This window comes from Natator depressus, chromosome 5, assembly GCF_965152275.1.
Source record: "Natator depressus isolate rNatDep1 chromosome 5, rNatDep2.hap1, whole genome shotgun sequence".
In the NCBI taxonomy this organism is placed as follows: domain Eukaryota; kingdom Metazoa; phylum Chordata; order Testudines; family Cheloniidae; genus Natator; species Natator depressus.
The window spans coordinates 14373044-14949759 of NC_134238.1; the positions used below are offsets into that span (position 1 = coordinate 14373044).

Below are 576716 nucleotides of genomic sequence, written 5' to 3' on the forward strand. Positions count from 1 at the left end.
GGTCTGGAGCTGACAGTTCAACAAGGAGCAAAACTGATTTTTATTTATTTGTTTATGTATTTATTGGTAAATCATGGAGAACTCTCCGTTGATAAATTATATTCTTCTCTCCCTTAAACGGGTTTTAACAGCAGGCTAATTCCATTGGCGTCAGTAGAATTACTCCTCATTTACAGTAGTGCAAGTGAGGTAAGAATCAGGCCCTCAAGGAGGAGGGGTGGACACCTGACTATTTGAAGATAAACAGGGAGGGAAAAAGCACAGCGGAAGGATGGCCTTGTGGTTAAAGCACTGGACTGTGACTTAGAAGATGTGGCTTCAGTTCCTGGGTCTGCCACAGACTCTGCCTGTGACTTTGTGTCTCAAATCTTCATCTGTATCATGGGATAATAATCCTCCCTTTTTTCTGTAAACTTGGGGGGGCAGGATTTAGCACTGGGGGCCCCAATTTCAGGTGGCACATTAATTATAATGACAGAGTGTCCTTTGACAGGATGAGAGAACCAGGAAAATCAGGGCAAAATCCTGGCCCTATTGAAGCCAATGACAAAACTCCCTTGACTTCAGTGGGGCCAAGTATCTTTTCAGAGCGTTCTTCAGATAGATGCCATGCGGCACATATGCTGAAGTGGTCCAATATAAGCACCTAAACATAAGAGAATGGACAAGATCTCAGTTTAGAAGCTGCTCAAAAGAGGGAGTGAGGGGGATGCATCTGTGAGGCCAATCCTGTACACTAGTTGATCTCAATGAGAGCATGAATGAGCCCAGAGTTACTTAAGCTTATTTCATGACAGCAGCTGATGGCAAATATATGTGTTTTGCCAATGAATAGCGCCAATGGGGTTGCATTGGTGTAACTGACAGCAAAATTTGACTCTGGATGCTCAACTTAAGATCTCAAAATGATTGACCAGATGGCTCATTTTCATTTGTATGCCATGGGGTTTTGTGAACCTAGCAGAAAAATAACTTATTTTTTGACATTTTGTTTGTCCTCAGAGCCTAGCACTTTCTGTGACTCTGGCATTTGCATGAACCATGTTGCTTTAGGCACAAAAACCTCCCTGGCTTTAACTCCAGTGTGAGCCAATATGCTCGGAGCTATGGGCCACATCCTTCCCCAGCTCTCCTGTAGAGTTGATTTCCTTGCCAAGTGGCATCCTGCTTACACTAGCACCAAAAGACTCAGGAGAAAACAGTGATTTGGGGCTTGTGGAAAGAAAGCACAGGTTTTGAGTGCAATTGGCCTGGAAAATGTACCATCTATAGTATTGAAATGAGAGGTTGTTTGTAGATGAGGTTTACCTACAATTAAAAATATCCTATGTGGCCTGTGCATTTAGATTCAGGCACAGAGGATAAATTTAGCAGATTCCTGTGCCTGCTGATGTATGTTAAGTGAAAAGAATAAAGATGGCCAGTGGGGATCATCTGCTAGCTTGTTAAAAGCATTGTGGATTGCACCAAAGACAACAATTGGCGTGACTAGTTATAATGCTGTAGGCAAGGGTGTATGCGTACCACTGCCACCTACTGGATGGAACAGGCACTGCTCAGCTGTGTGCCATTGACCCTTCTACTCATAACTGCTAATGGAGAGTGTTCATTAGTGCTGGTGGTAAGACCCTGTGCTTCTGGAGCCAGAGGATATACATGCTAAACCTAAACTGGCTGTTCTGAGGGGTCAGAGTGACACATGTAATATCCTAGAATGAGGGGCATAGATTTGACCACAGCTAAATAAAAGATATCACTAGACAAGAATATAGGGCTAAGTCCTCAAGTCCCATTGAAACTCATGAGAGTTTTTCCTGAGTGAGGGCCTCAAGATTTGGCAAATATATGTGCAGTTTTTTAAATAAAATACGTGTAATACTTAGTACCAAGGCACACTCTGGATTTTCGAGTGGCTCAAATGCAAATAGTCTTGGCTCAAGACCTCAGGACAAACAGAATCAGTGCTGGAGGAAAGTTCTCCTTCTCGCAGAATATCATCTGCATTTCAGTTTATGGTGTAGGGTGTTGGTTTGTGAGCGGTGTGAGTAAAGCAGCCAGAACATGGAAATCCACCTCGCTGAATGGGCTAGAAATTCAGCCGCTCTCCTATGTTTGCTTGATAGCTTTCTCTGTTTCTTTTGCCTTCATGGAATACTGTGAGCTCCCTCTGGTGGCTAATTTAACTCCCGCAGATTTCTCTAACTGCTAAGGCTGTAGTTTAGCGGATTAGGCATCTGCTTCATGTGTAATGATTTAAATCTGGTGGCGGGTGTGGTTTTGTTGTAAAATCCTGTATGCCTGATAGGTCCCTATTCCTTCTGAGGTCTAAGACACTATAATGTCATTATCTAATTAAGCTGATGACCGAAAAACACACTGTGGGCCCACTGTTCAAAGATGGGTACTTAAGTTAGGGATTTTGGGGTGGAATCCTGACCCCATTCATGTCAGCAGGAGTTTTGTCATTGACTTCACTGGGGTCAGGATTTCACCCATGAAGCCTACATGAGGCTACTAAATAGTCATACAGGCCCTGATCCTGCAATTCACTCTGCGCAGGCACCCCCTTGTCTTCAACATTGACAGGGATCCTCATTGCAGGTTCAGGGCCCCCAGGACCCATATACCCTTTAGCGCAAACCGGAGAGCTCCAATTCGGGATCTGAATGCCCAGGTTTGAAACTGGGATTTGAATCTCACTGAGACATTTCAACCTCTCTTCTCTTATGAAACAAGATGGCTGAAGTTGAACTCGACTGGCATGAACTAGGGAAATGCCCTGGCACGATTCACCATTGTGAAGAGGGCCTGCACCAAGGCCTAGGCATCACTTACACCCAATTTATACCCTTAGGGCTTGCATGGTGAATAAGCAGGGTGACCAGATTGCCCTGGTACAAAACCAGGACACCTGAAAGGCAGGGCAGGGGAAGGACTCCGCCCTCTAAGTCAATTCTGTATGCCCCCCCAGTGAATGCCAACCCCCATCCCAAACCTATTTTCTCCCTTCCCCCACAAACTCCCCCCCCCACCCCATATCTACCAATCTTCCGCATAGCCCATCTACAATCCTCAGCTCCTCTCCTCATTCCTTTTAATGGGGCAGTACTCAGAGGCTGCCCTCCTCCTCCCTCTCTTCACCTCCTGGAAATATCTGCTGGGCCGGGAGCTGCTCCCCCACCGCTTCTATTTCCCTGCTTCCCCTTCCTTGGTTCTGCCTGAGGGGGAAAGAGTAATCAGACATGACCCACAGTTGGAGTAAAACCTGGACAAAGCCCCAGTTTAGTCAAATTGACCAGGACACTGGGATAGTAACTTCAGACTGGGAAATCCCAGTAAACCAGAATATCTGGTCACCCACATAGGCTAAAGAAGAACTCATTGAAGGCTCGAAAGCTTGTCTCTTTCACCAACAGAAGTTGGTCCTATGGAATATTACATGTATTTATCGATTATTTTGTTATCCTAGAAATCATAGCAGATTAGGGTTGGAAGAGACCTCAGTAGGTCACCTAGTCCAACCCCCTGCTCAAAGCAGAACTGGTAGAAAGTTAGAACTGGAAGGGACCGCCATAGGTCATCTAGTCCAGTCCCTTGCACTGAGGCAGGACTAAGTATAGATCATCCATGACAGGTGTTTGTCTAACCCAGGGGTGGGCAAACTTTTTGGCCTGAGGGCCACATTGGGGTTCCAGAACTGTATGGAAGGCCGGGTGGGGAAGGCTGTGCCTCTCCAAACAGCCTGGCCCCCTCCCCCTATCTGCCCCCTCCCACTCCCCGTCCCCTGAAAGCCCCCATCAGAACCTCCAACCCATCCAACCCTCCTGCTCCTTGTCCCCTAACCACCCCCCCGGGACCCCACCCCCTATCCAATCCCCCCACTCCCTGTCCCCTGACTGCTCCGACCCCTATTCACACCCCCGCCCACTGACAGGCCCCCCGGGACTCCCACACCTATCCAACCCCCCTGTTCCCTGTCCCCTGACCACCCCCCCCAACCTCCGCCCCATCCCACCGCCCCCTGCTCCCTTTCCCCTGACTGCCCCTAGGGACCCCCTGCTCCTTATCCAACCCCCTTGTTCCTCACCCCCTTACCACGTCGCTCAGAGCAGCATGTCTGGCAGCCGCACCGCCCGGCCGGAGCCAGCCACACCACCGCACTGCCCAGCAGGAGCTCGCAGCCCCGCCACCCAGAGCGCTGGTGGCATGGTACGCCAAGGTTGCAGTGGAGAGGGGACAGGGACAGCAGGGGAGGGGCCAGGGGCTAGCCTTCCCGGCCGGGAGCTCAGGGGTCGGGCAGGACGATCCCGCGGGCCGGATGTGGCCTGCAGGCTGTAGTTTGCCCACCTCTGATCTAACCTGTTCTTTAAAACCTCCATTGACAGAGATTCCATAACTTCCCTAGTTAATTTGTTCCACTGCTAAACTACCCTGACAGTTAGGAAGTTTTTCCTAATGTCTAACCTAAATCTCCCTTGTTGCACTTTAAGCCCATTATTTCTTGTCCTGTCCTCAGTTGATAAGGAGAACAATTTATCCCCCTCCCCTTTATAACAACCTTTTATTATATTTAATCTTTAAAATCATTAAGGGCCACTGCTACTTATTGCACTTTGAAACATCTCTTATTTTCCAAATCAAAGTGTTACCTCTTTGTGATATTATGAAACAATTTAGCTCTTTGACAGTTTGAACAAGCACTTCCTATGCTAATTTGAGGAGCGGGTGTTTATCTAACCTGTCCTCAAAAAATGATTCCAGGCTAACAGGAGGATGTCCAATAATGTGGTACTATTATTGACCTGTAAGGAAAGAATGTAAAAATTATACTAAAAATAATATGAGTGAAAATTTTTGAAACAAAAGTTTTGTTTTGAAATTAAATTACAAAAAAAATTTCTGAAATGAAATTTTCCAAATTGAAAAATTTTCATTTAGAAATTTTTTCCACAGGAAATTGTCAAAATTAATCCGATTTCATTGAAAAAAACCCAAAACAGTTTAGTCAAAACAGCATTTTCTAGTGTAGAACAGTTTCAGCAAAACCTTTCTGACTAGGTCTGCCTCAGAGTCCATTTGAAAGTCCTGACTGAGTTACCAGCCTAGTAGCCGCACCCCAGCACTGGGCTCTAGAAGCAAGCAAGGCTGGATTTTTAAAAGTATTTAAGTGATTAAAAATGTTGATAGACACTTTTGGAATTTCCCCTAGGTGCCTGTGTGCTTCTGAAAATCACACTAGGCACTTAGCTGTATCTTTAGGTGCCTAAATACCTTTAAAATCTGGCTGTCAGCCCCCAGTGCTCTTAGGGGTCTTGGACACAACTAAGAAGCTGTTTTGAACATCTTCTAAACCTGCACCGAGCCCTATTTGGAGCACACAGCAGATGCAAGCTTTTGACAATTCTAGCATTACTCTCTGCTTCAGTTCCCCATAGCTGTAAAATGGGGATAGTACTTCTGTCACATGACCTTGGAGTGTGCTTGTGAATGGGTTACCCCAAGCAGTCTGAGTCCCCAGAACAATGATTCAGGCATGAATTGAATAAACAACAAAAAGGCATCTAGAAGGTATAGAGGCAGCTGCCTTCTTGCTGCTGCTGTTACAAAAACAACTTCCCGCTCTCCCGGGGGAGAAAGCACATTTATACCCTGAACTTCCTCTGTTATTCCCGAAACAGAGGTGTCATAAATATAAAGGGAAGGGGTTAAGAAGCTCTGATACAGTACTATAAAATCCTCTTACCTGTAAAGGGTTAAGAAGCTCAAGTAACCTGGCTGGCACCTGACCAAAATGACCAATAAGGGGACAAGATACTTTAAAATCTGGGTGGGGGGAGAAAGGCTTTGTCTGTTTGTGTGATGCCTCTGCTGGGGACAGATCAAGAAAGCAAGCAATCCAACTTCTATAGAGTTAGTAAGTAATCTAGCTAGAAAATGCATTAGATTTTCTTTTGTTTTTGACTTGTGAAATTTGCTGTGCTGGAGGGAATGTGTATCCCTGTTTTTGAGGCTTTTTATAACTTAAGGTTTTGCCTTGAGGGATTCTCTATGTTTTGAATCTACCTGCCTGTGAGATTATCTTCCATTCTAATTTCACAGAGGTGCTTCTTTTACCTTTTTTCTTTCTAATAAATTTCTGTTTCTTTTAAAAGCCTGACTGATTTCTCTATGATCCTAAGACCCAGGGGTTTCGGTCTGTGATCACTTTGTAACCGATTGGTTAGGATATTATTCTCAAGCCTCCCCAGGAAAGGGGGTGTAAGGGCTTGGGGTGATATTTTGGAGGAATAGGAACTCCAAGTGGTCCTTTCCCTGATTATTTATTAAAACACTTGGTGGTGGCAGCGTACCCTCCGAGGGCAAAAAGTTTGTGCCTTGGGAAAGTTTTACCCTAAGCTGGTAGAAATAAGCGTAGGGGGTCTTTCATGCAGGTCCCCACATCTGTACCCTAGAGTTCAGAGTGGGGTGGGAACCCTGACATGGTGCCAGAGCAGTGGGATCATTTTGAACCAGAGATCATTTTGAAAAAGCAGGGAGGGTTTTTTTTTTAAAGCTGATTACAGCTGCAGGTTCGGTCTCTTTGCCTGGAGACAAAGCAGCTGCATAACAAAAGGATTTTTCTGTTAGCTGGGAACAGCTGGAAGCAAAGGTATCAGAGGCAAAGGTATCAGATTACAGCACAGCGAATTGGGAATTCACAAGACGATTATTTTTTTTCTAACTCTTGGGTCAAGCTAGTTAAACACAGAGAGACTAGGATGACAGAGAGGGGTAGCCAAAAAGAACTGGATGTACAAGAGAAAGAAAAGGAACATAAGAGACTGGTCGAATTAAAACAACTTGAGAAAGAAACTGCTGAAAGAGAAGAAAAAGCCAAAGAGGCTGCCCACAAGAGAGCTATGGAAGAAGAGAAAGTCAAAGTGGCTGCTCACAGGAGAGCTATGGATGCAGCGAAAGCCCAAGAGGAGGCAGAAGAGGCTGCCCATAAGAGAGCTGAGGAGGCTGCCCATAAGAGAGCTATGGAGGAAAAAGAAAAAGAAATGAAGGGGGGGGGGAGGAAGCAAGCATGAACTGGAGTTAGAGAACGCAAGGACTGAGTGGAATATACTGGATAACCCTAACCATCCTTCCCCAACAATCCCCAAATGGGAGCGACTATGTCCACAGTATGATGAATCCAGTGATATTGCTGAATATTTTCTCACCTTTGAGAGACTGTGCACACTCCATAAAATTTCTGAAACTCACAAGATGACCACTTTGGTAGCAAAATTGACTGAAAGAGGTCTAGACATATTCAATAAGATGCCTACTGGTGAGGCTTCTGACTATGGTAAATTCAAGGATTTGGTTTTAAAACAATTTCAAGTTACACCTGAAACTTACAGAGTAAAATTTAGAACCCTTACGAGAGGGCCTGGATGAAGTAATGTGGCTTATGTAAACCAGATGACAGATCTGTTTGATAAATGGCTCAAAGGATGGGCTGTAACTAGCTTTGAAGGAATGAGGGATTTGATGATACAGGAGCAATTCCTGAATATGTCCAAGGATGATAAGAAAATGGACTCAGCAGAAAGTCTTGCTTCTTATGCTGATCAATATGAGCAGTCCCTGACTGCCAGAGAGACGGGGCAAGCTGTAACAAAATGGGTGGAGGGAGGAGAGAGGAACAACTCTGTCACAGTTTAAGCGGATACCAGAAGAGACACCCTCAGATCACACCCTACTACTGGGGGCAACCCAAGGCCCCTACTACACCCCAAGGAAAATCCCAGACACCTTATCGTCCCACCACACTGTTCTCCAGCAACCCACCTGACCCCAGTGACCAGTCAGCTGGGCAATGTTTTAGATGTAACGAGCCGGGGCATGTAAAGGCCAACTGCCCCAAGAACCCCCAACAAATTACAGTTCATTGCACCGGGATCACACCGAAGGTCCTCAGGCCCAGATGCCTCCCAGATACCCTCAGAGCGGAGGGAAACTGTGAGTGTGGGTGGGAAGAAGGTTATAGCGTGGAGGGACACCGGAGCAGAAGTGTTGGCTATCCACCAATCCTTAGTGGACCCCAACTTAATCGACCCAGAGGTCCAAGTGATGATTCAACCCTTCAAGTCAAACTCTTTTGACTTGCCTACAGCCAAGTTGCCTGTCCAGTACAAGGGCTGGTCAGGAACATGGACTTTTGCAGTCTATGGTGATTATCCCATCCCCATGCAGCATCTGCTGGGGGAAGACTTAACCAGCTGGGAATCTAGCCCTGATAGTGTAAGAATTTCCTGGCAATTGAGATTCCAGAGGAGAGAGCATCTGAATCTCTCTGGTATAGGTACAAGGATCATTCTCCTTTATGACATTTAATGTAGTTGCCAAAAGGACTCCAGCCATCCAATGAAGGCAAGGCAGCCAAGAAAGCATAGGCATGGATGTGAACTGCCTTCAGGGAAAATGGCAAGGAGAAGTATCCCCAAGTCAGTAGGCTGCTAAGGAAACCTGAGTTTAGGAAGAGACTCCTGTTCCCAGGCTCTGGGCCAGGAAAGATGAGCCTCCGGGAGAAAAGGATTACAGCACATCCGTCCAGAGAGTCCCGAGTCAGCTCATGCACACAAAGGAACTGGCACCAGTTCTGTGGGTGGGCTTATTACTCACCTGCCTTCCTGGATGTGAGGAAAAGCATGCAACAACTGCAGTCAGCAGGAGCAATCAAATACCATTGAGGGGGGGAAAGCAGCTAAGGCTAGAGACCCAGATTTGCTCTTGCAAACTGATAGCCTGGGTTGATCCAACAGGATACGACTGAATAATTGGGACGGAGGATGGCACTGTGGTACATACTCTGGTCTTTACAAACACAAGCCAAGATTCTCCGCAGTGCCAAGTTTTCTAAGACCATGCAGCAGCTGGTTACAGCCAGAGTGCAGTGCACTTCCGCCCCAGCCCTAGATACATCCCCTGCTTTGGGACCGGCTGGCAGGTGCTGCAGGAGCCAGATAGTGCAGAGCCAGCCTATCATGCCAGGTGAATTCTCAGCTGGCCAGATCCAACTGCTTTCCAGCCTGTCTAGCACAGTGGAGAATCCCTCCCCCACTGTCAGTATGTCACCCTAGAACACAAATCAGGCATTCCCATTTCCTATTTGATACACAGTGAGCCAGATTCATTGGTTTATTCCGGCCACCTTGGCACCACGCCAGTCATGCATCGCAGCTGTAAACCCATAAACTTGCCAGTTACATTGGGTTTGCATTGCTGGGGCGGGGCGGGGGAGGGTCTTCTAATGTTGCAATAGTATAACAAAGCAGGTTGCTTTTCAAACATTTGCATAACCAAAATGGAATAGTTTTCTAAGTGATTCTGATTGTACTTGCAGTTCAGTCTCCTATCGTCGTGATCCATCCCTAAAAAAACAAACACTTAATTTTTAATAAGCCTAAGGAGATACGATCTGGCAGGCAAACGTTTAGCCTGAGCACCTGCTTTGGTGTTGGGAAGAGCTGGTCTTTTGTCTCTTTAATTACCTTTCTGACCTTTCAGAGCACAGTCTTTTACATGAGCCAAAGAAGAGCTGCACAGGAAATATGCCGCTGAAGCAAGGGCTGCACATCACATACAGATGATCATGGTCCTTAGCGATTTTGATGGTAACCTTTCAGCATGTTTTGTTGTTCATCTCATAAGGCCTCTTAAAAAGCTCCCGTGAATAGTTCTGGCATTTCCAAAATATCCATAAGGAGACCCAGTGGCAATTTTAAAGAAACCTTAGTTATATAACTCTGTTGTTCACCTTGTAGAAGGTTATCACTGTGGAGTTTCATAAACTGGTGAGTATTGTATAAAATAATCCTAGACTCTTGGTGCCACATATGCTTACAGTTTTAGGGATCTTGAAGGCACCTGTCACCTTGGTATCGAAAGTACGGCCGGTGAAACCAGAGGGGCAGGAGAAACTGAGCTCCCTGAACTTCCTGCAAAGTATCCCTTTCAATGGGCAGGGGTTGGGGGCAGGCAACATTTTCGGGGACAAGACCTGCAAACCCCATGGATCCTGGCAATCCACAAGGAAGGGGCCCCCTCATATCCATGAGATAGGCACCATCAGCACCCATGTCCGTGTTACCACGCATCTCCGCTTATCAAAAAAGCGAACAGAATGTTGTGAATCATTAGGAAATGGATAGATAACATGACAGAAAATATCATATTGCCTCTATATAAATCCATGGTATGCCCACACCTTGAATACTGCGTGCAGATGTGGTCGCCCATCTCAGAAAAGATATATTGGACTTGGAAAAGGTTCAGAAAAGGGCAACAAAATGATTAGGCGTATGGAACAGCTTCCATATGAGGAGAGATTAATAAGACTGGGACTTTTCAGCTTGGAAAAGAGATGACTAAGGGGGGATATGATTGAAGTCTCTAAAATCATGATTGATGTGGAGAAAGTAAATAAGGTAGTATTATTTACTCCTTCTCATAACACAAGAACTAGGGGTCACCAAATGAAACGAATAGGCAGCAGGTTTAAAACAAACCAAAGGAAGCATTTCTTCACACAATGTACAGTCAACCTGTGGAACTCTTTGCCAGGGGATGTTGTGAAGGCCAAGACTATAACTGGGTTCAAAAAAGACCTAGATCAGTTCGTGGAGGATAGGTCCATCAGTGGCTATTAGGCAGGGATAGTGTCCCTTGCCTCTGTTTACCAGAACCTGAGAATGGGTGATGGGATGGATCACTTGATGATTACCTGTTCTGTTCATTCCCTCTGAAGCACCTGGCATTGGCCACTGCCGGAAGACAGGATACTGGGCTAGATGGATCTTTGGTCTGACCCAGTATGGCCGCTCTTATGTTCAGGAGGCTTTGGATCAGGCCTTTGGGAAGGGTTCATTCAGCTCTGAGCTGCAGGAGATCAAGTTTAACTTGTAATTTCTCCTGACTTTTTATTGCATACCCCAAATGTAGGGAGAGGTTGTATGGCAAAGATAATGGTTAGCTAATGAAAATAAATTGATTAATCCAATCTGATTGTAAAGGCGAATGCACTTGTCCATAGATAATATTTATGTTTTATGCAAATGTTTTAGAGGCTGACTCCTACCAAAAGACTTTCATTGGAGCTAAGGGATGCAGGAGTTTTGTGTGGTTTCTTTTGTCCTTCAGTGTGAAAAATCCTAAAGTGCGAGAGTGTTTCCCAAAGCGCAGAGAAGACAAGATTGTCCATTGTATAGATTTGTCCTTATTACAAACACAGTTTAGCTGTGGCTGCTGTATGTCCTGCAGGCAAGTGGATGTGTTTCTAGGCTGCATATCAGCATATTGTGGTGGTGTGTTTATCAGACCTCTGTGCTCATGTTTGGTGAATTGGTCTTGATCTGCCACACATCACTCACTGTTAGAAAGGTGGTCATGAAAACGGAAAGGTGCATCCTTACTTAAAAGAGTTGTGGTTCTTTTCTTGTGGCCTCAAGCAAGCTTCTTACAACTGAAGACTTGTTCAGCCCAAGTCATTTAGTTTTAAAAAAAAAAAAAAAAAAAAAAACCTACGTAAAAGCAGTGAGCACAGTGAGGTGTGAGACAGGGAAGAAAACGCAGTGATGCAGGCAAGGCTTCCCCCCCACATCCTGTTCCCACAGATAGGAACAAAAGAGCAGGGGCTACAGGTTATCATGGGCAGAGCTATCTATCCATCGGGGCCTCACTCCTGCTTCCGTCCAAGCACTGATATTGATGTCAGTGGAAGCAGATGTTGGTCCTAGGAGATGCAGGACTCCACAAGGGCGCATAGTTGGTTAAAGGGCAGTTGGGCTTAGGAAAAAAGACGATCCTGCGCGACTTGCCTTCCCTAAATGCCTACAGATGTCCCAGTTATGTGCTACCAGTATTTTAAGAAGGGGCTTTGACAAAATCTTTTCCCCTATTATTTCCTGTAATAAACCCTGGTATAAGGTGTGCATGTTCACAGTGTATGCTCTGGTGAGGGGCTGGCAATCTATACTGCCTTGATTTGCTGCTTTGGCCAAGGCACATTCAGAACAAGTCAAGCTGGGGTAGGTACACTTTGTGGCTCAGCCCCACACATAAATAAAGAGCATCTGAGACACTTCTGTAGTTTACACAGGTTGGCGATAGCCAGAAGGGGAAATTATGGCTAGCAGGGATCTCTGGGGTTTAAGGAGGCCCTTTGCGCTAACAGCTTTGCCTTTTGTAGGCAACTGTTTGACGTCAATGTTTCTGTGTGAGAATTTAGTGCTGGCGAAAGGTGCTGCCCTTCAGTCCCCGAGGGTAAAATTCTCCATTCTTCACAGGCCAAAGCCAGTATGAGACCTGGCAACACAAGTGACCCCGAGGGTACTCTGACAGTTGTGGCAATTTCCTGCAGCGTCCATGGAAACCCATATTGAATTAAGTTCAAATATCTTTGGAGTCCATTGTATGAAATGCAAAGATTATGAATTATTGTGCGCTGGGATTATATGTAATTTCTCTACGTGGCAGATGGGAGGTGAACCCTGGGAAGTGTTATGAACTTCAAAGGACCTTATTGAACAATAGGCCAGACAAGAATGGCCTTTGGGGGCAAACAGTGTCAAGTGGTTTTCCTAGGGATCTGCATGGTGAGATGAATGCAAATTTCCCACATCAGCCTTTTGAAGCTACTCTCTGAGGGAGGGGCCCCTTGATTGCTGATGACCTGTTCCCGAAATTTGAGGATCAAAGGCCCAAGATGCATATAGGAAAAACAGAACTATTCAGGGAGGTGCTTGTTCTGGGCTAAGACTGATTTGAACATGTAACCACAGAAAAATCCATTTGTGGAGTTTGAAGGACTGACTCATCCCACAGCTCTTGTTGGAGTTGGCAGGTGAGCTCTGGTAAGATCATTAGCATGTGTGTAGGTTCTTTGATTGTTTTTAATATATTTTTTCTGTTAATGCTTTCACCTTAAGAATAAATGTGCTTGTTTACAGAAAGCACTGTGGCATCTCATAACTGCTGCTCTTAGCCTTCATAGAGAAAGCCAAGTGCAGGCGCTGGCCTATTTGGCAGTCTGGCTTGCTGAGAATATCACAGCATAGGCAGGAAACTGTGCAGCCTCGTGACAACATATGGGTCTCCACCCAAGAGAGGCGATGGCTGAGGAGCTGGGAGCCCAGAGTGGGCGCCTTTGGTAGATTGCAGAGGGGGAATATAGGTGCAGCCTCCCTGAACTGTGCATTTCCAGGAGACACCTCCAAATCACTTCTCCACCAACACAGCTGCCAAGCTGTGCAATATACTGGCTGGACAACTGTCCACTAGAACCAGGAGCTGGGTCAACTCATTTAATACAGATCACCCCAGAGTAACTCCTGGTCATTACCAGACAGGGCTGAATTGATACCTGCAGCCACAGGTGCCGACTCTGTGGGTGCTCCGGGGCTGGAGCAGCCCTGCTATCGGCTCCCTCCCACCCCACCCCCAGCACCTACTGCCCACCGGCGGGCCCTGCGGATCAGCGCCGCCTCCTCCTGCCTGCCGCAATCAGCTGTTTCATGGCGTGCAGGCAAGAGATTGGGAGGGGGGAGGAGGCAGAACTGGGCAGGAAGGGGCAGGGGTGGAGCGGGGTGGGAAGAGGCGAGGCAGGGGTGGGGCCTTGAAGGAAGGAGTGGAGTGAGGATGGGATCTGGGGCGAAGCTGGGGGGGTCAAGAACCCCCCAGCACTTTGAAAAGTCAGCACCTGTGCCAAGAGCCTTGTTAGTCCATTAACACCTCCAGGGCATTCGCTGTCCCTCCCCCAATACAACACAGTAATCATTTCCCTGCCACAGCAGTATAGTAATATCAATTTTACCTCGGTTAAGGCAAGATTGTATCTGGGCCGCCCTCTCTTCCTACACTACGGATCAGTGCATGGAGCAGGAGTTTACACTGGGAAGATTTCTGCAGCTTTTCTATGTGTGTTTTTTTTTTTTTTAAGTGCTGTCATCCTTTGTGATTAGATGGATTCATTGTCTTGAGCTGAGATCCCATCAGGCTTTTTTTTTCAAAAAGAGACGTGTCTTCGCATTTGCAAAGTGAAAGTATTGTTTTTGCACTTCAGAAATGTGCACGTCACTACAGTAATTATCTCTGAAATGTAACAAAACAAGTCTGATGTTGTTAAGCTCCATAGGGAACCCTGTCTCCTGTGAGTTCGTTACTCCTCACTTATTCCTTCTAAAAGACACTGTTTTTGGTATCTCCCTGTATGTACTGCATCACTATGTTTATTATTGGCACTGCTGCAGAGCCCACAGGGCTCAGTCAGGGATTGGGGTCCTGCTGTTCCAGATGCTGTATAAAATAAGTAAAAAGAGAATCCCAGCTCCAAACACCTTATAATCTTGATGAATGACAAGACGCAATAGGCAGATAAATCAAAACAACCTGAGTGGATGACAGCACCAGTCAGGTAATGTAATTTGGACAGACCAGGAGCTGGATGGGTCATTTTTTTTTTTAATGCGATGAAGAACATTTAGGTTTCTGGTTCAAATCCAGCCTGGTACTGACTGAAATTTGTTATCATCAGATAGATGACCTTGGTGATGTGAGTCTAGTTGCAAATGGGCTCGTGTTCCTATCACAAAAGCCAATACTGACTGGCCTCGCTGCTTATATGCAGTATTAGCAATGACTGAACAGACAGGGAGACAGAACTCCCCTCTCACTTCCTCCAGATTGGGCTTGACACACATTGGTTGGAGGACTTTGCAGGAAAGTTTGCATTACAGTACCTGTGGTGGGTGTGTGTGTGTAAATGGAAGACTTCTTTCTTTAGAGCTGTGTCTCTACACCAGAGGTGGGAAAATTACAGGCCACATCCAGCCCTCCCCCGCAGCCTCAACTTGCCACGCCACCAGCACTTTGGGCGGTGGGGCTGTGAGCTCCTGCCAGCCAGCGCAGCTGCGAGTGCCCCTGGCCTGCCCCGGTGCTCTAGACTGCGCAGCGGCATGGCTGGCCCCAGCCGGGCAGCGCGGCTGCCAGTCCTGGTGCTCTGAGCAGCATGGTAAGGGGACGGGGGGCGGGGGTTGGATAAGGGGCAGGGGGTCTCAGGGAGCAGGGTGTGGTTGGATAGGCGTGGGAGTCCCAGGGGGGCTGTCAGGGGGCAGCGGTGTGGATAAGGGTCAGGGCAGTTGGGACAGGGAGCAGGGGGTTTGGATAGGGGTTGGGGTCCCGGGGAGCAGTTACGGAGGGGGTGGTCAGGGGACAAGGAGCGGGGGGGGGGGTTGGATGGGTCGGAGGTTCTGAGGGGGGTAAGTCAGGGGGCGGATAGAGGGTGGGGGCCAGGCTGTTTGGGGAGGCACAGCCTTCCCTACCCGGCCCTCCATACAGTTTTGGAACCCCGATGTGGCCTTCAGACCAAAAAGTTTGCCCACCCCGCTCTACGCATTTATAGTACATGTGTAAGATGCTCAGATATTAGTATGACAACTCAGCAGACGCAGAGTATAAACCAGCTGGCAGTCTGAGCAATATCTGACCTCTTTCACCAGCATTAAATCAATACATGCCTTCTATGCCACACAAGTAATATTTAGGGGCTTTTGGGGGGTATCTTATGCAACCCTCTGCACCCAGACAGTCATACTCATTTCCTATAGGACTGGTCAAAACATCACCAGTGAGTAAAATTTTCAAATGAGCCTAAGTGATTTAGGGGCATACGTTTTATTGAAAATAATTGGCTTTTAGGATCCTAAGTCACATAGGTTCTTCTCAAAATTGTACCCATTGTGTTTTTGCACATATGCATGTATTGTTTGAAATAAACCGTGCTGGGCTCAGGACCACTGCTACGGGCACTATTTCTCCTTCCTATTCCTTGTGTTTAAATTCCCACCAGAAGAATAAGGGGGTCCAGAGTGGTCCAGGTGCTAGCCTGGGACTTGGGAGACCAGGCTTAAATTCCCGGCTCTGTCACAGATTTCTCATGTGACCTTGGGCCCCAACTATCAGCAATATTTAGGCTCCTAATTTCCACTGAATCCAATGGAAATTAAGAGCCATTGAGGATCTGGGCCCTAGCCTTTCTGTCCCTCAGTTCCACATGTGTAAAATGGGATAACAGCACTTCCTTTCCTCACAGGGCTGTTGGGAGGGAAAATAATCTGTTACTACAGTAACAGAGGCCATGTAAGCACCACAGATAGATCTCAGAAGGCAGGTGCTCATGAAGGACCATTTTCGTCCCTAGCAATATCAAACTCCTCTTTGGCACCTTCCCTAAGCTGTTGTGCTGGCATCTTCTGAGCAGACCCTGGGTTTGATACCAAGTGACGACTGAGGCTTTTTGGATGCTGTTATTTTGATGTAAGGGGATTTACATATTACATCGGCTCCCAAACAGCTACATGCAGCTTGAGTCTGCTTCAGCTGTCAGCTCTGAGGCAGTTTCCGGCTCTTTTTCCCAATGCTTAGATATAGTAGAAAAGGAGCAGCCCTGTTGGAGCCCATCAGAGTTTTCTCTTCTGTTTTTTTTGTAGCAGAAAGAGAAGGCAGCAGAGCCAGAAGTGGGGCAGGTTTGAATGGGAAGCTTGTGTGGAAATGGGGGTTCACAATCCATCTGTCTCTTATCCCCACACTTTTTCAGGGTTCCCCAGTGCTTTTCCTTCTTAAAAGCTGGGAATGTTAGTGTAAGGAAATATGTAAAACTGTAGGAAGTGTATAAATAGTGATAGGGCCTCCTGGATTCCACAATTCCGCAGCTATGGAATTTGCTGCAGAATCCACTCCTTGCCCCCAAATTGTGCTGCAGAATTCTAAGGGCTTATCTATATGGCCTCCCAGGTCAGACTACGGGGGTGTGAGCTGCAACATACACTGACATGCTGTGTTGTCACTCCCCCATGTGGACGTTGCTGGTGTGAACTAAAAGGTATTTAGTTTGTGTTAACGTACTCTCCTTTCAAACTGTCCAAACTATGGGGCCATATAGATGTAGGGCTGTTCTACACTGAGAATTTACATTGGCATAGCTATGTCACGCGGGGGGGTGGGGGGGTGTGACAAATCCACACCCCTAAGCAACATAGTTAAGCCAACCTAACCCCAGTGTAGACAGCACTAGGTTGACAGAAGAATTCTTTTGGTCGCCTAGCTACTGCCTCGCAGGGAGGTAAATTACCTGCACAGCTGCAGCATTTCAAGTGTAGACAAGCCCATAGTCTAAGCTCTCTTTTAAACTGGTGCACTGTTGCCTTAATTTGCAGGCAGCTTGAAATATAGTTTTGAGAGGTGTGAAGTGCCCCATTCATCTTAATGGAGCATTAATGGTAACGGTGAGATGTTAAACACCAGTATTGCTAAATATAGTGTATAGGAATTGGGTATTATCCCTTTAAATAGACTATGTGCCCTGTACTAATGCTCATTGTGTTTTCTGTTGTGGAAGCCTCCAGAAATCAATCAAAGTAGCAGTACGTATGTTGCTACATTTGTGAATATTTAGTAAACACGGTGACCTTGTGCTTTCTTCATATTTCTTGTGTAAAGAGAAGAAGACACAACTCTACCTGTTTCACTAATGAGACAAGGGGGGTAAGGTAATATCTTTTACTGGTCCAACTTCTGTTGGTGAGGGGGACGGGCTTTTGAGCTTACACGGGCCTGAAGAAGAGCTCTGTGTAAGCTCAGAAGCTTGTCTCTCTCACCAAGAGAAGTTGGTCCAATAAAAGATATTACCTCACCCACCTCTCTAATACCCCAGGACCATCATGGCGGCAACAACAACACTGCCTACATATTTTATTGCTGGTTATTTTAGAAGAAACATTCAGGGCAGAGTTTTCTGCCCAGCATCCACAGCTGCCTGATTTCCAGTTGGCTTCCCCAACATGCCAAAGAATTCAGGGACCTTCCTGTGGATGTAAGGACCAGTTTTCTGCACAAGATCCTTGATTACCGATACTGAGACCCAATACTCTACCTGCCTGCTCCAGTATCTAGAGGAATACTGCTCTGTGTACAACTGTTTGCTAAACTTGTGTTGGTGCAAGAGTGTTTTCCAAAGCATTCTGCAGACCACCCAAGTTCATCCTGGTGCTAAGAACTTTGGGCCACAATCTGATCTCTCTTGTGAGAGGTTGGGGAGAGATCTGAGAACTCTTTTCTCCATTCTCCTCCTTTACAAATGACAACCATCATTCCTCAATACAAGGGCTGGGAGGGTAGGGGTTGGGGCAGGGGTGTAGTACTTCCAGCAGTGGTAGACACCTCAGTGGGGACAGGGCTTTATCCCTTACTCCCACGTGGGTGGTAGCAAAGTTGGAGCAGGTGCAATTTGCACCAATAACAGTTGCAAGAAATTTTGGGGCCTGCAACCAATTTCTGGTGCAGATTTGTATTCTTGCGCCTCTATCTGGTCGCAAGATCAGATAGTTAGAGGTGAAGGGACCCTGATTTTAACTTTCAGCTAATTCCGAGGCTGAACTCACTAGTGTTTGCAAAACTGAAAGAAGTGTTGAGGCGTAGTAAGTAAACTCCAGGAGCTTCAGATTCCAGATATAGCTGCAGCCCAGGCCCCAATGTGTACATCATGCTTTAGTATCATTTTTCTGTGACACCCACCCTGCAGAGCCTGTACAGGTGACAGCAGAGACAGTTGCATAATCAAGTGCCTTAAAACACAACTGCTCTTAGGCTGCCATTGTATCAGTTGAGGGCATTGCATTTGAGGCCATGCATGGGCCAGATTCTTAGCCGTGTAAATCGGAGTAGCTCCACCGAAGTCTAAGGAGCTTGGCCAATTTACATGAGGTGAGGATCTAGCCCAGTGATGTTGATTTTCAGTCCCACAAACTCAATCAGGGCTTGAATCTAGGGGGTTTCTGAACCATTTGCCCAGCTCAAGAGAAAGGGAGCAACATATCCACCTTCTATAAAGCTGTACTCTTGGATACAAAACAAAGCATCAGCACAAAAAAATCACCTGATATTTTGAAATGAAGATTCAATTCCTTGCCAGATGCACGGTCCAATGCATCTATGTCTTCTGCAAGTTTCCTCAGATCATCACATGTGGAATGACCTCCTGGCCCCCTTAAAGTCCATGGGAAATTGGCCTTTGACTTCAACGAGGCCAGGATTTCACCCTAGTCTTTTTTCTTTGGCACATCTTCCACAAATGTCAACATGACCAAATCGGTCTCTTTTTCAGCATGGCCCACCCGCAGCTGCCCCCCTCTCTCCCACTCCTCTTGAGTGGTGTCTGGCCCCAGCAAAAAAACCCTCCCCATATAAACCAGCCAGGTGAGAAGTAATAACAGAGTTTAACAACCAGGCTAATCCTAGCACAAATCTGCCCTATGTTTTTAAAGGAGGATGGCCACTCTCAGAGCCTACAGTATAAGATGTCCTTGTGCAATTATCATCACCAGAATGTTAGTTTCCCAAACATCTCATGCTGCAGACCCTATAGCGTTTTCTTCTGAATGAGCCTGTGTCTAATATCCAAAGAAGGCTTTTGGATTCCTCTGCCCAGTTCAATTGCAGAACTGCTGCTCTACCTTAGCCTTTCAGTTGCTACCCTCATATTGCGGCACATTTCTCCTGACACCATGTGAGTTCAGTTTAGCTGCTGCCTGGCCTGTCAGGCTCTGCAAGGCCTCTAAATATATACAGTGAAGCAGAAGGATCTGGGATGGGTTCCAGTTTTAGACCAACGTCACATATGCAAATGCAGGTGTGGTCAGATCTGATCCAAGCACAGTGCAATACAAAGATATTTGGTATAGCATCTTTCATGCAAGCTGTATCCCAAAATGCTGTTTAGAGTTGTTAACACAGTTATTAAAAAAAAGAGAAAGAAGGGTGGTTGCATGGGGTGAAAGGCAAAACCGAGAGCGAGTCAGGAGATCTAGAATCTATTCCTGATTTTGCCACAGACGTGCTGTGTGACTGAGCTACAGAGAATGCCCTCAGTTTCTCTCTCTGCAAGGTCATTGTTGTTTACCTACCTCATAGGGTTGAGGCACGGCTGAATTCCTAAATAATTGTGGAAGTTCTTTGAGATCTTTGGCTGCAGAGTGCTATAGAAGTGCAAAAGGGGGACGAGCGGTGTTCCAAATAAGAGCAGATGGAGAGAGAACCGAAGAGCAAGAGAGAGAACTGGTATTCAGCTGAGATGTGAAATGAAAAAGACAATGGATGAGGCAGAGAAAGAGGCAGACCGCCCCAGGTTATATGCGCAACACAGGAGAAAGCTCTCGAAGCAAGAAGCCAGTTTGCTTGAAAAGATGGAGAGGAGACCAGAGCTGGTCAAAGAATTTTGAACGTTTTAAACCGAAAAGCTCACAAAACCATGTGCCTGTTTTTTCCACCAGCTCTAAAGGAGGCCAACGCTAGGCAAGCAGAAGCTGCGGTGACAAAGGGGAGCAGAGACAGGCAAGATCCAGGGGACAGGCCTAGGTGAGTCAATGGAAGCACAGCGTGTTAGCCCTTTAAGAACAAGCCCCGGATATAGCCCTGTTACTGTTGCAACCCAGAGCTGACACATTCTGCAGTTCCCAAGGGAGCATGGGCAAGTCTATTCTGAGAGCAAAGCCTGCTGGGAAAAGGGGCAGGGGACTTACGTAACCTCCCTGTTCTCAGTGCGAGGTGAGTGGGTGAGAATCCACCTGTACCAGGGTTTCCCAATGAGAGGGAGTGGAGAGGAGGCTAGTGCAGCCAGGGAAGAAAGACTCCCGGGGAGGGGTAAGAGTTTACCATTTGGTACAGGACAGTTTGTGAGCCCTTGCACCAAGAGCTGGAGAGTTGTTGAGCTTTTGTTCCCCTGGAGTGTAGTTTACCCTGGAAAGGGCGGGAGCTGTTTTTGGTTAAACTACTGAACCAATCAGGGAGCCGAGCCGGTGGCTGAACCTGATGCTGGAGACATAAAACACCCTGCAACATGGTGCTGCATTTTTTTAAAAGGCAAACGAAACCAGGATTTGCAAGTGACCCGGGACCTGGGGGGCTGTCTGAGGATGGGGATTATGGGGCTGGTCCTGCTTTATAACAGATGTTCATCATGCAGGTGTGAAAAGGACACAGGCACTATTCTAAATATCTGAGCTCCTGCATCATCATTAGTCACTTTGTGTATGTTTCTTTCTCCTCCCACCCCAAATCATCTGTACTTAGAGTAGCCATTGGCGTGAGGTTATCTTCCACTAACACATTCCAGGTTCACTTTACATCTCCCCTGGTACCCCATTCACTTCAAAGTCTAGTTCAAATTGCCCTTCTTTCTAAGACTCCACTTGCCCCAGCATACCTCAGATTTGATCTTCTCCCCTTTCCTTCCCCCTCCACTCTGTCATCTGGCATTGGTCTCTTTCCTGTCCCTTCAGATACTCTGCCCACTGTTAGCCAGGGCTGGAAGGGACAGGAGCCAGTTAGCCCAGCAGGAACGATCCAGAACTATGAAAAGAGCTTTGCAGAGTGGGGAACGAAGGAGACTGTCCCTTTGTCCTGTCTGTATTGCACTTGAGATCCCAGAAGCCCTTGTTAGCTGAACTCTGGCTGAAGGAAGCCCTCTTTCCTCTGTTCATTTTCTCCAGTTCTCTAAATTTATGGGTTATGTTTCTTGCACCTGGTCGTGGCTTGAGATCCCTTCCATACCTTGCCTCTCCCAGGAGAGGAGGGATCTGAGCATGTTCTATTTGTTGGTTAGTAGAGTGCCTATTCTACGAGCTAGGTGCATAGTTCCAAAGTGTAATCAACCTCCTTATGTCTGTAAAGGTGGTCAGAGAGCTAATAGGGACTCTTGATATTATTGATCTCTAGTTTTAATTAACTCATTCAAAACCACTTAGCTGTGCACGACTGCCTATGTGAATGCATGTCCTTATTACTCCTTCCCTCATTTCTCTCCCCGCCCCTCTTGCTCCTCCTCATTCTGGCAGCACTCACTTCTTGCATTTTAAATTAGATTGTGAGCTCTCTGGGGCAGGGAATTTGTTACGCTGTGTCTGGATCATGCCTAGCACAGTGGGCCTCTGATCCCAGTTACAGAATCTGAAATGTAAATAAGCTCCTTGAAGATGCAAAATGCTCAGAGTTACTGTTATACCGCAAGTTGCTGGGCAAGATGCTGGAACCCCTGGGTGAAATTTCATGGCTAGCATTATGCAGGAACTCAGACTAGATGATCAGAATGGTCCTTTCTGGCCTGAAAATCTAAGAATCTATGATCTATTAAAAAACTGTGATGACTTTGTAATAGAGAACAGGACTGAAGTACGGCACATTGTTCTGAGTGTTCCCTAATCAACGTTAAAGGTAGCTGTTGTTCAGGGATGTCCCTTTAGCAGATGGGTTTATATTTATTTAATGTGGTGCTCTAGAAAAAATTATTGACATAAACTAGCGCTGGGCAGTCTATCCAAACTGAAGTTTATCTTTGTTCTAGAAATCTTCTAACATGGGGAGAAGGGGGTGGATGCAGCATTTCATGTTCTGAGCCCAAGCGGAAGTGCTCGAAAGCTTGTACCTTCCAGCAACAGAAGTTGGTCCAGTAAAAGATGTTCCCTTACCTACTTGGTCCCCCTAGAAGCAGTATTGACTGCTGTTTAGAAGGAGGAGCAATTGCCCACAACTACCCACTGAGATCTCTCCAAGACAAAAGAATGAAGCCACCAAAGAGCAGCCCTGCCTCCTCCCACTAGGCTCCGCAGGCAAGTCAGCAACACCTTGTGATCAACTGTGTCAAAAGCAGCGGATAATACCAACATAGACACCTGGTTTTCATCCATTGACAGGTGGAGATCATCAGCCAATGCAGTGTGTGTGCCATAGCCTGGTCTATACCCAGATTGCCAAGGGTCAAGAAGATCAAAGGCATCTAGATACTGTGAGAGGATAGCAGCTAAGATTTTTTAAAGCAACTGGTTTGGGGGTTTTGGATACCCACAAGGAGACATCTCTAGAGGGGTCTGATTTTTCAGAGGGTGGGTTCTCCATATTTACTGTCATCATTCTTGAGAATTTTGGCCAACAAACTCAAGAGCTTAATTCAGTCAAATGGATGGAAATGGAATTGATGTTCTTACGCTACAAATTGCTCCAGTTTCCTGCTCTGGTTCATGGTATCTTCAGGGAGACCAAACCTTCTCCAGGAGTGGGCTGAGACTGTGGAATGAACTCCCCTCAGAACTAAGGACTGTCACAAACCTGACCATTTTCCACCCAAGAGCAAGGTGCATTTCTTTGACCTGCCTTCTCTAATATCAGCACTGAGCATCAGATACAGTTAACAACATAACACTGCCATCACCCTACCAAAACAAGACTCACCACTCCACACTCTCTCTGGGGAGAGAGCAAGAGAACAAACACATGACAGATGTGTAGTCATGTTACTTCATTTTACTTCATGCACTACGGGTACGAGTGCAGTATAAAAAAACCTATATAGAATAGAATAGCATCCCTTTGCCTGACTGACACGTTGGCATAGTGCCTTGTCTTGTTCAGCATTTATATGATCAATGATGCTCCGTTTGTTAAACTTGGCTGTCAGAATTTTCAAGGCACAAAGGAAGGGCTGATAGAGTCTGAAATACTTTCTGCTGCCAGTTTTTTTTTTAAGGGGGCAGTGAGATTCAGCAATAGAAACTGGCATCTAGGACATGTGCTGTGTTTCCTGTGGATATGGCACTTGTGTCACTACAACCTGAGAGCAATGAGGTGATGGTCTCAGTCTGACTTGAAGAGACTAATGCAATGTACATCAATCTCTTGCACACCCTGGTGGTGTATTCTGGAGCGAGAGGACAATCTAGGAAGAGGGAAGTGAGTAGTCTCAGTTGCCAGCCTAGTGCAGCACATTTAGCTGATGAAATGTCCGGGGATGAGGAAAGAGCATCACTGAGCAGAACGGATTCTCAGGATATTGGGGTGGTAGAACCAACCCTGGGCCCTTTAGAGTTGTGAAATGAACATACAGTCACTGACCCTCCCCACCATATATGCTCTGAGCAGACACATGAGCAAAACAAAAGCCGATATTCTAATAACAGGAGGCTCCAGGCGTGTGGAACAAAATGAAACCCAAAAGATCTTTTCACCAGTCTAACGTATCGCCTCGCTTTGGGGCAGGGAACCTGCCTTACTCTGTGTATTTGGAAAGTGCTGTTGCACAGGCAATGCCAAAGAAAAGCTTGTCAACAGCAATAATAAAAGACTTCTGTCCTATTGTAAGTAGGAAAAAATCAGCTGCCCAGGCAAGAGAGAAATCATTATTCTTATGCCTCGATTCTGAGAAGCTGCTGTAGAAATCTGCGTCTCATCATCGACATTAGGAAACTTCTCTGAACCATAGATCTCCAATCCATGACGGAGATTCTGCTACACTAAAGGGCTGGATGACTGAACTTTCATCTGGTTATCTAAGTAACTGAGGCCACATCTACACCCAAAACTTTTGCCGATACAGTATTGTTGGCAAGGGGTATGGGGGATTTTGTTTGCGGGGTGGGGGGAGGAGGGGGGCATTTTATATAGGCAAAAGCCTTAGTTTAGACACAGTAATACCAGTATAGCTAATTTTCCTTAGGGAATCAGAAGAAACTATACTGGCAAAATCATTTTTGCTGGTATAAGCTGCATCTATGCCAGGAGGGTTTCCTGATTTAGCTGTCCTGGGAAATCTTTTCTCGTGTAGAGCTGGTCTGATGTGGCTGCCATCACCATGGCATCTGAACACCAACCAAACTGTTGTTACCTCTGTTTGTAACTCTGTGTGTCTTCTTTCTCCGCCTATAAGTGAAATAGCTTGATTTAGCTTATAAGTGGCTGGTGTGTGTGCGGAGAAATGATTCAGAGAAAACTAACGGGGGGAAAGATCTTTACGCTTAACTGTCGTAGTGCATCCCATAGTCAGTGCCGCCTCTTATGGCAGTGTTTTCTATACTCTCAGTCCCAACCTCGCAGAGGTGCTGTCTCTCACCCTGTGTTGGGGTGTTTGGACCCCACGCAGGCTCTGATGGGATTAGTATGGGTCTGAGGGGTCCGTTGTGTTGTTTGGCTGCACCTGCAAGGGGAGCCAGGCTTAAGTGATCATGAAGCCCAGCTGAGCAGGAGCAGGCTGGTTATTATCATGAGGAACTTTGACACACCAGGGCTGCAGGGAGGGAGTCTGCCGTCATGCTCTGGGAACCAGGAGGTGGTGAGTAAGAAACGGAGTGGGGGATAAGTGTTGGGATACTAGCCCTAAAAGAAGGGTCACCCGAGAGATGCTGCAGGGAAGAAAGGCTGGGTAGAAAGAAGCCCAGGGAAACAGCAGTAGGGAGTGGGACTGTGCAGACCTGCTGGTTTTAGGGTCCTGGTCAGGAACCTGGGCTAGAGGGGAGGGCCTGGGTTCCCCTACCAGCCATTGGGGAGGTGGCATAATGCCCCCTGACATAAAAGGATAAGGATAATTCAGTACATGAAGGGACATGGTGTCTGCTGGGCCCAGAAACAGGACCAGAGCTTTGGAATTGTTTGTTGAGCTTTGTTACCCCGAAAGAGGTGTGACCTGGCCTGAGTTACAGAAGAGAGACCACCACAGCGACTGTCAGCAGGGGGTGTCAGAGTGAAAGACAACTGCTACACCACAAGGGGGCGGTCCCGCAGTGAGTGAACCTCTTTGCACACCCACACAAACCTCCCCCTGCGGGCTGATTGAATTATTCCAGTGGAAAGCTGCACTTTACTGGGGACGTGAGTATCATTATCCCTATTTTACAAATGGGGAAACTGAAACACAGGGAAGTACTTGCCCAAGGTCACCTAGCAGGCCGGAGGCAGAGTTAGGACTAGAACCCAGGTCTAGTGAGTTTCAGCCAACTGCTCTGCCCACTGGATCCCACTGCCTCACATAAGGTATCCCGATATCCATCAGGGCTTTGAGTATTGGGAGAGTGAATGTGACTAGGGCTCTGTATTTAGCCGGGAGCCATCACAGAGAGTGGAGCATTGGGGTGATATATTAACAGTGGCCTGGGTTGCTTAGCAGACTGCTGTATTTGTACCAGCTGGAGCTTTCTAGGGGCCTTTGGCTTCCTTCCTTGCGAAAACGAGTTGCAGTGATCAAGCCTGGTGGTCGTGAAGGATCCAAAAGCAGTTCGCTAACATTGATGAGCTCTGTTCTTATCCATCTGCTACAGCTGGGGATAGGGCCTGACAACGAGCACAGAGAGAGATTCAGAGACTAGACCAACATTGCAAATGTATTTTGGAGTTGGAAATAGGCCCCAGATTTCTTGGCTCCCTAAACCCTTGCTTAACCACTAGACCATGCTTCCTCTCCTAACTTATGGCTACCTAGTTTCTGGCTGACTTGTACAAGAGGCATCCTTTGTCACAGCTTTCCCCGCTGTCAGTCGTGCAAGGGACTAAGAAGTTTAATATGCTGCATAATAATCATGGCACTGATGTGACTTGGGGAGGGATCTTCCAGCATTAACAGCTGACTTTCTTTACGCATTCAAGGAGGATCAAGCTTTCTGCAGTTAGAAGAAATCACATTAGTGGGGGTGGGGGGAATGTGCAGAGAGAGGAGTCTCAAGATATCTACTTTCTTAATATGCGCACGCACACACACAGAGCCAGGGCTGCCTGAGGCCTGTTCTGCTTCTGGCATAAGTAAGAGTTGAGGGGCTCTAACAGTGGCTGATAATGGCTCCCAGGGGTCCATTATGGCAGCCAGGAAATGTAGCAGCATTCTGGCCATGTGGCACGCACCCTTCCAGCTACACCTGCCATGTGCCCCCTCTGTCAGGTGGGACCACTAGGAAATAGCAAAGAGGCAGCTATGTCTGCCCTGTGCCCCCAAGGGTTTCAGTCTGCCGCTGCCCAGTTCGGGTTGGAAAGTTGGCCTTTCTGCCCTGGGAGAAGCATACTGAGGTTATGGAGCTGTCCTCCAAAGAGACAACTTGCATGCATGGGTTTGGCAGGATTGGGCCCTAGGGCAGTACAGGTAAGATATGACAAGCACTGGTAGATTTTGGAGCAGCGAGTAAACAAATGAGCATAGAAAAGATCAAATTGGGGATTGGCCCTGCTTTGAGCAGGGGGTTGAACTAGGTGACCTCCTGAGGTCCCTTCCAACCCTGATATTCTATGAACTACTATCTAAGGCTCAGATCTGGCAAACAAAACAAACCTGGCCCTGATCGAAGAGCATACTGGCTTCTACTTAATGAGGTCTCTCTGATGGCCTCATATTACATCCTACTTGTCATGGTTACAGGGCTAGCTGCACCTCAGTCCCCTCTCTGGTCTCTGAGCGCACCCCGCAGGTGTCAGACCGCATGCCGCTACCTCTCCTGGCGTGGAAGTCCACGATTCTCTCACTCTTAGTCCGGCCCCTGGGCTACAGTAACCCTTAGATCCACTGTTCTTACCCTGCAGGTCTGACTGAGTTTGGGCAGCTGCAGTGCTTCTGACCCATGGTGTGCAGTCATCACATGGCCTTCTGCCGCCAAAGAGTTGTTTATTTTAACAGTTGGAACCAAACTTTTTGAGAGAGAGGATTTTAAAAGAACAGTCTGCATGCAATGTCTGCCTTACTAAAAGGCTCGTCCTCCTGCGATGGTGGTGTAGGCAGGCCTAGCTCCTCCACACACACCCAGTGGGTCTCTGGGTCTCCCCGAAAAACTTGCTCAAGTGTCCCTTTAAATCCTGCTCCAGTTTTTAGTTCTTCTGTGGTCACAAGTCGTCTTCTGTCCTGGTTAAGATCAGTTTTGTAGGTTGGTTGGAGACGGAGGCAGAATGTAAGCTAAGCGTTCTGGCATTGTCCCTTACTACCTCGGAAATGTTTGCTGAGGGGTGGCTTTCTTGAGCCATTCCTTGCCTGCCTGCTTGTCTTTCCACACAAACGCCAACTGAGCTAAACCTGTACAGTGCACCCCCATCACCAGGCCAACATCCAGCATTCATGAATTATTACAAAGCAGCCCCAAACCTGTCACGCTATGCCGGACTCCTTTGTGCTTCCTCCTGTTCTGCCCCATACACTTCGGAGGTAAACACCACCAAACTAACTCGTCCTCCTCCTTCAGATCCCTCCTTAAAATTCTCCTTTTGCTACAAAAGCTTGACAAAGCTTAGGCTGCTGGTATGCTAGGACCATTGCCTACCATGCTGATCAGTATCGATTCATTGTTCGGTTGTACCACCCCATCTGCCTGTCTGACTCTATCTGTTGTCTTTGGATTGCTAGCTCCTTGGGGCATGCACAATCCTTTTGTTCGGTGCTTGTACAGCGCCTAGCACAATGGGGTCCTGGTCCAGGACTGGGACTCCTAGGCACTATTACAGTACAAATAATAATCTCACCCACGCTGCAGACTGGAACCTCTCCAAAGGCTAAAATAAGAACCTTCATAAATGATAGCTGGGATCTGACTGTCAGCTTTAGTCTGAAATAATGAGCCATCTGAGACACCTGCAGTGGGAGATTGTTACAGGAGCTGGGACTGATAGTCAGGTGCCAAACACCATTCAGAAATCAGGGCGCTTATTAGTTTGGCCTGTCTCTGAAGCTTTGCTTGACTTATTTTTTCGATGAGGCCGTAAGGTCTTCTCCCAACATGGGACTCAGGCTGTTGTGACTGCACTGAGCAAGGCCTCCAGCGCGAACAATCGCAGACCAGCCTGTGCATTGGCTGTAGCGTCTGAACGGCGTTAACCCCAAGCAAACTGCTTGCTGGGCCGCACTAACTAAAACAGTGTTTGCACCCATGAATGGTTTAGCTCACCAAGTGCTCACGGCTGGTCCCACGCACAGAGGGAGATCTGGTCCCAGCCCCCACCATATTAAAATCATAACGGCCGGATGCTTGGATTTCGAAATAGGCCCTTTAGAAATACATGAGAGATCCTGCAATCCACTTGGTTTAATCCTCAGCTGGTGTAAATCTACAGAGCTGGTGCTACAGCCTGACAGCAGCTGAGGATCTGGCCCCATTGGATGAATGGCAATTCTGAGTGCACAAGGCTTCAGATTCGGGTCTTTAACAGAACAACGCAGCTCGGGCACACTGTATAGTGGGTTTCCAGGTGCTCTGATCGCAAGGCGGTGCCTGTATCTTTAACTTCTTTACACATTGCAAATCAACCATTTGATACTCAATTGCGGGGGGGGGGGGTTAAAGAAAATCCCTCTGAGGTGTTTTAAATCTGCTAAATGGTGACAGCACCTAGGGGCGGTGATCTGAAGCCAAGGAGAGAGGTACCCTGGCCACTAGCAGCAGAAGGCTGAAATTTGGGGACACTGCTCCATTTTTATGCTCTCGCACCCCTCCCCAGTTTCATGCATCGTAATTATACCAAATTCCCCATCCTCCCCTTCAAGGCCCTTTGGACTTCGATCCCTGCCTGTATCTTGTACTCCCCTTTGCTCAGACTCTGGGTTCTGCTACTCCATGTCCCTTCACAGCTCATTTGTATCCTTCTCTAATAAGCACCCTTGTGTTTTCTCCCTGGCCCGGAATGGCTTCCCTGATCCTGTGTGCCATGAAACCTTCGCCTCCCCCAGCCCCTTCAGCCATGACCTGCACTCTCAGGCCATCGTTATCAAACTTGTCACAGGTGCTTCCTGCGCTGTGCAAGAAGCTCCAGCACCTTATCTGATCGCCCATCCACCCTCCCTCCCTGCTTCCCACCTGCCCGATGTCATCTTTCCCTTGAAGTCAATGGCAGTTTTGTCACGGACTTAGTGTAAGCACAATTGGGTCTTTGGATCTTGCATTTTCTCTGGCCAGCACTGTGCACCAGTGTTAAATAAAAACAAGAGCGCAATTCCTATCTCGGCTTTTCATACCTTAGTGGTCAATACAGACACAACCTACATATCGCTGCACCTAAGGAGCACAGCCCATGGAAAAGGCTGCTTTGCTTAGCCACCACGTGCATGCTGGGCCACACATCTCCCTATGCAGTAACAGTCTTCGTCCTTAGCAGTGGCCTACCACTTTTCACCCCAAAGTGCTGTGCAAACATTGGCTGATAAATGGCTCTCACTAACTCATCGGGTGGCCCGGAGAACCTCATTTCCTGATGCGTTATTGCAGACAGGTGTAGGCACCCCAGGTGTTTCTGGTGTCTTTCAGTGTCTACTTACTGGGTGTCTAGTGAGAGGCATCTCGCGAGGCGCAGATATAGCAGCTGTCTTCTCTGTGCCCCAGATCCTCTTGACTTACAGCTCTGTAGCCTCAGGGCTGCACTTCCTTTACTCTTGTATTAGGAAATCTGATACATTCTTGAAGGAGCACTCCGGCTCCTTCACTTGATTATACTACCATGGTATGTGCCTTGCTGTGACATTCATACTCGCGTGTCTACAGCTAGCTAGAATTTTAGTAGAGCAATAGTGGCCAAGTATCTGAGCAGTGAGGAGTGCATACACACACAAGCAATCCACAGGAGTGGGTAGACTACCTAGCTATACAGAGAAAGTCTTTTCTATTCCGCCATTGCTATGTTATTTGCCTTACAGTTGCCCCTTGAGGTACCCACTGAGACCAGTGCCCCTATATGCTAGGCACTGTACAGACTCTTAGTAAGAGACATCCCTGACCAAAAGAACTTACCTAGACAAAGCAGATGGAAAGCACTACTATTCTCATGTTTTAAGGTGAGGAACTGAGCTTAAGGAGATCGTGTAACTTGCCCTAGGTCACACGGGGAAGTCTGTGACAAAGCCAGGCATTGAACCCAAATCAGCGCCTTAACCACTAGTCCTTCCTTACCAGATATGTTAGATCTGCATAGTCGGCTCCTTAATTAGGGGAATCTTCTGCACTTCTTAGGTGTCTTCTGCACTTGTGGATTCTTCTTCGCTTCTTAGGTGTCTTATGGAGTCTTCTGTACTTCTAAGGCTGATGGATCAACATGTTACTCTTATGTGCTCCCCAAGCTCAGGGTTGTGTGATCTGGTTCTGCTTGCTGCCTGCACTGACTGGGTTCCTGCCTGAGGACTCTGCGGTGAGTCACTGAGAGGAGATGGAGGCCAAAAGCCACTAGTGGAGGGTGTGTCCAGTCAGGAATGAGTAACGTTCAGTCTCAACCCTTGAGGATTGGCTGCAGACCTAAGGGTTAGAATTGACCTTGCTGCTTGATCTTTTCAAGTCCCACAGTGCTTGGTAATAGTCCATGGTATGTAACAGTTTTATGCAGGACGGGACAAACAATTTTCAGACCACTGCAGCCCCGGCAGTAGATTGGCTGTCCTGTTTGCTGACCAACCACTGAAATCCTTTGCTCTGACAGTAGCTAGCAAGGAAATAGTCTGTCCTCAAACTGGGTACGTTACATCTGCTTGTGCAGTGCTCGTGGGCCGTAGTGCTGTGAAGACAGGCTGTGCTGAAAGAACAAAAGTTCACAATTTTCCAATTCAGATCAGGTTTTACAAGGAGACATTTTTCTCCCGTGAGGAATTCTATCATTCGAACGCTTGGCCAGAACCCTAATAAAGCATCACTGTTAATATTAACACTTTCTACATGTACTACAGGAGCACCTAGAGGGTCTAACCAAAACTGAGGTCCTTTGTGCCAGGTGCTGTACAAACACAGGGGAAAAAAAGACATTCCCTTCCCCACAGAGTTTATGGTCTAAATAGACATGAGGAATATTATCCTTATTTTACAGGCAAATACTTGATACACAGATCAGGTGTCTTGCCCAAGATCATGTGGCCTCAATGGTATAGCAAGGAACTAAACCTAGGGTTCCTGAGTCCCACACTCCCCCTAACAATGAGACCATCCCTCCTCTCTGATGGAATCCGGATCCCATTGTGGCAAGCACTTCTATGAAAACTGAGCCAGTGAATTTATTTCCTTAGGTGTATAAACTCTCTGGAACAGGTGCCCTGTCTTCCTGCGTGGGGGAAGTGTCTAGCGTAGTGGGGTCCAAAGCCTGACCAGGCGTCTGGGCACTAGTACAATATAAATAATGTGTACTAAAAACACCTTTCAAACAGAGAGCCAGGGAATTCAGAACGAAGGTCATGCTTCAAATACATTCCAAACTGTGGAAAGTATGAAAACGAATAGTCAGCTTAGCATGGCTGTCCTATCCCTATCCATCCTGTGTATAAGGCAGACGTGTGTACATGACAAATGTCACAGCTAGCCAATGTGTTAAACCCACATCAAAGGTTAACTCTCCTGTTCCATACTTTCCAATGTTAGGGATGTCATTGAGTGTAGGCTTACCCTTTGAATTTCCTACTCTCAGACATAGCTGCTTGCATGCATGGCTGTTTAAGCTGCAATATTCACTCATTCTTTTTTCTCTTTAAATCCTTAATACACATTCATGGTATTGCACAACTACATTTAAATAGGTTTCAGAGTAGCAGCCGTGTTAGTCTGTATCCGCAAAAAGAAAAGGAGGACTTGTGGCACCTTAGAGACTAAGCTGTAGCTCACGAAAGCTTATGCTCAAATAAATTTGTTAGTTTCTAAGGTGCCACAAGTCATTCTGTTCTTTTTACATTTTTACAGGATCTTGGAGGCTGGGAATATATTACAATGGCCACTAGAGGGCATCTCTGCACTGGTTTAGCTGTGAGCTCTATGCATCAAATGGCAAAAGGGAACTGGAGAGTCTGAGTTGGGTACCTGCTGTATCAGTCAGCTGGCCATGGTTAAGAAAACGCCTGTGTTTTTAAATACTTGGACGCATGGTTGGTCTGGATGAGCAGATGTGTCTCCTGCCCATCCATATCCTTCACAGAAGCAGCAGGATTCTCTCTTTGTTTTTATGGCACAGTGATTTAAGAACCCATATTGCTGGGATGATGGTGGGAACCATGGCTGCAGACACATGCAGCAGGACTAATCTGGGATAGGGGCTGGGATCTGTAGCACCCAAAGCACAGGTATCTATATGCCACTTGAGATTCTCCTATCAGTGGTGTTAGAGGCTTATGCTCTTGATGCTGAAGGTTCTGGGTTTGAGCCTTGCTGTGTGTTAGTTATTTTGATGCATTTGTTGCCTACATTAGAGATAATTCTATTAATAGGGTCCAACGGGCTGGCAAACAGCTGCCAAGTTTTTTTTAAAAGTCCCTAGTAATTTTGAGTGTGTCAGTTTTGGAGTGCCTTACTGGAGACCCCATAGAGGCCTGATTTTTCAGAAAGTGCTGCGTTCCCACCCTCAGCAGCAGGGGTCCCTGTGTGCCAAGCTGGGCACTCAAAATCACTAGTCACTGCTGAAAATCTTGGCTTGCGTGTGTGTCTTGTAGGGTTTTTCTATGGTGGTGATTAAGCATTGACTACACGTGAGGCACACAGTCGCATGGATAACGACCATGGTTACACTGTGAATTAATACCACCATTGGGCTAATACCTCGAATATTCCTGGGATATTTGCCAAATCAAAAATGTGATTTTGCTTTGCTGTTCGTACCTCTTTTGTGTGCACCGGGCGAGGATGCTGTCACCAAGGAGCTCTACGCCTCTTTGCTGGTGGAATACGTTCCAGCTAGAACATTGTGACCATTTCTTTGGCCCAAAATGTCTCTGTGAGGAGGTGTATACCCCACACTGGCAGAGAGAGGGTTAACTGGAGCCAGCGCACAAATCATGCTCCTGATTTGGAGGGCGGGCCAGGCCCAATTTAGCATTAGGCCCAGCTGGGGAGGAGCTGGGTGGCTGAATTAAAGCTGAGTCCCCGCTGGGCTAGGGCTGAATGACCACTAAAGGAAGGCTCTGAGGGCAGTCCAGAGTTGGGAGCAGGCCTATGGCTATGCTCCTGAGAAGGGTACGTAGGAGAGAGACTGGGTAGGGCTAGGAACAAAGTGAGCCCCTACTGTGAGCCTTGACAAAAGGGTCCTACACCCAGGTTCTGGGAAAGAGATAGACACATGCAGCCTGGGAAGAGACAAACAAGGACTGGATTTCCAGGGAGAACGACAAGAGGTGTTTCCTGGTAAAGGGTAGGAAAGAGCTCTGCAGATCCTGGGAAGGGGGGCAGAGTCTGTAGAGGGGGGAGCACAGGAAGGGACTGCGGGAAAGGGCCTGTGGGAAAGGGCCTAGAGGCAGGCTGAGGTAGGAAGTGCTGATCTTAGCAGCTTACTACAGGGTGCCTGGACTGGAATTTGGAGTCAGGGGAGGGGGTCTTGGTTCCCCTACTGGTCACTGTGGAAGGTGGTGTGAAGGTCACCCTGATATAAAGGGTGTAAGGGCCATTGAGCCTAGAGTTGGGCCAAAGCCCTGGCATAAAGTCACTGCACTCTTGTTTTGTGGGACTCTGATAACCCGGAATGGGTGGGATTAAGCACGATATGGTTGGAGGGCTGAGTCCTGAGTAGACCACTGCAGGGCCGGAGTGCCCGGTGCCAAAGGAGAGGAGCCAGCTACACCACGCCCAGTTATGAGGGGATGTGGCAGCAAGTGAGTCGCTCCTCTAAAGCCTCTCCGTGCCCACTCTTTGCATGAGCAAAGAAGGCCCATAGGTTGTGGTTCTCCTACATGGAGCAGGTTGCAGACAAGCTGGGCAGGGAGAGTCCACACTAGCTGTGTGCATAACAACCTGTTCTGGGAGGCTGGCTTCTATTGCAATGGGAAGGTTGGGTTAGGGCTCAGCTGCTTGAGCCATTACTAAGGGTTGTTGCAGCTATCCTGTTGATGTTGTTCCAATCTGCCAATCCTCCTTGTGTCCCATGCCCCAGGCATGCTTGGGTTGGTGTTGCAAGGGCCTGAGAGAAAGGAAGCATTTTCTCTTTAGTAGGTTACTTTCTGTCAAAGAAAAAGCTATCCTGTACCTTTTGCAAATCATCCAGCTCTGGGACTCTTCCTGTGACCTGTAAATTGCTGGTCTGAGTGCTGGGACCAAGCCAATTTAAAGCTGCTCTGTGTTGGCTTGTTTCAGAGTAACAGCTGTGTTAGTCTGTATTCACAAAAAGAAAAGGAGTACTTGTGGCACCTTAGAAACTAACCAATTTATTTGAGCATAAGCTTTCGTGAGCTACAGCTCACTTCATCTGATGCAGTGAGCTGTAGCTCACAAAAGCTTATGCTCAAGTAAATTGGTTAGTCTCTAAGGTGCCACAAGTACTCCTTTTCTTTCTGTGTTGGCTTGTCACTGTGTTCTCCTAGCAGATCTGTGCCTCTGTTTCCCTTCCTACCCTTGGTCTGTCTTGTCTACATGGAGTGTAAGCTAGTTAGGGCAGGGTCTGTCTCTTATCATAATGTTTGCACAGTGCCTAGTATACTGAGGCCAATCCAGATTGAAGCATTTAGTACAAATAATTGATAGATTTTATTATAAACTGTTCCCTGGTTTTGAGTATAAAATAAAAGTAGGGCTTCTGAGCTGGTTACTAGTGCCCACTCCTTGTCAAAATGTAACCCCTAAATTCATCTGGGTTCACTGGAGTGGCACCTACTTACTAGAGGTGAGTTTCATCACTCGTGACCTCAAGTGGTAGGGGAACCAAGTGCCTGAGAGGGCAAATCCAGATTAAGCCAATGTTAAAACAGAATAAGGACATTAAATATTAAACAGTCCAGCTGGAAGGAAATGTGGGGATGTTACTGTTGAGCAGCTTAGCTGAAAGCCAAAGCAAACTGAGACAATAGCATCTTAAGACTGAAGGCTTATCATTGATAATCTTGGTGTTACCATTACAAATTCCTCCTGAACAAAGGAAATGTTCACATTTCGATATATGAAGAAGATACTACAACGACTAATGTATAGGTGGACCACCGCTAGGGTGACCAGATGTCCTGATTTTATAGGGACAATCCTGATATTTGGGGCTTTTTCTTATATAGGCCCTCCTGTCCCCATTTTTCACACTTGCTGTTTGGTCACCCTAACCACAACCACCTACTTTCTTGACTGCGAGCCATAGACTCTCCAGTACTAACCTCTACTGGTGGATTCTCCTCTAACAACCAAGACAAAGGCTTGTACTTTGGGGACTATTGAAGCTAAGTTCTGTATCTTCTCTCCGTAAAGATGAGTGAAGTGCTAGGTGGCCATTGCTTTGCTGCGGTGCCCCAGCAAACAAAACAAACACTATGGCCTTGGGTTGGTTGGATTAAAATAATGCAAAGTAGTAGAATAAACTACTCAGATCTTTAATAAACCTTTTTTACGAGGGTGACCAGACAGCAAGAGTGAAAAATCGGAACGTGGGTGGGGGGAAATAGGAGCTTATAGAAGACAAAGACCCAAAAATCGCGACCGTCCGTATAAAATCGGGACCTCTGGTCACCCTTTTTTTTACTAATCTCCTGGGCAAAGAGGACACAATATATCTCAAATAACTTATTTGAATGTTGTGGCACTGCTGTTATAAAACCAGTCACAATACTTTAACTAAAGGTGGGTGAACAAGGAGGAGAATTCCGTAAGACACTCGGAGAATGCTGTTTCCACTTGTCCATTAATGTTCAACGTTGTGCTTGGTTAGAACTACGGGTGTATTGCTGGTGTGTTGCTCCCCCTAGTGGTCATTTAGCTATCTTTGTTTCTCAGACATCTGTTGCTAAACGAAAAAGGCTAGTTCTTATCAGCTGCCACTGCAGTTCTTTTGCAAGCTGGACTCTGCTTGCCACTGGCATGCTGGAACTGTGGGAAGAAGTAGATATTATGGTCAGGTGGGGGAACCATATGTTGCCAGCCATGCAGCAAGGCCCCAGTGTCTGCCTTTGCTGTATATGTGAGTGAGAGAGATCGTACCATAGTACACTGTTTTAAAGCAGGTGATGAATACAAGGAGTAGAACTCCCTTGTGTGTGTATATATAAATGAGGGCAAGCAAGAAACAGTCACAGATGTCTGCCTGAATAAAAAAAGCTGAGACCTTGCATCAGTGCTGTTTGCCATCCTTAGTATTCATTCTCCAATTCACTTCTGAGTGACTGTCTGTTTGCAAAAGTGCAGTTCTCTGTGCAGCCACGTTAACCATTCTGGTGTAACACTTGTTTAAAAGCTTCATCCAGTAGAAACAATACAGTGTGACTTAGGCAGCCAGTCACATGCCACAGATACCAAAGAGTGAGTAGGAGAACTCCCAGCTGAGATGAATAGCTCAGGAATGCAGCAGAGGCTAAAATCTGTTTGCATGAAGGGCCTCAGCCTGACAGGTGCGGAGCCCCCTCAACTTGCACTGAATTCACTGGGAGTTGAAGGCACTTTCACCAACTCCCCCAAGTGTTCGACCAGTTCTAGGTAATGACAAAACTAGTAAAAAAACAGTCTGTTTGGGGTCATTTGAAAAAAGAGCAGAATCCTCTGGATCAATGACTTGCTCTGAATAGTTCTTGCAGCTCTACACAGGGGTGGTGATTGCTCATTTCAATGTCATTGTTATATAGGACATGCTAAGGAAGTAATCAGGTGACTAAGGTTTGTAGTGATTACCCCAAATCCAGGTGTGTGTGGGGGGGGAAGTGTTTTCCACATTCAGTCTCTAGGAGCTGGGTCTTATTAAACTTCCTCTAACTTAGCTGACATCAGAATGGGGAAAACAAACACGTAGAAAGATTCCACTTAGCTAAGTAAGCCTGTGGAACTGTCTTTACCCACTTTACACACCTGGCTTACTTAGGGAGATAGAGCCGTGCTCTGTGACATTTGGTGCATTTGGGTTTTTTGTCTATTTAGGTTATAAGCTTCTGGGAGATGGACTGTGGAGTCTTCAGTGTTTTATACAACAGCAATACGAGCTGCATTCCAGAAGCCCCTACCAAGAGCAGGGCCCCCTTGTGCTTCGTGCTGTACATACATTTAGGCCTGGCCTACATTTGGAGCTATGCTGCTCAGGGGTGTAAAAAATCCACACCCCAAGTGATGTAGCTATGCCAGTGTAACTCTGTGTAGACACAGCCAGGTCCACAGAAGAGCACTTTCCTCAGCCTGCTTACCATTGCTCAGGGAAGTGATGTTCCTAGACTGACCGAAAACTCCTTTCGTCAGCATAGGCTGCATCTATGCTACAGGGTTATGCTGCCAGGCACCATACAGGTATAGTCCCTGTACTGCAGATGTGGCGATGGTATGAGATGGCACTTACCCCAAATTCTAAATAGATAGGGGCAAAGAGTGGGACAGGGGACAGAGTGGTGAAGAGACTTGCTCAAGGTCACACAGGAGGTTACCAGCACTGCCGGGAACAGAACTCGGGTGCAAGTCCAGGGCAGCGTCCCAGTGCTCAATCATGCTGCATCTCCTGGAAGCTCTGTGCTACATTATGATAAAGGATCAGCTCATCCCATTCACTTACAGGAGCCAACAGACTTTGGTCCAAGAGTCATGATGCTTCCACAGCATTGTTCCCCTCTCCACAGAAGGTCTTCTGTGGGGTGTGGGAAACATGGGTGGGGAGACCATGGAGAGGAAGAGACAGCGGAGATGGTGTCATGCTTGTGAAACCCATGATACGCTGTGAGTACCCCTTCCTCACATCTCCTCAGCTGGGAACTCACCATTTAGGAACAAATTCCAGGGGTACCAGCCTGTGGGAATGTCCTTGATAAGAGGGACAGGAGAAAGTAGGGAGCCACTGTGGATGGCTCTGTTCGTTTGAGGTCCCCTGAGGCCTGGGTGTAGAACACACAGCCAGTTCCACCAACCACACCTCACCCCTTGCCTCCCAGCCCTGTGGAAAAATTCCAGGACAACTACACACAGCTAGTCTCATGTTTCCCTGCCCCTCATCAGATGTCACCCTCCTAGGGGGAACAGTCTGCCCCAATTGTACTATCCCTCTTATATAGGAGTTTAGCAATGAAGTGTGGAAGGAATTCCCTGACCCAGGAAGGTCATACTGGGGCTAGATCTGTAAAATGACTGGATACATACATTACCAGTGGTCAAAAGTAACCAAAGAATGGTAAGGGTGATGGACAAGCCTCATGCTTCAGGACATATGCTGCCTGCCAGGGGGTTCAGGAAGAAAACAGATCAGATGCATTAAGGCCTGGAGCACCAAGTGGGGGTTCCTCTCAGACTAGGTGGACCAATGATCTCATCCAAAGTGTGATATCCTATGTATTTGTGGCACTGTATCTTTTCAGAAACAAATCTTACTGGTAGTGAAGCAGCATGCTTAATTATACTTGCTGCTTGCATGCTGGCTCTTCTTTGCTCTGTGCAACCCCTAATTATCAATCATGCTGCATGCAAACTCATCTATGTTAAGGGACATCAGTTTGAGAGGCGCAAAGGGCCACATTTCATGTAAATTTGAAAACTTAGTTCAAGTAGGATATACGCAGTTTAGGGATAAGGCTGTAAGCTAGGAGGTTGTTGAGGAAAACTACCAGCTCATAATTCCAAATGAGAAATTGACTTTCTCAAAAGAAAACTGTCTCATCTAGTAGGTGAGCGAAATCCATTTATTCATGTCTGAATACTGGTGGTGACGTGCAGAATTTTCAGAAGGCTTTGAGCAGCTGACTTGCCGGTGAAATGCCACAAACCATCTATGCATCTCTTGCTGGTCATCCCCCTACTGTGATCGCTCTCCACTATTCCTTCCATGGTAACTTTTTTCAAGGTCATTTCCATCTGTATGTCTGATGTGACCAACGTATAAAAGTTTGCCTGTTGATTTCTGACAGCAGGGTCTGCTTCTCTTTAATAATATTTTTACCACAAGCATTCATCTTCTCCGTCCAGGAGATATGCAAGAGGCTGTGCCAGCATTGGTGGCATATTGTCATATCTACTCTGAGTTAAACCCCCTAATAAACATATTAAGACTGAAAGTGCCTTCTTCATTGGTGCACTCTGCTCTCATATTGATCACTTATTGATGTTGTGTGTGTAATTCAGGGCCGAATTCTGCCCTTGACAGGTACATAAATGCCAAATAAATACAGAATTGCTAACCGCAGACGTTAAAAAAACAAAACAAAAAAGAAACATGAGTCAGGGCCCGGCTGAAATCATAAGTTTAAAAAAAAATCATTATTTGAGGTTTTTATTTTTCTCCTGGTTTTTGAACCTTTAGCATGCCCTTGAGTTACATTTTTAAAACTGTTTTTAAGATGAGACTCTCATGTTATCACCCGAGTCCAGGAACTGCAGCTTTGAGTGAAATGTCAAATAGCATGAGGCTCATAATATAACCAGGGAGATGACAACAGTTCCAGGCAGGTCGGCTGAAAAAGGGGCAGGGCACTGACAAGACATCTTAGGGGGACAATGCAGTCTGTGCATATGGCAGAGTTTTGACCTGTGTTGGGTCTCCAACAGTGCAGGAAGAGGGGCTAGAAGTAGTGATAATGCAGGCCCAAGATGCTGGCCAACGTATACTCTTGTACAAGACTATCACTGCTTAAATCTGTATGGGGTCAGCCCCAGAGTTCACAATTTAACCAAAATCTGCTACACGGGTTAGACTTCATACCAGCAACTAGGTGGGGTGAAGGCAAACCCATATCCTGTCAATGTGAACGGCTATGGAGAGCACACACAGAGACTCAGGTAGGGCTGGAAGGGACCTCAAAAGGATGTCCAGTGCATCCACCCCTCCCCCACCTCTCCCTCCCTGCCCCCGGTGCATCTGCTGATTAGAATGTGTGGACCAAAGCTCTTAACTCATACCTTTGAAATGAGTAAAAGAAACATAATCCCCTACTTAAACTTCTGGTTTTTAAATAATTTCTCTGGTTAGAGTGGAGGGCGCAAAGGCCCAGATCAATAGATGAAGGTAAGAGCTCTATACCTTGGAAGATCTGGCCATAATCCCTGAAAGAAACCAAGCTTTTACACCCAGTGTCATTGGAATAATTGCATGTTACAAGAACTGATGATTAAGGTAACCCTGCCCTGTAGGAAGTCTTATCAGGGTCTATGTCTATGTACAAGATTGATTTTTTTTTCCCCTTTAAAGTTTCCACTGTTGCAGCTTTGATTGGAGCCCTACTGTATTGACAGCTGGTATTTAAACCATGGTCTAATCCTTCCAGAATCCAGCTCAACGCAGGGGCTTTTGAGTATTTTCCAAAGGTGAAGGACTAAGTTGTGGGGTTGGGGTTAAAACCAGTAGAACTGGTGCAACTGCCTCTGTAGACTCTTGCACCAGAACTGTGCTAAAGACTCGCTCCCAGGTGTTGCAACCGACCCTTATAATTTAAAACCCTGATGGAACTGTGGTATGCAAATACAAGGCGTTGGTCAAGCAATAGTTCCTTGCAGTATAATGCTTATTTGCAGTGACTTGCAAGGCACTTTCACACACACACAGTCCTTCTCCTGATTTCTGTCAGCCTAAGCATGTCTGGTCTGGCTGGGATCAATATCCAGCTGAAATCTGTCAGTCAGAGAAGCTTGTAAAAAGTAGCGTGGGAAATTCTTTTCCTGGTCTCCAGACTAAAGCTGTCAGATTTCTCTTTCCTTCCACTAAAACATGCCTAAAATGCCACCACACTCATTACATCTCTGTAGGTAAGTAACAAATCCAGACAAACTCAAAACCATGGATTTGATTTTTATATAGAGGGAAAGAAAGGAAAAAGCTGAACTACGGATTAAATTCTGTAGGGCTGTGGAAAGACAGACCTCTGTCCCCACACTGAACACCTAGTTCATCTCAATTCAAAGCCTTGCATGTCATTTCAAGTATTCAGACTGAACATCTAGGTTTATACATGGTAGACCTGATCCTGAGAGGTGCTGAGATGCCAGAGGCTTGTCAATACCAGCCCCTGTCAAATCACTGAGGTAGGGACTCTCTAGTGTTGGGCTATTCTCAGAATCACCTCTAAATAGTCTGTTGCTGGACACTTGGATATTGGTACTTCCCCAGAGTCCCTGCCCAGATGTCAGAATGTTCCATCCTCTTATTTTCCCTTTCCCCCTATTCTTTGTAGTGTGGCATCTTCCCAAAGTTTCATGTAGTAGAGACAATTAAAGAGCTAAACCCTCTGACTTATAGCTGGATCATGCCTTGAATTCTGAGCCCCCAGAAAATTTGGGGGTGTTTGACCTTTGGGGTTTGGGATTTGACCCATCTGTAAAGCTTCTTTCCATTGCTCTTGTTCTATTATTGCTAATGCCCTCAGAGGTCTTAAGTGCCGTTAGAAGTTAAACAAGTGTAATTATTTGATTAGACCACATATGTAGCCATGTCTTACCCTATGAGCTACAGCACTGATGGCTCCAGAGCCTCCAGACGTCCTTGCCCAGCCTGCCGGGAGTCGGGGGTGAGGACGGAAAGGACCGGATACACCTGCTGAGACTAGGAGGCTTCGGGTGGAATGATTTATACGGGCAGTTTGCTGGGCTGCATAGGAGTCTGGGCTGCTGAGTGGGAGGGACTGCCTGCTCTGGAGACCTGGGGGCTAGGGTTAGTTTCCGTTTGGGCTGTTGGAGTTTGGAGCTGAGAGAGAAGCAGAACAGTCCAGGGAGTCTGACTAACTGCCCCTCCCCACAAAGGGGGTGTTTGAACTGCAGTGGGATCTAGAGCAGGGGTCAGCCCATTGCAGCCCTGCAGAGACCAGAGTGGCAGAGATCCAACCCACCGCCAGCCGGCCACAGGACTGCAGACCAAGGAGAGGATCCTGTCCACGGGGTAAAAACACTGCAAGAGGACCCAGTTTGTTCTCTTTAAGCCAGCCAGCACCAGTGGTGCTGCTGAATGCATTTCCGGACTCATCTTCCATGCTCCTTCTGCCTGGGGAGGGAGCTGGGGGCCGTGGCACGGTTGTGAATGGTGAGAGGTGGACAATTTGTTATATTCACGTTTTAGCATTTATTAGCTAAACTTAAACCTTTCCTTCTCTGGCGCCTCTTTCCTGTCCTCAGTAAAGTCCCCACTTTATTGTATAGTTTTGGGGTGCAGCATTTCATTTGGTGGGGTTTGTATTATTGTGTGTGTTTCTTGTGTACTGGGTTATACTACTCTTAACAAGGTGCATTAATCATCTTCCCAAAGGACAGCACTGCACGTGCCCCAGGCACGGAGAAGAGTTGCCTTAGGTGGCGGCACTGAGCGTTGCAGCAAGGAACCCACCACCCAGCCCATGCAAGGAGAAAGGGAGAAATTACTCTGTCCGTCAAGCAGCAGGGAGGAGGCCTGAGTCATGAAAGGAGCAGCATGATGATGACGGGAGTGGTGCTGAAATCAGCAGCTTACACAGAGGCCCACTTTAAAAGTTGATGATCCAGCCCAAATAGAGAGCAGTGGGTAGCTGCAGGAGCCGGACTGACAGGCGTCCCTGAGTCTCCTTTGTCGGGAAAGGGAGTAATCAGACCAGGCCCTTTGCTGACATAGCTTTGCACCCCTGCTATCCCCTTGCCCCCTGCACAGAGGGTGCCCTGGTGCTGGGGGTGACCTGTGCAGAGTAGTAAAAGGGCTCCTTACCCCTCCCTGACTCCCTGGTGCAGGGATGCAGCAGGGTTCACAGTGGAGCCCTCTCTTTCTGCAAGCAGGCTGGGTGAATGATGGGGAGGAGAGAAAAGGGGAGGAGGAGCAAAGGGATGACAGTAGGAGAATGGAAGATGGGAGGGAGGAAAGAGATGTGAGACAGGTGCGAGAGGGGGAGTTAGGGGAATACACACATTGCTGGGCTCTCCCTTTTTAGTATCAACACACTGAAATCCTCAGGCTGTCTACACAAGCGTGTTTATTCTGCAGTGTAACTGGGTGCATGACACTAGACAGCATCTGCTGGGCACCCAGTAGAGACCCCTGGTTTAGTTCTGCTGTCTCTCAAGCGGGGGCAGTTTGGAATGAGGCGTCTTCTCATTTCCCCAGTTGAATAGGCGCAGCGAAGGGCTGTTGTTCTCCAGCTGCATGGTCTCAGCGGGGTATCAGTTCGCCTTTATCATCACAACTGGGGTTAGTCCCGCTGTAGAACAAAGGCGCGGGAACTAACCGGTCCCTTTTTGAGAAACAGCTGTGTAGTGATAGCCTGCTCTTGTCACTGGGGAATTTCAAACCTGTATAAACAGGGCACTGTACACTTAAGCAGCCTTTGCTGTACAAGTCAGCGCTCTCAGCTGTAGCTCTATAAAGGGGGGCAACTATGGGAGTTAGGCACCTAGATACCTTTGAGGCTCTGGGCCAAAGTCTTCCTGTGTCAGTCTACTTAAAGCAACTGATTCATCTCATTCAAATGTTCGTGTGGAATCCCCACTGGATTAATCCATGCTCTGGACTGCGTGCTCGCCTGCTGCCTTTGTGTAGTGCTCTGAGAATGCTGGGAGGTGGGACCAGAGGACACAATTGCCAGTGCTTCCAGTTCACAGCAGTGGGGAACTTATTTCCACTAGCTCAACAGCTGTTCCCAAAATATGCTTTGGCATGACACACATTAATTGTCTGTGAACAGTAAATCCGATACAAAGTTAATACAGGATCCCTTTTATCGACTCAACCTGCAGGGCTCAAAAGCCACATTCTTGGGTGAATATGCATATGATAGATTTACATTAATAGTGGGTTTGAGCCTTTTAAAATAAAAGGAATGCAATGCGGAACCTCACCCTTTAAGCCACTCTGTCCCCCAGTACACACTGACTACTACAGAGATACCCAGAGTAATTTCAACCCTTGTCTCCAACAGTTTACGTGGTTGGCAGCTTTCTCGGATGTATTTATGCTGATACACTAATAAATGCCATTATCTATTTCATTACACTTGGCTAAGATGCCTCCACATGGTGGCGTTAGTAGCATCAGCTGGGCTGGGGCTGGGAGGTACGGAGGAGTCCTGCTCCCACAGCGATCGCTAATGGTTGTGGGGATGTGATGGGCTCTCCAAGTGCCACTCTGCCAGTCACTAAGGAGTTAAGGGACAGAGTAACTTCCTCCCCAGCTGTGGCCAGTTGGTTGACCAGCAACAGTTGGGATGGGAGGCTGCAGCCCAGGCAGAAGGGAGTGGCTGACAGACAGGCTGAGGGCTACCTTGCATCCGCAGCAGACTGGTAGGAAGCTGCCCAAGGAGCAGGAGTAGAAGCCCTGTTGAGGTTACAGGGACAAACCATCCCGATGAGTCGAAAGAATAGTAAATATGGCAGGCGACCAGCTTGACTTAACAGTGAAATCCTAGCGGATCTTAAACATAAAAAAGAAGCTTACAAGAAGTGGAAGCTTGGACATATGACCAGGGAAGAGTATAAAAATATTGCTCGGGCATGTAGGAATGAAATCAGGAGGGCCAAAGCGCACCTGGAGCTGCAGCTAGCAAGAGATGTCAAGAGTAACAAGAAGGGTTACTTCAGGTATGTTGGCAACAAGAAGAAAGCCAAGGAAAGTGTGGGCCCCTTACTGAATGAGGAGGCAACCTAATGACAGAGGATGTGGAAAAAACTAATGTACTCAATGCTTTTTTTGCCTCTGTCTTCACTAACAAGGACAGCTCCCAGACTGCTGCGCTGGGCATCACAACATGGGGAGTAGATGGCCAGCCCTCTGTGGAGAAAGAGGTGGTTAGGGACTATTTAGAAAAGCTGGACGTGCACAAGTCCATGGGGCCGGACGAGTTGCATCCGAGAGTGCTAAAAGAATTGGCGGATGTGATTGCAGAGCCATTGGCCATTATCTTTGAAAACTCTTGGCGAACGGGGGAAGTCCCAGATGACTGGAAAAAGGCTAATGTAGTGCCAATCTTTAAAAAAGGGAAGGAGGAGGATCCTGGGAACTACAGGCCAGTCAGCCTCACCTCAGTCCCTGGAAAAATCATGGAGCAGGTCCTCAAGGAATCAATCCTGAAGCACCTACACGAGAGGAAAGTGATCAGGAACAGTCAGCATGGATTCACCAAGGGTAGGTCATGCCTGACTAATCTAATCGCCTTCTATGATGAGATTACTGGTTCTGTGGATGAAGGGAAAGCAGTGGATGTATTGTTTCTTGACTTTAGCAAAGCTTTTGACACGGTCTCCCACAGTATTCTTGTCAGCAAGTTAAAGAAGTATGGGCTGGATGAATGCACTATAAGGTGGGTAGAAAGTTGGCTAGATTGTCGGGCTCAACGGGTAGTGATCAATGGCTCCATGTCTAGTTGGCAGCCGGTGTCAAGTGGAGTGCCCCAGGGGTCGGTCCTGGGGCCGGTTTTGTTCAATATCTTCATAAATGATCTGGAGGATGGTGTGGATTGCACTCTCAGCAAATTTGCGGATGATACTAAACTGGGAGGAGTGGTAGATATGCTGGAGGGCAGGGATAGGATACAGAGGGACCTAGACAAATTGGAGGATTGGGCCAAAAGAAACCTGATGAGGTTCAATAAGGATAAGTGCAGGGTCCTGCACTTAGGACGGAAGAACCCAATGCACAGCTACAGACTAGGGACCGAATGGCTAGGCAGCAGTTCTGCGGAAAAGGACCTAGGGGTGACAGTGGACGAGAAGCTGGATATGAGTCAGCAGTGTGCCCTTGTTGCCAAGAAGGCCAATGGCATTTTGGGATGTATAAGTAGGGGCATAGCGAGCAGATCGAGGGACGTGATCGTTCCCCTCTATTCGACATTGGTGAGGCCTCATCTGGAGTACTGTGTCCAGTTTTGGGCCCCACACTACAAGAAGGATGTGGAAAAATTGGAGAGAGTCCAGCAAACGGCAACAAAAATGATTAGGGGTCTGGAACACATGACTTATGAGGAGAGGCTGAGGGAACTGAGATTGTTTAGTCTGCAGAAGAGAAGAATGAGGGGGGATTTGATAGCTGCTTTCAACTACCTGAGAGGTGGTTCCAGAGAGGATGGTTCTAGACTATTCTCAGTGGTAGAAGAGGACAGGACAAGGAGTAATGGTCTCAAGTTGCAGTGGGGGAGGTTTAGGTTGGATATTAGGAAAAACTTTTTCACTAGGAGGGTGGTGAAACACTGGAATGTGTTACCTAGGGAGGTGGTAGAATCTCCTTCCTTAGAAGTTTTTAAGGTCAGGCTTGACAAAGCCCTGGCTGGGATGATTTGATTGGGGATTGGTCCTGCTTTGAGCAGGGGGTTGGACTAGATGACCTCCTGAGGTCCCTTCCAACCCTGATATTCTATGATTCTATGATTCTAAGCCTGTAAGATGCTGGGGGAGAGAGTGAAGGCCCTAATCAGGCACCTGTCTCCCTATACTCCTGGGAGTCCAAGTCTCCTGTAGCTCTTAGGGTCTTGCTACAGGCCTGGGAGGAATATAATATAGGGATTATATAGGGATAATATAGGGATTGGCTGACAGCTAGAGTTGAACTAGATTTTAAAGGGCTGGTGGCCTCCCAAGGGGCCTGAGGCCAGGTGAGGGGGACTGAACCCTCAGAGGGGGACACAGATAAGGGAGCACACTGAGCAGTAGTATTTCTACAATGCTATGGAGATACATGGTGGATCACTACAACTCTGTGGAGAGGTGTTTTGCAGTGCCAGCCTAATGTAATAGACTCGCCTTGGGCCAGATTACTCATCCATGGGGACATGCAAGGAGTAAGATACTCCTTAAGATGAGTAAAAGGTTCACAATCTATCCCTCTGTGGTTGTACGTGTGTGGCGTTGCCTGCTAGTCAAGGTGAAGGACCTCCTAGCTAAAAGAGTCCTCCCATAACTCCAAAGTGGTAGGGGCCTGTGTTATAGCCATAGGATGAGGGCTCCGGGCCTGGCTCTATGTGGGTGAGTGATGCTGGGATTGTGTTCTGTCGTTTGTATAACGTGGCTTTGTTAGACCAGCAGTATTCAGGGGAGGAAAGGCCGTACCCCATCCTGTGTAGATTCATCCCATGTGTCACACCACTAGCAATGCTGACCCTCCCCCACTTGTCCTTAAAAATCTATAAGGGTCTTAGGACCATCCCCCATTGCTGCTGTATCCACACCCAAGTCCGTGCCACATGCACAAGGACAGCAGACTATGGCAATGTTCACTAGTATGTGATCGCATAAAGAATATTACAATCTGTGCCCCACCGTAATACCCATGGCTATAAAAGCCTGTGACTTGTAACTATGTCACGTTCCCATGCAATAATTCATGTATGTAGCTTGTCATCACATGTACTAAGCCCCGTGGCTGCAGGAGAGCCAGGCAGCTGAGAGCAAAGACCTGCAGCATGTGCAGCAATTTAACGTTATAGATCTGAGAAGAGACAACCTCAGCCTTCACCCAGCGACTGTAGTACTGCACTAAGATGATCTCCTGCATAGCACAGGGCAAAGAATTTCACCCAATTCTTGCATCAAGCCCATAACCTCTGTCTGAACTATAGCAGATCTCTTAGAAAGATACCAGTCTTGATTTAAAGATTGGTTTCAGAGTAACAGCCGTGTTAGTCTGTATTCGCAAAAAGAAAAGGAGGACTTGTGGCACCTTAGAGACTAACCAATTTATTTGCGCATGAGCTTTCATGAGCTACAGCTCACTTCATCGGATGCAATTTAAAGATTGCAAGTGATGGAGAATCCAAAACACCTCTAGGTAAGTTGTTCCAATGGTTAATTATCCTCTCTGTTAAAAATGTTCACCTTAATTCTGGTCTAAATTTGTCTAGCTTCACCTTCCAGCCACTGGATATCATTATGTCTTTTTCTGCTAAATTAAAGAGCCATCTACTTTCAGAAATCTCTTCTTCCTGTCGACTGCGAGGTTTGGCGAGCTGGGGCAAGGAAGGAGCAGAAGTAGGGCTCATGGCATCCGCCATTTAAGAGACCCACCAGGCAGTGATCTCTGTGGAGCAGAAAAGCAATAGTGTGATGGGCTGTTTCTGTAACAGGAGTGGGTACAGAAGCCCAGATCAATCAGACCCCTCTGTCACAGGCTTGGCACATGAGGGTTTTAACCCTACAGGCTGGCAGTTTTAATAACGTTCTGTCCTGTCCGTGCTAAAGACCTGATCCAAAGCCCATTGAAATCAGTGGAAAGACTTGTTGTGATTTCACTGGGCTTTGGATCAGGCCCTGAATATTCCATTTCCAATTGTTCATCCTTTTTACTTCAAAACCAGTTTGTCTTCAGACCTAGCAAAGCCCATGCTGCTCATTGGGGCCTGTTTCCATGCTTGAAATGTCGAAGTTTAGCCCTTTCTAAACTCCAGTCCCTACTAGGAATATCCACACTTAGGAAAAGGGTTCTGAATTTTTTTTCTTTAAAATAAGGCAAAATGCAATTTTTGACCTCAGCATCAGAGCTGCCAACTCTTGAGATTTTTACCATGAGTCTCAGGATATTTGGTTTCTTTTCTTATAGCCTCCATCTGTGGGAGTTAAGAGAGAACATGACAATCTCTGCTTTCCTTTAAAAAAAAATCCATTTATAGCCTTTACTGTCATGGAGAAAAGCTTGAAAATGTGGCCCAGCTGCATCCTAAAGTCTCAGAAATCAGAAGCAAAGAAGAAAAGTGTATTATTCTCTCTCCTTAAATCCCTTTATGTTTAAGCCCGTCTCATGATTTTTGAGCACACAGGGATGGCAATACCACAACATTCCAAATGGGGAAAGAAACTTTGCCCAAATTTCCTCTCTCCTCTGCAAAAAGAAAGCTCTCTTGGGCAGAGACCAAGCATGGAAATTTCAGCCCAAAAGGTGAGTGCTCCAGAAAGCTTTGAACTAGCAAATAAAACAGGGGCTTGGAATGGAAACAGTTTTGTACCTTTACCTGGAGTAGTATAGCTGCTTATATTGGGAATCACTTTGCCTGGCACTGAAATGGAACCACTGCTGGGGTGAAAAGCACAACTGTTTTGTTTAACAGCATGCAGCAACAATATATAGCCTTTCGTGGCAAGAGCTGCAGAACAGGTAAAAGACAATTGACATAGTGGTGTCTTAGTGGGAAACATGAGGATTGTTTAGGAAAATACTGTGGCTTTCAAAAGGAAAAGCTTATTCTGTGCTCCAGTATTTTGAAGTTAGTAACCAAAGTTCAGAGACTCTGCGTTAAAACTGTCTGCGCTTAGTCCACATGAATGCAGAGCCTGACTTGGGACCACAGGCCTATTATAGACAAATTAAAGATTATCTGCTGGAAATTATATTATCCCATGGCCCAAGTCGGGCCTTTCCTGATAAGTTTTCTTCCAAAGAAGCAGCAACTCTCTCTGAGGAGCCTGTTTAATTGTATTATTAGCCCCCTTTTCATTAGGATCATTTAGAAATAAAATTAAATTAAAATTTTTATTTCCCTGTGGACAAAGGGTGGACATGGGAACAATTAACGACTTAACGCAGCACATCTGGACTTGGCGTAACTCCACCGAATACAACCCGCGCCCTCGGCCTGCAGGCCTTCGTCCCACGAATAAGCCTTGCTGGTGTGAGTGAAGAGTCGTGGCGTCCGCCCCAATAACTCTCTTCAGGGGGAGAGCCAGGCCCAGCCTCTTCACCAGTTTTGCTCCTGTTAGGGAAACGTTCTCAATACAGAGGGACTTCCTTCACTCCATGGCTGACATTGCTCCACCTGCCTGCCCTTCGCTGCTCCTTCCCAGACACCAGGATGCAGGCGCTGTGGGTAGTGCATGCTGCTCTTTACAGTGGATCCCAAAAAGAAGCCCCAGAATGGACAAGCAGACTCCACTCAGACTCTGCTCTGCCTCCTCTTCCCCTCACGGTGCAGGCTGGGTAAGAGCCAGAATTTATAGCTGCTGTATCCTCTATGCTTTTAAAGCAGCCATGATAATGGATGGGGGGTGGAAACAGAGGAAGAGGCCTTTTAACAGCTCTATAATAGAAGGAGTACAATAGCATCTGACAAAGCTTTCTCACATCGGAACGCTTGCCCTTCCAACAGGGACGCTGGTCAAGGTTTAGCTACACTCTCAAAATAGCCATCTTGCTGGTTACAGCACCGTTGTTCCATTGCAGACGTAGCTTTATCTTTTACAGGCATAGCATGGGTTCAGGCCAGGTACAAAGTCATTAGTATTTATGTGTATTGTGGTAGTGTGTAAGAGCTCCCGTCATGGATCAGCACCCCATTATGCTAAGTGCTGTACAAACACAGAACACAAAGATGGTCCTTGTCCCAAAGAGCTAACAATTGAAGTTTAAAAAAACCTCACTGACACCAAAACTAGCTTCAGGTCCTTTCTCATCAGTGCTATGAATCTGTGTTTTAACTATGCCAGAGTCTAGAACAGTGATACTCAGACTGAGATGCGCGAGCCGCAAGTGGCTCTTTAATGCATCTCCTGTGGCTCTTTGCAGCCCACGGTATTAAAACACGGTGTGATTTATTATTAACCAGTCTAAATTATCAACCAATCAGGATTCTTTCACTATGTTATTAACCAATTGAGTTGATAAAATAATAATACTTTGTCAATCATTTTGCTGTGAGAATAATATATACAGATATAAATAAACAATGAGTTCCCCCTACTGTGGCTCTTTTGGGTAATGTTGATTGCTAATTTGGCTCCTGAACTACTGAGGTCTGAGTGTCACTGGTGTATAGTATTAAAAGTGTGACTATGGTACTTCATTTCTCCCCCCACCCCATCCCCATAGATAGGTAGTAAAATACTTCCCTAACTAATAGTAGCAATGTAGGAATTTGAGGGCTTGTGTATGTCAGTGGCTCTAGCAAGGATTTTAGTGCTCCATATGTTGCTTGATGAGGGACTCCTGCCTCATTCAGTGCAGAGAGCAGACAGAAGTCTGGGGATGAAACATGATTCAAGAAAACCTGCAAATGTGCCTTGACCAGAGCATGGGCAGATGAGAATGATGCTTTCACTTTTGATCATTAAAGAACTGGCAGATGTCTGCCTCTGGTTTGGTGATTTCATGTTCAGGTTGTTTAGCGGGAAAATTCTGGATAATGTGAAAACTGTATCAAATTGAGGACCAGTCCTTGAAAGACTGATGCATGTGCATTAAATGTCACATGGGCAGTCCTAAAGGGATAGTGTAACACCAACAGACCTTGGTCATCAGCAGGCAGGATTGAACCTGGGACCTCTGAAGCTTAGCGCATGAGACTCTCCCACAGTGGTGGGCAGCCTGCAGGCTGCACGCGGCCCATCAGGATAGTCCGCTGGCGGGCCACGAGACAGTTTGTTTACATTGACCGTCCGGTTCATCGCAGCCATGGCTGTGGACAGTCAATGTAAACAAACTGTCTCGCGGATTACCCTGACGGGCCGCAGTTTGCCCACCACTGCTCTACTGAACGAGCTAAAAGCCAACTGGCTGTTAGCTCAGGCTGTAGAGCAGATTCATTAATCTCTCTCTCGCTAAGTGGTCTCGGTGCCACTAGATAGGACAGATAGACAGAACACCATACCCAGGAGGTGTGTGGGTTACAATACCACCATTGACAATGACATTATATGGGTTTGATCACGTCTTATTTGTCAGCTTGAGCCTGGGAACCCCATATTAAAGGCTTCCTGACAGTGTGAATCACAAATTCCTAAGGGTAGTTGAGCCAAACATTGGGCCCAATTCCCTGCTGCCCTGCACTTTGAGGAGTCAGTTACAGAAGTGCAAAGTGGGTGTACAAAGCTACCCGATCACAAAGATTGCATTTCACACTCAACGGACCAGATCCTCAGCAGGTGTAAATCAGCATAGCTCCACTAAAAAGTCAATGGAACTACATTTGTTTACACCAGCTGAGGATTGGACCCAGAGACTTTGCAGTGGGGTAAAGTGAGTAACACAAGGTGCAGGACGACAGTGAATTGGGCCCTCTATTTCCAGTTCAAGGACTGAATTCTGTTTGTAAATCAGGTACTGTACAATAAGCAGACCAACAACAATGGAACCTGTTTTAATCTGATCCCCAAATGAAGGGATTCAGGTAGGTTCTACTGCCTATCTTTAAATAGAAATTTTCACAGTAAGGTTGGACGAGATTTATTGTATGTCACAGGGGAAATAAGAAGGTTCAGGTCAGAATCTCTCAGCTTGTCGTACTGACGGGAGACCTGAAGACAAATGGCCAACCACACTTCTATTTTTGCTGCACTTGACTGGATTTGATTTGGAGTCCTCTAAAGCCTGCAAGTCCCTCAGCTACATTTTCAGTGCCAGAAGCTTTGAAAAACAACCAGTCCTCGGCAGGAGGAGGGGTGCTATTCTCCCTGCAATGTGCACACATAAGTCCCATTGATATGAATAGGAGTTTATATGCACGCACAGCAAGTGGGAGAGAGCAGTGAACTCTCAGGGCTCACAGAGGCTTGGCAGGCATGTGGAATTCATCGGCTTTTCTTGGACGTAGTGCAGGTGGTGATGGTGGAAGAGGGAACAAAAGATGAGTGAAATATTAGGACAGGGAGAACTTGTATATTTCAGCCATGCTATAATGAGGACAGGTGAAACAGCTACAACTGGGATTGGATGCACTTGCGCTATAGCCTAACCCATGCCTGTCAGTTATCGTCTGTCCAAAGAAAAGACCATATAGAGTAGACTGTAGAATCCAGAGACTGATTTGCTCATTAGTCTTTCCCTCGACCAGTGCGGTGTTCTAGACAGCATTACCAAGTCCAGCTTTAAGTTACTTGAGTTAAAAATAAAGGAACAACTCTTATTCATCCAAAGAGCATACTCCATGTACAGCAGAGTGAGCCTGCAGTGGGCCTTTGACATTTGTCAAAAACTAACTGCTGAGAGAAAAGGCTATGAAATGTCTTGGTATACTAGGGAGAGCGCTGTGTAAATTTGTTATGAATATCACGTGCACCTCAGTTTACCTGTTTGATATTATCCTGCATGGAACTCAGTCAAAGGAGGCTGCTGGAGGAAACAAACAGGAAATGAAACAATGACTGAGATACGGTACCTCCAGAGAGAATGTCAAGGGTCTTTCTCTAAGGAAACAATGGGAGAGCTTTTAACTGGGAAATGCCCACCTGCCTTGTTCCAGGCTAGAAGGTTATTTTTTCCCAGGCCGAGTGTAGGATTAAAGGGGCACTACCACGTTAAAACCCCCAGCCTAGAGAGGAAGTGGGTTGAGTGGCCAACAACAGCACTGGGAGAATGCTGCAAGGCGTAGTCTCTCTGAGGCCAGGTGTAGGGAGTCGGAGTAAGTGGAACATACACAAAACTTGCAAGGAAAGAATAGTGTAAGACCCAGGCACTGTAGGCCTTTTGTTTTATCCCTTTGTTCTGTGTGCTATGTACCTTTGGGTGAATGAATAATGCTTTGCTTTGAAGAAGCTGTTGTTGAGTCAGCTGCTGGTCACAGGCCTCCAGGGGAAAAGGGCATAAAGATGCCAAACCTGCCATGCTATCGTGGTTGGTAAACAGGATGGCTGCAGCCCAGATATCCAGTCTAAGAGGTTTGTGTGGTTCCACTCAGGGAGGGGTGCACTCAAGAGCGATTAAAAGGGGTCTAAAGCACAACTTGCTCTGTAACTCTGACAAATACAGAACTAAAAATACAATATATTCCCATTTATCGGCAACCCTGTTATCCTAAACTCTGCATTATCCAAATCTCGTCCTTGTTCCCCATGTATCTCATGCTGGGGGACAAAGAAGGGATTCGGCTAATGTGGAGATTTAGCTAGGAGAGCAGAAACCCCTGACCAGGACTGGAGCAGAATGAGCTCCAGGCCTCAGGGGAGGTGAATGGCTCCAGCCGCAGTACATGGAGCTTTCTGCAGCCCCACTGGCTCAGGACGGAGTGAGTGGGGCCACGACAGTGGAGCTGTAGCAGGGTCCCTGCGCTGCCACAGGGCCAGTAACATCCGATTCCTGCAGGCACAAGCTGAAGGGAAGGCTGCGGTCCTGGCAGTACAGAGCTGAGTCCTGGCTGGGGGTCTCTGCTCTGCCTTGCCAGGACCACAGCTGTCCCCCACACCGTGCTGTAGCAGGGATCGGGTGTCACAAGCCGCGCACCCCCACTGTCATGAAAATGTGTGAGCAGGGCAGAACAGAGACCCCCAGCTAGGCCTGCAAGAAGGAGGACAAGCGCCTGGCTGCGTACGAGGTCACCCCACTGCTGAATGATTCCTGCCCCCTCGATTATTCAAATTCCCAATTATCCAAATAAAATGCACGTCCCCCATGCTACTCCAATAATCAGGAGTATGCTGCATATAAATCTTATTTAACAGCAGGTGTAGTGTAGCTGAAGGAGAGTGCTATTTCAAATACATGTGCTGTAAAAAACTAAATAGTCATGCAAGTCAACTCAGAGACTCTGTCATGTAGGATGCATTGTAAACCTCTTTACAGATATTCTTCAAACCACACAGCTCCTGCACATTTGGGGGAACAGTGAACGCATAAGTAATGCTTCAAAAAGCTAATGTGCTACTGTCACCTCTGTTTTATAATGGGTGTGGTATCCTAAAGTGGTTCCCTGGCATTTCTGCCTTACTGGGAACAGTCTCGGTAATCTTCTCTATCAGCCTCTGCTTCCCGCATCAAAAACCGCAACAGAACGAGGCGGAACCCTTTCATTTTTACAGCATTCGCCGCAAGTGGAGAATAACGACAGACTGAATTTCCTTGCCTCACCAGCTTCCTCCTTTTTAGCAAAGGTAAAGGATTGGTCCTGCTTCGAGCAGGGGGTTGGACTAGATGACCTCCTGAGGTCCCTTCCAACCCTGATATTCTATGATTCTATGAATTCTAACCCAAGGGTGACACCCAGTACAATCTACTCCCTGTTAGGGGTGTGGCTATGTGCTCTCAGGCTGTGTTTTCACTAGGAAGAAGGGTATGTTACCAGGTGTTAATTAACCCAAGGTAAAATCCTAGTGATGACAAGGCAGTTTGTAGTCCTAACATGTTAGGAGATCATGGTAAAACGTACGGTACCCACTAGTGCAGCATTTCTCAAATGCGGCCACCACGGCCGCATGCGACCACCAGGGGCTTTTCTTGTGGCCACAGCTTCGTGGGCTGTTATGGGGGCATGGAAATAGCAGCCACTTCCTGTTGCTGCTGGATGCACCACCTTGGTGTTGATTGCTGGGGTCGCCAGCAGTGGTTGTGCCCTGCTCCCCGTGTGAAGACACCTGGGGCACAGTCCTGGAGGACCAGGCAGCCGGTGAGCTTCCCACCTTCCCAGGGGCAGTGGGCTTCAGGATTTGGGCTTCAGCCCTGGGGTGTCAGGGCAGCAGTGTGGCTGCCTCTGGCCACAGGGCTTTGGCCTTTCCAGTCTCCCACTGCCTCCCCCCCCCCATCTCCATTGCCCCTGGCCCCTGTTGCCTCCCCTAACCCTCCCATCCAGGGCTTAATTTGCCCCCAGGCTTGTTGACAGGGCTGAGTAAGTCTGCTGTGAAAAGGGACACTTGTATGTTTGTTAATATCACTTTTCACAACAGACTTACTAGCTAGCAATAAATAAATTACAATGATTTGGACATGTATGTGGGCATATTTATTTGTTTTTCCTAAAGCTAAGTATTTTAGCAAAAAGTGTGAGACTGACCACCAGAAAGAGTTGGTGGCCGCACTCGGAGGCCACTAAAAATTTGTCCTGAGAACCCCTGTGCTAATATTTATTTCAACCTGCTAACTGCCTTTTCCACATGGTACCCCATGTCTGTTACCTCATAGTACCTAACATGTGCTAAGTGGACACCTTTTCCTTGGGTGGGTGCACCCTAAGTTTGCAATAAGGAAATTCGGGACTGCACAAGGCCCTGTGCACTGCTTATGTCCCTATGTTAGGACTTTATAGCTCTTTGTGTAGGGTAAAGAAGAAAGGCTGCAGGGTTGGGATGTGCATAGTCCCCTGTAGTGTCTTATCACTTTTACCATCAGTGCCGCTACTTACAAAATGGGCTTCCTTTGGCCAACTTCATAATTGACAACACTCCACAAAAATGTCCTGAGAGAGTTCTGCAAAGAAGCCAGGGCTCTGGGAACTGATTGTGCATGTACGTAGGAGACAAGTGGGGTTGGATTGGAAGTTGCTAGCTTGCAGGGGCAGAGGGGGGCATTGCTAAGTTAGGTGACTTGGGGGCAGAAAAGGGTGTCACTAAAATATGGTGGTTGGGGAGTTTAGGAGTGCTGGGGAGACAAGAGTCATCAGATGGGCATGTGGTGGGTGGGCAGGATGGTCGTTCCTGGGTTGGAGACACAACAAGGGATTGCTGACTTCAGAAGCCACAGGAGAAAGGGGCTCATTGACGAGGAAGGATTGGGTGTCTGCTGATCCTGGCATGGGTGGGAGCCTGGTGGAGGCCAAGGGAGGAGCTGCACCACCTTCTTCTCCAGGGAAAGAACAGATGCAGCCATCTGTTTCCCCCTCTCCCCGGCTAAAGCCACCAGTAGCTCAGGCCCAGCCAGAGGAGCACTGCTGTCCTCCTGGAGGAGAGGAGGCGCAGAGCGCAGCAGCTCGAGCCACTGCCTGTTTTCCTGGAGGGGAAGAGGAGGCTCCTATCCTCGGCCATCTGCCTGGAGACGAGCTCCCTGGGGTGGATGTTTGAAAACACAGGACTATCCCTGCCAAAATGGGGTTGCCGTCACTTCAAATTCCGGGCTGATTTACACCTGGTTCAACCCCATTAACTTCACCTCCGTTCCATGCCCTGTGAAATCAGCACAGGTTTGGCCTTTTGCTTTTCAAACCACCCTCCAGCCCTTTGCCTCCAGCCTGCTGCTCTTCCCCAAGCTTGTCTAGCACTGGTCTCCTCCGCATGTTCCTTCCTGTCTCACTGCAAGTGGTACAAAAGCCGACTCCACTGCTGCTGCCTTTCTCCAGCTCATTTACACTCCAGCTCATTTTAGGTCCTACCCAAACATGTAACTTTCCTCCTAAGCCACTTATGTCTCTCTCCCTTTGCTATTATTTCACCCTGGGTAGCATTTGGGAATATAGGCCGTATGAAAGACACAATACAACACAGCTTCTTTTGGTATTCTACACAGTACTGAATAGGTCAAATAATGCCCATAGTCAAACAGTTCCTTCTTTGTAAATGGAAATAATGACAACTCTGCCACAGCTCCCTTGTATGGAGATGTGCTGGCCTCGCCCCACTTCTCACATCTGCCAGATCCGCCTTATCCTCCAATCCACTTGCAATTAACCACTGCCCTAACTGCCATCATTATACCTCCTCCTGCATGCTCCCTTTCCCCTTCCAAACAGCATAGCAGTCACCAGATGCAGCTAACATCTCCCAGCTAATAAGGAATGGCTAATAAGGAGAAAAATCAAAGCAGATACCAGAGGGAAAGAACAGGAAACGAGAGGTTAGTTCATGAATGATTGCAAATGGCGGTAAGGCTCAGATGACAGAGGAATACAACAGGGAACTATGCCCTAGGCTATGTGCAGTAAGTCCTGAGTGTCTGTCTAATGCTATCTGCCATACCCCGCAGAATACACAAGATTGTGGTCTGTCCTATGCCAAGCTCAGCAAAAAGCTAATTTGCTGTTGTCAGTGGTTAATACGAATCCACTCTCCGGAAACCCTGCAGTTCTTTATGTCAGCGTTGAAGGTGCTTTCTGTTGTTCTGCATAAGCACAATGGCATGTTCACCGAGACAAGATCTGTCTTGCCTGGTAGGGTAGGCTAGCAAACATCCCAGGCTGCAGGCTCTTCCAGAACACCATCTCTGCTAGCCATCAGGAAGGCATCTCTCGCTGTCCTCCAAATGGTTTGGTCTTTGCAAATACCTGCATGTATCCTGAGGTTTGTGAGAGAAGCAACACCTTAAAATGGTAGTTATATTACATATATAGAAAAGGAGGACTTGTGGCACCTTAGACACTAACCAATTTATTTGAGCATAAGCTTTCGTGAGCTACATGTGTATGCATCCGATGAAGTGAGCTGTAGCTCACGAAAGCTTATGCTCAAATAAATTGGTTAGTGTCTAAGGTGCCACAAGTACTCCTTTTCTTTTTGCGAATACAGACTAACACGGCTGTTACTCTGAAATCTGTCATTACATATATAATAATACTTTGTACTTCTATGGTCTCTTTCATCAGAGCATCTCAAAACCCTTTTACAAAGATGAATTAACTAGGCCTCAAACAACCCTCAGGTAGGAAGTATTAGCCCCGTTACTCAGATGAGTACTGTGAAGTGGAGGGAGATTGAGGGGTTTGGGTTGGATCATGCAGTGAGTCAACAGCAGAGCCAAGGAAAGATCCCAGATGTTCTGACTTCTATTCTTGTTAACTCTAGGCCATGCTATGCCTCTCTTTTACTTGTGCACTTCGAACTATTAAAATGGTGAGGGAAGTGGGTGGACTGGAGAACCGAAAGGCATTGTGGGAATCCTAAAGCAGGTACACTTGTCACCTGTGAAAGAGGCATGGTGGTTAGCCCAGAAAAGACAGAGAGCGGGGAATGGCCTCAGGTGGCTGCAATGTACCTTGATCGTAGGAGAAATGCCCCCACTCACTTTTACCTAGGGCTGTTAAACTGTCTTCTAATTCCTTTGCCTCTTATGCATGGCTTTCCCTCAGGGGCCTGTTTGATTGCGACTACCTTTTTGACTATACTGATGAAGATGCCATGCTGGTGTCTGAAGTTGACCTGGGAGTTATTTATGAGGAAGCGGGGGGTCCTTCCAACTCTGGTGCGCTCATGGTTGCAAAGAGCAAGGTGCACTGCAATGCAAAATGTGACTGAGCCGTGGAGACCGGGACCTGAAGCCATCAACTAACATTGCACAATATTGCAAGTAGTGGTGGGCAAGCCTCAAAAGGCCCAGTGCTGCTCAGGTGGAAGTGAGATCAGAAGCAGGCCCACAGTCCCTGCCACAGGATGCCTACAATCTACAAGGGATGCGGGGGGGCTTCTGATTTTACCCACCTGTACTCAAAAGAGGGCTGCAATCCTCATTCAAACTAAATGCTCAGGGATTTTGTTGGGAGTTTTACGTGTAGGAGGACACGAGGAATGTGCTCATGGAGAAAGAAGCCAGTATCTTTGCTTCCTCTGAAACATCCAGCACTGGCCACTACCAGAGGCAGGATCCTTGACTAGCTGGGCCATTGGTCTGATCTGGTTGTAAAATTCTTGTGACCTTACACATCTGCATTTTGCAGCTATCCCCCTAGCACACAGGTAGCTCTCCACATTTAGACCATAACTAGTCTCTCTTTCTGCATCAGTGGAGAACTCAGCACAAAGAGCCTTATTGATGTGCGGTCTCAAACTTCAAGAGCTATCACAGAACAAAGTGGCTGCTGTTACCTGACCAGCTAATTTTGTAGCTGAAGGAAATCAAGTGTCTCTCTCTCAGGGATTTGTGCTAAGAGTGCTAAAGCTGATAAGTATAATGCTCAATTTTCATGAGTGAGGACGGCAACGAATGCAAGAGCGGATTTGCAAAAGCCAGTGTTATCAGAAATTCAATTAGAATCACGTGCACCATGGCAGCTTTTAGAAAGCCAGCTCTTCAGGAGTACAGACCCATCCTCCATTTCAGACTTCAACCCGCTGCCAGTGAATCTGGTACTGGCTTGAAAATAGTCTTGGCATCGTTCATCGCCCTGGATGCAAATGCCCCTCTAAAAATAAATTTAAAAAGGAGCATGTAGGTCTGCCCCTGTGCACCATGTTTCCACAGCGAGGCTGTGCCATCCTTTCCTCTTACTATGACACTTCAATCTTTGCCTGGTACTGGCCCTTTCTGAAGCTTGACTAATATTCAGGAGGGATAGTCTGGAAGGTCACACGCAGGACTGTATGGCAAGAGGCCTTGGCTCTGTTTCTGGCTCCTGCCACTAACTTCTTGTGTGGCCTTGGGCAAGTCACTTCACCTCTCTGTGCCACCGTTTCTCCATCTGTATTGAGCTAATACTCACTTGCCTCACAGGGTGCAGTGAGGCTAACTTACCATTTGGGATTTGCACTGGCAGCTGCAGTTGGAATATGCTGCACATGTGCAAAATATTATACTCATCCTGTGACATTAACAAACTCGAAATGGGTATTCTAACCAATCCTGACCTAAGGAAAGAGGCAGGCACAGCCACTTGATGAGGTTCTGTGTCAGTTGAGGGTTGGAGAGGAATGTAGAAGTCCTCTGTCTCCAGTCTTGGCTTCATTTCCTCCTTACAGTTTCAATTAAACTGCAGTCCAGTTGGATTAATGATCTCTCTGGCTATTAGAACTTTGATCTGTCTATCAAGTTTTTCTATAATATCCTTCACCATAGTATCTAAGTGTGCAACACCTCTGTACTACCTATTGCTGGCCACTTTACTCCTGTTAGAATCTTGTAGAGGGCCACGACATCTCCACAATATCTTTATCCACAAGGGACTGAGAGACATTGTAGGAATTTCCTTACTTTTCTCTCCCACCTCCCAAAAATACCCTTACCTGTATTTATAACAGTACTTTCACATAAGGAATACTTAAGATGAGCAGTACACAAGAGGCTGAATTGTGCCTTTAGCGATTGTGGCAAAATACCTTGTTCGCCTCAGTAGGCTCAGTCCTTTTTAGCCTTGGAGACTCAGGTTTGGGGCAAGGTGAATCCTTATAGGTGGCACTGGGTTCTGCTACTCCTCTCCTCAGTCAGTCCCTTGTGCTTGTCTTCCTTCCCTTCTGGGGAGCGAGTGCAGCCTCCCTACTGGGAAGGTCTGGTGTCTTGCTGCAAACAGCCTACTGCCAACTTCCCTGCTCCTCTCACTCTCCCCCTCCTACCACCCAGGGGAGGGTTTAAAAAGGTCCCAAGTAGTTGGAGTCGGCTGAACCTAATTGGTTCCCTAGCAACCTCTTTTCCAGCTGAACCTTATTGCCCATGGTTCTCTCTCCTCAGTGGATGGGGGGGCCTTTTAATCCCCTAGGACTAATTACTACCCCCCTTTTGTAGTTGTTTGTCCTAGTTTTACCACATATTCCCCCCGCCCCGCTCAACACTACGGGGTTGGGCTACTTGGGTCGGCAAACAGTGCACTCTCGACAGGCCATCCGCATTGCCATGTTGGATTACAGACCTATGTTGTACTCTGAAGTGGAAGGGTTGAAGCGACAGGAACCATCTCGTCACTCTGGCATTTTTGTCTTTATTTTGGTGCATCCACTGCAGGGGGCATGGTCCGTGACAAGGGTAAACCTCCGTCCTAGTAGATAGTAGTGGAGGCTTTCTACGGCCCATTTTACCGCCAGGCATTCTTTTTCGACAAACGGCGTATTTCTGTTCCCTAGGCAAGAGCTTCCTACTGAGGAAGAGGACGGGGTGTTCGTCATCCCCGACCATTTGTGAAAGTACCGCCCCCAACCCTCCATCAGAGGCGTCAGTTTGTAGGATAAACTCCTTCCCCTAGTCTGGGGCCATGAGTATGGGGTCAGTGCAGAGGGCCGTCTGTAGATCTGTAAAAGCATCTTCAGCCGCGGTCGTCCATCTTACTATGTCTGGGCCCCGAGCTTTCGTTAGGTCCATTAATGGGCATGCCCTGGTGGCAAAGTGGGGACTGATAGTATATAGTACCCCACTAGTCCCAGGAATGCCCTGACCTGTTTTTTTTTTTTTTTTGGAGTGGTTGGGGCCACTTCTGTATAGCTTCTAACTTGTTGAGTTGGGGCCTCCCCACGCCCCTCCCCACTATATACCCGAGGTATTTGGCTTCAGCTAGCTCAAGCGAACACTTGGAGGGGTTTGCTGTCAGCCCCGCCTTCCTCAGGGTATCCAGCACTGCCTCCACCTTTTCCAAGTGTGTCTCCCAGTCGGGGCTATATATGATAACATCGTCGAGATAGGCTGCCGCGTACTTGCCATGTGGTCACAACAGTTTGTCCATGAGCCTTTGGAAAGTAGTGGGCGCCCCATGCAACCCAAAGGGGAGGACAGTGTACTGATATAGTCCCTCTGGAATTGCAAAGGCCGTCTTCTCTTTGTCGGCCTTGGCCAGGGGGATCTGCCAATAGCCCTTGGTCAGGTCAAGGGTAGACATAAACCATGCTTTTCCCAATCTGTCAATTAGCTCATCTATCTGGGGTATAGGATATGCATCAAACTGGGACACCTCATTCAGCTTTCGGAAGTTGTTGCAGAACCTCACGCTGCCATCCGGCTTAGGCACTAAAACCACTGGGCTTGACCATTGGCTATGAGAGTCTTCAATGACTCGTAAGGCCAGCATTTTCCTGATCTCTGTCCTGATCTCCTCTCTTTTGGCCTCCGGGATCCAGTATGGCTTGATGTTCACCTTCACTCCAGGCCCTGTGCGGATGTGATGGTGTACCTCAGTAGTCCTGCCTGGCTTTTCTGAGAACACATCCTGGTTGCGTTTAATCAGGCTGATCACTTCAGATCATTGCTCCGGAGTCAACTCGGGGGATATTCCCACTTGGTCGGGCTGGCTGCTTTTAGGGGATGGTGCCCCTAGTGCAACCACATGCGCTTCTCTATCCTGCCGTGGTTTCAGCAGGTTTATATGGTAGATCTGCTCCAGCTTCCGGCGACCCAGCTGTCGGACCTTATAGCCAACTTCTCCTATGGCTTCTATTATCTCATATGGCCCCTGCCACCTGCCCAGGAGCTTGCTGGTATGAGCACCATTACCCGGTCTCCCACCTGGAACTTCCGGGTCGTTGCTTGGCGATTGTAGTATGTCCGTTGGGCCCCTTGGGCCTTCTCCAGGTGTTCGCGCACAAGGAGGGTGACTTGGGCTATCCTATCTTTAATTTGCAATACATGTTCAACGATGTTTCTCCTGGTGTTCGGCTGTTCTTCCCAGCCCTCTTTGGCCATGTCCAATATGCCCTGGGGTGGCGACCATATAACAGCTCGAATGGGGAGAATCCAGTGGAAGCTTGGGGAACCTCCCATACAGCAAACAGCAAGTATGGCAGCAGGGCGTCCCAGTCTTTCCCGTCGCGACTAACCACTTTCCGTAGCGTGTTCTTCAATGTTCTCTTGAAGCCATCAGTCTGGGGATGATAGACTGACGTCTTGAGGGTCCATATATGGAGCATTGCACAAAGGTCCTTCATTAACTTAGACACAAAGGGGGTCCCTTGGTCCGTCAGGATCTCTTTAGGTATCCCTACTCTGGAAAAAATCCGAACTAATTCTTTGGCTATGGTCTTGGACATAGTGTTCCGTAGGGGTACGGCCTCGGGATATTGGGTGGCATAATCTAGTACTACCAGAATGTACTGATGACCCCGGGCTGACTTCTCCAGTGGCCCTACTAGATCCATAGCTATTCGCTCGAATGGGATTTCAATAATTGGTAGAGGTACCAAAGGGGCCCTTAGGTTTGGTCGGGGCCCATGTAACTGACATTCTGGACAGGAGGTACAATATCGCCGGACAGCCACATAAATGCAGGGCCAAAAAAACCTCTGCAGAATCTGATCAAGGGTCTTATCTACCCCTAGATGGCCCCCAAATAAATGGCTGTGGGTCAGATCCATCACGCCCCTCTGATGCTTCTGTGGGACAAAGAGTTGTTCTACGACTTGCTCTTGGATATGGACTACTCTGTATAGCAGATCACCCTTAATCACATAATATGGCCCTGGGCCCTTGACTTTCCCCTCCACGGGGACCCCATTTACCTTGACTACTTCTTTACGAATATTGCTGTATATTGGATCATTGGCCTGATCCTGACCAAAATTCCCGAGTGAGGTCCCCATTTGTCCAAACTCAGGGGGATCTACCTCTGTCTTCCCCTCCTCAGGGAAAACCCCTGGGGAACAAGGTCCGGCTATTGGGTTGTTGATCTCCTGCCCTGCTCCGCTGTCTGTTGAGCCACCTCTTTCCCCTACAAGCGTAGATTTCTGGTAGTGGGTCAAGATCCTCATTCCCCTCTTTTTGACCGCCCTCCGTTCCCTCTGAGTCTTCCGGGGCTTTCCCGGAGGGGAGAACAAATCCTGGCCAAATTCGTGGAAGGCCGGGGGGGGGGTTATCTATCTGGGCCACCCCCTGGGTCCCGGGTTCATTATTTTCTTCCACCTTCTCCCCAGGGAGTAGGCTATCAAACCCCGGGAAGTCTCATCCGATAAGGACTGGGTAGGGGAGTTTCGGAACTACTCCCACCGTCACCTTAGTGGGGTTGCCGAGAACTTCTATTTTTACGGGGATGGTCAGATAGTAACTGACATCCCCATGCACACAGGATATTCCTGAGCATTTGGCCTGGGATAGCTGGTCCTGCCCGACCAGCTTTCCCGAGACCAGCGTGATTGCATTTCCTGAGTCTACTAATGCGGTGGTCTCTATACCATTCATCTTAACGGGTCTAGTGTATCTATGAGGGACCATCGCAACCCCTACTAGACTTATTAGATCACATGGTCCACCTATATCTCCCAGTTCGCATTGCATGGGCTCTTCTAGATTTGGGCATTGGGCAGCGATATGCCCCAATTCGCCACATGCATAACGTCAGTACCCTGCTCAGGGCAGTCCCCAATTTTTCGGGCTACTGGGCTTTATCCCCTGAGCCTTTCTCCTCCCAGCCTCAAGTGTCTCCAGGACCTCTGGCTGCTCTTCGGCCTCCTTCCTCCCCTCCATAGTCTGGCCTGGTGTTAGGGCAAACCGGGGCCTCGGCGCAGAGACTTATCTCCAATTCTGGCGCCTTCCTTCCCCAGTGGTCCGCGAAACTTCTTGGGCTGCTAGGTGTCTCTCTACGAGGGCTACTAGTTCATCATAGGAGGAGGGATCATTTTGGCGGACCCACCCCCGTATGTCCGGCGGCAACCCCCTCGTGTACCTGTCCAACACGAGGATTTCCACTATCTTCTCCGGCCCATGGGTCTCGGGGCGGAGCCACTTCCGAGAAGGATTAAATCAAATAGCTGGGACCTCAGCAGTTTGCTGTCCCAGTATTTCCACTCATGGAAGTGCTGGGCCCATATGGCTGACATCACACCTGACCTTGACAGGATTTCCGCCTTCAGCTTGGGGTAATCCATAGCTGTCTCTGTGGTCATGTCGAAATAGGCCTTCTGGGGCTCCCCACATAGAAATGGAGCCAGGATACCTGCCCACTGGTCTTGAGGCCAGGCCTCCTGCAGTGCCGTCCTCTCAAAGGGGAGGAGATATGCCTCTATATCATCATCCGTAGTCATCTTCTGTAAATAGTTGCTTGCCCGCAGCGGCCGAATCCCCTGGGGCCCGTGCGTCAACGTGGTCAGGGCTTTTAACTGGTTCACTACTTCATTCAGGGTGGCTCGATCTTGGGCCACCTGGTTCATCAGTAATTGGTTCATCTCCTATTGGATGCGTACTGACTCTTGCTGGGCAAGCATCTGCACCCTGGTAGCCTCTTGTTGGGCCGCAGTGGCCTGTACCAATGCCTTCACTACATCCTCCATTTTTTGTGTGTGTGTGAGATTTACCCTGCCCTGAGATGGCTTGCCACAGAGCCTTACTCACTCACCACATCCCACTTCTGACACCACGTGTGGCAAAATACCTTGTTCGCCTCAGTAGGCTCAGCCCTTTTTAGCCTTGGAGACTCAGGTTTGGGGCAAGGTGAATCCTTATAGGTGGCACTGGGTCCTGCTACTCCTCTCCTCAGTCAGTCCCTTGTGCTTGTCTTCCTTCCCTTCTGGGAAGCAAGTGCAGCCTCCCTACTGGGAAGGTCTGGTGTCTTGCTGCAAACAGCCTACTGGCAACTTCCCTGCTCCTCTCACTCCCTCACTCTCCCCCTCCTACCACCCAGGGGAGGGTTTAAAAAGGTCCCAAGTAGTTGGAGCCAGCTGAACCTAATTGGTTCCCTAGCAACCCCTTTTCCAGCTGAACCTTATTGCCCCATGGTTCTCTCTCCTCAGTGGATAGGGAGGGGCCTTTTAAACCCCTGGGACTAATTACTACCCCCCGTTTTGTAGTTGTTTGTCCTGGGTTTACCACACTATGCCAGTGTAAATCCAGAGCAACTTTTCAAAAGTCAGTGTGAGTACACCACTAGATTAGCAAGAAGGGAACAGTTTGCAGGCAAACTGGCCCAGATCCTCAAAGGTATTTAAGATCCAAGTTCCACTGAAATCAATGACACATTGTAACTATTCCACACATTTCCCTCCAAAGCTATATCAACCATCCCTTTCTTTCTGGGCTAACCAATAAGTCTATTCTATGGGTATAACTGAGAACAGAATTTGGCCCAGTGTCTTTGTATTTCTCACAGTTTGTGCCTTGAGTAGTTCATTCTTCCCAGTCTCTTTTTCCTTTGCAGTTATTGTGTCATCTCTGACATTATGCATTTCAGTGTTTCCAAGAGTAATCTCTCTATCTGACACTGGCACAGACAAGGTCACTGGGCAGCGAGCTCAACTCTTGGTCTACTTCAGCCACTTCAGAACAACTGCTCTAATTCCAGCTGAATAGTGGTGCTGAAACATGTCAGAGCTTTGTCCTAGGCTCTTGAATACACTGCTCTAGTGCTGCTGGACACAGACCTCAGTGATAAGCACTCCTGTGAGCTCCGGAGGGCCCTCAGTTCCCACTGAAATTAGGGAGAGCTGAGGGTGCTCAGCACCTTACTGGATAAAGCCCTGGGTGGTGTGTTGCCTGCTTTGAAATGCTTAGACAGGTCTGGGTCAAGAAAGGGGCCCATTTAATTCCATATGTGTAGCAGACTCTGCTCTCTACGGCAGAAGCAACCAGTTGGACTACCTGGCTTCCCTCTACTGCTCCCCTAAGGATACCGTGAAAACTCCCCTCTGGCTGCTGCTTCTCTGCTAAAAAGATAGGGAACTAGATGGGCCTGGTGGGCTTTTATGCTCTGAAGATTAGGGTGATATTTTTTCCTTCCCCGATTGTAGACTGGGGTTATTTCTTCCCCTCTCTTAGTTTTGTGAAGCATCTGGAAAGTTGATCTTGATAGGAACTATCACATATCTGCATAGTGTAAAACTTATCAGCACAACTAACTCTCCCCTGGAAATATTTAATCATAAACACATAGGATGGGATTATCAAGGTGCCTATGTCTCATAGCTCTGGTGGTCCCATCTGGCCTTAAATTCTATGACTCTTTGGAATTGGACAACACTGCTAGATTTCAATTCTCCGTTCAGCTTGACTCTCTCTCTCTTAGTGGACTTATTCCTGATTTGCACCGCTGCACACACGATCACAGTCACAGCTGTAGCAACCTTCATGGAAATTAAAGGGAGGAGCAACAGGGTTAGGAGGGAGCAACAGAAAGTGGTTCCTTTGACACATGGCTAGACTGCTAAGCTGCAGTAGCAGCAAGTCTGTAAATAGTTGCTTTATTAAAGAGCCACTTTAGTTAAACAAGCCGGGGGTCATCTCATGTTTTTACCCAGCACATGGTATGTGAAACAACAGCCATGGCCTCTTTTCCTTGTTCTGCTTTTCACAGCTAACTCTTACCATGGTGGGATTTTTGTTGAAAGTGGAATTCCCTCGCCACTGCCAGCTCCTCCCACCCTAATGCTCTGCCAGTGTGCAGTAACAGCCAGCAGAAGCGCATGCTGCTTTTTGTCTGGCTAAGGGCCCGACAAGACTAAGCAACAGCTTACAGTTCCTTTAAAGACAGCATCTCCCCACTGTCAGGACAGGCTGTGAAAAGAACATCACCAAGGAGATGGACCTGGCAAGCTTCAAATGCACAAAATAAAATGACTATTCAAGTACATTTTTGCAATCTAATAAAGTTGATGGTGTCCCTTTCCATCCTTTCTTAGCCGGAGTTCCATTGGTACTAATGAAAATGGAAGTTCCTTAGCACATTGTGTGCTGTATGCGGTAAATAATGAACAATAACACCCTCCATCTTCCCTGGATTTAGCTTGCACCAGCTTCCTTTCATCCAGCTTCAAATTTCCTTCAGATACTGGAACAGCCAGGAGACGGCTGAGATGTATGTGGTTGGGCTCTGTGCCATTGACTTACTAATAGCCTGGTAGCCCATTGACTTACTAATAGCCTGGTAGCCCATTTTGTGATCTCTCCAAGCAATCTCACATACATGTTGAATAAGGACTTGTCTTCACTACAGTTACAACCATGGTAGGGAATGAATTCACAACACAGTGGTGTCCCAATCACGTTATGACATGGTTTGGTTTTGCCTGTGCAGACCAGACCAAATTGTGTCCTAACCATGTCAAGGCAGTAGTGCTACAAACCTGATGTACACATAGGTTCCCGCTGCTTGCTTAGCTACTGCGGGTTCTGCTTTAAGTCTTGACTCTGCACATGCTTATGCAAGTGAGTAACTGTACTCGTGTGAGTTGTCCCAATGAACTCAATGAGACGGCTCATGGCAGTAAAGCTACTCGCACGGCCCATGATTGTCAAAATGGGATGACTACAATAAGATGCCTAAATCCACATCTAGGCATGTAACTAAGTGGGAGCTGTTAAGGTCTTGCCTTTAACCAGGAAAAAAGGTGTATTTGTAACAACCACTACCCCCCCCCACCCCCTTAGGGGGACCTAGAGTTTACCTCAACTAGATAACACAGGTTAAAAATACACCGGCCTTGTCTACTGTGGACACAGCCTGCGTGCTCAGCACTCTTGATAACCAGGGTCCTTATTTATCTGCCTAACAATGGACTTGAGGACCTAACTTTAGGCATGGAGTTGTTTGAGAATCTTGGTTCTGGGTAGGTTTACCAGGCGTCCGCTTTTCGACCAGAACAGCCGGTCGAAAAGGGACCCTGGCGTCTTCAGTCAACACCGCAAGTGATGGAGGGAGGGGGGATAGGGTGACTGGGGAGTGAGGCCTCGGAGAAGGGGCGGGGCCTCGGGGAAGGTCGGGGCGGGGGGAGGGGCAAGGGTGTTTGGTTTTGTGCAGTTAGAAAGTTGGCAACCCAAGTTCTGGGTGCTCAGCCTGGCGTGGTAGGCGGCTGGGCAGCGGTCTGCGTTGCAGAGCTGAAGGCTGTGAGTGCCATTGTAACCCAGATCTGCTTGGGGTGGCGCTCTGTCCCGCTCTTGTGACATCTAGACCTGCTACAGATTGACGAGCCTGCTACAGCTTTGGCTAAGAGATGTGTCCTATAGCTCATGCGGTAGAGGTTCATGCGTGAAGCTCAAGAGATCCCAGGTTTGACCCCGGCCGCTGCTACCCAGGGTCTGCCAGCGTTACAAGGGGGGACTCATCCGGAATTTCAGCTGGGAAGTCTCTGAAGCTTGGATCGTGCTTCCTCAGGCAGAGGAAGTATATAACCCATGCCAGCTTGGTGTGGCGCTCTGTTCCCCTCTAGTGGCAGCTTAGGCCAGCTAGAGATTAATCAGTCTGCTATTGCACTGTCTAAGTGACATGTGTCTTCTAGCCCATGCAGTTGAGGCTAATGCATTAAGCTCCAGAAGTCCCAGGTATGATCCTGGCTGCTGACAACCAGAGTCTGTCTACGTTACACTATGGCCAGTATAATGGCCAGTGAATGGGGGTCTTGGTTACGGCTGTTGTCCATTTCAGCGAGCTCCCTCTTTCCAAGATAAATGCCAACTTCAGCTTCAACCGAGTTATACTGCTGGTGCTGGTTTAATAATTAAATTGATCTTGGGCGAAAATATTAAAATCTGAGCAGTTCCTCTTGCCTAAAACGGTGACTAAAATAAAAATCCAGAACTAAATTAACGATGTCTTCTCCCAATTACAGACACCCTCCAGTGAATATAAGGTTGTCATGGCAACATGCCCAGGAACGGCTATGTACAATATGGTCAAAAATAAAGCACAGCAGGGAGAAATCTTTTGAATCCAATTTCACTGTCAACATAAAATTAAGTTTTTTAAAGGCCAGCTAGACAGGTTAATGTATGGTGGCAATTCTCCCTGAAAGAGACTTGTATGTCTGCCAGCTTTATATATTTATACAGGTGCGTGTTAAAGAGAAACTGCAAGGTAACATACGCGATAAAAGTTTTTAAGTGTCTTAAATATAACTAAGAAAGGAACACTCAGATAAGAAACTGTCATCTAGAGAACTGGATGGTATAGAGTAGGCCTGAGGGGAGAAAAGAGAATGAATTTGAATGCCTAGGAAAACATTTCAGAGTTGCCATAATTAGGTCTCAGGAAACCGTAAAATTCATCTAAACACGTGGAAAAGCATAAGTTCTGTTTTTTAATTTTAAATGTTTTTTGCATACTATTTGTATTAACAATGTTTTAATGATAATTAAGTAAAAATAAAGTGACTGTTTCAAAATGTTTTAGCTGCTATTGCTCAATTTATGATTGTTAGCCAATAGCGTTATTTATAGCAAGATAGTGCCTACCAACCCCAGCTGAATTCGGGGCCCTGTTGTTCTAGGCCCTGTCCAAAACATACACAAAGAGAAAGCCCTTGCCCCCAAAGAGCTTGCTATCTAAAGAGACAAGACAGATAAAGGATGGGAGAAAGGGAGTAGTGTTATGCCACATTTTAAAGATGGGAAACTGAGATACCAAAAGTCAGGCCGTGATCCAGCGATTGATTCCCTGGTGGACAGGCCCCAGTTGAAGTCAAAAGGGGTGTGCTGTGGCATAACCCTCCCACTCGTTGCACTGGGGCCCTGAAATGGCTGAAAAATGGAAGACCCAGGTTTCATTGTGCCTAACGGACAAATTCTACTGACTGTTAACTATCGCACTCACTCCGGGAAGCCAGACCAAGTTCGCAGTAGTAGGCTGCATTACTGCCCAGGCTACTGCTGACAGCACTTGAGTAACTGCAAGCTCCCTACCAGCTGGCAACGTAACACTGAGGCAGCTCTTCAGATGAGCTGCCATGACCTCTAGCCATAAGCAGAAGCAGCTGGTGTAGGCTCACCACTTCTCGCAATGCCTAGAATCACTAGTCTTGCCGAGCTATACCTGTGCTATACCTGGAGGGTAAGGCCGTGAAGGAGGCACTGGCTTGGCTCTGCCACTGACTTCCTCTATGACCTTGGGCAGGTCCCTTAGCATCCATGCCTCACTAATCACTGCATGCAAAGTACTTTGAAAGTGTTGAGTTCTGTATTTTAATTATTGGATGCAAAAAAGCCCTGGCCTAATAGAACACTCATTAGTAGCTTCTAAAGAGGGTCCCTGCCCTAAAGACTAAGGTAGTCAGTAGTAATTATTAGTAATCTCTAAAGACAGTCCCTGCCCCCAAAGAGTTTACAATCTATTGAAGTATAAAAACGCTTGGAGTCAGATGTGAGTGTACAGCGACTAGCGCAATAGGGTCCCAATCACTGAGTGTGGCCTTTAAGCATTACTGCAATATAAATAATAATTATGTATATAACACACAACATTTGCTTGGGTGTCTTACAAACAAAGAGAGATTAGGTCCCTGTCCCAGGGATCCTACAGTTGAAATAATTCAGTGGTTCTCAAATTGTGGGTCGGGACCCCAAAGTGGATTGGGACCCCCTTTGAATGGAGTCACCAGGGCTGGCTTAGACTTGCTGGGGCCCGGGGCTGAAGCCTTAGCCCCACTACCCAGGGCTGAAGTCAAAGCCCGAGGGCTTCAGCAGGACTCAGGCTGCAGGCTCCCTGCCTGGGGCTGAAGTCCTTGAGCTTCAGCTTTGGACCCCCTACCCGGAGTGGTGGGGCTTACGCTTTGGCCCGCCCACCCAGGGCAGGGGGGCTTGGGCAGGCTCAGGCTTTGGTCCCCCTCCTGGGCTCATGAAGTAATTTTTGTGTCAGAAGGGGGTCGTGGTGCAATGAAGTTTGAGAACCCCTGAAATAATCCATCTAGCTAAACTTTCCCCCCGGCCACTATGGGATTGTTGCCTTCAGTATATAGTCCCCGGTGCTTTATCTGAAGAGTTCTTAAGTGTTTGTGTGTGTGGGAAATAGGAGCCTTAATGCAAGAGAATTTCCTTGTTCCACTTCAAATGGACCTGGTCCTAACTCTACAGAGGTACAAGCCAAACTCCCCCTTGCCCAGATGCAGAGAAACTCCACGCCCAGAATTCCTCCCTGCACAGGGAGGGTGAGAAGCGGAACTACATTTCCCAGCATGGCCAGCGTGTCCCTTTCTTTTAAAGTCCATGCACGTGGGTCGTTAGGAGGAGCCGAGACGTCACAGTCCTACATTCTCTGTGCCTGTGTCAGAGCCGGGTTTTTCTCCTCCTGTGCACTGGGCAGTCAGACCTCCCTCATCAAGGCAGGACTCATGAACCTAAAGGCAGGAATCTGACATCCGGACCCCCTTGCCCCAACCAGGCCACCCTCTGCCCTAGCCGTGGACGGCCCGCAAGGTAAATCAAGATAATCTCTAGATGCGGGAGGGGGGGAAGGGTTGGTGTGTTTGGTTGTGTTTTTTGCACCCTTTGCACTCGTGTTTGTTCGGTGGGTGTCTGTGCAGATTGCCAGGAAAGAGCCATCGAATAGCCGGACACTGTAAAAGACACACACGCACCATTGCAACTGCCTGGGGTCTATGGGAGCTGGGGTTTCATCTGCCTTCCCAGCGCCAGGCGAGCTATTGCTCAGGCTGGGAGCAGCTTCTGCTCACCGGCAAAAGGGCATTCCACTGCTTCGCTGGCAGGGAAGAGCCTAGAGCGGTGGACTATAAACCATGTTGTCGCTGTCAGGTCTGTGTTGCAAGGAGGGGTGTGTTTCCCTTTGTTGTGAAGCCTCCTTTTGCTGCATTGGGTTGCCGTTGTGGTGGCCAGCTTGCAGCTGTTTGCTTTTTTTTTTTTTTTTTTTTCTGGCTACGAATCCAAAAGGGCAGGTCGGTGGCCTGGATGCTTTTTGTGCCCAGCGCCGTGATTATTCAGGATCCTGTTCCCTTTCCTCTCCATAGGCCACAGCGGCGTGTATTTTGCTTTCATTTTTGTCCCTCCCATGTGATTCTGTTTTTTTCAGAGGGGCAATGTCTTGCGTGGATGTGTGTTGATTGCATGTTGTCTAGACCGAACTCCTCCTCCTCCTCCTCCCCCCGCTGTCGGAGAACTCCCATTGCGGTGTGTGGTGGGAACGGGATCAGGAATTGCAAATTGGGCCTTCTGGATCTATCGGGATTGCGTGTGTTTTGTTTTCATGGCATCGTTCCGATACAGTCACTCGGACAAACGAGGCACTCGGGGATGCCTGCTCAGGGGTGGGGGTGCACGCAGCTTGATCGCGGTCAGACCCGAATTAAAAGAATATTCAGATAAAGCCCCCCCCCCCCCCCGTAATAGGGAGCAATGAATGCGGGGGTGAGATCGTTCCTGAGCGTTGCTCTGTTTCCTACAATACTGTTTGTTCCAGAAACGTGTCTGATTGATACAAGCTTTTTTGGTTGTGGTTGGTGCATTCTCGGGGCCTTCTCTCCCTCCTGATGATGATATAGGATTAATTGGTGGGAGATATTGTCATCCTTTTAGTTTCCACTGAACCCAACTGCTTTAGAGAGTGGTGGGTTTTGTGTGTTGCGGTTACTTAGAATTAAGCGACTTGTGGTTGTGTTGGCTAGCTGTGCATTTTTCTGCATTTAATTCGGATCCTGTTAATATATTACAGTTAGGCAGTGAGTGCGCAGAGAGCGATCCGAAGTGGGCTTTATCTTTATACAGGTTTTAGATGACTTCGGTATGAATAAAGCAAACCCTAACTAATTGAGTGTTGGTACAGACAGGAGCTAGTGAGGTGGGTGTATGGGATCACGGTTGGCTGTGGTTTACGAGGTAGATTCCCAATTCGCATTAACCACATCCCTTGCCCGTCTGCGGGCAAAGGCAATGAAATTCGGGGTGCGGATTTGTATCCGCCTCGACGGCTTTTTATTACCCCCCCCCCATCCTTGGCAGCTCTCCATTTCAGCACCCCGCCCTCGGGTGTTACCTGCGGCATGCTGTAGGAATTAAAGGGGGGGGAGGTGGGGTAGGGCCAGCCCGCCCCCGCTGCTCACCCCTGCCCCCAGCGCCTGCCCGCGAGTGGTGCTTGTGACCTGCGGCTGGATGAGTGGGCTGGAGCCGCCCGAGCCGGGGTTGCCTAGGTTTGGGTGCGGCCCCGGCTGCCTGGGAGAGACGCCCCCCGGCTCTGGCACCTCCGGCTGGTTCGAGGAGCCCCTGCCCCGCTGCTCCCCGCGGCATCCCCCGTGCCTGTGCGCCTCGCTCTCCGCGGCGAGGGGCCGGGCAAAGGCTCCGAGCGCGGGAGCTGGGTGGGAGCCCCAGGCTCCGCAGCCCCGCGCCCCGTCAGAGCTGCCCGTGGGCCGGGGACAGTGACACAGCAGCTGCCCTGCGGGGGGAGGCCAGGTGCTTGCAACGGGCAGCAGCTGCAGCTCTGTGCCACCCTGACCCCCCACCCCTGCCTTAGAAACCCCCCTGGCACTGAGTGCCAGTAGCTCCAACTCCCCGCGAGCCCCTGGCTGGTTGTACTCACTGCGGTGGGGGATGCTACAGGGGGTCTGGTTTCTCTCTGCCTGGCGGACCCTGAAATGCCTGCGATGAGATTGGGGCCATCAGCTTTAGACTCCAGGGCGTGCTCAGGCCAGTTGCTTTGGCATGTGGGGAAGAATGAAATGTAGCCCGGTACTTTGCTCCTGTGTGTGTCCCATCGCACTGCGCTCTGCACAGGCCTCAGGATTCTTATCCCCCTTTTGGAGGTGGGGGAGCAGAGGCGCGGAGACACTGTAACTTGGCCCAGAGCTCAGAGGAGAACCCAGGTGCCCTGCCTCCCGGTCCCATGCCTTCTCCGCCAGAACGTCTTTCCTGTTCTCCTCTGGGGCGCACAGGAAAGAAGAGCCTTGTTTGGGGTTCTGAAGCAATGATGTGCACTTTTGGCTGGGGACTTGAAATCATTTTGCAGAGCATTATCTCCATAGGGGCACAGTGAGACTAAATGATATAGCCACGGTTCACATGGCAGAATTAGGCACAGTACCCTGGTCTCCTGATTCATAAGCCCCTCTAACCACTACATAGCACTGCTTCCTTTTGCGAATTGTTTTTCCCCACTCACGATTTTTCTCTAAAACTGAAGTATGGAAATTTACCAAAAAAAGCTTTTAATGCTGATTTCCAGCCCAATTATTCTCTTAGATTCAAGAGGGATAGGTCTGAATTTATGGATGCCTGGCTGACCTTCAAGGAGTGCCCCCCATTATTTTATGACTAGATGAATCCTCCTGTGAAGTCATGAATTTTGTATTAAATCTAATTCCCATTAATTTAAAAGATGGAGTCAATTTTTCTGAAGAAAACAAAACAACGATTTGAAAGCAGTAGAAAAATGATGAATACCTTGTAACATGTAGTATAGGCCAAAGTCAGTGCTCTGCTAAAGCATGTAATAATAGCTGTAGTGTATTGCCACACCATTTCCAGCAAAATAAAAGTATGTCTGGATCCTACCTAGACTAATAAAGCATTGTGGCATAAGTATTGGGCTAATGGGGGCTTAGATAAATATCAACAGTGTAGGATATTGAAGCCTAACTTTAGCATTAGGTTAAAAAAGCCGTCCACCCTCTTTAGGGAGTTCTACCATTGACATCTGTGGGACAGGATCGGGGCTAGTTGTCACCTTGCTTGGAGCAGGATTGTTGGAGCTGTGTCAAAGGGCAGCTGAATAGATGGAGCTCCTTCAGTCTGGTACTATAAATCATTCTTCTAATCCTTTGCTCATTCTCCTGGCTCTTTCTTGAACCCTCTCCTATTAATCAACACCCTTCTTGAATTGTGGGCACCAGAACTGGACACAGTATTCCAGCAGCGGTCGCACGAGTGCCAAACATAGAGGTAAAATAACCTCTCTACTCCAGATTCCCCTGTTTATGCATCCAAGGGTCGTATTATCTGTTTTGGCCATAGCATCACACTAGAAGCTCAAGTTCAGCTGATTATCCACCTCCATCCCCAAATCTTCTTTGGACTCACTGCTTTCCAAGTTAGAATCCACCATCCTGTAGGTATGGTCTATATTCTTTGTTCCTAGATGTATACATTTACATTTAGCCATATTAAAACATACATTGTTTGCTTGTGCCCAGTCTACCAAGCAATCTAAATAGCTAAGTCAGTAACCTGTCCTCTTTATTATTTACTACTCCCCCAATTTTTGTGTCATCTGCAACTTTATCAGTGATGATTTTATGTTTTCTTCCAGGTCAGTGATAAAGATGTTCAATACCGTAGGATCAAGAGCCCTGTGGGACCCCACTGGAAACAGACCCACTCAATGATGATTCCCCTTTTACAGTTACATTTTGAGACCTATCATTTAGCCAGTTTTTAATCCATTTAATGTGTGTCATGTTAAATTAATATCGTTCTAGTTTTTTAATCCAAATGTCATGCAGCATCAGGTCAAATGCCTTACAGAAGTCTAAATATATTACGTCAACACTTACCTTTATCAATCAAATGTGTAATCTAATAAAAAAAGATATCAGGTTAGTTTTATAATCTGTCTTCTATAAATCCATGTTGATTTGCATTAATAACATTGCCCTCCTTTAGTCCCTTATTAGGTGCTCCATTATCTTGCTTGGGATCACTGTCAGGCTGACAGGCGTATAATAACGTGGGTTATCCTGTTTATGCTTTTTAAAAATTGGCACGGCATTAGCTTTCTTCCAGTCTTCTGGAACTTCCTCAGTGTTCAAGACTTATTGAAAATCAACATTAATGGTTCAGCGAGCTCCTGACCCAGCTCTTTTAAAGCTCTTGGATGCAAGTTATCTGGACCTGCTGATTTAAAAATGTCTAATTTTAGCAAATTCTATTTAACATCCTCCAGAGGTACAAGTGGAACGGAAAGTGTACTATCATCATTATATGATGAGACTGCATCATCTGTTTTCCCCCCAAATACAGAACAGAACTATCTATTGAATACCTCTCCCTTTTCTGTATTATTATTGATAATTCTAACACTTCCATCTAGCAGTGGACCAAGACTATTGTCAGGATTCTTTTTGTTCCTAATATAGTAACAAAACTTCTTATTGTCCTTAAGTTTGGTAGCATAGATTTGTCATTGTGTCCCTTGGCTTCCCTTATCAATTTTCTACAATTTTCTTAATTTCTGATTTATATTCATTACTATCAACTTCCTCTTTCTTCCATTTGTTATATTCATTTTTATTTTTTACAGCTGCCTTCATTTCCCCTCTAGACCAATTGGTTTATTAACCATGTTCCTCAGTTGTGGAATTGTGGCTTTTTGGGCTTCTGGTAAGGTGTTCGTAAATGATTCCCAAATATAATTAACATTTTTTTGATTAAATTCTTCCTCCCAACTGATTTGGCTCATAATTGTTTTCACTTTTGTAAAATTGTCCTTATTAAAGCACCGAGTGTGTGTATTACTGGTCTCAACTTTATTCTGTTTGCACATTTATAATGTGATCAAGTCACATTCACTTGTACCTAGGCTACCCTCAATTTTTAGTTCTGTGGTCAGTTCCTTTTTATCTGTTAGGACAAGGTCTAACATAGACTTCCTCTGTGTTGGCAGCAACACTTTTTGAGTTAGGAAATTGTCATCTATAATGTTTAGAAATTCCAAGGATGTTTCTGTACTGGCAGCATGAGACCTCCAGCATATGCCACTCAATTTGAAGTCCCCCATGATCACACAGTTTTTTTCCCTATGCATTATAGACAGGTGCATATGGAGGAGGTTATCCTGTACCCTGCTGTGATTTGGTGCTCTGTAGCAAACACCAACTAGTACCCTATCTTTTGCTTTATCTGTTAGGATATTGATCCATAAGCATTCAGGGTCTTTTTTCCCCCCAGAATTCTGTGACTGAGAAGCAGGTAATGCCATTTTGACATAAAGTGCCACTCCCCCTTTCCCTTTTGCCCACTCGAGCCTTCCTAAATAGGTTATAGGTAGGGCCCTGTTAAATTCACGGTCCATTTTGGTAAATTTCGTGGTCGTAGCAGTTTAAATACCTTGAATTTCATGTTTACAGATATTTAAATCTTAAATTTCAGTGTTGTCACAAATCATGAATATGTATTTAAAAATATAAATATGTAAAACACTTAAATCAGCGTTTCTCAAACTGGGGATCCATCACAAGGCTATTATGGGGAGGTGCGGGTCATGGTATTATCACCCTTACTTCTGCGCTGCCTTCACAGCTGGGCAGCGGGAGAGTCGCGGCTGCTGGCCGGGAGCCCAGCTCTGAAGGCAGCACCACCACCAGCAACAGTGCAGAAGTGAAGGTGGCATGGTATGGTATTGCCACCCTTACTTCTCTGCTGCTGCCCCCTGGTGGCGTAGAAGGGTGGCAATATCATACCATGCCACCTTCACTTTTGGTGAAGCACTGGAATGGGTTACCTAGAGAGGTGGTGGAATCTCCTTCCTTAGAGGTTTTCAAGGTCAGGCTTGACAAAGCCCTGGCTGGTATGATTTAGTTGGGGTTGGTCCTGCTTTGAGCAGGGGGTTGGACCAGATGACCTTCTGAGGTCCCTTCCAACCCTGATATTCTATGAAGACAGCGCAGAAGTAAGGGTGGCATACTGCAACCCCCCTACAATAGCCAGATTTCTCTGGAGAGACTAGATTTCATGGTCCATGACATGTTTTTCATAGCTGTGAATTTGACAGGGTCCTAAGTTATAGGCATTAATTTTAACATTCCAATGGTGCGAATCATCCCACCAGGTTTCAGTAATACCAGCTAGATTGAGTTTGTGCTCTTAAATGAGCAATTACACTTTCTCTTTTTTGTTATCCAGGCTTCTAGTATTGGTGTATAGGCAATTTAAGAACTACTTCTGTTCATGTCCTTTGGTTCCTTGATTAATTTTGTTCGTAACATCTCAATTTTGTGCTAATTGGGTGGTCACATTTTCCTTCTTTTTACCTCTCTCTTGCTATTAGTTTAATGCCCTCCTGACTACTCTAGTCAGCCTGTCCTCAAGGAGATTAGTCCCTCTTCTACTGAGGTGGAGGCCATCCGAATTATACAGCTCCCTCACACCACAGGGGGTGTTCCACAAAACCAATGTTCCACAAAACCAAAGCCCTATACCCTACACCACTTACCCAGACACTTAAAGTTTCCATGCAGTTTGCGTTCATTTCACTCTTGTGACTGTTCCTTTTAATTTCCGTTTAACTAGCTTCCTCATTTTTGTGTAGTTCCCCTTTTTGAAGTTAAATGCTACTGTGATGGGTTTCTTTGGTATTTCCCTCCCCCTACCCCATGAGGATGTGAAATTTAATTATGTTATGGTGGCTAGTATCAGGCGGGAGCTGTGTTAGTCTGCATTCACAAAAACAACAAGGAGTCCGGTGGCACCTTAAAGACTAACCGATTTATTTGGGCATAACCTTTCGACTTTTTCACTCCGTGCATCTGAAGAAGTGGTTTTTTACCCATGAAAGCTTATGCCCAAATAAATCGGTTAGTCTTTAAGGTGCCACCAGACTGCTTGTTGTTATTTTGGTGGCCATTACCAAGCAGTTCACTTCTTGTACCAGATTCTTTGTGCTGCTTAAGACTATATCAGCAATTGCCTCTCCTCTTGTGGGTTCCAGGACAAACTGGTCCAAGAAGCAGTCATTAATGGTGTCGAAGATTTATCTTTGCATCCCATTCAGAGGTGACATGTACCCAGTTAATATGGGGATAGTTTAAATCCCCCATTATTTTGGGGGTTTCTGTTTGGTAGCATCTCTAATCTCCCTGAGCATTTAACAATCATGTAACCATTCTGGTCAGGTGGTCGACACTGCTATGCTCTTATTATTCAAGCATGGATTTTCTATCCATAAAGATTCTATGGTACTGTTTGATTTGTTTAAGATTTTTACTATATTTGACTCTATGCTTTCTTGGACATTTAGTGCCACTTGCCCACCACCATGACCTACTCTGTCGTTCCTATATATTTTGTATCCTGGTATTACCATGTCCCATTGATTATCATCGTCCCAGCAAGTTTCTGTTATGCCTATTCTATCAATATCCTCACTCAATACCAGGCATTCTAGTTCACCCATCTTAGTATTTAGACTTCTTCCATTTTTATACAAGCACTTATAAAATTTGTCAGTATTTTTGTCTGCCTTCCTGTAGTGTAATTGAATGGGACTCTTTCATTTGACCATTTCTCTTCAGTTCCAACCTGTACTTTATCAATTTCTATCCTCTCCTTTTAACTAGGATATAGAGTATTCCCCAAAGGGATGTCTGTGTCTCAGCTGTGTGCTCCTCTGCACCTGCCAGCTTTCCCCTAGGCCTTAGTTTAAAAACTGCTCTCTGATCTTTTATAATTTAATGTAAGGACTATTTTGGGGAATCTTCAAACAACCCCGTAAGCAATGTTCCCTCTAATTTTTGACAGGCCGTGTGCGCAAAAAATGTCTTCTGTACAAATTGTTGTGCTTCTGTGCAAATTTTTGTGCGCGCGATGTTTCGCCATGTGCGCAGGGTTTAGGATCTGTGTGCGCGTGCACACGCGGCACAGCTTAGAGGGAACAGTGCCTGTAAGTAAGAAGAACAAGTCTAGGGTTGGCTCCAGTTACTGCAGTTGACTGTGTGCACAGAGCCTCAATGAGGTTGCCTTGGATGGTTTTATTAGATTAGGATGGAGTCAGAAACCATTTTTTAGAGCCTACTAGTCATATATGTAACAGAAAGAGGGAAAGATTCTTTCTTGCCCCTTCCTGTAAAAATGATGGGGTCTCTGCAGTTGTTTCTTTTGCAGATTTTGCTGCCAAGATAGAATATGAGGAAAATGTCTTGCTAGTCACAAATCCCTGTCAGTAAAAAGTGCCCACTGTTACTTTCTCAGTTGCTATTGCCAAAGGTTTTATCCCTTTGACACCAACAGCAAAACAACTGAGTGTCATCTAGCATGAGGAAGGAAAAGTATCACTGGTATCCGAGATCAGCAGCTATTCATATTCCTACTGTAGACTGATTTCCTAGAGGGCCAAATTCTGATCTCACTTAACCTGGTGTAAATTTGATAATTCCACTGAAATCAAGAGAATTGGATCAGTCAGACTACCAGGATTTTACTTGATGAAATCCAGGTTTTCTCTGTGTAGAATGACAGGTTTCAGAGTAGCAGCCGTGTTAGTCTGCATCCGCAAAAAGAAAAGGAGGACTTGTGGCACCTGAGAGACTAAAAGATTTATTTGAGCATAAAAATATGGAACGCTTCACGAATTTGCGTGTCATCCTTGTGCAGGGGCCATGCTAATCTACTCTGTATCATTCCAATTTTAGAAGATTAGCATGGCCTCTGCACAAGGATGACACGCAAATTCGTGAAGGGTTCCATATTTTTATGCTCAAATAAATTTGTTAGTCTCTAAGGTGCCACAAGCCCTCCCTTTCTTTCGGTGTAGAATGTATATGATAATTTCTGAGCTTCTACAGTGTACTATTCTACTTCTGTCATTGTTCAACCTTTCACTGAATTATTGTAGTGTGTGTATGTAAAAGCCATAGGCAAGCCAGTATTATTATTTTTAAAGTTTACAAGTTATTTGGCTCAGTACAGGGGTAAATGGGTGCGATTCCGAGGTCAGATTGGCAGTGACCTTGGGGGGTTTTCACCTTCTTCTGCAGCTTGTGGGTATGGGTCACTTGCCGGAATTATCTGGGTATATCTCTTTTTAACCAGTTCGTTGCTAATGCGGGGGCCTTAGGCGTTGTAGTGGCACACAGTAGTCTAGTCTCCTGGGGCTTGTAACGCTTAGGTCCCATTTTGATTGTTGGATTGCTGTGCGGGCGCTGCGTGGTGGCGGTGGCCCGTGCTATACAGGCGGTCAGACGATGATTTGGTGGTTCCTTCTGGTCTTAAAATCCGTGGAGTGTCTCAGTTGGTGTGAATCAGGAGCTGCACTGGCTGTGTCCCTTTGTGCCAGCTGAGAATGTGGCCTGTTGCAAGGCAGGATCCTGCATTGACTGAGGGATTCCTGCATGATGCAGTGGGTTGCTTTCTTCTCTGGCAATGATTTTATGCCTCTGACAAGCAAATGGTTTTAACACTTTATCTAAAACAAATTAGTGTGTTTTTTAAAACTTTTACCCCGAAGGACTGTAAAAGGTTTCAGTCTGGATGCAAAATCTCTCTCTGACACAGAGGCCCAGAAGCAGAAGCCCTGCACTGAATTTTATATCTCCAGGCCCACAGTAGAACTTGTATAGAGAGGTGTAATCAGGCTAAGCATGTTGCACTTGGCTGAAGTACAAATGTTTTGTGCATAAGGGAACTCAGCCTGTGTTTGTATTTAAAACTCTGCCTCTGAATGCAATGTCCTGTGCGTCAGCTCTGCTTGGACACGTGCACAGCGATCCCACTGATGTGTATTTAAGGTCAGAATTCAGCCCTCTGCATACCAGTTCCACTCTGGAAGGTGTCATGCATTTAATATTGCTAATGCTGAAGTTTACCTTACATTCTCGTACATGGGGTTCTGTGAGACCTCAGGAATTGTTTAGGAGGAAAACAATTCAAAGTGTCCTGCTACATAGCTCAAACCTGTACATTATGCATTTGCAGTGAGGCCTCTGTGAGAGCAGTTAAATACCTACAGCCATTCCACCTAGAACTGCAATTTCATTGCTAAGTAGGGTCAGGCTGGGTTGCTAATTGGATGGGAATCTTCTAGGGGAAACCCAAGTTGCTGCAGAAAGTGGTGGTCAGAGCTTGAAAATTTACCAGATAGCTGCTATAGCCAGAGATGGATACCAAATACAGAATGGGACAGCTGTGGGGTACTGAGTCCCACTGTGAGTTGCAGGAAGGGGGCTGGCTTCTTAGCAAGGTGCTAAGTGACCTCATTGCACTCTTTGTCTTGCTGACTCTTCCCCAGCGCTTGCTGCTGGAAGGGAAAAGCATGCTCTTTTGCGCGCTCTCTCTCTCTCTCTCTCTTTTTTTATTGTCCCCATGCTTCACAGTTTTGTTTTTTGGGGGAGGAGTGTTTCCACTACGTTTACCCTCTTCCATCCTCCTGACTGCTGCAAGGGCAAGTCTCTGCTACTCTAACCTTCTCCTCCAGCTTCTCATTTTGGGTTCCCTTCCCTTGTAACTCCAGTACCTGCCCCTGCTGCTCTCTGCCATCCTAAGCAGGAGCAAACTGAAGTTGACATGATTACACCTTGGTGCTGTAGACTAGCTATACTACAGCAGATTGATATATGTTTAAATTCCAGTAATGACGGACAAGCACATTACCTGACTGTTTCCTTCTGCTAAGCTGATCAGCAGTGAAAGGATTAGCAGTGTTATATTTACACATACCCATTAGGTTTCAGAGTCAATAATGAATTAAAATGATGTGGGGGGTAGTTTACACCCCTCAGAGCTACTAGTAGTTTCAGGTTGTCTGCAGCCCCAGGAATGCAATACAGCATCCGTTATGTTGGGAAGGTTATTTTGGCAACTGTAAAAGCTAGGAGTTTAACTTGTAAAAAACCCCCAAACTTGATTTCTGTGGACACTGATGGCCCAGCCTCCTTACTTGAGAAACAGCTTCTCGCCAACGCTGTGTGGGGAGTAAATGAATGTAATCTTGCAAGCCTTGGCATTTATGAGTAAGGGGTGCTCTGCCTGATGGCAAGGGAAGCTGTGCTATTGTGTGAGTGCCGTCTTTCAGATGTGCTGTAAAACTGAAGTCCTGACCATTCTTAGTGGTTACTCTTGCAAGAAATATAGGGCTTGAGGGTGTTTAATCTAGGAACCAATTCCAGCTTGGGCAATTGAAATCTATCTCCATAAACTCCTTCTGCAGTTCCTGTGAAATTCTTCCCATCTTCTTTTAAAGGGACCCTGTCAATTTGATTTTTATTTTTTTAAATTGCACTTTAAATAACATGTCCTGAATTGTTTAAAATAAATTCTCTGAAATAATGTACAAAGGGTTTTCTTCTCCCTTGCTGAAGTTTGTAAGTGGATTTCCAGGAAGGAGGAAACTGACTGGGACAGGCAAACAGCAAACTTGTCTATACACAAAGTAAATAAATGTAATAATACAGAGTTTTCTGTTAAGTTTTCTTTCAAATATATTAATATTCGGTGCCACTTGTAACTATTGGAGGTAAGCACCTTTTCCAGACAGGTTTCAGAGTAGCAGCTGTGTTAGTCTGTAATCGCAAAAAGAAAGAGTACTTGTGGCACCTCAGAGACTAACAAATTTATTTGAGCATAAGCTTTCGTGAGCTACAGCTCAAACTCAATCCCCCATCCCTCCACAATTGATGATATTTAAACTGTCACATGGCGTTGTTCAGAGGTGACTACATTTCACTGGTAGGAGGCCTGTTCCTTACCTTACTTACAAGGGCCTTGGATAGTTCGTATGTGTAAAGTGCTTTGAGATGCTCTGCTGAAATGCCCTATAGAAGTGCACTGTATTGTCATCTGTTCTGAACATGATTGCAATGTCTCATTCATATAATCAGAAAATAGGTGGGGTTTACTCATTCTCTTGGCTTCCTGGCCATTCGGGGGAAAGAAAAATACATACCCTATGGACGCATTGCTTTGGATCCTAAGGAAGACACATGTATCCATCTGATTACATGTGGGAGGACAATCATTTCAAACTGAAAATGGGGGAGAACATTAGGGCTAGTGGTCTTGGTTCTTACATGTATTTGATCCTGTGGGCTTTCTTGTTAAAGCCTTGGTCCTTGAAACTCTTGGCTGAATTGACCCAAGTCCAAACCTGCTCTGTTGTGCTGTTGTCCTGCGTTCCTAGAAGCACTTGGGTATCGTGATCCTTGACGTAAGTGTTGAACTGGGAATAGTTGACGGGCAGGGGTAAGCCACACACTAACCTTTATAAAGCAACAGCTGCTCCTAGCTGTCTTAGCAGTTGCCCTGATATATTTTTTAGCCTCCCTGTCCACTAAATGGCAAGTAGGTTATGCAGCAATTGCTCAAGTGATTCGGAGCAATGCAGCAAACTCAGGGCACCTTTACACTTAAAATGCGGTATTGATGCGGCTGTGCTGCTACGGTGCTTAAATTGGCAGCCTTATTAGAGGGTCTTCGTTATGGTTGGATGTGTTCCTGGAGGTTTCATCACATGACATAACCTTTAATTAAAGATTAATCTTTAATTCCTGAAGACTCCTGGACAATCCTGGAGGGTTGGCAACCCTATCCTCTAAGCCGATGGGCGAGAGCTCACCCATCTGCTTAGCTACTGCGTATCAGGGAGATGGATTAACTGTGTCGACAGGAGAGCTCTCCTGCTGACATAGCACTGTCTACACAGGGGTTAGGTCAGTATAACTTCATTATTCGGGGTGTGGATTTTCCCCACCCCTGAGCAAAGTAGTTATACTGCGATAGGTAGGTCTGTAGTGTAGACAAGACCTAAGTTTCCTGTGCAGATGGAGGAGCTGGTGAAGATGCAGTGAAACTTCTCTGCTCTGACTTGACCTGCTGTCTGATGGTATAGAGCTCAGTGCTGTGTGGAAGAGAAGAGTCTGTCCTATAGGTGTTTAATAATACTTAGCATTTCAGAGAGTCTTTCATGTAGGGACCACAGTCACTAGTTAAGCCTCACAGCCCCCCTTTGAGGTCGGTAAGGAATATATCCTCATTGAGAAACTGGGGGTCTACAGGTTGTGTCTTGCCATGGCCATGGCAGAGCTAGGAGGTGGTGGGGGATTACAACCCAAGAGTCATGGCTCAGAGTTCTATGACCATGAAAAGTAGTATACTACTGAAATGTGTTTGCTTTCCTGATTCTCTGCTTTCCTGATTCTCTGCCTTCCCTCTCCCTCCTCCGGATGTCATTAGCCATGCCCATGTTAGATTCCTCTGAGTCTAAATCCTGTGCATCTGGCATGGAAAGCTTAGTGACTGCAGGAATCCAAGTTCCCCAAGCAAAAGCAGAAAACTCGTAGAGAAGTGTGTGGTTTGACATCAACTTTCATAATCACATCACTGTGTTAGATGAGAACATTACTGTTTGTACCTTTAAGAGTACTTGAACTATAAAACACTAGTGGAGCTCATTGGGCTAATTTTGCTTGGGGTGTTTTCAGTGAGACCTCACCACCACGGCCACTTGTGCAAGGGCACTTCTTGTGCGCCAGCACCAGCTTATGCACTCAATTAGTAACTGCATGTGCCAGGTCTGTTGAGAGAAATGGATTCTGTGTATGAAAAATCAATTGCTTCTCTGTGTGGGTGTTAAAGTTCCTGCCTGCATGTGCACTTTTGGCATATTAATAGCTGCACATGCAGACACCTGAGGGGCAGTCCAGTTTCAAAGCCAATCTTATGATGTGCATGCTCTTACTAAAATGTCATATTTGGAGATGCTCCTTCACTAATAAGTACGTGGCAATTTCGGCAGGAAGGTGAGCAAATTGAAAGCAAATTTGACTGGTAGCAGAATTCCAACCCTGGAGGGCATATAGCAAATGTGCTTCTTGTCTTCCAATAATCATTAATAGTATGTAGCTCATACGTATAGCATATAGTGCTTTCCCCCCATCAACCTCACACATTTTACTAAGGAGTGAATCATTAGTAGGACTGTCAAGCGATTAAAAAAATTAATCATGATTCATCGCGCTGTTGCACAATAATACAAAACCATTTATTTCAATATTTTTGGATGTTTTTCTAAATTTTCAAATACTTTGATTTCAGTTACAACACAGGATACAAAATGTACAGTGCTCACTTTATATTTATTTTTGATTACAAATATTTGCATCGTAATAAACAAAATAAATAGTATTTTTCAATTCACCTAATACAAGTACTGTAGTGCAATCTCTTTATCATGAAAGTTGAACTTACAAATGCAGAATTATGTTAAAAAAAAAACCTGCATTCAAAAATAAAACAATGTAAAACTTTAGAGTCTAGAAAATGCACTCAGTCCTACTTCTTGTACAGCCAATTGCTCAAGCAAGTTTTTTTACATTTGCAGGAGATAATAGTGCCCACTTCTTGTTTACAATGTCACCTGAAAGTGAGAACATGTGTTCGTATGGCACTGTTGTAGCTGGTGTCACAAGATATTTACGTGCCAGATATGCTAAAGATTCTTATGTCCCTTCATGCTTCAACCACCATCTCAGAGGACATGCGTCCATGCTGATGACCGGTTCTGTTAGATAACGATCCAAAGCAGTGCGGACCGATGCAGGTTCATTTTCATCATCTGAGTCAGGTGCCACCAGCAAAGGTTGATTTTCATTTTCGGTGGTTTGGGGTCTGTAGTTTCCGCATCAGAATGTTGTACTTTTAAGACTTCTGAAAGCATGCTCCACACCTCATCCTTCTCAGATTTTGGAATGCACTTCAGATTCTTAAACCTTGAGTCGAGTGCTGTAGCTCTTCAGAAATCTCATATTGGTACCTTCTTTGCGTTTTGTCAGATCTGCAGTGAAAATGTTCTTAAAATGAACAACATGTGCTGGGTCATCATCTGAGACTGCTATAATATGAAATATATGGCAGAATGTGGGTAAAACAGAGCAGGGGACATACAATTCTCTCCCAAGGAGTTCAGTCACAAATTTAATTAACACGTTATTTTTTTAGCAAGCATCAGCATGGAAGCACGTCCTCTGGAATGGTGGCGGAAGCATGAAGAGGCATATGAATGTTTAGCATATCTGGCACATAAATACCTTGCAATGCCAGCTACAAAAGTGCCATGTGAATGCCTGTTCTCACTTTTAGGAGACCTGGTAAATAGGAAGAGGACAGCATTATCTCCTGTAAATGTAAACAAACTTGTTTCTCTTAGCGATTGAACAAGAAGTAGGACTGAGTGGACTTGTAGGCTCTGAAGTTTTACATTTTTTTGTTTTTGAGTGCAGTTATGTGACAAAAAAAGCTACATTTGTAAATTGCACTTTCACGACAAAGAGATTGCACTACAGTACTTGTATGAGGTGAATTGAAAAATGCTATTTCTTTAGTTTATCATTCTTACAGTAAAAAGAAAAGGAGTACTTGTGGCACCTTAGAGACTAACCAATTTATTTGAGCATAAGCTTTCGTGAGCTACAGCTCACTTCATCGGATGCATACTGTGGAAACTGCAGAAGACATTATATACACAGAGACCATGAAACAATACTTCCTCCCACCCCACTCTCCTGCTGGTAATAGCTTATCTAAAGTGATCACTATTACCAGCAGGAGAGTGGGGTGGGAGGAGGTATTGTTTCATGGTCTCTGTGTATATAATGTCTTCTGCAGTTTCCATAGTATGCATCCGATGAAGTGAGCTGTAGCTCACGAAAGCTTATGCTCAAATAAATTGGTTAGTCTCTAAGGTGCCACAAGTACTCCTTTTCTTTTTGCGAATACAGACTAACACGGCTGTTACTCTGAAACCATTCTTACAGTGCAAATATTTGTAATCAAAATAATAATATAAAGTGAGCACTGTACACTTTGTATTCTGTGTTGTAATTGAAATCAATATATTTGAAAATGTAGGAAAACATCCAAAAATATGTAATAAATTTCAATTGGTATTCTATTGTTTAACAGTGCGATTAAAAGTGTGATTAATTGCGATTCACTTCTTTTGAGTTAATTGTGTGAGTTAACGGCAATTAATCGACAGCCCTAATCATTAGCCCCATTTTGCAGTTTAGGAAACTGAGGCACGGAAGTGGAGGGATTTGCCCAGGGTGATACAACAGGTTGGTGGGAAAGCAGAGAATAGAACCCAGGTCTCCTGACTCCCAGCCCAGTGCCTTGTCCCCGGCGTTCTTATGGCAGAAGTTCTGCTGTTGCAACAGAGTACAGTGGTGTTGCATGACACCTGCTGGATTTGGGGACTGTAACTAGATCAGCCTTGTAAAACATCATCTCCCCTGCTCAACCGGCGGCTGAACGGTGGATTTTTGTTTTAATCGGAAGAACACAATTTTTTGTCTCTTTGTAACGATGGTGGGTGTGGCTCTGCATCTGGATTAGTACGCTTTCCTGGCAGTTTTAGAAGGTTGGTCTGTATGTCCAGCGTATAATGGTTTTCCTGTTCCGTGAATGCACACTTTTAAGAGCTGGTTTGGAGGGGGATCTAGCGTGATGAAAAAGTAGTGGTTGTTTTTATTTTTTTAAGGCTTTTTTGATGGCTTTGCCCTGACTTTTCTCTTTTATCAAATGATCCTCTTAATTATCGCGATTCCTTGTGGTCAACACTGAAGAGAGAACAAGTAGCTGCTGCTGCTGTGCATCTCTGCAGATCTCTCCAGACTGCTATGAAACTACTTTCTTTGCACACACACCCACTTCCTCCCGACTTGCCCAGTCAATCACGTAAGCTCCAGGAGTCTTTCCTTTCGGTATCCTGCTGAGAAACTTAACCTGTTACTCTCCTGGCTTATTGTTTGTACTTCTCAGCTTAGCGAGTGAGGCCAAAGTGACTACTGATTTGGGGTGGCATGATGTTTGGGTGACTGCAATGGGGAACAGCGGGGTGCTCAGCACTTTTGAAATGCAGGCGTAGGGTGTCTCTGGTTGAGCACCTAAAATCAATGACATTTGAAAATGTACGAGGAGGATTTTCAAAAGCAGCTTAGTGACTTTCCATAGGGACCTGGGCTCCTAAATCCCCTGGGCACACCCTGTGGCCCTTATATGTCAGACTGCTGTTTTTCTGCCTTTCTGGCTTATCTACCATAAATGCAAAAGGTTTGGGAGAATTCTTTTAAATATTATTTTTGGCCTCTTTCCCCTTGTGCTTCTGACATTATGGTGTGTCCCTGTGAAGAGGGAAGCCTTTTTTGACTCACGGGAAACTAATGCTCTTGTGTTCTTGTTTTTTTGGCAAAGGGAGGCGGTGGAAGTCAGTTTGCCAGAAGCAAATTCTTGCTGTGAGTCAGAGAGATTCATGGACTATGTATCCTTTGACAATAATGAAGCAGTAAGACAGCGCCCCTGTGTTATTAAGAGAGGATTAGATTTAAGTGTCTCAGTGTTGCAATTATAAGTACCATCTTTGGTGTTTATAGGAGAGAGGAAAAGAAAGCAGGAACTGTTGATGTTGCTGCTCTGTTGGATGCTACTAGTAGAAAAAAGTTTCCATATGTGTCATTTGTCTGTCTGACTTAACGCTATAAGAATGGAGCCAGCATTTCACCTATCGTCCTTAGAACTCAATGGACCGTGTCTTCTACAGGTGTAAAGGATAGTATTCACTTCGGGGAGCTCGAAATATGGAACAACATAGGTACCCTTTGCCTCGTTAGCTGATGAACTTGGAGACAGATGGTAGATTAAATTCTTCTTTGGTTTAAAGACTGGGGAAACTAGGCTATTAGTCTGGTAATTTATGTCTATAATGCAGCAGTTCTTCAGCTGAAAGCTTTATGGTAAAATATGGAGGCTTGTGAGGCTTTGGGAAATTCTTTTTTTACTTCCGTGCAGTGATGAAAGTTATCCCATGCTGCTAAACTGATTAGATTTTTTTTAAAGGGGGTTATATTTCTGCTGCAAACATTTTGCTTTGAAAGCTTGGCAACTGGGATCTGTCGTCTCAGGTTTTTTAAAAAAAATGAGTTTAGCAGCTGATGTGTTTTAAAGATTGTGTAACAGGGTGAGGAGAATTTACTTAAAGGGACAGTCTGACTTGGTTTTTTTCACTTACAACAATAGCAATGCATGAGGCGACTGTGACTGCATGTTGGAAGTTGAAACTGTGCTTTCCTTCGGTTTGTTTGTTCTCTGCATTTGGCAGCTCTTCGTGCATTGTCTGTTTCTCCTGTACCTCCTTGATATGGGCCTTTCATGGAGAAACACTGTCTTTTTTCAAACTAGGAAAAATGTGATTGCAAAACCACGACGCGATGGCAGGGGAATTAGGGGCAGCCGTAGGATCTCGTCCCTGGAATTATTTGGAGTAAAGTTTAAAAATTGATGAGATGTTCAGAGAGGATTGTGTCCCTTCAAAGGGGCTAATGGAAGATGTTAATCCCTAATCTGATCACTTCTGTCTTTGAAAAGAAGGAACAACCTACTAAAATGGATAAAAGGAGCTGACTACACAAGTAAAACATACCCTGTGTGCACACAGCAGCACTATGTCTACAGTGCAGCTAGGGGCGAGCCTCCCAGCCTGGGTAGAAAGACCTGTGTTAGTGCAGCTCACGCTGGCATGCTGAAAAGCTGTGTGGATGTTGAAGCACTGGAGGAAGCTTGACTAGCCACCTGGGCTCCAGCCCACCCTATCTGCTGGGTCTGAGTTCAGGTAGCTAACCTGAGCTGCTGCAGTGTACACACAGCAGCTATTTTTAGCCTGCTAGCGCAAGCCTTGCCTACACAGGGCTGCTTACCTAGGCTGGGAGGCATGCTTCCAGTGGCAGTGTAGACATTCCCATACTGAAGACATATAGGTAATCCAACAGTGAGACCCCAGTGTCGGTGCTACTATAATACAATTATTTTTTTCTGTAAAATCCTTCATTTCAAGTAATCTTAGGTGTAATTTATGACCGCTGACGGGGCAAGGACAGATGGCTATAGAGTAGTGGGAGATAGATATATTAGCTCCAGGCTAAACAAATCCTTGGTACCAGGTTAAGTGAAGTGGAAGCTGCTCCAGGTCAATTATGACACCTGGGGCCAATTAAAAACCTTCCAGAAGGCAGGGAGAAGGCTAGGTTGATGGGGACACCTGAAGCCAATCAGGGGCTGGCTGAAACTAGTTAAAAGCCTCCCAGTCAGTCAGGTGGGTGTGCATGTCAGGAGCTGTGGGAGGAAGTTGCGGTGTTGGAGAGGCTGAGCAGTACACACCATATCAGGCACAAGGAAGGAGGCCCTGAGGTAAGGGTGAAGTGGAGCTAGAGGAAGTGAGGGCTGCTGTGGGGGAAGTAGCCCAGGGAATTGTACATGTCATGTTTCTAAAAGGTTAGCTACCATAGCTGATACTATTAGGGTCCCTGGGCTGGAGCCTGGAGTAGAGGGTGGGCCTGGGCTCCCCCCCCACCCCACCTTCACCCCCTGATTAATCACTGGGAGACAACAAAGACTGTGCAAGGAAGGATAACTTCTCCTCACCTCCCTTTCTGGCTTATGATGAAGATGGCTCTGTAGGCTGTGACCCTTGTCTCTAGAGAAAGAAGGGTTACGTGGAGGGTCACAGTGAGCCTCTGAGGCTAGCGAAATCTGCCAGGAAACGTGGGACCCATGGAGGCAAGGACAGTGCTTTGTCACACCACGCTAAATTTAAGAAAAATTCGGAAAGGGCGGTGTGGGGACTTTTAGTTGACAGTGTCTTTAGGATTTCTCGTATATACCTTTAGTGGACCTTAGTTTATTATTTTTTGTATTGCAGCAGTTCCTAATGCTGTTGTCCTGGGCCCGGATCCCTGGTGCTGTACGAATGCAGAACAAAAAGGCGTTTTTTGTCCCAAAGAGCTTACAATCTAAATATAAGAGGGGAGACAACGGGGGAGACTGGGGAGCCGTGGGCTCAGCACACCCGCTGCCGAACGGTAGTCAAGTTTTCTATAGGCATCACCTCTGCGACAGCTAGACTGACGTTTATCTTCTGCTCTAGGTTTTCAGGACCTAGTTGGGATTTTTTTGGGGTTTATCTCTGCTTTTTTATTGCCACTGGGGAGAGCCATGGATGAAGTTCTTGCCTTCACTGTGGACTGCTTGGCTTTAGTGGGGTTTTGTTGTTGTCTTGCAAGCAGTGGGCAAAGGATGTTTACTGAAAATTGTGTCTTCTTTTTTTTTTTTTTTGCGCTTCTGTATGATATATAAAGAAATGAAAAGACTCAATGAGAGGGTTTTTTTCTGCCTGGCTTTACCGGAGGAATATCAGGAATGCGCTATTCCACAGCCTTGCTGGAGGACTCTTTGGAAATCGCAGGGGGAGAGCATTGTGAGCTCTCACAAGCCTTAGGAAAGGCATCCTTTCCCTCATGTGTTAATTAGGCACCCAAGTCAAAAGGTGGTTAGCAAAAATACACAGAAAACAAATTTCAGAGTAACAGCCGTGTTAGTCTGTATTCGTAAAAAGAAAAAAGAAAAGGAGTACTTGTGGCACCTTAGAGACTAACCAGTTTATTTGAGCATGAGCTTTCGTGAGCTACAGCTCACTTCATCGGAAGCATAAGTGAGCTGTAGCTCACGAAAGCTCATGCTCAAATAAACTGGTTAGTCTCTAAGGTGCCACAAGTACTCCTTTTCTTTTTACAGAAAACAAAGTTTTTCATAGATTCATGGCTTTCAGTGCCAGAAGGTACTGTTTTGGTCATCTAATCCAGGAGTTCCCACAAGAAATTTTTTGGTGGTCTTAGAATGCTCTTACAATTTTTCCTAAAATACTTAATTAACTTTAGGAAAAACAAATGAATATGCACATATCCACGTCTAAATCATTGTAATTTATTTATGTAGAGTTTTTTTCAGACTCAGTAATAAAAATAATGTACAGTTGTCTCTATTCTTTACTGGCTCTAAACAGAAGAGAAACAAAATAATGTGCTTTGCACATTCTTCTCTTTTTTTGTTTTTGTTTCTTTTGTTTTTTTGGTTGCTTTTTTTTTTTTTAAGACTTGTTAGCAATTAAGTCTGCTCATGTGAAAACTGATATTTATAGGTTTGTTAATATTGCTTTTCACAGCAGATTTACTCAGCCCTGGCAAGCCGGGCGACAAATTAAGCTCTGAATGGAGAGGTGGGTAGGGAGGCAGAGGGGGCCAGGGGCAACGAAGGGCTGAGTACACCAGTGAGGGCCATGGGCGATGTGGGCCGGAACCCAAAACCCCATGGCCGGGGATGGAGCCCAAAGCCCTGCGGCCAGAACCTGAAGCCCCATGACTGGAGGCTGCCACCCAATGCCCCAGGGCTGAAGCCGGAAGCCCGAGCTCCACTACCCTTGGGAAAGGGGGGAACTCACACTGGCTGCCTGCTCCTCTGGTGTTTGTGGCTCCAGAGGGGGGCAAACCCTACTGGTGGCCCCAGGGAAGGGGTGAATGCTTTGCTTTCTCACCCCATCACTGCCCAGGAGGCTGTGGCCACAAGAAAACCCTTGGTGGGCACATGCAGCCACGGTGGCTACATTTGAGAAACACTGATCTAATCTGACCTTCTGCAGTCCAACAAACAGCATCCAGTAATTTCTGCATCAAACCCATCACTTCTGTTAGAACTATAGCATATTTTCAGTGATACTTCTTGATTTTAAAACCCCAAGTGATGAGAGAAATTGCCACATCACTTGGTTTTAAATAGCCTGACTTAAATCCTTTCCTTCCTAATGGCTCAGCTTTCAGTCTTTTGCAATGTCATTACAATTACAGTACATCACTAATTCCCCAGTAGCTCAAGAGTCTTCCATGGTTTGACAAGGCCTGAACTGCTAAAATAAAAAACAAGTAGAGGAAAAAACAACAATGTCTTTCGGGCTTTATTTCTGCATCATTTAGAAGCAAAAAAGTCACAACTCTTTTTTTAATTTAGCAGTAACCTCTAAATGCTGTTTTGCTAATCTTTTCCCATGTTTAAAGAGAAACAGCTATCATTTTGGGAGAGCTTGATATCAATCTTAAAGCTCTATTTTTGTCTAATATTCTCAAACCGACTTGTTTCCATGTAAGTCAAGATTAGCTACAGTTTGTGTGGATCGCTACTTCCTTACCTGAACAGTGCTGACGGCACTATCACGAAGAACATACCCAAGATATTTGTTTGTAAATATGTTTCTATTTGCTGCACACATCTGCAAGGCTTGGTTTGGTTTAGTAAAGAAGTGGTCCCCAAAGTGGGGACCCTGCTGCTCGGGGCTTGCTGGGGGTGGGGCACGGACAGTCTCTCAGTTGTTCTCGAGAAACTCAGACTTTTTTTCCTTCTATTAAATAAGTCTCCACCCGTTATGGTTCTAAAGAAAACCTTCAAAATGTGACCCAAATGTAACAGATGCAGCAATGCCTGCCTGAGTTTTCAGAGAGCCTGAAACAGCTGCGAGGTGTTGAATGGGCCCATTTTATGGGTGTTGACTCAGATACCAGGGATGGTATTTTAAATGTCAGTACTTGTGACTATATCTCTGCTCATCAAAGCATGTCTGAAAAGAGAGGAAGCATCCTATTATGAAGCTCTACATCCGCATTTTCTGAGGAAAGTGGGGGTGTGAAGGACTGTTGTATAAGTTCAGGTGTGTAGGCCTTTAACAACACAAAGCAGGGATGCAGAGAGGTCGTGATTCGGTTCATTTCGCTAAAGGGGGTTCAGTTGTGAAGGTTGGGGAAACCCTGGATTAGAAGGATTCTTTATCACTGAACTGTAACTGTTCAGTAATGTGGTTTTACAGTAAGGAATATGACCCCCATCATTCCTCTGCTTTTGTCTCCTGAAATTCAGTAAACCAAATATGGCTTTTTAACGAACTCCAATAACTAACTGGATCAGAATAACGAGAAAAATTGCAACAACACAAATGAATGGTGTTTGCACCACACAGAGATGGAGTCATTTTCTTTTTTTTCTCCCCTCGCTCCATCCAGCTCCTCTTCATCCCGGGTTAACCCGCAAGCATCCCGAACTGCAAGTACTTTCACACTGACAAGGAGACTTCTTTGTTTTTTTAACTCTGCTACACCAGTTCTTAACTGCACAGTAACCCCTCCTGGTCACCTTCTAGTTCTTTGGGTTCCGTATTCCACGCTGTTCCGTGCAGGGTGGTACTGGTTAAACTGCACAGTAACATGTTATACTTGCCCTGTATGCTGGCTAATTTGCTCCTGCTGTTCCCTGCTTTAATTTTCCAGGGGAGAATGACCTTCAGAAGGACTTGGCATGTTGAGCTGAAAGGCCCATTAGCAGCGTCTGGGCTGTCAGTTCCACCAAGATTCAGGAGACTATTATTCCAGAGCCCTCCTGAAGCAGCACTTGCAGTTAACCACTCCAGCATTATTTTAGATGACTTGGAAAACCACAATGCATGTGGCTGAGCGCTAGCCACACTGATGTGTGTTTATTTGTGATGCGTCTGCCCTGTGATTATTTAGTGGCTGACAGTTTTTCAAATCCTGGCAGGCTTTTAAACTAAACACATGTTTGGGAAAATAAAATCTATTTGCTGTATAATATGCCCCATATTCCACCTGCTTCCCTCTTCACTCCCCACACTGCACTTTCTCTGCCCCCACACTTCTTAAAAAGCTGACATTAGGGCATTTATTCCTGCCCCTGCAAAGGTTACCAAGTAGCTGATACAGACCTTAGAATACCCACTGGGGCTGCTGTTCCCGCACCCTCTCAGAGCACTGACTTCTATTAATAAAGGGATTGTCTGTCTAGTGGACATCATCCTCCTGTTCATGGTTGTTGAAAGTACCTCCCTTTGGGTGCATGCCATGCATGTGTGTTACAGCACTGTTAGACTGTCCGTATTTTAACTATCTTTAATGTGATGATCAGGAAAAAGTTACTTTCTCCATCTCCTCTTGCTCTTCTTATTCCACATGTACAGTACCTAGGTAGTAAGCTCTCTGGAGCAGGGTCTAACTTTTGGTTCCGTATTTGTACAGCGCCTGGCATGATGGGGTCCACAATCGGGGCTCTCAAGTGCTGCGGTAAGACAAATAACTAATAATGTGGCAGTGGCTATTGGCCTCAGCCAGCTTGGGTGCCATTGTGCCAGGTGCTGTACAATCAGAAGATGACCGTTCCTGTCCTTAAGAGCTAAAAGACCAGACCTAACAGGTGGATGAGACAAACCAGTGAGTAAGGTGGAAGGTAGGGAAAACAGGGTACACACAGGCACGCAGTGAGGAGCAGTAAGAGCAACTCACCACCTTCCTGGCTCTTCCCAGGCTGTAGTTTACTGTACGTGTTATAGAACAAAGGGATTTTCACCTCTCCCTCCCATCTGTTCTGTTCCTCTCGCTCTCCCCGCCCCTGTAGGTATTACTCTGCCATTGATCTCCTCCTCCTCTTCCTCCTCCCCCTGTATGGGAATGCTTATTGCTTGATATTTTCTCTGCCTGCTGCTTAGTTTCCTGCTCCTTTGCATGTGGTACCAGATTTCCTCCATCCATGGAGTTATGCAAATGCCTCTCCTGCTGGCAGCTCCAGCTGCACTGCTGGCTCCAGAGCTTGACGGTGGCTGCTGTTCCGTCTCCTCCAGGTCCTTGTTATGTAGCTGTGACCCCTAGAAGAGGCTCCCCCTCCTTGTATCCATCTGCTTTGGTAGAGCCTGGACCGATAGAAGTAGCGGGAAATAGGGAAGAGAGCCAGGGCCACGGAAGCAGCCAGCATGCTGCAGACCTCAGTATAGGAGACTCTGAGAGGGGAAGGAAATGGGGGAGCATGAGGGCAAAGGGGAAGCTCTGGAGCAGAGAGAACCCAGATTCTTCCTTGGTTCCTCAAGGCCTGTTTCTTCTCCACTGTTGCTGCCACTCCTCCCCAGATTCTCCCTTCACCCTTAAGCTCAACCTGTCTCACTTCTTTATCTCATAATAAACAAACATCCCTGTGGACCCTAGAAACTCAGCAGGGAGATACACTGGGGGGCACTATTCCTAGAGTGTGCTGTCTGAAATGAACGTGTGGGCTCTGCACAGTTCATGAGGTGCAGAGGTGGGGTGCGCTGCCCTCCAGATCTCAGCTGAGACTGGCTTCAGCAACCACTGCAGGCTTCATCCCACAATTGCTTAGGAGAAAACAAATACAGCACTGCACAGCGTTCTCCTCAAAGCAAAGCCATCCTGGAAAGTCACCCAATCCAACCAAACCCCACCGCAGTGAAAACGTTGGGTGTCACCAAGGATTGTTACAGTTTAAACTGAACCAAACCCCATGCGTTGAAAAGTGTGGAAACTAACACAAAAAGGGAGAGGCAGATAAATCTGCAGACACAGTGTATGCAACCTGCATTTTACAAGTGTAAAATATCACTGCCACAAAAGTGTGGCCTAGTGGATCGGGCACTGGATTGGGACCCAGGAGACCGAGGTTATTCCCAGTTTTGCCACTGGCCTGCTGGGTGACCTTGGGTAAGTTGTTTCACCTCTCTGTGCCTCGGTTTCCCCAACTGTAAAATGGGGATAATGATCCAGACCTCCTTTGTAAAGCACTTTGAGAGCTACAAATGAAATACCTTGTATAAGAGCTAGGTGCTATTAGTAAAGTAAAGCTGCAGTCTGGAAAGGGTTAAGAGATCTCTGCCTATCATTTGGCTGAGACAAGGTGGGTGAGGTAATGTCTTTTATTGGACCAACTTCTGTTGGTGAAAGAGACAAGCTTTCCAGCCACACACAGCTCTTCTTCAGGGCGGGATACATAAGGAAGAGGAAGCTGGGGGCAGTGGGAAGGGGAGTTCCCCCTGCCCCCTTTGCTGGTAGAGGCTAGAAATGCCTGTGGGGATTAGCATGCTGTGTAGCTGTAGCCGTGTGGGTCCCAAGACATTAGAGAGACAAGGTGGCTGAGGTAATATCTCTTATTGTACCAATTTCTGTGGCGATTAGGACCAGCGACTTCATTTCTGTCTCGTTTGTGAGGGTTGTAATAACCCGTAAACAGCGCCCTGAGGAAGAGGCCTTACAAAGGACTGGGCGTGGAGTTTGCTTTCCTTGCCTGGCTGCTGGACCAGCCCCCTAGTTTACAATCCCCGTCCTTTCCAACATGCCCCTCCCTCAGTGTATTCCTTAGTGCTCTGCAGCTGGGTCATGCATGGAGGAGTCAGTGTGGGGGGGCTGGAGGGGGAGGAGTCGGTGCCTCTCCCGCAGACTGAAGGCACGTTTCAGCTGAAGTCTCCAAGTTAAGCCTTTCGTTCTTTTGGGTGCCAGAGCCCTCCTCAGCCCCGTGGACTGGCAGGGGAGGGGCTGGCCTGTGTGCCGAGTGCTTTGTTCTTTGCCCTCTGCCCAGCCCTGAAAGCCAGTCCCTCCCCTCCCCACTTCAGCCACAGCTTCACCGAACTGCATTATGTCCGCTTGCTGTCCAGCCATGCCCTCCCACAGAATAATCCCTCCACCCACTTTCCAGGATTTGCCACAGCCAAAAAACAACTGGGTGCTCGGGAGGCAAAGTGAAGGGAGAGAGACCTTTTCTGGAAACAGTTTTTCCCCCCCCATGGTGCCTCCCATTTAAAAATAAATCCTGCCTACTTTTTTAAAACCGAAGCCTTTTCCAGCCCTAGTGTGTATTGTGCTGTGTGGGTAGCTTGTCCTTCATTGTACTGCAGTGGTCTAGAAGGATCCAGTTGAGCATCTGTCTGCTTTCAAATAAAGGAACTGACCTATTTCCTTTCCCCTTGCTGAACCCCCTCCCTTCCCCCACCACACACTGGCACTGCAGGTCCAGGTGATGATGTTGACTCTGCGTTAAACAGCGTTGGAGTAATTTAATAGGTATTAAATACATACAAGGCGGGGGGAAAATGTGCTTAATATATGCAGAGCTTGCTTCAAATGCGTAGCTTCTAGCATGGCTGAATACACACACTCAGACCAAGCATAGCCATTTAGTTTGAATCAAATCCTGTGGTAGATCAGTAATACGTGGTTTTATTCAGACCACAAGATACAAGGCTCCCTTGCTTTTCTGAGCTTGTACCAAGTCTCAGCACACACAGTCCCTCTAGGAATCCAGCTCCTTCCTGGCTGGATCTGAAGGAGGAATTTTAATGACACTCCTTCGCTGCATTGTGTGTGTGTGTGTGTGTGGGGGGGGGGGGAATGACTGCTAGAATGGAAATCACAACGTAGAGTGGAAGCCTCTTTTCTCGATGCCTGGTGATCTGTTTTCTGTGTTTGTCTTGGATAACGTAAAACCGCAGAGTGACCAGGCTGTATCTAGGCTTTCATAGACTCACTTAAGAACATGCCTTGGGAAATCTTAACTTGAGCATTGAATTCAGGTAGTCTAGAACTCATGGAATGAAAAGAGGCTCTACGGAATGTAAACAAAGAGCTGGGGGAGAGTCAATTGCAGTGTCCCATGTTGGGGAAAGAGTTTATTGTAGCTGACAATGCACCTATTTAACATGGATTGCTGTTGGGGTCTAGTTTTAATTAATTTTTTTAAATGCTTCTCAATCGTTATTTACTCTTTATGTCTGGTAGCTCCCAGAGCTAAGATCTCAGTTGAGATCATGCTTCCTTGGGACAGGGAACATCTTTTTTGTTTGGTGTTTGTACAGCGCCCAATGAATGAACAAGAGTGTCTGGCATTAATCAAGTATATTGTTATAATAGGCATTTCAGAAACTTGGTGAAATCATGATAATGGGACATGGTAATACCAGGGTACAAAATAAATAGGAATGACAAAGTAGCTTGTGCTGGTGGGGGAGTGGCACTATATGTGGAAAAAAAACCGAATCAAATATAGTAAAAAATTAAATAAATCAAAATTGAACTGTAGAATCTCTATGGATAGAAATTCCATGCTTGAATAATGAGTATAGCAGAAGGAATACACTACCGACCATCTGACCAGGATGGTGACAGTGACTGTGAAATGCTAAGTGAGGTTAGAGAGGCTACAAAAGCAGAAAGTGCAATAATAATGGGTGATTTCAACTATCCTCTATATTGACTGGATAAATGTCACCTCAGAGCATGATGCAGAGATGAAAATTTCTGTACCACATTAATGACTGCTGCTTGGAGCAGCTAGTCCTGGAACCTGTAAGGGGAGAGGCAATTCTTGGTTTAGTTCTAAGCGGAGCATGGGAATCTGGTCCAAGAAGTAACTCTAGCTGAACTGCTGAGATAACTGGAAGGTAGCTAATGTAATGCTGATTTTTAAAAAGGGCTCCAGAGATGATTTACCTAGCAATTACAGACCAGTAAGCCTAAATTCACTACCAGGCAGATTGGTAGAAACTATAGTAAAGAACAGAAATATCAGACACATAAATGAACACAATTTGTTGGGGAAGAGTCAGCACAGCTTTTGTAAAAGGAAGTCATGCCTCACCAATCTATTAGAATTCTTTGCGCATGTTAAGCATGTGGTTAAGGGTGATCTAGTAGATAAAGTGTACTTGGACTTTCAGAAAGCCTTTGAGAAGGTCCTTTACCAAAGGCTCTTAAGGAAACTAAGGGCATGTCTACATTACCCACTGGATCGATGGGCAGTGATTGATCCAGTGGGGGATCAATTTATCGCGTCTAGTCCAGACGTGATAAATTGACCGCTGAGCGCTCTCCTGTCGACTCTGGTACTCCACCAGGGTGAGAGGTGCAGTGGAGTTGACGGGGGAGCATCAGCCATCGACTTACCACAGTGAAGACATTGTGGTAAGTCAGTCTAAGTACGTTGACTTCATCCATGTTATTCACGTAGCTGAAGTTGCGTAACTTAGATCGATTCCCCCCCCCACAGTGTAGACCAGGTCTAAGCAGTCTTGGGATAAAAGGGAAGGTCCTCTCATGGATCAGTAATTGATTAAATGACAGGAAACAAAGGGCAAACAGCAGGGTTCCCCAAGGATCTGTACAGGGACCAGAACTGTTCAACATATTCATAAATGATCTGGAAAAGGGAGTGAACAGTGAAGTGGCAACGTTTGCAGATGATACAAAATTATTCAAGATAGTTAAGTCCAAAGCTGATTGCAAAGAGGTACAGATGGATCTCAAAAAACTGGGAGACTGCACAACAAAATGGCAGATGAAATTCAATGATAAGTGCAAAGTAGTGCACATTGGAAAAAACATTCCCAGCTACACATACATAATGATGGGTTCTGAATTAGCTATGAGCAGGGCGCGACCTGTGGAACTCATTGCCATGGGATGCTGTGGTAACCAAAACTATAACTGGGTTAAAAAAAGAACTAAATAAGTTCATGAGGATAGGTCTGTTAATGTGGTTAGGGATGTAAACCCTTGCTCTGGGTGACCGTAAACCTCTGACTGCTAGAAGTTGGGAGGGAAAGACAGGTGGATCTCTCCAAAATTTCTCTGTTCTGTACACTGTCCTTGAAGGTGTGGTACTGCACACTGTCAGAGACAGAATACGGGGCTACATGGACTATTGCTCTGAGCCAGTATGATTACGTTATTATAGAGAAATTGACAGCCCACTCCTCAAAGAGCTTATGGTGTAAACGTGAAAGCGTAAGAGTGGATGAGACAAGCAAACAGACCGTGGTAGAAGGAGGCGGAATAACACAAATGATATGTTGTGTGCAGTTCATAGCCAGCTGGGGCAATGATCGCAAGTAGCCACTCTGCACTATCATTTCCATCTTAACAGATGGGGAAACTCCGACCCAGAGTCACTGTGGCCCATGTTTTTAAAGATATGTAGGAATTAAGGCCTGATTTATAAGGTATTTAGGAGCCCAAGGCCACCCAGTGAGTTGGTGGCACAGCCAAAGTCAGAACTCTTAAATTTTTGTCATGAATTACAGTGGCATAGATGCCTGCTGTATTTTCCTGCCAATTTTACTCCATCTTCAAAGTGCTCAAAGACGGGGGGACATGGGCAGCCAAGTCAAGTGGTATGTTAACTGACTGACTGGGACAGGAGATGCAGCTTTTTCTTTCAGGGGAATCTGGGTAAAGAGAACCTAACCCAGATGCTGTAAAAATAAGGGGTACATTTGTCCCTGCTCCTTCTCTGTTGCCCCTCCCCCAAATCTTGTAGCAGCTATTATGCAGGCAGCACTTTCTAGGAGATGGACTGAGCCACAAAGAAGGATTTTCTGAACAAAATGCCTCTTGGAATCATCTATCCGTGAGCTCCACTAGCAATAAAAATCTGCCAGGATTCATGGCCTGCAGTGGGAAATGGTTGTTTTCTGCTTGTCTCCTGTTATCAGTCTTGGAGCTATTAGCTGGAATTGTGCTGAGTCAGACATTCAGTTCAAAACAAAAGGCTGCCTTTTAATGTGACAACTGCCTCCGTTTTGTATTTATCCTCTGATATCTCAGCAGGGAGTACATGATCTCCCCCAGCAAAGGGAACGGAACTTCATTAAACCTGTGAAATTGCATAGATTTCACCTTAAACCAAATAAAAAAGCATTGTGACTTAGTATATGAATTACAAGTATCAATCAGTTCCCTCTTTCCCTAGAATTATTATTGGCATAGTTTGCTAGAGACTGGGTATGTCCTTCTGGGTATGTCCTTTCTTGGTGACTCCTGGTGGCACCGCTAGGCACTGTCCTCTGTGGGGATTGGATTTCAGGACTGAGATCAGTTCCCATGCCCTCCAGACCAGGACTCAGCACACTGAAAAGACTTGCAAGCCAGTGATGAGGGAGGAGGAAGTAATCCTCTCCAGCTGACTCAGTTACTGCAGTTGAGTTATATTCCAAAGGGACTTGGAATCGGTTACGCCATGCCGGAGAGAGAAGGTTTTCAGAAGCCGGGTTGAGGCTTTTTCAGTAGGCCAGACTGTGTCCGTCCATGTCCACAGAAGCGTTGTCCTTGCAGAGAAGTGTAAATACAGAGGAGGTGTACAGAGCCCCAAAGGCAGGAAGCATCGCCTCTTTCATTTCCCATGGGGATTCGTTCACATAGGAGCGTCCTTTTGGGCAGTTAGTATTTGGGAGGCATCCGCGTGTGCTTGCTGCAGGACTTCCAGAAATGGCTGTACAGCAAGCAGCTGCCAAGCCAGCTGCTTCACTTGCCTCAGCAGTAATCAAAGCCATCTGATGATCATCCTTTGAACCGACAAAGTTGTGTCGGTCCCCCCCTCCCCCCTCCCCACCACTGTCAGGACTTTATTCGCAGTGTTGCCACCTTGACAGCAGTCCAAGGTGACAATGCTGCAAAGAGAAGAGAGGGCAGCACTGCATACTCCACTATAAACTGCAATTCAAAATAATCCCGAGGGGACGAGCTGTATGAACATTGCCAGAGTGTAGCAGGGACAGAGGAACTTGGTCTCTGTCAGAGGTAGAAACAATACAGGAAGCATCTGCCCAGGCTATGGTTTTGCAGTGTGTTTGGATTTTGATACGCTGGGCCTTTAATATCCGTTCCCGATTTGGTGGCAGTCTGCTAGATAGGGTGATGCTATCTCTTCTGTCTGTTCCCTTTCTCCCTGTCTTACATCCAGTGTTCTTCCTCCTTTTTAAGGGAAATTTGATTCCTTTCTGGTAGCTTGAAGAAGTGTTTTCCTTGCACTCTATTGTGTTTTGGCCATTGGAGTAGGAAGTGACTCAGTCTCTCCTCTTTGATGTTGGTTTTACACAGGGTGGATTTGATCTCAATCAAATTGATTTAAAACATCGTTTAAATCACTAGTCAGGAAGACTGTATTTAATCATGGATTTCTACATAATAGTACATTCTTGTGGGTTGTTATAATCTTAATACGTATTCTTCCCAACTCAGAGATAGATGTAGGTTTCATTTTTAGAAGGTACACACTATACATTTTTAAAGTGATTTATTCTGAAAACTTCAGATTAGTTTTACAGCTATATCAGAAAATGAGTGAGTGGTTGGTTATTTCATTTACCAAAGGTAACTGAAGCAGATATTTATGAAATCATTGGGAGGTGAGCTATCTCCAGTTCGACAGGTTAATCATTAATATTTGGAGGATTTTCTTGCTATGCTGTATTAGGAGGAGAACATCACCAGACAGACATTTAAATTGTGTTATTTAACTAAAACGACAGCGTTAAGTATTCTGAATTTTTTTCTTCAACAGCAAACATAATATTTTAACAAAACAAACATACGTCCCTCGCTTCTCACATTGATCTGTAGACTTCTTCTCCTTGTCCAGATCTATTCCGTCCCCAACAAGCGTCTATTCATTGAACTTTTTGAAACTTTTCACTTTTAGAGAGAGGTAAGGGGTTGACTCTGTGCACACAAATTTGCAGAGGGACAATAGAGTTGAGATCTGTTATATCTCACCTCTATATATTATTCATTTATTTTAAAACGTTTTTGCTGTTAATAAGCATGTTATCTCTGGAGACACACATCCACAGTTTGGGAATTGCAAAACTAAGCATCTCTGATGGTATCTTCTAGACTGAGCACTGAGTCCCATTGGGTAGTTAGAAAGATTAACCTAAATAATCTATACAGAAGCCTGTGGAACCCTGTAACATTGGGTTCCTAATCCATAGACTACTGGAACTCATTTCCAAAACTTTTCTTAAACATTACATGAATATATTGTCTCATACTATAGAATTTATAATCCCTATTCCATGATGAGATATCATTGAGCTATAATGTATCTTAATTAAAACTATCTTTAGATAGGTTTTTTCCTCAAAAAGCATTTTATCAAAAAAATCCAATTTTAAATTTAAAAAATCCAATTTTTTGATTTTTTTTTTCTTAAATCATTGATTTTTCTCCACCCTGCTTGTACAGTCATTCTTCTCTGGGTTTGCCCCGTGCTTTGTGTTGTCCACCTCTGGTTGCTGTATTTGTTGAGTAAGAGTCTGTCTAATCTGCACATTTTGCCCTCATGAAGGCTCATGTGCCCGAGGGTCTATTGAAATAATGTACAGGTGCATGTGCTATGTAGACACACACTGATCAAAGTTTAACGAAATATCCAGGGATTTTTGGGTGCCCAGTTTGCCCCACACGCTGCAGTATCCTGATCTAATGAAAATGAATTGCTGAGCTGTGTGTTGTTTGCATACAAAAGCTAATGTAACAAGGAGCAGCTGCAGGGTGTTTTGAAGGGGCTGTGCAGAGAGGGAGGGACCATCAGCTTTAAATATTTCCATCACTGGGAAAGCTCTGGTCTAAACTCCAGGTCCCAAATGGCCCTTCTCTTCAGTGGGATCCTGAGTCATCCCCTTGCTTTACTTGCCACTCTCTTAAAGACGTGCCTAGCTTAGAAAGTGGGGTTAAATTTCCTACACCTTGGAAGCAAATAGTTGAGAGAGTGGTAGGACTATCCTCAGTTGTGCTTTGGGCAAAGGTGTAGCGATGGGGTTTGCAGAGTTGCTGCCAAAGAATGTTGCGTAAGTGTACAGCTTGTTCTGAGAAGGTCTGACCATAGCCACAGCCTGTACTAGAGCTGGGTCATTCTGCAGCACGGTCTCTCAACCTTTCCAGGCTACTGTACCTCTTTCAGGAGTCTGATTTCTCTTGTGTACTCCCAAGTTTCACCTCACTTAAAAACTACTTGCTTGCAAAATCAGACATAAAAATACAAAAGTGTCCCAGCACACTACGACTGAAAAATTGCTCACTTTCTCATTTCTACCACATAATTATAAAATCAATTGGAACATAAATATTGTACTTACAGTTCAGTTTATAGTATATAGAGCACTATAAACAAGTCATTGAATGAAATTTTAGTTTGTACTGACTTCATTAGTGCTTTTTATGTAGTCTGTTGTAAAATTAGGCAAATATCTAGATGAGTTTATGTACCCTCTAGAATACCCCTGCGTACCGCCAGGGGTACATGTACCCGTGGTTGAGAACCATTGTTCATTGAGCCATTAAATTACTGCAGGGGGTCCACTTGACAATTACTGTGTGTGTGTATATATATATATAAAGTGAATTAGTTACAAGCTGACTGTTCTTCCAACCTGGAAGCTTGCCTGGCGTGCTCCAAAACCCAGCCTCGTTTCGTTGAATAGAATATGGAAAGAGTTTATGGACTGCTCAGAGAAATACAGTAATAATACTTGGCACTTATTGCACTTTTCCTCTTGTAAGCTCTTTGGGGTAGGGACTGTCTCTTATGTGCACAGCACCTAGCACAATGGGTTCCTGGTCCGTGACTGAGACTCCTAGTGCTTTCAACTAATGGTTGGAATGGGCCTGAGAGATACATAGAGTAAAATCAAATCCCAACTTGGCACAACTGAGTGTTCAGACAGTGCTGTAGGTTGAAGGGCTTCTAAATCCTTTGCTTGAAGATAAATATCCCCAGACGCAAACCCTGAATTTTGCCTGGCCATAAGCCAGATACATGGGATGTTTTTTCCCCCTTAAAAAACAAGAAAATCAGTCCCATCGTTAGTTTTAAAATCTGTGTCAATTTATCTTTCCCCAAAATAACTTTCATGGCCCTAAATCGAACACATCCGTGTTTCTTATAGTGGGGATGGAATAGGCATTGCTTTACCTACTTGATCCAGTTTTGACCCCTAGAATATCTCAGAAGAGCTGTGTGTGATTCTCTTGTCAGCAAAATAAAGCTTTACTGTATGTTTTTATTTCAGCTTGTTTGGAGATAAGGTGTCAAGGTTCCTTCCCCACTCTGAACTCTGGGGTACAGACGTGGGGACCTGCATGGAAAAACCCCCTAAGCTTATTTTTACCAGGTTAGGTTAAAACTTCCCCAAGGTACAAACTATTTTACCTTTTGTCCCTGGACCTTATTGCTGCCACCACCAAGCGTCTAACAAAAATAACAGGGAAAGAGCCCACTTGGAAACGTCTTTCCGCCCCAAAATTCCCCCAAGCCCTACACCCCTTTTCCTGGGGAAGGCTTGATAAAAATCCTCACCAATTTGCATAGGTGAACACAGACCCAAACCCTTGGATCTTAAGAACAATGAAAAAGCAATCGGGTTCTTAAAAGAAGAATTTTAATAGAAGAAAAAGTAAAAGAATCACCTCTGTAAGATCAGGATGGTAAATACCTTACAGGGTAATCAGATTCAAAACAGAGAATCCCTCTAGGCAAAACCTTAAGTTACAAAAAGACACAAAAACAGGAATATACATCCCATTCAGCACAACTTATTTTATCAGCCATTTAAACAAAACAGAATCTAACGCCTATCTAACTAGATTGCTTATTAACTCTTTACAGGAGTTCTGACCTGCATTCCCGCTCTGGTTCTGGCAAAAGCAACACACAGACAGAGAGAACCTTTGTTTCCCCCCCACTCCAGCTTTGAAAGTATCTTGTCTCCTCATTGGTCATTTTGGTCGGGTGCCAGCGAGGTTATCCTAGTTTCTTAACCCTTTACAGGTGAAAGGGTTTTTCCTCTGGCCAGGAGGGATTTAAAGGTTTTTACCCTTCCCTTTATATTTATGACATAAGGTAAAGGCTAATATTGTGACAGTTCTTAACTGGAGGCCACTCAACAGCTACTGTAAATATTTTCATGGAGTAGGTGAGGTGTAATGAAACATCTGAAGAAGTTGGTGATGAACTGGAAATGTTTTAGCAACGTTATTTGTGTTTTCCCTGCTTCTGTTAGGAGATCTATTTTTATATTTTAAAACAATCCAATCAAATCCTAAATCTACAAGAGACCATTTGCTGTCCAATATATGTTTTTTATATAAGGAAAAATGTTAGCAACACCTATAGTTAAGATTACCTACCAGCTTCGCCTATAATAGGGGAAAGAAGAGATCTGTTAAATTATTCAATCTATCCTCTGCCACTGTAGGACTGTTCCATGTTGTTGTTTGTTGTTATTGACTTGTGTTTTTTCCAGTTTAACTTGAAATGCACCAAGCAATGGGACTTCTGTCACTTTCCTTGGGAGATTATTCCTCAGGCTAATAAATCTTAGCCTAAATTGTTCACTTAATTTCAGTGGTGCTGGAACAGTTTTTATAGTGGGGGTGCTGAAGGCGGAAACCATGTATTTGGGTGGTTATTACTATTTCAAGCCAGGCGGTGTGGCAGCACCTTCAGTACTCCTAGTTCCAGCACCTATGCTTAATTTCATCCATTTGTCCCATCCTTCTTTCATTTTATTCATCCACCCCGATTTCTGCTCCTCCCTTCTCAGGTCACAGAAAGAAACATGAATTAATACCAATAGCAGTATTCTCCAGGGTATTTAAACTATAGCTGGAACACATTAGATCTCTTGTGTATATATATATATTGATTAAAACATTGTGTAGAAGGAATGTCAGCTGAGAAACTGTATGTGATCAGCTAATTAAGATAATAAAGATGTAGTGTATTCTGATTCTAAATAAATATGGAACCCCGGCTATTCATTTCTAATGCCAGTGGGTGATAAGCATCAGGGAGTTCAGAGAATAGCAGATGATGAGAGTGTTCTGGGAGCTGACATAAAAGAAAATTTAGGAGCTAAATACAAGTGGCATGGATAAGTACTTGGGTGACTCCGGGACTTGGAAGGAATGGGATATTAGTCTATGAGCATTGGAAAGGATATATGTGTGATGTTGAGAGCTGGGCAGTAAATGGTTTTCCTGTCCTGCAGAATGTTCTGAAATACTGAAAAGTTTCTCATTTCGCATTGTGACAAAGCCCAAGACCTTTCTAAATTTTTCATTGAAAAACTAGCCAGAGACCTCACCCCAAACTAACCAGTAGCCTGGCATTCACCAGGGTCTTGGGAGGCCAAAATTCAAGTTCCCGGTGAATGCCCTAACGACCAGGTTACTGGTTATTAGCTTTTTTGGATTGTGTCTTTTATTTCTGCTCCACCCCCCACCCCTTTCCCAGTATTGACCAGCAATTCCATAGTTCTGTTGAAACTGGCACCTTCTTGTGAAAAGTTTCCAAATTGAGAAATCTGCATTTTCTGCTGGAAAACCTGTTCATCAGATATTTCCTGACCAGCTTTAGTGATGGCTGCCATCTTGGCCAATGCACCGGGCATTGAATTGGGAACCCCTGGAGCTAAACGCATGAGTCTCCCCAGCTTGTACAAAAGAACAAAAGCCCTCTAGATGGGGCTGTAACAAACGCCTGTTCTTGGTGGATCGGGCACAGAGTGAGACCTATCCTACCCACTCACCAGTCTGCACTAGGCTTTTTTTTCTTAAAACATCCCCTTGATGCTAGCACTGGTGCAGCTCCACCAGTTGTCCCCATGGCGGGAGCTCTGGTGCAAACAGGCTGCTGGTGTTTCACCCACCTTTGATATGTCACTGAGCAACAGCCAGTGGCCAGCCTGCCGTGGGGCTCCCCACACTGCTGCACCCCGGTGGAGCTGAGCCAATGTTAACAACAGTGCATCTTGCGAAAGAGTAGATAAGACCCAAGTGTCTGGCAATGCTCCATTTCATCTGCCTTCCAGTGAATCAAGACCGGGTGTCTTTTAAAATGTTACGCTCTAACTCAGCCATGAATTATGGACTTGATGAAGGAATCGCTGGGTGAAACTCTGTGGCTTGGGTTACGCACCAAATGATCACAGCCGTCCCTTCTGGCCTTAAAACAGATGATGAATCTATATTTCCGTCTTTCATAGGCATACTGGGGGGGAGGGGTGTCCCTCATATCTGTGACCCAAGGATGTTGCCTTGTCCTGCTCACTGAGAAATCCCCTGGTACAATATCTAAAAAGCATTTCTGGCTCTGTCCTCCGCTGCTGAGTGACACTGGCTCATCTCCTTCGCTGTTTTAGATTAGTACCTCCAGAGTGACTGGTGGGAATAGCTGATTTAGTGAGGCAGGAGGGAAATTGAAACTTGTCCAGTTTTCAGCAGTATGGCCTGATTTAATGATTTAATGTTGGGATTGTCTCCAGTTCAGCTGAGCCACTAAGTGTTTCCATCTCCCTTTTATCCACAAGTGAGGGCCAGAGACTGGAAGTGGGAGAAGCCTCTGCAATTTGGTTTTGCAGATGCTACCAAAAATACTTGGCGTCTCTGCAAGCAATATCCAAACTCTTTACTTAGTTCCCCAAGATTAAGCCCCTCCCCCCTTTTGCTTTTTTTTACCCCATCCCTCTCCCCCCCCCCCCCCATCAGCTTCAGCATGATAGCAAAGGAAAATCTGAATATGATCCATTGCAAGGACTGTCTTACTGAATCTACAGACGTGCGGTCTGAATAGTAGCTGAGCAAAGTGTGGATGTGGGGTGGAGGAGGCAGGTAGGCAAAGAGGACTCTCCTGTATCGCCAACCCCAGGCTTCCAAAAATCACGAGATTGGCTTAAAATCATGAAGTTTTCGGAAACTATGTTTTAGATTATTTTTTATTTGCCTTGAAGCCTTTGAGGGGGTCACATTTCCAAGCTTCTCTCTTTAACCATGAGTGCTCGAGAAGTACTTTTGTTTGTTTGTTTTTTACAGGAAGCTGAGGTTCTTGTGCAGTCACGTGACTCCGTGACGCCAAGTACCCTGAGGTGTGATTTAAAACTACTAGAATTTGCAACACTGAGTCTAGGAAAAAGAAAAGGAGTGCTTGTGGCACCTTAGAGACTAACCAATTTATTTGAGCATAAGCTTTCGTGAGCTACAGCTCACTTCATCGGATGCATCCGATGCACCCGATGAAGTGAGCTGTAGCTCACGAAAGCTTATGCTCAAATAAATTGGTTAGTCTCTAAGGTGCCACAAGCACTCCTTTTCTTTTTGCGAATACAGACTAACACGACTCATTTCAGAGTAACAGCCTAGGAAAACATCTCCCCTGGAAAACTGAATGCAAGGCCTGTTTTGCATACTTTTCGGACGCAAATTGTATTTCAGCCACTGGTTCAGGGTAAAGTCATTTAAACGTGGTTTGGCCAGCCAGGCTCGCTAGGGTCATGTTTAAACAGAATTAACTTCAATCGTGTTTCAGCTGGGTTTACAACCAATTTGGAGTAACACAGTTTCCAGCATAGTGTTGGTGGGGGTGGAGCCTTAAACCAAAGTTTACTAGTTTACTGGGTAGGCTGGAAAGTGCCACAGAAGCCTGACAGCGCAGTAGTAACCAGGGGACTGAGCTGTTTGGAAAGGCAGATGAGAGAAGCCGATGAGGCTATTGTACCTCTTAGATAAAAGGTTCTGCGGCATAGATTTCACTCACGTAGCCTGATATTATTTGGAATGTTGTAAATAAACAAATAGTTCTCAAGTCCATAGGATTTCTAGGTAGAGCACCCACTACTACATGCTTGTAATAGAGGAGGCTGACTTGGGTGTTGTGAGATGGGTGACTGTACCAGCAAAAACAAAATTATAATGGTTTATTTTCAGGGGTGGCCACAAGTAGGAGAGAATACCAAGGTGATCCTTCATCTTCCAAGAGATTATCCTGAGAGCTATAGCTGGAACGATGGCTTTGTAATTACTTGCTCTGTGTATGGTGCTCGACAGGGGGTTCAAATGATCACTGGCCACTTAGATCCCATTTATATAGCCTGTCATCTCTGGCCTGTTTAACCTGAACTTTATTGGACATTGTTCAGCTAAAAAGAAGGAGCTTTGAAAGAAGTGGCTGTCATTAAAAATAAATAAATAGAAGTCTGTATCCAGTGTTGATAAAATTTTGTAGCATTTGGCCACTCTGAATTTAATGCAAGTCACTACCCAAAGTGAAATCCTCAAGACCAGCCAATATGAGGCTTGTTTCTCAGTTCCCATGTACTGTTGTTTTTAATAGATCAATGTCTGTGGCGTCATCTCCTTGCAAAAATGGCCCGTTTACATACAAGCTGTATCTTGCACAATGCTAAGCAGGGTTTGCATAAAGGGTGGCGTCACTGCTGTGAAGTGTGTGGATGTTGTATATAACAGAATTGTCAATGGCATAAGGCACTTCGTGCATGAAACAAGTGTCTGATTCTCTCATGCCTTGCCCCTTGTGTAGCTGTTCACAGCTATGCAGAGCTGAGTGTCTAAATGCTACCAAAACAGAAGGTAGTATTTCATGTCTACATTGGACAGGTGTAAATGGCTACTCAGCGGGGCAAGGTAATGGAGAAACAGGCCGGACATATTTACTAGACAGCGTCATGCAAAGTTTGGCCCTGATCATGCGCCCATTTAAACCAAAGGAAATAGTGTTGTCTCTTGCTCCAAAGGGAACAGGATCAAGCCCTTGGAGTGTAATTAGACTTCACTTTTGAATGGATCCAAATTGTATATCTTTAGGGCCTGATCCTGCAAGATTTTGTGTACCCTCAATTCCCATTGAAGTTACTGGGAGTGTTTAGCAGCCCAAGCTTATCAGGTGCTCAAGTGGAGGACAGAAGCTGTTAGATGATGGTGTTTGCAAAACACAATCTGAGAGAGAGAGACTGGGATCAGGACTAACCAGAAGGAAATACATCCTCCTCTTGATTCTTCCTGTGCTTCTAGCCACTGTCCCTAGCAGATCTGGCCGAGCAAACACCTTGGATCCAAGTAAGTACGGTCAAACTTTCAGGGTGCTCAAAACATGGATCTGAAGCTGTGTCTATGGCCTCTCTTCACTACTCTGCCATATCTCGAGACTGCTGAGAATGATGTCAAACAAACCCAGCAGGAAAGGTTCGCTAATAAAACATTGCCAATTTCCTTGTATCAGGGAGGAGGACATAAATGAACTCTAAACATTTGAGAACATCCCCTTTGTTCAGTATTTTCTGAAATGAAAACTACTGCTTGCCATGAATATAACTTATGTGTTCAAGCAATCCTTCCTGGAAGTCTTCAGATCAGCCTGTATTATCTACTTGACTGGAATCGTTACCAGCAAGCCAGTGTGCTATAAAGACAGTATAACATTTCACCTCTTTTAAAGGGAAACTTTGATATTGTCAGTCTTTTCTCAGCCTCGCCACTGATCTACCAGCTGATATGACTTTTGGGCCAGTTGCCCATTAGGAAGTGTTTCATTTTGGCAGAGAGCATGTGATGTGGATTGGACTAGAGATGGGGAAATGATATACTGAGATGCCAAAAGTTAATACTGGAAGGTCAGGGAAAGAAAGACTTTCCTACTTGGGATTTTGGGAAAAAGTGAGCAAGCAAGATCAATGGTGGCTGCAATTCTTGGCTACTGGAGGAAGTTTCGTGATCCTTTTCATGCTACAAGTGTCATAGAATCATAGAAGATTAGGATTGGAAGAGATCTCAGGAGGTCATCTAGTCCAACCCCCTGCTCAAAGCAGGACCAACACCAACTAAATCATCCTAGCCAGGGCTTTGTCAAGCTGGGCCTTAAAAACCTCTAAGGATGGAGATTCCACCACCTCCCTAGGTAACCCATTCCAGTGCTTCACCACCCTCCTAATGAAATAGTGTTTCCTAATATCCAACCTAGACCTCCCCCACTGCAACGTGAGACCATTGCTCCTTGTTCTGTCATCTGCCAACACTGAGAACAGCCGAGCTCCATTCTCTCTGGAACCCCCCTTCATGTAGTTGAAGGCTGCTATCAGATCCCCTCTCACTCCTCTCTTCTGCAGACTAAACAAGCCCAGTTCCCTCTGCCTCTTCTCGTAAGTCATGTGCCCCATCCCCCTGATCATTTTCATTGCCCTCCGCTGGACTCTCTCCAATTTCTCCACATCCTTTCTGTAGTGGGGGGCCAAAACTGGACGCAATATTCCAGATGTGGCCTCACCAGTGCTGAATAGAGGGGAATAATCTCTTCCCTTGATCCACTGGCAGTGCTCCTACTAATGCATCCCAATATGCTGTTAGACTTCTTGGCAAGAAGGGCACGCCGCTGACTCATATCCAGCTTCTCGTCCACTGTAATCCCCAGGTCCTTTTCTGCAAAACTGCTGCTTAGCCAGTCGGTCACCAGCCTGTAGTAGTGCATGGGATTCTTCTGTCCTAAGTGCAGGACTCTGCACTTGTCCTTGTTGAACCTCATCTGATTTCTTTTGGCCCAATCCTCCAATTTGTCTAGGTTACTCTGGACCTTATCCCTACCTTCCAGCATATCCCTACCTCTCCCCGCATCTTAATATCATCCGTGAACTTGCTGAGAGTGCAATCCATCCCATCATCCAGATCATTAATAAAGATGTTGAACAAAACTGGCCCCAGGACCGACCCCTGGGGCACTCTGCTTGATACCGGCTGCCAACTAGACATCGAGCCGTTGATCACTACCCATTGAGCCTGACAGTCGAGGCAGCTTTCTATCCACCTTATAGTCCGTCCATCCAATCCATATTTTTTTAACTTGCTGGAAGAATACTGTGGGAAACCATATCAAAAGCTTTGCTAAAGTCAAGATATATCACGTCCACCGCTTTCTCCATGTCCACAGAGCCAGTTATCTCATCACAGAACGCAATCAGGTTGGTCAGGCATGTCTTGCCCTTGGTGAATGCATGTTGACTATTCCTGATTACCTTCCTCTCCTCCAAGTGCTTCAAAATGGTTTCCTTGAGGACCTGCTCCATGATTTTTCCAGGGTCTGAGGTGAGGCTGACCAGTTTATAGTTCCCCGGGTTCTCCTTCTTCCCTTTTTTAAAGATGGGCACTATATTTGCCTTTTTCCAATCATCCGGGACCTCCCCCGATCGCCACGAGTTTTCAAAGATAATGGCCAATGGCTCTGCAATCACATCAGCCAATTCCCTCAGCACCCTCGGATGCATTAGACCTGGACCCATGGACTTTTGCATAGGTATGTATATGTATGTCATATGACATATATATGTATGTATATATATACTTACTATGTGGCCTGTTCTGTCATACAAATCAGTAACTTGTTTTGACCTTTTTGGCTTATTATGGACTTTTATTTTCTTCAGTTTCTTCAGTTGCTCTAGAACAGTGGTTTTCAACCTTTTTTCATTTGTAGACCCCTAAAAAAATTTCAAATGCTGGTGTGGACTCCTTTGGAAATCTTAGACATAGCCTGCGGAATCCCAGGGGTCCGTGGACTATAGGTTGACAACCATTGCTGTAAAGGGTGTGTGTGTGTGTGTGTGTGTGTGTGTGTGGAGAGAGAGAAAGAAAAACTGAATTTCCCAGGGGCCTTTCCTAGTTTCTCAAAGCTGTAATTTGATCTATTTTTTTAATCCTTTAAAAAAATCTTCATTCAGCCACTTACCTATGCCACAGTGTAAGATATATAGCAAGGAACTATGGCCAGATGTTCATGGATTTCCTTGGGAGTAATTGATTGACCCAGACACAACCTGTGTACCAGCATGTAGCAGGATTATCCCATGTGTCCAGGACACTCTTTGCGCTCTGCCAGCTACCAGAGAAGTAACTCTGGGACAGCCTTGATTTTTCAGCATTCCTTAGGGCCCTCCTGCTGACCTGACTCAAAGCCATGAATGGCTCACATTCACTGCCCAAATGCTTTCATTTTTAATAATGGTTCATTTGGGGGGAAGTAAAGTGGAATGTCTTCCTTTCTGATACATCAGTCTTCTGTAAGTAGAAGGCAAACAATTTTTGATTCCAATCTAGTAAATTCCAATAGAGGCTGAGCCTCTTTCAGAGGCTTTGATTTATAATTTATTGCAAGATGGGAGTTTGCAACATGTTAAAGTTAATTGAAAGCATCAGAAAGAAAAGAAATACTGTTGAGAGTGAATGGATAGTCTGACACACCTCCAACAAGTGTGCAAAATGGGAGCATCACATCTGACTTCTTTTTTCTGTTCTGCAGAAGATAAAATGAAACAAAAATCCTAGGCAATTAAAATTCTAAAACTTTAGCTGCTGATGCCTGAGTGGCACGTTCTCGTCTTAAATTTCTCGTTGCACCTTCCCTCTCAGAACAAATCAAGTTGAAAATTGTCCTTGGTCCCCCCTGAAAGCCAGTAAGGTCCCAGTCTTGCAAAAATCGTCAGGGTTTGCAATTATCATGTTACAAACTGTGAGTAGCCCCATTGACTTTGCAGGAACAGGGCCTGCAGTCAGGCTTCCTCATTCCAAACCACTTGATTGGTATTGGATCAGGCTGGGTTCATAGAAACGTGGATTGCTGGTATCATATAATTTAAAAACCAGCACCACAGTATTGCTATAGGTTTCAGAGTAGCAGCTGTGTTAGTCTGTATCCACAAAAAGAACGGGAGTACTTGTGGCACCTAAGAGACTAACAAATTTATTAGAGCATAAGGTACAGTTCTAAACTGTTCACTTTTTTCTTGTCCTGTAAAACTTGACATTAAGGCCAATTAAGCATGTGTGTGTGTGTGTGTGTGAGAGAGAGAGAGAGAGAGAGAGAGAGAGAATAAACAATACAATTAGCAGAGTGGGGTTTTCATTGTTTGGCATTGGTCAGAGTAAATATTCTAGAAGCAATGGCTCTGCATCAGCCTTTGTCCAATCTATGTTGAGGCTTCTATGGCCACTTCATTATGCTGTATGAATGCCCATTAGTCTGCACTAAATAAAGGTTTCAGTCAGATAGCACAAAGTATTTGTACTATTGTAGGGCCTAGGAGCCCTATTTATGGACCAGAACCTTATTCTGAAAATACAGAACAAAAGACAGTCCTTGCCGCGAGGAGTTTAAAATCAACGTATAAGGCTAGAGACAACAGATGAATACAGACAGAGGAGTACAAGTAAACAACGAGACAGTATTGGTCAGCATGGTAGGTAGTGGTCTCTGCACACCAGCAGACTAAGGGCTTGTTCTCATGTACAGCCCTACAGTGGCCCAGTATGCCAGTGCAGCTGCACCACTAAAGCACTTTACTGAAGGCACTCCTCTGCAGACAGGAGAGCTTCTCCCAATGGCATAGTTAGCTACCACCTCTCTGGGTGGTGGATTACGTTGCTGGGAGAGCTTCTCCAGTCGACGTAGCGCTGCCTACATGGGGGGTTAGGGCAGATCTAGGGTGGGACGTGAAATAAAAATGTAACCTTTCTTTGCACTTCTGTATGAACTGCTGTGTGAGAATCTCAAAGCACTTTTGCTAATCTTTGTTTTTTGCTTGTTTAATTTGCAAAATCTTACTGGAAGTGTCAGATGGGGAGTTTTTGGTTCCTGAACACTCTTGAAAATCTGTCCCATGTTACTTTTCCAAGCACACAGTAACTGGGTTTGACTGCATTTATAACTTTTGGTGCTTAACTACACCTGCATTGATTTCAGTGCAGCTGCAGCCCCTGTTGCTTTTCGGTGTCTGTTGGAGGTGGATGAGATTGGCTTATGGAGCATTGAAGTGTGGTATTGACAGTGATGTACACGATGTGAAAGTGGTGAGGAATGCTGCAGACTTTTCTCTTAACTTTTCATTTCAGTGCTCTTAAGGATTTGGCGGAAGGGGGTGAGTTCTGATACTAAATAAAGCTTTTATTTGTGTTAATAAAACATTTTTAGTATGAGACTGTTTTAATTCTTATGAGATCTGGTGCTAGGTGTCAAACATAGGGGAGAATCCTAAAAACTTGGGTCTGTTTGCTCCACAGACAGAGCTGAACAGTTAAATTTTCCATTAAATTTTGCCATTAGTAGCCCGAAGCCATCGGATTGGGTGGTGTGGCCCGTTATAATGGAGCAGCCAACGCCAATCAATGTACTGTTGCTAAGATTAATCACTGTGATAATCGAAGCAGAATTTTAAAGTTGCGGTATGTTCAGATTCTGACCTGCTGCAGAGGGGTCAAGTGCTGCAGTAGCTGAATGCATTAGCCTTTCCCCTCAGCGGAGGTGGGTGCACTTGCTACGGAGGTCACAAGTGGAATGAAGTAGGCGAGTCTTAGCCTAGCACCATATGTCTTTCTGTACGCTGGAGGAAAATACTGCATCGTGTCAAAGAAAGGATCTTCTCTGAGCCAAGACTGGAGTAAAGAGGGTTGAACTGCACTGGAAGATGTGGCTAGGGAGTCTTGCCTTCTACCTGCCTATGCTCTTACTTGGCATTTTGGGTAGGGAAGCTCACCGGGCTGCCTTTTTCAGTCCCCTTGGTTTTTCAGAGGAAGGGGGGAAAAAAGATCAACTTCTATTAATTCTTGGGAAGGACTGAAACATTGAATGGTAATCCCAAGGACTGATTATTATCTAAAATAGGTAGAAGTAATTGGTTTTGAGAGCTTGCTTTCAGCTATCGGGGCGGAAGGGGGGTGGGGAAGAAGTGATATAAAATCTCCTCCATCATGAGGTTCTTTGGGTCACACTGACCAAATGAACATTAGCAGCTCAGAAGTCTGAGAACATTTTTCATTCTGTGTGTGAGCTTTGAGTGCCTTATCCCCCCCAAAAAACGGTATCCAGCTGAGGTGAGGGAAGACTGCTTCAAACAATAGTAACTGGTATGCTGTCCAGCACACCTTTCAGTAAGCCATAAAACCATTTATGTTACAGCATCATTCCAACTCTCTTAGTGTAAAGCATCAAAGCACTTACTGTAAGCAGAGGTTTGGTGTGAATTTCCTTTTCTTGACCATTCATATCCTTCAGGTTATCCTGTAAATCCTCCTTTTGAGCCTCCATTCTTTAGATAAGCTGTAGTACTTCAGTCGTAGACTGTAAAGCGAGAAAGGACCCCCCCCAACCCTGATAATCTAATTTGACATCCTACATAGCACAGGCAATAGAATGTGATTTCTGCAGTGCCGGGAATTATTCTTCCCTAGGATGCAACTGAACACTATCAACCCCAGTAACGTGTGTTTAAACTGGAAGATGTTTCAGAATAACAACCCAATCTGGATTTAAAGGCTCCAAGTGATGATGAATTTACCACATCCCTTAGTAAACTGCTCTAGTGGCTAATTACTCTTTCTGGGTTTTATTTCCAGTTTGAATAGCCTCACCTTCTACCCATTACATCTTGCTTTGCCTGCTAGATTAAGGCCTCTAATGTAAGCGACTTTTAGGCTGTGATCAAGTTAGCTTGATAATAATACCTAGTTGTTTCCTATAGATCTTGAAGCAAATAGAAAGTAGATCTTGACAAAAGAAGTCAGTATCATTACCCCCATTTTACAGATGGGGAAACTGAGGCATGGAGGAGTGCTGTGACCCGCCCAAGGTCACCCCGCAGGCCAGTGCCCAAGCCAGGAATAGACCCCTGGTCTCCTGAGTCCCAGTCCAATGCTGCATCCAGTAAGGCACCAATAGTCTGAGTTCCTTAAGACTCTTATTGTAAGGTGTGTTTTCAAGATATATATAAACCAGGCTTCTTGCTGAAGTTGTGAGTGATTCTTCCCCAAAGCAGTGAGACCTTTCCTCTGCCGTTTCCCTAGAATGAACCCTAACATGGTTTGTTCTGTGTGGAATTGGAGGTGGGCCCAAGCAGCAAAGTTTGAAGAGGAGCTCTTCCAAATGCGGGTTCTGGTTTGTCAGACACTTCTGAGAACCTGCAGTGTCTCACATGTACAGCGGCTAATACAAAAAGAATGAGGGGGGTGGGCTAGAGCTTTGTAGGAAGGTATCTCTGTGCGTGTAGAGCTTGTAAGTAGTCTGAGCAGGCTAATGTGCTGATGTACATTAATTTCTCATCTTAGTAACTGAAATGGGGTCTGTTCTTATTGGGCTTTTCTTTACAGTTCTCCAGATTATGAAACATGGGCGATACTGCTCTGTCATGGCTGATGCCATTGATTCCACAGAGGAGGATAATGTCTTTGTATTTTTGACAGGGCTGGTAACCCAAAGATATCAAAGGGCTTTAAACAATATAAGCCTCACAATTTCTCCCCCTACTGCCCAAATCATATTCATTAGTTATTGTTGTGGTTACAGGGCTAGCTGCGCTGTGGTCCCCTTCCTTGTCTCTATGAGCGCAGCCCCTGATGTGTCAGGCCTCGGGCCTGTACCTTTCCTGGAGTGGAATTTCACACTTCTCCCACTCTTAGACCAGGCCCTGGGCTACAGTACCCTGTGCATCAATAGTACTTACCCCGCAGATCCAACTGAATTTGGGCATCTTTGGTTTGTCCTTTCAGGAGTCTGTGACTGTGGGTGAATACAGTGACCAGACAGCCTTTTAAAACCAAAGTGTTGTTTATTTTAACTGTTGGAACAAAGCTTGTAGAGAGAAAGGGTTTTAAAACAAGTCTGGACACATCTGTTTTATCTAAAGGCTGCCATCCCCAGATGGTAACCTGGACACCCCCAGCAGGGGCCCTGCGTCTGTGTGGTTCCCCCAAACTACCCACCTTTCTTGAGAGAGGGCCCCTTTTTATCCAGCCAGAGTTCTTTTGTCCTAAACCAGTTTTGTAGGCTGGCTGGAGAGGAGGCAAAATAATCAAAGCTAATAGTTTTGGCATTGTCCCATAACAGCTAACTCTGAAGTGTTTGCTGGGAGGTAGTTTATCTTGAGCCAATTTGTACCTTCATGCCTGTTTTCCCAGGCATCCCTCTATTGAGTTAACCCAACATATTCCTACAATAAACATCCCAATGACCAGACCGACTTACCACATTCACCAACTATTACATAGCTGCTCCAGATCCATCACAGTTCCAACATGGTGGCACCCAGGATCCCTAGTCCTGGGCAGGACCCCTTTGGGCTAACAAACAGCCAGTCCCTTCCCCAAAGAGCTTATGATTTAGGGAACCAGTTATAACATGTATTGCATGATGCCATTTTACAGATGGGGAACCTGAGGCACAATGGTTAAGTGACTTGCCCAAGGGTGTACAACAAATATGGGGCAGAGTTGCATACAGGACCCAGTATCTTGCTCTGATCATGAGACCAAAATCCTGCCCTGATAAAAGATATAAAAAGGAATTGCTTTTTTGGAAATTCTGCCTCCCAGAATTAGTACTGGGGGATGCTGACCTCCGACAAAGAGGAGCAGTGGGGGACATGCAGCCCTAAAACAAGGGACAATAAAAAAATGTGATGGAGCCCATCACTGCTCTGATCCACTCCTCCTCGCCCTCTTACTCACAGTATGCCCCATAATTTCCCTCCTCCTCCCTACTCTGTCCCCGTTGGCTTCACTTTTCTTCCCCCCCACCTCTGTCCATTCATCTTCCCTAGTAGTTATCAGTAGCAATACCTAGGACGTTCATCTTTAGATCTCAAAGCACTTTACAAAGGAGGTCAGTGTCATTATCCCTATTTTACAAATAGGGAAATTGAGGCACAGGGAGGGAAGTGACTTGGCTGTGGTCACCCAGCAGGCCAGTGGCAACGCCAGGCATCAAACTCAGGTCTCCTGAGTCCCACCCAATCCAGCACCCTATCTCTTAGCTCCCTTCCCAGTAGTGTTGGGAATCTGTGGCTGGAAGGAGTCCTGAGGAGCCAGCCGGATACATGCTGTCTACTATTGGGGCTCACTGAGAGGGGTCCCTGTAGGGAGCAGAGAAGGAGTGTTCCACTGCGTGGGCTCAGCTGTAGGCGGCCTCAGAGGTGGTTGGCAGAATAAGAGAAAACACGGGAGAGTCTTGCGTGGCATTGGGACGTGTGCCCAGATTCATGGTGTTGTGAGGAATCCAGGCTGTGCGCGAGGCGTGCTGGTAGCGGCTGTGTTTTGAAAGCACACCTGAACTGCAGTCAGCTTTTTGATTAGCCTGACTCGGAAGGCAGCCTCCTCCTGAACTGTGCTGATAAGAGCCGCTGATATGAAAGGAAATCTCTTTAAGCTGCTTGGACTTTGTAAACTGAATTTTAATTACTGTGTAATGGTTTTAGTTCACTCAAAAAATGCTCATAAAATATGAACTAACTCGGTCTCCAGAGAGGCTCCTCTCAGAGTTCTTAGCCAGCCTCTGAGTCAGGGTCACTGTAGAACAAAGGAGGATCGCTTGGGAACTATTCCCCTCCAGCAGCCATTGACAGGGGAACCTGTTGCTCGCTCTATAGTGTACAAACCTGGGGGCACTGAAAGTTTTCACTCAGAATGCGGAAGACTCCAGCTACAGTTTGACTAAACCGGGAGTGGGCAAACTTTTTGGCTCGAGGGCCACATCGGGGAATAGAAATTGTATGGTGGGCCATGAATGCTCACAAAATTGGGGTTAGAGTGCGGGAAGGGGTGTGGGCTCTGGGGTGGGGCTGGGGAGGAGGAGTTTGGGGTGCAGGAGGGTGCTCCGGGCTGGGATCGAGGGGTTTGGAGAGCAGGAGGGGGATCAGGGCTGGGGCAGGGGATTGGGGTGTGGGGAGAGGCTCAGGGGGTGCAGGCTCTGAGCGGCGCTTACCTCAAGCGGCTACTGGAAGCAGTGGCATGTCCCTTCTCCGGCTCCTAAGCGGAGGCGCGGCCAGGCATCTGCATGCTGCCCCATCTGCAGGCATCGCCCCTCTAGCTCCCATTGGCGGGCGTAGGATCTGGAGGGGGTCATGCCGTGGCTTCCAGGAGCTGTGTGGTGCGGCCCCAACCCAGTGCCCCGGCCGGAGTGCCAGAGCGGGGGCCATCTTGAAACGGCTCGCGGGCTGTAGGTTGCCCACCCCTGGACTAAACCCCTCAGCAAGGCCTAGTAGCTCACTATCTATACCAGGCAGAAAACACAGAAGATTCTTAGCTTAAAATAGGTGGAGTATATTGCTCCCTGTTTTGTGATCAGTGAAGAATTCTCCTGCCCCAGTAATGCAACAGGGCATGTTTTACAGCTTAGTTTGAAGTATCAAGTGCCAGTAACTATTTCTGTGCACTTCTATAGAGCCCATAACACCTTCCAACCAAGTGTCTCAAATCACTCACCAGCTGATAATATGTCTCCCAGCAACAGGTCGGACATGAAGGGAAAACAGGTACAGAAAGGTAAGGCGACATTCCCAGTTCCACACAGGGAGGCCTGTGGACCAGTTGTCTTATCTGATATACTCGCAGGGGATTAATTTATTTATTATTTAATGGAGAAAAGGGATAAATGATTTTTTCTTTAGACCTTAAAGATCAACTGTTAAACAAAGTATGTGTGTTTATCTATCTGTCTGTCTGTCTTCCTAACTGTAGGGTTCTAAATCAGTCAGAATTTTGCACATTAAGTTTGGCTTTGTTTCACATGGATGTGTCAGTTTGGATAATCTTGCATTTATAGTTTTGTTTTTACTGTCAAATCATCTCGGCATTTCTGGCATTCCCAAGGCAAACTTCCAATACAAAGGGAAGGCCCTACCTCAATCCTGGCTCTGTAATCTTGAGAAATGGCTATTCAATAGCAAACACTGATAATGTCTTTAGTCTGAGTGTTAGAGCTGCAGCTAGGCGGAAGGGGTGAGCTGACTGAAATTCATAGTTGGTTTGTGCTTATAACTAGATGACTGGGTGTGTGGGTGCCCTTTTTCATTCTAAATGGAAAGGAAATAAATACAAATATTTTAAAGGACATTTACATTGTATCAGTTCCTCTCCCACCTGATAAGATGTGAGTTGGATTAATTATTTGTATTATCGGACTTCTGCTGTTTGGAAGTGAAATGCAGTCTGTTCATAACCAGGTTTTGGACATGCTGCTCTTTTCTTCCCAAGGAGAGCACTGGCTAAAGACTGTTGATACGTTGGAAAGGCTTCAGAGAAGAGCCACAAGAATGATTAAAGGATTAGAAAACATGTCTTATAGTGATTAGACTCAAGGAGCTCAATTATTTAGCTTAACAAAGAGAAGGTTTAAGGGCGACTTGATTACAGTCTGTGTAGAGTACTTGATAATGGGCTCTCCAGGATAGCAGAGAAAGGTATAACATGATCCAATGGGTAGAAGTTGAAGCTAGACAAATTCTACTGGAAATAAGGTGTAACTTTTTAAAAGCGAAGGTAATTAACCATTGGAACAATTTACCAAGGATTGTGGTTGCGTCTCTATCACTGACAATTTTAAAATGAAGTTTGGAGATTTTTCTCAAAGATCTGCTCCAGGAATTATTTTGGGGAAGTTCTCTGGCCTCTGCTGTGCAGGAAGTCAGACTCGATGATCACAATGGTCCCTTGTTGGAATCTGTGAATCTGTGAAGGAATAAGAATAGGCTGTATTTTGGCTCTCTTTCTTTCGCATAATCTTCTGACGGCGAGTATGTTGCCTTGACACAGGAACGTGGGATTTCTTATACCAGATTGGACCAGTGATCCGTGAAGTTCTGTTACCTGGATCCAGCAGTGACCTAGCTCTCTTCCCTCCTCCCCCCTTCCAAACTCACAGCAGAAATTCTGAGGCTAGGCAGGTGCGAGAACTACCATTTACAGAAGGAACCAATAAAGATGCCTTGGCATTAGAAAGGCAAATGTGTGAAAATGTCTGTGTCTTGTACAGCTCTTGTTTTGTGGATTATAAATCCCAGTTGTGCTGCAGGATACGTCTTTCCAAGGGCAATGGATCTACATAAGAATTTCAGTTTGGGTTGTGAAGTCTGAACTGTTCATCTGCTTGCTTTTCAAGGTGATGGAAAGGGAAAGGGGTGCTGTCAGAGTCCATCTTTTCTGTCGCTAGATTTGACCTTCCCCCAATCTGTTTGCATTACCAGACCCAAGGATATATAAAACAATAAGCAATCTCTGGCTTCGTTCTCCTGATTGATGTTGTTCCTTGAATCTCACGGTGGCATTCCAGCTCTGTAATTCACAGTTGCCAGTGATTTATTCTGCATTGAACGCTGAGCTGCATTAAGCTGTAATTACTTCACAGAGTGACTGGGTTTCCAAGTGCATATTGGAAAGGCAAAGTGGTCTGGCTTAGGTTGGGATGCAGGGGACTTGGAGGTACATTGAGAGTGGTGGTACTGGGCATGCTGGGCGGCCTTGCAAGGAGGGTGGCATCATGTGACTGGCCTAGTTGGGATGGTCCTTGGTGCACCATTGCCCTGCTCAACTGGCCAGTGGCTCCTCCTGGGGGCCAGAGGCTGCAGAGTACCCAAACATCAGTACAAAGCATCGATTCTATAGTGACGATTGTCACAGTTCAGGGAAACTGCACTTTATTCCCTCTCTGTGGGCCCTCAAGGGCACCCACGCCAGGCTCTTCGATCCTAAGCTGTCATCTCACCGGGGGTAGAGACCTGTGTCTCCTTCCCTCCTGACTGGGTGTTTCCCAGGCTACAGAGCTCCCTGCCTGCATTGTGGTATTCGCAACAGGCCAGCATCTGTGCTTTGCTTTCTTTTCAAAGATCATGAACAGTGTATTGCCAACAGTTAGGCGTTACCACGCAGCCTTTTATAAGCAAGCACATTTATTCTTAAGGTGAAAGCATTGCAGGGTAAACATTAATAGAAGTTCCTATACACGTTAAAAGTGTACCAGAGATCACCCGTCAGTTTTATGTGGCCCGAGTAGGTCAAAGTCCTTCCAACCCTTGGAAGAATTGGGGGCCCCCCTTGGATAGAAGGTTCTGTCTATTTGCCGAATCAGCAAGAAGGCACTGAGTCCATTTTACTTCTGCTGAAGTAGAAAGTGTTACAGCTGTTGTAATTTATAATAGGTTTTAATTAATAAAAGCCTTTCTCCAACTCTCCCATCTACTAAAGCTTATTTTGCTGAGCTGCTTCATTTACTTTTTATTAATCAGAATCAAGGATCTCTTGGGCAATAAATGTAGCAGCACAAATACTTGCAGTTTCTTTACCCTGAGGGATCCAGTGTTCTGCTCTTCATTTAGCTCTCCCTAGCTTATTTCTTTTACATGTGGGGAAATAAGTGGTGGCAGCTGCTTGTGGTGCAGACTTTCTGGCAGCTGCAGAGGGAAACCCCTGTGTTTCACTGTGTTTGTCCAGTGCCCAGCAGAGTGAGGTTTTGATCCTGTTAGGGCCCTGAGACAGTGCCATAATACAAATAATAATCCATATGGAGCATTGTGTGCTGAAGCCTGTAATCGCCATAGGCCCCTTAGAAGATGTGAGGATGCACTGTAGAACTCTGGGCTATTATTTTGGCTATGTCCTCCTCTTTCCTCCGCCATCCACTCTTTGGAAGAAGGAGTGCAGTATAAATGTATAATAAGCCAAATTCTGTTCTGACTTGTATTCAGATCTCAGTGTGGTGTCACAGCAGGGGTATCGGTCTGTCCAGAATTTGGCTCAAAGTGAAAATGGGCACGCACAGACACACACCCTATTGTGCTGGTGTTCAAAGGCAGCCCGGTGAGGAGTGAACTGCCTGAAATTTCCCTCCCAGCTGCAGCTTCTGTGGTTGTTGTAGTGTCTTCTGGAAATATCGCCAGAACTGTTTGATGGATTTCAGCCAGCTTTGTCTGGGTAATAAAAACCACATCTGGCCTAGGATTGTGTTTTGGGCTATTCTCATAACTTTCCGAAAAAGAAACATGCTTTGCGTGAAAGTGCTGCTCTTTGGTTCTAATGGCTCCACCGAGTTAGATACTTTGGGCTGGCTATGCTGACTCTCCACTGCCATTCTGAGTGGTGGTCTGGGGATATTTTGCACAGGTGCATATAAATACACGAACTTCAAGGCTGCGGAGAGCCAGGCTTTTTGTGCATCAGCCCTGAGAATAAATGCAACCAGGAATTTTTACCACTCTGACGTCTAGACCTCTTCTGACTAGTTCCTGCACCCTGTCTCCACAACATCATCTGCCATGGGTAGACTTGCATCAGTGCTTTTAAAATGCTGACAAATTTTCCATAGACAAACAGTAAGGCTGAGTGCTGATTCTGTAACAAGCCCTCCTCTCCCTGAAGGCAACCAGCTGTTCATGTCTCTCATTCGATCCCATTCTCACCTGATGCACTAGTGCTGTTACAAAAGAAGAACAGCAGGATGCTAGGAAGTGAAGTGAGAAGTCTGATATACCTTGCTGGTTGGGGGCAGTGTCTCCTAACGCTTGAATTCCTCTTGCAGATGTGGTGATGTCTGCATGTGTGTTTGTTTTTAATGAGTCATGGGCTCAGAACAGCTACCAGACACTGGACGAAAGCACAAGCCTGATCCTTCATTTCTTGTGCTCCTGCTTGCCTGTAGTGAGATTCTGGGGTGTGCAAGAACAGCAGGATTGGGTCCTCCATGCTTTGTTGGTTCGTGTCCACTACTTAGTTGAGAGTAGGGTATCAGAAAGTGGGTGGCTCAAGGCACTGGCAATGGGAGCTCTTGACGGTTGTCTCGTCCTTTATATCCCACTCATCATTGTGCTGCCTGAATGTTGCTTTGGGTTGCCAATTCCAGTACCATTAGGTCAATTGAGTAAAAGTTGTTGCCTGTGTGAAATGAGGTGGAGTCTCAGTCTGATGCTTGGAGGACAAGAGTCCATGTAACTGATCATAGATACACTTGCTGGCACTCTTAGCCAAGAAGCCAAGGACTGACTGGATTTAAGAGTCTAGAGGGGGCCATTTGAGACTGTTTGGGCTGGTGCCATATTTGTTCTTTGGGTACATAGAAAATTTCAGTCATTCTGGCACCGGCACTAAATTGTCTCATGCTGTAAGGACACACAAAATAATGAGTCTAGTCTGAGCTCTTCTGGTAAATAAAACTGTCCTTCCTGCATGAGAGCTTACTGCAAGGGGTAAAACCGTGATTGGTCCCAAAGTGAACGGATGTTCTTATTCCAGCAGACTGCTGGAATAATAAAATATTGCATTTAAATAACAGCTTTTGTCCCAGAGGGATCTGAAAGGGCTTGGTGAACCGAGGTGATATACAAACTTAGATATAAGAATGCTTCACCTAGATTGAAATGCAGTCACCTCTGGACTGAAATACATCCAAGCCATGTGGCAATTGTTAGGACAGTAAGTAGAGAAGAATACAGTTTCTGATCGAAATGGAGAGGACAGTTTTGGCAGGCAGTTCAGTCCAGACATAGAACAAGTGGCTACTAGACCACAGCTAGCTGCAACTACAAAGCACACTGCAGTGGTTAAGCATCTGAATACGGCTGCTATGAGTTTGCTATAGGTTGAGGTAAAATATGAGATTGATGGGTGTGAACACGCCTTTCAATTAACGTAAGTGTAAGGATAATCACAGTGCCTCACCTAAAATAGAAAAGGAGTATGTGAACTGGCCCAGGAGCTTTTCCTGAGTATTATTATGGGTAGGGTGTGAGTGGAAAGAAGGAGAATGTAAAACAGACAAAAACTGGGAGAGAGAGACAGACAGAAGGAGCAGCTGAAAGCACGGTGTCTAGCCCTTTAAGAAACCTGTGGAAAGGTTTTTGGGGCAGAGTTGCAGGCTGAAATGAGTGTTCTTAGTGCTGTGAACAAAAGAAGCAGTTTTTTGCTTTTTGATTCCTCCTGCATTCTGAGACACACGCCCTGCTCTAAGTCTACACAGCAAAGAAAAACCCGCGGCTGGCCCATGCCAGCTGACTTGGGCTTGTGGGGCTTGGCCTGAAGGGCTGTTTCATTGCTGTGTAGACTGCCGGACTTGGGCTGGAGCCCGAGCTCTGGCACCCTCTCACCCTGCAGGGTCCTAGAACCCAGGCTCCTGCCCGAGCCTCGCGAGCCTGATTTGGCTAGCATGGGCCAGCCATGGGTGTCTACTTGCTGTGTCGACATGCCCTGAGTACATTCTTTGTAAATAAACAAAACTGCATCAAAGAAATACTTGATTGTCACCAATTTCTACTTCCGACTGGAACATACCCAGGGCCCCAAATGTTGATCAGCTGCTGGGGTCAAAAAGGGGCAACACAGCTTATTGCACTACTCTAGTCTGTCCTCTTGCACTCCCTTTGGTGTCTTTGTCATATTCCCCTGTGGTCTCTCCTCTTAAAGTTAGACTGTAACCCCTTTGGGGTAGGGGCCATGTTTTCATCATGCATATACAGTGCTGACAAATGGGGTTCTGATCCCTCATTAAAACTCTCCTCTGCTGGGATGTTGATAAAAAGTTGACAGTGATCAGGTGGCTGGCGTGTTGTGGCTGCTGCTCATCACACTGACTAATATTTTCTCGCCATTACCCTGTGCTCTGTATTCATGTGTGGGCTCTTATCTTAGTCTTACATTGTAAGCTCCTCAGGGCAGGGATTTTTTTACTACATGTTTGTATAGCGCCTTGCACAATGTGGCCCTGGTCTCTGATTGGGCCCCTAAGCTCTGCCACAGTTTAATTGTGATGACTGGAGCCTCTTAGAGCTGACATAGAAACAATTATAGCCAGTCTCTGCTACATCTCCTGTTTAAAACTTTAAGCATGCTAATGTGTAAGAGAAGCAAGCCGTTAGGAGCTAGGGTGACCAGATAGCCCAATTTTATAGGGACAGTCCTGATATTCAGGGATTTATCTTATATAGGCTCCTATTACCTCCCACCCCCGTCCCGATATTTCACCCTTGTTATCTGGTCACCCTACTAGGACTCGTGTTTGCAAGATTCATGCAAGCCAGCTACTTAAAAATCCAGTGCTCTCCCTGCTTCACCTCAGCTAAGCTTTTGTTCTGTGGAACGCTAACAGATGCCTCCTTTCTTTTTGTTGCTGAGGTGATCATTAATAGGGTGTGTGCGTGTGTGTATGAGAGAGCGAGAGAGTGAGACTGGGCACCAGCTATGCTATTTTGCTTGGCTCACAGCTGTGGTATGTACTCTGAATTCTAGTAGGCTGTCTCTGTGCAGGCACAAAAATCCTGTTTTGCCAGCAAACTGTAGCAATGGTTTAAAGGGGATTAGTTGTTGACCGTGCTTGTCTTGCCTCTGATCATGTGACCTGGTTTCATTCAGCCCCGCCCCCTCCCCTATGTCAGTGACCTACTGTATGGATTACTTCAGCGGGTTGACATCTCAACTGGAGTTGGATGTGTCTTTTAGGATTACGGGGCTTTTCACAGCACAAGTGGCCATTCTGTTGCCTGAGTGCCTTTAAAGAAAAGATTTAGTTTCTGGTAATGGTCTCCCTTTGTTTATTTGCAAAAGACAGTACATGCTGGCTGTAGCTGATGCATAAGCACGTGGTCAGATGTTTGATTGCAAACTTGTGTATGGATCAGATCATTGTCACAGCAGCATTTATTATGCTGTACTCGTATTTGGGCAATATGCAGCATGATGCTGGAATGTGGAATAAATTCTGCTTTTGCAGAGCTCTGCCTGAATTTAGGATTTCTGCACCATGAACGATCCTTAAATGTCACCGGTGCTCATAGCCCTAGTTTGCAAAAAGTGTTGGTGCCCTGTCAGCAGAGCGAAACTGTCAAGAATTGTCAGTTTCACAGCGGCTATTGGGAAAGTGCTATTGTTCGCATTGCTAGCTGCCCTCCCTCTCAGCACATAGGAGTTTGGAGCTTTCTCACTGTATTTGGATCCTTTTTGGAGGAGGAGCATTTTTCATATCAGTCTCTCTGGGTAGATGTCCTGTGAGTTTTTTTTTTTTTTTTTTCAAGCCATGATCTATTCTACCCAGGCTGCTGGTCTGAACAGAATATGCTAATGGTAGTTTTCAGATCTCAAAGGACAGACACTGTAGCTTTGAGAGGAGCACTTGGAAAGGGGTATGTGTATGTGTATTTGTGTGGTTTTTAATACTGCATTTCTGCCACTTGTTCAGATTGATTTGTAAAACATGTTTCCTTTGGGGTGGGGGTGGGGAGGATGCACAATAATGAATTGTGCTTTGTTTTTTCTCTTTTCAAATGTGTCAACATAGGTGAGTGAATATGCAAATAGCGAATGTTTTAATTTAGACATAATTTCAATATCACTGGACTTACAAATATGGTAAAATATTACTTAATCTGTAGCTTCATTGGTGTCAAATTTAGCATCCCCTGGATTTTTCATGGCCAGTTTCAAAATTACTTCCAAAATGCACCATTTGATAATTATAACTTGATGTATACACTTCCTGTCATCCAGAGATCCGAAGAAGCTTTATAGGCTATGTCAAGATTCCTTCCCCACTCTGAACTCTAGGGCACAGAGGTGGGGACCTGCATGAAAACCCCCCTAAGCTTATTTTTACCAGCTTAGGTTAAAACTTTCCTAAGGTACAAACTGTTTTTTACCTTTTCCCCTTGGACTTTATTGCTGCCACCACCAAGCGTCTAACAAATATATAACAGGGAAAGAGCCCGCTTGGAAACGTCTACCCCCCCCCTTCTCCCCCACAAAATCCTCCCCAAACCCTACACCCCCTTTCCTGGGGAAGGCTTGATAAAAATCCTCACCAATTTGCATAGGTGAACACAGACCCAAACCCTTGGATCTTAAGAACAATGAAAAAGCAATCAGTTTCTTAAAAGAAGAATTTTAATAGAAGAAAAAGTAAAAGAATCACCTCTGTAAAATCAGGATGGTAAATACCTTACAGGGTAATCAGATTCAAAACATAGAGAATCCCTCTAGGCAAAACCTTAAGTTACAAAAAGACACAAAAACAGGAATATACATCCCATTCAGCACAACTTATTTTATCAGCCATTTAAACAAAACAGAATCTAACGCCTATCTAACTAGATTGCTTATTAACCCTTTACAGGAGTTCTGACCTGCATTCCCGCTCTGGTCCCGGCAAAAGCAACACACAGACCGAGAGAACCTTTGTCCCCCCCCCCCCCCCCACTCTAGCTTTGAAAGTATTTTGTCTCCTCATTGGTCATTTTGGTCAGGTGCCAGCGAGGTTATCCTAGCTTCTTAACCCTTTACAGGTGAAAGGGTATTTCCTTTGGCCAGGAGGGATTTAAAGGTGTTTACCCTTCCCTTTATATTTATGACACCCCCCCCCCCCAAAAAAAATCACAGGTAGGGTGAAACGCTGGCTGTGATTTCTTCCTGGAGCTCTAGGAAAAAACAGAGTTAATAAGACACATGCACCTCTAAATATACTACCAAGTATATAAAGACTAACAATATTTTCCACATCTCAAGGACGATTTTAACCAGTTAATTCTGGGAAACTTTCACGGGACAGTGCATCAGCCACTTTGTTAGAAGCTCCTGAGATGTGTTGGATGTCGAAATCAAAATATTGGAGAGCTAAACTCCACCGAATTAGTTTTTTGTTATTTCCCGTGGCGGTATGAAGCCACTGTAGTGCAGCATGGTCGGTTTGCAGGTGGAAACGCCGTCCCCAAACGTATGGGCATAGGTTTTCCAGAGCGTAGACAATGGTGTAACATTCTTTTTCACTGACTGACTAGTTGCTTTCCCTCTCAGACGGCTTCTTGCTGAGAAACACTACAGGGTGGAATTCTTGATCCGGTCCTTCCTGCATTAAAACTGCTCCCACACCACGCGCGGATGCATCTGTGGTTACTAGGAACGGTTTGTCAAAGTCTGGGACCCTTAGCACAGGGTCAGACATGACTGTCACTTTAAGTTGGTTAAAGGCCTTCTGACTCTCTTCAGTCCACTGAATGGCATTTGGCTGTTTCTTTTTGGTTACGTCTGTTAGTGGGGCGGTGATTTGGCTGTATTGCGGTACAAATCGCCTGTAATATCCGGCCAAGCCTAAGAAGGATTGGACCTGTTTCTTTGACTTTGGGACAGGCCACTTTTGGATAGCATCCACTTTGGCCTGTAGGGGGTTGATAGTTCCTTGATCCACCTGGTGTCCAAGGTAAGTCACTCTGTTTAGGCCTATTTGACACTTCTTAGCCTTAACAGTTAGTCCTGCCTCCCTTATGTGCTCGAACGCTTTTTGTAGGTGTTCCAGGTGTTCTGCCCAGGAATCCGAAAATATGGCCACATTGTCAAGGTAGGCGACTGCATATTCTCCTAATCCCGCTAGGAGACCATCTACAGGTCTTTGGAAGGTGGCGGGTACATTCCGCAGCCCTAAAGGGAGTACATTAAATTCATACAGCCCCTACGTGTGGTGAAGGCTGACCTTTCCTTGGCGGATTCATCTGGCGGTAGCTGCCAGTACCCTTTGGTTAAGTCCAAGGTAGAGATGAACTGGGCCTGTCCCAGTTTCTCTAATAGTTCATCTGTGTGTGGCATTGGATAGTTGTCTGGGCAAGTTACAGCATTTAGCTTACAGCAGTCCATGCAAAAACGTATCTCCCCATCTGATTTGGGAACTAGAACCACTGGAGATGCCCATGCACCGCCAAAAGGGCGGATTACACCCATCCGTAGCATATCCTGGATCTCCTGTTCTATAGCAGTTTTAGCTTGAGGAGACACCCGGTAAGGCTGGGCTCTAATTGGGTGAGCACTACCTGTGTCAAGGGAGTGGTATGCCGTTCAGTCAGTCCTGGGGTGGCTGAGAAAGTCGGCGCATAGCTAGTGCACAGCTCCTTGATCTGCTGTCGCTGCATACGCTCAAGGGTCATGGAGAGGTTCGCCTCTTCCACGCCACCAGCACTTTTCCCTTCATAGTAGACACCTTCAGGCCATTCAGCGTCATTTCCTCCCTGGGCTGTAAACTGACAAACCTTTAATTCTCTGGAATAAAAGGGCTTTAGAGAATTAATATGGTGCACCTTAGGCTTTCGGTTGGAGGTGGGGAATGCTATGAGATAATTAACAGCTCCCAGCCGCTCCTGGACAGTGAATGGCCCTTCCCACGACGCTTCCATTTTATGGGCCTGGAGCGCCTTTAAGACCATGACCTGGTCCCCTACTTTGAAGGAACGCTCTCTGGCATGTTTATCATACCAGGCTTTTTGCTCTTTTTGAGCATCCTGTAAGTTTTCTTTAGCAAGGGCTAAAGAGGTTCGGAGGGTGTTTTGTAGGTTGGTTACAAAGTCCAGAATGTTAGTTCCTGGAGAAGGTGTAAACCCCTCCCATTGCTGCTTCACCAACTGTAATGGCCCCTTAACCTTGCGGCCCTATACAAGTTCTGTTCAGTTCTATACAGGATCTTATACTGTCCTCATTATCATATCTGAGCACCTTCCAGTAGTGCATTCAGTGACAGGGCTAACGTGTTTTGTGTGGTTCATTCTCTCCCCAGGGGGAGAGTTATGCATGCAGTGGAGGTTTTTTGTTTTGATACGGTTTGGTTTGGGGCTTTTTTTTTTTTTTTTTAAATTTTCACTCTGCTCTGCGTTGAGATTGGAGAGGTAGGTCCAAGAAATGCCCGTTGTGCTTGGAGTGGAAAGTGGTGAGGTTTATGGCGGCCCTTAGTACCTGTGGGAGTTCATTCCACAGTCTTGGATTGTCCTGGGAGAGAGCTCTGTCTCCTGCACGGACTGACTTTACTGTTGTGGTAAAAAGCTCCGTGATGCCTGAGGAGCACAGTTGTTGGCCACAGTCTTCATGCTAGAGAGTTAGTTGATTTATTTGTTTTGATACCCTTGGCTGAGGCCATGGAGTGCCCTGAAGAAAAGGACCTTGAACTGGACTGGATATTCTGTGGTAAGTAAGTGTGGGGAGTGGAGGACACGTGGGATTTGCTTGCAGTAGTTTTGTGTGGCTGCAGAGCGTTCTGAACTAGTTACCCTTCCCTAAGGGTGACGGTTTCCTGCCCAGATATATCGTGTTGACGTAGCCCAGATCTGAGGTGAAAAAGGCGTGTATGACCAAAGCCAGGTCATGATACACAGGATGAGTTGGCGTCTCCTCACCAACTGGAGATGGTAGAAATTGTTACTCACAGGTGCTGCTATGTGAGAGCTTAGTGTCAGCAAGGGACCCAGGAGCACTCCAAAAGTACGGACTCACTTGACAGTGGGTGCATGCCATCAGCTCAAGGCGAGTGCACCAGGGCTGCAGGCTCTTCAGAATGCTTTCTCTGGCCACCAGCATCACCTCCATCATTCTGGGGTTTAGTTTCACTGGGCAAGTCTTCATCCATTAGTTGATCACATCCCAGAACTGGACCATCTCGGTGGTAGTGGTATCGCTTGTCTGAAGTGAAGGATAGGTAGAGTTGCATGTCATCTTCATATTGTTGGCATTTGAGTCTGTGTCATCTGAGCAGTTCACTTAGTGGCTGCATGTAGACGTTAAATAGGACCGGAGAGAGAAGTTATCCTTGTGGCACTCCACAAGTGAGGCGTCTAGGGGCAGAGGTGCTACTTCTTGGGTGCTTTCCTCCAGGAAGCAGGGACTTCACCCAGTATTGAACTGCAGCTGCCTCTTGTGTAAAGCACAGCAATTTAACTGATCACAGTATATGACACAACAGCTTAGCATCAGAAATGGACCCACCTGAGACTCCAGGGATATTAGGTTGGTGTAATATTAGTAGCCTGTTAGAATTCGATCAGGATACTGGGCTGATACCTCCATTTTTGTAACAAGGGGCTATGGTCTGTGACTGGGCTCTAGGTGCTGCCGCAATACAAACAATAAATAATAATAGACAATGGCCTTGCTCCTCGACCCTGAAGTTGGGACGATGGATTTATGATGCAACATTGTGTTTTCTTTTTTGTCCTCTTTCTTGACAAGATACATCCCAAACACAAGGTCACTTCTCCCTGCCTGGCAGAGGAGCTGGGCCGTTAAGAAACACTCTTGTATCCAAGCACAAATATCTGAATAGACCAAAAGTGTAGGGCAAAGGGAGTAAAGACACCAGGTAAGCTAATTGCTTTTTTTTTTTTATATTCATTAAAGTCTCTTCCAGTGTGAAATTCCTTCTTTATGGGCTGGACTCCCCAGAAATTACATTGCATGAGGACCCAGACCTGGCTGTGCACCATACCGAGTTGTTTAAGAAAGGTTTTTGCTAGAACTCAGAACTGCTTTGACAAATCGCGAAAATCCTTATTGTCCGATGGAATTTGCCATCACAGAGCAGTTTTCACCAAGATTTCAGATGCCTCCTGTAAAAAGTAGCTGTGGCATAAATATTCCATGTCTAAAGGCATCCCAACGCCTTCCTCCTGTGGGACAGAAATCCCGATTCACCATTCAAAACCTCATCCTTACACAGTTACCTTTCTTCCCACCTGAGCTCACTGTAAGGGGCACTGGAGACGTGGGGAGTCTACACAGCTTGCTCTCTCACTATTCCAAAGGACCTATTACTGTGACATTAATTCTCCGTGCATATACCTGGTCTTCCGCTGCCTGAGCTCTTTCCTCACTTCGCAGATGGCACTGGGCCCAGTCAGAAGGTGTTATGCCAGTTTAACAGGACTCTAGGTGCCAAGTAAATACCATCTCCTCTGCAAGCAGATCCTTCTCTTTGCTAGCAATGCCAATTACAGACTACATGCTTAATTACACAGGGTCACAGTTTTAGATGCTTGTGTGCATTATGCAATCTGCCAACTCCTTTCTTTGCAGATCTTGTTTCAGTGTTAGGAAGGATGCACTTGTAGAAGCAAATGTAATTTTTTTCAGAGAACAACCTTAGGACTTCCAAGGTATCAATATAGCTCATTTGGTAGCATTCTTGCTTCTGGGCTCAGGTCTCATATTAACACTTGGACTCGTTTCCAGTGCAGGTAAGTAGGTTGGAATATTCTCTGCATTACAGTTGATGCTCTTCAGGTTAGTCACTGGACCTATCCCGGTGCTTAGATAGCCTCGTGATAGAGCCTTTAGGGTCTGTGCTGGGTTTTGCTTGCTTTTTTCCCCCTTAAATGGATAGCCCCATGAGTGAAGCTGCAGACTCCTAATGTAGACACACAGCACCAGTTTAAACTGGGACTTGCACCAGTTCTGTTTACTCCATTTCCAAACTGGGCTAAGCTGCCATCAGTGAAGTGCGTCTATTCTAGGGGTTTGCACTGGTGCAGCTACATAGGTGGAACTGCACTGCTGAAAAAAACCAATGGATGCCCTTTGAAAATATTTGGTGCAGGCCCTTAGAAAAAATCAAAGAAGTCCTGAGAGGGGCATTCCCCTCCTGTGTTACTACTTCTAGTCCAGACTAGGTTGGAAGACGTTCTGTGCTGGTTATTTAGTGACCAATGCAAATTGAGGTTTTGTGTATTTAATTTGACTTTGAATCGCTTCCCCATGCTCTCGAAGCTTTATAGTAGTGAAATATGGGCTTTGTTTACTTTTCAGTGAAGCAATGCTTTAGCTCCCAGTTCTCACCCCTCCTCCCTTGGGGTGGGTGCATAGGGGAAAGGTAGGCGAGTAAAGAAGCAGTAGGTCAAAATCCCAGCCTGATCTTCCGTCCTTGCCCCTGGATCAAGCTGATTCTGATGTCTACAACTGTATTTGAGCTAATCTGGCTGAAGTTGTGGCTACGCAGTCACTGCACTAGTCACCTTCAGTTTTACTCTGTGCTCCAAGAAGCGTGTAAGTGAGGGAACTAAAACCCAATGGGTTTTCTCCTTGTTTTGTATTGGAGTAGCATCTAGATGCCCCAGGCAAGGGGTTGCAGTGCCATTGTTCTTGGCATTGCTCATTGAAATGAGAGAGCCCTGCCCCGATGAACTTGCAATCTAAACAATGGGGTGCTTTTCTTGTTGGCTGCTGTTTAGAGCCACAAAGCTCAAACATATGAGAATGTTCTTCTGCCTGTGAGCAGCTGGAACTCTGTTGCCTGGCAGGTGAGAAGGGCACTGTCAGGCCCTGCTTATACTCTGCTGTAAAACATTGCAGCAAACCATTGGCTGTGGTGCCTCGTAGTCTTGCAATACTTGCACAATATTTATGTGCTGGTGTCAGTCCAGGAGCTTTCAAAGATTCCGTTGTACGGGTTAGCCTAATTCTCAGTAAAATAAATAAATCCACGTGTTTTTTGCCCAGGGAGGACAGGTTTAGCCAGTTGTGATGGTTTAGCCAGTCTTTCTGTCTTAGTCCCACAATGTGGAGCCCAAGAAATCAGCCCAAAGCATTTGCTTCCAGCCATGTTGCTGGGCAGTATGGTGTAACAGTGTCTGTAAGGTGTGCTCGGTGTGGATGCACCAAAAACTGCCGTGCTGTGTGAAGGCCTGCTCCTAGTGAAGTCAGTGATTCAGGATCAAACCCTTAATGCTCTTTGTTGGTTGCCTGGTAATGCCTTTGCAACAATTCCTTGGCTTAGTGTAGAATAACCTTAGGCATCTGGGTGTTTTAACGTTTTGTACTGCTGCCCATCACCATGGTATCTGAGCCATGCCAGGAGAAGACTGGTTTGCCTTCTCAGAATTTCCTTTTAATGAGCTGCTCTAGCAGCAGTATCCTCTTTCCCTCTAATCCAGCAGGTTTCCAGCAATAACCAATTAGCAGTGGGCCTTTCTAAAATGATTAAGCATCTTACTCAATGAGAAGAGTGACTGCCCTACTGCCGAACTCAAATACAAAGTTAGCTGTCTGCATAATTGGACAAACTGCAGAAATAGTTTTTATTTAAAATAAAATGCAAGAGAAGAGTAACCAGTCCTGCCATCTAGACATTGTAACACACCCACAAGTGTGGGTGTATGATGAGATTACTGGTTCTGTGGATGAAGGGAAAGCAGTGGATGTATTGTTTCTTGACTTTAGCAAAGCTTTTGACACGGTCTCCCACAGTATTCTTGTCAGCAAGTTAAAGAAGTATGGGCTGGATGAATGCACTATAAGGTGGGTAGAAAGTTGGCTAGATTGTCGGGCTCAACGGGTAGTGATCAATGGCTCCATGTCTAGTTGGCAGCCGGTGTCAAGTGGAGTGCCCCAGGGGTCGGTCCTGGGGCCGGTTTTGTTCAATATCTTCATAAATGATCTGGAGGATGGTGTGGATTGCACCCTCAGCAAATTTGCGGATGATACTAAACTAGGAGGAGTGGTAGATACGCTGGAGGGCAGGGATAGGATACAGAGGGACCTAGACAAATTGGAGGATTGGTCCAAAAGAAATCTGATGAGGTTCAATAAGGATAAGTGCAGGGTCCTGCACTTAGGATGGAAGAACCCAATGCACTGCTACAGACTAGGGACCGAATGGCTAGGCAGCAGTTCTGCGGAAAAGGACCTGGGGTGACAGTGGACGAGAAGCTGGATATGAGTCAGCAGTGTGCCCTTGTTGCCAAGAAGGCCAATGGCATTTTGGGATGTATAAGTAGGGGCATAGCGAGCAGATCGAGGGACGTGATCGTTCCCCTCTATTCGACATTGGTGAGGCCTCATCTGGAGTACTGTGTCCAGTTTTGGGCCCCACACTACAAGAAGGATGTGAATAAATTGGAGAGAGTCCAGCGAAGGGCAACAAAAATGATTAGGGGTCTGGAACACATGACTTATGAGGAGAGGCTGAGGGAACTGGGATTGTTTAGTCTGCAGAAGAGAAGAATGAGGGGGGATTTGATAGCTGCTTTCAACTACCTGAGAGGTGGTTCCAGAGAGGATGGTTCTAGACTATTCTCAGTGGTAGAAGAGGACAGGACAAGGAGTAATGGTCTCAAGTTGCAGTGGGGGAGGTTTAGGTTGGATATTAGGAAAAACTTTTTCACTAGGAGGGTGGTGAAACACTGGAATGTGTTACCTAGGGAGGTGGTAGAATCTCCTTCCTTAGAAGTTTTTAAGGTCAGGCTTGACAAAGCCCTGGCTGGGATGATTTAATTGGGGATTGGTCCTGCTTTGAGCAGGGGGTTGGACTAGATGACTCCTGAGGTCCCTTCCAACCCTGATATTCTATGATTCTAAGTGGCATCAGCGCCTTCTATATGCAATCTGGATTTGTTGTCTCTGAGCCAATATATTACAAGGGTACAAGATGTTAAATTATCGAAACGTAAACTCTGAGCTTCTGTCTTTGACTCATTTCTAATTCAGCTTTGCATTTAAGCTTATTACAAATTTGATTCTGGATCTGGCTTCTTGGATACTGATGTCCCCATGGCTGGCTGAAGATTTTATTTATTCCATCATCCTTCCGTTCCTGTGTATGGTTTTTGCTGCCCGGGGATGCATGAACCATCAATAATACGACAGAAGCTAATCATCTGTCATGCATCAGGGACATCCATAAGCTCGGAGTGTCATGAGGTGTGCGGTGCAAGAATGCTGAAGCAAATCTGACCGGGCCACTACAGTGTCCCCCTCCTTGTTCTTTTGTTTTAAAAGACAAGTTCTCTTCTGAAGGTGGTCTTGCCTGAGTTACTTAGGCCTTGCCCACACGAGAAAGCTTTACCTGCAAGAGTCCTGTTGGCATAGTGCTTCCAACAAAAACTGTTTCACTGCAGTGTGTTCATACTTGGCTGCTTGTGTTGGTGTATTGTGTCCACACAGCGTCAGGATGTATTGGCAAAAGAGGTGTGGCACCCTGGGCAGGCATCCCAGTATCTTCAGCACCACCTTCTGGTGCACTACCCTGTGGGAAATTTTTGCTGTGTGCACTACCCTGTGGGAAATTTTTGCAAGACACCCTCTGTCCTCTAAGGGGACTGTGGGAATTTGGGGTCAAGGGAATATAGGGTTGAGGGATTATGTCACTCAAGGAAGGGGAGTAACTATTAGTGGCAAAAGTGGAGGGTTTTGTCAGCAGGACTCAAAATAAAGCATGGTTACATGCAAGGCATGAAGGAAGGTTTTGCTGGTAAAACCTTTTAGTGTAGATCAGGCCTTAGTTGTGTATAGGTGCTAGCTTGAGGGGTTTCTGGGGAGTTGTGTGAGGATGGGCTCATAGACTCATAGATAGTAAAGTCAGAAGGGACCATTATGATCATCTAGTCTGACCTCCTGCACAATGCAGGCCACAGAATCTCACCCACCCACTCCTGCAATAAACCTCTCACCTATGTCTGAGCTACTGAAGTCCTTAAATCATGGTTTGAAAACTTCAAGGTGCAGAGAATCCTCCAGCAAATGACCTGTGCCCTATGCTACAGAGGAAGGCGAAAAACCCTCAGGGCCTCTTCCAATCTGCCCTGGAGGAAAATTCCTTCCTGACCCCAAATATGGCGATCAGCTGAACTCTGAGCATATGGGCAAGATTCACCAGCCAGATACCCAGGAAAGAATTCTCGGTAGTAACTCAGATCCCACCCCATCTAACATCCCATCACAGGCCATTGGGCCTATTTACCATGAATAGTTAAAGATCAATTAATTGCCAAAATCATCCTGTCCGTTTGTCGAGGGCACTTTAAATCCTATCTGCTTGCAGTGATGTAATGAAATAGTCAAAGATTTTTGACCCCGTTAAAGGCCTGTCTTTAAGTTAAGTCTCTCGCTTTGCATGTGCACATGGCTAGACAGGCACCTGCACGGCATTGTACATGTGCAACAATTCCCAATGCATGTATCCAAAATGCATGTGCAAAAGTAGATGTGCAAGTGGGCTTCTACCTTATATTGTTACCTTTTTTAAACATTAGGCCGTAAGTGTGTTTCAAGCCAATATCCTGGAGCACTCTCTGCTATCCTTCTTGGTGTTTTAGTGTTGGTAAAGGATATTGATTCTCAAGCACACATCTCCTCCAGGAGAATCAAATAATCAGAAACTCTAAATAAAGTCTATGAAGCACAGTTTCTTAATATGAGTTTCCAAAGAAGAATCTGACACAATGAGCAAACTAGATGCCGTGGTTAGGACTAGGAGGTCAGTGGAATAACTCAGAGCCCGAAATTCTTAATTCCAGCTCAGCTCAGACAAATACTTACTCTGTGGCCTTGGGCAAGTAGCTTAAGGGTGACCTGCTTCTTTGTGAGGGTAAAGGAGGCTTCAGAGCCTTGAAATGTAGTCCTAAATTCCCTGATTTTGCTGGAGGTCTCCATGGAGGACCAGAGATCTAAAGTGGCAACTTTGTCAGCACTCAGTTGAAGGGTTAGGAGTGTGAAGACCAAACTTTTCAAATTATTCACTAAAGTTAGTCACCTAAATCCATATCCAGGCACCTAAATCAAAGCTCCTTGATTGACAGATGAGCTGAGCACTTGCCGTTCTCGTTAACTCTTCTGGAATTTATAGGTGTGCTGTAGTCTTTAGGCACCAGCATCAGGAAGTTCTGGCTAGACTGTGTGTTTAACAAAGAGATCTCTTCCTCCAGATTTTATCACGCATTTGATTTAAATAGGTTTTAACAAAGACAGTCTGAGGTGAAAAAAAATCACTTCCCCTCTCAATTAATTAGATTTTATTTTTTTTGATACTTATAATGTCATAATCCTGCTAGTTCTTAAGCCCCTCCCTCCCCCCATCGAATCTTCTAGGAAAAGCAGCATGCACAAGGCCTGAGTTTCTAAGTCAAAGAAATGCAGACATCATTTTTGGGTGTCATCATAATGAAGGTAAAAATGGCAAATGCAACTTCTTTCCTTTTGTACATTACTTTTCACGTCTCTGTGTCTGTTTTCCCCATCTGTAAAGGGAGTAAAATTATACCTACTAGCCTCACAAGGCTGTTGTGGGATTTGGTTATGGGTACGGCCCTTTGGGTATGTCTTCTTTGCAGTTAACTTGAGAGAGCATAGTCTGAATGACAGTGGCCACACTGTGAAATGACACTCCAATTGCTGCATCCACACTGCCACTGATGTGTGCTGCTAACACTTCTGGGCGCACATCCTGTGTTTCTAGCTGCTGCCCTTAAGCTGAGCCACTCTATGAATTCTTCCCCAGTGGGTTGTGGGAGAACTTGTCTGTCCATTCTGAGCACATGGGGGGAATTGTGGGAAAGCACGGGAGAACTAGTGGCACTTCAGTGGTGCTAGCCTACGTCTGCACTACAGAGTGGTCATATTAGCAGCTGATGAGTTGTGCTTGCTCAAGTTTTCGTTTATGCCCCTCTTGGGCCAGTGAACTGAAGTTAAAAGCACCACGGCTCTCAAGTTAAGGGTCTTCATATATGGATAGGACTAGAGTTAGGACCAGCATTTAGTTATAACTCAGGTAAACTTCTCAGTGACAACAAGGCCATAGAGGGCTATGGAAGTGTTCAGTATGTGTTATGATTGAGGCAAAGTTTTAGTCACGGGTATTTTTAGTAAAAGTCATGGACAGGTCACGGGCTGTAAACAAAAATTCACAGCCCGTGACCTGTCCATGATTTGTACTATATACCTCTAAATAAAACTTGAGCCGGGGGTGCTCTGGGGCGGTGGCAGGCGGCCCAGGCCTCCTTCTGGTGCTGGGGGACAGGGTTGGCAGGGCTGGCAGGCTCCCTACCCGGCTCTTTACAGCTCCCCAGAAGTGGCCGGCATGTCCCTGCAGCTTCTAGGGGGAGGGAAGGCCAGGGGGACTCCACGCGCTGCCCCTGCCACGAGCGCCGGCTCCGCAACTCCCATTGGCCGAGAACCACAGCCAGTGGGAGCTGCAGGCAGGGGCAGTGCACAGAGCCCTCTGGCCCCTCCACCTACGAGCTGCAGGGACATGCCGGCTCCTTCCACTGAGCCCCCACCCTGAGGTAAGTGCCGCCCCGCATCCCTACCCCGGCCCTGAGCCCCCTCCCACAACCAAACTGCTGCTGGTGCTGGCCCAGGGGCTGCCCAAGCAGAGCCCTGGAGCCAGCTGCCCCAGCCTCTGCAGAAGCCATGGAGGTCACAGAAAGTCCCGGAATCCGTGACGTCCATGGCAGACATGCAGCTTTAGTTATGATTTTGTTAGAGGGTGCGTAAGCTGTCCAACATAAACCAGGCGAGGTTTATGTCCCTTTCGCCTCAGCCCCCACCCGCTCAGCTGTGGGAGTTTAACATTTCTGTTGCACTGCCAGGCTCTTCCACCCACCTGCTAGGCAACAGCAATTATTCTGTGGCTGTGGTGGCGGTTGGTTGTTTCCACTTGGCATTCCCATATGGAAAACAGGGCTGCCTAATTGCATTCAGTTGCATGCCACCGGTTGATAAGAAATTGATGCTGATGTTCGCAACATGTTAAAACCAGTTTCTTTGCTTTCGGTGGAGCCAGTGTAAGGTTGATGATGATCTTACCATTAGCACCTGTCACTATTGCGAACATCCAAACTGTAAGCAAGCCTGGGCTCTGCCTTGGGTAGGAGCAGGGAAGCAAGCGTGCCGTGGTTTGCTTTGTACTAGGTTTGGATGACCACCGCGTGCCAGAGTTTCATTTGGTTGGTTATACACTGAGCTGGAGCATGGACTGGTTGCAAAAAGAAATCAGTCAGTGCAGGCAGAAAGACCAAGCCAATGGGAGTGCTAAGGCAGCAGCTTTTGGGCCTAATGACCAGAGAGGGCCCTTCTCTGCAGGGAGACTGATGAGCCAGGACTGTGGGCAGAAGCAGAGAAGTCCAAGTAACTCTGCTCAGACCTAGTGGGACAGAGCATCTCTTGTCACCCTGCAATGCAGCTACTCTCTGGCTGTTCTGGAAGCATCTGGGTTGCTGCAAGGTAAGTCTTTGGGAGGGACAGAAAAAGTAAAACGCAGGGACAGCCTCTGGGCTTGGAGGGGGGCTTGGGGATTTCCTTTCCCAAGGTGGGGGGAACGGGGAAATGTTTTTTAAATACCTCATGTATCTTTGTCAAAATTCACTCCACCTTAATTCTCCTGCTTTGCCTCCCCTTATGAGTTCCCCATATGTTGTTCTCTTTCTCCCCACCCCCAGCCTTTTCCTAATTGGATTCTCTATCAGGGTTGCCAACTTCCTACTCGCACAAAAACGAACACCTTTCCCCCGCCCCTTCTCCGAGGCCTGCCCCCGCTCACTCCATCCCCCCTTCCTCTGTTGCTCACTCTCCTCACCCTCACTCACTTGCTTATTTTCACTGGACTGGCTCAGGGGCGGGGTGAGGGCTCTGGCTGGGGGTGAGGGCTCCAGGGTGGGCCCAGAAATGAGGGGTTCAGGGTGCAGGATGGGGCTCTGGGCTGGGGCAGGGGGTTGGGGTGCAGGAGGGGATGAGGACTCTGGCTGGGGGTGTGGGCTCTGGCCAGGGATGTGGGATTTAGGGTGCAGGAGGGGGCTCTGGGTTGGGGCTGAGGGGTTCAGGGTGCAGGAAGGGGCTCTGGGCTGGGACACGGGGTTGGGATGCAGGAGGGGTGAGGACTCTGGTTGGGGGTGCGGACTGGGGATGAGGAGTTTGGGGTGTAGGAGGGTGCTCTGTGCTGGGACCGAGGGGTTGTGGGGGGGGGGGGGGTTGAGGGCTCTGGGCCGTGGCTGGGGTGAGGGGTTTGGGGTGCAGGAGGATTCTCCAGGCTGGGACTGAGAGGTTCAGAGGGTGGGAAGGGGATCAGGGCTGGGGCAGGGGGTTGGGGCGCGGGGGGGGTACCTCAGGGGTGCAGGATCTAGGCAGCGCTTACCTCAAGCAGCTCCCGGAAGCAGCAGCATGTCCCCCTCTCTACCTCCTACACGGAGGCACAGCCGGCGGCTCTGCGCGCTGCCCTGTCCGCGGGCGCGGTTCCTGGCCAATGGGAGCTTTGGGGGTGGTGCTTGGGGCGAGGGCAACGTGCGGAGCCCCCTGGCTGCCCCTACGTGTAGGAGCTGGCGGGTGAACATGCCGCTGCTTCCGGGAGCCGTGCAGCGCAAAGGCTAGCTGGGAGCCTGCCAGCCCTGCTGTGTGACACCGGCACCGCCAGCACCAGACAGTCAGTGGCCTGGTCAGCGGTGCTGACCAGAGCCCTCTGGATCCCTTTTCGACTGGGTGTTCCAGTCGAAAACCAGACACCTGGTCACCCTATTCTCTGTGTCTTTTCCTCTTCTTCCCTTCAGCCTCCTCCAATTCTGTGCAAGCATTGAGACAGCCTTGCCGGGGATGGGAACCTGCGGCGCTTTCTCTGTCTGGCCTTGCTTATTTTCTCCTGTCCCAGCCTGGATTTTTGTGCAGCCACTCATAGGCTTGCCAGGTGGTCTGGCCTCTCTTGCTGATGCTGCTTCCGTGCTCCCCCTAGTGGAACACATGACCAAGCACATGCCATCTGAGCTCTCCTTATGCACATCCTATTACCAAAGGAATAAACATACTGTATAAAAACATCTGCTGTCTTTGCACTCATTCAGTAAGTATAAAGGAACCATCGTAGTGTCTGCTCTTTCTGCTTATGTAGAACAAATCTCTGCTTAAATTAATGAATATTATTAATGATTTGCACTTACATAGCTTTTTTCATCCCTGTATTATTATTTGATAATGCCTTCACGCAGGCCATGTGCTTCATTGAAAACACTTAGAAGGCAGTTACCACTCCCAAAGAGCTTGTACCCTAAATGACTGGCATAACAGCTGGACATGGCAAGGCTCCGTGAGTCTAGAACCGAAGGTTATGGGGTCCTGGTGTCTCCACACTGCCACACAGAGTGGTATCCAATAATTACTGGAGGGTTAGGCATTACAGGATATACTGCCTGAAGAGGCCAGAGCAAAAGAAACCACCTGATTGGTCCACACGGGCTATTTAAACCAGGAAATTGGCTCAGGGAACCCTCTGAGCAAAAACCCTCTGGGGTTGCAGCGCTGTTCAGGTTTGGCTGCGCCCCCCCTGACTGGACCAAATCTGTGTGAGTGGAGTTGTGACCTGGCTCATGGGGTTGCCGTGCCACTCACTCAAATTTGGCCTTCCCGGACTGCCATCCTGATGGCTGGGCCACACCTGAGTGGCCCTGAGACCCCAGAGGTTGCAGTGCTCGGAGCAGGGAGGGGAGCCCAGCCAGCCCCATGGGACAGGAGGCTGCCACGCGACCCTTTGAAACATTCTGGTGACCCAATTTTGGCTCCTGACCATGGGCTAAGAAACCCTGGACTAGTCCATCCCCCCCATGCTGAGGCAGGATTAAATATACTAAGACCATCCCTGACAGGTGTTTGGCTTGCCTGTTCTTAAAAACCTCCAGTGATAGGGATTTCATAACCTCCCTAGCTAACCTGTTCCGGTGCTTAACTATCCTTTATAGTTAGAAAGTTTTTTCCAGCTGTCTAACCTGAATCTCCCCTGCTGCAGACTTCGCTGAGTGCTTCTTGTCCTCTTCTTGGTTGAATGTACCCCTTTATGGGTCAATTTTTTTTTTAAATGTTGTAACACACTCATTTGATTGAAGTGGAGAGGGAAGCCTGATGAATACATTCTAATTTAAAGCCTGATTAAAGGCTGTTCCAAGCGTAAGGGGTACCATGGAGTAAGATCTCTTAAAGCACTTAACAGAAAGCGGGGGGCGTTTAGCATTATGATGCCTATTTTACAGACGGCAAAGCCAAAGCATAAGGAAGTTGCTGTAAATGATTTGCGCAAGTTCACACTGCAAGCCAGTGGCAGAGGCAGGATTATATAATCCCAGGTCTCTTGATTCTCAGTTGGAGACACTATCCACTAGATCAGATAGAGCGTAGGGCTAGTAGCCGGCAAGTGCGATCCGCATCCTTTTTCTCTGACCATTTCATTCCACAAGCTGTCATGTTGATAAGTATAACCGTGGTTTGGGTGATATTCATAATAATGGAAATAGTGCTATAGGGAAAGCTCTTCTAAAATATTTACTCATCATATTGCCATTTATTGTATATATCTAGGGCTTGTCTACACTTACAGCACCACTGTAGTGCTAAGTGAAGATGCTACCTATGCCGATGGGAGAGCTTCTCCAGTTAGTATAGATACTCCACCTCCAGAGGCAGTAGCTATGTTGATGGGAGAAGCCCACCCATCAACCTAGTGCTGTCTAAACCCGGGAGTAGGTCAGTGCAGTATAACTTTGTCGCTTAGGGGTGTGAATTTTCCATACCAGCGTGTGACTTAGTTATACTGACATAAGTTGGCAGTGTCGACCAAGGGCTTGTACACACTACCACTTACGTTGCTATAATTTACATCGCTCAGGGGTGTGAATAAGCCATCACCCTGAATGACGTAAATTACACCGACCTTAGCAAGAGTGTGAACAGCGCTGTGGCAGAGGGAGAGCTTCTCTTGCTGACATTGCTACCGCCTCTCACGGAGGCGGTTTTATTATGCCAACGGGAAAGCTGTCTCCCGTCGGCATAGACCATCTTCCCCAGACGTTAGTTACCTACCACCTTTTGAAATGCAAAAAAAAAAGGCACCCACTTCCCCACAAGGCAAGCCTGTTGCAACCCCAAACACAAGGCAACTCCATAACCCCTCCCAACAGCCACTTGCAGTATCTAGAGAGATAACACACATAGATAAGATTGGTAACATTGCATGTCTCCTCAATCTCATGTGACTTAGCGCGCTTGCATGTTGGTGGGCAGACAGCTGCTGTATTTTCAACAGTTTTGATCTGTTGTCGCTGAAACTGCAGAATTGGGAACACTGCATCATCTTTAGCTGGATGCAGAAACTTTTAATATTAGATAGCCCAGAGAATTGTGATGATAATGCAAATCTTTAAAACCATGTTAAAAAAAAAAAACAAAACCTGGCAGATTAAATTATTTTTCTGGCAACTGGCAAATCCATAAAAAAAAACAGCCAGACCAGTCACGTACTGGCCAGGTGATAACCCTGCCAGATGTGCTACAGCGGCACAGCTGTGCTGCTGTCATGCTTCTAGTGTAGACTAGCCCCAAACCTTAGTGTTATACATCCTTCTGTAGCTGGTAGATGCAGCCAATATAGCAAGTATATGGTGGGTTAACTGTTGCCTGGGGCAGTGCATTGTAGTACTTCATTTATGAGAGGGGAGAGAGAAGCCAGGCATCAATACTGGGAGGAAAGCCTTTCCCGATTTAGTTGAATTGATTTAGCCGTTACTGGCTTCCTGCTGTGATGAGAGAGCCTGCCTGTCTTTAATTTTATCTGCTACCAAAGGGATTGTTAAGGGGAAGGTGCTGCCGATTGAATCCCAGGATCTCAATCCCATTTCTTTAGGGGTGACCTGCCTGAGACCAGCTCAATGGAGTGAATTTTGAAATCCCAGTCTTATTGGAATTCTTATGCCAGGAAGCAGATGTCCCAGGGATTTTCATCAGATCCGCAAGCTGTTACGCATGGAATGAATGCTGTGTCAGGGGCCTGTGAAACTTTTACAGCACCAGGTCAGGGGCCCCACAGATTTGTCCATGTGCGTGACTGTTGTTCATCAGCAATGTAAGTGTATGTGGCACTTGAAAACAGATACAAGATGTGCAAAGCAAAAATAAATAATTATGCAAACAAAAAGGTCCCTGCCCAGAAGAGCTCATGTTCTGAAGGCCCAAATATGTAGTGTGATGAACAAACCAAGACTGGCAGGCAGACATGCCTGGTACAGATGAGGTTTGTGAAGGTGACTTGAAATAGGAGAGGGAGGGCACTTGGTTGAACAATAATTGGGAGACCTGTCCAGTGAAGGATGCGGCATAGAAGAAGGCGTGAAGCTGGAAGTGGGAGGAGACGGGGAGCAGTAAACACAGAGGCTTGAGAAAAATATAGGAAAACATGAAGTGTCTACACTAGTGCTCTACTGCCCCCTGCCATAACGATCAGGCTAGTGTGGCACTAGTGAACTGCTGCACTTATAGATAGAGAGAGAAAACTGGGTGCTAGCAGAAGAAATTGGGAATTCCTTTACCAGAAAAAAAATCACTTTGTATAATGCAGCTCTTCCAAGCTGCATCCTGCGACCCTCTAGAACTAAAAGCTGATTCAAACAAACTGGAACTGTGTATGTAATATATATACTTTGTGCACCTAGATAAAAAATACAGATGTGGAGGCTAAAAGGGCCTTTCTGTTGGATAGGAAGACACAGGAAGACACACCTTGATATACATCAATGTCTTGCCAGATTTCCAGCAGGGGGGGGGGAATCCCATGTGAAATTGGGATGAAAAAGGGTGGTAAATGCCTCCAACTCTGCTCACTTGAGTCCTGTCTCAGTTGTGTGCCAGTAAGATCTTCCCCCATTCTTGATTCCCTCACTTATTTATCTCCTCACTCTCACATCCTTGAGGCCATACATATATCATAGCCACCATCCTCACAGCTAAGGATTCTTTTGAGAGCACATCTGTAATTTCCATTTAATAATTAGCATGAATTAGCTAGAGGCGTCACTGGTGAGAAACATGATATCTCTCTGGGCTGAGCTCCTGTTATCTGTGTCGTTCCCTCTGAGGCTCTTTTTGTTTTTAATAAGATTTGGAATCCTATTCGTGGAGCTAATGTGTGACATTGATCTACATAATGAGCCTTTTTGACAATCTGGGCACATTTGGGAACAATTCAGTAAGCATATGAAGTCCTTTAGCCAGAACTGTTCATTCTGAGCTGATTCAGAAGGATGCCAAAACTGGGCAGAAATGACAGAAGGCAGGAGTTAGATAGGTTGAGAACAGGGTTTTTTTTGTTTTTTTTTCTTCTTTATTTTTCTCTCAAAGTGGCTTAAAATCTGCTTCATAATTTCATAATTTGTTGGACACAGACAAAATATTAGGGGCGTGACAAAAAATGTGGCAGACAGAACCCTGCATATATAGCCTACAGAGAGGTGAGAACTCCTGTTTCTTCTCATTAATAGGCAACAGGAAAGAATACAAGTTGCACCTTAAGAGCCTGACCCAAAGCCACTGAAGTCAGTGGAAAGACTTAGTGGATTTTGAATCAGGCCCTATGAAATCAAAGACATAAGCATTCGGACCCTTTTTCTGGTGTGAATGGTTGTTAGCAATTAGATCAGTGGGGGGCAACCTGTGGCCTGCGGGCCGCACACGACCCATCAGGGTAATCCTCTGGCTGGCTGTGAGACAGTTTGTTTACATTGACAGTCCGCAGGCATGACCGCCTGCATCTCCCAGTGGCCGCGATTCGCCGTTCCTGGCCAATGGGAGCTGCGGGAAGCGGCGCAGGCTGCAGGGACATGCTGGCTGCCGCTTCCTGCAGTTCCCATTGGCTAAGAACGGCGAACTGCGGCCACTGGGAGCTGCGGGTGGCCGTGCCTGCGGACGGTCAATGTAAACAAACTGTCTTGCGGCCCGCTAACATATTACCCTGACGGGCCACGAGTTGCCTACCACTGAATTAGATCATTGTCAATGTGAGTGATCCAAAGAGGCTTCCATTATTTTGTCACATGTGAATGCTGCCGTGCTTTGCGGTTGAAAATTAAGAGGCTATTGTTAGTTTGTGATTTGCATTCGCACTCAGAATTTGCTGGAGTACCGTGAGATGGGGCAAGACAGAGTAGTGCAGTTAACCCTGTACTGTGGATTTTATTTGTACATTTCTCGCCACTGTATAATATGGAAATGCAGCCAACCTCCTTTCTTACTGCTTGGTTCTATTCCCATCTTTTGCTTCTGACTTACTGTTTGACTTTGTCCAAGTCAGGTAGGCCAACATTTTCAAATGTGTGTGCTTAAATTAGGCACCTAAATAGGTGGTCTCCTTTTCAGAGGCATTGAGCATCTGTGGCTCTCATTGACATGGATGGAAGGTGAGAGTGCTTAGCAGCCCTGAAACTCAGGTTGTTTATTTAGGTGCTTAGCTTTAGGTGAACATTTTCAAACTTGTATACCTAAGTGGCTTTCTCAAGTCATGTAGTAGTGGCAGAAATAGGGAAAAGATCCCAGGTATCCAGGGTCGGGGATCTACACTAATCACTAGAGCCCTGCAAATTTGCAGATATCCGCTTCATATCGGCGGATATCCGTTTTATTATCGGCGGATCATTTTTGCAGATCGGATGAGGATACAAATTTTGTATCCGCGCAGGGCTCTACCGATCACTTAAGTAATGGTCAGTGTAAAGGCAGAAGCTTACAGTCACTGATCACTGACCTTTACTGGTATTGTTGTTTCTTTGATTGAGAAAACATTAAACCTGTTCCAGGGTAATGGCTGGATAAGGAATTGGCATATTGGATCAGTTCAATGCTTCATCTAATACAGCGGACTTTCTCTTATAGTGGACAGTATCATATGCTTCTGAGGGCAGGTGCTTGAGTCCCCACAATGGAAAAGTGTGGAATGACTTGCCCATTTCCATCCCCAGTCAGCTAGTGTGTGACGTAAGAACATAAGACCGGCCATACTGAGTCAGACCAATGGTTCTTCTCGCCCAGTATACAACTAATGACAGTGGCCAAGCATGAGGGTTTATATTTCTTCTTTTCTTAGCTTGTTAATAATATAACTGTGGATGTTCTCATTACCCATATAAACTTATACTCCCTTTTAGAATCGTAATATTCATGATATCTTGTGGCAGTGTGTTCCACGGGCTAGATAATAAGACAGAAACTATCATATTGCTTCTATATAAATCCATAGTACACCCACATGTTGAATACTTCATGCAGATCTGGTCACCCTATCTCCAAAAAGATACATTGGAATTGGAAAAGGTAATGAAAAGGACAACAAAAATGATTAGGGGTATGGAACAGCTTCCATATGAGGAGAGATTAATAAGACTAGGACTTTTCAGCTTGGAAAAGAGTCAACTAAAGGGGTCTATAAAGTCATGACTGGTGTGAAGAAAGTAAATAAGGAAGTGTTATTTACTCCTCATAACACAAGCACTAGGGGTCACCAAATGAAATTAATAGGCAGCAGGTTTAAAACAAACCAAAGGAAGTATTTCTTCACACAACTCACAGTCACCCTGTGGAACTCTGAGCCAGAAGATGTTGTGAAGGGCCAGACTAGAACAGTGTTCAAAAAAGAACTGGATAAGTTCATGGAGGATAGGCCAGGATGGGCAGGGATGCAAACCCATGGTCTGAAGTGTCCCTAGCCTCTGTTTACCAGAAGCTGGGAATGGGTGAAGGGGGATGAAACACTTGATGGTTATCTGTTCTGTTCATTTCCTTTGACGCACCTGGCATTGGCCACTGTCGGAAGAGAGGATACTGGGCTAGATGGACCATTGGTCTAACCCAGTATGGCTGTTCCTATATTCTTATGTGGAATAAAGAGAAAGAACTGGAAGTCTTAGTACATACACTAAATTATGACTTAATTGGTATCACAGAGTCTTGATGGGATAAGTCTGATGACTGGAATATTGTTATAGAGGGGTATAGCTTGTTGACGAAGGACAGGGAGGGTAAAAAGGGTAGAGGTGTTGCATTATACATCAAGAATATATATACTTGTTCTGAGGATCCAGAAGGAGGTGGGAGGTAGATCAGTTGAGAGTCTCTGGGTAAACAGAAAAGGGGTTAAAAAAAAAAAAAAAAAAGGGGTGATATCATGGTACGGGTCTATGGTAGATCAACAAATTAGGAAGAGGAGGTGGATGAGGCATTTCTAGAATAACAGAAATATCCATAACACAAGACCTAGTAATAATGGGGGACTGTAACTACCCAGACATCTGTTGGAAAAATAATACAGCAAAACACAAAATGTCCAATGAGTTCTTGAAATATATTGGGGACAGCTTTTTGTTCCAGAAAGAGGGAGGAAATAAGGAGTGGGACTGCCATTTTAGACTTGATTCTGACCAATGGGGTGAAATTAGTAACAAATCTGAAGGTGGAAGGCAATTTGGCTGAAAGTGATCATGAAATGATAGATTTCATGATTCTAAGGAAAGGAAGGACTGAGAGCAGAAGAATAAGGACAATGGACTTCAAAAAAGCAGACTTCAACAAACTCAGAGAACTGGTCGGTAAGGTCATGTGGGAAGAAAATCTAAGGGTTAAAAGGCGCTCAGGAGAGCTGGCAGTTTCTGAAAGAGACAATATTAAAGGCACAACTGCAAGGGAAGGATAGGAAGAATAGTAAGAGGCTAATATGGCTCCATCAGGAGCTCTTTAATGACTTTGTAGGTTTTTAAAATTTACTTTCAAGAAGTGGAAAAATGGCCAAATTGCTAGGGAGTACAAAAGAATGGCACAAACATGTAGGGACAAAATCAGAAAGGCTGAGTCGCAAAATGAGTTACATCTATCAAGGGCCATAAAAGGCAATAAGAAGAGGTTCTTTAAATACATTAAGAGCAGGAGAAAGATGGAGAAAAGTGTAGGTCCACTACTTAACAGAGAAGGAGAGCTAATAACTGATGACATCAAGAAGGCTGAGGTGTTTCATATCTATTTTGCTTCAGACTTCACTAAAAAGGTTAACGGTGTCCAGATACTCAACACAATTAATATTAATAACAAGGGGGAAGGAACACAACCTAAAATAGGGAAAAACCAGGTTAAACAATATTTAGGTAAGTTTGATGTATTCAAGTCAGGAGGGCCTGATGGAATTCATCCTCAGGTTCGTATTGAAATCGCTGAAGGAATCTTGGCACCCTTAGCAATTATCTTTGAGAATTCATGGAGGATGGGTAAAGGTCCAGAAGACTGGGGAAGGGCAAACATAATACCTCTCTTTATACAGGGGAATGAAGAGGACCCGGGGAATAATAGACTAGTCAGTCTAACTTCCATACCTGGAAAGATACTGGAATAAATTATTGAATAATCAGTTTGTGAGCACCTGGAGGATAACAGAGTTATAAGGAATAGCCAGCATGGATTTGTCAAGAACAAATTTTGCCAAACTAACTCAATTTCTTTTGTTGACAGGGTTACCAGTCTAGTGAATAGGATGAAACAGTAGATGTGATATATCTTGATTTGTAGTAAGGCTTTTGACACAGTTTTACATGACATTCTCATAAGCAAACTAGGGAAATAGGATCTAGATAAATTCATTATAAAGTTGGTGCACAACTGCTTGAAAGACCATGCTCAGAGCATAGTTATCAATGGTTTGCTGACAAAGTGGGAGGACATATCTAGTGAGGTTCTGCAGGGGTCTTTCCTGAGTCTGGCACTATTCAATATTTAAATTAATGATTTGGATGATGGAGTAGAGAGTATGCTTATAACATTTGCATAAGACACCAAACTGTGAAATGCTGCAAGCACTTTGGAGGACAGGATTAGAATTCAAAATGATCTTCATAAATTGGAAAATTTGTCTGAAATAAGATGAAATTCAATACAGACATGCAAAGTACTACACTTAGGGAAAAAAATCAAAAGCACAATTACAAAATGAGGAATGACTAGCTAGATGATAGTACTGCTGAAAAGGATCTCAGGGTTACAGTGAACCACAAATTGCGTATGAGTGATATAACAATGTGATGCAGTTGTGAAAAAAGCTAATCTACTTCTGGGCGTGTAGTAACAGAAGTGTCACATGTAAGATGTGGAAGGTAATTGGCCTGCTCTATTCGGCACTGGTGAGGCCTCTGCTGGAGTACTGGAAAACTGTTTTGGATACCACACTTTAAAAAAGACGTGGACAAGTTGAAGAGAGTCTAGAGGAGAGCAACAAAAATTATAAAAAGTTTAGAAAGCCTGACCTCTGAGGAAAGATTGAAAGAATTTCGCATGTTTAATCTAGAGAAATGACAGCTGAGGGGGGGACATGATAGTATTCAAATATGTAAAAGGTTGCCAAAAAGAGGTTGGTGATCAACTGTTCTCCATGTCCACTGAGGATAGGACAAGAAGTAATTGGCTTAGTTTGCAGCGTGGGAGATTTAGGTTATATATTAGGTTATATAAACTTTCTAATTATAAGAGTAATTAAACACTGGAACATATTACTTAGGGAGGTTGTGGAATCCCCATCACTGGATGATTTTAAGAACAGTTTAGACAAATGCTTGTCAGGGATGGTCTAGTCTGCCTCAGCATGGAGGGAGGGGAAGACTAAAGGACTTCTTGAGGTCCCTTCCGGCCCTGCATTTCTATGATTCTATCCTATATGGCAAATCTTGTTTCTATCACAAAGATGGACTTAAAGGCAAGGACGCAGGGCATTTCCCTGTGTGGAAATGAGAGGCTATGAAATCAACAACTCCTTCAGAGCAGATTTATCTGCTGTCTAGAAATCAGCAAACTTAGGAATGATTTTATGAATAAGTAGCACCAACCTCAAATTAAATCCACGGTTTCCTCATGGGACCTTCAAGTCAGGCTGTGACTGGAGGTGCACTGTACAATGGGATAAATATATGGTATGCCCCATCGTGTATAACATGAAGGCTTGATTTGTGAGCAGAGCTAAGTGTCCTGAACTTCCATTAACTTCACCATTCAGTGCCATTCCAGCACAGGCTAGGAACAAAACTATCACCACCAATGAACAAGGTTTTATGTGTAAAGGGGATTGTGTGTTCTTTCTCTGGAGACAGCAATAAATTGCTTACCTCCTAGTGCTGCTCTGGTGTGTAAGTTCAGACTGAGACTAATGAGATCCAAACCACCCACTGCTTTCCCCTGTGGTTTCCAGCAAATGGGCTCATGAAGAAATTGGGGTTTTTTTCCCCTCTAATAATTAAATTTTTAGCTACCAACAACATGCAAAATAGAACCCAGGTTGACCTTTCTGTTCCGTTGCACTCACCACATCTTTGACCATCTCCTGGCTGTACCACTTGCCGTCACAGACGCTGAGGTAGCATTTTGTTTTCTACCAGTATACTATAGATTCCTTTAATTATGTATGCTCCCCCTGGACTCCTCACATTCCTGTGTGTCGTTCCCAGCTGTGACCTGGTGCCATGTTGTCCATTTGTCAGCAGTACAACTAGAATAGTAATGAATGTGCTCTTCATCATTTCAGCTGTACTGTACATAGACCCTTACAGGCGAAGGTGCTGTAATGACAAATTTGAACTTAAACCTTTGTCAGCATTTCTTTCCTTGGATCTGGGTAATACATTATGGACTAGATTGTGCCAGACAGGCACAGGGGGGTGACTATGTTTTCAGCTTTCTGGTAGGGAAGAAAAAAAAAAGCATTTCTAGCCTTTTTCCTTCACTTTCTTTGTTCTGTATTGAAATTTATAACTGTCACTGCTTCGCCTTTCTAGCAGTCCTTGTTTGGTATTGGTTCAGTGCTGCAAAGAGCAGTTTCAGGCCAGTGTATCTTTCACTGCTTGGTTATGGAGAATAGCATTCTGGATCTTCTGCTTTAGAACATGTGTGTCTGCCACTCGAGTTCTTGTGAAGGAAAGATTTGAGTAGCATTAAGGCTTACGTTCTCTTTTAGCCCTGCTGTTGGAAGTTCGTGTAACTGTAACACAGGAGCATTCAACAGAAGGCACTGTACTCACTAACCAGTGTATTGGGGCTTTGGTACATTGCTTCTGTAACTGGACTTCTTTTTGTACTTAATAGGTGTTTTGAAATATGAAGGCACATGCTTGTGACTGTCACCTAAGGGAGAATGCAGCGTGTGTGTGTGTTACATGTGTTTGTGAGTGTGTATGTAAAGTATTTTGCTTGTCAGACTTGTGGCTTTATGCAGAGGACAAGGAATTAATTTGTATTTTCTCTCTTTTCCCAGGCCCCCTCCATTCTCAGTTCCTTCCCTGGAGTGATGGAAAGCTCCTCTGTGGCCTCTGCCTCCTCTGAGGCAGGGAGTAGCCGATCTCAGGAAATCGAAGAGCTGGAGAGGTTCATTGACAGCTACGTCCTTGAGTACCAAGTCCAAGGTCTGCTGACCGACAAAACGGAAGGGGACGGGGAGAGTGAGAAAACACAGTCCAACATCTCGCAGGTTAGTGCAACTGGACATGAGGAGTTAAACCAAGATGTGGGGTCACCATGAAATGGTGTCCTGCTCTCTAGGAGATGGGCTGTCGGGTTTGGATACATGTTATGTGCATTTAGCTAAGCGGGCATCTACAGATCTTGGCAGTGAAGGGTGGGGGGGATAGTGCACTGGCAGATTCTTGCTCCTTGAGATGGCTAGTAAAGATCTTTTGTCAATTACATTCTTCAGCAGAGGTTCCCAAAATAGCCCTAATGTTTTAGCTTCTGTAGAAACACCTCTGAGTTTCAATTTGAAGAGAAATTCTGTCTTCTCATAAATATCAGCTCTCAGGGCACAAAGGGCTGGAGTTTCTGCTCTGATGAACTGGGGCTGGGAATTGCTGCTCCTACTGGTGGGAGGAAGAAGAAAATCTGTGCGCATGGAAGATAGAGTGGAGAGCTGGCTTCTGTGGCTCTGATCAGCAATCTGCTGCTCTGATGGAGTTGTTAGGAAGGAGTGACTGCTCTGTACTGCAGGTGGGTGCTTTGTTAGATTACAGAGGGGGCCAAGAGAGCGATACTTTTGCAAAGAACTATGCAATTCCCTTCCCGCCCCTACTCATTGCACCACCAGCAAAAACACAGCGACCCACGCCCCGTATGGACTGTTTTGTCTTGACCCGTCTGAATGGGATGTGTTGCAGTAATACTGGCTGAGGGATATTAAGCTTGGCAGAGGTGCTGACTTTCTATTGTGCCAGGGGGTGCTCGGCCCCTGCTCCGCCCCAGATCCTGTCCCCACTCCACCCCTTCCCCCAAAGCCCAACCCTTCCTCTTCCTGCCGCCGCTCCACCCCCGCCCCACCTCTTTCTTTCCCATCCTGTTCTGCCCCCTCCCCGGAGCATGCCCCGCCTTTGCTCCTCCCCTTTTCCCCCCCCCAGTGCCTCCTGCACATCGCTGAACAGCTGATCACAGCAGGTGGGAGGAGCTGGGGGGGAGGAGCTGATCAGGGGGGCTGCTGGTGGTTGCTCAGCACCCACCTTTCTTTTTCCCCGTGGGTGCTCCAGCCCGGGAGCACCCCCGGAGTCAGCACCTGTGAAGCGTGGTGATGTGTTGAGCAATTGAAAAGTGCTTGTTAGAACCTAAAGACCTGTGCTGCATTGATTCTAAGGGTAGCTCCCACTGATATTTGGGAGCACACTGATTCATGATCAAATGCAGCACATGGCACAGAAACCTCCATAAATGGATGCGTATGGCTGCTGCTCATTCAGTGACCTGCGGGCTTATTGCAAAATTGCCATTTTTTGCTAAGACACCTGATATATTTCTGGTTTGGAAGGGTGCAAAGGCCCAGGAGAGAGAGGGATTGTCTAAGGGAGGAGTGGTTTGGGGTTGTCAGTGGAAGGGGTACAACTAGAAATAAAACTAGAAAGTTACATACTAGGGATGTAATTTTTAAAATGGACAATTTGGGCGGAACGTCATAAAAAACGAGAGCTGTCTCCTGAGCGAAATTGTTGGTTTGTATTACAGTGCTACCTTGTGCTAGGCGCATTCCGAGCATGTAAAATGGTAGAGATACGTTTGAGAGGAAGGATGGTCCAGTGGTTAGGGCGCTAGACTAGACCTGGGTTCAAGTCCCTGCTGTGTCACAGGCTATCTGTATGGCCTTGGGCAAATCACTCTGTGTCTCAGTTCCCAATCTGTACAGTGGGAACAGTAGCACTTCCCTGCCTCACAGGGATGCTGTGTGAATAAATGCATGAGAGATTGTGAGGCGCTCAGATGCTCTGGAGAGAGGGCCTATGTAAGTACTTAAGACAGTACACAGATGCAGTCCCTGCCCCTAAGACCATATCTTTAACTATTGGTACTGCCCTCAGTAGTAATTTAAAACTGAAAATGGATTTAAGCATCCAATTTCATACCTAGGTTTGGAGCTGGATATTGAATACACCAAGGTCAAGGTGTGTTTGGGTCCCTTTCTTTGTTACAGTCATTTATTTTTGTATTGCAGTAGCTCCTAGGAGCCCTTGTCATGGACCGGGACCCCATTGTGCTAGGCGCTGTACAAACAGAACAAAAAGACAGTCTGTGTGCCAAACATGATTTATTTAAAAATAATCCTTTTGGATGTATGGGAGAGTGTACTGTCAGGAGAAATCCCACCCTGGCAGAGGGATGGAATAGAAGACACATTCCAACCTTTAACTGCTCTGATTTCTGTGAGCCTTCCAGTCATCATAGAAAGACTTGGTCTTGTGGTTCCACTCTCTGTGCATTTGTTTGCTTCCATGGTTGGCTTTTCTTTCTGTAGCTTGTATTTAGCTTTTCTGCTGTGCCTGAGGCCATGGTGGCTACTCACACCGAAACCCAAAGGGCAGCAGGCATCAGGGTGAAAGGGTTTTGTTTTGGTTGTGTGTCCATGCCTCTCACAGTGAGGTCACTAGAAGTCCTGAATCACCAGGGGACCAATCTTATTTAATATTTTCATTCATGACCTTGGCATGAAAAGTGGGAGTGTGCTAATAAAATTTGCAGATGATGCAGAGTTGGGAAGTATTGCCAATATGGAGAGGGACTGGAATATCCTATAAGAAGATCTGGAGGACCTTGAAAACTGGAATAATAGAAGTGGGATGAAATGTAATAGTGCAAGGTTATGCATTTAGGGACTAATAACCAGAATTTTTGCTATAAACTGGGAGCATATCAATTGGAAGTGACAGAGGAGGAGAAAGACCTGGGTGTATTGTTCGATCACAGGATGTCTCTGAGCTGCCAATATGATGCAGCCCTGAAAAAGACTAATGCACTCCTGGGATGCATCAGGCGAGGTATTTCCAGTAGAGAGAGGGATGTGTTATTACCATTATATAAGGCATCATCTGGAATACTGTGTGCAGTTTTGGTCTCCCATGTTTAAGAAAGATGAATTCAAATTGGAACAGGTGCAGAGAAGGGCTACTAGGATGATCAGAGGAATGGAAAACCTACCTTATGAGAGGAGACTAAAGGAACTTGGCATGTTTAGCCTAACCAAACGAAGGCTGAGTGGAGGTATGATTGCTCTGTATAAACACATCAGGATAAATACCAGGAAGGGAGTGGAGTTATTTAAGTTAAGTTCCAATGTTGACATGAGAACAAATGGATATAAACTGGCCATCAACAAGTTTAGGCTTGAAATTAGATGTAGGTTTCTAACCACTGGAGGAGTAAGGTTCTGGAACAGCCTTCCAAGGAGAGCAGTGGGGGCAAAAAACCTAACTGGCTTCAAGACTGAGCTTGATAAGCTTATGGAGGGGATGGTATGATGAAACTGCCTACAATGGCATGTGGCCCATCTGCAACTGCTAGTAGTGAATATCTCCATTGCCCAGAGATGGGGCACTAGATGGGGAAGGCTCTGAGTTACTACAGAGAATTCTTTCTCAGGTGTCTGGCTGGTGGGTCTTGCCAACATGCTCATGATCTAACTCAGAGGTGGGCACACTGTGGCCCGCGGGCCACATCCAGCCCGCAGGGCCATCCTGCCCGGCCCCTGAGCTCCTGGCTGGGGAGGCTAGCCACCGGCCCCTCCCCTGCTGTTCCCCTCCCCGCAGCCTCAGCTCACTGCGCCGCCAGCGCTCTGGCTCGCCGCTCCTGCTGGGCAGCGCGGCGGTGTGGCTGGCTCCGGCATGGTAAGGGGACAGGGAGCAGTGGGGGTTGGATGGGTCGAGGGTTCGGGGGGGGGAGCAGTCAGGGGACAAGGAGCAGGGAGCGGTTGGATAGGCGTGGGAGTCCCGTGGGGCCTGTCAGGGGGTGGGGGTATGGATAGGGGTCGGGGCAGTCAGGGGAACAAGGAGCAGGGTGGGTTGGATAGGGCATGGGGTTCCGGAGGGGGCAGTTAGGAGCAGGGGGTCCCGGGAGGGGGTGGTCAGCGGACAAGGAGCAAGGGAGGTTGGATGGGTCGGGGATTCTGAGGGGGGCAGTCAAGGGGCGGGAAGTGGGAGGGGGCAGATCGGGGGCAGTGGCCCGGCTGTATGGGGAGGCACAGCCTTTTCTACCTGGCCCTCCATATAGTTTTGCAACCCCGATGTGGCCCTCGGGCCAAAAAGTTTGCCCATCCCTGATCTAACTGCTCACCATATTTGGGATTAGGAAGGAATTTTCCCTCAGGTCAGGTTGGCAGAGACCCGGGTGGATTTTCACCTATGGGCGCAGGTCACTTGCGGGTTGAAACTAATGTAAATGTTGGATTCTCTGTAACGTGAAGACATATAATCATGATTTGAGGACATCAGTAACTCAGCCAGATGTTTTGGGTCTATTACAGGAGTGGGTGGGTGAGGTTCTGTGGCCTGTGATATGCAGGAGATCAGACTAGATGATCACAAATGGCCCTTTCTAGCCTTAAAGTCTGGGTCTTTTTCCAGTTTTCCACGTCTTCAAAGGATGTGCAGGCTTCCCATCCTGGTGGAGGTTCAGGAAGCGATTTAGTAACGTATTGGGCATTGTAGTTCGGTTTGCCAACTTGTCACACAGAATAATCTGTGTCGGTAGTGAAGCGACAGTGAAAGCAATGTTTGTGTTGCTGCATTTTATAGGAGGGGCTGCTTTTGCAGCGATGTGATCTTGGAAGTCAAATGGCTTTCAAACACCACTAAAAAGACAACTCTCTCTCTCCGCGTGGAAGTGCCTTGTAAAGAGCCCTGCCGTGGTGACAGCCCAGAGAGACTTGTTTCCTTTGTGACTGATGTTGGATCATGAGTGAATAACAGCAAGGGACCATGCACTGGGAGGTGCATTGGCATTTCCCTGCTCAGAATGCAATGCAGGGAGCAGGGTGGCAGAGCTGCTCTAGAGACTTCCTTACACCCCTAATCTGCCCCATCGAGTTGAGCTGGGTTGGGTTGGGCTGGGAGTTGGTCACTTTTAACTATAATTTCAAAGAGGAACGTAGGGTTGGTTAGATTCTGCATCTTGTTCTGCTTTTACACGGTGTGTATCACGATATATCCTGGGGGAAGATATGTGCAGAAACCAAGCCAGTGACAGTTGTAGCCCCAGTGGCTCAGAAGGAAGCAGCTGTTCTGTCAACAGGAAAAAATTAGGAGAATGAGGGCTGACATAGCAAAATAACTCAAAATGAACTAACCTGATGAGAAAGGCCTTGATGACTGCTATAGAGGGACTTGGGCAAATGTGCCCAGGGAGACAGTTCCATAGAGAGGAGGTGGTCTGTGAACTGAGAAGGCCCCACCTCGAGCCAGATGTGCTCAAGGACCATTATGAAGGATATGATTGTGAATTGATTCTGTGTTGTAGCCAGCAGCGAAAGGAGGTCGGGCAGAATAGGAGCCTGAATTCCCTCCCTGTGTCCTGTCGCTGTTTCACTTATGAAACAATATCCAATAAGCACCAGCCGTGGTTCTGAATGAGGACTGGAGTTTTTAATAATATATATAGTATAGTGAGCTCAGATCTCCACAGGTTTCAGTGTAAAGGAGGCATTTGTCCATAGCACTTCTTATTAACAAAACTATTCATGGCTCCTTAGACCACCCAAGCAATATGTAGGCTCCACGATGTTATATGGGCAGCATCTGTAGATGGGGAAGGAGAGAAGCAGAATGGGGCGATGGTGCAACTTCACGAGAATGACTGAGAGTGCTTGGGAGCCCAAGGAGGAGGATTCTTCTATTGACTTAGCTACTGCCTCTCGAGGGGATGAATTTACTGTAGTGGTGGAAAAAACCCTTCCATCACTGTAGCAAGCATCTACACTACTGCGGCATACCTGCAGCGCAACCGCGGTAGCACTTGTAGTGTAGACATAGCCTTAGACTATATCTTCGGGCAAGTCACTGGTACTCTCTGTGCCTCAATTCTCGATGAGTTTAATAATGTTTTCCTTCCCAACAGAGGTGTTGCGAGGGTAAATTCATTCGCTGACATGTCCGAAGTGCTCAGATAGTACAGTGATGGAGGATATTTACTATAAGTACCTAGAAAGGGGTGGAGGTGTTAAATGCTACTGTGTATCATGAATTGGCTATAGTCTCCATTTCCTTACCCTAGCCCTTGAAGTCCTACAGCAGTGGCATTTCTGCCAGTGGGGCACTTGGGATGCTGCTCTAGTCAGAAGAAAACAAGAGAGAATAAAGTGAGAGTAAAATAAATGTAACTTCTGCTTTATTTGTGCCAGGGCTTGGCAGTTCATAGCCCCGGCACCTCTCGGCTTGGCAGTTCATAGCCCCGGCACCTCTGGGCTTGCTGCATCAGTTATGAATGTAAAAAAATTGCTTGAGCCCCAGCACCTAATTGCTTGAGCCCCAGCAGTATGCCACTTGCAGCTGTTAATATAACAGAATAGCTGTCCCATAAAGACAGGTTTCAGAGTAGCAGCCGTGTTAGTCTGTATCCGCAAAAAGAAAAGGCATCCGATGAAGTGAGCTGTAGCTCATGAAAGCTTATGCTCAAATAAATTTGTTAGTCTCTAAGGTGCCACAAGTCCTCCTTTTCTTTGTCCCATAAAGGTATTCATTCCAGGGCTGCTGTTTCTGTGCCTCAGATTGCTAAGGGGATACATGCATAATTCCAGCAGAAGGTTTTCCAGCAAAACAGTAACAAGACTTCACTGAAATGTTGAACAGCCACAGCAGTGCCCTTAATAAATAAGCACAGGCACAGTTAAGGTCAATTATAATAACCCACCTAAAATGTTGACCTGGTGTTGCCACTGCCAGGAGGGTGAGATCTTATTACAGGTCACTTTTGAAGTGGCTGTTTCTAATATTGGCCCTTCTTCATGTTTTGTGGCCTTGTCCTCATCGATCCTTAAATGGTCAGATTAATTCCTTTTTCTACTTGTGTGGAATTCACTTACTCCTTGCTTTGTGCATCAGCCTCTGTGATGTCATCAGCAGAGTAAATAGCATTTACCTCAAGTTGGAGCAGCAGAGAGAGCTCAGTAATGGGGTGGGGTGACAATTTTCCATCCCAACTGTTCTTTGACAGAAAATTGGGTTTTCCATGAAACATGTCTACTTTCAGCAGAAAATGCCAGGTTTTCTTTGAAAAAACAAATGCTCCAAAACTGAAGTATTTCGGTTTGGATATCGTGCTCTGGTGCCTCATGGGAAGTCATAGTTCAGTTTTCTCATGTTCACTTTATCCGCTATGGGTTGGTCTCCCCACCTGGGCTACATCTCTTATGATGCACTAATGCAAGATACTTGCTGGGGCCAATCATCTCTCACCATGAGGGGAGACCACTGTTCATCATGGCAGATGTACTCCAGTCAAGTAACTTGGCCTGTAGAGAAGAATGGGAGCACGAGGCACCACGGCAGCATTTTTGGATCAAAATATCTCAATTTTCAGCTGAAATATTCTGTTTTTTTATTTTTGCTGAAAAATCAACTTTTTTATGGAAAATTTCCTTTTTTTTTTTTCCTTTTTTCATTTTTGGCAAAAGATTTTTCATGAAAAAAGTGCATTTTCTGATCAGCAGTGTCTTTTGTGAACAGTTCCTCTTGCCAAACATGAACACGTCAGTACTGTAGAGTTTCCTTGGGTTCCAAGAACATAGAATCATAGAATATCAGGGTTGGAAGGGACCTCAGGAGGTCATCTAGTCCAACCCCCTGCTCAAAGCAGGACCAATCCCCAATTTTTTCCCCAGATCCCTATATGGCCCCCTCAAGGATTGAACTCACAACCCTGGGTTTAGCAGGCCAATGCTCAAACCACTGAGCTATCCCTCCCCCCAGTCTGATGGTGTTTTGCTAGACGCAGGGGTTTGATTTGACAGTTTTCCCAACTTAGCTATTATTTTACACAATGCCTTTCTATCCTTTTTGCAGTGGACAGCGGATTGTAGTGAGCAGCTGGATGACAGCTGTTCCTCATCGAGAGGAAAGGGCTTACCGTCTCACGAACACAATCAGGTAGGGGACGTGCTTAGCTCTTCCTGTCAAAGCTCTTGCTCTTTTAACTCAGGGTCACTGAGCCTTGGTGTTGTCAGCATTCACTTTCCTAGAGTAAGAGATGATTCCTGGAGTCTGCGGTGACTCCTCGGTTAAGGAGGAGGAATAGCAGCGGAAGCAGATAGTGAGAATTGAATATGGAGGTTCCCAGATCCTTGGAAGAAGAGTTTTTGGGCTATAATGACTTTAGCTCCTTTGAGCATTGTACCTCCCTTAGCACTCGTACAGGAGCTGTACTGTACCTCTGGGTCATTGTTGATTGGTGTATTATCAGGCTTGAAATGAAGCTTTAGACTTTGAGTTCTGAATCCTGGAAACTAGATATGGGAAAGACCTATTGAATCATCTAGTCCATCCAGTAGCAAGGGAAGATTATGTGTTTGGTGTGTAGGTGTGGGTGGAGTAGGAGGCATGGATTTCATTTCTTATCACTATCCAGTCTGAAATTCTGTTTCATCCCTCTTCTCCAGCTGAGGCAGCCGGAGACCTTATCTTTTCACCTGCCATGAAATAAACAGTCTATCAGGAAAAGCCAACCTTTCCTCTCCTAGCAAAAAACACTGTCAACAGAAAAGCTCCCCACTCGAAGACAGACCATTTTAAACAGAAATATATTTCTGTCCAGCAAAGGGCAGAGAGGGCTTGGAGGCTGCTGTTGATTCATGGAGAGCTTTTTAAGAAAAGCCCCGTGAGATAGCAACTCACAGTGTCAAAGTCAGATTGAATATGCGAACTAAAATTCAGGTATGGGAGTCTTGTGTACAGCATGTGAAAGTATGTGCCAGCTGATATGTTTACTGCAATGTAAGGATCGTGTTACTAGGAAGAAAGAAGAGACTGAGTTAAATATCCATGTGGGCGAAGTCTGATTGTGGAGGTTAGATCACAAACTCATCATAGCCATGTGTTGTAAAGTAGATGCACTAGTGAAAGCAGAGTACAAGGTGGGGGGAGGGATAGCTCAGTGGTTTGAGCATTGGCCTGCTAACCCCAGGGTTGAGAGTTCAATCCTTGAGGGGGCCATTTAGAGATCTGGGGCAAAAATTGGGGATTGGTCCTGCTTTGAGCAGGGGGTTGGACTGGATGACCTCCTGAGGTCCCTTCCAACCCTGATATTCTATGATCTGTGTATACAGTGAACAGTAGGGTAAAGTTCCATACTAGCACACACATGGTTTCCTGCCTATTACTTTCCTTCCTCAGTTATGTGAGAGGGCCCAAGACTGAGGCAGCAGAAGAGTTTAATAAGTAGCTCCAGAGAGAGCATGTCGCACTAGTCAGGGCTTCTGAAGCAAAATGTTGCAGTGCTGGAAGTAGCAGCATTCTTTCTATTTTGACATATGGATAAATCAACACTCCCATCTCCTGCTGGCAGTTCCCCCTGGGCATCACTCATCACCAGCCAAAACAGGAAAGCAGGTCATCTCGGAACCGTGGCAGCTGTTGTGGGACTGAAGCATTTTACAGTGGTACGGTGTAAAACGAGCTCGGTGCTTGAATTGCAAGAACACTATGAACAAAGCGTCTGGAAAATAAGAGCTGAGGTTGAATTCATAATTTAAAAAAAAAAAGAATTCTCCAGCATCAGCCAATTCTGTCTTAGCCACTAGTTCCCAAACTGTGCTCAACAGGGCACTGGGGGGTGATTCTCTGGTTACTGTCTGGTGATGTGGTGGTGGCTCTTTTCAGCTCTTTCTACAGGTATTCGAGCTGTGAACAAGGAGGAGCTAACCAAGCTTTATCCATTAGGGGCTGGAAGGAGTGGGAACAGAGACACTCTGTGCTGCTATTTAGACGGAAAGATCTGAGGCAGCTGGGAAACCTATTCAGGGGAAGGGCAGGAGAAGCACATGCATAGGATGACAGCAGACCACGTGTCAGCAAACCTGTTCAGGAAGAAGAGTTGGTAGAGGGAGAGAAAATGAGCAAAGTAAAACCTTTTTCAGTCAAGACTTTTTACTGAATTCAAGACAGTTAAAGGGATGTTTTCATGTGGACACTTTCATGTCCCTTTGACTGTCATGTGCAGAGGTTTGTAATAATCACCATTTGGATCTTGCACAGTTGCCAGTGTAGGGGTAGGTGCTGGGGGCCTGTATGAATGGGAGGTGCCCGCAAGACACATCTCAGTAACAAGCCATGGTCCATACTATGAGAAAGCTTGAGACACCCTGCTCCAACAGCAACCTGCGCATGAAATTGTGTGTTGAGCACTGCATTGAGATGCAGAGCTATTTCCATTCTGTGTCCCTGTCTTGTCGCTGCTTCTTCCCAAACAGATCTGTACGATCTGGCCTTCTCACTCTCCACAGTGCTATAATTGTCTCCAACAGCCCTCATCGTCACCTGTCCTCAGGATGGAAATTCCCATTTACATTCAGTTCTGGTGCTTGGATAGTCTCGATGATGGATATTCTAGAAAAGCCTAAGAAAAATAGATACGCAAACCTACGTAAGAAAGGAAGATAAAACCCTGTCCCAAAGAGCTTTGTGATGCATAGCCCCACGCCAGTCAGGAAGGAGTTAAAGAGTGGGCCACCAAAAGGGAGGATCCCTGCTTAGTGCAGGGTAGCACTCTGAAGGAGCAGGACTGCAGCTCAGAGCTCACTGACCCCCAGAAGAAGGGGTTGGTGACTGGAGAAACAGCTAGAGAGTTTGGCTGGATAGGACCACTCACCATTGAAAAGGGCTGTTACTTTTTTCTTTTGTTTGCTTTGGCTTCCTGATGGCCTAGTGCTCTCTTTTTTGTGGGCTGTAGGAGTAATTGTCTTTTTGCTTGTATTACTTTAACTGTCCCATGCAGGGGGTCAGAGACCTCGAGTAGCACAGCTAGGGGGTTGTGTCCTGCACTCCAAGACAGAAGCAGTGTCCACCCCGTCCCCAGGGGGGTGCTAGAGTATTATAGTCTACTACAAGCTTACAGTGTGAAAGGAGACACTGTTCAGAGACTCAGCTACAGACACTTATTAAATCGAACTTATTAAACTGAAGGTGGTAAACATAACTATAGATTCAATATATGGTAGCTTTGATCTCTTGCCTTCCGGACTCTGTGAAATATTCAACAGTGATTCCTTGGTGAGATTTCCCTCCCCCCACCTTTGAATCTGCTCTGAATGCTAACTCAGCCAGCTGCTTGAAATTCTGATTCAGGTCTTGCTGATTTCATTAAGCCTGCTTGGATTGCTCAGAATATTAACAGGATACTATTTTCTTATTCAAGAGTGTCTCAGGTTGGTTTCCCAAGCAGACTAATAGCAACCGGCTTGTCTGGTTCAGCTGATGGGCTGACATGAAGGGCTGCGGGTAGAGTGGAGGTCAGTATAAGGAATGCATTTCTTTTTCAAATCGGTCATCACAAACAGCGTTCATCTGACTTGTGTTTGGCATTTTTCGGGGAAGCGGTAAAGCTTTTTGATCTCGTCCAACAACGATCTTGTTTTGTATAAACAAATAATGTTCACATATGTCCAAGTTGTCCTTTTTGATCTGCCTCTCACTATTTTGGGTTCTCTCCCAGCCTGCATCAGAGCTAATAATGATCCCGCTCCCCATTCAGTTTGCTTTAAATATCAGTGACAAATTTTCCCTGGCACTGAAAAGGATCTGCCTGCTATTGTTCTTCCTTCCCTGTCAACAATCACCTCTTTATTACTGAGTTATCCTTAGAAAGCTCTTGGTGAGGATTGTGCTCCACTTACAGCTGTTGGTTGTTGATTTTTACATGTAACTTTCAACATTTTAAACAGATTCATTCTTAAAATGTTGGTTTTAAATGTGAAATACAAATCACTATTAAAGCTGGCCATTAAATGTTTATTTCCCACAATAAAATGTTGATATTAACATTGAAATTTCTCTGAAACTTTTGGAGGGGTTTGTTGAAAAACTGAAAAAAATCCGTTTTCTTCCAAGTTTTTTTCGTTTTCAAAAAACGTTGTTGAAAATGGGCTCTCTTACTGCAAATTCCATTTTGATAGAAATGCCTTATTTTGGTTGAAAAAGCCCATTTTGAGCTAAGTATTTAGACGAGCTTTAGTCTCTATGCAAATGTGTGTCTGTAAGCTGTTTTATCCTGTGTGCTGGGATCTTGTTAAACCTCACGAGCAAGAAGGGTCTGACCTGGTAGGAAACCTTGAAGGAAAACCGAGGGTAGTGTAAGGTGTGTTTATGCAATAGGTGGCTCTCTTCCCTCTGAGTCAGTAGCAATTCAGAGCCAGATTTTCAAAGGTATTTTGGTGCCTAAAGATGCAGGGGCCTAGAGGAGTTTTGAAAAGTGCCAAAAGCAGGTTAGGCACCTGAGTCCCTGAAAATTCTAATAGACATTTAACAACATCTTTAGGTACCTAAATACCTTTTGAAAATCTGACCCCCAGTGCTTCCAGGGGGGCAGTATACTTCTGGCAGTGCTTTTAAGAGGCCTGATTCTCCATTGCTGTGCGTCTTGTGTAACCTCTGTGCAAAATGATTGTAAAACAGTCGTGTGTGTGTGGAGAGTTCTAAGTTGGTATCATCTTGCACCCAGCTTGCATGCCTTCTGCACATATGTAAGTGACAACTCAGGGTGTAAGGCAGTGGCAAATCTGGCCTAAGGTTCTTCCCGCTTATGATCATTAAAGAGCTTAGTAACTTTTTCAAGTTAACTCCTGGTGTGCTCAATCAGATAATTACATTCTGCTTATCTAAAATTCTCCCTGCAGTTTCAGTTGAATACGGCATTTGCTACCTGACCTAGTTTGCTGCATGTTTCTGAGCCCTGCTAAACAGTGTTTGAGTGGTGATCTCCTTATAGAGTCTGTAAAGCACTTTGTGAGCCTCTGGGGTGAAAACCACTATATCACTGTATGTAAAATATCATCTTTGTGACACATTCCCAATGTAAATGAGGAAAGATTAGATAATTGAATAATTTTAATCTTTTTCAGTTGGAAAAAAAATTGTAAAGAAAAGGCCTGCTGGAAAATTATATAAAACACTTTATTTGTATTCCCCTGGTGAGGACTGTTGCAAATAGGAATCTCTTTGATGTGTTTTTGAGAGGAATTCATTAAGTAGAAAGGCTGCTGAAAATGTATGTATTTTAGAAAAGTCCAGGAGAGATGTTCACACATGAAAGGACTGGTAACTGTGTGTGAAATGGGTCTTGTATGAGGGTTTGTTGGTATACATTTAGGATTGCCCCTTTCCTCCAGGTGGAGTAGAGACTCCTGCCACCTGTTGCATCTGTCATAAAGCTTAGACTGTCAGCTTTTGAAGGAGGGACTGACTTGATTTTGTAGCCTGTAGCACAAAGGGGACATGATCCATGGTTGGGGACCCTACTTGCTATTGTAATTGAAATAGAAAATACTATTTTTTTCATGACTGGTGTAACAATGAGTTGGTATCCTGAAAAGACTGACAAGACCCTCCTCTTCTCTTCCTGCTCAGTCTTGCCTTCTTGTTGTGGTTGGTGAGAGAGAGTTAGTAAGAGCAGACCTTTTCCTCGTATAACTTTCCAGTTACAGAAAATTCACATATTCACATAATGCTTCAGAATTCATACGTTGTAGATAGATTTCCAAACAATCACGCTTAAATGAGGGGGTGTGGGGTTTTTTGGAGTAGGTAACCATTTCTGTTCAGATTTATCTGCTCTATGAAAAAGGGCCTTAGTAATAGAATCATGGATAGCAGAACGGGAAAAGGCCTGTCATATGCTGAGGAGTCCATTCTGGTACTGTAGAACTGTTCCTTACTCTATACTTTTTTGTGCTGTTGTTTGTAAAGTGACAACGAAAAGAGATGACACTGGACAGTTTTCTTTGGTAATCGCAGTTGGATCAACTGGCTGTGAGATTGTTATTTGAGAGGTCAGTGCTGGGTCACTACCTTGGGTGAAATGTACTGAAGCCTGTTTTAGATTATAAAGATAAGGGGAGCAATAAGCATGGGAGGGGCCAAGACTATGAAAAGGGTTAGGAGAATTCGATTTATTCCTAAGCATTTTTATTGATTTAAATATCTACGGTTGTGGGAAATTTATGGGGGGGATCAGACAATTGGGGAGCCAGGCAATAGTTATTTAATGACACTAGACGTTGAGATTCAAAGATCTAAAGCTTTGTTTCCGTTGGGGCTCAACATAGGGGTATTTGGGTGGAATTGCGGCCTTGTGAGGTACAGGCAGTCAGACTAGATGTAATGGTCCCTTTTGGCCTTAAGCTCTATGAAACTTGCAGTGAAGTCTGCTTTATCTGATCACTGCTGGACACTTTTTTATTTTGAGGGTCCAATTAGGGTGCTTTTTTTGAGTAACTTTATTTGTGTATTCTTTCAGCGTTCACACGTTCTTGCTGCCAGAATCATTCATGGGGTTTTGTGACGACACAGCTTGTCCTTTAACCCCCACGTAGAAAATAAATTGAAGATAGCTCTTATCCTTACATATTACATGTGAAGTGGGTTTATTTTAAAAAATTTACAGCCACTGGATGACCCGGAATACTTACAGTGGGGTAACGGAGCCTTTCACTTCTGACAATTTGAATCCGATACAGGTAAATAGAGGCTGAAAGGTGTTACCTTTCCATATCTATTCAGTGGACTGGCTGGGATTCAGATCTTACTAATACTGGTGTAATCCCACAGTAACTCAATGGGAATAAAACTGCAAACACTGTCCTTGGTACGTCTCTGGGGGTGAGATCTCTGTTACCAATGGTAGTGTGCTAATGAATTTGAGCATGGGTGCGTTGAGCCAGCCAGGCTACCCAGGAGGCTTTGTCTTTTCTTTAATCACCTGCATGACTTATAGCCAGTTTTCTAGTGACTAACTTTTTATAAGTTGTGGACCAATTTTTTTTAATGAAAATATCAAAAGAGAGGGTGAAAAATACAAAATATGAAGGCCTACAGCAGAGATAAGATTTATGGGATATGAGTCACAGTTAGTATACAAGGTTTCAGAGTAGCAGCTGTGTTAGTCTGTATTCGCAAAAAGCAAAGGAGTACTTGTGGCACCTTAGAGACTAAAAAATTTATTTGAGCTTAAGCTTTCATCCGATGAAGTGAGCTGTAGCTCACGAAAGCTTATGCTCAAATAAATTTGGTAGTCTCTAAGGTGCCACAAGTACTCCTTTTCTAGTTAGTATACAAATTGATTTAGTAAAAGTTAAAGCAATTGTTATTTATTTATTATTTGTCATATTAGTTCATTGCATTTGGCCCATATTTCCTCCCATAATTCAGAAGTTAATTTAATATAGGCAATAAGTCTCTCCATTTCTCTTAATTCTTTTATTTTGGTCAATCACATTTCTGTAGCTGGTATTTATTTAGGTAGCCATAGGCTTCAGTTTGGCAAACTACATGGATATATGCCTAACTTTAGGCATTGACGTCAGTGGGACTATTCATGTGCATGTCCAGCTTTTCTAAGTAGTCCTTAACCTGTTCTTTCACCACGGAGGGCTGCTCACCTCCTCCCCATACTGTGCTGCCCAGTGCAGCAGCTGACCTTGTCTGTGAAGACCAAGGCAAAAAAAGCATTGAGTACTTCAGCTTTTTTCATATCATCTGTCACTAGGTTTCTTCCCTCATTCAGTAAGGGTCCCACACTTTCACTGACCTTTTTTTGCTAACATACCTGTAGAAACCCTTCTTGTTACCCTTCACATCCCTTGCTAGCTGCAACTCCAATTGTGCTTTGGCTTTCCTGATTACACCCCTGCCTGCTCAAGCAATATTTTTATATTCCTCCCTGGTCATCTGTCCACGTTTCCTTTTTGTGTTTAAGCTCACTGAAGATTTCTCTGTTAAGCCAAGCTGGTCGTCTGCCATATTTGTTATTCTTCCTGCACATCGGGATGGCTTGTTCCTGTGCCCTCAATAAGGCTTCTTTAAAATACAGCCTGCTCCCCTGGACTCCTTTCCCCTTCATATTAGCCTCCCAGGGGATTCTGACTCCCTGAGGGAGTCAAAGTCTGCTTTTCTGAAGTCCAGGGTCCGTATTCTGCTGCTCTCTTTTCTTCCTTTTGTCAGGATCCTGAACTCGACCATCTCATGGTCACTGCTGCCCAGGTTGCCACCCACTTCTGTTTCCCCTACCAATTCTTCCCTGTTTGTGAACAGCAGGTCAAGAGGAACACGGCCCCTACTTGGTTCCTCCAGCACTTGCACCAGGAAGTTGTCCCCAACACTCTCCAAAAACTTCCTGGATTGTCTGTGCACTGCTGTATTGCTCTCCCAACAGATGTCAGGGTGATTGAAGTCCTCTATGAGAACCATGGCCTGTGATCTGGAAACTTCTGTTAGTTGTCTGAAGAAAGCCTCATCTACCTCATCCTCCTGGTCTGGTGGTCTATAGCAGACACCCACCACGACATCACCCTTGTTGCTCTCGCCTCTAAACTTAACCCAAAGACTCTCAACAGGCTTTTCTCCAGTTTCATACTGAAGGCCTGAGCAATCATACTGCTCTCTTACATACAGTGCAACTCCTCCACCTTTTCTCCCCCGCCTGTCCTTCCTGAACAGTTTATACCCATCCATGACAGTGCTCCAGTCATGTGAGTTACCCCACCAAGTCTCTGTTATTTCCAATCACATCACAATTCCTTGACATTGCCAGGACTTCCAATTCTTCCTGCTTGTTTCCCAAGCTTCTTGCATTTGTGCACAGGCATCTAAGATACCTAGCCGATTGCCCTACTTTCTCAGTATGAATCAGGAGGCTTTCCCTGTTGCACCCTCCTCCTTGTGTTTCCTCTTGGTATCCCACTTGCCTCAGGGCTTAGGTCTCCATCCCCCAGCGAACCTAGTTTAAAGCCCTCCTCACTAGGTTAGCAAGTCTGCCTGTGAAGATGCTCTTCCCTCTCTTCGTTAGGTGGATCCCATCTCTTCCTAGCAATGCTTCTTCCTGGAACAACATCCCATGGTCGAAGAATCCAAAGCCCCCTCTCCAACACCACCTGCACAACCATGCATTTACCTCCACAATTTGATGGTCCCTACCTGGGGAGGATAGACGAGAACACGACTTGCACCTCAAACTCCTTTATCCTTCTTCCCTGCAGTGACGCACTCAGTGTCATTCTTGGCAGTATCATTGGTGCCCACGTGGAGAAGTAGGAAGAGGTAGTGGTCCGAGGGCTTGATCAGTCTCGGCAGACACTCTGTCACATCCTGAATTCTAGCTCCAGGCAAGCAGCAAACTTCTCGAGTTTCCCGGTCTGGACGGCAGATGGATGACTCTGTCCCCCTTCGGAGGGAGTCCCCCACCACCACCACCCATCTCCTCCTCTTGGGAGTGGTGGTCGTGGAACCCCCATCCCTAGGACAATGCATCCTGTGCCTTCTGGTCAGTGGGGTTTCCTTCTGGTCCCTTTTCTCAGATGACTCTTCCAAACCATTCTTCACCATAGTACCTGTGCAGAGAGCCTGAAAACGGTTTCTTGCCTCTGTCTGCATTGGGGATACATGGGTTCTCCTCTTTCTTCCTCTGGAGGTCACATTCTGCCAATTTTTTCCCCCATTCTGCACTGCCCTCTCTGATTTTTCAGCATCCTGTGCCTGCAGTACCAAACGCTGGCTTCTATCCAGAAAGTCTTCATCTTCTCTGATGCAAAGCAGGGTTGATAATTGGGTCTCTAGTCCTTTAAACATCTTTTCCAATATGGAGACCAGCTTGCAGTTCATACAGACAGAGTCGCGTCTATCCTCTGGGAGAAAGACAAACATAGCTCATCCTGTGCAGGTTACAACAGCTGATTGCTCACTATCCATATTGTCTTCTTTCTAAGAGCCCCTTCAGATGTTGTATTTACTGCTCACAGAAGCCTGAAAAGTAAAAAACTCTGTGGGATCTCCTCCCAGGCAAACTCCCTCTGTTTGCCTCTGCTGTGTTTGCTGCTCACTCGGTTGGCAACTGGCGGCCTTTTTTATAAGGCTACTGGCTCGAAGCAGTTGCCCAGCTCAAAGCCTTCCCTCCAATCAACCACTTAAGACCCACCCGGAACAAACCACTCCCAATTCGCACTTTTCAAACAAACCAACCTTTGTTCAGGCTGTCCCTGCAACCAACACCAGTCAAACAAATGGTCCCAGCACTCGAATATTCACCCCACCAGCTCACAACACAGTCCCCCTAATGCCATCCCTAGAATATAGTCCTTAGAACATAGATGTGAAGTCCATAACTCTTATCACAGCAAGAGCTGTGTGAATAATGGATTGTTCAGTTTGTTGGCAAGTCCAAAAAACGGGGGGGGGGGGATTTCTTTTGGGTCAAATGAAACATTTTGTTTCCATTTCAAGGTTTTTCTCCTTTAAAAAAATTTTTTTAAAGAACATCTAAAGGTAATTTTGAAACAAAGTCACAACATTTAATATAGGAAATGTCAAACTGCAATGCTTTGATTTTTTTTTTCCAGATTTGTTTGTTTCAGGGTGTTTTTCTGTTGGGTTTTTTTTGGGGGTGGGGTTGTTTTTTTACAGAAACAGTTTGCTGAAATAGACACAAATTCACAAAACGTTTTGGTTGAGCCAAATCTGCATTTTTTGGGGAGGGGGGGGAAGGGGCTGAGTTTTGGTAGAAAAAATTCACCCTGCTCTACTCACAGCCTCTTTTTCTGCTTACCCTCCCACTGACGAGATTCTTCTCAGTTCTGTAGATGTCTGCATGCCTCATACTCCCTAACCACTTCACACAGCTGCCACCTTGCTGTACCCCAGTAGTTAGCTCCATAAATGTCTTTATTCCATCCTACCTTGGCTACCTGACTGTGCCTTGTGTCATCCTCACTATTTCTCAGCAGCATTTCCAATGGCCTTCTTCCAAACCACAGAAATTAGCTAAGTCCCAGGTGACGTACATATACTAAGGTGCCACAAGTACTCCTTTTCTTTTTATGGGAAGAATCTAGTTACCTAAGGGGTTAAATGTGTTTGAAATTCAGAGGGCTCGCTCCATGTCAGCACAGATCCCCAACACATGACTTATGAGGAGAGGCTGAGGGAAATGGGATTGTTTAGTCTGCAGAAGAGAAGAATGAGGGGGGATTTGATAGCTGCTTTCAACTACCTGAAAGGTGGTTCCAGAGAGGATGGTTCTAGACTATTCTCAGTGGTAGAAGAGGACAGGACAAGGAGTAATGGTCTCAAGTTGCAGTGGGGGAGGTTTAGGTTGGATATTAGGAAAAACTTTTTCACCAAGAGGGTGGTGAAACACTGGAATGTGTTACCTAGGGAGGTGGTAGAATCTCCTTCCTTAGAAGTTTTTAAGGTCAGGCTTGACAAAGCCCTGGCTGGGATGATTTAATTGGGGATTGGTCCTGCTTTGAGCAGGGGGTTGGACTAGATGACCTCCTGAGGTCCCTTCCAACCCTGGTATTCTATGATTCTATGATCTGTCATAGGTGAAACATCTCTGGGCAGAGACCACAGCTCCTCCTAACCCATCTCCTTATGACTTCAGGGCCGGTTCATCTCGCTTGTTTGATTTTCTCCTCTGAGGGTTGAGCCTTCTGCCTCTCTCAGGGTGGGCAGTCAGCACTTCTTTCCCAGCATCAGCAATCAAGTCTAAACTGTACTAGCATTTAAGCAAAGTACCGTTTATTTAATGAATAAAGAACAAACATATTCTCCAGGCACAGACTATGAAGGCCTTGTTAGAATAGGCTCAGAAACCAAGGACTTGTCTACACGCCAAAGTTGTAATGCATTTAACTATAGTCATTTAGTGGGGGCACACTTGTATAAATTTGCTTATTCCGGTATAAGAAGGGAAACGAGCTAGACTAGTGCAAGACACCTGCATTCCAGTATGACCGCATCCATACTGGAGGTTGTGGTGGTATAACTGTATTGCTAAAAAATCACCCTCCTAATTGATATAGTTGTGCCATATTAAAGACTGTATCAAGCAGGGCTGACTGCCTAAGGTTAATGATTGGAACCTGTACCCTGGTGTATAAGCAGCAGTATACAGCACACTCTGGTAGTGTGTCCAGCTGGCTCTTAATGGTAAAGGTGACTGTCCTGTCTCTTAATTCATGATAGGATGTCAGTGACCTAAGACTTGAGAATCCCCAGTTAGTACTTGTGAGATGTCAAAAGCCCTCTTTAACATGTTAGCTCTTACATCTTTTTTCTAATGCAAATGCCTCATTTTGTTTTCCAATTTCTAAAAATCCTTAATGGAGGTCAGCATTCTGCACTACATAATCTTTTTTGCATATTTTCCCACTTCAAAGGGCTTTTCAAAGCAAACCTTTCGAAGCCTTGTAAGACGCAAGCTTGCCAAAGATATTTTTCCCTTCTCCCACCACCTGGAAAAAAAAATCCCCCTCCAGGCTTGTTTGGGTAAATATGTCTGGTCAAATCAGTTTAGCAAACTAGAATATGATGCCTCTTGCCCCCAAGAGTCCCAGAAACCTGCCGATTCTTTGACATAATAGCAAGTGTAACGAGGATAAAGACAGCACATTTGGAACAATTGTTTCACAGACGAAAATGGCGACAGTTATTCAGTATAGTGGGAGGGCGGAGCCTAGATATTTTCAAGGTGTGTGGACAGCTGATGTCTGACTGCCTAAGAAATAAACAGAGAAAGAAGAAAATACACTACATGAGTTTATATTTTTTTTCTTTGGTAATTAATGAAACTTAGCACTGAAGCAGTACATCATGTTGCTGAATAAACATTAATTAGTCCTCAAGACAATAAGGAATGTAAGCAGCATTATCCTGGTTTTATCAATGCGGAAACTGAGGTATGAAGGGCCAAATCCTGCCTGGATTCAAACATCACGCAACCCCATTGTAGTTGGTTGGGTTGCACAGTGTATAAATAAAGGCAGAATTTGGTCCAAAGATATTAAGTGACTTACCTAAGGCAACAGAGTAAACTTGTGGCAGAGCCACAAATTCTTGTCTCCTAATGCTATGCCTGCAAGATTTAGACTACACCGACCCTCTAGTGTATTAGACTGGCATTTTTCATTAGGATAGGAATTAAGCTGCACTTGACTAAAGCGAGTTGTTTGTTGTTTCTAGGAAGAGTGGGATCACAGCAGCAGTGGGAGTTCAGGATCCCAGCCTTGTTCAGGCTCCAGGCCTGGGTCTGGATCAAGGTCTGACAGCCAAGGGAGAAGCAGCCAGTTCAGTCATTCAACCAAGGTATAAACTGATAGTGTTTGATGAAAGCCGATGGAGGAATGCTGCAATCATGTGCTCCGCTTGCTGTTAATCATGGGCTTATTCTTTTAATGACATGGGTGGGTGGGTGGGTGTGTGTGTGTGTGTAAATACTTAACCTGTCTGCATAATGTATGGCCTAACTGCTAAAGGCCTAGTTGGAATGCATCTCTCAGGTGTCTACATTTGAAGAGGCCTTTTTAGTAGTATCAGGTGCCTTAATGTGGGAAAATAAGTTTGCTGCTGGTCAGTTTAGTCTAGAGGGAGAGGGAATTAATTTGTGCTTGAAATCTGGGAGTGCTTTAGTTTTGGGATATTATAGAGATGGTTTTAAAAAGATTTTTGCAGATCACCATTAAAAGTGAAAATATGCGACCAACGCACTAGCCTAAACCTCACAGCACAGAGTTCTGATCTCAGGCTCAGTTCCTGTCTTGGGGCCTACAGCAGCTGTGAGCGCTGTTAGCTGATTGTGTGCTGCCAAGGTACAACTGGTGAGGCAGTGTGATGAAGGCTCTTATCCATGGGAAACTTGCCAGGTGATACGCACATAGAACTCACCATGGTACCTAGGATAATCCTGGTATTTAAGTGACTGGGAAGGTCAAAGCTCAGTCAATTGTTTACATTATTTATGGTAACAGAAAGTGCAGTGATTTTATATGCGGTACTTATTAGGATTGATTGATTGAACTCTATGTGATTAAATCTAAGTGATTTAAATCAGCAAGCTGAGAACCTTGATTTAAATAATCAATTTTAGTCTTGTTTTGCATTTGTATTTTTCAGTTATTTTCCTAAAGAAAGTTTGATTCTCATTGATTGGTACCCATTAATAAAGTTGATTTTCCAACTAAATATAGCCTTGATGCTAAATTTGGTACTGCTTTTTGCTAACCATGATACACTATATTTATACGTATTTATGAAAGCAATTATGTAGCCTAATATGTGTTTATTCACATTCTTAATTTTTACATTTATATTATGTTAGAAAATGGTGAATGGTGTATTTCTTATTTATTAGATTTTACTCATGATTTGTGTCAAGCTCTCTTTGGCTGGAAATTGTAATTCAATTAAAGTGCACAAAGAGCATTTTAAAATTTTCTGAATACATTAAACCAACTGATTTATTAAACAAAGGAAGTATCATCTGTAGTTAGTGAATTGAACTGATTGTTTCAGGTCCCCATGTCCTTCAGTCTTTAGAACTAGTAGATCTCATCCTCACACCTAATTTTTATTCATAGATTAGAAGAGGAAAACAAGCTTTCCTGTGTTTTCCAAACCCAATCAGTTTCTTAACTTTGAATGAAATATAATCACTGAACTAGATGAATAAACTGAAATTTAAAAAAATATTCTCTATTTACCTGCAAAAGGCAGTCATAGCTGGGTTAGCACTTCAACAAACTGGTTCCAGGTGTTTAACCAGTGACTTCTACCAGTTCAATGGTTTGACTTTCTTTAAAACTGTGGCAGCAAACAAGGCTGTTGTGGAGAAGCTAAACAAGTTGTTTGCATCGGTCTTCACTTCAGAGGATGTGAGGCAGATTCCTATACCTGAGCCATTCTTTTTAGGTGACAGGACTGAGGGACTGAGGTGTCAATAGAGGAGGTTTTGCAACAAATTGATAAAACAGTAATAGGTCACCAGGACCAAATGTTATTCACCCAAGAGTTCTGAACAAACTCAAATATGAAATTGCAGAACTACTAACTGGGGTATGTAACCTATCACTTAAATCAGCCTCTGTACCAGATGACTGGAGGATAGCTAATGTGATGCCAATATTTAAAAAAGGGCTCCAGAGGCAAACCTGGCAATTACAAGCCAGTAAGCCTAACTTCAATATCATAAAAATTGGTTGAAACTATTGCAAAGAACAGAATGATCGGACACATAGATGAACACAGTGCGTTGGGGAAAAGTCAATATGGCTGTTGTAGAGGGGAATCATGCCTCACCAATCCATCAGAATTCTTTGAGGGCAGTCAACAAGCATGTGGAGAAAGGTGATCCAGTGGATATAGTGTACTTGGACATTCAGAAAGCCTTTGACAAGGTCCCTCACTAAAGGCTCTTAAGCAAAGTAAGCAGTCACGGGATAAAAGGGTACGCCCTCTCCTGGATCAGTAACTGATTAAAAGATAGGAAATAAAGGGTAGGAATAAATGGTCAGCTTCCCAGTGGAGAGAGGTCATTAGAGAGGTTCCCAAAGGATCTATGCTAGGGCCAGTGCTGTTTGACATATTCATAAGTGATCTGGAAAAGGGGGTGAACTGTGAGGTGTCAAAGTTTGCAGATGATATAAAATTACTTGAGATCATTAAGACAGAAGTTGACTGACAAGAGTTAAAAAAGGATCTCACAAAACTGGGTGACTGGGCAACAAAATGGCAGATGAAATTCAGTGTTGATAAGTGCAAAGTAATGCACACTGGAAAAAATAATCCCAACTGTGCTTACAAAATGATGGGTCTAAATTAGTTTTTACCACTCAAGAAAGAGATTTTGGAGTCATCATGGATAGTTCTCTGAAAATATCTATTTAGTATGCAGCGGCAGTCAAAAAAGCTAGCAGAATGTTGGGAATCATTAGGAAAGGGACAGATAATAAGACAATAAATATTATAATGCCAGTATATAACTCCATGATATGCCCAGCCTTGAATACTGAAGCTATTCTGGTCCCCTCCATCTCAAAAAAAGATGTTTTAGAATTAGAAAACATTACAGAGAAGGGCAGTTAAAATGATGAGGGGGATGGCACATCTTCCGTATGAGGAGAGATCAAAAAGACTGCAACAGTTTAGCTTAGAATAGGTCCATCAATGGCTATTAGCCAAGATAGACAGGGATGGTATCCCTTGCCTCTGTTTCCTGTGGGTGGCAGGGGATGGATCACTTGGTGATTGCCTGTTCTGTTCATTCCCTCTGGGGCACCTGGCATTGGCCACTGTCAGAAGACAGGATACAGGGCTAGATGGACCTTTGGTCTGACCCAGTAGGGCCGTTCTTATGTTCTTCTATAGAAAAGAGGTGACTTAGGGGGGATATGATAGAGTCCTATAAAATCATGAATGGTGTGGAGAAAGTGAGTAGGGAAGTGTTATTTGCCCCTTCACATAACAACATAACCAGCAGTCACCCAATGAAATTAATAGTCAGCAGGTTTTAAACAAACAAAAGGAAGTATTTCTTCACACAGTGCTCAGTCAGCCTGTGGAACTGGTTGCCAGGGGATGTTGTGAAGGCCAAAAATAGAACTGTGTTCAAAAAAGAATTAGATAAGTTCATGGCGGGTAGGTCCATTCATGGCTATTAGCCAAGATCATTAGGGATACAACCCCATAGTTCAGGTGTCTCTAAACCTCTGACTGCCAGTAGCTGGGACTGGATGACATGAGCTGGATGACTCAATAACTGCCCTGTTTTGTTCATTCCCTCTGAAGCACCTGGCATTGGCCACTGTTGGAAGACAGGATACTGGGCTAGATGGACCGTTGGTCTTGCCTAGTATGGCCTCTCTTATGTACTGCTTAATATTATTATTTTAGTTAATTTAAATGATTTAATAGATCATAGTAAGTTTTGGCCTTTGACATAGATTATCATAATTTCATATTAAATTTTTAAAGGAAAATTATATTTAAATTAAATTTAAAAATCTGATTTTTTTAAAAAACGTTGATTATCTACCCTGATACTAATGTAACAAAAATAATTCTGTATTCAGATTGATTTGCAAAGGAATGGATGGGAAGGAATGATAAAAAAGTTTGTGTCATAAATGGGCAGATTTTCAAAACCCACTTTGTGTGCATTTAAATGTCTCATTTATTTGGGAGAATTTACTGCAGTTGCAGGCATAAATAGATTCATAGATATTTAGGTCAGAAGGGACCATTATGATCATCTAGTCTGACCTCCTGCACAATGCAGGCCACAGAATTTCACCCACCACTCCTGCAAAAAGCCTCTCACCTATGTCTGTGCTATTGAAGTCCTCAAATCGTGGTTTAAAGACTTCAAGGAGCAGAGAATCCTCCAGCAAGTGACCCATGCCCCATGCTACAGAGGAAGGCGAAAAACCTCCAGGGCCTCTTCCAATCTGCCCTGGAGGAAAATTCCTTCCCGACCCCAAATTTGGCGATCAGCTAAACCCTGAGCATATGAGCAAGATTCACCAGCTAGATACTACAGAAAATTCTTTCCTGGGTAACTCAGATCCCACCCCATCTAATATCCCATCACAGGCCATTGGGCCTATTTACCATGAATATTTAATTACCAAAACCATGTTATCCCATCATACTATCTCCTCCATAAACTTATCGAGTTTAATCTTAAAGTCAGATAGATCTTTTGCCCCCACTGCTTCCCTTGGAAGGCTGTTCCAAAACTTCACTCCTCTGCTGGTTAGAAACCTTAATCTAATTTCAAGTCTAAACTTCCCAATGACCAGTTTATATCCATTTGTTCTTGTGTCCACATTGGTACTGAGCTGAAATAATTGCTCTCCCTCTCCGGTATTTATCCCTGTGATATATTTATAGAGAGCAATCATATCTCCCCTCAACCTTCTTTTAGTTAGGCTAAACAAGCCAAGCTCCTTGAATCTCCTTTCATAAGTTTTCCATTCCTCGGATCATCCTAGTAGCCCTTCTCTGTACCTGTTCCAGTTTGAAGTCATCCTTCTTAAACATGGGAGACCAGAACTGCACACAGTATTCCAGGTGAGGTCTCACCAGTGCCTTGTATAACGGTACTAAAACCTCCTTATCTCTACTGGAAATAACTCGCCTGATGCATCCCAAGACCACATTAGCTTTTCTCACGGCCATATCACATTGGCGGCTCATAGTCATCCTATGATCAACCAATACTCCAAGGTCCTTCTCCTCCTCTGTTACTTCTAATTGATGCATCCCCAGCTTATAACGAAAATTCTTGTTGTTAATCCCTAAATGCATGACCTTACACTTCTCACTATTAAATTTCATCTTATTACTATTACTCCAGTTTACAAGGTCATCCAGATCCTCCTGTAGGATATCCCTGTCCTTCTCTAAATTGACAATACTTCCCAGCTTTGTATCATCCGCAAACTTTATTAGCACACTCCCACTTTTTGTGCCAAGGTCAGTAATAAAAAGATTAAATAAGATTGGTCCCAAAACCGATCCTTGAGGAACTGCATTGGTCACCTCCCTCCAGCCTGACAGTTCACCTTTCAGTAGGACCCCTTCTAGTCTCCCCTTTAACCGATTCCTTATCCACCTTTCAATTTTCCTATTGATCCCCTGTCAAACTAACAGGCCTATAGTTACCCGGATCACTTTTTTTCCCTTTCTTAAAAGTAGGAACTATGTTAGCAATTTTCCAATCATATGGTACAACCCCTGAGTTTACAGATTCATTAAAAATTCTTGCTAATGGGCTTGCAATTTCATGTGCCAATTCTTTAATATTCTTGGATGAAGATTATCTGGGCCCCCCGATTTAGTCCCATTAAGCTGTTCGAGTTTCGCTTCTACCTCAGATATGGTAATATCTACCTCCATATCCTCATTCCCATTTGTCATGCTACCATTATCCCTAAGATCCTCTTTAGCCTTATTAAAGACTGAGGCAAAGTATTTGTTTAGATATTGGGCCATGCCTAGATTATCCTTGACCTCTACTCCATCCTCAGTGTTTAGTGGTCCCACGTCTTCTTTCTTTGTTTTCTTCTTATTTATGTGGCTATAGAACCTTTTACTATGGGTTTTAATTCCCTTTGCAAGGTCCAACTCTACTTGACTTTTAGCCTGTCTCACTTTATCCCTACATGTTCTCACCTCAATAAGGTAGCTTTCCTTGCTGATCCCTCCCTTCTTCCACTCCCTGTATGCGTTCTGCTTTTTCTTAATTACCTCTCTGAGGTGCTTGCTCATCCAGCTTGGTCTACAACTCCTGCCTATGATTTTTTTCCCCTTTCTTGGGATGCAGGCTTCTGATAGCTTCTGCAGCTTTGATTTAAAATAATCCCAGGCCTCCTCTACCTTTAGATCCATAAATTCTTCAGCTCAATCCACTTCCCTAACTAATTTCCTTAATTTTTGAAAGTCATAGAATCATAGAATATCAGGGTTGGAAGGGACCTCAGGAGGTCATCTAGTCCAACCCCCTGCTCAAAGCAGGACCAATCCCCAATCAAATCATCCCAGCCAAGGCTTTGTCAAGCCTGACCTTAAAAACTTCCAAGGAAGGAGATTCTACCACCTCCCTAGGTAACGCATTCCAGTGTTTCACCACCCTCCTAGTGAAAAAGTTTTTCCTAATATCCAACCTAAACCTCCCCCACTGCAACTTGAGACCATTACTCCTTGTCCTGTCCTCTTCTACCACTGAGAATAGTCTAGAACCATCCTCTCTGGAACCACCTCTCAGGTAGTTGAAAGCAGCTATCAAATCCCCCCTCGTTCTTCTCTTCCGCAGACTAAACAATCCCAGTTCCCTCAGCCTCTCCTCATAAGTCTTGTGTTCCAGACCCGTAATCATTTTTGTTGCCCTTCGCTGGACTCTCTCCAATTTATCCACATCCTTCTTGTAGTGTGGGGCCCAAAACTGGACACAGTACTCAAGATGAGGCCTCACCAATGTCGAATAGAGGGGAACGATCACGTCCCTCGATCTGCTCGCTATGCCCCTACTTATACATCCCAAAATGCCATTGGCCTTATTGGCAACAAGGGCACACTGCTGACTCATATCCAGCTTCTCGTCCACTGTAACCCCTAGGTCCTTTTCCGCAGAACTGCTGCCGAGCCATTCGGTCCCTAGTCTGTAGCTGTGCATTGGGTTCTTCCGTCCTAAGTGCAGGACCCTGCACTTATCCTTATTGAACCTCATCAGGTTTCTTTTGGCCCAATCCTCCAATTTGTCTAGGTCCCTCTGTATCCTATCTCTGCCCTCCAGCGTATCTATCACTCCTCCCAGTTTAGTATCATCTGCAAATTTGCTGAGAGTGCAATCCACACCATCCTCCAGATCATTTATGAAGATATTGAACAAAACCGGCCCCAGGACCGACCCCTGGGGCACTCCACTTGACACCGGCTGCCAACTAGACATGGAGCCATTGATCACTACCCGTTGAGCCCGACAGTCTAGCCAACTTTCTACCCACCTTATAGTACATTCATCCAGCCCATACTTCTTTAACTTGCTGACAAGAATACTGTGGGAGACCGTGTCAAAAGCTTTGCTAAAGTCAAGAAACAATACATCCACTGCTTTCCCTTCATCCACAGAACAGTAATCTCATCATAGAAGGCGATTAGATTAGTCAGGCATGACCTTCCCTTGGTGAATCCATGCTGACTGTTCCTGATCACTTTCCTCTCGAGTAAGTGCTTCAGGATTGATTCCTTGAGGACCTGCTCCATGATTTTTCCGGGGACTGAGGTGAGGCTGACTGGCCTGTAGTTCCCAGGATCCTCCTTCTTCCCTTTTTTAAAGATTGGCACTACATTAGCCTTTTTCCAGTCATCCGGGACTTCCCCCGTTCACCACGAGTTTTCAAAGATAATGGCCAATGACTCTGCAATCACATCCGCCAATTCCTTTAGCACTCTCGGATGCAACTCGTCCGGCCCCATGAACTTGTGCACGTCCAGCTTTTCTAAATAGTCCCTAACCACCTCTTTCTCCACAGAGGGCTGGCCATCTACTCCCCATGTTGCGATGCCCAGCGCAGCAGTCTGGGAGCTGTCCTTGTTAGTGAAGACAGAGGCAAAAAAAGCATTGAGCACATTAGCTTTTTCCACATCCTCTGTCACTAGGTTGCCTCCCTCATTCAGTAAGGGGCCCACACTTTCCTTGGCTTTCTTCTTGTTGCCAACATACCTGAAGAAACCCTTCTTGTTACTCTTGACATCTCTTGCTAGCTGCAGCTCCAGGTGCGATTTGGCCCTCCTGATTTCATTCCTACATGCCCGAGCAATATTTTTATACTCTTCCCTGGTCATATGTCCAAGCTTCCACTTCTTGTAAGCTTCTTTTTTATGTTTAAGATCCGTTAGGATTTCAGCATTAAGCCAAGCTGGTCGCCTGCCATATTTACTATTCTTTCGACTCATCGGGATGGTTTGTCCCTGTAACCTCAACAGGGATTCAGCCCTTTTGAAATCAGAAACCCTAGTTGCAGATTTATTTTTGTTAATCCTTCCGTTCAGTTTGAATTGAATTAGCTCATGATCACTTGAGCCAAGATTGTCCCCTACAACCATTTCTTCTATGAGGTCCTCACGACTCACCAAAGCCAAATCTAAAATGACATCCCCTGTAGTCGGTTCAGCAACTACTTGATGAAGGAATCCATCAGCTATCGCATCTAGGAAAATCTGAGCCCTATTATTATTACTAACACTCGTCCTCCAGTCTATGTCTGGGAAGTTAAAGTCTCCCATGATCATGCAGTTTCCATTAGTATTTACTTCATTAAAAACATTAAAAAGGACTCTATCCATATCCAAATTAGATCCTGGCGGTCTATAGCACACCCCAAGCACTATCCCAGGGGAGGCTCTAATAGTTTTCTTCCCCAATGTAATTTTTGCCCAGATGGACTGTCTTATCCATTTCATCGCTTCTTATTTCTTTACATTCTACCTCACCATTGATATACAATGCTACTCCACCACCTTTACCTTTATTTTGGTCTTTCCTAAACAGCACATACCCTTCCATACCTGTAGTCCAGTCATGACTACTATTCCACAATGTTTCTGTTATCCCTATAATATCTGGTTTCACTTCCTGCACCAGTAGCTCTAGTTCCTCCATTTTGTTACCTAGGCTCCTCGCATAGGTGTACAAAAGTCTTAATTTTTGCTGTTTGGCCTCACTCACATTCTGTACCCTATTAGGCACAGTCATTCTACAGCCAGTATAACCTATTAGACTGGTATCAACACTGCCCTTCCTCCTACCCACGGCTGTATCCTCTCTTACTTCGTTTTCTTTCCTCTCAATGCTAAAATCAGGCGTGGAGATTACCTGGACATCTCCCAACTATCTCCCCCAAATTCCTAGTTCAAAGCTCTCTTAATCAGTTGTGCCAGCCTCCATCCTAGAAGTCTATTTCCTTCCCTACTCAGATGAAGTCCATCCCAAGAGAACTGTCCTCTGTCCATGAATGGCTCCCAGAGGCCATACATCCCAAAGCCCTCCTTATAGCACCACTGCCTAAGCCATCTGTTGATAGTCATAATCTTGTCACACCTTTGTTGCCCTTCTCTAGGAACAGGCAGAATCCCACTAAAGATCACCTGAGCCTCGATTTCCTTAAGCGTCTTCCCCCTGCCTAGCATAGTCTCCCTTAATACTTTCCAGTGAGAATCTAGCCGTATCATTTGTTCCCACATGAAGGATAATTAGGGGATTCTTTCCTGCTCCCTTTAGAATCTTTTTCAACCTCAGGTCTACATCCCGTATCTTAGCACCTGGAAGACAGTACACCCTCCTATTCTCTGGATCAGCTCTGGTTACAGGCCTGTCTATTCTTCTCAGTAAAGAGTCCCAGTCACATAGACCTGCCTTTTCCTGGTGACGGTGCTATTCTCCAGTCTATCCCCTGTTCCCTCTGGCTGCAAGTCCTATTGTCCCTTGTAATCGTCTTTAACCCATCCTGTATCCTCCTGGGGCTCATATTTGGTGTAGTCTCCATTAACTCTTCCCCTTTTCCTATAGGACTAGCCACTCTTCTCTTCTTCCTTGCCCTTCCACCTTTGGTGACTACCTGCTGAGCCCCTTCTTCATTTTCCAACTCTGCAAACCTATTCTTGAGCTCTATTTCTCCTTCACTAGCCAGACTCATAGCTGGTCATTTGCTTGTGCCATCACTATGTTATGTGGGCACATGTGCTGTGACTGCACACACATTAGGCACACCACTGATGTAGATTTTGTCCACCTGCATTTGTGCACACAGGATTTTGAGAACAGAGTCCCTAACGTGTCTAGTCCCATAATGTGTGTAGGATCTGTTTGATCAATTCTCCTTAATCCGTCTAAGCATTTATAATGCTCTCATCACTCTGTCTTTCAATCAGCACTGTTAATTAGTCCATTAATTTTTGGGAGTAATATTCCAACTCCACTTGAGTACAAATGCTTATTTAAACCCACGTGTTGGGTCATTGGGATCTTGAAGTTTAAAGCTGATTATAGTTATAATTGCCGTCCCAGGGAACTATCTTAAAATACCTTTTGCATCAGGATTTGAGAACCAGCCTCTTTGATTACTGAGTTTCAGGACCATACTGAGAGCTTTTCAGTGTCCACAGCTATGCCTTGTATAGGCTTCCATATACATGCCTTGTATAGTCTTACATATATACTACCTCACTGGTCCTTCAGTTCGCCAAGACTTCACAACTGAATACCACGGCTTTTAAATTGTGATTGAAATCTATTTAAAAAGTTGACTTGAAATAAAAATCTTAAGTGTGGAGGGACATATGCATTGAAGTGAGTGACTGAAATGGAGCACAGTGTTTTACCGATTGATCCATGTAACTTTAACTAGAGAACTGGGTAACTGAATAGCTCAGGTTTCAGAGTAGCAGCCATGTTAGTCTGTATTCGCAAAAAGAAAAGGAGTACTTGTGGCACCTTGGAGACTAAGAAATTTATTTGAGCATAAGCTACAGCTCACTTTATCGGATGCATTCAGTGGAAAATGAATAGCTCAGGACACTGATTATGGGCTATGGAAGGGATCCTCCCCACCCTGCAGTGTATTCTGTTTTGTTTTGTTGTTTCCTTCCTCTGAAACATCAAAGATGGCCACAGCTGGAGATGGGACATGGAATGGGGTGGGCCGGTACTTCGAGGTGGCACAGAGCAGTGGTTCTCAACCAGGGGTACATGTACCCCTGAGGGTACACAGAGGTCTTCCAGGGGGTACATCAACCCATCTAGATGTTTGCTTAGTTTTACAACAGGCTACATAAAAAGCACTAGTGAAGTCCGTACCAGCTAAAATTTCATACACGCCTCCCAGGCTGCTTGTCCCAGTCTGTTTGCCCAACTAGTGAAGATTGAGACCTGTTAGGTTTCACAGACTGGTTGGCTCAAGGGACCGATAACTCTATGCAGTCTTTTCCTTCTTGACTGCTGGTTCAAATCCTACTCAGGTTGGTAGTGAGTGATGGAAAGTTGTTGCCATTTGATGGCTATATGGTGGCCACTGTATGGTTGAGGTATGTTGGTAGGGCAGTACAGAGAATGCTTGCTTATACTGATGTTATGTATGTTGCAACCATTCTGTGGACAAACAGAAGAGTAAAGACTTCAGAGCTGTCAAGCCAACACTTTCTCCTAGCACCATTTCACTTTGAAAAGAAAATGCAAGGAACTCAGTTTGACTTTGTTTTCTTAAAACACTTGGGTTTCCCCCCTATGTTTGCAACACAAGTGGTTCGATACATATCAGGGAGGATGAAATGCTGTGTGCTGACCTACTGTGTATTTGCGTTCACACCATTTATGTAGTTAAGTTCATATCTTAGTGGGGCTGCAGTAGTCAGATGATTGTTAAGTGTAAATGTTGACAGCGAGTATCCTATGTGCTCAAGGTAAGCAGCTTTGCTGGAGATAACAGAGTGATTTTGCCTCCGAAACAGTGGCGTTCCTCCGAGGTCCTTCACCCGATGCGTGTCGATGAGGAAGGTGGACAGAAACTGCACATTTATGACAGGCTAATCTGGGGCTATGAAACAAAAGGACAAAGCATTCATCTCCCTTAGCTAAGTGCTTGTTGCTCAAAGGGTAGTGCCTTTGGAAAGAACTAAAGAATGTTTCAGTAAACTGTAAGCGTGACGTCATTCAGTGGTTTGTGTGGGAGCTAACAATGGCCCTGTACTTCCAAAGTCTTCGGGCTAGTCCTATCAGACCTCCCCCTCCCATCCCTCCATAATGCTAATTTTTTGTACGTTATGGAGTTGGGCACCCGAGCTCTTCTAGTCTGCAGTGGTGACACATAGTAATGGCACAATTATCATGTGAGTTATGTGGTATCGTGATATCTCATGATCTGATATTGTGCTGAGCCAGAAGAAATGGTGTTACTGTCGGATCTCGAGCAGTAATTATCACAGCTGTAAACCATAAAGGTGTCTGATGTCTCGTCAAATAACTCAGCCTGGTGAAATGCTGGGGTGTTGTTGTTTTTGTATCTCTGTAGATAAGGAGAGCTCTCTTGTCGTGACCGCTAAAACTGCTTCACAGTTAGCTACAAAAAGGGACCCCCTTAAAATTCAGGGAAATGGATATGTAGCTGGATTGGATTTGATTCAGTCAGGGCCAAATCTGAGGGATGAGCTCGCTGGCCAGCAAGCCTTAAACCTGGCAAACTGTTTCCTCTGTGAAGCCAAGTCCTGATAGACCCTGTAAGGCTTACAAGTCAAGGTTTGGGAGGGAGGGATGTCACACCTAGATCACAGCCAGAGCCAGAGCCCTCTCCTTATCAGGAGAAGTCCCCTGGCATTCTAAGTCAATGCTTTCTCCTTCCAAGTGGCTTGTGCTGGTGAATGGGGGGACATAATGCCATCAGGGACATCATGGTGGCCAAACTTCTTCCAAACATTATCCCTCCCCAACACCCAGTTTCTGCCTTGTTCCCGTCAGTCCTGGATCATTCCCAGTTCCCCATGGCTGCTCATGGTTGAGTTGACACCAAATTCTCTGGAGTAATTGGGGCAGGTTTCGGCTCCACCTAATTTACCAACTTTTCAGTTTGTGCAATGAGACTTCATATTCAAATTTTCATTGGACCAGAGAAAACCTGTCCCTGTGAGTTATCACCTTCTTAAAATAGGGGTTAAAAATGGGAAAGCCTAACAAGTCTCAGAAGCAATTGGGGAAATGTGAGACCCACCCAAAATGCTGTTCATTGTAGTGTGTCTGTATTTCATCCAGATGAAGAGTGTTGCTAATACTCAGTGGCAGAGTTATATGTTGGGTCAGGAAGCTCATCGTAATTCCTCAAGAATAACAATTCTTTCCCCTCTTTTTTAGAATGGCAACAAAGACAACTCCCTGGACATGTTGGGGACAGATATCTGGGCAGCCAATACCTTTGATTCCTTCAGGTAAGCTCCTTTAAAAGCCCTTTTACAAGACAGATGGAATATGACCTCTTTTGTCCTTCTCCTCAGGGCTCTTCTATAGACATGCAAGCATTGCAACTTGGAGACTGTCATGCCTCCTCCTCTCCAGTCCAGTTCCTTGTCCTAAGTGCAGATAATGTGCACCTTATTTTTGCTGGAGTTCAACCTAGAGGAGGTCGGTAGGATTGTTTGCACACCAAACATCTGAAAGGTGCACTGATGTGACTAGTTTAAGGTGATGTCTATGCTACAGTTGGAGGTGTGATTGCACATTGTGGAGGCATATCACTGCCAGCTTGAATAAAAATAGCAGTGAAGACGTGGTGGCACTTGGCTGTACAAGCCCTCCCAGAACCCTGGATACATACTCATATCCCTAGCTTGCACAGGGGTCCATGCTCCGTGTCTTCACTGCTGTTTTTAACCATGCTAGCTACCTGAGCTGCAATAACACCTCCAGTTGCTGTGTAGGCATGCCCATATCTGTCGAGGAATCTTGATACACAAAAGCGAAGAGGCCTCTCAGGATCTTGGGCGAATCTAGTTGTTTGTCCATATATCAGCAGTGCGCACATGCAGTTTGCATCAGTACTTGTGGCAGGAGCTCTTCAGTTTCCATTCCAGCACGTGGGCACTGAGAGGGTACTGCTCCAATAAACCACGAAAGATTAAATCAATAAAATAAACTTTCCTCCCAGCTCTGTGCTCCATTCTGTGCTGTCCATAGAGCACTGCAGGCTTTGCTCTCGGGAGGGAGGGGTCCTCCTTGGCACTTGTTGATCCTGTGCCCCAGGCTATGTAATGCACATTCCAGCAGGGATCTTCCAAGCAAGAGATGAGGATTCTTGAGAGGGCATCTCCACTGCATGGACCAGACTAGCTGCTGCAGCAAAAGACTGAGGGGAACTTTTCAAAAGCTAAGAGCATGTGCAGCTAAGAAGGTTTAGATGCTGCACCTAAAGTTTTTATTAAGGGCAGTTAAGTGTGGCAGTGTAAAAGCTGGAGGTACCTGGTCAGGGACTGCTGGAAGTAGAAGCTATGTCTCCAGAGACAATAGCCTTTGGAAAGTAATGGGCAAGTATAGATGATATGCTCTCCCCAGCATGAACACATTTCATTAATAGTGTGTTCTCCCTCTCCCTTCCTAGTGGTGCAACCTGGGATTTACAGCCTGAAAAGCTGGACTTCACACAGTTTCACAGGAAGCTCCGGAACACCCCCAAACACCCGCTCCCGCACATAGACAGAGAAGGGTAAGTGCCGTGGTGTCGTCTTCTCTCATACTGTGTGGGTGTGTGCGTGGGTGTTTGCGTGCATGCGCTTGGCTTCAGGGTGGGGAAACACGAATGGGTCACAAGTGGCAGGTATTAGAAATTTGAAGTGGAAGCTTGGGTGATCTCCTGGGGGGGCTAGTGTGGAACTGTTCCATTGCTTTGACCAGGCCAGTTTCCAACAAATATGGGGCCAAACTAAATCCCTTAGAGTCAAACATCCCTTAACTATGGGAAGGACTAGATCCCAGTTCTCTGATTTGGGTCCATCTCTGGTTTAAAAAATCCTAAGGGACACGGCTTCCACCTCTTTTTTTCTCTAGCAAGATTTCCACAGTGCTATAGTGAAACACGAAAATATTCTTCATAAATTTTCCTTGCCATAATTTCATCCTATATCTCCTAGCCATAAACCTGTGTACATTATTAAACAGTCCCTCTCTATCCTTGGCATTTACACAGTCTAAATGCTTTTACACTGAGGCTGTATTCCTCCATTGTTGTATAAAGCTACAAATATTTACTGATAATGTTTCCAGTCCTTCTTCATAAATCAGTCCTTGCAGTCCCTTCGTCATCTTTGTTCTTCTTAGTTTATCAACCTGAGCCTCCTCCAGGTGCTTAGGTGTCCAGTACTTTGAGCAGTATTCTAGGTGTGACTCACCAGTGGTGGAGAAAGAAATCATTGCTTCACTGTTCAAGGCTTCTGCAAGTTGAGAAGTTGCCAGATCTTAATGTGGGTGGTCTCCCCTCTCCCAGCCAGTCAGTTCTGGCACCTAAACATTGACCAGTTAAGGAGCAATGCTGGCTATGGATATGGAGGCCGCTACATATTCTGTATGTTCTAGTTATGGCAAGATATCAGTCAATCCTTGATGTAACTCCGTAAAGTCTCCCGCAAATGGAAGGGTATAGTTTCTTTAGAGATAAGGATATAGTTACTCCAGGGCTAAATTTGGCCTCAGATAGTGCTCACTTTTGTCTGAAGAGGGATGAAAAAGTATGTTCCTGTTTAGAAGGAGTGACCGAAAGGATTAGAAATGCCTTTTATGTAATGAAGCCAGATGGCACTCATTCAGTTTTTCCATTTGCTGGAAAAAAATTTCAAAGTTTCAAGTACATTAAAATGTACCCCTCTGGGACTGAATGTTTAGTTAAGCATTGTATCGCAATTGGTGGAGCATCCCAAGGACAGGACTTGGTAACTTTCCATTTTAGATAGCAGTGTGGGAGACCAGGCCCTTGAACTGGTGAGAAGCAAAGCATGCTATCTTCGTGGTGCGCTTAGAACATTGGCCTAGGTCTTTGTGGACTGGCGTTCTATGGAGTTTATAAATAGCATCTTAAAGAATAGCTAGAATAACCTCTAAAGCATTTTTAACTGGTGATATTTTTGTCTACCTCTGTTTTTAAGAATTTTGTACAAAGGGTGCTATGTAAAAATCAAATACATTGTGCTCAAGATCTCGTGGCTCTTTTCAGACAATCACAGCCATCAGAGGTGAAAGAGACCTTTTATATTCATTGGATCATCCGCCCTGCTAATGCAGGATTCTTTTGCACTATAGTAGATGTGTTCACCAATTTCTAATTGAGCGATTGCATTCGTGCTATATTCAGATTTACCTGATACAGTGTTATTAATTTTCTGCCCTGAATTGGCATGCAGTGTTGCTGGGTGCCATTAAAAAGTTGTATTGTTTCATTGCAGAGGTGGCTGGATTTCAGCCGGGCAATGATTCTGCAGTTCAGAGTTTGCTTTGGGCTCCTTTTGGATGAAAGGCACTAGACAAATAAGTCTTTAATTCTACACTATTGAATGTTGGTTTGGGGTTTCTTTATCAGAGTCCAACGTAAATCCACAATAGCAAGGATAAAGACAAAACCCTATGCTTAATTCACCTTGTTATGCTCATTTGTTACAGGGACAGCGAGTGATCTTACTGACTATAGTTGCTCAGTTCAAAAGGATGTGTCAGGAATGTCTTTGTGGGCTACCTCATATGCATAATGTAGCTTAAATGCAGCAGGTTTTAGTGGGGGCGGACTCTTGGCAGGTTGATTGGAAATTAAAACTTTATAGTAATAAACTACAACTTTAGGCCTTGATCCTGCAGTTGGATCAGCATGGGTAGATCTGTGTGTCAACGTGGAGCCCTGTTGAAAGCAGTGGGCCACCATTTAGATGCAAGAGGCCACCCATGTGAATCTGATTGCAGGACTGGGGCTTTATTTTTGTTTGTTGCCTTTCACACAAAGTGTGCACCAGAACTCTTACCAGAACTAAATAATACAGCTGCCGAATTGAAATAAGAAGGGATAGCAGAAATAAAAAAGTGAAATGAACATCATCAACTTAACAGCCATGCTTGAGTTTGAAAAGATTTCCCAATAATTGTCAGTAATACAAGTTACAAATAACCCCGACTAGAATTGAAAGACCAGAGAACAGTTTTTGTCTCTCTTTTTGAGTTTGCTTACTTTGTGCATTCAGCAGCATTTTGTTTAGACACAGCTTCTCTCTCTCTATCTCCTGGATAGTCAGCTAGTTAGTCAATTTCTCCTTTTGCTTGTGCTGGTTTTTTGTTCATCCAGGGACAGTGGGAAGAAAAACTTAAAGCTCATGTTCTGTTATGTCCACTGTGATCCCTAAATCCTTTTCAGAGTCACTGTTTTCCAGGATACAGTCCCACATTCTGTTGGTACGACCTGCACTCTTTGTTCCTGGGTGTATGACCTTGCATTTGGCTGTAATGCATTTTGATTGAATGGGCCCACCTTGCCAACTGATCCAAATCACTCTGTGTGACTGTGCTATCATCATTATTTACCTACCAATCTTTGTGTCATCTGCAAATTTTATCAGCAGTGATTTTATGTTTACTTCAGATCATTGATGAAAATATTGAATAGTGTGGGGCCTGGAACCAATTTCTGCAGAACTCCACTGGAAACACCTCCATTTGATGATGATTCCCCATTGACAACTACTTCGTGAGATGTCTCAGTTAGCCAGTTCCTCATCCATTTAATGTGCGATTCATTAAATATTCTATAGTGCTATTTTTTTAATCAGAATGTCATGTGATACTAAATCACGTGCCTTACAAAAGTCTACTACATCTGCATAGTTCCCTTTTATCAATCAAACTTGTAATCTTATCAAAAAATGAAATCGGGTTTGTTTGACAAGTTCTGTTTTTCATAAAAACATGTTGACTGGCATTAATTATATTTCCATCCTTTATTTCTTTATTAACTGAATCCTGTGTCAGCTTTTCTGTTATTTTTCCTGGGATTGATGTCAGGCTAATTGGTTTATAATTACAGTAGTTGGGTCATCCCACTTATCGTTTATGTGCACTGGCATAACACTAGAACTCCTCCAGTCTTCTGGAATTTTCCTGGTATTCCAAGGTTTATTAAAAGAGAATATCAGTAGGCCAGAAATTTTTTTCTAGCCAACTCTTTTAGGACTCCTGGATGTGGTTAACCTGACCTCCTGATTTAGAAATGTTTATCCCTAGTAGATACTGTTTAGTATCCTCCTTAGTTACTAATGGACTGAAAAGTTGTTCATTATCTTCATGTAATATGAGTACATCATCCTGCTTCTTTCCAAATAGAGAACACTAATATTTATGGAACAGTGTTGCTTTTTCTGTTTTGTTAACAAGTTTACTTTACTATCTCCACCTAGTAATTGCCCTGTAGCATTGTTAGGATTTCTTTGTTCCTGATGTTCTTAATAAACTGAAACAAAACATATTTATTGCCCTTAGTGTTGCCATGGATTTGTCCCTGATTTCTCTTGCTTCCTTTATCAGCTTTCTACACTTCATAACTTATAATTTATATTGATTGCTGTCTACTTCTCCTTTTATCCATTTGTTATATTATCTTTTTTAAACTATTTGCAGCCTTCACTTCCCCACCGAACTCAGATAGGCTTTAACCCAAAGTTGTTGTCTTCCTCAATTGTGGAATCAGTTTATTTTTGGCCATCTAATGAAGACTTCTTAAAGAACTCAGAATTTTCATACACATTTGTCTAACTTTTTCCTCTCAGTTTTGCTCATAATTTTCCTCAGATTTGGGAAATTAGCCTTTTTGAAGCACACAGTATATATATTACTGGTTGGGACTGTCCTTTGTTTATCTGTACTAACTGATCAGTCACGATCACTGGCCGAATTGAACATACATTAAATATTTGTAACCATATTTTAAAATCCAGTAACGGAAAGCACTTCTCTTTAGTTTTATTATATTTTTATTAAGGTTTATATGTATACGTCCTTATAACTCGAACAAGAAGGCAGGGATGAAAATTGCTGAGAAAATTGCAAATGCATCCGATGAAGTGAGCTGTAGCTCACGAAAGCTTATGCTCAAATAAATTTGTTAGTCTCTAAGGTGCCACAAGTACTCCTTTTCAGCTAACATTCAGGGAGAGATAAAGGTGTTGCATGTGTGAATCTCCCATTTGAGCTCAAACTCTGCAGCTTTCCAGGCCCTTCTTTTTTAACCTTCTGTCCCCTTCTGTCCTTTTCTTTAAAAAAAAAAAAATCCTCTATAAATCTGACACTGACCTATGCTTGAACCAGGGATGAGTGCTGAGAATTACAGTACACTGGGAAACGTAAGGGATACAGACAGTTGTGCCAAAGTTTCTCATGCAAAAAATGTTCATGCACACAGAAACAAATAGTCATTGGTGCAAACAGATCTTGGAGAGGCAGTTATCTGTTTGGCATGGATGGTTATCTGTGTGCATGTGGATGTTTAGGAGGCACGGGTTATTTGGCCCAGAGTTCTTTTCTCCCCATTCTTTTTTCCCCCCCATTTAAAGGTAGAAAACTAAACTCCGTCTGTGGTGGGTGAGAAACGTTAACTTTGGTTTCAATGGAGGTTTCACATGCTTTTTTTTTTTTTTTTAAATTTTGTTGTTGTTCCTGGCTCAGGCTTGGAAAAGGGAAGCACGAGGATGGAGACGGAATCAATCTGAATGACATAGAGAAAGTCCTTCCCGTCTGGCAGGTATGTTTTGGTGGCACCGTATTGCTGATATATTGCTATTTTTCCCATTTGTTCGTATTGCTGATGAAGATGGCACCTTCTCTTGTGCTGTACCCCCCATGGTTAGAGATCTAGCTGGTTATGTAAATTTAAGTCCTGTGGTCAGCTAGCTGTGATGTTTGTGTAATCCACAAGAGGGGAGTGTGGGTTTTTGTCTGCTGTTTGGGGGCTGTTTCTTTGAGTCTGCTGTCACTTCCAGCTAAGGAACATAGACCTAGATTCACAGACGCACTTAGGTGCCTAAACCACAGATTTAGGCACTTAAGTCCCAGTTTTGAACTTCACTTGTTCACAGAACTCCCGCTGAACCTGTAGGTGCCTAAACTCAGTCAGCACCTTGCTTTTTGTTCTAAAAGCTCCTTAAGCACCTGTTTCTGCCTCTGGACATGCGCACTGCTGCCTCGTTCTAGGTGTCCGGATGTGTGTCTCCTGCCCAAGCACCAGAGCAAGTCATGAACCAGGGGAAGACAGGCATTCAGCTGCCTAATTCACAGGCAGGGCTTGATCCAGTAGCGTGCTCAGAGGCCACCTACTAGATTAGGTCCCCATAGGGGAGTTTACAGAAGAAAGCTGGGGAGAGAGGAGGAGAGTCTCCCTTATAACATTTAGCCCAGTGGTTAGGGTAGGCTGAAGACCCCGCCCCGTTCAGGTCCCCCCTCACCTGTGGGGGAGAAGGGATTTAAACAGGGATCTGCCACCTCTCAGATGAGTGCTCTACTCATTGGGCTATGGGATATTCTGGTGTGGGGTTCCCTCAGTCTCTCCTGTTGAAGCTGTTGCAATGTGGATAAATAAGTAAAGAGTCATGTGGGCCAGAGGGGGAGAGTGCGCACAAGCAGAAGAATCACTCTGTAGCTTGGTGCTTAGAGCACTCACCCAGGAGATAGATGAGAGACCCAGGGTCCAGTCAAAATCTGGTCATTGCTCCAATGACTCTTTTTACTTCGTTATCCACAGTGGAACTGCTTCAACAGGAGACACGGAGGGACTCCTCCTCCCAGCTTTATGCCTTGGGCATCTAACTCCAAAGAGGTTTCCCTGTTGTGGGTGGCTAGCGGAGATCTGCACCGAGCTCAGCAGGAAGGCTGGGGCTTTGCACACCCCCCTCTTGTTGGTATCTTCCATTGGTAGTTTAGGCAGCTCCTTGTCAGTATGTTGGCTTTTATGAATCGCATTCTGAGGCCCCTCTCTCTCCCCATTCATTGTATAGGGAGCTTAGGAGCCTACCGCAGGCTGCGTGAATCGCAGTGTGTTCCTGTGATTTTCTAGGCACCTAAAAGTTATGGCGTTGTCATGCTCAGCGTCACAACATCTAAGTACCGTTGTGAATCCAGACTGTAGTCCTTTAGTTCAAGTAGCATGACCTCATGCTTGACACTCTGAAAGGCTCCAGTTCAAGTCCTGCTGTTAGGCCAAGCGGGGTCCCTGTGTCACTTGAAATACTCAGTGAAGCGTTTATATATGGCTTATTGTCTTGAAAAAAATTCTCTAGCCCTTTCCTTTCCGGGATCCATTCTCCCCAGACACCTTTCCACTAGAATAGTTACGGCTAAACTGTCTTTGACACTCTGGTACAGCAGCCTATGTGGTAAGTGGGGAGAAGGCTTTCAGGTTAATAATTCCTGTTGAGTTTGCCTGCTGGTCTGTCTCAGTTACGCTTCACTTGCTAGTGTCCCAAACCAGAAAGGAGCTGAGCACCTGCATTTCCTGTTGGACTCAGCGAAAGCTGAATATGTTTGGTTCCTCTCTGGGTCAGATCATATCTGAGACTTGAGAATCACCCCCTTCCTTGCCTCCAGAACTGAAGAATTAGAATATCTTGCGTGTGATGAGGTGGGTGATCCTCTGTTCTCAGCTACCGAGCAAAAAGTACTCCAATATCTTGAAGGACTTCCTGAACTCTGCCAATGTTTAAACCTCTTCTTCTGGAGTGTTTGGCTTTTTTCACACCTGATGTGTCCACTACAAACCCATTGCCTTTGAATACTTTGGCCCTAATTATTCTCTCACACTGTTCTTACACCTTTTTAAATCCATTGATTTCAATGTGTTAATCCTGATTTATACCAGTGTCAGAGGAGAATCAGTCCCTGTATGTTATATTGAGCCTTTGATAATAGCTTTACTTTGAGACATGACCTTTGCCGCATGTGACTTGGGAACCTGAATTGTTATTCAGTCAAAGACCCATCACAAAGACCTACTGTTTTAATTTGGTGTATCAATTTTGCCTGTAGGCAGATTTGTAGAATATTATGTTTATTTCAAAGACCTGTTATATGTGCATGTGTTATCACATGTGCATATGAAAGCTAAGAGCCGTGCAGTTACTGCTATGGATTTATCGCGTGCAGCGTTGACAAGCAAAATACTTACTGGCAGCTGGTGTAAGCCTGATAGATCATTGTTAACTGGATTTGAATGTAATCATGTAGCGCTGGCAATGACTGGTTTGCTGTTTATCACTCTCTTTTAAATGAACCTTAGGAATATAATGCTAGATTCACAAAGATTCTTCGGCGCCTAAACCCCAGACTTAGGCACCTAGTCTGGGTTTTGGGGCTAAGTCCAGTTATAGGCTCCATTGAAATCCACAAAACTCTTACCAAATCCTGTAGGCGCTTAAATTCACTCAGCACCTAAATTTCCAGGGTAAATGTTCCCTTGGCGCCTATGTTTCTGCCTCTGAGCATGTGCGCTGCTGCCTCAATCTAAGCATCTTGACACCTAGGTCCTGCTTAAGCCCTAGAGTGATTCATGACCCTGGAAGATAGGCATTAGTCCACCTGTTTTGCATTCATGGCCCAATCTAGTAGATGTGCTTTGGGGCCTTCTGCCCCATGGAGTCCCTTTCAAAATCTGGCCGGGTGCAGAGGTGATAGTGCCCAGCTTATAATGTTCAGCCTGGTGGATCAGTCTCTCTCCTGCGAGCTGCAGGAAATCCCTGTTCAAATGTTGTCTCCCCTAGTGGCAGAGGGGGGAATTGAACCTGGGTCCCCCACATCGTAGCTGAGTCCTCTAACTACTGAACTAAAAGTTACAAGGTGGACGGCAGCACCACCTCAACCTCCTCCTTGTCCCACAAGCAGGGGTTCCTGTTTGTGAATCGCTAGCAGAGAGAGGCACCTCCCTGTTGCCGGGAAGTAGGCTTCTAACTCCATGAGAGTTGCAGGGCTTAGCACACATCCCTCTCATTGGTGTCTCCCATTGGCTAGCTTTGGCAGCTCTCTGCCAAGTGTGCTCGCTTTTGTGGATTGAGTTCTGAGATGCCTGTCTCTCCCCGTTCATTGTATAGGGAGCCTAGATGCCAAGCTCCAGTTCTGTGAATTGCAGTGTTGTTCCTGTGATTTTTTTCTAGCCACCTAGACCTTGTGCCACTGAGTGTTACAGCACCCAAGTGCCGTTGCAAATCTAGCCCCATAGTGCATAAGCATGTTAGAAAAAGCGTTGGTGTAAGGGTAGGAAAACAGCTCAGGGTGGTGTGAGCTCTTCAAAATCTTGTGAGTGGCTTGTTGATAAGCACCTTATAACTGGACAATTACTGCTTCCAGTTCATCTGCCAGGACCTGTGTGTTAACAGTTCCCTGTATGGTGGAGAGAAAACCTGCGTGGGCAGAGTGCTGAACTGAATGTACTAATAGGTCTCGTCTGTAGTTCTATGATGCATTACATTTTACGTGGCTAAGAATTCTGAGCTCTTTCTCAGTCTTGATAGCATTGATGAGGCATGCCAAGTAGAGGCAAAAGGAACCTTTTCTCCCTTCTTGATGCCTCATAAATTTTGGTTTACTTTTATGTGGGTCTGCACTGGAAATGGACCCTGAATCAAAACCGTTTCCAAACACAGTCAGGTTTTGAGGGAATTCACAATCCAAACTGAGATCTGTATCTGACAATTGCTGTGGCCTCTACAATGGAATATGAGATCTGAACACGCTGGATCTTTTGGGATATTCAAGATCTTAATAAGTTTTGCTGGTAGAACCCATCTCTAGTTTACACAGAAGATATCACAAGAGACATCTGTGGTTTTTTGGCAATACCAATATTGTAGGCTAAGTGAACAGAACAAAGATGAACTAAAAAAAGTCTGCATTCAGTTTTCCTGGGTAGTTTTCCTTTCCTTTTCCCAGTTTCCCAGCCTTTTGTTCTGAAATGGAAATATTTATACCACTCCCCACTGGGAAGAGTAGGCAAGAGTGACGGTGCATTCTGCCATCTTGTGGACATTTGTATTAAGGCATCACCAAAGCAAGTGGTGATGTGTCAAATTTGTTCTCAACAGCATAGATAGATTTAATTTTGTTAGGGTTTTTTTCCATCTTTTTTCAGTTCAGCCCCAAGCTGATCTGTTGCTTTTGGTAATAAACTGCCTTTGTTTTGAAAGAGTGTGCAATAATGGTTGTAGTAAGTAAAAGAATAAGGTTAAGCACATTGGGGTAGAAGGAGTGTTTCTTTTCATTTGTACAGTGCCTAGCACATTGGAGAGACTACTGGAAGCAAATAACGGCAGGATATGCCTTGTGTTGTCGAAATCTGGTGGCTTCTGGGTAATACGCAATTTGTGATGACAAAAGGTGAAATTTTCAAAAAGTACCTAAATGACTTAGGTGCCAACATGCCACTGGAAGTCAATGGGATGTAGGCACCTACGCCACTTAAATTCTTTTGAAAACTTTCCCCAGAGAGACTGCTGCAAATAGTCTTCGGTGGGGAAAAATATGTTTTGAAGGTAAATAAATATTCTCTGTTCATAGGACCCACTTTGTTATTGCAGGGCTTTGTGGTGCTGTGTTTGCCCAGGGAAGCTCAGGTGCAGTGTCTGGTTTTCATCATCCTCTTAGTTTTTACCTGGCTTGTCAGCTGCTTTGACAGAGGCACAGGAGACCAAATGACTTGCCTGACATGGAAATATCACAGAGGTGTGGTTCTTAGCCTTAGCGGGGAGTATGCAGCATGAGCTGTGCTTTCACATTCATTGGCAAATGCATGGGGAGTCTGGTGGGCTTGGAAATGGTTATCACGGAATGCAGTGATCTCAGCTGATTAAATTCTGCAGATGGCAAAACCCTGGCAAGCTATAAATTAACCAAACGAAAACCAACCTGGTGCACAAATGGCCACATTTTGCAGCTCTCCATGTGTAGCTCTCCCCTCCGGGTTGATGCAGTTCCACAGGCAGAGCTTTGGCCACTTTCTCAAGAAAAACAATTTAATGCAATATTTTATTTCATAAAGAACAAGAATGGCACGATCCCTCTAATTTAACAGTAATAAAATCTTTCAACGCTTGTCTTATAGTATAAATACATTTAAAATGTGTTGTTTTGACCGCTTCGTTCACAGCAGGGCTGTAGAAAGCCATTTGTTTTAATGGGTTCTGGAATACCTGTAGTAAACCTCGCCATGGTTTCCTGGACCTTTCACACATGTTGCCCCCCGTTGGTAACTTTCCTGACCCAATTCTCTCCCAGTTTTGAAATATTGGTGACCCACCAATTAAGGCTTTCTCTCCAAGGAGCTCCAACAGTTGGTGACTAAATACAAAAGTGACTTGTAAATAGGATAGAATGATTTTATGCCTATTTCACAGAGGTGGAAACTGAGTCACCGAGGTTAGGTGACATAGTTCAAGGTCACAGAGAGTGAATTGCAGACCCAAGACTAGACCCCAGGAGTTCACAATTCCCCTGGGCTAGTCACCTGTCTCTCTGGCTCACAAATCAGGGTTACAAGCAGTGTGAGAGAAGAAACTACATGAGTAGCGATAAGAAATAAAACTATGTAATCTTCGAGATGGGACTTTGCAGTAACCAGAGGAGTGAGGTTCAAAAGAACTTCTCACATTCTTAGAATGCAGAGTTGTCTGTATATCATTTTACATTGCATTCCTTAGATAGGTGCAAACAATCCTGTTTGTAAATTGTTAGCTTATATATTGTATCACTGTGACAGGTTGTGCTGTTGAATTGTCTATTAAAAACAATGAACATTTTCTTTCCAGTAGAGGGCGCAGCATTGCCAACATTAGGGGTCTGATTCTTCACTGCCTTGCACCTGACACTTAGTTTGTCCATGTGTAGATAACTATACAACGTGGAAGGCAGTGAAGGAGCTGGCCTGAGAATTTTGGTAGTTTAAAAAAAGGAGCTCAAGCTGCACACAGCAGTTATTTTGGAGAAGGACAGACTTCAAAAGGGATAGGTTCTCTTGGGCATCTGAGAGCTGAACTGAGTATAAATTATGCCTGCTCCAAAGGACCTGCATCTTGTTGAAACGAAGCTTCTAAAAAACTTTCAGGGACTGCCATGGGTACTGTCCCCTGGTGAGGAAGGAGTCCTAGCCTCAGCTAGGCATCCGGAGCTGGGGTGGGTAGCAGAAGTGGGGGGATGATTAGGAGACATCTAAACTGAATCCTGCTCCTGCTGAGGAGTTTGGGAGTTTTGCAGATGACTTCAGTGGGGCAGGAGCAGGCCTGAACCATCAAGGCATTTTAAAGGGACAGCATTGCAAACAGCAATTAGCAGCTAAGTATCTTCCTGGCGTGGATACCTAGGGAGGTGGCTGGGCTAGTGTCATGGTGTCTGTGCTAGCGAAAAAGGTACTGTATAATATTACGGTACATCCTCAAAGCAGCGTATAGTTCCAATAATTGGAACACCCTCTGGAAGTATTATCGCCTTCTTTCCCATGTGGAAACTGAGTACAAAGAGGTTAGGTAATTCTCTAACATCATACAAGTAAGTGGCAGAGCTGGGATCAGATCAGAGGAGTTTTGGGCTCTCCTTACTGCACACAGTCCCTTTGTTTCCAAATTGAAATGTAGCAAAGCATAGCTGTCCGGTTCCAACATAGATGTGCCATGACAGTTTTTTGGCTGCTGTTAGATGGCAGTGGGTTTTTAGCGATTTCATTGTGTGTACAGCCTGTGTTTGTATGTACATATTCTAGAGACCAACGATGCAGACTTGCACAGCTGCTCACAAAGTCAAAATAAAGAGGCACATTTCTTTCAGTTCCCCTATTTAAAGAAATAGGAAACTACACTGTCTGTTGCGGTTTAGGCAATGGGGCGTTAAAGGATCTGTCTCTGCTCAGTCATGAAGTCATGAAGCAAAGATCCTCCCACCTAAATTTAGTATCCAAAAACCCCCCTCCCAGTGGAGAATCACCTGTATCTGGTAATAGAACTCTGAATGATGATTCTGAGTCACTGGAGGGAAAGACTAGCATTAGTGTATGTCCTCAAAACATCCTGTTTTATATATGTCTGCGTGTGCACATGTCAGGGATGGTCTAGATAATACTTGGTCCTGCCATGAGTGAAGGGGACTGGACTCTCAAGGTCCCTTCCAGTCCTACGTTTCCATGATTCTATGTGTGGATACATATATAGGTGTGCTTTTGTCTATCCTCAGTGATGGTTTTCCCAATCCCAAAAATTACAAAACAATCTCTAGTTTCAGAGTAGCAGCCGTGTTAGTCTGTATCCGCAAAAAAAAAACCAGGAGTGCTTGTGGCACCTTAGAGACTAACAAATTTATTAGAGCATAAGCTTTCATGGGCTATAGCCCACTTCACCGGATGCATAGAATGGAACATATAGTAAGAAGAGATATATATACATACAGATAAGTTGGAAGTTGCCATACAAACTGTGAGAGGCTAATTAGTTAAGATGGGCTATTATCAGCAGGAGAAAAAAACTTTTGTAGTGATAATCAAGATGGCCCATTTAGATAGTTGACAAGAAGGTGTGAGGATACTTAACTTTAGGGAAATAGATTCAATATGTGTAATAACCCAGCCACTCCCAGTCTCTATTCATACCCAAGTTAATGGTATCTAGTTTGCATATTAATTCAAGCTCAGCAGTTTCTCGTTGGAGTCTGTTTTTGAAGCTTTTCTGTTGCAAAATTGCCACCCTTAAATCATAGAATCATAGAATATCAGGGTTGGAAGGGACCCCAGAAGGTCATCTAGTCCAACCCCCTGCTTGAAGCAGGACCAATTCCCAGTTAAATCATCCCAGCCAGGGCTTTGTCAAGCCTGACCTTAAAAACCTCTAAGGAAGGAGATTCTACCACCTTCCTAGGTAACGCATTCCAGTGTTTCACCACCCTCTTAGTGAAAAAGTTTTTCCTAATATCCAATCTAAACCTCCCCCATTGCAACTTGAGACCATTACTCCTCGTTCTGTCATCTGCTACCATTGAGAACAGTCTAGAGCCATCCTCTTTGGAACCCCCTTTCAGGTAGTTGAAAGCAGCTATCAAATCCCCCCTCATTCTTCTCTTCTGCAGACTAAACAATCCCAGCTCCCTCAGCCTCTCTTCATAAGTCATGTGCTCTAGACCCCTAATCATTTTTGTTGCCCTTCGCTGGACTCTCTCCAATTTATCCACATCCTTCTTGTAGTGTGGGGCCCAAAACTGGACACAGTACTCCAGATGAGGCCTCACCAGTGTCGAATAGAGGGGAACGATCACGTCCCTCGATCTGCTCTCTATGCCCCTACTTATACATCCCAAAATGCCATTGGCCTTCTTGGCAACAAGGGCACACTGTTGACTCATATCCAGCTTCTCGTCCACTGTCACCCCTAGGTCCTTTTCCGCAGAACTGCTGCCTAGCCATTCGGTCCCTAGTCTGTAGCGGTGCATTGGATTCTTCCATCCTAAGTGCAGGACCCTGCACTTATCCTTATTGAACCTCATCAGATTTCTTTTGGCCCAATCCTCCAATTTGTCTAGGTCCTTCTGTATCCTATCCCTCCCCTCCAGCGTATCTACCACTCCTCCCAGTTTAGTATCATCTGCAAATTTGCTGAGAGTGCAATCCACACCATCCTCCAGATCATTTATGAAGATATTGAACAAAACCGGCCCCAGGACCGACCCCTGGGGCACTCCACTTGGCACCGGCTGCCAACTAGACATGGAGCCATTGATCACTACCCGTTGAGCCCGACAATCTAGCCAGCTTTCTACCCACCTTATAGTGCATTCATCCAGCCCATACTTCCTTAACTTGCTGACAAGAATACTGTGGGAGACCGTGTCAAAAGCTTTGCTAAAGTCAAGAAACAATACATCCACTGCTTTCCCTTCATCCACAGAACCAGTAATCTCATCATAAAAGGCGATTAGATTAGTCAGGCATGACCTTCCCTTGGTGAATCCATGCTGACTGTTCCTGATCACTTTCCTCTCATGTAAGTGCTTCAGGATTGATTCTTTGAGGACCTGCTCCATGATTTTTCCAGGGACTGAGGTGAGGCTGACTGGCCTGTAGTTCCCAGGATCTTCCTTCTTCCCTTTTTTAAAGATTGGCACTACATTAGCCTTTTTCCAGTCATCCGGGACTTCCCCCGTTCGCCACGAGTTTTCAAAGATAATGGCCAAGGGCTCTGCAATCATAGCCGCCAATTCCTTCAGCACTCTCGGATGTAACTCGTCCGGCCCCATGGACTTGTGCACGTCCAGCTTTTCTAAATAGTCCCTAACCACCTCTATCTCCACAGAGGGCTGGCCATCTCTTCCCCATTCTGTGATGCCCAGCGCAGCAGTCTGGGAGCTGACCTTGTTAGTGAAAACAGAGGCAAAAAAAGCATTGAGTACATTAGCTTTTTCCACATCCTCTGTCACTAGGTTGCCTCCCTCATTCAGTAAGGGGCCCACACTTACTTTTACTGAGTGGCCAGAGAGGTTGAAGTGTTCTCCTACCGGTTTTTGAATGTTATAATTCCTGATGTCAGATTTGTGTCCATTTATTCTTTTGCATAGAGACTGTCCGGTTTGGCCAATGTACATGGCAGAGGGGCATTGCTGGCACATGATGGCATATATCACATTGGTAGATGTGCAGGTGAATGAGCCCCTGATGACATGGCTAATGTGATTAGGTCCTCTGATGGTGTCACTTGAATAAATATGTGGACAGAGTTGGCATCAGGCTTTGTTGCAAGGATAGGTTCCTGGGTTCATGTTTTTGTTGTGTGGTGTGTAGTTGCTGGAGAGTATTTGCTTCAGGTTGGGGGGCTGTCTGTAAGCAAGGACTGGTCTGTCTCCCAAGATCTGTGAGAGTGAGGGATCATTTTTCAGGATAGGTTGTAAATCTTTGATGATGTGCTGGAGAGGTTTTAGTTGGGGGCTGAAGGTGACAGCTAGTGGTGTTCTGTTATTTTCTTTGTTGGGCCTGTCCTGTGGTAGGTGACTTCTGGGTACTCTTCTGGCTCTGTCAATCTGTTTTTTTACTTCAGCAGGTGGGTATTGTAGTTTTAAGAATGCTTGATAGAGATCTTGTAGGTGTGTGTCTCTGTCTGAGGGATTGGAGCAAATACGGTTGTATCTTAGAGCTTGGCTGTAGACAATGGATCGTGTGGTGTGTCCTGGATGGAAGCTGGAGGCATGTAGGTAAGTATAGCGGTCAGTAGGTTTCCGGTATAGGGTGGTGTTTATGTGACCATCGCTTATTAGTACAGTAGTGTCCAGGAAATGGACCGCTTGTGTGGATTGGTCTAGGCTGAGGTTGATGGTGGGATGGAAATTGTTGAAATCATGGTGGAATTCCTCAAGGGCTTCTTTTCCATGGGTCCAGATGATGAAGATGTCATCAATGTAGCACAAGTAGAGAAGGGATGTTAGGGGACGAGAGCTAAAGAAGCGTTGTTTTAAGTCAGCCATAAAAATGTTGGCATACTGTGGGGCCGTCCGGGTATCCATAGCAGTGCCGCTGACTTGAAGGTATATATTGTCCCCAAATGTGAAATAGTTGCGGGTGAGGACAAAGTCACAAAATTCAGCCACCAAGTTTGCCGTGACATTATCGGGGATACTGTTCCTGACGGCTTGTAGTCCATCTTTGTGTGGAATGTTGGTGTAGAGGGCTTCTACATCCATAGTGGCCACGAGGGTGTTTTCTGGAAGATCACCTGTCATAAATATAAAGGGAAGGGTAAACCCCTTTAAAATCCCTCCTGGCCAGAGGAAATCTCCTCTCACCTGTAAAGGGTTAAGAAGCTAAAGGTAACCTCGCTGGCACCTGACCAAAATGACCAATGAGGAGACAAGATACTTTCAAAAGCTGGGAGGAGGGAGAGAAACAAAGGGTATGTGTGTCTGTCTATATTTTGTCTTTGCCGGGGATAGACCAGGAATGAAGCCTTAGAACTTTTAGTAAGTAATCTAGCTAGGTACGTGTTAGATTATGATTTCTTTAAATGGCTGAGAAAAGAATTGTGCTGAATAGAATAACTATTTCTGTCTGTGTATCTTTTTTGTAACTTAAGGTTTTTGCCTAGAGGGGTTCTCTATGTTTTGAATCTAATTACCCTGTAAGGTATCTACCATCCTGACTTTACAGGGGGGATTTTTTTTTTATTATTTCTATTTACTTCTATTTCTATTAAAAGTCTTTTGTAAGAAAACTGAATGCTTTTTCATTTTTCTCAGATCCAAGGGTTTGGGTCTGTGGTCACCTATGCAAATTGGTGAGGCTTTTTATCCAACATTTCCCTGGAAAGGGGGGTGCAAGTGTTGGGAGGATTGTTCATTGCTCTTAAGATCCAAGGGTCTGGGTCTGTAGTCACCTAGGCAAATTGGTGAGGCTTTTTACCAAACCTTGTCCAGGAAGTGGGGTGCAAGGTTTTGGGAAGTATTTTGGGGGGAAAGACGTGTCCAAACAGCTCTTCCCCAGTAACCAGTATTTGTTTGGTGGTGGTAGCGGCCAATCTAAGGACAAAAGGATGGAATATTTTGTACCTTGGGGAAGTTTTGACCTAAGCTGGTAAAGATAAGCTTAGGAGGTTTTTCATGCAGGTCCCCACATCTGTACCCTAGAGTTCAGAGTGGGGGAGGAACCTTGACATCACCAATGGATTGTAGTTTCCTCAGGAAGTCAGTACTGTCTCAAAGATAGCTGGGAGTGCTAGTAGCGTAGGGCCTGAGGAGGGAGTCTACATAGCCAGACAATCCTGCTGTCAGGGTGCCAATGCCTGAGATGATGGGGCATCCAGGATTCCCAGGTTTATGGCTCTTGGGAAGCAGATAGAATACCCCTGGTCGGGGTTCTAGGCATGTGTCTGCACAGATCTGTTCCTATGCTTCAGGGAGTTTCTTGAGCAGATGGCGCAGTTTCTTTTGGTAATCCTCAATGGGATCAGAGGATAATGGCCTCTAGAATGTGGTGTTGGAGAGCTGCCTAGCAGCCTCTTGTTCATATTCCAACTTATTCATGATGACGACAGCACCTCCTTTGTCAGTCTCTACACAAAAGAATAAATGGACACAAATCTGACATCAGGAATTATAACATTCAAAAACCAGTTGGAGAACACTTCAACCTCTCTGGCCACTCAGTAAAAGATTTAAGGGTGGCAATTTTGCAACAGAAAAGCTTCAAAAACAGACTCCAACGAGAAACTGCTGAGCTTGAATTAATATGCAAACTAGATACCATTAACTTGGGTTTGAATAGAGACTGGGAATGGCTGGGTTATTACACATATTGAATCTATTTCCCTAAAGTTAAGTATCCTCACACCTTCTTGTCAACTATCTAAATGGGCCATCTTGATTATCACTGCAAAAGTTTTTTCTCCTGCTGATAATAGCCCATCTTAACTAATTAGCCTCTCACAGTTTGTATGGCAACTTCCAACTTATCTGTATGTATATATATTTCTTCTTACTATGTGTTCCATTCTATGCATCCAATGAAGTGGGCTGTAGCCCATGAAAGCTTATGCTAAAACAATCTCTGAAACTTGATCCTGCCTCTTGATCTTCATTTTTTGTACAACAGGAGAGCAGCTAACAAGCTGGTAGCTTAGAATGCATGTTGTCATGACAGTGCTACATGTTCCCCCGATGGAGTTGTCACACTGTCTGGAGTGGCTCATGACTGAGAGTGCCTACCTCAGAGCAGACACCCCAAACTGGTGGTGTGTTCTTTAATTAGATTTTACCAAGCTGGTGACAAATATGAACTCCTGGATCACTGTAACAGTCTGACCCTGGAGTTACAAACCATTCCCTTAGACTCTCCAGTCTATCTTGCCACCCAGACAAGCTGGACTTAGTGATAAATGGTCACTTACATCAAAAGTCACAAAATATTCAGGTTGCTTCCAGTCCCAAGAGACCAGTTGCTTGCCCCAGATCAATTGGTACCCTGTTCTTACACCGAAGACAATGCCTGTAGCCAATCCTATAATAAACTATCTAAAGGTTTATTAACTAGGAAAAAGAAATGAGTTATTAACAGGTTAAAGCAAGTAAACATACACCCACAAATTAGTTGTAATCTAAATTCTAAGAGTGACAGAGTTGTAGTGATCTGTCAATTCAAAATGTCTTTTGGCAGACCCAGGGATAACCCCTGGGGATCTCTGCCTTCAGTTTAGTATCTCTGGCCCTATGAGAGTTCAGACAGCAACAAGATGACAATTTTTCATGTGTCTTTGTTTTTATTTCTTTCCTTCAGCCTCCAACTCCATAGGATGAGCTTCCTTGCAGGTAGCACTTCCAAGGTACGATAGGGCCATTCACTAATCCTTTGCATTGTGATGTTTCTTATTGGCCCATCTGATTTTGATAATTCTTTTGGATGGGTGGGGCGAAACACTCTTCCCCTCTCGATTTATAAGTTTAGAGCAAACATTTTCAAAGTTATAAAGCAAAGCTTACATATTCCCTTATAGCATGGAATACAGACATTGCAAACAAGATTAATGCATGCAGCCACTTCTAAACATTCTATAGAGTCTAAACACTAAATACTGTACATTCGTACAAGACTAAAACCTATTTTTAGCAACACTAACACAAAAATGAGCTGGTCTGGTCTCCAGCTATGAGTTTGTCAGTTCTTAGCTAATGTCTGCAGCCTTGGCGCGAGCTGGCACCTTGCCTGCCATCATCACAAGAGTGAAGTACAATGTTTTGCAGCAAGTATTCGTACAATCATAGAAGATTAAGGTTGGAAGAGACCTCAGGAAGTCATCTAGTCCAACCCCCTGCTCAAAGCAGGACCAACCCCAACTAAATCATCCCAGCCAGGGCTTTTTCAAGCAGGGCGTTTAAAAACCTCTAAGGATGGAGATTCCACCACCTCCCTAGGTAACCCATTCCAGTGCTTCACCACCCTCCTAGTGGAATAGTTTTTCCTAATATCCAACCTAGACCTCCCCCACTGCAACTTGAGACCATTGCTCCTTGTTCTGTCATCTGCCACCACTGAGAACAGCCGAGCTTCACTCTCTTTGGAACCCCCCCTTCAGTTAGTTGAAGGCTGCTATCCAATCCCCCATCACTTGTCTCTTCTAAATAAGCCCAGTTCCCTCTGCCTCTCCTCGTAAGTCATGTGCCCCAGCCCCCTGATCATTTTTGTTGCCCTCTGCTGGACTGTCTCCAATTTGTCCATATCCTTTCTGTAGTGGGGGGCCCAAAAATGGATGCAATATGCCTGAGGTGGCCTCACCAGTGCCAGATAGAGGGGAATAATCACTTCCCTCTATCTGTTGGCAGTGTTTCTACTAATGCAGCCCAATATGGCAACAAGGGCACATTGTTTACTCATATCCAGCTTCTTGTCCACAGTAATCCCCAGGCCCTTTTCTGCAGAACTGCCGCTTAGCCAGTCAGTCCCCAGTCTGTAGCAGTGCATAGGATTCTTCCATCATAAATGCAGGACTCTGCGCTTGTCCTTGTTGAACCTCATCCGATTTCTTTTGGCCCAATCCTCCAGTTTGTCTAGGTCACTCTGGTTATGCAACTTCAGCTACGTGAATAACGTAGCTGAAGTCAACGTACTTAGACCTACTCACTGCGGTGTCTTCACTGCGGTGAGTCGGCTGCTGCCGCTCCCCCGTCGACTCTGCCTGTGCCTCTCACGGCGGTGGAATACAGGAGTCGACAGGAGAGCGCTCGGGGATTGATTTATCACGTCTAGAATAGACGCAATGGATCGATTGCTGCCCGCCTATCCGGCGGGTAGTATAAAAATACCCTGAGACTGGAGAATTCTTGCAAGCAGCATCCGCTGGTCCGCGGCTGTACCCCTGCTCTCCTCATGCTCCACAAAGAGGGTACAAATGATGGAACAGACCAACCATTTTTCTGGTTCCTTCTTACCATGGCATGGCCCAAGTAGGACCCTCCAGTGTTTGGAGTTTCTCCTTTCTCTTCAGCCCGATCCTTGTCTTGAAACCTATAAATATTTCTAAGTTTGTTAGGTTTTTCTTTAATTCTATTAGTATTGCTAGTGAATAGTGACATAGGGTAAGTAACTTCCCTTTTCTGACTCACGTCCTTTTTGGAAGTTGTTTTAAATATCATGAGGGTTGTCTCACTTCTGTGCAGACAGTTAATGATATGGCTGTCATTCAGCTACCTAACTGGGTAAGGAACTATGGCACAGCTGCTCAAGAAGAAGGGAATTTACGCTTCTTATGTTCCTTTTAAAAAAGTCAATCTTAGCATTTATGAGTGGTGTTGGATTGACAGTCCTTGTGTGTATGAAACAGGTAGGAGTGAGAGTACAAGCTTCCATTACACCTCAACCCTGACCTGCAGGGACCATGTCTAGGGACAAGTGATTAGTTGAGTCTCCGACCCATTTAGTCCTTGCCCTCTCAGCAGGCTGCCAGTTAAGGGAACGATTGTGGAGGTGGGTTTGTGATGTGGACACTAGTCCCCTAGACCTGGCTTGAGCACTACAAACCCATTTGCTGTAAAGCTATCAGTGATAGCAGGGCTTCATTTAAAGAAGCAGCAGCTAAGGTCTCGTGTATGCCAGACTTTTCCTGTAGAGTCCTATGGTTGCTACCACTGGTGGAGCTGGAGGAGCAGCAGCAACAGTGGGAGCGCTAGTGTAGACAAGGTGCTGCTGGCACTTCAACCGCCAGGCCAGCTAGACTTGCTCAAACCAGGGTTAGGTGACTTAGTGGTTAAAATACCTGGATTGCTGTCTGCACTAGGGTTCCCTGTGCTGTCACCCCGGTAGAGCGGCACTGCCAGTTGTGAAAGGCTTTGTGTGCCATGCTGGTGTGGAGGGCTCACTAGTGAACAATGCAGATCTTGCTCCTTCCACGAGGCACGTCAGGGACTGGGCACAGATCTCTTTGGAGCTGTTAAGCAATGCTCGTGTAGAGGTGATTGATAAAGCAACCTTATCGGCGTAATGCTGGGTGCTTCCGAGTCACTGAGACCCTTCCTCTCTGCACAGCACCCATTGCTTGGAATACAGTTCTGTTGATTACCCCGTCACCTTTCGCCTTTCCTTTCACCTCAGAAGGCTTCCAAGCCCCTGGAGTTACCGCATGGGTTGTTCTTCCCTGTTGGTTGTTTCCAGTGCAGCTAATTCTAGCCACCCAACCCCTTTCCCAGTCAAAACTGGATTTTTCCTCATTATGTATCTTGGCTGCCTGGGGTTGCTAAGCAACATACCCCTGTTCAGCATTCTCCTGCAAGCCAGTTGTTGCTGTAGGCAACCCCTCCCAGCAGTGCACTCAGAGCCCCCTTTATACCTGCCAAGGGCGGGGGAAGGATGCAGGACCTTGGATCGCAAAGGTCACACTGCTTTGTGACACAACAGTTGGCATGACCTGCCCCTGGAGACACATGTACGCAGGCATCATGTGCTCAGGTGCCACGGTAACAAGTGTGGTGTTAGAACCTAAAAACAGTCAATGATGCTTGTGGGTGGGGAGCTTCAGCATCCAAAAGCACAAGCCTCTCCCACTTGAGCTAGGGGGGTAGTTCTGTTAGCTGTCACTGACACTGCTGCACCCAGCCTCTAGGGGGATACGTGCTCACCTATACTAAGCTAGCTGATTACTGTACCTCTAAGGACACAGGCTCCTTTCAGATATATTGCAAATCTGCGGTGCATCATTCATAGCTATGAATTCGTTGTCATTCCTGGATAGGACACTGTTCTTAAACGTTGGAGAAGGAGCAGTAAAGCATTCCTAAGACAGGGGTTAAATGTGGTAAAACGTGCTTCAGGTAATGTCTGCATGCCTCGTATGGTGAACTGCAGCTGGACTTATGCAGGAGGAAAAATATAACAAGCATCAGATCAAGGGGTATTTGGTGAAATTGAGATCTGGTGTAAACGAGTACATTGAATCACTGATGCAGTCCCCTCCCAGGCAGTGTCCTATAGACAGATTATTGTATAATTGTCTCTTGCTGGGGATTCTGTCCCCCTTCTCTCAGCATCTGGAACTGTCCCGTGGTGGGGATGGAGATAGGACACTGGACTAGATGGACCACTGGCCCAATCTGGTTCAGCAGTTTCTATGTTCCTGTAACAATTACTCTTCTGATGCCACACGTCCCTTCCCTTGGCATGTGAGTCACTCTCCTTTTGCACACACATTGACTGCCATATTAGAGCAAGCTATGCTACTTTAAAATGTGTCCCCATTGTCTGACTGATTCACACCTACCCTGTAATTTGTGCTTGTTTATGTACCCACTGAATTTGATCCAGCCCATTTTAGCATATGGTATTTCAGTCTAACAAAGTTAGCTTTTCATATCCCAAGGGTCTTTCCAATACTGTAGCTGCTAAAATGACTGTGGAAAGCGCCTGTCAGAAAGCTAAGCTTTATTGAAGATAGGTCACAATGTACATCACCAAAGGACCGTACCGCAAGTCAGATCTCCCCTGCCAAGTGAAATGTGTTTTGCCGTTTTGTGCTGTGACTTGAAGTTAGGGGATGAGCTTTTCACCATCCACCCTATAGGTAGGCTTGGAAGGATTAGATGTTTGTTGGTAAATATCAGTGGGTGTTGACTTCACCGCACACATGCAAACCAACACAAAAATATTTCCATTGATGAAGATCTAAATGTACAGAGGGAAGGTAAGAAAAATACTGCTTGAGAACTTACTGGAGACTATCATTAAATAATTATTGTTTGACATTCTTCTCCCCCCCATAATTTCGCACAACTATGAAAATTTAAAGAGCTAAAAATTGAAAAAATGTTTAAAAATAAACATATTATCCATTAAAATTATATTTAAAAATGATGGATTCTGCCAATCCTACGTACATGCCATTTGCCTTAATTGTCAATGACAATCTCTTTGGGAGAACATCAGGGCTTAGTGAATAGACTGGCTTAATCACCCCTGACCTCTTTAATGAGAGGGTGATTCCCAAGTCAGAATTAAGGTCATTGACAGAGCAAGGCAGATGAAGCTGCTTGTTCTGTTGCTTTCTCTGGAACATTAAAAAAGAGAAGTCACGGATGAGTGTGGTTTTCTGGTCACAGAGTTTATTCAGCTTCACGAACTTGAATGTTTTTGCGAGGGAACAAAAGCGTTGTCTATGATGAATGCAGTTGAACTGTGTGACCTGCATCAAATGTAACATCACTGCTGCTTATTTGCGGGGTGCAAAAGATGGGAACTCTTGCTGTTTTTAGACTATGATGGGAGGGTCTCTTCCATAAGTGTCTGTTAAACTGTATACAGGACTTGTAAACCTGGGGTGGTCAATTGGTGGACCATTAGCCAAATCCGGACCGCCAGACACTTGAACAGACCACAGTCTCTTTTTATTTACTTATATTTACACTGCCTGTTGCTGCCTTTGACAGTCTGAGCTGTCAGTCCCCCCCCACGCAGCTCGGGCTGTCAAAGGCAGCACAAGGCTAGGTAAGTGCATGGCTCCAGGCTCCCAGCCCCCCACCCTATCAGTTATCAGTCCTCCTGGTAAGGACATGCGCCCCCAACAGAGGAGGCGTAGTATGGACATGAAAAATGGCAGTAATTACTGCAGTGGCTGAACGTCAACCAAACTTAGGTTGACTTAATTTTGTAGTGTAGACTTGCCCTTATTATTATTGTTACTGCAGTGTGAAAAATGTTTCTCTGGAGTCTGGACCTTGACTGTACCTTGATCAAGAAATTTGGACCGTGACAAAAAATAATTGATTGTCCCTTTTTTAAATCCACAGTGTGCTGGCAAAATAAATAAATAAGAGGGGGTGGGGAGGAGTTTGGCTCATTTTTTATCCCAAATCTGCAGAAAACTTTACAAGCCCTGATCTTGTGCTACCTCAATATAAATGGTAATTATGATGCCCCTTTTCGACACCAGCAGCCAGTTGAAGTTTGGAGCCTTGCAGGTTGTTCCAGTGAGGAGTGGAAATTGATGATGGACTGTGGATTTTCATTGACGCAGTCTTGTTGTTTTCAAGGAATGTAGCAAGTCCTGCTTTTCCAAATGCAGGAGGAACCAAAAACAGAAAGACAGTTTCTTAGCCTTTCAGCCAGCACCCCCACATCACAGAACCTCTCTTTAGGCTTCTCCCAGGACCAGACCACGCTTACTGGGTGCTGCTTGACTTTCTCGCTCTTCCTTTGAGTGTGTCTGAGTTTCTTGTTTGCCCCTCCCAGGTAATGTTTTCCACAGACATCACCACCCCTCAACCTGGTCAGAACAATACCCAATGGTGCTAGTTTCTGAGTAGGCTCCATTATGTTTTGTTTTAGTTCGGACCCCTTAACTGTCTTTTACTGCTATCGTAAATGAAGGATGCGTTCACACCCATCAATTTCAACATGGTTTTAACTTAACCCATAACAAAGTTTAACCCAGCTCTCAACAGTAATAATAACTGCAAACTTCAAAGTGTGGGTCCTATTTTATCCTGATTTCGGAGGCATATTTGCAAAGAGTGGTCACTAGGAAACCTTGCAGATATGGAACACCATTGGGTCCCCTTTAGTAAATATCAGGGAAATAAATAATCAATACACTTAACATTCAGAGGGCCATTGTTAGGGTTCAGTGTCACCCAACTGTTTAAAGGAATGGGAGCAGTTCGTATATCCTAGAGCTATTATTTCTGGCTGCCAGCTGACTCAGCTCTTCGTTGGTTATGCCTGGCTCATATTTTGAAGGTTTTCTTCACAACCAGAAGGCCCAGAGATTTATTGATGGATTTCAAATAGAAAGGTCGGTTCCAGAACTCGATGTGGTACCCACCTCGAAAAAGTACTGGCTCGTGGATGTACTTTAATAATACCTAGCTCTTATAGAATGCTTTCTATCAGTAGATGACAGCGCACTTTACAAATGAGGTCAATATCATCATCTCCATCTTACAAACAGGGAAGCTGTCTTGCCCTGAGGTCATCCTCAGGCCAGTGTTAGAATCAGGAATAGAGCCCTGGTCTCCTGATCCTGTGCACTATCCACTAGGCCATCCCCTGAGCCCATCATACCAACCCTGGTTCATAGGGGTTCACTAGCTTTTCAGTCCTGTTCTGAGCACCATATCCCTCAGCACATCATGATTCAGCAGCTAACTCCTTGGGTGCTGCCGTGGGGACCCAGGCTATCAGAAGGCAGTCAGTGCGTAATCTGGGAAGTCTCGGCCCAGGGGCTGTGGTAATGGCAACAATGGGATCTTCTGGGTCCTGATGCTCCTGAGGAAGAGTGGAGCTGGCGGGGTGGGGGAGAGATTTCCTTTTCTGTCCTCGTGAAGATTGGATTAGGCCCACTGGGTTCCACTAGATCCATGAGGGCAGGGGAATGTCGGCAGCCAGCCACCCCCAGCTCCCCCCGAACACATCATAAATGAGAGTTGGGTTGCAGGCCATTGTCCTTGCTCCCCATTGGAGGACAACAGAAGGGGAGGGAAGGGAGCCTGCAGCCTGTTGGTTAAGAAGGGTGGGGAGGGGGGTGGGATTCCTGGCTTTTATTTTCATGTGGAAATCAGGCAAAGCTTAACCTTGATTCAGAGTTTTGGGCTGCATTTAAAGCAGAAAGTCAATGCGAAACGCAGGGAGCAAAGGCACATGAATCAAACCGAAAGGAGGGCCTGTGTGAACTGGAATGGCTGAGTGAGTCACTCCACCCTGTGACTAATCTGGCTGGTCTAAAGACGCAGAACGCCACATGGCACACTCTCAGCACTAGAGGGCACTGCAGCATTTCTGTAGATGGACTGGTAGGCCTTTGGCACCGTGGACTTGGGTGGTTAAACAAAGCTATGTGCCGGGGGAAGCTGTACCGGAGGCTGAGATTGTCACTTTTTCCAAATAGTAAAATCTACTGTGTACAGTGGCTACATTTCCATATGCATCCTGAACCAGGGTCATGCCACTCTCTCTTCCCACTGAAATCATTTCAGCTGACCTCAGACTACCTCCCATCATGCATCCAAACACAGGCCTGTGATCTGCATACTGGGCCCGAGAGCGGTCTCTACTAGAGAGAGGCTGGCAGAGGCATTTCTCTGTGTGTGTATTTTGGGCTGAAATTGATTAGCGCTTTGTGGGAAATGTTGGCGAGTCTCTCCGCTAATCAAAGCGGATTGGGCCACATTGCTGGAACGGGATTAAAATAGGAGATCTCTGTATGGCCCCTATTACTGTAGTATCTGAGCACCTCACAGTCTTTACTGTATTTATCTTCCCTACACCCCTGTGAGATAGGGCAGTACTATTATCCTCATTGCACAGATGGGAAATTGAGGCCCATATCCTCAAGGTGCCTATCTCCTATTAATGTAAATGGGAGTTAGTCATCTAAGTACCTTTGAGAATCTGGGCCAGAGAGACTAAGGGTAAACATTTAGTTTTAGTCCCTTTGACTTTCATTGAAATTTGGACTCCTAAGTGTCTCCTACATTTTTGAAAATGCGACTTAGCTGTTTTTGAAAAAGTTACCTGAGTGACTGCCACAGACTGACTGTGTGATCTGTGTCTAGAGCAGGGGTGGGCAAACTTTTTGGCCCGAGGGCCACATCAGGGTGCGAAACTGTATGGAGGGCCAGGTAGGGAAGACTGTGCCCACCAAACAGCCTGGCCCCCACCCCCTGTTTGCCCACTTCCCACCCCCTGACTGTCCCCCTTAGAACTCCAGACCCATCCAACCCCCCCTGATCCTTGTCCCCGGACTGCCCCCTCCGGACTGCCCCCTACCCCCGCTCCAAACCGCCTCCCCCCCCCCGCCCGGGATCCCACCCCCTATCCAACCCCCCCGCTCCCTGTCCTGTGACTGCCCCGACCTATCCACACCCCTGCCCCCTGACAGGCCCCCTGGGACCCCCACGCCCTATCCAACACCCCCTGCCCTGTTCCCTGACCGCCCCAGAACCTACTCTCCATCCAACCGCTCCCTGTCCCCTGACTGCCCCCCGGGACCTCCTGCCCCTAGCCACTCCCTGTCCCCTGACTGCCCCTTGGGACCCCCTACCCAAGTTTTGTCACTGCCGCGCGTGCACCACCTCCGCCCCCTTACCATGCCACTCAGAGCGGCAGGAGCTCGCAGCCCCAATACCCATGTGGCGGCATGGCTGCATGGGAGGGGGAACAGCGGGAGAGGGGCCGGGGCCGAGCCTCCCAGGCCAGGAGCTCAGGGGCCGGGCAGGACGGTCCCGCGGGCTGGATGTAGTTTGCTCACCTCTGGTCTAGAGTCTAGAATTGGACCCATGTTTTCTATATCCCTAGCTAGAACCCTCACCACCGGATCATCCTTCCTCTCCATGGAAGAGCCTAGCCACACAGATTAGGAGTGTTCAGTGTCAGAATTTTGAGGTTGATCCACTTCCCTTTAAAACTGGCAAAGATGGGCTGGTTAGGATAAACCAAGAAGGAGCCTGAAGGTTGGCCAAAAAGGGGAAATGAAGGAACCGGAGAAGAGAAATTAAAAGTGGTTGCAAAGTGGGGCTACGTAGATAGTGACAGCAGGGTTTAGAACGGTGTTCTTGAGCAATTGGCTGGGGGAAGGAAGAGTAGGAGTTAGCCATGGAGAACATGGGAGCCAAAGCAGCAAGGCAGGCAGGGGCACAGCATCCTGGGTGGAGCTAGGAGAAACGGGAGAGCTTGTGGGGATGTAGGGAGAATTTGAGGAACATGAGTGCTGTGAGGCTGCCAGCTGGCTGGTGTTTCATGGCCAGGTTCCTCCAGGAAGTGGAGAGGGAAGAGATGATGGCTGGACTGGGCAGAATTGCTCTCCAGCTGGCGAGCTGTCACCAGAGATTTGCATTCCTGACCGTTTTCACAGACCATGCTCTAAAGCAGCAGTTCTCAAACTGTGGGTTGGGACCCCAAAGTGGGTCGCGACCCCATTACAATGGGGTTGCCAGCCAGGGCTGGCGTTAGATTTGATGGGACACAGGGCCAAAGCTCGAGCCCTACCACCCAGAGCCAAAGCCTGAGCCCCACTGCCCAGGGCCAAAGCCAAAGTCTGAGCCCCATCGCCGAAGGCCAAAACCCAAACCCCACTGCCTGGGGCCGGAGCCAAAGCCCCTGGGCTTCAGCCTGGGTGGCGAGGCTCAGGCTTTGGCTTTGGTCCCCCCACCTGGGCAGTGGGGCTTGGGCTTTGGCTCTCCTGGGCTCATGTAGTAATTTTTGTCGTCAGATGGGGATCGCAGTGCAATGAAGTTTGAGAACCCCTGCTCTAAAGGCAAGGGCTGCTTTGTGTCACACTTTAGAAGTCCACAGACAGCTTTTGCCACGTTCAGGGCACTCTTTGAGAAATTAACTGACTTGGGAATGAGCATGAGGAATGGCCTATTAATAACAATTCTGCAGACATTTGAGACTAAAAAAAATTGTCTCAAATTAAGCTCTGACTTGTAAGAGTGATTCTTGTTTCCTTACTAAAGAAGAAACCTGTTTCTCTCTCTCTCAGACTTATAGGTGTGTTTCAAAAGAAAAAAAGCTTCTGCCTTTTTTGCAGCTATATAATGTTTAAAGAAGAGCTGAAAGGTTTGCTTCATCCTCCTCCCTCCCCCCATAAAAATGAACTGCTTCTTTTTTCTTTTAGAAATATCAAGAATGTTGGATGACAGGTTTCAGAGTAACAGCCGTGTTAGTCTGTATTCGCAAAAAGAAAAGGAGTACCAGATGCATACCGATGAAGTGAGCTGTAGCTCACGAAAGCTTATGCTCAAATAAATTGGTTAGTCTCTAAGGTGCCACAAGTACTCCTTTTCTTTTTAAGAATGTTGGATGTGATTTCTCCCCTCCTTTACCTGGAGGAGTCATTAGAAATCTGAGATGTCTTTCTCTGCCTTCAGTTGAAGGGACAATGATGTTGAATCTTTTAACAAAGCAATCTTTTCTCCCAAGTATTTCTTGGTATTTGAGTTTAAAAGTTAATAAAAGCAAACAGAAATTTGAGTTTTTAAGAGGCTGACTCAAAATCCAGTTCCTTTTTCAACCAGTCTCCTTTAATGACATCTCCAATGTCATAATCCTCCCAGTTGTTCAAGAGAGTCTTTGATGAAAATCCTGAAATTTTAATAAGCAAAAAAACGTCCAGGCTTTTAAAATACATTACAGAAGAGCCAAAAAAAAGTCATAACCCATTTTTTCCCCTTTGTACGTCCTCTTTAGAACCAGAACCTCTTTAACATAAAAACTCAGCTCCTTTGTAAAACTTCTTCTAATGTCACATCCCTTATCCAACGGAATAACAGGTTAACATTTCCTGTAGCATTTAAAATTAATCCTCAGCTAACAAAAGTCCCCCATCCCCCCACCCTTGCTAGGTGTTTCTTCTGCTGTTATGAAAATAGCAAGTAATACAAAAAATAACACCAGAAGTTCTTCAAACACATGTTTCCTGTCTGTTGCCAGCCCATAAGTAAATCCACTTATGTGCTGCAGTTGAACGTGACATGCAGACTGGGGGATATATATATATATATATATATATATATATATATATATATATATATATATATATATATATATATATATCGGAAAAGACAATCAAAAGAAAGGTATATTATATACTTTTAAAATATATGTAGTTGAAAATAAAATAAGAATTTTTAAGATCCCCTTCCAACTTTCAAGCTGTAGCCAAATACTTGTATTGTAATATATATATTACAATACAAGTATTTTGCTGGTGGAGATTATCCCATAACTAGAAAATTTATTTCTGCATTTCACCCCTATGTCTCTCTCTTGTGCAAATCAAGGAAGATAAAGATTGTCTCTACATTTTTGGCTATAGCTTGAAACTTGGAATGTGATCTTAAAAATTCTTATTTTATTTTCAACTACATATATTTTAAAAGTATATAATATACCTTTCTTTTGATTGTCTTTTCCAATACAATAGGTCATTCAAATATGAGCATTCAAGTACAAGACAGTCAATAAAAAAAAGTCTATGCATTTCTTTGAAATTTTTAAACACTGAATTAGGAGAATAAACATTTGAATCTAGGCGAGCATACATAGCAAAAGAATGTGTTAATACTACATTGAGCCCATCTGTGTAGTATCTGGGCACTGTACAAAATGGGGGTGCCATGTACGGGGGTGCCCTGTCATAGAAGCAAATCTCTCGCTATTCACCATCTATGCATAGGAAACTGAGGCGCAGAGAGAGGAAGTGAATTGTCCAAGGCCTGCTAGGACCAAAACCTCTGACTCTGGACTCCCAGTTCACTGGGCCACATTGCTAGCCTGATATGTGCTAATTTCTCTATTAGCATGATACACTCCGCTGTGTTCCGTATCCTTGTGTATTATTGTGTTGTGCATCCCATATTTGCTTCAGTAATTCCTCATCTTATTGCAAGATTGAATTCAGCTAGTCCAGAGCTATGTGCTCCTGCCACCAAGTAAGACTCTGCAAAATAGAAACCCTTGGCTCATCCTTTTAAGTAGGCTCTCACTATGAACCATCAACACAATTTCATTCATTGACAGCTGTGATATATGATGCCTCAGATGTTCTTGAACCTAACAACCCTTTCACCTGCTGGGACTAATACAGCCATGTAAAAATTGTTCATTGTTGCCTGTAATGTGTGAGCTGTGAAGCCACTAGAGGATCATCAAGCTGCATTTCTTCCTGCTTTTGTGGCCTTCTTGATTATTTCAGTCTCATTGTGTATTCTCTTTAGGCAACTTTTCCCGACAGAATATATATATTTGTTTGTTTATGGCGGGGGAGGATTCTGGACTGAGGGAACACCCAGGTACCATACAAGATGTTAGTTGCTTCTGGCCCCTGGCTTCAGGTTAATGGAAAAGAACTTCCAACCTTGATCACGCATGTGAATGCCATTATGTGGCCTGGGCACACTTAGTATTGCTAGCCTCTCTGCTGATGCTGCCAGCAGAGATGTCAGTAGTGCCATTATGGTTTTAATGATACTGACATCTCTTCACTTCAAACCCTCCTTAAATCTCCCCTTTTCCATGATTCCTGCAAAAACCTTGACAGGTTGCTGGGATGCTGAGACCGCTGCCTGTTACGGTAACCAGTATTGTCTCATTGTTTCCTAGTACTCCGTCATCGGTCTGTATCCATCTGCTGTCTCTTGTGTTATACTTCAGTTGCAAACTCTGTGGAGCAGGGACTGTCTTTTTGTTCTGTGTTTGTGCAGCACCTAGCACAATGTGGCTCTGAGGTGCTGTGTACAAATAAGAATAATTCAGTAGGAACAGGACTATGGCCACCAATACAGTTGCTAGATGATGATGAAAAGACTTATTAATGATCTGGACTTAATTTGAGCCAGAAGCTTGCAGAGGAAATACACTCTACTATATCCTATTACCAATCCATACACCACTGGGTCTTGTTCTCTGAACTAAGCCTTTTTTTTTAACTCAAACGTGAAGTGTTCTTTTTCATTTCTTACATTTTAAACACAAACTTGCATTTGGGCTGAGATCCATGTTTCCAGGTTTCACCCCAAATAAGGTTAGTAAAGAAAACAATCGCTTTCTCTTTGCTCCATTGTTGCTAGTGGATGCCTGTCTTCTATTTATTCAGCTTAAGAATACTGGTTCTTTGTGTGTACAGGAACACGGTACTGCCGCTGCTACGGGTGGGTAACCGGTCGGGGTTGTCTACAGAGGACACTTATTGCGTTGCAGTCTACAGCGCACTGTCTTGCTGTGTGGATCTCACTGCAGCGCACTAAAAGTTCCATGGTGCGCTTTGACGTACGCTGTTTGAAGCGGGAGTAGATCAAAGCTTACTACAGAACTTTTAGTGCACTGTAGTAGGGCCCACACATCAAGTTGGTGCTGGAAGGCTAGTGTGCTGTAGATTCATATCCTGGCTTGCTGCACACTAACTGGCCATGTAGACAAGCCCTTAGTGTTTAAAAACTTAATCCTGTTCTTAACTGTGAAGAGGTGAAGTTGGATTCAGTGGCAACGTGCTAATAAATGACATCACTAACTACACCTGTAGAAAGAATATGGAATGTTTTCTGGATGTGACTGACATGTTCCTATCTTGCTACATTAGGCTCCCTCTTTGCCAGCCTTAATACATAGTTTGGGAACCATGTTAAAAACAGTTTTCTTCTAAGTAAAACTTCCGTTTGCTTCAGTGGGAGCAGAATTAGGCCAATGCTGACACTTCTGAAAATCCTACCTCAGACATTGACACTGCAAATAGCAAGTCAGGGAACTCAGTTACAGCAAGGGTGTAACTTTCCCTGTAGATGATAGTCTTGGCTAGAACCTTATCTGTGAGTTACAACCGTTTTATTACCAGGTCAGGGGATAACCCATCATCTCATAACCTGCCTTGAATTTGTGGTGCTGATAGGTCAATAGCTTGTTTTTATCATGTTTTTGCTGGCCACTCTCACTTGGCCCAAGCCATATTCAAACCCTGATTTTAAAAGCAGATTTGGGCTAGAATGTGCTTCATAACATGTTTTTAATTTGGCTCATCCCCACCACTTAGACTAGGTAAACTGTGGTGGGGACTGATTTAGCAGGAAGCATGATTAAACATTGTTGCTCGCCTCTGTTTGAAATCCAGCACAAATGGGGTCTTAGGATCCTAGGTTCTAAGGTTCATGCTATGGTGATTTACAAAGCGATTTCTGCTGGTTCTAACACCAGTCCAGTTGGAACAGTGATTAGAGCCAGGAGGAACTCAAGTGTAGGCTAAGTCGCTTTACCAGTCTGTCGATTGGTCCTGCTTCCAGCAGGTTTAACCAACATGATATAAAAAATGCATCTGAATGCACAGGCCTCTTGTGTAAAAGGGCATCCTCTGGCAATAACAACTGAATGAGATGTTAACACTAGAGTTCCCCAATATGGGCAGCTTGAAGGCCCATCTATGCTACAAGCAGAACTGTGTTTGAGGCATCTGGCTTCAACATAGTTATCCTTCAACAGAGATATGGCATTGTTTCACTTTGGGCTGTAAATTGGATCTCACTATGTTTTAAGTCTCCTGCAACTGCATTGATTCTGGAACGAGGCTCTGTACAAAATTGAATGGAGCTTTCACCATGTCCTAGGACCATTGTGTCGTAACTAGGTCCTTTAATACACTTCTACTTTTAGTGTAGATGGGCCCTTAAGTATTTCAAGGTCCACAGCTGCAGAACTCCATCTGTCCACATGAGAAGGAGGCCAGGACTGACTCCAGAAGCATCTAGACTAAATAGATAACCGACCAGAAATATGAAGGGGAAAAAATGGAATGTTAGCTGATGGGCCTTTCAGCCAGAAAGAGCAAGGGGACAAAAATAAGCCCATTAGTGTGTGAGCAGCCACCTTGTTTTATAATCCTGGTATCATTTTTCTATTTTATTTTTTTTAATGGTTGGTTTAACAATTAAAAGGCTACACTGCTCTTTGGTTTTTCCAGTCTGCTGCATCGTGTGACCCCTGTGACTCTTAGTTAAACCTCGTTATATAATGGTGGATTGTTGTGTTTTTTTGGAAAACCTCCATTTATTCCTTTATTAGCAGAATTCGCTGTTTTGTTTTGTTTTTCATATTGTCGTCTCGTTTCCCCCCCCCACACTCACTAGAGGCGTCAGTCTGGGAGCGGGGTCCTTTCTTCCTTTCTTTTTCAAATCTTTGGAGAAAATGGTTTATTTTAGTTTGCTTGGGTTTCAGCGCCTTTCCCTGCAGCGGGGGGGGGGGAAGACGGGAAAGACTACGTGATGTGCAGCAGGTATTTGTGAATGGATCACAACCCTGTGACTCCCTGTCGCTAGACCGAAGGGGAGGGGGGAAAAACTGTGACTCTGTATGATTCGCTGTGGCTGGAAAACTTTTTCAGCACAGAGGTTCTTAGGCCAGGAGGAAGCTTTCTTCTGGCCCAAGAACAATAAAGGGGTCAGCAGTATGATCCTCCCTCCTACACCCTCTTCCTTCCATTGTGAGGGGTATGTGCACATATCCCAGGCTGCCTGTGCTTCTGTTGGGCCCTAAGAGAGTTTTAGTAATGTGTGACATAACAGAAAGTTTCTTAGATTCTTGACTAACCCAGTGAAATTTGTAATCTGAGTTACAAGAAACAAAGAACGATCCCCTTGAGTTTTCTACATTTCTGGTGTGAAGTTAGTGCTCATGAAGGGTACCAAAGCAAATTTCTGATATACTGCCCTTGGCACTTCTAATGCACCTATCTCTGAACTGTCCAGTTATCACTGATGTTCTTCGTTTGGACCTGTACAACATGGACAGCGGCAGCTTCTTCCCCAGTGCCCTGCCAGTGTGCCTCCTTTTCTCCTCATCTGGAAGGGCCACTTATTCAGATGAGAGAATGGCTTCATACCCATGTCTGCTCAGTCCTTGGTCTCTTCCCGCAACACCTTGTTAACTCTTTGTTTTGTGACTGAACATCCAGGATAGCGGGGACCTCTTCTTCCCTCGGAGTGTGTGTATGACTCCTGTTAGCTGCTGGAGTTCTATCATGGGTACCTAATACGTGAGGTAGCCTTCATCACTTATTACAGTCTCATGGTGGGATATTGGCATTTCTGAATGGATGTACATTTATGCAGCATCACAGACGCAGCAGAAGAATGCAATAGAAAAGGATGAACTTCTGTAGCGTTTATACAAGCAGGTTGATCAAGAGGAGAATTAACTCCTCCTATTGTAAGGTTGTTGGTCGGTGTCCAGCTTGGCTGATGTCATTTAGATGGCTGCCCGGTTGACATCTGGAAAAGCTGTTATTGTTCATGGTGAAGCAAAAGCCAGAACTGGCTGTGAGGACACTCATCACTGTTGCTTGACTGCACTAGATTCACAGAGAAACACCATAATCTGTATGCGGTGTCCCCTAACTAACATGCTCAGGTTGCTTTGAAGATGAAAAGCTGTGTGTGTGTGTATATAACTGTTAATGTCATGGCATGCCGGGCTTTGCTTTAGGACTTTCTCATTAGTTTTCTTTTAAAGTTGGCATTGTATAGAGGTGAGGAAAAAAAAACCTCCCAGTTTACGTTAAGTACAACCTGGATTGAAGAGCTTATTAAATAGCCACAGAGAAGAGGGACTCTGCTTATAAAATCACCCTAGTAAGAATCTGCCCCTTTGTCTACTATGACTAGATACTAATATATTGCTTGATTACATCCCATAGTGGTGATGGGGAATGGTCCTGGGGTGGATTCTAGCGCTGGTTAGAAGCATAAATATGAAGGTGACATGCCATGTGTCTGATTCTGCTGTCATTGTCTTCTTGCTGTGTTGATAACACCTTGATGCTAGTGGTCAGGATTTCCTCACACTAAAGGACTTTCCTGAGGATCAGCTCGGCTTTGATGGGGGAAGTGACCATGAAAGGGCTGATCCTCACTGCTGAGAACTAAGCCGCTATCCTCTTGAATACGTGCAACCTGGCATGTTCTGCACAGCAGCATGATGACTTCTCTCGTTTCCCACCACACACACACACACACACACACACACACACACACACACACACACACACACACACGTGTGTGTGTCTGTGGGAATTCCTCCTCCCAGTCTACAAGTGCTCTGAGAAGCGGCTGTGTGTCATGGGGAGGGACAGTTTACTCAAGTTAAACTGACCTTGGCTCCACCAACGCTATGAGAGCCCAGGCCCCCTGTCAACACAGGGGTAGGATCCTATGGATCCTGCCTGAACTTGCACCCCTGTTGGTACTTTAGGGGCTGTGTTGGCAATCATTGCGACTCTCCCTAGGCCTACATGCAAACTGTAAGAACCTCTACAAGGACACTCCCAATAAACTCCATTCTAATTGCAATGTTAGTTCTTTGCTATAATGTTCTGTTGGTTACTTTAACTTCCATCTGCATTAAAGGATGCTCTCAGGCCAAGATTCTGCAAAGTGACCCGTGGTTTTGGGTACCCAATTTGAGGCACCTTTAAAAGGGACCAATTTTCAGAGGACAGATGCTCAGCATGAAAATTGGGCACCCAAAATCACTGGTTGTTTTTCAAAATCTTGACCTCTGTTTTTTGTCCTTATCCATATTATCAATAACAGTTTAGATCAGAGGTTGGCAAACTGTGGTGCGCGAGCTCCATTCAGGTGGTCCACGGATAGTTCCCTCTAAGGTGCGCGCCTGGGTGGCCGCACACAAAAGAATGAAGGGCCACCCACCTAATTAGTGGAGCCGCGCGGGCGTGGCTCCACTAATTAGGTGCCTGGGCCCTGGAGAAGACACACATGTAAGGTGGTGATGGCCTTGGGAGGTATAGGGGTAGGTGGGAGGGGGCAGTGGGATGAGAAGAAGGGGTGGGGGGAATTTGGGACGTGCAGGGCTGTGGCGGCCAGAGAAAGAGGCAACTTTTCCCAGCCCTGATGGGGAGAGCTGGCCCTCCCTCCCAGTCCCAGCTCGGAGACTTCCGCGGTGGGGGAGAGAGGGAGAGATCCCCTTCCTTCCCAGCCCCAGCTCGGAGACTTCCGCGGTGGGGGAGAGAGGGAGAGACCCTCCTCCTTCTCAGCCCCAGCTTGGGGACTGCTGGGGCGGGGGAGAGAGGGCACATCCATCGCACTAGAAAGGTAAGACTACGAATATTAAAATATGAGTTGTGTGCTTTTATTTGTCGAACAAAAAAAGTTTATTATTGTTATTTTTTTTATAGAGCGCTTTTATCCAAAGCGCTTTATAAGAGTTAGTTAACAGTACAAACGACATTTGGAAAGATCATTAAGTGGTCCGCCGAGACCCTCAGCAATTTTCAAGTGGTCCGCAAAAAAAAAAAAAAGTTTGAGAACCAGTGCTTTAGATTTTTAAATTTAAATAACTTTTTTTTTTTTTAAAAACCTCCTTCACTTTGTAGTGGTCTGTGGAGCTTGGGTGTTTCTCTCAGTTCGGATGATGAGGATAGACTGGTCAGGATCACTTGTATTTCTAGTCAACTTCACTTTCAGGGTCTCCTACCCCAGCACGGTGCCACAATGTTTGGGCAGCAAGTACTGTGACGATCCTTTCTTTTTTTTTTTTTTAAATAAGCAGTTTCCAGTGGAATTAAAAAAAACATGGAAACATTTGTTTAAGTTTTCATTAAATTTCTTTTTATAAAAACCTGAATTTGGGTCCAGTGATACATGGCAAGACATAGTATGTCCTTCCCCTTGATAGAACACTCAGCGGCCGTTGTGTTGTTGGTTTTGTTGGTCTGCGTTTGTACAGCACCTGGTACATGTGGGATCCTTGTCCGTGATGGGGCTCCTAGCTGCAATACAAATAATAAATGATGATAATACAGGCTACATTGCTCCTTTACATCCAGCTCTGTGTAAAGGGTGGTTGCTAGCTGCGATGCTACAAGATTCAGAGTAACAGCCGTGTTAGTCTGTATTCGCAAAAAGAAAAGGAGGACTTGTGGCACCTTAGAGGCTAACCAATTTATTTGAGCATGAGCTTTCGTGAGCTACAGCTCACTTCATCGGATGCATACTGTGGAAAGTGTAGAAGATCTTTTTATACACACAAAGCATGAAAAAATGGGTGTTTACCACTACAAAAGGTTTTCTCTCCCCCCACCCCACTCTCCTGCTGGTAATAGCTTATCTAAAGCTATCCATACCCAGATGTGGCCTTCAGGCCAAAAAGTTTGCCCACCCCATGCTAGTGGTTGTACCCAGCAGCAGGGTATGTCTGACTCCCTGAAAGCTGTCTCTTGTGTGGTGTGTGACAATGTTCAGTGGTTAGTGCTCCAAACAGGATGGAGGGAGCCAACATGCCATGAGAGTGTAATCAGTATAGATGGACCATACTAACATAAGAACATAAGAACGGCCATACTGGGTCAGACCAAAGGTCCATCCAGCCCAGTATCCTGTCTACCAACAGTGGCCAATGCCAGGTGCCCCAGAGGGAGTGAACCTAACAGGTAATGATCTAGTGATCTCTCTCCTGCCATCCATCTCCACCCTCTGACAAACAGAGGCTAGGGACACCATTCCTTACCCATCCTGGCTAATAGCCAATAATGGACTTAACCTCCATGAATTTATCCAGTTCTCTTTTAAACCCTGTTATAGTCCTAGCCTTCACAACCTCCTCAGGCAAGGAGTTCCACAGGTTGACTGTGTGCTGAGTGAAGAAGAATTTATTTTTATTTGTTTTAAACCTGCTACCCATTAATTTCATTTGGTGGCCCCTAGTTCTTATATTATGGGAATAAGTAAATAACTTTTCCTTATTCACTTTCTCCACACCACTCATGATTTTTTAGACCTCTATCATATCCCCCCTTAGTCTCCTCTTTTCCAAGCTGAAAAGTCCTAGCCTCTTTAATCTCTCCTCATATGGGACCCTTTCCAAACCCCTAATCATTTTAGTTGCCCTTTTCTGAACCTTTTCTAATGCCAGTATATTTTTTTTTAGATGAGTGGACCACATCTGTACGCAATATTCAAGATGTGGGCATACCATGGATTTATATAAAGGCAATAAGATATTCTCCGGCTTATTTTCTATCCCTTTTTTAATTATTCCTAAAATCCTGTTTGCTTTTTTGACTGCTGCTGCACACTGCGTGGACGTCTTCAGAGAACTATCCACGATGACTTCAAGATCTTTCTTTTGATTAGTTGTAGCTAAATTAGCCCCCATCATATTGTATGTATAATTGGGGTTATTTTTCCAATGTGCATTACTTTACATTTATCCACATTAAATTTCATTTGCCATTTTGTTGCCCAATCACTTAGTTTTGTGAGATCTTTTTGAAGTTCTTCACAGTCCGCTTTGGTCTTAACTATCTTGAGCAGTTTAGTATCATCTGCAAACTTTGCCCTCTCACTGTTTACCCCTTTCTCCAGATCATTTATGAATAGGTTGAATAGGATTGGTCCTAGGACTGACCCTTGGGGAACACCGCTAGTTACCCCTCTCCATTCTGAAAATTTACCGTTTATTCCTACCCTTTGTTCCCTGTCTTTTAACCAGTTCTCAATCCATGAAAGGATCTTCCCTCTTATCCCATGACAACTTAATTTACTTAAGAGCCTTACTTCCACTTTTTAAAAGATGCCTTTTTATCTCTCACTGCTTCTTTTACATGGTTGTTAAGCCGCGGTGGCTCTTTTTTAGTTCTTTTACTGTGTTTTTTAATTTGGGGTATACAGTTAAGTTGAGCCTCTATTATGGTGTCTTTGAAAAGTGTCCATGCAGCTTGCAGGGATTTCACTCTTGTCACTGTACCTTTTAATTTCTGTTTAACCTCCTCATTTTTGCATAGTTCCCCTTTCTGAAATTAAATGCCACAGTGTTGTGCTGTTGAGGTGTTCTTCCCAGCACAGGAATGTTAAATGTTACTATATTTTGGTCACTATTTCCAAGCGGTCCTGTTATAGTTACCTCTTGGACCAGATCCTGCGCTCCACTCAGGATTAGAACCCTTGTGGGTTCATCTACCAGCTGCTCCAAGAAGCAGTCATTTAAAGTATCGAGAAATTTTGTCTCTGCATTTCGTCCTGAGGTGACATGTACCCAGTCAATATGGGGCTAATTGAAATCCCCCACTATTATTGAGCTTTTTATTTTGATAGCCTCTCTAATCTCCCTTAGCATTTCATCGTCACTATCACTGTCCTGGTCAGGTGATCGATAATAGATCCCTACTGTTATATTCTTAGTAGAGCCTGGAATTACTATCCATAGAGATTCTGTGGAACCATGTGGATTCATTTAAGATTTTTATTTCATTTGATTTTAAATTTTCTTTCACATATAGTGCCACTCCTTCCCTTCCCCCCCCACAACCTGTTCTGTCCTTCCGATATATTTTGTACCCCGGAATGATTGTGTCCCATTGATTGTCCTCACGCCACCAGGTTTCTGTGATGCCTATTATATCAATATCCTCCTTTAACACGAGCCACTCGAGTTCACCCATCTTATTATTTAGACTTCTAGCGTTTGTGTACAAGCACTTTAAAAACTTGTCACTGTTTATTTGTCTGCCCTTTTCTGATTTGTCAGATTCTTTATGTGAATGTGTCTGATCTGGCCCATACTTTGTCCTCTTTCATCCCCTACTTCTGATTAAAACCTAGAGAATCTCTCTCACGAGACTCTCCTCTAAGAGGAGTCTCTGTCCGATCCACATGCACCTCTGCAGCAATCGGCTTTCCCCCATCTCTTAGTTTAAAAACTGCTCTGCAACCTTTTTAATGCGAAGTGCCAGCCGTCTGGATCCACTTTGGTTTAGGTGGAGCCCATCCTTCCTGTATAGGCTCCCCCATCCCAAAAGTTTCCCCAGTTCCTAATAAATCTAAACCCCTCCTCTCTACACCATCGTCTCATCCACGCAATGAGACTCTGAAGCTCTGCCTGCCTACCTGGCCCTGCGCATGGAACTGGAAGCATTTCTGAGAATGCCACCATAGAGGTCCTGAATTTCAGTCTCTTTCCTAGGAACTTAAATTTGGCCTCCAGGACGTCTCTCCTACCCTTCTCTACGTCATTGGTACCTACATGTACCATGACCACCGGCTCCTCCCCAGCACTACACATAAGTCTATCTAGATGCCTTGAGAGATCCGCAACCTTCGCACCAGGCAGGCAAGTCACCATACGGTTCTTCTGGTCATCACAAACCCAGCTATCTATGTGTCTAATAACTGAATCTCCCATTACTAACACCTGCCTTTTCCTAATGACTGGAGTTCCCTTCCCCAGAGAGGTAATCTCGGTGCGAGAGGATACCCCAACATCATCTGGAAGGAGGGTCCCAACTATGGGAAGGTTTCCCTCTGTTCCCGTTGACTGGTCTCCTTTTCTGGGCCTTTCATCCTCCTTAACAGCGGAGGGGGTGTCTGACCAGAGGTGGGACAAATCTACAGTGTCCTGGAAAGCCTCATCAACATACCTCTCTGCCTCCCTTAGCTCCTCCAGTTCCGCCAACTTGGCCTCCAAAGCCCGTGCACGGTCTCTGAGGGCCAGGAGCTCCTTGCACCGAATGCACACATACGCCACCCGCCCACAGGGCAGGTAATCATACATGCTACACTGAATGCAATAAACAGGATAGCCCCCACTCTGCTGCTGGGCTTCTGCCTGCATTTTCTCATACAGTTACCTAGGTTAATGGTAGGATTTTTGTTTAAATTGGGAAGTTTTGATTGTAGTTTAGTGTAAAGGTTTTAAAGAATGGCAAGTGTACCTTGCCCCCTTCCCACTCCCCTTCCAAACTCCCTCTCAAAACTCCCTGTTAGTGGTCCCTGGTCGCTTGCTCACTGCTTTATAAAGTCCTGGCCTCCTTGATAGCCCCACCCCCTGACTAAGGCTCAGCCAATGAACAGAGGCTTCTAGATTTCAAACCTTGTTTAGAAGCTCGCAACTTCCAACTGCCGGCCACAGCACACAGTCGTTCAAACAAACAAACAGTCAGACAGACAAACACAAGCTCAGCACACAGCATGTAACCCCCAAACACAAACACACACTACAGACAGCCACTTACCCCAAGGGTCCCGTATTTGCTCCTCCTTCACCTGGAGAACTCCATCTCGAAACTCCCTGTTAGCGGCCCCTGTTCTTATGTTCTTACCGTGGTAGTAATCAGGGACCTGCCACTTATCTGAGAAAATAGCCAATGAAGTGGAGCTGTTTGACGTTTGGATCCAGTAACCCAGTCATGTTAATAGATTATGTTGTCAAAATATCTTGATTTTATTTCTGTAGCGCCATTGGTGTGCGCGGTACTTTACAGGCAAAGAAGTTGATACTCCTGGCCCTGACTGAGTGGCATTCCACAAATGAACCGCAAGAAAGAACAACAGGGAGGAAGCATGAGGTTGGGGTTGAGGTGCTGGGCTGAGACTCGGGAGACCTGCCGCAGGTTTCCTATATGATCTGGGTGAAATCCTGGCCCCATTGAAATCAATGGCAAAGCTTCATCCTCCGCATCTTCTGCTTGCCTGTTCTATCTCTTTCTCCCACCTTTTCTCTGTGTTGTCTATTTAGAGTGTAAGCAGGACAGCAATTGTCTGTATGTGTAGGTACAGTGCCTGGCACTATGGGCCCAACATCAGGGCCCATCGATATGATATGAAATACTAGTCACAGATCAGAATAACAGGCCATGCTGAGCAAGACAGGGCATAGAGGATAAAGGAGGTGGATACACTCCCTTGGGTCTTGGCTCTGAGGGGTGCCCTCAGTTCCTTCCAGTGAAAGCCAATAGGAGCTGGTGGCATGCAAGCTTATTTGGAATCTCTCCGCTGCTCGCCAGATTGGGCTCTGGGTGCCCAGTGTTTCCATGGGGAACAGAATGGAAACGTCGTTTGCTTCATGGAGTTCACGTCGTTATGTTTTTTCTCTATATCCATTGAAATGCTCTTTCAGCGGTAAGTCAGTGCTGTAGGCCTTTGCAGAATTTTAAGGTGGGATTTGAATACATGCTGGGAATTAAGGCTCTGGCCAGTCTTGAGGAAGCTTCTGTCTTAAAAAATCAGGTGTGTAATAAATTGGTGTCTCTCCAGGCTGTTAGTTGTTGTGGTAACCACTCTGGTTTGGGAACAGTAAGAACAGACATCAGCCTAATCCTACGTGCCCCTTTTCTCACTGCTTAGTAGAAACATCAGGGATTTCCATTGTTTCCTTTCTTAAGGCTTTGTTTGAGTGGGGATTTCAGGAAGGTATTTCACATGCAGGTATAATTAAAGAGAAACATAGTGTGCCTGTGTGCAAGACAAGCTTCCTTTTAAATCAGGTTTTCTGCCTGTTTTAAAGGTGGGGAAAATAGCTAATAAGCAGAGATTCTTACAAGTTATATTTTTAAACTTGGCACACCAAAAATAAGGCCCTGATCCAGTAAAGCCGTGAAGCAGATGCTTAACTTTAAACCCAGGATTAGTCCCATTGAATTCAATCTGTTTACTCACATGCTTAAATTTAAGCATGTGCTTAAATTCTTGATTGGATCATAGCCTAAATGAGTAGGGCCAGATTCATGTAAACTAGTACTTTACTGTATGATAGTCCTATTGAGAAAATCAGTTGCAGAGTAAGGTACTACTCCACATGAGTAAGGGCATTGACCTTAGACAAAGAAAAGGAGCAATACTGAAAGCTGCTTAGATGTCCCCAATTTGTTTATTATTATTAAATATTAGTGGTGTGTCTAGCACTGTACAAGACGCATAACATAGATCGTGCTTGTCCTGAAGAGCTTACAGGCTCTAAACAAAATATTTTATATTTAGGCTCCGCAGAATTAGATTTTTTATTTTTATAATTTTGATGGATAATATTGATGCTTATTTTTAACAATTTTTTCTGATTTTAATCGATTTACATTTTCACTGTTGCAGGAAATTGTGGGGGAGTGTCAGGCAATAAGGCAATTATTTAATGGCAGTAGATATTGAGATTCAAAAAGTTAAAGCTTTTATAAGCATTAAAACACAAATTGTCAACATTACATTTCAAAATGTACAAATTTAATACCCTTTTAACCAAAGGCTATTCTAATAAGTTCTCAAGCAGCATTTTTCTTACTTTTCCTATCTGTCAATTTTGATAATTATCACTCGAAATATTTTTCCTCTCTTTGTGTGTGTATGGTGAAATCAACGTATACGGACATTTACCTATCACAATCTAATCCTTCCAAGCCTACGTATATTTTAGTCTTTAGGTATCTAGTTGTTCTAAAGCCATCAGCTGTTCTCAGATGTATATCACAAATACAGGCTTGAAAAAATCAGTTTGCTCACTCACTTGTGATGGATAAAAAAAAAAATTATTGCAGGAGTGAAATATCATTCATTTTCTCATCATCACTGGAGGATGAGGGAGAACAGATTTCATGACCTGGCTGATAACATTTTCATAGCAATTTTGCACTGGCTGCATTAGACTTTAAAAGCAAAAAAAGATTCTGATATTAACACGCAAGTTTTTTGTGGCTTTATCTCTCTCTCTTTCCTTTTCCAAGTTAATTCTGGAAAGTCTTTTCTTCGACTCCTCCCATCCCCCACACGTCCAGATTGTGCATTTTTGGATTGTGATGGGCTTTTTTGTTTAGTTTTTAATTTATGAACGACAGTGATTCAAACAACTAGTTCTAGCATTGCATGAAAAAAATGAAAAGCAAGCATTAAAAATGAAATCCTTCTTTGGGAAACGCCACTTCAAGGGGTTAAGGGAAAACGGCAGCTGGAACAAATATAGCCCTCATCTCACTTCCTCAATAACTCGGCTCACGGAGCTTACAGTTGCCAGACGAAGGAAACGTGGTTAGCCATTGAGTCTTTGAATGCAGCTCCATTTCCCCCTCAAAGCCATGGAATTTATATTAACCTCCAGCTTTTCATAGCTGGTGGGAAATCTGTTTTTCCCTTTGCTGTAGGAAGAGCCTGGCTTCTGTTGCTTTGGTTTGATTGAGGGGGTAGGAGGCAGTTGTGTTTGTAGTGTGGCGTTCTGCCTGGCAAGAGGCCATGGCTCTTGAATGAAAGTTTTTGGTGTTGATAAAGAGAGAGAGCTGCCAAACACAGAGACAGGCAGCCACCCAGACGTGTGATTTATTTATTTATTTTGGGAAGCACGGCCGTAGTCATCCAAGCTCACCAGGATGTTTTCATTTGCATTGGAAGTGCGGACAGGAGAAAGGATCCAAACATGCCTTTAGCGTCTTACCCTGATGGTGTAGCTAGAGACAGTGGGTGAAGCGAGCTTGTAAACTAAGAAGCCTATAATTGCTTTAGGTTAAGTACTTGGCTACCTAATTTAACGCTGCTGTTATACACATACGAAGGTTGCTCAATGAAGTGAGCTGTAGCTCATGAAAGCTTATGCTCAAATAAATTGGTTAGTCTCTAAGGTGCCACAAGTACTCCTTTTCTTCTTGTGGTTAAGGTTCACTGGACTGGAACTTGGGTCGGGAGACTTGAGTTCAGATCACAGAGCTGCCACAGATTTCCTGGGTGGCATTGAGCAAGTCACTTGGTGTCTCTGACCCAGATTGGTGTTGACAGACAGCCTGATGCTGGTTTGGAATCCTGTGTGAAATGAACTGAGAGGTGGGGTCTTAGCCCAGTTTCTAGTGGATATATGTCCAGATCACAAAAGCTGCCACTGCAGTTGGTGCCAATTGGCAGTCTCAGCAGAAAGGCCAAGGATTGAATGGAGAACGAGCTAACGTCTCACCCCTCGAGGTGGTCAGGGTTGTGGGATGGCATTGAGGAAGGCGTGGGCTGCTGCTTTGCTGCCTCTGATGTATCTGTTCTTGGGGTAAATAGCAGATTTTCAGCTCTAATGCTGTCAAGCTGGCACCTTACAGCAGTAGTGAATTCACTGAAGAAATATTGAAATGGTAAAAAGAATTCTGATTAAACCAACATCAGAGTCGCACATTCTGGTTGGTTTCTTTGAGGAGCTGTATAATAGGCTGTTAGCCTGGAATGAGGGAGGAAATGAGGAGACCTACCTGTTGGGCTTTCAACCCAAGTAAACGCAGGAGGGTTGAAGGTCACACTAATATTTGTTGGAATGCTCCTTTGATAGGTCAAGTGGACAATATGTAATTAATATACTGTGCGATGCAATTTAGTCGCTGTGAAAAGTGCATTATTTTAAGTGTTGTGTTTCTTGTACTTGCTCCTGCCTTTAAAAAAAAAAATCAGAGGAATCTTTGCTTTTGAAGCATGACAGGAACATCCTGGGTTGGAAACAGTCTGATATGTTCAACAAGCAGCTGTATCCACCCCTGCATGTGCCCTCAGCAACTACACCACACCCTGTGGTAAACCATCTTCCCTAAAGATACCCTTGGGGCTCACGTCTTTTGGCTGTGTGGTCCAGGTCAAAGCCCAAAAGGATTCCTCTGGCAAATAGAAAAGGTGATGTCTTGTATAAAGTTTCCTGTACTTCTCCAGAAGACGAAACTCTGTTCGGGGGGGAAATAATCAACCCTCGGGGATCCTTTCAGATTTTCTGGTCCCTGGGTTTAGCTGATATGTCAGGAAAATGGTCCTTAACTTACCTCTGCTGGCCGATGTAGGATAGTTGGGGATTGGAGAAGGGACAGAAAGATTTGTTTGAGATATTGACAGAAAGTTCCAGGAACAAAGTCTTGACTTGGCCTTGAGGAGATTGTGACCTGGCTTAACTGCACTGTGAAAATACTAGAAACACAGCATAAGGAGCCAGGAAGAATTGCATAGTGACTTGCCCCGAGATTTGTGACAGACACCAGGGTTTTGTGTTTTTCTGTAGGCTGTCGGCAGCAAGAGAGTCTTGAATGCATGGATCTCAAGGGGCCTGATGTTGCACCCATTAAAGTTGGCAGCAAAATTCCCATTGACTTCCATGGTGCAGGATCATGACCATAGTGGGTTCTAGGGATTGATCTTACTCACCTGAGCTGGCAACCTCTGTTCACTGAGTGGGAGAAGAGACCAGTCAGGAATTCAGGACCCTGCCTGTTCCCCTGCCAGTCACCAGAGCAGGAAAACACATCATGATATAGTTCAGACCTGCTTCCTTGGGGTGTTACAAGGCTTAATTCATTAATGTATGTAAAGCGTTTGGGGACCTTCTCCTGGAAGGTGCCTTAGGAGTGCTAACTATTGATAGTGCTGCAAAAATAGCTTCAGTTATTCTCACCATGTCCATTAATGCTGAAAGGAAAGAGTGAGCTTCGTAGTGTTTTTGTGGTAATTTATTGATTACTCTGTTACTGAGATGGGGAAAGGTTTCAGAGGTTTCGTGTTAGTTTGTATCCGCAAAAACAATGAGGAGTCCTTGTGGCACCTTAGAGACTCACAGATTTATTTGGGCATAAGCTTTCGTGGGCTAAAACCCACTTCATCAGATGCACGGGGTGAAAAATACAAAGGCAGGTATAAATATACAGCACATGAAAAGATGGGAGTTGCCTTACCAGGTAGGGGGTCAGCAGGGCCTGTGCAACCACTAGGCAAACTAGGCGGCCGCCTAGGGTGCCAAGTGGTTGGGAGCGCCAAAAAACGTGCTCAGGGGAGGCAGTGGAGTGGAGGTGAGCTGGGGCAGGGGGGCACGGGGAGGGCTGCCCACAGCAAGTAACGGGGGGGAGGGGCGCAGGGGAACTGCTTCCTCCCCAGCTCACCTCCGTTCCGCCTTCTCCCCTGAGCACGCCGCCCCCACTCTAATTCTCCTCCCCTCCCAGGCTTGCCGCGCCAAACAGCTGATTGGTGCCGCAAGCCTGGGAGGCGGGAGAAGTGGAGCAGCGCCAGCGTGCTCAGGGGAGAAGGCGGAGCGAAGGTGAGCTGGGGCGGGGAGCTGCCACAGCGGTGGCTGCCCGGGCGGAGAGAGGGGGCGGGGAGCTGCTGCAGGGCAGGGGGGGGCGGGGAACTGCCGCGGGGGGGCGGCACAGGGCTGGGAGATGCCGCGGGGGGGTTCCATGGGCGGAGGGGGGAGTGGGGAGCTGCTGTAGGGGGGGCTCCCCGGGTGGAGGGGGGGCAGGGAGTTGCCACAGGGCTCCCCGGGCCGGAGGGGGGGCACAAGGTGGAAGTTTCGCCTAGGGCGCAAAATATCCTTGCACTGGCCCTGGGGGTCAATGCTAACGAGGCCAGTTCAATCAGGGTGGATGTGGCCCATTCCCAGCGGTTGATCCTGATTGAATTGGGTTATAGTCAATAAAAGCTTATTATCAATGCTCCAGCCTCCACTGAGAAATGCATGAATTCCCTGAGCTAAAAGTTCCACACTACAGAACTCTGGCCCAGCCAAGATGGGGGAATGTGTATAAGTCTATATTTATAAAAAGGGTTTTGTTTGATGAGGATTCGTACCCCCCCCCCGACGTTCTTGTTAAACCCTGGATTTGTGCTGGAAATGGCCCACCTTGATTATCATACACATTGTAAGGAGAGTGATCACTTTAGATAAGCTATTACCAGCAGGAGAGTGGGGTGGGGGGAGAGAAAACCTTTTGTAGTGGTAAACACCCATTTTTTCATGCTTTGTGTGTATAAAAAGATCTTCTACACTTTCCACAGTATGCATCCGATGAAGTGAGCTGTAGCTCACGAAAGCTTATGCTCAAATAAATTGGTTAGCCTCTAAAGTGCCACAAGTCCTCCTTTTCTTTTTGCGAATACAGACTAACATGGCTGTTACTCTGAAACCTATCTTGGACACAGTTTCTCAAAAGTCTCTGCAGTCTCAGGAGCAAAAGGTCGAATGGAAAATTTGGGGTGGACACATCTGGTGATTATCTCAGTGAAAGCTGATGTGCCAATGGAAAAGTCATGTAGCATTTATTAGGGCCCAAAATCAATAGGATTTAATAGAAATTACTCTTTTGAACTTAGAGAATGATTCAGAGGTTGATCCAACCCCCATTTATGTCAACTGGAGGTTGGTTTAAACATCCTTTAGGGAGGTTCTCATTCTCTATGAAATGTATAGGGCTTTTCCCAAGTGGAATTCTGAAGGGCATATGTTGGCTTGATAAAATATTTGGACTAACCATCTGTCCCCTTATACCTGCACTAAATGCCTGTGCTGAAATATTGTTATAAACCGAGAAATGAATGAAGGATAATCTTATTTCTGTAAGAAACAGGGCAAAAGCGCTCACTTGTTCTCATTGTGCCAGCTTCTATATTAATGGCCAATGTGGTGATGCATCAGTGAATTAGCAGTGCATGCTCTTCTCACTTCTTTGTGTATGCCGCTGAGAAGGGCCAGACTGAAAGCTGTGGAGATTGAAGTCCTTTATCTACAGTGGTGTAATGGGTGTGAACTTTGGGCCATAGAGTCAGACACCATGAAGGGGTCAGAGGCAAAAAAACCCAAACAAACTCAGGAACACTAAAAATATAGGGAAAATCATACTTTAAGCAATTTTAAGTCCCAGAGGAACTAAAATAACTTAAGTTACAAAAATTCCTATAGCAACATGGTAATATTGTAGCTCCCAGCTTCAGTAATTCTCCCTGCCCCCTGGTAAGAGTTGGAATAAGCCAGAGGTTAGCAAGGTCTTTTCAGACTAGTACAAGCCTCTTCCAGGCTACACTCAGTCTTTCAAGGCTCATGCAGGCCTAAACCTAAGTTAGATAGAGCAGACCTCTGCTTAAACTAAGTTCCCCAAACTGGCTGCAGCAGGCTTTATAACACCTAAGCCCCTCCTTTTGTAGGCTCCAGCCAATCAGTTCCCTCCCCTAACTTAAAATGGAATCTCCCAAACATTGCAGTCACCTTCAGCTCCAGAAGAATATCACCACCTAAGTAAACCCACAAGCTCCAAGGGAAGGAGAAACCACATTTCCAGAGCACACCCTGCAATTGGTTTCCACCTTCCCATTTCCCTGGGGATTTAAAGGAAATTAATATTAATTACCCATTTAGTCTTGCACCAATCACCTGTCCCTTGGGTCTCCCCACTTGTAGTGATGGACCACTCCATAACAGACCATCTCTGGGGGGGTAGCAGCAGCGTTTGGGCTCCATGGCTTACTTAATCCTGGGTCTCATGCCTGAGACTACCAATTTTGATAGGGTGTGGGGGGGAGGAGGTATCACGTCCCACCATCTCCAGGTGGATGTCATGCGAATATCTGCCCTGAATTACTGGCTGACTCTGAACTCCCATTTAAAATAGACCACAAAACATTAGCTTTTGGTTGCTAATGACCTTTCGTCAGAGGTGACCTGAGCATCATTCAAACCAGCGTCCTAGTATTAAAAAGACCTGACTGCCTGGGAGAGACATCCACTTCCCCAACATGGTTTATTTTAAAGCTGGTTTCTTTGAGTCTCCTCTGATGGCTCCATGCAGCACTGTGGTTGTTGTATCCATATCTATTGAATGTGCTGGTCTATTTGTAGACAGAACAGTTACACCGGTAGTAAAGTCTGTTTTTGAGCATGACCTGGGTGAAGGAAACACATATAAATAAACAATAAATGTAAACAACACTAAAATAACATCAGTTAAAACAATTACGGTTACTTCCACTTGTGAGGTATTGTTCCCATTTTTCTGTAACCTGGGAAAAACTCCCTGTGTTTCCTAAGTCAGATTGTAACTGATTTTGCATTTGCAGATTCTTGTAACAAAGGGGAATTTCTTTTGTCTGTTATTTATATTCTTCCTACAGTACTTTATGGAAGTTTGAGAACCTCTGCAGAGTCCTGTTTCTGTACAACATAGAAGAGACTTCAGTAGGCTGTTTTCAGTGGATCAATACCTCGCTTTTCTGATTGGAGTTGGTGGGGTTGTCCTTGGTTTTGACTCACCAGCCCCTGGAGGCCATGCACCATGATGAACATAGCAGCCAGGAGTTGTAATATGTTTCCAGAGGCAGTTTTTTCTGTGGGACTATGGACATTCTGGATTTTTAAAGTCTTGATATATCTGAATTGTACTCTGCCAGACTGGTAGGATATATATAGTGGGATGCTGCAGGGCTCTGTGCTGGGTGACTTGGATAATGGAGTGGAGAGTATGCTTATAAGCTTTGCAGATGATACCAAGATGAGAAGGGTTGTAAGCACTTTGGGGGTCAGGATTAGAATTCAAAAGGACCTTGACAAATTGGATAATTAGTCTGAAATCAGTAAGAAGAAATTTAATAAAGACAAGTGCAAAGTACTACACTTAGCAAGCAAAAAATAAATGTGCAACTACAAAAAGGGGAATAACTGAAAAGGATCTGGGGGTTATAGTGGATCACAAATTGAATATGAGTCTACAATGTGTTGCAGATGAGAGAAAGGCTAATATAATTCTGGGGAGTCTTAACAGGAGTGTCAGTGTCAGGCACTGGACGCAGTCTGCACTGGTGAGGCCTCAGTTGGAGTTCTGTGTCCAGTTTTGGGTGCCACGCTTTAAGAAAGATGAGAACAGCTGGCGAGAGTCTAGAGGACAGCAACAAAAATAAGAAAAGGTTTAGAAAACCTGACTTACGAGAAAAGATTAAAAACACTGGCCATGTTTAGTTCTGAGGAAAAAAGACTGAGAGGGGGACCTGGTAACAGTCATCAAACATGTTAAAGGCTGTTATAAAAGAGGGCGGTGATCAGTTGTTCTCAATGTTCACTGGAGGAAACACAAGAAGTAAATGAGCTTAGTGTTCAGCAAGGGAGATTTAGGTTAGATATTAGAGGAAACTTTCTGAATATAAGGGTAAGTTCTGAAAAAGTTTTCCAAGAAAGGTTGTGGAATTCCCATCATTGGAGGTTTTTAAGTCAAACACCTGTCAGGGATGGTCTCAGTATAATTGGGCCTGCCTCAACTCAGGGGGCTGGACTGGATGACCTCCCAAAGTCCTTTCCAGCTCTACATTGATGATTCTATGATTCTATATCTTGAAAAGCTCCAGGGTTGAGATTTAAAATTGAATCATAGAGCATTTGTAAGCACATTCCATAAAAATGAGGTTCAAGCCCAATTCAAAGTGGGAATATTATATTCTGCCTGCCCAGTGATCCCAAAAAAGTTAATTGCAGATCTGTTCTTCACGCTGCCTCCTGAACAGTGTTGTGTAGTCATGCTCCCGCTGTTCAGTTGGGGCTTATGTGTTTCACTGGTGGGATGAAGTGACCTGATCTCTACGGGGGTACAGTTTGTAATGCATTGAAACAGCTGGAGTTTTGTGAAAGGTGTACATAAATTATCACTAGCAGTCAGCTTGCAATGTCCACGCAATTTCTGAGCCGAATGCTTCATTGTGGCTGCCCAAGAAAGCTTTGAGTCTTTGGGGCAAACTGGGAGAGTGGTGCCGTGTGTGGAAATAGCCCCATGTACAATACCTTAATGCACTGAAGAGAGAGTTTTATATATATGTCATAAAAATGGTCACCATAGCAGCCACAGTGGGTTCTGTAACTTCCCTCTGACCTCCTCTGTGCCTCAAAGAGAGATTCTCCTATTGAAACTAAAAACTGCATTTTTGCCACAGCTAAACCTTACTGTTGTTTTATGTGCCTCTTAGCCTTTAATGGCCAACGTAAATTTACAGTGCACTCCACTTAATAGGGAAGCAGTTAACCAGGAAATCCTCTAAATCAGAACATCTCCCAAGGAGCAACTTCCCACCCATTTCATTTGGATGAACTACCCGTCAATAGGGATGGGATGTCCTGATTCACCAAGCATGAACATCCTGTTACGGTGCCTCTGAGCTCCAGTGGGTAGCTGCAGAGCTTATCGACTTCTGAATTGTCTGCTTTGGAGCTTGTAAGGCTTCCGGCAACTAGGATGGAGGCAGCTGCAGATTTTTCACGCTCTGTTCCAGTCCTTGTGGAGATTGGAAACTCTGTTACACGTTCCTGTCCTGGTCTAATCTAGCCCCAGACCTAGCAGTAAGGTTGGAAGAAGGTTGATTAGTCGGATTAAGAAGCCATCCAGTTTACTGTGGTCCTGGTGGAGGGGAAGGGTCCTATTTTAATGAAGGTGCTCTGACAATTCAGCTTCTTCCTTTGTTTGGTCAGAGCATTTTGAAAATCAGTTGATTCCTTATGCAGAAACGACTGTATTACTACAAACACCTTCCCACAAAAAATTAATAGTTTGGTATTTGAAGGAATAAATCTATCATCTGAATTTTCATAGAAGGGAAATAGTTTGCAGCTTCCTGTCATTGTTTGGTACTACTCTATGGCATGTAAATCAGGTCAAGGATTTGAGCCATGCCTCTGCCATCTTCTACGGGGAGAAAAAATTCCCCTCCTGTAACATTCACAAGTGAATGAAAGGCTGAGTGCTGTGGAAATTCCTGGAATGGGAGGAGGGAATAGCAGGTAGTCTCCAAGGAACTGTGTCCAGCCAAAACACAAACAATAGTTATTCTTTGCTTTGTAAAGTATTGGCCTTGATCGTGTAAATCGGATGGGAAGGTGGTCAGGGTCAAACTGGTGGGGGTGGGGAAGCATAGTGATGCTGTCCCAAGTTCCACCCACAAACAAAGCCCTGTCCACTCTAAAGTGAGTGAGTGGCTTGTGTATGAGGACAAGGACATTTTTTGTTTCAATTTTGCAGTGCTGATCAAAGAGCCACCATATGTTGTGTCACTGGAGTTGGTTGTGGTTTAACTCTTGAATTATGTGTAGTGTACTCTCTTTTCACAATGCATATCTGTTTCATGAGCCTCGTGTCAGCTTAGACTTCATGTACTTTACAGTGCCTAGGTGAGACGATGAACAGGATGTTTGGGAGAAGAATTGGGGCAGCAGGAGGTTGAGCTATGAGTTTCAAATGGCAGTTTGACAAATGTTACTTGAATTTTTAGAATTCTAGATTAGAATTTTTTGGTGCTGAACATTGTTGTTTTAAATTCCATAAAGTGCTGAGAGCATGACACTGACACGATAAAATCTCAATAAATAAATGTAGCTGTAGTTTTGTGGTGCCTGGGACTTTCCTGCCCTGGAGTAAATAAGCCCTTTTGTAGTCAGATTAACACCTTTTTCTCACAATGTTTCATGAGTTTCTGTGTCAGTACAGGTTTGTTTTCTTTTTAGGTCAGTTCTAGAACTGCAGTTTTTTGTACTGGCTCCAGCTGATGATATTTCACTGTTGGCCTTTGTGATAACACTGTCAGTGTCTTCAAAGTAAAACAAAAAAGACACCCTGAGGTTTGCTTACAATAAAATGGGGCAAGACTACTAGAATCTACTGTAGATTTAATAACCCACCTGTTCAGTTCAAGCCTTCTGCAGCCATTTCTTTAGGATAAGCTGAAGGGTGAGATATTTCTTTGCATGGGGCAGGAAGGTGGTAAAAGTCTCACTGCGATAAAACTCACATCCAATAATACCTTGGTAATGCCAAATGATTTTTCAGCACCAATTATTTTTGCCAACAAACCCTGCTATTTCTCTTGCTCTTTTCTGCTGTCCTGGCTCCAATGTGGCTATTTTAAACTAAGATGCTACTTGGCTAATTTACCACCCTTTTATCATAATTCTCTAAGTATTCGTTGTGAAAAGACAACATCTGTAAATAAAAATTAAGGCAGCTCTTTTCTGCAGGGTAACGCACATCTGAAAACCATAATGAATAAAGTGGACCATTACAGCAGAGGGGCAAAGTGACAAAATTTGACCTTTCACAGCCCCTTAAATTTCAGCCAGATCCGCAATATCCCTGATACACCACCTCTTCAAAATTATCCACCACAGAATAAATTTACACTTGAGTTTTTGAGAAGCTAGATCAGGGATGGTGATCAGATATGGCTGGGTTGACACCATTTAATTTGTAAGGAAGTCACTTTTAGGAGTCCCTTGACTGAACCCCTGGGGTCAGGCAGGCTATGTTAACTTCATAGGTGGGTAGGTGGCATAACTGGCTTATTCTGTTTTTCTTCCTGTGATTTAACATTGTAAGTGAAATGGACAGAAGGAGTGGTTGAGTTTGTATGATTTCCTATGCAGACGTTACAGAACATGAAGCCTGCAAATACTGTAACAGCACATGCCATAAGAGTTTCTTTAAATATAACCATCTCTCCCTTGGTTCCTACCCGCAGTTCATTAAGTCTTTCCCAGATGAGTAACCAGGGAAACCTGGGTTAATAAGTTCATGAGTCTGACAGTGCAGCGTAGAGGGTGGCAGGTGGGAAGGGAGGCAGGTTCCGCGGCTGCTGTAGAATGTCAGCATGATCTTGAAAGATTTTTATTTGTTCTCTCTACAGAACTTTGTATGTAAATAGTTCTGTGGCAACAAAGCTGCCCCGTTTCTCGATTCTTATGGGTGGGGCAACAGGGGGTTAAGAATGGTTAAAATAGATTTATTAAGTGGTTAAAACGTAGACAGCGAGAAGTGTGTGTGTGTTTGCCCCTGCATATAAATGTATCCGCACATAGCAGCGGTTCACCCAGTCCATCCTCAGGCCCATCTACTGCGTCAATTTACCTTCCTATCTCATATCAAACAAACCACCACACCTGCTATCTTCACAATACTGCTCCCTTTCTGGGTCTGGTTAATTACCATAAAATGACACTCAAAACCTGCCACCCCTCTTCCCTAGGCTCCATTAGTCCTTTTAGTTTACAATGAACTTCAGCACTTGTATAGTCCTCCTTCCAGCCTCAAAAGTCTTACCTATCCTTTGCCAGGGCTTCACCTCCCTTAGAGCCTTCCCTTTAGGGCGTCACAATCTTTCGTAGCCCTCTTAGCTGGGGTTTCTCTCTCAGTGGGCTCGTACTCCCTGGAGGTCTCTCTCCCAAATCCTCTACTTGGGAGCTCTGGAGCGTGATCTTTATTCTGATAAGCTAAGTTATAGACTTGCCTTATGTACATGGTGGCTGGCCATGAGACTGCCACCTGCCCCGAATAACTTCAGTTCCCCAGATTCGTCAGGGAGCTACGCATCACTGCATACCTGCTCTTCAGAGGGGGCTAGGCCTGGAGCAGCATTGTCTGGCCCCAGACACCAACTACCCTTAAAGGGGGCAGACCACCCTCTTACACTATGCATGTGTATCTTATCTAAAATTATATATAAAAACAGGCTATGAAAAATCACATTGTCCAGCAGCAGTAGTGGTTGCTTGTTAATTTCAATCCACAGTGGCTCTGTGGCCTGAAAGGAGAGGATAATTTTACCACTTGCCCAGGGAGGAATTGAACCAACTCCTTTGCTTGAGACTTTTGTCCAGGGTGTGACGCTTACTGCCCACCAGAGAAGGCACTGACTCATTGATGCGTTCGCCTTAAGGCCGTAAACTAAAATGGCATCCTCCTATCCCAATTTTTTTGTAGCAGAAAATGCTGAGTATTTGCCTGTCCAGTCCACTGCTTCGCTAAACTTGCCCCTTTGGCTACATCACAGTCAGTTACACCTTCATACAGAATGGGAAGAGTGCACCTGCTAATTAGGTGGGGTTACCGAAAAATGGGACTGCCATATTTTCTGATTTGAGAACCACACTTGAGATCCAGGTTGTCCTCAGAAAAGTCACCTTAAAAACAAGTGTGTATGTGTGTGTGTAAAAACATGCCACACGTAATGGGGATATCCATCAGATAAATAGTGGAACCATGTAATCAATTATTTTGTTATGAACCTTTTGACTGCTCTCTAAACCATGTGTCCCAGAGTTACTCTAACATTCCAGTTCTCTGAGCAGCTTCTGCCTTTTTTTTAAATTAGCCTGCCTACAATGCCCTTCCCCCCATTGTAGACTTCCTTTCCCCCAAATTAGCCCTTCTAGAACTCCAAAATAGGTACAATCAAGGGCTGGTGACTTCCTCTCTCCCACTCTCCACGAAGACATAAAAGTGTCATGACTAGGTCTAGAAAAGGGAGCTGTGCCCCATGGAAAAAGGAGATTCTTAACTTCCTGATAGGGACATAGAATTTTCTCCTGGCCAGACACATCCAGGTCCTCTACAGACCCCATCCAAGTAGAAGACTCCCTCAGATGTAATTGTTCTGTCTTCCACATGCCATGCTGATAACCAGAGTTTTGTTAATTTAGCAAAGTTTTGAGCACCAGCAGAGCTCCTGTGTGAGGAGGGAGACATGCAGCAATGCATCAGTTTATGATGACTTTACATTTGGAATGGCTGGAGTTCCAGATATTTAATGAAAGCTTAAATTGTACAGAAATTGGATTATGGGTCCTTGTGCTTGCCAGAGAGGAATATTAACTGTCTGTGTGCATTAACTTTAGTTTTAAAAAATGCCGTAGTGTAATGGCCTCAAACGTTCCTGCACTGCATTACTACAGGGTTCTTCAGCAAAATAGCTGAGTACTCTAGTATCTTTTCCTTAATCAGTGGTGTGCTATGTAGAATTGTGAGACAAGATCCAGCGAGCATGAATGGAACGGTATTTGTGATGCCAGGTGAATGGCCTTACAGCAAGTTACTGCAGAACCCCATGTTGTACTTTGCTGAAGTACACAGTAGCCCCATTGGACACTCCAAGGTTAATCTGCTGGAAAACTAATACAGTGTCATCTCCTGTTGGGTTTCAATAACACATATTGTCACTGCTTGTATGTTGTAGCAGAGACTGTAACATGCGTAGTAAGGGCATCTTGATATGGATTTCAAGAGCAGAGAGAAGGTCTTGTGGTTAAATACATAATAGGGAGTTGGGAAAACTGTTTCTAGTCCTGGATCTTCCATAAATTTTGTGACATCTGGGCTGAGTCATGCAATTTCTCTGTGCATCACTTTCCCCATATGTAAAATGGTGATGGAGAAGGCTAAGAAATGACTTGCACATGAGCTACACCTACATAGGGAGTAGATTTCAGGTAGCAGAGGACTCTTTAATCTAGCAGACGGAGGCTTAACATGATCCAAAGGCTGGAAGTTGAAGCTAGGCAAACTCAAACAAAGTGCAGGGCCGGCCCACAACATTTTGGCACCTGAGACGGGGAGCTCAAATGACGCCCCCATGCCCCCTCGCTTGGGCCAAAACTTTGAAAGTTCTCAATTCTGCCTTCTTCCTGTTCTACTCCTCTCATGGTACTGCTCTGCTACCTATCGCAATAAAGGAGAACTAACAACTTAAAATGTCTTGTTCAGAAATTTTAAGTAACACTTAACTTTCAAACGCCTGAATAGCAAATATAACTTTTCTTGTCTGCATAGTAAACACTGGCATTTTTATCTGTTTGAATAATCAAAGTGGTGCTTTCCGTGCCTTCTTGGTTGCGAAGATTTGAACTGCTTCCTGAAGGTCCACCGTCTGGGCCAGCTCATGCTCTATTGAGATGGTTGCAAGGCCGACCAGCCTCTCCTGTGTCATTGTGGAGCATAGATGTGTTTTTATTAACTTCAGCTTGAAGAAGCTGCCTTCTCCACTGGCAACTGTTACAGGAAGTGTTAGAAGTATGTGAAGAGCAACAAAAGCATTTGGAAAGAGAGTGGTCATCTTATTTGTGCACATATATTCCAGAACAGCCTTTGGAGTTGATCCTGCTGAAATGTATCTTGAAAGGGCTTTCAGTTCATCACCTAAATCACTCGCATCAGTATCGCGCATGTCATCATGTGTCAACACTGTCTCTAGTGCCCCGCATTGCTGGTGTAGGTCTTCTTCAGGTATAGTGAGGAGTTTTGGAATATCATACAACATCCCAAATATACTGCTGTGTTCCTTGAGCTGCATGAAACGTTCTTCAGCTGACTGTATTGCACAATCTAGAACCTGGTAAAAGAATTCAACTTTGAATTGTTGTTTGGGGTCTCTTATGGGATTATCCTGTGCCTCGTAATCAAAATGTCTTCTTCTTCAGTGACTCTTGTATTCTTGAATGGGTGGGAAAATAGTTTGTGTGAAGTTCCTCTGCAAACTCCTGTGCACTCTTCAGAAGGTTTTGAAATCCCTCATCTGACCGGTAAGACTGTAGCTATGACTTTGCTTTGTCCAGTTGTTCCATTGTTCCAGATATATCAAGGTCAACACCTTGGAGTTTCAAACAGTATGTCATGCCAGAACACTAAGCCATACAGAAATTTGAAGTTATGTATGTTTCTGGTGATTCCATTTCCCTATGCCACTGTTCTCCCACAAACAGTTCCTGTCATAGCATTATCCTCCATAATGGCAACTATAGCATCATCTATCTTACCAATTTGGTGTTTGATAAGCTTTGTCGCCTCCACTCGACTTTCCCATCATATGGCACTCAGTGGTTTCAGTCTCAGAGAGGATGTTCCCAGATGTTGCTTCAAAATTTGCTATTGATGAGTTGATGCAAAGAAAAATACATAGATGCTTTGAATTACATTAAAAAATTCAGCAGCCTCACTAGAAGCTGATGCTGCATCACTGACCACCAAGTTCAATGAATGAGAACTGCATGGAACAAAAAAAGCTCGAGGGTTTAACTCGGATCCATGTCTGCACGCCTTTGTTCTTTCCTCTCATGTTGGCGCCATTATCGTAGCCCTGACCTCTCATGTCAGCTATCGCAATTCCCGTATCTTCCAGCTTTTTAAGAAGCACATTTGTCATACCAGCTCCTGTAGTATCATCAATGTCAATAAATTCTAGAAAATGCTCTCGGACACTCATCATTGCAGGGACATTTTCACTCGGTTCTGTTGTTGTTACAAAAGGCACCATTAAAGTCATTTGTTCCGTATGGCTGATGTCAGGTGTGCACTCCAGAATAACAGAGTAATATCTTGCTGACTTCAGATCTGCCACAATCTTCTGTTTGATTTTTGTTGCCAGTAACTGTATGATCTCATTTTGAATTGTTTTTCCAAGGTAGTGGTGTGTGTACATTTCTTGGGTGGTGACTCTTCTTAGATGCTCCTGGAGTACAGCATCAAACTCAGCCATCAGTTCCACAATTTTAAGGAAGTTTCCATTGTTTGGCACATACAGCTGATCTGAAGTGCCACGCAGTGCTAGGTTTTGGGTAGCCAGCATTCTCACAATGGCAATGAGCCTTTTCAGAACATTTTGCCAGAAAAGAGACTCTGATGCAATCTTCTCTTGATGCTGATCTTCTATGGTGGCCTTTAACCTTAGTCTCATCTCAAGCTCTTTCCACCTATGGAATGCTCTCTGGAGATTTGCTGCCTTCTCATGGCATGCCAGATTTCTAGCCAGATTTTTCCAGTCCTTTGTTCCTGTAGAACCCAATGTGGCTGGAACATTAGACTGGAAGAGTTTGCAACAAAAACAGTATGCAGCATTCTGGGTTTCTGAGTACATAAGCCATGGCCTCTCCGCTTTGTCACCATTGGGGATTTCAAGCCAGTAATGTGTTGGATGGAAACTTCTATTTTCATTGTCTTTGGGGAACATGAAGTTTTTCACTTGCTGTGGCCCATGCAGTACAAGGAAGTCCCTTAGGCTACTGCTCAAGTGGGTCCACAGTCCTGGATCATCTAGACTTAAGGAACTAAACTCAGCAGCAGCTGTTTCTTGCGCCTCCACCACACTCTTCTCTGATCTACACTTTTCTTCAGGAATGTGCATGGTTACATCCATTTGAGATGGAGATATGGATACTGCAGTAGCTGCCAGGTCACCTGCACTCTGACTAACTGGAAGATCAGGCATCTCCTCACCACTCACGTCTTCACTGGGGCCGGAAGGCTCACCGTGAACATTTGTGTCTATGTATCTCAGGGAGCGCCTTCCTGTTTAGATAGAAATCTTCCTTTGCTTTCTTTCTTTTTCTGAATGCTGCCCCAGAGGGGCGTTTTCTTTTTTTCCTCATGACTGCTGTTCTGTGCCAGCTATAGTGGCTCTCAACACTCAGTTGAAGGGGACAAATAAGCAGGCTGGTAGCAGGGCCTGAGTGAGGGAAGATACCAGCGTCTTAAGGGCCTAACTGGCTCCTACTACTTCAGTTGACTGCCTGTTCTCCTCAGGTGGGTTCAGGGAAGCAGCAGGAAACAGGAAGCTCCCTGAGAAGCTGGGGTTAATCAGTCCAGGCTCCTGGGGGTGCTAGAAAGGTACATAAGAGGCTCCTCCTCCTCTCTCTCCCTGCAGCTCCTGCTGCTTTCTGTTATTCCCTCTCACCTTTTCTCCTGCCTGCCTGTTATGTCTCTTATGCCCTCCTTCCTCCAGCACAGCACTCCACCATCTCTGTGCATCTAGAGCAGAGAGAATACAGATGCACCAGCAGCAGACACAATTTTCTACACTCTGGGTCCTAGTGGTGCACCCCACAGTCTGGCATCTGAGGCGGCCACCTCAGTTCATCTCATGGTAAGGCCAGCCCTGACAAAGTGTAAACATTTTGGAACAAAAAGAACAGGAGTACTTGTGGCACCTTAGAGACTAACAAATTTATTAGAGCATAAGCTTTCGTGGGCTACAGCCCACTTTGTCGGATGCATAGAATGGAACATATAGTAAGAAGATATATATATATATATATATATACACATTATATATATATATATATATATATATATATATATATATATACACATTATATATATATATATATATATATATATATATATATATACACACACACACACAGAGAAGGTGGAAGTTACCATACAAACTGTAAGAGGCTAATTAATTAAGATGAGCTATTATCAGCAGGAGAAAAAAACTTTTGTAGTGATAATCAAGATGGCCCATTTAGATAGTTGACAAGAAGGTGTGAGGATACTTAACTTTAGGGAAATAGATTCAATATGTGTAATGACCCAGCCACTCCCAGTCTCTATTCAAACCCAAGTTAATGGTATCTAGTTTGCATATTAATTCAAGCTCAGCAGTTTCTCATTGGAGTCTGTTTTTGAAGCTTTTCTGTTGCAAAATTGCCACCCTTAAATCTTTTACTGAGTGGCCAGAGAGGTTGAAGTGTTCTTCTACTGGTTTTTGAATGTTATGATTCCTGATGTCAGATTTGTGTCCATTTATTCTTTTGCATAGAGACTGTCCGGTTTGGCCAATGTACATGGCAGAGGGGCATTGCTGGCACATGATGGCATATATCACATTGGTAGATGTGCAGGTGAATGAGCCTCTGATGGCATGGCTAATGTGATTAGGTCCTCTGATGGTGTCACTTGAATAAATATGTGGACAGAGTTGGCATCGGGCTTTGTTGCAAGGATATGTTCCTGGGTTCGTGTTTTTGTTGTGTGGTGCGTGGTTGCTGGAGAGTATTTGCTTCAGGTTGGGGGGCTGTCTGTAAGCGAGGACTGGTCTGTCTCCCAAGATCTATGAGAGTGAGGGATCATTTTTCAGGATAGGTTGTAAATCTTTGATGCGCTGGAGAGGTTTTAGTTGGGGGCTGAAGGTGACAGCTAGTGATAGATTCTTCATCATATGAAGTCTTCAGATCAGGATAGGATGTCTTTCTAAAAGATAGGTTTCAGAGCAACAGCCGTGTTAGTCTGCATTCGCAAAAAGAAAAGGAGTACTTGTGGCACCTTAGAGACTAACCAATTTATTTGAGCATGAGCTTTCGTGAGCTTACTCTAGCTCAACCAAAAGTTATTGGCTTCATGCAGGAACCACTTGATGCAATTCTCTGGACGGTGTTATGCAAGTGCTCAGACTTGATTATCATAACACTCCCTTCTGGCCTTAAAATGTCTGAAGCTATGATGCCTAGTTCCTATGCCTAGCTCACAGACAGGTTGTGGGGCTAAATTCATTAATGTTCATAAAGAACTTTGCACTTCTGTAACCATCAGAGGAGTGAAGTTCTAGAACAGCCTTCCAAGGGAAGCAGTGGGGGCAAAAGACGTATCTGGTTTCAAGACTAAGCTTGATAAGTTTATGGAGGAGATGGTCTGATGGGATAGCCTAATTTTGGCAAGTAATTGACCTTTGACTATTAATGGTAGATATGCCCAATGGCCTGTGATGGAATGTTAGATGGGGTGGGATCTGAGTTACTACAGTGAATTCTTTCCTGGGTGTCTCGCTGGTGAGTCTTGCCCACATGCTCAGGGTTTAGCTGATCGCCATATTTGGGGTCCAGAAGGAATTTTCCTCCAGGGCAGATTGGCAGAGGCCATGGGGGTTTTTCGCCTTCCTCTGCAGCATGGGGCATGGAGGATTCTGCTGCACCTTGAAGTCTTTAAACCATGATTTGAGGACTTCAATAGCTCAGACATAATTTAGGGGTTTGTTACAGGGTGAGATTCTGTGGCCTGTCTTGTGCAGGAGGTCAGACTAGATGATCATAATGGTCCCTTCTGACCTTAAAATCTGTGAATCTATGATCTCCCATGGGGATCGTGAAGTGGTGTTGTTGCTATTGTAATGTCTACTAAAGTGAACTCTTAATAACTTTTACTGACATGTTGGGAGAGAGGGAACTTTTGAAAGTGTGGTAGGTGTGTCCTGTTGTCTTGCCAGTGTAACAAAGAGCGGCTGCATGCTCAGACACACTTTCTCCTTCCCATATGCATGCCACTTTCCGGTGGCCTCAGTCATGTGGTGATTCACTAGCTTTGAGGCAGAGACTGTAACTCAGAGGAGAAGATGGATTGTTATGGAAATATAAAGTGATTTTTATGGCACTTTTATTGCCAGCCTGGGAAGTACTGTAGTGCATAAATAAAAGATTTTTACTGCCTTTGGTGGTTATCATGGCTTCACAGATCCAAGAAAATAAATAATACTTTTTGCTTATATAGTGTCTTTCTTCCAAAAACCTCAAAACTCTTTGTGAGCATCAGTGAAGCCTCACAACACCCGTAGGACGAAAGTAAGTAAAATTGTCCCCATTATCAGATGGGTAAACTGAGTCACAGAGTGCACACAGCATAGTCTAGTGGATAGGGGACAGAATTGGGAGCCAGGAGCCTGGGTTCTAATCCCAGCTCTTTCACTAACTTGGCTGGACAAATCACTTATCATTGTTTCCCCATCTTTAAAATGGAGATAATATGCCCCTATATGAGAGAGGTGTTGTATGGGTTAATTAATGATGGTAAAGCACTGTCAGGATGGAAAAATGCTTTTTAAGCACTGTGTGATTTATTTATTGATTTACTTGTGCTAAAACAGTGAATAAATGGGGTGCCAGGAATAGAACCTGGGAGTGTTCTGACTCTCACAGTGGGCTTGTTCTGATTTCTAGGCAACACAGTCTCCCTAACTAGTTATCCTAGATAGTAGGTTCTGTAACAAAGTTACGAGGGTGATAGTCTCTGTTGCTTTGTAGTATAGAGCAGCTGCAGTTTGTGCGTAAGGTAACTGATCACAGAAGCATGCAGGGAGTATATTAGAGCACAAAGCATAGAGTATTGCTGTCCTGTGATGAACCATAATATGAAAATGAAGTTGTGGGGATGGGAGGTAGACAGCGTCACTCATGAAGCTGCACAAGATCTGATATTCCTGCTGACTCCCACTCCAATGCTCTGTCAGCTAAATTTTGCTCCTTATCTTTCCAAATAAATGTTGTAAATTTTTGCTGCTGAGTTTAAAAAGAAAAGAAAAGAATGGATGATTTGTAATGGAAATAAAGCAGCCCCCATAGCACAGGGGAACAAATGGCATTTCAGTGTCATGAGTGCTTGAATTCCCAGTAATCATATATCAGGTGCCGTTAATAATAATCCTTTAAATTTATGTTATATAACACCATTCATCTGAAGGTTTCAGATGGCTTCAGATTAACTAACCCTCAGAAGGTAGTTGTCATGGTGCTTGTTTTACAGATCTTGCAAGCTGAGGGAGAGATGCATTTATAAAGTTTAATCTGTTCTACTAATTTTCATGTAGGACAGACAAGGAGCAATGCATGCAGTGCAGTTGTAGCCGTGTGGGTCCCAGGATATTGGAGAGACAGGGTGGGTGAGGTAATATCTTTTACTGGACCAGTTTTTGTTGGTGAGAGACAAGCTTTCGAGCCACACAGAGCTCTTCTTCTATTTCACCCACCTTGTCTCTCTAAGGAGCAACAGGTAATTTACCCACGTCCACACAGTGGGACTAGTACCCAGTTCTAACTATTTAAACATCACTACCTCATAGATCTCAGAATTCTCAATTGCCTTTTTTCCTTCTTTTAACCAGGGTTATCATCCATTGCCACATGAAGCTGAAATTGCACACACCAAAAAACTATTCAGAAGAAGGAGAAACGACCGGAGGTAGGAGAGACCTGTCCAAAGTGTCTTTGACCTTCTTTTACTCATCCTGCAACTCCTCTCCCAACGTCTTTGAATGTTTTTCAATTATATTGTCTTTGTGAAATATCTGTGAAATGCAAAATACTACATTATGATACCAGTGCTCCAGGGTCTGCACTGACTTCCCACTGGCTTCTGGGTGGAGTTTAAGGTTTTGGTTATGGCCTAATAAATCCCTAGATGGCCTGGGACCACCCGACCTGAGAGACTGCCCCCTCCCTATACCATACTGTCACAGCTGCGGTCAGCTGGTCTACCAAGCTGGATCCCCTTTTTATGAAAGAGAGGAGGTGACTGGCGGGACATTCTCTGTGAGAGCATTGAGACTGGAGAACTTGTTCCCCTCCCTTGGTCTGAGAGAGTCTGAATTTGGTGTCTTTCTGGGCACGCTGCGAAAGAATCTGTTTGAGAGGATTTTTGGAAAGGGCTGAGGGTGGGCTTCCTAGATAATGAAGGGCATGTCTATGCTGCAGTTAAACGCCCACAGTTGGCCCGTGACAGCTGACTGAGGTTCGTAGGGCTCAGTGCTGTGGGGCTTTAAAATTCTAAGGTAGAAGTTTGGGCTCGGGCTTGAGCCTGGGCTCTGGGACTTGCCCCTCTTCGTGGCATCCGAAAGTTCAGGCTCCAGGCCTGCACACCTACACCGCAACTTTACAGCCCCACAGCCCGAGCCCTGCGAGTATAACTGCAGTATAGACATACCCAAAGGGTAGGTGGCTGGCCTGTGGAACCAGTCATTTTAAAGCTGCTGAGATTTAATTTGATTATATTTGTTGTATCATAACATTAGAGCACCTAAAGCCTTGGATAGGCATCATTATTTAATTTTATTTATATAGATTTAAAATAATTAAATTTAATTTAATAATAAATAATTAAAATTAATAAATAAATTGTTTGCACAGTTACATTTAAAAACAAATCAGGAAATACAGGAGTTCATCTTAACTTGTCCATGTTGCACACACATGTAGTATTTTCAATTCCTGGTTTTTTGGTTCTGTTCTATTCAGTATATGTGTTTATACTGACCTCTTTATTGTAGTGCCAGAGCACCTTCCAGCAGCGCATTAAACAACGTGGCTACACATCTGTCATATGTTGTTTGTTCTCCCATCCTCTCTCCATAGGGAGAAGCGTGTGCACTATTAGAGAAGGCAAGGTCAAAGAAATGTGCCTTGTGCGTGAAACAGAAAGGGGTGAGGTTTGTGATGGCCCTTAGAACCTGACGGAGTTCATTCCACAGTCTTGGACCAGGCCTGGGGAAAGTTCTGTCTGCTGCACAAGCTTTACTCTTATTGTTGAGAGTTCCACTGGGCCAGAGGAGTGAAGTTGTCAGCCCGTGGTCTTCATCCTGGAGCTTTAGAGATAGTCTTTTAGGTATCCTGGACCCAGGCTGTAGAGCGCTTTGAAGATAAAAACCAAGACCTTGAATTTGCTTAGAAAGTCTACGGAAAGCCAGCATAGAGAGCGGAGGACAGGTGTGTGACAGGTGCTGAGGAGACATGCTGCACCGTTCTGTACTAGCTGGAGTTTCCTGTGAGCTGAAGGTTTTGTGCCCAGGTGTATCTAATTGCTGTAATGAAGCTAAGAGGTGACAAAGGCATGAATAACTGAGGGTGGTCATATCCTGTGTTCGGTATAAAGTGTACACTGCGAAGGACGCCTGCTGTGCAAAGTTACTGAGTTAATCTTGTTATATGGTAGAAACCTGGGCCTGGATTTTCCCAAGTGATGTGTGATTACGAAGGGTAGGAGTGGGGTGGTGCCTGGTACTCACAGGGGGCAGTGGGCAGAGGTCCCAAAAAAGCCAAAATTCAGGTGAAAATTGATCATACCTGAATATTGGCTTTTTCAAAACCTGGGCATTTTTTGGAGAAAGTTAGTAAATACCAAAAACGAAGGGCCTTGTGCATAGCACAGGTCACAGAATTCCGGTCACTAATTCCTGCAATGAGCAGAATAACAAGTGGTTGAACTAGGGAGCTTAGAGTTATAACCATATGGCTGGGTCCCCCCAGCACAGTCGTTACTATGTGAGTGGGACCGAAATAAAATGGGCCTCTTTGAATCAAGGTGGGCCTGATTTTCCTTCCGTTACACCTATGTAAATCCAGGGTAACTCTGCTAAAATCAATGAGGCTATGTCTGTGTAAAATTGGTGTGAGAGCCGGGTGTGTGTGTATCTTTCTGAAGGCTTCTCACAACTCAGGACTCTTCTCTCTGGGTGGGAAACATTTAGCATTATTGCAAGTCATCCCTGTTAAGGAAGCCTTTGAAATGGTGATATTTCCGTGACTTGTACTTACAGCTGTTGGGCCAGCTCCTCAGCCGGTGTAAACATGTGTAGCTCCATTTACCCAGCTGAGGGTTTAGCTCAGGGGTGGAGAACCTTTTTTCTATTGGTTCCTGGCCAATGGGAGCTGTGGGGGCGGTGCTTGCAGATGCGGGTAGGCACGTGTGGGCTCTGAGCTTCCCTAATCACCTCTGGGCCGCTGGGATAGCTGATCGACTGGCCTGGCACCCTAGTTTCCCCCTGCAGCGGGGTGGCGCCGAGGCTCAGGGCTTCCAGCCGGCGGCACAGAGCCTTGCAGGGAGCCAGATCCGGGCCGGAGGTTCCCCATCCCTGATCTAGCCCATTGTCCAGTTGTGAAAGAATCACATTATAGATGTTTTTTTCTCCTCCTACTCTGTTCAGGTTACCATTATAAACTGTCAACAAACAAGCATTTAGCTCCCCTGAGGGCATTCTGCCCTCCTCCCCACAGATTACAAGAACTGATAGCAGAGGAAACTGCCTTGAGTTGATGTTGGAAGATCACATAGTGAGATAAAGTATAGCTAATATATGCAGACTAGTCCAAGGGTTTTGCAAAGGGACTGTGATAAATATCCCAAGGGGCGATCTGGTAACCTGTGAATTACAAAGACATTCATAATGTATGTTGTACATGCTAGAGCAAGAGAGCCATGGACCATGTAAGCTGAATTAGGGCAAAAGCAAGGAATCCACTGAGACACTTTAAATTTCAGTCGATAACGCAACATGGGGAGTCAGATCGACCGGGGGGAGAGACAGCAGTTCTTTTCAGCCCTTTTAAAAAACAAATATGCCAAATGCTTGAAAGAGTGAGTGAACTCTCAAATGCTGGCATCCTGTGACTCTCTGCAAAGTACACCATCCCACAGTCTGGTAGCCACACAAGGCTTTTCAGTTCGTGACCTTAGGGAATGAGATTATGATTCACAAGGGGTGTGATTTAGCCCATCCCCTCTAGTTCCTAATGCCTTGTCCCATCCCTTTTTCTGTTAGACTGAATCTGATTCTCCCCCAATCCTTGTAGAAAGAAGGCAATTTCGTCATAAGATTATTGCATTTATAGGACATTTTCTATAGTGCATCCCTTAAGACCAACATTTAAAAAGTGTATTAAGAACCTACTCGCTGGAGGACTACCCCAATACTAGCTGATGGGAGTATAGGCTGAGGGAGGTGGGGTTTATTAGGAGTTATTTCAGGCCAAACTTCCAGCCGCTCGTTGGATAGAAACCCTATTTCCTGGGAGGCAGGCAGGGCACTCTTTGGAAAATGATCTGATAGTGCATAGAAATACCTAGATGGATTAGACTGGAGTAGGTTTTATGTTCACAGTGCATGAGCTCCTTTCTCAGCTCTGCCATCAATTTTCTGTTAACCTCTCTGAGCTCCAGTTTCCCCTCTTGCAAAGGGGGATAATGCTTCCTGAGCATGGGGACTGAGAAGTTCAGTCCTTCAGTGTTAGTAAAGCACTCGTGAGAGCTTCTGATGGACAGTGCTCTAGAATTTGGAAAGAGCATTTTTAATCTTAATTTTAAAATGTTTGAAACAACTGCCTAAAACAGGGGAGAGCAAACTACGGCCCGTGGGCTGAATCCAGGCAATCAGGGCTTTCAATCCAGCCCGTGGGATTGCCAGTCCCATGGCGCAGCAGGGCTAAGGCAGGCTCCCTGCCTGCTATGGCCCCTCGCTGCTCGCAGAAGCAGCTAGCACCACATCCCTGCAGCCCCGTGGGAGTGGGAGAGCAGAGGGCTCTGTACACAGAACAGGGAACTGCGACCAATGGGAGCTTCAGGGATGGTATCCACAGGTGAGGGCAGCGCGCAGAGGAGCTGCCTACCCCACCCCATCCCCAGGAGTCACTGCTGGACATGCTAGCCACTTCCAGGAGTGGCGCGGGGCAAAGGCAGGCAGGGAGGCTGAGCCCCCAACTCCCTAACTCCCTGTCTTGAGCCCCCTGCCGCAACCCCCCCTGCACCCCAACCCCCTGCCTGAGCCCCTCCTGCATCTCAACCCCTTGCCCTGAGCCCCTTCCTGCACACCGCCTCCTCCCACATCCTACACTCCCTCCCGCACCCCAACCCCCTGCCCCAGCCCTACATTCATGGCCCTGCATGCAATTTCCCCACCCTGATGTAGTGCTCAGGCCAAAAAGTTTGCCCACCCCTGGCCTAAGAGGATGTGATGTCAGTACAAACTCCACACTGGCCAGAGAAGGGTTAACGAGCTGCCGTGGCCTCAGTCATAGAATCATAGAATATCAGGGTTGGAAGGGACCTCAGGAGGTCATCTAGTCCAACCCCCTGCTCAAAGCAGGACCAATCCCCAATTAAATCATCCCAGCCAGGGCTTTGTCAAGCCTGACCTTAAAAACTTCTAAGGAAGGAGATTCTACCACCTCCCTAGGTAACGCATTCCAGTGTTTCACCACCCTCCTAGTGAAAAAGTTTTTCCTAATATCCAACCTAAACCTCCCCCACTGCAACTTGAGACCATTACTCCTTGTCCTGTCCTCTTCTACCACTGAGAATAGTCTAGAACCATCCTCTTTGGAACCACCTCTCAGGTAGTTGAAAGCAGCTATCAAATCCCCCCTCATTCTTCTCTTCTGCAGACTAAACAATCCCAGTTCCCTCAGCCTCTCCCCATAAGTCATGTGTTCCAGACCCCTAATCATTTTTGTTGCCCTTCGCTGGACTCTCTCCAATTTATCCACATCCTTCTTGTAGTGTGGGGCCCAAAACTGGACACAGTACTCCAGATGAGGCCTCACCAATGTCGAATAGAGGGGAACGATCACGTCCCTCGATCTGCTCGCTATGCCCCTACTTATACATCCCAAAATGCCATTGGCCTTCTTGGCTTGTTTCACCTACAAGAGCTGTGAGGCTTGGAGGGGGTTGCTAAAAGGAGAGAGAACGCTGAGTGGAGAGGAGACTGGGAGGAAGAGCAGTTTTTTTGTGCTGGTTCCTGAAGGAAGGTCTGGCTGGGACTATGACCAGCCACAGACAACTAGATACAGAGCATCCTTGTGTTTACTTTGTTACCTGGGCCTATCATGTTCCCCTTTTGATCTGGAGTATTGTGCTTACTGCTCTATTTGAGACCTGCTTATGGTCTGAATGGAACGACTGCAGTCGATGGGCCCCCTCCTGAAGGGGACGACTGTCTTCGATAGGTTTGCTCCCTACTGGAGTTCATGCAGTAATTAGTCATGAGCGCAGAAGCAACATGGTCAAACGGAGGGTGGGGGAATGGAATCGATTCTCCTACCAAATATCTCTCAGCAAACTATTTAGACTGTGATACCTTGGATAATCTCCCAGACTTGGATGGCTGGCTGGCCTCCCTCTCCCACTACATGACTAGGCTGGTGCTATCAGCTGCTTCATGTAAACAGCTATACACTCTGAAACCGTCTCACTTCTCAGTGTATCGCAGAATAGAATGGAAGCCTTAGCTGCCCATCATTTTAATGCTGCTTATGATGCCCCAAGAGAGCGCTCCCTCTATAAAATGCATTTGCAGTAAGTGGGGTCTCAACATGGTTATTTTATGTGAAAAACATGGTACAATGGGAATTTAAAAAAAAAACAACAACAAATTTCATTTAATCAAACTGTTTACAGTTTAAATTTACAGGTTGTATTGGAACAAAGAACTGGTTGCAAAGGAATTTACACTTTATTGCTGTGCTACTATCTTATCTTCCCAGCAGAGAAGGCATTTTATTGCCAGTGAAACTTTTGGGAGCTCTGGGCCTTTGCATTAAATGTTGTCTGGATCCAGAAAGACCCAGCCTTGCAAAATCAAGCCCACAGTCCCCTCCCAGACCTACCTAAGTCTGGCTTGTGAAAGTTGTCCGGGTCTGCTGAGAAAGCATTTCATGCCCATTCTGCCACTTCTTTTATTTTAATACAATGCAAAAGCTGTGTCACGTATATCGGCTTTACCCATGGGGCCTTAGAATGGGGCACACAGCCCCACTGGGTAAGTGTGGCTACTTGGTGTGAGGAAGGTGGGCTGGATTTGCTCCATTAAACACCAACCATGTCTGCTTTGCTCTGTTCAAAACATAAATGAAGGCCAGGAGTTAACAACCTTGTAGACAGAAATAGAGAAGGCAGGACACCTTGGGAAGCTCAAAAGAAGGAATAATTGGTAATGCTTGGATTAGATCATTTTGATGAGCGTCACAGTAGAAACAAGTCTAAGGGCTTGAACCAAAATCAGATGAAACTGTCTCACTGACTTCAAAAAAAGAAAAGGAGGACTTGTGGCACCTTAGAGACTAACAAATTTATTTGAGCATAAGCTTTCGTGAGCTACAGCTCACTTCATCAGATGCAACTGTAGCTCACGAAAGCTTATGCTCAAATAAATTTGTTAGTCTCTAAGGTGCCACAAGTCCTCCCTTTCTTTTTGCGGATACAGACTAAAATGGCTGCTACTCTGAAACCTGTCATTGACTTCAGTGAGCCCTTAAAGAAGGACTTGGAAGCGGGGTCAGTGGCAGGGTCAGATTAACTCTCCTGTGGGCCCGGTGCTATTAGATTTTGTGGGGCCCCTGTGTACAAGTCTTTTTCCTAATTGAAAACAAAATGATCACAATTATGGCATTGAGGCTATTAACGCTATACCAAACTTGCCTTTTAATTAACATAAAGCCGTTCTGTGGTTACAGTTCAGTCTTAAAACATGTAGAATATAGTTAATTCAAAATAGCCTACTTCTTACCTTAGAACAGCTGTTATATTAGTTTCTTTCTGGGAGGGCATTTGGGTGCAGGAGGGGGCTCCAGATTGGGGCATGGGGTTGGGGTGCAGGAGGGGGTGTGAGGTGCAGGCTCCGGCCAGGAGGCGCTTACCACAGGTGGCTCCTGGCCGGCGGCGCAGCAGGGCTCAGGCAGGCTGCCTGCCTGCATGCCGTGGCCCCACGCTGCTTCTGGAAGTCTCTGCTGCTGGCACGTCTCAGCACACCCCTGGGGGGAGGGGAACAGCATGTCTCCGTGCACTGCCAAGGCCCACAAGCACTGCCCTCCCCCCACCCCGCAGGGTCCGCAGTGACGTGCCAGCAGCCAGCCTCTTCTGGGAGTCTGCCGGTAGCCTGACAGAGGCCTGCTACACCGGGGCCCCCCTTAGCCTGGGGCCCTGAGCTGTAACCCCTCAAGCCCCTGCGTTAATCCGGCCCTGGACAGCGGTGGCTTGGGGAATTGGAACATGTAAGGGGAAATGTGGAAAAAAGATTTCTGTTAGAAATAAGCATGGACCCACAACCTTGGCATGAGCTGCTTTGTTTTTTGGTTGTCTGGTTTAAATTCTACTCTTATCTGTGTGAATTTCAGTCCTCTTGAAAGTGAAGTAATAGCACCTGCTAGAGCCAGGCATATTGCATACAGGTGCTATGCAATCTTCCCATGCAACTTCCCTCCACTCTGACTGGCATGCTGCCTGCTGTTCCTGTCTGCTGCCTGACTTGTTTGAGCAAAGATGACAAATTATGTGGTGGGGTTTTTTCTGTCATGTTGATAAATGACCGTTAGGAGGAAGTTATCCAACTTGTACTTGGAATTCTAAGTCCAGTTTTGAACTCTGGACACAATGGATTCATGTTTATTTCACAAATCCAAGGATTCTCCGGGCCCCACTATGCAGGATATTTTTAGCCTTCAAGGTTGTTTTTTTATAGGGGGAGCTGATAGCATCCCATAGAGAGAGTTTGTCTAACACTCTCTATTATAAAAGATTCTTGCAGCCTTTTTCTGAGAAGCTCGTACTCCTCCATTAATTGCAGCCATGAAATTTGTCAGAGACAAAGCCCTAGGACTAGCAATGTGACTCTTTTTTTGTCTCAGGAAGTATCATTCAGGTTTGGCTGAGTTACAACCTGTTTAAAAATTATCATTTTCTTTCTCTTACTTGCATTCCTTAGGAAATTATAGTCAGTGTGCCGAACTAGTAACTAGACATTACAACTTGTCAAAAACATTGTCAAAAAATGGTAGTGGTAGTGGTGGTGGGGGGGGTTGATAACAAATTTTCATAGAAAAAATGCATTTTTCTCAAAATGTTGAAATTTTTAGAAAAATCCCTCTTTCTCTCACTTTTTAAAAGTATAGCTCTCTCCCTTTTGTTTCTCCAGAGAAAAATAGTGGCAAAAGGTGAAAATACTTTTCCCTCCGCTTTCTCCATTTTTTCAAAAGTTGGGAAACGCCATATTTATAAAAAGAAAAGGAGTACTTGTGGCAACTTAGAGACTAACCAATTTATTTGAGCATAAGCTTTCGTGAGCTACAGCTCACTTCATCGATGTGAAGTGCTCAAATAAATTGGTTAGTCTCTAAGGTGCCACAAGTACTCCTTTTCTTTTTGCGAATACAGACTAACACGGCTGCTACTCTGAAACCTGCCATATTTATAGTTGTCTGTCCCCCTTGTGCATCTGTCACAGTCTTTAATGATGTGGTGTCACACTGTTTTTTCCACGGAATCCTACCTCTTTCAATGCACGGGATGGATGCACAGGGGAGCAGAATTACGGTTGCACAGGCAACCTTAGAACTGGCATTGACTTTGTCACCTAAAGAATGTTCTTTTAACATGGGTGGTGGCCGTGTTTCTACCTAATGTAGATCTATGTTGTGGTAACATCTAGAGGCCTTAGCCAGGTCAGGGAGGGTTCTGTTATGCTGCAGGTTGTAGGAACAAACTGTGAATGACAGTCCCTGCCCCAAAGAGCTTACAATCTAAATAGAAGTGACAGATAAGAGTAGGAGAGAAGTATGGTTCTTCCCATTTTACAGATGGGAAAATTTTCTTAGGTACCATTTTTATTAAATAGAATCATAGAATATCAGGGTTGGAAGGGACCCCAGAAGGTCATCTAGTCCAACCCCCTGCTCGAAGCAGGACCAATTCCCAGTTAAATCATCCCAGCCAGGGCTTTGTCAAGCCTGACCTTAAAAACCTCTAAGGAAGGAGATTCTACCACCTCCCTAGGTAACGCATTCCAGTGTTTCACCACCCTCTTAGTGAAAAAGTTTTTCCTAATATCCAATCTAAACCTCCCCCATTGCAACTTGAGACCATTACTCCTCGTTCTGTCATCTGCTACCATTGAGAACAGTCTAGAGCCATCCTCTTTGGAACCCCCTTTCAGGTAGTTGAAAGCAGCTATCAAATCCCCCCTCATTCTTCTCTTCTGCAGACTAAACAATCCCAGTTCCCTCAGCCTCTCCTCATAAGTCATGTGCTTTAGTCCCCTAATCATTTTTGTTGCCCTTCGCTGGACTCTCTCCAATTTATCCACATCCTTCTTGTAGTGTGGGGCCCAAAACTGGACACAGTACTCCAGATGAGGCCTCACCAATGTCGAATAGAGGGGAACGATCACGTCCCTCGATCTGCTCGCTATGCCCCTACTTATTGCCTTTTTTCCTCTCTGGTTTTGGTTTCACAAAGCTGTCATGTCAATGGAAGACTATGAAAGGTGACAGGTTTCAGAGTAGCAGCTGTGTTAGTCTGTATTCGCAAAAAGAAAAGGAGTACTTGGGGTACCTTAGAGACTAACCAATTTATTTGAGCATAAGCTTTCGTGAGCCACAGCTCACTTCATCGGATGCATCTGTGTGTATATAAGTCTCCTCACTGTATTTTCCACTGAATGTATCCGATGAAGTGAGCTGTAGCTCACGAAAGCTTATGCTCAAATAAATTGGTTAGTCTCTAAGGTGCCACAAGTACTCCTTTCTTTTTATGAAAAGTGAGAAAGTTCTGCCACTGATTTCAATGGAAGTGGGGACTGGACTCTTAAATGTGGTTTGTTTCAGAGTAGCAGCCGTGTTAGTCTGTATTCGCAAAAAGAAAAGGAGGACTTGTGGCACCTTAGAGACTAACCAATTTATTTGAGCATAAGCTTTCGTGAGCTACAGCTCACTTCATTGGACGCATTCAGTGGAAAATACAGTGAGGAGATTTATATACACACAGAACATGAAACAATGGGTGTTATCATACACACTGTAAGGAGAGTGATCACTTAAGATGAGCTATTACCAGCAGGAGAGCCGGGGGAGGGGGGGAAAAAACCTTTTGTAGTGATAATCAAGGTGGGCCATTTCCAGCAGTTAACAGGAACATCCGAAGAGCAGTGGTCGGGGGGGGGGCGGGGATAGTTGTACTTTGTGTAATGACACATCCATTCCCAGTCTCTATTCAAGCCTAAGTTAATTGTATCCAGTTTGCAAATTAATTCCAATTCAGCAATCTCTCGTTGGAGTCTGTTTTTGAAGTCTTTTTGTTTTAATATTGCGACCTTTAGGTCTGAGATCGAGTGACCAGAGTGATTTGATATCCCAAATGATAAACTCAAATGGTTATTACATGCTGGACATGACTTGCCTGGGGGATGCAGTTGCCCGGGGGATGCAGCTGCCTTCACCAGGATGGGGCAGCGTTAAACTGCATCTGGGGGTCCAGAGGATGGAGGCCACCTGGAAAGATGGGCCAAATCGGCACATCTTTCAGGTGCCCTAGTCTCTGCTCTCCCCAACAGTTCGAAGCCCTCTCCTGGGGCAGAGACTGTAGGCTGACTTGGTGTCACTGTGGACTTGGCCAAATATTTTTCAAAAATCTTTGAAGGCACCATTTATTATTTAAGAAATAAACCAAACAATTGCAAGTCAGCAGGAGTGTTTCTTTGGCTGCCTAATGCATTCTGGGGCAGCAGAGCAGGGACAGCCAAACTAATGTATGTAAGGCTGACTTTCAGTAGTTTGTGCTGCCCCTCTTAGCTGAGCCTTGCATGAAAATTGGATCACCCCAGACAGAATATCTAGTTGTCTACCATATCATGATGATGATGATGATTTAAAGACTAACGCTGGGTTTATTTTATTCGTCTATTTAAAAAAAAAAAATTAGTCAGTGGGTGAATGCAATTTCAGCCTGGCTCTCAGGTGTACACAATATAATGTCCGCTCTTGAGTTTGCAGATCACCTTGTAAGATTTGCCCACTACAAAAGGTGGTAAAAGTCTATCAAAGTTGAAATCCTTCCTACTTTCCCTCCATCTCTCCCCCTGGTAGTCTGCCATCCCAGCATCTTCTCTATAGAAGAGCTTCTCAGGGAACTACCACTTGCCTTTCTGTGGAACTGAGCAAGTGGGGGCACGATGGGGATAGCATTGATTTCGTGGAGGAGAATGGTCTATCTTTTCTCAGTGATTTCCCTCACAGTAAGGGCGGGACTAAGGCAACAGAGTTCATGCCAGATGCTTGGTCTGCAGGGTTAGTAGAGCACTGGGCTAATTCCGTGTCACTGGGGACCAGCTAAGTAGGAGCACATTTTTCATGATGAACCATGAAGAGTTTTTAAATAATGAGTGTTTTCTTGTATTCATTAGCTCTGCCAGGTACCCCACCCCGTTATTTTGGGGGCTTCTCAGTAAATTGATTTTAGCTGTTTGTTCTAGTGCGTCCAGTCATAAAATCCATGGTGGCATCTGTGAGGGTTTGAAATATTTCTGGATGCCCACCCTCCTTGCAGTCTGTTTGAATAATAAGGCTCAGCTTTTATTTGGGATGAAGAAATTAAGTGGAGGGACTTGTTCTTCAGGACAGATTCTGTTTAACAGAGAGATGGTGCTTTTTGTTTTGGCATCTAATTAATTTTTTTTTAAAAGTTGCTGTGAGAGAAATATTTCTGTACTGCTGAGTAAGAACTCCCATTGAATGTAGTCCATCTGGGACGTTGGTTGGCCAGGGTTCTGGGCTGCACATATCTTTGCGAAGAAGGATGGTCCAGTAGTGAGGACACTAGCACAGGAGTTGAAAGACCTTAGTTCAGTTCCTTGTTCTGCCACGGACTTCCTGTGTGACCTTGGGCAAGTCACTTAATTTCTCTTTGCCTCAGTTCCCCATCTGTAAAATGGGGATAAATGAAGTTGGAAGGCACCAAGCAGCAGCACGTTATCCATAAGTGTGAATATGCAGAGCCACTTGAAGAAGACTAGCAGTGCCCTGCCAGACGGGTGTTGTGAGGATAAATACATCAAAGACCATGAGGTTCTCAGGTACCCCAGTAATGGGTATCATGTAAGTAATGTAGATAGACCCGAATGCCATTATCCTTTACTGCTGGTGGGCTTCATACACTTAAAAGGAGCCTGACAGACTTGTGTTTTGCCTTTCCTATGTGAAAGGAGAGTGGAGCTCATGGGGATTGTGGGACGATTATTTAGAGTTCTTGAAGCCAGGATCTGTCTCCTCCAAAACCAGCAGTGCTTTGTTTTTATTTCATGGCAAAAGAATGCTATTTCATTTCAGCCTCTGCATTGACTAGGAGGTTCAGAAACTCTGAAGCAAATGAGAAGCTGCAGGTGTGGGGGCGACTGGCTCCCTCACTGGTGGCAATTGTATAGACGCAGGCACCACCTTTTGAAAAATTAATGGGCTTTAAAGATCTGACACGAAAGTAACTCTGTTTAACTGGAAAGCAACTAATCACCTCTTCCCAAAAGGCTTCTGCTGCTTTTCTGAATAAAAGCTTTGAACCCTTTGCTCTTCATCTGATGCGCATTAATGTCCTCTTTCCACTGCATTCCTGGGAACAAGCTGCAGAATGCTAAGTAGCTCTGTTGGTTAACAATTTTTTCCAGACGTTTCTGCTGTTCATTTAGCCCCTCTGGGTATCCAGAGGCATCCAGAGACTCAAGTGGCTGGTGCAGTCCTAGCAGTAGCTGCAGTCTCTGGAGCAGGACTTTACAGGCTGGTTGCCAGGCCCTGTGCACAAGATTCATCCAACTTGTCATGTATGCCCTGCATTTCTATGTCTTATCCAAATCTTCATTTAGAAGTGGCAAAGTTGCAGTTAGATGGTAATACATCAGATACCAGAGTGCTGCCATAAGGATCTCAAACGGCAGCCTCTGGATGATCAGAAAATCCTATCGTTTCTAATGACTCTGGTATTTCAGTAAGGAAATGGGAGTGATATGATTTTTTAAAATTTCCCTCTAGCTTTTCAGTGCCTAACGTGTAGCCATCCTGAATAATAATTGCTTTTTGATAATTGAATTACAGAAATGTCCCTAGCTTTCTAACTTTTCCCTTATACCATCCCAATGTGTTTCCTGTGGCTAACTTGGCTTTACACTTAAATGATCAAGCTAAACCTGGCTGAATTTAATTAAAAATAAAAATCAGGCCTTGGGGGAAAAACATCCCCTTTCCCACAAGAGCCCCAGGTGGCTGTCAGAAAGTGTTTCCTCATTCTGAAACAGGAGTGATTTGTAAGCTGATGCTGACAAACTTTCTTTGTGTCCACTTTGGTAGCAGGGTTCTTTGGGGTGAAGAAAGTGTGTGTGTGTGTGTGTGTGTGTAAGTGTGTGTATGTACACTATGGTCAGCCATGCAACTCTCTTCCAAAAGTACAAAGCCCGGTTAAACAATCATTATAGAACGTGTTCTGATTAGCCTCTGCAGAGCCTGGCCAGAATTCACACACAAATGACTGGGCCTGATCCAAAGCCCCTTGAAATCAGTGGGCTCTGAGTCAGCTGTGAATGTCTGAGATCCTTCATCAGTTCTAGTGAAGAGAGTAGGAGCTCTAACATATTTCTATTTCAACCTTTTACAGACCCTTGGGGACACTAAACTGCCTGCAATGATTAGCTCAAATGATTACACTGCTTTTCCTCTTGTGGCAAACTCCCTTTGTAAAGTATTTTCAATAGTGGCACCGCGAGGGACATTATTCCTGAACTGTTTCCTTTCGAAATGCCATAAGGGGCACTAGATCAATTTACTGTACAATAAAATATAACAGGAAGCGCCATTCGCACCATAATGCTGTAGAGGCAAAAATTAGTAAGTACTGGGCAGCTGCAGGGGAGGGGACTTAAGCAAAAGTTGAGCTGTGTGCATGGAAAACAAAGGAAAGAGACGGCTGACGGTTAGTGGAGAAAGTTAGATACAGACAACCTAGAAAGGCGCAGAGGAGGAGCGCTAGGCCTGGGTGGTGGAAAGCGGAGACTTACCTGAGGGATTGTAAGATGATGACAATGCATAGTGAAAACAGGTTTCTCTTTTTTCACTGTCTGCTAATACAAGGTCACGGTGGTCGCCCAATAAAATTAATGACAGAGTAAATTAAAAACTATGAAAAGGAAATGCTTCTTCACACATCAGATATTTACTCTGTTCGTTATGCTGCCACAGTAGGTCACCGAGATAGATACTGCAGCTGGATTTATGAAGAGGCTGCATCATTTAGTAACCAATAATCACATTTGTTGTGCTTGAGGGAACATAGGATTAATCATTTCTTATATTGCAGGGCTAAGCTGGCTGTAGCAGGGATCAGGAATGAATCCTCCTTCCCTACACTAGTGGAGCACTGCACAGTTGGCCAGGTGTATTGACATTACACTTTTTGCTCCCTTCCTTCTAAGAATCAGGTGTATGCTACTGCCAAGGGCAATACTGGATTTGAGGAACGACTGATTCAGCTTGGTATGGCAGATCACCTGTTTGTAGTGTAATGAGAAAGGTAGCTTGGAACAATAAGGCGGGCAGATGCCTAGTGGTCACAAATGGAGATGTGTCCAGAGCAATGAACAGGCAAAAAGAGGCTTGTCAAGGTTCCTCCCCCACTCTGAACTCTAGGGTACAGATGTGGGGACCTGCATGAAAACCTCCTAAGCTTACTTTTACCAGCTTAGGTTAAAACTTCCCCAAGGTACAAATTAATTTTATCCTTTGTCCTTGGAATATCCACTGCCACCACCAAACTCTAACTGGGTTTACTGGGAAATGCAGTTTGGACACGTCTTTCCCCCCAAAATCCTCCCAACCCTTGCACCCCACTTCCTGGGAAAGGTTTGGTAAAAATCCTCACCAATTTGCATAGGTGACCACAGACCCAAACCCTTGGATCTGAGAACAATGAAAAAGCATTCAGTTTTCTTACAAGAAGACTTTTAATAGAAATAGAAGTTAATAGAAGTAAAGGAATCACCCCTGTAAAATCAGGATGGTAGGTACCTTACAGGGTAATTAGATTCAATACATAGAGAATCCCTCTAGGCAAAACCTTAAGTTACAAAAAAGACACACAGACAGGAATAGTCATTCTATTCAGCACAATTCTTTTCTCAGCCATTTAAAGAAATCATAATCTAACGCATACCTAGCTAGATTACTTACTAAAAGTTCTAAGACTCCATTCCTGTTCTATCCCCGGCTAAAGCAGCATACCGACAGACACACAGACCCTTTGTTTCTCTCCCTCCTCCCAGCTTTTGAAAGTATCTTGTCTCCTCATTGCTCATTTTGGTCAGGTGCCAGCAAGGTTACCTTTAGCTTCTTAACCCTTTACAGGTGAGAGGATTTTTCCTCTGGCCAGGAGGGATTTTAAAGGGGTTTACCCTTCCCTTTATATTTATGACAAGGCTATACTGGGAAGTCTTTAAACGAACAGTTGACTGAAAAGAACACACTAGAAAGCATAAGAATATTCTGGTCTTTCTGTGAGGAAGATGGCAATCTGCTCCTCGCTCTAGCATTGCAGCGAGCCCAAACCTATGACTTATGGATTTACTATGGCAAATTCAAATAGGATTGTTTGCATGGATCTAATCCCCATTCCGACTGACCCTCCTTCTCCTGGCTCCAGCATTAGTGTTCATTTTAAAGTGTATTGATAAGAATAATTTGTGATCTTCCATGTTTTGCATCTTATCAGCGAATTTCCATGTTGAATCTGATCAATTTTCAAGCCAAGAGATATATTTTTTTCTAATTGCCAGTAGGGACACTTAGCCTGAGATCTGTACATCAAGTTGTATTCTTATTACCTGCTAAATAACCATCCAAGGTAAAAGATTCCATGATGAGAACTCAGCTGATAATTTTGTGGTGGTTTATAACGTACAATAGAATCCAGTTTGCTCTTCCAGAGGGACATAGACTCTGTATGGCTAGCAGATGTAAAAAGTTGTCAATGAAAGGAGCAGAAATGACTAGAAGACATGCTGGCACAGGCGTGTTGTCAAGAGGATGCCCAGTTTGAAGTCATTCTGCTAACACTAAGAAGAGTTTAAAGAGCTTTCTATCCTGAACATAAGAACGGCCATACTGGGTCAGACCAAAGGTCCATCTAGCCCAGTATCCTGTCTTCCAACAGTGGCCAATGCCAGGTGCTCCAGAGGGAATGAACAGAACAGGTAATCACCAAGTGATCCATTCTGTGACACATAGAAAATGTACCTTTATAAACATTTGTGGGCTCTGTGAGATTACATCCATAAAATGGTAGCAGAATTAATGTGATACAAGGTGAAAAAACAGATAGACCCTTTTGCTTGATCAGCCAGATCTGTTGGGTTTCCAGCCAGTTCCAGGACTGTGTGGGTGAATGTTACTGTTCAGTAACTATTATTTTGCCCTAAACCTAGTCCACCCCAATCTATCCCTAGTTGAGGTGGTGGCATGAAAGGGGTTAACAGGTTTTCATTTAAGAAAATCAAATCCTTTCCTTTCATTGTTTGCTTTTTTTAATGCCAAGAGCCCACAATGATAACACTTTATGGAGAGTAAAATGATTACAATAAACAATCCAGGGCTTAAAATTGTTTTTTCACAGTCGTGGTTTCATACATACATACAATTGATTTAATTATTTAAGAACAGGTATTGTTCTTTGAGTATGTGTCAGTGTGGATCCCACTGTAGGGGTGCATTCGCCTCAGGCACATGAGATTGGATTGTTTTTACTGGTAGCGTCCTTTGGGGTCTCACATGGGCCCTGAGCTGCCTCATGCTTCTGTGCAAGGGCAGAACAGCCGTGACCCTCCCTCAGTTTTCATTTACCCCTGTGGCAGTGAGATGGAGCCTCGTGGTGTCCCACCCACCATTTCTACGGAGCATCAATCTCATCCTTTTTCAAAAGGTTTTCTTCACTAATCTTCACCCTCCTTATGCTTTATTTTCTTAATTTGGATATTCCTGCTGTATAATGGGATGAGGCACCTACCATCATGGCAGACTCTAAACTCTTACGGTTTAAACCCTGCCCAACCTGTGATGGACTCATCCCCCCAATTGATGGACATAAGCAATACCTATTTTGTCTGGGGGGAGAACCACATCCCCAGTTAGTGGTAGGTGTGTAAAGCCTTCTTGAGGACTGGCAAATCAGGTGCAAACTTACTTGTCTGCCTCTTTGCAACTGTGGGGAGTTGTTTGACAAATATGATTTCCTGACCTGGGAAAGGATGACTCCCTTCCTGTGGAAAGTGCCACAAGACAGTAGGGAGGAATTAACGGAGATTTTAAAAGGCCAAATTGTCCCCAGAACAGCCCTCCATGCAGCCCCGGATGCTTCCAGCACAGCCCCGAGATCAAGAGATGAGCCTCTTGACTGTTAGCATCTCGAATAGTGAGAGAGACGCTATCCAGGACCTCCCATTTGAGGGGATGGAGCTCTTCAACAAGATAACACAAGACAATGGAATAAGCACTCCACTCTTTTTAAAAGATTCCATTGCTCCGCCGAGGTCACTGGAGACTTGTACACCAGCCCCTTACTGGAAGCCCTACAAATACAGCACTGACAGAGACAACAGGGCTCATCCTTATTCTCAGACAGCCGGTGAATCCACTGCGCCAATGATCATGATATTCGAGCAGGCACCTGTCATCAGCCTCCTTTGTCTTCCATCAACCAAATGGCAGATTTGACGGACGTGTCAGAGCCACAGTAGAGCCGAGCAACAGCCACCTTTGGGAGCCATTTTGCCCTGTTCTATTGGATTGGTCTGATACTATCTCAGGCAAATGGATGTTGGATATAGTTGCCCACAGCCATCCCACTCACTTCCCTGTTCCTCTTCAGGGACCTCTCTCATAATTGTGGCACTTTCATCCATGGTTTTTAAAGAGCTTTAAAACAACACCTTGCCGAGATAGATAACACTTCAGGGTACAGAGAAGAAAAATTGAGGACCAGAGAAGTTACATGAGTTTCCCAAGGTCTCCCTGTGCGTAAGTGGCATTACCAGGAACAGAACCCACCTCTCCTGATTCGCAGGCTTCTTCATGCTCTAGCCATTGCTAAAGTTGGAGAACAAGATCTGGAATATGAAATACAAAACTCCAGGGTGGTGTGGATCTGTATTTATATATCAAATGTTGTTTTTTACTTTTTTAGGGAGAATGATGGGCAATTGAGCTGGAGTAGGTGTTTGTTTTAACTACAAAGTCCACCTTGTTTTGTGGGACTTGATGGGACTCAGGAGACCTGGTCACAATTCTTGCCTTTGCTGCAAACTTTTTGTGAACTTGGGGAAGTCACATAATCTCTTTGCGTCTCCATTCTGTTAAACGGAGGTAATGCTTCTTTTCTCCGACCTAGGGCAGTCTAATTTGGTTTCTCTTGGTACCACCAGGATACTAATATAATGAAGTCCTTGTAGAGAAGTTGATTCTGAAAGCAATACTAGGAAGATCCAGTCCTCCATGGATTAGGAAAGAATTACTCCTTTGATCATTTAAAACGGGAATTTTAAAGATCACTTGCAGTTAGGGCTCAGAGAACCCTTGAAAGCTTCAGGACTCAGTGGGATCAGCTCCCAACCCATTGAGTCATCAAACTGGGTCTGGAAATCTCATGAAATCTCTTGTTATAATTCTACATTTCTGCTTTCCATGTTTCCGAGAGCCAAGGAAGTTAAAAAAAACCAAGCTGGGGAAGTTAGCCAAAGTTTTTTGCACTTAAGGAAAAGTTTGAATTGGGATTGGTCCCTGTGTTTACTTTTAAAAGAACAAAGCTTTCAAGCCAGACATCCCATTCTCTCTTTCTCTTGAATAAGGCCAAGTGAAATCTGATGCAGACAGTCCATAATTTGTGTGGTCAGCAAGAATCAAATGGTTATATTGGCAGTCCCAGCTTTTGCTCTGCGTGTGCAATATTCTGATTCCACTTCAGTCCTTGCCTATTGTACATGTTTGTTGTGTTTGAAGAAAATATACCTGTATTTGCATACTGTCCTAAATATGAAGATGCACGCTGCTGACAGAGCGAAACAAGATTTTCCTTTGTTTACAGTTTGCATCAGCTCTGCATTCTCTCTCTGCCTCCTTCTGTTTGAATTATAGACATCTGGGCATCTTTGCTGCTCAGGGCAAAACACTCTTTAGCTAGAGAGTGGCAGGCTATTACTAACTTTAGCCAGTGGCTTCTGTGAAATGAGTTGATGGTTTCACTTTAGGTTCTTACTAGGCTGGTGCCCACAGCACAAATGGCACACTTAAGCAATGACACTGAATCACTAAAATCCACTGCCAACTCCCCATACATTCCCACCTCTAACTCCATTATACCACAGTTGATAAACTAGCAGCCCTTAAGTTCTTCCCATCCCACTCCCAAATGCCTGTAGAAGGAGCACCTTCTGTGTCTAAGGTTCACAGATCCCAGACTCGGGCAGTAAAGGAAAGGTGGAGGAAAGGACTTTTTGCCATTCTGACAGCTCCCTGTTATCATGGGAGCGCCCACCCTAGTAGTTCTGCTGATCACAACTGCAGTAATGTGGCTTAGGGAGAGGGCCAGTCCCTCAGATCGGCCAAAACATTTAGGGCTTTAAAGGTCAAAATGAACTTGTCTGATTCCCCCCAGAAGCCCGCAGGGAGCTAGTGCAGCTTGCAGAGTGGTGGTGTTCTATACTTCTAGTTCTACTTAGTCCAGAATGCAGCAGCTTGTTTGTTAACTTCAGCTTCCGAATGTTTCCAAGGTTTAGGCACTAGCAGAGCACATCACAGTAATGGCATCTCAGGGTGATGCTATGGGTGAGTGCATTTGCTACTAGGACTACGAACTACTGGTAACAAAAATGAAGAAAACTAGAGAACTTAAAAGTTGATGTTTGGGATAGTGCATTCATCAGAGCTAATCGATGGTCTGATCACACACTTACACACTGTGCAAGGCTTATGTTTGTGTTGATTGCGACCTTCTGCTAGGTGTATGGAGCCATTTACCTCTGCCAAAGGAAATGGTGGTCAGCTAGGTCAACAGTCTTAGATTGATGGGAAATAATCAGCAACAGAACTGACGTAGCAAGATACTTCCGTCCCGTGCTGGTGAAATGGGTGGAGGTGTAGAAATGAGAAACTGAAGTCTGAGAGATTGGTTAAACACATTCAGGTATGAGGAGGTTCCGCACTGTACGTGGGTGTCTTTCCTAAAGAGTATTTGTGAGTAAAATATGGCTATAGCTTCAGGGTGTGATGGGTTTGGGCTCTTTGGGGTGTCACCTGATGTGTTGGGGTTTAACTGAATAGCCTATTCTGCCAGCCTGGGTCCCCTTTACCTGGCTTTGCTGGGTTACGCTCACTAGCCTCTTCCAGCCAAACACAGAGGCAGGGCCCCACCCAGCTGCACGGAGAGAGACAGAGATCCGCTCTGGAAAGATTCAGCCTTAGGGTCTTCCTCCAACACTCTAGCGTCCACTCCCTTTAAAGGGCAACAAACCCAAAGGTTTTATGAAATTCGCCCCCTCCCTCAATGTGGAGGGAGATCTGCACCACTTCTTGCCCTCCTAGTTAGAAATTACATAAACTGGGTTATATTATAAACAAGCAATAGGTTTATTAACTACAAAATGTGAATTTTAAGTGAATATAAGAGATAACACAGAACAAAGCAGAATCCTGAGCAAATAAAACAAAGTACGCAAGCTAAGTTCAATATACTTAAGAAACAGGTTACAAAATGTAATTTTTTACCCTAAATGTTATTTCAGGCAGGTTGCAAAGTTTCTGTGGTTCAGCGTTCCAGTTATATTCCTTTTCAGACTGGATCCCTGTCTCAGTCTGGACTCTTCTCCCCCCGCCCCCAGCCCCCCGCCCCAGCCTTCCCTTCAGGTGGCTTTCGCAGTCTTTCTTCTTGGGCAGACAGGCCATGGAGAGGAGGAGTCCTGTTTGCCTTCCTCCCGACCTTTAAATAGGATTTACATAAGGCAGGAATCCTTTGTTTCCCAAACTTGACACCCCCCACCCCCACCCCTTCCCTCACAGTAGAAAGTTACAGGAAGTCCCAGGTAATGTTTCAGGTGACAAGACCCATGTCTGTACACGGCTGTGGCAGCCATTGCTGGTAGGCTGTCTCCACTATCCATAGGAAGGCTAAGCTCTTTCACGGGTCCATTGTCTCTGCTAATGGCCCATTAGACCTGTCTGGCTTTTCCATTGTTGTATCTGAAGCACTGGTTGGGGGTGACACCTAAAGTAACACATTTGAAATACAGATACATAGTTAATATTCCTAACTTCAGATACAGAAATGATACAGCCATACACATTGGATAATCGCATTCAGTAAATCAGAACCTTTCCATGATATCTCACATAAGCCATCTTGCATAAACTATATCTCAGTTATGTCATATTCATATCATTAGCATATTTTCATAAAGAATATGGAGTGAGTTGTCACATAGGGCTTTGCCTTGCCCAGAGGGGCTCGCACCAAAATTGTCTAATCTGGGTGCCTACCATTTATCGATGCTGCCTTCAGTACAGAAGCCCTAAGAATTTGATAGACATGTTAAGATATGCTGTATTTCTGAGTTACAGCTGGCCGTGGGAGTTCACATTTACAGTCCTAAAACTATTGATTACAGTATATTCATAGGTGACTCGAAAGTTTTGGGTATTTCAAAGGTAGTATTTTGGGTGGAATTAAAATAAAGACAGCAAAATGTTTTCAACCATACTGTATCTTGCAGCGTGTCACTCTTTTTAAAGAACTATTTCTCCTTCTCCAGTTTTGTTGCCCTCAGTCAGGGGATGCTTTCCCCAAACACACATGAAGGCATAGCCCCTTCAGGACTTGTTCCGTAGATTTTTCTCGTGAAATACCACTGGTCAAGAGGAACTTCTCGTCTTCACTTGAACAAATTAAAAGGGTGCTAAACACACGAATGAAAATGAGGTTGTAGGATGCAACCCAATCAAGCAGATTTAGTAATTTATTTCTGCACAGTAACTTGTTCACATTATTGTAAGACTTTTTATAAAGTAAAACTTCAAAATAAAACATCTACACTGGAGGTGTAAGTCAATCTAAGTTATGCTATTTAAGTTACGTAATTTACGTAACTTAACTCGATGTAACGTACATCTACACAGTGCTATGTTAACGGGATATACTTTCCCGTCGACATAGCTTCTGCCTCTCTCTTGGATTAATTAAGCTCTCCCATCGACTTATCGTGTTTTCACCAGACCTACTAAATCGATGCCCGCTGCGTCGATCTCAGTGGCGTCAGTTTAGCCCATAGTGTAGATGAGACCTAAGATACACAGATAACATGCATCCATATTTTGTAGTTTGGTAAAAAAAATCATAATAATTACCCCACCTCTCCAACCAGGCCATACACACTTTCACATGGACACCATCCACTTGTTAAAAAAAAACCAAAAAGGTAACATTTCTTAATGAACACTCTTACTTCTAATAATAAAAGGTTAATACCTATGATCACTATAACCAAAAAGAGACTGCATGGAAAACAACCCTCCTTTTTAGTGTGTTTGTTTTGTGCATTTGCCAGCATTTTATGTATAGTCAATTTCACTATTTCCCTTGCCTAGTCAACCCGTCAGTTTCCCTCTTTTGTTTGTGTGCATCTTTCACACAATAACAGGGACACTGTAAAACCACAAAAATTGGCATGGAAGACCATGGGGCTGGTATAGGAGCTGAAAGTATTTTTAACTTGTCTTGTTAAATTGACTAGATTTCAAGTTGAATGTGTCCCTTTTAAAAATATTATTTTTTTAAAAAGGCAAGATAATACACTCTTCATTCTATAGCACCCTCCGTCCAAGGATTTTGAGTGCTTTGTAAACATGAAGTCATTAATCTTTACAACACTATTTTGTGGTAAGTAAATATCATTAAATGGGAAACTGAGGTACATAGGAATCATGCGATTTCCACAGAGTGTCACATGAAGTCAGTGGCAGTCAAGAATAGAACCTGTATCCCCTGCAGTTTCCTGTGTGTGAACTGCAAAACCATTTTCTACTTCTCATTTAATAATTAACAGTTATGGATAGCGGTGCAACTTTTTGTGTGAGAGTCTTCTGCTCTGCATCTCTTGCCATCTGGTGCTGACTTTGTGTATCTCTTCACATTATCAATTCTGCATTTCAGGAAATCTCTCAATTAAAAAACCCCAGTTTATTCCCCTAGCCTACACCTCTTTGACATCTCTCTTCCGCATCTGCTCATAAATATAATTTGACTCTGTCATCTTAGTATTTCGTCCTGCAAAGTTTTCTTCAGGCGGTAGATGTTAAACAAAATAAAGTGTTTGTTTCAGCAGGTACTTGCAAGTGGCATGAAGCTAGAGTTGGCAGGGGCTTTGTGTTGAAGATATTGATAAGATTGGTAAGAAAGGCCTGGTATCTCCTATGATGGCTTCATGCGGTGTATTTATTTCCAACCACTTCATAATGAGCTGATTCATGAAGTTAAGATCCTGATTCATGAAATTTTCATGCTGTCTTTAAAGTTACACTCTTTCTAGTGCTGCCATGCTGTTCTATTCATGAACAAGTGCTAGCGCTCATTTCAGGAGTATAAATAGTAATAGGAATGTCACTTGCAGTAGATTTCAAGATAGCAGGTTATTCTTGGTGAACGTGAAAGTGAACGTGTTTTACAGCTAATGTTAATATGTCATTTTTACTGCTGTGAGATTCTGGAAAAGCTTTGGACCCTGTTCTCAAAGGTCAGTAAGGGAAATCTCTTCTGCTGGGAAAGTGAAATAGAAATGAGTTTATAAAGTTTATAGCATGGACACATTTGTGTTTCCACCTTTTTATTCCAGCTTTTCCAGAAAGGAGCAGCTCTTGGAACAATAAAGAAAAATATATTTTGTTCTTGCAGGGCCACATTTTCAGAGGATGTGTATTAAGCTAGGCGTTATTTTGGTACAGTATTACTGCTCAGAGTGTAATGCCAGTGAACAAAATGCTGAAAACATAGATCCAAATTTTGAAACCTGCATGCTTAAGGTTCAGTTCCTAAATCTGTATTTTGGTTCCTGAATAAAAGTGACCTGACTTCTCAGAGATCAGTGGGTACTGCAGATGCTCAGCACCTCGGAAGATTGGGCCACTTTGATCTTGGAACCTAAGGGTATGTCTCCACTGGCTGAGTTCCAGCACCGGCAGTTACAGCGCTGCTCAGAGAGTGCTGAAGGGAAACCGCTGTTGTGTGTTCACAGTCAGCTGCTTGTGCAATAGCGTGTTCACACTCGCGACACTTGCAGCAGTATTCGGAGTGGTGCACTCTGGGCAGCTATCCCACAGAGCATCTCTTCCTCTTCTGCCACAAAGAGTTGTGGGAAGGTGGAGGGGGTTGCGGGGCATCCTGGGTCCTGTCCCAATGCCCTGTGATGCATTGCTTCGCATCCCAGCAATCCCTGTGCTTCTGTCTGCGTTTGGCGCCGTCTTTCAATGATTTGTGTACTGTGCACTCTGCTCTGCAGGAATGGGTCCCGCACTGTTGACCAATATGCTACTCGTTCTCACTAACACGTCACGAGGGGCAGTGGAGTTATTCCTTAAACTACGAAGGCAAGAGGAGTGCAACGTTGATTTCGCCACACATAATAGCTATGACACGAGCTTGCTCGTGGCATTCCCGGAGTTGCTGACCACAGTGGAACGTCGCTTTTGGGCTCGGGGAGACAAGCACTGAGTGGTGGGATCACGTCGTCATGCACGTCTGGGATGACGAGCAGTGGCTGCAGAACTTTTGGATGAGGAAAGACACATTCATGGGACTGTGTGATGAGTTCTCCCAGCCCTGCAGCACAAGGACACGAGAACGAGAGCTGCCCTGCCATTGGAGAAGCGCGTGGCGATTGCACTGTGGAAGCTGGCTACTCCAGACTGCTACCAATCGGTCGCTAACCAGTTGGGAGTGGGAAAGTCAACCGTTGGACTCGTGTTGACGGAAGTGTGTAGGGCCATTAATCACATCCTGCTCCGAAAGACCATGACTCTGGCAATGTGCGTGACATTGTAGATGGCTTTGCACAAATGGGCTTCCCTAACTGTGGAGGGGCGATAGATGGCACGCATATTCCAATTCTGGCACCAGTCCACCTAGCCACTGAGTACATTAATCGGAAGGGGTATTTCTCAGTGGTTCTCCAGGTGCTTGTGGATCACCGTGGACGTTTCACAGACATTAATGCAGGCTGGTCTGGAAAGGTGGGTGACGCACACATCTTTCAGAACACTGGCCTGTTCCGGAAGCTGCAAGCAGGACTTTCTTCCCAAACCAAAAGATCACTGTAGCAGAAGTCAAAATGCCCATTGTGATCCTTGGAGACCGTGCTTACCCCTTAATACCATGGCTTATGAAGCCAGACATGGGGCACCTTGACAGCAGCAAGGAGCGGTTCAACAACAGGCTGAGCAAGTGCAGAATAACTGTTGAGTGTGCTTTTGGCTGTTTAAAGGCCCACTGGCACTGCCTATATGGGAGGCTGGACCTGGCCAATGACAATATTCCTACACTTATAGCCTCATGCTGTACGTTTCATAATATTTGGGAAGGGAAGGGTGAAAGTGTCACTCAAGTTTGTGCCCACTTCTCGTAACCCAGAAGGAACAATGCTGTGACTGACCGCTTTCCTGGGGCTTGTATAAACCAGGGACTGCACAGCAATAAGGGCTGAGTGGGACCCAGGCCAAATTGACCCATACAGATCAGAAAGGGCCACCAGTCTGGTTGAGCAGCTGGGTTCCCCATTGCCAGTTTGGACAGAAGAAGCGTCCCAGTGCTACCACCTCTGGAGACTGAGCCAGAGCCACAAGAACCCCTGCTGCCACCCATCCCTAGAACTGTGTAAGCTGAGCAAAACCTTCGTGGTGCTGGGGGGAAGTCATTGCCAAATGGCACTAGTTGATGCAGAAAAACATGCCAACAGGGAGTTGCCAAGAGAGAGAGTTGTTGATGACTAGAGAGGTTATTTGGAGCCATCGTGGATGATGCCACTGGTAGTCTGAATTTGAAGGGAACTGCTGGAGCAGGAACCCATCAAGGGACTGTACGTGCAAGTGGAAAGCAGGAGATGTGAACTAGTGAGAGAACCCCATCCAGGGAATGTATGGGAAATTTGCCAGAGGCAGGAGGAATCTGTCCCTTAAGCTGACTTGGGACCAGTATTGTACCTTGAGGCAGATCCTGCCCACTCAGGACCAGTAATTTGAAACAGATCCAGGACCCCAGAGCTTTTAAAGAAGGGAAGTAAATATAGTACTATGGTGATGGGTGCCAGTACAAGAATCTAGTTCGAATAGTATGAGAATTTAGAGATGCAGAGAACTCTGGTAAAAATTCTTTTAGACAATTGAAAGCAACTAATTATAGCCTCATTGTTAAAATACTGCCTTGCTTGGAGATTTAGAAACTTTGAACTGTTGGTCAACGACAAGTTATGTTTATAGAAGCCACCACATTAAAGAAACATCTTCAGAAATAAGTGCCATACTGTGGGAAATCAGAGTAAATTGAGGGTTGTCAGACTCGGGGAAGAAAATGAAGTACTTATCAAAGTGTTTGTTTGTCAAGATGAGAGTTCTTGAGCAGTAAGTGTCCATACTTAAAAAGCTTCAAAAGTAAGAATAGAGACACTCTACTGTGTATATACAGCTCAGCATGCAAGGTCGGTGCTTAAGTTACTTCCTTTTATCCATCCCGGATGAGCACAGTTTGTGGTCACAGCTACAACCACTCCAGGCCTGAGGGGGAACGTAAATATTGTATCAGCTAAGCTGTTTTTTACAAGTGATTGAGAAATAGATAGCTGTTCCTTCTGTTTTGACTCTCTTTGGTGCCACTGACCTTGAGGAGCTGTAATATTTTTAATTGGCACAGTATTATCTTACTAAATTAATTTTCTGAACTGCCAACCTCAAGAGTACAATATGGTGGCAGTGTGTTTTTCCACATGAGAATATGACCTACATAAAGTAATTGTATTATGCGCGCGCATGTGTACGTGGTCATTTAGACAGAATAAATTGCTGTGTGGGAGAAGGATAGATTTTTGCTACGTGTTTTTGTGACAATATAAACCACAAGAATGTATTTTTAAAAGACAAACTGGCGGGGATGCTAGCAGACAGGGAGAAGGTTCCCATGGCAGTTGGAGGTAACTAGCAAAAGAAGTTGGAGTTGTTGGAGAGCAACCAGACCAGACAGTGAAGAAAGTGTTGCCAGAAGCTTCAAAAGCAAAGAGTTCATTAGAGTTACTGCCTTGCAACTTGCTTGTGCTGCTGCTAACCAAGAAGGCTCCAAAATGTCCTCTGGTTGCCACTGTGAAGGCCCAGTGGGCCCTTATAGCCGCTCTTTAATGTAAGGTCTTCCAAAGCCACATACTTCTCTTGGGCCTCATCTATGCTTAAAAGCTTTACGAGCATAGCTAGATTGGTTAGAGGCCTGATTTTTACTTTCTTTTTTTAACTGACAAAGATATTTCGGTATAAGCCCTAGTGTGGGCACAGATATACTGGTATAACTCTTTATACTGCTATGGCGTAGGCTGGTGAGGGGAACCACCATAAGCTAGACTAGTTTAAGCACTTTGATACCCATATAAGTGCATCCACACTAGAGGGTTTGAGTGGTAAGACCCTCCTTGTGTAGACAAAGCCTTATGTGGGAGAGTCATAGTGACTAGTTTTCTCTTGATTTAAACAGCTGGCTGAAATTGAAATAATAATATGGAGGTATTTGTTCATAGACCTCAAAGTACTTTTCAAAGAAGGGTTGGTGTCGCTATCCCCAATTTACACATGAGAAAACTGAGGCAAAATAGAGGTGACATGACTTTGTGCAAGGTCACAGGACCTCTGTGACACATCCAGTTCATGACAAAGCCAGTAATAAACTCTAGATCTCCTGACTGCTAGTCCAGCATGATATCCTCTGGATAATGGTGCCCCCTGGAAGACTGCTGGTTTAGTGACAGGTAGTACGGAATATAAATGGTCACGTGATGCTGTTTTAGCCAATCAGACTTGAGAAGGGGAGACACCAAAATGGTACAATACAGGTTCATCTACAGTAGGAAACTGACCAATTACCAACAATGGCTGTCTCTCTGGAGTGTTTACTGTATGATATTGAAAATCGCTTTGTCCATTTATATGTTTTAGCACAAGTTCATGGCAGTTAGTGTCAGTAGCTAGTCAATACTCCAGTATAGAAGGACTTTAAGTATATAATATCAGGGGGTAGCCATGTTAGTCTGCGTCTGAAGAAGTGAGGTTTTTACCCACGAAAGCTTATGCTCAAATAAATCTGTTAGTCTTTAAGGTGCCACCAGACTCCTTGTTGTTTTTAAGTATATAGTAACTGGTGTATAAATACATACCCTCTTATTTATAAATTTAAACAGTGAATAAGAAGTTGTTATCCTATCTTCTCCTCTTTCAGCTGAATTACTATGATGTTCTATAACTGGTGATAAAGGAGCCATGTTCTGGATATCTGGTACACCTTCCAGCTTCTTGGAATGGAAGTTCTGCCGGTGTAAACTCCCTTAGGCATTGGTAGAGGAAAATATAGCAGAAAGAAGTTCTAAGGGAATCTGAATGTAAGAGCCTAAGGGCTTGTCTACATGGGGACATCCAGGAAAATTAATCTGAATTAATTAAAGATGTGAATTTAAAGTGGATTTGTTGAACCACATTAAATCCCTGTGTGGATGCTTTTGTTCAAATTTAAAGTGGCCTTATTATGATTTAGTTTAATTCACTTTAATTCTGAATGCAGGTTTTCACATAGGGGTTTAATGAAATTTAATTAATCCACTTCAAATTCACACCTTTAGTTATTTCAGATTAATTTTCCTGGCTATCCCTGGTTAGACAATCCTTAAATTAGTGTAAGGAGGTTTGATTTACACATAAATTCTGATTTCTGTTTGTAATCTCTAACGAGATGCTGCAGGATAAAAGATGCACAGTGTTCTCCACCAAAGCAGCAGGAATACAGGGCTGTGAAATCAAAATGAAGGATCCTCGCCCATAGATCCGGTCTCCTTGTAGGCATCCATTTTAAATTAAAGTCTCTGTTACTGTTTTGGTTGATCTTAAAGATCAGCCTCTACTGGGCAAGTGATTTGCTTTTTTGGACCCTTAGGTAACGGGTTAAGAATGTTTGACAGTATCTGGGACATCACATGTGATTGAGTAAGATGGACCTGTAAATGATTCAGAAAAGTTCTGTGGCATTTTAGCTGTCTGGTTACGTGATTTCCTCTTGTGTGTTAAGTCTTTTGGTAAAGGGGTATAGTGGGGAGCCTCCATCTGCATCTTTTAGGCAGTGAATACTGAGGGCCAGAGAAGGCTCCACTCCTATATATCACCCATAGGCCTTGATCCTGCAAGCCCTTATATTATATGCAAAGTTGTTGTGCCCCAATGAAAGGAAGTTATGTGTGGTCAAAATCAAGGTTCCTCCCTCCAGCAGTAATTCTCTAGCACCGTGCATGCCTACACCCTTATTCAAAGGTGTTCAAGGTAAGGGGATTGTGGGGTCAGGGCAGAAAATGGGAGTGTCTAAGGAATCTTCACTATGCTAATGAGGCATATTCACCTGTTAGTGAGCTGTAGCTCACGAAAGCTTATGCTCAAATAAACTGGTTAGTCTCTAAGGTGCCACAAGTACTCCTTTTCTTTTCTTGATGTTAGGATATAGATATACAGGCCTGTCTGTAAAGGCCTATACTCTAAGAATTTAGGTGTATTCTTATCACTTGGCTAGTTAGAGGTATAAAAGAAAGAATCAAAATCACTGTCTGCCGGTGTAAGGTCCTTCTCTTACTGTGACAGTCTGAGGCCCTGTTCTTAGACTAAGGCCTTTGGCTAAGCGACAGAGCCATAAGCTGGGAAGCGATCGGTCACATCCTCACATTCCAAACTAGTCACATTGAAATAAGGTGCTATTGGGCTGTTAGAAATACAGTCCTGTCCTGATAATGCCTATCGCCTCCAGAGAAAGGGAAGTGCCTAGAAAATGTAAAAGAAAACTTAGTTTGATAGCATCCTGTCTGGCAAGAACTCACTTATCAATAGCTGGGATGTGAAATCCTCACTTCTGTATTGTTTTGTTATTATAGTTCCCACTTTGCTATTGTTTGTCTGTATAATCTGTGTCTGGTTCTGTGATTGTTCCTGTCTGCTGTATAATTAATTTTGCTGGGTGTAAACTAATTAAGGTGGTGGGATATAATTGGTTACATAATCATGTTACAATATGTTAGGATTGGTTAGTTAAATTTCAGGAAAATGATTGGTTAAGGTATAGCTAAGCAGAACTCAAGTTTTACTATATAGGGTCTGCAGTCAGTCAGAAAGTGGGTGGGAAAAGGGAACAGGGAATGGGGTGGTGAAATTGGAATCATGTTTTCCTAAAGGGGGAAATGGGAACAGGGAATGGGGGTGGGGAAATTGGAATCATGTTTAGCTAAAGGGGGAAATGGGAACAGGGACACAGGTAAGCCTCTGTGGTGTCAGAGCTGGGAAGGGGGGCCCTAAGGAAGGAAACTGGAATCATGCTTGCTGGAAGTTCACCCCAATAAACATCGAATTGTTTGCACCTTTGGACTTCGGGTATTGTTGCTCTCTGTTCATGCGAGAAGGACCAGGGAAGTAAGTGGGTGAAGGAATAAGCCCCCTAACACTTGACCCTTACACCTAGGCAGGAGCAGGTTAGGAAGGACCCAGCAGCAGGATCTGGCAGCCCTGCATTACTTGTCTTGCTCATTGCATTTTACCCTGTATTTACACCGTATGTGCAGCACCCTGCACCTGAGCCATGGAGGATCAAGCCCAAATTTTGTGTGTGTGTTTGGGGGCAAGGGGAACTTTGTGTTTCTAAGACGTGTTCCTTTACGCCAGTGGTTCTCAACCAGAGGTACGCGTACACCTGGGGGTGCTCAGTGGTCTTCCAGGGAGTACATCAACTCATCTAGATTGTCTAGTTTTACAACAGGCTACATAAAAAGCACTAGCGACATCAGTACAAACTAAAATTTCATACGACTTGTTTATACTGCTCTATATACTATACACTGAAATGTAAGTACAATATTTATATTCCAGTTGATTTATTTTATAATTATATAGTAAAAATGAGAATGTAATTAATTTTTCAGTAATCGTGTGCTGTGAGACTTGAATTTTTATGTCTGATTTTGTAAGCAAGTAATTTTTAAGTGTGGTGAAAATTGGGGTACGCAAGACAAATCAGACTACTGTAGTTTGGAAAGATTGAGAGACACTGCTTTATGCTGTTGAGAAGTGTGCTAAAGACCATCTGCATTCAGTTCCCATCATGTTAGGAGGCTGTTTACAAACAAATTCAACTAACACAGTTGTGGACAGGGCATGACTTAATTAAAGTGGTTTTATTTAAAATAAGAAATAAATCTCAAGACTAGCATCCTAGCTTTTCAAAATCTGTTCTAGCCAATTCACATCCTGCGCAATAGTCTCACCTGAAACCAGTTGTATAGAACACTGTTTAAAAACAGTTCCTTAATGTGCTGGCAAGTGGAGTGTAGACTAGACACAGAAGACCTAAGAGTCAGCAATGTGGAGAATCTTCTCAGCGCCTTAGGGCATGGTTAGTGTGTGAAGAAGCTGCCAGCTTGAGTTGTTTGGGCTCTTATTTCTGAACAGTATTTCTGTCTGACCCCAGTTAGCAACTGATGTTTGCAAAATAAAAAAGTCATGGCACTCGAAATACTTTCCATTCCCACTCTTAGTCTCTGCCCAAAATATTAGTATTAAAAGTGTGACATCTATTCTGGAGCCGATATCACATAAACCACTTGGTTTTTTTTTTTCCCTAGCGTGGTTCCCTGTATAAGCAAATGAGGAGTTAACCAAACACTATTAGTGAATATTTTTAATTGTTTTTATTGCATTTGTTCCTGCTAATGCCAGAGCCGGATTTGTCTGCAAAGAGACCATCTGTAGCAAAGATGTTCCCAAGATTGAGTGGGAAGGGGTAGAGGTCATTAACGGCCATGAAGTTGTTGAATATCTGCTCTAAGTCCGGTAATGTCTTGTTTCAGGCTCGTCAGTCTTCAAGGCATGAATGAAAAATTTACTTTTTTGCATTAAACCGACAGAAAATTCACTTTGGCTTCATTTTTCACCCCAAGGATGAGAAAAATAAGCAACCCCTATGAATAGGTCTTAGAACCTGGCTCCCAGTCCTATAACCCTTAAATACTATATTATGATCCATCATTATAAGTTTATTTAATGTGCTTAGAATGGGCCACCATCATACATGGGCAGGTGTAGCTCAGAAACATCTTTGCTATTTGGACTGATATTTTTCAAACAAGTTGTGTCGGAAATAATCGTTGGTCGTGGGATCAGAATTAATTCACATGTCTGGACAGCCGGTAGGAGGTCCTGCTGAAGCTTGCTCTGGCTTCTGCGGGAAAGACAATGTTTGTTGACTAAAAAGTACTGGTATAAATAGGTTATGGAAAAAACATACAGTCAGATGTCTCTTGCCTGCGGGTCAAAGAGTCATGAAGATCTAAATAAAAACAGCTGTAACAAAAGGGCAGTGGGTGGGATTTTTATACGTTCTATTTAGGACATAAGGTGATGGGTAGGGCTGGTGATGATGATGTGGAGTCTGGTTGGGATTTTGTGTTGGTGGGAGTTTAAACTAAATTTTATCTGTCTCTTACAGGATTATTTGAACTTTGGGTAACTAGGCGTTGGTATATTTTTAAAAGATTTTAAAGGGCTCTTAGAGCTTGAGATGAGATCTCTTTTATTGTAGGGTAGTAAAATAATGTAAATATTAATTAAATTCACATTCTCGGCAGTAGTCCAAGACCCTCATTGTATTTCCACTCAGCGAATCTTCACAATACTGATTGCGTACTGTGGTTCATTGTGGTTAAATAAGTTAGAATGAAATGTTTTTCACTCCCAGGCTCTTTTAAGGATTTCTTGAAGTATTTGCTATTACATTTCCAAAAGCCAAATGGTCAAAAACATAACTCCATGTAACAGCGCTTGCAGTTCACTAATGCAGCCATTGCTAAGCATGTTCTAAATTAGATTTCTAAGTACTTCAGCATATTTATTAAAAAGAGGGGGGGGGCCGAAAACTGCATGCAGCAATCCAAGCAACAGCTTGAGAGTCGTGGGGATGGCTTTCGAGTTGGCAGTAGGTTGCGTGTGTAGGAAGGGGTCCTCCAGAACAACTTGTGAAAAAACAAACAAAGCATTTAAAAATGTCATCTCTGTGCCATCTTTCATGCCATCTGTACTTCGGACCCTTCCCTGAGCTAGTATGCAAAGCAACTGCACCCACTTTGATTTAATCCCACCTGAGGATTCACTTCCATGACGCTTACAAGAGACTAGCTGACTAAGGCCCCAATTCAGTCACTCATGTAAGCACGTGCTTAACATTAAGCACATGAATAGTCCCATTTGACTTCAGTGACCATAATTATGTGCTGAAGTGCCTTACCAAATCAGGTCCAACAGACCTAATCCAATGCCCCTTTAAATCAATGGTGGTATTTCTGTTAACTTCAGTGGACACTGGATGTGGCCCATAGCCCATCTGATTGTCTATTTCACTGATTTATCTCGTTGAGTCAACTGCTGATTAATGCGGAAGAAGGGGCATAAGGGGGTTGGAATTGAAGCTGGGAAGCGATGGGAGAGAAGGACACAGTCCCTGCCTCTGTGCTTTCCTCTGTGTTTGGAAAGCACCTAGCTCAGTTGGGTTCTGCCGAAACCTAAGAAAAACACAGAAACATCACCTTTTCCAACATATTAACTGATCAACCATACAAACTCTTCAGGTGTCAACCTTAAACAGCGTATTATATTTTGAAGTATTTGCTATTACATTTTCAGTATCAGATGTTGTATTAAAAGCTTCTTGTAGTACTCTGGTTTGGGGTTTTTATAATAGGTAAATTAAGTGACTTTTGTAGTAAGGGAAAAGGACTTGATTGCATGACCATAGTCCAGTTTGCTACGGGCAAATGCTCAGAGACCATGGTAACGAGTATGGTAAATAAGTACATTTTAAGATCTCACAGAACTTTTCCTAAGAGCAGGGCTCTGCCCTGGTGGTTGTGTCAAAAAATATCTCCACCCTGCATTGTTGTGTGGCAGGTGCCTCAATGTTTGGGTGCTCATCTTGAGAATGCATTTTCAAAGGATGGGTTTCCCCAGCACTTTCTGAGAACCCAGCCTTTTTACGGTGACTCCGGTTAGGCATGATGATAAAACATGTTGGAAGATTCAGGTTGCGTTTATTTTCTGTACGTAACAGAGTCCATGAAGCAATTTGGAGTGAAAGGTGCTTTGTGTGTGTATATCAATTAATGAAAATGTATAAATAATAAATGTGTGAAAGTTTTCATTTTTGTTTTCAAAAGTTAATGTGTTTCCTTGCTTCTTTCTCATATGAGAAGAATGCAAACAAAAATGAAACCCGAGCCAACCAAAACCATTTGTGGGGAGGAAGCCAAAGGAAAGAGCTAACAGAAGTTCCGTTCATTTCCCCATACTTGATATCAGTTGTTGTTCTTTTTTGCTGGGTACTGAGTTTTTGGATTAAAAGGTGTGGAACCGTCAGCCTCATGTGAATGTTTCCCACTCCAAGCCGTAGCAAAGATATCAAACAGCCATAACTGGGCTGCAATAAACTGCATCCTGGAAACAGCATTTAGCTTCCATGATAACATTACTTAAAACAAGGATGGAACTAGAAAGGAAGATGACCCATGGGACACTAGGACTTGGCACATTCAGAGTTATTCCCTGCTCTGCCAAAGACTTCCTTGGGCCACTTAGCCTCTCTATACCTCAGTTTTCCTTCTGTAAAATGGGGTACTAGTGCTGCTGTCCCTCACAGCAGTATTCTGAGAATCAATACATTAAAACCTGTGAGGTGCTCAGATACTATGGTAATATATAAGTACTTTAGACAGAACTTGCTTGGGTGCAAACAGCTATCTTTGGTGAAATGTCAGAACCTCTAGAATGGAAATTAAGGTCCTGCTCCTACTGAAATCTATAGCAAACCTGCCAGTGACTCCAGTGAAGCAGGATTAAACCCTAAAGTCCTGATCCTACAAATGCTTGTGCACATGCTTAAAGTTACTCAGGACTGGGGCCTAAGCAAGTAATGCAGCATAGCAGAGAACAATAATATCTGGAGGCCAGATCTTGCCAATTAATCACCACTGCTGCAGGGAGAAGAGGCTGTTTCAGTATCCCGTGTTGTTCTGCATGAACAAAAGGATGTTATGCCAAGCAGTGCCAGACTTAAGCGAAGTGATGAATCGGAATTTGGAGGAGATTGGCAAGCCTAGGTGTTTTCCCCTTCAAAAGTACTATATTCATCATACATCTCAGGGGAATTGTATTATTTCTGGTGTCAAGAGGTCACCTCCTTGGCTGGGGATGGGTTCCCTTCAGATTTCATGCTGAGTGAAACACTTAATTCACAAAGGCTGGGCCAAGAGAAATCGGTTTGTTCAGGGGAATATTTAAGAGGTCTCTGCTTCTTTCTGGCTCTTTCTTTTCTAGCAAACTTAATCCAGTCAGCTAAGCAGAATAGTAATGAAGAAAGCAGTTGCCCCATTGGTATCATAGATGCCATAACATTTAACTCTTTTATTGCTGACTCTTGATGTAAAAAAATAAAAAATCTTCCCTTTCACCTTCTTTCCCTCCCCCCGCAAACACAAAATTGTACTAGTAAGATTTTCAGCAAAGCCCTACAGGTCAAGGGGGGAGTGGGAGAGGAGACACTTCATCAGATGGGTTTAACCATACTGAATATATTCATAATAAAAATGGCTATATGCACCTGCAGTGCTCTGTTCTTCCGGCCTTCTTGGGGTCTACTCATTCCTCACAGCCGCAGAATCTTCAAAGGGACAGTGGCAACAGGAGACCCTGACTAATAGCAGAGTAGAATCCTCTCCATTGAGATGTCCCCATGGCTGGCTTTTCATCCCCACTAATAGGAATTCCTGATTAACAGGACACACATTGTTAATAATAAAGCTGGCCTCCAAGGAGAAGGCCTATGGAGTTAGAAGAAGGCACTATCTGCCCTGAGAAAAGGATTAGTATAAGCTTGCTCTCTGCTCTGGACCTATGTAATGTATTATCTAGTGTATAGCTATCTATACCTGTATCTATCTATAAACAAACTGTGTTTTGTATAACCGACCACAGCACAGAGCACAACTCTATGGTAGTGTGTGGAAGGAAGGGAGAGATGCTGTACTCAAACAAAACCAGAGAACGGTTTTTAAAAAAATGTTGGAATTTGGGCTGGACACTAACGTTAATGCTCCAATTCTTGCAAAAAAATTCCTGGGATCTCCAGTGACTGCAGGTATTCTTAATTGTTTTGGGGTAGTGCTCAGGAGCCCCCCAGGACCCCATCGTGTAAGGCGATGTACAAACACAGAACAAAAGACAGTCCCTGCTCCAGAGAGCTCACAGGGTAGGTAGGTAGGTAAGTAATCAGGATGTTGGTGTTCTCATCCAAAAGAGCTAGTGTACATTGTGGGTTAAATTTCCAAAATGCTTTTTTAGGGATGTAGCTGCTTAACTCTCACTGGAGTTAATGGGAATTTCCTGACCAAATCGCTGTGCAATCACTATGAAAATGCACTCATGTCTTGTCCTTAGACTTTCCACATGCCAGACAAAAGGGGTGAGCCTTCAGAGTACTCGTGTAGCTTAAGAGATGTGAGACAAGGCTGATGGGACAGAGCAACTGTGTTTTAGATCACAGCTATGCACGTGTCTGCAGTTATTTTCCCCACCACTCTGTCTTCCAGCCCCCCTTTCTAGGGAGCAAACATCATATTGAAACTTACAAGAATCCTGTATATTTTTGAGTGACATTTCTGGTAATCGCTGAGACAGCTGGAGTCTTAGAGTTGTGGTGTATAGGCTCCCCCGGCAGAACAGACAGTGTTTCCGATTTAAGTTCTGCTGAATGGTACCTCATTTCGTTAATTCGAAAATCAGTGCAGAGTGATGGTGCAAATGAAAATATGCCGTCTTAAAGGGCCATTGCATTTTAAGCTTGGTAACCTTGACCGGATCCTGTCAGTTTTAATACTTAATTCAATTAGTCTGTAACTCTGAGTGTCTCTTTAGTTTACATATTGACTTATGCCCCAAATCTTAGTCCCATTGAAGTGAATGTGTGCTTTGTCAGGGACTTGAGCTGGAGCAGGATTTGACCCTTAAAGGGAAAATAGTTATTTGACATAAAAGCCAAAGGGAAGGGGAAACAGACTGTCACATTGTTCCGATTATTTTTCCTTTTTCAACCAGAGAGGACCAATTGTAACCAGCTATTCCATTTCCAGGGAGTCATAAAATCTCTCTGTACAGAATGACTTTACCAAACTGCCGTAGATGTGGCTGCATTAACAGCAGCATTTTCTTACGCAGAGGTGACGGGGGCAATTGTATCTGTGCTCAGTGTTAATTCTGAGCTGGATTTCCTCAAAAGGAAATGCATTAGGGCAACTTTGTCCATGGAGCTCCAGGCACTCTCTCAAGGCACAATGCAGTGACTAGTGCTCATGCCTTAGGTAGCAAAATAACATTGCATGGATAAGAATACGTGTCATAACCATACAGCTAAGGGTAGCCTAGAATTCCTCCTTACCTGTAATGGGTTAAGAAGCTCAAATAGCCTGGTTGACACCTGACCAAAGGGACCAATGGGGAAAGAAGATACTTTCAAATCTGGGGGGGGAAGGCTTTCTTGGTGTGTTCTTTGGGGAAAGCAGAGAAGCATCAGGTCAAAAAACTCCTTCTCCTATAAACCATCCTGAACAAGTCTCTGATATTACAAAAAGAGTAAGTAATTAAGGCAAGGCGCGTTAGAGTACCTTTTGTTTTCAATTCGTGAATTTTCCCTTTGCTAGAGGGAGGTTTATCCCGTTTTTTTGTAACTTTAAAGTTTTGCCTAGGGGGGAATCCTCTGTGTTTTGAATCTGATTACCATGTAAAGTATTTACCATCCTGATTTTACAGAGAGAAAAGGAGTACTTGTGGCACCTTAGAGACTAACCAATTTATTTGAGCATAAGCTTTCGTGAGCTACAGCTCACTTCATTGGATGCAAAATCTGATTTTACAGAGGCGATTCTTTACCTTTTCTTTAAATAAAATTATTCTTTTAAGAACCTGATTGATTTTTCATTGTTCTTAAGATCCAAGGGTTTGGGTCTGCATTCCCCTGAACCAATTGATGAGGATATTATTCTCAAGCCTTCCCCAGGAAAGGGGGTGTAGGGCTTGGAGGAATATTTTGTGGGAATAGGACTCCAAGTGGTCCTTTCCCTGGTTCTTTGTCTAAATCAGTTGGTGGTGGCAGCATATTGTTCAAGGACAAGGTGGAAGTTGTGCCTTGGGAAAGTTTTTAACCTAAGCTGATAAAAATAAGCTTAGGGGGTCTTTCATGCGGGTCCCCACATCTGTACCCCAGAGTTCAGAGTGGGGAAGGAACCCTGACAATACGTTACAGGTGTTTTCCAAATAGCATTTAGCAGTTTCTGTGTCTCCATTCATTGAATGGCTCTGGTGTGTGTCTCCATGGGAACTGATGTTTTATTGATTCACTCTGACTGCGCCTCCTGCTAGGGAACAGGTCGAGTCTTGGGGAAATACACTACACTGTAGCAAAGAATATGAATTTGGTTTTTTCCAGAACAATGGTCCGTGATCAACACATGGAGCAGCATGGCCTAGAGACCATTTCTCTCCAGCCAGAGAGGAAGTCGCTGCAGTGCAGCAATTTAAGTGACACTGAGGTGGGACAGAAAGAGGCAAAACTAACCTCTGTTTTTAAAAAAAATGCTGGAATTTACAGAGGCTCTGACTGTCTCTGATTTCCAGTGGCATGGTGCATTTCCTGTGCTCTAATCAGTGTTGTCAGAATGCAACTGACATTGTCTTCAGATTGTTCTTTTAAAATGGTGGGTCAGATCCTCTGCTGGTGTGGACTGGTGTTAGTCCATTGGAGTCCACTGAGGAGCTGCACCCAGGTTTCAGACAAATCTTCAAGTGTTTTTTGTTTTTTTTTAAACACTCCCTTCCTTCTGAGTGCTTGATCCTGCGCAGTGCAGGTGCAGTGTGCGGTGCTTGTAAGAGCAAGGTGAAAAGAGGTGAGTGAGGAAGGGACTGCAGGGGAAAACCATCCTGCCCTAGTATCAGAAATAAGGTGTTGAAGCATGTGCTAAAGTGCATCCCTATTCAGCACACATGTGTAGACCAGGCCTGCAGCCTAAGTTTGTGCTGTGCTGTGCTGAGTAAGGATGGCTTGTTGAATCAGGTCCTAAATGAGGACTATGAAGCTCAACACATCATTAGAATGATGGCCTTGTCTCCTCAGAGGCACCTGTTATATCCCATTGCAATAGCCCAGCTGTCAGCTTTGGGAGTGAATTGTTTTAAAACTCTGACATTGCACCTGACGAAAACCTCAGGCTAAGAAAAATGTTTCCTTGACATGACTATCCTATCTGAGAAACGGAGAACAGCAAATCCCCATTTCCATTGGAAGGGGGAGGGGATATTTTTAATTTAAGAAATCATGCACACAAATCCGTAGAGCCCCATATATGAGTAGCAGTGCCAGAATCTGGACCTTTCTGGTCACCTCTTTTGGTCCCCATTGCTCTCCAGCCAGACTGGAGGTCTCTGCAGTGCAGCACCTTAGTGGACACTGAGGTGGGACAGAGATTACACCTTACCGCTGTCTCAAATAAAAGACCTGACCCATGAGCACTGCTACAGAAGAGCTAATTGACCTTATGCCCAGTTGGAGCCAGTGCTCCCTCAAATCAATGAGTGTTGGGCAATTGATTTCAGTGGGTGAAAGATTGGACCTGTTGTGTGTAAGGGGGACTTATAATCTATTTTACATAGTTTCTTATGCTTTCCTCAACGCCGTAGTATCTGAGTGGCTTCCAGCCGTGCATTAAGCAATGTCACTCATGTTTCGCGTGATTTGTTCTCTCTCCCTTCATGTCCCACGGGGGAGAATGGTGTGTGCAGTGCATGTTTTGTTTTGGGTAGGCTTTTTTTAATATACATGCTGTTCCGTGTTGATATCGGCGAAGGCAAGTTGAAGAAATCCACCTTGCACTTGGAGCAGAAGGTGGGAAGGTTTGTGTAAGTCCTTAGTTTCTCGTGGAATTTGTTCCACTGTCTGGGAGCAGCCCCGAAGAAAGGTCTGTCTCCTGCACAGACAAGCTTTACCTTTAAGGGGGAGAGTTACATTGTGACTCGGGAATGAAGTTGTTGATCATGTTCTTCATCACAGAGTTTTAGGTGACCTTTTGGCTACCTTGGTCCCCGGTTATTGAGTGCCTTGAAATAAAGGACCAAGACTTTGAACTTGACTCTCTGATGGGAAGCCAGTGTAAAGAGCAGAAGAGAGGTGTGATGTGTTCTCAGTAGCCCATGTTGCTGAGGAGACACACTACAGCTGATCTCATAAAGATCAAGTCACAAGTGAGCAAGTGAAGGAAAACACAAACTGGTTGTTCAACTGTAAATATGTCAGAATAAGTCTGTAATAAGAGTGCATTCAAAATGCTGATATCTGCAGAGGGTATGTTTCTAATCCCAGACTTCATGGTACAATAAATCCCTTCCTGTACAAATGCCTGTGCTGAGGAGAAGGAGGAAGGTTGTGTCTGTGTCTCGGTCCCACTGGGCCATCTGAGATACGTGTATCAACAATCTTGACCTAGGAAACTAGGAGCTTCACAACTGAATGGCACAACATAAATCATGCACAGCAGTAATTCTATTATGAAACAATTACAAAACAGATTGAAACTGAGTGCTGCATGCGGCTCTGCAGAAATGAAGCGATTCTGCATTTGTAAGGCAAGAATGGAGGTTATCAGCACGTGGCCACTTCCCAAACAACGCAACTTTTGGAATTACATGCTTACAAACTACATGTTCTTTTAAATCTTTTAAATGAATCCATCTCATAAGCAGCACAAGCCAAATCTGAAAAGAACTGCATGTTTTTTTCTGTCCTCTAAACACCTCTTTTTTAAATATTAATTTTGCTTTCTTGATACTAATTTTGACTGCCGTTTACAACCTTATATTGTGAACCATTCAGGGTGTCTCTTCACCGTAGAGTTAACCCAGATGGTTGGTGCCTAGGTCTGAGCACCGCTGTTAGCCTACCCTGGATGTGAGCGGCCACACTGCAAAGTCATACCTGAGTTTACTATGTCCTCACTGATGCTGCACTCACCTGTGTGTGGTTTCAGAGTAGCAGTCGTGTTAGTCTGTATTTGCAAAAAGAAAAGGAGGACTTGTGGCACCTTAGAGACTAACCAATTTATTTGAGCATAAGCTTTCGTGAGCTACAGCTCACTTCATCGGATGCATCCGATGTCTGGGTCAGTACTTGGATGGGAGACATCCAAACAACATCTAGGTACAGCAGGAATTGGAGCTGTTGTTTAAGTATGGGACACCCTTTCCTCTGTATCGGTTCTAAACCAGAGCCTCAGAAGGAGTGAATAGCCCATGTTGCTGGAAATACTGGGTCAGATACTCATCTGGTCTGAACGGGCAGTGCATTTTGGCATGAAATTGATTTCAGTGGCGCTATACGAATTCATTCCAGCTGGTGATCCAGCCTAGCATCTTTTGGAGAAACTTGAAATCCACCCTAGGTCTGTTTTACTTGTGAGAACCCAAGGCACTATCTGTAAAATGAGAGAAGCTGTTAACTCCGTGACTGGGCCATATTGCCAGCTGGGTATTTTATAGTCCTCCAAACTGAATTTTCCTTGTTCGTTTGGTTCCATTGGATACAGCAGTTTCCTTCACTTCCTGTTCTCATCAGCCATGTAGTATTTCTGTGCACTGTTAAACAGCTGCTGTGTTCCATCCCAGAAATGGCTGCTTTTAGTGATGAACAAAGTGATCCCTGATGAGGCTTTCTTCCGGCAACTAACGGAAGTTACTCGATCGCAGGCCCTGGTTCTCATGGGAGACTTCAATCACCCTGATATCTGCTGGGAGAGCAATACAGCAGTGCACAGACAATCCAGGAAGTTTTTGGAAAGGGTAGGGGACAATTTCCTGGTGCAAGTGCTGGAGGAACCAACTAGGGGAAGAGCTCTTCTTGACCTGCTGCTCACAAACCGGGAAGAATTAGTAGGGGAAGCAAAAGTGGATGGGAACCTGGGAGGCAGTGATCATGAGATGGTCGAGTTCAGGATCCTGACACAGGGAAGAAAAGAGAGCAGCAGAATACGGACTTCCTGGACTTCAGAAAAGCAGACTTTGACAACTTCAGGGAACTGATGGGCAGGATCCCCAGGAAGAATAACATGAGGGGGAAAGGAGTCCAGGAGAGCTGGCTGTATTTTAAAGAATCCTTATTGAGGTTACAGGGATAAACCATCCCGATGTGTAGAAAGAATAGTAAATATGGCAGGCGACCAGCTTGGCTTAACAGTGAAATCCTTGCTGATCTTAAACACAAAAAAGAAGCTTACAAGAAGTGGAAGATTGGACAAATGACCAGGGAAGAGTATAAAAATATTGGTCGGGCATGCAGGAGTGAAATCAGGAAGGCCAAATCACACCTGGAGTTGCAGCTAGCAAGAGATGTTAAGAGTAACAAGAAGGGTTTCTTCAGGTATGTTAGCAACAAGAAGAACGTCAAGGAAAGTGTGGGCCCCTTACTGAATGAGGGAGGCAACCTAGTGACAGAGGATGTGGAAAAAGCTAATGTACTCGATGCTTTTTTTGCCTCTGTCTTCACAAACAAGGTCAGCTCCCAGACAACTGCACTGGGCAGCACAGCATGGGGAGGAGGTGACCAGCCCTCTGTGAAGAAAGAAGTGGTTAGGGACTATTTAGAAAAGCTGGATGAGCACAAGTCCATGGGGCCGCATGCATTGCATCCGAGAGTGCTAAAGGAGTTGGAGGATGTGATTGCAGAGCCATTGGCCATTATCTTTGAAAACTCATGGTGATTGGGGGAGGTCCCGGATGACTGGAAAAAGGCTAATGTAGTGCCCATCTTTAAAAAAGAGAAGAAGGAGGATCCTGGGAACTACAGGCCAGTCAGCCTCACCTCGTTCCCTGGAAAAATCATGGAGCAGGTCCTCAAGGAATCAATTCTGAAGCACTCAGAGGAGAGGAAAGTGATCAGGAACAGTCAGCATGGATTCACCAAGGGCAAGTCATGCCTGACTAATCTAATTGCCTTCTATGATGAGATAACTGGCTCTGTGGATGAGGGGAAAGCAGTGGACGTGTTGTTCCTTGACTTTAGCAAAGCTTTTGACATGGTCTCCCACAGTATTCTTGCCAGCAAGTTAAAGAAGTATGGGCTGGATGAATGGACTATAAGGTGGATAGAAAGCTGGCTAGATTGTCGGGCTCAACGAGTAATGATCAATGGCTCCATGTCTAGCTGGCAGCCAGTATCAAGTGGAGTGCCCCAAGGGTCGGTTCTGGGGCCGGTTTTGTTCAATATCTTCATTAATGGTCTGGAGGATGGTGTGGATTGCACCCTCAGCAAGTTTGCAGAAGACACTAAACTGGGAGGAGAGGTAGATACGCTGGAGGGTAGGGATAGGATACAGAGGGCCCTAGACAAATTGGAGGATTGGGCCAAAAGAAATCTGATGAGGTTCAACAAGGACAAGTGCAGAGTCCTGCACTTAGGACAGAAGAATCCCACGCACCACTACAGACTAGGGACCGAATGGCTCGGCAGCAGTTCTGCAGAAAAGGACCTAGGGGTTACAGTGGATGAGAAGCTGGATATGATTCAACAGTGTGTCCTTGTTGCCAAGAAGGCCAATGGCATTTTGGGATGTATAAGTAGGGGCATTGCCAGCAGATCGAGGAATGTGATCATTCCCCTCTATTTGACACTGGTGAGGCCTCATCTGGAGTACTGTGTCCAGTTTTGGGCCCCACACTACAAGAAGGATGTGGACAAATTGGAAAACGTCCAGCGGAGGGCAACAAAAATGATAAGGGGACTGGAACACATGACTTATGAGGAGAGGCTGAGGGAACTGGGACTGTTTAGTCTGCAGAAGAGAAGAATGAGGGGGGATTTGATAGCTACTTTCAACTACCTGAAAGGGGGTTCCAAAGAGGATGGATCTAGACTGTTCTCAGTGGTAGCAGATGACAGAACGAGGAGTAATGGTCTCAAGTTGCAGTGGGGGAGGTTTAGGTTAGATATTAGGAAAAACTTTTTCACTAGGAGGGTGGTGAAACACTGGAATGTGTTACCTAGGGAGGTGGTGGAATCTCCTTCCTTTGAAGTTTTTAAAGTCAGGCTTGACAAAGCCCTGGCTGGGATGATTTAGTTAGGGATGGTCCTGCTTTGAGCAGGGGGTTGGACTAGATGACCTCCTGAGGTCCCTTCCAACCCTGATATTCTATGATTCTATGTCATTCATATTTCAGTTTGAAGATTTCAGAGACAACTTCAGGAAAAAAAGGGTGTTATGAAGTCTGGACGTTACTTTTCGGGGCAGTTCACTTATATTTGGGTTTTGCACACGTTGTTATGCTGATTTAGTTACACTGGTGAAAATTCAATGTAGAGAGAGCCTCGATTCATCAGATCTAGCAGAAAAAGACATGATAAGAACCAATGGCTGGAAGTTGAAGCCAGACAAATTCACATTGTAGATAAGGCACCATTTTTTAAGTGACTCTGATTAACAATTAAAACAAATTACCAAGGGAAGTGGTGGCTTCTCCATCTCCTGATGTCTTCAACTCAAGACTGGATGCCTTTCAGAAGTGATGCTTTAGCCAAACACAAGTTATATGTTAGGCAAACAAATTGGGCTCAACCGGGGCAACTGGGTGATATTTAATGGCTCTGATATACAGGAGGTCAGACTAGATATTCTAATGCTCTCATAGGCCTTAAACTCTATGAATATGAATCTGTGAATGTAGGCTATGGCCCTAATCCTACACCATAGAAGCCAATGGGAGATTGCCATTTGACTTCACTGGGAGCAGGACCAAGCCCCGTCTGTGCTTATTGTTATTAGCCATTCATTTGAATCTGCAGCTTCTTCCTTAAGTTTTATGAACCGCTCTCCATCACTTGAAGAATCCTCACATTCTCCCCAGGCATCCTTCTACTTTTTCTGGGCTGGTTTACAAAGAGGTTGGACTCGTTACGCTCAGGGTGACCAGATAGTAAGTGTGAAAAATCGGGACGGGGGTGGGGAGTAATTGGCACCTATATAAGAAAAAGCCCCAAATAACAGGACTGTCCCTATAAAATCGGGACATCTGGTCACCCTACACTCTCTCCACGTTTTCCTGAATGCTGGACAGTTTCTGTGTTTCTGCCGGCTGCCAAGTCAATGACATCGCTATTTGTCTGACATTTTCTTTCCTTTGCCTCTTTATTTTCTGTAAACTTTTTTCCTTACTTTTTTAACTGCCGTGTATTCAGTCGTAATTGGTGACTCTATTTGCAAATTTGCATTTGTGTTTGTTCAGCTGCTGGCCATATGAATATTGCCTTTGCAACTGTCAGAACTATGATCCTGAATGTGTCTTTCATGTTCCTGTGTTATTGTTGCAGCCCAAAACTGGATCTTTAATGAGAGACACTCTTTTAATATTCTAAATTTCCAGATCTGTGCCAAGCAAATGTGCATATCCATAAGAGGGACAGACACAAATTTGTTGCAGTAAACCAGTAAGATTGCATTTCACTGTTGATTCTGTACTAGTAATGTGAATAATCCCCACTCTGTGGTTCAGAGTCATCCTCATCCTCACACTCCAGTTCCCCTCTAGATAAATAATGCTGGTTATTTAAAACATTTCACATGGCAATTTATTATACTTTTCCTAGAACAAATTTGCACTGATCTGCTAAATGTGCTCTGACAAAGGAAGTGGCCATTCATAAATATATTACAGTAGTCAGTGGCTAAACAGTCTCCAGATCTGTCTGCCAAACCAGTCAGCCCATCAGAACTGTATTCCTTGGTACCCGCATTAGTTCAACCCATTTTCTGAGGCCAACTGGCTTTTAACCATAAAGACCGAGGGCTTATATTTTGCTAAATGTGGGAAGAACAGACTCGTGCTCAGTGGCAATGGAAGAAATTTGTGTTTAGTCTCATACCACTGAATTTAGGTTTAAGACATTCAAAAAAAAATTGGAAACTGAATGGGAGAAGAAATAGAAAAGGAGATGAGGAAGACGGGAAACTTTCCTGTTTGCTGTAAGTTACAATCTTCTTAAAATATAGATTCTCCACACAAGGCTCTATCAATATTTATCTGTTTCCATTAATTAATACAGTTGTAGATTGTTCTGTAAGTGTGTAAAGAGGTATTTGAGAGCTAAGCTTTATCCTTAATAGGGCAATGTCAATATAAAAGTGAGTTAAAAAAATCTTTACCTAGGTTACTAGTAATTCGTTACATTGTTAAAATTGGAAGAGTATTATAAATCTAACTTACTTTTCATTCTCTATTGCTTTGAATTTCCTCTGCTTGAATGCCTGAGTTTAACTGGTCAATTTTGCTTTCTGTTTATGTTCAGTCTCAGTTTCCGGTTCTTATGCAGCAGTATGAGGTTATTGTGTTTGGGTTGCAAATATTGCAGGGGAATGATACAGGTAACACAACACATTTTAATTACAAATAAAACATCTGTTTGCAAACAAAAATCTTTACTAAAAAAAATTAAAAAGTTAAGGCAAAACTGTTTCATCAGTGTCCAGCTAACACCTAAACTCAAAATTGCACATTCTGTATAAAATTCTTTCTCTTGAAAAAACTCAGATGTTAGAATGTCTGAAAACGAATAGTGAAAAAGATCAATTCTGAGGGTTGAGGTGTAAGGGCCTAGAAAGAAGGGGAAAGACACTTAACATTACAAAGCCAGTTTTATGAATGTTATGGTTGCCCCAGGCCCTACATACAGTCTCTCTCCTTTTGTCAGTGCAAATTGTGAATCTCCGTCATTGCAACTCCAAGGGCCTGAAAAGTGCTGAATTTTACAGTGCCGATCCACCATGCTTTTTAAACAAAGTAGCAACGGTTAAAAGGCATGCTGGGAACTGCTGCTGGTTTTACTGCTAGCCCTATGCAGTCTTTGAGAAGCCAACACAATCCAGGGCTCTGGGGGGTCTCCTTTTAAAGGGACAGCACTGTAAATAGAGGCTCTCCTTTTTAGAGATGTCTGCTCCCCCACCTTGATGCATTCACAGTCCAGAACTGGTGACTTTACATGTCACTGCCATAGGGAAGCAGTTGTCATGTCACAGTCACCAGACTGAATGAGCTGGAGGAGAGAGTCTGATTAGATAAGAGCAAGAGCTTCTATTTAGATGCCCAGCTATCTGGATAATCAACAGCGAGAGTAAAGGAAATAACCCTGGTAAAAGCCGCACAACCTCTAAATGGGATTTGGATGCAATGTGGCGTTCTTAAAAAATTCCTGTGCATCTTTTTAAACTCTATTCCGGTGTTGCCTTGAAGATAACCTGGATTAAAGCAATGGAAAACCACACAGGTCATAGGCTACCCTAAATCCTGTCCTTTTTTATGAAAACAGGCCTTTAAACTTCCTCCCCTTTTTTCATGTGTTGCAAACCCTGATAATCTTGTCTTGGGACAGCCTGTTTAGAAATCTGAAATGTCCAAGTTCAGATGGAGAATGCAAGACACCCTTTGGCTGCATCTGCTGGCAGGAATTTCCTCCAGCTTCAGCTTCTTATAGAAAGGAGCAAGGGGAAAATGTCCTCACTTTTCAGTGTTACAGGCGCACACTTGTTTGTTTGTTTGTTTGTTTGTTTGTTTATTGTTTAGGATGACAGTGTCTGCTTTGTGGGAAACATCCCACGCGAGATACTTTGGCTCCTCTAAAGAAAATACGGACTGTGGACACAAGTGAATGGGCGGCCAGATTACTTCATTCGTTTTACTGTTGCTTTTCAGGGAGACACACGATATAATCTAGTAGTGGGAGCAAGAGGCTAAGAGCCAGGACATTGTGGGTTGTATTGATGGCTCCCCCATTGACTAGCTGTGCTACCTAGGGCAAATCATTTGCAGACTTTTATTCCCATATGTGCCTGGGTAAATCTCCACCATAGCTCTTAGTGACTCAGTTTTCCCATCTGTAAAATGTGGATAAAGGTTCTCCTCTATCTCGCAAGGGTGTTGCAAGACATAATGATTGTGTGTAAAGTGTCTTTAGAGCTTTGGATGACATGTGCCATAGAGGGGCAAAGCATGTCTCTTCGGACAGAGCGGATAATGACTCCCTCTTTTTTCACTAGAAAGTAAACAGCTGAGCAGTAACAGGGGTCATGTCAGGAAGGAGCAGAAGCCCACATGCCACGTTCTTCTATAACTTGACACTCTTCTGTTCCTCCCCTGGCCCTCACAGGAACCTGCTAATGTTCAGCGAATGTTGCTGGGCAAGCATGCCAGCATATGAAGGCCAAAAATAGGTGCATTTGGTGAGAAAATGCTATTGAAATCCATAGAAGTGGGAGGGCATTTTGTAGGGCACAGAGTGGAAACAGTCAGGGCTTTGCTGAAAAGTAAAGCCTGAATAGGGAGAGTTGGCAGCCGAGTGTTGGATTTTATATTTGTTAGTTTTCTTTTCTAATTTTGTCTCTTGATGCTCAGTTTTAGCAACTCCTGTTACATTTCAAAAAACTTTCTACCTGAACGAGAACAGGTAGAACTCAGAAACAGAACTCCTTTGAAACTGAGGGCTCCAAGTTGGTGGAACAGTGTGGGTACAACCAACATTTCTTTTGTCATAAACTTATGGAAAAAAGTTTTCCTGAGATGTCTTCCTTGCTTGGCTTCTATCCAAAGAGACATTTTTACTTCTGAGGTTGGGAGAAGCCAACCCTTCAGATCTTTGGTCTAGAAGGGACTGCTAAACTAACATAGCAACAAGCTGGAATCCTTCAAAGGGGACCAAAGCAATTAGACATTCAGTGGGGCTTGACCACCTAACTCTCTTGAAAATCCAACCCAGCGTCTTGGGGGAAGGTCAGAGACGTGTCAGGTTTTGTACTGTCTTGGATAGCGATATAACATCTCTCCTGTTTGGTTGGGAAGGCACACAGAGCTCTTACCTATAAGAGGGGGAAGACTTTCTAGTGAGACGTGAGACACAAAGACTATCTGAGACTAGGTGGCGTAGTCTGCCAGGTCAATGGTGAAATACAGACCCAGCTGGCAGAGATCAGACACACTGGGCGCAACAATATGTAAGAGTTCTAGGGTGTCGTAAAGCCATCTTTGTTAGTGAAGCCTAGGGTTAGCTATCTGTCTGGGGTACTTACATGGCCTCCATTACCGTAGTATCTAACTGCCTCGATCTTTAAAGTATTTATCCTCTCAACACCTCCGTGAGGTAGGGAAGTGCTATTAACCCCATTTTAGAGATGGAGGGGGGGGCCTGGAGCACAGAGAGGGTAAGTGACTTGCCAAGGTTGCATGGCATGTCTGTGACAAAGCAGGAACTTGAACCCAGCCTCCCAAGGCCAAGGCTAGGACTCTAACCACTGGACCATCCTTCCTCCTGTAACAACACATTCTGCAGCATTTGTCTAGTTGGTTTTTCTTTTACGTTCCTTTTGATTTCATACTTTTTCTCTCCATTTCTATAACCTGCCAATAAAACCTATTTGTATTTTAAGACCAAAAGAATTCCTAGGCTTGGAGACTTGTTTGGGACAGTCACAGGCAGGTGCCAGAGAGCAAGTGAGAGCAGCTGACTCTAACCAGGAAAGAAAGACAAATGGGAGAGGAGGGGGAATAGTGGTGTGAGAACAGGGTCAAGGGCACACAAGAGATTGCTAACTCTGTCTAGCTCCCTGCAGCATAGCTCCAGGGAAAGGACCAGCATGGGAACGGGAATTATGTGAAAGACACTTGGTGGTGATCATCCAGGGGTCTATGGAAGTTGTGTTGGGTGCCCAGCAGGGCTTGGAGATGTATTGATCAGCATGAGAGTGCTCTGTGGGCTTGGGTAATGCGAACATGTTTGGACTGTTATTGTTTGGGATTGTCCAATTGCAGGAAATCGCTCTCTTCGTCAGTAGAGATCACGGAAATACTCAGTACCACAAATTACATCATTGGAAAGCCCTTGTTCAGGAAGCTGTTGTGGCAAGTTTGTTGCTGTCCTGGTGCAGATGAATGTAGGAGAAGGTGAGGGGCTTGAGCATGCTGACTTGTGTGTTTGTGTTTGCAGGAGACAACAGAGGCCTCCTGGAGGAAACAAATCGCAGCAGCAGCACACGGATCATCAGCAAGGTACTGCCAAACACAGCAGGGAACACCAGAAACTCTACCAGGGAGGCCAAGCCCCTCACTCCTCAGGGAGGCCAGCCCACCATGGCTACAGCCAAAACCGGCGATGGCACCACAACCAGAAGCACTCGCCCAACGACAAGGAAACGCACAGAAATGCCAAAGAGACTGAGAATTTGAAAATCGAGGACGCCTCCGTCTGCACAGTGCACATCCCCCTGGAGATGCACCGGAGCACGGAGGTCGTGGAGAGACAGTCTCAGCAGTACATTCAGGAACCAGAAACCAAGCGGAGAGACAGTGTTCATGAGCGCATCGGGGAAAGGCCAAAGGTCAATTTGCTCCAATCTTCCAAAGACAGACTGCGAAGGAGACTAAAAGAAAAGGTACTATTCCCGTGAGGAGTTGAATTTCCCTTTATTAAAAGCTCAAATGTTAATCATTTCACACACCTACATGGGGCCTGAGCACAGCCAAATTTATCGTCTCATCTCCTAAAGTCAACATTTCTTCTGGTGGGTGGCTGGGTTTTGTGGTTCTTCATCAGGCCTTTTACTGAGACGCTGCTGAGTCTCTCTGTCTAACTGCGCCTGACCTGTTGTTTGGTGTTCATGTTAAGACCGAGTTTTCAAAGGAGGAATTGTGAACTCCCTCCTGCAGAAAACACCGCATGAAGATGAGGATTTATGAGCCCAAATCAGGAGCATGTGCATTTCCCAGCCTTTTGAAAATGCCAGTTGAGTCTCTGGAGTGTTCTAAAATGTGGCTATGTGTCTCCTCCTGTATCTAGATACTGAGCTCAGAATTCAGACTTTGAACACTGGATATGTAGATTTAGCCACTTAAACCTGATATCCGTTTATCTAAATAGATTGATAATATATGAAAAGCACCCTTATCCTTACCCCTTCTCTTGAACAACTCAACAATAACAAAACTTGTGTGTGCAAGTGATGGATGAGAAATCCTTTTTGGAAACAAAGTTTCAAATTTCTAAGGGTTTAATAACTTAATAGTTAAGCTTTAAGCTTTAATAGTTTAATAGCTAATTTAATCCGTCCACATGCACCCTGGAGAATGCAGGATTTTTGTTGTGAGTGTATTTGTGCATATTGAAAAAATCCACACAAATGAATTTTCAGCAAAAATATCCAAATGTATAGTAAAAAATAAAATGCAGATATGCAGAGCACATCTAGTATATGAAATGAAACCACCAGGAACATAAACAGCTCTGTTGTGTGTTTGCGTGCACACCCATTTGAATATGTCTGTGTATCTGTATGTATGCAGTGCGAAGTAGACCATTTTAATTCTTAACATTCTCCTGTAAAATATAGATGATATGCAAACTGTTTTAAAATACTCACTTGCAAGTTTCTTTCCTGAGACCTAATGTAGAGTCTGATCTTGCGAATTCTCACTCACCTAAACAGTCCTTACTCGTGTGAGCAATTTCACTGACTTCTGTGAGACTATTTACATGAGAAGAGGCGATTTGAAGGATCAAACCCATAGTCATAGCTTCTAGGAGCGTGGGGTCATGTGAGAGCAGTACTCCAGGTAAACACCAAGTTATGTGTATGCCCCATGTCCAGCACTGAGCTTACACAGCTGGCCTACTGACAGCTCCACCCATCAGGTTTCAAGGCCACACCTGGAATTTGCTAAAGGTTTCAGGGGACTTTCATGGAGTGTGGCACAATGTTTTATCAGTGGAAAAAAAGGAAGAGAGGACATCAGCTCATAGCAAATGTGAGATGTCCACTGCGTGTCTGTCCCTAGCAAAAAGTTTCACAGCTTAATTAAATGTTAAAAAGCTGCAATACTGTGAGTGGTAATATTATTAATTTAAAGGCACAAAAGCCAGGAGATGAAAAAGTTAGAGCTCTTGTAGTAACTGCAATTCGTTCACATTGTGCATATATTGCATGTGATAGTCTTGATTATCGCTGAGGTTGTTCAGGGTCTATCACGATCTAGGTACTTCTGTGGCATTGTAGCCGTATAATCTGAGCACCTCACAAATATTGGTGAATTTATTTTCATAAAAGCCCATAAGATAGGAAAGTAGCATTATTCCCATTTTACAGATGGGAAACTGACACATGGCGCGATCAAGGGACTTGCCCAGGATCACACAGGAAGTGTCTGGATGAGTCAGGACTGGATTGAAGATCTGAGTCCCAGCTCAGTGCCTTAAACCATCAGGCTAATGTTCTTCCCACTGACCAGAGTATAGGGGCGGTGAGTTTGTAACATGAGAGGGAGAATGGAGCAACGTCTACTGGGACCAGCCTACTACCACTAGGAAAGAAGGGAAAGTGAGAAGAGTGGAAGAGAGAGAGGGAACGGCATAACATGGCTGACTCTCATGCAGCACTTGCTGCACAAAAGCAAAAGAAAAACCTGCATTCCTGGCTACTTAAGCAGAGCTAGCTCCTTATAGCATTCTGCTAGTCAGTGACTGAATAGTCAGAGTTCCCTGTTGCCTGCAATATGTTGCAGAAATCTCAAGTGCTTTGCTTACTGTTAATCATTGTGAGCTGCTCAGAAAGTTATGGGAGGGCTTGACTAGAATATCCATAGCGCTTTCCACCTTCCAGATACTTTATGAGCATTAAGTAATCCCCACAGCTTCCCTGTTGCAAAGCTAGGTCTCATGCTACGCAAATTGGGAAATAACTATGCTAATGTCTGCATATGCCCAGTGTGACCTTGCATAGGCGGTGAGTTATATGGGCCCGTGGTTCCAGTGCTGCACCAATATTCAGGAATGTGGGCCCGGCTCCAACAATGATTGGGCTTATATTTTCAGAGCCGTCCTGTCCATAGGATGGGACTGGGGCAACTGCCCCGGGCCCTGCGCTTTGGGGGGCCCCACACTTCAGGGGGCCACAGGGGCCAGGGTGGCCTGGGAAGTTAGCGGGGGGCCTGGTGCTGGCAGCAGCGAGCGACCTGGCCCCAGCCTGCCCCACTCCGCCCCTTTCTGCCCCTGTTCCACCTCACCCCCACTCAACCCCTTCCCCAAAGCCCCCACCCACCTCTTCCTGCCCCTGCTCCACCCCTGCCCTGTCCCCATTCCACCCCTTCCCGCAAACCCCTGCCCTGCCTCTTTCCGGCTTCCACCCCCTCCTCTGAGCGACGCCGGGAGCTGGCGGAGGAGGGCGGGCTGGGGCCGGGTCACTCGCTGCTGCTGGCACCAGGCCCTCTGCTAACCCCCCAGGCCACCCTGGACCCCGCAGCCCCTGAAGTGCGGGGCCCTGGTCCGTCCTATGGATGGGACACCTCTGCTTGGACCCGTTCTGGGCACCACCAAAAATTATACAAACCTGGGGCCCTTGTGACCTTGGTATTTCCAGGCGCCTGAGCAGAGTCATGCTGAGTCAGTGTGTTCATGGTATCAGTAGCTCTGGTTTTTCTCTGCAGGCAAACTTGGCTGATGGGCCCTTAGTAAATGTCACACCTCTGAGGTACAAAGGTATATCTATCACATGGAGACACTGAGGCACAGAGATGTCATATGACTTGCACAGGAGTCATAGATGGAGTCGCTGTCGGAGCAGGAATTAGGGCTCCCCAATTCTTGGCTCCCACTCCAGACCTCAGACCACTAGAGTGTGCTACTAGAGAACATGCCTCGTTGTAGATTTGATTGTATGACTCCCATCGCCCCCTACCCCCTGTTTTCTGTGAAAGAACAAGGGCTGATATGTCTGTTTTTCCCTTGTGTAACAGATGCCTTGTCTTTCCCTTTTCACGGACCAGGACGAAGTGCCGGTGGAGGCGACCAACCCCCAAAAGAACAAAATGGACAAATTAATTGAAATCCTCAACAGCATGAGGAACAACAGCAGTGACGTGGATTCCAAGCTCACCACCTTCATGGAGGAGGCCCAGAACTCCACCAACTCCGAGGAGATGCTGGGCGAGATTGTGAAGACTATTTACCAGAAAGCAGTGACGGACCGCAGCTTCGCCTCCACAGCCGCCAAGCTCTGTGACAAAATGGCGCTCTTCATGGTGGAGGGGACCAAGTTCCGAAGCCTGCTTCTCAACATGCTGCAGGTAATTAGATATTTGCAGCTGCTCCCAGTGTGTTATTACTAGAAAGAAGTCCAGGAATTCTGACCATAGTTGAGCTTTTCCCAAGTTCCATTCTTGCCCAATTAATTATAGAAAAGAAAAGTGTAAGTGAAGAGAGGGCAGTGGTTTTTGTGTTTGTTTATGCAAGTGTTTCATGGTTACGACAGACCGATATAATTTTATAGGCACCATCCGGTTAATATCCATCTCTATCTCTCCTTCTATTTTAAAAGCTCAGTTTAACAAATGCTCATTCCCCAGGCACTGTCCCCACCTAGTTTTAACCCATAAAGCTCTAAAAGGTTTGGATCCTTAGTACGTCAGAGACTACCTCTCTCCTTATGCGATTCTCCAGCGGTTGAGATTATTATTGTTTATTGTTCGTATTACTGTGGCATCTACAATCTTGGACCAATATCAGAGCCCGTATGCTGGGAGTGTACATAGACAGTCCTTGACCTGAAGAGCTTGCAATCTAAATAGACAAAACAGGCCAAAGAGGAGAAAGGAAGGATCTTTATCCCTGTTTACAGACACGGAGATGGAGGCCCAAGGAGATGAAGAACAAGATCCCCAAAGGGATTTAGGTACCTGAAGACCAGAACGTGCTGCTGCAGTCCACAAAACCCCCCACTCGGCTGCCACCTTGCCCTGTAGGTCCCTAAACTCACTCAGCACCAACGTTTTCACTGTAAAAGTTCCCGAGGCATCTAAGTTTCTACCTGGAGGCAAGTACACTGCTGGCACAGGCAGGCATCTAGGTGGCCTATTTCACGCCTAAGCCCAGCGTGATCGTAAAGGCAGGTGCAGATAAGCATTCCCCCACCTATCTCATCTGCGGGGCCTGAATCTGATAGGTGTGCTCAGGGGCCTCCTCCGAAGTTCCTTTGTGGATCCGGGCTGAAGCAACTTGCCCAAGGTCACACAGGAAAGTCTATGGCCCCGCACATCACATGTGGAGGAAGGGAGCTTCTGAGAAATGATGGCAGGATCTCTCTCATTTCTCAGCTAAGGCAGAGCCAGGCTGATGGGAGGTACATGTGTCTCACCTAAACTGTCTGTCCTCTGTCTACTCCAAGCAAGTGTTTAGTAGCACAGGTATAGTCATGACTGATGTGCCTCTTCCCAGGGAAAGTGGAAGAGGTCACCTTGATTGAAACAAACAGGCATTGACAGCCATAGCATCACTCCGTGAGCTGAGAGGGTGCTGGATGGCAAGGAGGCCCTTAGGGAAAAGGACCAGGTGGATGAGGATTATATGGAAAGCCTCTTGCCACATTAAGGCATTGTCCATACCATGTAACAATGTTGTACCCCAGCCAGTGATGTTATTTTGTATGGGCACAGGCTCCCATTTTGTGTTCTGCAGAGAGGAGAATTTGACGCTTCGTTTATGTGCAGAAAATGTTTGTGGTGGTGATGTGGGAGCGGCCCTCATTTTCATTTTGTTGCTGACGGTGCACGTTACACACACGTCCTGTCACTGAAATCACATCATTCTTTGCAATGTACTCTCCTTGCCATTCTGCTTTCCTTTGCTGCTGTGGCTGGAATTCATCGCTTTATTATACTTTGCGTTGCTTGTCTCCAATCCTGTGGCTGGCTGTGTGCAGTGCACTGGGTTGAGTCAGGCTTTTGTGCAAACAGCACGTGGCAGTTGTCTGACATTCCTTCTTGTCATGTATCTACCCTTAAGCCAGCTGGCAAAAATGCTGGCACTCTGATTTACATGTAGCGAGCCCCTGACTCCCTCCGCTTTGTGAGAGAAGATTTGGTACAGCCACAAGCCAAGGAGGGAGAAGATCTTGCTAGAGTGCTCTTGTGCCGTCCTGCAACGGCCGCTGCCATTACTATGACGTTGTCAGCTAAAACAACTCCATCCCCCCAAAAAGAATCTGAAATAGCATCCCCCCAAAAAGAATGTGAACATGCAGGCATGAGCCAGTCTCCAGGAACCTGAGGGTATGTCTGCAGAGCAAAGAAAATCCCTTGGCTGCCCCGTGTCAGCTGACTCGGGCTACCGGGCTGTTTCATTGCTGTGTAGACTTCCGGGCTTGAGCTGGAGCCCAAACTCTGGGATCCTCCCATCTCACAGGGTCCTAGAGCACAGACTTCAACCCAAGCCCAGATGTCTACACAACAGTGAAACAGCCACAGACCTGAACCCCGCGAGCCTGAGTCGGCTGGCACAGGCCAGCCGCAGGTGTCTGGTTGCTGGGTAGACATACCCTGAGAGCATTCCTTGCTCCGAAGGCTTTGCAAGTTAGCCTCACTAGTTGATCATTTGTGACACTAGCTGATCATTCACTAACCCTCTGAAAGGGTTTGTGCTTCTGTTTAAAGAAACAGACTCCAGTGAACACTGTCTTATCAACTGCTCCAGTGACCCACAAAAGTCAGTTGATTCCTCGTGGTGACTTTCTCATGAAGATGGGGCAATTATTCACTACGTCTGGGATACTTCAGGCCAGTTTCTTAAGAAAGGAGATTGTCCAGTAAGGGTGACCTCTTTGTATGGGTTTTTATTGTGTTAATATCGAGTATGTACAGTTCTTTTGAGCATAACAATAATCAGGCATCACCTTCAAACCCCAGACCTTCCCTACTTTGGGAACACTAATTAAACCCTGCAGTAAGTATCGTCCCCGTTTTTCAGATAGGGCACAGAGAAGTTAAATGACCTGCCCAAGGTTACTCTGACCAACTGGCAGAGCCAGGAATAAAACTGAGGAGTCCTAGCTCCCACTCCTGCTCTTTAACCATTAGAGGATTCTTCCTCTTAAGAAAAGTGACCATCTTCTCTTGATTGTCTGCTGTTAACTCTTCCTTCAGTGCTGTAGCCAGATGCTCAGCTGGTGTAAATGGGTGTAGATCATTGGCTTCAGTGAAACTTCACTGACTGCCTGCTCCAGTATTTTTGAGTGGGGAAGTGTCCTGGAAGATTCCTCCATTTTTTCCATTTACTCCTTGTCCCTTTTTATGGAAAATAATGACTCTGTGGAGCTGAATCTTTTTCTTCATGATTTTGCTCAGTTGGGAGGTTTCCAGTGAGGTCAAAACTTCACACCCCCAAATGCTGTTTACTCTAAAGGTAGGTAGCATTCTACCAAATGGCAGGAGATGAGGGGTCCAGGCTCCTGGGTTCTGATCTGCTGCCAGCTCATGGTCTGACCCTGGGCAAGGCACTGTATCTCACTGCACTCCAGTTTCCCAGCTGTGTTGACTTACTGGAGTGAAGTACTTTGAGGTCTATAAAATGGGGATGATAATACTGACTTACCTACCTGCTTGTTTTGTTATGATCCCCAATTAACGCGTGGGTAAAGCACTTTCACATTAGAAGAAGGTGCAATATTAAGTACAAATTAAAAATTTATATTTAATAAACTACCCGTCCCCTTCAACGTGATGCATCTCCTCCGCTGTGTGTGTCCGTTGTATTCTGTATTATGAAATATCTGTTGTAGTAACATGGTAAACATGAAAGCTAACCTGTAGACCCTGCTGGGTGCAAGAAATCTCAGCTCTTGTTTCCTGCTCGTGCTAACAGATGGGGGAAATCTTGACTATAGTTAACAGGGAAATTCCATTACATAAAGTTTTGTGTGATTTTGAGTTTTGCTCTCCAGTGGATTTACAATGAAAAGAGGGCTTTGCTTTCACAATTCTGGGTCAATGAGAAGGCAGGCATGTATAATGAGAATCGTAGCTAAGGCTGGCTTGTTGATGCACAGATCTCAGAGCAAGGAGGAGTCTGAAAAAATAAGAGAGAGAGAGAGATTTATGTGTAACGTGTCACCTGTAACTTCTATAGCTAGATAAACTAATGTTAAACTGTATCATTATTTATCACCTTGTATATGTACATGTTCCAGCAACGAGGTCTGTTATACAATGACCAAATGCTGTTCAAGGAGTTTGTTTTCTAGCTCACTCCAATGCTGGATGATTGTAATAGCACTCTGTGCTTGCATGCTGTCAAGCATCATTTAAGGGTCTCAAGACACTTCCACAAATAAATAACTGTTTAAACTATGTGAGGTATGTTGCCACATTTACCATTCGTTCCTTTATTTCACACATGAAGGAACTGAGGCCTGGGTCATGCAGCAAGTCCGTGACAGGGCTTGTGGGATCTAGGCCTGCAGTAGATAGAGCCCAGCAGTCCTGAGACCCAGAACCTGCTTTAACCAAAAGTCCACACTCCCTCTTTGTATCATTACAGGTTTCAGAGTAACAGCCGTGTTAGTCTGTATTCGTAAAAAGAAAAAAGAAAAGGAGTACTTGTGGCACCTTAGAGACTAACCAGTTTATTTGAGCATGAGCTTTCGTGAGCTACAGCTCACTTCATCGGATGCATAGCATATTGTGGAAACTGCAGAAGACATTATATACACACAGAGACCATGCGAGCTGTAGCTCACGAAAGCTCATGCTCAAATAAACTGGTTAGTCTCTAAGGTGCCACAAGTACTCCTTTTCTTTTTTCTTTTTACGAATACAGACTAACACGGCTGTTACTCTGAAACCTGTAATGATACAAAGAGGGAGTGTGGACTTTTGGTTAAAGCAGGTTCTGGGTCTCAGGACTGCTGGGCTCTATCTACTGCAGGCCTAGATCCCACAAGCCCTGTAATGTCTTCTGCAGTTTCCACAATATGCTATGCATCCGATGAAGTGAGCTGTAGCTCACGAAAGCTCATGCTCAAATAAACTGGTTAGTCTCTAAGGTGCCACAAGTACTCCTTTTCTTTTTTCTTTGTATCATTATGTACCTATCCCTGCTTTCAGCTACTGAATGAGGAAAATTCGAGTATTGCTTAGGTGAGGAGTTGTGGCTCTGGAGGTTGTGTGGACAATATCAACAACTGGCATTTTACTAGAGGCAACTGATGGGCTTGTTTCATCTTTCCGTTACCCTCCTGCTGGTTAAATACACAAGCTGGGCACAGGTGTATGGGAATCCTTTGAATATTTGTATTTTTCCTTGGGTCATGTGATCTTTTTTAAACCTCTTGTGGTTTTGTCTCAGTTCTTGCTCTGGTTTCTGCCCTAGGGAGTGAAGATGATGCTAGATGACTATGCTGCTATATGTCCTTGCAGTGTGAGGTAGATGCCACCTTTTAGGGGCTAGGCCATCAGGATCAGGAATCTGGGGAAGCAGTCCTAGTGAGGCTGCAAGGAAATAGGGTGTAGCTGATTAATAGTAATGTTACAGTGGTGCTTAGAGACCATGCCAAGACTGGGGTCCAGCCTTGCCCCAAAGAACTTACAGTCTAAATATACAAGAGAGACATAAGGCAGGGGGAAAGGCAAAGCCATCATCTCCATTTTACAACTGGGGATCTGCAACCCTGAAGGCTGAAGTGAGTTGCCCCGGGGCGTGCTGGGAGTCTCTGACAGAGTCTCAGCCCCAAGTCCCAGCCCAGTATCTTAACCAAAAGCCCATGCTTCCTCTTGCAAGACTGACTCCCAAGAAGTCCTCCAGCAAAATCACCAAAGGCTGAACTTGGCATAGAGATTATCTCTAAGGGTAAAAGAAAATTGATTTTTCCTTAAAACAAAATCCATGACCAGCCCATGATTTTAAATAAAAAATCACAGCAAAAAACTCAGAGCCCTGATCATAAGCAAGAGGAGTAGGTAGCATAATACACTGAGAGCCCATGAGATACCAGCACCTAACCCTACAGCAGAGGAGATTCCCCTTGGCAGTGGCAGTTATGACTCTCTCTTTCCCATGAAATTTTTCATTTATTTCAGGCAACCACATCCAAGATTAAACTAAACTAGCAAACCCTAAAACATTCATGTTCTGGTGTTTAAAAACTACTATCCGTCTAACTTGAACCGAGCTCTTGGCGCTTCTGAAGATAGAACTAACTTCACTGTCATGTGCCATCTGGAGCCCTAAACAGCAGCAGATCCTCCTGTCTGGTGAGCTCTCTGCTAGATCCTTTGTGCCACTGAATGCATCCGATGAAGTGAGCTGTAGCTCATGAAAGCTTATGCTCAAATAAATTGGTTAGTCTCTAAGGTGCCACTAGTACTCCTTTTCTTTTTGCAGGAAACCTGTAATGCTTTCTTTAAAGCATGATCTGTGGAGACTTATCAGCAAGGGTCAATGATTTACCATCCTGAAAGCTATAAATCAGAAACCGGATCCCATTCATGCTTTTCTAAGAGCGTGTATGTAGTACAAACAAAGACCCTGTCATTGTTGAACACTCCAGCAGCCAGGGAAGCTGTTACAATCATCAGGACTGGCGGAAAGCATCCTGGGAGTGTATTTGAATTGGAGAGAGTTTTCCTTAGAGGAGGGCTTCTTCCTGCAGGCCCCATGTCATGGGGAACTTCCTGGGCTAAAGAGGCTGTCAGCACCCTGAGCACCACCACATTCTGATGGTTGGGGGGACCCTGCTGCTGAACTGAAAGAGGGACATAGAATGGACAAACACTCAGGTGACCTGTCCCTTTAGCTTTGCCAGCTGGCCATGGACACTGCTGTGGGGTTGTGACATACTGGGATACAATCCAGACTAATGGCGGGCTGTGTCACCCCTGCCCTGCACCCATGGGTGTCTTACAATGTCTATAGCTCCCACCCGGGCCACTCACAAACAGCCTTCTAGCATGCATGCCACAGCCTGAGTGCCTGCCAGTTACACCATGGCTCTCACCAGCCTCGGTTATACTGCAGGGTGACCCCAACACACCCCCAGAAATGTATGTCCTATACTGCCCAGCCCTCTTCTGGACAGTACAGATATATTAAGTCCATTATACCTTTAAGGGAATAATATGCCAGTTTATTATTTTAAATAGAGTTACCCAGACACTTCAACTTAAACATGCTGGATTAGATAAAACAGTAAAACTAGTTTATTAACTACAAAAAGAGAGATTTTAAATGAGTACAAGTAATGAGGCATAAAAGTCAGAAATGGTTACAAGAAAAATGAAGACAAAGCGCTTTCTAATATCTACTTAAGAAACTATTGTTGTTGCAAAGTAAACTTTCGTACCGCATACTCCAGTAGATTACTGACCAAACTTTCAGGTCAGGACCCCTTCCCCAGAGTCCAATGGCTGTTTCCTTTTTTCTTCTTAGGTTCGGAGAATGAGGTGGGCAGGGAGAGAGAAGGGGGTGCCTGAGGGTGTTTGTCCCTCCTTTTGATAGTTTCAGTCCCCGTCTTGGAAAACATTTCTAGCTGAGAATCAGAAGATAAGAGTCTATGTGGAAGGATATTCCCTGCTCGTTTTTTTCACCTGTCTGAGCTTCCTTTGTTTTTCCTTCCTGCTTGATGAGTCTGTTTATTGCTTAAATGCAAAAACACATTCCTTTGTTTAGGACAGACCTGTTTGCTGACTTCTGCTTGGGCAGGGCTGTGGGGTTTGGAACCTGTGTTAATACCATCATACAGGGGAATCTTATAGCTTCACATATAGTGTTACCACATATATTTTATCAGGACAGTGCTGACCAGCAAATTATGAGTTTTCAAATGACACCTCACAAGGCATACTTTGTACAAAGATTATTGCAGTGGTGTGTAGGGTGTGAAATTGGGGGTGACCCGAGGGACTACAGTGCCTTCCAGTCCAGGGAGCAAGAGACCACTCCCCGCAGCAGAACCTAGGGGTGACATCCTGACCACATGAGAGATTCTTCATTGTCTTAATGGAGCCAGGATTTCACTCTTGGTCTCTTGGGAGACAGCACAGGCCCACCATGCAGGTCCTAAATGCATTTATTTCAAAGTCCAGTTTCACAGACATCCTTCTCTTCTTACTGTGTTTAAATTAAACCATTGTCTTCATTTAGGGGGAAGGAAGCTATTACATTAAGTATTAGTAATTCTTTGCTATAAGGCAGGAATTCAAACAAGACACTATCCTTGGCTCAGCTCCCACCCCACAGGAATAGTGTTTAACTGTCATGTACTGTGATCAGAAACAACTAGACTTACAGTACCTGCCTGGGGTACTTCAGATGAGTTCGGCTTGCCTGTGGCTATGGGCCCTTTCCCTTGGAGAGTCGCTAGGTTAATCTCAGCTGTCAGTGACGGGGGTGATCACAGTGACAGAGGTAGCATAGCTAGAGGGTAGATAATAATTTTGCAAGCCCATTAAAAAAACATGTAAAGACCAACAGAGGCCTACATCTGCAGCTCCCATTGACTTAGAATGGAATAGTGAGAACACAGCGCTTCTGAAAATCAAGACGCTGCCGTTAAACATAATATTTCAGAAAGTTACACAACCCTCCTTTGCAGCCAGCCTTTTCCTTTCCAGCCCTGTAGCCGGCTCGGGTTCATGTCCAGAATTGTCTCCGCTCTCCTCACTATGAATCCTGTCTTTACCTACGGGATTTGTGAGCTCTGTTTGAAACACCCACAGGAGTGAATGCACAGAGCCAAGGAGAGGATATCCGTCTTGTGTATTGTGCTGCGCGCCCTTCTGTCAAAGTCAGAGGAAATCAGAGCTGGCTCCAGCTATTTTCATCCAGGTTCTCCTGTGATGAAGTGGAGTTCAGCGTGAGGGCTAATGGTCCAAAGAGGAGAAGAAAAGAATCTAAAATCTTCTTCAGCAAGGAAACGGCTGACCAGCTGACTGCAGGCGTCAGTGACAGATATGTCTCGAATCCAGTCAACAGAGATACTTTGGGCAGGTCAATCATGCATAACAATCGATGCTGCATAACAAGTTTTCTACATTATTAACTGCAGAACCAGTGATTTTGTGGAGAGAGGAAAGGGCAACCCAGATGCTGCAAGTTGCTCTGCCATTGACTTCACTGGGAGTTGGAGACACTTGGCACCTTCTAAGACATGCACAGCAACTGGCAGGCTTGGGCCTTTGTGGTCATACAGCAAGATCAGGAAACATTTAAACTCATCTTTGAAAAAATGATACTTATAAAACTCAACAACTGACAGTAGCTCCAGGAAGTCATCCGTCTTTATTTGCTGTTACCACAACTGAAGGATCATTGAGCTTATGTTTATGGCTAAATACAGCGTGAAGCATTGGCTAACACACTTTCTGGGATTTACTTCGTGAACAGTATTGTAGTTATTTACCATGAAGTGATTTCCCACTCCTGGGATTATAGAATCATAGAATATCAGGGTTGGAAGGGACCCCAGAAGGTCATCTAGTCCAACCCCCTGCTCGAAGCAGGACCAATTCCCAGTTAAATCATCCCAGCCAGGGCTTTGTCAAGCCTGACCTTAAAAACCTCTAAGGAAGGAGATTCTACCACCTCCCTAGGTAACGCATTCCAGTGTTTCACCACCCTCTTAGTGAAAAAGTTTTTCCTAATATCCAATCTAAACCTCCCCCATTGCAACTTGAGACCATTACTCCTTGTTCTGTCATCTGCTACCATTGAGAACAGTCTAGAGCCATCCTCTTTGGAACCCCCTTTCAGGTAGTTGAAAGCAGCTATCAAATCCCCCCTCATTCTTCTCTTCTGCAGACTAAACAATCCCAGCTCCCTCAGCCTCTCGTCATAAGTCATGTGCTCTAGACCCCTAATCATTTTTGTTGCCCTTCGCTGGACTCTCTCCAATTTATCCACATCCTTCTTGTAGTGTGGGGCCCAAAACTGGACACAGTACTCCAGATGAGGCCTCACCAGTGTCGAATAGAGGGGAACGATCACGTCCCTCGATCTGCTCGCTATGCCCCTACTTATACATCCCAAAATGCCATTGGCCTTCTTGGCAACAAGGGCACACTGTTGACTCATATCCAGCTTCTCGTCCACTGTCACCCCTAGGTCCTTTTCTGCAGAACTGCTGCCTAGCCATTCGGTCCCTAGTCTGTAGCGGTGCATTGGATTCTTCCATCCTAAGTGCAGGACCCTGCACTTATCCTTATTGAACCTCATCAGATTTCTTTTGGCCCAATCCTCCAATTTGTCTAGGTCCTTCTGTATCCTATCCCTCCCCTCCAGCGTATCTACCACTCCTCCCAGTTTAGTATCATCCGCAAATTTGCTGAGAGTGCAATCCACACCATCCTCCAGATCATTTATGAAGATATTGAACAAAACCGGCCCCAGGACCGACCCCTGGGGCACTCCACTTGACACCGCCTGCCAACTAGACATGGAGCCATTGATCACTACCCGTTGAGCCCGACAATCTAGCCAGCTTTCTACCCACCTTATAGTGCATTCATCTAGCCCATACTTCCTTAACTTGCTGACAAGAATACTGTGGGAGACCGTGTCAAAAGCTTTGCTAAAGTCAAGAAACAATACATCCACTGCTTTCCCTTCATCCACAGAACCAGTAATCTCATCATAAAAGGCGATTAGATTAGTCAGGCATGACCTTCCCTTGGTGAACCCATGCTGACTGTTCCTGATCACTTTCCTCTCATGTAAGTGCTTCAGGATTGATTCTTTGAGGACCTGCTCCATGATTTTTCCAGGGACTGGAATTAGAGACATTTAAGGAAGTAGTGTGGGCAGGTACACAGGGTACGGGGAGTCAATGTAAATGGTGGTGGAACTTTGAACTAATCACATGATTGTCTTGTTTCAGAAACAATTCAGAAACAAAAAGTAATGTTAAAGAAAAAAACTTGGTCCTTGAGGATCACTAGGTGCTGTATCAGAGCTGAGCTTTCAGGAGTAAGCAAACTGGCAGCAAGAAATAGCCCGAAAGCAAGGCTAGTTCAGGTTTTTGCTTTCTCCAGAGAAAGAATTTCCAAAATAGAGTGAAATCACCAAGTCAGCAAGAATTGACACTTTCTGAATCTGTTCTTGTGGAATAGACATTGCACTCATGTGTTGTAAGGCAATCAAAATATCATTGGGCAAAGGGAGTAAAACCTGTAATTTAAAAAAGATAACAGAAAAGGAGAAATATTAATATGTGTATAACAATATTATACCTAGAGATCCCAACCAAGGTTCAGGCCCTATTATACTAGGTGACGTATAGACATACGGTGAGAGACCATGCCTGCCCCAAAGAGCTTATGTTCTAAATAACTAAGACAGACAAAGGGTGTGAGGTGAAATAGCCACAGAGGTGAAGTGACTTGCCCATGGTCATACAACGGGGCACTAGCAGGCCTGAGAAGAGGCACTGTGTCTCCTGACTCCCAGCCTAGTGGCCTGGGTACTAGACCACACTGCCTCCCTAAAAAACCTAAGAAGTAATGTTAGGTATAACTATCATCTCTCTTCTAGAAGTCAATAGACCAACTGGTTTTTATTAGCTTTTCTCATTGACTTGAAAGTCTAGTGCTGTCATTAGCATTAGAGCTGCCCAGAAAACGGAATTTCCCTCCCACTAAAAATTTCAATGTTTCTGGGATAAAATTTCATCCCGAATCTGGACAAAAAAGTCAAATATTCAACATTTTTCACAGGAGGAAGACAGCCATTTGAGGAGAACCAGAACGGAATTTGTCAGCTTGCTCCAAGGTGCCCCAGCTCCCTGGGGAATCTAGTTAGCACAGCAAGGCAGCTGCCCAGGAAGTCAGGCAATTAGCAGTTTGCCACGCTCCCAGTGGAGTCGGGAAGCCCCAGGAGGCTGCTGCCTGTTCTCTGGCTCTCCATGTTGCCCAACTCTCCAGTTTGCCTGCCTGGTTTCTATCCAAACCTTTGACGGAATTGACATGTTTCCATGGAATGTTTTCAAACCAGCATGTCCAAGGGAAGTGTGGTCCATCAGAAAAATGTCAACCTGATCTGGTTAGCATAGTAGACAAAGAGGCCAGTCTCCTGGGTTCCATTCCTTTCTCTGTCACTGACTGATGGCAAGTCCATCAGCTTCCCTATCTACAACATAGGGTAAGAGTAATGCACATCAGAAAGGGATTTTCACATGAACAATTTCCTTTTAAGAGCGACTGGAAGGGGAAGGAATAAATTCTGCCCCCCAGTTACACGAGTGTCAACCTGGAGTAATTTAATGCCAAATTTGGCCTGTTTATATGGGCACATAGAACACATCTAGGAAATTGCTCAGATGTGCAGTCTAGGGGAGGGGATAAGGGTCAGGCAACCCTGATATGTGTATTTGCACCATCTGAGAATGTGGCATGAAAACAAATGTGGATAATCCCAAGATACAGAGGTTCTCCCAACCTTTTGCTTTATGATTGTTCTGTATAATCATTGGCTGTTGAAAAACCATAAAGCACTCCTCAGAATGTATAATTGTCTATAAAGCCAGAAAGGAGCTTCTGAAAACATTACAGAGATCACAACGGCAGTGTAACAAGGTTAGGAGACAGCACCCTTCTTACGAGTATCTTTCTCTTACTGCTAGTCACTATCACTCTCCCCCAGACTAGTTGATTAAACTGGTTCAAGCTAGAATATTAGTTACAATAATGAACAGTTTTACATGTTACTGTTCCCTGGGCACCGTTGACCATTTTGTTGATGGAGTGACTGCTGTGTAGAGTGTCTATCATTACAATAACACTTAGCACTAACATAATAATACAATAAATATTATATTAACTAGTAATATAGTAACTACAATTCCATATTCTTTACACACAGGAAGTTCACCACGCTTTGTGGGATAGGTAAGGAGCCTAATATCCATTTTGGAAATAGAGGACTAAACGTCTTGCGTAAAGTGACACAAGAAATCAGTTGCAAAGAGAATAGAACCCAGGAGTCCTGACCTTTTCCAGCCCTTAAGAGACAAGTGTTTCCAGATTGCAACTCACACATTGTTCTTTACTATTAATCCATAACTCCTCTAAAACGCCTGGTCTAGAACTGAACTTGTTTGTCGGTAACATCTTTCAGACTAAGCTTATCCCAAAGTGTAAAGAGCTCCGCTAGCCATACGTGGTCAAGCTATAGAGACTCTGTACAAGGGTGTGATAAACAGGGATAAACATGCCCACTCATCCTCTGAATACTATTGGCCACTGACAGCGAAGGCAGAATTGATAACTGCAGGTCAAGCCCCTCGCATATGGTCCCAACAGATGTTCCTGTTTTGTAGGAGCTGCGTGGACTTGTTTGTCCCTTTCTCTCAGGAGCAAATGACTGCAAACTGAGGTCCCAGCAGCTCAGCCAGTCCTGCAACACCCAGACGTGAAACTAGATACCATTAACTTGGGTTTGAATAGAGACTGGGAGTGGCTGGGTCATTACACATATTGAATCTATTTCCCTATGTTAAGTATCCTAACACCTTCTTGTCAACTGTCTAAATGGGCCATCTTGATTATCACTACGAAAGTTTTTTTTCTTCTGCTGATTCTAGCTCATCTTAACTAATTAGCCTCTCACAGTTTGTATGGCAATTTCCAGCTTATCTGTATGTGTATATATATTTCATCTTACTATATGTTCCATTCTATGCATCCGATGAAGGGAGCTGTAGCTCACGTAAGCTTAAGCTCTAATAAATTTGTTAGTCTCTAACGTGCCAAAAGTACTCCCGTTCTTTTTGTGGATACAGACTAACACGGCTGCTACTCTGAGACTCTGGTAGAAGATCTAACACAGGGGTCAACAACCTTTCAGAAGTGGTGTGCCGAGTCTTCATTTATTCACTCTAATTTAAGGTTTCGCGTGCCAGTAATACATTTTAATGTTTTTAGAAGGTCTCTCTCTATAAGTCTATATTATGTAACTAAACTATTATTGTATGTAAAGTAAATAAGGTTTTTAAAATGTTTAAGAAGCTTCATTTAAAATTAAATTAAAATGCAGATCTTATCAGTTTAGTGTAGTGGTTCTTAACTGGGGATGCACGCACCCTCTGGGGGTGCGAGACATGCGAGATTTTTTTAGAAGGTAAATCATCGAAAACACAAATTAAGCACAGACACATAAGTACAACTACTTTGTTTCATCAAACCTATGTATTTATTAACATTGTACATTTTTAATGATTACTGTAATATACAAAGTTTTTAAGTTTTCAAGTTTTTAAGGTAATTGTAGTGTAATTTTTGATGAGGGGTGAGGGAACATATTTTGAGAACTCCAGACCATCAGTGGGCTGAGCGGGGCCAGGTGTAGTGTATTAAATTGCTCCCCATAGAAATGTGCTTCTTACAGTGTACTACTTATGGCTGCCAGTCCTGAAGCTCTGAGCGGCATGGTAAGGGGACGGGGGGACCAGGGGTGGTTTGATAGGCGTGGGAGTCCCGGGGGGCCGGTCAGGGGTCGGGTAAGTGGATAGGAGTTGGGGCAGTCAGGGAACAGGGGGGCTTGGATGGGGTGGATCCGGGGGGGGTGGATAGGAGTGGGGGGTCCTGGGAGGGGGTGGTCAGGGGACAGGAAGGGGACGGGGGTTGGATGGGTCAGAGGTTATGAGGGGGCAGTCAGGGGGCGGGAAGTGGGCCAGCTGTTTGGGGAGGCACAGCCTTCCCTACCTTGGTATAGTGTACTAAATTTCTCCCCGTAGGAATTTGCTACGTACGGTGTACTACTTACGGCTGCCAGTCCTGGTGCTCTGCAAGTAGCAGCACGTTCCTACAGGGAGAAATTTAATACCCTACACCGGGGGACAGAACCCCAGACCGGCAGTGGGCTGAGCGGCTCAGTCCGCCGCCAGTCTGGGGTTCCGGCCGCCGGCTCCTGCCAGCTGGGGTCCTGGCCGCCGGCCCCGCTCAGCCTGCTGCCGGCCCAGGGTTCCTTTCACCCAGGCCGGCAGCGGGCTGAGCCGGGGCAGCGGCTGGGACCCCAGTAAAAATCAGCTCTCGTGCCGCAGGTTGCCAACCTCTGATCTAACGGATTAGAGTGTTAACCCACTCAGCTGTCCTGCCAGCACTATTCAATATGTATTGATCATGTTCTTAAACCTTGGCTGATCCTTGTGAGATAAGAGCAGATACAGAACAATTAAATCGCGGTGCTAAGGATACTGCTTACTGAACAAATGTGGTTTTGTCTTTTCAACCTGGCTCCTCTTCTATTTTTAGCTGTTGATGAGCACGTGCATAGCAGGGACACCTGCTTTGATTTCACTTCAGGAACTGCTAAAGTTCATAACTTATCTCATGAGACTTTTATGATCCCAAGACATATGCCAGTTCGGTGGCACAAAGACGCCACAGTGCCCCCCTGAAGGCAGCTCCTCTGAGGAGTATCTCTCTTGGCAGACGTACAGATATTCAGACTTAATAACCCTGGCTGCAAACGAACCAGTGTCTCAAGTAGCAGCTGTCTTGATGTGAAATACGGGGATTGACAGTATCAGGAAAGCTCTGGTTTAGATTTAGCTCTCCCCGTATTTTGGCTGTGAATCCAGTCTTTGCTCTTGAAGCTGAATGATGTAAACCTTTAGAGGCACTCCAGTGGCACACGTAAAGCAGAATAATGCGACTGATGCCTGATGGGCCTTGGGGAACTCCTGCTGTTTCTGGACACCGCACTGTTTTTCTTTGCTTTTAAACCAGTGAAATTCTGAGTGGGTTAAATCAGAGTCATTGAGTTATAGATGGGTTAAATCAGAGTCATCGAAATATCGCCCAACAGAGGGCTGCCGTGACAACTTGCCAGGAACCTGCTGGCCCCAACTAATTGGCACAAAATGGAGCAGATTGCGTCTGCCCTCATCTTTACTATGGACGTGTGGCCGGTCCCAGCATGTGATGCAATGTGAATTGGACCTCTGTGAGCCATGAAGCGCATTCTATTCTGGCCCTTATAGTCTGTGGCAATTGTATTTCTCCGTTAAAGATGAGTGCAGCCCCAGGCTGCACTGCAGACTTCTTTGGTTTGTCATCGCCCTGGGCTAAACCCCTCTGAATACAGGGTAGGTATCATTCCTCGCTGCCTTTCTTCTTCCACCCAGACTGTAAATAGATGTGAAATGCATTTATGCAGAGCACACTGTATTCTATATAAGTTGTTATACCAGCCCAGCAGTAGACCACCTTCCGGTAGACCACACAGTGACATGACTCAATTCCATCACATGTGGTTCATTCTCTCCGCAAGGGGAGAATTGTGTGTGCGGTGCAGACTTTTATTCAGGTAGGGTTTTGTTTTGGGGGGTGTCTTTTAAACACACATAACAGATCATGTAACATTGAAACTAACGGTATGGATTAGTCCTTTGTTGGCCTTTAATACAGGTTATCCTTCAAAGTCTCAGAAGCAGTAATTGCACTAAACAAAATCATAGAATCATAGAATATCAGGGTTGGAAGGGACCTCAGGAGGTCATCTAGTTCAACCCCCTGCTCAAAGCAGGACCAATCCCCAACTAAATCATCCCAGCCAGGTCTTTGTCAAGCCTGACCTTAAAAACTTTTAAGGAAGGAGATTCCACCACCTCCCTAGGTAACGCATTCCAGTGTTTCACCACCCTCCTAGTGAAAACGTTTTTCTTAATAGCCAACCTAAACCTCCCCCACTGCAACTTGAGACCATTACTCTTTGTTCTGTCATCAGCTACCACTGAGAACAGTCTAGATCCATCCTCTTTGGAACCCCTTTCAGGTAGTTGAAAGCAGCTATCAAATCCCCCCTCATTCTTCTCTTCCGCAGACTAAACAATCCCAGTTCCCTCAGCCTCTCCTCATAAGTCATGTGTTCCAGTCCCCTAATCATTTTTGTTGCCCTCCGCTGGACTCTTTCCAATTTGTCCACATCCTTCTTGTAGTGTGGGGCCCAAAACTGGACACAGTACTCCAGATGAGGCCTCACCAATGTCAAATAGAGGGGAACAATCACGTCCCTCGATCTGCTGGCGATGCCCCTACTTACACATCCCAAAATGCCATTGGCGTTCTTGGCAACAAGGGCACGCTGTTGACTCATATCCAGCTTCTCGTCCACTGTAACCCCTAGGTCCTTTTCTGCAGAACTGCTGCCGAGCCATTCGGTCCCTAGTCTGTAGTGGTGCGTGGGATTCTTCTGTCCTAAGTGCAGGACTCTGCACTTGTCCTTGTTGAACCTCATCAGATTTCTTTTGGCCCAATCCTCTAATTTGTCTAGGTCCCTCTGTATCCTATCCCTACCCTCCAGTGTATCTACCTCTCCTCCCAGCTTAGTGTCATCTGCAAACTTGCTGAGGGTGCAATCCACACCATTCTCCAGATCATTAATGAAGATATTGAACAAAACCGGCCCCAGGGCCGACCCTTGGGGCACTCCACTTGATACCAGCTGCCAACTAGACATGGAGCCATTGATCACTACTCATTGAGCCCGACAATCTAGCCAGCTTTCTATCCACCTTATAGTCCATTCATCCAGCCCATACTTCTTTAACTTGCTGGCAAGAATACTGTGGGAGACTGTGTCAAAAGCTTTGCTAAAGTCAAGGAACAACACGTCCACTGCTTTCCCCTCATCCACAGAGCCAGTTATCTCATCATAGAAGGCAATTAGATTAGTCAGGCATGACTTGCCCTTGGTGAATCCATGCTGACTGTTCCTGATCATTTTCCTCTCCTCTAAGTGCTTCAGAATTGATTCCTTGAGGACCTGCTGTTATAGAATGAGCTGATATTAGTTCTTTTTCCATGATTAGGGTCCCCTCTTTCTCCGAAACACTCTGTCCCAATGCGGGGGAAACAGGGAAATCCTCTCCATAATAGGAGCAAACATGTGGCAAAGAGGAGGTCGAGGGCACGGGGACAGAGTCCATGGCTGACCCTAGCTTCTGCCTCGGGGAGATGCAGTGCAGCATTAGACCCAGAGAGTATTGGAGAGGGAGAGTTCATCAAAAAACATTTCAGAGCTTGTGTGTGTGTTTGCTTTGTCTCCTAGCCTGTGGGTGATTCGTCTCCCACAAGAGAATTTTGCTTGTCATAGTGTTAAACACAGGCTTACGCAGCCCCCGCATTTTGAAAACTAGATCTGCTGCAAACCCTGTGTCTGTAACATAAGTTAAAGTATTCCTCTGTTGAAATCTGTGTGCTCTTTATAGCAGAGAGGTGTCTGCATCTGAACTATGCATAGCAAAGTATATTATTAGAGTGGACATCACTGTGGCTGTAATTGTACACTGCTTTCCTTAGCAACTGTTCCCAACAACACATCAAACAGGAGGATGTGATACCTTTTAAAAAAAATACACATCTATGCACTCAGATCAACACGGCCAGCCTGTTGCGGAAAGGCTACGTGAATCCAGTCAGATTCAAAATCTGGTATGTCCCTGCGTTTAGAAATAAACTTCTGGGTCGTGGTAGCAGGGCTATTTCTAGTACACACCCTAAACCATGTTAAATCAAACCATTGAACCCTCTGTTGTACCAAGCTATTTCTCGTTATCAGGTAGTCACCAAAGGCAGTTTTTGTGAGGTATACTGTGCGTTGAGTACAGTGCACAGAAGATGTACATCAGCAGGTCATGTTGCTTGGCACTGATTTGTATAACCCGCGGGGGGAAAATGACTGAGATAGCATGAAGACTGTACAGTCTTCTCCCCGCTAGTTATGACCATTCTCCTCAAGAGAGAAATGATGGTCTGTGGTTCAAACATAGGCCTGGGAACTGGTAGATGATTGTTCTGTTCCCAGCTCAGCCACAACCATTTGACCTGGTTGATCCCTGCCTTTTGCCTTGTGGATATAAAGAAGTGTAGGCAGGCTGATTGGGATCATTGTACGCTCACTTCATGCCAGTGTAAATGATTGCACACAGTGTGAGGCAGTGGAGAATCAAACCTGTTGCTGTGTGACCTTTAGTAAGTGACCATCTTTCCATTCCTCAGTTTCCCCAGCCATAGACTAGGGATGATGATGATAATCCCACACCTCAGTCTAAATGAATAAATGTTTTGGGGGCTGCTCAGATACTGTGGAGATGAGTGCGATGGAAAGGCCAGGAAATAAGGATTATGGTCAGGGTCCTGAGATATTAACGTGGATGTGTGGGTAAGTTGCTATAGCCCAGAATGTCCTTTGTATATGGTAGACCACTACATTTCTTTATTTATTCAATCTAATGTCTTTCACAAAAACTGCACTTTTTTGAGAGGCAGAAAATAATGATCTTGGATTTTACCTCTTGGTGCACTGGAAATGTCTTCATTCAATAGGTTTGTTTTGGTATCTTATACTCATTTTAAAGAACACTACCCTATTTTTGTATTCATTTTGCATAGAATATATTAAAAGATACTATATTTCATAGAATATTAAAATATCAGGGTTGGATGGGACCTCAGGAGGTCATCTAGTCCAACCCCCTGCTCAAAGCAAGACCTAATCCACAACTAAATCATCCCAGCCAGGGCTTTGTCAAGCCTGACCTTAAAAACCTCTAAGGAAAGGGAGATTTCACCACCTCCCTAAGTAACCCATTCCAGTGCTTCACCACCCTCCCAGTGAAACAGTATTTCCTAATATCCAACCTAAACCTCCCCCACTGCAACTTGAGACCATTACTCCTTGTTCTATCATCTGGTACCACTGAGAACAGTCTAGATCCATCCTCTTTGGAACATCCTTTCGGGTAGTTGAAAGCAGCTATCAAATCCCCCCTCATTCTTCTCTTCCGCAGACTAAACAATCCCAGTTCCCTCAGCCTCTCCTCATAAGTCATGTGTTCCAGTCCCCTAATCATTTTTGTTGCCCTCCGCTGGACTCTTTCCAATTTTTCCGCATCCTTCTTGTAGTGTGGGGCCCAAAACTGGACACAGTACTCCAGATGAGGCCTCACCAATGCCGAATAGAGGGGAATGATCACGTCCCGTGATCTGCTGGCAATGCTCCTACTTATACAGCCAAAAATGCTGTTAGCCTTCTTGGCAACAAGGGCACACTGTTGACTCATATCCTGCTTCTCATCCACCGTAACCCCTAGGTCCTTTTCTGCAGAACTGCTGCCTAGCCATTCGGTCCCTAGTCTGTAGCAGTGCATGGGAACTCCTCTGGTTTTGATAAATTCAGGGCAATAGATTCTGAGGAGGTACTAACAAGAAATACAAGTCAAGTCTGTGGATAAGCTAGTACAACATTGAACGTTAATACCTTATTGGAATATAAATACAGTGGTATGGAGCACTGGAGAATAAACAGATCTTTTAAAATGAAGGCTTAAAGAGAAGAAGACTGGTCCACTGCTTAGGGCACTAACTTAGGCGTTGGGAAACCTGTGTTCAGTTCCCTGCTCTACCCAAGACTTCTTTTGTCATCTTGTAGTCACTCTATCTCTTTGTGCCTCAGTTCCCCATCTGTAAAATGGAGATAATAGCACTGCCTTACCTCACTGGGGTTTTGTTCGGCTAAATCTATTAAAGATAGGATGTGCTGTTGAACTGCAGCTGCTGTTGTAATAGCCTTCCAGGTACCTGAGTCTGCACTGAACCTGAAGGCCCTCCTAGCGTAGGTGCGATGGTAATGAGGACAAAATAAATACCACAGACAGTGTTTAAAAGCAGAATTTTTTCCTTTAAATGATTATGAACTGGTGGCAAAAGTGTTCTAGGCTCCAGATAAGGAATGGGTGGTGGTTGTTTGAAATTGGAAAAAAGTGAAGATGAGAGAACCAAATTGCACCTCGGAATGAGGATCTAAACTGTAGCATTGACATGTAACATCAGCCCAAGTGTCTAGCCATTGGTGTGTTTTTAATTCAATTCAGTTCAATTAGAGGATGACAATTGCCCAGTCCACGTATTGGAAACACAATGGCAGTTCAGTAACGATTGCTGTCTACGAAAAGCCATTGCCCAGGAGATATCAAAGAGGTTTCTTCACGTAGAGATCCTGGAACATTAAAAATGTGAGCCTCTTAGATTTGGAACACAGTACAAGCCAGAATCTAGAAATGGATCTGCCTCATTAAACAAGGCATGCCAGCAAATAAAGCTTCGTTAAGTTTGCATCACAGGAGTTACCACTTTTTTTCACTGCGGATGGCGTGTGATCCAACTTTAACAGCTTTTGATTAGTAATCCATAAACGTTTCTTACTTGCAGTTATGATGAGTCGCGGGATGATGATTTGGGGAAAGATCCTCCTCTGCTGTAGTAGATAGAGAATCTCCCCCTGAAGTCTGTGTGCAGAAATGGCATGTAATGATAAAAGTTAGTACTGATACAGTGCTATTCATCTGTAGATCCCATAGGGCTTTGTGAGAGCAGGCAGGCATTATTACCCCCCCTTTACAGATGGGATAACCGAGTCACATAGGGACTGAGTGACTTGCCTAAACTCACACGGCCATGGCAGAGATGAGATTAGAATTCAGGAATGAAATCTGGGCTGTATTGCGGTTCGTGGCAAAACTCCCATTGACTTCAATATAGGGCCAGGATTTCACCCCACACATCTTGACTCCCAGCCCATTGCTCAGACCACTAAACCACAGCTGTTCAGACTATATCTAGCTCAATTCTAGATATCGTAGGTATAGATCATCAGTGACATAGAGGTACATGCTCTTGTCTCTGGAGGTTCTGGTGGATTGAACATACCACCCTCATGTAAATGGAAACACTGGCTTTAGATAGGGCACTCATAAGTTTTCAGGCATTGGGTGCCTTAGTTTCCCCACCTGTACAATGGAGATGATAATAATTACCCCCCCCCTTTTTGTAAACCATTATGAGATCCTAAGATGAAAGTTGTTTTGTAAATGCAGAGCATTAATGTTGTTCTCAAGTTGCAAATATAATTTATTTTTCTTTGCAGCTGGGACAGGTCAAGCGGCTTACAAAACCGAATGTGTCATTTTTATATTGTTTTGCAAATTGTGCAGCCTACCAGGCAGTTCATTCGCCTGGTTTCATCGGGCCTGATTCTGAGCTTGCATACACTGGTGTGCATCAGGAATAGCTCCCCCCAGAGTCAGCAGTGGAAGGAAGAGCCAAATCAGGTCGTTGTGTCTGGAGAGCTGTCTGAGAGTAGAGAAAGGAATGGACACATGAGTGGTTCCAGGAAGCTTCTTGGGCTTGTTTGGATCTGCTCAGAGAGGCCCCTGTGCTGAATCAGTGGTCAGCGCGGACAAAACGTATTCACTCGAGTTTAAAATAAAAAAAGATGGGAGAGGAGGGCGTGTTCCGGGTTTTTGTTTCCCCTGAACCGCTGGGCCTGCTGTCAGTTACTTGTAGATATATCTCTGAAGATGTGTTGTAATTCTGTAACAGGGCGTTTATTCTACACTGCATAGTAGTCAGAACCCAAACGTCTGCAATGACCAAAATTCCACTGGGGAGGAATGAGAGCAGGGGAGGCAGTTCTGGCCGTCTGCCTGACCCGGCAGGTGAAGATGAGAGTTTAAAATCAATTAATGTTATACGGCCGGCTCTGGAGTAGCTTCACTCAGCCCTGGGAATGTTCCACTGTTCCCCGCCAGTCTGGCCAAGCTGTAGTCTTTGCATATCTACTGATAGTAATAACACTCGACAGGCTTTGCTGTGTTTGTTAACGTTACAGGAGCTGCTCTTAAACAGGTCCCAGGCAGATAAGTGGGTTATTGGAGAACCCCGTATTAAATGTCAAGCTGCATGGTTTAAAGTTTCCTCTTTGTAAGTGGAGCAGTGGCACCTCTCCGGCTGTACAAGCCGCACAGTCAATTTGTAGATCCTTTCCATTACGAGAGCCGGGGGACGGGAGGGGAAGACTGTGTGTAGATCGATTCCTGCGCAGTCAGTCAGACGAGGGAATCCAAATCATGCGAGCCTGGCAGTGGGAACAGGGCGCGTACCTGCTGGGTCGGTGAATGGAAAAACTGGCAGCGGCTGAGCAGCATGGAAAAACTGCTTGCAGCGTTATGTAATAATGTACCGAGGACGTCTCTGTGGCTAGTAGGGATAAACATGAGGTGTTAGTGGAGTACATAAGGGAGACAAATAGCAATTGATAACAGGGCGGGGGGAAAACACAAGCTGCAGGGATCATGGGTTTGCAGCCTCTGAGCTGAACCTAAATTTGACTGTTGCAGAAATGCCCTGCGTAGTGGGACAGTCCACAAAGCATCTCTTATGTGACTAGCAGCCTCACCGTGCCATCCCTTGCATCTATTCGGTTCAGGTTTGGGGCGTAGCAGGAAGTTGGTTGGAATCCATCTGACCCAGCAGTGGTTTCTGCCTCCCGACAAGGGAAACGTTTAATTTCTGATACAGGTGTGTCCTGGAATGGATGGACTGGTTGATTAGAAAGTCCAAATAAGTTGCAGAAAGGGCTTAAAAGTCCAGAAGAATGGTAGGCTTGTTGAATTTAATGCACCGGCAAATTATTTATATTGCACTGCTCCCGCCTCAGCCATGTCAAGAAAAGAAACATCAAGTTCTCCTCACCTCTATAAATAAAAGAAATCCTTTAAATGGATAATGATTTCTTCTAGCTCCATTTCCAGTCTGAAGAAGAATGCACCACAAGTTATTTGTGTGTGAATGAAGGGGGTAAGATCCCAGATCTGACACTGATGCTTTGTGTAGCCTTGAGAAAGTTTTACTTAACCTCGCTGTGTCTCCGTGCACCTACCTGTAAAATGGGGACATGGGCCAGTGCTTTGAAGACGCAAAGTACTACAGAAGTACAGTACTAGGTATCATTAGATATAATTATAATAATAATCTATTTATTCAGTAGAGGATTTAGTAATTGCTCAAATACCTGTATTAAGGATCATGAGTAAATGTTTATACATCTACAATTACTCTGTTATACACACACACACTCTGTTTGTGCGTTTAAGAGCTCTTTTAACTAGTTATGCTGGTATAATCTACAACCGTTAACATGTCAAACCAAACAGAAGCTGCTTGGGGACTTTCCTCTCTATGCTTTATTGACATAACAGCACACTCGGTACGTTGTAAATTGTCTTAAACATGAAGCCTTTACACCAGGGGTGGGCAAACTTTTTGGACGGAGGGCCACATTGGGGTTGCAAAACTATATGGAAGGCCGGGTAGGGAAGGCTGTGCCTCCCCAAACAGCCTGGCCCCTCCCCACCATCCACCCCCTGCTCCCTGTCCCCTGACTGCCCCAACCCCTATCCACACCCCCACTCCCTAACAGGCCCCCCGCAACTCCCACGCCTATCCAGCCCCCCCGTTCCCTGACCGCCTCCCCCAGAATCTCCGCCCCATCCAACCACTCCCTGTCTCCTGACTGCCCACCGGGACCCTCCGCCCCCTTACTATGCTGGAGCCAGCCACGGCGCTGTGCTGCCTGGCAGGAGCGGCGGGCCAGAGCGCTGGCGGCGCAGTGCGCTGAGGCTGCAGAGGAGGGGGAACAGCAGGGGAGGGGCCAGGGACTAGCCTACCTGGCTGGGAGCTTAGAGGCCGGGCAGGACGGTCCCGTGGGCCGGATGTGGCCCACGGGACATAGTTTGCCCACCTCTGCTTTACACACACACCAAATCTGTTATTCTTCAAGGAGACGCAGGGAACTGGGAATGCATATGGTTCCACTGGAGAGTGTGATGAGATTTATCAGTTCCCTTCAGTGCCACTGTTTTGATGCCTCTCAGTGGGAGTGCATCTAATTGGTGGCTACTAATACTTTGTTGAATCAGGCTCCATGCAAACTCCAACTGTGAATATTTATCAGTCCTTTGAGGAGTAAAAAGAGTGGTCTCCCAGTTCCCAGAATGAATGAGTGTGGCAAGCCACACGCTGATCCCTTTCTCTATCAGAAACTTTCCCTTCATTCTTTTGCAATTGTTTTTTTTTCTGTGTAACCTAATTGCTCTGTAAAGGACCCTGACAGAATTGCAGAGCATCTGTGCGTGCAGTTTTCAGAGTAGCAGCCGTGTTAGTCTGTATAGTGAACTTGGGTGCAGTGTAAACTGGAATGCAAGCCCCAAAGATCTCTACGAGAAGACTGCAGTTCTGATTACGGTGAACTGCAGCCTAGAGTCTTCTGTGGAAAACATACCTTGAGCCAGATCCTTCCCTCTCCCCCACCCCCAGAATGTGCTTTGGATTGCTTCAGCAGTGCAAACAGGTGGGTCTGGCTACCTGAAGATTGCCCTGGTGTGAGGGAATTCACAGGTGCCATAAGGTTGGCTTGGCAGCTCCTTTGCCATGTCCTCTCCCAGCTTCCAGTTAGAGGGCATGGCTTGGGGGCTGCTACATTCAGCCAATCCACAGCTGCCAATAGCCAATGCAGTTTAGTGCAGCTCTGAGGCTGCTTGGAATTGCACCTCCTGACTGACGGCCCCAGGATTTTCAGAGGGGACAATATAGCATAAAAATGACTTAAAACCACTTGCACTCCCAGCCCCTGCCTGAGTTGAAAGTTATAGGAGTTAGTTTGTAAAAACCCATCAAAATATCTCTGTCTGTTACACAGGCACAAAATTGTTTAACTTGCGAGATCCCTCAGATCCCAGCAGTGCAGAGAGAATGGTGTTTAAAGTGCTGGCCTCGCTTTCCAGGACTGACGGAGAGAGGATCCATTTTCATTCAAAAGGCACAAATCCTAGCCCAGGACAGAGTGTGTGTGCTTGCCAGCTCAGGGACTCAGCCTGTCTAATGCATTAGTCTGTCAGGCCATCTGCTCCTGAGCGTTCCAGCTTAAATCCGCGTCACTCTGCTAGAACTGCTTGAAGTTTAGAGGTTTTACGGACGTTGATGGCTGCATTGTTGGGAAATCCCGGCTCCTGGCACCAGAAGGCTAATGCCAGAAAGAGCTTGTCTTCCCTCCCCCCTGTCCCTCAGCTGATCCCGTCTCGTGGCATTGGGAAATGCAGGATGAGTTGTTTGCTAGGTTTCTCAGGGATGCTGTCAGCTTCCCTAGATGTCTGGTTCTGTGTATTGCCACCTGGGCCTTATTCTGAGGAGGAAGGGTGCAGAGAGATTTTATTCCCCCTCTCCTCATCCAAAAATACACAGAGTCCCCATTGCATTTCAGTGGTTGCTGAAAGCACATTGCTATTTCCAACCTAGAATGCCCCTAATTTAATTGCTTTCAAATGCTCTCCTTTCCTTGGGCCTGGGAAAGCTGTTGTGATGGGCTGTGGTGAAAGGGGCCTCTCTTGGCCTGAGGTGGTAGCTGACATGCTTATCTGTAAATCTGTGCGGGGGTGGGCGGGCCTGGGTGAGCATTTGTAGGGGCAGCTATCTCTGTAGAGCCCTGACACCACAAGGAACTGTAAACAGAATGATTGTACGGTTGGGAAATTCCACAGAACAGCCTTGCTGCCTGGGAAATAGACTGCACTAGCCTCTGCCTTCTAGTGCCTGGTGCAGTGGGGAGCATGCATTGAGCTGTTCGGAGGGAGCCAACGAAGAGTATAGTGCAAACAGGCCAGTGAATCAATAAAGGGTGTTTGCCTAACAGCGAACTAGTCTACACATTAGCCACCAGTGCAGCTGTCTGGGTGCATCCCTGCTACTGTAGACACCATTTACGTTCACCCCGGTTTGAAACTGGGGTAAGCTGCACCGGTCTATGCTCCGTGTGTGCGTTGGCACAGCTACGCTGGTGGCTGAAATCCCAATGTAGACAAGACCTAGGGAAATCCAAAAGGGAATGGGAGCAGGCAATTCTTAAACATCCAGTCTGTCTGTCTACAGGGTAAGTGATGAGCACAGAGAATGTGTCATGGAAGTGGTTGGTTTAGGGGCACCATGTTTCCATCTAGCCAATGATAGCAAATACGCACAGATAGCAAACAAATAAATCCAGCAATAAATGTTCACTGAATAATCAGTAAAAGTCTGTCGGGATGGAGGGGGTCTTTTCTTTTTTGGGAACAGGGTGATACGGGATATTTCGTGCTTCAGCCCAGCCCTGGGTTTGCTGAGCAGTTTATTTAGGTGCTGTGGGGCATGCAGATAAATGAATAACATAAATGCCTATTGCTGTAATACCAGGTCTCAGATTTATACTGTATTTCTAGGGTTGACACTTTAGAGGTGAATCATACTAAATGTTTTCCCCTCCCAATCTATAACAAGCTTTAGCCCCCAGAGAGATCTGTTACTTTTTCTCTACAGTCCATTGAAAAGTAGGCAAGATTTTTCAACGGTAAATGGATCTTGCCTCCATGATCATCCCTGACATTCTGTGGAATTCCTGACTCAAAATAGGGCCTCCTGAACAAATTGCAGGGCTACTGCTATTGCATTATCCTAGACGTTGCACCATCCATCTTGCACGATGAGATTGGCACAGCATATTAATCTATTTAGGGTCGAATGGCATGTTTGGCAGATTCATGAACTACTCTCCACTAGAATAGTCCAAGCAGCCCATACCTGGGGCATCCCCAGTGTTCTGTTCAGAGGAATGGATGGCCATCAGCGCTCCAACTTGTCCTAGCAGCCGCAAAGGGGCTGTTTCCAATATGAGTTGGCCGTTTTACTGCCCTAGTTGCCACTTCCTGAATTGCCACGCTTTGAGTCAACACACCGCCCTGTCAGGGTGGCAAGTCTTTCTTCGCTCCACTTTCCTCTTAGTCTGAGTTGTTAGGATCCTGCCTGCACTAGCACAGACCTCTAAAGCTGTTTTCAGACATAGATTATTGTGGCACGATTTCAACTGCATAGCCATTGTCAGTTGAACTGGTTTCCCAACAGTGTCTGCGCCCCTCATTTGGAAACCAGCTGGGATGTACTGTACAAGGCATGGAATAGTGAGGTGGTTCCTGACACTGTGTGCATGGGCCTGACCCCTGCTACATGTCTAGAGGCATTGCTTAAATGCTACTTTTCCAAGTAAAGATAATTCAGCTATATTTCCCCATTATTTACCAGCGTTCATTTGTTACAATTACCTTGTGCCTATGGCTTTAACCTCTAGCTAACTGACCAGTAACTCATTCCCTTGATAGGCTTGATGGCTCTAGCTTGATATTAATCAAAACTAAAGAGCCTTGTGCTGAAGCTCGCCAATCTCTAGCTGTGATGGACTGAAAGCTCTTCTGCTGAGAATGCCCATCCCCTTGCTGAGCATAGAGATTAATCTGAGGGACCAGACACAAAGTGCATCTCAGTGGATCATAACTGTCCCATCTGGATATGGTGAGAGAGGAGATCTCTCAAATAATTAGGCCCCCAGTTGCTTTACAGATATGCATTGCAAACTGAAATTAAGTATTACCCATATTTTAATTAGAGGGTTTTTTAGTATAATTAGGATATTAGGATCCCCACACCCCCAACCTCTTAAAGATATAGTCCGTGTGGTGGAGCATGCTAGTGGTTTTCCTAAATCTCTAGTTAATTACTCAGAGTTGTCTAAATTACCTTGGGTAAAGGACACCTGCTCACCTACAAATCAGGAAGGTCAGCACTTCAGAGCATATATTCACTGCTCAGAGACCCAAATCCTGCTCCCATTGAAATTGATTGGGGGCTCATTGACTTCAGTGCGGAGTGAATTTGGCCTAGAGACTGCAGTGAGAACCAGCACCAAAAGGGATACAGATTATTTTCTTCCCTTTTTTCTTTTTTTTTAAAAAAAGGCTCTAAAACCACTAGTTCATTGAATGCATTTGTTTGACTTTAACAAGTGGCAATCCCATTTTTATTCAATTAGAAAACCTGTTCTCCTCACCCCCATCCTCTGCCTTTGTGCCTCTAGTTTCAACAGAAAATTGGCTTCTAGGGCTAATTTATGAAGGCTCGAAAATGGGAGGTTTGGAATAGGAACACTGAGAAAGGGAGGGGAAGGCGTTAGGAGCCAGCAGCTTTCTGACTCCTAATTCTGAAACAGACTCCGTCTGTGACCATGAGCAAATCACTTAACCCTTCAGTGTCCATTTCCCTGTCCATAAAATGGGAATAATAATACCAACCTACATCACAGGGGTGTTGCAAGCATTATTTAAATAGTGTCTGAGAAGCTCTCCAGGAGTGTGAAGCACTGGAAGGCTGAGAGTTGTGTTATGATCTACAGTATCAGCATCAAAAAGGAAGTATTCGCTTCCTCATCCCTTTAGTTTGATCTTGTTTTAATATTTTTAGCATTCTTCTGTTTCTTCGTAAGCAGCAGTGTAGGTTCTTTTCCTTTAAGAGTTGAAATTACCTGACCAAAGCATTGTAAATCTTAACACTCTCTCTCTCTGATACATAGCAAAAAGAAAAGGAGGACTTGTGGCACCTTAGAGACTAACCAATTTATTTGAGCATGAGCTTTCGTGAGCTACGGCTCACTTCATCGGATGCATACTGTGGAAATTGCAGAAGACACTATATACACAGACACCATGAAACAATACCTCCTCCCACCCCACTCTCCTGCTGGTAATAGCTTGTCTAAAGTGATCATCAAGTTGGGCCATTTCCAGCACTGGAAATGGCCCAACTTGATGATCACTTTAGATAAGCTATTACCAGCAGGAGAGTGGGGTGGGAGGAGGTATTGTTTCATGGTGTCTGTGTATATAGTGTCTTCTGCAGTTTCCACAGTATGCATCCGATGAAGTGAGCCGTAGCTCACGAAAGCTCATGCTCAAATAAATTGGTTAGTCTCTAAGGTGCCACAAGTCCTCCTTTTCTTTTTGCGAATACAGACTAACACGGCTGTTACTCTGAAATCTGATACATAGTGCGTTTTATTCGTCTAGATACAGACTGCCCTCTAGGTGGCGCCTATGCTGCAGGGATTGCTGGAATAGCCGAACTAGACAGCAAATGACTGAACTCCTCATACACATGCATAGAGTATGTAGTGGGAAACTACATACAGTTCGTAAGCCTGTGTCCCATAGTGACACTGCAATTTTTAAATGTCCTCTTCTCTTAATTTTACTGTTTTAAGTGGAAATTTACATTTTACTCCTGTCGCTCCCTCTGTGTTGCATGTATCTCCAAAAATATTGTGGTTAAGCTATATGGTTCTGCTGTAGCTAATGATCTTTTAGCATTTCCTCTAGTAACCTATTCTTTTAAGTATTTATAACTTAGCCACAATGATTTGCTCCAGGCTAAAATTCTGGCCTGAAAAGGTCTGAACCTAGCAGCTTTCTTTTTTTTAAACCAAAGTAATGACAATAATTGACACATTCACAAGAGCACAAAAATGGCCATACTGGGTCAGACCAATGGTCCATCTAGCCCAGTATCGTATCTTCCGAAAGTGTGCAGTGCCAGATGCTTCCGAAGGAATGAACAAAACAGAACAATTTCAAATGGTCCATTCCCTGTCATCCAGTCCTAGCTTCTGGCAGTTGGAAGTTTAGGGCCACTCAGAGCATGGGGTTTTGTCCCTGACCATCTTAAATCATAGCCATAGATGAACCTATCCTCTATGGCCTTATCTAATTCTCTTTTGAACCTAGTGTGATAGACCCAGGCCAGTGGGGTACAGTAGAGTAGTAGAAGGCAGATATACTGGTGACTGGATAAGCAATTTTCTGTTCCCTGACTGACCAGAGCACAGGCTGCTCCAGGCTAGGGTGGACACATGACTCCAATTAGCCTTCAAAGAGTCAGTTGAAGCCGTTAGGCTAATGAGAACACCTGACTCCAATTAACCTGCAAAGAGTCAGGTGAGGCTGTTGTGAACACCTGACTCTAATTAAGGCCCCTCTGATACTATAAAAGGGCTCACTCCAAGTCAGGCCGAGGAGAGCCAGGGAGCCAGAGGAGAGGAAAAAGAACAGGAGTACTTGTGGCACCTTAGAGACTAACAAATTTATTAGAGCGTAAGCTTTTGTGGGCTACAGCCCACTTCATCAGATGCATAGAATGGAACATATAGTAAGACGAAATATATATACATACAGATAAGTTGGAAGTTGCCATACAAACTGTGAGAGGCTAATTAGTTAAGATGAGCTATTATCAGCAGGAGAAAAAAACTTTTGTAGTGATAATCAAGATGGCCCATTTAGACAGTTGACAAGAAGGTGTGAGGAGGATACTTAACTTTAGGGAAATAGATTCAATACGTGTGATAACCCAGCCACTCCCAGTCTCTATTCATACCCAAGTTAATGGTATCTAGTTTGCATATTAATTCAAGCTCAGCAGTTTCTCGAGTCTGTTTTTGAAGCTTTTCTGTTGCAAAATTGCCATCCTTAAATCTTTTACTGAGTGGCCAGAGAGGTTGAAGTGTTCTCCTACTGGTTTTTGAATGTTATGATTCCTGATGTCAGATTTGTGTCCATTTATTCTTTTGCGTAGAGACTGTCTGGTTTGGCCAATGTACATGGCAGAGGGGCATTGCTGGCACATGATGGCATATATCACATTGGTAGATGTGCAGGTGAACGAGCCCCTGATGGCATGGCTAATGTGATTAGGTCCTCTGATGGTGTCACTTGAATAAATATGTGGACAGAGTTGGCATCGGGCTTTGTTGCAAGGATAGGTTCCTGGGTTCGTGTTTTTGTTGTGTGGTGTGTGGTTGCTGGAGAGTATTTGCTTCAGGTTGGGGGACTGTCTGTAAGCGAGGACTGGTCTGTCTCCCAAGATCTGTGAGAGTGAGGGATCATTTTTCAGAATAGGTTGTAAATCTTTGATGATGCGCTGGAGAGGTTTTAGTTGGGGGCTGAAGGTGATTGCTAGTGGCGTTCTGTTATTTTCTTTGTTGGGCCTGTCCTGTGGTAGGTGACTTCTGGGTACTCTTCTGGCCAGAACACCACTAGCTGTCACCTTCAGCCCCCAACTAAAACCTCTCCAGCGCATCATCAAAGATTTACAACCTATCCTGAAAAATGATCCCTCACTCTCACAGATCTTGGGAGACAGACCAGTCCTTGCTTATAGACACATATTGAATCTATTTCCCTAAAGTTAAGTATCCTCACATTTTCTTGTCAACTGTCTAAATGGGCTATCTTGATTATCACTACAAAAGTTTTTTTTCTCCTGCTGATAATAGCTCATCTTAACTAATTAGCCTCTCACAGTTTGTATGGCAACTTCCAACTTATCTGTATCTGTATATATATTTCTTCTTACTATGTGTTCCATTCTATGCATCCGATGAAGTGGGCTGTAGCCCGCGAAAGCTTATGCTCTAATCAATTTGTTAGTCTCTAAGGTGCCACAAGTACTCCTGTTCCTTTTGCGGATACAGACTAACAGGGCTGCTACTCTGAAAGCTGTCATTATTCAGAGGTAAGGAAGTGCAGCTGAAGGGCTGGGTAATGAAGACACCCTCAAACCACTGGAAAGGGAACCCTAAGTTAAGGGTGAAGAAGGCGTTAAGAGAGAGAAGCGGGGGAGCTGTGGGGAAGTGGCCCAGGGAAACATAGCAACTCTGGCAGTGAAAGGTCGGCTGCCAACAGCTGCTGTCATTAGGGTCCCTGGGCCAGAACACGGAATAGAGGGAGGGCCCGGGTTCCCCCCAACCCGCCACTACAGAAACACCTCCTGGGAGGGGCAGACAGGCCCTGTCAGGACAGGAGGCTAAACTGTTCTTGAATAAGCCCGTAGGAACAACAGAGACTGTGGGAATTCTCTCACCAACCTCCTTGCTGGATTATGATGAAAAGGGCTCAATAGACTGTACCCTGGCCCCAGAGAGAGAAGGCCTACGTGGAAGGTCACAGTGAGCCACTGAGGCGAGCATAAACCGCCTCGAAGCACGGGACCCACGGGGACAAGGTCGGAGCTCTGCCACACTACTTATATTTTAGGCCTCCACAATATCTCATGGCAACAAGTGCCACAGGTTGGCTGTGTGTTGTGTGAAGTACTTCCTTTTGTTTGTTTGAAACCTGCTGCCTATTCATTGCATCAGGTGACTGCTAGGTCTTGTGTTATGTGAAAGAGTAAATAACACTTTCACTTTCTCCATACCATTTATGATCTTATAACGCTCTATCATACCCCCGTAGTTGTTTCTTTTCTAAGCTGAACAGTCATGAACATAAGTCCCAGTCTTTTTAATCTCTCCTCATATGAAGCTGTTCCAGACCTCTAATAATTCTTTTTGCCCTTTTCTTCACCTTTTCCAATTCTAATATAAGCATTTTGCAAACACAGACTACTCGAACTGTTATTTAAATCAGTTAGCGAAGCATGCTGGAGAGCCATCCCTGGAGAGTGAAGTCCTAAAGCTGTCTACAGGACCAGTACAGCGTGGGCAGCAGTATCCCAGGGTTCTCTCATGCCACCAATGTGTTCCAGCTCTGCCCAGAAGGTATCAAATCCTGGGGTGCAAATGGAGTTCATCCTTCAGGTCCATTCAGTCATTAACTTCTTTGTTGAGACGAAATGCCAGCTTGATGCACCTCTCCATTGGGACCACCAAGTTAATTTTACAGAGGCCATCAAGTAGGAACAACTTTAGCCACTGCTACCTTGGGCTGAATTTGGAGAGTGGATGACTTCATGACCGATTACTAATCCCCTACACCATTCGGGACCCCAACATTTTTCCTTAAGTTGCAGGAGTTCAAGAGAAAAGCTTCCACAGGAAAAAGCACATAACAGCTAGGGTTAGATCCTCAGTTAGTGTAAATTGTCATTGCTCCACTCAAGACAAAGAGGCGCTCTTGACAGCTTACACCAGCTGACGATCTACCTGTAAAGTTTTAACGTGCCTGTAAGTCAGAAACAGAATTCATAGAGTAAAATGCTGGAGCTGGTGGTTAATCACTAATGAGGGAGAAATGGTTTAGGAGTTCAGTGTAATCTTGGGTTCAGATTACCTCTCAAGTGGAAATAACATTGGAGGGTCTCATCCTTATCTCCTATTGGCATTTGTCCGGTTGCAAAATCACTACATAGAATTCTGCGTGATCATGATCAGCAATCTGTTCTAGAACTAGAATGGTGAGAGGGCAGGATTGATATGCGCTGGCCAAAGAGAGGGGAGACTGCCCATCATCTGTCTTCTCTATACCTGGACAGCAAACAACCTATGAAATAGTGGGAAGTGCAGCACCTGAGCGCTGAGCAGAGTACCCAAAGGCTTCTTTAGGGAGAGGAGGAAACAAAGCATAGTGTGATGCTGACATCACATCACAATACATCCTCTGGATTAATCAATGGATAGAACATGCTGCAAGTAATCGAATCACCTCTGTGCCCCTCCTAGTCACTGACTGTCCGTCTGCCATCAGTGTCATTATCTTTGCATGTGCTTCCTTTTCCCCACACAGCATCCAGTGTTGGGGGAGCTTTTGGAAAAGTTCTCCTTGCCAAGCGTGGGGTCCCCAAACACAGCTACATGGGATGATATAAAGTGACCAAAATGAACTGGTCAGGTTTCACTATCCAACCAGCTGAAACAGATCAAGTGAACAATTAGCATCAGCTGTGAAAAGTAAATGAGATTTTAAAAATTCATTGCCTTATAATAATCTGAGGTTTTTTTCCCCTCTCTGTAGCACTCCCATCACCGGGCACCTTTATAAAGAGATTGTAACCCAGATCTGCCAGTTTACAGATATGTTGTTTGTCACACCCATAAGGAAAGGTTATTATACTACGGCATACTCCCAATTAGCCGGAGAGCATGGGGGGCACGGATTTTATTCAGACAACCGAGGAAACAGGAGCAGCAGTGCAGGGAGCCCCCTGAAGCTGCTCTGTCACGGCCCGGCTCACTCACCCCCATGACAACAGGGCTGCAGAGGGCTCCCTACAGTGTCTCTCCTGCCTTCCCAGTTATTGCAAGTGCAGGTGGGAGGCTGCAGTCCTGGTGGGGCAGAGCAGAGACCCTTGACCAGGAATCTGCTCTGCCCAGCCAGGACCACAGCTGTCCCTGGACCTTGTGCCTACAGAGATTGGGTGTGGCTTTCCTCTCTTCCCCACCCCGCCTCCTCCCCCCGGGAGTGGGGGCAGTGTCTGCTCTATTATCTGAACTTCTGCATTATCCAAATCCCTTCCTTTTCTTCTCACATGGGTCAACAAGGATTTGGACAATGCGGAGGTTTGGATAAGAGAAGTTTGGCAAATTGGGAGCATACTGTGTTTGTATTTTTTAAGTGCCCCTTTAAGTATGAGCATTCAGCAGGGAAGGTTGTTGTGGTTTCATGTTATTTTCTGCAGTCTTGCAGCTTTGCATCCAGCCCCTTCTTTTCTGTTACTTGGCTTTTTTTGATCTGAGTGCCATGCGGTTAGTTTCATAGACGCTAAACTGCATACAGAGTGTGTTCAGTATGTGTACGCTGCAGAGGGGAAACTGCAAAGATTACTGACCCTTGTGTCTCCTTTTAAAAAATTGAATTAATCCCTGAAACAATATTTGTATTTTTTAGCAAAATAAAAGCTTTGCTACTGTAGAAGCTATATGGCTTCATAGGATTTGTGCATATCAGCTGAAGAAGGTTTTCAGAGATCTTCTCGCTAAGTGGACCTGGCCAATAACTTTTTTTTATCAGATTGATCATTCATCTTGGGAAATGTTTTTCAGTTACTACTCCTGTTACTCATCCTTCATAGGGTTGCCAGCCCTCCAGGATTGGCCTGGGGTCTCCCGGAATTAAAGATTAAATTTTAATGAAAGATTATGTCATGTGATGAAACCTCCAGGAATACATCCAACCAAAACTGGCAACCCTCGTCCCTCACAGTATCCCAAGTTACATCATTAGCAAAGAGTGCTAATGATAGAACTCAGGTCTATTGAACAGTCAGGCAGTTCAGCACTGTCAGTGGGACACTAAGGGGTGGCAGGAGCACAGAGAGTTGTCTCTTAAATTCCTTTCTCAAATGTTTGCTGAGCGACAGTATGTTCAGAGTGCTGGGCCAGAGCCACCTCCCCTGCAGACTAAACAGTTGCAATGTTTTTTCTCCCCTCTGTCATTTCATGACCAAAAGAATTTAGAAAAGGGTTCCAGTATGAAACTTTACACAAATCCCTGGTGCCATGAATATCTCAGGCTTGGAATCTGTTAACTCTGTCACCTCCCCACTCATACGTTTGATTGTTATATACTGTGGAAAAATCCCCCTTCTAATGGAACTGGCAAGTAGACCGAAAGCCCCAAATTGTTTTGGGGCACAAAAATGGGCAAATCGCAAATCTAATTGCAGAGAAATACTGGCTCTTGGGAGAAGTTGTGCCATGAAAAGAATGAGTTTGCCTGGAGGCCCAGTGTATGCTCCAGAGCAGTCTTCAATCATGAAATGATTTTTGAGACCTCTTTCAGGATTTGCAGATTGTTGTGAGACCGGGCTATAGAGGGTCACACGGTATTTGCTACTCAGCCAACAGACAAGAGTCTGCTCTACATGAGCCATTGTGTGTGGCCACATTAGTACAGTCCATGGGCATGCGTACTGATAGTTTGGAAATGAGAACGTCGGTGCATCATGGGTCGGTTCAAATTTCTGTTGTGGCATGTAAGGTGGACAGCCCTGGAAGAGGAATGTAAGCCGTGGTATTCCCCTCTTCTCATGTCCTGTGGGAGAGATCGTTGAAGGCCAGGAGACAAAAGACTTGAATGAGACTTTCTTTATGTACCCCCACACACCTCTGTAGTTATTTCATCCTTTGAAGTATGATACCTTCCATTCAGTCCTTCCCTCGTTCTTCGTTTTCTTCCTAAAGGGGAAAAAAGAAGAAAGATGGAGACTCTAGGCTCTTAGACACTGGCCCCCACCAAATCTACTTGTGGGAGGGATTCTCAGTCAGAGGGGTATATTGGAAGGCAGAGTCCCACACTATGCATCTGAGTGACCCGCTGAGATAAAGGTATCGCACTTGGGGGAAAGTTGTAAGGAGCCAGCTGCAGTGCCCGTTTCCCTAGTATTCAATGCTGGAGACACCGTCCCACCTCTGCAAAGGATGTGGACTCTCTTGCCTGGTCAGGGACATGCTCTCCTCTTCACTTGCCTGAAGCATCTAGACAACCATTTCGGGGACAGCGGGGAGTTGTCTTCAATTCCCTTACTGCCTGCAATTCCTCCTAGTCGGCCTCCTGCCACCAGCTCAGCAGAATCCTGCCTGCTTTTGCCTCCAGCCTTCTGGGACACAAGTAATTCCCCCTATCCCTGATATCCCTGAAAGCCCTTGACCGTTCCCTCTGCTGTGAGGCCTATCTGCCTTGGTAGGCCATCCTCATCTCATTTCCTTCCTTCCTGCTTCAGTGTGCTGCTGGGCTGGGAAGCCCACTGGGGTCCACAGTTGGCTCAGGGCTTGTGGATTCCAGAGGAATGGGAACTTACTGTCATTTTTTTTCTGCCTCAGCCATCCCTGCAATCCACGGCTCTGATGGCAGGCTGGGCACTGTCCCACATCCATGTAAATATTATGCCATAGTGGGAAGTGCCCTGCTCAGGAGCCCCCTCTGAGCTCAGAGGACAGGTTTCCAAATATTTCTTACTCTGAAAGCAGCTCCGTTAGTGGAGACTTTGTGCAAGAGGGTCATAGAATTCTCTCATCACTTCTCCTCCATATCGGCCGTTCCTTCCAGAGGCTAGAGCTTCATCTTGCATTCAGCCCGCACTCTGAGGTACTGCCCTAACCCAGTTACCCTTGCGACAGGAAGTTGCACTTATTGGACATTAAACGCCTTCCAGGATTGGATGATGACCTCGAGAGTTCAGAGGAGTGAAGCAGCTATTTGTCTGTTTAGAGGGTTGCCATAAAAGAAAGGCAGCTACTCAGAGAACCATCACGGGATTAAATTAAACCATTGCCGTGTGTAGCACACTGGGGAGTGTGTTACAGTGCCCTTCTATGCCTGATCCACCAGGGATATGAGCATGTTCCAGTACCGGCTAGGGCGCTTTGGCATGTTAGCTCAAGCTGTAGCAGCTCGTGCTTTTAGCTCTGGAGGTCCCTGGTTTAAACTTCAGTATGTCAGCTAAGATGGTAGCTGTCACACATCCGTGATGATGTGTAACCAGGCAAACCCTCTCCCAGAGTATCAAGGCCAGGCCCTTCTAGAAGTATCTCTGCTTCGTGGGCAGCCAGGGCTCAGGTGGGTGTCTCTGAGGTGTGTCTGCTGGCATAGTGACCATCACCACACTCACTCAGAAATCACACTGCGCCTGCTGTCTGCATGGGATATCTCCTATGGACAGAATGTGCTGCAAATTGCAGAATCATAAAAATCATAGAAAGAGAGGGCTGGAAGAGACTTTGAGAGATCATCTGGTCCATCCCTGTGTGCTGAGGAAAGACTAACTATACTGGCAGGTGTCTTCTTAAAAATCTCCAGTGATGAGGATTCCACAACCTCCCTAAGCAACCTGCTCCAGAGCTTAAATATCCTTAGTGCTCGAAAGGCTTTCTGAATATTCAGCCTAAATCACCCTTGCTGCCAACTATGCCAGTGGCTTTTTGTCCTACCCTTGGTCACTATCCTCTTCATAACAACGACAGGGAAAGCCCTCCTCTCCATGAATACTGCTTGTTACAGCTATCAACCCTCCCTAACCATCTTTCTCATAGGAAGGGAGAAGAGGGACATATGACAAAGTAAAATGACTCGCTGAGTCCCTTAAACTCATCTCCTCCCATCCTAAACTACCCTCCTCCCCTCTGAGATGTGGCTTTTTCTAGTCTTCCTCCCAGTTGCCTAAACCATTCCTTCTTTAGAAGTGCCTAGCGGTGGGGGAGGAGCCGACTGGAGCTTATATAGAGGAAGTCTTGTTCGCTTCCTGATGGGTGGAGCCATCATGCCCTCTGTTTCCCAATACTGGCTCAAATCGGGCAGGGGCATGGAGATTACCTGTGTGTAACTTTCCAATGTACTGTCTGGCCCCAGTCCAGCAAAACTGTCGTTGCACTCCATAGGGCTGCCCTCTTTTTTAATTTTTTCCTTCCCGGATTGTGATCTTTGTGCACTTGTGTCTTGAAAGAATAGGTCAGAAGAAAGATCAGGTCCCCAGGACTACAGTGTCATTTGACATCTGTAAAATAAATACATCAAAATGAATAAATGGAACGCATATTATTTCCCCCTCTCCAAATAATTAAAGCTGCAGTAAAGCGTCAGAGATGTGTCAGTGACCCAGCCAATCAAGGTAGAGACAGTAATTTAATTATGGAAACCCTCCTAACTTTGAGCTAGCATAAATCAGAAGCACTCACCCATAGACACTCCAAATGCTAACTGGCCTTAGCTACTGCTTTTTATCTGATTTCAGTCTCAGAGATGCCGACATTTCAATAGAGGCAGCGTATTTCAAATGCAAGTTACATTTCTTCTGTTACTGTGGCTTAACAAAATGTTAAAATGTTGCAGAAGGGAAAACTGCAACGCGCATGCCCGCACACACCTCCTCTCCCCTGCCCCCGTGCACCTGCCCCCTGTTCAGTTTTAGTTCCTCTTATATCTCTCTTTGCAAACTTGGCTGCTCCCCACAGACTCCTTGGCACCTCCGCCTTATAAAGAGGACGCATTGCATGTGTGAAGCTTAAAAAAAGGAATGTGGCCTGCTGGCAAACTCCAGCTGGCTCCCAATGTTCTCTGCCTGTCTGCAACTGCAGAATGTAACTCTGGACACCTCTGAACACGCAGAGGGTTGCAGTGAAGTTGGTGGAACTGCTCACCGGGCATAAAGTATTGACAGGACTGAGCCCTTATTTTGAATGGGATCAGTCATAGATCCAGCCATCCAGCTCACTCTTCAGAGCTAGGTTGTACAGTTACAGAGGGACGCTATCAAGAGACATGGGGAAGGCAGTCCTTCACTCTGCAGTCCCTAAGATGAGCATCAACTCGCTTCTGCTAAATGGAAGATTTAAAACAAATTGCTCCAGCTCCTTTCCAAGAGGCAAAGTTCCTAAAAGAGGTTGGCCTGTGCAGAGTAATAGCATACCCCTCCCAGTTACTGCTCTGCGAGTGTGAAGCAGGCAGCATCTGCTGATCCCAGGGAAAGCCAGGCTTGAAGAGTAGGGCAATAGCCATGTTTTAGGGAGAATAGTTGAGTTTCATAAAACCAGGAGGCTCAAGGAAACACAACTAGGTTGTTTTATTGGAGAGTGAGTCAAGCAGCGTGAACCAAGAGTCAAATATGTGCCATGAGGGTATGAGAAGAATCAGGGGGAGAGTGGGCTGCTCCAGATGTCAGCATCAGCATGGGATGGAGTATCATAAGCAGAGGAGCATAGGGTTGAGTCAGAGAACAGAGATAAGACAGAAGGGTTTGTCACGTGGGAGAACAGCCGGGGCGCAGGGGAGCCTTGAGTATGACTAAGGTGAGATTTTGTGCAGGGTTCAGTGATTCCAATTTTTATTCTTATCACAAGTCTCACGACAATTGAGGTTTTAGTTAAAGCCCCAGCTGCTGCCATCTTCTTGTCACCTGAGAACCTCAGCTTTCCTGTCTTTAAAAAAGGAAGTTTCTAGCCCTTGTGTTTGCAGAGAAAAGTTGAGAATGTAAACCGTAGCAGAAGGCAAACTTAAAAAAACAAAACGTGTCTATATGACTTTGGGGGCCGGACACCTGGCCTTTGAATGGTTGGGGTCAGTGATGCCGTGGGGTGTGAAATGGACAGAAAGCCAATGATGATTTGTATGAACGTGGGCAACATGTTCCTCCTGGTTCCCCCACTCTAATGAGGCACCCAGAGATCCCAAGCATGGGGCAGGTCAGACAGAGGATCCTGTTAGTGAAACAGTCACTATGCCCAGCCTTTTGGTGAACAGCTGCCTTGCACAGGGCCCTGCTGCAGGGAGGAACTACAGCAATGCCCGGTGGTTTCATCTCTGCCAGAAAGCATGATTGGTGGTTATCAGTGTGAGGGGAGCCACTGACACTCAAACAGATGGGTGGTGACACAGGGCTGCCCAGATGCATGGAAGAAAAGGGATGCTACCTTCCTGTCTGTGTTGCAGTCTGTTTCTTGATGCATAGGCAGTAGAAAGTAGAAGATTTCCCACACACGTACTGGCAGGGTCCGAGGACACTTAGCTCCTCACGGGCTCAGGCCCAGACTTGGCAGACTCTGATTGTCTAAGACATTGGGGAGGAGAGGGCACTCAGCACCTCTGAGGATCAGGCACTCCAGTAGTGATGTCGGGTTGAATGAGGTCGAGAGCCAGTGTGAAGAAGGAAGGCAACGCAAGGGGAAAAGACAAGTTCAAATAATTCAGAAGCAATTAAGCCTCTGAGCTGAGGGGAGCACAGGACAAGGTGGAGGCCAAGCTATTTAAAACCACCTAACGTTCTGCAGGCATAGACCGGAGTGAGTCACCCATACAGCTCCAAATGTTCCACCTCTTTCTCCGTTCGCTGGGGTATTGACATTTGGAGATCCTGCTGTTTGGTTAGGTCTCTGGGTCACAGTGACAGGGAAGGTTCAAGGGGAAGCCCCTAATATATATGCAAACACATAGCTGCCTTCTCTCTCGCTGGCTCCTCTTGCTGACTTGGCTGCACCCCGTAGACTCCCTGGCACCTTCGCCTTATAGAGAGGACACATTGCATGTGTGAAGCTTAAGGAAAAAGAATGCAGTGTGCTGGCAGATGCCAGCAGCTCCTACAGCTCTCCTCTTGCCCGAGATTGTAAGGCAAGCATTCCTGGGTGGGACCCGCTGCCCCCCTAGCCCTCCAGACGGACTGAGACACCTAGGTGCAGTGATGAAATTCTTGGGATCCCAGGCATAGAGGGGCTAGCAGAGGGGACGGAGAACCCCACTGGGATTTGTATTTGCCCACTGATGAATGGTTGCTGCAGGGAGGGCTCTGCAGTGGTATTTCTCAGTGTCGTGTGTGCCAGCAAATGTGGGCAAAGGACTAAGTGCTCAGAGGAGGCAGCGACAGGCAGGCGGGAGTGTGTGAGAGAGAAACAGGAGCCGAGGGCTTCACCTGTCTGTCTGGTTAATGATAGGCAGTGAGTTGAAGGAGGGGATCTCCCCTAGTGCCTATGCTGACCATGCCCAGGGGTAATGCAGAGGTCCCTTACTCTAGCCCACATTGCCTCACATCCACTTAATTAGTTAGCTTATTTTTTAAAATATATTTTGTAAGATAAGTAGGATCCCATCCCAAGCCCTGACACAAATATCTTGTCACAATAAATCTCAAATACAATAGACCCACTCTTCCCACTGTAAAGCGAGTACATACCATCAGGTGAACCCCTCCCAGGAAAATCACATGACCTCTCCAGCCCTCTCCGAATGCCTGAAGAAGAAGATGGGCTCTACAGTGTCCTTGGGAAGTTAGCAGATCTGGACCCAGGTGGTGAGTTAATTCTAAAGCTGAGGACCCCTCTCAGAGAATGCCCTGCCAGCAGGTCTCTCCTGTTGATAGTGAGAGGAACCCAGTTCAAGCATCTCCACTGATTTCCCAAGGAAAGATCCTGCCAGTAACCAAGTCCCCAGTGAGAGAGGGCATTAGAGGTTAAAACTAGCACCTTGAATTCCACCTGCCCACTTGTCAGGAGCCAGTGCCGACCCCTGGGCACTAGCAGTAATATGCTCCTTTTGGGAAGATGCATTTAATGAAGAGCCCATGGCATTCTGCACTAGGTGAGGTTTCCAAGTGGGCTCAGTATGTACCCCCATGTAGAGGGCATAGTAGCAGGTGACAAAGGCATGGATGGATGTGCCAAGGCCCCTGTGTCGGAAGAAAAAGACCTCATTCTCCTTGCCCTGTGTAGATAGGACTTAGGCGCCCTCTTGGCTATGGTCATTCCCTGGGTTTTGGGGCGCTGCCCAGGATGTGGCATGCCTGTCTTACAAATGATGGCAGTGCTCCCACAATCAGGACACTGCTAGAAGTTCTGCCAACTCTTCCAGCTGCTCCCCTTAGCCAACCAACTTGTCATGGTAGCCAGCTAGGCCTCACCTGAGCCCCAAACTCCTCCTAGACACAGGACTGTTTTTTTGTTTAGACTCCTGGATCTACTTCTACTGGAGTGGTGTGTAAGGGGTGTAAGTTAGTGTAACCTACATGCTGAGGGGGTAGAAGACAGTACAAGTGAAAGGTACAAGGGGTTAAAGTAGGGATCTCTGAGATGCAGGTTGGGGCAATGATCCAACCCCAGTGGAAAAACATACTGTCTGACTGTGAGCAATAGAGTCTGGATAAGTGAAGCCGAGAGTGGGTTGCAGAAGCAGCCTGAGCAATAATTCACTGGAGCCTGTCTAATTACCTTGATAGTGTGTGTTGTCATTGTGGCCTCCTGGAGTCCTGCTGTTTTATGCCCACTACAGTTTGGCAGGACAATGCCAGCCTGGCGCAAAGGAACTCTGGCTCCTTGTTAAAGAGCATTGGGGGTTTCTTTTGAGTGCGACCCCTTCCCAACTTCCTTTGTCACATACTACTGAGAATTCGCCACGTCTTGAGAAGCTGTCCTGGCGTTTTTGTGAGCACATTAGGAAGCACTTATGAACCTGACTTAACTGTCCGGTCACGTCATAATTCAGAAATGCTCTCTCCCCCTCCTACCCTTCTTACACACGCGCAAATACACACACACACCCCACTGTCCCTCACACATGCCCCACTGTCTCCTGACCCTTTGAAATATCTGAACACGGCTCTGTTTCATCTGGCAACCGCCTGACTTTTCACACTACGCTGCAAACTTGTCTTATACGGCTTTCTAGAGCTTCAAATACTGGCTCAAGGCACAAAACCTACATTGACAAGATGGGGTTTTTTTTTTTCAAAATGCAGGGCATGGGGCTGCTGTGCTGTCAGTGTTATCGTTCCGAATGCTGCATCAGAGTGGGTTGTGGCTACATTAAGTGACCATAAAATAAAGGTAATACTTCAAGGGAAACAGAGAGGGGAAATTCTTGTGCATTTGTATTTATCAGTGTCATTAATACATCTGCACCCTTCCTTAGAAATATCAACGATCATAATCATATCTGATCTTTGTAACAGTATTTTCACCCAAAGTGCTTTATGAATAATTGTTCCCTTGGCTGAAAAGCAGCCACCTATAGGGTGGAACATGGCAGCTATTTATTATACACGCAGTATTTTAGAGCAGCAAGTGAAGAAGAATCCAGCCGAAACTCCTGGAGGGATTTTAGGTAAATCGGACATGACCCAAAGAGGATACCAAGTTAGCAGCCTTACTTCTGTGAAATGTTCTTTCTACTGAACACAAGTGGTCATGACCCCTGTTTTACAGCTCATCTGAAAGATGACTACTGTGATACTGTAATTACACTTTAAGTAGATGGGTGCAGGGAGTGGAGGTAGACAGTGTAACTTACATGATGGAGTAATCCTAAATGGAGGCAGTTTAAGTGACACAGTGGAGTAATTCACTCTACTTTCACCTCTGGAGACCTGTATTCCAATCTCGTTTGCTGGTCTCATCCTTATCCAGAGATTACTTTTCCACTCTATTCAATTTCTGTTAACAGAACTGATTATAGATCCCAGTTTGCCTCCATCCCACACAAATGTGATGTGTTTTCCCCCCACTGTCTGTCCCAACACTTGAAGGTCTCCACTCTTCTGTTTTTGACATGGGCCTTCATTTTAAGGGAATTTGTCACTGTTTTTCAAAGCCAGCTTCCCAGTGCTTAATTTGTGCTGGCTGAGGCATGGCATGGCTGAGCCCCGGAATCTCTAGGCTTGGCAGTTCATCGCCCCGGCACCCCTGGGCTTGCTGAGTCAGATATGAAAGTAAAATAATTGCTGGAGCTCCGGCACCTAATTGCTTGAGCCTCGGCATCTCTTTCATTACAAATTAAGCGCTACAGCCTTCACTCACCCTTGGTTGATTTGAAATCTGTTGCCTGCTCCATTGTAGAAATGTCTCTCATCACTATGTGTACTGGACATTTGGGCATCATTACCCATCTCTACTTGTGAAGGTCCCAGGAAAGGAAACAACAGGGACATCTTGTAGGTCAGGATTGGCAGAGGTATGTGGGGAAGGTGGCACAGTTCTGCCTGCATTATACCTGGCTCTAAGCAGGGTGGGTTCATCTTGAAATTCCACAAGCACCAAAATCACTTCTCCCTTCCCCCTAATAGCTGGAATATGACAAAAAATTGTATGAATTTAACCCAGGACCTGGAAGGTGGGGATAACAGCAATAAAATGGGAGGACAGCTCTCTCTGCAAGCTGGCAAAACCCTGCGGAAGAAGAATTTTAAAAGAACGGGGGAAAGAGTTCTCCACTCAATCAGTGAGCCCATTGAAGAGCTGGGTCCCTGCCTTTTCTGAGCAATTAACGACCTGTTTCCAAAGTATTGCCATAGCAATAGCTCTCCATGCATTAGCCCTCTTTTAAACCTCTCGCTATAATGTGTTATCTGCCTGTGTCACTTATTACAAATGCTAACGTATTGCAGCTGAAATAGGGATTAGAACAATGCACAAGCTAACCACAATTCCTTCCCACCCCAGGATCATGTACTCTTTTTGGGATTTGACTGCAACTGAATTCTGCCCTTCTCCATCTTCAAGAGGAAAGAAAAGCAATAGCAAGAGAGTCTGTGATTTGCATGGGGCTTTGGTCTTTTCCCTTCCCCCTCTTTTTCCCTAGATTCCCTCCCCATACAAGAGTCCCTTTGCAGACTATCCCCATAGAGTCAAAGGGTCACTAGAGAAGGTTCTGCATTAGAATAACAGCTTAGTACTATACATGGTATTTGCTGGTTTTCTCATCCAGATTGTGTCTGTCCCATTCTCTTATTCATCTGAGAGCCTCTGCTGAGAGAGTGCTCCAGGATCTCTCGCTCTGGTAGGTTAATGCCAACACTTTTGTATTTGAAAATCCATTTTTATATTCCCACTTAGGTATTGTAAATTAGTAGTTAACCAGCTGTCTGTCCACTTTTCTCAGAGAACTCAGGAACATTACTGAATAATGCCATATAAGGTGGGTAATTGTCATAATCCCCATTTTACAGCTGAACAAACAGAGGCACAGAGAGGTTACAACCAAAATTTCCTTAAGTGTCCACTAAATTTGCTTTCCCAATTTTAGGGTGCCCAAATAGAGACACCTAAATACCTGATTTTTCAGATGTGATGAGTACCCGCAGCTGCCATTGGCTTCAGTCGTCGTATCTCTGAAAATCAGGCCCTTGGTGTCTCAAGGTAGGCACTCAGACAGTTGAAGAACCTAAAATTGTTTTGAAAATTTGGTCCTAAGTGACTTGCCTAGGATCTCACAGCAAGTCTTTGGCAGAGCCAGCAACTATTATCCCGATCTTCTGATCTTAGCCTCCTACCCACCCTCACCCTCCTCATAACCACGTACAATGGAGAAGAGCAAGTGATATTTCTTCATTGAGTAGCGTGTCCTTCTTGTACAGGCAGGACTTAAGAAATCCACTTCCCAGTGGGAAGATTCCTCTGGTGACTGTAGGATCTTAATGCCTGGTCTGAACTGGGAACTTACGTCGGCATTGCCACATCACTCAGGGGTATGAAAAATCCACCTCCCCCCGAGCGATGTAGTTAAGCTGACCTAACCCCCGGTGTGGGTTCTTCCATCGACCAAGCTAATGCCTGTTGGTGGATTACTTATGCCGATGGGAGAACCCCTCCTGTCCGTGCAGGTAGTGTCCACACTGAAGTACTACAGCAGCACAACTGGAGCCGCTGCAGCTGTGCCAAGGTAGTGTTTCAAATGTAGACAAGCCCTAAGCAAGCTGCTTCTGGAGAATTTACAGCGTTCTAAAAAAAAAAAAAAAAAAAACCCTTTGAATTGTGAGTCTAAATGTGACCTCAGTATAAACTGACCCACTGCTGCTTTTCTGAGCCTGCAGACAACGGATGTTCATAGCTCTCCCAACACCATGCAGCAGCAGAATGAAACTGGCAAGACAGGTCACTGCTTCAGTGCCCTCTGGGTAGCCGCAAAACTGTCAGAGGAGTGTTAGCTTTATGCTGCTAACATGGATGCTGCTGAGGAAATCTCTCAGCCTGGGCAGAGGCAGGCAGTGTAATTAGTCACAAGGGAAGAGGACTGAAAAACAAAGAGTAGTGAAGAGGTTGAGTAGTAGAGACCTCAGCCAGGGGTAGAGGAGCGGAGAACTTCTTTCTCAGCAGTAAATGTTCTAGGGAGGGCAGAGTGCAGGCCCTTCACTACTTCCAGGGAGTGTTGGAGTGTGTGGAAGAGGGAGAAAGCTCCTTTCCCTTCCAGCAGCAGGTATCTGAAGGTTCATACTTATTAGACACCGGCTAACCAGAGGCAGATAGCAAAGATGGAGCCCACAAGCAGGGTAAAGGGAGAGCACCCTGGTAAGAATCCAAGAAATCTACTCTGTCCTAGCATCTGGTGATGACAAGGGAGCTGAACTTATCACCAGGCTGTTCTCCTGGACCCTCTTTCATATCTGCCTCTGGTCATAGTTGACTGGAGTATTGTTAAAGCCCTGGCCACAGAATTTCCTGTTTTGTCAAAAAAAAAAAAAAAACTTGTAAGGATTTTGTGGCTAAAGAATAGCACTGGTTGTCAGGAGATCCTAGGTGTAGTCCCAGCTCTGCAGCATATTTGCTGTGTGACCTTGGGCAAGTCACCTCAGTTCTCTCTCCCTCTGTAAACTAATGCTGATGATACTTGCCAGCTCAGAGGGCAGTTGTGAGGCTTCATTCATTAACATCCAGAAAGTGCTTAGAGATCCTTGGCTGGAAGGTGCTGTAGGATCGCAGAGTGCAGTGGTGGTGATGGTGCTGAAAGGTACACTTTAAAGGCAGCTGCTTGCTCTTGCAGGTCCTGCCAAAGAAGATGAAACATACTCAAAAAGGAGGAGAGAGGAAACCACGTATGACAATGTAAATGTAATTATAGCTTAGAGGAAACACAGTGCTGAGAGTCTGGTCGAGTGAAATGCAGTAGGAATGCTGAAGCACGGAAGGTGCAGAGTTGAGGTTCAGAACAGTACCCAGAGGTTTAGATGGTTATCCTGTGCCAAGTTTTCAATAGCTCTCCTGTGCTATGGTAATAATAACAATGCTTATGTTACACTCTCCACTCATAGTTTCCAAAGCACTTCACAGAAGTAGTAATATTCCCATTTTACAGATGGAGGAACTGAGGCACATACGTGACATGCTCATACAGTGAGTCCATGGTAGAGCTGAAAATAAAACTCAGGTCCCTGTGATCTGCCTACTAGGCCAGGGGTTCTCCACCTTTTTCTTTCTGAGCGCCCCCTCCCCCCCGATATAAAAACTCCACGGCCCACCTGTGCCACAATAACTGGTTTTCTACATATAAAAGCCAGGGCCGGCATTAGGGAGGCAGCAAGCAGGGCAATTGCCTGGGGCCCCTGCCACAGGGCTCCCACGAAGCTAAGTTGCTCAAGCTTTGGCTTCAGCCCCAGGTGGCAGGGCTCAGGGCCTCGACTTTCTGAGGTGGGGCTTCGACTTTCTGCCCTGGGCCCCAGCGAGTCTAATGCTGGTCTTGCTTGGAGGACCCCCTGAAATCTGTTCATGGCCCCAGAGGGGGCCATGGACCCCTGGTTGAGAACCATTGTACTAGACCACAGTTGCCCCATCTGTAAATAAAGCTGGTCTGTTTCTGAGACAGTGATTTATTCTGATTTGGCTTCTCTAACCATTCAGTTGCGGTGGCTTTTCTCTCTCTCCCAACCCCCCTACATCCAATCCTGCTTTTCCTTTTCCTCTACAGTGTTAATAATCCCTGGGACAGGAATGGCACAGTGCTCTCTGGAGCCTGGAATTTTAATAGGACTCATCACTTGCACTCCTATTCCTCACAAAACTAAGGATAGAAAATCCATCCGCTGTTGCAAGGGCTAAAGCAACTTCTACTAATAAATCCAGTCTTGGCTCCCCTCTGGTTGCTGCATAACTTTAAAAAAAGAAATTCAGATGGATACACTTGTGCCCTCCCCTTCCCCCACAGATTACAGCCCCTTGCTGAATACAGCAATGGGCGGTTGGTTACTCTTATGCAGAGCAGAAGTGTAGATTTAGTTTTGAAGATCCATATTTACTGTCAAGAGCCTGAAAGTCTCACCTGCAACTCCGTTGGCTCCAAGATGTCAGGGGACTCACAAAAGAGCATCTGGCTCCCCTCACTGTTCTCTTCTGCTTTTAAGCAACATGACAATGTAGGACTTGACAGGCCTGGATTTTTGCAATATGTGAATGCAGAAAGAGCCGGCCGGGTAAGCTATCGATGCAAGTTTTGCTCATCAAGATAAGTGGCCCCTCTCTCTTCCTTCTCTGTATTTTCTGTATGAAATTTGTGGGGTGTGTGAAGAAAACAGGTTAATGGCCCCGCTGATTTATGATGGGTTGATCCAGAGGATAAATACAGCAAAGCCATTGTGTACTTCAACCATTAGCCAGAGTGACCAGCTTTTCAAGTACAAGGGGAGTTCGTTCTCCATGATCCATTCACCGTTTGGTCTTTCTGCTGAGGCTGCCAGCAAAGGTGCTAATTCGACTGGCACCTGTTCACTGAGACCCAGACTGAGGCCATGAAAGCCACTTAACACAGACCAACAAACAGGCCTCAGATCCTCACTGCTTTCAGTCACTTCCCGCCTAGCCTGGATTTGTGCCAGCCTAGAGGTAAAAGGCTCTGAAGCCATTACCTATCTCTGTTTATTTATGACTTGGGAGGGGGAGACAGGGACTCCCTCTTGGTCTCATTTTCAATATGGGACTGGAAGTAGGCAGTGCTTTAAAGTATGCCACCATCATGGCGTGGCCCTCATCTCCCAGCTTGAGAGCATGGTTTTTCCTTGATGCTCTCCGGTGGGTGGACCTGGTTTTATGCTTTACCCTTGGAGATTATGAGAATCCTCTGAGGGACTTTATTGCTCCAACATTGGGACACTCTGTCAGTGATCTGCGCTGCTCCTCATAACTAACAGATGCCCACAAGCAGGGGCACTTAGAACCATCCAATCCTCTTAGTCACAGGGCATCACGGCATACGTGTGAAGCAGCGGAGTGGAGTGCTAGAGTGTCCTTAGTGCGCTTGACTGAGGAGGGGGGAAGGGCTGCCTTGAGACAGACGGGAAGAACGATCTGGTGGCTAAGGCACTGGGATGGACTCAGGAGAGGTGGGTTCAATTTCCTCCTCTGTTACAGACTCTCTATGTGGGCTTGGGCAGCTCACTACTGTTTCTGTAAAATGGAGATGATAATATTTCCTTTATTGCCTGTCTTTGTCTATTTAGACTGTAGGTTCTCCAGGGCAGGGACTACTTACTACAGTGCTTAATGGGACCCTGATTTTGGTTAAGGCCTCTAAGTGCTACTGTTCATAATAGTTTGAGTCCTAGAGCATCCGATGGTGGGGTGGTGTTGGAGGCATACAGAGTGGGGTTTGCCACAGTAAATTTCTGAAGGGTTTTTTTGGAAAGCAGTGGGAGGGAATTGTAATAACTAGAAACTGCATTTAATAGTAATCGGTAGCGGAGGTGAAAATGATCAAGGGCGGGTGCTCTCCTTGCTAGCGTCAGCCGGTTCTCTCCTCTGAGCTGTTTTATTTATTGCGGACACTTTCCAAGCAGCCATTTAAGGCTCTGGCCTTTTGTAGCACGTTGGCAATAAGATCAAGTATTTAGCACACTCTCTCTCAAGTTTTAATATAGTGCCTATCACCGTGATATCGAAGCTCTGTTTTGTTTTTTTTACACAGTGTTTCTGACTCAGTATTTCCTGCTTCCATGCCAATAACTAAGCAAACAGTACAGCTGCCAGAGGAAGAGCCATGTGTTTAGAGAGCAACAAGCTCAAATGTGTGATTTCTTTTTTTCCTTTATAAGTGCTGATGCTTAAATTAACCCTCATTTTGATGCCACTGTAAACTTTTACACTCCAAATTGGTGCTGATCCAGTAATCCGGCAGGGAGTTACTGGGCACTGAACAAACCTATTTGGGAACCATATTAAAAAATGTTGCAAAGTTCCTAGTCGTGAATTATTGGCCTGGATGGAGACTTAAACACCCATAATAGAGAGAAGTGTAGGCTTCCTTGCCACCCCCAGCACCAGCTCAGCTCTGCTGACCAGTTCAAAGTAGAGGTGGGGCCAGGACAAGGAATCTTCCTTCCCCGGCCCCATGGGGAGGCCAGCACTACCAGCTGTGTTAGCCCCTCCCAGTCCTTGTCCTCCGAAAGTACAAAGGCAGGGATTGGGGCTGGGCCCAAGAGAGTGAGAGCGGTTCCTTGTGATTTTTGTCCCTTTTGAGCACCCTCAGCAGGCCATCCACTGCTAGCCAAGGGTAATTAAGCACATTCTTCACTCGCATTTGAGGCCTCTCGTGCATACCCCTGTATTGTACGTTGAGAGGTATAATTTGCCCTATCAGAGCTCTTCCTTCCAATCTGGAACCTCTTAAGATGCCCCTTACACTTTCCCCATTTGCTGCGTGGTTTTGTAACGATCTTTTCTCCAGGTCATAGGGGTCCGTGAGATCAAGCCTGCTACCTGGTATAAATAGGATGTATTTTAATCTGTGGGCTCTGGAGGAAAGCAATCTGGTGAATGCACGTGGACTATCTGGAGTCCAAGACATCTTCAGATTAGTAATACAGTTCATGTTTAAAAATATAGTGAAGTTGATGAAAGAGAACTTGCTCATTGCACTGGCATCACAACCTGAGCATGCTGAGCAAGCCAATCTGCCTCCCAGAGGTTATTTTTTCTGGGTTAAGAAAGCATTTCTATGGCAAATTAAATTTCATGGAGGTGAGGGGGGTTCTCTTACATTTTGTTTCATTATAACAGTCAGTGTGTATCCCAGCCTCATGAAGTCTTTGCCTCTTTGTTCCACTTTAGAATGGTGTTTTTATGGTGCACACTCACACGGGTAGTTTTGAGCGTCCATTCTTCCAGCAGAGCTAAAGCATAGTCAACGAGAGCAGCAGCGCAGGCTAGTGGTTAGGGCACTGGACTATTGAGTCGGGAGGGCCAAGTTCTATTCTCAGCTCTGCCACTGACCTGCTGTATGCCGCCGTCTCTCTGCTCCGCTTCCCACCCTTTGTCCGTCTTGTCTTTTTAGACTGTGCATTTGTACAGTGCCTAGCACAATGGAGCTCTGTCTCAGTGGGAGCCCTTTGTGCTCCTGTAATGCAGACATTTTGATTGCTGGGAGTTTTGTGGCCAGTTGAGTTGTTTTTTGAAATCCAAATGGAATTATGTCCTTTTCTCCCAACGTCTGCAGTGTGATGTTTTGTTCATCCTCATAAGTGCCATGCTGCTAGTGAAGGATGCTGTCTAAAGGCCAGATTCACATTGGCACTAGACCCTACGCACCACTTAAGCTCAGCATGGAGACTGCATGAAGGGTTTGGCAGGTTGAGCAGCCCCAGTTGTTTATATAGAACGGGAGCAGAAGGTGAACATAGGGATGGTCTGGGAGTGGGCCAGAAAAGCAAGTGGGAACTGCAGGTGTTCAACACTCTTGAAAGGCCAGGTCAACTATTTGGTGTCTAACTTTAGTCACTCATGCTTGAAAAAGTTGGCCCCTACTTAAAATGTATTTTGAAATCTACCGAGGATTTATCCCAGCTTCCTGCACATTGGTGATGTGAGAGCCTTCACTAATGCAGCCTGAAACAATCTTCCTGTATCTCAGCACCTCATTGACCTCACCAGCTCATCTCCAGTCTGCACACAGCGCTCTCTCCCCCAGCTCTACCTCTTGGATTTCCATCTCAGATACTATTTATTATTTAGCAGTAGAAAGCATTGTGGGGCACTGTGCATATGGAAGATGCTACATTAAATAAAGTTGTTTGGACACAAAATGTCACATAAATGCTAAGCATGATAAATAGAGCAGAGTGACTAATTTGATACAAATAATACATTCAACTAATTTAGTGCTTGTGGAATTTGGGGCCAGTTTCTCCGTCCAGTGATGGATGTCATTGCTACCTGTAATCCTCAGGTGGCCGAAGCATTCTGATGGCATGCTAAATGCCTGGAAGTGCCTGAGATCTGGTTTCTCTGAACCAGAATGAATATTCAGTGGTAGGATATCTTCATTTTCTTTGCATGCAGATCTGAAAAGAGGTTTTATGATCCTGATCGGGTCAAAGGGATGCAGTTTATAGGTCAGCAACCAAGTCCACCCTAAACCTTAATTTAATTATATTAAACCAGCAATTATTCACAGTTTTAACGATCAAAACCTGACTTTACCAAAATCCGATCTCTAAAATGGATGCTCCTTGCAGTGCCTGAGAGAAGAAATAGGATTTGACAGAATTAGGACAGGGTTTTTTTTATTACCCCAAAAAAAAAAAATCTTTTCAAGCTAGGAATGTAGATTTTAAAGTTGCATGGATATTTAAAAAATGCATTGTGTGAAAATGCACGTCTGTCTAGGCTAGAGTGTAGAAATTGGCTCTTTTTTCTCTTTTCAGTCACCTTTCTAATGTGTATGTGTATATACTGCTCTCTCTATATTATTAATATATATTGCTTAGGGGTAGAGCAAAGGAGAATGGCTTGTACTGAAAGCTACAGGACAACGCGGTGATAAAGACTGAGGTCTCTTATACTTAACCTTGCAGTTGAGAGACAGGAGAGCCTGCGGGAATGTTCCTCCTTTTCCTATGAGCATACAGAGCCTTACTTACACAGATAGTTCTGCTCAGTTACACCAGTGTAAATCCATAGTATCTCCAGGGGAGTTACTCCAGATTTACACCAGTACAAGCCGAACTGGGCTTACAGTCTCCCCATAAATAAAACAAAAGTGTTGCTCTCTTGCTAGTTACCCTTCTCCATCAAGCACTGCTTGTATTCTTGCTATAAACTATGGAAATGCTGAAGAAAGAGTCCTTAGCTGGTCCCGGTACCTGGGAGATCATCACATGATGAATCCCTTAATGTTCCTAAAGTGCTCAGAGGAGGAGACGTGCTATTTAAGCACTAAAAAATAGCATTTATTTGCATGCCAACCACCTACAGGCCTTGCACAGAGCACACAGGAAGATACTGTCACAGCCCCAAGGGGGCCTACCTGATAAAAACAATTCATAGAAGAAGTCGGTGTAAAAAACACAGTGAGGTTTTTAAGAAGGGTTCAGTAAAAGCTGCTTTACCTCTGTCAGCAGGGATGCTTCAGTTAGAATAACAGAACAGCTGGAAAAGGTAGCCGCCCTGACTTAGCACATTAGTTCTCATTCGAGCGTTTCAGCGACAGCTGTTTGCAGTGCGGACTGTGGCTCGGAGGCTGGCTGTGCTCTAGGTGAATGGGGCTGTTGGCCGATTGTGGTCCGAAAGGGCTCCCTCGTCTTCTAGGTGGAGGACAGCGTGAGACGCAGATGAGTGATCTTACGGGTAGGGAACAAATGAAACGGCAGTGATCCAGTGAGGCCTTTTGTGTCGCTTGGAACAAGGGATTTGCTCTCGTGGAAGCGCTGGATGCTTTGAGAAACCGATAGCCAGGTCCTGGTGTTGAGTGGCTTGGTGTGCAGTGTTGCCAGACCATGGTTATAGGAAAGCTCACAGCTGCTTTTCTACACAAGGGGCTCTGCTGGTTGTGTGGGCTTTCTTTGTTTGCTCCTTGGCGTGGGGAGCTTTATTTCTATCCTTGCAACACCCTTAACTGTCAGCACTTATCATAACAATACTGCGGGTACAACCAGGCATAGTACTGGTACGGGCCATGCAGTGTCCCCCAGGACAGCCTCTGCCACTTTTGATCTTCTCCAGAGCAAGGGGTGCAAATCAGGCCAAGGAGTGTGCAGGTTTTACTGGAAGAGTTCATTAGTGAGTAGGTGAAATTGGAGCCCAAATTAATTTTTTGTTTGTCTGGTTTAGGCTGTGAGTAGGCTACAATTGTAACAGAGTCAGGGGACCTGGCTACTGTTTGGTTTAAAGCTGTAGAATGGGCAGAACTGAATGGTGTCCCAGAGATATGAAATAGGTGTAAGAGAGGTGTGAGTTCTAGGAGGAACCTCATCTAAGTGATGCTGACTCTGAATCATAATGATTACACCTTTCAGGCCAGGTTTTCTACAAACTTAAACAAGTAGTTGCAGAAACAAAACACTGCAATTGTGCATGCAAATCCCAGATAAACAAGGGATAGAAATAGCTATTGACTTAAGTCCCCTGAATCATTTCCCCACATTGTAGAAGGCAGTAGTAACTTCTAATAAAAGTTTATTTACTTCATCATCATCATGTTCCTATTACGCCTCTGGCGTTTAGGGCGGTGACGAAGCTCCTTCACTCCTGTCTGTTTCTGGCAAGTCTTTCAATGATTCCCCAGCTTGCCCCAGGTTTTTCAGCTGGGCTTCCACAGCTCTTCGCCATGTTGTTTTCAGGTACCTTGTTTTCGCTTGCCTTCAGGTGTCCATCATATTGCTACTCTGGTGATGGAATCAGTTTCTATCCGAAGCACATGAGCAATCCATCTCCAACGCCTCCTGGCAATGATGGTGCTCAGATCCTCTTGGCTGCACTGTGTCAATAGATCATGGTTTGAGATTGGGCCAAAAGATACGGAGGATTTTTCTGAGGCGGTTTGTACGGAATGAAGAGAATTTGGACATGTCATACTTTCTCATTCCCCAGTATTCTGCGCTATAAAGTAGTGTTGAAAGTATGCAGCTCTGATAAATCTTGAGTTTGATTTTGGTGTTGTATTTGGATTTCCAGACTATATTTAAGCTCCTGAAGGTGTTCCTGGCTTTATTGATTTTGTTCCGGATGTCCTGGCTTGTTCCTGTCCTGGCTGATGGTGCTGCCCAAGTATGTGAATGTTTCTACACTGGTGAGAACATAAGCCTCTATCCATACCTGTGATGGTGAGGCAATATTAAAGGTCATGATATCTGTCTTATTGCGGTTGATTTTTCAGTCCAATTTGCTGGCTGAATGCACTGAGTCAAGTTGTTTTTTCTTGTATATGGAGTTGGGTATGTGATAGGAGAACGAAATCATCTGCAAAGTCCAGGGCTTCAAGGGATGAGAAGAGTGTCCATTTAATGCCTCTTGGCATGTCTTCTGTTGTACGCCACATTACCCAGTCGATGGCAATGCTGAAGAGGATTGCAGACATGACACACCCCTGACGTGCTCCTCTTTTGACTTCAAAACTGAGCTCACTGTGATCAACACTGCATGTAAAGTTGAAATAGAAGCTTTTGATTACGTTGATTATACAGAAAGGAATTCCATATGCCACAGAATATGCCATAGCCTGGTCCTGTGAATGCTATCAAAGGCCTTCTCAAAGTCTATGAACTTTATGTAGAGTTGCTGTTGCCATTCTAAGCACTGTTTTATTATGTTTCATAGAATAAAGATGTGGTCTGTGCATCCACGCCCTCTCCGAAAACCAGCTTGCTCTTTTCTGAGAATGCTGTCAACTGCCTCTGATATACACTGGACTATGTTCTTACGCAGTACTTTGCTTGGCACAGATAAAAGTGTGATACCACACCAGTTATTGCAATCACTGAGAGTTCCTTTCTTTGGTATCTTCACTATAACCCCATTGGTCCACTCATCTGGCACTTTTCCCCTTTCCCAGACTGATGTAAATAGAGGGGCCAGGATGCTGCTAATTTAGGATTTACCTTGAACAATTCTGCATTCAAGTTATCCTTGCCAGGAGCTTTCCCATTTTTTAAGGATTTGATGGCTTGAATGATCTCTTCCTTAGTTGGGGTGTCTGTGTTGATAATAAGATCTTCTGCCTCCTGGACGTTTGCTTCCTCTTTAGGTGGCTCCCTGTTCAGCAATTCTTCTTGTTCTTTTTCTTTGGTTGTTAGTAGGTGGCCTTGTTTGCTCCTGATGAGAGTGGTTTTTTGGTGTCTGCTGTTTACCATTGATAAGCGTCGTCGTTTTGTAGACGGTTCCTTGTTCACCACGAGCAGCTGCATCCTCCGTTTATGTTGCCAGATGATGATTGATTAGTTACTTCAGAATGGCCTTAATCTACCTTTGGTCTTCATCATCAGCCCTAGCTCTTATTATCCGTAGATCTCAAAGTGCTTTACAAAGGAGGGCAGTATTATTATCCCCATCCTACAGATGGAGACACTGAGGCACACAGAGCTGAGGTGACTTGCCCTAGGTCACCCAGCAGGCAGTGACAGAGCTGAGAATGTAACCCAGGTCTCCTTAGTCCCAGTCCAGTGCTTTACCCCGCCCCATCTTTGCTCAGTTGTCCCAATGACAGCTCTGCTATGAATCAGAGGAAGTGTATGACCAAAATATTTTAGCCCTGGCCCTATGCTTTTTGTGTCACTGATAAAGAAGAAAAGATGTTTCTGCTTCATAGAACTTACAGTCTAAAAAGCTAGATATTACAGTTCAGATACATCCAGTGGTAGTCAGGGTGAATCTCAAAGCAGGGCAGATGTTTGTATTTTTAAAATGAATTTCTTCGGAGGCGTTTCTCGGGAAGGCTTTGCTGAAGGGGAGTGTGTGTTAAGCAGGAATTTGAAGGAAGAGCATGTGGTGCAGTGTCCCTTAAGTGTTCTCTGCACAGTTCCAAAACTGCATCCTAACTCTCCCTGCAGTTTCCCAATAATCTGCTATGAATTACTTACAGTAAATAAGGGAAGGTGTATTTTCAGCTTGAAGTGTTTGAGCTGGCAACAAACCCACCTCTCCGGACACGATCAAGATATAAATCTCCCGGAATTTCTTATTTAAACTGTAAGGTATCCCAGCCTGGGTTTTTTATGATAGGTTTTTAGGGATGATAGAGGGACTGCCTACTTAAGGAAGCTTAAAAATACAAAACCAAGTTTCTGCATGGACCCATTGCATCTCTCAAGATGAATCCGCAGGGGAGTTGAATATATACATGGCTCTTCCCCCCCCCCCCCACCTATGCTTGCATGGAGCCGTTTTTGGCTTTGCAATCTAAATCACCGTGCCAGAGTTCATGTGGTTATCCCAAGCAGCTAAGAATTTCCCAGAATGCCTTGGGAATCTTTAGACATTAAATGGCTTTTAAACTGGATTGATGTGGTTCCATGCAGGAAATAGCAGTGCCTCAGTAAACATTGTCAGGCAGGAAACTGGGGTTTACATGGAAGCCTCAGGATTTGGAGGGGAAGACATTGGGGTTGGTGGAGGGTGTGTGAGATCCTGCAGCAAAATGCCAGTGGTTGGATTGTGACTAGCACTGCTTGGCTGTGTAAGGAGATGATGAAAGTCCAAGGAGCCTTCCTCCGCTACACCGAAGGTGCAGTGCAGCTAGGAAGTGTAAACCCCACATGAAAGTAGAGCCAAAAGGGGAGGAAAGAGGACAAGGCATTTCTCAGGGAGCGCCCAGGAGGAACTCAGGCTGAGGAGAATAGAGCTGCTCCTCCTGCAGTGCGGATCATCCTCATACCACAGGGATGTGCCTTTAAAGGGATGGAAAGATGTCAGGTGCTGGCAGAGAAACCTCAGGAGTCGAGAAAGTGCCTGTCTCCGTGGAACTGGAGCTGTCTTGGAGGCGGAAGCATCGAAAGCTACGAAAACCAAAGAATCCCCTCTACCTCAGCACAAAGCTGTAAGCATTACGGGTGCGCGGAGATGCAATCTGAACCGTACTTTGCTTTACCTCTCCCGTCTGGACAGAGTGTGAGCACAGTGGAGAACGGAGGGCTAGTGGAGTGATCCAGTCCCAAAGGGAAGAGGTTAAGATGTCCAGGCATGTGGCCAAATGCTAGAGTGTTTTTATGTTTAATTGCTCAATAGTCACATTGATATTTTTGTTCTATCGATATATTTTTTAAACTAAACGTTGAGTGAAAGCTCTAGAACAAGCTATTAAATAACCTCAAGGGAATGGCACGCTTCAAAAATATCCTTTCCTGCAAGGACTGTAACGCAGGAGTGTGCCCAGGTGCTGTAGAACTGGAAGAGACGTAGGACCAACAGAAGGTGCTTCTGTAGCACCGACACCTCTGGATGGGTTGTTGGCAGTGGAGATCGAACCTGGGAATCTCTGGATCTTAATGAATTAGCCTCTGCTGCCTGAGATGAAACAACCAAGGCTATAGAACAGGGGTGGGCAAACTTTTTGGCCCGAGGGCCACATCTGGGTATTGAAATTGTATGGCGGGCCATGAATATTCACAAAATTGGGGGTTGGGGTGTGGTAGGGGGTGAGGGCTCCAGCTGGGGATGTGGGCTCTGGGGTGGAGCTGGGGATGAGGCGTTGGGGGTGCAGGAGGGTGATCTGGGCTGGGACTGACGGGTTTGGAGGGTGGGAGGGGGATCAGGGCTGGGGAAAGGGGTTTGGGCGTGGGAGGGGGTCAGGGGTGCAGGCTCCGGCCAGCACTTACCTCAAGCAGCTCCCAGAAGCAGCAGCATGTCCCCTCTCTGGCTTCTACGCGAAGGCGCAGCCAGGCAGCTCTGCACACTGCCCCTGTCCGCAGGCGCCGCCCCTGCAGCTCCCATTGGCCGCTGTTCCCAGCCAATGGGAGCTGCGGGGGCGGTGCTTGGGGCGGGGGCAGCCTGCAGAGCCCCCTGGCTGCCCCTATGCATAGGAGCCTGAGGGGGGACATGCCGCTGCTTCCAGGAGTCACGCGGAGCGGGGCAAGCCCCCGATCCCATTCCCCAGCTGGAGTGCCAGAGCAGGGCAAGCCCCAGACCCTACTCCCTGCCAGGAGCTTGAGGGCCACATTAAAATGTCTGGAGGGCCGGATGCGTAATTTGCCCACCCCTGCTATAGAGGGCCTACCTTGGTGGCCTACCCACCACCAGAGGGGGACAGAGGGCTACACCAAGTGGGCAAGGCTTGTGCTTCCAGCTGGAGACTGAATGCTCACTTTTGAGCATTAGGAGGGCACCGATTGACATCTCTTGAGTCTTTTGCACATATTGTTACATAATAAAATAAATCACAAAGCTCTCACTTGGGTTTCTTCAGGAACTGCGTCACTTACATGCATTTAAACATCAGTACTTCGCACTTTATAAATCAGTACCCTTCTCACTGGTGGTTCTTCTGCACAGCTGTCTCCACACTGCAGGTGCAGATTAGAGCATTGGGTGCAACAATGTATCGTTTTTAGTTTTTATCAATAGGAATAAACTGATGTAGAAAAGATACTTAAATAATTAGCATTTTAGTTGCTGGATTTCATATATGGAGCTACATACACATTGAACACACACTTCGCCTGTAGTTTTTTATGTTATACTTGAGAAAGAACTTGTTCTGTAATTTTTCTCTGCATTATGTCGACTAAACTATAATCATAAGGAAAGGTAATTAAGAGTGGAAATAAGTAGGCTGCTGTGATATTTCTTGAAACAAGCTGCTATAACATCAGAAAGGGGTTTAGGAAACATCCCCTTGTCCTGAGCACTATATACACTTATAGCATCATAATTTTTATTTGGTCACTGTAAAAGTAAAGTACCAAATTTCCTGTTTAAAAAAGGTTAAGATTCTATTTTATTGTATTTCTGTTTTTCTCTGTCATTCTTTTCTTCCCCTTCCCTCACCTGTTTATGTTCTCACTTTCTCTGCTTTGTTAGCCACCATTTTTTTCTATGGATTAGATAGAGGGCCAGTGAAGAGAGACATAACTCGCTGTGCATCTGATCCTGACCTTGCATCTGGAGTTGCATAATTCCCACAATCCTTCATTGTGGCAACAGTATGACACAGGAGGGGGTGACTTTTTAATGCCAACATTGTACTCTCCTGGTCCTCATCCAGGTGGGCAGGGGGCCAGTCCCCTGCTGTAATTTAGAGGGTGCCAAGGAGCAGTTGCAGCAGCCAAGAATCACCAGCGGCCAAGTGACAATGTGGTCCCTATAGGTGCTAACTTTGAGAGAGGTGTAGGCAGACTGAACTTATCTGTGGTGACGTGAGTTCCCTTGAGCTGAAAAACCAGGCAGTATGTGTGCTGCCTGCATGGCTCGTGTGCCTTTTGTGTTTGCCACACCCGTTAAACCAGCCCTACTTTTTTTGCATATTGAATTGAACACTCACATATGTTACAAAAGGCAGAAAGGCCAAAGGGCAATTGTTTCTATTGCATTGTGCAGCTGCTGATGAGATTTCTACAATACCTGCTTTATGCTGTGTTGAAATTTCAGCCACTGCACTTACACTGAGTAATCTGCATGCTCATTACTAAAGAGTCAGTCTGTCTCTCTCTGTCCCTCCAGTTTCAATTTCCTCTTTTCTTAATTCCCTCCCTAGACAGCCGTTGCTTCTTCCAGTGAGATGTGGTTTTGCTGATGCCGCCTGTTGTCTGTCCCTTTTGCAGAAAGATTTCACAATGCGGGAGGAGCTGCAGCAGCGCGATGTGGAGCGTTGGCTGGGGTTCATCACCTTCCTCTGCGAAGTCTTCGGCACCATGAGGAGCAACACTGGGGAGCCCTTCCGAGTCCTTGTCTGTCCCATTTATACCTGCCTCAGGGAGGTAATGCCTCATTTCTCACCCGTGTATTAGCTAAGTTGTTGATTTACAATTCTGATAGTGTCCTTGGTTATTTATTCTTTCTTTTCGATTATTAACATTCCCCCCCCCCAATCTATCCCTTTGAATTATTCTCTACTTGCCTGGGTTTTTGGATCCTTCTGTCCTGCACAGCCCTTTGAATTAAAGCTCAGAGTCCCGAGATCCCATCCTTAAGGACACCAATCATGCAGAATCCAGCAGTACAAAAAGTGTTATAGTTCTGAAAGGTAAATAATGCCTAAATCCAAACCACAGGGGACTAGGACATGCAGAATCATCTCACAGAGGGCAGAGTCTGAGGAAAGCAAAAGAGTGAGCTGCTGTTGTTGTTTATATTATATTAAAATAGCACCTAGCAACCCCAACCAAGATCAGGGCTGTATCATGATAGGTACTGTATAAACTCAGAAGAGACAATCCCTGCCCTGAGGAATCTACAGTCTAAATCAGGGTTTGGCAAACTACATTTTAAGCCAGCCTGTGAGCTCCCTCTGGGGAGCAGTGTCTGGGGCTTGCTCCGCTCCAGCCAGGGAGCAGAGTCGGGGGCTGCACCATACAGCTCCCAGAATCCACAGCATGGCCCCGCTTTGGCGCTTCAGCTGGGGAGCTGGGTCGGGGGCCGCTCCATGCAGCTCCTGGAAGCCGCAGCATGTCCCCACTCTGGCTCCTACGTGCTCCAATGACCCCCTCCGGTGCTCCAATGAGCGCATAGGAGCTGGAGAAGGGACATGCCGTTTCTTTTGGGAGCCGCTTGAGGTAAGTGCCGCTGCGAGCCTGCACCCCTGAGCCTCTCCCCACGCCCCAACCCCCTGCCCCAGCCCTGATCCCCATCCTGCCCTCTGAACCCCACTGTCCCAGCTCAGAGCACTCTCCTACACCCCAAACTCCTCATCCCCAACCCCACCCCAGAGCCTACGCCCATCAGCCAGAGCCCTCACCCCACTGCCGCATCCCAGCCCGGAGCCCCCTCCCACACCCTGAACTCCTCATTTCTGGCCCCACCACAGAGCCCGCACGCCCAACCAGAGCCCTCACCCCCTCCCACACCCCAACCCCAATTTGGTGAGCATTCATGCCCGCCATACAACTTCTATTCCCAGATGTGACCCTAGGGCCAAAAAGTTTGCCCACCCCTGGTCTAAATTGTCAAGACAGACAAAAGATGGGAAGGTAAACAGGCACAGATAAATGAAGAGACTTGCTCGAGGTCACACAGCAGGTTTGTGGCAGCGACAAGATCAGAACCCAGGTCTCCTGACTCCCAGACCAATGCAATGTCCACCAAACAACACTGCCCTCCATCATTTACATGAGATGGGGGGATAGATAGAAAGAATGGTGAGACCCCGACATTTAATGACTTTGGCAGAAGCCTCCGACTTGCAAATACAAAAATAAGCTAAAGTGTTAAAATATTATCTAAATGTTGAAGAGAACTTTTTTCCAGCCAATTTAAAAGTTTTATGTCTTCTGCTGCTTGTAGAAGACATTTTTAGGAAAAGCAATCTTATGGCCCATTTAGTGGAGTTGTGAATCGCAATTTTATCAGCTGTGCCTCTGTAGCCCCATACAAGAACAGAGCTAAATAACTGTCAGGAAGATAAGTTCTGCTCTTGAAACAAACACAACAGCAAAAAAAGGGAAACACTGTGAGTAATTATTTTGTACTTACATAGCAAACTTTATCTGTGTGTGCCAGGGCATGCTGTAAACATTACGCTCGTAACAACACCACTGTGAGTGGAGAGATGAGTAAACTGAGTCACAGATAAATTAAGTGAGTCATTATTATAAGCTAGGAGAACCCAGAAGCCCTATCTGCCTAGCAACCCCAACTGAGAATATTGTCTAGTGTGTGTCACAATATTGTCTTGTGTGTGTCACAAGTGTGACACACGGGGGAGTGTGTGCTAAACATCCCCCTTTGTGCTGATGCAGAGAGGATATGAATTGGTACAGGTCCCAACTGGGTAGCATTACCAGTCATGCTTTTAGCTCTGCAGGTCCCTGGTTCAATTCCCAGTATGTCGTAACCATGATAGGTACTGGGAAATGAACCAGGGACCTTCAGAGCTAAAAGCATGACTGGTAATGCTACCCAGTTGGGACCTGTACCAAATCATATCCTCTCTGCATCAGCACAAAGGGGGATGTTTAGCACACACTCCCCAGTGTGTCGCACTTGTGACACACACTAGACAATATTGTGGCACACACTAAACAATATTCTCTCAACCACTAGACAACATTCCCCCATGTGATGTTTAATCATAGTAATGTAGGGCTGGAAGGGATCCTGAGAGGCCACCTAGTCCAGCTGCTTGTGCTGAGACGGGACCCAGTAAACCTAGAGCATCCCTGAGAGGTGTTTGTCTGACCTGTTCGTAAAAACGTCCAACGGATGGGAATTCCACAAGCTCCCTTGATAACCTACTCCATTACTTAGCTATCCTTATAGTTGAATTTTTTTTTTACTAATATCTAAAGTAAATCTCCCATGCTGCAGATTAAGCTGATTACTTCTTATCCTACCTTCAATGGACATGGAGAACAATTGATTACAGTCCCTTTTATACCATCCTTAACATATTTGAAGACTGTTATCAGGTCCCCTCTCAGTTTTCTTCTCTCAAAATTAAACATGCCCAGTATATTTAATGTTTCCTCATAGACACCACTGGACACCATACTGAAGCTGAGGCTCCAGTGCCAAGTAGAACAGGACAGTTACCTTCCATGTCTTACATGTTAATATACCCCAGCTTTTTTCGCAACTGCATCACATTGTTGACTCATATTCAATTTGTGATCCACTATAATCCCCAGATCCTTTTAAGATGTTCTATCACCTAGCCAGTTATTCCCTATTTTGTACTTGTCCATTTGATTTTTCCTTCCTGAATGTAGCACTTTGCACTTGTCTTTATTGAATTTTGACTTACTGATTTCAGACCAATTCTCCAATTTGTCAAGGTCGTTTTGAATTCTAATCCTTCCCTCCAGAGTGCTTGCAACCCCTCCCAGCTTGGTGTCATCCACAGATTTTATGAGCATACTCTCCACTGCATTATCCAAGTCACTAATAAATAATATTGAATAGTACTGGACCCAGGACAGACCCTGTGGGACCCTATTAGGTACTTCCTCCCAGTTTGACAGTGAAACATTAATAACTACTCTTTGAGTATGGACTTTCAACCAGTTGTGCACCCACCTTATTGTAATTTCATCTAAACCACGTTTCCCTAGTTTGCTTATGAGACTGTCATGTGGGACAGTGTGAAAAGCCTTACTACAAATCAAGATAAATCACATCTACTGCTTCTCCCCTATCCACTAGGCTGGTATCCCTGTCAAAGAGGGAAATTAGATTGGTTGGGCATGATTTGTTCTTCCATGCTGGCTATTCTTTATAACCCTATTATCCTCTAGGTGATTACAAATTGATTGTTTAGTAATATGTTCTAGTGTGTTGTCAGTGTGACAGTTCAGGGCAACTGCCCCTATATTCCACCTCCGTGGTCCCTCGAGGACTCTCAGTCCCACGCTCAGGCTTCCAGCTCCTCAGCTGTCACCTCTCTAGGGTGGAGACCCATGTCTCTTTCCCTCCTGACCAATGGTTTCCAAGTCTGTACAGTTCTCTGCTGGCACTGTGACATCCCCAGCAAGCCTGACTGCCTAAACAGGCCAGTGTCTGCACTTTGCTTTCTCTTGGAAGGCTATGAACAGCTGTGGTTTCCCTTGGTCAAAAGTTATTGCACAGCCCTTTCTAAGCAAGCACATTTATTCTTAAGGTGAAAGCATTACAGAAAAAAACATATTAAAACAATAAAAGTTCCTCTACACATGCTTACCAGAGGTCACCCATCCGTCTTATGGGGCCTCAATAGGCCAAAGTCCTTTCAACCCTTCGCAGGAAGGATTGGGGGCCCCCTTGGACAGAATGTTCTGTCTGCTTGCTGGATCAGAAAGCAGGTCCTGAGACAGTTTAACCTCAGGGTATTTAGCCAAAAGTCCTGTCCTTGTCTGTTGGTCTTTGGAGAATCCAGTTTGAACCTGTAAATCTGAGCCTCTGCTGGTGGTTGTACCTCATTGGAGGGGTTACAATCTGGGAGAATTTGCCCAATCACCCCCCCACTCTTCTTAATTCCTGGAGGAGCTGTGGTCATCCTCCCCCATGGAATTACAGACAATCTGTGGCCAAATAATACGTAAATGTAATACAGTAAGCTCTCCCAAAGATATTGCAAGAAATAGCCATATATGTCATCCCAATGAGTATGTTGTGACTTCGTATGAAACCCAATGTGAATTAAAATTCATTTGGATAACAGAAAATTAATTCAGAATACCAGTGATTCATTATCAGCATGGATACTTTAAAATCTCTAAATAAATGTAAATAAAGAGCCAAGTTATGCTGAGATTTTCTTTTCCCATCTTTCTCCCTGAGCAAAGTGTTTTTGCTTATTAGTTATCAGGATTGGCAGCGGCGGTGACGACTCTGCTGTTTTCAAACCCTAAAATGGTGGATCTAGGGCTGATCCTTGGAGGGAGGTTGGGACCTGATGTTGCAGGCTCTCTGTTTCATGGCATCTAGACATAACCAGCTTTGGGATTTTTTTTAATACCCTTAGCTAATCTTGTCTCACAGGATGGACTCATGAGAATGGGTTCAGCCAGTCATCGTTTGTGATAGGTGGTGACTCTAAACGGATCACCAGACCCAAGCTGGATACTGGGAACCCCCGGAGTTATGCAAGCTGTAACGGTCCTCGATGCACAGCAGCCCTGTTATGCAGTTGCTGTAGCCCCTGCTCCTGTTCGGCCCAGCTCTCAGGCTGCTCGGTAGCAGCTGCAGATGGAACTCCACAGGGGGATTAGCGATGTTGGAAGCCGGATGGAGGGAGATCTGCTGGGTCAGCAGGGTACAAGGCTTAGAAGAGCATCTTGTCCCCTTCTCACCCTCCAGGACCTGTTGGGTCCAACCCTGGGAGCTACCCACAGAAGTGCATTTGTGGATTTCGGGGGAGGTGATGCTGTGCAGGCACCATTCCTTCCCGTAGGAACATTCTGCCCTTGTCAGGTCTCTTCGAAGACAAAGCCAGATGAGGGTGGTTCAGGCAATGAAAGGCAGGCCTAGGTGGCTCTGACAGCACTCTCCTTGCCTGTACTTGTGGCACCTTAGAGACTAACCAATTTATTTGAGCATAAGCTTTCGTGAGCTACAGCTCACTTCATTGGATGCATACTGTGGAAAATACAGAAGATGTTTTTATACATACAGACCATGAAAAAATGGGTTTTTATCACTACAAAAAGTTTTCTCTCCCCCCACCCCACTCTCCTGCTGGTAATAGCTTATCTAAAGTGATCACATCTGCCAATGTGATATATGCCATCATGTGCCAGCAATGCCCCTTTGCCTTGTATATTGGTCAAACTGGACAGTCTCTGCGTGAAAGAATAAATGGACACAAATCAGATGTCAAGAATTATAACATTCATAAACCAGTCGGAGAACACTTCAATCTCCCTGGTCACGCGATTACAGACATGAAAGTTGCGATATTACAACAGAAAAACTTCAGAAACAGATTCCAAAGAGAGACTGCTGAATTGGAATTAATTTGCAAATTGGATACAATTAACTTAGGCTTGAATAGAGACTGGGAATGGTTGATTCATTATAAAAAGTAACCTATTTCCCCTTGTTTATTCCTTCCCCCCCCCCTCCCGTTCCTCAGACGTTCTTGTTAAACCCTGGATTTGTGCTGGAAATGGCCCACCTTGATTATCATACACATTGTAAGGAGAGTGATCACTTTAGATAAGCTATAACCAGCAGGAGAGTGGGGTGGGGGGAGAGAAAATCTTTTGTAGTGATAAACACCCATTTTTTCATGGTCTGTGTGTGTAAAAACATCTTCTGTATTTTCCACAGTATGCATCCGATGAAGTGAGCTGTAGCTCACGAAAGCTCATGCTCAAATAAATTGGTTAGTCTCTAAGGTGCCACAAGTACTCCTTTTCTTTTTGCGAATACAGACTAACACGGCTGTTACTCTGAAACCTCCCCTTGCCTGTGTTACCCATCACAGCTTGAATTCTTACAAGTGGCAGGATTGTTTAAATCTCCTTCGCTTTTCATGCTCTTTCACATATTGCATTTTCCTGAGCTTAGATGACAAAACTAGCCTGATCTTTCACTCCTCCTGCCAGTGCAAGATTGTTCCCAGTAGTGCTTTTTCTAGGGCCCAGTGCAGTTTTGAATGTCCCAAGAATGTGGGAATTATACCACTTCCTTGGTAGACATTTTCACAGCCTAAGAGATCTCCCTGATATTCATCCTAAATTTTCCTTTGTGTAACTTCATCCCATCACTCCTATTTGTACCCCCTTGAAGAGCCTGGGGATGTTGGTTTTTTGTTTTGTTTTGTTTTGTCTTGTCTCCGTCCTCTGAAGCGTGAGGGATGGCCATAGCTGGAGATGGGACATTGGACGTGGACCACCAGGGCTCTGAGGTGGCACTGAGCTGTCTCTCTCTCAGGTGCTTGGCTGGCCGGTTCTTGCTCCCATGCTCGGCATGTGACAGACTGCCACATGTGGGGTCAGGAAGGAATTTCACCCAGTCAGATCGGCAGTGACCTTGGGGATTTATCACCTTCCTCTGCACCATGCGGGTGTGGGTCACTTGCCAGGATTACCTGGGTATATCTCACTTAATTGTTTCCCTAACATGGCAGGGGTCTTGAGCACTGGTACACCTCAGTCCCTCCGATTCTCTGCCTGTGGTGCATACTAGTCTAGTCTCCTGTGGGGGGGTAATACTTTGGTCTAATTTCGTTTGTTGGGTTTGGAGTGCGGGCTCAGGTGGTTTTGGCGGCCTGTGCTATACAGCAGCTCAGTCCAGATGATCTGATGGTCCCTACTGGCTTCAAACTCTGTGATTCGCCCTCCTGTTTGATGACACCCTTCAAATACTTGTGCTTGCTTTTTCTCCTGCCTCCTATCCACCCAGTTCTTTTACTCTGTAGTCCTTTATAAAAAAGCGTTATTAGAGACAAGCTAAGATCTCTGTCTCTCGGTCCTTTCAGCAATTCTTTCATCTTAGCCTCTCTCTTTCTCTCCCCCCGCCCTCCTTTTCCTTTATACCTTTGGCAGACTCAGCCAAAGGTCACCAAGGGAGTGAGCAAGAGGAAGGGGAATGTTGTCTGATGGCTGTGGCAGAAATGTCTCTTCCCTTCCCCCAGGGAGGCTTCCTCTCCGTAGCTCCCTTCCTTTCCTCCCCCAGTAAAAGCATATTAACACCTTCCATAATGGCCTACGCTTATGCTAGGCTGGACAGAATGGGGAGTGAATACGGTTGAGGGGCAGTGTCAGTGATGACATTGGTACGGGGTGGGCAAGCCTGAAAGAATTCCTGCTGCTGGCTAATGAGGAGGAGGACGACAACTCAGAGGTCACCAAAGCAGCCTTTCTCAACAGGAGAAAAATGGACTTGTATAACAGTGAGTAAGCCACACTTTTTTGCTGTATGTCAGCTCAGTTTGTGTTGTTTGGACTCAAGAGGAAAGCTGACCTTGGGAAAGGAAAAGTGAGGTGCGGCTGTATCTGCTGGGGGCTGGGAGTATTGTGTGTTGTAATGAATAACACATACCTAGTTATTGCATCTGAACATTATTATTTATTATTGTTAAAAGAAATCTGTTATACAACCCGGGGAATTTGCACCGTGCTTTACAAACCGAGATGAAAACACGTTCACTGCTTGGAAGAACTGACGGTTAAAGTTGGACAAGGCAAATGTGAGAAAAAAACCTTGGATAAAGATGAGGGCTAGACTGGTGAGGGATTTATTGACAAGGAGAAGGTGGAAAGGATTGTTTGCAGAAGTGGGTTTTAAGGAGGGAATTGAAAGAGAGAAGAGGGCACTTTGCAGATAAGAACAGGAGGATAGAGGACTGTTGTAACTATCGAATCTAAAGAGCTTGCTGGCTTAGTTTACAGGCACCAGACAAAATTATAACAAAGTATAAAAGTTCAAAATACAAATAAATGAACATCTTTTCTTCCCATCCATCCCCCTGGGCTGAAGGGTATGTGTGTGTTCCAAAGGGGGGAGCAGCCTGGGTGGGTGTGTGTGGAACAGGACATTGTTCCTAGGGAAAGGTTTTCTCTACGGGCCATCTTACACTTCAGTCTGAACACAGTCAGGTTTGGCCTCATTCTTGTCTCTCCTGGCAAGGAGTTCCATCACTGGGTCTCTTTCTTCAGGTCTGCTGTACACACGGATATTGAGATCTTCCAGGACCATGATTCTTGGAGATTCTGCTATCAGGCTTGGTGAAAACTCTGTTAGCTCTTTCAGGAATTCGACTGGGGCCTTGGAAGCTCTCATGGCTGGAGATCTAAATAGCAGAAGTACCCCACTGTTTCTTCCATCGCTCACTTCACATACACTCAGATCTCTCCCCATTTTCATGGTGGATATGCCTTTGCATTTCTGGTCTGGTGAAATTAAAATGGCCACCCCATTCCCCTGGCATGCTGTAAGGCAGTTGCGTGGTAGGTATCGTGTGGGGACAAACTGGGCCATAAGCAGGTTTTGATGATTCATGTACAGTTGGAAGTCTCTTCTGTGAACAGCTCAATCAGTGATGCTCGTGCTGAGGACTGACCTAGTATTTGTCAGGAAAAGCTGGAAGCTGTGGCTTTTTACTGATGCAGTTTGTATGACTGTTGAGGGGCATTGGAGGCCAGCAGGGTATGCTGCGGTTGTCAAAGGCTCGTTGTTGATCTCCCAGAAATTTTCTTCCTAAGGTGAAATCCCCTTGACGGTGATGACTTTGAATGTATTCGCTGCTCCTGGTCTCCAGGGAGGTGTTTATGTGAGGGCTTGGTGGGCTGGGTAGTATATTCTCTGTTCCCTGTGTGCGGGGCTGGTCCACCCAGGTAGATAGTGCCACTGGAGGACTGCTCTAAATTGTGCCAGGTGCAGTTGGTGGCCCTAAACTCTATCCCTCTGTACAACGGCATTGCTCAGAAAGCCCAATGATTAGGCCTGTCGAGAGAAATCTGGGGCCCTGGTGCATCATGTTCACTGGGGCCCCATGCCCTCCCATTTCACCCCAGTTGCAGATGTTTTGGGGACTCCCCTGAGCTTGGGGCCCTGGTACAATTGTCCCCCTTTCATCCTCCTGATTTAAAGTAACTGTAATTCACAAGGCTGCAACAAACGATCTTTCTCTCACACACTCACAGTTCCCAGAGTACCATGGTGGGGGCACATCCCTTCTCCCGCACTCATCCTTCCCAGGATAACTGGGGTTAGTGTTCTAATTTCTGTTCTTGCACCAATGAAGAGACAGTAATGTGACTGAACTCTAAGGGTCAAATTCAGCCCTGGCATAAGCAAATGAAACTCAACTGGCCTTAAACGTCCACTTCTCTAAATTCTGCCACCTACCTCTTTCCATTTCCTATTTTAAAAAAAAAACAAAACAGAGTTTGAAAACAGGAGCACATCCAAAGGGGGTTGGCTTCTACTAGCACATCCGTGTTTCTCTTCCTTCGTGGCAATGGACCTCTTTCAGAATGATCATAAAATAGGAACAATGGAAACAGATGGGATGAGAGGCAGGGATGACCAGCAAAGGGGCATTATATTCCAGTAGCACCTAGAGGCCCCAACCAATACTGGGATTCCATTGTGCACAGTAAGAGCTCAAGCCCTGCCCCAAAGAGCCAATGTTCTAAATAGGCAAGACAGCAGATGGGGATGAAAGGAAAGAGATGGAGTGATTTGCTGAAGATGCACAGTGGCTGAGCCAGGATTAGAATCAAAGTCTCCTGAGCCCAGCACCCAGTCCAGGGGACCATACTGCCTCTCACATCGCAGAATTTCCACATGAGGGGTACAGATTAGTTACTCCTCAAGCTGGGTGGTCAGGAGGGAACCCCTCACCTATACCTACATTTTTCTTTTAACCACAACAGCCATATTGTATCCAGCCCTCGCTTGCCTGGTTCAAACAGGAGAAGGGCGACGTCAGCACACCTGTGGGAAATGCAGAGTAAAAGCCTGATCCCCAAAGAGATGCGGTGTAATGACGTCAGCGGAGACTTGTGGGTGCTCACCATCTCTCAGGGTCAGGCTCATGGAGTTTTTCCCAGAGTTTCAGTAGAGCAGGAATCAGTAGTTTAAGCCAGTTTTGTCTTTTCATATTGGTGCCTGGGGAGCAGGGAGACAGAGTTTGTGGGGGAAGAGCAGCTCTCCATAGATTTACCATGTTATTTTGTAGGTAGACCTGCTAATAAACAGACTAGAAAACGGTTGCTTCACAATCATGGTGGCAATCCTGAGTTTCAGGATGGGAGATTTCAGAGTAGCCACCATGTTAGTCTGTGTCCACAAAAAGAACAGGAGGACTTGTGGCACCTTACAGACTAACCAATTTATTTGAGCATAAGCTTTCGTGAGCTACAGCTCACTTCATCGGATGCATTCAGTGGAAGAGAGGAGAGACGGTGCCGTGGTTCAGACCCAGGGCTGAGATCCAGGAGATCTACATTTAGACAATTGGCCAATCACTTAACCTGATCATGCTTTTTTCTCCATCTGTAACATGGATAATAGTATTTCCTGTCTGCTGCCCATCCTCTGTCCTGTCGTGTCTATTTAGACTGTAAGCTCTTTGAGGCAGGGACTGTTTCATACCATGTGCCTAGTATAATGGGATCTCAGCTGGGGCCTCTTTGTGCTTCAGTAATATAAATAATAATGTCCTTCTGTCAACTATGACAACTTTAGTCTGTCTTGGGTTCAGTCTGAGCCAGCAGTTTTTCATGGGGTCCTTCCTGCCCTGTGGGACTGCACAGAAGTGTATGTTTTGGGTATATCTGGTGGTGGAGCAGCCCGTTTTGTCTGACCGTATCACCTAACGGTTGTACATAGGCATTAAAGAAGGGCAGTGTCAGGACTGAGTCCTGTGAGACTCCACAAGACAAGTCTTTAAGTGAGCATGGGCGGCTGGCCACAATTCACTGGGAACTGATGGAATGGAAAGATGGTAGCCATCTCAGTGCCACTCCATCAACAGCTGCAGATGGATTAGCAGTATCGAATGGCTGAGTATCACTGTCTTCTCTCTGTCTTCAAGGAGGATGTCCAAATGGAACCAGGGCTGTTTCTGTGCTATGATTTATCCGGAAGCCAGACTCAGAGCTTCAAGGAGATTGGCAGAGGCTATATGCCACTGGAATCTCTTTGCTGCTGCCTTCCTAAAAGTCTTGCACAGGAGTGGGAGGTTCAAGACCAGCTGAGGGGTTAACAATGTTGCGTGTTTTGAGCGTTTTTTTTAAATTACATAACTCTGCAGTGATTGTCCAAAACTCTGCCTCTGAGTGGGCATTAACGAGCCTCAGTTGATCAGCATACAAGGATTTACACGACACCAGTATTGATGAATAACCATCCAGTGACTGTGGAGAGAGCAGACCTCACAGCCAATCAGAGAGTAGGAGATTTACATATTTGCAGTTGTGCATCATCCCTGTAGTCTGGCTGGCAGAGACCATTCCATTTCAGTCTCATTTAAAGTGCTGGCATTAACCCATTACTTCACTGCCTATGGTACAGGCTGTTAAGTATGAGCCTCAGGGTGATGGATATAGAGGATAATACTCCTTGTCTAATTGCCTTTCCCCTGTGCCTGAGTCTGCTGTGTCATATGAATATAAGAACGGCCATACTGGTCAGACCAAAGGTCCATCTAGCCCAGTATCCTCTCTGCTGACAGTGGCCAATGCCAGGTGCCCCAGAGGGAATGAACAGAACAGGTAATCATCAAGTGATCCATCCCCGGTCACCCAATCCCAGCTTCTGGCAAACAGGATCACTTGATGATGCCATCCCTGCCCATCCTGGCTAATAGCCATTGATGGATCTATCTTCCATGAACTTACCTAGTTCTTTTTTGTAGACTTCATCCTTTTCCCTCCCTCCTCTGAGTTCGTGTTATCTCCTGGGGCCACACTGTAATTTAGAAGAATAATCTAACTTGGTAATTAATGTCTAAAAGTCAAGAGGACAGCGTCTTTTCGCTCTCTTCCTTAGAGGAAGACTGGGGAAGAACCTTTCCAACTTCTGTCAGAAGGCTTGGGGGGGCGGTGCTGTTTGGGGAAGAAAATTGCAACTTTTAAAGTGTTGGGTAGTCCTTGTTTTTTTTTTTAAATCTTTCACATTTAAAAAAAATCAACCCTTTGAGACTAATGAGGGTCTTTGGCAGTATAATAAGATGGTAGGATTTTAAGATTTTTGTTCTAGTAATAGAATGATACAGAATTTGCCTCTATATATTGTAGCATTAAAGATATGGGTGGAGCGTGACTTTTAGTTCACACTGCTTTTACACCGGTTATTCCATACACTTCAGTGGAGATGCACCTCAGAGTACTTGAGATCAGAATCAGGCCCTCTCTCGGGAAGAAAATGATTCATATGTAGGGAAATAAAATCAGACACCTTCATCCAAAGGGGAAGGAAATAGATGTTTGCTATATCTGTTTGTTTGCATTAAGCCTCTGTAGGGTGGCTTGTGTCTGAAAACCAGCAATGTCTCCCTTCCAGTGCTATTCCTGGTATTTCTTTTTGTTTCACAAAAATTAGTGTTTTGTCCCAGTTCTTCAAAATCCCTGTGGCCTTTGGCACCCTAACAAAGCTTCTGGCCAGTGAAACTGATAGCAGGCTAGCTGATTGTTTATGCGCCTTAAGGGCTGCTCTCCCACCAGGACTGTCACCACCCTGCTTCCTGCCCTCTGCATAAGACCTGGACCGAGCCATCCTCAGCAGGTCACTTCTGCATTGCCCCAAGTTACGAACAAGGCAGCAGGCACCTCAGCTGCATTTCTATCACATGCACATGCTTACTGACCCAGCCTTGGTTGTCATCGTGGCTTCTCCCCACCTCACCTACACCAGAGATGAGCACCAGATTGTGGCAGGAGGTGTGGAGACAACCAGGTGGCTGTTTCTAGGGGGAAAGGAGGGAGACAAAGGAATGAATGAGAGAAGGACACTGAGAGAGGAGTTAAATGAGTGATACACTCCCTGTTTGCGAGTGTGAGGGGAGGGGGGCAGTGAGCGCTCCAAAGGGAAATGGTAAAAGGAAGCAGATTGAGGGCTGTGGGGAGGCAGAGAGGAGGAACAAGAAGAGAGGGGTGTGAGGGAAAGGAAAAGGAGAAAACAAAAGGACAGAAGATATAAGAACAGAGAAGGAAGAGGAGCAGAATGTAAAATCTAGAGAAGGAGAGAGAAAGAGAGTAGGATTGGAGCAGGAGAGATTCACAGATACAGCATAGCCTGGGCCCATGGATAGAGTGAATGGACTGGGCCCTGGAAAAAGGACTAAAGGGGGTGACGAGGGAGGGGTAAAGGCCCTGGTCTTTATTTGTTGTGTGGGGAAAGAGAAAAGAGGTGGCTTGGCTGACAAGAGGGGAGTGAACTACCTTCACTCCCTTCCTCTCCTCCCTCCCCGGCCAAACCTTCCTTTGCTCACCTCCTTCTCCTCCCTTCCCCCGGCCCAATCTCGAAAACTCTCCCCACCCCAGCAGCATGTGCCCTGGCTTTCCCCTTTGACCATCTGCTCACCCCGTGTCTCAGAGCTGTGGGAGATTTTATTCTCCATGGTGTGAATACCACAGCCCAGCTCCTAGCAGGGATGTCTTCAAACTTTAATGTTTTTCATGCCACTTTCTGTTAATAGTGAAGGTCACTTTAGTCTTGTCCCTGTCTCCCTGACACAGTAGTGCATTGTAACAGAAGTTTGTAAGAAGTGCGGGAAGGCTGGGGGAAGTCAGGGATGGGTCATCAGATATTCCAGCCAGGCAGCTTAAGAGACAGTAATTGTTGTTGCTCTGTTTCCACTACATACACTTTTATTATATGACTGTGCCCTTACAGAGCCTAATTTTTAGCATTTAGTATTGATAATAATTTATGGAGGTTTGGCAACCAAGAAATCCCAGTGCCACAATTCACCTCTGTACATGGCTGCTTTAGATTTTCACAGGGAGACTTCATTAGCACTTTGGAGGCATATTCAGTACATAAAAAAATCTTTCCAGTTCAAAAACCTTCCTCCTCCGCTACCTGTTTGTCCTGGAGCTGTGCATTACTCTGACACTGAAAGGTTCCAGGAGCTCAAAACTCTGTGCCCAGCTTGAATCAGTAGGCTAGAGATTGATTGCTAGAGGTAGACATCAGAGACTGCATCATGGACTGTGATGGGTATATATCACCTCAAGAGTTCTCCTGTCCTCTTGAGTCCAGTGGAAGGTGTTGGGGGAGATTTGTGTGTCATCTCCCTCCTCCTCATTCATCATCTCCCTCTCCTGAAGTATTGTTTGTTGCCTGTCTTGGTCTGTGATTGTCTTATTTAGATCCTAAGCTCTTCAGGGCAGGGAACTCGTCTCTCTTTGACATATAAATGTAGAGTGCAGACTCAGTAATTTTATATCAATAATTAAATGCATAACCTTATTCTCTAATTTTGGGCAGGGCCAAGACAGAGAACAGAGTTTGTAATCTGTCTCACCTCAAGATACTGGGTAGGGGGGGAAACAGAGATTCCGTTGCAGAAGGTTCTATGATATCTTTGGTCCCAGTTGCACTGTATAATGTTTTGTGTCCAGGATCACATAATCTTAGAAAGCTATGGGATTGTATTGAATCCCATCCATTAAGTATTGTAATAACAATAACATTTTTTTAACTATGAAGATTGACCAAGTAGCCCTGATGCAAAAGATAGAGTTATCAAGGTCCAAATGCTGCTCCCATTCACTATTGTCATTCCAGAGAGCCTGTTTTTTGTCAACCACTTCCACCAGTTTCATGCTTTTTGTGTAACTCTTGACTTAATGAAGTTACTCTTCGTTTGCACCAGTTTCATGTAGATCAGAATCAGGTCAGAGTAATGCCATTGACTTGGGTGGATTTCCACCAGTGTCGGTGAAAGCAGAATTTGGCCTCAAATAAGGAGCATGAGAGGGAGAGTGTGGGTCAGATTGCCATTCTTCCTCAGTGAGCAGATGGAGGGGCATTCATGTCTCATTCAGAATGGAGAAGTACTCTCAGCAGATAAGTGAAGCAAGATATCACCTCACAGGATTGTCCTTACTCCTCAGGTGGCTTTGTTTTCATTTTTCACCCTTCATACCAGGCATTGTCAGCCCCCCAAGACCTTTCAGCTGAATGTAAACAATGATTTGCAATTTGCATCAGCCGCCATGCACTCTTACACGATTCAGGAATATCCTGCAGGCCCGGGCGGGGCCCTTTGCAATCAAGTGCAGTGGTCTCTCTCTATATTTTCTTTCCATGGTTTTTATCTCCCTGGGCCCTTGGGATGAGATCACATCCTGTGGTCCCATGGTTAGTAGTTATTATGACTTCAGACAGGCAGGATGAAGTCTGGATGGCGTGCACGCACGCACGCACACACTTCATGGGAGCAGCTCAGCGGGCCGCGGGGGCCCGCTCCAAAAAGCTATCCTCATTTGTTCTGCAGCCTCAGGGGAAAATCAGAGTTGAGTGGTGAGTCACATTGCTCTGCGGACCTGCTGCTGCTAGTGGGGGAGATCGGGGAGTTCCTGTGACAACACAAGAGCATGGTCCCGCAAAGGCAGTGATTCCCAGTGGTCCTTTGTTTTGCCTAAGGCAAAGTAATGTCTCAGAAGCACTGAGCCCCAAGACCACTGTATCTCTCTTTGCTCACAGCCTTAGGGCTTGCCTACACTTACATTCTATCGCGCTCTAACTTGCTGGCTCACGGACGTGAAAAATCACCCCCCTGAGCGCAGCAAGTCTGAACACTTTACAGCGCTAGTGTAGACAGGCTCCGAGGTAATCCCCTGGATTACCAGGAGCCCTGGGAGAGCTCTCTCCCAGCGCTCGCGCGCGACCACACTCGCACTTCAAAGCGCTGCCGTGGGAGCGTTCCCGTAGCAGCGCTTTGAAGTTTCCAGTGTAGCCGTGCCCTTAACTCCGAATCAAACATCCCATCTGAGGAACTGGGTTTGATCCTGTTCCCCTTGAAATTAATGGCAGTTTGTCATTGGCTTCAGTGGGAGCACGGAGCAGGCTCCTTGACCTTCTGATACCTTGGTAGGCAGAGCACTAACTTTTCCAAACCGATCCCAAATTGGTACAGACTGTGGAAGTCTTCAAACTGGATTTGCTGGCAGGGTGTTTTCTGGTTATTCATCCCCCGCATCCTGGTTTGCACTGTGCAATTTGCCCCCACTTGGCTGTTTTCATCATCCCTGGTCTGGTGACAATAAAAGCTGGAGTTGTAACAATTCCCATTGGCTCAGTTAAGTACATGATCTTCCCACGTGCACCGCTGCACAGCTGGCTCTCAGAAATCAGGGCACAGGCAAAAGACCCTATAAGGTCTTGCAATGGTCACTAAGCAAATGACCCTTGGAAAAATAACAGACCACTGGTGTTTGGGGGGGGGAGGAAAGAGGGTTCCCCTGACGGACTTGGAGTGAGCACACAAAGGGCAGCCCCTTCTTTGTAGAAATAGAGTCACGGGTTTGGCTACACTTATTCTGAGAGGGAGCTTCCCCGCCTGGGCCCCACAGACTTCGGTTAGCAGGGCTCGCACTAGTGCACTAAAAATTGTTGCGTGCATGTTATTTTGACATTGAGACTTGAGTCCCGCTTACACAAGTCTGTCGACCAAGACTGGGAGGCTTGGTCCCAGACGCAGTGTAGACACATCCTAAGTGGCTTTTGCTAGCGCTGCTGAGCACAGCGGGAGGCTCAGCCAGTCAGGGAACTAGAAGAAATATCATTGACTTCAGTCATTTTGACCTCCACAATATAAATAATTTTGAAACGTGCTGAAATGTTCATGGTTGTCTGGATGGGTGCAAAATTTTGTGCCCAGTTTGAATGACAATTTCATGGAGATGAAATGTGTATCTTTCTATCTGTGTTCTTACATCAAGCCCATTTCGTGTTAATAGAAACTTTATGGCAAATGTTTTTTTCTTTTGCATGAAATATTTTACACAGCTCTAGTAATTAGCACTATGCCTTCAGGAATAATGTCAGTAAGCAGGCAGTGTAGTTTACGCCTCTGGACTTAAGCTGTACGTTTAAATGTTCGTGTATCCCTACTTCATACAGAATGTGGTCTAGTGATAAGAACATGGGACTGTGTGTCAGGGTCCGTAGATTCAGTTCATGGTGCTAGTGTCTCGGATAACACCGAGCAAGACATTTAACTGATCTGTGCCTCAGTTTACCTCTGTAACATGGAAATAATAATACTTCCCTATCCTCCTCTATGATCCTAGGGATACAGTAAGACTTCAGCTGCGTTTGTAAGTCACTTGAGATTCCTTTGATGCAAGGTACCACCACTAGTGTGGACATGCTTTCAGTTTTTGAAAGAAATAGGTTGTCTTGTCCCAAAGTGGACGTTAAGAACACTGGCACAGACTCAAGGCTGCTTGTGCTCTGGGAGCATCTGCTGGCACAGTGGCAATTTGTCATCTCCACATGCCGGGCACATATCTGTTTTTGTTTCTTTGCCACACACAAAAATGTCGATGTAAAGCATCTTTTCTTGGACTACTTTGTAAAAGAAATTGTGAGCCATTTGCGTGCAGAGATTAATGAATTCTAGGAAAAATGCCTTACAGCTCCCATGAAATCACTCTCACCGCGCAACACACATTTTTTCCAGGAAGAGAGCCTGTAAAATTTATTTTCATTTGTTCGTGAAAACATGTAACCCCCTGAGACCATCCAGACATGCTAGCCTTCCCAAACATATTGGCATATGCTGTATCTGTCACAGGAATACAGAAATTTGGAAGCAGGAGCCCTCCCTTCCAGAGATCTAAATTCATGTTCTTGGGGTGTCTCCTTCCAATCTACAAAGCTGTTAGCACCAGAAACCCCCAGCTAAAGTGAGAATCCTTTCGCAACAAAGGTTGGGTATTATCTGACCAGTCAGGCAGATTCTGGCATGCGGCTCCTCCTGTTAGGAAATCAAGTAGACTCTTTGTCTACTCTCCAGCAGGCACCGCTTCTCTCATTCCACGGCTTCGCTTGATATGAGGAACTGACTCAGGAGCAAAAGGAAGTTTTCCCTAGGACAGTCCAAGCCTCCAGGGGATGATTACAGGTTAGATAGAGAAGTGTGCAAGTCTCCTCTCACCTGTGCTGTTGTCTGCCTCTTGCTCCTCCTCCCCGTTACTCTGTCTTCTCTACTCTGTTAAGCTCCTTCTTCCACCTTTTTTAGCTGTCCTGGTAGATGTGAGTGCCTGTTTTGGAAAGACGACTGATTTCTGTGGTACTAGTTCTGCAAATATAGCATATACAGTGTGCAAGTTATACATTTTAAAATATAGATCATAATTAGACTGTAGGAAGGGTGCTTACATAATAGGCATAAATAATACATTTGGATAAAATACATTAAACTGCTAATGCAATTAATTAGGTTGAGACTTTGATCACACAAAAGCCAGACACTTCAAAGTTGCAATTCCAACAACAGCTGAATGGTGCCAACTTCATTACCTCAGGGTCAAACTGTACACTCTGCATGCATGTGACTTCCATTGACTTGATTTCCTATTGGGACTGGGTGTCACACATGCCATGGGAATTCAGGATATGGCTCTTAAACGCAGTTCAGCGCTGGGGCCTTGGAGCAAAGGGTAGATGCAGAGGAGATCTCCCAGGGCTGCAGAGGCAGGCAGCAAGGGTAACACGATTGTTGGCAGCCGTACGAGCCTGCCGGTGCACAGGAGCCACTCAGAGGGTGCAGTCTAGCAGGGGCGCCAACCCCACAGACTCTTCTCCTGTGCCTAGGATACGCAGGGAGACAAAGGGAGAAGCATAGTGAGCATCAGAATAACATTCCTTTGAAAAGGATTACAAAATCACTGGGCAAATAACAAAATCCCTGTCCCTGAGTTCTGTAGCCCCACCTGCACAGGCCTAACCAGCCAGTAGTCCTTGCATGCAAATATGAGGTGTGTCAGCCAGGTTAGCCCCCTTAGGTTTGAGGAGTAGCTTAGAGATCTGTTATTTCTGTTGGCAGGGAGGCTTACGCACAGCTGTCTAAGCTAGCACAGGAGACATTGATTCAGCCCTGCCTGTGCTACACAAATCACCCATTCTATAAATGGTTTTGTCTAGCACAGTCCAGCCCTCAGTGCAGACAGGGCGTAATGTGACTAAACTCCTGCATCTTCGCAGGGGGTTAGACTAGATGACCCTTGCGATCCCTTCGAAGCCTATGATTCTATGAAAACCGCTTTTGCAAACACAGCGCGAGAGGAGGCAGTACCCCAGCACTGTTTAAATGCTCCATGTTTATCGTTATCTTCTTATGATAGCAGGTGGGAAGGGCCCCCTCTCTTGCCCCATCTGTCCCCTCTCCATAGAGCAGCGTTTGAAAGGGCCCCCGTTCACCACCACCTTTTCTCTACACTGTTCCTTCCCACCTGTCTAATGGCTGTTTACACACTGGCCTCACAGCCATGTTTATGAGCTGGCTTTAAACACAATTCCCTCTAGACTGATTTACCACACTCTTAAGCCAGCTGGGTAGATGGGGCAGAAACAGTATTTTAAAAGCATGCACTAGGCTGAGTCTCAGTCCAGTGCTTTGGCCACAAGACCAACCTTGGTCTGACCCACATCAGACTGACCAACTGTCTGACCCGCCTCACTGTGGTAAACAGGTTTAGCAGAAACCATGTATAAATCTGGTCTTTGAAGATAGCTGGGAGGCCAGTGCAGATGGGCCCAAAATGTTCTTCCTAACCCCTGGTCTTCCTGAGCTCCCAGTTAATAGACACATAGGCCAGAAGGGACCAACATGATCATCTAGTTTGACTTCCTGCATTTTGGAGGCCACAGAACCTCGCCCACCTATTCCTGTAATAGACCCATGACCTCTGAAGTCCTCAGATCGTGATCTAAAGACTTCAGGTTACAGAGATTCCACCATTGCCACTAGTTCAAACCTGTATGTGACCCGTGACCCCTGCTGCAGAGGAAGGAAAAAAAACCCACCCTGGGGTCTCTGCCAGTGTGTGGCAGGGTCTCTGCCAAATTCCTTCCTGACCCCAAATATGGTGGTCAGTTGGACCCTGAGCATTTCGGAAAGACCCAACAGCCAGACATCAGGAAAGAATTCTCTGTAGTAACTCAGAGCCCTCCCCACCTAATGTCCCATCGCCAGCCACTGGGGATATTTGCTACTACCATTCACAGATTGGCTACATGCCATTGTGGGCAGTCTGATCATACCACCCCCTCCATAAACTTATCAAGCTCAGTCTTGAAGCCAGGTAGGTTTTTTGCCCCCACTGCTCCCATTGGATCTTCACTCCTCTGATAGTTAGAAATCTTTGTCTGATTTCAAGCCTAAACTTGTTGATGGCCATCTTTCTTTCAGGGACTAAGCTTGCCCATGGCCTGGCCCAGAGTGTATGCTTGCTGTCTTCCCTCAGCAGCTGCTTCCTCCTTCTCCTCCTCTCTTTTCCTTTCTCCCTCTCTAGCTGTAAACCCATCTCTCCCTCCTCTTTCCCTTGTTTCCCATCCATCCCAGAAACATCCCTGTCCCTCAGGTGCCCTCACAATGAGAGTTTCCTCACGTTCCCCCAGACATCCACATGCACCATGTCTCTCCTCCTGTACATGCTCCACAATGTGTCACTCCTCTAGATACTGATAGGTATGGTAGGCGTTCTTCAAAGGCCGCTTCAGAAATCATCATTCACCACAGCTCCGCTCCAAACTGAATTAACAAATTTGTAACTTATTACTTACAATTCAGACCAATGAATAAACTCCGGTACTGATCAGCTGGCTGTGCCCTCTGTTCTTTTATAATTTTCACAGATAATATTTTGTTTTAAAACTTTTAAAAGTTTTATTGATTTACATTTTCATATTTGTGCAAAATTTTGGGGTTTAAGCATTTTTTTATTTTTATTGATTTAAATTTTCACCGTTGCAGGAAATCATGGTGGACTCCTAGAATAGGGGGTTTCACAGTAATTATTTAATGACAGTAGATGCTGATATTCAAAAAACACAAATTGTCAACATCACTTAAAAATATACAAAGTAAATCCCCTTAAATCAAACTCTCGTTCTCAAGCAGCATTTTTCTTACTTTGCCAGTCTGTAGATTATGATTTTTGTTGATGGAAATATTCTTTCATCGGTTTACATGTGTACAGTGAAATCAGTGTTTACCGAGAAAAATCTAATCCTTCCAATCCAGGAGTTTGGTTTCTCTTTAAAATTACTCATACTTGTAAAACCAACGAAGAAACTCACATTTGGGATAAGAGTAGAAAAGGCAGAGCAGAGTCTGGAACTGGTGCTGACAAAATATATTGAATGGAGAAGGTGGTGGGAAATGTCACTATCCACACTGGCAAAACCCAGCATTGTGGGGGATTCTGCATTGATGCATTTAGATTTTGGGGCCATCGACATCACATTGTGTGGGGAGCAGGGAGGGGGAGCAAGAGGAACTCCTGAGAAGTGGGGAGCGCGCCAGGCTGTTAAGGGACACCTCAGTGATCCCCCACACCCTCGGTGGCTTCACTCTGTATGGTGATGCACTCCTGCCCCCCACCCAAGTGCCAGGACCCTGTCCCAACCCGCTGGAAGGTGGGACTGGACTGCCAGGGAGTTCTACCTGCTCCCTGGCGGCCAACTGATCCCATGCACTGCCGCGGCTGCTCCGCCCTTCCACCAGCTCCCATTCCTCTCTTGCCTCAGTGTGAGCAGCGGGGACAGAAAACTTTGAGGGGGAGGGTGAAAACATATATCCCCCCCCCATTATTTCCATTCGCCAGACACTAATGCCCACTCCCAACCCACAGTTCCACGCCCCGTGAAAATCCATCCTATCTTCAGTAAGCACTAGTGATTTAGGAGAAAGTTTTAGTCTAAGACACAGTTGTGAGTTCAGTTCTCCACAATTGGAAGTAGTTCCACAATTAGGCACAGTTGGGAGTCAGTGGAATTACAGGTGTGAAATCAGTGTGGTGGAAGTAGAATCAATCCCTGTGTGTAGGCATAGGTGCTGACTCTGTGGGTGCTCCAGGGCTGGAGCACCCATGGGGAAAAATTGGTGGGTGCTCTGCACCCACTGGCAGCCAAGCTCCCCGCACCCCCCAGCTCACCTCCGCCTCCTCCCCTGAGCGCACCGCGTCCCCGCTTCTCCTCCCAGGCTTGTTGCCGCGAAACAGCTGTTTTGCCGCGTAACAAGCTGAGGGAGGGAGGGGGAAGGAGCGGGATCGCAGCACGCTCAGGGGAGGAGGTGGGGAAGAGGCGGGGCCTGGGTGGGGATTTGGGGAAGGGGTCCAGTAGGGGCAGGGAGGGGGCAGAGTTGGGGCAGGGACTTTGGGGAAGGAGTTGGAATGGGGGCGGGGCAGGGGTGGAGTCGGGGCAGGGCCGGGGTGGGGGGGCGCGAGCACCCACCAGTGCTAGGAGAAGTTGGTGCTTGTGTGTGTAGGAAATGATGCTTTCCTGCAACGTAATTCTAGGATTGTTCAAAAGAACTGCTCTGAAAGAGACCATCAGGTTCAGGATGCAAAGTCATAATGCTTCCTATGCTTTCTAATTTGGAAAGAGCATAGAGAGCCCTTCACTTCTACTTACTGCTTCAACTGCAGTCCAGACTGTTAATGGCTGAAAATTATCATGTGATGGATGTTTAGTGAAATGACATGGTGGGACTTAGCGCATTTCCTTGTGTACAGTAACCTACGTCATAAAAACTCTCACTACATACTTAACATGTACCCTGAAAGTTATCATGTACTGTGTATGTTCTGCTCTGCTTCCTCCATCTCAACCGTGGAAATGCTGCATTCTGGCCTTGTGTCTCTTCGTTCACACCAGAGACATCTTTCCTTTTCCCCCTCCACTTTCTTCTTTTCCCTGCTGTGGCTGTGGGGAAAGCGAACACAGGTTAAAACATGGAAGGAGCAGTCTGGTAGGGGAGGGATTATAAAGCAGTAGAAACAAGGTATGCTTTAATAACCGGCTGCCTCTTTTTCTCTTTCTCTCTTGCAGTTGTTGCAATCTCAGGATGTGAAAGAAGACGCTGTCCTTTGCTGTTCCATGGAGGTATGAATGGGCTGTTGGGACCTCAGATATTCTGTGCCAAATTCCCCACAGCTTTGCTCCGTGTGTCATTGTTCACACCTGTACCAAGTGGTTGTAAAATCAGTACGGTGGTGTTTTCAGCCCCCTCCCCTCCTTTGCACTTGTTCTGCGCAGAGGTAAATGGTGACAGGAGGGCAAGCAGTGGAGAATCAGGCCCTCTTTTCTATATTTATTCTTTTAACTTGTTTGTTTATTTGAGGGACATTGCAACCAAAATGGAAGCTCTCAAGAGGGACCACAATTTCAGTCCCGCAGCCTTGTACTGCGTATGACCCAAGCCAAGGTGTGAAACCAAGCTCCTGACCACCTATAATCATCAAGAATCCCACAACTCCTTTTCTGTGAAAAGGGTATTCCCATCATGAGTGTGTCTGTTTCATTATGTTTGAATATAGCAAACTACATCCTGCAGCTTTATTGCTTTGTGTTGTGGTCCCATCACAAGCTATGTATAGTCAAGGCAGACCAATATGAGGTGGGGAATATCTGAAATAACACTGGTGATTCGACATGAGTCAGTACTGAGCAAATGCCTGGCATGGTGTGTGCTGGCTCTGAGCTCCTGGAAGGGCCATTATACAAGTGAAATGTTAAGTTAGTGTCCTAACCACTTAATGACCACAAGGGTGAAGTATTGAGTTCCTGTTTGAAGCACACATCAAATTGGGTCAGGGGACCCAGATATAACCCAGTTGTTCCCTGTCTCACTTCCAATGCAATTCCTATCTCTCATCTAAACAGGACTTTTCCAGGGCTCGGTAACCAGGCTAAAGTTTTGGACGTGGTTACAAAATCCATTTAAGGTCCCATCTACTGCACACAGTGGAATCTTGCTAGAACTTGGTCCCCCGTCCGAGATGTTAAAATGTCTTAAGATAGGGCTACAGCGGTTTCCCCCAAGCTCCTACATGACACAGGACACTTTCTGCTCAAAGAGTGACATTCCTCCAACTACCCTGTTTTATTTTTAATTGCTGAGGATTTTCTTCCCCTTTCCCTCCTCCATAGTTCTTCCCTCCTTACACGCTGCTTCTGCTTTCCCCCTGGCTGACCGCCCTTATGATAGGCCTGCACCACCCTCAATGCAGTGTTCTGATTGGCAGTCATCAGTTCAGTCTGGAGCGTCTCATGAGCCCCTAGAGATGAGCCATCACCTTAGGTATATACACTGCACGCTCAGTCTCAACCAAGCCTGGGGCCCAGAATCCTAAATATGAGTCCCATCACTATGCACACAGTGCCATGCTACCCGACTGACTTTATATTTTATATTCCACTTTAAAAAAGCCTATGTTAAAAAGAATATCAAGGTTGCAAAGTCAAGCATTCAGAAGTTAGGATATGCCCGAATGAAGGTTGCCTGTGCCCTTTATATGTTCAAAACACAGCTTCCATTGACTTCAGTTGCATCTGTGAGTGCTCAGCACTTCGTCAAGCCAGACCCCAGCATCTCAAGCCAGGCACCCAGAAAACGAGAATACATCATTAGTGACCACTTGTGGAAAGTTCGGTTTAAGTGACTTGCTCGGAATCATGTAGGGATTCTTTGTGGCAGCGGCACAGATAAAATCCACTTCTCCAGAGCAGCATTCAACTGCCTTAAGCATGGGACCCTCCTTTGTCTTCTGTAATCCCCTGCCTTCTTCACTACACACCCACACCTTCCAACCTCTGCAACAAATGAGCCAGGGATCCTACAGATAACAGCCTCCTTCACGACCCAAACCTGATGCAACCCCAGAGCATCTCCTTCCTGAGCATTGAATGGGACAGGGGCCCTGTGGGAAAAAATAATATGTGATCATGTAAGTAAAGACTGCCTCGTGGTCATCGGGCAGAAACACAAGGGGGCTGAATAAAGTTGCATCGACTACCTTAATTCTGACATTTCCTAACGTATGAGTTCTTGACTTTGTAATATTAATGTTCTTTTAATGAATTTTTGTGTGTAATTTCCTAGGTTTAAAAAAAAACTAAGTGAAAACATTGAAATTCCATCATGTGGCATCATATTGAAACCCACATGGGTCATCAGCATGGTTGGAACCTTTATTCATATTTATTATTTGTATTTACTGTAGCACCCGGGCACCCTAGTCATGGACCAGGACCGCACTGTGGTAGGTGCTGCCCACAGAACAAAAAGTCTGTCCTAGATCCACCACACAGGCCTCTGCCACTTGAGCTAATGGAGTAACGGATAGCAATAGTAGGTTGTCATCCTCTGTGTGGACCAGCACTAGAGCAGGGGTGAAACACTTTGCCGGTAGGTTTCACAGATATTTTCTGACAGCAGCGAAATGGTGAGAATCAGGAATCATGAGTTCCATTCCAGGCTCGAAAGGGATCTGAGCTGTAGTGGGCACAGATTCTTCTGCTTGTTCCCCCTGTCACTTTCACCTCCAGTCCTGGGAATTCTGGCTCTTCATCTGATCTGTCTCTCTTCCCTGACAGCCTGCAGCTGCCCGCCATCCAGCCTATGTGTTCCCCATCTCCACTGGTTCCCAGTCCCCGCCTCCTTTTCTGGACTTCTTGTCAAGCTCTTGTCCCCATCCCATTTCCCTCCCTTTCCCCTCCAGTTCCTTGTCCCAATCTCTTTGTAGACAGTCCCATTCTCCCCTGCACCCTGGCTTCTTGTCAAATTTGTCTCCCCTCCACATCCCTTTCAGTAGCAGAATGTTCAGTAGTATATTTTATTTTTAAAAAAAATGTGGGAGGCTTAGGAATACATGGCCTCGCTACAGGACCTAGTGAGTAACACTGAGAAGAGGGGAGACTGCCAGTTATTTGTGCAAGAATAGAGAATCATAGAAATGTAGGGCTGGAAGGGACCTCGGGAAGTGATGGTGAAGCCTCTTCCGGAGCTTAACTTATAGTTAGAAAGTGAGTATCTAACCTAAATCTCTGTTGCTGCAGATTAAACCCATTATTTCTTGTCCTACCTCCAGTGCACATGGAGAATGACTGATCACAGTGATCTTTATACCAGTCCTTAACATATTTGAAGACTGTTACCAGGTACCCCTCAGTTGTCTTCTCTCAGGACTAAACATGACCAATATTTTTAATCTTTCCATGTAGATCAGCTTTTCTTTAAAAGTTTTATCATATTTGTTGCCCTCCTCTGGACTCGCTCCAGTTGGTCCACATCTTTCCTAAGTGTTGCGCCCAGAATTGGACACAGTGCTCCAGGTGAGACTCACCAGTGCCAAGTAGAGTGTGATAGTTACCTCCTGTGTCTTACGTGCAACACTTCTGTTAATACACCCCAGAATGATATTAGCCTTTATCCCATCACATTGTTGTCTCATATTCAATTTGTGATCCACTATAGCCTCCAGACCCTTTCAGCAGTACTACCACCTAGCCAATTATTCCCCATTTTGTAGTTGTGCGTTTGATTTTTCCTTCCTCAGTGAAGTACTCTGCACTTGTCTCTATTGAATTTCATCTTACTGATTTCAGACCAATTCTCCAATTTGTCAAGGTAGTTTTGTGTTCTAATCCTACCCTCCAAAGTGCTTGCAACCCCTTCCACTTTGGTATCATCTACAGATTTTATAAGCATGCTCTCCACTCCATTATTCAAGTCATTAATGAAAATACTGAATACTATCAGATCCAGGACTGACCCCTCTGGGACCCCACTAAATGTACCCTGCCTTCCCAATTTGACAGTGAACCATAGATAACTCCTCTTTGAGTACAGTTTTTCAACCAGTTGGGAACCCACCTTATACTAATTTCATCTAGATCGTATTTCCTTAGTTTACTTATGAGAGTGTCATGTGGAACTGTATCAAAAACCTTACTAAAACCAAGATATGTCACATCTGCTGCCCCCCTCCCCCCATCTACTCAGACAGTAACCCTGTCAAAGAAGGCAATTAGGTTGGTTTGGCATGATTTATCCTATTATCCCCTAGGTACTTACAAATTGATTGTTTAACAATTTATTTCAGTATCTTTCCAGGTATCAAAGTTAGGTTGACTGGTTTACAATTCCCTGGGTCCTCTTTGTTCCCCTTTGAAAAGATAGAAACCATGTTTGCCCTTCTCCTGTCCTCAGGGACCTTGCCTATCCTCTATGAGTGCTCAAAGATCATTGCTAATGTTCTGTGATTAGTTCAGCTAGTTCCTTAAGGCCCTTGGATGAATTTCATCAGGCCCTGCCGACTTGAATACATCTAATTTACCTAAATATACTTTAACCTGTTCTTTCCCTATTTTAGCATATATTCCTTCCTCCTTGTTGTTAATATTAATTGTGTTGAGTATCTGGTCACCATTTTAGTGAAGACTTAAGCAAAGACTTTGTGAAGACTTTTTAGTGAAGACTTAAGCAAACTAGGTATTAAACTCCTCAGCCTTCTTGATGTCATCAGTTATTAGCTCTCCTTCCTTGCTAAGTAGAGAACCTACACTTTCCTTCATCTTTCTTTTGCTCCTAATGTATTTAAAGAACCTCTTCTTTTTGCCTTTTATGTCTCTTGTTGGTGTAACTCATTTTGTGCCTTAGGGTATGTCTACACTACGAAATTAGGTCGAATTTATAGAAGTCGGTTTTTTAGAAATCGGTTTTATATATTCGAGTGTGTGTGTCCCCACAGAAAATGCTCTAAGTGCATTAAATGCATTAACTCGGCGCAGTGCTTCCACAGTACCGAGGCTAGAGTCGACTTCCAGAGTGTTGCACTGTGGGTAGCTATCCCACAGTTCCCGCAGTCTCCGCTGCCCATTGGAATTCTGGGTTGAGATCCCAATGCCTGATGGGGCTAAAACATTGTTGCGGGTGGTGCTGGGTACATATCATCAGGCCCCCGTTCCCTCCCTCCCTCCGTGAAAGCAAGGGCAGACAATCGTTTCGCGCCTTTTTTCCTGAGTTACCTGTGCAGACGCCATACCACGGCAAGCATGGAGCCTGCTCAGCTCACTGTCACCGTATGTCTCCTGGGTGCTGGCAGACGTGGTACTGCATTGCTACACAGCAGCAGCAACCCATTGCCTTGTGGCAGCAGACAGTGCAATAGGACTGGTAGCCGTCATCGTCATGTCCGAGGTGCTCCTGGTCGCCTCTGTGAGGTCGATCAGGAGCGCCTGGGCAGACATGGGCGCAGGGACTAAATCTGGAGTGACTTGATCAGGTCATTCTCTTTAGTCCTGCAGTCAGTCCTATTGAACCATCTTATGGTGAGCAGGCAGGTGATACGGATTGCTAGCAGTCCTCTTGTACCATCTTCTGCCGAGCAGGCAAGAGATGAGGATGGCTAGCAGTCCTATTGTACCATCTTCTGCTGAGCAGCCATGAGATGTGGATGGCATGCAGTCCTTCTGCACCGTCTGCTGCCAGCCAAAGATGTAAAAGATAGATGGAGTGTATCAAAACAAGAAATAGACCAGATTTGTTTTGTACTCATTTGCCTTCTCCCCTGTCTAGGGGACTCATTCCTCTAGGTCACACTGCAGTCACTCACAGAGAAGGTGCAGCGAGGTAGATCTAGCCATGTATCAATCAGAGGCCAGGCTAACCTCCTTGTTCCAATAAGAACAATAACTTAGGTGCACCATTTCTTATTGGAACCCTCCGTGAAGTCCTGCCTGAAATACTCCTTGATGTAAAGCCACCCCCTTTGTTGATTTTAACTCCCTGTAAGCCGTGTCGTCAGTCGCCCCTCCCTGCGTCAGAGCAACGGCAAACAATCGTGCATCTGAGTTGAGAGTGCTGTCCAGAGCAGTCACAATGGAGCACTCTGGGATAGCTCCCGGAGGCCAATACCGTCGAATTGTGTCCACAGTACCCCAAATTCGACCCGGCAAGGCCGATTTAAGCGCTAATCCACTTGTCAGGGGTGGAGTAAGGAAATCGATTTTAAGAGCCCTTTAAGTCGAAAGCTTCATCGTGTGGATGGGTGCAGGTTTACATCGATTTAACGCTGCTAAATTCGACCTAAAGTCCTAGTGTAGACCAGGGCTTAGTCTTTCTGATTTTGTCCCTATGTGCTTGTGCTAATCTTTTGTAGTCATCCCTAGCAATTCATCCATGTTTCCAGGGACATTTTATTTACCCCTTCCCAGAACACAAGAACTAGGGCTCACCTAATGAAAATTAATAGGCAGCAGGTTTAAAAAAAACAAAAAAAAAGAAAATACTTCTTCACAGAACTCACAGTCAACCTGTGGAACTCATTGCCATGGGATGTTGTGAAGGCCAAGAGTATAACTGGGTTCAAAAAAGAATAAGTTCCTGGAGGATAGGTCCGTCAGGGACATAAGATAGTCAGGGATGCAACCTCATGCTGCAATTGCCAGAAGCTGGGACTGGATGGCAGAGTATGGATCACTGGAAATTGCCCTGTTCTGTTCGTTCTCTCTGAAGCTTCTGGCACTGGCCACTGTCAGAAGACAGGATACTGGGCAAGGTAGACTATTGGTCTGACCCACTATAGCTGTTCTTTTGTTCTTGTGAGTTGTTATTGTTGCTGTTAAAGCACAATCCTGCTTCCTTTAAGACAAAACAAGGTGAACACACACAAAAAGAGGAGCAAAAAGTACATTAAAGATAGAAACTTCATCTTTCACTTGCAGCCCCGCTGCTGGAAAAGCACAAGAAGAGCACATAGTCTTAGCAGCCACTCTGAGCAAACTTGTACCATCATCGGATGTTTTTGGCATTGCATTTAGCTGCCTTTCTGGTCACAGACTTACAGCAACATTGCAAAATATCCAAGCTTGGCCAGCTAAACCAGGCTCTTATTAGACAAAAGGAAAAAGGAGAGAGAGGAAAGAGAATGATTAAGGTAGGGAAGGAAAAGGATACTATGTGTGGGGGACAAAGATTCACATCCCAGGTGGTGGTTGGGATCTGAAGCTGATGGAGGTAACAATGTCATCATCTTGTCTCCCTCTTTCTGGCCCAGTCTGGTCAGGACATCTTTCAGGGGTTGGATGAAAAAGGTCCTGTGGATCCCAGGAGACGATGGGGGTAGCAGCCATATTGATAAACCTCGCTCTTTCCTCTTCTCTCATCTTTCAGTCAGCCAGCGTCACGGTAGCCAGCTTTTTCTCCCGAAAGTCTCTTTTGGAGGACCCAAAAAGGCGAGTCTTGAATGGAATAGCCAACCCCCCTCCTTATTTTGTCCACCAATTAGGCCTAATTTCTGATGCACCAATTTTGGTTCATTAATTGACGGTGGCATACTCTTCTTGTTTGCCGGGCATGATGTTGAGTTATATCAATAGGGCCTTTTTATCTGGACTAATTCAGTCTTTGTATCTCTTTTGCATCTTTTCCCATCAACATTTATTGTCATAGGTTATTGTGACACTTTATAAACTTTCTTACAGTTGAGCTCATAATAAGGGTAAATTTGTAGGCCCGGTTATCACAGTGTACCTATGTCACATTTGCACCCATAGCCAGGTAGTTCAGCATACAAGATCTCAAGATTTGCACTTGTATCTCAGTTGCAGATGCTAAATGCAGGTGAGGACTTCGTCTCCAGAAAGGATGGCTGCACTTTTGGAAATCAGCCCTATTATGTAAATATTTTCTCCTTATAACTGACTGCTGTTCAGTGTAGCTTCCAGAAGCCCTTGAGTTGTTACATGACAGCAAACAGCAGACCATCTGTGGCTCTTCCGCCATTGTTTCTCTGCAGCCGACATCACTTTTTCAGAGGTGCCATATGCCTGCATCCAGCTCTCCACTTTCCTCCTCCTTTAATATTTTACAAGCACATGTGCCAGCAGGATAGTTTTCCAGGAGAGTCTCCACAAAGTGAGGGATTCTGGTAGCAATGCTGTGGTTAACTGAGCTTTATATTTCCCTGGGACCCCCCACCACCCCACATGACAAGCCCAAGCTGACATCTTAGTTGCAACCAGGATAGTTTTAAAACTAAACAATAATAAAGGCTGGAGTGGTGACCTGCACTTTAACATGCAGCTTTCGACCCTTCTCTCTTGACAGCTGCAAAGCACAGGCCGGCTGCTGGAGGACCAGCTGCCTGAGATGATGACAGAGCTGCTGGCAGTAGCACGTGACAAGATGCTGTGCCCCTCGGAGTCCATGCTGACACGGTCCCTCCTCCTCGAGGTCATTGAGCTGCACGCCAACAACTGGAACCCCCTGACGCCCACCATCACACAGTACTACAACAAGACAATCCAGAAACTGACAGCCTGAGAATGCGGGGAGGTGGGGATGGATGGGAGCAGGAAGAAGACATGCACCTTAAAAGGAAACAGGAAGGAACTGTGCTACAAATTGATCAGCTACTGGAGAGAGAAGTGAGAACCTTTATGAGAAAATACCTAAGAAGACAAACCCCAGCATGCTTAAGAATATGTTCATGAGGTTGGAGGGCAGAGGAGCATGTTTCTTTTCAGCTGTGTTGCGGAGCACCACCCCTCTTTCCTGCTGAGTTTTTGTTTCAGGTTTCTTTTATTAAATCATTGCTCATGCAGCCACGCATCCCGCCGTGTTATTGTTTGGCTTTAGAAAGAACACGGAGAATTTGAAAAGCAAGTGGAAGTGCAGTCTAGCATTGTTTCCACGCCATTCTCTTGGCTTGCACCAGCCAACTGGCAGGAGACAACACACAGCAGATGTCTTGGGAGGACAAAGAAAGACACGTTCCACACCAGACGCCGGTAATTGACGGCTTTTGTCAAAGCGAAGCTTTCATTATTTTTTTTCCCCCTCCTCTTGTCTTCAACTTTTTATTCTCCCCCCCTCCGCAAAATCCCCCCCAACACCTGATTCTAGATTAGGATTTCACACAAGATGATTTATTTATTTGCACTGGGTTTCCATTTTTCTTTGTTCTTGTTTTATTAGGTTTTTTTAAACAGACATTTGCTATCAACTTTGAAACATGAAAATAATGTTATAATGTGAGCTCTTGAATGGTTGGCACGAGGGTGTTAAATTGGAGGGAGAAGTTAAAAAAATCCAAAAGCCACTTTAGAAGTATCATAGCCACAGTCTTCTTGCCAGTAACCTATCAAGGTAATTAAAAAATGTACACTCTGAGTTGCTAACTCTAAGAAACACAGGCATTCTGCAGCTGTTTGCTGTTAAAGACGCAGTATTCCTCATCCACTAAACTATAATCCATTTATTTTTTGTAACTTACTTTGTTTGTTTGTTTGTTTGTTTAAAGAGTGCTTTATTGTAATTACTGTCACAGTTGTAATTATACATTTAAACCAGGTCCCTTATGCTTGGTCCTAATAATAGACAGGGTGAGGGAAAAAATTAAGACTTGAAGTTCTTCTTTGGAAACCAGTAAATAGAAGGTGACGAGTATATGGCATCAGAAAGGAAAAAAGAAAAGCCGAAAATATAGGTTTCAGGTTTGGCTTCTAATTAGCTAAACTTTCCAAACCAGTGTCTCTCGGTTTGCATTGCATAGACGTGGAATTCAGAAGGAGGCTGTCCCCGTCTTTCGCTTTGCCAGAAGCATAGTCTGTTTAGTCAGTGTAACTAATACAGCCTTTGATAGGAGAAGGGTCTGAGAGCATTGTTTCTTTCCACTAAATGAAGTGTAAAGAGGAGAGCAATGCAAATGGCTAGAGATGGAGTAGAGGTAGTATAAGAAGGAAGCCACAGTGCACCTCACTGGCCTTACCTGTGTAACCCACTGGTGTGTGTGTGTTACAGTTCTCCCTCTGTGTCCAATTCACAGAGGATGTGAGTCCGTTACAGCCCCAGCTAGGGACTTCAGCTCGAACTGTAGCAGCTCATGCTTTTAGCTCTGGCGATCTCTGGTTCAATCCCTGGTGGGTCAGACAAGATGGCAGCTGTCATGGAGTGGAAGCTTGTCTGGAATTCAAACTGCTGTGGGCCTCGGACACTGAGGATGAGCTTCCTTGGATCCGAGGAAGGATGTAACTCACTGGTCAGCGTGTATTACAGGTTCCCCACCTCCATGCGCAATGCGCAGAGAGTATGAGTCTGTTACAGCCCCAGCTAGAGAGGTTTGATTCTTTAGTGCAAGCTGTCGCAGCTCATGCTTTTTGAGCTCTGGAGGTGCCCAGTTCAATCTCCAGTGGGTTGGCAAAGGCGGCAGCCATCACATCTACTTGTCCCACCGTATTTAACACTAGTGCAGTTTCACTGTTGTTAGAAACATTGGGAGCCCTTGTAGAGAGGCTGCTGTCAGCAATTTAAGCACTGTTCTCTAGACCTGATCCAAGCAGGATTAGGTGATACACGTGCTTAAAAACACTAGTGCTCTGTCTACTTTAGGGTTCCCAACAATGCTCACACCAGTGAAGCTGAAGTGGTGTTGGCAATGCTGAGAAGTGTTTGCAGAATGCCCCTAGGGCAGATCAGTCTAGCATGAGAAGTGAGGCCAATGACTTGACTTGGTTAGGGAAGAAGGTGAGCTGTAAGTGTGCGATGTGCGTTTAGACTGAGATGGATCCGTGTCAGTCGTAAAACAAGTATTAGTTTTCAAGCATGTGCAAGTTTGGCAGAGAAACCGCAGCTTTTAAGCATATGGTACATTTATTTTTTAAAGTATCTATTCTGTAGCAAGTCTGTAATTCCTAAGAAGAGCGAGCTGCCCACCAAACCCTTCCTTCAGGGCCTGTCCCACAGGACAGCATGGCTTTAATTCCCAATGATGCCAGCGGGACTTGTGGGTGCTCAGCAACTTGCAGGTTTAGGGCTTTAATGTATATTATAAGGCAAGAGATTTGTGAGAGATGGATGTAAACACAATATTTATCATTTGGGGTCTGAGTAACATTAACCAGATTTATGGATCCTGTTGACTAACTTCAGTTTCTTTTTTGGAAAAGGAGATCTGTTCCAGCCCCGTATTTGAAACATGCTTTGAAGTTACTTATTTCAGTAACTTTGTATTGGTAAAGAGGGACAGGCAGGCCCTTACTTCACTTCCGGTATGGTGACCAGGAAATGATGTCGTGGCTTAGTGGTTGCTTCTTTATTGACGCTTTTATTTACTACATCACTTCTGGTGCTTACTTGATGAAGTCTAACAGAATTAGGGAGTGAAAATTTTCCTTTATTTGTTCAGCACTTATTACAGTGGAAGATTAGAGAAGGAAGCTACAGTACATAACCCTCCCTCCAGGCACCTGTGAGCTGAGCATAGCTGCCAATGTTGGGTGAATCTGACCGTTAAGATTCATATATAATATCTGTCTTATTTCATTATTTCATTGTTGTAACAGGTCTCAGAAACTCACTTGGAAAATCTGTTTTGGTGTTTCTAACACTCACAAGCTGTTTTCCAAAAGGCAGTCTTCACTTTTCTCCTGTTATTCAGTTTTCTTCCCTTTCCTCTGGTTGTAAGAAGTATAGATTTGGCAAACCCACCTCTGGTGCCATGGAACTGGAGCGTAGCTCCTGATGAAACATGAGACCCAAACACAAACCCCCAGATCCAAATACCCACCCACCTTGAGGCAATACAGATCTGGATTTGAACTCCACAACTTGGACCAGTTGATTGAATTTCTGCCTGTTTGTTCACAAGAACAAAGATTCAGTCCAGATCTTTTTTGGATGTTCAGTATGTTTTATGGCGGTGTAAGAGAAAACCAGATTTGTCCGTTACTCGGGGGGAAATTATTTGCAGGAAGCCAAGTTTGAGGGCAAAAATTTCCAACAGAGAAAATACCACAAGAGGAGAGGAGATTTGTTTTATGGTTCACAGTTATTCGAAACTTCTCTGCTTGGGTCTTTTCTAAGGTGCATACAAAGCGGGGGAAAACAGCAGGAAACAGAATCCTCAACAGCAGCATGTCCAAGAAAGAAAGAGAAGACCTTGATTCAGCTGTAAAAAATTGCCTATTGCACTGGACTTCTCTGGAAAGACTGATTTCTAAGTTCCAGAAACAGTCTAGGGGTGACCAGGGGGTTAGCTCTCCGAAGACTAACTCTTGCAGTACCTCAGCATTAGGTTGTCTGTGAGAAAACTGTGTGACAGTAGGAGCAGCAATATTTTATAGTGACTATCCGTGAGAGATTGGACTTTATAGGAGCAACAAAGCCCAGCAGTGTTATAAAAGGTTCAGGGTTGTAGCCTTTGAATCTAAACCCTCCTTAAGTTGTTTGCCCTCTGATGCCTTGCCCCTTGGGGTGTGAAAGGAGCAGCTGCTTCAGGCTGGATTCAGTGCCGTCTCACAGAATTGTCATGAACACTTACCAACCTGAACACAAAATCTACTCACCCTCTTTTCAAGGTGATGCTAAAGATGGAAAACAAAAATGTTCAAGGTTGATCTAATGTGATATGTGGGTTATCCACAGTAGATTATTTGATTGCTTTAGAACATCCACAGCCAATCAGAATAATTATTTAAAAGCAGCTTAATATATCCACTTGCTGCTGCTCCTTTTTCAGACTTGAACAAAGAATTTGAAAGTGATTTTTTTGTTTTATTTTGTGTTTTTAAAAGAAAAACAACCCCTAAAATACAGGCACAAGTCCTAAGGGGAAATGTACAAATGATCAAGTTGAGCCCTCCAATAACCACGATCTCCAGCTCCTTATCCCAGCCCTCCCACTGTACATGCCAGCTTTTGTGGCGCCTGTCTTTCGCCCGGTATAATCTGCAACATTTCCAAATTGACCTCTGAATGTAGCAAAGGAAGGAGAAAAAGAAGAACCCAGAGGAGAATTGGAAATTGCATTTCGAAGACTTGAATTTTCACCTAATCACTGGGAATTTTCTTGGAGTACCAAGAGGCAAAGCCAAGCCACATGACAGTAATTCTGTTCAAATGCTTTCCCACCGCCAGCCAGGAGGGTTTATTCATAGTTTTCCTTTACTAGAGGTTGCCTTCTAGCTGCAGGCCTGTACCCAGATATTCAGGGTTAATGGATTTGGCCTGTTACTTTGCTCTGTAGCCCTGAGATTCCCCCAAGCCTTTTTTGGACAGTGTCTAAGAACGTCTCGTGATGTGAAATCCATCTTTCAATGATTTGTGATTTGTATCTGACAATTAAAGTGTGTTCATTCTGCCATTAACTACTTTGTAATTTGAAATTTTGATTGTTCCATGGGTACCCGTGAATCTAAATGTTGACTGAAAATGTATTTTTTCCCCTGGGACTATGCACACCACCAATCATATCTTTTGAAAGTCCATTGATAACAATAAACTTTACCTATGACATTGCTACCGCTGAACAGCATTGCTAAGGAATGAAAGAAACAGTACAAAATAGCACTTTTCTCCATCTAAGAGTGGTCACGAATCTATGTTTCCAGGTTTCTCAATAGCAAGAGACTGTCCAACGTATGAATGTGAAAGCATCACCAGTACCACAGGTCTATATAACATGCATTCTATAAGATGCTCTGTGGTGGGAAGCCTCCAGCAAAGCAGTGGTGCCAAGATACAACTAGATCCAATATTATAGGTTCACTAGAAATGTCTATAAAACAGCACTGTAAAACCATCTCTGTTTTTAATATTTTCACCAATTCATGGTACAAGTACAAAAATCCAAGTGAATTTGTTTGGTTTTTTCCATTTTTTGCAGCCCCCAAAGCGTGTAATTAGTAAGGCCATGTCTACACTAGCACTTATGTCAGCAAACTTTTGTCTCTCAGGAGTGTGAAAAACACCCCCCTGAGTGACATACGTTTCGCTTGGCATAAGTGGTAGTGTGCACAGCGCTGTCAGTGGGAGAGTTTCTCCTGCCGCCGTAGCAACCGCCACTCGTTGGAGGTAGTTTAATTATATCAACAGGAGAGGTCTCTCCCGTGGGCATAGAGCGGCTACATGAGAGATCTTACAATGGCACAGCTGCATCGGGACAGCTGTGCTGCTGTAAACTCTCTAGTGTAGACACAGCCTTAGTGTGCACTGAGTTACCTTTTGAAGGAACATGAGTTACCATTTATGTTTCTTCATGAGTTATTGGCCAGTTTCAACCTTTGTGTTCTCAATAAACGTAGATTTCAAAAATGGTTCCCTTTAAATTAAATCAGTGGGCCGGGAGGGAAAGTCCAGTTAGATATGTCGGGTCAGATCTTCAGCTGATGTGAATGGGAGTAGCGTCACTGAAGCTATCTCAATTCACGCCAGCTCAGGATCTGGCCCTTCATCCATAGGTCATTGAATTTGTCCCGTCCTCTGCCCTGAGAAGACATCTCCTCACCTGTGGTTTGAGGATCTAGGTGGAGAAAAGCAGTGATACTGTTGGGAAATCCCTGAGATGAAGTTGCACGGGCAGAGAACATTTTCTCAGTGTTACAGTAACTAAATTTGCTGAGAGGATGAAGGGGGAGGGAGAAGCTCAAATGAAGAACAGATTTGTGGAGTCTTCCACTACAAAGTGGTTAGCCGTCTGCCCAGAATCTATATGGCATGTGATTAGACTGGTTCCTAGTGAAATTATTTCCGAATTGAAGGTTTTAGTTCTCCACAAAATGACTTGTGTGTTTTCCCGTGAGGGATTTCACCACTGTTTGGAGAAGACATCATTTATATGAAAGATGAAACACAAAGAGGGGAGAGTAGTGAAGTAAGTGATATGCCTGGTTCTCCTCTTCCCCCTGAAGGAGATTAATTTGTATCCATTCTTGACGCGATGGATGACTTTGAAAGAAAAATTGTTAGAAGCCCCTATGGTTTCTTTTCGTACACAAGCTTAGCCTTATTTTTACAAACACCTCTCACTTGGAAGTCTCAAAATCTTAAACTTGATTTTTATTCCCCCTCTGGGTGTTCTGTGGATTTTCACTAATTTTGTTCTTTCCACTAAGCTATTATCCCATCCTTTTGTGATCTCCAGGAGAAATAACACTAACGTTTTCCAAGTCCAGTGTCAAAAGCAAAGGGAGATGTGGTTTCCTTCAGAACACAGTCATGCTAACAATGATTTTTTTAAATGTATTTATTGTGTTTGAAAATTTAATCATTTATCAGATTTGTTAAACTAAGTGCTTTTTTAAAAAAGAGAAAAGGAAAAATGGGGGGCAGGGAAGGAGACTAGATATTTGTACTAGGGGAGAAAAATACCATCGTTTTCAGCTTTTCCTAGACTGTTAAGACAAGGGAGATAACTCTTCATGGCAATTCAGTCTTGTTTATAGAACATCCAGAACCACTGTATGCTATAAAATACATCATCTGCGTAATAAATGTTTAAAGCCTGACATTTCACCATCTCTCTCTTGATATGTGGTATCAGTTTTGGTGGTCTGCTAAGATGTTTATTTTGTTGAGCTTGGAACTAAGTATGGAAGAAAAAGAATACCTATCCGGTTAGAAATTTAAAGGAGGGATTCATTCTTCCTTCCTTTATGGTTTGGTACAGCAGGCTGTGCTGCATGTCTGATCCATTGATCGCCCCTGTCATGTGCTCCTCTCTAAGGGCCCCAATCCTGTGCCATGCGGAGGGCTCAGAATGGAAAATTGAGGGCGCCTGCCATTTCACATGATCAGGCTTTAGAAGGCTGGCTCCTCCTATTAAAGTCATTAGAGTTTTGCCATTGGCTTCAATGGGAACAAATTTGGGCCCCAAGAGTCCATGCAATGCCCACTGAAGTCAATGCAAAGACTGTATTTGGCTTCAGTGGGCATTGGATCAGGCCCAGTCTTCTGGCTCTGCTACTGATCTGATCCTGTTCCCCACAAAGAAATAGCGCAGGGGCATCCAAAGCTATATCCATTAGATTCTCTTTTCTCCTGCTTCTGTTGAAATTGATAGCATGACTAAATACCTCAGTACAAGGTTTTGTTTTGTTTTGTTACATTGGGGAGACAAGGGGTTTGCACATTTTTGTTGCTGTTGTAAAAGTCTGCATTTTAATATATGCAAAAACTCACTTGCTGAAACTATCATTTTTATTATATTATGGTTTCATCAAAATGGATGACAAATAGTGCAACTATTATGGTGAATTGTGATATTAATCACAGAATAAATATTGAAATCAATGTTTAGAAACTTCCATTGCCTCCTTATTTTGCCACATTTTGCGGGGCGGGGGGGTTGTTTTTGTTTTTGTAGTATTTGTGTTCCTCACATATTTCATGTCTCAGCTCTACAAAAAAGTAACATCCCCTCTCACACAAAATAATTCAGCACCCGTGGCTTATCCAATACTCAGTGAAGATGAAGGCCCAAATCAAGGGCCATTTACATGGAACATCCATATCTCCCATTGGCTTTTATGGGAGTTCCTGGTGCTCCTTTGGGGATCAGGCCTCAAAGTCTTAATTGCTATATCAAGGATCCAGATATTCCCTAGCTGTTGGAAAGTTCCATTTCTGAGCCAAACTTTACAGCGTGGGCCCAACTCTGCCCTGGAGAGACAGCTGGTTCAAATGTTGTACAAAGCTGACTGTAAGGGTTCTTTCCTGGCCCCATAAGCTACCCCACTTCTGCGCAAGCCAAAACTGTTAATAACATCAACACGGGATAATGCTATATTAGACCTCGTCTTCACAGCTAAAAAGGAACTGATCACAGAACTAAAAATTAATGGTGGCTTAGGTACAAGTGATCATGACTTGATCACACTGATAATGTGCAAACAGAATAAAGTCCAGACCAGTAATATATATACTTGGTGCATTAAAAGGGCCAATTTCACAAAGCTGAAAACAATTATGAGCCACATCAGTTGGGAGGAAGAATTTAATCAGAAAAATGTGAATTGTTTAGGAACACTTTACTAGAGGCCCCAAAAGCTATAATTGAGGAAGAAAGGGTGTATTGGTTAAAAAATTCACTGGGTTTAGAGGGGAAGTGAAGGCAGTTATAAAAAATTAATGTACAATACATGGGAAAAGGGGAAGTTGATAGTAATTAATATAAATCTGAAGCTAGGAATTGTAGAAAATTTATATGGGAAGCAAAAGGCCAAAGGGAGAAATCTATGGCCATCAGAGTTAAGGAAAATAAGAAGGAGGTTTTTTAAGTATGTTAGGAACAAAAAGAATCCTAACCGGTATTGGTCCATTACTAGATGCAAATGGCAGAATTATCAATAATGATGCAGAAAAGGAAGAAGGCTTGAATACATATTTCAGTTCTGTATTTGAGAACAAAACAGGGGATGTAGTCATATTATATGATGCTAACACTCTTTCCATTCCAGTAGTATCTCAGGAGGAGTGACTACTAAAGTTAGACATTTTAAAATCATCCAAGAGTTTTAAAAGAGCTGGTTGAAGAGCTCACTTGACCATTAATGTTGATTTTCAATAAGTCTTAGAACACTGGGAAAGTTCCAAAAGGCTGGAAGAAAGTTAATTTTGTGCCAATATTTAAAAAGAGTAAACAGATGACCTGAATAATTATAGACCTATTGGTCTGACATCAATCCTGGGTAAGAGAATGAAGCCGTTGATAGGGGACTCGATTAATAAAGACTTAAAGGAGGGTAATATAATTAATGCTAGTCAACATGGGTTTATGGAAAATAGATCCTGTCAAACTAACTTGATATCTTCTCTTGTGAGATTATAAATTTGGTTGATAAAGGTAATAGTGGTGATACAGTACAGTTAGATTTCTGTAAAGCTTTTGCGTTTGTACCTCATGACATTTTGATTAAAAAAATAAAACAATATCAAATTAATCTGGCACACATTAAATAGATTAAAAACTGGTTAACTGATAGGTTTCAAAATGTAATTGTAAAAAGGGGACTCACTATCAAGCAGGTGTGTTTCCAGTGGGGTCCCACAGTGACCCCAGTTGTTGTTCTAATGCTATTTAACATTTTTATCAGTGACCTGGAAGAAAACATAACATCATCACTGACAAAAATTGGAGATGACACAAAACTTGTAGGAGTGGTAAATAAGGAAGAAGACAGGTCCCTGATACAGAACAATCTAGATCACATGATAAGCTGGTTGCAAGCAAACAACATGCATTTTAATACGACTGAATGTAACTGAATACATCTAGGAACAAGCAATGTGGGCCATACTTACCCGATGGGGGACTCAATCCACCCCCAAATCTTTTTCAGAGTCACTGCTTCTAGGATAATCAGCTGAAGGTGAACTCCCAGTGCAACGCTGTGACCAAAAGAGCTAGTGCGATCCTGGGATGCGTAAATAGGGGAATTTTTAATAGGAGTAAAGAGGTTATTTTACCTCTGTATTTGGCACTGGTGTGGCTGCTGATGGAATACTGTGTCTAGCTCTGTTGTACACCGTTCAAGAAGGATGTTGATACATTAGAGAGAGTTCAGAGTAGAACCATGAGAATGATTAAAGGATTAGAAAACATGCCTTATAGTGATAGACTCAAAGAGCTGAATCTATTTAGTTTACCAAAGAGAAGGCTAAGGGGTGACTTGATCATAGTTTAAAGGTACCTGAATGGGAAACAAATATTTAATAATGGGCTCTTCAGTCTAGCAGAAAAATGGTAAGCAATCTAATGGCTGGAAGTTGAAGCAAGACAAATTCAGACTGGAAATGTCTAACAGTGCAGGTAGTTAACCATTGGAACAAGTTATCAAGGGTCGTGGTGGATTCTCCATCACTGGCAATATTTAAATCAAGACTGGATGTTTTGTCTAAAAGATCAGAAAAGGGAAGCTGTGTGGCCTGTGTTATCCAGGAGGGCAGAGATGATCACAAAGAGAACTGCCGACCCAAAGCATCGTTAGTAACATGCACAGAAGACAAGGTATTCAATCCGATTCTGACGTTATTAAATTCGCACACACACAGAGCAATGCCTCTTTGCCTACCTCAGTTACAGTTGTATTGATTTTCTTTCTTTTTTTCCAGGGAAGATCAGTTTAACATGTTCCAGGGATTACTGTGTTTTAACCTTTCACCCTGGTCTAGACACCACTGAGTATCCACTGTCCCTTTTTAATGAGAAAATGGAGCCCCCTGTGGTCTTTCTGGCTGGACAGCGGAGCCAGCAAAATTCCCAGGAACAGATGGTGGGATTTTCTGACTGCACTGATACCACCAACCTGGCTCCCTCCAAACTATCCAAGTAAATTATTAAAGATGCAGTTTCCTTTCATCTTTCCAGTAAAATCTATCTTTGCTCTGTAATCCTGTGCATTACTGTCATTGCAGAGCACAGCACTACGCTCTCCCCTCCTTTGCATAAAGCTGTTACATGCGTGAAGCTCAGCACTGTGCGTGGTGAGAGAGGGCGGAGGAGGGAGATGCTACACTATGCAGGGAGGTCTTGAGGGTAGATCAGGGGACTGGGAGTTGGACTCCTGTGGTCACCCTCCCACTGACTTGCTACCTGATGCTGCATTAGCCACGGCCTCTCTGTGTGTGAGATTCCCCATTGGCAAAGTGGGGAATAATGCTGGTGGAAGGTATTTTGAGGCTCCGCTAATGTTTGTAAAGTTCTTTAAGACAGGGTTTCTCAACCCAGGGGGCATAACCCAAAACTGAGTCACCAGAATGCATCAAAAGGTAACATGGAAGGCCTAAGGAGTGGGATGGGTCCTGTTCCCAGGGAAGGAAGGAGGCTTAGGGGGGTAGGAGGGCTTGCAAGTCTCCTCCACATTCACCCCATAGCGGTGGCTCCTGTCCCACAGGAGGGTTTGGGCTCAGCTCCCCGCTCTGAGCATTGCGGCCTGGTGCCCAGGGTTGCCGTGCTGCGCAGGTTTAGCCCAGCTGCCCCTCCGTCAGGGGTTGGTGGGGGGATGGGGGCTGTCAGAGCAAATGTCAGTGGGTGGTGCTGCAACTCCATGCACTAGGTCACAATATCATTCACACAGATTTTGCCTGTCCACCCACTGTCAGGGGGGCTAGGCCAAACCTGAGCAGCGCTGGGACCCCAGAGGTCTCAACACCTAGAGTGAGGAGGGGAGCATAGCTAGCCCCACGGGAGAGGAGCCACGGGAGCTGCCGGCAGAAAGCTACTGCTTTAAAATTGCCTGATATAAGATAGTAAGCAAGGGGAAATGTGATACTTTGCTGTTGATAATTTGGGACTGTTAGGTGCTCAGACAGCACAGGGACAATGCCCTCTGGCTGGGTGATACCCCCACTATCAGGTTGTTTTTGTTTTTCAGGATTATTGGGTTACTACAGTGAATTTCATGTCTCTTTGTGTGTCCCCCACTCTCACAGTGCCTTCCTGTGGCCTTGTCTACACAAACAAGTTGCACTGGTTTAATTAAAATGGGTTAAAAAACCATTTGAAGGCTTGTGTAGCTGCAGAATTGCACCAGTCAGGTGGGATTTTATACAGGTGCAAACCCCTACGTGGACACTCCTGTTTCAGTTTAAATGAGGTTTAGTTTAAGTCAATTAGAAACAGGTTTAAGATAAACCAAACTAAGGGTATGTCTACACTACGGAATAAGGTCGAATTTATAGAAGTCGGTTTTTTAGAAATCGGTTTTATATATTCGAGTGTGTGTGTCCCCACAGAAGTGCATTAAGTGCATTAACTCGGCGGAGTGCTTCCACAGTACCGAGGCTAGAGTCGACTTCCCGAGCGTTGCACTGTGGGTAGCTATCCCACAGTTCCCGCAGTCTCCGCTGCCCATTGGAATTCTGGGTTGAGATCCCAATGCCTGATGGGGCTGAAACATTGTCGCGGGTGGTTCTGGGTACATATCGTCAGTCCCCCCTTCCCTCCCTCCCTCCGTGAAAGCAAGGGCAGACAATTGTTTCGCGCCTTTTTTCCTGAGTTACCTGTGCGGACGCCATACCACCGCAAGCATGGAGCCCGCTCAGGTAACCGTCACCGTATGTCTCCTGGGTGCTGGCAGACGCGGTACGGCATTGCTACACAGTAGCAGCAACCCATTGCCTTCTGGCAGCAGACGGTACAGTACGACTGGTAGCCGTCCTCGTCATGTCCGAGGTACTCCTGGTCGCCTGTGTGAGGTCGATCAGGAGCGCCTGGGCAGACATGGGCGCAGGGACTAAATTTTTAGTGACTTGACCAGGTCATTTTTTTTAGTCCGGCAGTCAGTCCTATTGAACCGTCTTATGGTGAGCAGGCAGGCAATATGGATTGCTAGCAGTCCTATTGCACCGTCTTCTGCTGCGCAGCCATGAGATGTGGATGGCATGCAGTCCTTCTGCACCGTCTGCTGCTAGCCAAAGATGTAAAAGATAGATGGAGTGGATCAAAACAAGAAATAGACCAGATTTGTTTTGTACTCATTTGCCTTCTCCCCTGTCTAGGGGACTCATTCCTCTAGGTCACACTGCAGTCACTCACAGAGAAGGTGAAGCGAGGTAGATCTAGCCATGTATCAATCAGAGGCCAGGCTAACCTCCTTGTTCCAATAAGAACAATAACTTAGGTGCACCATTTCTTATTGGAACCCTCCGTGAAGTCAACCCTGTAAGCCGTGTCCTCAGTCGCCCCTCCCTGCGTCAGAGCAACGGCAAACAATCGTGCATCTGAGTTGAGAGTGCTGTCCAGAGCAGCCCAATGGAGCACTCTGATTGGGCTAAAACATTGTCGCGGGTGATTCTGGGTACATATTGTCCGGCCCCCGTTCCCTCCCTCCCTCTGTGAAGGCAAGGGCAGACAATCGTTTCGCGCCTTTTTTCCTGAGTTACCTGTGCGGACGCCATACCACCGCAAGCATGGAGCCCGCTCAGGTAACCGTCACCGTATGTCTCCTGGGTGCTGGCAGACGCGGTACGGCATTGCTACACAGTAGCAGCAACCCATTGCCTTCTGGCAGCAGACGGTGCAGTATGACTGGTAGCCGTCCTCGTCATGTCCGAGGTGCTCCTGGCCACGTCGGCTGGGAGCGCCTGGGTAGACATGGGCGCAGGGACTAAATTTTTGGTGACTTGACCAGGTCATTCTCTTTAGTCCTGCAGTCAGTCGTATTGAACCGTCTAATGGTGAGCAGGCAGGCAATACGGATTGCTAGCAGTCGTATTGTACCATCTTCTGCCGGGCAGGCAAGAGATGACGATGGCTAGCAATCGTATTGTACCATCTTCTGCCGGGCAGGCAAGAGATGACGATGGCTAGCAATCGTACTGTGCCATCTTCTGCCAGGCAGGCAAGAGATGAGGATGGCTAGCAGTCGTACTGTACCATCTTCTGCTGAGCAGCCATGAGATGTGGATGGCTTGCAGTCCTTCTGCACCGTCTGCTGCCAGCCAAAGATGTAAAAGATAGATGGAGTGGATCAAAACAAGAAATAGACCAGATTTGTTTTGTACTCATTTGCCTCCTCCCCTGTCTAGGGGACTCATTCCTCTAGGTCACACTGCAGTCACTCACAGAGAAGGTGCTGCGAGGTAGATCTAGCCATGTATCAATCAGAGGCCAGGCTAACCTCCTTGTTCCAATAAGAACAATAACTTAGGTGCACCATTTCTTATTGGAACCCTCCGTGAAGTCCTGCCTGAACTACTCCTTGATGTAAAGCCACCCCCTTTGTGGATTTTAGCCTCCTGAAGCCAACCCTGTAAGCCGTGTCGTCAGTCGCCCCTCCCTCCGTCAGAGCAACGGCAGACAATCATTCCGCGCCTTTTTTCTGTGCGGACGCCATACCAAGGCAAGCATGGAGTCCGCTCAGCTCACTTTGGCAATTAGGAGCACATTAAACACCACACGCATTATCCAGCAGTATATGCAGCACCAGAACCTGGCAAAGCGCTACCGGGCGAGGAGGCGACGTCAGCGCGGTCACATGAGTGATCAGGACATGGACACAGATTTCTCTGAAAGCATGGGCCCTGCCAATGCATGCATCATGGTGCTAATGGGGCAGGTTCATGCTGTGGAACGCCGATTCTGGGCTCGGGAAACAAGCACAGACTGGTGGGACCGCATAGTGTTGCAGGTCTGGGACGATTCCCAGTGGCTGCGAAACTTTCGCATGCGTAAGGGCACTTTCATGGAACTTTGTGACTTGCTTTCCCCTGCCCTGAAGCACATGAATACCAAGATGAGAGCAGCCCTCACAGTTGAGAAGCGAGTGGCGATAGCCCTGTGGAAGCTTGCAACGCCAGACAGCTACCGGTCAGTTGGGAATCAATTTGGAGTGGGCAAATCTACTGTGGGGGCTGCTGTGATGCAAGTAGCCCACGCAATCAAAGATCTGCTGATATCAAGGGTAGTGACCTTGGGAAATGTGCAGGTCATAGTGGATGGCTTTGCTGCAATGGGATTCCCTAACTGTGGTGGGGCCATAGACGGAACCCATATCCCTATCTTGGCACCGGAGCACCAAGCCGGCGAGTACATAAACCGCAAGGGGTACTTTTCAATAGTGCTGCAAGCTCTGGTGGATCACAAGGGACGTTTCACCAACATCAACGTGGGATGGCCGGGAAAGGTACATGACGCTCGCATCTTCAGGAACTCTGGTCTGTTTCAAAAGCTTCAAGAAGGGACTTTATTCCCAGACCAGAAAATAACTGTTGGTGATGTTGAAATGCCTATATGTATCCTTGGGGACCCAGCCTACCCCTTAATGCCATGGCTCATGAAGCCGTACACAGGCAGCCTGGACAGCAGTCAGGAGCTGTTCAACTACAGGCTGAGCAAGTGCAGAATGGTGGTAGAATGTGCATTTGGACGTTTAAAGGCGCGCTGGCGCAGTTTACTGACTCGCTTAGACCTCAGCGAAACCAATATTCCCACTGTTATTACTGCTTGCTGTGTGCTCCACAATATCTGTGAGAGTAAGGGGGAGACGTTTATGGCGGGGTGGGAGGTTGAGGCAAATCGCCTGGCTGCTGGTTATGCGCAGCCAGACACCAGGGCGGTTAGAAGAGCACAGGAGGGTGCGGTACGCATCAGAGAGGCTTTGAAAACCAAATTCATGACTGGCCAGGCTACGGTGTGAAAGTTCTGTTTGTTTCTCCTTGATGAAACCCCCCGCCCCTTGGTTCACTCTACTTCCTTGTAAGCTAACCACCCTCCCCTCCTCCCTTTGATCACCTCTTGCAGAGGCAATAAAGTCATTGTTGCTTCACATTCATGCATTCTTTATTCATTCATCACACAAATAGGGGGATGACTACCAAGGTAGCCCAGGAGGGGTGGTGGAGGAGGGAAGGAAAATGCCACACAGCACTTTAAAAGTTTACAACTTTAAAATTTATTGAATGACAGCCTTCTTTTTTTGGGGCAATCCTCTGTGGTGGAGTGGCTGGTTGGCCGGTGGCCACCCCACCGCGTTCTTGGGCATCTGGGTGTGGAGGCTATGGAACTTGGGGAGGAGGGCGGTTGGTTACACAGGGGCTGTAGTGGCAGTCTGTGCTCCAGCTGCCTTTGCTGCAGCTCAACCATACACTGGAGCATACTGGTTTGGTCCTCCAGCAGCCTCAGCATTGAATCCTGCCTCCTCTCATCACGCTGTCGCCACATTCGAGCTTCAGCCCTCTCTTCAGCCCGCCACTTACTCTCTTCAGCCCGCCACTTACTCTCTTCAGCCCGCCACTTACTCTCTTCAGCCCGCCACCTCTCCTCCTGGTCATTTTGTGCTTTCCTGCAGTCTGACATTATTTGCCTCCACGCATTCGTCTGTGCTCTGTCAGTGTGGGAGGACAGCATGAGCTCGGAGAACATTTCATCTCGAGTGCGTTTTTTTTTCTTTCTAATCTTCACTAGCCTCTGGGAAGGAGAAGATCCTGTGATCATTGAAACACATGCAGCTGGTGGAGAAAAGAAAAGGGACAGCGGTATTTAAAAAGACACATTTCATAAAACACTGGCTACACTCTTTCAGGGTAAACCTTGCTGTTAACATTACATACATAGCACATGTGCTTTCGTTACAAGGTCGCATTTTGCCTCCCCCCACCGCGTGGCTACCCCCTCAACCCTCCCCCCTCCCTGTGGCTAACAGCGGGGAACATTTCTGTTCAGCCGCAGGCAAACAGCCCAGCAGGAATGGGCTCCTCTGAGTGTCCCCTGAAGAAAAGCACCCTATTTCAACCAGGTGACCATGGATTATATCTCACTCTCCTGAGGATAACACACGAACGGATGTTGCTTGAACGCCAGCAAACATACACTGCAATGCTTTGTTGTACAATGATTCCCGAGTACGTGTTACTGGCCTGGAGTGGTAAAGTGTCCTACCATGAAGGACGCAATAAGTCTGCCCTCCCCAGAAACCTTTTGCAAAGGCTTTGGGAGTATATCCAGGAGAGCCGCGAATGCCAGGGCAAAGTAATCCTTTCACATGCTTGCTTTTAAACCATGTATAGTATTTTAAAAGGTACACTCACCGGAGGTCCCTTCTCCGCCTGCTGGGTCCAGGAGGCAGCCTTGGGTGGGTTCAGGGGGTACTGGCTCCAGGTCCAGGGTGAGAAACAGTTCCTGGCTGTCGGGAAAACCGGTTTCTCCGCTTGCTTGCTGTGAGCTATCTACAACCTCGTCATCATCATCATCTTCTTCGTCCCCAAAACCTGCTTCCGTATTGCCTCCATCTCCATTGAAGGAGTCAAACAACACGGCTGGGGTAGTGGTGGCTGAACCCCCTAAAATGGCATGCAGCTCATCATAGAAGCGGCATGTCTGGGGCTCTGACCCGGAGCGGCCGTTCGCCTCTCTGGTTTTCTGGTAGGCTTGCCTCAGCTCCTTCAGTTTCACGCGGCACTGCTTCGGGTCCCTGTTATGGCCTCTGTCCTTCATGCCCTGGGAGATCTTGACAAAGGTTTTGGCATTTCGAAAACTGGAACGGAGTTCTGATAGCACGGATTCCTCTCCCCATACAGCGATCAGATCCCGTACCTCCCGTTCGGTCCATGCTGGAGCTCTTTTGCGATTCTGAGACTCCATCATGGTCACCTCTGCTGATGAGCTCTGCATGGTCACCTGCAGCTTGCCACGCTGGCCAAACAGGAAATGAGATTCAAAAGTTCGCGGTTCTTTTCCTGTCTACCTGGCCAGTGCATCTGAGTTGAGAGTGCTGTCCAGAGCGGTCAAAATGGAGCACTCTGGGATAGCTCCCGGAGGCCAATACCGTTGAATTGTGTCCACAGTACCCCAAATTCGACCCGGCAAGGCCGATTTAAGCGCTAATCCACTTGTCAGGGGTGGAGTAAGGAAATCGATTTTAAGAGCCCTTTAAGTCGAAATAAAGGGCTTCATCGTGTGGACGGGTGCAGGTTTACATCGATTTAATGCTGCTAAATTCGACCTAAAGTCCTAGTGTAGACCAGGGCTAAGAGTATCCACACAGGTTTAACTAAACCTATTTAAGCAAACTAGTGTGAACAGTATGTAGGCAACCTTAGTTAAACTAGTGAAAGCCCCTGCGTAGACACACACATGAGTTATATTTGTTTAGCATGTGCCTTTAAATGTACCGATGTAAGATAAACCACGACAAGGCCGGTTTAAATCAAATTAAGACTGTTCCCGCAGGCTTTTCCATTGCTTTTACAAAATCAGTTAAAATCACACTTTTACTTAAACATGTGCAACTTGATGTGTAATCCAGGTCTATGGGCTAAATTAAGCATCTTCTATGGTAGCTGACTCAGTTTAAGCTACGTCCATTTCATGTCCGTTAATATATTGTTCTAGCATTTTATTTACAGACTGAAACTTGTGACTATATCAACTCACTGGTGAGCAAAAAATACTAAATCGGCTTTTATTAACATCTTCATGTCAGTGGATACTGCTGTTAAGAGAGCCCTATTTCTTAAGTCAGAAAAAGATGGACTTCATTTAAATTGAAATAAGACACACAGTTTGAAATCAGAGTATCCACACACAGACTTGTACTGAAATAATTTATAGAGCTGTAAACTACAACCAGTTAGGGCTGGGTCTACATGCCTGGTTTTCTAGCAGTATAAATATGTTGCGGGGGGGGGTGATATTTTGTAACGATATGGTTATACTAGCACAGCTCCTAGCGTGGACCCCGTTATATGGGTGTAAATGTGTCTTGTACGGCTATAGCTTACTCCCCTTCTCAGATCGGAACAGCTACAGTGATATATGTATATTTATACCAGTATAACTGCAACCTCATAAGAGGGTTGTACTGCTCCAACTATTCTGGTTGCAACTTTTGTTTGTAGACAAGTCCTCATTAACCAGCCAGCTCCCATGCAAACTACGTGTTGAATGGATTCACAGACATTGCACTAACCATAGTACTGCAGGTGTAAGCTGCCTTTTTTTTTTTGGCTAGTGGAGTTTACTTGTGAGTAGGCAAGGGGCTAGACTTGCAGAGGTACTTAGGCATTGCAAGGCCTAACCCCTAGGCACCCAGGCACCTCATGCCTTGTATGGGGAGAATTAGGCACTTAAGAAAGGGATTCTCAGAAGCCAGCAAGCTAACTAGCCAGGAGTGAAATGCAGAGGAAAGGGGTGGGACGTAGGCCCAGAGCCTCAAATATTTAATTATTTATACAAAGTGGAACAGCTTCAACAGGAAAGACCCCCTTTGCCCCCCCAGTACGTTGGTGGTTAGGGCACTCCCCTGGACTGTGGGGTCAAGTCCTGCACCAAATCAGGCAGAACAGGATCCAAACCTGGGTGTTTTCCATACCTGGTGAGTATCCTAACCACCAGGCTATTGGGTACTCTGAGAGAACACAGACCCTTTCCCTCTCTCATACCTCTCTTTTAGCAATGGCCCAAGTCTGTAGGCATGGTCCAGTCATGGCTTCAGACTCGGGCAAGATAGGTCAGGTACAGATGGAGCTTCGGCTTGCGATAGGGCACCGAGCTGCTTGTTAGCTTTGGGGCAGCACTGGGATTTAGGTGGTGTTATGCATGCCCATTAGTGGAAATGTTGGCATCTGGGGCGTCAGGCAGCTGCTGAGTGGTGGTTTTGAGAATGTCGGTGGTACCTAGAAGTTGGACTTAGGTGCCTAAAGTGGCAGGTCCCAAAACCCCCTTTGTACGTCTAGCCTAAAGTGCTTTGAAACGACAACAGCTCCCGTTGCTCAGCCTGTACCAGTGCTACCTGTTGAGGAATTGACATGGGAAAATCACCTCAGCCATGTCCAGGGCCTGATCCCCACCCCATTAAAGTCGCTGGGAATTTTTTCACTGACTTCAGCAAGAGCGGGAGCAGGCACTCAAGTTAAGATTGTCAAAGCCATCCAGGGGGACTTAGCCACATTGAAATGTAATGGGATTTGGGTGGCAAAATCCCCAAGCTGGCTTTGAAAAACCTCATCTGCATTCAACTCAGGAGCTCCAGGCCCCGGTCAGAGTTTCCACAGAGCTCCACAGGGAGTCAGCAGAACGTGTGGAAGGGATCTAGACACTGAATACACAGCGAAACCTGTACAAAAGGCCACCTTTTTCAAGCAGCCCCCCTCCTGAGCAAGACTTCTGCTCCCTGCACACACACAGCCCCCTCAGCCAAAATCATATTTACCTGCCATAGTGCCAGTCCCATTCTCCTGAGGGAACTGCCTCAAAGCCCACTGCCAACTTGATGATACTGTATTTCCATGGCAACCCTGGGTGACGTCCTGGCCCCACTGAAGTCAAGGGGAGTTTTAGCCATTGATTGTAATGGGGCCAGGGTGACAATCAGGGTCCAGCCTCCCCAAGGGGAGAACCAGGGATTTGAACCCTAAAGAATAAGCAATTGAATCAACTGATCGATGCATCCGATGAAGTGAGCTGTAGCTCACGAAAGCTTATGCTCAAATAAATTGGTTAGTCTCTAAGGTGCCACAAGTACTCCTTTTCTTTTTGTGAATACAGACTAACACGGCTGTTACTCTGAAACCTGATCGTATACAGTGTTACTGTGTATGCAAATACGTCGAGTAAGGTCTTTTATGGAAGCTTGTGATGTTCTGAACTTGATGGTCATTATGAGATGTGCATTCATATGGTGGGTAAGAATGTATGTACTTGTGTGTATATAAAACTGAGTTCATGAATGGTGTTGCAACATGCAGCTCCACCTCACAGCGGGGTGGTGGGCAGCCAGGCAGGGAGAGGCTGCCTCCTCAAGCAGATGACACCAGCTCTGAGCACTTAGCATTGTAGGAACCAGGAAAAGACAAATGATGGGCCATCAAAATTAATGGGAAAACATTGAAACAACTTGAAACTGGAAAGAAAACCCCAGACTTGGAAAACTAAGAAAGGAGGGAGCTCTCCCCACTTGGAATATCTATAGTAACTGAAGAAAAAATCCTGAAAACCCTTTTTAAAGGGGAAAGAGTTTGAAGTGAAATCTATCCAGAAACTGAAGGACAGTCACTGTGAAAGTCTGGATCCCCTCTCTGACTGGGAAACTGTTCATAAGTAACTTGTATTAGAAAAGGGATTTTTATCTAATTTGAAAGTGTAAAGCCTGAAGTTGTGTCTTTGTGTTTATTTTCTGTGTAACTTGTATGTGTTTGCTTCCCTGGCTCCTCTGGCTCCTCTGGCTTTGAATCTGTGAGTTTTCTATTGAATAAACCTTTGGTTTATTTTACCCCAAGCAGGGCTCTGGTGTGCAAACTGTGTGGAGTGTGTGCGCTGAAGCAAGCTGGTGTTTGGGGGCAGGTTTCATGCCTTCAGGAGTGCCGAACCAGATGGAAAAATTCAGAAGGTCTGGTAGTTAAGAACTCAGGGTAGACGGTATGGGCAGCAGGTGAACTCCCCCCACTTCAGGGAGGCTAGCCGCCCCCCACCCCCCACAACTGCCCAAGGCCCTGCCTCCCCGCTCATTGGAGCCCCGAGTCCCCCCACCCCCCATGGCCCGAGCTTCCATCTCGGCCCCACAGCTGGAGGAGCCCCAGCCCGCCTGCCCCAGCCGCCCCAAGCTGCCAGCCAGGGCACTGGGCAGCCGGCTGGCCCCAGCTGCCCCAGGCCACTAGCCCATCTTCCAGGCCAGCCCCAGCTACCCCTGGCTGCAGGCTGGAGCAGAGTCTCTGCCAGCTTCAGGGGAGGGAGGAGCAAGGGGAGGGCCTTGGGGCGACGCATGGGTGAGGCCGCAGCCTGAGTTAGGGGAGGCTTGGCCTCCCCTGGCCTACCATACCCGCCGCCCATGGTAGACGGATTTGGAGAGACTCAGGACTCAAAAGGCTGCTGGAGTCACCTTGCAAGGAAGTAACGAGGCTGGTGGAAGCTAGGGTGAGACCTTTAAGCTTGTGGGCTGGCTACTAGTGTCAGGGCTCTGAGCCACAACAGCATAGCAGTAAGGCACGAAAGTTACAGGGCAGTCGGTGAGAGAACCCCCCCTCCCCCAGCCTGGATGAGCACCATAACATCACACCAGAATTTCACCAGCAGTTTTACACTTGGCTTAAAATGTTCTACCTGACACCTTTATCTCTCCCCAGACCAAACTAACTTTGTCCCTCAGAATTCCTACCCGAGGGGATTGCAGGACATTGGGCTGTAGCTAGACGTCTAAGCAGTGTACCAATCCCCACTAACCCTCACAACACCCCGAAGGTGAGTAAGTGCTATTATCCCCTTTTAACGAGCTACATGACTCACTGAAGAGAGTCATGTGGCAGACCTGGGATCCAGGGGCCCTAGCTGAGCTTAAACCACAAGGTAGCACTGCTTCTGAAAAGCAAAACATTCAAACGGTAGCTGGTACGCAGATCAGAATCCAGTTGTCCTGATCCCGAGTTTAATTAGTAAATGGCCATCATCCCTGCTTTGCTTCTCTTTTTGCTTTTTTCAAATGAGCCAGATTTCTTTCCAGCAGCCACCACCAAAGGGGGTCAAGGGGGAATCCACCATTGCCAGGTCAGTGCAGTAGAATCCTATGCAAAAAATATCTCCCTCGTTATTATCATGTTTTAATGGCTCTGTAGAGACGTTTCTCTTCCACTGCAGCCCCTCCGCCCTCTCCCCCGAGGCAAATGGAGGAGTTTTACTGGACTCGGACCCTGCAGCCCAGGATAATGAAGTATCTGAGCACAGTCACCTGAAGGAAATCCCGAGTCAGTCTGCTTCCTCCTCACCCCCTTAAGAAGAAGCAGCAGCCAACTTGCAGCTGCAGCCCTTTGCCAACCTATTATCGGGGCTGCCTCCAGGAAACCATTGCAGCATGCTGGCAATAAAGCACTGGATCAGGTTGGAAAGGGGCGGAGCTGGCTGTGAGTTTCAGGACCCTAGGCATGTTTTAACTCGGCGTAGTCTGAACATTGTTCATGTAAGAGCCTCCTGGAAAAGACTCACAGATTTGGGCCCTAAGAAGGGAAAGGTCTCTCTGCATGGGGAGTGGAACAGACGCCACTGTCTCTTCATTTCCTGGTATTTGCACTGTGGTCATGTCAGATTTCACAAGCGGGGTTGATTTGTCTCAGTGCACAAATGGGAGAGGCCTAAGGGATGCCTCTGTAGTACCGGAGGGTCCCCTGTGCACAGATTTCCCACTTTCCGTGCAGAAAAGGGACTCGAGCACCTTCACAGCAATGCAGAGCGGGGTGGGAAGTAAATGTAACCCATTGGTGAGCCACAGGTCCCCTCTTTGTGTCTGATCTGCAGAAGGTGTGTGTTTGTTCCAGCCGCAGCCAGCAAGATGAGCTGCTATCGCTTGAGCTACACTTTTCGCTCTGGAGGTCCCCGATTCAATCCCTGGTGCGCTGGCCAAGATGGCAGCTCTCACATAAATAGGTCAGGAATGGGGCTGAGGGAAGCACGGGAATGTAGTACAGCCAGAGGTATTCTTTTGAGAAGGCCCCAGAGTCAGCCACAGTTAGTGTCTCTCTAATAGGCAGAAAGGTGCTGGGCTTTGAGAGCCAAGCCACCATTTTCTTCTGTGAGGGGAGTGGGAATGCAGAGGAAATTTCACCAAGGGAACCTCATAAATGTCTTGTCCCTCACCTCATAAAGGCAGGATCTGGCCCATTATTATTAAAGTGCTAAATCCGACTGCTGACGGGTTGCGAGCATTCCTACTTCTTTCGCCTTAATGGGTTGTTTCATGATGTAGGAGCAAGAAGCACAAGCTGCTGCATTTCCATGCATACACAGAGCAGCAAATACTTCCAGCCTGGTTGACGTGTTCCTGCACGGCAGTTTCTTTGGGGGAGGGGGAAGTTTAGCACTCGTGCAGCACATCTGTAATGGGGTTTGCACTGGGGGAGTCCACTTTGACAAGCTGTTATTTTACACTAAAGAAAACAAGGACAAAAGTAGAATCTTCATGGGAGAGCAAAGTGTGTCTCTCTCCTCAGGGACATGCTGCATTGGCTCTGCCTCAGTTAATGGCCTCAGTTAACAGGAAGAAGGCCTAGAAATATCAAGGTACAGCACACAAAACAAACTCCTTGCAGCTACATAGCTACAAACACCACATTCAATAGAAAAAGAGCTGAGCTTCTTCCCCCAGAGTCTTTATTGTCCATCCTAAAAACCCATCCCTTAAGTCCTATGGCTCCACCATAATAGAGGGGAACTAGAGACTAGATTACCTTCGGACCATCTATGTGTGCCCAGACTGTAGCATCATTGGGAACCCTCCTTAGAGCAGGACTTCTGAGCTCCTAGAGGCCCAGGAGAAGTCCAGGAATTAAACCCGAGGCATATTATTTAAGACAGTGTGCAGTATGCCTTGTAAGTAGCCTGATGAAGATACCTGCTCCTCCGCTATACAATGAGTTCCCCAGGGTTAGCAGCTGAATTATTCAAGTCTTTGGAGACTTTTGTCTATAATGGTTTGTGTTCCTCTATATACTCATTGTTTGCTCCTGTGACTCCCATCCTGGGCATATGGGTGTTTTACAACAATAAAAGAGTCCTCTATAGACCAAGGAGACGGTAACAATGGCCCTGTAGATCTGCCTGAGTCAGAAGGTCCGACTACCTCTGGACACATTTTGATGTGCATCACTAACGATATAGTCACTCAGGTACCATGGTTATGAGTACAGTATAACTAGACAGAATTCAGAGCACTAGTCCAGTGTGTATTTAATATTTAAACAGGCAAATCAAGATAATAAAATAACAGATGCTAGAGACAGGCAAGACCCATTGGCCCAGATTTGCAGCCAGGCTTCCAGCTGGCCTCCATTTTTTGCAGGTGTCATCTTGTGCCATGATAATTTGTGACGAGAAGTGATAGTAATGACGCATCTGTCTGATCTGCAGGCACAGAAACACAGGCACAATAATTTAAGGGCACAAAACTCTGCCTATACAAACAGAGGACACTTCTGCATGCTTGGCCCATTAGTTATCTCCAGTCAAGGCAGGCCTTTCCCCTCCAGGACACTGTCTAGTGTTTTATCTAGTTTTAAATGGTCCCAACTAAGGGGGCCTCCAACCATTCCCTTTGGGGGGAATTTTCCATTCTAATTGATTTGGCCAAAGGGAAGTTTTCCACGTGGTGGCTCTAAATTTTCCTTTCCTTAGTTTCATCGTGTCCCTCCTAATCCGATCCTCTCTATGATGCTGCCTGTTTGAATTGGCCCTTTGCTATTTTTGTCACTCTCGGAGGCATCGAGCCGGTGAACCTGCCTGGCTTTTAATTGTGTCCTCCCAGTAACAAAGCAGTTTAGACTCACTTAGTCATGTGCAGCCTGCCAAGCTGCCGAGTTTCCTTTTTTCAGTCTGGCTCTCCTCTCCCACCCGGCTTGGCTTGCTGTTGCTAATCGCAGGTAAGTACGTCTCCCAATCTCTAGAGCCCAGGGCATTCACAGCTGTCGCATTGTTATTATGAGAAGTGAGGGTCATCCTCCTTTGATAAGAGCAGCTATTTCAGACAGAACGTTTGTGGGGCTAATTGCGGGGAGAATTGCAGAGGATTTATAGCAGAGCTGGTTTAATGGATTGTGTCCATCTGCATGATGGCAGCAGAGGGGGAAGATCCCACAGCGTACATGTGCAGCTAGTTCCTGACGAAGAAGTCCCCATTGCAGTCACTGCCAAGTCTGCAGTGCAAGCAATTAATTTTAGTTCTGCTTTTTTGTTCTTTTTCTTCTTTGTGATGCTTCCCTTTACCTTTTCTCTTTGGTCAGCCGCAGCGAAACAGTCTCCTCTCCCACCCTGCCCCCCCCCCCCCCCCCCGCAGCACTGTCCTCTGAATCCCTTGAATGTAGGCAGTTCCTTTCCTCTGACCGCCTCAGAGCGTTTGACAAACAAGTGAAGGTAGGTGGCAAATACGCTTTTTGCAGAGCGGGTAAACAGAGGCATCGAGAGACGAATGCCTTTGAGTCTGTGGCTGAGCTGCAAAGAGGTCTACAGGGTAGTGTGGGCAGAGGCAGTGACACATGTTCATGCCCACTCCTCTGTCCTCACACTAAACCACTCCTCTGTCCTCACACTAAAGGCCTCTGAAAGGCAGCTGCATCCTCTCCGATCATGGGCTTGAATGGACACGCCTGCCAGGGTACGAGGTGGGTATGAGGCATGCATACCAATGTAGTGTGGACACTCACAGGCGAGCTTGGACAGCACAGAGTTGCTTGAGGGGGTATGTGGACCTGGGTACACTATGCAGTGTAGACATAGCCCAAGAGTTGTGGGCCTTGTCTTGAATAGGATTTGGAAGGTGTTCGCTAACGTGGGTCGCCTGTCTAGTGCAGACAATGAACTTTGCCATTCTTGACCTATTGCATGTGTTAAAGGTGCATTTAGGCTGCTAGCATGTGTTAGCTCCCACCTTCCAAATCCTAGTCTAGACAAGCCCTTAATCTCAGATCGCTTACTCTAGCTCCTAGAAACACCAGCTTCCATTATAGTATAATGAAGGGATCTGTGGTATGCTTTATTTGGAAGATGCTGTGACCCAGTGGCCAGGGCAGAAGACTGGGAATTAGGAGACCTGCATTTTATACCCCGCTGTGCCATTAACCAGCTGGGTGATGTTGGCCAGGTCACTTCACTGCTCTCTGCTGCAGTTTTCCCACCTGTAAAATGGGGATAATGATATGGCCCTTTCTTTGTAAGATCCTTTACGATCTATGGATGAAAATCACGATATAACAGTTAAGGGCTAGAATCACAATGAAACTTAAGTGTGGCGACCCTCAGCATCACCATGCAGAAAATTACTGGCATTCACAAAAGCCTGGGTTAGGCACCTAGGCTCCCTCTACAATGCATGGGGAGAGGGATCAGAGAGAGACAGCAAATGAGGGACTGACACTCTAGCCCAGTGATCCAAGCATTTACTGGAGAGATCCCAGCTCCAGTAACTTTTTAAAAACCATTTATCCACATTGTGATCGCTTCAATAGGAGAGACTGCGGGAGCCCTAGATTCAAATAGCCCAGTGGTTAGTGCACTCACCTGAGACGTGGCAGATGCTAGCTGCAACCCCTGCTGCTCCTCAGGCAGTGTATGGACTTGAGCTGGGGGTCTCCTGCATCTCACGTAAGTACCCCAACTACTGGGCTAAAAGTTATGGAGGAGCAGAGAAATGCCTATTCCTCCTCCCCTCCGCTTTCCCTGTTCATATATTGCTCTGGGGCTTAGGTGCCCTGCCCAGACACCTGGCATGGGGCTGCAGTGCACATGCCTAGGGCACTTTTACTGCAAAAGTGTAGGTGCAAAGTGAGTTTAGGCACCTACAAGTTCAGAGAAAATTGAGCAGGGGATTTGTGAATCCCAGTGGGGCCTGATTCTGGGATTTAGGTGCCTAAAGTGGCAGTTAAGTGCCTAAATCCTTTTGTGACCCTAGCCCTAAGTCTTTAAGTGTTATTTTGCACTGACTTGCAGTGCTCTCTATTCTTGACACCCTTAGATCCTTCATTGTAAGGGCCAATAGGGGATTTTAAATCCCAGTTATGACATATTACTTATAGCATAGGCTTCCTCCTTTCCCCAGGGGTGCTCAACCCCTGCCCAGCTCCAGGCCCCGCCCCCTCTCCACCCCTTCCCCCAACTCCCCCCCGGAGTTGGTGCCTATGACTTATATTGTCCATTATGAACAATATCCATTACTAATTTAGTCCCCATTTTGATCAGAGAATATGTCACAAACCCACTGTGATGAGCTGCTTATTTACTGATTATTCATAAGTATTCATCAAATAATTGAGATTAATAAGTTTCAGCCTAGGGGGTGTTTGCTTCTCCTGTTCATGTTGTGTGGATATCGTATAGCACTGTTTCTGCTCCCTGGCTGGCTGGTTGAAATGTTTTAAACGGGAGAATACTTTTCAGTTTGAATTGACAGTTACATAATCATTAGTGCAAATACAAAATTTCAAAATTGGGAAACATTTTCACGACTTCCTAGTTGCAATCCAAAAACCTGTGACTACCAATAATGAGAGCCCATGAATCATGGCAATCCAAACTTGGCCTTTCTAAATGTGACACGTTTACAGATCAGGGTTTGGTCACTTTTCAGCTCTACCCTTACTAATGCATAAAAGCTGGTACATTTTGAAGTTCAGGCTAGTGGCAGCATGGCTCACCATGATAAATCCTATTGAAGTGACAAAGCAAGCTCGCGCTCGATGTAATTCATTGTTGCCCTGCTTGCGAGCTGAAATGTAGCTTAAATAATTATTGCTTTGGCAAAAGTTAAAACAGAACATTACACGAATGTGGAACAGTGTGGGTTCCCTCACTCTGTAATTAAACCCTTCTCTGTGGCTGGATTTGTTAACAGCTTTTTCTAATTTCGGGGACAGAGAGGAAGCTGCACTGGGCATTTTCAGCATCATTAACAGATATGCCCAGAGTGACTTGGACAAATGTAAGTTGTGGCCACACAGCTGTGCGCACTGTCATTGCTCTGATGTTCAGAACTAAACTCGAAAAATACTTAGTAAGTCTATCTTCATAAGGTGCTGGATGAAAGAAAGGCACCTATTGTAAAGTCAGGGAAAGGCACCTTCATTCCAGGTTTGGCCTGGAGTCTAGCATGCACAGTTGCATCACTGGTGTCTGAACAGATGGATACCATGAGGGTATCCATAGAAAGCTGCTGCCCTTCTCTGGCAAGGTGGTCTAGTATCAAGAACACAGGACTAGGAGCCTAGAACTCCTGAGTTCTAACCTCAGTTCCACCGCGATGAGGGTAGGTCTGTACTCCAGAGTTAACCAGGGCTCCTAAACAGCTGTTCCCCCCATCTATCTCACACATGCACAACCCCTTTCCCCAAGTTTAGTGGTGCTTTCAAACCTGGCTAGCTGGCTTGTTCAGGGCTAAAGCCTGCATGCTACTTTTACCCAGGCTGGTAACCCATCCACGTTGAAATGAGGACAGGGGCAAAACCACTTGGGAGCTGATAGCCCTCCTGTGCCTTCCCACTCTTCCCTCTGCGTGCTCAGAAGGCAGATAAGGGTTCCTTCTATTGCTAGGTGCACATGGACTCCACGCTCCTGGGAACGGAAATTTTCCATAGCAGTAGCTGTTGGTCCGAGCCTGCACACTATGCTTCCACATCCTTTTCAGTCCTTTTCTACGGCTTGTGGTCTGGGACAGAACTTCCTGAGTCCAGGACTCCTACTTCCTTAGACTCAACCTTCATGTAAAAATATCATAAATAGCTTTGAGCATTTATAGTTAGTGGGGAATCAGGGATTTCCCCTCTTCTGCCTTGCTTCTCCTACCCGGTAAGTGACCCACACGAGAGCTGCTTTTACTTCCTGGGAGTCCCATATCCCATCGAAATGTGACATCTCAGAACATAAGAGCGGCCATACTGGGTCAGACCAAAGGTCCATCTAGCCCAGTGTCCTGTCTTCCGACAGTGGCCAATGCCAGGTGCCCCAGAGGGAATGAAAGAACAGGTAATTATCACTCCTTCCCTCCCCACACCAAGCAGTCCCAGGAGTTCAGACTTGACAAGCACCTGATGGAGATCACCCTGAGGCCCTGCCTGGACCCGGGACCTTACCGGTCCCCGCCTTGTTGGCTGGAGCTGCCAAGCGGTGTCTTACCGGTACTGACGGAATAGCAGACACAAAGACTCCTCTAAAGAGGGGCACAATGAGGGTAAAGAGCAGCACCTTCACTGGAAGGAGGTCTGCTAAGACATGGGCAGCTTCTCCCCATCCTTGGAGCCAAGTGACTCTCCACACCCTGGAGCTGGCGCATCTGGAGTTCATGGGGATCACAGGCTGGCACTGACAATATTGGGAGCTTCTAGTACTCCAAAACCAACCACTAAGGCACATAATGACAGTAGGAGCAGACCGCCTTTGGCACTAGGGGTTCCACACCAAGCCTAGACAACCATGCCCGCATCAACAGATTAAATTCCAAAGACGCCCACTAGTTCTCCTGTCAGACCTTGATACACCCTTCTTGAGGATCTGGCAATTTACCTGGATCCGGAGTCCCTGATCCTTTCAGATCCAGTGATAGCAAGAGACTTCACAACACAAGAAGACACCCACCAGTCCTGAGCACCAGCAGGGCTATGGATTCTCTAACACTGTGGGGATGCTAGTCACCTGATGTACCCAGGCTTCCTTCCCCACCCCTCCTTGATCCGCATGGAACACACACAGCCACTCTTCTTTTAGTGTTCACTCCAGGCAATTTATTTAGGTCCCCTCCGCCAGGGGAGGGGCAATACAACTCTTCTAATACTGCGGCCCAATTACTTTCAGACCCTGTTCATCAGGACCCTGGGAAGAAAAAGATCTTCCTTCCTTAGGATCTCCTTCAGCCTGGGCACAGCTAGCCCTGCCCTCCCCCTCCACCACCTTCCTGCCTTTTATCAAGCTAGTCATTTGATGGGCCAGTGTAGCAGGGCAGTCACTCTGCTCCTGAGAGAAAAGACTGGGCTGATTGGGGAAGCAGCGGCAGTTGGAGCCACGCCCCAATCAGGCCGCAGCTGGCCCTATAAAAGGGCTGTGAGCCAGGGGCCAAGTCAGTCTCTCTCCAGCTTTGGAGGGTAAAGGACCTGGCTGCCTGGGAGCAGAGCAGAGCAGAGCAGAGCAGAGCAGAGCAGAGCAGAGCAGAGCAGAGCAGAGCAGAGCAGAGCAGAGCAGAGCAGAGCAGAGCAGAGCAGAGCAGAGCAGCTCCAGCTCCAGCTCCAGCTCCAGCTCCAGCTCCAGCTCCAGCTCCAGCTCCAGCTCCAGCTCCAGCTCCAGCTCCAGCCTGGCAAATCCCCAGGCTGCAGGCCTGGTTAAAGGCCAAAACAGAGACTGCAGCCCAGAGTTAGGCAAAGGCAGCTGGTCTGACCCCCATGCCATGATGAGTGGTCTTTTACAGACTGCAGTTTGCCCCAGTGAGTGGGGGCTAGATGATGACTGGCAGTAGCCACTGAGGCAAGGTGGGTGTAAAGGGTGGGGGTTCCCCTGGGAGGGGACACCCAGAGTGTGGGGGTACTGCAGAGGGCAGAACCCCAGGGTAAGGAGCACTGGGGTCTGGGAGGGACATGGGGGCCTGAGGCAAGCGAGACATCAGCCAGCAGAGGGTGCTCTGGAGGCTGAAGAGCTAATTCCCATGATGACCAGCAGGAGGTGCCGCACTGGTGAGTCTAGCTTTGCTACAGCCAATTAGTTCCCTAATTCACCCAGCCTCCCTGTTGGATTGTCTCATGCCTCCCTACTTCCTCCACAACCATCAGTGTGGAAACTGATTGAGGCTACAGTGATCAGAGTGCTGACCTATCAGGCCTCAGCACCCTGTCACATCTGGTTACACCACTGGCCGAGCTACCAAAACCCAACAGATACTGATGGCTCTGCCCTTCAAGGCCAATGACTCTTACTCTGAAGAAGAGCAGGAGATGGTGCTATCAGTTCTGCCAATGGCCCATACATGGTATTTCAGCCTGGATAGGGCCTCCAGATGCCCTTGGGAACACCCATATCTCCAAGGCCCTTACCTACCTACCAGGGCTCAACAGTACCCCACCAAGGGGTCCATCCTCCTATCACTACAATCCCACCCACTGGCATTACTAGAGTGCCTGGGACCCCTACAAAAGAGCCCCAGAATTTGAACAGTAGGGGCATTGCTCATGCCAAAGATCACATCCAGAGGAAGAATCCCAACTGTTCCCGGAGCAGGGTGAGGAACAAGAGCAGCCAGTACCGCTGGATCTGCTTCTGGCTTCTTCTTCATCCTCAGATGAGGCAGTAGTACCAGTTTCCCTCTCCCCTTTAGAGGATTACACACAGTACCAAGGGGTTCTAAGTAGGACTGCTGAAACCTTCCAGAGTCTGTTGAAGGAGATTCAGAATCCCACACAGAGGCTGTTGGCCATTCTCCAGTTGCAAGCTCCCTTCAGAGTTACACTTCCTATTGATGAGGCCATTTTGGAGCCTACCAATAACATTTGGTGCACACCGGCCACCTGTGGCCCTACTTCCAAGAGGGCTGAAAAGAAATATTTCATTCCCTCTAAGGGGGCAGAGCATTTATTCTTTCACCTGAACCCAAACTCTCTGGTGGTATAAGCAGTCACGGAGTGGAGCAGACAATATCGATTGAGATTTACTCCTTTGGATAAGGATGCCAAGAGATTTTCCTCCGCCAGCCCACTTTTCCATATTGCGAACTACCAGGCACTGGTGTCTAAGCATAACTTTATTAACTACAACAAGCTACCAAAGTTCATCAATAAATTACAATAAGAAAGTAGGCCCCAATTCCAGGCTATCCTTGATGAAGAGATATTATTAACCAGGTCATCCCTTCAGGCATCATTCAATACAGAGACTGTGGCATCTCACTTCATGGCAATCTGGCAGTTATGAGACTGGCTTCATGGCTGAGGTCATCAGGGTTTCCCAAGAAAGTTTAAATAACTTTTTCTGTGAAAAGACCAATGAGTCACTTCACTCACTCTAAGACATGCATGTCACCCTCTGTTCCTGAGAAATCTACAACCCAGCTCCTCACAGACAATACTCTAAGACAGGACAACACAGATATTGGCCAGCCCCACACCATTCTACCATCAGAGGCTCTATGATCCACCGAGAAAACACCAGCGGGTACAGCGTGGCGGGTACAGCGTGGCAGATACACCACCCCGCCACCATCCCCTCTCCAGACCCAGCCATCTACAAAAAGGCATTTTGACAGGATATTTGAGAGCCATCAACGAGTCCCAGCACAGCCAGTCTCCGTCACTCCCTTCACTGGCCGTCTGGCCCGTTTCCTTCCAAAACCTAACTTTGGACAAATGGATTTTGGACTTCATCTCAACCAAATTCCTCTATATCCCTTCCCCAAATCGCCTTCATTCTCAGGCAGGAGGTAGAATCCCTGATCCATCTAGAGATGATAGAGCTGGTATCTCCTCAATACAAGGCAAGGGCTTTTACTCCAAATATTTCAGGCAGTTGAACGTCTTCATCCACCACTCAAGATTCAGGAGAATTACCCTCGCAGATATAATCTCCTCCCTGAATGTTGACAACTAGTTTGCGATTCTTACTTTAAAGGATGCTTATTTTCATGTAGAAATCCACCTAGCACACAGGAAATTCCTGTGTTTTATGGTGAGCTCAGAGCACTTCTATAGAATCATAGATTCCAAGGCCAGAAGGGACAACTGTGATCATCTAATCCACCTTCCTGTTTAACACAAGCCACAGAACGTCTCCAAAATCATTCCTAGATGATTTAGAAATCTTCCAATCTTGATTTTGAAATTGCCAGTGCTGGCAAATCCACCCCAATCCCAGTACAAGGTGCTCCCCTTTGGACTTTCCATGCATCTAAGGGTTTGTAGAAAGGTCATGGCCATAGCAGCAGTGCACCTGCACTGTCAGAGCTATCATATATTTCTAGGGTGACCAGACAGCAAGTGAGAAAAATCAGGACAAGGTGGGGGGTCATAGGACCCTATATAAGAAAGACCCCAAAATTGGGACTGTCCCGATAAACTCGGGACATGTGGTCACCCTATATATTTCCCTACCTGGATGACTGGCTCCTCAAGTGTCAATTGTTCAAGAAGTGCAGGTAATGCTCACTACCCTGCTCAACCTTTCCCTCTCCTTGGGTCGTCAAGTAAACCCAGAAAAGTCCATTGAACACCTTCAATGGCTACAGAATTTATTGGAGCAGTCCTGGACTCAGTTGTGGCCAGGGCCTACTTACTGCAGGACAGATGCCTAGCAAGAAAAGATCTCAGCATCCAACTTTGAATCAGTCCTCACACAACAGTCTGGTCCTGCTTGGTCTTCCTAGACCACAGGGTGTCATGCACCTATGTGCCACCTTTTCCAGACTTCTCCTGCACTGCCTCCAGAGCTGGCTGAGGAAGGTCTATGTCCTAAACAGGGATTCCTTGGACAACGTGTGGTCTTGGGTAAATCACAACATGCCCATTTCCCTATATGCACCTTCACAAATACTGACCTTTTCTTCCCCATGTAAAAATTCCTTCCAACACAGTCCAATTGACAAGGCCCATATTATTATATTTGGAAGAGGACTGTGTATGTATCTCCTCTGTAACAATCTGTAATGAACAAAATTGCTACCTGCCACTGAGACAGCAGAGTCCTTAGAGATTAAACAGTGCAGTAAATTTAAAACTAGGGTGTATTGGTAAGATAAATACATTACACCAATCACTAGGTGTATAATCTTCACACCTTCCCTTCCCTTCACTTGTCTCAATTGTAAGATCTTTGGGGCAAGGAACTTGTCTTAATCTATGGGTCAAATCCTGGTCCTAGAGAAGGCAAGGAGCATTTTACTTTTGATTCCAATGAGGACACAGTTTGGCTGTATGTACAGCTCCATGTATTTATGGAGCTGTGTAAGTGTTACCCTGACCAAGAAGAAAGCTTATGCATAAGAGAGACAGAGAGTGTGTCTTGGCAAAGTCCCCTGGGTGCCCCAGCAAAGCACGTATACTGTCAGTGTGGGCATGTTCATGGGGCAGGGAGAGTGAGTTCACAGCTTTGTTTATATCTGACTTGCCCAGGACTGTTTTTTGTTTTGCTTTTTTAATCTCTCACAGATGCAAGGCGCAGAACCCACAATTAACCACCTCAAGCAGAGCCAGCAATAAACAAAAGCCTTTCAGTGCAAATCATTTTGGGGGCCTGTAGGCTTTGATAGAGCCTCAGATGGACTTTAAGCCAGGGGTTTATGATGAGACCAATCACATTATATTTGTTCAGGAGACATGTTAAAATAGTACCACTGTATTGTGGGTCTAACAAAGCCTGCACATGAAGTTCACTTTTCAGTGTTCTTCTTTGACCATGGATTTTGCTAAATCCACTTGATAGTAAATAATTTATACTAATTTATTTAGTTGGTAAGCTCTCTGGGGCAGTGGCCATTTTTTCCATAGATGTAAGTTCAGAGCCTAGCACAGTGGGTCCCAGATGGGTGGCCTCTATGTGCTACCACAACACAAATAATAAATAATAATACTCATTCATTTAAAACCAATCAGTCAGTAGAGAGAGACTGCTGGCATCTTCTATTTGAATCCTATGACATATGAGACAGAACCATTAAGGGAAAGATTAGAAATTCATATTTTTATACTCGGCTGAGAATTATACAATGGCCAGCTGAGTATCAGTGTGTGAAATGAGTTTGGTGGGTCTCAGCCAATTTTCTATTGGAAGGGTCTTTCCATCACAACTGATATGTTCTTGCCAGCCTCAATGGACTGTCCAAAGACTGAATGCAAAAATAAAGGCTGGTGGACCCTGTCACGCTTCCCTCCAGGTGAGGAGTGGGGCACGCTGGCCCTGCTGTGTGAGGAAACATGCTTTGCTGCTGACCATTTTGATCCTTTGCTGTAGATGGCTGACTTTGACTGGAGCTTACTGCAGTGATAGACCTTAGGAAAACCTAGAGAGAGAACTTGATTTCTAACTATCTTGCCTCTTGTCTTGCCATTTACACCTATGCAAAACTTTGAATTGTAGCGCTTTGTCCTCACGTTGTACAGATGTTAATGATGACTCAAAGTGCAAGACAGTGGAGAATTATGCTCTAAATTTATATCTTTCGGTGATCTATCTATCCAGTTGTAACAGTTCAGCAGTAGAGCTGATTGAAAAATGGAATTTCCATCCCATGGGAAATTCCAAGATTTCAAAATTTTGTTTTGTCCCAAATTGTGATGAAAACTCAAAATCTGAGGTTTTTATTAAATGAAATGTTTCATTTTAGCCTTACCACAATGTTTAGGTTTGATAAGGTCAAAAAGTTTCATTTTGACTTTATTATTTCAACTGATATTATAATATAAAAGTCAAAACATTTTAATTTTATATATTATACATTTTAATATAAAAGTAATATAATATGAAAGTCAAAGCAAAGTTAAGGAGTACTTGTGGCACCTTAGAGACTAACCAATTTATTTGAGCATAAGCTTTCGTGAGCTACAGCTCACTTCATCGGATGCATACTGTGGAAAGTGTAGAAGATCTTTTTATACACACCAAGCATGAAAAAATACCTCCCCCCATCCCACTCTCCTGCTGATAATAGCTTATCTAAAGTGATCACTCTCCTTACAATGTGTATGATGGAAATGGCCCAACTTGATCACTTTAGATAAGCTATTATCAGCAGGAGAGTGGGGTGGGGGGAGGTATTTTTTCATGCTTGGTGTGTATAAAAAGATCTTCTACACTTTCCACAGTATGCAGCCGATGAAGTGAGCTGTAGGTCACGAAAGCTTATGCTCAAATAAATTGGTTAGTCTCTAAGGTGCCACAAGTACTCCTAGTCTGTATTCGCAAAAAGAAAAACACGGCTGTTACTCTGAAACCTGTCATTAAAGCAAAGTTGAAACTAAACATTTTGATAATTTCCAATTAAAAAATTGAAAAAAATCTGTTTCCACAAAAAATTTCATTTTAATCAAATTGGCATTTTCTGATGAAAAAACATTCAGCTGGAAAAGTTTTGCCCAGTTCTACTCAGCAGTTCTGGCTGATCTGGAGCAATGATCACTCTGTGTGAAATCATTGGCAGTGGTGACTGGGTCACAGACTAAATGACTTTGTCTTGAAAACATTTTTGTCACAAACTCTCTAACCTGCATCTCCCTGATCCGTCAAACTTGAAAGAAACAAAATAGTAAACAGCATGGAAATGACCTACTGGAGAATTTCCAGCTGGCTGTGGTTCCTCCTTTATCCAAACCAAACTGGGAACTAAATGTCTAAAGATATTAATGTCCTTAAATCAAAAAATTTTAGATCAGCATTATTTTGGTCCTCTCCTGCTTCTACTGAAGCTAGTGGAAGTTTTGCTATTGATTTCAAAGGGCGTGAGGTCAAGCCCAATGTGATCAATTCTACTTGTACAGTGTAAGGCTGACGAGATCAACTCTCTCCTGATTTTGTATTGGTTCCTCATGCCCACAATTATTCAGCATTTTAATACATATAATAATATATTAGTAATTTGCTAAACATGTTTCCTCCCAGCCAAGACACGCAGGATGCTGGACAGACCATTAAAATATTAATTGTGTATCTATAAAAACACCAGAAAACATATCGGGGTAGCGCTTCAGCTGGTAAATCAGGGTAACACCATTGAAGCCAATGCAAATATGTTGAGTTACATCAGCTGAGGAATTGGTCCACAATGTTTGTGTCTGTGTGTCTTTGTATTTAGGGATGGTGGCACATAGATTTGTAGCACAGAAGACTGAAGTCGTCTTTATTCACAAAACACACAGAGCCTAGACAGCAGCCATGCAAACTTCTCTTGTGTAGAGCGGAGCAAAAATCAAAATTTCTTTCTAATTTAGAATTTCCTTCCAAATGTTGGCCTTTGTTCTTGTCCTTGACTGGGATGAAATGTTGAAATACTGAACCTTTCCATGGAATGAAAAGTTCAGACATCTCTGAATAAAAAATGTTTAGAATGCTTTCAGGGGTGCTGAAACGAGGGGTGCTGGAGATGCAGCAACACCCCCTGGCTTGAAGTGGCTTCCATCATATATAGGGGTTTACAGTTTTGTTCAATGACCTTCAGCACCCCCACTATACGAATTGTTCTAACACCACGGAATGTTTTGTTTTTTGGTGTGTTGAACCCGAGCAAATATTTTGTTTAGAGTCACTCTCATGTTAAACTGCATCAGCCACTGGTGCTGCAGTGCCTCATGGGAGTTGTAGTTTGGGAGACTTGTGCCTAAAGCCTTCCCTGGAGACTGGACTCCCTGACTGGACTCCATCTCAATTGATGCACCACAGTCATATGACCTCCATGATGCGCGCGCACACACCCCTCAGCTGGGTCAGAGGGAAGATTACAGTGCACCATGGGAGATGTATACATGTGGCAATGAACAGCTGTCATGACTAGAGCCAGTCCAATGTTTTCATTCAGCACTTATTTTAACGGAAACTGGTATTTTCTTTAAACTGGAAACTTTTTCAAAAAGCTTCCTTTTTTAAAAAAAAAAAAAAAAAATTTCTTTGGTAGTAATTAAAACATTTCAACACTGAGCCAGATTCTGAACTGAGTCTGAGTCACTTCCCTGGACTTTCTTTGGCTTTATGCTAGTGCAATCAAGTCCATGACTAGAACTCCTACGTGTTATGCTAATACAGATTAATAATAATACTGATTTCACAGCAGGGATGCTCAAACTATGTCCAGCTGGGGACCCTGTTGGCAACTTGCCAGAAGTCATCAGACCTAATCTGTATCGCATGATATCTATTGCTCTCCATACTCAAAGTGCTCAACAAACATTAATTATTAAACCTCAGATAAACATGACTACCCACCACAGAGCCGAACTCATCTTTAATAGGGCACTCTAGCCCACAGCTCCCACCATGCAAGTCTTCCTGCTTGGAGGTCTGGTCTTTGTGAGCCACGTCTCTGTTAAAGATAGTTATTGCAGTGCTGTTGTAGCCATGTGCGTCCCAGGATATTGCACTCTGTGTCGCTTCTCTCTTTCACCAACAGAAGTTGGTCTAGTAAAACATATTATCTCACCCACCTTGTCTCTTTGAAGATAGTTAGTCATGGGACTTGGGTTAAAACCCCTGGGGCATGTTTGGTTCATGGGCTTGTACCTTGGCCATCTCTGTTTTACAGGACCTTTTGTGCACTCATTGATGAAGGAATCCTACTAGACATGCTACAATGCCATCCTTTGAGACCTTTTAAAACAAAAAACGCCAGGGCCACGAAAAAGACATAGACCTCCATGGTGGTAGACATATCCCTGCAGTGCTTCAGAGCATACACAGCAGCACCTCCCTCCCCACTCCACTGAGCAAGAGACTGGAGCAAGGACATTGTGCTCCGATGGGCAAGGCAAGGCTCACGGCTCAGATTAGCTTTGTGTGTCTGTTCTCAGGCTCCAGTCCAAGTGAATGGATTTGTCACCATGCAGTGATCTGTAGCACGAATGAGCCAACTGCATCCAATTAATTCCCTTCCGTTGTCACTCTCTGGAGGCCAGAGATCTACGGCTGCTCTCTTAGCTCCAATTTCCTGCTGCACTAGGTGAGCTCCTCGCAATACTTTGCAAAGGGCCTTCCATTCCAAGGCCACACAAATAATGCAGCTTCAAAGAGGGAAGAGGCAATTGAACCAGTGTGACTACATGGATCAGAGCTACTCTCACTTTTGCTTGGTGCAAATGGCTATGGATGGTCCCCATCATTAATAAATAATCTACTGCACAAATCAGTCATGAGTGTGGTACATAGCGGGAATTTATAATAATAATAGTACTTTGGATTTACACACTCTGAGGTTCTCAAAACACTTGGCCAAGGTAAGCTTATCCTCTGTCACAAATGGAGAAATTGAGGAATAGAGAGGTGAAGGGTCAAATTTCAAGTTTGATGCTATATAAAAACTTTAGCTAGATAGATTTAAATTAGGTAAGCAATTTATGATTGAGTGGGAGAGGGACTTCTGGCCAGAACTGGACTTTGGGGCTTGAGGTTAGACTTTTGGTAAGAGGCTGATGCTTCATTTCTTTGTCCTTGGTGGAAATGCACTACAAAATCAAGATCAGCATTTACTACATCCATTTCTGTGTTACATGCTATGAATCCTAATGCATCTGACATATGTTGGACAAATTGTATGCAGAGCGAAATCCTCTTTCATGCCATCTGGTTATACCCCAAAGCTGCTGATTGTTGAAGGCAGATTTATATGTATTGTAATTGAAATGGCTAGTGTGCATATGTAACTATCACTATGCACTGCTGGAAGGAATCTGACTTGCTCATCGGCATGTCATGGGCCATGTGCTGCTGACAGCTAGTGAAGATTCTTCTTTCATATGTGGAGACTGGGATTTTGGAGATGGATCATCTGAGTTCTCACCTGGCTGTTCCTATGAAGTTCTGTATGGCAATGGTATGTGCAAAGTACTAGCCACAATGTCATGGGTAGCCATGGATATATTACAATAGAGCCTAAACATGGGACCTAATCCAACTTGAATGTGTCCTTTTAAGGTTCCCTGTACAGCATGGTTAAGACAGGGAGAATTGTGGGCTGGGTGGCCTGGCTTTTTCATAGGAAAATCTTGTGACTGGTTAAAATCTCTATAGCACAGAAAGGGTTAAAATGAAAAAATCAAGCCTGACTCTTTCTTTTCTCATTGCATTGGTGGGAGCTGTTGGTGCCACTTTCCCCAATCCTCTAGTCTCTACATGCATCTCGCCCACAAGAAAGCCTCAGACCCATCCCTTCAAATCATACTTCAGATCCCTAAACAAACTTATTTGGATCATGTGGTGCAAATGCATTTCTTTGACCTACGGTTCATACAGAGATTTGCCAACTTAAAGGCAGCTAGCAGAAATACAATGGGCAAGTAAGGTCATAGAGCCAGAGAAGAACTAGGAGCAGTCAGCTTCCACATTTACTCTGTACTCTGAGTAACACATTGTTCTCTTTTATTCCACATGTCTGTACAATTTTCAACCATTCTCCTGCTGGAAATCCTTGAGGGCCACTTTCTGGATTAAACTTTGATTTGGAGAAAACAAATTTGCTGCATTAATTAGTAATGTTGGATCTGCCGCTAACACCATTAATAAATCATATTATGTACATGAAGGTCAAGATGAAGTAAGCCACCCTAACCTAAAGCTGTGAAAAGAAACATCTTCTCCCAGCATGTCCCGCACACATCCTCTGCCAGTACTAAAACCTACTGTATGTTGCATAGGTTAGCTGGAGCTTTTAAAGGACACTGACTTTTTCAAAAATCCTTTCCGTTACAATAGCTGTTCCTGGCAAGGATGTTTTTATTAAATACTTGAGGCCTGAGTCTTATTTATACATTTAGACACTGAGGTCTTCACATAAGTGAGAATCAGGCCCTTGATTTTTAGCATGACAGTACCCCTTTAAATTATTATTATTTAGTATGTGTATAGCAGTTGCACCTAGAAGCCCTAGTCATGGACCCAGACTCCATTGTGCCAGGTGCTGTACAATCACAGAATAACACAATTCCAGAATAACACAGAATAACCCGATTCCACAGAGCTCACAGTCTAAGCCTCAGTCCTATGAATACTGAAGCTATGGCTACTCTTAAAACGCTACAGCAGCACAGCTGTAGCTGCGTCACTGTACCACTTCAGTGTCGACACTTACTACAGTGACGGGAGAACCCCTCCCGTTGCTGTAGGTGATCCACCTCCCGGAGATGTGGTAGCGGACCCTCGACCTGAGGGAAGAAGGCTTCTGTTGACATAGTGCTGTCTATGCCACGTTTCAATCGGCTTCACTACGCCTCTCAGCGGTGTGGATTTTTCACTCCCCAGAAAGTTGTTGATCTGCCAATGTATCTTTTCAGTGTAGACCAGCTCTTGCAAGCATGAATAACTTTGCATCCATGGCTCTACTTCTGGGCATAAAAGTGCTCCTGCGTGTAAAGGCTGATCTACACTAGAAAGTTAGGTCAACCTAATTACAAAAAATTCACATCCCTGGGAGATGTCGTTAAGCCAACCTAAGCCCCAGTGTAGAAAGCACTAGGGTGACGGAAGAATTCTTCCATCGACCTAGCTACCATCTCTTGGAGAGAGGGATTTATTACAGTGACAGAAGAACTCCTGTAGTAATTGTCTACACCACATCACTACAGTGCTGCACCTGTAGCATGTCTAGTGTAGACATACCCTCTGCCTGGTTGGGGCATTAGTTATTATGACAGTGTTGTAAGCTCAGAAAATTTCATTTGAAATGGGAACCGTAAAGCACCCTTAACTTTAGCGGTGCCCTCAGCTGCTGCTTTATAGAGTTTAAAATCACTTGTTGTTAGTTAAAGTGCTATCTATACTTTAGAGACGTATGATAGAGTCGATTTGAGCACAGAACTGGGAATACAGAATTCCTGAATCCTAGTTCTGGCTTGGATTGACTTCTTCTGTGATCTTGATTAAGTAACTGGACTTCTGTGCCTCAGTTTCTCCCATTTTTAAAATGGGGCTAATAAAACTTCTTTACCTCTGATGGAGTCTTCAAAGCATGAATAATGAAAAGCTCTCTCAATGCTGGGAATTATTAACACTTTAGTTCAAACTCACATTTCAAAGAAAGAAATGGAGATCCTGGTTTGACAAACCAGGTTGAGAAAAATGCAGTTCTGAAGCAAATCATGCGGAAGTTAGGGCGAGAAGGAGATTGAAAGGTGTGTTGGGAGAAGACAGATTATAGAAAAAATAAGCCTTGCAGTAACAGAACATTTTGTATTATGAAAAATTGGCTTGCGGGCCATTGTTGTAAAATATTGCCCTGGGGAGAGAAAAATTACAGAGCTTGTGAAATTTAGTTCGTGTATTATTTTACAACTGAGATAACTTCTACCCTGTGGGCAATATTTTGCAGCTATTGCTTGAAATCAATCCCTATTTCGCAGCTCTGGGTTTTTGTGTTTTTTAATGAATAAAAATGAGGTGGATGCGATATGTCAGAGAATACTGCTGGCTTCATAAGAACGGATCTTCCAAACGCTGCTACAGAATAAAGATGAGACCTGCTCTTTCCAGTGATAAATTAAAGAAAAAATCAAAATATTCTGATTTTATTATTAATATTGATATTACAAGCATTGATCCACCACTCCTCACTGTTGTATCTGGGTTGTCTCTACAATAGTTACTCAAACACATCCACATATCTTATCTTTATCTAAAGTCATAATCTACTCTCCGCTGTAAATCCTTGTCAGTGATATATTGGAAGAATGGGGATTATTTCTTACTTCTCAAAGATCATTACAATAATTCACATAAAGTCCAATCCAACTCCCACTGAAGTCCATTGGCTTTATAAGGACTTGGATCTGAGCCATAAAAGATATAACATGAGAACAATACAAGGAATTCCAGTACTATCACATTTTCTAGCTTGAAGCCTGTGAGATTTATACAGGATTTATTACCATCTGGGAGCAATAGGAGCTCCAGCTCATGAAGAAAACCCTGATAAGAAAGCATGGCTCAACCCTGCTCCTGAAGGAAACAAAGAAAAGGGGGTGGGGGGGCGTGAATACAGAGTGAAACTTGGACCCTATGGAACTTAATGGGAGTGTTGCCCCTGACTTCAGTGGGGCCAGGATTTCATCTTAAGGCCTTGTCTACATTTAAAAGTTTTAGGTTAGGGGAGCGATTCCCAATATAGTTATTCTAGAACATCCCCTAGTTTGGGCACAGTTTTACTGCTGTAAAGGTGACTTCTACCAGTCTAGTTAGTCCCCTTCTGTAACGAGGTGGTGTAGTTCCCCTCCGCCCCGGAGAGGGACGAGCCCCTCCAGACGCAAAAGTGGGTGGAGCCAGTGGAGCCTGCCCCGGCTCCCCAGAGGTCAAGGTGCAGGACAGGAAGTACAAAAGCCCCACCCCAGAGCTCACTAGGGCCTCAGACGCTGGAGAAGCCAGACGCCTGTGGCCTAGCTCCCGATTGGGAGACTCCTACAACTAGCAACCAACCCGAGGACTGGCCAGACCAGCCGAGGCCTGATGCCGACCAGACCCGGGAGAAGCAGTTAAGCCTGCCCGTGGCAAGTTACCCAGAGGAGCTGCCAAGCTTACCGCTCGCCGGGTACCCTGAGGACCCCATGGTGCTTGATTCCTTGGAGGACACCGTCCCGACGCAGGTACCTCTAGAGGGGGAGGGAGGAAGTAGCCCGGCAGCAGCTGCCCCTAGTCCAGCTGCAGCACACCCAGAGCCGATGTCAGTGTGTTGCGGCCAGGATCCCCACTGACAAAGCCGCAGGCCTTCTGCTGCTGCTAGGGCCCCGGGCTGGGACGCAGTGGAGTGGGTGGGCCTGTGTCCAGGGGTGAAAGTAAGTCAAGTGACTTACCGGTACGCTGGGGCCAGCTCTGGCCCCTGGAAGGGATGGAGCCCTAGGGCGGAAGGGGTGGGGCTGAGGGGGTCAGAGCCAGCCCCAGCCCACCCTGCAAGGTAAGTTCCTCCCCCCTTCCTTCTCCTCCTCCTCCTCCTCCTTCTCACCCTCCCCCCCTTCCCCACCGGGGTAGCAGCAGAAGCCTGGGGCTCTGGGGGCTATTTAAAGGGCCTGGGGCTCCCCTGCTTCTGCTGCCCCGGTCCTTTAATTAGCCGCTGGACCCCTAGGGAAGTGGCGGGGCTCCAGACGCTATTTAAAGGACCGGGGCGGCAGAGGCAGCTGGAGCCCCGGCCCTTTAAATAGCCCCCGGAGCCCAGGAGTAGTGGCGGAGGGGCTCCAGCGGCTATTTAAAGGGCTGGGGCAGCAGAAGCAGGGGAGCCCTGGGCCCTTTAAATAGTCACCGGAGCCCCGCGGCCGTTACCACAGGGCTCCAGCAGCGGGGCTCTGGAGGCAATTTAAAGGGCCTGGGTCTCCAGCCACTGCTGGGAGCCCCAGGCCCTTTAAATTGCCCCCTGGGGAAGCCAGGCTGCCCCAGTACGGTGCACCGGCTCTTGCCAGTACACTGTACTGGGGCATACCAGCTTACTTTCACCTCTGCCTGCGTCCCCCCGCCACCCAACGTGTGGGTGGCAGTCTACCCCGCTCCCAGGCCCTTCGGAGCCAGGGCCTGGGCTTGCTGAACTTAACTATTTGCTGAACCCCTGCCTGAGGGCCTGAGCCAGTGCCTCTGTACAGCCCCACCCTGACCCAGGGCCTGGGCCTCTTGAGCTCCTTTGTTTGCTCAGCCCCTGCCTGAGGGCCTGAGCTACGGATTCTTTGCCGCCTGCCCTAGCCCAGGGCCTCGTCTTATTGCTTAACAGTTTGCTCCATCCCTGTCCAAGGACCGGAGCGCGGGGCTCGCTACTGCCCGCCACCCGGGTGTGCGTAGCCCTTGTTTTGCCTCTACTGCTGCCGCGGCGCGAGACCCCACGGCAAGACCAGTTCCCCGACGGAACCGGACAGACGTAACGAGGCGGCGTGGTTCCCGCCGCCCCGGAGAGGGACAAGCTCCCGCCGCACCCTTCTACACCTTCCCACACAGGAATAGCTATACCAATGTAAAGCACCATTACACCATATACCTGCATCTATACTATGAGCGTTGTACCACTTTAACTGTCCTGGTATAGTTAAAATGGTACGACTTTCTAGTGCAGGCAAGCCCAAAGAATCGAGTCCCAATGTCACCCCCCACGTTCATATTCTTCCTGACAAATTGGCTGCATCGGCTTAAGTTGACCAGGCTAAGGATACTCAATACTTTTCCTATGCTTAGTTGTCTCTGTGGTGATCATTTTTGTGAACTTTTCTAGCAGGATTTAGTAGACTTGTTAAAAATGTTGATCTCTCTCCTATTACTCATTTTCTGCATTGTGTCTTTTGACAATGCAACCTTTGTCACTAGCTGTAAAAGTCAGTAACACAAATGACAAAGCGAAGGGGACTGACTGGATGACGCAGGGGAACGGTCATAATGGAACATGTAGCCTTTCTCCTCCAGGTTCCTGGTTCAAATTTATTGGATTGGAAGTTGCTGCTACATATGGGATGTTTAATGGTCTCTGTGACAGTTTTTTAGTGGGTCTCAGCCCTGACCCGAGTGGACATGTTCCCATATACCTAAAAACAGGGCTTGAGTTGTGCCAGAATGCTGTTCCGGCTGTTTATGTGGGAGCTGGAATGGTGTTCCAGTATTTCCGGAAGTGTGTTCCAGTGCTTCCTTTTTCAGGACTCAGGCACTGGCCTAAAACCAACATTAAACTGACTGGCAGGCTGTTGGTAGCCTCAGGAGAAATGTATTAAGGACTGAATAAACACCAAGCCTGACCTCCATTCGCTCGCCTCCAGCTCAAGGATGAGGTGCAGTATAGGCACTACTGTGGTGGAGGAGGGGAGATCTGATGTAACACCTACTCTGGCAATCTGGTCCCTTTCATTTTCTGGACTGGGACGCTGGGTTCTACTCCTGCTTCTGTCACAGACTTCCGATGTGACCTTGGGCAGGTCTATTGGGGTTGGATTCAATTTCCATGGAAGTCCATGGGCCTCATTCAATTGACTTCAATGTGAGTTGGATCAGGCCCTTGATGTCTCTCTGCCTCAGTCTCCATGTGTAAAATGGGAATAACAAGCCTTCCTTTCTCCCATCCTTTGTACGTCTTCTCTATTGAGACTTGATCCTGCCAAGACTTACGCACATGCTTAACTTTATGCGCTGAGAGAAGTGTCATTGCCATCAATGGGACTGTGCTCAGTACTTAAAGTTAAGACCATCTGTAAATTTTGCAAGCAAGGGATTATCTGTCACTATGTGTTTGCACATGTACCTAAAGCAATAGGGAGGTCCCAATCGCATTTGTGGGCCTCCAGATGCTATTGTAATACAAATAGTTAATAATAACATGGAGCAACGAGGGGTGACTTGAGAGGGACCAGGATTTGCCCCATTGGAAAGCTTATTATTTATACCACCAAGAAGGCTGAAGTGTTTAATGCCTCTTTTGCTTCAGTCTTCACGAAAACAGTTAATTGTGATAAGATACTTAACACACTATTAACAGTGAGGGGGAAGGAACAAAGGCCAGAGTAGGCAATGAACAGGTTTAGGAATATTTAGATAATTTAGATGTAGTCACATTGGCAGGGCCTGATGAAATTTATCCTAGCGTACTGAAGGAACTAACTGAAGCAACCTCAGAAACATTAATCTTTGAGAACTCATGGAGGACTGGTGAGGTCCCAGAGGACTGGAGAGGGGCAAAAACAGTAACTTTCTTTAAAAGGGGGGACAAAAAGGACACAGGGAATTATAGACCAGTCAGCCTAACTTTGATACCCAGAAAAAAAAAACAGAACAAAAAAACAGAACAAATTTGTAAGCCCCTAGAGCAGGGCTGGCCAACCTGAGCCTGAGAAGGAGCCAAAATTTACTAGTGTACATTTCCAAAGAGCCACAGTAATACATGAGCAGCCCCCACATCAGCACCCCGCTCCGCTCCCAGAGCCTCCCACCCCTCCCAGCCCCACCGATCAGCTTCTCCCCCTCCCTCCCCGCACCCCCCAATCAGCTGTTTCATGGCATGCAGGAGGCTTGCGGGGGGGGGGAGGATTGAGGGCATGGCAGGCTCAGGGGAGGGGCGCTAAGGGGTGAAGTGGGGGCACGGTCCTTGGCAGAGCAAGGAGTTGAGCAGTGAGCACCCCCCCCAGCACATTGGAAAGTGGGTGCCTGTCGTTCCAGTCCCGGAGTTGGTGCCTACACAAGGAGCTGCATGTGACTCTGAAGCCACAGTTTGGCCACCCCGACCTAGAGGATAATAAGGTGATAAGTAATAGCCAACATGGATTTGTCAAAAAACAAATCTTGCCAAACCAACCTAATTCTCTTCTGTGACAGGATTACCAGCCTCATGGATAAGGGGGAGGCAGTAGACATGATATATCAGGACTCTTAAAGGTTTTTGACACAGTCCCACATGGCATTCTCATAAGCAAAGTAGGAAATATGGTCTATGTGAAATTACTAAAAGATGAGCACAAAACTGGTTGAAAGACTGTTCTCAAAGTATAGTTATCAATGGTTTGTTGTCAAACTAGAAGGACATTTCAAGCTGGATTCCACAGGGGCCCATTCTGGGTCAAGCACTATTCAATATCTTCATTACAGATTGGATGGTGGAGTGGAGAGTACGCTTATAAAATTTTCAGAGGACACCAAGTTGAGAGGAGTTGTAAGCACTTTGGAGGACAGGATTATAATTCAAAATGATCTAGCTGAATTGGAGAATTGGTCTGACATCAATAAGACAAGAAAGACAAGTGCAAAGTGCTATACTTAGGAAGGAAAAATCAAATGTACAACTACAAAATGCGGAATAACTGGCTAGGCCCTAGTATTGCTGTAAAGGATCTGGGGGTAAAAGTGGATCACAAATCGAATATGAGCCAACAGTGTGATGCAGTTGTGAAAAAGGCGTATGTCATGAGGGGATGTATTAACAGGAATGTTGTATGTAAGACACGGGAGGCAATTGTTCTTCTCTGCTCGGTATTGGTGAGGCCTGGAGACCATGGCATCACACTTTAAAAAAGATAGGGACAAACTGTGAGGGTCCAAAGGAGAGCAACAAAAATGATGAGAGGCATAGAAAGCCTGGCTTGTGAGGAAAGGATGAAAAAATTGGACATCTTTTGTCTAAAGACGAGGGGACATAATAAGTCATCAAATATGTAAAAGGCTGTTATAAAGAGGGTGGTGATCAATTGTTCTCGGAATGGAGATGGGTAACTAGTGGTGTTCCCCAAGGGTCAGTCCTAGGACCAATCCTATTCAACCTATTCATAAATGATCTGGAGAAAGGGGTAAACAGAGAGGTGGCAAAGTTTGCAGATGATGCTAAACTGCTCAAGATAGTTAAGACCAAAGCGGACTGTGAAGAACTTCAAAAAGATCTCACAAAACTAAGTGATTGGGCCACAAAATGGCAAATGAAATTTAATGTGGATAAATGTAAAGTAATGTACATTGGAAAAAATAACGGCAATTATACATACAATATGATGGGGGGCTAATTTACCTACAACTAATCAGGAGAAAGATCTTGGAGTCATCATGGATAGTTCTCTGAAGACGTCCATGCAGTGTGCAGCGGCCGTCAAAAAAGCAAACGGGATGTTATGAATCATTAAAAAAGGGATAGAGAATAAGATGGAGAATATCTTAATGCCCTTATATAAATCCATGGTATGCCCACATCTTGAATACTGCATACAGTTGTGATCCCCTCATCCCCAAAAAGATATACTGGCATTAGAAAAGGTTCAGAGAAGGGCAACTAAAATGATTAGGGGTTTGAAACGGGTCCCATATGAGGAGAGATTAAAGAGGCTAGGACTTTTCAGCTTGGAAAAGAGGAGACTAAGGGGGGATAAGTTCTTCACTCAGCACACAGTCAACCTGTGGAACTCCTTGCCTGAGGAGGTTGTGAAGGCTAGGACTATAACAGGGTTTAAAAGAGAACTGGATAAATTCATGGAGGTTAAGTTCATTAATGGCTATTAGCCAGGATGGGTAAGGAATGGTGTCCCTAGCCTCTGTTTGTCAGAGGGTGGGAGATGGATGGCAGGAGAGAGATCACTAGATCATTACCTGTTAGGTTCACTCCCTCTGGGGCACCTGGCATTGGCTACTGTTGGTAGACAGGATACTGGGCTGGGTGGACCTTTGGTCTGACCCAGTATGGTCGTTCTTTTGTTCTTCATGTCCACCAACAGAACAAGAAGTAATCAGCTCAGTTTGCAGCAAGGGAGATTAAATTAGAGTTTAGAGAAAATGTTTTAATTATAAGGATAGTTAAGGGCATTAGAACGGGTTACTTAAAGAGGCTGTGGAATCTTAAGAACAAATTAAAAAAACACCTCCCAGGGATGATCTAGGACGCAGCATACGGTCCTGGGCGGCTTCGGGACACCAAAGAGAGAGCAGCTGGGCTCTCTCTGCCTTTGTTATGCTCAGGAGTGAGATCAGCTAAACTCACTACTGACTGTGGAAAATGGTGCCAGTATTCAGAGCCATTGCCCGGTACTCATCGTTTCATGAAATCAAGCAATTCCCTCCTCATTTCCCTCACCCCTGGTGGGCCATACTCACCATGGCTGGTGCTGTGAGTGGCCCTGTGCACAAGAAATCTGAAGCAGTAGTGTCAATAAGCCTGTCTTGAGTCAACATTAAGGGACCAAGGGAAGGGAGTTCTGAATCTTCACTGTCACTTTCCGTTGTGACTATACTGACAATGGTACCTCTGTGTGTGCTTTGTCTGCAGCTGCTGCCCTTGTGACCTTGAGGGGTTCCCACTCTGCACCCGTGGAATCCCTGAACCAGATAAGTAGGAGAAAGAAGAGAACTCAGGATGACATGTTCAGTGAGATCCTGCAAGCCAGTGCTGCATCAGACCATGAGCAAAGGGCTTGGAGAGTGGACACAGCAGACAGCCTGGAGAAGAAAGACTGGACAGGGGAAAGGCCCAGCAGGAAAAGGAGAGGGAGATGCACCAGGACATAAGGGGGCTTCTCTGGTAGCAAACACAGACGCTGCAGACGCTTGTGGACCTACAGGTTCAACAAGCCCATGCTCGCCTCCCTTTGCCATCCAGGGAGAACCCCATCACAAACCTCCCTACACCGCCACCCCCAGTGTTCCACCAGGCATCAGGGGCTGCATCCTACTCCTACCACACCATCCTTGGGGACAAGGACTACCACAGCTTCACATACACTGCCCTGTGAAAGCCACAGTTGTTGTATGCAAAGGTAAAATGGGCATGAATGTTCTTTTCCTTTAAGTTCTGTTCCATGCATTTATTATGTTTTTAATGTATTTGCTTTAAAGTTGTGCAGGTTTTTCTTTGCACTGCTTTCGTTACTGAATAACATTCTATTATTTGGAAAATAAGTCATCTTTATTAGTGCACAACAGATGCTGCAGAGTGCCTAGCAGTTCTGAAAACACCCACTTGTTACCAGACAGTGTGACACAACTCAGTATCAGTGACAAACACACCGTAATAATCATAGATGTACAGCAAGCACCGCAAAATTAAATAGTTGCATTGACAGTGTTATATTCATAGGTGTGCAGCAAGTCTCCCCCCGCCCCCCTCCCAAAAAAAACAGCAGGGCCAGGTAAAGCACAGAACACCACAAAGCACTACTGTGGCTCTCTGTGTTTAACGGTGGTATCACTTTCATGAAACAGTTTGTAGAAGTTGCCACAAAGAGCAGGAGCAATAGAGTCAGATGATGATGTGTGAATGTCGCCAAGCAAATCTCCATACTGAGATGACTCAGTGCTACCTTGCCACCTGTCCAGCACGTCCCGGTCCCCAGAAGGATCAGTGCCCCACTGCGCATAGCTGCTCAAGATCCTGTCGCCAGAAGAGCCAGTGCCGCCCCTCAGACCCCCCTGCGAACTCCAACTGCCGGAGGAGCCAGAGCCACACCTCAGACCACCCTATGAGCTCCAGCAGCCAGAGGAGGCAGTGCCACGCCTCAGACCGCCCTGCGAGCTCCAGCCACCGGAGGAGCCAGCACCATGCCCCAGATCGCCCTACAAACTCCAGACGTTACTGGAGGAACCAGCCCCGCAGCCACAGCAAAGCACCGGGCCTTCATCGCCAGACGGCCCAGCATGGCCCCCAAGTCCATTCTGCGGGACACTGCCTACGGGAGATCTCACGCTCCAGCAGCAATCGCCCAGGCAGCAGCCACTCATAGAAGGACTAGCGGTGTCCCAGCAACCCCCGAGCCAGACCGCGTCTCTCCGACCACTAGCAACATCAGCATCCTGCCAGAGATCCCGCCCCAGCACCCAACCGAAGGGAATCCTGACCCACGAGATAGACGGCAGGCCGACCACACAGGCTTTGAGCCTGCACCAGATGAGGTCGAGGACCATGAGGGCCAGCAGCCGATGGTGAGGGCTGCCACTCCGTGGCAGACTGCCTGGACCGAGGAGCTACAAGTGGCCGCTTCCTTTGATGACTTCGACCTCCTCGTAGACAGGCTCACCCAAGAACTGTCTGCGGAAATCGTACCCAGGAGAAGTTTGAACCAGGAGTTTGAACCAGGAGTTTGAACCATCTCCAGACGGCCCCGCCTGCCTACAGAACGCCTGCTCCAAACCACAACACCACCACCAGGGGAGCCAGAAGTAGAGACGCCAGCCGCCGCTACGATCCAGCAGCGGCTTCAAGGATCCGAAAGCTGTACCGGGCAAACCACTCCAAGGCCATGAGGGAGATCCTAGACGGGCCCTCGCCCTACTGCATGATCCCATCTGAGTGTCTCTACAGCTACTTCAAGGATGTATTCGACTGCACAGCCCAGAATGACGCGCAGCGCCCAGAGTGCCTCCGCCCCCTGCCCCGTGTCGACGAAGTAGGTGTCCTGGAAACTGACTATACGCCCAAGGAACTGATGGCCAGACTCTCAAAAACAAAAAACACAGCTCCTGGGAAAGACGGCGTCCCCTACAGCCTCCTGAAAAAGCGAAATCCCGGCTGCCTGGTCCTCGCCATGCTCTTCAACCAGTGCAAGCGTCTGCTGGACTCCCAGCTCCTGGAAGAAGGCCATGATGGTACTGGTGTACAAGAAGGGTGAGCGGGATGACCCCAGCAACTGGAGCCCCATCTCCTTCTGCTCCACAATGTACAAGCTCTATGCCAGCTGCCTGGCATCAAGGATCACGGAGTGGTCAGTGAGCGGGGGAGCCATCAGCTCCATCCAGAAAGGCTTCATGTCCTGCGAGGGCTGCTATGAACACAACTTTGTCCTCCAAACTACCATCGAAATGGCCAGAAGGGCACGGAGGCAGTGCATGGTAGCATGGCTCGACCTGGCTAACGCCTTTGGGTCCATGCCCCACCACCACATCTTTGCCACGCGCCAGGAGTTTGGGATGCCAGAGAAGTTCCTTCGCGTGATCCAAGAGGTGTACGAGGGATGAAGCACCACCATTCACACGGTCAAAGGGGAGACCGCCGAGATCCCAATCCGGAGCGGAGTTAAGCAGGGCTGTCGCCTCAGCCCCTTCATCTTTAACCTAGCCATGGAGCCGTGGCTGTGAGCGATCTCCAATGGCACAGATGGCTTCAACCTCCATGGTGAGAGGGTGAGCGTCCTGGCTTACGCGGATGACCTGGTCCTGACCGCGGATGACCCAGAGAACCTCCAACGTATGCTAGAAGCTACCAGTCGAGCTGCCGATCGGATGGGGCTTCGCTTCAATGCAAAGAAGTACGCAACTCTCCATATCGATGGCAGCAGACGACAGGGTTCCAGATCCAGGGCGAGCCCGTCATCCCCCTGGCAGAGGGGCAGGCGTACCAGCACCTCGGCATGCTGACGGGTTTCCATGTCTGGCAGACATCCGGGGACACCATCCAGGAGATCTTGCAGGATGCTGCCAAGATCAACGCCTCCTTGCTAGCACCGTGGCAGAAGATAAAACGCCCTGAACACCTTCCTGATCTCCTGCATCTCGTTCGTCCTAAGGGGATCCGCTGTGGCAAAGGTACCCCTCAACAAGGCAGACAAAATTGTCCGGCAGCTGGTGAAGAAGTGGCTGTTCCTTCCCCAGAGAGCCAGCAATGAGCTGGTCTACATCGCCCACAGGCATGGCGGTGCCAATGTCCCCTGCATGGGTGACCTGTGTGACATCGCGGTGATCACCCACGCCTTCCGCCTGCTGACGTGTCCCGATGCCATGGTAAGGAACATCGCAGCAAACGCCCTCCATGACGCAACAAAGAAGCGGCTCGGCAGAGCCCTCTCCAACCAAGACACCGCCACCTTCCTGAGCGGTTCCCTGGATGGCAAATTCGGATGGGACGGGCACGACATCGCTTCACTGTGGTCCCGCGCTCGCAATGCCACGCGTCGCCTGGGGAAGCGCATCAGCTGCCGCTGGGAGTGGTGCGAGGAGCGCCAGGAGCTGGGAGTCCTGGTGCCACAGATCAGGTCCGACAACACCATCATCACCCCGAGCGTCAGGGGCCTGCTGGAGAGGACCCTGAAGGCAGCCATCCACTCACTGTACATGGAAACCTTGAAGCGTGAACCGGACCAGGGTAAAGCCTTCGAACTGACCAGCAAGTGGGACGCCAGCAACCACTTCCTCGCCGGGGGCGGCTTCACCCGTTTCGCCGACTGGCTGTTCATCCACCATGCCCAGCTCAACTGCGTCCTGCTCAACGGAGCCGTCCGCCACGGGAACCGAGACAAGCGTTGCAGGAAGTGCGGCTACTCCGAGACCCTGCCCCATGTCCTGTGCAGCTGCAAGCCCCACTCCAGAGCCTGGCAGCTGTGCCACAATGCCATCCAGAATCGCCTGGTGAAAGCCATCGCCCCGCGCCTGGGGGAGGTCGCCGTGAACTGCGCCATCCCCGGTACTGACAGCCAGTTGTGACCCGACGTGATAGTCACCGACGAGGCCCAGAAAAAGATCATCCTCGTCGACGTCACGGTCTCCTTTGAGAACAGGACCCCAGCCTTCCTCGAAGCCCGAGCTCGTAAGCTGGAAAAATACGCCCCCCTGGCTGACACCCTGAGAGCGAAGGGCTACGAGGTGCAGATGGATGCCCTGATCGTCGGAGCCCGGGCGCTTGGGACCCCTGCAACGAGCGTGTGCTGCGGACCTGTGGGATCGGTTGACGCTACGCACGGCTCATGCCGCGCCTCATGGTCTCGGACACTATCCGATGGTCCAGGGACATCTACATCGAACACATCACTGGCCACTGACAGTACCAGGAGGTGTGAGCTGGTACGACATCGTGCATCAACTATGGGAAAGGGACTGAGAGACTTTTTCCATTGGACCATATGAACTGGAACCATAAACTCACTGAACATTAAATCCCACCAAATGAGGGTAAATCCATCCTCATAATCGTATCCACTCATTATACTCCACACCTGAACATAGCCATTATATGGACAATATACCCCCATATCTCAATGCCTGTACTTTGACCCATTAAACTTTTACCCCCCGTCGGGGAGATTGCAGATTATGTATTCCTTATGCCACCCGTTCCTAAACTGAATTTCGCACCCCTTGATAATCTGTACTTTATTCCCTGATAACCAGAAACTTCTATGCTTAAACTCTGTACCGTTTTCTTTTTACTTCAACATCATCTTAATAAAATTATTAAATCTGCTTTAGCCTCTGCCTACATTGCATGGGATGGGCCCGGCTGAGGGTGGAGATCTCTGATAGACCTGAGCCTGCAGGGAGGTGGTGAACCCTGACCTGACCTTAGCTCAGTGGAGAGTGTTTATAACCTGCCCATAGATAAAAATCTTTGTTTATCTCTATGGCTCTGGGCTGGGGTTACAGTTCTGTTTTGCAGTTGATGGCTGGGATGTTTCACATACTGCAGTAAGTGGCATGAGGTGAAAATTGGCACATAGTCACTCAAAAAGAAAAGGAGTACTTGTGGCACCTTAGAGACTAACAAATTTATTTGAGCATGAGCTTTCGTGAGCTACAGCTCACTTCATTGGATGCATAGTCACTCGTCATTCTTCCATTAGTCCCTCCTTCACATCCCCCTGAGGGCTACTGAGAGACCTCTTCACTGAGTCTATATTTCTGATTTCTCTGTTTCTTAAAGCTGACATATGATCCTTTGTGAGTCCCCAAAGATCACCTGGTTAGCCAAGATATCGCCATTTAGTACATAGCACAGACCTGGTTCTTAGGACCTGTCCATTACTATAGAACAATATAGCATTCCATAGCAATGGTCCAAAACTCCACAACGTACACAAAAGAAAAAGTCCCTGCAAATGGCTTGTGCTGTTACTCTAGTATACTGTTGTATTTTGTAGTCAATAGCTATTCCTTTCTGTTGTAAGATGCAGGGCCAGATTCTGCCCTCCCACTGGTTTTATACTTGTGTAGCTCCATTGACTTTAAAGGAGGCACTCTTGATTTGGACTGGTGTGAGTAAGACAAGAAGCTGCTGAAGGGTAGAACACTGGAGTCCTTTTTATGAGAGAATTTGAATCAAATTAGAGTAAAATTTAAATCAAATTAGAATTTGAATAAAATTAGAACTAGGCTGCACTTTTAGCTACAACTGTTTGTTTGTTTTTTATTTATCCGCAGCCTATTTATTTATTTTGAAGTTCAGAAGAGTTCACTTTGACTTTGAGGGGTGTAGGGGTTTTTTTAAACTCATTCTTTTTGTTGTTTTGCTGCAGCTCTACTTCCTGGGCTGAGGTGGAAATGCTAGAATGCTGCAAAAGCGGCTCTTCTCGTAATACTTCTGGTTCAACTGGAATCAGTCAGACCTCAAAACACCTGAGAGACTTTTTTCTCTCAAGATCCACAGCCCAATTCAGGAAGGCAGGTCAGAGGCTTCACTGCAACTACCTTGCCCCCCCACCCGCACCTTTTAAGGTGTTTTCCCAGCACTTCTTTGAAGCAAATTACTATGGAAATGAGCATTAATTAGGGCTGAGATCCTTTTGCTACATGTCAGACATTTGTTTATGGATTAGCACAGGGGTTCTCAACCTTTTCCATAGCGGGACCCACTCAGAATTCCCCTCCCACCAAGGCTGTACCCCTCCTGGAGGGAGTGAAGGGTAGGATGGTCGTTTGACCCCTGTTGAGTGAAGTCTTAGCCCCCAAGCTGAGAATCTCTGGCCTAACTAGTAGCTTATTGTATGTACAGGCTGGTGAAATTAAATTCCATTTGGCACCCTTAAGGCAGTGCAGATGAACTTGTTGATGATACAGCCATATAGGAGCAAATCCTGATCAGATTTCTTGTGCAAGTGATCCTATTAAAATCTATTGGAGTGCTTGTGTGAGTAAAATGAGCAGGGTTTGGTGCATAGTCTGTTAGCCCAGGGAATTCTGTATATGCTCCTGTAGGTATGCTACCTGTTTCCCCTCTAACAACTTCTGTTCATACTTCTCACTTTGCATAAAATGTTGTGTTGTTCAGAGCTTAAATCGTAATAGAAATAATTGGTCATCAGTGACACTGTTTTTGTACCTGGAGCAACTATATTGACGTCAGTGGAGTGTTTCCAGTTTTAAACCAGTGCTGCTGAGAACGGAATGTGGCCCAAGGTTGCGGACTATGTGTGGGTGACATGAAAGGATCTTGTATTTAGCAAACTGTCCTAATATAGAGCCAGAACTTGCAAATGCTTCACTTTCAATGGGACTGATTGGGTGAGTAATAACTACTCATGTGAGTCAGGATTGACAAGGGATCAGTCCCAGACTTACGGCCATTAGGACCACATCATGTCCCCAGCACATTACAAGCCCTCCAATGCCTTGTGATGGTTAGTGAAGCTGAAAGAAAAGAAGAAATAAACCAAGTCCTTCTGCAAGGCTAGCAAGTGGTGTAACAGCACCCAGAAAGAAGGTAGACGTGAACTAACAAACTTCCTGTCTGTCTGTCGAGGTCCTTTGAAAACTGTGTTGCAGGTAAATGTGAAACCACAAATTATCACGTGCCTTGTGATCAGACTTGATGCCCTTTTCTAGTTTGCTAGTACGTGTGACATCCCAGGGTGTACTCCTGAGACTTCTTCACCATCAGCGCGCTTCTTTCATTCAGTCCTGCTGTGGGGAGCTTTTCTGTTATCCATAACAGCTTCAGTTGCCAATTTCAACTCCCTCGCCTTGGACACTGCGACTAGCATTCCAGGGCCCTCTCCCATTCCCATGCTGCTGGAGCAGGGACTAGACAGGGCATTGCCAAGCTCTGATCTTAGCAGAGCTCTAGTGAGGATTTGCCAGAGAGAGAGGTCCCTATGGGGAGGAAAGGAGTCATCTAGCAGGAGATTCTTTTCTCATGAGAAACCAGAGCCAATACATGAACCCAGTATTTAAAAAGGGGGATTGAAGAAAGAAGGTTGGCTGGTGGTTGAGCTGCTGGCCTGGGCTGTTGGAGAGCCACGTTCAAGTCCCTGGTCTGCCATAGACTTCCTATGTGACTTTGGGCAGGACATTTCATTGTTTTTTGCCTCAGTTCCCCATCTGTAAAATGGGGATAAGACCACTTCCTTAATTCCCAGGGGTGTTGTGCAGATAAATGCATTAAAGACTGGGAGGAGCTTGGATACTATGCTGATGGGGGCCAGATAAGGACCAAAGACAGCGCTGGAGTGGATCTGAACCTCCCCAGAGTGTGGAGGTGTTTGTTTGCCTGCATCTCTAATGTATAATGAAAACAACATTTCCTCCTGGCACCAGCCTGGGCTGTTCTCAAGACAGGTGCTCCCGGAGGTGGCTGTTTTGCTTGTCTCTCCAGGTCGCTGCAGTCAACAAATTGGTATTTCAGGTATGGGAGGTGAAGCAACTATCTTGTAGGGCTCATCCACACAACAAGTAAAACCATGTTTTCATAACCAGAACCATCAGTGGGTTACTGGCAACATGGCTTGGTTTGTGTCTTCTGTCATGTAGGGGCACTCACCCTTAATACTGCCTACCCATAGTTACATGTAGCCCATATTAAATGGATTAAAAACTGGATAACTGTTTCTCATGCGAGTGTTTCTCGTGGGGTCCTGCAGGGGTCTGTTTTCAGCTTGATGCTCTTCAATATCTTTATCAATAATCTTAAGAACATATAAAATAATTGCTGGTAAAATGTGCAGATGACACCCTAATTGGTGGAGTGGCAAATAATGGTGAGGAAATGCCCCTCTGGTTCACTTGATATGGTGGGCGCCTTTGAATCCTATGAGTTTTAATACAGCCAATTGCAAGGTCTTACAGCCAGGAAAGAATGTAGGTCTACAAAAAAACTTGATAATGGGTAGGCTGCTGTGCCTTGCATGCTGATCGCTATAGTCTCACTATTTCCTTGTACTCTCCTATCTGTTTCAGAGTAGCCGCCGTGTTAGTCTGTATTTGCAAAAAGAAAAAGAGGACTTGTGGCTCCTTAGAGACTAACCAATTTATTTGAGCATCAGCTTTCGTGAGCTACAGCTCCCTTCATCAGATGCATCCGATGAAGTGGGCTGTAGCTCACGAAAGCTTATGCTCAAATAAATTGGTTAGTCTCTAAGGTGCCACAAGTCCTCCTTTTCTTTTTTCCCCTATTTGTCTGCATCCAGCTGTTATCTCTAGCCTCATATTTACATGGTAAGCTCTTTGGGACAGGAACCATCTTTTGGTTCTGTTTGTACAGCACCTAGCTCAATGGGGTGCTGGTCCATGAGTGGGACTCTAGGTGCTATGGTAATAATAATAGCAATAATAATAATAATTAATAATAATACATAGGTCACACTTGCAAGATGGGGTCTGTATCCTGGAATGCAGTGACACTGAAAAGTACTTAGGGGTCATAGTAAACCAGTGGATTATGAGCTCCCAGTGCGAAGCTGTAGCTAAGAGGGAAAATGCATTCCTTGCTTGTATAAGCTGGGGCATCTCAGGCAGGAGTAAGGAGGCGTATTTCCTCTGTGTACAGCATAAGTGAGGCTATTACAGGGATACTGTGACTAGTTCTGGTGTCCACACCTCATGAACTAACTTTCTATCATTGCCTTAATTTTACAGATAGGGAAACTGAGGCATGGAGTGGTAAATGACTTGGCTGAGGTCACACAGGGAGTCACTAGCAGAGCTGGGACTGGAGTTCCCCAGCTCTGAGTTGCAGGCCTGTTCTTTCTCCTCTGCACCACAGCCCCCCCCCCCTTTTCTTTTTAAAGCACATCTGCCCCATTGCTTATTCTCCCTGCTTTGAAGCCACACTTTGTGTTCGTAACCTCTGGTGTGGTTGCTGTGGAGATGATGAGGTCACAAATGGAGGAGCATAACTTCAAGTGCAGGAGCAGGGGGCGCCCATAAGAGAGGAGGCTCCTGCTTTCATTCAGACGTATCCCTCATGATAACAAATGAGGGAGGGGAAACTGTGTTGCCTCTTAGCAGATGGTCTGCCATGAAGTGTCAGCTTCTCTCTGAGTCAACCTCGCACCCCACAGCCAGGCTGTGCTTGTTGTTGGTTAGCAACTAAGAAGAACATCTTTACGCTGTCAGCAAGACTCAGCATCCTTCCCGTCCCCCTGACGTTTGTCTCCAACAGCAGCGTGGAATGAGGGCTGATTATTTATGTTCCATTTCACTATGTGGGTTACGTGTTGTGTAACTTGCAATATTTCCTTTAGCAGGTGAATTGTGACTCCCTGGAGAAAAGCCTGTGTTTGGAGGAGAAATGAAACAGCGGGGACAGTACACTGGATATGCAACAGGTAACTGAGGGGCCAGGGTTGGGGCTGCAGTATCACCCAGGGATTCTGATCCCATAATAATCCATCAAGCTCCATAACTTTAGATAGGCAACATAACCCCTCACTGATGCATATTCATGTTTCAAACAGGATACTCTCTGCTCCCAGCATTCAGCTCTGGTGCCGTCTCAACTCCTCTGCTACTGCTCTTTTCCTTCCCACTTTTTGCTGCTGGTCTTTTGCCCTCCTTCACGGCTCCAGGATTTTCCTCTTCAGCTGCCCCTTTTTGTTCATGGCCGGAGCTGCCCTCACCTCCCAGTTGCCTCTCTCTGCTCACTGAAAGAGGAAGGATGGTTAGGTTGGTTGGTTGGGAGAGGTAGAGTCAACACCCTGCTCTGCTGCAGCCTGTGAGCTTGGGCAAGTCATTTAGGTTTTTTATGCCTCAGTTCCCCACCTATAAGATGGGGATAACAGCGCTTCCCTACCTCACAGAGGTGTGGGGAGGATAAATACATTAAAGATTATGAAGCGCTTTGAGATCTACTGATGAAAAGTGCTGCAGAAGAACCCAGTGGTGATGTTATTCCTACAGCAGCAGTCTCCCACTGTCTTCATTCTGAAATCCACTCAGCCCCTAGGGCAGCTCTCCCATCCCATTGCCTGGGCTCACTTCTGCTACAGCTCTCACCACCCACTACAGTGGCTCCTGCCTGGTTGGTGGAGTCACAAGTCTGACATGACTTGCTACAGGACAGATTCTGTCCCCATCCCAGTCCCTGACAGCATCTAATGGCCACTGCTGTACCTCCAGGGTCACAGAATTTCCCTCTGTCTCTCCTTCTCTCTGGAAGCACAGCACAGAAGCTCAGTCCACAAATGTAACTAGAACTGCCAGGAATGCTGCGTGCTTAACAGTGTATCCACGTCTCCTCCTGTCATTATTTATTGGCCTCAATGGCAAAAAAATAAGGCTGTTTAAGAGCAGAAATGTTCCAGGGTGAACTTTTCACTCACATTTAACGTGTTTCCATTCTCACCACCATTAAAATTCATGGCAATGTGAATTTACGGCTTGTGAACGGTATCAAATTAACAGCCCTGGAAAATGAAGTCCCCTGTTTATTATCTACCATATAGCGCAGCGCCTGTCAGCCTGCTTTCCTGTTGACCTGGAGGGAGCAGCAGAAGAGGAAGTGAGATGGCTCTGTCCCATTGGCTGAAGGTGCTGATGAAGTTGCCAATGACTAACAATTGGCAACCAATATCTACCAATTGTGGTGATGGCTTTTGGGATGATGTTGCATTATTTGTTGAGTGCCAAAAATGTGCTCCACCAATTTCATTTCACACAGTCTACTGAACAGACACCGGATGGTAATAACATTCACTCATGACCAGGGGCGCCAGAACTGGGGGTGCTGGGAGTCATGGCCCCATCACTTTTAAAAGCCCCATAAGGGCGAGCGATGGGGGAAGGGGGTAGAGAGGAGCAAGCAGGGGGCGAAGTCTCGGGGGAATGGGTAGCATGAGGGCGGGGCCTCGAGGGAAGGGGCGGTGCAAGGGTGGGGCCACGGTTTTGGCCCCAGAGCCCCCCCCACTTTTAGGGAGCATCTGTCGCCCCTGGTCATGAGTGACCTGGCCTATATTCAGATCAACCACCGAGAGCTGAAAGAGAAAAGACAAGAGTAGATATCTGTCTAAAAGATATGCTTTAATCCCACTCTGGGAGAAATTCTATGTCCGGTGTGTGAGTGGGGGTGGGGTGGGGTTAGGCTGGATGATTGTGGTGAATCCTTCTGGCCTCTGAATCCCCCTGTTCATCCCCATTCTTCATGGGCCATTCAGGAGACCAGGATTGCCTGCGTTGTCCTCAGCATGCTTATAACACTTGCAGCTCAGCACTGAGTCAATGACTATAATCAAATCTCATGCTTCAGAGCTTCAGCTGGTCACCTGCAGGGGTCAGGAAGGATTTTTTCCCCCTTGAGGTGCAATTGGTAAGATAAATTCTGGGTTTGCTTGCTTGTTTCACCTTCCTTTGAAGTGTCAGAGGTTGGCCACAAGATACCGGACAGGGTGCTCGGGGATGGTACAAAGCGCCTCCTTCTTAGAAGCCTGGCTTGGTGAATCTTGCCCACATGCTCAAGGTCAAACAGAACACCAGATTTGGGGTAAGGAAAGAACTTTCCCCCAAATGAGACTGGCAGGGACTTTGGTGGGTTTCTTTCTTCGTTCGTTTTTTGCCTTCCTCTGCAGGATGGGGCATGGATTGGTTGCTAGGTTCATCTGGGCATATCTCACCTACTGAATTCCTTGCCGGTGCAGGGGCCTCAGGCATTGGTGGCACCTCGGTCTCTCCTGGTTTCAGCCTGTGGCACACAACTGTTTACTCTCCTGACTCAGCATTCTTCAGAAATGCTTTGGTCTATCTAAAGTAATTGGGCTCAATACAGGCTAACTGCATGAAATTCAGTGGCCTATGTGCGATGGGGTGTATACCCCACACTGTCTCTGAAAGCGTTAACTGGAGCTGGAGGACCCAATTATGGTACTTGGTTGCACCTGGAGGGTGGGACAGGCCCAAGTGAAGATGTGTCCCAGTTGGGGAAGGAGCTGGGTGTTTACTGTAGAGAGAGGAAGCTCAGAGTAGAAAGAGCACTGTAGAGACAGAGGCGTAAAACTCTACAATCCTTCTCTGGGCAGTACAGAGGCCTGCAGGGAACAGGAAGACTCATTGCAAGGTCAAGGAAGAGGAAGCCTGGAGGAAGAATTAGCCCTGGGATTGTCCCCGTGTTGAGACTCTGACAAGAGGCCAGGAGAGACAGGGAGAAGCCCCCAGGGTGGAGAAAGCTCTGGTGGTGAGCCCTGGTAAAAGGGCAGTATCGAGATTGCCAATGAGAAAGCCCTGGGAGGCCTTCAGCTGAGGAACAGGGCCTAGAGAAAACTTAAGAGGAATGAAGGCTTGAGGCTGAGGAGGGCAGATGTGACTTAAATTCCTATTTTCATCTGGGATTCCTTGGAGGACTCAAAGGGTGGAGCCCCAGGAGTTCCTGAAAGAAGGGTGAACCTAGAGAGGCCATGGAGCCTGAGAAGAGTACAGGTACAGAGTGGGCCCAGGAAGGGGCTGTGGGAAAGGCCTGCTGACAGGCTGAGGCGGGAAGAAGCCCAGCGAGATAGCAGGGGGTGGGTCTGAATAGACATTCCCTGCCTGCTCACTACAGGGTCCCTAGGCTGGAACCCAGAGGAGATGGGAGGGCCTGGGTTCCCCTAGCCACTTGGGAAGGTGGCCTGAAGCCCATTGATATAAAGGGACAAAGACTTGAAAAGCCCCGAGACAGTAGGGTGTAAGGACCACGGGGCACAGACTCGGGGGCCAAAGACCTGATGTAAAGATGTTGGACTTCTGTTTCTTGGGCTCTGTTACTCTGGAAGGGGGTGAGGGAGACTATAGGTATGCCTACACTTATGGTGGGCATTGCACCTCCCTAGCATGGGTATAAATAGCAGTGTAGATGGAGAGGCACTCATTAAGTGAGTAGAGTCAAGACATGCCAGGACCCTACTCTCTACACACCCATGCAGTGCCTCCCCGTCTATATTGCTGTGTCTAGCAGTGTAAGATCCCACTCCTGGACCCTTTCCCCACTCCCTCTCACCTGCCAGAGCCTTTCACTGCTAGAGCTGCATGTAGCTACACCACAGTGTGTAGCTCCACATACCCTACATGCCACCACCAGTATAGATGAGGCCTATAAGTGATGTGGCTAGAGGGCAACCTCACAAGAAGAGGCAGCCCACCACAGGCCAAGGCAGCTGTTGGAGTGGGTGTTCAGTGAGAGGAGGCTGATAAGCCATTGGGGGGGAAAATGGTGACTCCAGTCTTCTACACTGTGATATACAGCTCAGACTACACGTTCCAATAGTCCCTTCTGGCCTTATATTGTCATAAATTTAATAGAGTTTATCTTGTTTTATTCAAGCAACATGACCAGTGTTCAAAACAATGTCTACATTTTCCCTTTGCCATGTAACCCCCTGACAATGGATATTTCTACTCCAGCTGCTTTTAGGAATGTAATTTGCTACCAGTTGCATTTTTACATTTCTAATGTGACTCTTAGCACAGTTGTAGGACAATCAGCAGTGCATCACTTCCTGTGAGTTGCATTTCTGAAAGTGTTTGAGCTCAAAATCTCTCTTACTGGAAAAGATGTGGGACGTACTGCATGGTTACTTCACCTCCAACAATTATTAAAAAGTTGACTGAAAAGGACACTAATATTAATAAAGATGACTGCAGTAGTGACGTAGGGAATATGCGCAATAGAGCAGCCTCATTTCCTGGAGCAGAAGCACTTGGGTGAAAGATTCTTTTTAGGCTGGCTTCAAACTATGACACACTTCCTAATTGGTTAAAGATGACTGGGGAACATATGTAATTTCGTGCATGCAGTTTCTTCTTTCAGTTCATCTGAATGTCCCAGTGCAAGACACACTCTTTGGCTGAGACTCTGAAGGACTTTTCGCTCAACTCAATAGTATTTTTCTGTTTGTCTCTCTGTAATGTGATAACTTTTGAACACTGCATCCGATGAACTCCATAATTTCAGGGAATGTTCTAGGCACAAGTGGCCAGAACCCTATTGACTTTTGGGAAAACTGGAAAACTGAAAGGGGAAAAATGGAGCCCCTGCCATCTGATTAGCACAGCCTCAGCTGCAAGCACCTCTGCAATTGTCTATAGGTCAAGTAACTGGTTGATGGTAACCATTAACGCCTTCCATCGTAACAATACCCCATCTCCTCTCTGCCTCTCCTCCCAAGAGAGTTTAACATGTTGACAGTATGGATCACTTATGTCCCACACAGAGACAAGAATAGTTGTGGGCAGGGCAAGGCAGGGGGAGGATTGGGTGTGGGAAAGGAGGTGTGCACACAATCCCTGGCTTGGGGGCAAAACAGGGAACCCTGGGATGGGGAAATGGAGCACAAGAGAACCCCTGGAAGGGAGGTATAGGGCACTCTGGTATGGGGGATGAGGGCACACAGAAACCCTGCCAGTGGACCCTGGTCTGGGAGGAGGGAGTGGGGGGGGGGGGAAGGAGGGAATAGGAGCACACCCAGAGACCCTGGTGAAGGGGGCAAAGATGGAAATGGAGGGAACGGGGCACCTGGTGGTATTGGGGAGATGGGGTGACCCTGGTATGGGGGAAGGGAAGAATGGATTGGAGGCCATGGGGAAAATGGGGGTCCTGGAATGGGTGGAGGCAGTATGGGAGGGCACACAGGACTCCTGGTGGGGATGACAGGGGTACTCTGATATGGGGGTACAGCCCTTGGCAGGGGGTAGCTTGGGACATGCAGGGAGTTCCTGAAATAGAGGAGAGGAGGGTGTGGCGCAAAAGCTTGTGGGGGGGAATGGAGGGATGCGAGGAGCCCATGATGTGTTTAATGAGCCCTGCCTATAGAAGCTGCAATAGGGATCTCCAAGTGCTTTACAATCAATTAACTAGGCCTGACACCTGTGGGAGCTCACTGTCATTAGCTCCCTTTTACGGAAAAGGAAGTTGAGGTACACAGTCGTCAGAGTTGCTGAGCACCCACACTCTTAGATGTGGTTAATTTGGTGGGATTTTGAAAAGTGACAAGTCCCATTTTCAGAAGTGACTTGGGCACTCTAGGAGCTGAAGGCCTTGTGTACACCCACATTTTGTACTAGTATGACTATGTCAGTTATGAGTCTGGTTTTTTACCTCTGAAATAAGACTTGCCAAAAGTGATTTTCTTAAAGTCCCACAATAAGCTGGTCATAGAATCTAAGCGTCCTTGGGCTGAATTCAAGTAGCTCCCATGAAGTCATCTAGGATCAATCTGGCATCCTGCTTTTTCACTCCCTTTCTCTAGCTGCTGGGGGACATGTTCCAAAGCCCACAAAACCTAACCAGCATAATGCAACTAGGCAGTGCTCATTTCGGGAGATCTACGGTGAAAAGTTAGGTCGACCACACCCTGTGCGACGTAGTCGAGATGACCTAGCCCCTGGAGTAGGTAGAATTCTTCCATCGACCCTAGCCACTGCTGCCTCTTGGGGACATGGATTACGTACAGCGATGGGAGAAGCCCGGCTGTCGGTGTAGCTAGTGCCTACACTGAAGTGCTGCAGTGGGGCAGCTCTCGTGTTTTAAGTTTAGCTGTACCCTCAGTCTTGGATTTAGTGTAACTTCCTATCTGACTCATGCAGGACTCTGATGAATGAAATGACTCTATTTGGGGTTTCTCTCTCTATAGCCGGGTACGTCAAACTGTGGCTCGCAAGCTGCATGCAGCGTTTTTACAGTCAAAGTAGGCCCCCCCATGCCTACCCCCCCTTCTCCGCCTACCAGACTGGGAGGAGGGGGGAGGCTTGGGGCTTCTGCACTGTGGCAGGATGGTGAGGCTAGGGGCTTCTGCCAGAGATGACTGGTGGCTGCTGAGAGTGGGGGGAAGCACAGTTTAAAGCCCCCCACCCCAGAAGCTTGAGTCAAGCCCCACCAGGCACATCCCCCCCCTTACCCTCAGTGGCCCCTCCCTGCAGCTCCCAGGTGTTAGCTCTCTGTGGAAAGGCAGCCACAAAGAGGTGGGAGCTGCAGGGACAGGCAGCTGCTTTAGCTCCGCAGGGAGAGGCAGCAGCAAAAGCAGTGGCTCTCCCTGCAGCTCCCAGCTTGCTGGCTAGAGCACCTGCCATGCAGGGAGAGAGCCCAGCAGCACCCTGTGACTGAGTGGGGCTAGCAAACCCTGGGAAAAACCAAGGGACGGGCACGTGACCCCACGTGTGCCCCCAATGCATCGCCTCTGCCACACATCGGAAGCCCCGAGCCGTGGTAGGTGCTTCCCGCAGGGCTGAAGCCCCAAGCCCCAGCAGGCGCGCCCTGGCTCTCAAACTTCTGAAGATTGTTTTATACGGCTCAGGCGGTCAGTACGTTTGGCCACCCATGCTCTATAGCTTTAGCTACACTAGGTGCCACTTTGGGCGGTGTGTAGGGCAGAGGCGGTACTAACCCACTGGGGGGCCCTAAGCAGGAACACACACAACACATACTAAAAAAGCAAAAATGGGGCCCCCTTGAGCTGCCTGGGACCCAAGCAATTAGTCTGCTTATGCCTAGCGCCGGTTCGGGTGTAGCGTCCGCATCACGCTGCAGTGAGAAGCAGGCTGTGTCTACACTGCTGCCTGTAGCTACATGTGCCGGTGAAAGGCTCTGGCAGGGGAAAGGCAGCGGGGAAAGGCTCAACCCCCTCTGCCTGCCAGAGCCTTTCCCTACTGCCGCAGTCTTTTCCTCCAACGGGGAAAGGCGCCAGCAGTTGGGAGGCAGCAGGACACTACCCAGCTAAAAATACCAGGGTAGACGGGGTGGCATGGCTTGGGCAAGTAGAGAACCATGTAGGGCATGAACTTTGGTACGTATCCCCACCCTTCAGGCGTGTCTGTACTCTATTTGTTCCTCACCGTCTATGCTGCTCCTTAAATTCATGCTGGGAGTTCTCCCTGAGCACATGCTCTACGCCCCTCCAAAAGAAGTATGCAGTGTAGGCCTACCCTATCTATCCTCCGAGAGGCTCCCATATGGTGGAGTAGTGTGTGTCTCTGCAAGGGATGCTGATATCTTCTGTAGGTTCCTATCCTTCGTATCAAATGTGGTTACTTTATTAGAATTGTTATTTTTTACTCTTCTCATTGCTCTGTTTGGTTGGATTTCCAGCTGTGACCCAGATGCATTTCTTGATTTGAGAATCTCGGGCTACTGCATTAGAGTCACTTTATAAGTTTCTCGGCATTATTAATTATGCAGAAATTGAAGTCGAGTGCTCAGGAGCAGAAGCTTTCAATGAAGGCATCACCTGGCCTTCCTGTTCAGCTCCTTGCCTGTATCTGTTTCTCAGGGTCATCTCAGGTTGTTGGTGTCTCTCTCTCTGTTTTGTTGTGTCTCAGAGGTGTCAGAGAGGAGCTTGGTGCTTGCTGGCCCCAGTCCAAGTCACTGATTCTTGGTCTGTTTTGCAAGCAGATTACGAGCCCACTGCTGCAAAGTGCTTTTATCTTTCAGATCTCAGCCTTCTCCTTGTCTGCGAAGAATTGTTTCTACGAGTCCTTGCCCAAGTGCTCGGTTTCCAGGAAACAACGTGATGTTATCGGCAGCCCTCGTCTGAGGCTTAAGCAGCAAGATGGTGCAGTAGCTCCCTGCTTCAAGCTAGAGGCACATACTGTATTTCAAATCCAATTTCTAGTGGAAGTAGATAAGGTGAAGGAAGGCGATAAGGACAAGGAGGCCAATTCACCTGGCCTCGCTGCCTCTCTCTGTTAAACTGAATGCCTTTAAAGGGCCAGACTTCAACATTAAAGGTGAGTTTTGGGGCACCCAGAAGATTTGCTTCCTAATCAGCCATCTCACATCAGCTCAAAATGAAGTCTGTTATTTTCAGCCAAGCATATTGAAGGCTACTGATCTACACTGCCCTGTTCATCTTCGGTTTTCTTTGTGAACCAACACTTAACGGAGACACATTTCAGTGAGACTGGAAATTGGGGTGTCAGAATAACTCTCTGCCTTGAACCCCAGGAATGGAGACAGGTCATGTGTATACGGCAAAGCTGGGCCAAGTTTTTCAGCTGAAAATTTTTTGGGTGAAAAATGAAGATTCGGTGACACAAACATTTTGTTGAGTTTGTGCCATCTTTGCCGACTTGTTCATGTCAGCAAAAATAAATAAATAATTAAATAAAAAAATTCCGAAAAACTTGAAATGTTTCATTTTGACATTTTTGAAATGGGATGTCTTGATTTTTTTCAGTTCTCAACAACTTTTTGTTTTGAAGTTTTCTTCAATTTCATTTAAAAAATATAAAACTGTTAAAAGATGCTTAAAATGGAAGCAATATGCTTCAAAATTGTTTTGATTTGTCAACAATTTCAAGAAAATTGTTTTCAGTTCAGTCCAAGCTGGGTTTGGCTTTTTTTGTTTGCTTTTTAATTTTGGCATTTCAAGCAAACCCAACAATCCATTATTCGTACGGCTCTAGTCTATAGCCTTCAATTTCCCCTGGGCAGCACTAGTTTTATTAAGGCTTTTGTCTCCTTCTTCATCAGGGTTTTTATTAACAAGATACTAGATTGCTGTGTCCTATCCTACGGCACTGTAATGGGATTCTGTGCCAAGGTCAGAGGTGAGAGGCTCATTGAGTTAACCCTTCATTCTTCAAGTTACCCTTTACCAAAATGGTATTAAATAATAATTTGCATATTCAAAACACTACAGAAATTTTTATGAGAGGTAGCTGGGGGAAGTTGAGAAGAGTATCAAGTCAAAGACAAGTGTTGACTATTCCATTTTCTTTCTTGAGGCTACAGGGCAATTAGACACTATGGATGGGATATAGTGTATGCTATGTTGGCCTAACTGACACTGATGGTAAAAAAAATGGACTGGAGTGGATTCCAATTCACCACGTTAAAAGGAATATGCCACTTAACCACTCTCTGCCTCAGTTTGCCCATTTGGTGGTAAAAACATTTACCCTCCCTCCCAACAGGATGTTTATGAGGTTAAACTTGTTGGTGTTAGCAAAAAGCTCTGAGAGCCTCTCCTGGAAGGGGCTGGAGAAGTGGGCAATATTATCATTATGAGAGGTGGTCCTTCCAGATCACAGCTGAGGCCCACTTAGCAGCACTGCGGGGAGAACTTTGTACAACTTACAGCTCATTCTGTCCCCGGTCTGTGGATGTACAGAGGACTTGTGTCTCCAGGGCTATCAGTCCAGTGCCATACACAAGCTCTAAATTTCCCCAGCAAAAAAATGAATTAACAAACCTTTAGTAGCATCTAGTTTGGGTGCTACGTTGGTCGCTGTGCAAAGGGTGACCTCAAGCTGAGGCAGGATTGGAGAATCCCTTCTCTCAGCCCTAGGCTGATGTGTTGGATGAAGGAGGATGGGTAATGACCTTGCTGATTAATGAAATAAATCTGATGCACTGACTGCAATGACAGCAGCAAAAAATGGCTTCATTAGTATCAGGACATGAAATTTAATGAATTTTCATTTAGTCTAGCAGCTGGTGGGGGAAGGGAGGAAATTCAGTCAGTGACGAATGACTCCTAAATGCCGTTAATTAAAACCAAATGGTTAAAATGAAGCTTAGAAAAGATTTCCTGCCTGGCTGGTGAGGCAGGTGCCAGGGAAAATTGCTCTGAAGGGCTGAAATTTGCAGCGTGGTTACCCAGGAAGCCTTTTCTGTCTTCCTATATACCATCAATAGCAGATGTGTGGCCTGAGAATGGAAATAGCCTCCCTTTGATCTTTCCCAGTGTAGTGGCATCCCTAACTTCACCTCATTCAACAAAAGTCATTGCTGGGGAGCTGTATAGGCCTGGTGTCTGAGGCTGCTTCTCAGGTGAAGAACAGCAGGCAGCCCGTGTTCCCTATGCCCCACTTCAGATTCACCAGGACAAGGGGAGGTAGGAGGGCGGGGTGGAAATTGGAGGTGGGTGATGGGTATGGGTTTGTGGAACCTCATCAGGGAGGCACTGGGAACTGCAAAACCAAAACCGAGGAATGATTTGGATCTCAGTCCCGCATTCAGGAGTATTTGGATGAACAGTTCCAATTTGGGTTCATACACAGGCTTTCCCCAAGGGATGGTGCAGTGTAGACCAGGGCGGAGGTTCTCAGACTTGCTGAGAACATGGATCATATCTAAGGCCTTTCGTTTCTGGATTTTATTTTATTTTATTTTAATTTCTCCCATTGACCTAGCTACTGCGCTTGAGGAGGTGGATCGCCTACACCACCAGGGAGAAGCCCTCCCATTGGCATAGGTAGTGTCTTCACTGAAACACTATAGCAGCTCCATTGCACGGTTTAAAGTGTAGATAAGCCCTCAGTATTGCTCACAGTTAAACTATTGATGCTTGCATTGCATCAACGGCCAGACAGGGTGGGGTGGCAACTTCCCCTTGCCCAAATGGGCCATTAAGAAACCATCCGGGTGACTAATCTTTACTTTTTAATGCCAAGTCCATATAACATACTTTCAGTATAAATACATTATTCCTTAAATATTACCCGTACATACATCTCACAATTATTATGATTCTTGACAAGTTGTGAGCTTTCTATAGATACCTTAACATGTTATGTTTTATGCCTAAATATCCTGCAAGACATGTGCTTGGTGTAATGAGTCTGTCAGGTCTGAGGTGAGAGCTGTTTACAAAGAACAGAGTATCTTTTGTGAAGGGGGTCTCTGTGTCACAGATGGGGCAAGTTGAGCTTTGGTAGGTCTTAGTGCTGCTCGGGACATTCTGGACCATTTAGTCTAACATAGGGTTGCCAACTTTCCAATTTTTCAAAACTGGACACTACAGGCCCCCGCCTCGCCGGGGCGCTCACTCCTCCCTTCCCTCATCTCTCCCTTGCTCCCCCCTTCTCCGGGACTGATCTGCTGCCTGCAGAGCCGGGCTGGGAGGAGCTCACGCAGAGCTAGCCTGCCCAATTGGGTCCCGGAGGAGCGATTGCGGGGGGGTATCCATCCCCGGAGCAAGGGGCCAGAGAGAGCTGGGGCTCCAAGAGGCTGAGAAGCCCCGCTGGGCCACCACAGGCGGTGAGCCCAGCCACCAGCCCCGCTCATCAAATGCTGCATGTGGTCAGGATCCCACCCCGGCGTCACCGGTACCTATCGCTCCGCAGGAGCCAGTTCCCCTGATTAAGCTTCTTTCCATCCGCTCAGCTCCGCCAGTAGCAGCTGCTCTTCCCGCCCTCCCAGCGGCGGAAGCCAGTTACCGCAGTAACAGGACTGTTGGTATCTGGTCAGCAGTACTGACCGGACGCTGCACAGGTCCCCATTCGACCAGACTTTCCAGTCAAAAACTGGACACTTGGCAACCACTGTTCCCGCTAAGCTGTGCGTGTGTGCACACGCACTCAGATCCTAAACCCCGCGCACACAGCGAAACACCACGCGCACAAAAATTTGCGTAGAAGCACAACAATTTGCACAGAAGAAATTTTTTGCGCACGCGGCCTGTCAAAAATTTGCACAGAAAATTTTTTTTGCGCACACGGCCTGTCAAAAATTAGAGGGAACATTGCTGGCAACCCTAGTTCTAAAGCTCGTAAGTGCAGCAAGAGGCCCTCAGTGCTATTTGCCTAAGAGTTACACCTTATTTATGTCTTGGACACCCCATGCAATGAAGTCTCAGTGATGTTGCTGGCTATACAGTTCTACTGTCTGAGTGACCTCACAGACTAAAATTCTTTTTCAGTGTCTAATCCCAGTTTCCCCTGCTCTAGTTGCAGATAGAGAAAGCCCCAAGCTTCAGTGTTTGGATCCAGATCTGAACTTTCTAAAAATGTGTGAAAGTCTTGGAGAGGGCTGCATTCAGCGTTCCCATCCGGCTGATTATAGAATCAGGGGCCAACCAAGGAATTCACATCTGTATCTTGATCTGCTTCCAAACTTTCTCAAAGTCCAGGCTTTTGCATTGGGCCCATTCCATCCTCGTCTTATTGTCTTTAACTCCCCTGCTGTATTCCTCTTTCTTTTTTGTTACTGCCCCTCAAGTATTTATAGACTATTATCACTCCCATCCCGTCTTTGGTGCCTCTTTCCCAAGCAGTACATATCCATTTCCTTCAGTCTCTCTTTAGAGGATAGGCTGTCTGTCATTTTCAGTGCCCTTCTTTGGACTTGCTCTGGGGTTCATCTGCTTTCTGCAATGGGGAGCCTTGAAGTGCCTACAGGACCCACTGTGCTCTTAGTAAGACTTTATCAGTATTACCACCTCACCAAAGTTTCACATGAGCCCTCCATGGACACAACCCAGAATAAAGTTTGCTGCTTTGTGTGCAATAGTGTCACACTTCCCAGTTACGATTAATTTACTTCCCGCCTCCCTTTTCACCCCTTTATGTTACGGCCGTCTAACAGCATCAGCATCCTTCCTCAGCTTGCTTTTATTTCCCTCCCCAAGCCTGTTACTTGCATTTTTCCACATCCCATTTCACCTTCTTGGTTTCGATTTCCTGCAGGAAATGTCCTTAAAGCTCAGTCCTGCCTCCACTGAAGTTGGTGGAAGTTTTGTCCCTTGAACTTGACTGAATCTTTCGTTTTTCAAAGGAAAAGAACAGATAGGTCACATTCAGTGATGCATTAGCAGATTCTTACACTGGCGCTAACTAAGTCCATGAAAATCATTGGCCTCTCATGAGTAACAGCAAGATGGGCTTCTGCTGCAGAGAAGGGATTCAGATCAGGACATGGTTCACTGCTGTAGCCGAATGCAGCTATCAATTGGGGTAAAATTCATGTAGCCCAATAAGGATGCTTCACGGATGATTTTTGTACTCTTTGCTAAATCCACTCAGCCGAATTCCACTCTTCTCACTTACGCCAGGAACCTCTGTTTTTGTTACTGAAATAACCAGACTTAGGTCCTGTCTACGTTAGGGAAGTGTTCGCTGGTGTAACTACGTCTATATGGCTTACTCCAGTAATTTACCAGATTGCAGGTGTGTGAAGAGACAGAGTCCCCACTAGCTGTGACCAAGCTACTGCAATTGCCACCGCATGAACGGTGGGAGGGGCTAACTGCCCCGAGTACGTACCTAGTATCTCAGACGGAAAAGTAGGTGGCTATGCTGTATTTTTAGTACATTCGCTCCATCAAAGCTAGCATGGGTATAATTTCTCCTTGAGCTGGACACACCCTTAGCTCCACAATACATGAGTGTATTGCAGCTACATTAGCATTTGCACTGGTGTAACTACATGGATTTAGGCTTTACCTCAATGGCAATTTAAAGGTGTGTTGTTAGAACCTGTTAGCTATCTTGATCTAGCACCATCTAAAACTCTTGTCAAGACAAGGTAAGCTGTACTTTAGCATGTGCTAAATAGGCTAAGTTAAAGCCTGCAGTCTAATTAATGTGCACTTTCACAAATAAACTGCAATGTATGCAAAAACCTTTAGTGCTAATGGATCTTTCATGCAAACAAAAGTACCACACTGTTTCAAAACCAGTTTCTCTCATTCAGAAATCAATAATAGAAACAGGCTGTCTACAGACAGCTATTTATGACTTAATTTTAAAGATTCTGAGCCACACCCTCAGTTGGTGTAAATCGATTTAACTCCATTGACTTCAGTAGAACAAGGCCAATTCACAGCCTCTGGCCCTCTTTCTCTAGTGCAGAAATCTTTAATGGAAATGTTGATTATTTCACTTATGAAATATAAGTGTTTCTATAATTCGGGCAACTTTAGTGGAACTCTAGCCTATACAAAGAACTAACAACTATAAAAAACATACAGCCCTTTCTATTTTTTCCAACAATTCGATGCAATGAGCCGTATTTTTATTCATAATTTATAAGAAAAGTTTTATGCAGAAAAAAGTACTGTTCCATCGTGAAGAAAAATACCTGTTGTGAAGAAATCTCAGTGAAGTGTGACACTTTAAACAGATGTACACAATATTAGCATCTTTTCACTCAAATACCAACTATCTCACACAGCAATACCAGCAAAGCTATTTCTCCAAGAGAGATTAAGAGTTCCCACCTCTATGTATGGTTTTATATACAATTTTGGGAACTATTTTTCCCCCTTGCAGCAATACGTAGATTTAAGCCCAGAAGGGATTATACTGACCATCTAGTCTGACGTCCTGCATAACACAGGTGACAGAATTCTATCCGGTGAGCCTTGCAGCTAGCCCCGCTACTGGTGGTTGAATTAGAGTATTTCTTTTTAAGAGATTTGCAATGTCATAGCTCTGGTCTACGCTACAGAGTTAGGCTGACACAAGGCAGCTTACATCAACCTAACTCTGTAAGTGTTTACACTAAAATGTCGCTCCCGCCAATGTAACTTGCCCGCTGTGCTGACTGAATAACTCCACCTCCGTGAGAGGCGTAGCGGATGGGTCGACACAGGTAGATGCAGTGTCGGCATAGACACTGCGTTGCTGACATCGACTGTTGCTGGCTTCCAGAAGCCATCCCACAATGCCCCCCACTGACAATTCAATCGGTGCACGTGCTCTTGGTGAGACCATGATCCGCCGACACAAGGAGCGTAGTGTGGACATGCAGAAGCGATTTAATTACCGAGGTGGCTGTACGTTGATGTAACTTAGGTTGACATAATTTTGTAGTGTGGACATACACATGTAACACATATCTATCATCACTGAAATGGGACAGCGAGCACCAACCAATTGGCAAATAGCTGAGCAGCAGAGTTGGTCTCATTTTTAACGATATTTTTATTTATTTATTTGAATTTGGAAATTTTGATGAAAAATCAGAGGGTGTGTGTGTGTGTGTGTGTGTAGACATATTTTTCTCCTCCCCTTGTTTGTGCACCATCCTTCCGCACAGCAAGGGCTCTATTCTCATGCAGCAGGGCTAAATTTGCTCCTGAGGATGGCAATGGGACTTGCATGCTGCGTTGTGAGCATCAGGCCATGAGAAGGAAGGAGCCAAGGTAAAGGAATAGGGACCAAAGAACAGGGTAAACCTCTGTTTGTACAGAAATTATTGTGGGAGCTTTAACGTCCATAGAAAGAAGACAGGCCCTCAGTTTATAAGACTACCTCTTTGAAATGAGACCTGCACACCAATCTACCCTGAAAGCAATGTATCGGGTTTATTTAGCAGGAGTCCCTCGGAGAAAGACAGTCTGATTCACTAGAGTCTCAATACTTTTGCCGCCATTTGCACCACTGCAAAGTTCAGTTCAGATGTGGTCATGTTTGACAGCTAATTTGTACTGGTATAGCTGACTACACAAGGCAATGGTGAATGAAGCCCGGAGTCTGCGACTGTTGTTGATGGAATTGCCCAGATCTCCCCACTTCATGAGGGGGTTTGTCCCTTGGGTAGTTGGAATCCTGGAGCTGAATATTTGCTTTACAGGGATTTTAAATACAATGTGTTCTTGTGTGCATGGCACTGATAAGGAACAATGCACAAGGCATAGCTCTCTTTCCCGGAAGTGGGATTCCCTTTCACCTGAACAACAATTTGGACACCAAGGACAAGCGGACAAAAGTGAGACAAAGGGAAGGTCTGGAGGATCACTGTAGGCATGGGGATCCTTAGAGGAACTTGTCAGGAAAGAGGTAGGGCTTAAGGAGGGATTCGAAGGTGGAGCAGGAAAGCACACAGAGGACAAGCAAGAATTTGAAATACTCTTTAATATGATAGAACCATGCCAGAGGGCCTGGTGTAAAATGAAACTAGGGCCCAACTTTTCATCAGGCAAACAGAGAGGAGTGTGTATTTTTAAATGTGAAAAAGATGATAGATGGAGTGAAGTCTCTGGAAGTGAAGCCACGGGGGAAACAGATAAATCATGTGAAGTACCATCTCTGAAAAGGCTATGTGCAGCATGAGATAAGCTCCAAGTCTCATCAGCATGGACTGGGCCTTCCCTGGGGCACTGGACGTGCTCACCTTGCTCATGTGAATTATACCACTGGGCCAGATGCAGGTCTCACTTACACCACTATAAATCCAGAGTATTGTTATTGATTATTAATAACAGGAAGGATTGTCCAGTGGCTAGAGCACTAGCCTAGGCCTGGGCAGCCCTGGGTGCAAGCCCCTGTTTTGCCACTGACTTCATGTGCAGTCTTGGGCAAGTCACCTAGCCTTAGTTCCCCATTAGTAAATTGGGGAAAACAGCACTGCCCTACCTCAGAGGATGATGGGAGGATAAATACATTAAAGATTGTGTGGTGCTCAGATACTTTATAAAGGCAGCCATATAAATACCACAGATAATTTCTATTGCAGTAATATCTAGGGGCCCTAATCATTGACCAAGATCCATCATATTAGGTGCTGTACAAATACAGAACAAAAAGACACACAGACCCAAAGAGCTTATGAGCTATTGAAAATGGTGGAATTACTCTGCAGGAGCTGAGAGCGAGGTTTGGCCCAATCTGGAATTAGACGTAGGGACACGATGGATTTTGTAAGACATAACTATCTCCAAGGGGAGCACAGTGGGGTAACGTATGTGTGAGGGATGTTCAGTACGCAACATGCCAGCTTTGTATATTTCAGTTCTCCCCCTGTTTAAACTGGTTGACGGGGTTGTTTAGAGCCATGACATACTTACATAGATTAATAGGAAGTGGCTTTAGCGAACACCGAGGCACGTCTGCACTGGAAGTGCGTTTCACCTCCCTGCTGCCTTGTAGCAAAGGATGCCACAGTCTGTCTACTGGAGTGTGGGGTTGGCAGTCAACAGCAGCAACAAGAGCATTTCTTCTTTAGATCTCAGTCACATGGAATATTATCCTTAGACGGCACTCAGCTTTTGTCTTTAATATACAGCTGGGCAATGTCTGTATAAGCACACTTGGGAAGAACTGATCGTGATCTCTAAAATAGACGGCATACACAAGCGATGGGACAAATGTCCTGTCGTTGTCTATCAGGGATACCCAAACTTTGCCCAGGTGAGAGATGCAATAGAACTTGCCACTGGGTCACAGTGGGCAAGCAAAGCACCGTGGGCTCCCAGTGTGTGTTTTGGCAAAAAGGGCTCCTGTGGCCCTTGGATATGTAAACAGGGGAGGAGTGAGCTGGAAAAAGGGAGGTGATTTTACTTCTGCATACAGCACTGGTGAGACCGATACTGGAATACTGTGTAAATTTCTGCTGTCCACATTTTGAAAAGGACATTGAAAAATTGGAGAGTGCAGAAAACAGCCACAAAAATTATTTGAGGCCTGGAAAAAATGACTTACCATGACAGACTTAAAGAGTTCAGTCTGTTTAGCTTATTGTAAGGAAGATGGAGAAGTGACTTCATTACAGTGTATAAATACCTTCCTGGGAAGAAAATACCAGATACTAAATTTAGCGGAGAAAGGCAGAACTAGAACCAATGGCTGGAAGCTGAAGCCAGACAAATTCAAAGGCACTAATTTTTAACAATGAGGGTCATTAACCATTGGAACAAACTAGCAAGGGAAGTGGGGGATGTCTTCAGCTCAAGACTAGATGCCTTTCTGGAAGGCAGGCTTCACTCAGACAAATTACTGGGCTCAATGCAGGGGTAACTGGGTGAAATTTAATGGACCGTGATATACAGGATGTCAGACTAGATGATCTAATGGCCTCTTCTGTAGCTTTCTTCAAGCCCACAGGGCTAGGGGGAGGGGAGATACCACCTAAGTCCTAGTCAGGGGTGCTGGAACAATGTGTATGGGGGTGGTGGTGCTGAGAGCCATTGAACCAAACTGTAAACCCTGTATATGATGGAAACCATTCCAAGCCAAGGGGTGTGGCAGCATCCCCAGTACCCCTAGTTCCAGCACCTATGGTTCTGGTGCCCCCAGAGTGTGTGTAGGAGGTTTCCCCTGCATTGTTCTGGGTCCAGAGGAGTTTGGTGGGGACAGGGGTGGCCCTGGCTGGGCACCATTTTGCTGCATCCTTACCAATGCATCAATCCTTGCTTTGGCTGCTTCTGCCTGTACCAAGCTGGAGTCTAATGGCGAATTCCCCAAGTGTGTGAGCTTCCCATTTCCCTTCTCTGTAACCACTAAATTCCATTTGCACAAATGTTCTTGGAAAGCAAACTAAACGGGGCTGTGAACACAGCCAAAGCCAAGCACTACAAAATGTGGGGAGATAGAGAGATTGTTTTCCTGGCATCATTAGTAATAACAATTTCAAAGTCATCCTTTTTGGGTGCCCATGAAGAATCTGTGGGGCCTGACTGTTTCCTTCCTTGTCTCTTTGGGCAGTCATTGATACAGGTGCTAAGTGGTTCTAAATACTCCCTTCTGATTTTGCAGTGGAAAATGGCTGGTGGAAATGGCTTCACAGGGCAGAGAAGAATCAGGCTGTTGGCATCTACCCACAGTGAAGGCTGGAAGGCAAATCAGTCAGAGAGAGATGTAGGTGGAGGACCTGTTTACAGTGAAGAATCCAGCTTATACGGTACCTGTGTCCAAACAGGCTCAAGACTGGCTCCTACTTAAAATTTATTAAGATACTGTGGAAAAATCCTCTTCTGCAGAATATTGTGACATACACAAGGATGGATTTTTCACCACCTTTGTTGCAATTTACAAATGGGTAAACTGAGGCAAAGAGAAGTGAAGGTATTTATCCAAGGTCACGCAGTAAGCCTGTGGCAGAGCTAGGAACTGAATCGAGATCTCCAAACTCCCTCTCTAGTCCCATCTAGCACTCGACCACTGTGTCCTATTAGCGTTCACTGAAGGTATGTCTACTCTAGAAGTGCCACAGCACCACAGACACTTGCAACAGCAATGGAAGGGTTTTGTTTATGGCTGTAGTGAATCCACCCTCATGAGAGGCAGTAACTGGGCTGCCGGAAGAATTCTCCCATTGACCTAGCAATGTCTATACTGGGCTTAGGCCAGCTTTACTTCATCTCTCAGGGTGTGAATTTTTCACACTGCTGAGCGATGTGGCTAGGTCAACCAGGGTTTTAGGTGTGGCCAGGCCTGAGTTACAGGTGGAGAGGCTTTCAGGGTGTAGTACGAAGAGGCTCTGAAACATAAGGCCTTGTATTAGAGGCCTGGTATGAGGCTTGAGGCCCGGGCTAAAGTAATGGTCAAAACTTGCTAATATAAAGCAAAGTTAAGTTGTGAGCAAGATGCAGGCCCTGGTCACAGAATCTGGCAAGAACATGGCTGATATTGCAGAAACACTTGTGAAATTCTTCTTGTGCTCAGCATAAGAATATATACGCAAACACTTTCCAGAAAAGTGGTACCAGAACACCTCAATACCAAGCACATTCCCCAAAGATAACAGGAACACACTAACCTATCCTAAAGATAAGGTAAGGAGGACAGCATAATGGATAGAGATGTTTTGATCAAACCAACATGTACCAGTAATGGGTGGCACCCAAATCTGTCAGAGCGTGGCACCAAGTCAGGAGTAACATGTAACTTGCTTGTATTGGTGTATAAAATGGAGTCTCAGAAGGAGTGTCTTTGGCTGGCCTATGGGATAATGGAAAGTCCCGCCATTAACGAAGCTAGTTGCATTGCAACAGGCATACATATGTTAGTGTACCTGTAACCACGGAGCCGGGGCATTAGGACTGTGCTTTGTTGACAATAAACCTGATCAAGTTTCTTCGCTACGAACCGAGTCTGTGGATTTATTGGGTCGTTCGGTCGGAGCCTGCTATCGCCGCTATCTGCACAGAGCTGGGACAGCACGCTGAAAGAACACACATGCAACCAAACATCTGAACACACAGCGAAGTATGTGTATATGGAGCAAAACATGAAAGTATAGCTGGTCCAACCTTTAGGATTTTGAGGGAGACATTCATAAATGTTCAACATATTCATAAATGATCTGGAAATAAGGGTAAACAGTGAGGAGGCAAAATTTGTAGATGATACAAAATTACTCAAGATAGGTAAGGCCAAAGCTGACTGCAAAGAGTTACAAAAGGATCTCACAAAACTGGGTGACTTGGCAACAAAATGGAAATGAAATTCAGTGCTGATAAATGCAAAGTAATGCACATTGGGAAACATAATCCCAGCTATACATACAAAATGCTGAGGTCTAAATTAGCTGTTACCTCTCAAGAAAGAGATCTTGGAGTCACTGTGGATAGTTCTCTGAAAACATCTGCTCAATGTGCAACGGCAATCAGAAAAGTTAACAGAATGTTGGGAATCATTAGAAAAGGGGTAGAGAATAAGACAGAAAATATCATAATGCCATTATATAAATCCATGGTGCGCACACACCTTGAATACTGTGCGCAGCTCTGGTCACCCCATTACAAAAAAGATATATTAGAACTGGATAAAGTACAGAGAAGGGCAACAAAATAGATTAGGGGTCTGGAACAGCTTCCATTTTAAGAGAGATTAAACAGGCTAGGTCTGTGCAGGGGCCCCGGCTAACTGGGGGTTCCACCGGCTTCCCCTGCATCCCCCGACCCCCTCCCATCAGAAGCTGCGGGATGGAAGAAACCCCTGCAGTGCCCCCCCAACCCCATTCCTGGCAAAAGCCGTGGGACGAGGGAAACCCCCGCAGTGCCCCCCCCAACCCTGTCTCTGACAGAAGCCCCCAGGTGGGGGAAAGCCCACCCAACGACCCCGTCCCTCCTGGCAGACGCCGCGGGGCGGGGGAAGGCCCCCTCCACCCCCCCAGCAGCCACCGACTTCATCCCGGCAGAGGAAGCCCCCAGTGGCCCCACCCTGTCCCTGGCAGGGGCTGCGGGGTGGCAGGGGAAGCCCTCGCGCACGACCCCACTCTCCGGCAGAAGCACCAAAGGAGCCCCAGCACCCCGAAGCGCGGGGGATGGCGGGGGAAGCTCGAAGGGAGGTGCTCGGGGCTCCTCTGGCCATAGGGGAGGGGCAGGGTGTGTCTGATTTGTCAGTTGCTGGGGTTGGGGCGGAAGAGGCAGAGCTGGGGGCTAGCCTCCCCTAAGTGGGGGACAGATATGATACATACAGTAGCCTGTGCTGTTGAGGAGCATGGTCTGAACCGCTAGCATTTCCTACGTGCTGAAGATTTCATGCCCAGGTAGAACACATTGTTGTAATGCAGGTGAGCGGCCAAGTCTTCATCCCCAGGAAGGGATGGAGTCTCCTAGCCAAGCAGACATGATAAAGTGTTACTTGTGAATTCTGCTACGTGCGCATTCAGCGTCAGCGAGGAATTGAAGAGTGCGCCTAGCCGTAGCCTGACTGTGGATGTGTATCTTCAACCAGTGGCCCCTGCCCCTGGGCTGCAAGCTTGTCAGACTATTTTCCTCTGCTCACCAGCATCACCTCTGTCTTGCTGGGGTTCAACTTCAGCCAGTTGTTCTTCATCCACGAGCTGACCTCATCCAAGCACTTCCCTGCTCTGTGATGCTGTTTCCCCATCCCTCCCTTGCTCTGTCTTCCCTCGGTAGACTGTAAGAGGCAGTCCCTTCCCTGATGAGCTTACAATGTGTATGAACAGCCCCGAGCACAACTGGGGCCTGATCATGGTTGGGGCCTCCAGGCACCACCATACTATAAATAAATAGTGATACTAATACATTTTCTGAAGTGACTAGTAATTTTAGGTACCCATCCTGAGACACCTTACAGGCCCCTGGTTTTCAGAGGTTGTTTACTCAGCACTTTCTGATCATCACAAGTCACTTTCAAAAAGGTAGGCTGGCAATCTAAGCAAGATAGAGATGGAGTAGTCATGGATGCACTGAGAAGCCCAGCGCAGTAATGCCGACTCATTTCTTGTGGGCTTCACAGACGTAGGGAGACTACAGGAAAAGGAATCAGAAAAGGGTAGTGCTGGATAGGATACAGAAGGACCTAGACAAATTGGAGGATTGGGCCAAAAGAAATCTGATGAGGTTCAATAAGGATAAGTGCAGGGTCCTGCACTTAGGATGGAAGAATCCAATGCACCGCTACAGACTAGGGACCGAATGGCTAGGCAGCAGTTCTGCGGAAAAGGACCTAGGGGTGACAGTGGACGAGAAGCTGGATATGAGTCAACAGTGTGCCCTTGTTGCCAAGAAGGCCAATGGCATTTTGGGATGTATAAGTAGGGGCATAGCCAGCAGATCGAGGGATGTGATCGTTCCCCTCTATTCGACACTGGTGAGGCCTCATCTGGAGTACTGTGTCCAGTTTTGGGCCCCACACTACAAGAAGGATGTGGATAAATTGGAGAGAGTCCAGCGAAGGGCAACAAAAATGATTAGGGGTCTAGAGCACATGACTTATGAGGAGAGGCTGAGGGAGCTGGGATTGTTTAGTCTGCAGAAGAGAAGAATGAGGGGGGATTTGATAGCTGCTTTCAACTACCTGAAAGGGGGTTCCAAAGAGGATGGCTCTAGACTGTTCTCAATGGTAGCAGATGACAGAACGAGGAGTAATGGTCTCAAGTTGCAATGGGGGAGGTTTAGATTGGATATTAGGAAAAACTTTTTCACTAAGAGGGTGGTGAAACACTGGAATGCGTTACCTAGGGAGGTGGTAGAATCTCCTTCCTTAGAGGTTTTTAAGGTCAGGCTTGACAAAGCCCTGGCTGGGATGATTTAACTGGGAATTGGTCCTGCTTCGAGCAGGGGGTTGGACTAGATGACCTTCTGGGGTCCCTTCCAACCCTGATATTCTATGATTCTATGATTCTATGATTCTGTGGTGAGCTGGACCTGAATGGGCGTTGCATGTGGAAATAAGCACAAAGGTGGTTGTGGGAGAAATGGACAAACGGGTGGTCCACCACCAGTGAAGAAGAGGTGATGATGTGATAAGAGACTATGTTGGAAGTGTAGGCCAGGGAGGAGTTAGGTGAGGCCTCCAAGGGAGAGACACACATATCTGTCAGTCAATCTGCCCTGACCTGGCATGAGGAACTGACCTGCTTCTTGGCCTGCAGATGGTTGCACTCTATAGGACCCTGATCTTGTAATGCTCAGCACAGGTAGACTCTTACGTCCATGCAGAATCTCACTGAAATCAGTGGGGGTTCCATGTGGGGTACAGGGGCCTGCCCGCCCTGAGTACCATTGGCTAGGCAGTGTGAGGAGACCCACAAGCAGCATGGCCAAAAGCAGCAGCAGCAGGTTTGTGCCAGGTTATTCTGAAATAATTAGAATAGCTGGCAAATCGCTTCTCAGATGCCGTGGATGCTTTCACTTCTGCACCACAGGATGGGCCGATCTAGAACTTGCCAGCAGGTATCCGGCTTGAGAATCAGCTTTGACTTCCAGCCATTGCGCTGTGTTATGTAACATGACACCATCCAGGCAGAAGCATAGTCTAAATCAGGAAATGGGGTGGATTATGCACAGTTTGGAGGTAATTTAGTCTGACGTGCTCTTGGATGACATCTGGACCCTATTAAAGCCTGATCCAGCCAACCTTGCTCAGGTAACACTCCATTTGGCTTCAGTGGGAGATTTGCCTGGGTTAGCCGGGCCCTCTCCAGAATTCTGGACTCAGTGTGCCCTTCAGATCACTGCCTGCCTCAAGGAGTCTGCTGTACACTGGCACATTTGAGTTCAGAGATAAGCCCCTGTCAGATGTCTGTATCCATGTGGCCCTTGTCTTATACCTCAATTGTAAGGTCTTTGGGGCTTTTTGTTATATTTGTCTACATCGCTTAGCACAATGGGACCCTGATTTCTGTGGTGTTCAGTGATAACACAATGGGCATGCATAACAACAACATGGCCTTTTACTGCAGTGCCCAGCCCAGACTCTATCTGGAAAGCTCAGCCCTTAAAGCAGGGGTGGGCAAACTACGGCCCGCGGGCCAGATCCTGCCCATGAGCCGTTTTAAGCCAGCCCATGAGCCGCACCACACGGCTTGGCCCTGCTCCGGCTCTCCGGCAGGGGTGCTGGGTCAGGGCCGCACCACGTGTCTCGCCCCCGCTCCAGCACTCCAGCTAGGGAGCTGGGTCGGGGCTGCACCACGCAGTTTGGCCCCGCTCCGTCCAGGGCGCTGGGTTCGGGGGGAGCCTCACCACACGGCTCCTGGAAGCCGTGGCATGGTCCCACTCCTGCTCCTACGCACTCCAATGGGAGCTGCAGGGGTGGCACCTGCAGATGGAGCAGCGTGGAGAGCTGCCTGGCAGCGCCTCCGCATAGGAGCCGGAGAAGGGACATGTCACTGGTTCCGGGAGCCGCTTGAGGTAAGCACCGCTTGGAGCCTGCACCCCCTGAGCCTCTACCCATGCCCCAACCCTGTACCCCAGCCCTGATCCTCTTTCTGCTCTCCAAACCCCTCAATCCCAGCCCAGAGCACCCTCTTGCACCTCAAACCTCTCATCCCCAGCCCTATCGCAGAGCCTGCACCCCCAGCCGGAACCCACATCCCTTCCTGCACCCCTTCCCCAGCCCTGATCCCCATCCTGCTCTCCAAACCCCTCGGTCTCAGCCCAGAGAACCCTCCTACGCCCCAAACTCCTCATCCCCACCCCAGAGCCCGCAGCCTCTCCCACACCCCAACCCCAATTTTGTGAGCATTCATGGCCCGCCATACAATTTCTATTCGCTGATGTGTCCCTCTGGCAAAAAGTTTGCCCATCCCTGCCTTAAAGGCTCAGTCTCCAATACCACAATCCCTGGCTGGTCCCTCTAGCCGCTACTGCAGTACGAATAAATACTTATAATTAATTGGTGTAGTTGCATTGATTTCATTGGCACTATCCTGATTTACAACTTATACTAAACTGCAAGAAACCACTCGTAAACCGAGATCAGTGTATCTACACAAGGCTTTGCACTGATTTAACTAAATTGGTTTTAAAATTGATTTAAATTAAACTGGTGGAAATTTATTGTGTAGTTAAGCCATTAGCAAACAATTAATCATGTAAAGCAATTATTATTCTTTATTGTTTGTATTACCGTAGCGCTTAGGAGTGCTAGTCATGCAACAAGACCCCACTGTACGAGGTGCTGTACAAACAGTGCGCAATGCCTGCCCCAATGAGCATACAATGAAAGTATAGGGCAAGAGAGAATAGGTGAAGACAGATAGACCAGCTCCAGAAACAATTAGACAATATTGAATGTTTATTCATATAGGGTCTGGATTCACTATTTCTCTGCACTTTTTGGCATCATTTACTCCAGAGCACAATGAGTTTAAAATGTTTCCATGGCAAGCTGGTAGTCTTCTGCACTCACTTATGAAGCAGGGTCAATATTGTCATCAAGGAGCTGTCTGATGGACACACATAATTAGTGCTGTGGACGGAGCTTTGATAGCTAACCACGAGTAGTTAGGGACTTAGTTTCATGTCTCACAGACTTTAAGGCCAGAAGGGGAACCATCATGATCATCTAGTCTGACCTCCTTCACATTGCAGACCACAGAACCTCACCCAACAACTCCTCTAATAGACCCCCTAACCTCTGGCTGAATTACTGAAGTCCTCAGTTTTCAGAGTAACAGCCGTGTTAGTCTGTATTCGCAAAAAGAAAAGGAGGGCTTGTGGCACCTTAGAGACTAACCAATTTATTTGAGCATGAGCTTTCGTGAGCTACAGCTCACTTCATCGGATGCATACTGTGGAAATCGCAGAAGACATTATATACACAGACACCATGAAACAATACCTCCTCCCACCCCACTCTCCTGCTGGTAATAGCTTATCTAAAGTGATCATCAAGTTGGGCCATTTCCAGCACAAATCCAGGTTTTCTCACCCTCCGCCCCCCCACAGACAAACTCACTCTCTTGCTGGTAATAGCCCATCAAAAGTGACCACTGTCTTCACAATGTGTATGATAATCAAGGTGGGCCATTTCCTGCAGAAATCCAGGTTCTCTCACCCCCTCACCCCCCTCCAAAAACCACACACACAAACTCACTCTCCTGCTGGTAATAGCCTATCCAAAGTGACCACTCTCCTTACAACCTGCATGAAAATCAAAGTGGGCCATTTCCAGCACAAATCCAGGTTTTCTCACTCCCCCACCCCCATACACACACAAACTCACTCTCCTGCTGGTAATAGCTCATCCGAAGTGACCACTCCCCCTACAATGTGCATGATAATCAAGGTGGGCCATTTCCAGCACAAATCTAGGTTTTCTCACCCCCCCCCCCACAAACTCACTCTCCTGCTGGCAATAGCTCATCCAAACTGACCACTCTCCCCACACTGTGCATGACAATCAAGGTGGGCCACTTCCAGCATAAATCCAAGTTTAACCAGAACGTCTGGGGGGGGGGGGAACAAGGGGAAATAGGCTACCTTGCATAATGACTTAGCCACTCCCAGTCTCTATTTAAGCCTAAATTAATAGTATCCAATTTGCAAATGAATTCCAATTCAGCAGTTTCTCTCTGGACTCTGGATTTGAAGTTTTTTTGTTGTAAGATAGCGACCTTCATGTCTCTGATTGCATGACCAGAGAGATTGAAGTGTTCTCCGACTGGTTTATGAATGTTATAATTCTTGACATCTGATTTGTGTCCATTTATTCTTTTACGTAGAGACTGTCCAGTTTGACCAATGTACATGGCAGAGGGGCATTGCTGGCACATGATTGCATATATCACATTGGTGGATGTGCAGGTGAACGAGCCTCTGATAGTGTGGCTGATGTTGTTAGGCCCTGTGATGGTGTCCCCTGAATAGATATGTGGGCACAGTTGGCAACGGGCTTTGTTGCAAGGATAGGTTCCTGGGTTAGTGGTTCTGTTGTGTGGTATGTGGTTGTTGGTGAGTATTCGCTTCAGGTTGGGGGGCTGTCTGTAGGCAAGGACTGGCCTTTCTCCCAAGATTTGTGAGAGTGTTGGGTCATCCTTCAGGATAGGTTGTAGATCCTTAATAATGCGTTGGAGGGGTTTTAGTTGGGGGCTGAAGGTGACGGCTAGTGGCGTTCTGTTATTTTCTTTGTTAGGCCTGTCCTGTAGTAGGTGACTTCTGGGAACTCTTCTGGCTCTATCAATCTGTTTCTTCACTTCCGCAGGTGGGTATTGTAGTTGTAAGAATGCTTGATAGAGATCTTGTAGGTGTTTGTCTCTGTCTGAGGGATTGGAGCAAATGCGGTTGTATCTCAGAGCTTGGCTGTAGACGATGGATCGTGTGGTGTGGTCAGGGTAAAAACTGGAGGCATGTAGGTAGGAATAGCGGTCAGTAGGTTTCCGGCATAAGGTGGTGTTTATGTGACCATTGTTTATTAGCACTGTAGTGTCCAGGAAATGGATCTCTTGTGTGGACTGGACCAGGCTGAGGTTGATGGTGGGATGGAAATTGTTGAAATCATGGTGGAATTCCTCAAGGGCTTCTTTTCCATGGGTCCAGATGATGATGTCATCAATATAGCGCAAGTAGAGTAGGGGCGTTAGGGGACAAGAGCTGAGGAAGCGTTGTTCTAAATCAGCCATAAAAATGTTGGCATACTGTGGGGCCATGCGGGTACCCATAGCAGTGCCGCTGATCTGAAGGTATACATTGTCCCCAAATGTAAAATAGTTATGGGTAAGGACAAAGTCACAAAGTTCAGCTACCAGGTTAGCCGTGACATTTTTCGGGGATAGTGTTCTTGACGGCTTGTAGTCCATCTTTGTGTGGAATGTTGGTGTAGAGGGCTTCTACATACATTGTGGCCAGGATGGTGTTATCAGGAAGATCACCAATGGATTGTAGTTTCCTCAGGAAGTCAGTGGTATCTCGAAGGTAGCTGGGAGTGCTGGTAGCGTAGGGCCTGAGGAGGGAGTCTACATAGCCAGACAATCCTGCTGTCAGGGTGTCAATGCCTGAGATGATGGGGCGCCCAGGATTTCCAGGTTTATGGATCTTGGGTAGTAGATAGAATATCCCAGGTCGGGGTTCCAGGGGTGTGTCTGTGCGGATTTGATCTTGTGCTTTTTCAGGAAGTTTCTTGAGCAAATGAAGTCCTCAGTGTGACGTTGCACTCTCTATGATTTTATGAAAATATGCTAATGAGTGTATATATAATGTAACTGCCATATGCTTCATGCGAAAGGTCTCTTGTAAGGTAGCATTACAAACCTTATAATCTACTGAGTGTGGTCATCCTGTTTGTATGTATGTATCATTCTTTTGTCTGAAACTAGAAATATGAAATATAACTCTGAGGGCCTATTGTAATTATGCAAAGTGTGGGCCATTAATGGCTGTTTGGAATCTTGATGGCTCCCATTGACCAGGACAATTGACTGTGGATGGCTCTGTTTGCAGGCAGGCCTTCCTGTGAGCCAGGCTGGGAGGAATGAGGGCTTGGGGGGTCTCACAGGACATGTGACCATGTCACCTGGTACTGAAAGCCATCTTAAACCTGGTGTTTTTCCATTTAGTAGGAGGGGTGGGAACCCAGAAAGACAAAAGATTCCCGCCTTCTGCCAAAGCTATATAAGGGGGCGGAACAGAACAAAGGGGGCTACCATCATGAGAAATCCCCTAGCTACCACCTGAGCTGGAACAAGGGCTGTACCAGGGGAAAGGATTGTGCCCAGACTAGGAAGGCGTCCAGTCTGTGATAGAAGCTTATTGAAACATCTGAGGGTGAGGTTTTATCTGTATTCAGTTTTCTTACTGTATTAGGCATAGACTTGCGTGTTTTATTTTGTTTTGCTTGGTAATTCACTTTGTTCTGTCTGTTATTACTCAGAACCACTTAAATCCTTCCTTCTGTATTTAATAAAATCACTTTTTACTTATTCATTAACCCAGAGTATGTATTAATACCTGAGGGGGCAAACAGCTGTGCATATCTCTCTATCAGTGTCATAGAGGGAAAAAAAATTATGAGTTTACCTTATATAATCTTCATACAGGGTAAAACGGATTTATTTGGGTTTTGGACCCCATTGGGAGCTGGACATCTGAGTGTTGGAGACAGGAACACTTCTTAAGCTGTTTTCAGTTAAGCCTGCAGCTTGTAGGGGGAAGTAGTTCAGACCTGGGTCTGTGGTTGTAGCAGGCAAGCACGTCTGGCACAACCGGGCAGGGCACTGAAGTCCCAAGCTGCCAGGGAAAACGGGCTTAGAGGTAGTCCCAGCACATCAGGTGGCAGTTCACAAGGGGTTTTCTCTGTGACCCAACCCGTCACACTCAGATCATGATTTAAAGACTTCAAGTTACTGAGAATTCACCATTTATACTAGTTTAAACCTGCAAGTGCCTCGTGCCCCATGCAGCAGAGGACGCAAAATTCCCCCAGGGTCTCTGCCAATCTGACCCCAGGGGGAAATTCCTTCCTGATCCAAATATGGCTATCAGTTAGACCCTGAGCATGTGGGCAAGGAGGCTGAAAGGAGGCTCCTTGAGTGCACAATACCCCTTAGTTCTGTGGTAGACCATAAATTCGGTATTTGGCTCAGAAGAAGACACCGCCTAATGAACCACCAACACCACTTCCTGCAGCTTCTGGCAGGAATATGGCAGACTCCCATCCCGTACCCAAATCGATTTAGCCTGGGGCAATCTGCTGGGATTGCAGCACTGGTCTTAAAACAAAGTTAAATAACAAACACTTTTTCTTCAGCCTAGAGCTACTCCTTGTGGTACATGAAACATTATTGACCCTATTCTAGTCTCAGCAGCTTGACGATGCAAGCATTTTTCACATGTGATTGGTCAGCAAAAAGTTCGATGGTTTGTACCTACTTTATTGCGCTCTGTAATTACTGTCAGCACTCCTGAGATCTAATGTTGACTCTGACACGGAAGCCATCTGTGGCCTTGAGCGAGTTGCTTAACTTCTCTGTTTCATTTCCCCCATCTATAAAAATGGAACAGGTATCATCTACCCCACAGGCTTGTTGTGAGGCTGATTTAGTTAAAGTTCATAAAGTTTCTATAATTCTTTGTGCACCTCATCCAAGGTGCTCAGGCTGCTGTACAAACATGAATAAATCAACCCGTAGCAGTGGGCGGCTTTGGTAATCCTCATTTTGCAGAAGGGAAAACTGAGGTACAGATTTTTTTTTTAAAAAAGTGGCTTGTCCAAGGTCCCACAGAGCGAGAGAGTGCGTCCTCTGCTTTAATCACTGGAAGAAGCGGTTTCTCTTTTTAAAAATAAAAGTATCACATAAGTGCTAAATATTCACACTGGTTGGAAATTTTCTGCTCAGCTCTGCTTCGTAGCTTTCCAGTCTCATTCAGCCTCTCCCATTGACGCTGTTCCACTTTGTATGAATGAAATATTCATTGGGCCAGAGACAGCATCAGAAAGACTCCATCGCCCAGTGGTTAGGACAGACAAGTGGGAGACATGAGATCAAATATGATGCTGTGGCCAAAAGAGCTAATGTGCTCCTTGGCGGCACAAACGGGGGACTCTCAAGTAGGAGTAGAGGTTATTTTGGCTGTATTTGGCACTGGTGCAACTGCTGCTGGACTATGGTGTCCAGTTCGGTGCCCACAATTCAAGCAGGATGTTGGTACTCTGGAGGGGTACAGAGCTGCACCTCAAGAATGCGTAAAGGATTAGAAAACATGCCTTATAATGATCGACTCATGGTGCTCAGTCTATGTAGCTTAACAAAGAGAAGGTTAAGGGGTGACTTGATTACAGTCTATAAGTAGCTACATGATTCTAGAGCAATGTATAAAGTGATGCCAGGGCTGGAAGTTGAAGCTTGACAAATTCAGTGGAAATAAAGCATAAAATGTTAATTGGGAGAAGTAATTAATCCTTGGAACAATTTACCAAGGTGTCGTGGTGGATTCGCCATCACTGACGATTTTAAAATCAAGATTGCATGTTTTGTTAAAAGATCTGCACTAGGAATTATTTTGAGGCAGTTCTGTGGCCTGTGTATACAGGTCAGCCTTGATGAGCACAGGTGCCCCCTCTGCCCTTGGAATCCGTGACTATATGAATCATTGCTCCATGTCAGGCAGAGAGAGGATTTAGACATGGGTCGCCCACATCCTGTCTGTTTGCTCGGTGTGTGGGGGTGTGTGTGTGTGTGTTGCTCACCTCCTTCTGCAGCAGTGGTTTGTGTGGGGCTCGTTCTTTTAGCAAGACAGGTGAACACCAAGCTTGACACGTAGGCCACGGGCGCACTACGGCGACTTTCAGTTTCAAGGCAAAGGCTACATCTACACTACCGCTTATATCGGTACCTGTTGTGTCACCCAGGGGTGTAACTAAGGCCCCCTCCCCCCACCGAGTGATGTAAGTTACACCAAACTAAACACTGGTGTGGACAGCGCTATGCTGGTGGGAGAGCTTCTCCCGCTGACATAGCTACCGCCGCTCGCAATTTAGTCGACGGGCGGGCTCGCGGCACTAACAGTGCTACAGCGGCGGCTCTGCGTGGGTAGAGTGGCGCTGGTGTGCGCTCTGCAGTGTAGCCATAGCCTTAGGTGCGATCTAGGCACTGAACACTGGGACTGACGCGTCTGTTCACATGCTCACTGGCAGATTTTTGGGGGGGAGGGGGGAGGGCCTTTATCAGTGGAGACTTAGTTGCTGAGGGATTTTAAGCCCCTATGGGCTTAGGCAGCAGCTGAGCAGGGTTTTTGAGGAGACAAATGTTGGACTTAGGTGCCTAAAGTGGCAGTTAGGAGCCTAAATACCTTTGTGGATCTAGCCCCATATGAATTTCTTAGGCAGATATGTTTGAACCTTGAGCAAAAACCAGCATTCTCAGCTAGACTGGCCATTGGGCCATGCAAAAGCTGTGACATGATAATTGAATATTTCACATCGGCTGGCAGAGAATACTAAGAAAACAAACCGAATTATGGTCTCGATGAAGTTTCCACAACATTTGACCTCTAAGGGCTTGTCTACACTAAATCGGCGTCTACTATAGACGCGATAAATAGACTGCTGAGCGCTCTCCCATCGACTCTGGTACTCCAGCAGAACGAGGAGCGCAAGCGGATTCGACGGGAGAGCGTCAGCTGTCAACTTACTGCAGTGAAGACACCGCTGTGAGTAGATCTAAGTACGTCGACTTCAGCTACGCTCTTCACGTAGCTGAAGTTGCGTATTTTAGATCGACCCTGCGCAGTAGTGTAGACTACTTACCTACATGCTTCCAGCTTCCATCCAGGACACATTACACGAACCATTGTCTACAGCCAAGCCCTAAGATACAACCGAATTTGCTCCAATCCCTCAGACAGAGACAAACACCTACAAGATCTTTATCAAACATGCTTAACACTACACTATCCACCTGGGGAAGTGAGGAAACAGATTGACAGAGCGAGACAGGTACCCAGAAATCACCTACTACAGGACAGGCCCACAAAGAAACCAACAGACCACCACTGGCCATCATGTACAGTCCCCAGCTAAAACCTCTCCAACACATTAGCAACGATCTACAACCTATCCTGGAAAATGATCCCTCACTATCCCAGACCTTGGGAGGCAGGCCAGTCCTCGCTTACAGACAGCCCCCCAACCTGAAGCAAATACTCACCAGCAACTACACACCACACCACAGAAACACTAACCCAGGAACCAATCCTTGTAGCAAACCTTGTTGCCTACTCTGTCCTCATATCTACTCTAGCGACACCGTCAGAGGACCTAACCACATCATCAGAGGCTCATTCACCTGCACGTCTACTAATGTGATACATGCCATCATGTGCCAGCAATGCCCCTCTGCCATGTACATTGGCCAAAATGGACAGTCCCTACATAAAAGAATAAATGCACACAAATTGGCCATCAGGAATGGTAACATACAAAAGCCAGTAGGAGAACACTTCAATCTTCCTGGATATTCTATAGCAGATTTGAAAGTAGCTATACTTAAACAGAAAAACTTCAGAAACAGACTTCAAAGAGAAACAGCAGAACTAAAATTCATTTGCAAATTTAACACCATTAATTTGGGCTTGAATAGGGACTGGGAGTGGCTCGCTCATTAAAGAAGCAGCTTTGCCTCTCCTGGAATTGACACTTCCTCATCTAGTATTGGGAGTGGACTGCACCACCCTGATAGAATTAGCCCTGTCAAAACTGGGTCTCCATTTGTGAGGCAACGCTCGTCTCTTCATGTGTCAGTATATTTATGTCTGCATATGTAATTTTCACTCCATGAAGAAGTGGGGTTTTTACCCATGAAAGCTTATGCTCAAATAAATCTGTTAGTCTGCATCCACAAAAACAACAAAGAGTCCAGTGGCACCTTAAAGACTAACACGGCTACCCCCGATACTTGACACTAACACCCTGTTTAAAGAGGAAAGGCTGGAGGCTGGTAATGGGATGCTGAGCCTTTTACCTTTTGGTCTCCAGTTCAAACCTAGCTCCTGACAGAAAGTTGACAGTCTGATGGCCAGGGTGAAATGTGCCCAAGTGAGGTCGTGGTCCGTGCCTAGTGAAATACGTATTTGGTTTGTATTCCCCAGCGGGTTCAGGCATGAGCAGTTTCCCCATCATGCTGGATGCTGTTCAAACATATAGGACAACACAGTCCCTGGCTTAAAGCGCTTCTCCTAGCCTAGGCATTTATAAACTGTGTCACCAAAAACACCATCACAACCGGCATCCCTGTCCAGAGCTGAGTCATCGAAAAGGCTGGGAATGGAAAGGGCCTAGAGACTGAATATTGCCTCACCCAGGGATGGTGGCGAGGAGAAAGCCACCCTGCGACCTTTAGCACAATCCATACAGCGCCTTCAATTTAACCCCCAGCTTGTCCTCCCTTCTCTTCCCACACCCAAGTGACATAACATCCCCTCCCCCCCAAATGATTCAGTACCCTCTCAATACACCTGTCCTCTTGTTGAACGCCTGAAAGTGCCCTAATGCCGGACCCAATACCCCATCTCTGTTGGCAATTCTGTCCAGGCCTACTCCCATTCCATTAGCCTGAATGCCCTCTGAGCCACGGGCTGAGCTGGGAACTGTCAGAAAGAGATTAGTCAGTATATAGCTAAGGGTAGCAGAGACGGTTTCTAGCAGCAGGGAGATGGGTGAGTCACCCACCAGCCAAGGAGTCAATGTATTTCCCATTTGCCCTAAACCCATCTTGGTGACAAGACATGGTTCACCTGCCTCCCAAGTTCTTAGAACATGCAGTGTCCAGCTGCCATTCACCGGAAACTGGCCAGATTCTAAGGTTTGCCTCAGTTTTGTCAACCTCACTGCCCTGGCACGTCGCAGTCAAACGCAACTCAGCCCTTCCTCCCGGAGGTACTCAGGCTGAGTTACTATGCAAGCTATTGTGTGTGGCTCTCTCAGCAGACCCCTTAAAAAGGGAACGGCCTGCCTGCTTAGCGTGACACTTTAACATTGTCCACGATAGTAGCCAGCATTCCAGTGTCTTTGACTAAAATTTCCCATCCCCTTTGTGGTCCAGTGTTCTCTGTGCTAGCTGGTGACTGCCCTCCATCCCAGAGGGGGATGCATTTTCATGGTACCATAGCTAGCTAGTGTGAAAGACTTCATGATAAAAGGTGTATTTACTAAACAATTGGCCCTGGAATTTTTGTCTCCACTTTTACACTTAAAAGTTTGTAATTTCCCCCTTCCCCCGGCACTAACTTCTTCCCTGCACTCCTGTTGTAAAGCTTATAGCTTGTCTCATTGCTAAAACCTAGGGCCTGGATACAATAATCTAGTTACTGAACACTAGCCTTATGTACTTGCAATACGAAGCACTCTGACATCTACTGTAACGCCACGCTTCAAATGGTATCCCTTTGCTCCTTAGTTAACTGGCTAATCGTACAGCATACCGGTCCGCCTGATTTTCAGTGGGAATTGCACCATGCAATGGAGGGCAGACTGGGGCATGTTTTTTCTCCCAGTAATGGCTGACACGTTTCCAAGTTGTGACCACTGCGAGAAGTGCATGGGACAGTGCTTATGGCACTTGGGAGACCAGATTCAAGACCCTTGCTCTGCTATAGCGTTCCTGGGTGTCTGAGGGCATGTCCTCTGGGCCTCAGGTCCCCCTTTGTAAACTGGGGATGACAGCATCGTCTACCTCACACTGGTGTTTTGAGGATAAATATATGAACGAGCATGAGGTGCTCAGAAACTACAGTAATTGGGGATGGACACATATGCCCACTGTGGTGGGAAAGAGGCAGAGTTCCTGAGCTCTGCAAGGCTGGACTTGGGGTGGAGCCAGCTGTCCCCTACCCTTGCCCTACTCCCCTCTTCTCCCCAGCCGGGTCATGGGCTTTGCCTCCCATTCTGTCCAGATTCTGCTCCCACTCACTGGGAAGCAGAGTGGGGGAGTAGCAATAACCTGCAGCAGCTGAGGCCAGCGTTGGAAGAAATCCAGCATGTGCTGGCATCACTGAAGATCGGATTAAGTGACTTGTACAAAATCACACACAAAGTTTTCAGATGAGCCAGGAACTGATGTCACATCTCCTGAGTCCCAACCTCCTGCCGACCCTCCTTCCGAAACCTGACTTGAGCAGCACCCATATTGTGAGAGTTGTCTCCCTTAGTTAAATAGCAATGTCTGCTAGATCCCATAGATGGGTACTTAGACCCAGCTCCAGGTAGGCTGTTTTCCCCCCCATCTACCCCACCCCCACCCATAAAAGAGTCACTCTGCACAATGTCAGCTCAAGTGTACATTTTTATTTTTTAATGGAACATAAACTCCTTTAGAAAAAACATTCATCTGGATGATAACACCCATAGAAAAAAACACCAATCTCGTGTTTTTTTTTTAAATTTGGCATTTGTTATTTGCATTTATATTAAAGCAAAGTGCATCTTTCTTATTTTTCTCGTTTATACACATTGCACAATACATAAATAATGATGCTTATAAAACGTCTTTATATTTACAAGTAATAATATATTTATATATAACATAAAATACATTTTTTCTTTAATAAATCTCAAGGTTTTTTTTTTTAAGGAGTCCTTTTTTTTTCCATTTTCTTTTATTTCCAAAGCACTACAATGCTAAAGTTCCAATGAGAATGCTTCTCTTGTTCATTTAAACCTTTATATTTAGAAAAATAGCTTATGTTAAGGTCTAAACATGCTCATTGAGCTAAGAACAGTGTAAAAGTATCATACTAGTGTATGAATTCAAGAAGAAATGAAAGAGCGACTGCATTTCTGGATACGACTGGTATCGCTCTAACCTGATCAAGGCAGGTTATGATGGACCAAAGATCATGAATACATTTTTCCCCCAGTTTTTGTTGTTGTTTGCTTGCTTTTTGTAGGTTTCTGTTTTCTCACCAAGGCTGCATCTCAGCTCAAATTGAAAAGCATGGGCCATGCATGGTTTTTTTTCCTCATAGTATCAATAAAACAATAAAAGCACTCAAAGTGTGGGCATGCGTCTTCCAAAACCCATGCTTCCACCACGGACTGTTGGCATAACAGTGACAAGACGTGATCTTTAAATAAAGCAACAAGCATACATGAAAAAAGATGAAAAAAACAAATAAAGAGGAGCAAGGAACTGAACGATAGAGTTTCACTTTGCTGCATTGGCTCCTGATGCCTCCCGGGTGCACCGGCACATACATTTGTTCTGTGTCAGGGACAATGCAGGGTGGTCGCCACTGGGGGGGAACTTGGTTTACCATCACAGGAGTGAAGGTGCTGCACTTTGACAAGTAGCAGCGGGAATGTGCCACCGCTCTAGGCAGAAGCTACAGCAAGATGGCCCTGTGTGTGCGAGCACTCCGCATGACAAGGGGGACGACGAGACATCTGGCAGCAGAAGACCTCCGGTGTGCCAAAAACACGTATAAACCCTTTTTATGAGGGAGCTGTAACAAACAGCATGTGACTGAATTCCACCAATCACTGAGGGTAACAATTTCAGTGGCATTAAATGATTATTTTATGTAATCCCCTCCCACATCTTCTCTTCCCCCTTCTGAGTTATTGGTCATTCACACATTAAAAATATATATATATATTTATCAAAATACCAAGGCAAAAATCTTTCCATAAGCTATTTCTCAAAACAGGGGAGGGGAAAAAAACAACACAAAACACCAAACAAACAAACAAACAAAAAAGTTTGCATGAAAAGCAAGCACTCAGAAGGAAATATTAGCAGCAAAGTAGTTATAATGTCATGAGTCCACTCTGTCTCAAGTCATCGGTTATTAAAAATAACCTCCAACCAGCATGGGCAACTGCTGATAAACTGTCTTGTGTAGCACTGGCCCCAGCCTTTCACAAAGCTGATCTGAACAGTAAATCCGGTCCATGGCTGCTGCATGAACTCATGGTCGTTAGGTCTCTGTAAGCTGTATGCCTTCTCATAGTCAAAAGCCTTGATGGAAAATCCTGGGAAAACTTTGTGAACCAGCAACGTCCTGGAGTCGGGGTTGTCCAGTGTGGCCGACTTGATAAAGATAGGGTAACTACTGCGGTTGTATACCCACACGCCGTCCACTTCCTTAGTCAGCTGGATGCCATAGCCAATTTTGCTGCGGACTTTCTGCACCAGCTGGCTTTTGTTGTCTGAATTGAGCTGTCCGAGGCAGAAGCCGTTCCCCTGAGGTAGATCATAGAAGATATCCAGGGAGGGCTCTTGGACAGAATACAGCCGGCCCACACGCGTTTTCTCTTCCCAGTATGCCACCACGCACCAGTGTGACCGATCCCCCGGCCCCTGAAGAACTTGGGAATCTACAGCAAGAAAGAGGGGAAAAAAAGAGAGAGATTTATTACAACAGAGATAAATAACATAACCTTATAAATCCTGAGCTCTTAAATATCACCCTCTTCCCATAGTTCTGACAGCATATTTCAAAGACCTGTGATTATTATCGTTATCCCTAGGCAAGACCAGAGTCTAAGTCCCATTGTCAAAAGGATGTAGGCCCAGATTCTCAGAGCTATTTAGGCACCAGGGAAGTGAGGCACCTAAGTACCTTTGAGGATTTTGCCTTAGGATCCTATATCATAGGACTATTAGGCTCCTAAGTCACTCAGGTGCTTTTGAAAATTTTATCCTAAATGATTTTGCCTCAAAGTCACACAGTGAGCTTTTGGGAAAGCCAGGAACAGAACCTGACTCCCAGCTCTACTCTCAGTCTCTTTGGAGCAGATTTTCAAAGGGATTTAGGCACTTTGTGAGATGAAAAACTGGCCTTTTGACCATAAAAAGAGATCAAGAGAGAGCTACACCCAGATTTTGTACCAATATGACTATCTTTGGTGCAATTTTTTACTGAAACAGTTATAACAGTAGAAATTGGACACAGTTATAACACTATGAAGGTTCCTTACACTGATATACCTTATTTCACTTTCTGAACAGGAATAAACTACATTGGTATTAAGTCCCTTTATATCAGTGTTACTGCATCTACATCAGTGGACGGTATCTCTTCAACTATGCTGATATAGTTTAAAGTGGCATAACTTTCGTGTGTAGACAGGTCCGTGGAAAGAGAGGCCTAACTTAGTGGTTTAAGTACAGCGATGGGAGCCAATTAACTCTTGCCATTCTAATCTGTGCTCCAATTCCCATGTCCTCTGCAGCCTTGCTAGTAGCTGGTCTTTTCTGCCTCCGTTTCCTCAGCTCTAAAACAAGGGTGAGAATATTTGAATATTCTGGGGTGTTGTAAGCAGTTGTTAGCTGATGTCCATGGGTCTGTCTTCACTGCAGCTATCCCAGACTCTTACTAAGGTGCTGCCCCTAATCCCCTGCCGTTCCATCCACACAAACAAAAATCTCTCACCCAAGTGCAGTGGTACCTTATACTACTCCGGCTAATGCTAGAATGAGGCTTTCACTTGGGCTGATAACTCGCCCACTTTGCAGTGAGGACACAGGCTAAACCACCCAAGTGCTGATAGTCCTCCAATGCCTTCCCACAATTCCCCCCATGAGCTCAGAAGGTCAGACAACTTCTCCCACAGTTCACTGGGAAAGAATCACAGAGCGTCTCGATTAACTGCGGCACAGAGAAGCATGGGATGTTCCCCCAGATGTCCTAGCGAGACATGCCGGTGAGTGCAGCACCAGTGAGGACACGGTAACTCGGGGATGACACTGCCAGCATCTAGGCCAGGCTACCCGGAGTGCTCAGATCCCACTGCCTATTACCCGAGTTAACTCTGCAGTGAAGACATACCCTGTGAAATGCTCTGGAAGATGAAAACTGATGAGCACTGTACCTATAGTAATTGATTTCTTCCCCACCCTCAAACCCTCGTTGCAGCTAATCAATTTAAGCAACAGTAAATCAATGTGGATAACATCATACTGGAGCTGCTCATCAGCCGCAGAGATTTTTTTCTATGTGAAGTGTGGGTAAGCCAGGATGAGGGCTAAGGTACCCACAGCCTGACAGACTCCATAGATCACTTTGCTTTCAAAGGCTGTAAGCCTAGACAAGCTTTGTTCATATATAATTTTTCTCCCCAAAAGGGGAGCCATAAAAGGCAAGTTAAACATTGCTCAACAGGAATGGAGGGCACAACAGATCATCTGCTATAATTTACAGAGCCTATTTACGCCTATAGCTGGAACCCTGGTAATAAATGCTACGATTCAGACGTCAGATGAACTATAAATCTGACTGAACTGCAGTTAGACTGTGGTTTGTGGTGGCAGGGTGGAGACCGGAAGTCTTGCATTTGTTAACAAAAAAGAAAAAAAGAAAAAAAGAAAAGAAAAAAAAAAAGTCAGTTCTTTTAGCCCTTCCCTCCTCTTTCAGTTGTATCTATCCCTCCTGCTAGCCGCTAAGCCACAGTTGCTGCTATTGGGGTTGAGATGGGATGAGAGGACCGAAAAGGAAGGGGAAATGGGGGGTATCTTATGACACTCATAACAGCACTAGCTATGTCCATCAGCTCTGTGCTTCTTCACTAATATCTTTCCAGCTTTTATAGACATGTTAAGATCTGGGACCTATTAATCTCTAATATTTTGTTTAAACAAAAACAAACAAACAAAAACCAAGTTCAGAGCTGAAAGTTAGAAAGTAATATCACTTTCCCAAAATAAATCTACACACACACACACACACACACACACACACAAATGAGCAGGTAAAGATCTCTTACAAACAAACAACATAAGAATGGCCATACGGGTCTGACCAAAGGTCCATCTAGCCCAGTATCCTGTCTACCAACAGTTGCCAATGCCAGGTGCCCCAGAGGGAATGAACAGAACAGGTAATCATCAAGTGATCCATCCCCTGTCACCCATTCCCGGCTTCTGGCAAACAGAGGCTAGGGACACCATCCCTGCCCACCCTGGCTGAGACACTGATGGACCTATCCTCCATGAATTTATCTAGTTCTTTTTTGAACTCTCTTACAATCTTGGACTTCACAACATCCTCTGGCAAAGAGTTCCACAGGTTGACTGTGCATTGTGTGAAGAAATACTTCCTTTTGGTTTGTTTTAAACCCACTGCCCATGAATTTCATTTGGTGACCCCTAGTTCTTGTGTTATGAGGAATAAATACCACTTCCTTATTTATTCTCTTAAAACTACATCTCCTAAACCCATTCCACTGCTAGCGATACAATGCCTGATAGTTCTTCCCAATAAACCTGCGTAGCACCTTAATATAGCACAATAAAAGCCTGAAGAAAGAATGACAGAAGGAGAGTATAGTGGCTAAATTAGCCCGTCCAATTGCTGTATTTTCTCTGCTTTTTACTGACTATTAATATGCCTGTTTCCCCAACAGAGGCACTTTCAAGTCTTCGGATTCCGTTTAGAGTACAGTACTCTGCTTTTAAAAAATAAATCCAGCCACACACTTTTAATTTCCTCACTTCTATGCCAGCGAGGAAAATATTTCTCCAGTTGCTGGAAGCAGCTACTAAAAATGGGCCCAACTGCACATGTTTGGAAACTAGAAAGGTAAGTTGTTGTCAACCTACTCACCAAAAACATGACTGGGGGGAGGGCTGGCGCTGTTGGTGCAATGCACTTATGGGGCTATGTAAAAGGGAAACAGCCTTGCAAGTCTGCAGGCTTCACTCTGCCTACTTTTAGGTGTGCCCCGATGGGTCTTTCAACCTCCCCCTTTGGTGCCTCACAATACTTTGTTTCATATAACTATATCCACTGAAACCTGGCACCAAATAAGCAGCAAGCGGGGGGAAAAGAGCCGAGTGAGAGAAGGGGCGGGGGAAGAGGAGGTCGTAGTGGGGTTGGGAAGAACTGAGCCTGGTATCAAGTTACCTTTACCCTAACCTTCTGCAACTACCTCAGCGTATGCACTTGGGGGAAGGGGGTAATGAGTCTGTGAAAGTCACACTCGACTACTGTCCTGTGTGAAGAGACAGGAAAAGCAGTCGCTCCCCACGAAGACAAAATTAAAGGGGGGAACAGGAAATTGCGCGGGAGGAGTAAAAAGAACCAGGAAACGTATCTGGGTAGAAGGCCCTTACACCCTATTGCGTGAAAGAAAATCCCTCAGCCTGCGTTCTTCCCTTTCATCTTCCCAGCCTGCCAGTCCACCCAGCAATTTTCAGACAGACGTCAGTGAAAGAAGTTTTCAGATTATGTTAATTGCCTAGCCCAGATAAATTGCAAGCTGTGTGTGTCTCTCTCTCTCCCTCCCTTCTGCACAGCCCTTAAAGCTAAATCTCATTGCACAGACAGGATGTAGAGTTCTCTTTCCACAGACTCCCTAGATCCTGCTCTTCTTTTTACAACAAAACCTTGTGGTGTGCCTTAAGGGCCAGATCCTACCATCCCTACCCAGGTTGCAGGAATTTCGCCTGAGTAAAGACAGTAGATGAGGGTAATCACAGAACAGTTCACGGAATTTGCACAAATCTGAAAGCAACTTGGTTGAAGAGCAGATTCTGATCACTCAAATTGATTCTGTTGTAAAACCATGTTAGATCAGAATTAGATCCCATGGATTTCACTCCAGATTTATACTGGTGTAACAGAGATGAGAATCCAGCCTAATACACACTTCAGAGCACTTTTTATTTTTAAATTATTATTTTTGTGTGTGTATACTTTTTTAAAAAAAAGATATTTTAACTGTTTTTTTAAAAGAGTCAGGAAAGCAAAGCCATGTTGTAAAAAAAACCCCCAAACCTTAACTTGCCAGATATATGGAGCTCACAATTTTTGTTTTACTCCAGTTAAGGAGATTTTGGAACAACAAGCATTGAACATGCTGAATCTCACTGAAATTCCTTTACGTTTTTATTTTCTTTAACATAAAAAATCATCCCTTTCAGGAGGAGGGGGGAAAAAAGGGCTATTTCACCTCATGTTTGCACTTGCATTAGTGAAGACCACTTAACAAGTAGCTCATTGCCGCTTACAAAGAGTTATTTAATTGCCAGCGCATAAAAAAAGAGCTGCCCTGGCTATGAATGAACAGCCCTTTATAGAAGACTGGAAGTTCATGAATGAATACCACTAGGCTTTTCAATGACATGGGGTGACCAGACCTCAAGGACAAGCTTTCGGTAATCAGGATTTTTTTTTTTAAATGAGTTAGTGCCAAAACACAGTATAAACATGTCAAAGTGTCTTCCGTTTGAGGGACTACGCTGTTGACGGGATGTCTATCCCTGAAGCTATGAGAATATATAGGTAGTGCTCAGATAAACAGGATGAGTCCTTGCTGCTGGGCAAGTTACCAAATCACCAAAGATGCTCTTTCACAATTACACTGTATGCAGCCGTGGGCTGATTTTTCGTCCCTTCCCCAAACTCTCTTGGGACTGCTGCTAAAAGGTAGTGTTTCTTGTTAGAAACCTAGGTATGTCCTTTGGGTGGTGTAGCCAACAAACGAGTGCGAAGGGGAAGGGGGAAAAAGAGCAGATTATGTGGAGAAGCTCACCAAAGGTTTTCACAGAAAGCTTCATTTATTCTTTGCATTGTGGCAGTGCCCAGGGGCCCCCCTGTGGAAGGTGCTGTACAAAGATATAATGAAGAGATGGTCCCTTCCCCAAAGTGCCTGCAATCTATAATACTGGGCACTTATCTGCTAACGATCTCAAAGGTAGGTCAGTATAATTATCTCCATTATTACAGATGGGGAAACAGAGGCACAGGTTTGCCCCAGGCCATGCATAAACAGAATCCAGATCTGCTGTGACCCACAGTCCAGAGTTCTATCTGCTAGACCGTGTAGCCTCACTACAGATGGCCCTGACAAAACCTTAGATCTGAACCTCCCAAATGGTCCATAGGGGTCAGGTATGCAAAGAGCTCCGCTTCGCTTCCCCTGAAGCATCAAAATAAGTAGCCAGTTTTCACAAGGAAGTTCAGTAGGCTGGGAGCTGAGTTCTTTTGAAACACTCCCAGCTCTATGATGGGCCAAAGCAAAGCCCTGGTACCCAAACACTCCCCGCTTCCCACAACCTGTTGGAATCTAGAACCGGGCCTTCCAGCTGTTACAGACCTGGCAAGCATTGTTACACCACGCAACCAATTAACTTCCCCCCCTCCCCTCAAGTGTGCTCTGTGCATCAACTGATTACCAGAGTTAGCTCCATTTGAGTGGTGCCATACACAATGGCTGAGAGATACTTTGGGGTCCTTGTTCAGAGTTAAAAGCTCTAGATTGCAAGCTCCTCAGAGCTGGGAACATCTCTTCCTGAATGTCAGGGGAGCTACCAGCACATTGTGGATGCTACCATAATCCAATAATTAATAATGGAAACACAACATTATTATTTCGGTATTAAGCACCCTTCAATTTTCTGCTGTCACTGATTACTATGATCTGTATCGCAGCGTGCCCAGGGGCCCAATCAGGATCCAGGGCAACAGAGTACAAAACACAGTCTCTGCCCAGAGGTGCTTACTCCCTACCCTTTTGTATATTAATCATTATTACTAGCTTTTACATAGCAGCTTTCAGCGTAGGATCTCCCCAAGCATGTCCCATCTTTACAGATGGGGAAACCAAGGCACAGAATAATTAGGGCCACATTCTTCAACAGTGGCCATTGATTTTGTGCTGAGGTTCCCAGAGAAAATATACTCACAGCTAAACGCAAGTGGCCACTCTTGAAAATGTAGGACTCTGTGAGTTACCTAAGGCTGCCTGATGAATTTCAATGGCAGAGTTGAGAACAGAAGCTAACCCTGAGGCCATCCACTCCAGCTGGCAATCCCTGGTTAACCACAACTAATACTGATACTGTATTTTCTAAAAACCGCACACACGTTATTAGCCACCGTGCGACTTCAATAATGTTCCATAAAGATTTTGTGTTTTAAAAAACGTTCTTCAACTTTACACCAGAACAGATTTACACGTTGCTTATTTCTGAGCTTTCAGAGGGGATGCTTTCAGTTTTTCCCCTGCTGTTAACATGTCCCGTAAATGCAAGCAAAAGGAATGGGGGAGACAACTCTAGACAAATATGTTGCTTCAGCCAAACCTGGGACACAGAGCCGAGCTAAAATTTACAAGGTTTTTTACCTCCTTGTATTCCCCCTCACAATCCCTGTTGTCTGTTCTTGCACATACCCAAATCCATGGCTTCTTTAGCCACCACTATAAAAGTTATGCTTGAGCATATCCGTAGGCCCAGATCCACAAAAGGTATTTAGGCTCCTAATTTCCATAAGTTAGGGGCCTAAATATCTTTGTGGCATATGGGCCTTAGTGGTACACAAGGTTTATAAAAGTTCAATTTGACTCTCCTTTTGGAAGGGGGAATTCAACTCACTTTCCGTGAAGGTATTGGATCTAGAGAGGAAAGCCAAAAGATCTGAAAAGAAAACCAGGAATGACAGTCAAGAGAAATTAAAAGCTGTTGAAACCCAAGGAAGTTGGTGTGAAGATGCAAGTGGGAGTCTTAAATCAAGACATACGCACCATACATGTGAGTTCATGCCGTACGGAGGATTTTTCTCTATAGAATGGTGTCCTCTGCACACTATCAATGCAAGTGGGGCCTGAAGATATTTGGGATTGCTGTGACCCCAGCCACGATGGTGTGACCCCAACTGCCCGTAGTTTGGGCACTGCTGCACTAGAACGTCGTTCTAAGATCAATAACATGCTTGTGTTGGGTTTTCCCAGGATTCTAAGGGGGAGGACTGACATAAAAATCACTGATTTTTAGAACTGATGGGGAAATCTGGAGGGTTTCCCCCCTTAAAAAACCAAGAAAAACGAAGAGCTTTCATTTAAATTTTTCTCCAAATTTGGGGGTTTTGTTGAAAAACAGGGTTTTGAATTTTTTTTTTTTGACTGAAGTGTACTAGTGCTTTTTTTTTTTTTTTAATTTCTGGGGATTGTAATCCCGCCCATATATAGCTAAACCTTGTTGTATCCTAATAAGAAAATTGCATCTGTGCTCTCAACAAGGGCTAGAACATTGTCTACAGCAGTGGCAGCGAGCCTCTGAGCACAGGTCAACAGACTTGGTCTTGTGCTACAGCCTTAAAAATAGCTGTGTGGACATTGCTGCTCAGGCTAGAGCTCAGGGTCTGGAGCCCACCCCCTCCCCCGACCCTAAGCTTTCGTGCCCAAGCTACAACTGAAAAGCACTGTCCACACAACTATTATAAGCCCAGTAGCACAAGCTCTGCAAACCCATGTCTGTGGATCCAGGCTCAGAGGCTGGCTGTGCAGACATAACCACGCACAATCCTTTTTCTTTGGGTGAGTAACTGGGTTTGGATTCAGAAAAGTTCAGTTCAGTTCCCAGCTCTGACACAGACTTCCTGTGTGACCTTGGGCAAGTCATCTATTCTTTCTGTGCCTCAGTGTAAAATGTGGAGAATGCTATTTCCTTCCCCACGCCTGAGTTTGACTTTAAACTCTTCAGTTCAGGAATCAGGACTTGCCAGTGCTAGGCTCCTGGGCACTCTAGGCAATGCAAACAAACTAATAGTTTATTTTTCTTAACATATTTTGTTTGCAGGGAAACACAGAGGTAACCTCTCTTTGTTTGGACACAAGGTTGATATATTTCCTCATACACAGGAATGAAATAGGAAATGTATACTTTCTCTGAGTGGAAATTCTGTCTTTAGATTTTAAGGCCTCATTTTTGTTACTATGCAAAGTTCACAAAGATGGTGGGAAAATACCTATTTTTTTAATTATTATTTTGACAAGGGTAACGTTTCTCGCTAGTCAATTCACTTCTGTAGAAAACAGTGAGTCTCGCAGAGGACCCGCTCTCTTAGCTCCCTACTCCCTTTATTTGATTGCCTGAATTTATTTTAAAATTGTAAGATTTTTGTAATAATACCTCCTGCCAGAAATTAGCAGTTTGAATTTGTTTGTGATCAAGTTTTAAATTGACCTTAGTTGGCTCTTTTCACTGGGCTGTTTGCATTAAATTCTTTATTATATTTCCAGTTATAGAACTATTTTTCACAATATTTAGATTTCTTAGTTTTTTAACAATCGATATGTGACCCTAAAGTTTTCCTTGAAGCCCTTCTAGATTTTCAAGGCTTCAGGTACTTTTATTCCTTCCCCTCTCCATGATACCGTGGTTGCATTTTATACGAAATGTGTGCCAAATTTAATACACTTTATTGAACAATGTACCCTGAAATGATAAATAAAAAGTTGATGAGGAAGAGCTGCTAGTTTCCCAGTGCCTCGATCAGAGTCACTGGTGCTGAGTTTACTGGCCATCACACATACACTGATGCTACTACCCCCGTACTTAAGAAACAGAAAGGTTAACTTATCTGCTACAGACTTTAAATCAGTAGCAAATTTGGGCCAAGAACCCAGGAGTCCTGACTCCCAGCCCCCACCTATAAACACTATATCAGGGGTCTTTAACCTGGGAGCCACAAACAAGTTTCAGGGGCCTTGCCTTTCTTTCTGGCTATATGGGAGACAGCCCCAAGACTTTCCGTTGTAACACATTAAACAATGCTCCCTCCCATATCTGTCTTTCTCCCTTCCAGCACATGGAGAGCGAATACAAGGTTAAAAAAAATCGTCTGGACTAGTGTAAGCACAATGTGTTGCCCTGCCAGGGGGTCCAAGATTGAGATGAGGCTCAGTCTGCTCCTCCCCAGGCTGGAAGCATCTTGTCATTCTCAAGTAATCCCCTTCGGCTGACCCTGGAGTAGCATTCATGAACTCTGCACCATGACCAGCTTTTCCTGGCCAGACAGACAGACAGACAGACCAGCTCAACAGAGAGCCGTGAAGGGCAGGATAAAAAAGGATGAGTTCCCAGCAGATCTCTCCCCACCCAAAGAAGAGTGCCCAGTGCGACGTCAATCTTTCTGAAAGTGCTCCATGTTCTCAGGGACGTGCCGGTTCAGCTTTCACAAGAGAGTCCATGCTGCAGTCATGTCAAAGGGAGGGTCGCTCCAATTCACTGAAATCAGCCTATTCTAAAGTATCCCACTTTCTCACAGAGAGACTTTTAAACAGGATGTCCCCAAGGGTTGATTTTTAAACCATTATAAGGGTTGCTCTTAATGGTCAACAACCTTTTGCACGATCCGGGGAAAAGAGTGTGCTTGTGTGCGCCGAGAGAAGTGCATGGCAGTGATGGAACATGCAGCAGAAAGCGCAAATGACCATGAACGAACCCGTGAAGCTGCCTATACACACAGTGCTGGCTAATGTACCAAGTTACCTTGGGTAAAAAAAGAGCATTTCTGTTCCTTTCTGATCTTTCTAGTAATTTTGGGGGTGGAGGGATGAGCTACTTGTAAAAACAGGAGGTACAAAATGTTCCCATGTAAATGATTTTCAGGTTAACAGTGTTGGTGTTAAGCATCTGATTCGTACAGCAATGGCAAAATCAAAGAATCCAAATTCTGCCTTTTGAATGGTGCATTGGTGCCCCCCCCAATGACTTTAGTGGAGGCTCCACACACATATCCAAGAGAAGAGTTTGCTCTCAAAGGCTTCCTACCCCCATGCATTGTACACCCCATTATACCCAAGGGCAGTGTGGACAGCTGTAACTCTTGATGGCACAGGTCATTTCTGAAAGGCTAATTTAGGAGAGTATGACATGTTAAACTCCTGTTGTTGTTGCTGCTGTGGTTTTCACAGACAATAATAAACCCAACCCAATCTTGATATGTACATAAGCTCCCAAACTGTAGTGATCGCCAGCCTCCAATAGGGCAGCATCATGGAAACTGAATCACTTAAACAATAGACTCTAAAGGGGCTGCTACAGTCTGTCGTGTCAACACGTATTTAGGGAGCCCTTAATCTGTGGATTATTGACACGATAGACCATAACATCTCTTTAGGAGCCATTACAATCTATTGTGTCAATAAATACTTATGGAGTCCTTAATCCGCAGATTGACAGGCTAGACCGTAAATGTGTGTCTATGTCTAATTAGGCAGCTCTTATTACTCAGCATATACAGTAACTCTGCAAGCTAAAGAGCCTCAGGAATTTCTTCTTATTTAACAAGATGCCCATCTGCCCAGACAAATATATCTCTGCTCCCTTTCATACTCAGGGAAAATAAAATGGAAATCCCCCCCTCCTCCAATCTATGCAGTTTTTTTTAAACTTAAAATCTTTTAGTGTGTAAAAAACCTTTTGTTCTCCTATTAAAACACTAAGCCTGAAATTCCTACTCAAGCAAAACTCCCATTTGATTTCAGTCAGAGTTTTGTCTTAGGAAGGACTATAGGATTTTGCCCTCAGGATGTGAAGCTTTTATGACAGTTTGTTTCTAGAGATGGGGTCAAGCTGTTAAGTCTAGATTCAGCTCTGAACTTTTAAAGTTTAATGAGGATGTTCAGATTAAGATTTTGGGTCAAGCCATTATGGAGTAAGGGGTCAGGCACCAAGTGCAGATCTGGAGATGAACTTCCCAAATCAGAGCTGTGATCCTGGTTCATGCCCTGGTTAATCATTACCAGGTCTGTGCAAACTTCCACAACAAAACTAAGTGAAATTTGCCTGGTTTAGAAGATGCAAACCTGAAACTTGCCCAAAGGCTGTTCTAATGGTCACCAAGGCTGGCAAACCTTATGGTGAAACCTCAGCCAAGTTTTGGTAGGAGCCAGTGTGACTTGTGACTTCTGAGATATGATTACAGGTGGAAGGTATCTGAAACTCTGTGGTGTCCCCCAGCGTTTCACCCTCAAACATAGTGGTTTAGGCTGAGTTTCCCTCTTTGAGTCTTTGGCTTTCATTCAAATCCAAAAACTCAATGGGTTAATTCAAGTCTGGGGCTGGGTGGACACTGATCCAAACAAACAAACAAAATCCCAAAAGGATCCTGTAAGCCCCTAGGGCTGAGGTCATTGAGTTCCTCAGAGTTTTAGCTAAAGGCCCCAGACAGCAGACACTCAGACTGGAAACACTGAGACATCCTGAACTGTAACAGTGTCACCACATGGGTCAGCTCTCTTTGAATGCTACCGACTTCAACAGCGGAACTGGGCCCCAGAAGTGTGTCTTCAACACAGGAAATTAAAGCCTGAAAAATGTAGGATGATTAAAAAAGCCGAACACACACATTATGGGTCAAACGCTGCCCTACATTCTCAATGCCAGCCTTTTAATCTACTTTTTAAATATACAAATTAAAGAGAGGGGAGGGAAATGGCAGGGGACAAGAAGAGACAAGAGCAGAACTGAAACTGAAATCTGCAGGGTTCTCTCACTCTGCCAAACAAAAAATCTGATTCATAAATGTACAACTAGTCTTTGCTACTGTCTGATGATGATGATTAATCAATTACTAGTGCTAAAAATTACCCAAGAAGAGAAGAACTCTTTTATGCCCAGGTTAAATTTTCTTTAAAAGCCAGCAAGGCAGCAGCCACCAGTCCTTGTAAGAGTGTGTTTGGAGCTAGAAGGAAAACACACACCCACCAAAAATGCCTGTCTGCCTGTCTCCAGTGGTTAGAAAGGAGCCAGCTGACTCCAGCTTCCTCTGTCCCAGGCTTTGGGCCTCATCAGCCATGTAAATTATAGAGTACTGTGCTGTCTGAAGGCCGAATTTCGACTTACCTCAGAGAAAAGCCTTAGAGGAAGGGTGGGGATCCTGGAGTCAGCCAAATCCATTCATAATATTTACAGTAAATGGGCCTCTTTGCTGTTGTTTAGCATATACCATCAGCTTAATTATTTTTTAAGTTTTAATTTCAAGAACTTTCTTTACTTGTCTCTTTTTCTCTAACCCCTAAAGATGCAGGAAACTTTTTCTTTCCAAATGTTTTATTTTAACTCCAGAGGGAAGCAAGGGTGGGAATCTTACTCCCCGCCGCCCTCCCCCCACAAAACAGGAATGAACCCTGTGTTTGGATAAGAAAAACAAATGTGGAGGGGGCTGTCAGTGGTGGTGAGAGAGAAAACTCCTTTAATAAAGGCTTTTAAAAATATCTGATAGGATTTCAGACAACAGAAAAGAAGCTCCTACCATACACTTTGCTTCTGTCCTGTATCGCAGTGGTTTTCAAACTGTGGTCCGCGGACGGCTGGGGGCTTGCAGACTACGTCTAAATTTCCAAAGGGGTCCACAAATGAAAAAAAAGCTGAAAACCACCACTGCATAGGCTTTTACGTCACACTGTTGACTAGCTGAGCGGACAAACAATAAGGGCTAGAGGGGATGCGCACTCCAAGGTCCTGTTAGTATCATTCTGCTACATCTGAATGGGAAACCCATGCAGCAAAAACTATTTTAGTTGTAGCAAATTTTCTTATTTCATACCGTCAAAGAAATAGTATAGATGACACGCTCGCTTTTCTCCAGTGTCATTGGTTCAACTTTCCATGAAGTGCTCTTGCTCCAAACTATTTGATCCATATCTTTGTAAAGTGACACACTTAACAACTTCAGGATATATATATATATATATGCATCCGATGAAGTGAGCTGTAGCTCACGAAAGCTTATGCTCAAATAAACTGGTTAGTCTCTAAGGTGCCACAAGTCCTCCTTTTCTTTTTGCGAATACAGACTAACACGGCTGCTACTCTGAAACCTGTCATAATGTATATGTAGCACCAGATTCTGCCACCTTTTCTCACAGTGAGTGGGTACCTTGCACTATAAGGAGCCTCATGCAAGGAAAGGAGACTTGACTTAGGGCCACGGTCTTTTTGCTGGCATTGCTATGTTGGTCAGTGGTGTGATGAGGTGTGTCCTGTGACGGCTTTTGGGGATGGGGGCAGGGGGAGGGGCACTAGAATAAGCCTGGAAAAGCTCAGTTTTGCTGGTATAAGCTGCATACACACTAAGGGTATGTCTACACTACCTGCTGGATCCATCGAGTGTGTGTGTGTGGGGGGGTCGATTTATCGCGTCTAGTCTAGACGCGATAAATCGATCCCCGAGCGCTCTCCCGTCGACTCCTGTATTCCACCGCTGCGAGACGTGCAGGCAGAGTCGACGGGGGAGCGGCAGCAGTCGACTCACTGTAGTGAAGACACCGCGGTGAGTAGATCTAAGTACGTCGACTGAAGTTGCGTAACTTAGATTGATATCCCCCCCTAGTGTAGACCAGGGCTAGAAGCGCTTTGCTGGTACAATGCTCCAGTTTTGCTGTCCAGGCAAAGTACTCCTAGGGTAGACCTGGCTTGAGTAAGTGGCAGCGCTTAATCTTGGACTGCAATAACAAAACCCTCCCAAGTTATTCTGAAGACCGGTTCTCTCATCTCCGGCCCTATCTCTCTTAGTCTCTGCTTCTTCCCACAAGATCTTTCCGTTTCTCCCACATAAGTCAACCCCTCTCTCTCCCCTCTCCATGTCCCTCAAATTTTGCATTTACACTGCTCCCATGTGGTGTCTTTTCACATAATTCACTATAAATCCTTCAAAATTCGTTTTGGACATGTGATTTTATTCTGGTAAGAACAATAATCTTCCTGCCCACAGATCCCATCCCACACTGTGTAGCCTGAAACCCTCACCCCTGCCCCTCTTGCCCCTGCCCCAGAGTTTTCAGATACCATGTACAACCTGGGGTTGTCTTGTTTTAAGGAGAATCAGCAAGATTTCAGTGGTTTCCTTTGACAAGCCGGGAACCTGAGCCAGCACGAGAGTGCTGCTGTTGCACGGCCAAGCTAGTCACTCAGTTCCATGGCCCAAGAGGGGAAAGCACAGGTTAGCACAGGGGTCGGCAACCTCTGAGAAGTGGCGTGCCAAGTCTTAATTAATTTAAGGTTTTGCGTGCCAGGAATAAATTTTACATTTACAGGGGCCCCGTGACGGAACCCCAGACCGACAGCAGGCTGAGCGGTGCCGGCGGCCAGGACCCCGGCTGGCAGGGGCCGGCGGATGAAACCCCAGACTGGCAACGTGGGTGGCAGACGGAACCCCAGACCGGCAGCACGCTGAGCCGCTCAACTCATCCTACCCATGGATAGGTTCCATCCATCCAGGCCAGCAGCAGGCTGAGAGAGGCCAGCGGCCAGGACCCCGGCTGGCAGCGGAGTGCCACTAAAAATCAGCTTGCATGCTGCAGGTTGCCGACCCCTGGGTTAGCGACTCATTTGCATGGTAAGTCCATGTCTCTTGAAACACATCCTTTTTCTACCTATCTCCAACCCCTACTTGAGCCTAAGCTATTAAGAGCACGGAGCAGGCATAGATGGGACTGGGGACTTCCTATCATTCACCAAAGAGAACCACGCCTGCAACTGATCTTGCCAAAACATATTTCCCTGTGTATACTTACTCCCGTGTGTATTCCCATTGATGTCAATAGGTTTTATCTTCCTTTTCAATCATACCTATGTAATTCAAGAATAACCCCATCAAAGCCAATGGAGGTAGCCTGGCATAAAACCAGGGTAAGCAAACTTTATGCCTAAGGACTTCCAGAATGAAAGTCTTCCTGGAGTAGGACTTGCAGGATGAAGACTGTAAACCTTTTCCAGCAAATAAAAATCAAATCAAATCCAAGAAAGAGTCCAACAATAAAACCCAGGTCACACCACTGTAGCCCGGTCACCTACTCATTCTGCAGGAAGTTTGCTCTCCTATTGCACCGTGGAGAAAGGAGAGACAGGGGCTCAGCAAAAGTTGTAGCTTTGAACATTTTTTTTCTTTCCAGTGACAACATGTAGCTATGTGGGTTACACGTTAACAGGCTCATAAAGGACTTAATAAAAAAAATCAATGCAGAGGAGGAGCCTAGTATTTCCAAATTGATATTTAATACACAGATGTGTATTACAGTTTTTTCCTAAATGCTAAATGCATTCCATACACACACACAATTCCTGAGTCGAATTTTAATAATGAAAAAAAATTTAAAAACCCACTCTCTGCAGCACACTGACCTACAGTTCTCCCCAAAGTTATTACAAGACCAAAAACAGGCATTTACCAAAAAAAAAAAAGTCCACCCTTGCTTAAAACACTATTTTTCTAGAGAGTAAGGAAATGTTTCTTATATGGATATAAGATGTGGAAAAATACAGTTAGAAACAAAAGTTCTTTTCATTCCCTCATGCCCTAATCCCCCCACCCCTTCCATAACAATTATGAAAACTGTTTAGATGGGATGGCATTTTGAACATTTACTGCATTCCAGCCAATAAATTCCATTCCCGGATCTGATGGAAAAATCACCCCCCTTCCCCACCCCTCCCCTCGCTTTCATTCTTTCTGTCTTTCTTTACAACCTAATACCCTGTCGACTCAGGGCCAGGGCCTACTTAGGGGGAAAAACAACACCAAGCGCCAGACTGGAGACAGCATGCAGACTGAAAAAGTTAATCATTACTTCTGTCTGCCTTCATAATCTAATCACTTCTATTCCAAAGCGCATGCAGCAAAGCTCTCTCTCACACACATCCACCCGCATTCAGGCCCACAAAATATGTTCGGGTGGTCTGTTCCACCCCCACCACCCCCTCCTGTGTCGTCCTGTCCACCCCACTTTCCAAATGCAACCCTGGTAACTCCAGATTAAGAATGAAAGCTAATAGCCAAAAGCAACAGTGAAGCACATTTCAAAATGTTCAGACTAGAGTCACAAGCAAGAAGCTGCTTATCTGTCCCCTCCCCTCCACACCCCACTCCACCCCACCACTTCCCACCTTACTCTCTGGATTAATAGGACTTAACAATTATACAGTGCATTACATTAATTAACTAATTAATCCTCCGAACATTCCTGCGAAATGGGTAAGTGCTAGGATCCACATTTTACAGATGGGGGAACTGAGCCAGACAGTACTTTAAGTGATTTGCCCTAGGCTACACAGTGAGTCAGTGGCAGCACCTGAGTCAGGACTCAGGAGTTCTTGGCTCTCAATCCTATTTAAACTCCATTTCTAATTCAGTTAGGGCACCCAGTTACAGCACGGTTGTCCCTGACCTAGTTACCACATGATTAAAAGTTGCAATTTAGACAAAACCTAACCATGTCTCGACAACTAGGCTGAACCCAGAGGCACTCCAAGACTTCAGCCTGGTTCTGGGGACACAGCTGGGTGATACCTAGCTTATAACTTTTAACCATGCTGTAACTAGGTCAGAGGACAACAGGATTGTAACTGGGTCCCCTGGTTCCGCTGTAGCGCGGGGGTAGAGAGATGGGACCTGAATCTAGCAGACCTTGCTTACCCATGCACCTCACAGAAACACAGGTGCTGACAGGACTTTATAGTTTAGACTGCGTCCACAATGTGCACAAAAGTAACACACCAAAAACAAACTTGTTCCAACTCCAGCTACTTTACATCTCCCGTCCCCAGCAGCAAAGCCACAGTGCAGAATTTGTATCTTCCAACTCATCTCAACATTATCTGTCTGTGACAAAGAAAGGAAAGGGATGGGGGGAAGGGTAGTCTCCTTTTTACCATCCAGTTATCAAGTGGTTGAGCTGTAGTACCTTACATTGAATCCCCTGCCTTCCAGAGTCAATTAGGCACCAACGATCTTCCAGGGCATTTACACAGCCTGGCACTTCATTGTTTTATTGGTGTTTCCTTTCTATCTCCCTCCACATCCCCCGCAGCCCCCATTCCCACTGCACATTCCATTCCCCCCCAAAATGCACTGACTACACTATAAAAGAATGGAGGCATTATGGGTGTAACTCTATGGTTCTTGGGCCCCATTCCACAACAGTTACACAAGCCAGTGATCTTTACTCACCTGGGTAATCACTACAGGCATGAGTAATGGTTCTAGGATTGAGCCCGGTGATATTAAAGGATACATTTTCCATACTTACCCTGCAAGCCAGTGGAAAAGAATAGAAAAACTACAGGCCACTTTGTATTGCATTAAGATTTATAAGTTTGTTCCTTATCGTGAGCTAAAAACCCTCAGCCTAGTTTACAAAGAAAATTAATTCACCAGTTCAAGCCTAGTGATGTAAACTTCAGGCTCCCAGTTAGTTTTCAAAACAAAACTTCTGCTATTTAATTCCTGCATCACTGTTTGTAGTATGATTTTATGCATTTATTTATTCTGTCCAACTCGGTATTGCACAAATGATATCCAATAGAATAGTATCGGATGGGCATTAAGTCCCCTACCTGTAGGGCAAAAATCTCTCTGGTTGTGTGGGGCTCTTATTTGGGGGGGTGGGGGGGGGCTCTGATTTTAGTTAGTGTTCTCCAGATCTTCAAAATGCAGTCCTATCAGTGTTCTTGAAACATGCAGATAACCACTATACCTGCCTGGAATGTACAACCTGGTTACACATCAAAATGCAAATAGAAAAAATCACCCCGGGGTTGTCCATTAGACTACACCTTATGTTATCCAACTCGGGAAGACTCTCACCCTCAGCAGTAATGCTCTGAAATTTTAGTATCTATACATTAAAGGCATCAGTTTCATCACTTAAAGTCATTCGGTCCAGAGCCAACTTTACCAGTTACAAAGTGAAGACTGTTTGAAACATTCGCCACCTCCCCAGCACCTGGGTTTGTCAGGCATAAATAAGGTTGCTTCAGAAGCTAATTAACATTTTATTATGACACCATTGGTAACACCAGGTGTCTTTGCATGCTTTTAAAAGGTGGTAAGGGCCAACCAGATCCTGGGTGATGGGAGGTCTGCCTTAAAAAGGCATGATGAGAACCAAAGGTTCTGGATTATTTTACTCCATTGAATGCTGGCATACTGCTCACTTCTAAAAGTTAGCTCTCATTTAACCTACTTTGGCAGCAACACTCTACAAACACCATCTTTACCACCAAAAGAAGATTACTATTCTTAGTCCCATATTTGCTTATTATGTACACGTATGTACATACATATAACAACATTTTGAACGTTCAGCAATTTGAGCAGTTTGGGAGTATTAATTTAAGACAAAATATGCCTTCCCTCTTTATTAGCAAAAACCCTCGGAAAGATCAGCATTATTTTTCTGTGGGCCTGCAATTTTATCAACCAACCACGGAGACACAAAGGCTCCTGAGGACATACCTGAATAATTTCTATCTACCCAGCTCCCGCACAGTGTTTAACATGCTGCTTTCTACATAGGCTTGATAGGAGTAATTGCATATATGGAGGACTATATTCACATACACCAGCTGAATTGAAAGAAGATGCCACGAGGGATTAAACTGAAGTTGGTGTTTCAAAATTGTGCCAACAGATTAAATAAAAAAAAGAAGTGAACAAAGCTCTCCTGTAAAACCACTTCAGCCTGCATTCAACCTGCCTGCATCACTCTGCTCTGGCGTCAGTGTTGTGTTTTGACAAGTCACCCTTGCTGAATTCTCAGCAATGCTTTACACACTGACAATTACAACCAGAGGCTCTCATTGTGTTATGAAAACAAAACTACACAAGAAGAAGCCGACAAATGAGAAGACAAATGAGCTTCTCGCTGTCTCCTGTAATAGCCTCTATTTGAATAACGATAAGATAACTCAGTGAACTAGTTAGGCTGCAGCTTTGTGCGTGCGCAATCAAGGCAAGTGATATCAGTCTAGCCAAAAGTCCCACTGATGCATATGAAATTGGGAGATTAGTAAAATTAGACACAATGGCAGCCTCACACCCAGCGATGTGTCATCCCAACCGATTTACATTCATCGCTACCAGCATCTCACTCCTTGCGTGTATGTGTGGAGAGCTTGGTCCTGTATAGCACAGGTGCAGGGTGTGTGTGTGTGTGTAAGAACAAGGCCAAAAGAGTTCAGCAGGAGAGGGAGTGCACAGGGAACCCAATTCTGCATTAGTGAGAGCACAGGGCAACCAAATTACTTCTGAAGTCAGAGCTAAGAGCCTAATTAGCATGGGGAAGGATGGCTTTTAAGACCCTATCTCCTCAGAGGTGCCCATTCTCTACCCATATCCCAACCCTTTCACCTTGAGGACTTGCAAGTTAAGGAAGCAGGCATGCAGGGGGAACAGAGACAAACACTCAGTTTAGAGGACTATACCTAGCATTGAACTCTGTGCCTCCATTCACACTTGTGTCTGGAAGATGACAATCCAAGGACTTACATGATCAAAGCCAGAATATCATCAGCTCCTTATGATCCACGCTTTGGTTTTTTTTTTTAAAGGAAGGCCTGACTTGTACTGGTTCTTCACAAACATGCGAACAGCTGAAGTCAGCTCCACCGAGCCAGCTCTAAAAGGCATTCACTGTTTTTGTCTTAATTAATGCACAAGGAAGATCTCAGAGAGGATTCCCAAGGAACTTTTCAAAAAGGAGGAGTGGCCTGATATTATTTAAAATAAGGAAAACAGAGTGGACTTGAAGCTGCAAATGCTAAGGACACAGCATTTAGGAAGCTGAAGCTGCAATGCTTTTTGTGCAGCAAGATTAAAAGGGTAAGGAAGGGCTGTGCAAACTCTTATAAAGTTTCTCTCTCTCTCTTTTTTTTTTGCAAGTTAAAACCAAGATAATGACACTGGGTGGGGACCAATTCTGAGGGCTAAGCAGCCAAACCAAAATTAGCTTCCAAGCCAAGAGCTTCCTCGGCCTGGCAGTTTGGGGAAGGAAGCTGAGAAAAGTTATGAAAAGATTCTTCAGTAAATTGAGAAACGAGGCTGAGTTTAACGTTCAAGCAAAGGTGACCCTGCTATTAAAATATTTTTCAACATAATAAAAATAAAAAAGAGTACTCCAACAAGCCTCTCTCTGAAACTCGGGCACTGCGAGAACTTTCTGATCACTGTGGGGGAAAAGGTTCTTTTTGTTTTCCTTTCCCCCTCTTCTCTCCTTTCATTAATAACTATGTTTTCTTTTCTTTCTATTTTTTTCTTGGCACTTTCCTCATAAAAAATGATGCAATTTCCTGTCTTGTCCCAATGTTTCCTGTTAATTAACAGGGTGAAAGTTATCATCATATATTTAAACTCCTACCCAAAACAACTCTGCAGAAAATGGTTCTCCGGCAGGTCCAGCACTTTGAGGCAAAAGCAGTGCTTAATTTGTAGTGAAAGAAGTGCCGGGACCCAAGCAATTAAGTGCCGGGGCTCAAGTAATTTTTTTACTTCCATAACTGAAGTGGCAAGCCCAGAGATGCCGGCACTATGAACTACCAAGACTAGAGATAACAGGGCTCAGTCCTGGCACAAATTAAGCACTGGGCAAAATACCCATAAGGCTAGACCAACCAAAGCTGGTATACGGAGGTATGAATTATGCTTCCCTTCATCAGTCTTTCCCTCCCAAGCCAAGATACACCCAGAGGGAGAGGTCTTCTGCTTCTTTATTCACTTTGAGGGCCTTTGCTGGTGGAAGATGACCTGCACTCTGAGCTGAATCTGAATGAAACAGGAGTTTTGCCTGATGGACAACCCCCATCTAAACATTAATTACTGTAGTTCTACCATCTTACTGTATCACACTGAACCGCAGGCCATCTAGGATACAAAAGCAACAACCAACTGTCAAACAGCACCACCCCAGGGTGGAATATATATTTTGGTCAAGGACACAGGGGCATATCTTTCTGGACTCATCCACAGGGAACTCTCCTTCAAAACTCTCTGAATGAAGCTCAGAAGAATGAAGAGCTGAGTCAACCCTGCCAGGATGTGAACCAGTGTTCCCAGGGAACCTAGATATTACAAACTTTGGGATAGATCAAACTCATGTAGAACTATTTCCCACACAGCTCTCTCCTGCATGTGGGAATGGAGAAGGGAAGCGGTCTGGCATCTCCATGCCACCATTCCCTGCCCTCCTCAGACCATGTGGAGAGCTCTCTGTGCTCTCCAGAGTCCCCATGGAGAAGAGGTTGGAGTCAGGGTAGGTGGGATGATCACTGGCTATCCTCCACTCCAGTGGTAGTTAGCTACACAAGATAATACAGCCCCAGGTTTATTAACTTTACCATAGATTTCCCCAGATGACCCTGGCATCCTGTAGATCCACAGGGATTTACGAGGTTGAGCGAGCAGGTGGACAAACCCTTTACCCCATCCTCCACTGGACAACGAGGGAGAATCTCTGCAATGAAATCCTTGTTTGGATTTTCTTGCAAATAGGCCTATTGTGGCAGGAGGAGACACCTGGCTACTGGTAATGAGGTCACTCTGCCATCCCCTACAACTCAACAGCCAACAACATTTCAAGACTACACCCAAGACATTATCATTGATTTAAAAAGTCTAATCAAAAGCCAAAGGCCGGAAATCTTGCGAGGTGTCGATGCTCCTTTCCCACAGACCTCAGCACCACACAAGATTGGGCCATATTCTTGTTTACACTACATGATTCCTCAACAGCAGCCATGACATAACTTATTCCCCAGTTTCCATATTAAACAAGCCCAGGACAAACAGTCCATACACAAAGAGGAGGGAGACAGGGAGAGAAACAAAAGATATTTAGGTAAAAAGTGAAGAAGGTAAACTTGAACTTTGCTTTCTTTGTGTGTTACAACTAAATCCAGACTGTGTATCAGGAGTTAATAATATCTTAGAGCTCAAAATAAACTGGAAAGGAAGCTACTTTGTGACAGTAGGCAGGCAGCCAGGCTGCTGCGCGGGTTATTCAATCCTGCTTAAGAAAGATGGTATGGCTGGCAGTGACCTCTGAGTGGCCCGTTACAGTATTCTTTTACACAGCTCACTCCGAGGTCACTACAAGAAGGCACCAGCAGGAATTCCACGTTCCTCTTGTGAAACCACCCTGTCACATAGCAGATAAGATTGACCAGCCCCCCATTTGGTCAAAGGGAGAGAGAGGTCAATATCAGTGTCTCTCCAAGCCTCCAGGAGTCAGAATGGCTGTGGAGCTGATAGGGACGGCTGATAACCTTAGTTAATAGTCAAGCGACAGGCTGTGAGGAGCAGGTCAGGCTGCACAGTTCAGTGTAACAGAACGAACATGTGACTGTCTGAAATACGTGTGGCAGAGAGGATACGGTCAGGAGGAATTGTCTGTGGTAAGGCGTCTTCTTCAGGAACAGCTGATACAGGAAGTATGGCTTTTCGCTGTACTGATCACTCCTGAAGAAAGCCCTTAGGGCTGAAACACAGAATCCACAAAAAGAAAAGGAGTACTTGTGGCACCTTAGAGACTAACCAATTTATTTGAGCACAATCCACAAGCGCATTTTCCGAAGTGTCCGCTAACTCCAGCTGCCTCAGTTTCAGAGACTGACTTGAGATACACATTGGGCCTGATGTTCAGAAGTGCTGAGGCCCCCGAACTCCAAGTGAAATACTTGTGGCCAAATCTCACCTCCTTCACCATGGCACAGCTTGACCGCGACCCACCAATTCTGCTCAGAGAAAAGGCCAGGAAGCGGGACAGGATTTCTCAGACCCCACCCAAACAGAGTGGAGGTCCCCCCCAGCATGCAGGGGGATTTAGGGATGGGGAGTCTGTATCTACTACTATGCCACTCACTGGACTTTCTCCCCACCTACCCCTTCCTATGGCATGGATTTAAAATCACCCACTGCTTGCATTCGTAGCATCCACACACAGAAGCAACATCACTTCCTTTTTTTTTTTTTTTTTTAAATCTCCCACTATTAGATAAATGCAAGTGGTCAATGCTCCACGTTCCTGCAGTGTAACTGGTAAAGGATCACAGAAATCATAGATGGCAAAGCTTTAGTCCAGCTACCTGACAATGCAGGATTGCTCCCTATGGGGCATGTACTAGTCTTTTTATCCTGTCCAGTTTTAAAAGTCCCAAAGTATTGGGTTTCCCATCACATTCATGGGGTACATTTTATTTTGCAGGTAGATACCCTTCTGAGTTAATCGAAGGCAAACATACAGATGAACACACTCTCACATCACTGGCGCTAAACTTCATAATGCATTTTTGTGCTTATTTTTCCCTAAATTGTACAGAAACAGAAACAATGGCTCAGAAAATCATTAGCCAGCAGCAGTGAAAACACTTACACACAATAGTCTTGCAAAAATAAAACTTCAAAAGCTTCAAGCTGCATGCATTAGAAATAGCTGTGGCAGACAATAGTAATGTGTTCTCCTTTGCCGAAATTAAACAGATTTTGCTTAACAAGAGGGAAGTCTGACCTACGGGAATGTTTTTTCCCAAACACCTGAGAAAAGCCCACTGTGACTCCATTTCATCTATTTTTTTTATTGTTAGTTGTTTTCAAGGCACAATTTTAAATGGAGATTCCTTTGGAATACCCCTATAGAATTTAACTGAGATGAAACTGATAGCACATATAGTCCAGATTCATGAACGAGGGCCATGCACGCACGCGTGTGCACACACAATTCCCCCACACACACACGCAATTCCCCCATAACCTTTGCTACTCAGCTCTGTTCCCACTTCCTCTGCCTGTTGAGATTCCGCCTTAAAAAGCCCAGCCTGCTTATGGAAGAAAGGGTTTAACACAAGGAGGAGCTAGAATGGAGTGTCAGAGGCCAAAAGCTACATGGAGACCTTGCCAAGTCCCAGTCTCTCTCCACTTCACTGGGCTGGCTACATTCTGCCACGGTCAGATGATGTGTGAGGCTGCAAGGCTCCTAGTCTGGCAGGCGGCCTGGTTTGCTCCAAAGACTTCAATGCTGTCATCTTAGCATTAACCCCTGATAACCTTGTCCTTTTGAGCACGGGAGTGAGTTTTTAGGTAAGCTATTTAATACACAAGTACAAGCTAATGTCGCCAGCAGTGCTAAGGGAAATTTGCAATGCATTGTGACATTTAAAACAACAGAAAGAGTGCATGTGCTCAAATAAACTGAGTATAAATGACTTTTTAAAAAAAAATCAAAAGCTATTGTTTATCCCAGAGACAAATAAACAATCCCACTTACACAGGAAGATTTCTCAATTTCTGATTATAATAGGATGCCAATTTGTAAATAAAGGCATTTCACAGGCAGTTATAATCTGTGTGCTCGAGGGAACAGGAGGAGTGGGCAGGGGGAAAACACAGTCAGGATTTCTCCAGAGAGAGCTTCAGAACCCTGCTACTCCCATCTAATTTGCAGGGGGGACAGGAGGGGATGGGACAAGACTGTAGATCCAGCCAAAGAATCATGCTTCTATTGTGAATAGCTCTAGATTTAAAAAAGGTGCTTCTCCCAGGCTGACACAGATACCAGAAGGGATCAAAGTCATAGTGAAACATTCCAGGCCCGTCCGCTATTTCATAATGAAATGTCAGTCAGCTGCACATTGGAGCTTTTGTAGTAAAGATGAATCAACCTTGAATTAAAGTGTTCCATTAAAATAAGATGAGGTTTTGAGGTGAAGAGTGAGGGAATGGGGATAAAAAGCAGTGTCAATTTTCTCTATGTTGCTTCCTGTCACTTCAGCTTCTGTCTTAAACAAAAGTAAGCGTTAATCCAGAACGAAAAGGGGTTACGCTTGTCTTAAGCCACAACAGCGTTGTGTGTCTGCCTTTCAGAACAGCCTGATGGAAGGTCTCACTAGCACAACCTGAGGAGTTTTCACGCCTCAAGGGCCTGATCCCAAACCCAAAAAAGACAACAAACCCCACTCCCCTTGACTTCCTCAGGCTCTAGATCCAGTCCAAAATTAGCATATGTCATCAAAGACACCTCCATTTGGGACTACAATCTGTGTAACCTATTGGAGCTGATATTTTATTAATACTCCTTAATAAAAAGCAATGATGACCAGGACACAAGCCAGCTCATCATATTTCACACATTAAGTGGCAGCTCTGAGGCCCTTTGAGGACTTCTGTTTTCAAGCAGACGCTGAGCTATCCAACATATGTGACCGCAGCTTGTTTGTTAGAAACTAAAGCACAATCACAAACTACACATCTCCTGAAGAAGAGTCGGATATATTTGAAAAACAGCCTGGCCCTGCTATTTAAGGAAATTCTTTTCCTTTTTATATACAGTGTGTTTTTGTGAACTGGTTTAGTTTAAAAGAAAGAGTGTCCAGTTCAGTACTGCACAGACAAGAACATCTCTGAGTCTGGTGGGAGATTTCTTAAGCAACGAATACTGAACTGGGAGGGAGGGAGAGAGAGAGAAAGCAAAGGAAACAGACAAAAAAACAAAAAAAACCCAAAAAAACAACAACTCCAAAACAAAACGAGAGACAGAGACTAAAAGGAGAGGGAGAAAGAGAGTGACTGAGTGGGGAGAGAGAGAGAGAAGACTGGTGTGTTTTTCCTTGGGAGTAATGGATTAACCAATATTGCACTAAAATTGAGCCAAGCCGCATGTAGACTCCATGGGCTTCTCTGTTCGGATTTTAACCTTTAGAAATATATGTTTTTCAAAACGAAGTTAACTAGGTCCCAGCGGTTTAGTGTGGCTGTGCTGTCAGGGTTCCCTCCTCCCCTTTCCCAAAGCTCGCCCCCACCCACTCTTAGGCTTGCTCCTTTTAAAGTGCCACATACAACATGAAAGGGCAGCACCAGTGAATTAAAGGTCACCTCTGTGCATTTCAGGAGGAACCAGTTCCTTTGTGAAGACCCCCACGGGATTACAGTTTTCACATTCAGCTCCTTTTTTTTTTTCTTCCCTTGCCAAAAGAATCAAGTCCCTGGCTCCAGGCTCCCGACCTTCCTCCCACCCTGAACTGAGCCCCATTCATTAAGCTGGCTCACTGCAGCACAGCCTAGGCCAGGAAGAAAAACAGAAAACAGAGCAAGTGAAAGAGAGGCTCAGATTGGTTATTTCAAGGGGGAAACACTTGTAGAAGCTCTTAGGATATTACCCTCATCGTTCCACACTGGTCACCCTCCCACATCCTCTCAGCTCTGCTATTCTGGTACCTCTGCCATTCATCCATGAAATTGCCCTCTGCCTCCTGAAGAAGAACGAAATATATATTTCGTAGCTGAAACTGAGACTCCTTGACAGAAAGGATCCAGCTCTCTGCATTCTTCGGGAGGACTGGATGAGCATTTTTTAATGTACTGCTTCCGTTTTATTATCGTTCTTGCAACATCCCACTCTCTAAAGATGCCATGGCACTGCCCACTCCCCACGAATGTTAACTGCAGTGTCCTGGTCCAATTCTCAAATTTCATCTGTGGTGACTGCATTTCCGCCTTCCTATATCCCACCTTTTTACCTTCAAATGGTTCAGTTTTCATTTCCCTGCCCTGCAAATGCTAGGTGTAGTGTGGCTGAGCACTGTTTAACAGCTGCCAATTTCCACCCCAGAGGTGGTTGCTCCTCAGTGGTGGCCAGAGAGACTCCTTATATTAGGGCCTTTGGGGCCCAAGTACAATCCTTATCCATTTAATCCCAATGCTGTGCAGTTGGACAGTCAGAACAATCTAATCAGATGCACAGCAATTTGGGGCTTTTTTAAATCCAGTGAAACATCCTTTTGGGATAAAGTCATAAAGCAACTCATCATATAACTCCCGAGTTCTAAAGAGTGAAAAGAAGATGAGAGGATATGCTTTATGTATGGCATCTGTGATATCATTGTCTGTTTAAATGGAGATAAGATAGAGCTTTTCCCTTCAGACAGAAATAAAACCCTCCAAGTGCACCTTGACAATAGCTCATTAAAGCCCTGTTCAAATACACTGTTCTGCTACCAAAGTTTGTAGAAAAAGAAAAGAGAAAGTTAGCGTTAGAGAACTGCTGCAAAGTGTGGTTTATTTTCCTTGCTTGACTGAGGTCTCTCCAGTTGGGAACTTTCAGAGCTGCACTTCTGTGTGTGGAACTGAGTTGCCAGTAAATCAGAGCAAATTCAAAACAAATGCTCTTTCATGTGGAGGCATTCGGCTTTGTTTCATGGCTTGTGTAGCTAACCGTATCCCTTCATGAGTCAACACTCCTATCGGCTCCTCATTAAACTAAATGGTTACAATTACACTGGTGGGGGGAAAAGAGTGGTTAATGATCGTAAACGTTTCCTCTGTTTCTGGAGGGTTTGGAAAACTTTTGATAACTCAAGACCAAAAAAAAAAAACCCCCAAAAAACTGCCCCAAATGGAACAGTGCCTTCTTCTGGAGGCTGCGAATGAGAATATATTAATAAACCTTTCCCATGTAGAGCACCTTTGCCAGTTCTTGCTGTGCTATGAAATTAAACTTCCATAGCAAACTCCTTAAGAAGGCATTCATAGGCAAGTTATGTTATTTCCTGCAGTCCAAACCCCCACCTCCCCCATCTCCTCAGGAGCAGACTAGACAGACGAGATGTTATCAATAACACAAACCTTTCAGAAAGCCCCCTTTTAAAAGCTAGTACTTCCTTTACTTATTTCATGTGGTATCCTGTGGAACTCAATCCCTCCCCACCCACCCCACATATTTCACGAGGGGAAAAAAATGATCTAGCATCCTTATTGTGTTGTTTTACTTCTTGTTTCTGTTCTCGTTCTAGTCTCTCCTCTCCAAACCCCCCTTCTTCCCTAAAGTTACAGCCACCAATAGACACCGCCCCCCCCCCGCCCCCAAAAAGAGACCAGCCACAAGTTGCCCTTCTCCCCCTTCCTTTGATTAATTCTCATTAGGGCCTTTGAACAAACAATATGCTTCCCTCTCAAATAACAAGCAGGGTATATATTACACTGAAAGAAAAACAAACAAGGCTCACTTAAAGACATCCACACCAAATGCAATTCCTGGAGAGAAGACACACACACACACACAGCAGCAGCAGCAGCAACCAGCAACTTACATATTTCTAAAATTCCAGTCACAGCACAATGAACGGAGTAAATGCTCCACAAATGATAAATCACTGAGACTCACTGACAGAGGAAAGTATCTTCCAACCTACACTAGACGACGCAGGTACATATTTTCAGACAAATTATGGCTGGTGATCATACATACAAGAGTAACTGCATTTAGGACTCAGCCATTCCTCTTGAAAGGCAACGCTCTAGTGGGGAAAGGAAGGAGGTGAATAAGGTATTATTATACCTTTGAAAGGCCTGATTTGCAGCTCTCGTTGAAGTCCCCAGCTGTGGAGATACAGAATCTCTGAAAATCAGGCCAAAAAGGTCTGCTGGATACTGAGAGCAGGGCACTGGGAAATGTCCTTTCATGCACCTGTACAAAAGGTGCAGTCAAATGTTCTCCCCTCAACACAGCAATCCTTGTGCAGAGACAGGTGCTGTATCCACCCCAACAGATCTCCCCAGATCATGCCATGTTACTAGCCAACCACTCTACTGTGTTCCCCAGATCTGAGAGCCATACTGTACATACCTGCCCTTGTGCATGGGCTCCCATGTGCCCTCTCTATCACCCTGCCAGTCCCATGCAGAAGGAAATACCACATAGCCCCTGATATATAAAATGCATATATGGTTACCCTAATATTTCTCAGCTGATTGCTAACCTATTATAGACAGTTTGCAGGCAACCATTGACTAGTATCATACAAGAACACAATGGCTGGAATGGAAAACACCTACTTGATCAGTTGTCCTCATGTAAGGGTACTATATACTCCACTGATGCCATTATTGAATGTACTGTAGCCAGAAGGCTGTGCAGAAACTAGTTATGCTAACCAAATAAAAACCCAAAGATTCAAGACCACCAGTCAAATACTGCTCTCCTTATCTATACAATTAGCCCCACTGAACCCAAAGGTTCCACCTGTGTAAATAAGGCAAGGGCTGGGACTGACCTTGAATTTTTCTATAAGGATACAGTTGTAATTCACCTGCTCACTTCTCTATAAATAATCTACACCCTATAGTGAACCACCACCAAAATTAAATTTTCCTCACGGGGTCCATCCATTCATCCCCAGGTGCCCAACTCCTGTTGAAAATGAGTCCCAGCATCATTCTTACTTCATTCACAGCCTAAAACCAACAGGAGTTTTAGGTGCACTAGGAGTAAAGAGTCCTGAGTGAGTAAAGCATACCACAGATAATGTGTCTTACCTGAAAGCCCCGCAGGGGCTAGACAATTAGTTCCCCCTGTTTCAGTGGAGGAAGGCACAGAGTCTGGACAATCTGCTGCAGCAGAGGAAAAAAATAAGAAATTAGTATATGTTAGTTTCTTAGCACGCTGTAAACAATGTCAAGAACAGAACACACATTCCAAAGTGTTCAACAGGAAGCTATTACTAATTGTCTGCACAGACACTGCCATTCATCATAATATATCCACCCTAAACTCATCATCCTTGTCTAAACTCTACACTACCACTTAATCATTACTCAATACATGCAAAAATTATATGAGGGCTGGAATCTTTTTGTCCAAGTCACAGGTTAATGAAATCAGGTCTGCCATCCTTTAAGTAACTAAAGGAGGCCGAAAGAGTTTGAACAGCTGCTTTGTACCTTGAATCTAGTACACAACTAGGTTGGCCAGGTGGAAATATTAAACTGAAAGAGAGAGAAAAAAATACACCACTTTTGTCACAAATAGTCCAATGTCAACTTTACTCCTTTGTTCCTGTCTTTTTTGCTAATTTCATTAAGAACTCGTAGACAGTTTCCCTTCCACTGACTGTACATTACTTTGCTTCCCAGCGAGTTGTGTATGCACCGAAGAGGCCTGACTGGACCAAATTCTCTCCATGCACCACCGAAGGGGCTTTTATGATGAAAGGAATCTGTCTCATTAGCTATTCCTCTTGACATGTAGAAGTGTTCAGTTCAGGGAGGGGCAAAGTTTGGCCCCCTGAAGTCCAAAAACTGCAACTGCCCCCTTTCTGTAATTGCAGCATGAGGTCAAGGTTGATCAACCTTTTTACTGCAGATGAACCCATACAAGCAATTTTTAATCATCTATCAGGGAAGATGCAAGCATAAGGAAATACTGTGGTTAAAGGCATTCGCAGTCAAGAAAAAAATTGAAATGTACATTCAACCCTCAGGCTCCTGGCAAGTTGCCACAGTTGGTTATGCAAAATTAGGGCACCCTAAATTATATCATTTCAGCTGCAAACCATCTCTTAAAGCAAGGGCCAAAGCACCAATAGGATAGAGTCTTTTGTCCCCCACACTTTTTTTCAAGCACTCACTACTGAAAACCTAAGGAAAAAACACGTGTGTATAATCTCATTTTATCAGAGTAAAGTATAATCCATAACAGGAATATACCGTTTAACAGGATACAGTTAATCAAACTGAAAACAATAGGGGAGACAGGAAATGGACTTATTTGTGAAATACTGTATACGATACACTTTCTAAATGTTTTGTAGTTTGTTTTCTATGTTCCAAGGAAATATGCTTTTTTAAAAACCCTGTCCACTTGTATATCTGAACAGATGACTCCCTTGTATCTTTCCCTTGAGATCACCCTCAAATGCTTTTGCTGATGCTTTCCCTCAATACACTCACAACCTTTCTGAATGCAGGTGTCAAAAATATGGTACTGGTTTGTACTACAGACTAGTGCTTCATATCCAGCTCTAATCTGCCTCCAGATGAACATGTTGCACTCCCACTTGGGAGTCAATGTGAGACCTGTGCTATACATCAAAAAGCCATAATTTGCCCCTTACATGTCATCTTGCTCTAGGGTCAAATATAACCAGATTCTTCTGCTAGCAATGCAGACAGACATTTTAAAGTAACTTGGGGGATCTATTCCTCAAGACTGCAGGAGACAGTCATAGCAATATGTCCACTTCTTCTAAATTAAAAAACACAATCCTAACCATAAAATTGCTGTGCAGATAAAGTAACCCTACAGTTTGAATTCAAACACAAAGAACAGCTCTCTGTTTCTTCATCAAGGCCGCACATTAGAAATAGGGCCTCATTCAGACCCTCCCTAAAGCCTGGACCTTTCCCTGAGCATAGCTCTGCCCACTGATGAAGTACCACAGTACAGTTTCATTTGGTCCCTCTCCAGACTTCAATTGAACCCACTCCCTAATATCCAATAGCAAATTCCTTTTATCAGTTCATGTAAACGGAGAACAGCGCTGGGTCACGGGCCTCACTTTAGAATAAGCCATTACTGGATCCACTGTTGATGTTCCCTCTTACACCCTAGCAGGCATAGGCTATGCAAAAGGCATGATGATCCTTTCCTGTTCCTTGTGTTAACCCTCGGCTAGTTGAGCCTTGCATGCTTAGCATCATCCAGGCCTCATCCAAGCACTCTAGCTGATTTGGAGCACTGTCATTTTTTACTTATTTTTTTTTTTGGTATCAGTGAAACACTCCAAGGTTGAGTGGTTCATCTGAAGTTCCTATATGTTAACCCCTTCACCCCAGATTTCTTTGTAAAGTAAGCTGTTTCCAAAGGACATGAAATCACGTTCTTCACATCAACAGGGTAATGACTAGGGGCCTGGCCCTGAGATGTGCGCAGTGTCTCCTGCTACACCTTCAATTCCCATTAAAATCAACAACACTTGAAAACCACGAGCAATCCACAGGCCTTATGCTTAGCCTGAGTCGTTTTTTGCACCCTAATACGCAGGTGACAGACACAGGAGAGATCCTAACTCTCCCCTGCAAACAGAAGTCAGTGGTCGACCATCCCATCTAGTGCCCACACTATATATATACTCTCTCATGCGTGTGTGTGTGTGATGTGTAGAGTTTGAGACAGAGCTAAGTTACCCCGGAATTCGGTCATGCTCACACCCTAGGGGAAGTGGGGGGAAAGCACCTCATATTACACTTGGGAGACCTCTGTGACTGCCTCCAGAGGGAACATGTCCAGCCAGCCTCAGCCAGTAAAGACAGGTCAGCCTGATAAATAGCCTTTGTGGGGGTGAGAAGGAATTAAGAGAAAAGGGATAGGATCTTTAATACACACTGTTAAATCGCGGGCCCAGACACCTTCACAAACTTAAACACCAGAACTAGTATAAATTAGCTGTGAGACAGGAGAGCATTCTGAGTAGTGTCATGCACGCAAGGCCACCAATATCCCTCTGGCACGGGAAATCCTTTCCTCCAGCACAGGTGGTAGCTTTTGGAAATGAGTCATGGTTACCCAGCTCATGGATGCAAACCATGGACATGTGTTTCACTCTGCTGAAGCTCATCAGCATGGAACAGCAAAGGGTTTTTTTTAGATAAACAGTATGTCGGCCTCTCTACTTTAGAGTTCATTGTACTGAACCCCCATCACATTGCCTCTAAAATTCCACACATCTGACCAGTCAAGGACATCTCCGACAACCTTCCATCCCCAGTGAGCCTTTTCATTTGGGGTCCAAATCTGCAGTCCTAACATGGATAACACTACCACTGAAGCTAATGGGAAAGAATGAAGGACTGCAGATTCAGGCTCTTAATAAGGACAATACAGTTCACTGTACTGTCTAAGAGAACTAGTGAAAATCATTTAAGTCACAGCAAATTTGCACGACATTTAGGGCACTGGAATCATGCCTCTTGGAGTCTGTTCCCAGATTTGTTAGAGACTTGCTGTGTGGCCTTGGCCAAGTCACCTAACGTTCCTGGCTCTTAGCTGACCCATCTGTACAGTTCCTGTATTAATATGTAGCTAACTTACAGGGGGGCTAGCAGGCTTCATTCATGTTTATAAAAGCTTTGATACTTGTGTGAGCGGTGCTAGGTAAAGATCTGATCCTGAAAGCCCTCCTCATGCATTAGTCCCCCTCACTTGCGTTGGAGTTGCGTACTACCACACTTCATACCAATGTGAGATGTCCAGGTTACAGTTAGGTACACTTCTCCTTAGCAGTATCTGCAGATAGTTCTTCTAGACTGTCAAGGTGTAAATGGGAAGATCTTTGCTAACTGTTTTAACTGTGCTAGTAAAATGGCTTCGCCATGCCTGGACAGTCTACCACATTCTCTTCCTATTTTCCCAAAGGTGGAACACTGGTGAATAATGAGGACAGGACTGCTCCTTGCTTAAAATGGTTCAGATTTGAACACCTGTCCATTGTAAGCTAATATTCCTCTTTCTCACTTAACCAACCTAAGGCAAATAATATTCGACACAATGCTTAGAAATGTAGGAATGTGGGACACCTAGGATCCCAGCACGGTTCTGTCTGCCACAGCAGATAGCAATGATACACAGACATTAAGTTCTCGATCTCATTCTGTCCACAACCACACTGATGAAAGAGGAAGCAAAAGAAAAAAAAAAGAAGCCAGCAGTTGTAACAACCACCTGCAATGACAGACTTATAGACTTCTGTTTGTCTCTGTCATTGTTCCATGTATTACATTATTCAGCGTTCAACTGCCAAACGGATTTTTTTTTTTTAAATTAAACTTTTTGGTGAGTAACCAGTTGTTTTTGAGTTTCCGATTGGCAGCATTAATCACTTCCTATTGGCTAATCCGAAGAACTTTTCCTTTCGAAATGGCACATTCATGTTCTGCGGCTTTTCTGTTTACACACATTTTGTTACCTTATGTCAACACTTGCTAATGAATAAATTTATCACTCCACTAACTGAAAATGAGGTCCTGGCGAAGGTAGATTGGATGTTTAAACCCTGCTAATAGATTTATCCTAACATCTTTCCAGGAAACTGAAGGCAATCATTAACACTTCTTTCCTATAGCTTTATGTTGGCTGCTATCCTCCTGAACACTTTACAAATTAGTTTATGCCCTATGCAAAAAGTCATTATTGGGGGAAATTACATATGCAAATCTAAGCATGTGAAGTTTCTATGGGACCATTCTGTTATCCATTCGAGAATCTGTCTAAATTATAACTCTCTTTCTCTAATAACAAAATTCTTTACTACTCAGTAGACTCTTTGCCTGTGTAAAGAAACAATCCTTGAAAATCAAAGCAACTACTAAATGTAAAAAGAAAAGGAGGACTTGTGGCACCTTAGAGACTAACACATTTATTTGAGCATAAGCTTCCGTGAGCTGTAGCTCACGAAAGCTTATGCACAAATAAATGTGTTAGTCTCTAAGGTGCCACAAGTCCTCCTTTTCTTTTTGCGGATACAGACTAACATGGCTGCTACTCTGAAACCTACTAAATGTAAGTAGCACTTGTAAGGGATGTAGGATATAATCACACTGATATATCCTCATTAATTAGTGAACATTTGTCCAGTGTTCTTTAATGCTCAGGCAAAATATTATATGCTTTGTGACCCATTCATTTATTAAGCAGCTGTGCCTGTTTCCACATGGCATAGAGAAAACTCCTTATGTTAATCAGAGTTTACAGTGGAGAAAATGAACCTAGTTAAAAGGGTCCAGTACTGAAGGCACGACGTACTTTCCTATGAGGTGCTAAGCACCCTAACTTCAATGGGAGTTGACATCACAAGAGACACTAAACATCTGGATAGGGCCCTAGGCCCATTTCCCAGTTTTCTGAAATATCCTCATAACTTGCAACCCCCCCCCCCTTTTTTTAAAGAGCATTTACTGAAAGACACTTTACAATGAAAAGAGAAACCTATCAGGCAAGGGCCTCGGGGTTTTAACAGTTTTTGAACTCCAGAAACTAGCCAACTCCAACAAACTGAATAGCAGTAATTTTAGAAAATCAGCTATTTTAGTAAAACAGCCCTGAAATTGGAACAAAAACAGGAACAAAGTTATTTTTGTACTTTACTTTTAAAAAGGGAGTTTAAGTTTACATATGGATACTGCATGACTTTAGGACACAACCAGAAAGATAACTGTGCTATAATCAATACTTTAGATCCATTCATCTTCAGAGAGATATGAAGGGGCTTGGTGGAGCTCTGCACCTCCCTGATTTCATCCCCACTTCCGGATTTTCACTAAACCTGTCTCCTTCCACAGTGCCAGTCCTATTTATCTAACACAGGGCGAGCTTGCTGCCAACCAGAAGTTTATGCAGACAACCGCAACAGAGCTTGGTGCCAGCCTCAAATGGGCTTCTGCCCTGGCACGGTGCCATTCAATTACAAGCAACAGGCATGAAGAGCTGTGTTAGAAACTTTTAGCTCCCCTCCATATTTTTTTAATTTGGTAATGCTTAATTACAGATGATTTTTTTTAAACAGAAGATTTGTACAACCACATTTGCCAACACTTATTTGTATCAACAAAAATTAATGTTCCTAGAATCCTCTGCTGTACCTTGTACGAATCTAAGTTCATTAGAATTCAAATACAGTGAGCTGACAAGTCATGAATTTCCATTTACTACTTAGAATTGTAAACTATATTAGGAAGACTTCATACTTCTTGCAGATGTTCATTAAGCAAAGTTGGCAAAACCTACTGACTCACACTATTTTATGTGCATACCCATTCTGAGTTTTCAAGTTACTTGGTACAAGTACATCTAGAAAAGGCAACAATGTAAATGGACTACCTACGATAGTTTCTGGGTTTTAAAACTAGAGGTTTTCTTAGCCAAATCATATACTAAATCATTGGGGTGGCAAAGGGGCAAAAATCCCACAGAAACAGCCAAAAAGTGAAATGCATAAGAAGTATAACAAAGGAAGGAGACATTCCCCCCTGAGAAAGGCATGTTTTCCCTTTTTATCTGAAGACGGTAGCCTACTTTTAAAAGGTCTACTTACCAGTTGGTTTGAGAAAATCCATTGGATATCTGGAGTAGGGTGGAGGGGGAGACTCTGGAATTAGAAAAGCACAGAGAAAATAAAGGCAGAGCCATGAGAAAAAAAGATAGGAACTTATGATAACAGTGGCATTCTTTTAGCAAAACTGTTTGTCTTAGCTCTGGGGGTTGGAGGCAGGGCAGCTAGGCGGTGATTGCCTTGATATTTAGCTGTCAGATAAACAAAAGGGGCCGCCTGGCGCCAGTCTCCCTGCTATCTGCTACTCTGGCTGTCTGATCAGGGCCTCCTTGGCTCGGCTAAAACACTCCAGCACTGGAAATCACCAACTGATCCAGACTGCCAGATAATCCTTGCTAGCTGCACACACATTTAACATTTCACAGAAAAGGGAAAAAAGAAATGGCAAGACGAAAAAAAAACGTCAAGTGCTGACGTTTACCTCTCTCTCTCTCCCCCCTCCCACAACTCTACCCACTACTCAGAACTGGATCATTTCCATTCTACACCAACTAAGCAAAGTTTACAAGTAATTGCAATGTTTAAACACGGGCAGGGGGTGGAATGCAAGTCAGGGATCGCTCCTTTAGGCCATCGGGTAGGTAACATGGGAGTTAAACGTGCCAAAAAAAAAAAAAAAAAAAACCAACCAAACCCATTGCCATCAACAAAAGAAAATGGCATTTGAAAACTTTCCGTCTTTTTCTTTTTTTGCCACTAGCGGATCAAACGCTGTGAAACTTTTCTGAGTCTTATTTGGAAAGCGAAGTCTGCTGACTGCGGGAGAGGGAAGCATGCTTGCATCGGACAAACTGGAACCCATAAATTATGCGTTCTCTTGTTAAGGGGTGGTGGAGGATTTGTGAACCACCAACTTGCAATGTTGGGTTGCTTTGTAAATCCCAGGCTGGCTGGGAATGCTGTTAAACATCAGATCAAGGGATTCATTTTCTAAAGCAAAGCAGTCTCGATTACGACTGTTCACTGGGACCTCTCTGCAAAACATCAGCCCTACATAAGGCAAAATTATCTTCTGAACATCATTTGAAGGGTTCCAGGCACCTACACGTTTCCCTTTTTGTACACAGCCTTCTCCACAAATACAGTAGTGAACCACATCCTTGTTTTACTGCTGGTATGAATTCACACCCGGCGTTGACCGAAAGAAAACCCGCCGTGCAAGAAGAGCATTGCAAGGAAAGAGAGGCAGGCAAAAAACTGCAACCCTCACTCGGACAACACTTCCATAGGATTAAAGTACGTGGGAATGTTGCCGGAGCCAAACTGGAAGCCTCGACCATTGTATGTGTCACAAACACGGACAATACAGTTGCATCCTAAGAACCAATTTTGTGCTACCCCTCCCCGGCTTTCTGTCCATACAGCCGCCTCCCCCCGCTCGCCACCCTTACCACCCACACCAGCTCAGGAGCGTCCCACCGGGGCACATGCCTGCCCGTGCGCCTTCAGCCATACCTAGCTCACAGAGCCTGCTGAGGTGGTGGGGATTGCAGCAGACCAGCTCCGGGTGAGTTTTTCCATAAGATTCACAGCAACATAACCTCTTCACTTCCGAGCAATGCCTGAGATCCGGCCACCGGAATACTTTACACAGCAGCAAAGGGAGAGAGTACCAATGCTGACCCAGTCTGGAGTCCACCTTGCCCGGCAGGAGGAGGCAGGAGGTCCGCGCGCCCCCTTTGGACTCCACCGCTTGCAAGAGCACCTCCAGCTGCTTCTCCTTCAGCCTCTTCAGGACCGCGTGGGTCAGCGCTTTCAATTCCGCCTCCGAGCCGAGGTGAGCCTTGGCGATCTTCCCCGACTTGCCCATGCAGCAGCCCCGGCCGCCTCCAGCCCCATGCGCCCGGCTGTCCGCGGCTGTTTCACCGGGCTCACCTTCCTCCTCCTCCCCGCCGCCGGGCGCACGGCTCCGCCAGAGTCGCCGGACGAGCACCGATCGTTTGGTCCTGAACATGCGGGACGAGAAGAAGGTTCCCCGGCTAAAAAACGAGCATGTCGTCCGCAAATCATGAAGAATCCGGGATCCGAGTCCAGGCAGCAAACACAAGCAGCCTGAAATGATAGGGATACAGTGGGGAGGAGGGCTGGTGGTTGTGGCAGAGCCAAAGCAATCTGTAACATATGCCAGTCTCTTAAAGGGTTGGGGGGTTTCCTCTGTCTCTCTTAAATCCTTCAAAAATCCACTGAAAATCCTACAAGTTATAGATTTATATTTAGAATTTTCCACCTCTATATAAGAAATGGGAAAAATATAAACTAAAAGAGATGGGGGGGATCAATGTTCAGTGTAAGAGAAGAATTGCAGAAAACATGCCCCCCCCAAACAGACGAGGGAATAACAGATCTTCTCCCGTCGCCGGTCTGTCAAAGCGATTGCAAAACCTTTAGATCACATTTGGTTTCAGACGAGGGTGGCTGTTTTAAACAAAAAAGAAAAAGAAATAATAAAGGTCTTCCCCACCCCTCCCAAAAAATTTTGTGGCAAAACCAAGGCACAAAGATTTAAAAAAAACCAACCTCTATTTCCTTAGTAATAACATATCCACAGATTCCATCAAAAAAGGAGGGTTGGGGGGGGGGGTTGGGAAAAAAGGAATTTCTATAACATAGGGTGGATGGATTCTTTTCAAAAAGAGCCAAAATAACGTCGCATTTAAAAAAAAAAAAACTAAAATTTGGACGTTTGAATGAATAATCAAAATGTTTTAAAAAATAAAAATGCATCCAAGCGTGTTACATCCTTTTAAAAAAAAAAGCCCAACTCGTCCTTATGCTTTTTTTCTTTCTTCTTATCGAAAGAGTTTAATCCACACAAAAAAAAATCCTCGACGCGGCTGCTCACCCAGATCTGTGTATTTTTAAAAAGTGGGGAGCCTGTGTCCTTCCTCCCGAAAGGCTTGATCCGCTCCCTCTCTGTGTGCCTGTCTTTCAGAAAGACCAGGAGGCAGGGACAGTTTAAAAAATAAAAAATAAAAAACCACAGTTGCCCCCAGCTCTCCTCCCACCCAGCCCTGACAAAATACAAGCGACGGATGGGTGAGAAGTGACAGGGGATGATCCTATAATGACAGGAGCTGAAATGATCACCAGCCCCCCCCCCCCAGTCTCTCTTCTGTCTCGCGCTCTCTCTCTAGTAAATGCTAATGCAGCCTTTAGCTCCTCTTCCTTCTCTTCTGGCTGCAGCTCCCCTCCTCCGAGGCAGCCTTTCCAGTCCTTGCATCGGCTACCAGCACACGCACCAAACGCAGCTCCTTTCGCTTGGCTCGCCTGGTTTGCTTCGCTTTCCCCCCCCCCTCTCCTCCTTCCCCTCCTTTTTTCCACTCCCTTCTTCCTTCACAGGGATCTCAGTGCAGGAGAGCCTGTCTCCCCCACGCACACCTTCTTGTTCTTCTTTCTTCCCTGCGGCGAGAGAGGGGGAGTTGCTTGTGCTTTGGAGGGGGTGGCCTGCGAAGAGGAGGGGGGGGTTCCCAGTTGAGGTGGCTATTACCTAGCAGCGCCCATGGTCTCTCTGCCTCTGGGCTGCTGCCGTCCGCCAGCTCCCCTCTCCAGCCAGCCAGCAGCCTCCTCCTCCTCCCTGCTTTGCCTCGGTGACTCGCAGTGCGCAGTATCGCTGCCCAGCCCCGGCCCCCAATCACGTGGGCGTCTAGACACCCAGTCGCTTTAAAAAAAAAAAAAAAGTGATTGTGTTGCGCAAACAACAGCTCGGGTTTCTAAAAGCTTCTTTCTTTCTTTCTTTCTTTCTTTTTTTTTAATTTCTGAAGTCTGGAGAGAGAGGAGGCGAGCGGGCCGGGGCAGTGCAGCGAATGCACCTCCCATTCAACCAAGACATCAGTGATCTTTACAAAAAAAACCACGATCAAGATACAGTGCCCCAAGGAAGTCATTGCTCCTGCAGGTTAACTCGGGAGGATATTTATCAGTGAGATGCTGTTGTTAGGGGTAGCTCCATAGGCGATGCTGCTGTTAGGGGTAGGCCCATAGAATTTTTTGGGGGTGTGTGTGTGTGTTGACATGGTTGGCATTCACATTCAAAAAGAGTTTGCCGTCTCATTCTTGACATTTGTTGTTTTTCTGAATGCTAGATTATTCCTGTTATTTGTGGCTCCTTTTTGCATTGAAGTGAGTGGCAGATTTGTTTTGAGTAGGGTGCAGGTGGAGCAGGGAGTTGGGCCCTTCATAAAGAAAATGCACCATGAATACAAGAGGTTCTTGCATAAAAGATGCATTTCAGTTGGGTAATAAATGCGGGTTTGGAAAAATACCCAGAAAAAGTCAGACCTAAATCCTGGAATCAGATTGTTCAGTGTCGATCCTTGTGACTGTCCAGAGGCCCCGTATCTGACTGCAGGATGGAGGCCTAAGACCATGGTTGTGTAAAATAAAGAACTAAATTGCAAATATTAAAAAAAAAAAAATCTATGAACGAAACCAACAGTTAAAGTTAATTTGTATAGCCAAAGACATTATGTACAATGTAATAAAAACACTTGGCACTTGCATAGCACTTGTCATCAGAGGCCAATGGTGGGTAAGTGTTATTACCCCTTTCTTAAAGGGGAGGAAAATCAGACACAGATATTAATAAAATATCATAACAACACTTTGCATTTTTAGTGCCATGCTTCAAAGGACCTTACATTTGTACTAAATTAAGCCTTTGAGCACCCCTGTGAAGTCAGCATTATTATGAAACACTGGAATGCGTTACCTAGGGAGGTGGTGGAATCTCCTTCCTTAGATATTTTTAAGGTCAGGCTTGACAAAGCCCTGGCTGGGATAATTTAGTTGGGGATTGGACCTGCTTTGAGCAGGAGGTTGAACTAGATGACCTCCTGAGGTCCCTTCCAACCATGATATTTTATGATTCTATGCCAGTTTTGCAGAGGGGTAAAATGAGATACAGTAGTTAAGTGACTTGTATGTGTATGTGGTATGCTTTAATCCTGAGAATCACAATCCTGCACATACTGACACAGGTAAGTAGTCCTTTGGATTTAATGGGATTATTCATATGCATAAGTGTTGTCTGAGTCCAGACCAAGACCAACAAGTTGGTTGCTTAAGGTCATACAGTAAGTCAGTTACAGAGTTGGAAATAGAACCAAGTTTTCAAAATCACATGCTGGAAACACTAGCTGCTATAAACAAACTTAATTCCAAAGTAATTGCAGTGAAATAAACAAGAGAAAACCCATAAAACACAGACAGCCCAAGAGTTATTATTCTAAAAAGTCCTAGAATGTACATACTGTAGATGCACTGAATTCCTGGAATTGACTTCTCCAGGTGCTTTGGATGCACAAGGAATGCAAGATCAAATGTAGGCCCTATCCTGCAAATACACACGTCAGGACTCAATACTAACTACTCACGTGCATAAAAGTTGTTTGTGTTATTGACAGATCAAGGCCTATGGTAGTTAGAAGCCAGATCTTTAGGGCTGGCTTGCAAAATTTTAGGGAAAACATACCATCCTGGGAATAAATCTACTCACCTATTCTTTATCCATATGATTGGTGATAATAGAAAGTATTTTATTTGCCCATTTTTTATTTGCTCAGGGTATGTGGGTGAAAAATTTATCAAGGCTGATCTAGGGCTTTATGGGGGAGGTAATGGGAGGCTAGACATCAGAAATTTCACCTGGAGCTCAGACAGACTGTCTTTTTGTTCTGTGTTTCTACAGAGCCCAGCGGGTTCCATGACTAGGGCTCCCAGGTGCTACAGGAATACAAATAAATACATAAATGCGACTACGACTATATTCCAGGTGTAAATGTAAACTTGCTTAACAACGGGGCCACTACACTCTGCAATTTCTGAAAGATGCAGCCCCTTAGGGAGTGCATGCCAGTAATCTAACCTTAAAGTAACAAAGGATTAATGGCCAGGGCAAGGGCGACAGCTTTTCAGTTTGCTGATGCTCTAATACAGTGCAATCTTTTTTTTTTAATGATCACTTTGGAGACTTGAAAAATTGAAAATAAATTACATTTCTTTCTTTTAATATCTCTTTCACAAGCCTTAGAGGTGACCTTATTTTTTAAGGTCTCCTCTTTTTATTATAGCAATGTATAGAATCTCAAAACCTTTTCACTGTGGTAGAATCGTAGAATCATAGAATATCAGGGTTGGAAGGGACCTCAGGAGGTCATCTAGTCCAACCCCCTCCTCAAAGCAGGACCAATCCCCAACTAAATCATCCCAGCCACGGCTTTGTCAAGCCTGACCTTAAAAATATCTAAGGAAGGAGATTCCACCACCTCCCTAGATAACGCATTCCAGTGCTTCACCACCCTCCTAGTTTTTTTCCTAATATCCAACCTAAACCTCCCCCATCGCAATTTGATACCATTACTCCTCATTCTGTCATCTGCTACCACTGAGAACAGTCTAGATCCATCCTCTTTGGAACCCCCTTTCAGGTAGTTGAAAGTAGCTATCAAATCCCCCCTCATTCTTCTCTTCCGCAGACTAAACAATCCCAGTTCCCTCAGCCTCTCCTCATAAATCATGTGTTCCAGTCCCCTAATCATTTTTGTTGCCCTCCGCTGGACGTTTTCCAATTTGTCCACATCCTTGTTGTAGTGTGGGGCCCAAAACTGGACACAGTACTCCAGATGAGGCCTCACCAATGTCGAATAGAGGGGAACAATCACATCCCTCGATCTGCTGGCAATGCCCCTACTTATACAGCCCAAAATGCCATTGGCCTTGTTGGCAACGACAGCACACTGTTGACTCATATCCAGCTTCTCGTCCACTGTAACCCCTAGGTCCTTTTCTGCAGAACTGCTGCCTAGCTATTCAGTCCCTAGTCTGTAGCAGTGCATAGGATTCTTCCGTCCTAAGTGCAGGACTCTGCACTTGTCCTTGTTGAACCTCATTCAGATTTCTTTTGGCCCAATCCTCTAATTTGTCTAGGTCCCTCGGTATCCTATCCCTACCCTCCAGCATATCTACCTCTCCTCCCAGCTTAGTGTCATCTGCAAACTTGCTCAGGGTGCAATCCACACCATCCTCCAGATCATTAATGAAGATATTGAACAAAACCAGCCCGAGGACCAATCCTTGGGGCACTCCACTTGATACCGGCTGCCAACTAGATATGGAGTCATTGATCACTACCTGTTGAGCCCGACAATCTAGCCAGCTTTCTATCCACCTTATAGTCCATCCAGCCCATACTTCTTTAACTTGCTGGCAAGAATACTGTGGGAGACTGTGTCAAAAGCTTTGCTAAAGTCAAGGAACAACACGTCCACTGCTTTCCCCTCATCCACAGAGCCAGTTATCTAGTCATAGAAGGCAATTAGATTAGTCAGGAATGACTTGCCCTTGGTGAATCCATGCTGACTGTTCCTGATTACTTTCCTCTTCTCTAAGTGCTTCAGAATTGATTTCTTGAGGACCTGCTCCATGATTTTTCCAGGGAATGAGGTGAGGCTGAGTGGCCTGTAGTTCCCAGGATCCTCCTTCTTCCCTTTTTTAAAGATGGGCACTACATTAGCCTTTTTCCAGTCATCCGGGACTTCCCCCGATTGCCATGAGTTTTCAAAGATAATGGCCAATGGCTCTGCAATGACACCCGCCAACTCCTTTAGCACTCTTGGATGCAGCGCATTCGGCCCCATGGACTTGTGCTCATCCAGCTTTTCTAAATAGTCCCAAACCACTTCTTTCTCAACAGAGGGCTGGTCACCTCCTCCCCATGCTGTGCTATCCAGTGCAGCAGTCTGGGAGCTGACCTTGTTCGTGAAGACAGAGGCAAAAAAAGCATTGAGTACATTAGCTTTTTCCACATCCTCTGTCACTGGGTTGCCTCCCTCATTCAGTAAGGGGCCCACACTTTCCTTGACTTTCTTCTTGTTGCTAACATACCTGAAGAAACCCTTCTTGTTACTCTTAACATCTCTTGCTAGCTGCAACTCCAGGTGTGATTTGGCCTTCCTGATTTCACTCCTGCATGCCCGAGCAATATTTGTATACTCTTCCCTGGTCATTTGTCCAATCTTCCACTTCTTGTAAGCTTCTTTTTTGTGTTTAAGATCAGCAAGGATTTCACTGTTAAGCCACGCTGGTCGCCTGCCATATTTACTATTCTTTCTACACATCAGGATGGTTTGTCCCTGTAACCGCAGTAAGGATTCTTTAAAATACAGCCAGCTCTCCTGGACTCCTTTCCCCCTCATGCTATTCTCCCAGGAGATCCTGCCCATCAGTTCCCCGAGGGAGTCAAAGTCTGCTTTTCTGAAGTCCAGGGTCCGTATTCTGCTGCTCTCCTTTCTTCCCTGTGTCAGGATCCTGAACTCGACCATCTCATGGTCACTGCCTCCCAGGTTCCCATCCACTTTTGCTTCCCCTACTAATTCTTCCCGGTTTGTGAGCAGCAGGTCAAGAAAAGCTCTGCCCCTAGTTGGTTCCTCCAGCACTTGCACCAGGAAATTGTCCCCTACACTTTCCAAATATTTCCTGGATTGTCTGTGCACCGCTGTATTGCTCTCCCAGCAGAGATCAGGGTGAGTGAAGTCTCCCATGAGAACCAGGGCGTGCGATCTAGTAACTTCCGTGAGTTGCCGGAAGAAAGCCTCGTCCACCTCATCCCCCTGGTCCGGTGGTCTATAGCAGACTCCCACCACGACATCACCCTTGTTGCTCACGCTTCAAAACTTAATCCAGAGACTCTCAGGTTTTTCTGCAGTTTCATACTTGAGCTCTGAGCAATCATACTGCTCCCTTACATACAATGCTACTCCCCCACCTTTTCTGCCCTGCCCGTCCTTCCTGAACAGTTTATATCCATCCATGACAGTACTCCAGTCATGTGAGTTATCCCACCAAGTCTCTGTTATTCCAATCACATCATAATTCCTTGACTGTGCCAGGACTTCCAGTTTTCCCTGCTTGTTTCCCAGGTTCTTGCATTTGTGTTTAGGCACTTGAGATAACTCGCTGATCGTCCCTATGATAACCTGAAAAAGAGATACTTGGCCTCTCTTGTGGTGTTATTGATAGACCAGATTAGATTAGACACACCTGTTACCACAAGCATTACACTCTTCTTTTATGTCAAAAGCTGCCCAAACTATTATAAATGAGGTGGATTCAAATAATTTGTTCACAGTGAATAAGGTGTATAATCTTTCCTTTGTAATCATCACATTTTCTGTTATGACTTATGTTTGCATTATTAGTTACTTTGGTGATAGTAATCCAGAGGAAAAAAAAAAAGGAGTACTTGTGGCACCTTAGAGACTAACCAATTTATTTGAGCATGAGCTTTCGTGAGCTACAGCTCACTTCATCGCATCCGATGAAGTGAGCTGTAGCTCACGAAAGCTCATGCTCAAATAAATTGGTTAGTCTCTAAGGTGCCACAAGTACTCCTTTTCTTTTTGCGAATACAGACTAACACGGCTGTTACTCTGAAACCAGTAATCCAGAGATTACTATATATACAAATCACAGTGACAAGAATAGTAACTAGCAATATGCCATGCCAGGACAGTGTGGTCTGATGGACAGAGCACAAGACTGGAACTCAGGTGACTTGGGTACTTCTTCCGGCTCTGCTACTGATTCACTATGTGACCTAGGACAAATCACTTTGCTGCTAGCTTCAGTAGGAACCTCAACTTTTCTGTACCTCAATTTCCCCATCTGTGAAATGGGGATACAAATATTTGTCCTCCTTTATAAAGTACCTTGAGCTCTGCAGGTGAAAATTATTCTACTATTTGGAACAAATTGACCATTTAATTATCCCTGTATAGCTTAATTAAATGTCACAAAGAAAAATTTTAAATCCATAACCTGTTAAAATTTGCAAATATTCTGTGTTTTTTAAGTTAATTTTCTCACTATTTATCTTAAAAACAGCATTCCCCTTCCCCCCTATATTATACCTCTTCCAATCATTAGTTCTATGTTTTATTTTTCTTGAAACCTAGATTTATGAGTCCTTATGGAAGTGGACACGTGTCTAAAATGGAAGGAATAAAAAAAGTATGTGTTCTCTTTTTTTGGAATGGTTACTGTATGAAATCTGATTTGTTAGGCCAAACCAGTTTATTTAAATCACACAAATAGGCTCATGAAAGCCACAGTATATGTTAATATCGACTATGCCCAGGTTTTATTGTATTTGTTCATTGGCAAGTAGATGTGAACCAAATATCTCCTCTTCTGCAAGATGGGTAATCAGGAAGCAAGAAAACACATGTTGAAATACAGGGGAAATGACAAGTGTCATTCAGATAATGGTAGTAGTGGGGGTCATTAGTCTGTCTGCTCAATTTACTCTTGGGAGTGGCCCCATCATGTGAAACTCAGTTGTGATGTAACACCAGGGAATGAGATAAATTTATCCCATGGACTTTAAAGGGCCTGTTTGTCTGAATTAAATAAACTGGGTTTGGCCTAACAAACAGACAAAAATTTCTCAACTATGTAATCGTAGGTGAGTTTTAATCTGCTTTCCCAACTTGATTTTTTTTTTAACAAGAGGAAGAAAAAGTAATTTGAACATATGAATTAAATCCATCATCAAGAATAGGGATACATACATTTGATAATGCAAGTGAAATCAAATACAATTAAAAACTGTACCCTTTTTTCCAGACACCATTCATATGGAGGTTTTTGAAGACCTTTCTGCTACCCAATTGTCTTTGAAAAGTTAAAGGTGAGTGATAAACTGGAGTTAATTTGCATTGCAATTCAGCATTTGACAGACAGTTGGAGCCAGGGCACTATTAACCTAATTACTTTTCTAACAGCACCAGGGTGTGAGACGCAGCAAAGACACACACACAAAAGATAAAATGAGGAAGTAAAATCTTTTCCTGACATCATTACCAGACATATACAAAGATGATCCCTCTTCATGCACTTTCTGGGCTAGGATTGGATCGATAACAAATATGTGTTATTTTTTCTCTTTTGGGAATAGCTCTTGGTGATAATATTTACAAATAATTAACAATATTTAGGCAGGAACAAGTCTGTCTGATGAGAGGACGGCAAGAAGGAAAATGATGGAGATTTCATGTACTCTAGTGGCACTCCATGCAGATTAACAGTAGTTAAGCTTGTGTCCTTTGCTACTGTTATAAACTTTTATTTTCAGGAGTTTGCAAGCAAGGTTCAGAGTGAACTTGGGTGGGCTAGAATGCCATTTTTGGCACTTTTCTGGTTACTCCTCAGTCTCTGAAGCTCTAATTTCAATAGCAAATAGACCTTATGGCTGCAAAGAAAACTTCTGAATGTGACTTGATGCAAACTTGTCTTCCTTAGGCTGCAAGAAAGACAAACAATAGGTATAAGAGAAGTTTCAGAGTAGCAGCCGTGTTAGTCTGTATTCGCAAAAAGAAAAGGAGTACTTGAGACACCTTAGAGACTAACAAATTTATTTGAGCATAAGCTTTCGTGAGCTACAGCTCACTTCATCGAATTCCACTGAATGCATCCGATGAAGTGAGCTGTAGCTCACGAAAGCTTATGCTCAAATAAATTTGTTAGTCTCTAAGGTGCCACAAGTACTCCTTTTCTTTTTATAAGAGAAGTGTGAACCTGCCCTCATTGGGTGTTAAATCTGTAGGCTAATATGATAATTTAAATGTTGATGCTGGAAACTAGTTGGGGGCTTTGCATTTTGAGCTAAAGTACTTATCCAGTGTGATTGGACACCACAGAAGTTAGAGATGGAAAAGGCCTATTAGGACACTTTATCCATCCACTCAGACAAATACAAACCTATCCCATACAGCACATTTGCCAGTATTTTGTCCAGTCTAGCTGTAACTGGCCCAATTGGCAGTTTCACTTGTGAGACTATTCTACAACGTGCTGTACCTCATCACTGGGATAGTTTTTTCTGATTGCTCCCTCCTGCTCCTCCCGGCCAGGGTAAATTTTCCTTTCCTTAATTTAATCTCATTGATTCTCATTTTACCCTAGAGCTCCTAGCCTCCAATCCAGCACAGCATTTAAGCATATGTTTAAAGTCAAACACATGCTTAAGTCCTTTAGGGACCTTCTTCAGGTTTGTCTACACAGTTTTTGTACTGCTTTCACTAGATCAGTATAGAACCAGATAAATGGTTAAAGCAGTACAGTCCCCCAGTGTGGATACAGGTAGATGGGTATAAAAGTACTTATATCTATACAGCTATTCACCTTAATGTCTTTAATTTAAATCTATGGGAGTTAGCCATACCAATATAAGTACCTTTATACTGGTATAGCTGTGCACACAACTAGGAGGTTGTACTAAACACAAAAACTGTGTGTAGACCAGCAGCACAGCTAAGGGACAGAGAAGGCATGAGCTATTCACCAAGGGAAAGAGAAAGAGCTGGTGCAGCAACAGCCTCCATGGCAAAAGCAGAATGGGAGAGCCTGCCCAAAGCAGAATGAAGAGAGTTCCACCACCCTTTTATTCCCAGCGTTGATCCCTGCTTACAAGGTAAAGGACAACTGTATTTAGTAGAGAGCCTTTCATGCAAAGTGTATTCCAAAACACTTACAAAAATTAAATAGCAAATGATAGCAGGGAGAGAGAGAAATGAAGAGGGACAGACAGAAGAGAGAGTTGATGTGCTGATACCAGAGAGGACTGATAGATGAATAGATATTTGCAGTGTTGTTGTAGCCGTGTTGGTCCCAAGATATTAGAGACAAGGTGGGTGAAGTAACGTCTTTTATTGGGCCAACTTCTGTTGATAAACCTGAAGAAGAGCTCTGTGTAAGCTTGAAATATTCTCTCTTTCACCAACAGAAGTTGGTCCAATAAAAGATGTTATCTCTGATAAATAGATAGTCTAAATTATTCTCTCATGTACATCAACTGGAATGCAACTTCAGAGAAGAATTTCGCTCCATACCCATTTTCAGATTAGATGGGTAGTCACTGATGCAGAGATACACCAGAGGGCAGTTCCAGGTGACAGGTGCTGTTCTTGTGCCAACAATGGCAAGAAGAGATAGAGAAAAGGCCAGGTCTAGATGAGTGGAGGAGGTTCGGAAAGGTACAAAGAAAGAGAGAGAGAGAGAGAGAAGTTTCTAGATGGATATTGATAGATTGGAGAGGGTTCAGAGAAGAGCCACAAGAACAATTGCCTTGTGGTGCTAGACTCAAGGAGCTCAAACAATCTGTTTAGTTTAACAAAAAGAAGGGTAAGGGATGACTTGATCACAATCTGTAAATCCCTACAAGAGGAACAGAAATTTGAAAATGTGCTCTTTAGTCTATTGGACAAAGGTAGAACAATATTCAGTGGTTGGAAGTTGAAGCTTGACAAATTCAGAGCTTGTCTACACTTATGCCTGGGCTACACTACACAGTTAGGTCAACGTAAGCTGCCTTGTGTCAACCTAGCTCTGGAAGAGTCTTCATTTAAATTTGGCTTCGGCCGATGTAAGTGCCTCTCTACGACGATTTAGTAACACCATCTCTCCGAGCAGCATAAAGTCAAGGTCAATGTAATTAGGTCAACTCAGTGTCAGTGTAGACACTGCTGTGCTTACACTGACTGTTACTGGCTTTCAGGAGCCATCCCACAATTCCTCATGCTGACAATACAGTCGATACAAGGGCTCCTGGTGCGGACACGCTCCGCTGACAGAAGAAGCCAAGTGTGCGCACACACGTGTGATTTCATATCTGTGGTGGCTATATGCCAACGTAAGTTAGGTCGACATAATTTTGTAGTGCAGAAGACATGGCCTTACAGCGCTGCAGCTGTATTGACTCAGCTGAGCTGCTCTAGCAGTTAGTGAAGATGCTATCTATGCTGATGGGAGGGCTTTGGCCATTGGTGTAGATACTCCACCTTCCGGAGAGGAGGTAGCTATGTTGACAGGAGAAACCCTGCCATCGACATAACACTGTCTACACCAGGAGTTAGGTCAGTATAACTACATCACTCAGGAAAATCCACACCCCTGAGCAATGTAGTTATACTGTCATAAGTTGGTATTGCAGAACAAGCCTCAGCCTGGAAATAAAGCGCAAACTTTTAACAGAGGGTAATTCATCATTGGAACAACTTGCATAGGGATGTGGTGGATTCTCCACCACTGGTAATTTTTAAATCAAGATTGTCTGTTTTTCTAAAACATATACTGTAGTTTAAACAGGAATTAATTCAAGGAAGTCCTATGACTTCTGTTATATAGGAGGTCGGACAATGATCACAGTGGTTCCTTCTGGCCTCATCATCTCTGAATATCTATTATGTAGCCTGGGGCAAGATCATGGAGGATTTTAATAACAAGGAGGACATTTTTATAGTGATCCTGACCTAAATGAGGAGCCAGTGGAATTATCTCAAGATGGGGTGATATGATTATATTTCTTTGTTCATTTGAATAGGAGGACTGAAGTCATCAAGGGATAGTGTCTTTCTGTTTTTACACAGACCTCCTGATCTATCTGTGGCACCACTGCATCTTCTCCCTGCCCATATTACTCAGACAGCACTAACAAGCAATCTGTGCTGGCAGCCCTGTGGAGGCCATATTCAGCCCTGGAGGAAGCAAGCACATCTCACCTTGAATTTGGCCCATGGTGTCTATGGAGCTGGAGATTAGGAAGGTCAAAGAAAAGGGATTTAGGTTAATCAGGTAGAGAAACAACAACAGCGCAGAAGAGGATTTCAGCAGAGGCGGAATCGAGGGAGTGGGGCACACAGACGATATTGTGGAAGATGGTGGTAGGTAGATTGGGAGGCAGAAGATGAGGGAGAAGAAAGAGTTTAAAGTCAAGTACAAAGAAGAGAATCAGAAAATGGAGGCAAATGGAAGATCTGATTCACAGAGTAAAAAAGAGTGTGATCCCTTTTGCTGGACCAAGAAACATGTTATAATCTGTACAATTTCAGGTTCCTTCTTGAGGGGAGCCAACCCAGAGATGGCTGCATTTCTGAATGTGCATGTATATAGTTTGTGAGGCTCTGTGCAAGCCTCTAGGATGGAAGGTGCTATTCAAATGTATAGTATGTATTCTTAATGGAAAAGAATTATACACTGGCATTTTTGGTGCAATAATGGTGTCACATTATCTACCCTGCACACTTTATTGTTACATTCACTATATTTCAGACCTTATAATCAGTCCATAAATGTATGTTTTCAAGCTGCTCTTGTTGTGAGAGCTTGCAACAAGAGAGATTTTTAAGTGAACAGAAAATTTAAAAATTCTGTGGGCATTTTTTAAGCTACACAAGTTTGAAAAACATCGAGGGTTCTCATTTTCAGAATTATATTCACAATTGTGTAAGTCAAAACCATTTAAAAAAATTATTACATTTGCCACGTGCCCTTTCTACATTTTCTAACTAGTAGTCATATTTTGGAAAATTCTGGGCCAGATCCAGTCTTCGGGTAATGTGTATATCTGAAAACTCTGCCATTTTGGACATCAAAACGTGCCAGTGTCATACCCCTATGCTTATTCACCCAAAACGTCTAGCGTCAAGGGTAAGGCTTAGAAGTGGAGGAATGTGATCTTTCTGTTCTCACACAAACCCCCTGATCTGTCTGTGGTCCCAAAGCACCTTCTCCCTGTTCATATGACTTACACAGCACTGATAGAAGTACCTTGTGCTCGCAGCACTATGGAGATTGGGCAGGATGCTCCAGGAGAAGTCAGAATACAGACCCAACATGAATGCTTTGCCTTTTGGAAACTAGACCTCCTAGTATGAAACATCATGCTGCAACACCTATGCCCAAAGGGACAAGTACAGGGTGGAGTGTCAATGAAGTAAGTACAGTGCTTCAGTCATAAGCCTCGCTGGCTAATCTCAAGATTTTTGGCATGAGTCTCAGGCTTTGGGGGGATTTCTTAGATCCTTAGGTAGGGCTCCAAAATCTCAGGACCTTAAATGGCAGCACAGCACTGGGTGATGCTGGATGGAGGAGCCGAGAGATGGAGCACATTCAAGTTGCCCAGAAAGAAGAGAGTTACTGTGTTCCACCACTGTCTGGTGGAGATTTCAATTTCCTTGTTAAAAATGACTTTGGCATTCCGCCCCACCCCACCCCCACTGGCAGAGAGAAACAACTGGAGAGGGGATGGGAGAATGTCATGCAGGCAAGAGGAAAATCTCAGTCTTCTCCATTTCCTATTGTTGGCAGGTATGGTTATAGCTTTGGAGTTCCTTCCTTTTAACACTATAGGTCATAACCTTAACATTATTTACATGTCTTTCGTATATTTATTGCAGTGGCATAGCCAGATGTATTATGGAGCGCATTTCTCTTCCTCTGAAACACAAAGCATTAGTCATTGTTGGACGTGAGATATCGAACTAGGAGTCTGACCGCAGTCCTTTCTCAGGCAAAATTCCCATTGACTGGGGAGTTTAGCCTGAGTAAAGATGGCGGGATCAAGTGCTGTATGGACTGCTTGTCTGTTCCCCTAAAAGAATTCCTATGTTAGTGTAGGACTGCCCAGCATCACCACTGCTATCTCCTAATCTGACTCAGAAAGTTCCTCTACACCAGGGGTTCTCAAACTGGGGGTCAGCGGGGCTGACGCTGGAGCCGCAGTTAAATTAAATTAAAATTAAATTAAATGATAAATCCCGATTTTTAATTTATAAGGGGGGTCACACACAGAGGCTTGCTGTGTGAAAGGGCTCACCAGTACAAAAAGTTTGAGAACCACTGCGACTGAAATTTGGCATGTGAGATCTGATGCCAGGAGCATGCTGTTTAATCAATTAAAATTAAACATGTAAAACGTTTAACTTATAGTAGCGCAAATAATTTTTTTTAAAATCATACCTGAATTTCTTGTCCTCAAGAAATTACAAATTACTTTTGACTTTAAAATAAAAAAAAAATTGTTGAACATTTATCCATATTGCGTAGGCCTGAACATTATCACACCCCCTAGCTGACCAGCAAAAATGTCTGGTGTAGACCTGGTATGATTTTGACAAACAGAATTCTGCCGATCACAGTAATTAATTTTCATCAGTTTTTCATGGGTGGTGGTTGTTGTTTTGGGGTGGTTTTTTGCAGGTGTATTCATCCATAATGTGCAAATGTACTAAAGAGGCACAGACAGGTCTCATTTGTCCTACATGTAGGTTTTACAAACCTTAAGTCCAATAGAAATGTTTCCAGGAAAAGCTTCCAGGTAGCTTAATTACGATGAAAATAGCCCACTTGGAATTTAACAGTCCCACAATATTTGAGTGGAAAATATCCCATGAGAATCTGACAGTGAAATTGACAGAAAATTCATTTACAGTTTATGAGTATATGAGCAGCACTTTACCGATATGGGAGTACCCTACACCAGCGTTTCTCAACCCTCAGCCCAGTCACCTCACAGCTGCAACCCATGTGACATCCTCAGGGCCATACAGATAGTATATATATCGCGGTGGACGCAGCCCACATAACAAATAGAGAGCTGAATATGCGGCCCACAATGGTAGATAGGTTGAGAACCACTGCCATATACTATACCAGTAAAATGATCCTAATGTGGACAGAATTATACCAGGAAAACTGTGCTTTGTTTCAGTGTAACAACTTCCCCCAATGAGAGAAGCAAGCTATTCCACAACTTTAGCTGCATCTATAACAGGGACTTCTGTCCACGCAGCTATGCCAGCAGACCTCTGTGATGTAGACAACATAGCATCAGAAATCTCCACTGATTGAAGCTTAAATCAACTGGAGTTTTAGGTGGACAAGAAATGCCAGACCGGGTCCTGTGAACAAACATGATGTAAGGGGACTGTTGCCCCCTTACTAACATTCAGTGGGGGTGTTTTGGTTGGCTAGCTCCCAGTACTAAAAGGGGGAAGGGTCCATGGGAAATCAGGACCCTGAGAATGACAGTCCCCAGGAACAATGGGGAGAGGCCAATGCTCCAGGTCAGGCTGAATGACAGGTCAGGCAGGCTAATCAGGGAGTCAGGAGGCCAGGGGGGTCCTGTCCACCGTGTGAGCTGGAATGGCCGAGGGCAGACAGAATGGGGCAGAGCTAAGGATAAAGCAGGGGCCAAAGCTGAGCTGGGGAGCAGAGCCGTGCCAGATCCAGTGGGACCAGAGAAGGAGCCCAGGAAACAGGTCACAGTTGGGAGCAGTCACAGAAGCAACCCAGGGAGAGCAGATCCTGTGTTGGGAGCAGAGCTTCAACCACAGAGCCAGGTGTGGTGAGCAACTGGGGCCAGCCAAGGGGGGACCCTGGGTAAAGAACCCAGCGCAGAAAGACACCCCCAGCCAAGGGTCCTTGCAGGCCAGACTGGGAGGGGGATCTTAACCCGACAAGGGGCTGATGCTGGGAAGAAGGGTCCCACAACCCAAAGCCCGGAGGTGTATGGCCACCCCCATTGCAAGTGTCCAACCCGCAGCATCCCTGCAGCACAGCCAGGGCCTGAGAAGGAGACCTGGGACCTACAAGGAACAGACTATGAAGTGCCCTGACGTCCAGAGACATTGTGTAATGTTCCCTGCCACAAAGCAGGGTGATGTGTTTTCCTTTAACCTTTCCCATTTTTCCTTATTCTTTTTTAAAATTAATTGTTAATTAAACAACTTGTATTTGCTTTAAATTGTATGAAATGATCAGTGGGTCAAGGAACTGCCCAGTGCAGAGAGAGTACCCTGGAGTGGGGACACCCTAGCCCCTGTCCTAGGTGACCACAGGAGGGTTGGGGGTCGAGCCCCCCAGGAATCCTGGGCTCAGCCTTGTCGGGGTTGTGAGGACTCTGCCAGACAGGAGACTGGAAGGGGAGTCCTCAAGGGCAAGGGAGGCCTCTGGGTAAAGGAAGTGGGAGTGAGGACTCAGATCCTTTCGCTAGCCCACTTAACCGGGGTAGGGCAGAAGCCAGGAAAGTTCCTCACAATAGCGGGACCATTCCCCGCTTACAATGAAACTGACTATCCTGTTTCTATTATCCAACTTGCAAAAATTAAATAAAATGCATAACTAGTAAAAAGGAAATTAAAGATGGGCTCTTTCATAAGCACTTAGTGTTGGCCTAACTCACATACACAGTACATATCTGGAGAAAGCCATGCATTATGATTTGAATGATTAATGCATAGAGGGGCCAATCTTGCTGTCCTTACTTAAGAGAAAATGGAAATATTCCCTAAATATGGACTGCAGGATTAGATTCATAATGTCTCTATTTTATTAATGATTTTTTCACCATGGACATGATTTCAGGTCCAAAGAGACCCTGAGCCCCAAAGTATATCACACATACATTTTCTACCTTTTTTCCTTACTTGTTGTGTTGTTGATATAATTAAAGAACATGTAATTAAACCAAAAACAAAATTACATCCATCCACATATTCAAACAAAAGGCCGAAGGGAAACTGCTCTGTAAGTAGACTTTATTATAGACGCCACATCTAACTTCCAAGAAAAAAAATCACTTTAAAAATTAAAATCCATCAAATATAAATAAATAAATACATCAGAAGCTGCCACTTTGATTCTCTAGTGATGGAAGTTAAAGGTGAACTGCAAAGCCGAAAAAAAATTATACATTATGCCAAGAACGCTTTAAAAAAAAAAGTAAAGACATTTATAGTCATTGTTTAAAAATGTAATTAACACTGTATTTAAAGAAACAGTGAGACAATTACCACCTATTCAAGCTCTTACGAAATCTGAGCTGCAGAATTCCTGCCAAACTGAATGATATCACAGGCACCATAGACAGATGTTTAAAAGAACCATTCCATTCAAAACTTCAACCCTTATTGCCATGACGTGCTAAGTATTTATTATTTATTATCATTATTATTTTATTATAATCATCACTCCTTGTGTTTATGGTACTTGTGATGTGCTGGGAAGTCTGCAGCTTAGATATCATTGGGCTCAACTCTGCAAAATGCTTTGGAGCTACATGGCACCTCACAGGATCAAAATCAGAGAGGTAATTTTGTTCGAACGCAGCTCTAATGACATTCTATTGAAGCAACAGTCACAGACCATTTTTCCTCTTGGAATTTTAACAAGTTCTTAACTTGTAGCAAACTCTTCATCTGTTCACCTTTAAAAACACAGCAAACGCTGTGTCCCACTGGAACCCATGAGAAAGGCACGGACTATTAAAATTGTAACGGCATTTTTAAAAAAGCAGTTAATATACATTTTTTAAAAATGGAACTTAAGTTGTGCACCTGTGTTTCAAATTCCTAGGAGCGTATGGATGCATGAAACTATGCAAATTAAAATGCATGCTTTGTTTATGTGAACAATTACACAAATAGAATACTTGGTCTGTACATATGGCCAGTTATATGTCCACCTGGCCCTTTGTGCTTGCAAGTACTTAATTTTCACATGCTGCTGCAATAACTGAACCCATAAATCAGGTATGCAATAGAATATACATATATCATGTCTACACAGGTGCTTATAGGTGTGTCAGGCACCCCAGTATTTGGTGGGGGAGGGAAGGAATTTGGATACCTGTTTATTTTCTGCACATATATTTCCAGTGGATCAGCAAGTTTTTTGAAGACCCTAATGTTGTTCTAATAAGGACTAGTTAAAGAATGGTTTCAGAGTAACAGCCGTGTTAGTCTGTATCTGCAAAAAGAAAAGGAGGACTTGTGGCACCTTAGAGACTAACCAATTTATTTGAGCATGAGCTTTCGTGAGCTACAGCTCACTACCACCACTACCACAGTAACAAACAAACACAGAAAAAACCAGGAAAACTCTGGCAAACTAGTAAAGCAATGGGTTCTTAATATGCATGTTGGCCATTGTTTTTTACTTAAAGGCTAGACTAGACTAGACTAGGATGCCCATTCTGGAGCCTTGGAAGCTGGTAAAGACGCCAGTATTTTCTATACATCAGGACCATTTTAAGTGCTAGCTCTGCACGCAGAACTCTGCTGACAAGCTCCCCCAAGGATTTCAGCTTAGTGATTGCTTGGATGTAGCCTTGTTTATGACAGCAGGGCTGGGAAGTGGCACCATCACTTCTGAGCATCTTTCAAGAGCACAAATGTGAAATATTTGGTCAGATAAAATTGCAACACCTGCAATGGAGCTTGCCTACTAGTCACTGCTGCCCCGCTCCATGTGACAGCTGACACCGGTCAATCCAATTTCAGCCTGAACAGGGTGCGTACACAAAAAGAATCAGGAGTTTCGGAAATAAACTTCTGCCCACTCTTTTGGAAGTTAAGAGCACCCTTTTTTGGCAGAAGAACTAACAGCAGCTTCCTCCCCACGCACCCCCCCCCACGCACCCCCCAACACACATAGTGATTTTACTTGTAAAAATTCCTGGGAGGGTGTGAGAAGCTAAACAAAGCCCTTATAGTAGCAGGGTGGTTTAAACAGCATGTTCTCAGAATTTTATAATGGTCTCAAAGCATCAGAGGGTTCAGATCTAATGCTCTGGTTCAGATCCATCTAACAGAAATGGGCCCAAGTCTGAGAATTTGGATCTGGGTATGAAGTTACCCAAAGTTCCAGGAGAGTCTGAAACTGGTGCTACAATTCAGTTCCATCTTATAAAGTAAAATCAATTGGACATGGATATATTTTTCTTTCCAATGTTGATGATGTTTGGGTTCGGGGTACCAGTTGGGAAACGTTTCTAATATTGATCAAACAAGGCTAGAAACTACAGAAAAATGTATATGAAGGAAAAGGGACGTATGTGTGTACGTGAAAACATGCCTTGACTGGTGTAAAGCTGTGTGTGGCTGTGTGTTGACTGGTGTGTGTGTGTGTATCACAAAGAAAGACAAACAGTGTTTGTGCATTCCCAGGCTGGCGCGTTTATTCCCAGGCTGATGTGTAGGTGTGTGTGATTGCACATTTCTTGGTTGGCATGTGTGTCTGTACACCTCCCATCTGGAGAGAGTGTTTGTGAGAGCATATTCCCTGGTTGGGATGAGTATGTGTCTGAACATTCCCTCTATGTGTGCATCCCCATTCCCTGACTAGAAAGTGTGTATGCAGCCATTTCCTGGCTGGTCTGTGTGTGTCCCTGTTCCCTGATGGGCATGGAGTGTGTACGTCCTTATTGCCATACTGGACTGGGGTTATGTGTGTGCCTGTCCCTATTCCTGGGCTGGGATTTGACTGCGTGTCTATCCCTATTCCCGGGCTGGGATGTGGGTGTATGTCGATTCCCTGTTTGGTGTGTATATATGTGTCTCCCCATTCCCTGACTGGGAAGGGAGTGTGTGTGTGCGCGCCCATTCCCTCATTGGGCTGGGAGGGTGGATGTCCATTTCCTGACTAGAAAGGCTGTGTCTGTCCATTCCCTGGTCAGGCTGTGTGTCTGTATGTCTGTCCATTCCCTGGCTGGGATGGGTGTGTGTGTGTGTGTGTGTGTGTTTGCCCATCCCCCAGCTAGGCTGTGTCTGTCTGTCCATCCCCTGGCCAGGCTCAGGGTGCGTGTGTGTCTTATTTCCCTGAAGGGCAGGGGATGCGTGTGTCTGTCCATTTGCCAGGTATGTGTGTGGGGGGCACCCACACACGCGCCTTTCTGTCCATTCCCTGGTGGGACTGTGTGTGTATGTCTGTCTGTCCCCCAGCCAGGCTAAGTGTTCGTCTGTCCATCTCCTGGTAGGGATCAGGGTGTGTGTGTGTCTGCCTGTCAATCCCTTCCCTGGCCAGGCTCTGTGTGTGTGTCTGACTGTCCATCCCCCGGCCAGGCTGTGTATGTCTGTCTACCCAGCCTCCTGGCTAGGCTGTCTGTCTGCCAGTCCATTTCCCTGGCAGGGGGTGTATGTCTGTTTGTCCATCCGTCCATTCCCCTGACATGCTGTGTGTGTGTGTGTGTGTGTGTGTGTCTCACTCTGCCTGTCCAATCCGCTGGCTGGGCTGGCAGTGTGTGTATGTCCATCCTCTAGCCAGCTTTTGTGTCTGTCTGTGACCATCTTCCAGGGAGGATGGGTGTGTCTGTCTGTCCCTACCCCGGTCCAGGCTGTGTGTGAGTCCCTGCCCTGGGCCAGGCTGTGTGTGAGTGTGTCCATGCCGGGGCCAGGCTAGGGGTGTGTGTGTGTGTGTCCGTGTCCATGCCGGGGCCAGGCTGCGTGTGTGTGAGTGTGTCCATGCAGGGGCCAGGCTGCGTGTGTGTGTGTGTGTCCATGCCCAGGCCAGGCTGGGTGGGTGTGTTTGTGTGTCCGTGTCCATGCCGGGGCCAGGCTCCGTGTGTGAGTGTGCCCATGCCGGGGCCAGGCTAGGTGTGTGTGTCCATGCAGCGGCCAGGCTGTGTGTGTGTGTTCATGCCCAGGCCAGGCTAGGTGTGTGTGTGTGTGTCCGTGTCCATGCCGGGGCCAGGCTCTGTGTGTGAGTGTGTCCATGCAGGGGCCAGGCTAGGTGTGTGTGTTTGTGTGTGTCCATGCCCAGGCCAGGCTGGGTGTGCCTCTCTCTGTCTGTCCCTGCCCCGGCCGGGCCTGACTGTGCGTGCGCGCTGTGCGCTCCCTGCCGGGTGACTGCCCGGCCGGGCTGGGAGCCGGGACGCAGACAGGGCGGGGCGGGGATTCCCTGGCTGCCGGGCGGCGCGGCAGGAGGCGATGACCCTGCGGGGAGGCTCCGTCTCTCCCCGCTCCGCACGCAGCCGGCCCCCGCCTTGCCACATGCACAGCGGCACCCATGAGTCAGGCGGCGGGTGCCCAGCCCGGCGGCCGCCAGGCGATTACTCAGCGCCCGCCCGGCAGGGCTCCCCGAGCGCGGGGGCCGGCCGCGTCCCGCAGCGGGACCCGGCAGCGGCGTTCGGGGCGGCGCCGCGCCAGCCGGCGGCTCTGCCGGGCCTCCGCCGTGCAGCGGCAGCTGGCGCCGCGTCCGTCTGCGCTCCCCTCCCAGCCCCCGCCGGCGGCGGCGGCGGCGCAGGTAGCAAGTCAGCAGGAGGTTCAGCCGGGAGAGGCAGGGCGCCGCCCAGGGCAAAGCGCCGCGGGCCCGGGGAGAGAAAAGAGTGAATGGGGGAGAGAGAGACAATGTGAGTACTAGGGGCGAGCGAGAGAAAAGATGAGTGTGGGGGGAGAAAAGAGTGAATGGGGGAGAGAAGGAAAGAACGTGAGTGGGGAAAGGGAAGAGAAAAAAGTGAATGGGGGTGGGGGGAGAGGCAGCGAGAGAGAATGGGGGAGAGATGGAGGGAAGGGGGAATACGTTTTAAGGAGAGCTGGACATGAAAAGACAGAGATGGATCGGACACGAAAAAGGGAGACAGATGAGAGGGGAAGAGGCAGATAAATAGGGAAGAAAGGAAAGGGCAAGGGATGTGAATAAGGAAGTGGAAAGAAAGAAGGGTGAAGAGAAGGAGACAGGAAGGGGAAACAGGCGCAGAAGCCATTCCTCCCCTCCAGAGCTTTGGTCATTTGCACCATAGTCTGATTTATAAATACATTCACCCCTGCACATCCACAGTTTAGTTAGATATTTGACCCAGGGCCTATGCGACATATGCGGGGCGTAGTCCAGCTCTGTGCTCCTAGGCCTAGCTCTGTCATTGTCTCACTGAGGGCCCAATCCTGCAAACGTGTGTAATTTTACTCACATGTATAGGCTCATGGACTTCAGTTACTCACATGTTTAAAATTAAGCACAAACTGAAGTGTTTTCAGAACTGGGGCCTAAGTGATCTTACCTTTATGGAAAACTCCCATAGAGTTTCATAAAAAGAACAGGAGTACTAGTGGCACCTTAGAGACTAACCAATTTATTAGAGCATAAGCTTTCGTGAGCTACAGTGGAAAATACCTGAATGCATCCGATGAAGTGAGCTGTAGCTCACGAAAGCTTATGCTCTAATAAATTGGTTAGTCTCTAAAGTGCCACTAGTACTCCTGTTCTTTTTGCGAATACAGACTAACATGGCTGCTACTCTGAATAGAGTTTCATAGAAAATGATAACTTCCCTGCATGATTTTGTTGTTGTTTTGGGGACAATTTTGTAGAATTTCAAAGAAAACAACATCCCTGTTTTAAGAAACCTTTGAAAGGATCTCATTTAAAAAAAAAAGAAATTCTGTAGGTTTTAGAGAGATTTCTATAAAATTACTGGTTTAATCCCTATTAAACTATAGCACAGATAGATTCCCCTGCTTCAATGTAACCATCTGTAAATGGATATAACACCTTCATAGCTCACTGGATATTGTGATCCAAAGATGGCAAAGATCCAAAGCTTATGCTCAAATAAATTTGTTAGTCTCTAAGGTGCCACAAGTCCTCCTTATAGTCCTTTATGTTCTCCTCCTGCTTTAAACATATGGAAGGGTGCAAATTAGTCAAGAATCCAGAAGCTCTTAAAGCATAGGCAGGTGGGATCAGGTCCCCCGCTACTTGTTACTGTCCTGTTCATGTCTCCCTATGGGTCTTATGAAATGAATACTCACTTCTGGTCCCTCCCTCCCAACCTGGTTGCAGCTGCATCTTAAAAGGCCCATGTTTGGCTGCTTCTTCTTCCCTCCTGGTCCATAAGACTTGGCAGTAGAAGCAGGGGACACTGCATAGAACCTTACTCCTGGGGAAATTCTGCACCAAAAATTTAAAAATTCTGCACATAATATTTTAAAATTCTGCAAATTTTATTTGTCAAAATAACACAAGATAATCATGCCAGTTTCAATTATTTTGGTAATTTATTTCAAAATACCTGTCAGCAAGTATGCCTGTAACAATACAGACAACAAAAAAGATTCAGGAAATGTTTTTTGACAAACAGATTCCTTACTAGGCATATTAATACAGAACTTTGAGTAAGAATTCATTTAAACTACTATACAGAAATGTATTTCCCGCACCCCTCAGAAGCAGTGCAAAGGCTTGGGGGAGTCAGGGATAATGGAGGAGCTGAGGGAGAGGGAAGTAATTACTGGGCAGGAGCCTGGGAATGAACTTGGAGGGTTGTTGGGTGGGGGTGAGAGAATTATGGAACAGTTTTTGGGGGGAGGTGGAAAGGGATTGTTAGGGAGTTGGGAAGCCTCCCCCATGCAGATGATGGCTGACCTTGAGTTTCACCCATTCAGTCACGCACATCTACCTCATCTCCAGTTGTTCCTGCACCCCCGTCTCCATATGTGTCCCTGAACAGCCACTCAGCCACCCTTCCCACATCCCCATGTGTCCTTCTACCCCCCACTCCCATTCAGCATCTGGCTCAATGCTGTCACCACAGTAGCTCCTGTGCCCCCACCCCTGTCTGTCCCCCACACACTAGCCCTTCTGAACGCAGATCTATGTGATGCCCCAACAGCCCCATGTGACCCGCTTTGTCCATCGCCCCCTCCCCTCCCCGGCGTATCCTGTACCTTCTCACCTGGCCCCACAGGCAGGGTGCTGTGAAGAAAGTAGCCTCTCCTCCTCCCTCTGCAGCTGATTGCTCCAGCAGGTGAGCTAGCTGCCCGCTGTTCTGGCACCCCAGCAGCCCCTGGTGGGCAAAAGGTAGAGTTGAAGTTCCTCTCCGGTAGAATGTATTTTCTGCCGGGGTAGGGTGGGGTGGGGGAATCTGCAGGGGACATGAATTCTGCGTATGCGTAATGCCGCAGAATTTTCCCCAGGAGTAATAGGAAAAAGTGCAAAAGCCAGGAATATACTGGAAAACCATGCTCAAACCCTGCAGATCCCTGGCCATGCTTCCAGGGTGCTCCACTAAGGGCAGCATATCCGGCTTTGCTGCTGGGCTACCGTTAGCTCCTGTGCTGTGAGCGCATCCTGTGACCCCTTCAACGGGATTTACAGAGTACAAAAGAACTGATGCTGCATCAAGCATCCTGAGCCTGATTCTCCATTTCCTTGTGGTCATTTTGTGCCTCCACTGGCTTCAGTGGAGTTACACCAGCATGAAACCAGAGTGTTGGAGCAGAGCATCAAGCAACCCCTTATTTAATGCAGAAATTAGTCCATGTACATAAGAGAATATGCCTCTTAGAATAGTTGATCCCTGACTCCTTCCAGGTCATTTGCTCTTTTACCGTGCACTTTCTGTGGAGGGGTATAATAATAATACTTATTATACTAAAAAAACTCATACAGTGCTTTACAATAATCGGCTAATAAGCCCACACCTGTGGTGAAGATAGATCACAGTTATTATCCCCATTTTACAGGTGGGGAAACTGAGGCAGAGAGGCTAAGGCCTACATTTTCCACCACTTACATTAGTGTTCACTAATTTTAGGTGCCCATCTTGAGACATTCAGGGCCTGATTTTCAGAGTGGCTGATCACCCATTCTTCCTATTGACTGTTGGGCACACAGAATTAGTAGACACTTTTGACAATTTTAGCATAAAAATTACATAGTGTCAAAGCAGAGACCAGAACCCAGGATTTACTTGTGTCTTTATTTGTCTTTTTTGTTGTAGCAGAGGGGACATTGCTGTGAAGGTAACATGGGTGTAGATAACTTTCACAACACAGTTTACAATATGTGTATTGCATATGATTTAGTCTTCCATTTCAAAAGATCCCAAAGTGTTTTATTAAAAATAATAATAAAAGTCCTGATAATGGGCATTACAGATTTAGTGCACTGTACAAATATTAACTACAAACTGCTAAATTGTAGATGAGAATTGCTCCACGCATTGCTGAAATGCAGCCACCTCTGAAGAGCTGTTTAACCGCCTACCGCAGTACTACACTCCAGTTTAGGGAAAGAAATTAAGAATACTATATCCTACTGAAATTGCCGGGGGAATTTAGGTAGGCAAAATAAAATGCCTTGAGTTGGAATTTGGCCAGGACACCCAGGGTAACACCCCTATGCTTGCAAAAAAGGTGTTATGGGATCATTAATGACCAGCGTAGACAGGATATAATAAGTGCATACAGCTGCATTACAGCATTACTTCATATTGCACAAGCTTGTAATGTGCTATATAAAAAATTTCCCCGCCACCCTTCCTGAAAAATAAATTCTTTTGTACATTATAGTGGAAACCGCTAATGGGTAACTTTTATGAATGAAGCTTCTAAAATAAAAAAATATACCAAACCTGCCTATCAGCTGATGGGTTTTTTTTTTAAGTACATAAAAAGATAAAGTACGAATCTCTCTGCTATGTGCTTAATAACTATGTACCTTCATATATGCTCGGAGATATGCACATATTTAAGTGAGGTGTCCCATTTTTGTAATTCCTCCAACAACTCCTCTTGAGCCCGCATTGGTAAAATGATATTTCTATATTTACTTAAACATCTATTTAAAGAGGAATCCCTCATAATTACTCACTACACAGATAGATGACACTGTTTGGCTGTGTTTATTTAGTTTCTAGTAGTGATTGGCAAAAGGTCTACTGTGGCTTTAAAGCAGATATAAATGAATGACCCGTTGATCATAAAATAAAGTATGATGATCTTTTTTAGTCCTCGTGGGAAATGGCATGTAGAGGGGACATGTATCACCATCTCCTCCTGTCATCTGATGATGAAAATATTAAATCCAATCATTTCTAACAGGGCTGGCTTAGTTCCATAAAGAAATATATGGTCTATGTTATATAATAATCTGGGGAATTAAAGGAACACTGAGAGTTTCAAAACTGAGTTAATAGTAGTTTCAGGTAGTACAGATCTGACCTGCAGTCCCTCTGTCAGTTCCTGTGGTTTTACAATCACATTTTCCTATTCTTTTTAAAGTCTCTCTCTCCCTTCTCTTACTTTCTGAAAGACGCATCCAAACAAGAGGAAGTTGATTTACTGACTATGAAGTGAAATTGACTATGCAGAAAGTGCTACCAAATGCACAAAGTGAATCAAAAACAGATTTTTTTTGTTAAAAAACATACTTCCAGTTTTTACTAAGTTGATGGTGTCCCTTTAAAATTAAAACTAGGTGAAAACTGCCACTATTAGCAAGCCGTATGTAATAACCAGTTGCCTCCTAACTGAATATTGTCATTCAACACCTAGTCTTTCATACATATTTTTATTGCCAATGTAAAATTATATTTGTGTTGCCAAAGCAAAACCAAGTCTAATTATAATGGGCTTTTTTACTCTTTCTAAAGAAGTTAAAAATATGATGGATAAAATACTAGATACTGGAAATTAAAACCCAAATTCTGTCTCTCTGGTTTTTCACCCCAAACAGACATATATTAATACTGTACAAGCCATGTTAACTGGCTGGCCATACTGTGTCCCCATACACTGGATCCTTATGTACAGCTCATTTCTGAAGGAATAATTTGCAAGGCATGGAGAGGAGGTTAGGGTAAGGATGCACTAAAAGTGCCAGTCATGCAACCTAGCCTCTCTTTTTCGTGCCCATCTAGCGCCCAACTCCTGGAGTATCTGCAGAGCGGCTCTTCCTCTGCTTTTCTGTGGGGAGCCAGAATCTTTCCCTCCTCAGTCGGCAACTTTTCTGGCACGCACATCAGTGCAAATACCAGCCAGCCTTGGCCTCAGAGGAGTATTTCTGTATGAATCCCGGACTGAGGCCCAATCCTGCAAACCCTCAGATGAGTCTCATTGACTATTACATGTGAGTGGGACTACTCATCCAAGTAAGGGTGTGCAGAATTGGACCCTAGAAACAGATTTACCCAAATGATTTCCCTCTTTTCTGTTCCTTTGTGTTGTTTCCCTTCCCTGACTTCTGTTGAGCTATCTGTGTGTCTGCCCATGTGCTACAGTCTCTGGAGCAGGGTCCATTCCTTCTTGAATGTCTGGAAATCACCCAGCATAATCTGAGTGCTACCACAAACAAATAATAAATAACAATAGTAATTGTGATTTGTTTACTGGTGTCCAGCAGGCCATTGAAAAACAGAAGCATAAATCAGTGCCACTTAATTCTGGTGTCATTGCTTCATGCACAATAGGAATATTTCAGGGGGGACACCAAAATAACCCAGCACCCGAAACACCTATTTAATGTGGCTGGAGAAAAAGGGCTTAATCCTTCATGGTGCTGAGCACCCTCAACTCCACTGAGATCAGTTGAGAGTACTTGGCACCTCATAGGAGGGACTCAGCACCTTTCAAGGTCAGGTTCCAGCAGAGATACAATAAAGCTAGGTCCTGCTTCAGTAGATGGAGCCAGGTGGTTAAATGTACTTACTTAAAATAGTACTTGCTTAAGACCTCCATCTGCTCATGTTGATCTCACTGGTACCCCCCACTTCAGAAGACAAAAATGAGGCTGCCAACATCGAGACTCGATTGTGACATGGAACCAGCACTGAGGGTGTAGATTCCAGCAGAGAGGGAAGGAACACTTCCCCTCACCAGAACTCCTGTTGGATCATATTAAAGAAGTTCTGTATTAAAATCACAAATGAATTTGATTCCCCATAATTAGTAATACCCTGGAATTTAAACTAAGAGGTCTCTTGGTTTTTGGTACTGTTTTTCTCCCTCTCTGTGTGAAACTTGCAAGCTAATTGTATTAGTACATTCTAAGACAGAGTCTGTTCTCAAAGCAATTCTTTGTAACAATAACTACTCACACAGAGAGAGACTCAAAGCAATACTCTGTAACAATAGAAACAGCACCCAGAGACTCCCCGCCCTTTTGTTGTATTCATCTCGCTTTGTTAACAATTGTGATTAAAACAGAGATAGAGGATGTATGTGGATGGATGCTTGGTGTGGATAATAACTGAATGATCAGGGAGGTGCCAGCCTAAGAATCGGCTGAAGAAGGCGTCAAGTGGAAATAACCAGAGGACCCCCGGAGGGCAGACTGGAATCCACCCAACAGCCTCAAGGATGGGAGAACCAAAGAACAAGATAACATCTGGCAGCACGGAGCCGTCAGGAATGTGCCATCTGCTGATTGATTCAGCAACAGCATGATGAAGCAATTCCCATAGACTGGCATAGGAAGAAATTCCTATAAAAATGGACTCTAGAAAGTGAGAACTTTGGGGTCTGATTCTGCAAACTAACTTCCAGGAGCATCAGATGAGTATCTGACAAGGCCTGGCTCCCTCCTCATGTCCAGGCCACCTGGCCAGTGGCTTGGCATGAGCAACTCTAAGGCTGGTAACTATGATAACAACCTTGCAGAACCTGTGTGTGTGTGTGTATGAATGAATGTGTGAATAAATATGAAATTGAATGGAATGTTATAGCTGTAACTAACTGCTTACTATGATTCTTTCTGTATTCACAATAAACATGGCATTTTGCCTTTTCCCCTTTAATAAGATCCTGCTGGTTTTTTATTTTATTGGTATAACACTCCATCCCCTTCTTGAGGCGCTGGTAGCAAACGGTGTTACTGGGAAGCCGGTGGCCAGGCATTCTGCTTCTTCTGCATAAAGCACTGGCATTTTGGCAGTTCTAGAGAGCAGAGGTGGTTTTAAATTTAACGGGGCAGAAATTAGTAGTGATATTTTAGTCAGAGATGCATGAGTCCATTACCTATTTGCACCTGTGTGGGCTCCATTCCCCTCAGTGCTTCCTGCAGCTCTTGACTACAAGGTGCTGCCTTTCCCCTGTGCTGGTACAGATGCACATTCTTAGTCATTAAGAATGTTTTTATTCCCTTACTTTATGTAGCTGGAGGCTGAAAGGAGATTCACAGGAGAATGCCATGCTGTGAGAGGGCGCGGCGGGTGCATGGAGCCCACATAAGCCCTTCTTGGGCTTCTCCCCACACCGGAGAGCATTCTGAATGACTCTTCTCCGCTGCTGCACAAAATTAAACCTTTTGAACTATCTGTAGACCTTGGCTGAGTTTAACAATGGAATATGGTGGTTACTGACTGTATTCATTTGGCTATGCGGATCATGGGTAGAGTATGGGACTAAGTTTCATTTTCAAAAGTGCCTATGGGCTCATCTACATGGGGAAATTGACTGGCATAGCTATTGTCCATGTAGACAAGCCCTTAGGCACTTATGAGCCTCTTGGACTTAGGCTCTGTCACTTAAGTGCCTTTGAAATTTTTATCCCACATCTATGGACCCGATCCTGTGAGGTTCTGTATGCCCTCAATCTATATTAGGGTTTTATACGGTCGCCCATCACTGTAGTATCTGAGAACCTTCCATATCTTCCACTGAAGTCAGTAATAGTTGATGGTGCTCAACACCTCATATGACAGGGCCCAGCTTCACAAAAGACAACTCTCATAGTCCAAATTCACCTCTGGTCTAAAGTCACTGACTTCACTGAGTTACACTTTGGACAAATTTGGCCTGATGTCCCAACCGTTTGCTAACATTGGTGCCTGGGGGTTATTGGTTGTTAGAAGGGCTTTGTAATTACTTGGTTCTCGCTGAAATTTTCAAAAGGCAAGAAGTAATTTTGTACCTTTTTGAGTGCCACTCAGCTGCAGGTAAAGAATTCAATAGCTTGTGGGAATGCTACTAAGAGCCAACAATAATTTGACTGACCTTTCTTGGCACTGAAAAAGAAAAGCCTCCTAGAGCTTGCCCTGTCCTGGCCAAATGAAGATTTTTCTTCTATATACACGTTTTATTTGGGAACACTCAGTACAAGAAAATGATCATCTAGAATTAGCAGTCAAAAGGGGGCAGAGGTTTTCCCAAATGGATTTCTACAGCAAAATTTAATCGATTTTTTTCAGGATCATGTAGAAAATGAACAGCTCATCAAGGCAACAGGTGTTTCCAATGTAGATGTTTGTGGTAGAAAAATCTATTTAAAAGGTAAGCTTTAAAAGTATTAGGGAAAGGAAGGTACAGTACATTTTTGCATAGATTATTCTATAAATATACATATATATTCCAAAAGGCTAGGCTGTCTCACTCCATTCTGGGATTTGTACGTAACACATGGTGCTAGGCTACAGTACATTTCTATATCTCATTGTTTTCACATTCAGATTTCGGTTGTCAGGTAATCGTCTATAGGCATTCAGAACAATTTCTCTAGTGTTAGTTGAGATGTACTGTTTTATTTCAAGGCTACAGCGCTTCCTAATGTGTAGTGTTCCCATCATAAGCACTCAAAAATAGACAGAAGTACTGGGTCAAAAGTAGCTTAAGGGAACTGATATCTGCATTTGATCTTATTTCCCTAAAATAACACATCACTGATTATAGGGTTGTTCCAGGAGAACAAACATAGAGACATAACTCTGGCTCCACCTTGCAGGAAATGTTTGTTTCTTTGGATATCAGGAACAAAATATTTATTGAGACACTTAAATGACGCCCTCAAGCTGTCTCCGATCATCTTCCCTGAGCCCAGAATTTGGCATTACATTAATGGCTAAACTCAGTCTGCTCTAAAAATCTAATGAGAGCAATGCTGTGAATGGTAAGCCCAGCAACAATGTCCTTCACACAGATGTACATAAAAAACAGCCAGATAAAATAACTGTGGCTCCATCTTGCAGAATTGTGACACTGTCGAATAGATCCTTGAATTAGCAATTGGTCTGCCATTCTGGAGAGCAGTTCAGATCACAGGAGTCGCTTGTGGCCAGTGGATACAGAAAGTTGTGGCTTCCTGAGCCTCAGAAGCACAAGACAAGCCTAATATAGTCGTGAGAGTTGTCTCGGAATAAGAACGTATAATGGTCTAAATATTATATAGCACCACTCAACAACATGGATTCCAAAGTGCTTTACAAATGATGCTAGTTGTACAGAATCTAAATCAAAATAGTTGGCATGTTTCAGATGTAGCTTTCAAAGTGCTTTGCAAAGAATGGTTATCCTCCTTTCACACAGGGGGTAAACTGAGGTACAGAACAGGGAAGCTGCACAGTCAAGCCGTGCCAGAGCTAGGAATAGAAACGAGATCTTCTGACTCCCAGTGCAATGCCCTATCCACGAGACAAGTGGTTCTCAACCCTTTGTTCATTTGCAGACCCCTACAAATTTTCAAATAGAGGTGGGAATCCCTTTGGAAATCTTAGAGTCTGTGGACTCCGGGCGTGTAACCATTGTTCTGTGGTAACAACAACCTTTCACGGACCCCTTAGACCTAGTCTGCAGACGGCCCCGCAGGGTTGAGCGGACCACAGGTTGAGAACCACTCGTCTAGACCACAAAAGCACTGAAGTGCAGCCTCTCGGGCGTGGTCTTGCAACAGCCATTTAACATTGCCCAAGAACACGACACCACAGTTTAGGACAAGAAGAGAAGAATACTATGTTCAGTTGAAACTGCAAAGGGCTTGTAGGTAAGCTGGCAGAATGTAACTGATTACTCAAGCTGGACTTTGGCCTGGAGTCACGCTGGGAGTAAATGCCTCCACGCTTGTAAACGTAAAATGGGATTTTAATGACCACAACTACTCAGGAGCTTAATTTTATGTCTCGCCAGTAGTGCTGCGTTCCTTAGCACCACATTGGGGCATTGGCTCCCTACTGGGGTGAGGTCTCCTATGCAAATACAGCCTTACCCTGGCTCTGCTTGTCTTGGGACATCTCACTAGATCACAACTTTAGGTGGTACAAGTGACAAATACGAGAGAAAGATTTCTAAACACCAGTCATGAAGACCCCTTGGACAGATGGCATGTCTCAAGATACAAATTGCATAGCTATAAGGAATAGAATATATTTGTATGTAACATCTTTCATAAGGTGTTTTCCCTTAGTCCCTTTCTGGAATAGCTAGGTGCTGTAGGATTACAGGACTCTAGAAGTGGCCACTATACCAGCCATGATGCACTCACTGATAACTCGTATGTCTGCGACAGACAGTTTAGTTTCTCATGCGAGAGGTGACGGGCAACTTCTACCACACAGTACTCTCCTTGTAATGCACTCCAGTGTGAGCAATGGGGAAAGTGTGTATCAGATTTGATACAACTTAAGCAGCAGAAGAGGAAGGTTGGTCTTGTGAATAAGGTACAGGCTCGGGCTTGGGAGATCCAGGTTTGGTTCTTGGCTGCTCACCTACAGACTTCCTGTGTGACATGGGCGGGACATAACCAGAATTTTCCTAAGGAGGGGGCCCAGGTTACCTGCCAAGTAGCAGATGTGTCTGCAAAAGGTGTATGGGGGTTCCCCCCCTTTACACTACTGCACAGCACACATATGTCGTCACCAAGCCACCTGGAGTGGGCCCAAAAGTGGAACAGGTGGAGGAGTCCGCATAAGGAGATGGCGGCCCAGGGTTCGGGGTGGGGGGCAGGTCTGGAAGGTTCCAGGGCATAGGTTCTGGAACTAGGGATGCAGGTGACTTGAAGTGATTTCCATCATATCCAGGGCTTACAGTTTGGTTCAATGGCTCTGACCACCCCCACCATACAAATTGTTCCAGCAGCCCTGTTCCAGGGTCCAGAGCCCTAGAAGGACACCCCTCCACACACCCGTCTAGGCCAAGCTGGTCCCTGACAGCTTCAATTGCTGCTTCCTCCCCATCTCCAGGACTGGCCCTGCAAGAGACTATCTGGGACCTATACCCCTCTCCTCCCATCAGAGGGGCAGGAACCGTGAATTTATAGTAGCATCTATATCTATGGCCAAGGCCTGGGCAGGGGGATTGGGCCCCCTGGACCTCCCCCTTCATTGAGCCCCTGCCATTGGGCAAATCACTGTGCCTCAGTTTAACATCTATAAAATGGGGAGAGTGATACTTCCTTTGTCTTGTCTATGCAGATTGTATGTTCTTCAGGGCAGACTTGCTGTGACACAGAGACCTCTTGACAATGGGTCCCCTGTTCTTTGCAACCAGCTCTCACCTCAGACCTGACAAACTCACTACACCCCACACACATCTTACAGAATATTTATCCCTAACGCATCACGTGTAAGGGATCTGCAGAAAGCTTGTAACTTGTCAAGATTCATAATCATTGTGAGATGTATGTACAGGTAATATTTCAACCTGAAACAAAAGTCTGGTTTCAGTATAACACAGAGGATGAAGAAGCACTCTGCAGCCATTCACTGAGGATCACCCCCACACACACTCCACAAGGGGTTTTTCATGAACGTTTAGATTCTGGTTCTTGTGAAACCAGCCAGTTCTGTAACAGACCAAACTCTGGGGGGGAAAACCTACTTTGTTAGACAGAACAGGGAACTATTAATAAGTGTAGCTCCAGGTTCACATTTTATTATTTTGTTTTGTATTGTAATCAGTTGTTTCCATTGCTTTCTCTCATTCCAAGTTAAATCTTTCCAAAATAAACCTACCTCTGTTTGATTATAAGTGCTCAGAAGTGCTCTGTGGTTTATAGGAGCAGTGGTTTAAAGTAAAAAGTGGTGAACTGGGATACACTGCATTTTTGGCTGCAAAGGAATTCGAATTTCCATGCTTAGCCAGTGTCCGGGGCTAGATATCACAGGAGAACCATTCAGAGGGACTGGGGTGCACTTGTTATTAACCTGCGAGGTGAAGACAAAGCTGGCATAGCCCAGAGGAGAGTGCTTGAGTGGCTGAAAGGCTGGTGGTGTCAGGGAGCTAACACCTAGCCAGGCACAGGCAAGACCCCATCACGCTGAAGGGTGGGGAGATGGGGGATGAGACAAGGTGACAGTCCTGGGTGCCTCGAGAATCACCACACCCGTCTATTACTATATGTATGTACAATGTCCAACACAATGGGCCCTTGATCTCAGCTGGGCCTTCTAGCTGTTACTGTTGTGGTAGAAAGAGAGGGCCTGGAGCACGGGGCCTGGTGCAGGGCCTGAGGCCTGACCAGGCTATGAGCAAACATCAGGTCCTTGTCATAAATCAAACACCTGCTTACGAGTTCACTGTCCGATACATGAATGTGGGAAAAACATGGCTGGCATTTAAAACACAGGCAGGCGGAAGTAGTACGAGGCACTAGATATTCACCTAAATACATTCCAGAAGGCTAGTGCAACTACACCCCGACATAAAGTTACGGTATAAACATACTCCCTGAAGATGGTACAGGGACACGCTAAACGCTCATCAGATAAAGTCAGGATAATAGATGGAGAGACAGTGGAATCTCCTTCCTCAGAGGTTTTTAAGGTCAGGCTTGACAAAGCCCTGGCTGGGCTGATTTAACTGGCGATCGGTCCTGCTTTGAGCCGGGGGTTGGACTAGATGACCTCCTGAGGTCCCTTCCAACCCTGATATTCTATGATTCTACGTTTTGTTCGAATCAGCAG

At 45.4% G+C, this 576716-nt stretch overlaps 2 protein-coding genes, 1 non-coding gene and 1 pseudogene across 9 annotated transcripts; 2 read left to right on the forward strand and 2 right to left on the reverse strand.

The window, feature by feature from the left end:
• The first annotated feature begins 72773 nt into the window (after positions 1 to 72773).
• Positions 72774 to 413506, forward strand: CTIF (cap binding complex dependent translation initiation factor). 6 transcript variants are annotated; one of them, XM_074952340.1, is made up of 13 exons: positions 72774 to 72954; positions 157891 to 158103; positions 165932 to 166015; positions 179090 to 179212; positions 192303 to 192376; positions 193543 to 193647; positions 198630 to 198705; positions 258396 to 258472; positions 309260 to 309704; positions 313057 to 313386; positions 374242 to 374397; positions 397574 to 397627; positions 405636 to 413506. In XM_074952340.1, the coding sequence occupies exons 2-13, from the start codon at positions 157924 to 157926 to the stop codon at positions 405849 to 405851; spliced, it is 1920 nt and encodes a 639-aa protein (XP_074808441.1). In that variant the 5' UTR covers positions 72774 to 72954; positions 157891 to 157923; the 3' UTR covers positions 405852 to 413506. The 6 variants fall into 6 exon arrangements, with proteins under 6 accessions (XP_074808441.1, XP_074808443.1, XP_074808445.1 ...); XM_074952342.1 differs by having other exon boundaries at positions 313087 to 313386; positions 405636 to 413505; XM_074952341.1 differs by lacking the exon at positions 72774 to 72954 and adding an exon at positions 149671 to 149691.
• Positions 81802 to 81908, reverse strand: LOC141988306 (U6 spliceosomal RNA). Its single transcript, XR_012639731.1, has one exon. It is a non-coding gene; the product is annotated as a U6 spliceosomal RNA (small nuclear RNA).
• LOC141988310 (U6 spliceosomal RNA) lies at positions 81882 to 81945 on the forward strand (annotated as a pseudogene).
• Positions 413507 to 501641: 88135 nt separating the features above from the next.
• SMAD7 (SMAD family member 7) lies at positions 501642 to 543288 on the reverse strand. 2 transcript variants are annotated; one of them, XM_074952346.1, is made up of 5 exons: positions 543207 to 543288; positions 541175 to 541771; positions 539702 to 539755; positions 533151 to 533225; positions 501642 to 503661 (listed from the first exon to the last, which is right to left on the reverse strand). In XM_074952346.1, exons 2-5 carry the CDS (start codon positions 541671 to 541673, stop codon positions 503123 to 503125), a joined length of 1167 nt encoding a protein of 388 aa, XP_074808447.1. In that variant the 5' UTR covers positions 541674 to 541771; positions 543207 to 543288; the 3' UTR covers positions 501642 to 503122. The 2 variants fall into 2 exon arrangements, with proteins under 2 accessions (XP_074808447.1, XP_074808449.1); XM_074952348.1 differs by lacking the exon at positions 543207 to 543288 and having other exon boundaries at positions 533151 to 533222; positions 541175 to 542266.
• Between the last annotated feature and the right edge of the window lie 33428 nt (positions 543289 to 576716).

What these genes read in the sequence shown, in the direction of transcription:
- CTIF (XM_074952340.1), top strand. Translation starts at nt 157,924, where the DNA reads ATGGAAAGCTCCTCTGTGGCCTCTGCCTCCTCTGAGGCAGGGAGTAGC. An exon ending in CACAGTCCAACATCTCGCAG is followed by an intron (nt 158,104 to 165,931) that starts GTTAGTGCAACT and finishes TCCTTTTTGCAG; the next exon opens with TGGACAGCGGATTGTAGTGA. An exon ending in AGAAGGAGAAACGACCGGAG is followed by an intron (nt 258,473 to 309,259) that starts GTAGGAGAGACC and finishes TTGTGTTTGCAG; the next exon opens with GAGACAACAGAGGCCTCCTG.
- SMAD7 (XM_074952346.1), bottom strand. Translation starts at nt 541,673, where the DNA reads ATGTTCAGGACCAAACGATCGGTGCTCGTCCGGCGACTCTGGCGGAGC. An exon ending in GGATTTTCTCAAACCAACTG is followed by an intron (nt 533,226 to 539,701) that starts GTAAGTAGACCT and finishes CCTCTGCTGCAG; the next exon opens with CAGATTGTCCAGACTCTGTG. An exon ending in AGCCCCTGCGGGGCTTTCAG is followed by an intron (nt 503,662 to 533,150) that starts GTAAGACACATT and finishes TTCTTGCTGTAG; the next exon opens with ATTCCCAAGTTCTTCAGGGG.